The 576,716-nt window shown below is 43.9% G+C and overlaps 5 protein-coding genes, 1 long non-coding RNA gene and 2 pseudogenes across 18 annotated transcripts; 4 read left to right on the top strand and 4 right to left on the bottom strand.

Moving 5' to 3' along the window:
- Positions 1 to 94,201: 94,201 nt before the first annotated feature.
- LOC136382267 (uncharacterized) lies at positions 94,202 to 99,737 on the bottom strand. The gene is made up of 3 exons (XR_010747221.1): positions 99,631 to 99,737; positions 95,345 to 95,380; positions 94,202 to 94,456 (listed from the first exon to the last, which is right to left on the bottom strand). It is a non-coding gene; the product is annotated as an uncharacterized lncRNA (long non-coding RNA).
- On the top strand, positions 99,737 to 106,511 carry SELENOK (selenoprotein K). The gene is made up of 4 exons (XM_066351345.1): positions 99,737 to 99,854; positions 103,544 to 103,634; positions 105,765 to 105,848; positions 106,421 to 106,511. Exons 1-4 carry the CDS (start codon positions 99,836 to 99,838, stop codon positions 106,509 to 106,511), a joined length of 285 nt encoding a protein of 94 aa, XP_066207442.1. The 5' UTR covers positions 99,737 to 99,835.
- A 2,696-nt stretch (positions 106,512 to 109,207) lies between these two features.
- ACTR8 (actin related protein 8) lies at positions 109,208 to 124,819 on the top strand. Its single transcript, XM_066351177.1, has 13 exons — positions 109,208 to 109,408; positions 112,188 to 112,358; positions 114,790 to 114,900; positions 115,731 to 115,835; positions 116,108 to 116,281; positions 116,766 to 116,859; positions 117,444 to 117,576; positions 119,238 to 119,391; positions 120,828 to 120,923; positions 121,398 to 121,538; positions 122,267 to 122,531; positions 123,599 to 123,762; positions 124,539 to 124,819. Exons 1-13 carry the CDS (start codon positions 109,286 to 109,288, stop codon positions 124,680 to 124,682), a joined length of 1,875 nt encoding a protein of 624 aa, XP_066207274.1. The 5' UTR covers positions 109,208 to 109,285; the 3' UTR covers positions 124,683 to 124,819.
- Positions 124,820 to 126,172: 1,353 nt separating this feature from the next.
- Positions 126,173 to 144,468, bottom strand: IL17RB (interleukin 17 receptor B). Of its 3 annotated transcripts, XM_066352115.1 has the most exons (11): positions 144,368 to 144,468; positions 142,591 to 142,615; positions 141,793 to 141,933; positions 139,821 to 139,948; positions 139,268 to 139,394; positions 137,261 to 137,308; positions 133,665 to 133,804; positions 133,213 to 133,287; positions 132,067 to 132,166; positions 130,830 to 130,928; positions 126,173 to 128,720 (listed from the first exon to the last, which is right to left on the bottom strand). In XM_066352115.1, the coding sequence occupies exons 1-11, from the start codon at positions 144,425 to 144,427 to the stop codon at positions 128,191 to 128,193; spliced, it is 1,473 nt and encodes a 490-aa protein (XP_066208212.1). In that variant the 5' UTR covers positions 144,428 to 144,468; the 3' UTR covers positions 126,173 to 128,190. The 3 variants fall into 3 exon arrangements, with proteins under 3 accessions (XP_066208212.1, XP_066208214.1, XP_066208215.1); XM_066352117.1 differs by lacking the exon at positions 130,830 to 130,928; XM_066352118.1 differs by lacking the exons at positions 139,268 to 139,394; positions 139,821 to 139,948.
- Positions 144,469 to 144,582: 114 nt separating this feature from the next.
- On the top strand, positions 144,583 to 187,374 carry CHDH (choline dehydrogenase). Of its 2 annotated transcripts, none has more exons than XM_066352114.1 (8): positions 144,583 to 144,973; positions 178,591 to 179,349; positions 179,843 to 179,994; positions 180,648 to 180,777; positions 181,813 to 181,947; positions 183,097 to 183,239; positions 183,685 to 183,787; positions 184,511 to 187,374. In XM_066352114.1, exons 2-8 carry the CDS (start codon positions 178,647 to 178,649, stop codon positions 184,927 to 184,929), a joined length of 1,785 nt encoding a protein of 594 aa, XP_066208211.1. In that variant the 5' UTR covers positions 144,583 to 144,973; positions 178,591 to 178,646; the 3' UTR covers positions 184,930 to 187,374. The 2 variants fall into 2 exon arrangements, with proteins under 2 accessions (XP_066208211.1, XP_066208210.1); XM_066352113.1 differs by lacking the exon at positions 144,583 to 144,973 and adding an exon at positions 150,477 to 150,551.
- On the bottom strand, positions 164,697 to 166,383 carry LOC136381852 (heterogeneous nuclear ribonucleoprotein A1-like; annotated as a pseudogene).
- Positions 187,375 to 187,507: 133 nt separating the features above from the next.
- On the bottom strand, positions 187,508 to 542,871 carry CACNA1D (calcium voltage-gated channel subunit alpha1 D). Of its 10 annotated transcripts, XM_066352110.1 has the most exons (50): positions 542,447 to 542,871; positions 540,031 to 540,340; positions 536,189 to 536,294; positions 365,149 to 365,288; positions 353,040 to 353,182; positions 347,813 to 347,965; positions 347,078 to 347,274; positions 339,599 to 339,702; positions 298,174 to 298,343; positions 282,176 to 282,263; positions 281,855 to 281,914; positions 280,853 to 280,879; positions 277,065 to 277,225; positions 275,898 to 276,123; positions 275,573 to 275,780; positions 272,507 to 272,627; positions 270,245 to 270,359; positions 269,656 to 269,725; positions 268,781 to 268,847; positions 267,942 to 268,095; positions 265,836 to 265,965; positions 262,572 to 262,631; positions 259,941 to 260,047; positions 258,364 to 258,451; positions 257,680 to 257,787; positions 257,538 to 257,590; positions 255,992 to 256,138; positions 253,984 to 254,185; positions 251,766 to 251,924; positions 250,266 to 250,376; positions 241,054 to 241,137; positions 240,516 to 240,599; positions 233,050 to 233,094; positions 232,510 to 232,638; positions 230,134 to 230,199; positions 227,827 to 227,918; positions 226,844 to 227,003; positions 225,608 to 225,735; positions 225,370 to 225,466; positions 222,766 to 222,868; positions 221,378 to 221,479; positions 216,240 to 216,370; positions 202,654 to 202,770; positions 201,578 to 201,945; positions 200,848 to 200,874; positions 199,473 to 199,622; positions 197,397 to 197,560; positions 194,362 to 194,483; positions 191,073 to 191,393; positions 187,508 to 190,570 (listed from the first exon to the last, which is right to left on the bottom strand). In XM_066352110.1, the coding sequence occupies exons 1-50, from the start codon at positions 542,511 to 542,513 to the stop codon at positions 190,277 to 190,279; spliced, it is 6,636 nt and encodes a 2,211-aa protein (XP_066208207.1). In that variant the 5' UTR covers positions 542,514 to 542,871; the 3' UTR covers positions 187,508 to 190,276. The 10 variants fall into 10 exon arrangements, with proteins under 10 accessions (XP_066208207.1, XP_066208200.1, XP_066208199.1 ...); XM_066352103.1 differs by lacking the exons at positions 281,855 to 281,914; positions 339,599 to 339,702 and adding an exon at positions 340,303 to 340,406; XM_066352102.1 differs by lacking the exon at positions 281,855 to 281,914.
- On the top strand, positions 358,538 to 360,031 carry LOC136382335 (high mobility group protein B3 pseudogene; annotated as a pseudogene).
- Positions 542,872 to 576,716: the final 33,845 nt, after the last annotated feature.

Below are 576,716 nucleotides of genomic sequence, written 5' to 3'. Positions count from 1 at the left end.
ATTACCATTAATAAGAATTCATTAAAAAAAAAAAAATCCAGTGGCCTTGAAGCCCATCTGTGTTCTGAGAAGACTCGACTCCTGTCTAAATGAAGCAGCATTGAGCAGGCTGAGCCCCTGTGCGAAGCGCTGGCTCAAACTGGACACTGTGTAATTTGGGTCAATTACTTTCACTGTACCTTAATTTCCTCCTGCATAAAGTGAGAATGATATTAAAACCTACTTTATAGAATGTGTGTGAAGATTAAATGAGCAAATCCATATAAAAGATTTAAAACAACATCTATCCACAGTAAGCACCCATAAATGTTTGTGATTATAATTTGCGGTAAGGCATATAGGAACCCGTTGTTCAGAGAAGGGTGGTCCCTGGGAAAGGGGTGGAACATCCTGGGTCTTCCTAGCGGAAAGAAAACATAAATATCTTTGGGGTTCAAAGTCATAGGCACCTGTGAAGGCCTGGAGTGGCTATAATGAAAGCTGTGGGCTAGGAAGGGCAGTGAGATTACCATTGGCTTGATCCTGAAGGTCCATAAAACCAGGCCCAGGGGCTGGCTCTTGAACCATAAGCACAGTACGCATCAAACAAGGTCATTATGCCCTGCCCTGGTCCTAGTGGAGATGGAAATTTCACCTGCAGGAACACAATAATCTCACTAGAGAACCGTAACCTGCCTATCTTCTGCTTGGCCTGCAGTGCCCACAGCTAGTGAACCACTGAAAAGAGAGAAGGGAGGCTTCTTCCTTCCCTTAAACCTAAAGAAAACCAGCAAGACCAGAGATGGCAACTTGCACCTCAGTCTTCACCATGTCCCTGCAGCAGATGGGAGATTGCCTAGAACCCCGTTCTCCCTGTTTCCTGCAATGACAACAAAGGCAAGAACACCTGGGTTCTTGGAATTACCACTGCCCAGTGGCTCAGTGGATAGAGTGTCAGCCCAGCATACAGATGTCCCAGGTTTGATTCCCAATCAGGGCACACAGGAGAAGTGACCACTGGCTTCTCTCCCCCTTCCCCTCCCCTCCTCTCTCTCTTCCCCCCTCATAGTCAGTGGCTCAACTAGTTCAAGCGCCAGCCTGGGTGCTGAGAATAGCTCAGCTGGTCTGAGCATCAGTCACAGACAAGGTTTGCCAGGTGAATTCTGGTCAGGGCACATACGGGAGTCTGTCTCACTATCTCCCCTCCTCTCACTTGAAAGAAATAAAAATTAAAAATAACTAAAAAAAAGGGGAGGAACCTTGGAGAGAGGAGTATAGCCTTCCTCCCAACATAGGACCATGTGGAGGGGATACTCTAGTGCAGGGGTCCCCAAACTACGGCCCGCGGGCTGCATGCGGTCCCCTGAGGCCATTTATCCAGCCCCCGCTGCACTTTCGGAAGGGGTACCTCTTTCATTGGTGGTCAGTGAGAGGAGCTCATTGACCATCTCATTAGCCAAAAGCAGGCCCATAGTTCCCATTGAAATACTGGTCAGTTTGTTGATTTAAATTTCCTTGTTCTTTATTTTAAATATTGTGTTTGTTGCCTGACCAGGCGGTGGCGCAGTGGATAGAGCGTCGGACTGGGATGCAGAGGACCCAGGTTCGAGACCTCGAGGTCGCCAGCTTGAGCGTGGGCTCATCTGGTTTGAGCAAAAGCCCACCAGCTTGAACCCAAGGTCGCTGGCTCCAGCAAGTTACTCAGTCTGCTGAAGGCCCACAGTCAAGGCACATATGAGAAACCAATCAATGAACAACTAAGGTGTTGCAACGCACAACGGAAAACTAATGATTGAGGCTTCTCATCTCTCTCCGTTCCTGTCTGTCTGTCCCTGTCTATCCCTCTCTCTGACTCACTGTCTCTGTAAAATATAAATAAATAAATAAATAAATAAATAAATAAATAAATAAATAAATAAATAAATTTGTTTTTTTACTTTAAAATAAGATATGTGCAGTGTGCATAGGGATTTGTTCATAGTTTTTTTTATAGTCCGGCCCTCCAACGGTCTGAGGGACAGTGAACTGGCCCCCTGTGTAAAAAGTTTGGACCCCTGCTCTAGTGTTTTCATTTGTGTCATTCATTACCTCAGGTCATTTTTGGGGCCTCAAATTGTAAAGCAGAAGGCCCCAGTACCACAAGACAAAGCACTACTATCTTACCTGATGATTTTCAGGGCTATTATAAAATCACGCTGCTTCAGATCATGAATTACATTTCCCCAATTCCATAAGTCAATTAGACATTATGTCTATTCATTTCTTTTTTTCTATCCAGATAATCTGATCCATGATTGCCTTCTTACTACTATATGCTTACACCAACATCCACACAAAAAACCAGCTTGTGAAGAGACACTTTAAAGATGTAGCTCGTTATAAAGAGGGGGAAATGCATTCACCACCCACTTCCTTGGACTCAGAGGCAGGTGCCAGATGTGCTGAGGAGCTGCCGTGCCAGTTCTAACAGGAGCACATCTCTCTGCCCAATAAAGTACCAAACACAAGTTCTTTAATCAGAAGGCCTCATCATCCAAAAGGAAGTTCGTGCCTGTATGGGCACCTGTGATTACAGAACCTCTCTGTTCACAGTAAATGCCTTTCTGTGAAGGGAAGTGACACTTTTCCAGGTGCGTGCCTGCCAGCAGCAGCAGGGAAGACCTGTGGTTTGCTGGCTACCTCCCAGCAGCACTCATACTATGTGGGGGCGGAGCTTCAAGAGGACCACTTGTCTATGGGACCCACTCCCTCTGCTGGCCAGCACTGAGTATTCTGTCTCCCCAGGGCCAGGTACAGAGCTGGCAAAGGGAATAACAGTGAGCAACGCCATCACCTTCTTGTCCCTCAGTGAATTCAGAGTCTAGTCGAGTCATAAGCAATTAAAATAAGGCACTTCAGGAGCTTGTGTGCTCATTAACATTTATGGTCCTTCTTCCATTGTATAACACTGTCATTGGACAGCAGCAGCCCTTGGCAAGTAGGCAGCACCATGTTCATGCCAATGGATGCAAGCAGAAGGGACAAAGGATACCTCCACATCAGGGCAATAAGGGACAGATAGGCCTTTCAGCCACTGTCCCCACTCCTGCCTGGTGGATGCTGAGGACGGAAGGCCCTAGACAATGGCAGAGCTACAATGCGGAAAGAGCTCGGGGCCTGATCAGCCCGGGGAAAACAGCCTAACAGCCACAGCACCTGCACTGGATGGTTAATGAGAGAGAAATAAAATCCTATTGCATTAAAGCCACTGACATGTTGGGGTTTGTCTCTGCAGCTGGCCTCTTCCTAACTAACACAGTGCTCCAACTGGAGAAAGCAAAGCATGCTCTGCAGCACCCAGCAGAGGCACCTCCAGGACAAGTCCCCTCAGGGATTTATTTCCGGGCTAGACCCCGAAATACAGGGTGGGGCAAAAGTAGGTTTACAGTTGTGAGTTTATGCAACAGTTTATTCTTGTATAATTATTTATTAATTATTGTATTATTTTTCTATACGAACAACTGTAGACCCACTTTTGCCCCACCCTGTAAAAGTAGGCATAGCCCAATCTAATTTACCCTGTAATGGGTAAAATTAGTTTGTCAAGAAGGAATGGCATGTTCCTGGGCCTGGAGGAAGAAAGAGAATATAAGAAGTTTGAGGAACTGAAGAATGTGGACGACCAAGAGCAGCAGTGGGGGGGGGGGGGGGGGAGAAAAGTGAGGGGAGGGCTGTAGAGATCAGCTGAGTGTCCTGTTAACCATACAACAGACCTGCAGCTTAACGTGAAGGGCATGGGAAGCTCTGAACGGGTTTTGTCCAGGGTGACATAATGAGATTTATGATTTAGAAAGATCACAGTGACTGTAGTGTGGAGAATGGATTGGAGTATTCTTGGAAAGACACGTGTTCATTATTTCCCCTTTCTGCAAAAAGTGTACTAGGACAATGCTGCTGGGGAAATGTGAGTGGCCTACTGCTGGAGTTTGGAGAGGTTCCCAAGCCCCTCTGAGGCCTCAGGAGTGTTTGAGAGGCAGGAGGCTGGGCTGCAGGAGGACAGCATTAGTGACCCTTGTTTACAATGTGTCAGGACATCAGATGAACACCACAGGCCTCAGAAGAGTCTTGCATGTGGGAGGGAGCTTGACAGGAAGACCTCTGCTACTCACTGATGGCTTAGGGGCCCCGACCATCTGAATTTACGGGGCACCCCTCAGGATCCTCAGCACTCAGAGGGGAATTGACTGCTGACTCACGCAACCTGGATACCACTGAAGTCAACAGGGTAAAAAGCTACACTACATGTTTTGGGAGAGGACGGGCCCCACCCTGGGGAAACCTGAGACCTAGCAGCACCACTACTCTGCTTGCCATCCCTCCCTCCTTCCCCTTCTCCTTCCCTTTCCTCCCTCCCTCCCTCTCTCCCTTCCTTCCTTCCTTCCTTCCTTCCTTCCTTCCTTCCTTCCTTCCTTCCTTCCTTCCTTCCTTCTTTCCTTCCTTCCTTCCTTCCGATACCTCTGCTCGTATGATGGGTTCTCCTTGTAGAGTTCCAAACCCCAAAAAGGGAGTCTGAACCTCTTTCCCAGACCCTGAAGCTCTCTGCAAATGCCTTCAATTATTGTTCATCCTTTCACTAAAGCTCCTAGAAGACACACACACACACACACACACACACACACACACTTAACTTCTGCAGGGCTCAACTAAAAAGAAAGCATTTAAAGAGGCTTGTCACCTATTCATTCTCATAGCATAGACACTCTTAATCTATGCCTTGGTTAAACCAGCAACACATAGAGAACCTAGAATACATCCTTTTCATCGTCTCTAAAGGGTTTTTGCTGAATTCTGCTGGTATATGATGTGACAGGCTGATACTGAGGATGTGACCAGACACAGCCCTGAGGAATTTGTCCTTTTCTTACAGGAGGAGGCTACTGAGGACTCTGCTCACTGAATTCTGCAGGGGTGCTCTTTACAGAGCCCGTGGGAGAAATTTCTCTCTGTTCTAAGTTCCAGGAATTATTGTGCTATTTTTGACCAACTGATCTGTGACTGATGGGACTGTTCATTTTCTCCCTTTTGAGTTGGTTGCTAGAAGGTCAGGGCCACGTTTGGGGTCCACTCCTGTCAAGGGCTCAGAGTCTCATGGAGCACACTTTGTACTCCCAGTTTATTTTTCTCATCTTTATTTTCATTTTGCCCTAATTTCCTCATTTTTCTAATCTTTGTTTTACCTTGTATTGCAAGGACTTTTTGCAAGCCACCTCAAATCTTTTATGTGGGGTGAAAATAAATAAATAATGGCACTATTAGCTATGTTTTGCCATTGTTATTGTAAAGCAGCTACTAACGACCAAAATATAAAACTCTTGAGCAGCTATAACATGGCTCTGGTAATTAGGGGAGGAAGTGGGGAGGAAAATAATGACAGGTGGCATAGGTTAACATCAACAGAAAGGAGCTTTTAAACTATTTCTACTTCTGTTCAGTGAAGAATTTTAGCAAATAGAAAAGGATACTTGTCTATCGAAATTTGATAAAAGATAAGTGATTGTTAAAAGAAGTCTAGTTAGCTGTCTACCATGGGTGATCTTTGGGGCTGCTTACAAAGCAGTCTTCAACAGATTTTTATTTTGAGCCAAATTCTTGTCTTTCTGGGTGTGTTTCAGCTGCTGGCTATTCTAAATAATAATTTCATTGTACTTTACATTATTTGGGAATCTTTTCAAGGAATTTAGATATATATGCATATTTTTATATATGTTCAAATAAATTAATATATATTTATATATACATACTATATAGTCATGCATTAATGCAAAGATAGTTTCATGATGGAATATACCATATTCCTTAGAAACTCAGAATTTTGCTATTCACTTTGGCTATACCCTATCTAGATTGAAGATAGACAGGTTGTGCACATTACCTACAATCCTAATCTTTTTTTTCTAACCAAATAAAGCATTATAGACAAAGCCATTTTCTAGCATATCAGCCAAACCTTTATCTGTTCCAAAATCATCCATCAGTCAGTCCTTTTATTACTTGCTAAATTTTAGCCACAAACTCATAGTTCTTCCAAGGCCATGCAAAATTCTGATACAATTGGTGCTATTTTCTTCTCCTTCTATTACTCTGCATAAGTTTCTCAACAGATTGACAAAGTCTATTTATGAGTAAAATAGAAAAGATGCATCTTTATTATTTTCCCAGAAAATGTGCTTTTCCAGCTTTCTTGGATTCCTCCAGGAATGTTTGAGGCTATTTAAGAGAAGAATATAATTCCATATTTTTCCTGCAGAGTCTTCCAGGAAATGCTAACCTTCCGCCCCAATCCTTTTAGAGAAGTCATGGGACATGGATTAGCCACTGCTATAAAAAATTACCGCAAATTTAATAGCTTAAAACAAGACAAGTTTATTATCTTCTAATTCTAGAGATGAGGAGTCCAAAATGGTCTCCAATGGGCTAAATCAAGGTGTCTGAAGGGCTGCATTCCTTCTGGAGGCTCTCGGGGAGAATCTATTTCCTTGCCGTTTGCCAGCTTAGAGCCTATTCACATTCCTTGGCTATGGCCCTTCCTCCATCTTCAAAGCCAGCAAATCAGCCCAACTTTTTCTTATGCTACCATCTGTCTGATTCTGACCTCCTCTTCCACCTCCCTCTCCCACTTTAAAGAACCCATGTGATTATATTGGGCCCACCCAAGTAATCCAGGGTAATTTCCTTACTGTAAAGTCAGCTGATTACTTTCTATTACAACCTTAATTCCTCCTTGCTATGTAATACAACATAATCTCAGGTTCCAGGGGTTAAGACACAGACATTTTCAGGAAACCACTGTTCTGTCAACCATAGTACATGAGTTCTCCAAGAAGAAGTCTAAATATAGTCTCCTTTAAGGCATTTAATAAATTCATGTTGCTGACAATACCAATATATATAAATTATCAATAGTTACTTTTAATTTTTTGTGGCATAGCCATTTCAATAATCCAGAAGCATTGCCCATATTTATTTCATCACCATCACATTAAAAAGAAAAACTCATTCAGAAACATTTATTTGTTTTTCCACTTCACTAACCAAAAGAGAGACAGAAGTTCTCCTGTATTTTCTAAAGGTCTGATGTGGTCCAACATACAAGCATCCTTTACATCAGTGTCTAGATACCTCTACTTTCAGGCTCATAAAAGGAAAGTACCAAACTGTCATACCTCCCATTTAGTCCTTTGAGGGCCCATTCACCTTTTCTAAAGTTCATTAACTCTCCCCATAGAGGCCCACATCCCAGTTCCCCTTTCCCTGTTAAGATGGCATTTAATCCAGAATTCTAAGCCACCTCAGAGAATTACTAATTTTTCCTGAGTATCTCCCATGTATACAAGAGATATACATGTTAATAAACATGTTTGGTTTTCTCTTGTTAACTTGTCTTTTATCATAGGGGTCTCAGCCAAGAACTCAGAAGGGTAGAGGAAAATTACTCCTACAGTTATGATAACAAAATATTACCTACATTGACTGGTCTTTGGCCCATTTATGAACTAGAATTGTCCGCAATACTGCCACCAAAGGAAGGAAAATAATAACAGTATCATTTAAGGACCTGATTGGCATAACACTCAAGCTGGATTTATCTGACAGACTTTCTGAGCTGTCAGATTCTACTCTTAAAATATTTATTAAAGCCCACTACAATATGTAAGGAACAAATATTACTCTTTATATTCTTATATTAATTAAAATGAGTCTTAAAACTCCCATAACATATGGAGGTATTCTTTGCTTGTTAACAGAATATTGATGATGAACTTAGTTGTAATTGATAAGAATAATAAATGATGTACCTAAGAGCCAGGGAAAGAAAGAACTTTTGGTTAGATGGCTCAGTATCAAATGCTGACAAATATCAAGCAACCGGGAAGTCTCAAGACATTGACAATGGTCTGTGTTTGGGATCCAAAAAGCAATTCCATGTTAAAGTGGAGTTAAAATTGTTATTTTCTTCACTGCTTTCCTAATAACCATTAGAATGGTTAGTACTCTGGGCACAGTGGTATGTACACAATAGGAATCTAAAAAATATATTTTGGATTGACAGAATGAACTTCATGGCACCTTATACCCAGAACAAGTCCTTTATTGCAAAGGCACCACCCAAAATGAGTAATTTGTCCCACTGCATGTCTCCAGCACTGGCCATGAGAACATCAAAATACCGACACTGAGCCAATAGTTCATTCTGTTGCAACCCAAACTTCTGCTCAAATCAACATGCTTCCTCCTGTTGGGTTAGGCTTACATGATCAAACCAACCATATGGAATATTAATTTCACATGCAAATGAGGTAATATTGACTAGTGTGAGCAGTGAGCCATTAATTATTTATCAAACACAAGATTAAGAGACAGTTTAGATCAAAAGTCCTGTTGTAAGGAATTTACTTTAATAAAAACTTCTCTTATTTTCAAAATAATAAAAAGGAATAAATTAGTCAGTCATAACATGAACTTCATTGCTTGAGGAATTGAACTATCTTGGAAATTGCAAATTGGGGTGCCTGCTTCAAGCCTCAGGCTGCCCAGTTACCTTAGGGTGCAATGAACAAGAAAGATGGAGCTGACAGCTCTTTGAAGAGGACACATACAGCATAGAGAGTACACTCAGACACATTCCCTGGGCTACATCCATACTTGCGGCATATCTCAGATACATAAATAAGCAGGGCATGCACATTCACACAAACAGGCCAATAGAAGTCTGGCCAGGGGCTAAGACTAAAGGTGACTACACCCAAGTGGGGTCCTACAGGGACAGGACTAGGACCCTGGTGTGCTTAAGGAAGCAAGCATCTAAAAATAGAACTCGTTTTGTTGTGTTTTCTTTTTTTTTTTTTTACCATTTTATGAGTTGTTTTCATACTGTTTTGTTTTGTTGTTACGTTTTTTCATGCCTTTCCCAATAGTCTAAAGTCTTAGAGACTGCTGTTGGGGAGCAGTCTCGCTCTCGCACCGCCCCAGTTCTGTTTCTGTACCTATCAAAGGAGACTGAGAAGGGTATAGCAAGAGGGAGGCAGAGGGGGTCCTATATACTTGGGTGTCCAATCTAGGGGATTGACAGTTGTTGCAAATTCTAGTATAATGTCAATAGAGTGTTGGGAGAAAAGGATAAAACACACTCCGTAGTTCCCAAGTGCCGTTTACCTTGACCAGGCTGCTAGAGTTGGATCTTAGAAGTTTTTATGCCTGCGATTGGTATATGTAATGAGGGTCAGATTTTTATCCCCTTCCATAAGAAATGAACCCTAATTGTAAAAGTACTCAGCAGTAGTGAAGAGGGAAGATTTCCAAAAAAGAGGCAGGGCCACAGATCTCTCCATATGCTACAATGATGGTAATGAATTTTCATGGAGTGGAAAACTACAGTTAACCCTTGGACAACATGAGTTTGAACCGCGTGGGACCTTTGATACACGGTTTTCTTTTTCAATAAATACAGTTGGCCCTCCATATTTTGGGGTTTGGGTAAAGGATTTAATTAACCACAAATTGAAAACAATACTACTTTCACATTCCCAGCCACAGTTTTCCAACTGCAGATTCCCAAGAAAAATACTGTTTTCAATCTACAATTGCCATAACTCCCATGTTGTTCAAGGGTCAGCTGTATGCTATATGCCAGGAGGATAGCAAAGAACAAAGGTCAGTGAGAAATCATTCACACTTAGCTGATGTGATTCTGCCTAAGTGTAAGCTGTTTCACAATTAATGAGACTTCATGTAATTCTACTTATACATTGTATTTAATTATATAGTTGTTCAAACTTTGCCAATGTTGTGCTAAAACAGTAAATTGAAAGTTAATTGTTTGCCAAAAAAATAACTATTTGTATTTATCTTATGTCCAAAAAGTAATTTGACTGATTTTTAAAAATGGAACTGCTTTGCCTAATCTGGCTGGATATGTTGTAATATTTGATAAACCTCAGAGGTTTGATAGGTTATCTCCTCTGTAGCAGTTGACTGAAATAGGCTACCTGGGACTCACTTTTCCAAGAGATTCTGAGACCATGCAGAGGCTCAGTGTTAAAACATTTTGCTAAATGGTTAGTGATGCCCATCATGGACGTGTGGCAGAGGGGAAGAGGAAAGGGGGGAGGCTGGTGGTGATAAGGAATGGGTGGAAGTGGGATTTGAGTGAATGAGGAGAGGCATTTTTACCATATTGATCTGTTATGGACATTGAACCAATGATAATGCATCTGAGGTCCATAATATTGAAGAGAGGGTACTGAATTATTACACGTAAGGGAATCCTTGGTCTTCTATAAAAAAATTATTTCACAAATGCAAATGTACTATTAATAAATAATATTTCTCCACTGAAGAGCAAATTTTTTTCCAAGAAAGTTTTCTTTTCTTTTTTTTTTTTTTATTGTATTTATTTTTAATGGGGTGACATCAGTAAATCAAGATACATATATTCAAAGATAACATGTCCAGGTTATCTTAAAGTTCAATTATGTTGCATACCCATCACCCAAAGTCAGATTGTCCTGTCACCCTCTATCTAGTTCTCTTTGTGCCCCTCCCCCTCCCCCTTCCCTCTCCCTCTCCTCCCTCCCCCCGTAACCACCACACTCTTATCAATGTCTCTTGGTCTCACTTTTATGTCCCATCTACGTATGGAAAAATGCAGTTCCTGGTTTTTTCTGATTTACTTATTTCACTCCGTATAATGTTGTCAAGATCCCACCATTTTGCTATAAATGATCCGATGTCATCATTTCTTATGGCTGAGTAGTATTCCATGGTGTATATGTGCCACATCTTCTTTATCCAGTCATCTATTGATGGGCTTTTTGGTTGTTTCCATGTCCTGGCCACTGTGAACAATGCTGCAATGAACATGGGGCTGCATGTGTCTTTACAAGTCAATGTTTCTGAGTTTTTGGGGTATATACCCAGTAGAGGGATTGCTGGGTCATAAGGTAGTTCTATTTTCAGTTTTTTGAGGAACCACCATACTTTCTTTCATAATGGTTGTACTACTTTACATTCCCACCAACAGTGAATGAGGGTTCCTTTTTCTCCACAACCTCTCCAACATTTGCTATTACCTGTCTTGTTAAGAATAGCTAATCTAACAGGTGTGAGGTGGTATCTCATTGCAGTTTTGATTTGCATTTCTCTAATAACTAAAGAAGATGAGCATCTTTTCATATATCTGTTGGCCATTTGTATTTCTTCCTGGGAGAAGTGTCTGTTCATATCCTCCTCCCATTTTTTTATTGGATTGTTTGTTTGTTTGTCGTTGAGTTTTATGAGTTCTTTGTATATTTTGGATATTAGGCCCTTATCTGAGCAGGTGTTTAAAAATATCATTTCCCAATTAGTTGGCTGTCTGTTTATCTTGTTATCAATTTCTCTTGCTGAACAAAAACTTCTTAGTCTGATGTAGTCCCATTCATTAATTTTTGCTTTCACTTCTCTTGCCTGTGGAGTCAAATTCATAAAATGCTCTTTAAAGCCCAGGTCCATGAGTTTGGTACCTATGTCTTCTTCTATGTACTTTATTGTTTCAGGTCTTATGTTTAGATCTTTGATCCATTTTGAGTTAATTTTAGTACAGGGGGACAAACTGTAGTCCAGCTTCATTCTTTTGCATGTGGCTTTCCAGTTTTCCCAGCACCATTTGTTGAAGAGGCTTTCTTTTCTCCATTGTGTGTTGTTGGCCCCTTTATCAAAAATTATTTGACTATATATATGTGATTTTATTTCTGGGCTTTCTATTCTGTTCCATTGGTCTGAGTGTCTATTTTTCTGCCAATACCATGTTGTTTTGATTGTCGTGGCCCTATAATAGAGTTTGAAGTCAGGTATTGTAATGCCCCCAGCTTCATTCCTTTTCTTTAGGATTGCTTTGGCTATTCGGGGCTTTTTATAGTTCCATATAAATCTGATAATTTTTTGTTCCATTTCTTTAAAAAATGTCATTGGAATTTTGATGGGAATTGCATTAAATTTGTATATAGCTTTGGGTAATATGGCCATCTTGATTATATTTATTCTTCCTAACCAAGAACAAGGAATATTCTTCCATCTCATAATGTCTTTTTCGATTTCCCTTAACAATGGTTTATAGTTTTCATTGTATAAGTCCTTTACATTCTTTGTTATGTTTATTCCTAGGTATTTTATTTTTTTTGTTGCAATCGTGAAGGGGATTATTCTTTTGAGTTCATTCTCAAATGTTTCGTTGTTGGCATATAGAAAGGCTATCGACTTCTGTATGTTAATTTTGTATCCTGCGACCTTACTGTATTGGCTTATTTTTTCTAGAAGTCTTTTTGTGGATTCTTTGGGGTTTTCGATGTATAGGATCATATCATCTGCAAAAAGTGATACCTTTACTTCTTCTTTTCCGATATGGATGCCTTTTATTTCTTTGTCTTGTCTGATTGCTGTGGCAAGAACCTCTAGTACCACATTAAATAAGAGTGGAGAGAGTGGACAACCCTGTCTTGTTCCTGATTTAAGGGGGAAAGCCTTCAGTTTTGTGCCATTTAGTATGATGTTAGCTGATGGTTTATCATATATGGCCTTTATCATGTTGAGATATTTTCCTTCTATACCCATTTTGTTGAGAGTCTTAAACATAAAATTATGTTGTATTTTATCAAAAGCCTTTTCTGCATCTATTGATAATATCATGTGGTTCTTGTTCTTTGTTTTGTTGATATGGTGTATTAAGTTGACCGTTTTACGTATGTTGAACCATCCTTGAGATTCTGGGATGAATCCCACTTGATCATGATGTATTATTTTTTTAATATGTTGTTGTATTCGATTTGCTAGTATTTTGTTTAGTATTTTAGCATCTGCATTCATTAGAGATATTGGTCTGTAGTTTTCTTTTTTTGTGCCATCCTTGCCTGGTTTTGGTATAAGGGTTATGTTTGCCTCATAAAATGTGTTTGGAAGTATTGCTTCTTCTTCAATTTTTTGGAAGACTTTCTGTAGAATAAGAACCAAGTCTTCTTTGAAGGTTTGATAAAATTCACTGGTATAGCCGTCTGGGTCTGGACTTTTATTTTTGGGGAGGTTTTTAATGGTTTTTTCTAAGAAACAGTTTTCTCAATTGTGAAATTAAATTATTAAATAAATATGACCAGGAACAGCAACAGCCTCAACCCTGCCACGCATGGTAACCATGTGTCAATTCTACCTGGCTGCCGTAACGTCCACAGCTGAACTGCGTGTTTGTGCGGCTTGAGCTTTTCTTCCCACAGGCTGGTGATGCTACAGCATTAAGAAACTAGCAAAATTCACAAAAACTGCAAGTCAGAGTCACTTTTTTTTGAGAAGGCAAGACATTTAAAAAGCATCACTTGTAATTATGAAGCTATTATAAAAACACTTAAAGAATGTGGAAGTACATTAACTCTACTCAAGAGAACAGGCACAAGAACAGGGCCTAATGTCGTCTCTTGGAATAAATTTAATGTGTCAAAAGTTGCTTATTAAAAAATTAAAATGTACAAAACTTATGTAAGGCATTTAAAAATTAAATGTTTATATTTGTGAAATGAACGAATACCTTTTCGGGGCTGCCTTGGGGTCTAACACATATTGCCAGATAAGTAATTGAGACTTGATGAGAGAGGAGTCACGATGAACAAAAGAGTCTTCCCCACACAGACAAAAAACATAAGCTGTGCTGGCCAAGTATGAAATCTTAGGTAATTTTGTCTACTTCCAATTCTATATATCAAATTGCTTTCTATGCTACAAGGGTAGGAAGCACATATTGTATAAATAAAATGAAGACTTAGAAAAGTGAGAATTTCATCCTGGATTTCTTCAAAATATTAATAATAATAGTGACATCCACTTATGAATCCTGACCACATTTTCTATGTATGATTACATTTAACACTCAAAATAATTTTTTAAGGCAGGGATTACTATTTTCTCCAAATTATAGACTCCTTTCTTTCTGAGATTCACCCAAAAATCCCACATTTATAACAAAAGTGTCTGTTAACATCCATGCACAGAATTATACAGGTCTGGACTCTGCTGTCCACTGGAAATGGGAAGCAGAAAGCTGCAGGCGTGGCTCAGCCCTAAACTGAATTAGTTTGAGCTCCTCCGGGAACTCAGAGAACAGCTCAATCCCAGTTGTGAAATCTCTTCTGAATGCATTCAGACACATAAGTAATTCTCTTATTTTCATCTTCTCAAAAACTAATAAATATCATTGCAACAATTCAAATTTTCCCATCCAAAACTATCAGCAGTTTAATGTGTATTCATCTAGATTGCTTTTCAACTTATATATCCACACACACTTTTGATTTTCACAAAACTGGAATCATACTACACACAATGTTCTGAAACATGAAACATGCTTCTTACACTTTATCATATATGTGTATATCTTTCCACATCAGTACACATAGTTCAGCCATATTCTTTTCAATGATTGTCTAAAAGTCCACTGATTGAGCATACTTTTATCTATTTAGCCATTTTCCTACTGTTCAACATCTAAATTGTCTATAGTTTTGTTGCAGTTATAAAATGCTGCAATAAACCTCCTTGCATGCCTACATAAATATTTCTATAGTATAGATACCCAGTAGTACTATGTAAAAAACTACTATTGGTTTAAAGAGTTAGAAACATAAATATTTGATAGATACTGTTTAAATGACGTTCTTAACCAACTTTTTTTCTGCATGCCTTCCTCTCCCCCTTTGGGGGCTGGTGTTTAGACTGTGCCTCCTAGCCACACCCTCTTCGCTGTCCTCTTTTCCTGGTCTACCCTCCACTTCTGTCTACTTATATCCCAACATCCTTTTACTGATTATTTAACTATAACAAGAAATAAAAGCATATTTAAAATGTTAACTGATTACGAAAGAAATTTTCTATTTCCACTTGTTAATCAGGTAGTTTTATTTTTCACATGTCTCCCTAAAAAATAGTAACAAAACACAAAAGTAAGTTAATACAATGTGGCCCTTGATTTCAATGCCACACGGCAGGGGAATATGCCCCTCCTCTATCCCATGTACACAACGCTAGTGTGCAAAATGTCAAAATCCATCCATATAGAGAGCTTAAAATTCAGTTCAGTTTCAGAAATTATTTTTTGTACATGAAGCTGGGTCATGCAGAGATCTAAACTTTTCAGGTTTTAATTAGATATTCAGTGTTAGTAGTTAGAATAACACACAAACAATCATGATCACAGAAAGCATTTGCAAAAAATTGTTTCTTCCAACAAATCTTTTGAATAGCAGAATACTGGTCAGGAAGAATCTGCTTGACCTTCGTTTCTGCAAAACCAATCTGTCCAAAGACGCCTGGTCTCCTCTCCTGTTAGGAGTCAATAAACTGCCCCTGGGAAAACACACAGATGGTAAGCTCAAGGATTTAGAAGACCATGGAAAACAAATCTTGGGGACTTTCAGTTTATGTATCTAGAAACAAAATTTTTTTTATTTTTTATTTCTAAGGTAAACACTATCGGGAGAAGTACAAAGAATTAACTTTGATGGGGAAACAGAAAATCATCTATATGGTGTGTAAAGCGAATAGCAAAGTTAAAGGGTAAATTTTAATAAATAGAACAGATGAAATTTCCCTTGAAGTTCATATACATGGTGAGGCAAAAGTAGGTTTACTGTTGTGAAACTAATACAATGATTAATAAATAATAATACAGGAATAAACTCAGTGCTGGCTGGTTGGCTCAGTGGTAGAGCATCGGCCCGGCATGTGGAAGTCCCAGGTTTGATTCCTGGCCAGGGCACACAGGAGAAGCTTCCATCTCTTTCTCCACCCCTCCCCCTCTCCTTTCTTTCTATCTCTCTCTTCCCCTCCTGCAGCCAAGGCTCCATTGGAGCAAAGTTGGCCCAGTCACTGAGGATGGCTCTATGGCCCCTGCCTCAGGTGTTAGAATGGCTCTGGTTGCAATGGAGCAATGCCTCAGATGGGCAGAGCATCGCCCCCTGGTGGGTTGGCCAGGTGGATCCTGGTCGGGTATGTGCGAGTCTGTCTCTCAGCCTCCCCACTTCTCACTTAAGAAAAATACCACCCCCCAAAAAAAATTAATTCTGCCCTAGCCGGGTAGCTTAGTTGGTTAGAGTGTTATCCTGATATGCCAAGGTTCAATCCCCAGTCAGGGCACAAACAAGAGTCAACCAATGAAAAAAAAAAAAAAAGAGAGTCAACCAATGAATGCATAAATAAGTGGAAAAACAAATTGATATGTTTTCTCTCTCTGTCTTTCTCTCTCTCTCTTCTTCTCTCTCTAAAATCAGTAAGTAAATAAATTTTTTTTAAAAAAAGGATAGCCTGAGTAGGCAGTGACACAGTGAATAGAGCATTGGCCTGGGATGCAGAGGACCCAGGTTTGAAATTCCAAGGTCACCAGCTTGAGCGTAGGCTCACCAGTTTGAGCACAGGGCTGCTGACTTGAGTGTGGGATCATAGATATGACCCATGGTCCCTGGCTTGAGCCCAAAGGTCGCTGGCTTGAAGCCCAAGGTTGCTGGCTTGAGCCCAAGGTCACTGGGTTGAGCAAGGAGTCACTGGGTCAGCTGTAGCCCCACGTCAAGGCACATATGAGAAAGCAATCAATGAACAACTAAGGTGCCACAACGAAGAAGTGATGTTTCTCATCTCTCTCCCTTCCTGTCTGTCTGTCCCTATCTGTCCCTCTCTGTCTCTCTCTCTTTTGCTGAAAAAAAGGATAAACTCTGTTTCACATCTCACAAGTGTAAACCTACTTTTGCCAAATCCATAGAATAAGAGAGGGAGAAAGGACATATGCCTGTGTGTCAGGGGAGCGAGACTGTTCATGTTCATTGAAAAAGTCTAGAAGGATATGCATCCAAATGCTAATATTGGTTATCCATGGAAGGTGGGATTATAGGTAATTTTTTTCATTCTGCTTGTCTGAACTTCCTAAGTTTTCTTTAGTGAATATAGGTAACTTGTGTAAAATAAATCAATAAAAGTTTGACTCAAACTGAACTTGATAAATAGACTCAAATACTGAACTTGTCAAACACTGAACTTGATAAATAATGTTAGAGCCCAAATTTCCATAGTTTAACAAGTGAAAGACTGTTCACAGAGCTGTTACAATGAAATGGAAAACTCCCAAAATACTAAGTAAAGATAGCCAAACAATTTGGTTGTACGTATTAAACGACTCAATATTTACATAAAATGGTTAATAAGAAATGGCATTTACTATCAAGGACATGTTTCCAATGCATTTTAGGAGATTAGAAAAATGAGCAGTTTCAAAGTAATTCAAGCCTACACATAGTCCAACTGGATTTCTTCACAAACAGTACTGAGCAGTTATATAAGCCATAGCCACTACTAGCTTGTCTTGCCAAAGAAAAGACAAACTTATTCAGATGCCAAGGACTGTTTAGATTAACTTGCACCTTAAATTTACTGCAACTTCAAGGGGATGCATTGCAGCATTAACTATAATAGCAAAAGACTGGAAACAATCCAAATGATCATCATCAAGACACTAGCTGAATAAGCCATGGTGTACTACACGACGGAGCACCATGTAACTGAAACAAAGAATAGGCAGGATATCTACCAACCACCATGGCATATTACTAGGATGTATTGTTAAGCAAAAAAAAGGAGCACGGGGACAAGGTTTATAGTGTGGTATCTTTTAGTGAGAAAGGGGGAGGAGAAATATACTATATACTTTTTTTGCTTATATTTGAAAAATAATAAAGGATAATCCAAAAACTTGAAGGGAGAGAGGGAGGGAGGGAAGGAGGGAGGGAGAAAGGAAGGAAGAAAGGAAGGAAGGAGGAAGGAAGGAAGGAAGGAAGGAAGGAAGGAAGGAAGGAAGGAAGGAAGGAAGGAAGGAAGGAGAAAGGAAAGGGAAAGGAAGAGAAGGAAACAAAGGAAAGGAAAGGAAAGAAGGGGAGAAGGAAAGAAGGAAGAAAGGAAAGAAGGAAGAATTACCTAGAGAAGTAAGAAGGAGACCAGGTAGAGGGAATGGGGATAGAGCCTAGATTTCTTGATGTCCTTTATTGTGTAGTTCTGACTTTGGAACCCTATAAACATTTTACATACTTAAACATTAAATTTTAAAAATATATTTATTGCATCTTAATTGAAGTTTAATTTGGCTAACAAAATCTTTCATTTCTACTGAGTTGGAATTTCATAAATTGAAATAATAAATCTTTATAGCAGCGGTTCTCAACCTGTGGGTCGCGACCCCGGCGGGGGTTGAACGACCAAAACACAGGGGTCGCCTAAAGCCATTGGAAATACATATAAAATATGTACTTTAGGTGACCCCTGTGTTTTGATCGTTCGACCCCCGCCGGGGTCACGACCCACAGATTGAGAACCGCTGCTTTATAGTTTCATTATATCTTAAAATGAATTTTTGCCTATTCGACCTGTAAAGCCAAATTTTATGTTTCCCACAAGATTTTTTAATTTCCTACAAGCTGTTCCATGCTACAGATGGACAATTTCAGGTTGGAAATGACTTAAGTGCATTTGGGTTTTTAATTTTTTTAATTATTATTATAAAGACTTCACTTTTCAGAATAGTTTTAAGGAAACAGAAAAACTGGGTGGAAGGTACAAAGAATTCCCTCATACCCCTGTCCTCAAATATGCATAGCCTTCCCCATTATCAGTGTCCTCCATCAGTGGTACACTTGTGACCATTGATGAACCCACAGTGACACGTCATTACCACCCCAAACCCATAGTTTACATTAGGGTTCACGCTTTGTGTGGTACATTCTGTGGGTTTGGACAAATGTCTAATGACATGTATCTATCTTTATAATATCACACAGCATATTTTCACTGCCCTAGAACCCCTCTGTGCTCCTCCTCTTCACCTTAGCCTCCCCACGGTCCCCAACAGCCCCTGACAACCACTGATTGTTTTACTAGCCACACAGTTTTGCCTTTTCTAGAAAATCATGTACTTGGATCATACAGTATGTGGCCTTTTCTGACTGGCTTCTTTCACTTAAAATCTATTTAAGGTTCCCCACACCGTTTTTATTATTACTATTGATCTTTAAAGGGAAAGAGGAAGAGAGAGAAAGAAAGAGAAACATCAGTTTGTTATTCTACTTATTTATGCATTTTCCTTGGCTGACTGCTGTATATGCCCTGAGGGATGGACCCTCAACCTTGGTGTATCAGGATGATGCTCTAGCCAACTGAGCTACCCAGCCAAGGCTCCTCGTGTCTTTTCAAGTGGGTTTTACAGTAATATATCAGTAGCTCCCACAAAAGAAAACAATATCCTATTCCTTCAGAACTGCTCTGATGTTTTGAAATAATCACAGAAACCAATATTTTATTGTTTATTATATGATAGACAGGTACTCTAACTTTATACACAGTTTACATATTTTCTCACTTGATCTGTTCAGTGACCCTATGAGGCAAATACTTTTTTGTGCGTGTGACAGAGACAGTGAGAGAGACAGCGAGAGGGACAGATAGGAACAGGCAGACAGGAAGGGAGAGATGAGAAGCATCAATTCTTTGTAGCAGCACTTTAGTTGTTCATTGATTGCTTTCTTGTATGTGCTTTGACCGGAGTCTACATTTGAGCCAGTGACTCCTTGCTCAAGCCAGTGACCTTGGGCTCAAGACAGTGACCTTTGGGTTCAAGCCAGCAACCATGGTGTCATGTCTATGATCCCATGCTCAAGCCAGTGACTCTGCGCTCAAGTTGGTGAGCCCATGCTCAAGCCAGATGAGCCTACACTAAAGCCAGTGACCTTGGGGTTTTGAACCTGGGTCCTCTGCATCCCAGCTTGATGCTCTATCCACTGCACCACCACTTGGTCAGGCTAAATACTTTTATTTTCCTGATTTTACAGATGAAAGCTACAGCATAGATAAGTTAGTTACCTGCCCAAAGGCACATACTTTTTCTTTAACCACTTTATTAATTCTCTCAGCTGTACAATTCAATGATTTTTAGTAACTTCATTAAGTGGTACATCACCACCATAAATCAGTTCCAAAATATTTGGATCCCTCCAATAAAATCCCTCATGCCTATTTATAGTTAATCCCTGTTCATACCCTGCATCTCAAGCAATCACCAATCTACCAAATCATATTTCTGGGCATATCAAATAAATGAAATCATGGTATATGTGATCTCTATTGTCTGGATTCTTTCACTTAGCATAATGTTTTTGAGCATTTGTCAGTAGTCAGCATGTGTCAGTAGTTCATTGTTTTTTTATTGCTGAATAGTTTTCCATTGTGTGAATATACTTCTATTTACCAATTAATGGACATTTAGGTTGTTCCAGTTTGGGACTATAATGAGTAACACTGTAATGAACATTTGTCATTTGTGTGCAAATCTTCATGTAGACTTATGTTTTCATTTCTCTTTCATTTCCCTATATCTAAGAATGGAACTGCATATTATATAGCAGTTTAATGTTCCTCTTTTTGAGAAACAGCCAAAATATTTTCAAAGGCAGCACCATTTTAAATTCCCATCAGCAATAGTATATGACAGTTCTCGTTTTTCCACATCCTCACCAACATTTGTTATTGTCTGTCTTATTTCTATTGATTTATTTAAAATAGAAAGAGAAAGAAACCTCAATTTGTTGTTTCATTTATTTATGTATCCATTTATTGGGTGATTCTTGTATGTGCTTAGACTAAGGATCAAACCCAAAACTTTGGCATATCTGGACAGTGCTATAACCACCTGAACTACCCGGCCAGTGTCTTATTTTTTATAGCCATTCCAGTGGGTGTGAAAAGTATCTCTTTGTAGTTTTAATTTGAATTTCTCTAATGACTTAGAATGTTGAACATCTTTTCATGTATTGTGTGTGTGTGTGTGTGTGTGTGTGTGAAGTGTATATCTTATGCCCATTGTTTGATTGGGTTATGCATTTTATAATTCAATTGTATTTATATGTTTGTTAAATTTTTTTACTTTTTAATTGAGTTTATTAAGGCAATGTTGGTTAATAAAATTATATAAATTTGTTCATTCTTAATTGGAATCCTTGATTGGATATGTGTTTTGCAAATATTTTCTCCCAGTCTGTTTCTTGTCTTTTAATTTTCTTAATGATGTCCATTGAAGTACAAAAGTTTTCAATTTTTAAGAAAAAATTTATTTAGAAAATTAAATTTAACAGGGTAACATTGATCAAAAAGAGTACATAAATTTCACGTAAGCATTTCTATACTGTTTGAACTGTTGATCATGTTGGATATCCATCACCCAAAGTCAAATCACTTTCTGTCACCATATATTGATGAGATCTAAGTTATCAACTTTTCATCTTACTGACTATGCTTTTTTTGTACTGTACTTTAAAAAGCTTTACCTAACTAATGGTCTTGAATATTGTCTTATATGCTTTTTCTAAGAGTTTTATTGTTTTAACTCTAACATTTAAGTCTGTGACCCATTTTAAGTTAGCTTTTGTGTATGGTATGAGGTGAGACTCTAAGTTTATGTTTTTGCATATGGATATCTAATTACCTCAGCACACTGTTGAACAGACTATCCAGACCCAAGTAAATTAAATTAGCTTAGCATTCTTTATAAAAACAAAACAAAACAGAACAAAAAAAATAATTGATTCTAAATATAAGGATTTATTTCTGAATTCTCAATTCTGTTCCTTTGAATTATATATATATATAAAATTGCCATATATATGGTGTATATATATATATGATATTTCAAAATAAATATAAAGTAATAAAATATCCCCTAATTTTTGTGAGCAGTGTGTATATATATACACACACACTCACACATATATATATCAATATCATACTGTATTGATAAATGTAACTTAACAGTAATCGTAAATTTTTGAAATAGGGAGGTGACAATACTCTAATTTCATTCTTATTTTTCACAGTTGTTTGGGCTAGTCTAGGAATTTCATTTCCATATAAAATTTAAAATCTACTTGTCAATTCTGCCCCCAAAAATTCATGCTGAAATTTTGATAATAATTGCATTGTATATATAGATCAATTTGAAGACAATGGACATATTAACAATATTGTGTCTTCCAATTCATGGACATGGAATGTCACTCCATTTACTTAAATCTTGAATTTCCTTCAGCAAAGTTTTGAATTTTCATTGTGTAAGTCCTGAATTTCTTTTTACTTTTCTTTCTTTTTTTTTTTTTTTTTTTTGAGAGAGAGAGAGGAGAGTGAGAGAGAGCACAAGGGAGAGAAAGAGGAGGGAGAAGCAGGTAGAATCAACTCATAATAGTTGCTTCTTGTATGTGCCTCGACTGGGCAAGCCCAGGGTTTATAACCGGCATCCTCAGCACTCCAGGTTGATGCTTTATACACTGTGCCACCACAGGTCAGGTCTAAATTTCTTTTTAAAAATTTATTCCTAAGTATTTTATTATTTTTTATACTATTGTGAATGGAATTACATTCTTAATTTCATTTCTTTTAATTATTCACTGTTTACATACACAGATACAATTGATTTTGGTATATTGATCTTGTATCCTGCAACTTTGCTGCACTTGTGTGTGTATATTCCTTAGAATACTCTAAATACACATTTTGTTCAGAAGCCCAGCAAGTTATAAAAGTCATTTTTAAGGGGCCTTTGATAAATGTTTGGTCTCATTTACAAACTGAGTAAAACTTCTTTTAAACTGCTTTTATAAATTTAATGTATTCAATTTCCTTTTAAGTACTATAATTATCTGGCTTAACAAAACCTTCCTGAATACTTAAATAACCCTTATAAATCTAATACATTAAACATATAAACATGCTAAGCCTTTAATTCTGTTAAATTATTCAGTTCTGTAATAAACTTATTAAAATTTGAAGTTAAAATCACAAATTTAAATCAAGTACACTTTTAAAATTAGAACCACAAGGATGACCTATTGCTCCATTAAGCCAAATTATCTTAAACATTGTAAGTTGAAAAATGCCAAAATATAAAATGCCAAAACTGCACAGATTCCTTAACTTAAAAATACTAATACTCCACATTTGAGAGTCTTAAACATTACTATACTTCTATTGTATATATAGATCAATTTGAAGACAATGGACTACAATATTACTACTAAACATTACTATTTTAAAATCATCCCAAATAACAGCCATCCCTCTCTTTTCTTTTTCTCCTCTATACATTTGCTCACCAATCAACCTGACTACATCTCACTGATGGCCTCACCACCAACTGCCTATGTGACCTTGGCTAAAGCTTCTACCCCTTTAGGGTCCCTGTTTTCTTTACTTAATTAAGAAATTCATATTTTTCTGTTTATTCAGTTATAGTTTTTCATTCAGGCTAATGGGAATGAACAAAATTACTGAAAAGCAAAGCATCTAATGTCATGAAAAGCTAGCAAATGCTCATTGTTGTACATATGGTCATGTGCCACATAATGACGTTTTGGTCAACAACATACTGCATATACAACTGTGGTCCCATGAGATTTTAATGGAGCTGAAGAATTTCTATCACCTAGAGACATTAAAACTGTCATAAAGTCTCAGCTCAACACATTATTCACATGTTTGTGAAGATGCTGGTATAAACAAAATTTTTGTGCTGCCAGTCATACAAAAGTATAGTATGTACAATTAAAATAGAAAGCTATACCATGTAGGTTTGTGTAAGTGCATTCTGTGATATTTTAACAATAAAACTGCCTAACAACACATTTCTCAGAAAGTATCCCTGTTGTTAAGTGGTATATGACTGTGATAAGATTTGTAATCTAAACTTACAGGCTTAGGCCCTGGCCGGTTGGCTCAGCGGTAGAGTGTCGGCCTGGCGTGCGGGGGACCCGGGTTCGATTCCCGGCCAGGGCACATAGGAGAAGCGCCCATTTGCTTCTCCACGCCCTCCCCTCCTTCCTCTCTGTCTCTCTCTTCCCCTCCCGCAGCCAAGGCTCCATTGGAGCAAAGTTTGACCGGGCGCATGCGGGAGTCTGTCTGACTGCCTCCCTGTTTCCAACTTCAGAAAAATACAAAAAACAAACAAACAAACAAAAAAACCCTGATGATTGATGCTTCTCATCTCTCTCCATTCCTGTCTGTCTGTCCCTCTCTCTGACTCTCTCTCTGTCTCTGTAAAAAAATAAAATAAAATAAAATAAAATAAAATAAACTTACAGGCTTAAGAAATACAAGGATTTTTTAAAATTCTAATTTTAATAAATCAAAGACTAATTTAAAAATCAAAGTTACTTATGAATAATCTCTTCTGTGCAGAAAAACTACCATCAAGGACCTTAAAAATCAAATTTAACAAGTTAGAGCAGAACTTCTGTTGGGTGAAAAAGGCTGTCATTCAACAGGCATGTATAAAGTGGCTATTGCATGTCAGGCAAACATTGTGCTGGGTGCTGAAGACTAAGGAGATCACAGGTTCCTGGTGGTTGTGTTCACACAAGGATTCTAAAACAGCCAAACTGAAATTAGCCATTCAACCAAGAGCAGGGAGTTGCTTAGCATTCTCCATAAAACAAAGCCATGCTACTATGGCACGATACTATTATGAAATAGAACACAACAAATACAGGGATCAATGCTTGACTTTGGCGTTTCAAAAGCCTCTTCTTAAATTAGTTATAAAGATTCGCAAGAATGCATGGTAGGAGATGGCTTTTCTGTCCACCAGCTCCCTCTCCCCTGCGCCAAAATTCCATCAGCTTGGTGGGAAGGAGCAAATGGAGAAAAAGAGAAGCAAAACAAACAAAAAATCATAGATGCTGATGCATCCCTGCAAAATGGTCTGTACCTTATCTCTCTGAGCCAAATTCCTGTTGAAAAGGAGAACAAATTTCTTCCAGATAGTTTGGGGCATTTGAAAAGAGACAGCTGTGCTCTTCTTCCCAGGGAGCCCAGTAGATAGCAAACCCAGAGTTCCCCAGGCCATGTGTTGAGGTTTGTCTAGGCAGAGATGTCTGAGGGAGCCTTATCAAGAGTCATGGGGGTTGCAATAGGGTCCCAGGTGGCCCTGAAGAGCACAGAAGTGGAATTTACCACCCCACGTCCCCAGTCGAGGTGGGCTGGTATCTTGACACTGTGCTGAGCACCTTCCACACTAGTCTCATTCCCCTGACTGAGGCCCAGGAGAGAGGCAGTCTCGGAACCTGTACTTTACAAATGAAGAAACCAAGGCTCTGAATTAAATAACATGCTCAAGGACACACAGCTCAGCAGTGTTGGAGCCAGGACTTGAATGCATTCTCCTAACTCATATGCTATATTGTTCCCCATTAAAATATATATAATTTCTATCATCTTTCTTGAGAGAAGTGGATGAGGTGGAGACTTGTCTTCATGCCTTGTAGTAGCACGCAGAAAATGGCAGCAAGCCAAAGGCAAGAACCCAAGCAAAGAAAAAGATAATTCAGGCCCTGACTCAGGATTGTTCTTGATGACAGTTAAGCTAATGGAAGCTACAAAACACAGCCAAAAAAATTCTTTTTTGTTTTCTTCCTTTGCAGAATAGGATCTGGCTGTTTGGGAGTCATTTAAAGGCCCTGGTACATATTTTTAACAGTGAGCATTACACCACCCTTATACCCTCCTTAGCATCCACCTCTCAGCCTGCTTAGCTGTACAAGGAGAACCCTGCAAAAGGGAAGTGAGGGATTTACTTTAAAAATGAAAATAAACTTTCAAGTGTATTGTTAGAAAAAAATAATCAGCAAATAATACATGTAGTAGGATCCAGTTTTGTCTACTACATGCATGTGAATATGTGAATACATTTGCAGAGAATGTGCTCTCTCTGGGCAGTAGAAGGATGAGCGATTCTATTAGTTTCAAGGTTATAGTGGTAAAGTGGTTAAGATTCAGGTTTCCTGAGCCAAGTGGCGTGGGCTTGAATTCCCACTCTGTAATTTACTGGCTATGGGACTTTGGGTGAAGTGATTGAACCTCTTAGAGTCTGAAACTTTTCATCTGTGAAATAAGCATACTAGCAGAAGCTGCCTCACAGGACTGTGTGAGGATGATATCAAATAGTCCCAGAACTGAGCTTAGCATATTGCTTGGAACATGGCAGGCACTTGGTTATAAAATGTGAAGAATATTTCCACCTGCTCCCAGAGGGAAGAATCCAGCTTCCTTGTGTCATGTCTACTGTACAGACGAGCTGACCCAATCCCCTTATCCAGATACAGGACCCTAGTGTCAGCACTGGCAAGGCTCATTCCAGAACCCAGGGTTCCAATCACCACTCCAGTCTCTTCTCAGCCTCTCTCCAGCCCTCCCAGTACTTCTCCCAGGAGCCTTTTCTGTGTGAGAGTCCCTTACAAGGGTTCCCATGATCACTTGTCAGTCCCCTCAGGCTCTGTGCACTCAAGGAAAATGTAGTTGTTGTAAACAGCTGTGTGAAGGAAATCCAAGCAAACCCTGTCAAATATTCCTAATCTGAAAAAAATTCTGTTCCACCTAATTTAGGGAACCGACAATTTAGACTATAAAGAATCGCAGAGAGTATTGCATTGTTATAAGAATCATGTCACAAATGTATATTCTAAGGAGAAATATTATATTCTAAAGAGAGAGGGTAGGCTCTGGCCAGTTGGCTCAGCAGTAGAGCATCGGCCTGGCGTGTGGAAGTTCTGGGATCGATTCCTGGCCAGGACACACAGGAAAAGCACCCACCTGCTTCTCCACCCTTCCCCTTCTCCTTTTTCTCTGTCTCTCTCTTCCCCTCCCGCAGCCAAGGCTCCATTAGAGCAAAGTTGGTTTGGGAGCTGAGGATGGCTCCATGGCCTCCGCCTCAGGTGCTAGAATGGCTCGGGCAGCCACAGAGCAACGCTCCAGATGGGCACAGCACCATGCGCTGGTGGGCATGCCGGGTGGATCCCATTCGGGATCTCTGCCTGTCTCTCTGCCTCCCCACGTCTCACTTCAGAAAAATACAAAAAAAAAAAAAAAAAAAAAAAAGGAGAGAGAAGGTAAATGAAATCTAGATGCATAGAGACAAAGGTAGCTTATCTCAATGTGAAAGTTTGTTTTTTTACATTGAGTCACATGGGTATTTAACCAGGAGAAAGAGAACCCCAGGAGACCACTTTCAAGGATCTTTCCTAGAACTCCCTTTGAACTTGTATCCTGGCAGGATGTTTGAGAAAAAAAAAACAAAAAACAAGATAAGACTGAATATGAATAAGGCTCTTAAGAACTGTAAGTCTGAATGTTATGAAAGTAAACCAACCTTGGTTTAAATACTTTCTTCCCCTCTTGCTGTGCAATCTTGGGCAAGTTACCTAACAACTCTGAGTTTTGGTTTCCTTACCTGAAAGATGAGGATAATCCCTAACTCACAGTGTAAATGTTAAAATTATAAAAGACAATGCATATAAGGACTCGAGCACACATGATAATCCCTTCCTTACTTAGAAACTACATCTTAAAATCAACTAGCAATATCTGTCTAAGGCTTATAAATTTAGTTTTATGATGATTTTCCTCAGAGGAAAAGGCATACACATAAAATTTAGAAACTGAAATCAGTCAGACTTGGATTTAAATCCTATCTCTGCTATGTAGAACCTTGTAACCTTGACCAAGTTGCCTCACTTTCCTCAAGTGTAAACTGCAGCTGATCATAGTAACTCAAAGGGCTAAGGCTTGGAAAGCATTTGGCAGGACCCCTACCATTCTAAAAATGTTGGCTATTTATTTTTGGTTTTGTTTCTGTTTTTCTAAAAATCATTCATAAAATTACCTTGTACCTTTCCTTCAATTTATGCTTGAAGTCATAGCCACAGATTTTGCATTTCACAGCATGGCACATTTCCACTGCAACAATTTAACCCATATAAAACTTGGGGGGAAAATATAGAGAGAAGTGTTTATTTAGATAAACCAAAGAAATTGACATGGAAATAATAAAGCCAAACAGTTTCTTCATTTTAAAATCAGCCTGATCCAGTCTAACACAGTTCAAAGGGTCCATCTGCAGGTTAAAATGGAGAGATCACAACAACTATGTCCAGTAGAAAATTACTGCTCAGTCTGCTCAGAGAGAGAGAGAAAGAGAGTCTATAAAGCCCCTGACGGCTCAATGAAGTATATGAGTGAGGACGGAATTCATGTTTAGTAAGCATTCACAATGTGTCAAGGGCTACACTTACATTCTCTCACTTATCGATCATGCCACTGCAGACATGTACACCACAACTAAACCCAGGCACAATGGGGATCTTTGTTCTGCTTCTGTTCTTTTTAAACATTTCATTGAAAACTTAACAGATACTAACTTGTCAAATCTTCTCAATAACCCCTCAAAGTAGGGTTTATCATGTTATTAAAAAGGGAACTGAGGCTCAGAGAAGTTGAGTAGATCTGCCCTAGGTCACACAACTTGTAAGTAATAGAGGCAGAATTTAAATCCTAGCACTAAATTATACTGTCAGGTTAGTAGTGAGCTGATCCTGGTGTGAAGCTGCACCACCAAAGTGAAATAGCAATGGGCTGGACTACATTATAAGTATATTGTATCTTAGACTGATACAATGATTAGCATACATTTTGAAATGTGGGTTTTTTTGGTGGTGGAGAGAATCTGGTTTTTATTAATATTCCTATTACTGTTGTTATTTGATTAGTTCATTCATTCATGTAGTATAAAATTCAGAAGGTATGAAAGATATAAAATAAGTATCCTCTATCTCAGGGGTCCCCAAACTACGGCCCGCAGGCCACATGCGGCCCCCTGAGGCCATTTATCCGGCCCCCGCTGCACTTCCGGAAGGGGCACCTCTTTCATTGGTGGTCAATGAAAGGAGCACATTGACCATATGATTAGCCAAAAGCAGGCCCATAGTTTCCATTGAAAGACTGGTCAGTTTCTTGATTTAAATTTACTTGTTTTTTATTTTAAATATTGTATTTGTTCCTGTTTTGTTTTTTTACTTTAAAATAAGATATGTGCAATGTGCATAGGGATTTGTTCATAGTTTTTTTTATAGTCTGGCCCTCCAACGGTCTGAGGGACAGTGAACTGGCCCCCTGTGTAAAAAGTTTGGGGACCCCTGCTCTATCTCCTCCCACACAGTCAGTACCTTGCCCTGGAAGCAAGCAGTACTATTAGCTTCTTGGGTGTCTTTCCAGAAATTCCATATGCATATACAAGCTAATAAATAAAAACATACACACAGTTAAGGTAGCATATTATTCATGCTTTTCTGCACTTTTCTCTCCCTAGGAACCTGCACCTGGAGACCATTTCATACACAGAGAGCTTCCTCATTCCTTGTAAGAGCTGCCAAGAAGTTCACTGTGTGATTTGTCCTCTATTGGACATTTAGGTTGTTTCTAGTCTTTTGCTGTTAGCAACAATGCAGCAATTAATAACACTGTCTATAGATCATTTTTCATATTTGAAAGTACATCTGATAACATCCTAGAAGTGGAATTGCTGGGTTAAACAGTACGTGCATCTGATACATATTCCTTCTGGCCCCTTGGCAGAAATAGCCCAAATTTCAAAATATGTGATCCTTGCCATTCTTATTTATGAGTGTATGGGCTGTTTTATTAAAGTCCCCTTAAGATTTCAATTCTTATCTACAGGGTCTGAGATGCTGAGGCTGATAAAAGGGTAACTTGCAATCATAATTCACAAATTAAATGTTTTATTTTCATCAAAATGGCAATTTCCCACTGATTGACTACTAAATAAATATTCAAAATTGGAAAATACCATTTTTAAATCAATGAAACACTGCTTTTACCTCTTTATATGTTGAGGTGATACCCAGGCACCACCTCTGGTTACACAGTGATGCAAACAGCACCCCCTAGAGTTGTTCATGATTATATTTGGCAGCTCTGCCATATATGTTCTGCCTAAGATTTCATTTAGAAGAAGTGTGTATAATGGCTGAAAGGCCATCTGCAGGGGTGGGATTCCAATCATTTATCAACCAGTTCTCTGCCCTAGTGACCGTTTAAAGCAGGGGTGGTCAACCTTTTTATACCTACCGCCCACTTTTGTATCTCTGTTAGTAGTAAAATTTTCTAACCGCATACCGGTTCCACAGTAATGGTGATTTATAAAGTAGGGAAGTAACTTTACTTTATAAAATTTATAAAGCAGAGTTACAGCAAGTTAAAGCATATAATAATAATTACTTACCAAGTACTTTATGTCAGAGTCTTGCTAAGTTTGGCAGAATAAATCTTTATAAAACAACTTACTATAGTTAAATCTATCTTTTTATTTATACTTTGGTTGTTCCACTACTGCCCACCATGAAAGCTGGAATGCCCACTAGTGGGCAGTAAGAACCAGGTTGACTACCACTGGTTTAAAGTATAAAAAAAAACCAATATACTGAAAGGTAGTTTATTATTTCATACATTTAATACTTAAATAAAAACAATAAAAGAGGTATGCAAAATTAGATTAAAAGAGTTTTAAAATATTCATGAAAAAATATTAAATTATACCTGATCAAAAAAAACAAAAAAGAAGTATGTAGAGGGGAGGAGTTCTATTTAGGGTAAAATGAATTTGAGACACCCCCCCCAAGTTAGACAATTACTTTAATAAGTGCTACTTGATGCTCATGATAGTAAGTGGATCTCCCTTCTCTTTCTGAGAGAATGCAGGCTCCCAGGATAATTTTTACAGCAATTTCAGATGACCCACATGAACTGAAACTTTAAACTTTGCACCAAAAGGAAGGTTAGATGTCATGAAGCATCTTAACCTTATCAGATAACAGAACACAGAGTAATCACTGACCCACTAGCTTCCTGAGCCCTGGGCATTAAATCATTCTCCACAGGAAGTTAGATGGTGGCACACAGAGAGATCTGTCTTGAGGATGGAAGGGGTCAGCCCAGTAGAGCTAAACTTCATTAGATTTAGATATATTTGCAAATGCTTACCACTCATTATGTGAGATAAGTAGAATTAGCTGTGTTTTGCTTTCCATCTACCATCCCCCCCCCAATTAGATTTGAGATCAAGCTGATACTCACGGGCCAGCCTGGGGAGGCTGATGGTCAGGGAATAGGATCTTTTATACAACCAGCGGGATAGCTTGGCAACTGGGGTGTTAGAAATGAAATGCTGCAGAGCCTGCCACATTCACTCCTCCCTTATCTCTGGCATTTTATCTGTGCCTTCACAGAACAGTGACTACAAAGGAAGCACCAGGAAGAGGAAGGGTGATAAAGCTCTGTGGATGGAGAAGGATCATGTCTAATCCCCAGCAGCCGAAAGAGCTCAGCTCTGGTGATAAAGGGATCTAGCAGTAATCTACCCTCTCAGCAAAGAGATTTAATATCCTGAGGGGTGAGATCCACTCATCCGTGCAGGGTCATCAACCAGTTTAATCCAGACAGGTTTTTTTTTACAGATAGAGTAAGTGACTGTAAGCAACTCTCTGCTTGGACTTCCAAGACTAGTAGCATTTTAAGAGAATGAATGAATGAAGTAACTTATTTTGAAGCCTGATTATATGTGATATTCATATCTCAGAGATACAGTTTATTAAATAAACTAATTATATCCAATTTACTGCTAACCTAAACACACCACTTCTCTAAAGTCTAGAAGCTTATCACACTGCTTCGAGGCCATTTCCCTTCATTACTGTGTAGTGTGGTGACACCTAGTGGGAGAAAGAAGGGGAGCACTCGAGCAGGAGCCTGAAAAAAATTGTCTTTTTGACTACTCCATTTTCATGGAGGTTATAGAAACTGCACCTTGGGGTGGGCAGGGACACCGGTTCCCATTTAAACTCTTTTGTGTTTCCTCCACTGCTAACAGGTGTAGCCTTATCTCCTTTTAAAATCTTTGTGATCTGAATAAGGCAGAAAGGTGAGAAGTAATAAACACTGTCCAAAAACACTTCTCCCACAGAAATGAAAACTTGTTTTAGGCCTGAGAAAAGCTGAAGATAGTTACTCAAAGACTGGAATGACCAAGTCACTTAAAGCAAGTAGCCCCAGAGCTGGCCAGGTGGTTAAAGGATGGGAGAATAGGAAACAGCCTAATACTAAGGAAGCTAGAAAGACTTCTCAGCCTCTCAGAGTGTTCCTTCCTCACCCAGATCAATGTCTGGATTTCCAGCCCTTTGTAGATCATTCCTTTGGCACTGGGAAATTTTCTGAAGCTCTTAATAATACATATAATATTAAGTGCAAATGGCCCTAGCATGGGTAACCGTTTAAGCTGTCCTAACATGCTGAGGAAGAAGGGTAAGTTAAAGCTGAACCCAACTGACTATTGATTAAAGAAGCTAGAAGTGGAATGTATACATTGGACCTAACTAGATGACCAAAGAGTTCCTTGTATGGTCATTACACTTGCTGAAATCTAGGCCCTGGTGAAAATGGAGCAAACATATTTGTGGGAAGAAGGATAAAGCTTAGAAGGGGAGAGATAGCAATTGAAATTAGAGAAGTAGGAGAAACCCAAGACACTCTGTCATCCTACAAACTGTTTTTATTCACAGTACTTCTGACACCAGATGCATCGTCTTTTCCAAGATCACTTCTCCAACTCTCTGAAATGAGCTAAGTGTCCTATAATTCAGTTCAGTTCTAACGCTAACACTGGAGTTAGCATCATAGTCCACAAGTTAAGTGTTCCACAAGAGAGCCCCCAAATTAGATGCCTGTCACGAGTCCCAGGTTATCACTTCTAACTGACTGGTTATAATTCAGGGGGTTCTCACAACTCCTTCAGTTTCAATAATGCACCAGAACAACTTACAGAACGCAGAGAAGCAGTTTACTTACTATTACCTTTTATTATACAGGATATTATAAAGGATTCAAATGAACAGCCACATGAAGAGGCACATAAGACAAGGTCTGGATGGGTCTGAAGTACATAAACTTCTGTCGGGGAGTTGGGGTGTATCACATGGATATATTCCCAGCACATGGATACATTCGCTAGTCCAGAGCTTCTCTGAACCCCATTATTTAGAGCAGTGGTCCTCAACCTTTTTTGGGCCACGGGCCGGTTTAATGTCAGAAAATATTTTCATGGACCGGCCTTTAGGGTGGGACAGATAAATGCACAAAATAAAATTATGTGACCGGCGTAAAAACTGTGGTATTTTTAAATACATATAATTGTCGAACTTACGATATTTATTGGACTAAGTTAAAGGAGGAACAAGCATGTCCTCATTATTCAGGCTGTATTTAAATTTGTTATTCTGACAACGTTTTATGTTATTTAGTCTTTCTCTGCGGACCAGTACCAAATGGCCCACAGACTGGTACCGGTCCGCAGCCCGGTACCATTGCATAGGTATGATTGATAAAATCATTGGCCATCAATGATTAACTCAAGCTCCAGCCCCTCTCACTTCCCCAGAGGTCCGAGAGTGGGCTGTAAGTTCCAGCCCTCTAATCATGCTGTGTGGTCTTCCCAGTGTGCTGACCACACTCCTATCCTGAAGCCATCTAGGAGCCCACAGCCATAAATTATCTCATTAACAAAAACAAAAAAAAGACACTCATATTATTCCAGAATTTCCAGGGTTTTAGGAACTGTGTATCAGGAATTAGGGATTAAAATAGAATATTTAATTTTTATTATATTACACACTCCCATAGTCTTTCTTGCTCAGGTTCTGACTTTAAGTACTCAGGGTAGGGCTTTTAAAAATCTTCCTCAGAAAATTTTGCCATGTCCAAATTACTCAACTGAGCCTTTTGATTTTTTTTTATAAAAACAAAAAAATCACCCTCAGAATAGAATTGTGAGTTCTATGAAATATTTGGGTAAGAAAATTTAAAAAAGAATAATACATCATGATTAAGGATGGTTTATCTCAAGATGTAAGATTGTTTTAACATACACAAATTAATCAATGTAATTCACAATTTGAAAGTAATAAAGGAAGAAACTCATATCATCATTTGAATATATGTAGAAAAAGCACTTGACAAAATCCAATTCATGATTTTTAAAAAAACTTCAGGAAGACAAGATGGCACTGGAGTAAGTGTCCATACCAACTTCCACCTCCCAGAACCAAAGTGGATTACAAACTAATTTTAAGAACCATCATCTGGAAAAACCAACTTTGGACTAAACTAAGAGGACTATTCAACCAAGGAACACTGAAGAAGCCACACTGTGACAGGTACAAAAAGCAGAAATGCGGAGAGGGCTGCCTAGCTCTTTGGAGCAAACGGCAGCTGGGAGAGACTTGCATGGTGGGAAGTGTTTAGCAGAGAGGAGAGGGTCCTGAGTCCCAGGAACAAAGCCCCAGCCTGCAGCCACAGAGCCTAGAAGAGGCATATGGACAGTATTTAGCTGGAAACAAGACAGGATACTGTTTGTGAGGAAGAGACTGATTTCTCAGACCCAGGATTCTTCTTAAAGGGACTGCACAGAAATCCTCTCTCACAACCACTCACGCGGGGCTCCAGGGGATGGGGAGAGAGGAGAGGACTGGAGTGGCAGGAAGAGAGTGTAATCTAGGAGGCATACGGAGAAACATTTTGAGAGACAGCCACCCTAACCCCTGGGATGAGTCACTCCCCAAATATGAAGTGAATAATTCCCCTGGAAACAGCAATACCAGCAAAGGGTAGCAAAGCACCAGCCAAACAAGCTCTCCCGTGGCACCCAGAGCAGAGTCACTTAGAAGAAGGGAGCTTTCGGGACTACAGTAGTGAGTCTTAGGGTCTGAGGTGCAGCGCCCCCACCCACACGGCCAAGGGCTCGCCCGAGGGTGGGCGGCGGCAGGACGTGGAAGTGCACTTCTGTCAACAAGGGCGGAAGCTGGCTGGCCACCACTAAGGCCCAGGTGTGAGCTCAGTCTTGCCCGGATGGGGAGGAGGGGACGTGCAAAAGTGGTCAAGCCCAGCTGCAGGCCTCCTGCAATCAGCCTGCAGAGGAAGAGCAGGAGCCCTGGAAGAGGCAGAGACCCACCCATGAGCAAGGGCGCAGGAGCACAGCCTTGCCCCACCCGCGGAACTGAGGCTAGTGGCCTGACTTGGGAGCTGGCTCCTCCCATGGGGGTGGAGCCAAAAGCCCAGAACAGGCGGAGTCCCACTACTGAGCATGGGCAGGCAGTCCCACCAGGCCTGTGGAGCCAAGGCTTGCAGCCATCCCACAAGCAGGCTCCTCTTGCAGGGGCGGGGTAAAAGCCCAAAATCAGGTGGAGACCCGCAGCTGAGCAAAGGTGCTCACCCCTACCCTCAGGGCCAAGCATAACGCCATCTGTGGGGGTGGGGGCAAAGGCCAAGGCCACCGAGGCTTGTACATATGAGCATGAGATCATAGCCACTCCCATGAAGGAGAGGCAGAAACCACAGCAACAGCCCCAGTGGGCAGGCACCGGCAACGACCATACCCAAATGCCCTAGGCAGCAACAGCAGAGGGGGTGGCGGGCCTGCAGTCAGATCACACCTAGGGAACACAGGGGCCAGACCCAGTGGACTCCAGTAGCCAAAACCTTCTTTTACACAGACAAAATGAGAAGGCAGAGAAATGCAACACAAATGAATCAAGAGAAATCACCAGAAAAGGACCTAAAGGAGTCAGATATAACCAAATTACCAGATACAGAGTTTAAAATAACAATTGCTAGGATGCTCAAAGATATTAGAACAACAATAGATGGTCATTATGAACACCTAAATAAAGAGATAGCAAATATAAAAAAGGACATTGAAATAATAAAAAAGAATCAATCAGAAATGACAAATACAATACCAGAAATGAAGAACAAAATGGAAGTCATTAAAAGCAGGATGGATGAAGCTGAGAATCGAATCAGCGAGTTAGAGGACAAGATAAATGAAGGCATGGAAGCAGAGCAGAAAAAAGAAAAGAAACTCAAAAAGTCTGAGGAAACTGTAAGAGAGCTCTGTGACAACATGAAGAGAAATAACATCCACATCATAGGGGTTCCTGAAGAAGAAGAGAAAGAACAAGAGATAGAGACTTTGTTCAAACATATCATAGCTGAAAACTTCCCTCAATTAAGGCAGGAAAACATCTCACAAGTTGAAGAAGCACAGAGAACTCCATTAAAGAGAAACCCAAAGAAATCTACACCAAGACATATCATAATTAAAATACTAAAGCTAAGTGATAAAGAGAAAATATTAAAGCTGCTAGAGAAAAAAGTTCCATTATCTACAAAGGAACCCCCATAAGGATGACTTCTGACTTCTCAACAGAAACACTTGAGGCCAGAAGGGAATGGCAAGAAATATTCAAAGTAATGCAGAACAAGAGCCTACAACCAAGACTACTTTATCCAGCAAGGCTATCATTTAAAATTGAAGGAGAAATAAAAAGCTTTCCAGACAAAAAAAACTCAAGGATTTCACTACAACCAAACCAATGTTGCAAGAAATGCTAAGGGGCCTGTTGTAAACAGATCAAAGGAGAAAAAGAATATAGCAAAAGAGGAATACAGTTTTAAAGAATAAAATGGCAATAAACAACTACATATCAATAATAACCTTAAATGTAAATGGATTAAATGATTTAATCAAAAGACACAGGGGCCTGACCTGTGGTGGCGCAGTGGATAAAGTGTCAACCTGGAAATGCTGAGGTTGCTGGTTTGAAACACTGGGCTTGCCTAGTCAAGGCACATATGGGAGTTGATGCTTCGAGCTCCTCCCCACCTTCTCTCTCTGTCTCTCTCTCTCCCTTTCTCTCTACTCTCTAAAATGAATAAAAATAAATTAAAAAGACACAGGGTAGCTCTGTAGATAAGAAAACAGGACCCATACATATGCTGTCTATAAGAGACACACCTTAAAACAAAAGATCCACATAGATTAAAAGTAAAGGATGAGGCCCTGGCCGGTTGGCTCAGCGGTAGAGCGTCGGCCTAGCGTGCGGAGGACCCGGGTTCGATTCCCGGCCAGGGCACACAGGAGAAGCGCCCATTTGCTTCTCCACCCCTCCGCCGCACTTTCCTCTCTGTCTCTCTCTTCCCCTCCCGCAGCCAAGGCTCCATTGGAGCAAAGATGGCCCGGGCGCTGGGGATGGCTCTGTGGCCTCTGCCTCAGGCGCTAGAGTGGCTCTGGTCGCAACATGGCGACGCCCAGGATGGGCAGATTATCGCCCCCTGGTGGGCAGAGCGTAGCCCCTGGTGGGCGTGCCGGGTGGATCCCGGTCGGGGTCATGCGGGAGTCTGTCTGACTGTCTCTCCCCGTTTCCAGCTTCAGAAAAATGAAAAAAAAAAAAAAAAAAAAGTAAAGGATGAAATAAAATATTTCACGCAAATGGAAATGAAAAAACAGCTGAGGTAGCAATACTTATATCAGACAAAATGGACTTTAAAACAAAGGCTATAGTAAGAGATAAAGAAGGTCACTACATAATGGTAAAGGGTGCAATCCAACAGGAAGATGTAACCCTTATAAATATCTACACACTTAATATAGGAGCACCTAAATATATAAAGCAGACTTTGATGGATTTAAAGGGCAAGCTCAACAGCAATACTATAATAGTAGGGGATTTCAATACCCCACTAACATCACTAGATAGATCCTCAAGAAAGAAAATTAACAAAAAAACAGTAGACTTAAAGGATATACTAGATCAACTCGATTTAATAGATATCTTCAGAACCTTTCACCCTAAAGCAGCAGAATATACATTCTTTTCAAGCGCTCATGGTACATTCTCTAGGATAGACCACATGTTAGGGCACAAAAGTGGTCTCAACAAATTTAAGAAGATTGAAATCATATCGAGCACATTCTCTGATCAATGGCATGAAACTAGAAATCAACCACAACAGTAAAACTAAAAAATACTCAAACACTTGGAAACTAAATAGCATGTTATTAAATAACGAATGGGTTAACAATGAGATCAAAGAAGGAATTAAAAAATTCCAGAAAACGAACGATAACGAGCATACATCATCTCAAAATTTATGGCACACAGCAAAAGCAGTCCTGAGAGGGAAGTTCATAGCATTACAGGCATACCTTAAGAAGCTAGAAAAAGCTCAAATAAACAACTTAACCCTGCATCTAAAAGAACTAGAAAAAGAACAGCAAGTAAAGCCCAGAGGTAGTAGAAGGAAGGAAATAATAAAGATCAGAGTGGAAATAAATGACATAGAGGCTAAAGAAACAATACAGAGGATCAATGAAACTAGGAGCTGGTTCTTTGAAAAGGTAAACAAGATCGATGAATCTTTAACCAGACTCACCAAGAAAAAAAGAGAGAGGACTGAAATAAATAAAATTAGAAATGAAAGTGGAGAAATAACAACTGACACAACAGAAATACAAAATATTGTAAGAAAATACTATGAAGAACTGTACGCCAAAAAACTAGACAACCTAGATGAAATGGACAAATTCCTTGAAACATATAATCTTCCAAAATTTAATCTGGAAGAATCAGAAAACCTAAACAGACCAATTACAGCAAATGAGATTGAAACAGTTATCAAAAAATTCCCAGGCCCTGGCCGGTTGGCTCAGTGGTAGAGCATCAGCCTGGCGTGCAGAAGTTCCGGGTTCGATTCCTGGCCAGGGCACACAGGAGAAGCGCCCATCTGCTTCTCCACCCCTCCCCCTCTCTTTCTTCTCTGTCTCTCTCTTCCCCTCCCGCAGCCAAGGCTCCATTGGAGCAAAGATGGCCCGGGCGCTGGGGATGGCTCTTTGGCTTCTGCCCCAGGCACTGGAGTGGCTCTGGTCGCAACAGAGCGACGCCCCAGAGGGGAAGAGCATTGCCCCCTGGTGGGCAGAGCATCGCTCCTGGTGGGCGTGCTGGGTGGATCCTGGTCGGGCGCATGCGGGAGTCTGTCTGACTGTCTCTCCCCGTTTCCAGCTTCAGAAAAAATACAAAAAAAAAAAAAAAATTAAAGAAAAAATTCCCAAAAAAGAAAAGTCCTGGGCCTGATGGCTTCACAAGTGAATTCTACCAAATATTCAAAGAAGAACTAACTCCTACCCTTCTCAAGCTATTTCAAAAAATTCAAGAGGAAGGAAGACTTCCAAGCTCCTTTAAGAGGCTAGTATAATTCTGATTCCAAAACCAGGCAAAGACAACACAAAGAAAGAAAATTATCAGCCAATATCCCTGATGAATTTACATGCTAAAATCCTCAACAAAATATTAGCAAACCAGATCCAGCAATATATGAAAAAATTTATACACCATGATCAAGTGGGATTTATTCTGGGGAGACAAGGCTGGTACAATATTCGCAAATCAATCAATGTGATTCAACACATAAACAAAAGGAAGAAGAAAAACCACATGATAATTTCAACAGATGCAGAAAAAAAGCATTTGATAAAATCCAGCACCCATTCATGATCAAAACTCTCAGCAAAGTAGGAATACAAGGAACATACCTCAACATGATAAAGGCCATCTATGACAAACCCACAGCCAACATCATACTCAGTAGACAAAAATTAAAAGCAATCCCCTTAAGATCAGAAACAAGGCAGGGCTGCCCCCTTTCATCACTTTTATTGAACATAGTTCTGGAAGTCCTAGCCACAGCAATCAGACAAGAAAAAGAAATAAAAGGCATCCAAATTGGAAAAGAAGAAGTAAAACTATCATTATTTGCAGATGATATGATATTATATATAGAAAACCCTAAAGTCTCAGTCAAAAAACTACTGGACCTGATAAATGAATTCAGCAAGGTGGCAGGATATAAAATTAATACTCAGAAATCAAGGCATTTTTATACCCTAATAATGAACTGTCAGAAAGAGAAATTAAGAAAGCAATCCCCTTCACCATTGCAACCAAAAAAAAAAAAAAAAATACAGTACCTAGGAATAAATTTAACCAGGGAGATTAAAGACTTGTACTCGAAAAATTAAAAAACATTGATAAAAGAAATCAAGGAAGACATAAACAAGTGGAAGCATATACTGTGCTCATGGTTAGGAAAAATAAACATCATTAAAATGTCTATATTACCCAAAGCAATTTATAAATTCAATGCAATACCGATTAAAATACCAATGACTTACTTCAAAGATATAGAACACATATTCCAAAGATTTATATGGAACCAAAAGCGAACACAAATAGCTTCAGCAATCTTGAAAAGGAAGAATGAAGTGGGAGGTTTCACACTTCCGGATATCAAGTTATACTACAAGGCCATTGTACTCAAAACAGCCTGGTACTGGCATAAGAACGGGTATATAGATCAATGGAACAGAAATGAGAACCCAGGAATAAACCCACACTTTTATGGACAACTGATATTTGACAAAGGAGGTAAGAGCATACATTGGAGTAAAGACAGCCTCTTCAACAAATGGTGTTGGGAAAATTGGACAGCTACCTGCAAAAAAAATGAAACTAGACCACTAACTTACACCATTCACAAAAATAAACTCAAAATGGATAAAAGACTTAAATGTAAGCCGTAAAACCATTAGCATCTTAGAAGAACACATAGGCAGTAGGCTCTCTGACATCTCTCGCAGCAACATACTTGCCAATTTATCTCCATAGGCAAGTGAAATAAAAGACAGAATAAAGAAATGGGACTATATCAAACTAAAAAGCTTTTGCACAGCTAAAGACAATAAGAACAGAATAAAAAAGACAAACTACACAATGGGAGAATATATTTGACAACATGTCTGATAAGGGGTTAATAACCAAAATTTATAAAGAACTTATAAAACTCAATACCAGGAAGACAGACAATCCAATCAAAAAATGGGCGAAAGAAATGAATAGACACTTCTCCAAAGAGGTCAATAGGCATATGAAAAAATGCTCATGGCCCTGGCCGGTTGGCTCAGTATTAGAGCGTTGGCCTGGCGTGCAGGAGTCCCGGGTTTGATTCTCGGCCAGGGCACACAGGAGAAGCACCCATCTGCTTCTCCACCCCTCCCCCTCTCTTCCTGTCTGTCTCTCTCTTCCCCTCCTGCAGCCAAGGCTCCATTGGAGCAAAGTTGGCCCAGGCGCTGAGGATGGCTCTGTGGCCTCTGCCTCAGGCGCTAAAATGGCTCTGGTTGCAACAGAGCGACACCCCAGATGGGCGGAGCATCGCCCCCTGGTGGGCATGCCGGGTGGATCCCGGTCGGGCACAGGCGGGAGTCTGTCTAACTGCCTCCCTGTTTCCAACTTCAGAAAGATACAAAAAAAAAAAAAAAAAAAAAAAAAAAGAAAGAAAAAATGTTCAACATCACTAATCATTAGAGAAATGCAAATTAAAACCACAATGAGATATCATCTCACACCAGTCAGAATGGCGCGCATCAACAAAACAACATAGAATAAGTGCTGACAAGGATGTGGAGAAAAGGGAACCCTTCTGCACTGCTGGTGGGAATGCAGACTGGTGCAGCCACTATGGAAAACAGTATGGAGATTCCTCAAGAAATTAAAAATCGAACTGCCTTTTGACCCAGCTATCCCACTTTTAGGAATATACCCCAAGAACACCATAGCACTGTTTGAAAAGAAGAAATGCACCCTCATGTTTATGGCAGTATTGTTCACAATAGCAAAGATCTGGAAACAGCCCAAGTGTCTATCAGTGGACGAGTGGATTAAAAAGCTTTGGTACATATATACTATGGAATACTACTCAACCATAAGAAATGATGACATCGGATCATTTACAACAACATGGATGGACCTTGATAACATTACACTGAGCGAAATAAGTAAATCAGAAAAAACTAAGAACTATATGTTTCCATACATAGGTGGGACATAAAAATGAGACTCAGGGTGGGGGGAAGAGAGGGAGGGTGTTGGGGAGGGGAGGGGCACAAAGAAAACCAGTTAGAAGGTGACGGAAGACAATTGGACTTTGGGTGATGGGAATGCAGCATAATCAAATGTCAAAATAACCTAGAGATATTTTGTCTGAACATATGTACCCTGATTTATTAATGTCACCCCATTAAAATTAATTTTAAAAAACTTTTAGAAAATTGGGAATAGAAGAAAACTCTCAATTTAATAAAGAATATCTATGGGAAACCAACAGTTAACACCATAAGACCGTATTTCCCCATGTATAAGATGCCCCGATGTATAAGACGCACCTTAATTTGGGGGCCTGAAATTTTGGAGAAAAGTATATTACATAAAGTTATTGAACTCAAGTTTTATTCATCATAAAATTCATATAACTTCTCCTCACTGTCAAAACTCCCATCCATTAGCTTGTCCTTATCAGTGTCTGATGATGAATCACTGTCTTCAACAATGAGTATAAAAATAAGTGCAAAAAGCGGAAATGCAAGTAAGAAAATCTACTACCATTGTATAAGACACACCCAGTTTTTAGACCCCAAATTTTTTTTAGAGGTGCGTCTTATACATGAGGAAACATGGTAAATAGTTGAATATGGAATCCTAAGATTGTGAACAAAGCACAGATGACCTCTCTCCCCAGCATACCAAAGGTTCTAGCCAGTGTAATGAGGAAAAAAAAAAGAAATTCAAAGAATTCAAAGGCATAGATTGAAAAGGAAAAAGTAAATTGTCTCTATCCAGATGACATGCTTGTTTATGAAGGTGTTCAGAACATGTCACCCCAAAAATGTCACTTTGGTAGCCTTGCTGTTTTGAGCAGAAAGTACTTGAAAAACTATAGTACAGAAAGAGATCTCTGACCTATTCTTTTTACCTAAAAGCAGGACAGACATAGATTTCTCCCTGTACCAGAGAAAGATGCCCTCCCTGTACCAGAAAGAGAACATTCTTATCACCAGACACCAGGAGTTGATGAAATTGTGCAGGCAGATCTAAAAGACTAGAGACTGATAAGAATGCTCTAGACCAGGGGTCCCCAAACTTTGTACACAGGGGGCCAGTTAACTGTCCCTCAGACCACTGGAGGGCTGGACTATAAAAAAAAACTATGAACAAATCCCTATGCACACTGCACATATCTTATTTAAACTAAAAAAACAAAATGGGAGCAAATACAATATTTAAAATAAAGAACAAGTAGATTTAAATCAACAAACTGACCAGTATTTCAATGGGAACTATGCTCCTTTCACTGACCACCAATGAAAGAGGTGCCCCTTCCGGAAGTGTGGCCAGCCGGATAAATGGCCTCAGGGGGCCGCATGTGTGGGCCGTAGTTTGGGGACCCCTGCTCTAGACCAGTGGTAGTCAACCTGGTCCCTACCACCCACTAGTGGGCATTCCAGCTTTCATGGTGGGCGGTATCGGAGCAACCAAACTATAAATAAAAAGATAGATTTAACTATAGTAAGTTGTTTTATAAAGATTTATTCTGCCAAACTTAGCGAAAATCCGACATAAAGTACTTGGTAAGTAATTATTATTATATGCTTTAACTTGCTGTAACTCTGCTTTATAAATTTTATAAAGTAAAGTTACTTCCCTACTTTATAAATCACCATTACTGTGGAACCGGTGGGCAGTTAGAAAATTTTATTACTAACAGAGCTACAAAAGTGGGCAGTAGGTATAAAAAGGTTGAACTACCCCTGCTCTAGATTGTCTTGCAGGAAATCCCTGCCATTTTTCAAAGTATCAAAACCGGCAGACCGACAGCAAACAGCTCCATAGACTGGAGTCTGCAGTTAGCAGCCAAATGAACCTAAATTGACCTCAAGAGCACAGAGGAACCAGAACTAAGTTTCAGAGAATTCAAGTAACAAAGGTGCTACTGTTGCCACCGGAGCCTTATAAAAAGTGAGAGGCCCGTCAGTAAAGGAAGATCCGCTGCCCAGACCAAATAGGGACACATATAGGGCTGACCGCTTAAACTCTGACTGATTAGAACTTCTTTGTTCCCTCTGCTCTTTTAATATTCCTTACCTTAAATGGCTTAGTTGCAAGACTGTCCAATCAGACCTCCTGAATTAGAATTAATAAATATGTATAGCTCCTTCTTTCTTTAAGTTTACATCAAGCCTTTTTTTCCAGGACGCTAATCCGAGCTTTGTCTCTAGTCTGTCTGGCTGCCTTTACTCTGTGGAAAAAATGGTGCCTCAGACTTTGGCTTTGTGTGCAGAAACAATGGTTTGGTTTGGTAACCTGATGTGGACCTGTGCAAAAACCTATGTAAAAACCTCTTATTTTCCATTATTTTCCCTAAATATTCCCTAATTGCTGTTTCATAATTTACTTCCCCTTGACCAAGCCCTTTTGTCTTGTTAAAACCCCACAACTTATTTTTATGTTCGTTTAAAAAGATATATATGCTTTGGGGCCTAATGGCTTCTTCAGTTCTTCATTCGCCTCTGAAGACTCTTGAGTACATGTAAAAATATTAAATACAGTGTTTATATTTTTCGCCTGTTTATCTATCTTTTGTCAGTTTAATTCTTAGGTCCAACACAGGAGGGTATAAAGAAGTTTTTCTTCCCCTACCTTTGCATAAGAAATGCTACAGAATCTACAAAACAATCACTAGAATAAGTGAATTTAGTAAGATTGCAGGAAGGCTAATGGACAAAACTTAATTGCATTTTCATGGAAAAGCAAACTGGAAGATAATATTTTAAAAGCAACTCCATTAGCAATACTATAAAAAAGATACTTAGTGATAAATTGAACAAAATACACGTAAGACCTCTATACTGAAAACCATGAAATATTCTGAGTTAATTTTAAAATAACTAAATAATTGGAGACATATACCATGTTCAAGAATTGGATGAGTCAATACTATTAGCATGTGAATTCTCCCCACATTGATCTACAGATTTAACACAATTACAGACATAATTCCAGTAGGCTACTTTGTAGAACTTGACAAGCTAATTCTAAAATGTATATACAAATGCTCTGTAAAATATATGATTGTGTACACCTGAAACTAATATAAAATAATATTGAACTTAAAATGTAATTTAAACTTAAAAATTTTTTTAAATAGTACAGTGTATATAGAAACGGAAAGAACCAAAATATACAAACAAATCTTTTTTTATATTATAAAATTTTATTTTTTTAATGGGGTGACATCAATAAATCAGGATACATATATTCAAAGAAAACATGTCCAGGTTATCTTGTCGTTCAATTATGTTGCATACCCATCACCCAAAGTCAGATTGTCCTCTGTCACCTTCTATCTAGTTTTCTTTGTGCCCCTCCCCCTCCCCCTTTCCCTCTCCCTCTCCTCCCTCCTCCCATAACCACCACACTCTTATCAATGTCTCTTAGCCTCACTTTTATGTCGACCTATGTATGGAATAATGCAGTTCCTGGTTTTTTCTGATTTACTTATTTCACTTCGTATAATGTTATCAAGATCCCACCATTTTGTTGTAAATGATCCGATGTCATCATTTCTTATGGCTGAGTAGTATTCCATAGTGTATATGTGCCACATCTTCTTTATCCAGTCATCTATTGACGGGCTTTTTGGTTGTTTCCATGTCCTGGCCACTGTGAACAATGCTGCAATAAATATGGGGTTCATGTGTCTTTACGTATCAATGTTACTGAGTTTTTGGGGTATATACCCAGTAGAGGGATTGCTGGGTCATAAGGTAGTTCTATTTTCAGTTTTTTGAGGAACCACCATACTTTCTTCCATAATGGTTGTACTACTTAACATTCCACCAACAGTGAATGAGGGTTCCTTTTTCTCCACAGCCTCTTCAACATTTGCTATTACCTGTCTTGTTAATAATAGCTAATCTAACAGGTGTGAGGTGGTATCTCATTGTAGTTTTGATTTGCATTTCTCTAATAACTAAAGAAGATGAGCACCTTTTCATATATCTGTTGGCCATTTGTATTTCTTCCTGGGAGAAGTGTCTGTTCATGTCCTCTTCCCATTTTTTTATTGGATTGTTTGTTTGTTTGTTGTTGAGTTTTATGAGTTCTTTGTATATTTTGGATATTAGGCCCTTATCTGAGCTGTTGTTTGAAAATATCATCTCTCATTTAGTTGGCTGTCTGTTTATTTTGTTATCAGTTTCTCTTGTTGAGCAAAAACTTCTTAGTCAGTCTGATGTAGTCCCATTCATTAATTTTTGCCTCCACTTCTCTTGCCTTTGGAGTCAAATTGATAAAATGCTCTTTAAAACCCAGGTCCATGAGTTTAGTACCTATGTCTTCTTCTATGTACTTTATTGTTTCAGGTCTTACGTTTAGATCTTTGATCCATTTTGAGTTAGTTTTAGTACAGGGGGACAAACTGTAGTCCAGTTTCATTCTTTTGCATGTGGCTTTCCAGTTTTTCCAGCACCATTTGTTGAAGAGGCTTTCTTTTCTCCATTGTGTGTTGTTGGCCCCTTTATCAAAAATTATTGGACTATATATATGTGGTTTTATTTCTGGACTTTCTATTCTGTTCCATTGGTCTGAGTGTCTATTTTTCTGCCAATACCATGCTATTTTGATCGTCGTGGCCCTATAATATAGTTTGAAGTCAGGTATTGTAATGCCCCCAGCTTCATTCTTTTTCTTTAGGATTGCTTTGGCTATTCAGGGATTTTTATAGTTCCATATAAATCTGATAATTTTTTGTTCCATTTCTTTAAAAACTGTCATTGGAATTTTGATGGGAATTGCATTAAATTTGTATATTGCTTTGGGTAATATGACCATCTTGATTATATTTATTCTTCCTAACCAAGAACAAGGAATATTCTTCAATCTCATTCTATCTTTTTCGATTACCCTTAACAATGGTTTATAGTTTTCATTATATAAGTCCTTTACATTCTTTGTTATGTTTATTCCTAGGTATTTTTTTGTTGTTGTTGTTGTTGCAATCGTGAAGGGGATTATTCTTTTGAGTTCATTCTCAAATGTTTCATTGTTGGCATATAGAAAGGCTATGGACTTCTGTATGTTAATTTTGTATCCTGCGACCTTACTGTATTGGCTTATTGTTTCTTGTAGTCTTTTTGTGGATTCTTTGGGGTTTTCTATGTATAGGATCGTATCATCTGCAAAAAGTGATACCTTTACTTCTTCTTTTCCGATATGGATGCCTTTTATTTCTTTGTCTTGTCTGATTGATCTAGCTAGAACCTCTAGTACCACATTAAATAAGAGTGGAGAGAGTGGACAACCCTGTCTTGTTCCTGATTTAAGGGGGAAAGCCTTCAGTTTAGTGCCATTTAATATGATGTTAGCTGATGGTTTATCATATATGGCCTTTATCATGTTGAGATATTTTCCTTCTATACCCATTTTGTTGAGAGTCTTAAACATAAAATTGTGTTGTATTTTATCGAAAGCCTTTTCTGCATCTATTGATAATATCATGTGGTTCTTGTTCTTTGTTTTGTTGATATGGTGTATTAAGTTGACCGTTTTACGTATGTTGAACCATCCTTGAGATTCTGGGATGAATCCCACTTGATCATGATGTATTATTTTTTTAATATGTTGTTGTATTCGATTTGCTAGTATTTTGTTTAGTATTTTAGCATCTGTATTCATTAGAGATATTGGTCTGTAGTTTTCTTTTTTTGTGCCATCCTTGCCTGGTTTTGGTATGAGGGTTATGTTGGCCTCATAAAATGTGTTTGGAAGTATTGCTTCTTCTTCAATTTTTTGGAAGACTTTCAGTAGAATAGGAACCAAGTCTTCTTTGAATGTTTGATAAAATTCGCTGGTATAGCCGTCAGGGCCTGGACTTTTATTTTTGCGGAGGTTTTTAATGGTTTTTTCTATTTCTTCTCTACTGATAGGTCTGTTTAGGCTTTCTGCTTCTTCTTGACTCAGTCTAGGAAGGTTGTATTGTTCTAGGAATTTATCCATTTCTTCTAGGTTTTTGAATTTAGTGGCATAAACTTTTTCATAGTATTCTACAATAATTCTTTGTATATCTACGGTGTCCATGGTGATTTCTCCTCTTTCATTTTGCATTTTGTTTATAGGAGTTCTTTCTCTTTTTTCCTTGGTAAGTCTTGCCAAGGGTTTGTCAATTTTGTTGATCTTTTTAAAGAACCAGATCTTTGTTTTATTAATTTTTTCTATACTTTTTCTGTTCTCTAATTCATTTATTTCTGCTCTGATTTTTATTATCTCCTTTCTTCGGCTGGTTTTGGGTTGTCTTTGTTCTTCTTTTTCTAGTTCCTTAAGGTGGGAAGTTAAGTGGTTCACTTGGGCTCTCTCTTTGTTCATATATGCCTGAAGTGATATGAACTTCCCTCTTATCACTGCTTTTGCTGCATCCCATAGATTCTGATATGTCGTATTGTCATTTTCATTAGTCTGTATATATCTTTTGATCTCTGCACTTATTTCTTCTTTGACCCATTCATTTTTTAAAAATATGTTGTTTAGTTTCCACATTTTTGTGGGATTTTTTTCCTCTGTTTTGCAGTTGAATTCTAGTTTCAAGGCTTTATGATCAGAAAATATGCTTGGTACAACTTCGATTTTTCTGAATTTGCTGATGTTGTTTTTGTGGCCCAACATATGGTCAATTCTTGAGAATGATCCATGTACACTGGAGAAAAATGTATACTCAGTCACTTTGGGATGAAATGTCCTGTAGATGTCTATCATATCCAGGTGCTCTAGTGTTTTGTTTAAGGCCACTATGTCTCTGTTGATTCTCTGTATGGATGACCGATCTAGAGCCGTCAGCAGTGTATTGAGGTCTCCAAGTATGATTGTGTTTTTGTCAGTTTTTGTTTTAAGATCAATAAGTAGCTGTCTTATATATTTTGGTGCTCCTTGGTTTGGTGCATATATATTAAGAATTGTTATGTCTTCTTGATTCAGTGTCCCCTTAGCCATTATGAAATTGCCATTTTTGTCTCTGAGTACTTTTCCTGTTTTGTAGTCAGCATTATCTGATATGAGTATTGCTACACCTGCTTTTTTTTGGATGTTATTTTCTTGGAGTATTGTTTTCCAGCCTTTCACTTTGAATTTGTTTTTATCCTTGTTACTTAGATGAGTTTCCTGTAGGCAGCATACAGTTGGATTTTCTTTTTTAATCCATTCTGCTACTCTGTGCCTTTTTATTGGTGAGTTTAATCCATTTACATTTAGTGTAATTATTGATACTTGTGAGTTCCCTATTGCCATTTTATATCTTGCTTTCTGTTAGTTTTGTGTCTTCTTTGATCCTTCTCTTTCGTTTTTCTATCTTTTGTTTTTATTTGGTTGTATTCCATACATCTTTCCTCTGTTACTATCTTTTGTATCTCATGTGCTTCTGTGGCGGTTTTTTCAATGGTGGTTACCTTTGAGTAATGAAAAGGGTCCCTACCCTGTTCATTGTAGCGAACTATTTTGTGAGTACTTTTGCACTCCATCGTCCTTTGCTACTGTTAATCTCCATCTTCTCCCCCTCTTTCTTTTTGTTGTTGTCACAGTTTACATTTGGTTTTATTGTGTTCTTCTTGGAGCTTTTACTTGTGGCTCTGTTTTTTTTTTTTTTTTTGTTCTTTGTATCTGATTGGAGAACCCCCTTTAGTAATTCCTGGAGTGGGGGTTTTCTGATGATAAATTCCCTCATCTTTTCTGTATCTGTGAATGTTTTTATTTCTCCTTCATATTTGAAGGATAGCTTTGATGGGTATAGTATTTATGGCTGAAAGTTCCTCTCTTTCAGGACTTTAAATATTGGGGTCCACTCTCTTCTAGCTTGTAGAGTTTCTGCTGAGAAATCTGATAATAATCTAATGGGCCTTCCTTTATATGTTGTATTCTTCTTTTCCCTGGCTGCCTTGAGAATTTTTTCTTTGCTGTTAGTTTGTGCCAATTTCATTATGATGTGCCTTGGAGTAGGTTTGTTGGGGTTAAGAAAACTTGGAGTTCTGTTTGCTTCTTGAACTTGAGGCTTTAGTTCTTTCCACAGGCTTGGGAAGTTCTCATCTATTATTTGTTTGAGTATGTTCTCCATTCCATTTTCTCTCTCTTCTCCCTCTGATATACCTATTATTCTTATGTTATTCTTTTTGATGGAGTCAGATAATTCTTGTAGGGCTATCTCATTTTTTTTAATTTTTGAGTCTCTTTCTTCTTCTCTCTGTTGTGCCTCAAGTTACTTGTCTTCTATTTCACTAATCCTCTCTTCTATCTGACCTGTTCTATTAGCTAAGCTTGTTACTTCGTTTTTCAGCTCGTGAATTGAGGTTTTCATCTCTGTTTGATTTGTTTTTATAGTTTCAATTTCCTTGGACATATATTCTTTGTGTTCATTGAGTTGTTTTCTGAGCTCCCTAAATTGCCTTTCTGTGTTTTCTTGTATATCTCGGAGGATTTTTAGGATTTCTATCTTGAATTCTCTGTCATTTAGCTCCAAGGTTTCCAATATATTAAATTTTTTCTCCATAGATTTTTCCTCATTTAGCTGTGTTACCTCTCTTTCTTTTGTATCCATGATATTCGATTTTCTCTTCCTTAATGGCATCTGAGGGTGGTTTTGTTGATAGTATTATTGAGATTTAATAAAGAATAAAAAGTTAAAAAAAATAAAAAAATAATAAAAAAATAAAAAATCGAAAAGTTTTAAAAAAAATTAATAATGAAATAAAGAAAAATAAAATAAAATAAAAATTAAAAAAAAGGAAATTATTCCCCCCCCTCCTTTTTTCCTCTCCTCTCCTCTCCCCTCTTTCTTGAGAAAATGTTGTGGTGAACTGTGAATTATAACAAACAATGCCTGTGATGGAGGGCCTAAATTGGGGAAAAGTAATATAGGGGCAAAAAAAAAAAAAAAAGAAAAAGAAAAGAAAAAAAGAGCATATGGACCCACAAAAAGCAAATAAGGAAAAAATTTGGGTCAAGAATAAAATGATTTGCTTTTAGGTGTTGGTTGTCTAAGAGTTATGATGAGAGGAATAAGAGGAAAACAGAAAAATGGGGGGACAAATTAAAAAAATACTATTGTATTTAGTGGAACAAGAACTAGATAAAATGGAGAGCCAGGGATGGGAGCACTGCTAGTGAGTTAAAAAGGTGAAGTAAAAACCCCCCAAAATGCCACAAACATACGTTTGAGTCCCAGATAAGATAATTTGTTTGTTATTGAGGTTTGAATGAGAGGAGATGTAAAGGAGATAGGAAGAAACTAATATAGAGGGAGAAAAGAAAGAGAGAGAGAGAAAAAAAGAGGGAACCACTAAAAGAAGAAAAAAGAAAGGAGAGAGAGAGAGAGAGAGAGTTAAGGGTTTTGGAGTGCAACCCTCATAGAGAGAGAGGAAGAGGAGAGAAAAGATAATGGGAGATGTAACACTTATGGGTAGTGTAGTTCAAGGAGAGGAGAGAGTAAGACCGGCAGAGAGTTAATCGGCCAAATTGGAGGAGGAAAAAAAGTATCAAGAATGAAGATAAGAGAAACAAACGAACAAATATAATAAAATGGGATAGGTTATAAAGTCTGCAGGTTATTCTTGATTTTGAGAGGTTATCTTCTTGCTTTTTCTTTTTTCTCCCTCTTTCTGGTCGGTGACTCTGTACCCCGGCTTCTGCCCCTTTGGCACGCTCAGGTAGAGGTTTCCAGTTGATAAGTCTCTATGGCAATGTCATGTATTGTGCTTTAGTCTCGTTGGCAGTGGAGGCTCATTAGCATTTATAGGCTCCGACAGTGAGAGAGTCCGTGTTCCTGGAGCCTTTTTCCTAGTCTTTCCTTCCTCAATTAGTTGCCTGATAATCCAGCTATGGGGTTGCTGCTGCCTCTGCCTGGATAGTAAGAGGCTCAAAGAGCTGGCAACTCCCCACTCTATTTCCACTCAGCACAGGGCTCTGGGTAAGGCTCAGTCAGTCAGAGCTGCTAGTATAATCAGGTGGGCTTTCTGCCCACTCAAAGACCTCTGGCTCTGCCACTCTGTCCAGTAACACAGGCGGACGCCCACTTCTGGGGTGCTTGGAGGAAACTCTCACTCACTGGCTGCACACGCAGACCAGGATATCCGGCCAGCAGTCTCACGCTCTGAGTGAAACCCCCAACCGCATGGAAAAGTTGCAGCGTTGGAATTCGCTCTCGCTCCGTCCCCATGCGCGGCTTTTGCAAGGTGCTGGGGTGGCCCGAGATTCCGCTTTTGCCCACACAAAGGCCCCTGACTCTGCCCCTCTGTGCGATAACACAGGCACGCACTGCCGAGGCACTCGGAGGAATCTCTCACTCACTATCTGCACACAAACACCAGGATATGAGGCCGGCCGCGTTTCCCTCTAAGTGAAACCCCCTTCAGCACGGAAAATCTCCACCTTTGGAATTAGTTCTCCCTCCCTCCCGTGCGTGGCTTTCCCAGGGCGCTGGGGCTGCCCAGAGACTCTGCCCTCGGCCAACCGAAAGGCCTCTGACCCTGCCTCTCCGTGGGGCAACACGGGCACCCACTCTCGGGGCCTAGGAAGAAATCTCTCGCCCACTAACTGCGCGCACGCCGACCAGGAGACCGGGTAAAATGGCCGCCCCGCTTGTCTTTCTTTGTTTGGGTTTGGCGCGAGTATTACCTTGTATTGCCCGGATTGCCACAGGATCAGTTTTTCCTCGGCTTGGATCTCCGTGCCACAGCCTGGTTCGGCCGTTTGTGCCGTGACCTGGATCTATTCACCCCCTTTGCCCGCCTCAGTTTCTATATTCACAGTTACCAGAGAAAGCTGCCCTGTTTAGGTTAGTGAGGAAGGCAGAGCATTTCTTACTCCCTATTTCCTTCGGGGTTTGGTTATATATTTAGCCAATTTTTCACTCGACCATACCTTTGGGTGTATTGCGAAGCATCTGGAGGCTCCAAGTATAGGTTTTTCTGTTTCTGGTTGAAGATCTTGTTGAGTTTTGGGGGAGATTTATCGGTATCACTTCCTATCCCGCCATTACTCTGACGTCATCTCTCCAGTTTCTTAAGGTGTGAAGTTAAGTGGTTCACTTGGGCTCTCTCTTGTTTGTTCATATATGCCTGAAGTGATATGAACTTCCCTCTTATCACTGCTTTTGCTGCATCCCATAGATTCTGATATGTTGTATTGTCATTTTCATTAGTCTGTATATATCTTCTGATCTCTGCACTTATTTCTTCTTTGACCCATTCATTTTTTAAAAGTATGTTGTTTAGTTTCCACATTTTTGTGGGATTTTTTTCCTCTGTTTTGCAGTTGAATTCTAGTTTCAAGGCTTTATGATCAGAAAATATGCTTGGTACAACTTTGATTTTTCTGAATTTGCTGATGTTGTTTTTGTGGCCCAACATATGGTCAATTCTTGAGAATGATCCATGTACACTGGAGAAAAATGTATACTCAGTCACTTTGGGATGAAATGTCCTGTAGATGTCTATCATATCCAGGTGCTCTAGTGTTTTGTTTAAGGCCAATATATCTTTGTTAATTCTCTGTTTGGATGACTGATCTAGAGCCGTCAGCAGTGTATTGAGGTCTCCAAATATGATTGTATTTTTGTCAGTTTTTGTTTTAAGGTCAATAAGTAGCTGTCTTATATATTTTGGTGCTCCTTGGTTTGGTGCATATATATTAAGAATTGTTATGTCTTCTTGATTCAGTGTCCCCTTAGCCATTATGAAATGGCCATTTTTGTCTCTGAGTACTTTTGCTGTCTTGTAGTCAGCATTATCAGATATGATTATTGCTACGCCTGCTTTTTTTTGGATGTTATTTTCTTGGAGTATTGTTTTCCAGCCTTTCACTTTGAATTTGTTTTTATCCTTGTTGCTTAGATGAGTTTCTTGTAGGCAGTATACAGTTGGATTTTCTTTTTTAATCCATTCTGCTACTCTGTGCCTTTTTATTGGTGAGTTTAATCCATTTACATTTAGTGTAATTATGACACTTGTGAGTTTCCTATTGCCATTTTATAGATTGCTTTCTGTTAGTTTTGTGTCTTGTTTGATCCTTCTCTTTCGTTTTTCTATCTTTTGTTTTTATTGGTTGTATTCCATACATCTTTCCTCTGTTGCTATCTTTTTTATCTCATGTGCTTCTGTGGTGGTTTTTTCAATGGTGGTTACCATTAAGTAATGAAAAGGGTTCCTACCCTGTTCATTGTAGTGCACTATCTTGTGAGTACTTTTGTACTCCATCGTCCTTTCTACTGTTAATCTCCATCTTCTCCCCCTCTTTCTTTTTGTTGTTGTCACAGTTTACATTTGGTTTTATTGTGTTCTTCTTGGAGCTTTTACTTTTGGCTTTGTTTTTTTTTTGTTGTTCTTTGTATCTGATTGCAGAAGACTCTAGTAATTCCTGGAGTGGGGGTTTCTGATGATAAATTCCCCATCTTTTCTGTATCTGTGAATGTTTTTATTTCTCCTTCATATTTGAAGGATAACTTTGATGGGTATAGTATTCATGGCTGAAAGTTCCTCTCTTTCAGGAATTTAAATATTGGTTTCCACTCTCTTCTAGCTTGTAGAGTTTCTGCTGAAAAATCTGATGATAATCTAATGGGCCTTCCTTTATATGTTCTATTCTTCTTTTCCCTGGTTGCCTTGAGAATTTTTTCTTTGCTGTTGGTTTGTGCCAATTTCATTATGATGTGCCTTGGAGTAGGTTTGTTGGGGTTAAGAAAACTTGGAGTTCTGTTTGCTTCTTGAACTTAAGGCTTTAGTTCTTTCCACAGGCTTGGGAAGTTCTCATCTATTATTTGTTTGAGTATGTTCTCCATTCCATTTTCTCTCTCTTCTCCCTCTGATATACCTATTATTCTTATGTTATTCTTTTTGATGGAGTCAGATAATTCCTGTAGGGCTATCTCATTTTTTTTTTATTTTTGAGTCTCTTTCTTCTTCTCTCTGTTGTGACTCAAGTTGCTTGTCTTCTGTTTCACTAATCCTACCTTCTATCTGGCCTGTTTAATTAGCTAAGCTAGTTACCTCATTTTCTAGCTTGTGAATTGAGTTTTTCATCTCAGTTTGATTTGTTTTTATAGTTTCAATTTCCTTGGAAATATATTCTTTGTGTTCATTGAGTTGTTTTCTGAGCTCCCTAAATTGCCTTTCTGTGTTTTCTTGTATATCTCTGAGTATTTTTAGGATTTCTATTTTAAATTCTCTGTCATTTAACTCCAAGGTTTCCAATATATTAAATTTTTTCTCCATAGATTTTTTTCATCTATCTGTGTTACCTCTCTTTCTTTTGTATCCATGATATTCTATTTTCTCTTCCTTAATGGCATCTGAGGGTGGTTTTGTTGATAGTATTAATGATATTTAATAAAGAATAAAAAGTTTAGCCTGACCTGTGGTGGCGCAGTGGATAAAGCAGCGACCTGGAAATGCTGAGGTTGCCGGTTCAAAACCTTGGGCTTGCCTGGTCAAGGCACATATGGGAGTTGATGCTTCCAGCTCCTCCCTACCTTCTCTCTCTCTCTCCCTCTCTTTCTCTCTCCTCTCTAAAATGAATAAATAAAATTTAAAAAAAATTAAAAAAAAAGTTTAAAAAAATAAAAATAAAAAATAGAAAAGAGTTTTTTAAAAAATTAAAAATTAAAATAAATAAATAAATAAAGAATTTATTCCTCCTCCTTCCTTTTTTCCTCTCCTCTTCTCTCCCCTCTTTCTTGAGAAAATCTTGTGGTGAACTGTGAATTATATTGTACTAAATAGAACAAACAATACCTATAATGGAGGGCCTGAATTGGGGAGAAGTAATAAAGGGGCAAAAAAAAGGGGGGTATGAACCCACAAAAAGCAAATAAGGAAAAAATTAGGGTCAAGAATAAAATGATTTGCTTTTAAGTGTTTGTTGACTAAGAGATATGATGAGAGGAATAAGAGGGAAACAGGAAAATGGGGGGGGGAAATTAAAAAATTACTATTGTTTTTAGTGGAACAAGAACTAGATAAAATGGAGAGCCAGGGATGGGAGCACTGCTAGTGAGTTAAAAAAAGTGAAGTAAAAACCCCCCAAAATGCCACAAACATAAATTTGAGTCCCAGATAAGATAATTTGTTCATTATTGAGGATTGAATGAGAGGAGACATAAAGGAGAAAGGAAGAAAGTAATATTAGGGAGAAAAGAAATAGAGAAAAAAAAAGAGGGAACCACTAAAAGAAGAAAAAAGAAAAAAGAGGAGAGAGAGAGAGAGTTAAGTGTTTTGGAGTGCAACCCTCATAGAGAGAAAGGAAGAGGAAAGGAAAGATAATGGGAGATGCAACACTTATGGGTAGTGTAGTTCAAGGAGAGGAGAGAGTAAGACCAGCAGAGAATTAAACGACCAAATTGGAGGAGGAAAAAAAAATCAAGAATGAAGATAAGAGAAACAAATGAACAAATATAATAAAATGGGATAGGTTATAAAGTCTGTGGATTATTCTTGATTTTGAGAGGTTATCTTCTTGCTTTTTCTTTTCTCTCCCTCTTCCTGGTCAGTGACTCTGTACCCTGGGTTCTGCCCCTGTGGCATGCTCAGGTAGAGGTCTGCAGTTGATAAGTCTCTATGGCGATGTCATGTATTGTGCTTCAGTCTCGTTGGCAGTCGAGGCTCATTAGCATTTGTAGGCTCCGACAGTGAGAGAGTCTGTGTTCCTGGAGCCTCTCTCCTAGTCTTTCCTTCCTCAATTAGTAGTCTGATAATCCAGCTATGGGGTTGCTGCTGCCTCTGCCTGGATAGTAAGAGGCTCAAAGAGCTGGCAACTCCCCACTCTATTCCCACTCAGCACAGGGCTCTGGGTAAGGCTCAGTCAGTCAGAGCTGCTAGCATAATCTGGTGGGGCTTCCGCCCACACAAAGACCTCTGGCTCTGCCACTCTGTCCAGTAACACAGACAGGTGGGTGGGCGCCCACTCCCGGGGCGCTCGGAGGAATCTCTCACTCACTATCTGCGCGCGCGCAGACCAGGATATCAGGCCGGCAGTCTCATCCTCTGAGTAAAACCCCCACCTGCAGGGAAAAGCTCCAGTGTTGGAATTAGCTCTCGCTCCCTCCCCGTGTGCGGCTTTTTCAGGGCGCTGGGGTGGCCCGAGATTCCGCTTTCAGCCCACACAAAGGCCCCTGACTCTGCTCCTCTGTGGTGTAACACGGGCGCCCACTGACGAGGCACTTGGAGGAATCTCTCACTCACTATCTGCATGCACAGACCAGGATATCAGGCCGGCAGTCTCACCCTTTGAGTGAAACCCCCACCTGCACGGAAAAGCTCCAGCGTTGGAATTAGCTCTTGCTCCCTCCCCGTGCGCGGCTTTTTCAGGGCACTGGGACGGCCTGGAGATTCCGCTTTTGGCCCACACAAAGGCCTCTGACTCTGCCTCTCTGTGGGATAACATGGGTGCCCACTCCCGGGGCTTTCGAAGGAATCTCTCGCCCACTATCTGCGCGCACCGACCAGGAGATCGGGGCAAATGGCTGCCCCACTTGTCTTTCTTTATCTGGGTTTGGTGCAAGTGTTAGCTTGTATTGCCTGGGTTGCCACAAGCACAGTTTTTCCTCGGCTTGGATCTCTGTGCCAAAGCCTGGTTCGGCCATTTGTGCCATGGCCTGGATCTATTCACCCCCTTTGCCCGCCTCAGTTTCTATACTCTCAGTTCCCAGTGAAAGCAGCCCTATTTAGGTTAGTGAGGAAGGCGGAGCATTTCTTACTCCCTATTTCCTTCGGGGTTTGATTATATATTTAGCCAATTTTTCACTCGACCATACCTTCGGGTGTATTGTGGAACATCTGGAGGCTCCAAGGATAAATTTTTCTGTTTCTGGTTGAAGATCTTGTTGAGTTTTGGGGACATTTATCGGTATCGCTTCCTACTGCCCCATTACTCTGACATCATCACAAACAAATCTTGAAAACGAACAACAAAGTTGGAAGTTTTAAATATATTTTTAAAAATGAAATACTGATGGTTGGGTACAGGTATGGATTGATGAAGACATATAATAATTTTTAAAAACTGTTTAAAGTAGGAGATAAGATGTGTGCATTTGTTATAAAATTCTTTTAACTTCTCTGTATGTTTAAAAATCTTTATCATAAAATGTTGAAAACTTGTATGAGTCTTTATTGAAGGTCTTTTGGGAGGCACAGCTTGTCACGCAACACAGAGCAAAGCCTTCTAAAAATTCTCTACTCATCTATTTCTTCAAAGTCCCACACCTAACTTATCATTATAAATATGCATTGTTTTTCTGTTCTAGCATGTAAGAAAATGTATCTACTTTTTTCAATGAAAAGGGAAATCTCAAATGCAGATATCAAAGGCAGAGGCAAGTGACAATACAAAGAACTAAAGCAAGTAACAAATTGCATTCTTTACTTGATAATCACAGTTTGTTCCTGATGCCAGATGTTAATTTAGACTTGGTTCCAAGAGACTGCAAGGTATTTCCAAAAATCAAATTTACCTTCAAAAGATGAGATCATTCTACCACTAAGAAAATCTGAAGATATATGACTAAGTAGAACATTCCTAAAAAAGAGTTTCAAATGTGTTGTACACAGTGAGAGCATTGTTGTAGTAGTACAAAACCTCACAAGATAACTATTTTGGAAAGGATGATGTCCTGTTGGAGGTACACAATTAAAAAGCCCTCTAAATTGATGGCATTCTTTCCCATTCTAGTACAGAATATGGATGTTCATAATAATAAGCTTGTGCTATCAGGATTAAATTACAAGTAGTATGCTGTGTACCACAAAGAAAGATAAATAATTTTGAAAGACCTCCAATAGAAAGTATAAATCATTAAAAGCTATGATGCTTGAACATCGGCAATCTAAAGAATTTACTACATGAAATAGCTCAGTCACTTTCAGAATATCTTATCTTAATAAATTCACTTCTGGATAGATCTTGACATTTTGTTTCTTCCAACCTGGAACATGATCTTCAAGCCAAGACTCCACAACATCAGCTATGTCTCTAGGTGCACTGAGAGACATCACAATAGACCACCACAGATTTCTTTTCTAGCAGCAACAGGATGACTAAAAAAGAAGATAATTATGTTTACTTGTGTTTGAACATTTCATCAAATTGATAGTAAATCCAATGAAAAGACAGTATCTCCAAGTGATGTTCTGCAGAGTTCAATATTTACTATGTATTCCTAAGAATAATGCTTTTGATGCTGTAGATGATACCCATATGGCTAACTCACTAACACTTGCCCTTGTTTCATCCTTCAGATTGTGGTGAGGATTAAAGATGAAGGTATTTGTAACGCACTTAACACAGTGCCCGACACATTAGGGTAATTCTCGGTAAATGCAGGCTACCATTATTTTTTTATGGCTTGTGGGGACAGCATTATAAAATATTTATTGTATTGATTTTTGAGAGACAGGAACATCAATCTGCTCCCGTATATGCCCTGACTGGGGATCCAACCGGCAACCTCTGCACTTTGGGATGATGCTCCAATCAACTGAGCTATCCAGCCAGGGAAAGAGGACAGCATTTTAAAAACTGTAACATGAGTGTCAGTGTTAAGCCTAATCCGGAGGGACTCGAAACATTGAAGACACGAACAAAATCCGTCGATTCCACACCAAAGCTTTATTATCTAGCTTGGCCAAGCAGCGGCAACTCCAACAAAAATATGAGGGAGAGCATGCCGGCCCTTTGTTCTATTTAGTTTTTATAGTTTTGCAAGTGGGAAGTATAGAAGCAAAAATTGCAATTAGGTGCCCTTTACCACTATTGGTTATAGTCATATGCCCTTTAACATGAGGACCATGTTCAATTTGTAAGCCATACGTTATTTTGGAGAAAACAAAACTTACAAGTCAACACAATGATAGAAAGATGTCTCTTTATATATTAAAAGACATTCCTATATTTTTTAATTTTTATCCGCCATCTCTTTGTCCAGAGTCACACACATTAACTATATGCATTCATATGGGAGAGGTAGTTTCCGTGGGGACAAATGCCCGCAAATGGCTCATTACTTGGGATCTACTCCTAATTTAGAGCTCTCTTTCCCCCTTTGCCAACTTCTATTATGAATGTATGTTTGTCACCCAGCTTAGTGTATCCCAAGATTCTCTTTACCAAGCCACAGTTGCAGAGCTCCAGGGAAAAGCAACCTGGTCTCATCTCTCCAGGCAAAGGAGAACAGAAGCTCCATCTCCACACATGCTGCAGATGGCTTTTCCAGTCTACCTGAATCATTACCAGCTAGTAGCAGCAGTCACTGGGACTTGGACGTGAGCTGCAAAGTATAGAATTGTGACAACAATTCCAGTGCCATGTGGACTTTTCCTGGATGTGGACTTTTCCTGGACTCCTGCTCCTTGTGACAGCTCCTAACAGACTGAACTGGGGTTGGGTTGCATTTTTCAGGGATTTGGCATGGTGTTGGGGCCAACTTGGACTTGGTGAACATGTTAAGGACACTACTCTTTTATGGATTCTTGCTGTATTGGCCAAGAGTTTGCTTAAAGGCTTTAATCACTGTAAAAAAAAAAAAAAAGAACAAGACTGGATAAAGAAGATGTGGCACATATACACCATGGTATACTATTCAGCCATAAGAAATGATGACATCGGATCACTTACAACAAAATGGTGGGATCTTGATAACATTATACGGAGTGAAATAAGTAAATCAGAAAAAAAAAAGAACTGCAGGATTCCATACATTAGTGGGACATAAAAACGAGACTAAGAGATATGGACAAGAGTGTGGTGGTTACGGGGGGTGGGGGGAGGGAAGTAAGGAGAGGGGGGGAAGGGAAGGGGCACAAAGAAAACTAGATAGAAGGTGACGGAGGACAATCTGACTTTGGGTGATGGGTATGCAACAGAACTGAATGAAAAGGTAACCTGGACATGTTTTCTTTGAATATATGTACCCTGATTTATTGATGTCACCCCATTAAAATTAATAAAAATTTATTTATTAAAAAAATGGCTCATTACTATAAGAAAAGGTTTATTTTGGCTTTTCTCTTCATGCACCTAGCTAGCCATTCACCCCTTTCCCCACAGATGTGGTGGAATGTCAGGGAATCCATGTTTTCCTTTCCTTTGCATTTATAATACAATGCCAAGGGCCATCCTGGTTTTATGCCAATCACCCAGTACAGAGATTATTCACAAAATTTCTCTGCACACCTTAACCCAAATTAATAAAATGTTCTTTAAGCCTCTTAAAATATTAATATTGATTCTGTAGCTTTTGGTACTTTACAACACCTGCGGGTGAGGTGGCGCAGTGGCTCCTCAGGGCTCCTCATTAGGAAGGAGAAAACAAGAAAATTATGTGTCTATTAATCAGTGCATTCCCACTTACCATTGTCCAAAATAAAATCCAAAACACTTGGTGTTAATTATCCAAGTATTTTGTGCTTTGTTTTCATTTTAGTTCAAGATTTATATAGTTTTATCATCATTTGATTTTAAATGACATAATACCAATACTCACATTTTCAAAAATAAAAATCAACCAAATTGAAGAATGTAGGATAAAATGTGAAAATTCTGTTTGCCTCTTAATCTTGTTCCATGTCCTCCCAGGAAATGTCAACCTGTATTTGAATCCCTCCAGTCATTCGTCAACAAAGGAAATAGCATTCTCGAATTCCATGGCCTCGATTTAGTTCTCTTAGTCGCTTCAAGTCCTCCCACAAGGAAAGTTCTCCTGTAGCTTTGATAATAATCTTGGTAACTTTGAAAGGATCTAACAAGCTCACCTACCCCCATGCTCATAAAAACACATATCTCTGGGTTAATTTAGGAATTCACAAGCTCAATTACATCAAAAGATTTGGGAAGCCCAATTCTATCAAAAAACCTGGAAATAGAAGTTGGAAGTTCACTTCCACAGTCAATCAAGTAAGTTATGTGATCAGTTGGAAACAGCTAATTTCTTATAGGTCTGCTATATCTATTCTACTCTAAGGAATATAGTAAAAAATGGGCAATTCCATAAAAGTAGCCACAAGCCTGGGAGGCTCCTGTTTTTTGTTTGTTTTTCTATGCAAGCTATCACACAGGCTGTAAAATGTAAAAAGAGGCTTTCAAAATGAAATGATTCCATGGTAAATATAACACATAGATTATTAAAATTCAGCAAGTTAGACTTACTGCCTTTCTACAGGTGGCTTTCTAGGCAATCATTATATTGCATAAACTATCCTGTAGCTTTTGATATTCTGGAAGGACTAATGACATCCATTTTCTTACATATAGGGTAGTTTTAAATGTAGTTATATTCAGCAACTTATAAATCAGTCTCTCCAACACTTATTACCTGTCTTGTTGGTAACAGCCAACCTAACAGGTATGAGGTGGTATCTCATTGTAGTTTTGATTTGTATTTCCCTAATAGCGAGTGAAGGTGACCATCTTTTCATATATCTATTAGTTGTCTGTATATCTTCATGAGAAACTGTCTGTTCAGGTCCTCTTTTCATTTTTTCATTGGATTGTTTGCTTGTTTATTGTTGAGTTTTGTGAGTTCTTTATATATTTTGGATAGTAACCTCCTTGTCATAAGACTCTTTTTTAAAAGTGGGAAATTAGGCAATTGCAATATTTGTTTCTTCATTGCTTAAAATCTGATGATTAAGAGGCATGGCGGCCCTTGATGGTTAGCTCAGTTAGTTCAAGTGTTGTCCCTAAATGCTGAGGTTGCAGGTCCAATCCCTGGTCAGAACACACACAGGAAGCAACCAATGAAGAAATAGCTAAGTGGAACAACAAATAAATGCTTCTCTCTCTCTCTCCCTTCCTCTCTCAGTCTCTCTAAAATCAATCAATTAAAAAGTAGGAAAAGATATATGGCATAGAAATTGTTAGATTCAGGGAGTACTGACATGCTGGGGCTGAAGTGTAGAAATGTAACACCCTTTCCCTAAGTACTTACAGGTTTTATAGGTTACTCAGCAAACTGTTCAAAGACTGTCCAAGAGGCACTTCTAGCAGTACACCACCCAAGGACTGACTCCCACCTAGAGGGGTCCAGACACCATGAACCTGACCACTCCCACTACTGCCAAGGTAGAAGGCATACCTGCCTGGGTCCACCCCAGCCGGCTGAAGCTTGCGTTCCCAGCAGAGACACCTTTGTGGACAGCGAAGACTGACCCTGCCAACCCTTGTAAGCTGACCCTGAGAAGGACAACATGCCCTGCTTCAGCCACAAACCAGAAGTTAACTGGTCCACACATGGAGGCTTTGGGGAGGGAGGGAAACTAAGGTAAAGGAAAGCCAAGTAAGTCATCTTAAGGTTTGATGCATGTACTGCCATGAGTCATACAGAAAGAAGGTGTAAGTCCTTTGGCTGAGAGAGAAGCTATAAGGTAAATGAAAGTTATGTATGTGCTCATAGCTACCACTATAGAATAATCTGTGAATATTGGTCATGTGTCCAATAGGCTACTTAGGAAAAGGACACCTCCAAAAAGCAATCTTTAAAAGAGGATTACTTAGTACTAACTTAGTCTTTGCTGAAGGTTAAGGTTTTTAGGAATTAAGAATTCTGATAAATTAGAAAGGAATTGTATGGTTTTGATCATAGAAGGTATAAGGTGTAGAGGTACTTTTGAAAAGGAAAGGAAAAAGTAAGTTGTTATGAAGGCCAGTTATTTCTGGGTAAGTAAGTGCATAAAAGTTGAAGGTTTATGTAAGTTGCAGAAGGTTTGTGTAAGTTGCAGCAGGTTTGTGTAAGTTGCAGAAGGTTTGTACAAGTTGTAAGAAGTTAGTACAGAGAAAAAAAAATACAAGGCAGAAAGAAATTAGTCCGTAAAGCTTGTAGTACTAAGGGCACACTATCAGCGTGCCAGCACATACTAGGGAGGACCCCTGACCTAATTAGCTTATAGCTACAGCTAAAGTAGAAAATTCTCATAAGTCCCAGCCTTATACCATTCTCCCCACTGATGAAGAATCAAGGATTTGATTTATGCCCAAAAGAGATGGGGGAATGTTAGATTCATGGAGTACTGACATGCTGGGGCTGCCAAGAGTGTACAAGGTCCCTGTGACGCTGAGAACAAAGAGTTCAGCAACATCCTGCATTGAGTCAGAGACCCTTATCAGAAGTTTATGTTTGAAATTCTCCACTGAGTAATACCCCCCCCTGTAACTGCGCACGACCTCCCTAGCCAATGACTAACAGCCACATCAGCTTCTGTATGATGCTTGCTCATCCTAGACAGCCACCCTATAAAAAGGAGCCATTTTAGAAGCTCGGGGCTGCAGTCCCTGTGCAGGTTTGGGGGGCTGCAGTCCCTGCGCAGTTTGTTGGCTGCGCAGGTTTGGTGGGCTGCAGTGCTCCAGTCTCTTCGGAGGCGTGGGTTACCTGCAGTCCCTGCGCAGGTTTGGGGGGCTGCAGTGTTCCCCTGTGTGGGTTACCTGCTGTCCCTGCACAGGTTTGGGGGGCTGCAGTGCTCCCTTGCATGGGTTGCCTGCAGTCCCTGTGCAGGTCTGCAATAAAACCTATAAAATTTACTTTGTGTCTGCTGTGGCCTGTCTCCGGGATGTAACAGAAATAATCTATAAATTCTTGTAAACTTTAAAAATGGCAAAACAGCCTGACCAGGTGGTAGCACAGTGGATAGAGTGTTGGCCTGGGACACAGAGGACTCAGGTTTGAAACCCTGAGGTCGATAGCTTGAGCACGGGGTCGCTGGCTTGAACCTGGGATCACAGACATGACCCCATGGTCTCTGGCTTGAGCCCAAAAGTTGCTGGCTTGAAGCCCAAGGTTGCTGGCTTGAGTCCAAGGTCACTGGCTTGAGCACGGGGTTGCTTGCTTTACTGTAGCCACCCACCTTAACCCCCGATCAAGGCACATATGAGAAGCAATCATTGAACAACTAAGGTGCCACAACAAAGAATTGATGCTTCTCATCTCTCTCCCTTCCTGCCTGTCTGTCCCTCTCTGTCTCTGTCTCTTTAGCAAATAAATAAATAAATAAATAAATAAATAAATAAATAAATAAATAAATAAATGGCAAAATAAAAATAGTCACAAAATATTTCAATTTCTATTGCCTTCTATAACTTTGGTAAATAAACAGTTGTTAGCTTCAAAAAAAATCATACAAGTTAATATATTAGTTTGCTATGGCTGCAGTAACAAAGCACCACAATGGGGCTTAAACAATAGAAATTTATTGTCTCTGTTCTGGAATGTAGAAGTCCAAAATTGAAGTGTCAGCAGGTTTGGTTGCTTCTGAGAGCTGTGAGAGAAGGACCTGATCCATGCCTTCATTCTTGACTTGTAGATGACCGTCTTCTTCCTATGTCTCTTCACATCATCTTTCTTCTACATGTTTCTCTGTGCCCAAATTTCCCCTTTTTATAAGAACACCAGTCATATTAGATTAGGACCTCCAATGACTTCGCTTTAACTTGATTAACTCTGTAAAGACTCTCTTCAAAAGAGGTCACATTCTGAGTTAATGAGGGTTAGTACTTAAATATTTTTAAAAAATTTTGGGGAGGTACACAATTTAACATATAACAAGTAATTTAAAAGTTCTAAAATTATCTTTAATGACATAATACATTTTAAGATAAAATACTCCAATTTTTCCTTTTACTCTTTTTCCTTTGGAGTCTATTTATAAACATAATTAGGTTCAGCAAAATCATAGTGTTGAGCCAGATCATAGTGATTAATATACAGTAGACATATAACAAATGTGCCGATTTGAATTTGAGTCTATTAGAACCTGAATAACAAATGTACCAAAGAATAATTGGAATCCATGGAATCGAGCAGTTTCAAACTGACTTCAAAACACTTTTATCTGTTACTGTTTGGACACAACATGAATTAATTGTCTGAATGCATTCACCTGTGAATCTTTATTCTGTAGAGTTTGAGGGTTCAACAAGTCCTTTCTGCCAAGATAATTAAATGAGACCAGATGAGAGATAAAGTTATTTTAATTTCCACTGAATAAAATTAAGCAGAGACTTTCAGCAGAACTTCTCTAAAACAAAGAGATTTTCAGTAGAATTTACTTTTTCTAAAAGACTCCCTACCCCCTGGCCTTGAGGCTAATTTTGCAGGGTTGCAGATGTTCCCAGAATGTTTCTCCCTGAATTAATCCTATACATTGTAAATGAGTTTGTTTCACTGCTTTGTTTTACTGCTAGGCTTCCCCTCCTCCCTATACCCTGCCCAGAATGTAATCTTGCCTTTAAAAGTTTGCTCTTGAATGTGTTTGGGGTTGCGAGTTTTGAGAACGCTAGTTCCCCATTGGTCACCTGCTTTTGAAATAAGGACTTCTTAATTGACTACTTAATTGTGTGACAAACGTCTGTTTCTTGCTGTTCCAATATAACACTGAATATACATGGTAGCACTTAAGCCATGAGACATAAGCTGGGTCTATAAAAGGGGAAAAATCTGCAATAAAATTGGTCATAAAAGAGTTTCTGGTCATCAACCAAAAAAGAAAAAGAGGAAAGGAGAATAGAAGGGAATGCAATAAACAAAAATTTCCCAAATTTAGTTTAAAGAAAAAAACACAAATATAAGCATCTAAGAAGTTCAACAAATTTCAAATAGGATGAACTCAGAGACTTACACCAAGTAACATAATAATTCAATTAATGAAAGGCAAAAACAGGTAATTTTGAAAGCCACAAACAACAAGTGACCTGTCGTACAAAAGGAATCCTCAAAAAGATTATTATCAGATTAGTCATAAGAAACTTTGGAGGCCAGGAGGCAGGGGGTTATATTCAAAATGCCCACTGTTCACTTATCTTGGCTGGATAGCTCAGTTGGTTAAAGCATCATCCCAAAGCGTAGAGACTGCTGGTGGTCAGGGCACATACAGGAACAGATCAATGTTCCTTTCTCTCTCTCTCCCTTCCTATCTTGCTGATATCAATAAATAAACATTTTTTTTAAATGCCCACCATCAACTAAGAATCCTTTATCTGGCAAAACTGCTCTGCAAAGTGAAGGAAAAATGAAGGCATTCTAGGTAAACAAAATCTGAGGGAGTTCATTTTATTATATAGATATATCACTTTGGTTTATCCATTCATCAATTGATGGAAATTTGAGCTGTTTTACTTTTTGTAATTATGAATAATGCTGCTATAAACATGTGTGTACAAGTTTTTGCATGGACATATGTTTTCAGTTCTCTTGAATGTATATCTAGGAGTTGAATTGTGGAGTCATATGGTAATTCTGTTTAACTGTTTGAGAAATCACCTGGGTTTTCCAAAGTGGCTATACCATTTTGGATTCTCATCAACAATACTTATTGTTCCAATTTCTCCGCATTCTCAACACTATTATTCCCTCATGTGTGATATCACAATGAGCTATTTCACTGTGGTTTTAGTTTGCATTTCTCTGATTACTAATGGTGTTGAGCATCTTTTCATGTGCTTATTGGCCATTTGTGTATCTTTGAAGAAATGTCTATTCAGATCATTTGCCCATTTTTAATTGCATTAAATTTTTTGAGTTCTTTATATATTTTGAATATTCTTATCAGATTATTTATAAAAATTTTCTCCCATTCTGTCTTTTCATTTTCTTGATAATACTCTTTGATACACAATAGTTTTTAATTTTGATAAAGTCCAATTTACCTATTTTTTCATTGGTTGCCTGTGTTAAGTGTCATATCTAAAGACACCATTGTCAAATCCAAGGTCACAGAGATTCACACCAAGTTTTCTTCTAATAGTTATAATTTTTAGCACCATTATGACTATTCTATCGCCTTATTCAATTATTTGGCATTCTTGTCAAAATCAATTGACTATAGATATATGGGTTTATTTTTGGACCCTAAATTCTATTCCACTGATCTCTGTCAGCGATTTTCAAATGGTGTGCCACAGAAAAACTTTTTAAATATGCAATACCTGACTATTTAAAAAGAGGCACTGACCTCTTTTCCCTTAGATTGCCAAATAAAAAAATGACAATAGCCAACACAATAGCCATCCAGGATGAATAAATCAAAATTATACATATTTTTTGGTGTGCTACAGAATTTTAGTAATGCTTATTGTGTCAAAAAATGGAAAAGGTTAAAAATCACTTTTCTATGTCTATCCTTATGCCAGTTCCACATTATCTTGGTTACTGTTGCTTAAATTTTGAAACAGAAAGTGTGAGTCCTCCAACTTCTTTTGAAAGTTTATTTTATCTTGGGTCCTTTGAACTTCCATATAAATCTGAGTATTGAATTTCCTTTTTCTGCAAAATAGCCAGTTGAAATTTTGATAGAAATTTTGTTAAATCTGTAGATTACTTTAGAAACTATTGCCATCTTAAGTCTTACTATCCATAAAAATGGAATGTCTTTATGTTTCATTAGGTTTTTAAAAGTTCTCTTAACAATCTTACAGTTTTAATTTTTCCAATAATCTTAAAATCCAACTTTTTAATGTTTTCAAAGTACAAGTCTTGCGCTTCTCTTAGGTTTATTTCTATTTTATTATTTTTGATGCTGTTGTAAATGGAATTGTTTTCTTCATTTTTAAATTGTTCATTGCTAGTGTAAAGAAATACAATGGATTTTTTTAATATTAACCTTGAATCTTGCAACCTTGCTGAACTCATTTATTACACTGGGGAACAATTTTTTTTTCCATTTTTTAGAACTGTTTCTATATATTTCTGCATTGCTGATTCCAAATCTGAAATCCATTTTTTGGTGCATGCTCCAGTTTTTATGCAATTTTAATTTCTTTTTGTTACAGTTAATGGCATGCATTGGTTTTTAAATTGAAGTTAAAGGGCAACGACTCTTGGATTGAACATAACCACAAGGCAATTAATGTTTCACAAACATCACTTTTACATAATTGTAGTTGTTTTTAAATGTAAAAAGTTATTTATTATCTGATAAAAACACCCTCTTATTTTGTTTTAAGATTGAATCATGGCTTCTTCGAGTAGGTGTAAATGTAAGAATAGTCCTGACACCTTCTGTTATATATGTGGATGTTACACACTTCAACGTCGCAATATTTCATCATTTCTGACACGTGCATATATTGCCTATTTTCAAGTTCCCTTTGGCAATCAAGACAAGAATTGGGCTCCTCATATTGTGTGTCAGAATTGTGAGGAAATGCTTCATGACTGGACAAAAGGAAAACGCAAAGGAATGCCTTTTGGTATTCCCATGGTTTGGCGTGAACCTAAGGACCACAGCAGTGATTGTTATTTTTGTGTGATCCATACGAAAGGCATCGGCAAGAAAAAACAGCATATGATCACATATCCTAATATTCCTTCAGCAATACAACCTATCCCACCACACTGAGACACTCCCGGTTCCAGTTTTCACCTTGCTTTGGGTTTAGTTTGCTCTTCTTTTTCTAGCTTCTTAAGTTGAAAGAATGTTATTTATTTTAAATCTTTCTTCTTTTTTTTTACTAGAATCACAGATAATTTTATTCTCTTTTTAAATTAATTTTAATAGGGTGACATTGGTCAATCAGGGTGCATAGGTTTAGAGAAAACATCTCCAGGTTATTTTGACATTTGATTATGTTGCATATTCATCACCCAAATTCAAATTGTCTTCCGTCACCTTCCATCTGGTTTTCTTTGTGCCCTTCCCCTTCCCCTATTCCTCCGTCTCCCCCCCCCCCCCGCCCTGTAACCACCAAACTCTTGTCCATGACCCTGAGTCTCATTTTCATGTCCCACCTATGTATGGAATCATATAGTTCTTAGTTTTTTCTGATTAACTTATTTCACTCAGTATAATGTTATCAAGGTCCATCCATGTTGTTGTAAATGATCTGATGTCATCATTTCTTATGGCTGAGTAGTATTCCATAGTATATATGTACCACATCTTCTTTATCCAATCATCTATTGAAGGGCTTTTAGGTTGTTTCCATGTCTTGGCCACTGTGAAAAATGCTGCAATAAACATGGGGCTGCATGTGTCTTTACGTACCAGTGTTTTTGAGTTTTGGTGGTATATACCCAGTAGAGAAATTACTGGGTCATATGGTAGTTCTATTTTTAATTTTTTGAGGAACCACCATACTTTCTTCCATAATAGTTGTACTACTTTACATTCCCACCAAGAGTGGATGAGTGTTCCTTTTTCTCCACAGCCTCTCCAATCCTTACTTTTACCTGTCTTGTTGATAATAGCTAATCTAACAGGTGTGAGGTGGTTGTAGTTTTGATTTGCATTTCTTTAATAGCTAATGAAGATAAGCATCTTTTCATATACCTGTCGGCCATTTGTATTTCTTCCTGGGAGAAGTGTCTGTTCATGTCCTCTTCCCATTTTTTTATTGGATTGTTTGCTTGTTTGTTGTTAAGTTTTATGAGTTCTTTGTATATTTTGGATATTAGGCCCTTATCTGTGCTGTTGTTTAAAAATATCAACTCCCATTTAGTTGACTGTTTATTTTGTTGTCAGTTTCTCTTGCTGTGCAAAAACTTCTTAGTCTGATGTGGTCCCATTCATTTATCTTTGCCTTCACTTCCCTTGCCTTTGGAGTCAAATTCATAAAGTTCTCTTTATAACCAAGGTCCATGAGTTTAGTACCTATATTTTCTTTTATGTAATTTATTGTTTCAGGTCTTATATTTAGATCTTTGATCCATTTTGAATTAAGTTTAGTACAAGGGGACAAACTGTAGTCGAGTTTCATTCTTTTCCACGTGGCTTTCCAGTGTTCCCAGCACCATTTGTTGAAGAGGCTTTCTTTTCTCCATTGTGTGTTGTTGGCCCCTTTATCAAAAATTATTTGACCATATACATGTGGTTTTATTTCTGGACTTTCTATTCTGTTCCATTGGTTTGAGTGTTTATTTTTCTGCCAGTACCATGCTGTTTTGATTATTATGGCTCTATAATATAATTTGAAGTCAGGTATTGTAATGCCCCTAGCTTTGTTCTTTTTCCTTAGGATTGCTTTGGCTATTCAGGGTTTTTTAAAGTTCCATATAAACCTGATGATATTTTGTTCCATTTCTTTAAAAAATGACATTGGAATTTTGATGGGAATTGCATTAAATTTGTATATTGCTTTGGGTAATATAGTCATTTTGACTATATTTATTCTTCCTATCCAAGAACAAGGAATATTTTTCCATTTCATTATATCTTTTTCAATTTCCTTTAACAATGCTTTGTAGTTTTCATTATATAGGTCCTTTACATTCTTTGTTATGTTTATTCCTAGGTATTTTGTTGTTGTTGTTGCAACCATGAAGGGGATTATTTTTTTTAGCTTGTTTTCTGATGTTTTGTTGTTGGCATATAGAAAGGCTATGGACTTTTGTGTATTAATTTTGTATCCTGCGACCTTACTGTATTCCTTTATTGTTTCTAGTGGTCTTTTTGTGGAGTCTTTGGGGTTTTTGATGTATAGGATCATATCATCTGCAAAAAGTGAAACCTTTACTTCTTCTTTCCCAATATGAATGACTTTTATTTCATTCTTTTGTCTGATTGCTCTGGCTAGAACTTCCAGCACTACATTGAATAAAAGTGGAGAGTGGACAACCTTGTCTTGTTTCTGATTATGGAGAAAAATCCTCAGTTTTATGCCATTTAATATGATGTTAGCTGATGGTTTATCATAAATGGCCTTTATTATGTTGAGATATTTTCCTTCTTTACTCATTTTGTTGAGTGTTTTAAACATAAAATGATGTACTTTATTGAATGCCTTTTCTGTATCTATTGATAAGATCATATGGTTTTTGTTCTTTGTTTTGTTGATATGGTGTATTATGTTATCCGTTTTACGTATGTTGAACCATCCTTGTGATTCTGGGATGAATCCCACTTGATCATGATTATTTTTTTAATGTGTTGTTGTATTGGATTTGCTAGTATATTGTTTAGTATTTTAGCATCTATATTCATTAGAGATATTGGTCAGCAGTTTTCTTTTTTTGTGTTGTCCTTGCCAGGTTTCGGTATGAGGGCTATGTTGGCGTCATAAAATATGTTTAATAGTATTGCTTCTTCTTCAATTTTTTGGAAGACTTTGAGTAGAATAGAAACCAAGTCTTCTTTGAATGATTGATAGAATTCACTACTATAGCCATCTGGCCCTGGACTTTTATTTTTGGGGAGGTTTTTGATAGTTGTTTCTATTTCCTCCCTGCTTATGGGTCTGTTTAGGCTTTCTGCTTCTTCGTGACTCAGTCTAGGAAAATTGTATTGTTCTAGGAATTTACCTATTTCTTCTAGATTGTTAAATTTGGTGGCATACAGTTTTTTATAGTATTCTACAATAATTCTTTGTATATCTATGCTATCTGTGGTGATTTCTCCTCTTTCATTTTGGATTTTGTTTATATGAGTCCTTTCTCTTTTTTCCTTAGTGAGTCTTGCCAAGGGTTTGTCAATTTTGTTGATCTTTTCAAAGAACCAGCTCCTTGTTTTATTAATTTTTTCTATAGTTTTTCTGTTTTCTATTTTATTTCTTTATGCTCTGATTTTTATTATTTCCTTTCTCCTGCTGGTTTTGGGTTGTCTTTGTTCTTCTTTTTCCAGTTCCTTAAGATGTAAATTTAAGTGGTTTACTTGGGCTCTCTCCTTTTTGTTCATATAGGCCTGTAGTGATATGAACTTCCCTCTTATCACTGCTTTTGCTGCATCCCAGAGATTCTGATATGTTGTATTGCTATTTTTGTTTGTCTATATGTATCTTTTGATCTCTGCTTTTATTTCTTCTTTGATCCACTCATTTTTTAGAAGTATGTTGTTTAGTTTCCACATTTTTGTGGGTTTGTTTACCTCTTTTTTGCAGTTGAATTCTAGTTTCAAGGCTTTATGATCAGAAAATATGCTTGGTATAATTTCAATCTTTGTGAATTTGTTGATGTTATTTTTGTGGCCCAATATATGCTTGATTCTTGAGAACGTTCCATGTACACTAGAGAAAAAAGTATACTCTGGCACTTTGGGATGAAATGTCCTGTAAATATCTATCATATCCAATTTTTCTAGTATTTCATTAAGGCCAATATTTCTTTATTGATTTTCTATTTGGATGAACAATCTAAAGCTGTCAGCAGTGTATTGAGGTCTCTAAACATGACTATTTTTGTCGGTTTTTGTTTTTAGGTCAGTCAGTAGCTGTCTTATATATTTTGGTGCTCCTTGGTTTGGTGCATATATATTAAGAAGTGTTATGTCTTCTTGATTCAATGTCCTCTTTATCATTATGAAATTACTGTTTTTGTCTCTGATTACCTTTGCCATCTTGTAGTCAGCATTGTTAGATATGAGTATTGCTACATCTGCTTTTATTTGGATGTTATTTGCTTGGAATATTGTTTCCCAACCTTTCACTTTGAATTTGTTTTTATCCTTATAGCTTAGATGTGTTTCTTGTAGGCAGCATACAGTTGGATTTTCTTTTTTAACCCATTCTGCTACTCTGTGTCTTTTTATTGATAAATTCAATACATTTACATTTAGTGTAATTATTGACACTTGAGGGTTTCCTATTGCCATTTTATACATTGCCTTCTGATAGTTTTGTATCTTGTTTGGTTCTTCTCTTTTATTTTTCTATCATTTGTTTTTGTTTGGTTATAATTCATACTTCTTTCCTCTGTTGCTTCTTTTTTCAAGCCATGTGCTTCTGTGGTGATTTTTTCAGGGGTGGTTACCATTAAGTAATGGAAAGGATACATATCATGTTCATTGTAGTAAATTATCTCATGAGTGCTTCTGTACTTCATCCTCCTTTGCTACTGTTAATTTTTGTCCTCTCCCCTTTTTTGTTTTTGTTGTCACAGATTAATCTTGTTTTTATTGTGATCTTGATGGAGCTTTTACTTTGTAGTTTTGTTTTGTTTTGTTCTTTGTATCTGGTTGGAAAACTCCCTTTAGTATTTCCTGAAGTGGATGTTTTCTGGTGATAAATTCCCTCATCTTTTCTGTATCTGTGAATGTTTTTATTTCTCCTTCATATTTGAGAGATAGCTTTGAATCATATAGTATTCTTGGTTGGAAGTTCCTCTCTTTCAGAACTTTAAATATTGGGGTCCACTCTCTTCTAGCTTATAGAGTTTCTGCTGAGAAATCTGTTGATAATCTAATGGGTCTTCCTTTATATGTTGTTATTTCTTTTCCCTGGCTGTCTTGAGAATATTTTCTTTGTCATTGGTTTGTGCCAATTTCATTATGATGTGCCTTGGAGTAGGTTTGTTAGGGTTAAGAGATCTCGGTGTTCTGTTTGCTTCTTGAATTTGAGGCTTTAGTTCTTTCCACAGGCATAGGAAGTTCTCGTCTATTATTTGTTTAAATATGTTCTCTATTCCATTTTCTCTCTTCTCCTTCTGATATACCCATTATTCTTATATTGCACTTTCTTTAATTTGTGAGTCTCTCTCCTCTTCTTTCTGTAGTGCCTCTAGTTGCCTGTCTTCTATGTCACTAATTCACTCCTCTATCTGGCCTGTTTTATTGGCTAAGCTTGTTATCTCGTTTTTCAGTTCATGTATTAAGTTTTTCATTGCTGTTTGATTCGTTTTCATTGTTTCAATTTCCTTGGTGATTTATTTTTTCTGTTCATTGAATTGTTTTTTGAGCTCCTTAAGTTGCCTTTCTGTGCTTTCTTGTATATCTCTGAGTATTTTTAGGACTTTAATTTTAAATTCTCTGTCATTTAATTCCAAGGCTTCCAAGCTATTGAAACTTTTTTTCTGTAGATTTTTCCTCATCTATCTGAGCTACATCTCTGTCTTTTGTATCCATGGTATTCAATTTCTTTTTCCTTAGTGGCATTTGAGATTGGTATTAATAACACTAATAAGAATTGATAAAAAGAAAACATTTTTTGAGAAAATGCAGTGGAAAACTGAAAATTCTATTGTGCTAAGTGGAACAAAAATACATAGAACGGAGAGCCTGAATTGGAGGAAGTGACAAAGAGGCTAAAAACAAGGCAGGAACCCACAAAATGCCACTAGGAAAAAATTTGGATCAAGAATAATTTGTTTGTAAATGATAGTTGAATGAGAGAAATAGTGTAAGAGAAGAGAAGAAAAAAATAAAAAGAGAAAAATAAAAAAATATATTGAAAAATGAAAATTCTATTGTATTAAGTGGAACAAAAACTACATAGTATGGAAAGCCAGAGTTGTGGGAAAATGCTAAGGAGATAAAAAGCGAAGTAAAAAGCACACAAAATGCCACAAAGAAAATATTTGAATCCAGAATAAAATAATTTGTTTGTGGGTGAGATCTGAATGAGAGAAAAATGAAAGGGAAAAGAAGAAACAAAAGGGAGAGAGAGAGAGAGAGAGAGAGAGAGAGAGAGATAAATTGAGGGGGGGTTTTGGAATGTAACACAGGAAAAAAAAGGAAAATGTAACACCTATGGGTAATAAAGTTCAAAATGAAAAGAAAAGAATAAAACAGAGGATAAAATGACCAAGGTGGAAGAGAAAAAAAGATAAAAAATACAAGAAAAAAATGGAAAAAGTTATAATAATATAGATTTTTTTTTTTTGGTTTTAAGAGGTTATCTTCTTCCTTTTTCTTTCTTCTCTTTGTGGCCGGTGATGCTGTACCCCAGGTTCTGCCCCGTGGCACTCTTAGGCAGAGATTTGCAGTTGGTGTGTTGCTATGGTGATGACATAAACTAGGCCTCGATCCCGTTGGTAGGCGGGGCTTGTCAGCATTTGCAGGTTCCAACAATGGGAGAGTCATTTTCCCTGAGCCTCTCCCTAAATCTCTCCAGCCACTGCCTGGATAGTAAGAGGCTCTACGAGCTTCCAAATCCCCCCTTTATCCCCGCTCAAAGCAGGGTTCTGGGAAAGGCTTTGCCAGCCAGCATCACCAGCGTAATCAGGCAGGGCTAGGATCCGATTGCTCTCCAGGTGTCTTTCTATGAGCCTCCAGGTGTGTCTAGTATGCCTCAGCACTCTGTGGGTCTACCCTCCCCAGGCTTTTTGTACTTTGTAACCTGTATCGGCTGGCAGGAAGATGCCCCAGTCACTGCCTGCAGAGCAAGTGGTCCTAAAACTGTGATGGCGAACCTTTTTATAAAAACCGCCCACTTTTGCATTGCTGGTCCACCTGGTCCCTCCCGCCCACTAGTGGGCATTTCAGCTTTCATGGTGGGCCAATCGTGGCACCATTTGGTTGCTTCACTACCACCCACAATGAAAGCTGGAACACTCATTAGTGGGCGGGAGGGACCAGGTTGACCAGCACTACAAAAGTGGGTGGATTTTATTAAAAGGTTCGCCATCTCAGTCCTAAAAGCTGCCAAGTCCCTCCTCCAGGTTTGTTCAAAGCACAGCTCTGTGTATGAAAGCTTTGTCAACCAGAGCCACCAGCTCAAGCAGGCAGGGGAGTGAGCTGATTTCTGGTTCTAGTTAAATTTGCCTCAGTGCTCCACGGGTCTGCTCTCCACAGGCTTCTCCCTTGTTGGGAAGCCTACAGCCCAGCCCTTCCAACTTCCACAGTGTTCTCTGAGGTCTGTTCCATGGGACTGTACTTTTTAACCTATCTTGGCTGGCTGGAAGTTGCCCCAGCCACTGCCTGCAGAGCAAGAGGCCCTGAGAACTATCAAGTCACTCCTTCAGGTCCGCTTAAGTCGCAGGCCTGGGAAAGAAGTCTTTGTCAGCCAGAGCTACCAGCGCAAACCCGCCAGGCAGTAAGCAGACTATGGATTAGGCTCCCTTCAGCACTCCATGGGTCTGCTCTCCAGAGGTTATTTGCGTACTCTTCCCCCCACCACTCTCGCAGCTCTCTTTCCCGGGAATATGCTCTGTTTGCCTGTATGGCTGGCGGAGGCGCCGCACCTGTAGGGAAGCCGGCTCTCCATGCACTTTCCACACGCTGGGGCTCAGGACACCAGGATTATCAGAGACTCTGGTCACAGCCCATGCAGAAGGCCACCACTGATGGTCTCCGACCCAACCCCTCCATCCGGGAATGCGGGTGCCCACACCAAAGCGCCAGGTGGATCCTCTTGCACACTGCCCGCACTTGCTGACTGGGAGAAAGGGAGCAAACAAGGCAACCTCTCGCCCACCTCTGCCAGGGTCTGCCACTGGTGTCAGCTCCACGTGGGCTGAGCTGCGGGCACACTCTCTCCTCGGCTTGAACATCTCTGCCCTAGCCCAGCTCTTTCTATGCCCCCAGCCCTCCCTTCCTCTCAGTTCCAAGTGAAAGCAGCCCTTCCTCAGGTCAGTGAGGAAAGCAGAATACTCCGTTCTCCATCTCATTTCCTTCAGAGTGGACCATATATTCAGCCACCTTTTCGCCCATTCGTACCCGTTTGATGTATGTGCATTTCAGATGCTCCTGTCCTTTCTTCTTTTTTAATATAAGCATTTGAAGTTATACATTTAACTCTAAGCATTGCTCTCACAGCATGGCATAAGTTTTGGTATATTGTGTTTTCATTTTATCTCAAATGATTTTCTGATTTTTCCGTGATTTATTTTTTCCCTGTGATATTTAGGAATGTGTTAATTTCCACATATTTGTGAATTTCCCAAAATAGTTCTTGTTATTGATTTCTAATTTCATTTCATTGTAGATATTTTATATTTCAATCATTTTAAATTTATTGATATTTGCTATGGCTTAATGTATATCTATACTGAAGAATGTTCCGTGTGTACTTGAATAAAATACTATTCTGATGTACTAGGGTAGAGTATTCTAGAGATGTCAATTAGGACTAGTTGATGTATTGTGTTGGTCAAGTTGTCTATTCCCTTGTTGATTTTCTGTCCAATTTATTTTTGCCAGTTCTGAAAGTGAAATGTTGAATTATCTAGCTATTATTATTGTCTATTTCTTCCTTCAATTTTGTCAGTTAAAAATTTTTTTCTTTTTTAATTGAGAGAGGGAGAGAAAGGGAGAGAGAAGCATCATTTTCCCACTTTGATTGCTTCTTGTACATGCTCTGACTGGGTGTTGAATCCATAACCTCACCGTGCCAGGATGCTTTACCCACTGAACTACCCAACCAGGGCCAATTTTGTCAGTTTTGTTTAATATATGTTAGGACTCTTTGGTGCTTATGTGTTTATAATTCTTATGTCTTCTTGCTGGATTGACTCTTTATCATTATAAAATGTCCTTTATTCTAGTGATGATTTTTGTCTTAAAATCCATTGTTTCTGATATTAGTAATAGTCATTCCAACTCTTTTGGTTTCTGATTGCATGGTTTGTTTTTTTATCCTTTTACTTTCAACTTATTTGTGCATTTAAATCCAAATGTGTCTTTTGTAGACAGCATGTATCATGGGTTTTTTTCCCCCAACCCATTCTATCAATATCTGCCTTTTAATTGGAGTGCTTAATCCATCTACTTTTAATGTAATTATGGACAAGGCAGAATTTACATCTACCTTTCTGCTATTTGTTTTCTAATGTGTCTTATTTTTTGTTTGTTTGCTTGTTTTCTATTTGTCCATTACTAACTTTTCCTATTATATAGATACTTTTAGTTTACCATTTTAATTCCCTTTTTCTTCTTTTACCTTATATTTTGAATTATTTTCTTAGTTTTTGCCCTGGGAATTATAATTAAAATTTCAAATATTTTTAAAAAATTCATTTTAGAGAGAGGAGACAGAGAGAAAGAAGGGGGGAGGAGCAGAAAGCATCAACTCCCATATGTGCCTTGACTAGACAGGCCCAGGGTTTTGAACCAGCAACCTCAGCATTCCAGGTTGACACTTTACCCACTGTGCCACCACAGGTCAGGCTTAAAATTTCAACTTTTAATAATCTAGTTTGAAATCATGCCAATTTAACTTCAGTAGTATATAAAATGTTTGCTCCCATATAATTCCATTCCCTCTTTTTTATGCTGCTACTGTCATAAAATTACATCTTTATATATTATTTGCCCATCAATAGAAATTTTATAATTGTTTAATGCAGTTCTCTTTCAAATCAAATAAGTAGAAGAATAGTTACCAACAAAAATATATTTACATTATCATATTTACCTATGTAGTTACCTTTATTGATTGTGGAGAAATAAATTGTGCCCCCTAAAAGATATGTCCATGGCCTATCTCAGAATCTTTATGGAATCCTTTGATTATTACCTTATTTTTACACATGTAACTAAGTTAAGGGTCTTGAAATAAGATCATCATGGCCTGACCTGTGGTGGCGCAGTGGATAAAGCATCGACCTGGAAATGCTGAGGTCGCCGGTTCGAAACCCTGGGCTTGCCTGGTCAAGGCACATATGGGAGTTGATGCTTCCAGCTCCTCCCCCCTTCTCTCTCTCTGTTTCTCTCTCTCCCTCTCTCTCTCCTCTCTAAAAATGAATAAATAAAATAAAAAAAAAAAGATTAAAAAAAAAAAAAAAAAAAAAGATCATCGTGGATTATCACTGTTCAGCTAGGCCCTAAATATAATGACAAGCATCCTTACATGATATACACAGAAGATAAGACAGAAAAAGAGGAGAAGGCAATGCAAAGGCAGAGGAAAGGACTGGAGTGATGTGGCTAGAAGCTGAAAAATGCTGGGTAGCCATCAATAATTGAAAGAGGCAAGGAATGGTTCTCCCCTAGTCTCCAGAAGGGAATACAGCACTTTCAGATTTTGGCTTTCTGGCCTCCAGAAACATGAGAGAATACATTTCTTTTGTTTTAAGCTACACAGTTTGTGGTAATTTATTATAGCAGTACTGGGAAATTAATACACCAATGCTCTTTATTTCTTCAGGAGGATTTGAGTAACTGTCAAATGCCTTCTTGTTTGTCTAAATGACCTTTAGTATTTACTGTAGGAAATACTATAAATAAATTTTACTGTAGGAAAGATTTTATAGGAATAAATTCTCTGTTTCTGTTTATCCAACAAGTCTTAATTTCTTTATTTTTGAAACAATTTTGCAGGATATACAATTCTTGTTTGATAATTTTTCTTTCAGCACTTTAAATATGTCATCCCATTGCCTTCTGGCCTCATAGTTTCTAATGAGAAACCAAGCACTCATCTTAACGAGGATTCTTTATCATGATGAGTCACTTCTCTACTGTTGCTCTCAAGATTCTGAATTTGTCTTTGGCTTTTGATACCCAGATTAATGATCATATGTCTAGGTGTGGATCTCTTTGATTTTATCTTAAAGTTATTTTAGTTCTTGGAGATATAGATTAACATTTGTCATAAAACGGAATTTCTGGGTCATTATTTCTTAAAATAATTTTTGTTTCTCTCCTCTCCTTTTGGGACTTTCATTTTTGCATATGTTGGTGAGCTTAATGGTATCCCACACATCTCTGAAATTGTTTTTCATTATTTTTTTTCCTTTCTATTCCTCAGATTGGACAATCTCAATTAATATATTTTTAAATTCACTGATTCTTTCTTCTGCCTGCTCAACTCTGAAATTGAGCCACTCATACTACTGAATTTTTATTTCAGTGACTAATTTTCACCTCCAGATTTCTATTTGGTTCTATTTTTAAAAAAATTACTCTTTATTAATATTTCCATTTGTTAAGAAATCATACCATTACTTTTTTTTTTAACCTTTTCAACATTTAGCTATTTGAGTATCTTTAAAATAACTGATTTAAAGCTTTGTCTAGTATGTGTAATGCCTGGGCTCCCTCAGGGATACTTTCTGTTGTTGTTTTTTCCCTGTCTGTGAATCATATTTTCTTATTTCTTTCCATTTCTTATAACTTTTTGTTGAAAACTGGACACTCCAAATAATATAAAATCACAATCCACAATAAGAGTCTTCTCCCCCCTCCAACTGTTATTGCTGCTTATTGTCTTAACGACTTTTCTGTATTTAAAACTTGACTTTAAAAAAATTCTGTAAAGGCTGAATTGTCTGTCATGTATAGTAGTCACTGAAGTCTCTACTCAGCTTAGTGGTCAACTCACAAATTTCTATAAGTTTCTAGAAGCACTCTGAATATGCTGGGTCGTGCCTTCAATGTTCAGTCAGGCAGTTAATAATTACCCTTCATTTCTTGCTTGTGCAACAAAATCTAAGATCATCTAGAGGTGAAAGTTAGGGGCTTCTCAGGTCCTTCTTGAGCATAAAGTCATCTGTAGGCATGCACACAGCTCTACTTAGACAAGTGGACTTACAGATTTCCAAGAACATACCAGAGCCTTTCAAAGCTCCTATGGACATCTCATTGCTGAGTATTTTTCTGTTTAGCTTTTTGGTTAATGTATTGAGATCCTAACAAAAGTTACTCCCTCAACCAGTCACTAAGTTAATCAATAGCTTTTAATTGTTTTCAACAAATGCCCCTGGGACAAAGTCTTTTCCACACTTAGTGTGTTTGACAGCCTTGCAATTCACATCCTCTAAGGAATTGCCCAACAGGTAAAATAATGTAAATTTTCTGTGAATGAGGACTTTAAGGTGTTCCAACGCAACTCTGCTCCTCTAGTGGCTGTCAGGCTGTTGGTTTTCAAGACTACTGCAGATCTGGAGAGAGGCCAATGAAAATAGGACAAGTTAATGTGCTAGAAAATACTATCCTTACCAAGATCCAGCCATTTTCCTTGTATAAATGCTCTCCTTATTGCTGCAATATTTTGACTAATTTGCACAGTTGATTCTGAGCATTTTTGCTAGTTTTCTCATTTCTTTTTTTTTTTAAGTAAGAGGAGAGGAAATAGTGAGACAGACTCCCACACACGTCCTGACCGAGATCAACCCAGCAACCAATCGGGGACTGATGTTTGAATCAACCAAGCTATTTTTAGTGCCTGAGGCTGATGTGCTAGGACCAACTGAGCTATACTCAGTGTCTGGGGCCTATGCTGGAACCAACTGAGCTACTGGCTGTGAGAGGGAAAGAGGAAGAGAAGAAAAGGAGGGGAAGAGAAGCAGGTAGTCACTTCTCCATGTGCCTTGACTGCGATCAAACCCAGACTTCTGCATCCTGGGCCAACACTCTATCTACAAAGCCAGCTGGCCAGGGCTCTAATTTCTTTTATGGAAGAATTTTTGGAGATTCTTATTCTGCTATTTTTGCTGATGTTCCTAATAATTATTTTTACAGTTTTTTTTTAACTTTAAAAAATACTTCTTAGAAGTATTTTGTTAATAGGTTTTTAGTGAGGGTATATACATGATATTTGGTACTTTCCTAGATCCAAGAAAACTTATTACATTATCATTCACAAAGTCACCAGAACAATGGATTTTTTTCTTTCATAGATACAAGTTTTGGTGTTTTTCTCTTCTTTATTAAAAATTTATATTAAAATGTTATATTCATCTATAAATTAAAGAGATTTATGAAGACAGATTAACCAGCTGCAATGTATTTAAAAATTGACTTTAAAAAAATTGTGACAGCCTGACCAGGCAGTGGCACAGTGGATAGAGCGTCAGACTGGGATGTGGAGGACCCAGGTTCGAGACCCCGAGGTCACCAGCTTGAGCGCGGGCTTATCTGGCTTAAGCAAAAAGCTCACCAGCTTGGACCCAAGGTTGCTGGCTCGAGCAAGATGTTACTTGGTCAGCTGAAGGCCTGTGGTCAAGGCACATATGAGAAAGCAATCAATGAACAACTAAGGTGTCGCAACGAAAAACTGATGATTGTTGCTTCTCATCTCTCTCTGTTCCTGTCTGTCCCTATCTATCCCTTTCTCTCTGTCCCTGTTTAAAAAAAATTGTGACAATTGGGAGATTTTTGAACGTTGGATATTTAATGATATAAAGAATTAATGGTAAATTTTTGTTAGTGGAAAAATAAAATTGAGGTTATAATTTTTGAGTCCTGCCCTTTTAGAGACACATGCCAAAAAATAATTTACAGATGAAACTATGTAACATCAGGGATTTGCTTTGAAATGATTGTAGAAAATGGGGGAAAGTAGGTGGGAGTGTGGATGAAACAAGACTGGCTATGAGCTCTCTAAAGTGGGTAATGTGTACAAAGAAGTTCATTATGCTATTCTACTTTTCAATGTTTGAAATTTTCCATAATAAAGGCCTTGGGGGAATTTTTTTTTGTTTATTTGTTATAGTGCTCTTTCTTCAAGCCTGAGCCTGTGAGGAATTTTAGTAATTTCTAAAGCAGGGGTCCCCAAACTACGGCCCGCAGGCCGCATGCGGCCCCCTGAGGCCATTTATCCGGCCCCCACCGCACTTCCGATAGGGGTACCTCTTTCATTGGTGGTCGGTGAGAGGAGCATAGTTCCCATTGAAATACTGGTCAGTTTGTTGATTTAAATTTACTTGTTCTTTATTTTAAATATTGTATTTGTTCTCATTTTGTTTTTTTTTACTTTAAAATAAGATATGTGCAGTGTGCATAGGGATTTGTTCATAGTTTTTTTTATAGTCTGGCCCTCCAATGGTCTGAGGGACAGTGAACTGGCCCCCTGTGTAAAAAGTTTGGGGACCCCTGTTCTAAAGGATGTGTCTTAGAGCAGGTATTGCAAACAGATGACCCCTGAACTGTATTTGGCCCATATGCATGTTTTGTTTGGCCACCACCTCATTTTTTTAAAACATGAATTAGTTACCAACATTTTAACATTTTATTATTTTTCTACATTAGCATTTTATTGATTTAGAAAAAGAGGAAAAGGGAGGGGAGAGAGAGAGAGAGAGAAACACTAATTTGTTGTTCCACTTATTTATTCATTCATTGGTTGAATCTTGTATGTGCCCTGACCCCGGATCAAACTCACAACCTCAGCATATCCACATGACACTGTAACCAACTGAGCTACCTGGCCAGGGTCATTGTAACATTTTAAAACAATAAAATTTCAGACAATCACCCATATTTCAATTTTCTCTTGAAACCATTAGAAGCTCTGGCTACAGTGGACTCCCATCTTACTTGCTGAGAACTGGCTGGAAATGAAAAGTGTCTGTCCCTTAAATGAAAGGTGTGCACTATTTTCCCATAGTTCCCACTTGCCTGACCCTTGTCTGCATGCAAGTATGTCACTCTTGTTTTATTGTGCTTCTAAGGCTTGTTGACAATAGGAGACAATAATGAACAAAAAACAAAAAGTTTATTTGAGTTTAATCAATGTATTATAGTATAGCTATATATACCTCAAAAAAGGTATATAGCGCAGCTATATATTTTGTTCTCAAAACCAAAAATGATTTAATGTAGTATTTCAACTACCTATAAAGCATTCAAAAGAGACAGGAAAATATCTTACCCAAGAATTGATGTTAATAAGAACATTTCTAAGGTGACAGTCTATCAGTTAGGATTTAACAGGTAGGCCACAAATTTAAGTCAATGACAAAACAATTGTATTTCATAAGGTAAACTATGGAAACAGGATGCTTTAAAAATCAGCCAATTCAAGGTAATCCCATCATAAGTCTTATTAGATTTAAAATTATGAGATCATTTGGGGATTTAGCTGAAGTGAGAGGATTTCTGAATGACAGATGCAATCTCATCACACTTCCTTCATTTTATTTCTAGCTCCTTACTGCCACTTTCAAAACATTCTTTATCTTATAACATATACTTCTACTTCTTATAACATCACTTCTGATTCCTTCCAGGTAGCATGTGTCCTCCCTCCTGCACATCCATAGACATTTAGCATGATTATTTGATGGCACTTGAACTTGCATTTGTGCTTTCATCAATCAATCTCCCCTTCCTCCTTGTGGAAAATGAAAGTTCCTTAATGTCAGGGACTCTGTAGCCAGATTCCCTGGGTTTCAACCCCAGTTCTGCCATTTACTAGCTGTGAACAAGTTACTCTCTCTAAGCCTCAATTTCCTCACCTATAAAATGGAGATGATAATCATACCAATTTCATAGGGTTGTGAGGATCCAATGGAATAAAAGTGTGTGACAGGATGTTAAAATGAGTTTCGACTGAGGAATCCGGATAAAATAGATACATTTTGAAAGAGAAACTAGAGCAAAATGAATCTTTTCAAAGTAGCCATCTGAAAACCGTTTCTTAACTCTGAGGTCCTTGTCCACACTGGGATACAAAAGGATTTAAGAGTAGTTAGGAGAATTTTTAAGAGGATTTCTTTGAAGACAGTTATTCTGCATTCCAGTCCTAAGGAGAATGGGTAGAGACCTTCACTACTTTATCTCAAATCATGAGAGAGAGGCTTTAGAAACCACTTAGAGCCTGACCAGGTGGTGGTGCAGTGGATAGAGTGTCAGCCTGGGATGTGGAGGACCCAGGTTCGAGACCCCTGAGGTCACCAGCTTGAGTGCAGGCTTATCTGGTTTGAACAAGGCTCACCAGCTTGAGCCCAAGGTCGCTGGCTCGAGCAAGGGGTCACTCGGTCTGCTGTAGCCCCCCAATTAAGGCACATATGGGAAATCAATCAATGAACAACTACAGAACCGCAAGGAAGTATTGATGTTTCTCATCTCTCTCTGTTCCTGTCTATCTGTCCCTATCTGTCCCTCTCTCTGACTCTCTCTCTGTCTCTGCCACAAAAAAAAGAAAAGAAACAAAAAGAAGAGAAAAGAGAGGAACCACCTAGAGCCCTGTCCAGATAGCTCAGTTGGTTAGAGCATCGTCCAAAAGCACAGAGGTTGCTAGTTTGATTCCCAGTCAGGGCACATATAGGAACAGATTGATGTTTCTCTCTCACACACACTCTTTCTCTTCCCCAACTCCTTTCCTTTCTCACTAAAATCAATCAATATAAAAATTTTTTTTAAAAAACATTCACCTAAGTGATGAATATACCCATAAATTTTGGAAGGACTGCAATGTGTGTTTGTATTATTTAAGAGTATGCAATTCTGGGCCCTGGCCGGTTGGCTCAGTGGTAGAGTGTCGGCCTAGTGTGCAGAAGTCCCGGGTTCGATTCCCGGCCAGGGCACACAGGAGAAGCGCCCATCTGCTTCTCCACCCCTCCCCCTCTCCTTCCTCTCTGTCTCTCTCTTCCCCTCCCGCAGCGAGGCTCCATTGGAGCAAAGATGGCCCCGGGCACTGGGGATGGCTCCTTGGCCTCTGCCCCAGGCGCTAGAGTGGCTTTGGTCGCAACAGAGCGACCCCCCGGAGGGGCAGAGCATCGCCCCCTGGTGGGCAGAGCGTCGCCCCCTGGTGGGCGTGCCGGGTGGATCCCGGTCGGGCGCATGCGGGAGTCTGTCTGTCTCTCCCCGTTTCCAGCTTCAGAAAACACACACACACACACACACACACACACACACACACACACACAAAAGAGTATGCAATTCTGTTATAAAAGATAAGACATACAAATAGGATGGATGTTAAAAAGATAGTATGTTAGTAACACCTAAGACGTTAAAAATAAAGAGAATAAATAAATTATATGATTAAAAAATAACAAATAAGAGTATCTATGGATAGAAAAGGATGGAAAGACTAAATCATATGGGAGGTAATGGGTCATGCCTTTCCAGAAGGACAACTACGTTATCCTTAAATTTTTCTTCCACCTGTGATTCCCATTATGAATCATATGCTCTTACTCAGAGATGCACATAAAATCTACTGCTGCTCTACAGGGTAATTGGCAAATTATGGCTAATGGCCAGGCTCCTGTGTCTCTCTGACAGAGTAAGCATGTCAGCTCTAAGCACCTTGTCTTTCTTTCTTAAAAATTTTTTCAAAATTTATTAAGGTGGCGCTGGTTAATAAATTTATACAGGCTTCAGGTACACAATTCTACAATACATCATGTATATTGCATTGTGTGTTCACCACCCCAAGTCAAGTCTCCCTCCATCACCATCTATCCCCCCTTCTACCCTCCTTCACTTCCCCTACCCTCTTTCTACCCTCCTGTTCTAAGTACCTTCTATATGCTGAGCCCCTCTGCTCATATTTGAATTATGGTTCTTATAACTACACATCAATGGGGAAAGTGATGTGGCTGGGTCCCGTAGGGCAGAAAACATCTGACCAACAAGTAACAAAGGATTCAGGTCGCCTGTCTTTCCACCTTGCTGTATCCTGTCATAAGGTATAATAAACCTACACATCTCTTTCCTATTGTTTTACATTGTGTTTTAAATTGACTGAATAAATCATGTCACTTGAGCATCCTATTTTGATCTGTGAGTGATTCTATTCTGTGACCTCTGGGATAACTTGCATGGTGGTACACTAGGAGCTACCTCTGCATCCAGGTTAACTCCCCACATAACAGAAACACAGTGGGCTGCTGTCTGACTCCTGTCTGAAAAACATAAAGGGTGAGGGACAGTCTGTATAGCTGCCTTAAAAGCAGGAGGGGAGACATTGTGCTATATTGGACTTGGCTGGTATTCCCAGAATTTATCAGGCAAAAGATGTGAGAGGGAACTGGCACTTATTAAGCTGGCCCTGTCTACCTGGCAGGGTGGAGGACATCATCAGAAAAGGCTGGAGCTAAATGGTGGATTACCAGGAAGATAAAAAGGAGCTGTGAGCAAGCTAAGGCCAGGAAGAGAGATGCTTTGGCCTTACCAAGAATATTATTATTACTATTTTTATTCATTTTAGAGAGGGGAGAGAGAAAGAGAAAAGGTGGGGAGGAGCAGGAAGCATCAACTCCCAAATGTGCCTTGACCAGGCAAGCCCAGGGTTTCAAACCGGCGACCTCAGCATTCCAGGTCGACACTTTATCCACTATGCCACCACAGGTCAGGCACCAAGAATATTATCTGTGATAGGTGCCAGGCCAGTAATTGAGAGAATTTCCAAATAACCCACAAAAGCTTAGTCCAGAAAACACCATTATGAAGGACCCAGATTATGAAAGACCATAGCTAAGATGTCTTCTGGCACCCTTAGCTTCCCCTCCCAACTCCAGAGGGGTCAGAAGCTGTAATAAGCCAGCTCTAGGAGGTAGAGTAAAAACCCCAGGGTAGAGGTAGGAGGCAAGAGGAGAGGATCAGCTAGCCACACATGCTTACTGCCTAAAGCAGGGGTCGGGAACCTATGGGTCGCGAGCCAGATGTGGCTTTTTTGATGGCTGAATCTGGCTCGCAGACAAATCTTTAATAAAAAAAATAATAACGTTAAAAATATAAAACATTCTCATGTATTACAATCCATTCATTTCCTACCGCTCATGTTCATGGTTGCAGGTGGCTGGAGCCAATCACAGCTGTCCTCCAGGACAACACCAAATTTTTATTGGATAATGCCTAACATACACGGGTTGTTGTATGGCTCTCATGGAATTACATTTTAAAATATGTGGTGTTCATGGCTCTCTCAGCCAAAAGGGTTCCTGACCCCTGGCCACAAGGGGAAAGGAAAAGCTTTAATTTTCAATCAAGATCAGAAGTTTTACTATTAATTATAACTGAACATTATTATTATTAAATTGAGACAGAGTGTGTCCCTTCTGAGAAGCCAAAGAAGTTGTGAGGTTGCCCAAGTTTTAATTTAAGAGCACAGAAGAACTAACTTGACTGAACAAAACATAAAGGGGTGGTAGGAGACAATAATAAAATAGTAATCACAGTCCCTAAGTCTTGCTTGTTCAATATAATGTTTACAATATCAAAAGTGCTTAGAACAGTACCCAGTACAAAGTATTAATTGTTAGCTATTATTATCTATGCCACTGCCTAGCATGATGGCTCCTATATAGGAAGAGCCTAATAAATGTTTGTCAGTAACAGAATTAACAGAACAAAAGTGACCCAACGGTTTTTGAAGCTCTCTCCTGAAATCTACAGCTTATTAAAAAAGATAGAAAAGAGAATACCAGCCCTGGCCGGTTGGCTCAGCGGTAGAGCGTCGGCCTGGCGTGCGGGGGACCTGGGTTCGATTCCCGGCCAGGGCACAAAGGAGAAGCTCCCATTTGCTTCTCCACCCCCCCCCTTCCTCTCTGTCTCTCTCTTCCCCTCCTGCAGCCAAGGCTCCATTGGAGCAAAGATGGCCGGGCGCTGGGGATGGCTCCTTGGCCTCTGCCCCAGGCGCTGGAGTGGCTCTGGTCATGGCAGAGCGACGCCCCAGAGGGGCAGAGCATCGCCCCCTGGTGGGCAGAGCTTCGCCCCTGGTGGGCGTGCTGGGTGGATCCCGGTCGGGCGCATGCGGGAGTCTGTCTGACTGTCTCTCCCGTTTCCAGCTTCAGAAAAATGCAAAAAAAAAAGGAAAGGGAATACCTTGAAGCATCCAGAGGTTTTTTTTTGTTTGTTTGTTTTTTTCCTGGCTTGAATCATAAAAGCCAGGCAAGCTCATAAATAGGCCTCACATTAGCTGGAGGGTCAAAGGAAACCATTTTCTTCCCTAGTCTTAGATTTCAAAAACATTTTTTTCCCCTACAGCTTGAAATATTGCTTATTTAGAACTGAAGAAAACAAACTGCCCACAGAGGATATTCCAGGGCACAACTAGTGGGCACTATATCAACAGATCTCGAGGTTCCTTGGCCTTTTGTAGAGTCTGTTATAAACCAGGGTCTCTGCAATTCTTTTCGACTGTTTTTGAAGGCAGATCAACTTTGCATTTAGCTGTATCTGTTCTTAAAGAAATTACTTATTTTCAGCACTGATTCCCTGCATGGTATTTACAGAGAGCGTCTTCCAGCTGGGAGGCAAAAATCATTGAGTTGAACTCTGCCTTCATCCCCTGAAAATAAGACTCAGTTGCATCAGTGCATTTTTTATACCCTCTAAATTCTATTAAAGAAAGATTAGATCAGCCACTCATACAGCCATCTTTTGGGTCTGTTTTTGTTCGTTTAAGGATTTGTTTCAAGGTTTTGGCCATATCAAATTTTATAGATTTTCTTCATTCACAGGCCATTTTTTATAGCATGTTCAAAATACTGGTAAGATGATTCTACTTTCTATAGACAATCAGTCACTACCCAAAGGACTAAAGATCTACAAAGATCCATCACCCTATTTAAATTTTTTAAATTTAATTTTTATTTTTTTAAGTGAGAGGAGGGGAGATAGTGAGACAGACTCCTGAAAGTGCCCCAACTGGGGTCTGCTGCGGTTGCTGGAATAAATTGAGCTATTTTTAGCACCAGTTGAGCTATTTTTAGAGTCTGAGGCTGCTGGGACCAAATAGCATCCTCAGTGCCCTGGGCCAATGCTCAAACCAATCCAGCCACTGGCTGTGGGAAGGGAAGAAGAGAAGGGGGAGAGGGAGGAGAAGAGAAGCAGATGGTCGCTTCTCCTGTGCGCCCTAACAGGAAATCGAAGCCAGAATGTCCATATGCTGGCTGACACTCTATCCACTGGGCAAACCAGCCAGGGCCCTATTTATACTCTTAAAAAAATTTTTTTTTATTTAGGAGTATAAGGCTCTTTGAAAAAGCATATATTTAAAATGAGTGTTATTTAATAACCTAGCCAACAGATCATTCCCATTATTTGAACATATAAGCCTTCAATTGACCAATTGTCAAGATTACTTTGAGCTAACTAGCAAAGAATTTGAAAGTATATGTTTACTTGGTTATTACTATATTCTATTCATACTTAGGGAAAACCAAAAACAACACTAACTCACTTGGATGGGGTGCCTAGGTGTATACTTGGGGAGAGCAAAACCCAACTTTATTAAATAAAATGGCCTTTAAAATGTACTCCAAAAATTAACAAGCACCTGAGTAATTCCATTGGTTATTAATTTTTTATTACTTCTGCTAGAAAAAAAAATATTTTAAAGAATTCACCAGGAATTCTTAAATAAAATGAAACTGGAGATGAACCCTAAGTCTCTAACAAATGTAACTTAAAAATTATTTCTAATCACAAAAGATTACATGTTTATTATACAAAATTTGAGAACTCTAAAAAAGCACAATGAAAAAAATTACAGCTCTCATAACCCAATTTCTAGTATATTCCCATACACATATATACAATTTCATTTTTTGTTGTTGCATTATCATACTGAATATACTGTTTTGTAATCTGCTCTACTTAATATACCATGAATGACTTCCCATTATTTTCATGTACAGTATGCTATTATATTCCAAAATTTAGCCTATCTCCCTTTGTTGCACAGCTACATGGCGTTCACTTTTTTTTTTATATATATACTAAGTAACACTGGGGTAAATATCCTTGCACATAAATCTGTTTGAACATCTCCCATTGGTTCTTTATAATAAATTCTAAAAATGGAAATGCTGTGTTAGGGACATGAACATTTTCAAGGGTTATGATGGAAAATGTAATTTAGCAGGGGTTCTTTGGGATTTTATATTTCTAAAAATAGTGAACCAGTTGAAATGGCTAGAATTGTATTCTGTATGTCTTCCTCATGCAGGAACAGTCCCAAACGTAGCTTCCTGTTACCCAGATAGCCTATTAATCCCAGTGTGAACTGTTAGTGCTGTCACCACCGCTGCAGCAGTAAGCTTGAGCAACAGCTGTCTTGTGTGCCAGCCCTGCTGGCAGCCTCAACATATGCTCCCCTCCCTTGCCAGTCAGCTGACTATGGCACAGGAGCTAAAAAGACCGAACAGGTCAGCAACCCAAGGTGACAGAATCCATTTCCATTTGCTTTTCTCCTTTTCTGCACATATGGTTTCTAACACACTTGTGAAATGTCTCAGTCTGAATGTGAAAGATTGGTTGCCACTAGGAGTAGCTAAATACAGTCAAAATAAAAGGATAAAATAATATAAAGAACAATTTTTCAGTTGCCAGATTCCATTTACAGTCTGTTTCATACTTCCCATCAAAAATAAGTTCACATTTCATAGCAGAAAAAAAAAAGATGAATTACTGATAATTATGAAAGAGGATTTTTTTAAAAAATTGAGAAACATATTTGACCTTAGCTGATATTAACCAAGCTGCTTGCATTATATAATTAGTAAAAAAAAATAAAGTGATGCTGAGGCATTAGCAACAGATTGTCTAACCACCTAGGTGAGGTCACAGGAGCCTCCCTAACAGTACCCTTTTAAGCCAAGCTAAAAATCTTTCTAAAAAATAGTCATTGCTGGGCCATAAGGTTCTTTTCCCTAGGAGACTATAATTTAATTTTTTTTTTTTTAGTTTATTCATTTTTAGAGAGAAGAGATAGAAGAGAGAGAGAGACTGGGGGGAGGAGCTGGAAGCATCAACTCCCATATGTGCCTTGACCAGGCAAGCCCAGGGTTTCGAACCGGCGACCTCAGCATTTCCAGGTCGATGCTTTATCCACTGCGCCACCACAGGTCAGGCTCCCTAGGAGACTATAAAAGAAACCTATTTTCATTGAACCTACTATTAAAAGACTGAGAATGTCAAACCAAAGTTTTATTCATCTGTTTGGGGGCTATAGAAACATTAAAAGCAGAATGTTTATTGGCAAAATAAATATATTTTAATTAACCACACATTTTAATTTATTACTTATAATTATCCTTTGAGTAATACTGTGTTTTGACTATAGTAAGAAACAGCAGTTGTTCTAGAAACTTTATTTATATATAAATAACAGAACTTTTAAAGTCACAGGCAAAACAGTGCTTAATTTAAGACCTAATCTAACTTGTCATATTGATTGGGTTAAATAAATACATCAACTTTCATTTCTGTTACTGAGGCTTAAATAATTTGTACTAAATCTCTTCTGAGGACAAATGTTTTAAAAGCATTAAAGTTAGTGAGAAATTGTTTGGCTAAGATCGAAAAGATTTCAGAGAGGCGAGTCTGTCACTGAGGACCCTATCACCCACAAGGGATTTGCCAAGCAGTCCCTTTATCAGCCTCTTTAAACTAGGGGACTAGAATTTAGAATCCTGAGTGACGAGGGAAGATAGGAGAGTTGCTCTTCATGGAATATCCATTTGTATCTTTTAATTTTTATATTTTATACAGGTATCACCTTAAAATAAATAAAAATATCTAATGACTATCAAATGCTCTGCTCCAAACCATTTAGTGAATAATAAATCATGTTCCTTAAAATCAACATTCACATATCTATAATCTAATTTTTCAAAATATAAAAATCAATGTTATCTTGAGAACTATAAACACAGTAATAGACTGTACACATGTTATATTTCTTTACTTCCTTTTAGGGATTCTAGAGATAAAGCTTAGAAAGGAACATTTTTGTACTACAGAATATAATTATAACAGTATTAAAAAATCTGCTTTTAATGATCAGTCAATGCCTCTAGGATAGAAGGCAACTAATACTTTACAAATCTGGGTAAGTATTCCATTTATCACTATAACAGTTTCCATTACAGTTACCAAGATTGCTAAAAGTGGGATGAGTTTAAAAGATTAGAAATTATATAACTGCTATAGTGTTTATTTTCCTCTAATGGAAACACAAGGCTGAATTTATATATATATATTTTATATATATATATAAATTATAAATATATATAAATTAATTTATATATATATATTTATATATATATAAATTATAAATATATATAAATTAATTTATATATATATATATTTTTTTTCTTTCTTCTGAAGTTGGAAACAGGGAGGCAGTCAGACAGACTCCTGCATGCGCCCGACCGGAATCCACCTGGCATGCCCACCAGGGGGTGATGCTCTGCCCATCTGGGGCATTGCTCTGTTGCAACCAGAGCTATTCTAGCGCCTGAGGCAGAGGCCATAGAGCCATCCTCAGTGCCCGGGCCAACTTTGCTCCAATGGAGCCTCGGCTGCCGGAGGGAAAGAGAGAGACAGAGAGGAAGGAGAGGAGAAGGGGTGGAGAAGCAGATGGGCGCTTCTCCTGTGTGCCCTGGCCGGGAATTGAACCCGGGACTCCTGCACACCAGGCCAATGCTCTACCACTGAGCCAACCGGCCAGGGCCTAGATATTTTTTAATCATTTAAAGGTAGACTGTTTAAATTTAACCACACAGGCTCACTAATAAAATTGATAATTAACTTACTTTATAATATACTTTAGAGTAGATAAAAGTCCAAACTTTTTAGTCAACCGAATTCTCCCAGGAAAATAGCTCTGGGAATTTTTATGAACCTTTTTTTTATTTTGATACAGAAAATGAGTTCAAGTAGTTTAAGAAAATGACTTGTAGAAAATACAACACTCAGTTCAACTGAGAGGATGAGGTGTTTATTGGCTGAAAAAAAGCCCCTGATTTGCAAAGCATGTCCAGTCTGAGACTGCATAATTTAAAGGAAATTTAAAAAAATAGAAGTCACTGTGAAAAGCAACAAGAAAGAGTATAAGGTAGAAAAGTGAGGCAATTAAAGAGCTAAGATTTCTAAGCCCAAATGAAATAACAAACAAAGGCAGTAACTATAAGAACAAGCACATAAAAGGTTAATAAAGAATATAAATATCATCTGCTTTTATATTCCCTAAGGGCAATATTGAGGGCATTTTATTGCTTTGATGTAATCACTATCTTGTGGTAAACACTACCCCTTTATGTCCACCTCCCAAGCCATGTGGCTTTCTTGTGGGACTGACTAGCTCCACCTACAGAAGTAGCTGTCATTCAGAATCATCCATCCCTCCTGCCAAGGGATTGGTGCAGATATGGGAAGATAACCGATTTAGAGATTGTGAAAGAACAAAACTCAATGGAGTAAATTTGAAGATCTAGTTGAGTTTATTAAGGAATTCATGAATTGGGCAGCATCCCATCTAGCAACTAGAAGGGTGCTTAGGGGAAGGCAAAGGGTCTTTTCAGGCAGGTTATCTCACTAGTACTGATTAGGAAATTTCAGACTGGGAGAAGCTGAAACTGCAGTTAGGATAGGCATTAAAGTTTTGGTGGGGCTCAGCAAAAGAAACTCCATTTTTAGGTCCGTTACTTCTTTTTAATCAGATGCTTAGGGTATCTAGGAAAGAAAAAATGTGGGAAGTTATTTTGAAACTTTAAGAAAACTGAGATATACTCAAGCAGTTTCCAGAAACCACCTCCTATTCTATACTGTGAGTACTACATTGGATTATATCCCCTATTTCAATACTTCTGCTTATGTGTAGGGAGGCAGTATAGCACAAGAGTTAACAGCACAAATTGTAGAGCCAAACTCTTAGTTCTTAATCTCAGTTCTGCTTCTTATTAGCTATATGATCTCGGGCAAGTCACTTGAACTCTTTATCACTCAACTAAAATGAGAATAATAGAACCCAGTTAATAAAGTTGAGGTTTAAATGAATTAATACATGAAAAGCACTCAGAACATTTCCTGGTACAGGGTAAGTGGTATATAAATGTTCACTATTGTAAGGTATTTTTCCCCAGGGAGAAGGAAGGAAGAGGGCTCGGAGCAAAGTGTGGAATAACAAAAGGCTTTATTGAGTACTGCGCATCCCTCCTGGCAAGGTTCCCTGGCCCCGAGGTAAGATGGAGGCCAGGGAAGTTGCACGGATTAAACCACGTGGGAGATATTTAAAGGGGTCCCTCTAGGGAAGTCGAGCTAACATGATGTGGTGAAATCCCACTGGCTGGTAGACGGTCGCTTTTTTCCAAACGGTTCCTGTGAAGCCTCTTTTGGCGTGCTTGGTTGTGGGCGGTCCTAGCCAAAGTTCAAGGGTCTGAGTTTCCCACGTGACCATCCCCCATTATCCACCGACCTTACAACTATTATTATTGCTGTTGTAAGGAATAAATTAATAAATGGAAAGTGCTTAGAACAGTGCTGTTCACACAGTAAACCCTATTAATCCATTGTTGAGAAGATTCCTTCATTCATTCATCCATCCATTCTACAAATATTTACCGAGTGACTTTACTGTGCTGGGCCAATGTCTTCATTCTTGACCAGCAGTGTCCAAAAAAAAAAAAAAAATGTAATGTGAATCATAAATGTGAGCCAAGTATGTAATTTAATATTTTCTAGTAGTCACATTAAAAAAGTAACGAGCAAAATCACTTTTTTTTTTACAGAGACAGAGAGAGAGACAGATAGGGACAGAAAGGGAGCTCTCTTTGAGATATCAATTCTCCGTTGGTATCTTAGTTGTTCGTTGATTGCTTGTCCATTGATTGCTTTCTCATATGTGCTTTGACGGGGGTAGAGGGATGGGGGGGCTACAGCAGAGCAAGTGACCCCTTGCTCAAACCAGCGACCTCAGGCTCAAGGCAAACCACCTTGGACTTCAAGCTGGCTACCTCAGGGTTTTGAACCTGAGTCTTCCGCGTCCCAGTCCAATGCTCTATCCTGATCAGGCCAAAATCACTTTTAATAAAATATTTTAATCCAATGCCCAAAATATTATCTCCTTATTTAATCAATGTAAAAAAAACTTAGACATTTTACCTTGTTTCCATTCTAAATCATTTTAATCTAGTATGTATTTTGTGCATACAGCATATCTCAATTCAGACTAGCTACATTTCAACTGCTTAAGAGTCACATGTGACTAGTAGCTAGCAGGAAGTTTTCTTTTTTAATTTGTCTTTATTTATTCATTTTAGGGGGGAGAGCAAGTGAAAAAGAAACAGTGATTTGTTGTTCCACTTATTCATGCATTCATTGGTTGATTCTTTGTAGAATATATATATTTTTAGGACTTTATTCATTTTTTAGAGGGGGGGAGAGAGAGAGAGAGAGAGAGAGAGAGAGAGAGAGAGAGAGAGAGAAAACAGAGGAACAGGGAGCATCAACTCCCATATGTGCTTTGACCAGGCAAGCCCAGCATTTCAAACCAGCGACCTCAGTGTTCCAGGTTGATGCTTTATCCACTGAGCCACCACTAGTGAGGTCATTTGTTGATTCTTGTACATGCCCTGGCCGGGATCAAAACCACATCCATGGCATATCAGAATGACGCTCTAACCAACTGTGCTACCTGGCTAGGGCATGCAGTTCTCTACATTAAAGATTAGGAAAAAAGGAGGAATGTCATCTTTGTACCCAACTCCATTTTGCTATTAATTAAATTATTTTTTTCAGTTTGCAAAGTCATTTCACATTCATTATATCATTTGATAGAAACATGCCTCATTTTGAAGGATTAGATTTTAGGAGATGGAGAAAATGCCTATCAAGAAGAAACAAATGAGGCCCTGACTGGTTGGCTCAGTGGTAGAGCGTCGGCCTGGTGTGCAGGAGTTCCGGGTTCGATTCCCAGCCAGGGCACACAGGAGAAGCACCCATCTGCTTCTCCACCCCTTCCCCTCTCCTTCCTTTCTGTCTCTCTCTTCCCCTCCGGCAGCTGAGGCTCCATTGGAGCAAAGTTGGCCCGGGCGCTGAGGATGGCTCTATGGCCTCCGCCTCAGGTGCTAGAATGGCTCTGGTTGCAGCAGAGCCATGCCCCAGATGGGCAGAGCATCAGCTCCCTGGTGGGCATGCCGGGTGGATCCTGGTGGGGCGCATGCGGGAGTCTGTCTGACTGTCTCCCCGTTTCCAACTTCAGAAAAATAGAAAAAAATAAATAAATAAATAAAAGAAGAAACAAATCAGAAGAAGTAACAAGAAAAGAAAACAAGGGGTCTATTAGGAAATTAGAAGTCAGGGAGATAAATCTAAGAAAATGTATCCTGGGAAACCCTCAACTGTCTCCAGACCAGGAAGGATGGGTGTTATTTGTCAGGTAGTGGGGAGAAACCAAAGATTGTAAGCAGAAAAGAGGCTTCCTTTCCTCTTCCCACCATTGTTAAATGCAAAACATAATTATTTCCAAAATATAATTTTCATTTTTCTTAAGACGACTGAGTAACCCGAGATGAGACATGATGAGAACTGAAAGGAAAAACAAAAGGAAGCAGCCATTAGGACAACTTCATACAGAAAGAACAGCCAAGTACAAAGGTCTTGAGACATCAAGGAGCTTGCCATGTTTAGGGAACAGAAAGTAACTAGTGGATGATGCAGAGTAAATACACAGTAAGTGGTCCATAGTTAATGAATGCCCAAGAGATAGCTTCTTCTTTCCCTTGCCTTTCAGTGCTGGCATGCCTGCAGTAGCTATCAATAAGAAACAAGCAGAAAAAGTCTACAGTATTTTTCAGTTGCCTCACAGCAGCGGATAAAAAACACTGATCACTGAACCAAGAGTAGAAACACTGGTCTAAAACATGCCACCTTATGGAACATCCAAACTTGCATAGAATTTTTTTTTTGTATTTTTCTGAAGCTGGAAACGGGGGGAGAGACAGTCAGACAGACTCCCGCATGCGCCGGACCGGGATCCACCCAGCACGCCCACCACGGGTGAAGCTCTGCCCACCAGGGGGCGATGCTCTGCCCCTCCGGGGCGTCGCTCTGCCGCGACCAGAGCCACTATAGCCCCTGGGGCAGAGGCCAAGGAGCCATCCCCAGCGCCCGGGCCATCTTTGCTCCAATGGAGCCTTGGCTGCGGGAGGGGAAGAGAGAGACAGAGAGGAAGGAGGGGGTAGGGTGAAGAAGCAAATGGGCGCTTCTCCTGTGTGCCCTGGCCGGGAATCGAACCCGGGTCCCCCGCACGCCAGGCCGACGCTCTACCGCCGAGCCAACCGGCCAGGGCTGTATAGAATTTTTATGAGTTTGAGCCAAACTGATGACACCTGCCAGCATGCAAAATCCCAACAGACGAGAACATGCTCCGGGGAATGGCAGTTTTACTGCTTGTTTTATACATTAGAATGAAAGGAAATGAAGTATGGGGTGGGTACGTGAAATCCATTGGTGGTAGGTTAAGGCAGTGGGAGGAAAGCAAAGCGAGGGAAATCTCTGGGATTGGATAAAAAGTAAAATGGAGAGACACTTCTTTTACAATGATAAGTACAGAATAGTTAACACACAAGGAACAAGTTAACAATGAGGGTTCTGTGGTCTCCTACTGTGGTAGAGGTTGTGTCCTGCTGGGATGGGGGCGGGGGAGGAGGGTCTGGAAAAGAACAGGATGACTCTGACATTCGAATGGTATAATATTATAGATGGACAACAGGCTCAATGCCCTCTGTCACTGGCTTTTAGTTAGGAAGTGTTCATTTCAGATCACCCTATGTGGTTATTTTTGGTCTAAGTCAGGAGTCCCCAAACTATGGCCTGCGGCCCCCTGTGGCCATTTATCCGCACCGCCACACTTACGGAAGGGGCACCTCTTTCATTGGTGGTCAGTGAGAGGAGCACAGTTCCCATTGAAATACTGGTTAGTTAGTTGATTTAAATTTACTTGTTCTTGCCTGACCAGGCGGTGGCACAGTGGATAGAGCGTCGGACTGGGATGCAGAGGGACCAGGTTCGAGACCCCAAGGTTGCCAGCTTGAGCGCAGGCTCATCTGGTTTGAATAAAAGCTCACCAGCTTGAACCCAAGGTTGCTGGCTCCAGCAAGGGGTCACTCGGTCTGCTGAAGACCCACGGTCAAGGCACATATGGGAAAGCAATCAATGAACAACTAAGGTGTTGCAAAGCACAATGAAAAACTAATGATTGATGCTTCTCATCTCTCTCTGTTCCTGTCTGTCTGTCCCTGTCTAGCCCTCGCTCTGACTCTCTCTTTGTAAAAAGTAAATAAATAAATTTACTTGTTCTTTATTTTAAATATTGTATTTGTTCCCGTTTTTTTTTTTTTTAGTTTAAAATAAGATATGTGCAGTGTACATAGGGATTTGTTCAGTTTTTTTTTATAGTCCTGCCCTCCAACTGTCTGAGGGACAGTGAACTGGCCCCCTGTGTAAAAAGTTTAGGGACCCCTGGTCTAAGTCTATAAGGCCGCCATGCCAGCCTCCCATGAGCTTGTCAGGTTTAGCATCCACAAATGGAATCAATACATCTAATGGGTACCTGTCAGTTTATTCCTAAAGCCTTAACAATAAAGCTTCTTACAGCCCGGTCAGCACCACATCCTCAAACAGTATCTTTCTCCTAAAATTCTGAGGAACGTCTTTATGCCAGCGAGTCTCCAAGTCACTGCACGTGAGGCAGCCTTGTCTCCCCCAACCCTAGGCCTGTCAGACAACCAAAAAGCAGCTTCTCTTCAGCAGGCGATACTAGGAAGCTCCGCCAACTCACATCCAAAAGGAGACAGGATACCTGGCACTCACAGGATAAACCAGAAACATCATATCCGGTCACCTACCCGTCAGCCTTCCTTTAGAGGTAGTCGCCCCATGACGAAGCAAAAGCGCAAGCAGGGGCGTGTCTCCCCAGCCAATGGGCTCTGTCCACCTCCCTCTTTCGTCATCGCGTTGTCTGTGACGTTAAAGGGCGGGGCGTGGAGGGAGATACGGAAGTCGAAAGGGTTCAAGCTGCTTAGTCTTTCGGAGGCCGGAGCAAGGAGCAAAATGGTTTACATCTCGAATGGTGAGTGGGGAAGGGGCTACCGGGCAACCACGGGCTCGGGAACCAGGTCTTGGGTCTCTTTCATTGTCGCTCACCGGCCCTGCCGCCCGTCACGGCTTTCCTGGACTTTGCGCCGCGCAAGAAGGCGGAGCCGAAGGCAAAGTCGCCTGGGACCGCGGTTCGTCGCTCGATCGCCCATAAGCGGGTGGGCAGAGGCCGAGGTCTCTATAGTCAACTGGGCGGGTGTCTGGCGTCCTCGTGGAACTTTGATTGTGGGCCTAGAGGAAGTGCACTTTTCTCTCGGGCCTCTGTGTCCTTAAGTAGTAACGACAACTACACTGACACCGTCTGCGTAGCGCTTTATGGCTCAGGCACTGTTTTAGCGTTATTCGCTTATCAACTCATCCGGTCTTTATAACAGCCCATTTAAGGTAATATTTTATTTCCCTACTTCACGAATGGAGACTGAGGCGCAGGTAGATTAAAGAGATTGTCCAGAATGACAAAGGTAGTTAATGGCTCATACCAGATTCAGATCGAGGTTGGATGACGTCACCGTTCTTGCATTTAAGTGTAGTGGCTTTCTGGCACTTTGATCTGAGAATTAGATGAAAGTTTCGGTGGGCTTTTTTCCCCCAGGAGAGGGTAGTGAGTCACAGGCAGAGTTTTTTGCCCTTATTTTAGTGGGCACAAGAAGAAGGACCACTTCCTCTAAAGCAAGTTAATTATTCCTGGAATAGAGAATCTGAAAAAGACAATTGATTCCACAAAGAAAATGACTGAAAGGGAAAGACAATATAACCGGGTCAGAATACTGCCAGCACTGCCCAACCACCTGTTTCATTCAGATGGCGTAAACACCTTGGTGCAATATTAACACGTATTTCATGGATGACCGGAACTAGGTGCTGGTTCTATTTGAATCATCTGTTTATTTTTAGAGCTAATTAAGTTTTTGCCTGAGTGCGCTTTGCATTTCTTTGCTCTTGAAAGTCTCACTTTGTCTCCCACTTAAAACTCTTTTAGAACAGGTAGGTTGATGGACACACAGAAATCAAAGTTTTATCTTTGTTTTGGCACTTGCAAGCTTTGTTTTAACCTTGGTGGTTAAGGCTGTCAGCTTCTACAGTATGCATTATTGAATAATTTTTTTTGTATTTATAGTGTCTTACTGTGCACACATAATTGTATTTGATACACATAAATAACATAGAGGCCTTTTATTTCACTTTTATAGTTGAAAAATGCCAATTGCATTCAAGCAACTTATTTTCCCCTAAGAATGTTGAGAGGTGAAGTTTCTGCCTTCAGAAAGTAGGAGGGAGAGTGCAAAAAATAAGACAGAATAATGCAAGTACATGCAGTAGGTTCTTCAGAATTACACAGGAAGAATTGATGGGTTCCAATTAGATCTATTTTCTTAGAAGAACTGTATCAGCACTTCAGGTTGACAAAAGATTTCTCTTACGGTCAAGTGACTATTTCCGAACAATTCTATATGATTAGCCCTGGAATACATTTTCTCCGGGAAAATGTCACATCAGCCAACAAAGTAGAGCTAGTAAGAGGCAGAACCTATCACCCATTCTCTGCCTTTAAGTGTATCCCTTATTTCTCATTAAGTCTTTGTGTTAGATATACCTGAAAGTAAACTGATCAAGTAAAGAGGAAAAGTAAAAAGCATGGGGAAGTCCTTGGGAAAATTGAGAGGAGAGGAAGTTAACAGACAGTTCTTCTTCCAAAATATTCTGACCTCTTGATTTGCAAGGCTGAAACTCTACAGCAGTGGTCCCCAACCCCCAGGCCGCAGACCAGTACCAGTCTGTGGGCCATTTGGTACCTGTCTGCAGAGAAAGAATAAATAACTTACATTATTTCCGTTTTATTTATATTTAAGTCTGAATGATGTTTTATTTTTTAAAAATGACCAGATTCCCTCTGTTATATCCGTCTAAGACTCACTCTTGATGCTTGTCTCGGTCACGTGATACATTTATCCATCCCACCCTAAAGGCCGGTCCATGAAAATATTTTCTGACATTAAACTGGTCCGTGGCCCAAAAAAGGTTGGGGACCACTGCTCATTAACTTTTCAGATTTTGGCTTTCATTATTTAAAGTGGTTTGAAAAATAGGTTTTTTGGGGTTTTTTTGCTTAAGATAAAACTGAAGTCTATAATTAGAATGAACAGCCTTTTACAGAAAAATAGTAGTCATTTTAATGAATAAGCCAAATTCTCTTTAGTACTTCGAGCATACAGATTCTTTGATTTCTAAAAATTTTATTATAATAACTGATACTAAAGATTTGTAAGAGTATATAAACAGTCCTTTTGTACTTCAAGAGTCTTTGCAAGTGAAAAGAAATACTTTGAACACATTTAGGAAAGTGGAAGTGGTGTAAGCATCCTTTTATATCCACCCATTTATTTCCTCAAAATACTTAAATAAAGACATGTTCATAGCAGCATTTTCACAATAGCAACTCAAGTATCCATCATAAATGAACAAATGAATGGATCAACAAAATGTAGTATGCATATACAGGTGGTCCTTCAAGTTTACGACACTCACTCCCATAAAAGCTTTAAAAAATTGAGATGTGAGTGTTTCGGCTTATGTTGTTAGCATTGTACTTATGGACTATGTGGGCAAAGTAGTTTGGTTGTGTGCAGCGTAAGAATGTACAGTAAGTATATTTATGTCCTTTTCCTTTTTCTGTGGCTTAGCTGTGTTTTTACGTTCTAGGTTATGATTTTATAACTGTTAGGATAGGTAAGTGACTTAGGCTAGGATGTGTTTCGACTTACACCAAAATTCGGGTATGTCACTGCCATAGGAACAGAACTGTGACATAACCCGAGGGCCCCTGACAATGGAATATTAATCAGCTTTGAAAAAAAGAAATTTTGATACATGCTACAATGTTGATGAACCCTGAAGACATGCTCAGTGAAATAGCTGGTTACCAAAGTAAATATAGTGTGAGTCCTCAAATTAGTTTCCTAGAGCAGTCAAATACATAGAGACAGAAAGTAGAATAGTGGTTTGTAGGGGACTGGGGGAAGAAAGAAATGAGAAATTAGTGTTTAATGGATATAGAGTTTCAGTCGGGGACAATGAAAAGGTTTTGGAGATGTATGGTGGTGGTGGTTGTACAATAATAAATGTGAGTATATTTAATGCCATGGAACTGTATACTTCAAAATGGTCGATCTTTTTATGTATATTCTACCACAGTAAAAAAAGAGGAATAATGCTTGAATGAGGTATCACCCACAAACATTATAAACTGTAGGAAATCATCCGTAGATCACAGAGCTTTACTTCCCTGAACCCTTCCTTAGAATGGTGTGCATTGGTTTTCCGTTGCCATACTGGTCTGCCAGAAAGTTCATTCCAGTCTGCGAAAGAGTTATCCACCCTGATTAATGAAGTTTATAGACCCAATGACCTTAATCAAATTCACTTTTGCTCAGAGTGATTTCTGCTTTAGTAGTCCCCAAAATAATTTCCAATTTTCACCAGTCCCAAATATAAAAAGATTGAAAACTACTGGTGTGCACATAATAGACCTCTTTTTTTGTTGACTATTTGGAACATGGACAAGTTGAAAACTGAATCCATGATTGTTACATAACTGATTTAAATGTAATGCATCTTGTGTCAGGGAATTGTTACACTAACTAAAGTTTCTTTATTCTTATTTAGGACAAGTGTTGGACAGCCGGAGTCAGTCCCCATGGAGATTATCTTTGATAACAGATTTCTTCTGGGGGATAGCTGAATTCGTGGTTTTGTTGTAAGTATAGTAGTGCTCTTAATAGCTCTGATACTTAAGTTACCAGAAGTACATTAGGTACATTATGTTGCATATCTTAAACAAGCTCAGCTTTCCTAAAGCAGTCTTTCATTTTAATTCTTTTAATTAATAGCTTTTACTAAGGGAAATGAAGACTTGTGTAGTGATAAAGCTACCACCTGACATCTTATGATTATGAATATTATAGGTGAGTTGGTTAGCTTGACCATATCTTAGTCTTGGTGGTAATCATATCAACTTTCAACTATGGAGCCAGGCCTGCCCATTATAATGCTAGATGACAGTGCCTCACTTTCTGTTTGCTATTCCTAGCTTTAGTGTGTGTGTGCAAGTTTTAGTGAATATTATACAATAAGTAAACAAGGGGAATTAGATCTTGATTTTAAAAAGTAATTTTTTAAATGAAGAGTTAGAATTAATAGAGAAGACAAAAATTTAAACTTCATAATTTCAGTCAGTTTTTAGTTTAATGCATTTTTTTGGTTTTTCACCTGCTGTGTGTTTTATTTATTTTATTATTATTATTATTATTATTATTTTTGGTATTTTTCCGAAGTTAGAAGCAGGGAGGCAGTCAGATAGACTCCCGCAAGCCCCTGACCAGGATCCACCCAGCATGCCCACCAAGGGGCGATGCTCTGCCCATCTGGGGTGCTGCTCCCTTGTGGTGGGAGCCATCCTCAGTGCCCGGGCCAACTTTGCTCCAGTGGAGCTTCAGCTGTGGGAGGAGAAGAGAGAGACAGAGAGGAAGGAGAGGGGGAAGGGTGGAGAAGCAGATGGGCACTTCTGTGTGCCCTGACCGGGAATTGAACCTGGGACTTCCACACATTGGACCGACGCTCTACCGCTGAGGCAGCCAGCCAGAGCTTTACCTGCTGTATGTTTTATGTAAATTGTTCATTAACTACTAACAAGTCTTATCCCACGTTTGAATATATATTTGAGCCTGACCAGGGGGTGGGGCAGTGGATAGAACGTCGGACTGGGATGCGGAGGACCCAGTTTTGAGACCCCGACGTCACCAGCTTGAGTGCGCGCTTATCTGGTTTGAGCAAAGCTCACCAGCTTGGACCCAAGGTCGCTGGCTTGAGCAAGGGGTTACTCGGTCTGCTGAAGGCCCACAGTCAAGGCACATAGGAGAAAGCAATCAATGAACAACTAAAGTGCCACAATGAAAAATGGATGATTGATGCTTCACATCTTTCTTTGTTCTTGTCTGTTCCTATCTATCCCTCTCTCTGACTCTGTAAAAAAAAAAAGTGTCTTATGGTTGGAGAACAAAAGAGATGCAGAGATGTGAGAGATAGTCCTTTCACTGACTTGTTTAATATCAGTAAATACTGTTATATTGTAAGGGGCAGTCATGGGAGGTGGACATCAGCAGAAGTTATTCCAGGTGGAAGAAACACAGGAAGGGTGGCAAAGTTTGAGTATGAGTCTGTGATCTTCGTACTTAATTTGATTATTGCTTTGCTTTAGAAAGATTAATCTGATGGCTGCATGTAACATAAATTAGAAAGGATAAAATGGAAAAGACAGCTCCACAGAAAAATGCAACACCCTGGGACAAGAGAGGCTTAAAGTTAAGTTACCCATTGCAGAACTTCTTTACAGTTTAACAAATTTTAACTACTCATTGTTTATTAAAAATACTGTTTTAAATTCTTCCTCCTTCACTAATAAAATTTCATTTAAATGGATTCCCAGAAGGTCTGTGTGTCTGGCACCCACCCTCAGCCCCTCCCTCTCCAAGGAAATGTTAGGTAAGCTGTCGGTAAAGGAAATGCAAGAGCAGTGAATGTTCAATACTGTAAAAACAGACCCTGGAACCTGCCAGCTGAGGCAGAGTAGAGGAAGAAAGTTGGGGTGATTGTGTAGGAGAGTTGGCAAGTAAGAAAGATAAGGAAGGGTAGCTTTGGTACAGAACAGAGCACACTCTGTTTAGACATGTGTTTGTGTTAAATGGTGTTGTCCAGACAGTTTAAAAAAATGTGGGTTTGGATCTAAATCAATTCAGTTGTCCTTTCATGGAGATGATAGTTGAAACCATAAAATATGCTTTATAATGTTGAAAGTAATTCTTCTGCTGTTTTTTGCCCCTTGTTTCAGTTTCAAAACTCTGCTTCAGCAAGATGTGAAAAAGAGAAGAGACTACGGAAACTCATCTGATTCCAGATATGATGATGGAAGAGGGTATAGCTTTTTAAATTGATAATAGATATTTTTACCCCTCTGAATATTTTAATAAAATTAGATAGACACTCTTGGAAATGAAAGGTTTAAATTCTGTTTCACAAAATTAGTGCATTACTATAAATTAAGTCAAGTTGCCTTTGATTTGATGAGTCAACTTGGCAAAGCTAAAATGTACATTATACATATATCTTATGGGAGATACCAAATTAGAAGATGAAAACTGAGAGCTAACATTAAAATCTAGAGATTTCACTTTAGAATCTAGATTTCCAGCTGCTAATGAAGAACTCAGAGGATCAAGCAGCAGTGGGTTAGGCTTGTGTTTCCATGTGCGGAACTCAGCTGGAACTGGGGTCTAGTTGGCCATGTACAGGAAGTGGTTGCTGTTCAGGTCATCACAGTACTTGCCTACCTTTCTGCATGTGCTTTATGAGTGTTGTTCCTTATAAAGGTTTGAATTTTTTACTTAACTGGCATTTTAAATAAATAAAACAGTCTATTTGAGTGTTTAAAAGGAACCAATTGAAGGTGTCTACGAAACAGTAGAAATTAACATTTTCTTTTATTAGGCCTCCAGGAAACCCTCCAAGAAGAATGGGTCGAATTAATCATCTGTGTGGTCCCAATCCTCCTCCAATGGCTGGTGGATGAGGAAGGTAACATAAAATTTGAAATTATTCTGCAGGGATTTTATTTTGTAAATGCTTCCTTAGAAAGGTCTTTAGGAAAACAGAAGTTGCCCAACAGTTTGTAAATATTCAGACATTATTTGGAAAAATATTTCTATCCTAATTCTTAAAAAAATCCATTGGCTTTATTATCAAAATGTCTTTTTTTTTTTTTTTTTTCCTGCGAGAGACAGACAGGAAGGGAGAGAGATGAGAAGCATCAACTAATAGTTGTGGCACCTTAGCTGTACATAGATTGCCTTCTCATATGCCTTGACTGGGGGGCTCTCAAGTAAAGCAAGTGACTCCTTGCTGAAATCAGCGACCTTGGACTTCAAGCCAGTGACCTTTGGGCTCAAACCAGCAACAATGGGGTCATGTCTATGATCCCACACTCAAACCTGGGTCCTCAGCATCCCAGGCCAACACTTTATCCACTGTGCCTTTGCCTGGTCAAGCCAAAATGTCTTTTGAAACAGGGTTTATAATGTAGTAGTTGTTGGATTTTTCATACTGATCCAAATTAATAATTAGCAACTAATTATTGTAATGTTTTCTTTTAGGTAAATGTCTGCTCTAAGAAGCAGACAATTGGACATTACATTCATAGCAGAAGGAAACCATCAAGCAATGGAGGGCTTACCATGCTGGACAAGTAGATGAATGTTTATGTCTAAACAAGGATTACTCTGTGTACTCACAGACCAATGAGGTCGTGTTGGGAATTCCCTCTCAGGGATCTGACATGACTGACATGTAATTCTATAAATACACATGTTTGTCTCATTACCTTTTTGTATAGTTAATGAAAGTATTAATAGTTTTAATAAGTAAATATTTTTAGGTTACACAACTGGCTTCTCTTTATATAATTAACAAACTCCAAATTTGGAGAAAATTAAAAGGCCATGTATTTAGTACTGTTAGTGTCATCTTTTTCAGTTTCTAAATGTGTCCATTTTAATTTGTTCTCATTTATAAATAAATCACATTGTATTTATTTCAGTAGTAATGCATATAATATGTGTTTTGAATTAATTTTTATCTTGAAGCATATTTGTCCCATGAATATATATATATATATTTTTCTGTATTTTTCCGAAGTTGGAAACGGGGAGGCAGTCAGACAGACTCCCGCATACGCCCAACCGGGATCTACCCAGCACGCCCACCAGGGGGCGATGCTCTGCCCATCCGGGGCCATTCTAGTGCCTGAGGCAGAGGCCATGGAACCATTCTCAGCGCCCGGGCCAACTTTGCTCCAATGGAGCCTTGGCTGCGGGAGGAAAAGAGAGAGACAGAGAGGAAGGAGAGGGGGAGGGGTGGAGAAGCAGATGGGCGCTTCTCCTGTGTGCCTTGGCGGGGAATTGAACCTGGGCCTCTTGCACGCCAGGCCGACGCTCTACCTCTGAGCCAACCGGCCAGGGCCTGTCCCATGAGTTTTTAATACAAGGTTGGTTTGCTGCCATATATAATTGTCAGTGTATTTATAAAGCCATAACCAACAAAACTGAGCTAACAAAAGGAAGAGTTGTTAGGTGGTCTTTAAATATATGGATCTCAGTGCTATCTTGACAAATTTTAATTCTATATGGTTGTTTTGTCTTTAACACTCATCAGAATGCTAGTTACTAGTTTACATTCTTTCATCAGAACAGAAGCTCTGTGGGGTTAGAGAGTTTGTCATTTTTACCCCAATACTTCGAACAGTGACAACATGTAATAGGCACTGAATATTTATTGGAAGAATGAATAATACAGATAATTCTACTCACAGTGTTTAACAGGCTTTGAAGCCAAAGTGTTGACATAAAAGCATTTTATATCCATTTATTTATAAATATTTATTCAATCCCATTTGCCAGGAAATAGGGATAGGAATGGTATCAAAGTGACATTCACTGAGATGGTAAAAGTGGGAGTAGGTTTTTTGAGAGCTGGGGTTGATCAAGAATTCTATTTTGGGGCACTACTCTCCCTCTGGAGCACGCCCTACACCTCCCCCCAGGCACGTTTTTCTTTTTTCCTTTCCTCCCTCTCCTAAGCTCTAAGGGACTGACCCCACCAGACTTGTGACCAGGGGAGCAGCGGGCAGGCTAACCCCCTGAACCTGTCTCCAAGGTCCTCTTTTTCTCTGACTTCTTCTATATGGGCAATAAATTCTTTACTTGCTGCAGGGAAAAATACATTTTGGAAAAAAAAAATTTTCAGTTTGGACAGGTCTAAAAAAGTTTGCATTGCTTTGTCGACATCCAAGGAGAGATACCAAATATATCTATCTGGATCTGGGGGAGAGGTCCACACTGGAAATATTTGGGGTTAGCTTCATATTTAAAGCAATGAAACTGGATCAAGTCTCCAAGAAGTGTGTGAGAGGCATCCTAGCCTCAGACAACCCTAACACCAGGGGCAGGACTAAGCAGACCAGTCAAATATGAGAACGTTTTATGGTGTTTGGGATCCAGAGGAGGCAGGTGTGACGGCGAAATGAGATACCGGTTATTGGGTGGTCCGTGGTGAACGCTCAGAACAAAAAGTGCCGGACACTGCCGGCTTGCTATGACCAGGACCTATCGCAGCACCACCCATTGACATTTAATCCTCACACCTGGGCACCCGGCAACCTCGGCTCCGCCGCGCACAGCTCCGCCCTTCCGTTTCCCGGGATTCTCTGCGGCGACGGCCGCCGGGAGACTGCGCTTGCGCCGGGGCTCCGCAGGGTGCCGCGCGGCCCGAACTTACTGGCTTGCGAGTTCTGCGGCCACAATGACCCAGGCGGAGAAGGGGGACGCGGAGAACGGGAAGGAGAAGGGCGGGGAGAAGGAAAAGGAGCAGCGCGGCGTGAAGCGGCCCATCGTGCCCGCGCTGGTGCCGGAGTCGCTGCAGGAGGTTAGGCGCCGAGGGCGGGGCTCGGTGAGGGCCCCGCAGCCTGGCCTCGGACTTCGGCTGTCGGGGCTGGGTGGGGGAGCCCGGTGGCCGACGGCAGGCTTCGGGCCCCCACGGTGGAGGGTGGTGTTGGGGGTGCTGGCTCCCTCTCGGATCGTTTGGGCGAGGGCTGCGTCCCCAGCGACCGCTGTGCGAACCCCAGTTTCCCCGGCCTGGGAACCAGGACAGTGCTTCCCCCACCTCCCAAGTTGAGGTTTAAGTGATCGCACACAGAGCTGGAACCGGGCCTGGTTTACAGCGAGTGTATCTGGATTCTTGGTAATTGATAGAGGCTCAGGTTCTTTTCTTTGATAAGGTAATCTTAGGTAGTGGAAGTCATTGCAAGCTTAAAAGCAATGAGAAGGTCATTTGTTTAAGTAGACTTTGGGTGCACGTGTGTCAAAAACATGATTAAGTAATACCAGGAAAACGTTATTGCAGTACATGGCAGGCAAAGGACCTTTATATATATCACATTACTAATAATCAGTGAAGAAAGCACCAGCATTACTATTGGAAAGTGGGCAAAGGTAAAGTAAAATTCACAACAGAGATTAACGCTCAGCATTTCTTCTTGGACATCTCTGAGGTAGGTTTCTTACTGGTAAATGTGTTAAAGATAATGCCCAGCTGGCCAGGCAGCTATAGACTATGTATATAGTGGCTGGCACATGGTTAACCCCTCAGGGTGGTTATTACTGTTGCACAGGACTCAGTTTTTCTACTTACCTAGTTCAGGAGCAGAGTGAATGGTCTGTAAGGGCTTGCTGGTTCCCACCTTCTAGGATTTCCCTACTCTGAGGGGGACGCCCACAGAGCGCTGACTGTTGGTGGTGGGGCCTCCTATACAGAGTATGGTGTGGGATAGGCTAGTGCAGAGGACCATAAGGCAGTATTGGTTGGACACAGCAGGTACCTCCTCCAGCCCTCCAGGGGAGGTGACATGAACTAAGTTCTGAAGGATGATTAAGAGTTAGCTGGGGGGAGGAGAAATCTCAGGGAGAGAACAGCAAGGAAGAAATATGAGCTAAGAAGATATGAATTAGAGATCAGGATGTCTGGAATTAAGGGAGAGAAGGGAGCAAGGAATGTGACTGAAAATGGTAGCAATGGCCATATCATGATCGTCAGATAAGCCAAAAAGTCTGGCTGGCCATTTCTGAAGGCAATGGAGAACTCTGGAAGAGCTAGCCAGACTCTGAACATTGTGATTTACTCATGTAATCTTCACAATTACTCAATGAAATAGGTGCTGCATCCAGAACAAGGAAGAGGCACAGTCTGAATTTGAAGCCAGGTCTCTGAATCCAGAGCCTGGGTCCTTAACAACCACTTGAGCAACGTTTCCTTAACTTTAGTTATTTGTATAACATCCTTTGGTTTTCCCATGTCCTCTGTGGCATCTGTACGATTAACTCTATCTCATCTTAAACAATAATATCCAGGAAATGGTATGAGGGATATACTGACCATAAAGGAGGTGGCTCTAGAATAAGGCTAGAGCAGTAGGCAGATTCTTGATCTTGTAGGTCTGGACTTTTATCTGTTGGCAGGGTATGGAAATGTTTTAAATGGAAACATGCCAAGAAGACACAACTGTAGCTTCAAGAGCAGTGTAGAGCAGGTGCAAGCTAATGAGTCAGATTGAAGTGGCAGTTATTCTTAGAGGGATCATGTTGTTAAAGGGATTGTCAGAGTTCCTTTCATTTCCCCCACTCCCTACTGAAACTGGATCCCTCAACAGGTTTACATGGTACAGGTTCCCCAAGTGATTCATATTGTATTCTTCCCCCTTCAGAATTCTAATCTAAAACAGTTATCATCTCAGAGTAAAGTTTAGAGTCATCCACGACCCTGATTTGCATCACTATATCAGTCCTTGTTCATCATCTCACAAGAATAGATTGTGAAATGCAGCAAAGTTTTCTGATTTGTGAAGATAGAATTGTGAACTCTGACTTTTCAACCCGAGACTCTTGCCAGATTAGGTTAATAGCACAGAATCAACAAGGGTAAAGTGTTTAAGAAAGTAGCCAAAATACAGTTTATGTACACACTTGGAAGTAGTTGATGCATTAAGCCTTACTTTCCAATATTACAAAATAATAATTCTACCCTTACATTAATTTCTGTTGTTACCTGTTCAGCCAGTAGGTTTAAACCTGAGTGGTCATACTAGTTACCTGAGGAGCTTTTGAAAATTGCAGATTCCTAGGCTCTCCCTGAAGATTCTGATTTACAAAATTTGTAGTGAAAGCTTAGGGTCAATTTTTATTTTTTTACAAGCATCTTTAGGTGATTCAGATTTGGGGAAGCCAGCATTTCACTAGTTATAGTATTTCCTACCCTCCTATTCCTTGTTTAACTGGTTTCCCTAGTAAATGGAAAGTTCTCTGATTTTGGGGACTTTGTCACCATAGTACCCATTGTGCCTGGCACAGAAGTGCCCAGTAGTTAATATGCATTGGATAATTATGGTTCTTTGCATTTAAACAGTTATATGTTGCGCTATGTCCAGTGAGTTGGATCCTGGGAATGTAGAGCTATAAAATGAGTTTGTGTTCAGGTAGAGAGCAGTAATTGGATGCTTCTCAGAACTCCCTTTACTGAATTATTTTGATACCTTTCAGTGTGATGACCATCCCAGGAAACTAACTTCTTAGTCTATCCTGTTAACTATATGTTATTTAATTTGTTACCTGTATATTACTAAGGTCACACTCCTATATTTTTATATTTGCAGCAAATCCAGAGCAACTTCATTGTTGTCATACATCCAGGTTCAACAACTTTAAGGATTGGTCGAGCCACAGACACACTTCCTGCCAGCATTCCTCATGTCATTGCACGAAGACACAAACAACAAGGGCAGCCCTTATATAAAGACAACTGGCTTCTACGGGAGGGATTAAACGTAAGTCAGAAATGGAGGACCTGGAGAGAAAGCCCCAGGTTGTTTCCTTGGGAAGGCTTAAACATTCAAGTATATGCAATAATCCTGAATAAACATCTTTATAGCTTTGTGTTTTAAAATAATAGCATCATTCAGGTTTACAAATATCACTTTTCATCTGAGCTAGCTATTTTAGATAGTAAAGAAATAATGCCCTGGCCAGTTGGCTCAGTGGTAGAGCATCGGCCCGGCGTATGGAAGTCCTGGGTTCGATTTCCAGTCAGGGCACACAGGAGAAGCACCTATCTGCTTCTCCACCATTCCCCCTGTCCTTTCTCTATCTGTCTTCCCCTCCTGCAGCCAAGGCTCCATTGGAGCAAAGTTGGCCTGGGCGCTGAGGATGGCTCCATGGCTTCAGCCTCAGGCGCTAGAATGGCTCGGGTTACAATGGAGCAATGCCCCAGATGGGCAAAACATCGCCCCCTAGTGGTCATGCCAGGTGAATCCCAGTCAGGCGCATGCTTGAGTCTGTCTCTCCCTGCTTTTCGCTACAGAAAAAAATACAGAAAAGAAAAAAGAGAAATGATTATTAAAAAAGTAAATTTGAATTTTTTAATTCATCAGGATGAATTGGGTATTGATGAAAGTGATCTTTACTGGAAAATACAGAATGATCACTCACTTAAAATGAAGAATTCAGGTCTCTATTAACTGACTGCCATATTTTCTCTTCTAGATAGAGTTTAAAATGAAATCATGCCCTGACCGGGTAGTTCAATTTGTTAGAACATCATCCCTGATACACATCCCCAGTTAGGGCACAGACAGGAATCAACCAATGAATGCATAAATAAGTTTAACAACAAATTGATGTTTCTCTCTACCTATCTCTTTTTCTCCCTTCCTCTCTCTCTAAAATTAGTCAATACAATTAAAAATAATAAGTAAAGTGAGCCTGACCTGTGGTGGCGCAGTGGGATAAAGCGTCGACCTGGAACACTGAGGTTGCCGGTTCGAAACCTTGGGCTTGCCTGGTCAAGGCACATATGGGAGTTGATGCTTCCTGCTCCTCCCCCTTCTCTCTCTCTCTCTCTTTCTCTCTCTCCTCTCTCTCTAAAAATCAATAAATAAAATATTAAAAAAATAAGTAAAGTGAACTTCTATTTTCAGTTCATAAGCAAATTGAATTCCTACAGGAAGCACTTAACTACAAAATTAAGTCAAAGGCAAAAAAGTGTATGTCCTTACAGTATACTTTTTTTTTTCCCTTACAGTATACTTTTATCTCATTTTACAAATGGTCTTTATCAGGAAAATATTCTATGATAGGTGTTAAATATGTACATTACATTGTTAGCCACTTTTAAATTTTAAATCAAGGAGAGTTTAACTTGCAGTTTCTGTAATTCTGATAGCACAGCTTAGGGTTCTACTTTTTAGTATAACTTGATAAAAGAATCTAAAATCCACATGTATCTTTGAATCTTAATAATTCTACTTTAGAAAAAAAATGAAAAAAATAACATTTCTATAAAAATAATTTATGACTATGTTCTTTTTTTTTTTAGGTAAGTGGAGGAGAGATAGTGAGGCAGACTCCCACATGCACTGGGATCCTCCCACCAACCCCATCTGGTGCCAGTGCTCGAGTACCGAGCTATTCTTAGTGCCTGAGGCTGTCATGCTCCCATCGCCCTGGGGCCATGCTCGATCCAATTGAGCCATTGGCCGTGGGAGGGGCTGGGAGGGGGGAGAAGTAAATGGTCACTTCTCATGTGTGCCCTGACTGGGGATTGAACCCAGGACATCCATATGCTGGGCCAACGCTGTATCCATTGAGCCACTGGCCAGGGTTGTATGTGCTTTTTAAAAGAATTTGATTGATTGAGTTTAGAGAGAGATAGAAAAAGGGGGAGAGAGAGAAATATCAATTTGTCTTTCCACTTATTTATGCATTCATTGGTTGATTCTTGTGTTTGCCCTAAAGGTTGAACCCACAACCTTGGTGGATCAGGACAATGCTCTAACCAACTGAGCTACACAGCCAGGGCGATGGATATGTTTTTTATGGTAACACAGTAACTGGTATACTTGTTAATTAAGCAAAATAACAGATGAAAGAGTATAATACTGCTATAAAATTATAAACATGAAAATGGTATTAACATGAGAGCATCTCTGAAATACTTTGTAAATGTAAAAGTAACTATGCTCTGTTTAGTGCTGTGAAATTTTTTATCAATGCAAGGTTACAGATTTTTGCAAATAGTTGGTTTATGTTGAGGGATCTTTAATGACTGAATTCTGAAGATTAATGCATATGAGATTAAGGAAACACTACTTGTTGACAAGGGAGCATTTCCCATTCCTGCGTTAAATTAGTAGTTCTCCAGATTGCCTTCTCTATCACTGAGTCCTTTGTACTGCTCATCTTTCATTCTTTTTTCCCTAGAAACCTGAAAGTAATGAACAAAGACAAAATGGTCTTAAAATGGTGGATCAAGCTATATGGTCTAAAAAGATGTCAAATGGTACAAGACGAATTCCTGTGTCCCCTGAACAGGTTTGATTTCAATTTTTCAGATTTATTTTTTTAGCACAGCTATTATATCATAATACATTTACTGACTACCTATTTCATTATGCAAATGCAAGATGGGATTTCCTTTAAAAAGGAAATAAAACCATCCTTGCTAGTAGCTCAGTTGGTTAGAACATTGTCCTGATGAGCCAAGGTTGTGGGTTCAAGTTCCAGTAAGAGCACATACAAGAATCAACCAATGAATGCATAAATGGCTGGAGCACAAATCAGTGTTTCTCTCTCTTTCTCTCCCTGCTCCGCTCTCTAATATCAATAAATAAAAATTCAAAAAGATAAGAAAAACTATTCATAACCACCTATGAAATACCTGAATCAGTGTCACAAATGCTTAGGCAAGACAAAAATTTATAAAGTGGTGTTTCTTACCACAAGTTGATAAAATTTACAGTTCACCTGAGACTCTTAAGGATAGAATTCCAGGACCTTGGTGGGAAGCTGTATTCTTAGCACATGTGTTATTTTAATGTGATAAACTAATACAAGTTAAGAGTGTTTATGAGTCAGTATGGTATATAAATTTATATTCAATTCTAGAGTGCATTATTTTTGGACTGGCTGTGAATCGCAGTCTAGGTATTAAAAATCACAGGAAAAATCAGGATTTTGGAAAAGGGCAAGAGAATCATTTTTTTACCAGTCAGTATTTTCCCAAGTATCTTGGGTTTGTGGTAAAAGTTTGCCACTTTTTCTAGTCAGTATGGGAGAGGAGGAAAGAGGACTCACTACACTCACCCCCCCTTTTTTTTACCTTGCATAAATTCAGAGAATTTGTGAATTTTTTTTTGTTTCAGGCACGCTCCTACAACAAGCAGATGCGACCCGCAATTTTAGATCACTGTTCTGGAAATAAGTGGACAAGCACATCTCATCACCCTGAGTTTTTGGTAGGAGAAGAGGTAAGAAACTTCTTTTACAATGAAATGGAAGAAAACCTGATTCTAATGCTAAAATTCATTTACTTTGCCGTCCGGTTAGAGTTTCCTAGCATTCTGTAATCCTATGTTGAGGACCAGATAGTCACACTGGCTCCTAAAGTGTTAGATACTCCACCATCTCACATTTAGAACAGCAAGTGTTGATAATTTCTAGCCTTAGAATTGTGAATATGAATCCAGAAAATCCTGAGAGAAGAGTTTTAACAATATGTTCCTCTCCCCATCTTTTTTAGGCCTTGTATGTTAATCCATTGGACTGTTACAATATTCACTGGCCAATTAGAAGAGGTCAGTTAAATATTCACCCAGGAGCTGGGGGCTCCCTTACAGCCGTTCTGGCAGATATTGAAGTAATATGGTCTCATGCAATACAAAAGTACTTGGAAATTCCATTGAAAGATTTAAAGGTGAGCTCAGATTCCCAGTTACCTGGATTGTCTTTAAGATTCTTGATCCATAGAAGTATACAGTCCTGAGTTGTTTGTAATACAGTATCCTTGAAGCATTCTCGACCTTGGGTGTTGAGGATATCTTTTTTTCACTGAATTCTCCTTTAATGCTTTCTCTTTTTCTTACTGTGTTTGTTTGGTGTCTCTCCATGGCTCTGCAGGCAGCAAACTTGCTCATGTTTATGCCTTCCTTCTGGACCTTTTCAGACACATCAGTTTTTTTATTTTTCATTTCACAAGTGTTAAATAACTAAAAGAAAAAAAAAATGTCAACATTTTCTGTTTTTTCATAAACCCCAAAAGATAGGGAATTTTGACCTTTTATTGTGGGCCTCTAACCATTGCTCCTACTGCTTTAGAGAGAATCCTCTCTAAAGGCAAGTGTTGTGAAGTTTATTTTGACCTGACTTCAGTGTTAACCATTTCTTTGTTCTTCTTTTAGTATTATAGATGTATCTTGTTAATTCCTGATATTTATAATAAACAACATGTGAAGGAGTTAGTGAATATGATCCTAATGAAGATGGGTTTTTCAGGTATGTCTGATACTCCAATGAAACCTTGAAATTTTTTTTCAAGATTTCAAAAGAATTTTTTTCTTTTTTATTGACAGACTTAATCCAGTTCACTGCTTTATTTATTTACTTACTTACTTTTAAGTGTGGAGGGGAAGATAGTGAGACAGACTCCCATATGTGCTCCAACCAGGATACATCCAGCAATCTCTGTCTTGGACCAATGCTTGAATCAACCAAGCTATTTTTAGCACCTGAGGCTGACGCACACACCAACCGAGCTATCCTCAGCACCCAGGGCCGAACCAATTGAGACACCGGATGCAGGAGGAAAAGAGGGAGAGAAAAGGGAGGGGGAGAGAAGGAGACGGTTGCTTCTCTTGTGTACCCTGCCTGGGAGTTAGTCCTGGGATGTCCTGTGCCAGGTAGATGCTCTGTCAACTGAGCCAACTGGCCAGGGCCAACACTGCTTTATTGAAATTCTTATTTGAGAGGGTCAGCAGTGATTGAATATTTGCTCTGAGGTTCCTAGACTTGAGTTTATTATTTGTCTTAGGAGTGTTACTGCTCCCCAGCTGACTGCTCCTCTACCTTTGGTTTTTTAGGGATTGTGGTCCATCAGGAGTCTGTGTGTGCCACTTTTGGAAGTGGTTTAAGCAGCACGTGTATTGTAGATGTTGGGGACCAGAAGACAAGTGTATGCTGTGTGGAGGATGGAGTCTCTCATCGGAATACTCGGTAAGGGACTTGGGCGGTAGCATTCCCCATCCTTGTTACCTCACAACCTGTTCAACTATAAAGTATCACAAGTTAGAAAGAAATTATTTATAAGGAATTATATATTCAAATTTTGCATAGGAAAACCAGCAAGATTATGGAAGTGCAAATTCTAGCAAGGCTATAAACAACTGATTTTACCCTTTCTTTTTGGAGCTCTTAAATATAAGTTCACATCAGCAGCTCCTGAAAGTGCTAGTGTGTGCTGTGCCGTCCCACAGAGGAGTGTATAGGTTAGCTGTGTCTTTTGCTTTGGTCTGGCCCAGAGATACCAATCACTCACAACAAAGCTTGATATAGGCAAGTCGTGTAGGAGAAAATAGGTTTTCAGGTTTGAGTTCTCTAGCTAGCTAGCAATTTAAATATTTGCTCTTCTTGCATAAATGGTGTTCTGTGGGTAATTTTATGGTGGTCACGTCCTTTCATGTGTCGTCACTAATAAAAGAGGTGATAAAATGACTATCAGGAGCAAGTTTGCTGCTTGTTCTCATTGGAACCAGCCCAACACAGGTAAGCACACTTAGGTAGTGCACACGCATATGTACTCTTTGCAGCATTTTGTGCTCTCAGGATGGCTTATTAAGGATACTGTAATTCTTGTCCCTTATACAAGGTCCAGTTTGAATCTCAAGTATAGAAACAAATTTAAAAGAGGTCTCCACTCTGGCACATTGCCTGAGTGGATAGAGTTGGCCCAGCATGTGGACATCCCAGGTTTGATCCTCAGTCAGGGCACACATGAAAAACAACCATGTGCTTCTCTTCTCCCTCTCCCCCTTCTCTCTCTCTTACCCTCTTGCAGCCAGTGGCTCAGTTGCTTCAAGCTTTGGCCCCAGGCACTGAGGATAGCCCATTGGTCTTAGCATCAGCCTCAGATGCCGAGAATAGCTCAATTGATTCAAGCATTGGCCCCAGAGGGAGGTTGTTGATGGATCCCGGCCGGGGCGCATGCAGGAGTCTGTCTATCTTTCTTCCTCTCACTTAAAAAAATAATAATAAAACAAAAAAATAAAAGAGGTCCCAAGAAGTCCATGAGAAAAGTTATTCTGTTGTCTCCGACCCCAAGTTATAAAGTATTCTAAAACCCAGTATGAGTTATTTTGGTTCATCCATTGTCTGTATCATCTAGTGCCAGCAGTTCACAAGGTATGGAGAAAAGACTGGATTCAGGTCTCCAACCAGTCCAATACAGTAGCAATGGTCTTTCCAAATCATAGATACCTTCAGTTAGTGGGTAATGTCCTCTCAGATTCCTGTCAGATTTCCCCTATAAATTTGTCTTATGGTGTCACCTTTATATCATATACCTAGGGAATATACATAGGCCAACAACTGTCAAATGGTAAACATATTAACTTGGAAATGAGCTAGATGTAATAGTGTTCTCTGTTTCTTGAATACTGTTTGCAAATAGCATGACTGCTTCTAGGTGCCCTACCTCTAGTTTATTCAAGAGTTCCCTTTCTCCCTGCCATCATCCATCTGTTCTTTCATCCTTTAATTTATTCCTACAACAAACATTTTTTTTAAACTTACTGTTCCACCGTGCCTAATTGAGTTTTTGAACCCTCCTTTGCACCTTAACTAACAGCTTACTTATCTGCCTTTTCTCTTAACTCTAGACTTTGTCTGGCATATGGAGGATCTGATGTATCGAGATGTTTCTACTGGCTGATGCAGCGAGCAGGATTCCCTTACAGAGAATGCCAGTTAACAAATAAAATGGATTGCCTTCTTCTGCAGCACCTTAAAGAAACTTTTTGTCATTTAGACCAGGTGGGAGCTAAATCAAAATTCATCATTTTGTTTTTAAGAAAAATTTAACAATATCATGCTACCCTTTTAATTTAAGCTGATAAAGCCTTGAAGCTGAAGGCCTTAAGCAGTGAGGGTTTCGGTAAGGCTCGAGCTGTGGACTTGTGTCTCTGGCTCTGGGAAACAGCTTGGTTTTTTGTATTTTTCTGAAGCTGGAAATGGGGAGAGACAGTCAGACAGACTCCCACATGCGCCCAACCGGGATCCACCCGGCACGCCCACCAGGGGCGACACTCTGCCCACCAGGGGGCGATGCTCTGCCCCTCTGGGGCGTCGCTCTGCCGCAACCAGAGCCACTCTAGCGCCTGGGGCAGAGGCCAAGGAGCCATCCCCAGCGCCCAGGCCATCTCTGCTCCAATGGAGCCTCGGCTGCGGGAGGGGAAGAGAGAGACAGAGAGGAAGGAGGGTGGGGTGGAGAAGCAAATGGGCGCTTCTCCTATGTGCCCTGGCCGGGAATCGAACCTGGGTCCCCCACACGCCAGGCCGACGCTCTACCGCTGAGCCAACCTGCCAGGGCCGAAACAGCTTGTTTTTTAAGAGCATTTTGCAAATCTCTCTTTTATAAGCTCTGGGACCATTCTGATAGAGGTTGAAGATAAACCTTGAGGTGCCATTTAATAAAGTGGCACCCTTTGAAGCACTTTTTTAGTACTGTGAACAATCAACATTTAATCATTGCTCTATATGGATTACCACTTTTATATATTCTGTTTTACATCTTTTTTTTTCACCTTTACACATAGTAGAATTCTGAATTTAAAAGTTTGAGAAAGCCGTGTTCAGCTGGCTCAGTGAATAGAATGTCAACCTGGCAAATGGACGTCCTGGGTTCAATTTTAGGTCAGGGCACACAGGAGAAGCAGCCATCTGATTCTCTCCCCCTCCCTCACCCACTTCTCTCCCTCTTCCCCTCCCATAGCCAGTGGCTTGATTGGTTTGAGCATTGGCCCCAGGCGCTGAGGATAAGTTGTTAGTCTAAGTATTAGCCTCAGGCGCTGAAAACAGCTTGGTAGATTCAAGCATTGGCCCTAGACAGGTTTGCCAGGTGAGTCCTGTTTGTGGTGTGTGCAGAAGTCTGTCTCACTATCTCCCCTTCTCTCACTTACAAAAAAACAAAAAAAAAAGTATCAGAAATATAAGACTAGGTAACATTCCTCAGTTATTGAGAACATTTGCTTATTGATTTGGGTCATTATAAAAAATGCAGATGGTGAGAATTTCACAGATGTTAAAAAAAAATTATCATTAAACTTATATTAAGTTCCAATGGGTGAGGTAGAGAATTGTAGGGCAGCCTTTCATAGGTGAGATTTAGATGGTAGGGAGGCTTAATTGTAATTCGAGGAGTTTACGTGCACTTTTACTGATTCACTGACAGCATCTTTCCCTGGAATCAGGACATCTCTGGGCTTCAGGACCATGAGTTTCAGATTCGACATCCAGACTCCCCTGCCCTGCTTTACCAATTTCGGTTAGGAGATGAGAAACTCCAGGTAACATGTGGGTGTATATTTTTATGGGTAGAAAGAAGGCCAGAGAGGCTTATTCAGACTGAGAGAATATTGTTGGAAACCTCACGAACTCAGAATGAGAACTAATAGGTTAATCACTAAGCCTAATGAAAACAGATCTGAGAACCATCTTTTTAATTAGCCACTATTTATGTGATTAGTCATTTACAAAGGGAGACACCATTCTTATTAGATAATTATGAAATAGATTACGAGGTACTTTACATTTGCTGTGAGGTTCTCTGGTGTCATATCACCTGTTCAGGTGGATGGTAGGTGAGTTTTCTGGCCTATCTGCATTGAAGAAAGAATACTACTCCCAAAAAGGAACACTACACTGGCGAGCTGCTGGGATCTAACATGACAGCTTTGTTTTTTGTCAAAACAAAATTTAATGGGTCAGTTTCTTGAAGAGGCAGTCTCCTCAGCTGGTCATTCCTCTCCTTCCATGCACAGGCTCCGATGGCTTTGTTTTATCCGGCAACTTTTGGAATCGTGGGACAAAAAATGACAACTCTGCAGCACAGATCCCAGGGTGACCCTGAGGATCCTCATGATGAACATTACCTGCTGGCCACACAGAGCAAGCAAGAACAGGTCCGCAGTGATCCTGGTGTGAGAGGAGACAGTTTTGTCCCTGCAGGAAAAGTTTGCCCCTAATTAATGGGTCATCGCAGTCACTGCCAGAGTAAATATTTATCCAGAGTAAATATTTTCAGTAAAATCTCACCTATTTAATTATAATGTATCTAAAGTGTATGGCATATGCAAAGACCTAAATTCCTTTGTCCAAAGCAGATCCCAGTAATAGGATGTCTGATGCAAGGGCACAAATTAAAGCTATTATCTGCTGATGAAAAGCAGCTCATGGTGGAGAGAAGAGGGCTGTAAGCCTTTTCTAGTCTTCATTCTTATCCCAAAGGTGAACACAAGGTGGTTAGAAAAGATCTGAAAGTAAGGATTCCATAACAGTCACTGGCCCAAGAAATTCCACTGAAATTCTCCACTTAAAGGCTCAGTTTAAGGGGAGAACAGTTTGTTTACATTGATATCCCAACTTTAAATTTCAACCTGTAACAGTATGGTTCTGAGACATGTCCTGCCCGCCAGTGACTGCTTCAGAATTATAATACATCCTCTTCTTCTGTACATACCTTACAGGTGGTTGGTTGTATACTCTGGTGTATTTCCTCTGCCACCAAGCAACAGGCCTTTGTTCATAGGAGTGTATAGTTGGGGTGTGAGGGGGGATAAATCTAGCTGTAGGACATCAAGGTTTCTGTCATAATATCACCTACTTGATTGTCCTTTTCGTTGATTTCAAGTCTGCGAAAGCTACTGCTGACCGAAAGTCTGCATCCAAACCCATCGGATTTGAAGGGGATCTTCGTGGGCAGTCCTCTGATCTTCCAGAACGACTCCATTCCCAGGAGGTGGATTTGGGATCCTCCCAGGGAGACTGTCTGATGGCTGGCAATGACTCTGAGGAGGCCCTCACTGCGCTGATGTCCAGGAAGACGGCCATTTCACTGTTTGAAGGGAAGGCCTTGGGCCTGGATAAAGCCATCCTTCATAGCATAGACTGCTGTTGTAAGCACATTTGGGGAAGCCAGAAGATAGCAAATGAACTGGTGCAATCTAGGGTATCATTGTGCAGTGTCGCATAGCATAGTCATTCAGAAACTATTGAGCACCTACCTTGTATTGTTGGGTGTGGGGAACTGGTTCCTGGCCTTGTTGGAGCAGACCAAAATAAGGCAGATTATCACACAAGCTCTGCCTGATTGACTTAGTGATAGAGCATTGGCCTGACATGTGGAAGTCCCTGGTTCAATTCCCAGTCAGGGCACACAGGAGAAGCGACCATCTGCTTCTCCATTCCTCCCCCTCTCACTTCTGTGTGTGTGTCTCTCTCTCTTTCTCTTCCCCTGCCCTCCTGTGCAACAATGGCTCAATTAGTTTGAGCAAATTGGCCCTGGGTGCTGAGGATGGCTCCATGGCCTCAGCCTCAGGTGCTAAAATAGCTCGGTTGCCAAGCAACAGAGCAGCAGCCCCAGTTGGGCAGAGCATTGCCCTGTAGAGCTTGCTGGGTGGACCCGTGGGGGTGGGGGACATATGGGAGTCTGTCTCTCTGCCTCCCTGCCTCTCAATTAAAAAACAGTTATCACACAAATGTGAAATTAAAACTGTGGCAGGTACAACAAAATTGAACTAAGCAGTGCTGACTGAGAGCATCTGATTGACAACTATAATGAGGGATTTTTACTCCCATCGGGGAAGGTGTAGAGGTTGGGAGTCAGGAAAGGCTTTCTTGAGGAAAAGCCACTTGGAGGGGTAGGTGGTTAGCCAGTCACAGATAGGTGGCATTCAGGCTGAGGAATAAGCCTGTGTGAGGGCCATGGGGTGTGACAATGAGTCTGGAAGGTGAGTACATGCCCCAGACCCCCTCAGAGATTGTGGTCATGCTGCGAGTAGCAGGGTGGGGCAGCAACATGCTCGCTTCGTGGTTGGCAAGGTTCCCCTGGCTGCACTGTTGAGGGGTTGGAGAGATCCTTGAGAAGGCTCTTGCGGTTATCCAAGCAAGAGGTGATGGTGGCTTGGCCTAGGGTGGTGGTGCTTATGGAGAAAAAGTGAAAGGGCTATCACTGTCTTCGCAGCATCTGATGATACCAAAAAGAAGATGTACAGCTCCATCCTGGTGGTGGGAGGTGGTTTGATGTTTCATAAAGCACAAGAATTTCTGCAGCACAGAATTCTCAACAAAATGCCACCTTCCTTTAGACGAATTATTGAAAATGTGGAAGTGATCACAAGGCCCAAGGTATGTTGTTTGTTGTGCAAGTTGGACTGTATGCAAATGAAACCAGTATTGAGTATTTCTAATTCTAATGTATGTGGACAAATAAAATCTTGGAAGTCATAGGCTTGTGTCTGGGAGTTCTTAAGGGATAGGGCAGTGGAAATACTTAGAGCAGATCACAGATTTGAGGAAAGGAGCTCTGGATAAGAGGACTGTATTTCTGGGTTTTAGTCCCTGCTCTGCTCTCCAAAACTACCAGGAATGACTCTGCCTTTGTAGAAGGGCAGGAGGGCAAGAAGAAAACTGACTGGTGTCACCCTGTCAGCAAGAACAACTCCATTATCTCTTTCATATTAAGGCTCTGCTGCTGGTCCCTGGACCAGGTGATCTTTAAGTATCTTTAGGCTGGAACTGTCTTAAAATATAAACCTAGAAATTTAGAAACAGATTGTGCCCATATTTCATTATATCTCATTGATAATCCTGGGAATGTGCTTAATTTTAATCCTGAGAGAGAGATTGTGGGATATATTTATTCTCAAAATTCAAAGTAAGTTATTTCTGCACATATGTTCTGTCTTGATGGCTGTTTGTGGAATAATAGTGAATAGTAGCAGCTTCAGTAATAAAAATGAAAAAGTTCCAGTCACTCGAAACAGACAGCTATAGCTCATGGGTCCTTAATGCAGGTTGAAATCTGGCTTATTAGTTTTGTCCATCCCCAAATCAAATAAAGGATTCAGTGTACTTTGTGCGTCTTGCCTGCTTGTGCTGATAGACCTTCATCACTGCCCTAGGACATGGATCCCCGGCTGATTGCATGGAAAGGGGGCGCAGTGCTGGCCTGTTTGGATACAACACAGGAACTGTGGATCTATCAGCGAGAATGGCAGCGCTTTGGTGTCCGCATGTTACGAGAGCGAGCTGCCTTTGTGTGGTGAAATGGCCAGGGAAAGTCACTCTTGAAGACCCAAACAGGCCTCTTAGTATAAAAGACTTACAGAATATGTATTGTTTTATTTATTGACCTAGATGCTTCAGTTTTGTGGAAAATAAATTTTAATTTTCATGTTGTAGACATGATGTTGGTGTGGAATTTTAAGCTCTTTCCATAATCAAAGCATTTGAAAATAAATGCGGTAAGTTCTCCCGCCCCATGTCAGAGTCTCAGAAGCTCCCCAGTAGTATAAAATGCTTGGACAGTTATCAAGTGGTGAATTTGCTTAAGTTTTCTGAATGTCCTGAGACCCTGAGGGATGGGGGTGTGTAACTCAGGGATCTGAATTGTAAGAACTGCATGGTCATAACATTTTCCCTCTTGTCTAGAGGAGCGAGCACATATGATGTAACGTGTGCTTTTGGAATTCCAGAGAGGAAAATAATTTTATTTTTGTTTTATTAAATTTTCTGTTGGATTACAAAAACAGTGGGAGGCCATTCAGGTCTAAATTTGCCGAGACAAAGATTTAAGGCTGGGCTGGCTGACTTTGGTTACCCAACACGCCTTAGGGTAGGAAGAGAAGACAGTCATTATTTGACCAAAACAGAACAAAAGCAGAAAAATTGTTTCCTTCCTAGAGCCAGATAGAAATGATTTAGGAATGATTTAGAGTTGTTAGCATGTGTTGTACCGATAAGCAAGGTGATTGCCGTGATTACTACTAAATCATAAAGCCCCTCAGCCGGTTTTTCTTTACCTGGAGTGCAGTAGCTCATGAAAGCATTTGGGGTTGTGTTCAGTATGACCCATTGACCTTAATCTGTGAGCACTGAGGCAAAATGTAAATAATACAGACAGCTATTACCACTGGTGGTCCAGGCCTTAGGGGAGCCTTCTGGGCCCCGGGCCCAAGGAAGAGAAGGCACTGTCTGGAGACAGGAGGCAGGCAGTGAGCACAGCCAGCCTGGGGGCTCAGAGACCTGGAAGGATCAGCAAAGCCTGATCCCTGCCAGTCTCTGTTGCACTTCGTCCACTATCCCCTGTCAAGGGGGAAAGACAGATGTAGGGACAGTTAAGGGGTGAAGAGTGGAATATAGGCCCTGGCCGGTTGGCTCAGCGGTAGAGCGTCGGCCTAGCGTGCGGAGGACCCGGGTTCGATTCCCGGCCAGGGCACACAGGAGAAGCGCCCATTTGCTTCTCCACCCCTCCGCCGCGCTTTCCCTCTCTGTCTCTCCCGCAGCCAAGACTCCGTTGGAGCAGGGATGGCCCGGGCGCTGGGGATGGCTCTGTGGCCTCTGCCCCAGGCGCTAGAGTGGCTCTGGTCGCAACATGGCGACGCCCAGGATGGGCAGAGCATCGCCCCCTGGAGGGCAGAGCGTGGCCCCTGGTGGGCGTGCCGGGTGGATCCCGGTCGGGCGCATGCGGGAGTCTGTCTGACTGTCTCTCCCTGTTTCCAGCTTCAGAAAAATGAAAAAAAAAAAAAAAAAGAGTGGAATATAGAGTAAGGATGGTAATAAGTCTTAGGACGCAGAGCAATGCTGGTGGTGGAGCATTTTGCATTTAGTATGAGTATCCTGTGTATCTGCCCAGTAGGTTGGGAACAAAGGAGAATCCACCAGTAGAGCAAAATTTATCTTGGTTTTACTGTTTGGAAATCACATGTTCTTTGATTTAAAAAAATTTTTAACAATAAATTTATACAATATTGATTTTATTTATGTTTCTGAGCTGTATCAACACAATTTCGTATTGGCTACCTAGTTCCAAAAGCATAAAGTCTTCAGTTTTAATAATTTTACATGTAATAGCATATCGCTTTTATTACTGGTAGGTGTTGATTCAGAGGAAGTTGGCCCGAGTTTTGACATAAGCCATTTCCATCTTCTGTTACCAGCACTTTATTTATTTATTTATTTTACAGAGACAGATAGTCAGAGAGAGGGATAGGTACAGAAACGGAGAGAGATGAAAAGCATCAATAATCAGTTTTTCGTCATGACACCTTAGTTGTTCATTGATCGCTTTCTCATATGTGCCTTGACTGTGGGGCTACAGCAGACCGAGTAACTCCTTGCTCAAGCCAGCGACCTTGGGTCCAAGCTGGTGAGCTTTGCTCAAACCAGATGAGCCCGCGCTCAAGCTGGTGACCTCGGGGTCTCGAACCTGGGTCTTCTACCTCCCAGTCCGACACTCTATCCACTGTGCCACTGCCTGGTCAGGCTGTTACCAGCAGTTTAAACACCGTGAAGACTGATCTTGACAAATAAATGACTTTTACACATCAAACATATTGCCTAAGTAATTACTAAATATCTTGCTGAGGAAGCTAGACACTGAGATTTCACTCTATGCGTATTTATTTTTGTTTTTATCCTTAGGACTATGTTAGAAGGCGTAGCATGCCCTTTAAGAATAATCTACAAATACATTTTAGCATGTACCACCTGAAACTGGTCCACATTCTAGAGCAGATTCAGTATTGTGCTGTGCATTCCTAGAAAAATACATATGCTAACATTTATAACCTTTTGGTGACCTGGTATAAGAAAAAAGATGCTTTTAGAAAAGTAAAATGTTGGCTCAAAATACCACATAACTTCTATAACTGGTAGTTTCTGTTTTTTTTTACTTAAACCATTATAATAACTCATATATAATACTAACTACTTCAAGAGGGCTATCTTCCAACATAAAGGAGTTATTTTTGTTCTGAACACAAAGAGTTACATAATAACCAAGAAACAACTCTGACAGTGACCTCTAATAGGGAACCAGGCAGAAGTAGAGAACAGATCTGCAGGTGTATTTTGGTGTTCATGTTACAGTCACCTGCACAAGAGGCAAATGGGACATAAACCTAGTTCAGAGAGGGAAGGGCCTGTGAAAATATCAAATAATACAGGTGGTTACACATATACTAGCTCATCTGATCAGCAAAGATAGGTTCAGCCTGTTATTCCCTACTTCTGTTATTAAAGACATGTATGTGTAATAAAGGGTTTTTAACCTAAGTTGAATTAGTGGGGGCTTATTAACTTTGGCTGGCATTCATTAATTAAACTTAGACTGTTACAAGGCTCAACAATTTCACCTGCAGTGCAGAGCATGGACTCTTCAAGACTGGACGTTCCACTGGAAGGTGCTTTCTCATTGCATTGTCCGAATGGTCATGGTTTTACAACTATTCTTGATTTTTAGTTATGAAACGGATTTAGCTTTATAAATTTAGTTTCCATTCTTTAGTTGATTCTACAGTAGTTAGGGATATTTGTGACTACTGGCATAAAAGATTTAGTTTACTAGATTAAGGCATATATGATACGTTCAGTTAAGAGTCCTCCCTATTCCTATAGCTAAAGCAGGTATATACTTAAAATCCTCCCTTCAAGTACCCCACACAGTGAACTTCCGAATCACCACAGAAACTTTTTCTAATTGGAAGGGTAGGAAGCTTCAGGTTCTCTCTTCTCATGGGCTGGCTACACGGAGGAGCAGCTGTTGTGGCAGGCTCACAACCTTTTTCCCACTGGCACATGCTGTTTGACATGGAGAAGTTCTGTGCAGAAAGCAGTAGCATCCTTCATGAGGCGGTACTTGGGGCAGACGTTGAGGGCGTTGTAATCATCTTTGGTATCAGCCTCTCTAAAATTGACCACCATGTATTTGCACAGATGAGTCTGGCTTCTGAGATCGCTGCAGAAGAGGTTAAAGGCAAGGGGGAACAAGTCTTGAGAGTTCTCATGGGGGCTGGCCTTGCTCTTGCCACAGGTACCATCACACACAGTGTTGATGTCATTGGAAAGAAGGAAAATGACTTTATCTGCTTCATTCTTCTGAGTGGTAAGCCACTGCACCAGACCCATCTCGGCTATTTTCTTTTTCTGCCACTTGTCAAGAATAACCTCACTTCTGCAATGAGTTTGAAGAAATTCAGTGAAGTAACAAATTGTGTGATGGAAACATATTTCAGATGGGTAAACCACAAGAATCTTAATAGGGGACAGCAGTGTGGTGGTAGGGAAGGAAGTCTTGATCTTTTCTGTGGAGGAAGAAAAGCATTCGTTATCTGTAAACAGCAAGTGGCAAACTTTCACTGTAAAGATGTTGTAAAAGATGTATTTTCTAAGTCTTTACCACTCAATCAGTTCTCTTAATCACGCCGTATCGTTTCAGGTAAATGCATAGGAACTGTTTTAGGTAAGTTGTAACTTGAGTATTTTTAGTACCATATATATAGAACAACCTGACCTGTCGTTCACGTTTTTGAGTTAGGTCAACTCAGTAGCTACTCTGTTTTCTACCTGCAGGTGGCAGAGTTTCTTTATACAATAGTTCCTTAAGGTTTATTTAAGTGGTGCCCTATTTCAGCTGGAACTTAACCGGAATGCTGCCTTGTCTGTGCTATAGAACAGACACCATCTTTTAAAGTACTGTACACACAACATCTTTTACATACAAGTATTTCTGAGGTCAAAGTTTCACATGGCTTTCTTAGCTTAGATCATGAGCTCAATCTTGTTCCATCTACACTATCACAGAGACGCAGGCTACATTTTCATCTTTTCTCCATGTGCCGAAGAGGAGAAGCAGAGATTTTTAGTGTGCCACCCTCTAGCTGGAATCTAAGTACTCTGGTTTCTGTAGTCAGTCTTCAGTATTTTAATGTCGGCAAGGTACTTGGTATATGAGCCCAAGTGACTGGGTTTTTTTTTTAGAGACGGAGAAAGAGAGAGTCAGAGAGAGGTGTAGACTGGGACAGACAGACTGGAACGGAGAGATGAGAGGCATCAATCATTAGTTTTTTGTTGCGACACCTTAGTTGTTCATTGATTGTTTTCTCCTATGTGCCTTGACCGTGGGCCTTTAGCAGACCAAGTAACCCCTTGCTTGAGCCAGCGACCTTAGGCTCAAGCTGGTGAGCTTTTGCTCAAGCCAGATGAGCCCGTGCTCAAGCTGGCGACCTCGGGGTCTCAAACCTGGGTCTTCAGCATCCCAGTCTGACGCTCTATCCACTGCGCCACTGCCTGGTCAGGCCCAAGTGACTGTTCTTATGCCTTGTAAGAATTATTTTTAAAAGGTATGAATTAGCAGAGCGTCCCTATCACAGGTACAGTGCCCTACTTATTAGCTGTCTTTGCCTGTTTCACCACCTGTTGATGCCTCGGAGGTAAAAATAAAACATAATAGCCACCAGATTTGGAGGTCCTGATCCCTGCTTTACCTCAGCAGATGCAATCCAGTCATTAGATCAGTCTTTGTCAGAAAACTCTAAGGCATTAAATACCTGCTATCTGACTTCTGTCCAGTGCCAAATGTGATTGCCTCTAGAGGGATCTCCTTTAAAAAAATTCAAAGTGTTATTTCTTCATTCAGGTTCTTTAAAACACGGCATCGGCCCTGGCCGGTTGGCTCAGTGGTAAAGCGTCGGCCTGGCGTGCGGGAGTCCCGGGTTCAATTCCTGGGCAGGGCACACAGGAGAGGCGCACATCTGCTTCTCCACCACTCCCCCTCTCCTTCCTCTCTTTCTCTTCCCCTCCCGCAGCCAAGGCTCCATTGGAGCAGGGATGGCCCGGGCGCTGGGGATGACTCCGTGGCCTCTGCCTCGGGCGCTAGAGTGGCTCTGGTTGTAGCAGAGCGACTCCCCGGATGGGCAGAGTGTCGCCCCCTGGTGGGCATGCTGGGTGGATCCCGGTCGGGCGTATGCGGGAATCTGACTGCCTCTCCGTTTCTGGCTTCGGAAAAATACAAAAAAACAAACAAACAAACAAAAAAACCACGGCATCAGCCTGACCAGGCGGTGGCACAATGGATAGAGCGTCAGCCTGGGATGCAGAGGACCCAGGTTCGAGACCCTGAGGTTGCCAGCTTGAGCACGGGCTCATCTGGTTTGATCAAAAGCTCACCAGCTTGGACCCAAGGTCACTGGCTCGAGCAAGGGGTTGCTTGGTCTGCTAAAGGCCCGCGGTCAAGGCACATACGAGAAAGCAATCAATGAACAACTAAGGTGTTGCAACAAAAAACTGATGATTGATGCTTCTCATCTCTTTCCGTTCCAGTCTGTCTGTCCCTATCTATCCCTCTCTCTAACTCTCTCTCTGTCCCTGTAAAAAAACAAACAAACAAAAAACCACGGCATCATAACCCTTACCATGCCTCCACATTAGGTAGATCCCAACCGCCAGCACCCACTCGGCCACCAGCAGAGCCAGGAGGAGTAGAGGTAGCCAGCCACTGAGCACGCTCCCGCCTGGAGAAAACAGAGCTTATTCACCTTGCTAAACAAAACCAAATTACCTCCTATTTGGAAGCTAAGATTTATACTCTTATACTTTGCAGAAGTTTAGACCCCTTTAAAACCAGAGTCAGTAGATCTCTAAGGGGTCTTCAGAATGGTTTTGTTTTTTTTTAAAAGGGTCCAGATCTTTCATTAGATTCTCAAAAGGGAGATGGAAGAAGGTTAAGAACAGCCCTCTAAAATCACTTTGGCTTCCTACTCCATATTTACACTGTGGTAATCAGAGCTTATGTTCGGTTTTTTGTTCTTTGACAAATTAGTGTTGTTCTGGGTGCAATTACTTAATAGATAGTACACATAGATGGCATTTTAAAAGGCTGTTTTATAAGATGGGATAATGTCACCCCTTCATGGAATGTCAAGGATCAGGTAAGCTCAGGCACAGAGATGTACTCGAGAACCCAGAGGCACTTTGTCCACATAGTCAGGACTGTTAGGCACCTGGGTTGTCTTCAGTTGGTTTGGCCAAGTTTCTAAGAATAACACCTTACAAATTTTGACCCCACCCTGGATTAGTACCAGAACATTTTATTTGTCCAACTGTAAATAGAAGCACTAACATCTCTAAATCCAGAGACATTTTCCAGAACATGCAGCTCTCAGGCACCAGTGAGATGTGTCTTTGTGCCAATATTTCTCATTTGTTATCCAAATGTTGGCCAGGTGACCTGATCTAGTTATAGCAGCAGTTAGGCCTGGGCCACTGAGGCTGATAAGATAATAAAAACACCGTGAAGTGCATGTTCCCTTATACACTCAGTCCTTTTAGGCTTCTGGCATCTTTTTAGCAGGTCTTTGTGGCTCTGAACACCCCTTTTGCACTGTTCATTTTTTCCCTTTGTGTATATCCTGCTTCCTAAAAGATCTTGAGCTGATTTTATAAAGCCTTCGTTCTTAGTCAGATGACAGGCTCTTTGGGACAGCTCCGACATCTTTTTCTACACCCCAGTTCAGCATACATACACAGGCAGGGACACTGTCCCACCCCACCACACAAACGCCCTGTCATATATTGAATGGGGGTGGTGACAGTGGACCCTTCATGCCCTGAACCTCTTTAATCCTCCTGTGACAATGACAAGGTACTTACTGGCATCTGGAGTGAAGGAGACCCCTGTTTGTGGGCACAGCGCAACTGTTCCTTTGCGACGGATGCAGTCATTGCCACAAGTGTGGAAATACGGAGTCAGCTGAGGGAAAACAAGAGGCTCAGAAAGTTTCTACCACATGTCAGACCAAACTCTCAGCATTGTTCCTATGGTACTTCTACCAAAACTCCTCTTCCCTTTTTTTCTGGTTTCAACCCTGCCAATCCCCTGCATGTACAATAATACGGCATTTTTTCTCTAGTCACACTTTGGTAACAAAGTCCTAAAATCCAAACCAGTGACCCAAGACTAAAGAACCTTCTAAGTCTCCTTGGCTCTGAATCTAAACTTTGTGCATGTTGCTAATGTGTTAGTTTCTATATCTAAACGGGTTAGGTCACATCCTACATATATATACAAATATTTTCTCAAAAAAACAAACAGCAATAGAGCTCATATTCAATTGTGCTTTATGACACAAAGGTTCCCCAAAACTAGGAAGGTCTGCTTCCCTGGAAGAGGGTGTGGACAGGCATCTGCTCCCGCTGACAGGGCAACGCACTACCTTTATGTTCCAGGGAATGAAAAGCAAAAGCTCCTTTTACCGTGGCTGTGGCTGTGTTTCCTGACACTCTCCACGGCCCCACATCATAAACTCAGATTTGAATGGGACCACAGAGATCTGCTAGTCCAGCTTCCGACTTCCCCTTTGGGTAAACTGAGGCCCTGTGAGGACAGACAGCTGTCCTTCATAGTTATACACTAATCAGGAACCCAAGCTTTTACATTTCACATCGTCTGTTACTTCATTTTGCAGTTAAATCTGAGGCTTGGGAAAATAGAATGGTACTCCCATCTCAGAATTACTCACAGGCTTTGTGACAGAAAATGGGAATAAATGCACCCTGGAAAGTCAACAGCCACTGGTAAAAGCAAAATGGACCATGATTGTAAGGTCAGTTTCCTGACCTCGCCACCGCAAAGACCAAGACAAGGATTTCCCATTAACATCACGTACTGCAAGACTGCTGGCAGAAATGAACAGGAGGAGAGAACTCACCTACTCCAACTTTGAATGGACTCATCAAATGCCATTAATGGTGGAGAAATCAGTCTTCCCCTCCCCAAAGCTCTTCACTGAACTTTACCTGGACCATAGCACCTTCACTTTCCCCAGTCACTGCAACCATGACAGAAGTTCGAGTTCGTTTGCTCTGCTGCAGCTAAGTGAGACAAAATCAAGAATTATAAGCCATAGAGTGAGTAGGTCAAAGACTGCTAGCGAAGAAACTGCTCTTCCTAAACTGACTTTTCATTCATTAGACTATATGGATATGGATTCATTTCATACCTCTGATACCTCAACCTTTGTTTCAACTCAGATTCACAGGGACATTTCCAGGGATGCCCCAGAGACTTGTTTTTTTCTCTGATGAATTAAAATTGCCAGCATATTTGGAGAGTAAACAATCCTACCTGTGGTCTCTCAAAAGAGCCTGTCCAGGGAATCCGAGACTAGTGTCCACACAGTTCTTTATCAAGGAAGGAGGGCTCACGGTTGAGGATGGAGTGGTGTTAATAAAATGAAGAGAAAGGGTACCTCCAACTCAGCAATCCCAATGACAGTGTAATTTTGGATAACAGTCATGTATCTGTTTCCAAGGGGACTGGTTGTAAAATTCACTTCTACTGTCTTCTTGTCCTTCTTACAAGCAGTGATGTTTGGATCCCACAGACTTCCTAATAGTTGAGAGAGAATCACACAGATGAAGTTGCAGACTCTTCCCTCAAGTCCCCAAAGGGGCTTGACAAAAACACTATTTCTCCAGCACAAATTCAAGAAACACAGGCCCTACTACACATGTACTTTTTATTGGTCACTGTGCCCAGAATCTCAAAGTAGCTGCTTCCCAAGAAAATTTAAGGACCCCAAGTCACTGCTTTGCTAACACAGCTCCCCTGGGCTGAGGCTGGTGGGAGACACAGATCAGGTTCTGCTACTTACTTCTGTCCTCAACATCTATCCTGACTTAAGGGCTGGGTCAGTATTTTCTCCTTTCCTCCTAAATACCACTAGCCTCTTTAGCAACCTTGAGTAAGCCTTGGAAATTGGACATTTGAGACTGAAGAGACTGATTTCAAAATTCAAAGGGCAGGGGCAGGTTCTAGCAGCCTAGCACGTGAGAGATGACCCCTGTGAGAACACAGGTTGAGAACATGACTTTAGGATGGGGAGGAGGAGCCATGGGTTAGGGGCATGTCTAAGATCATAGAGCAAGTGAATTCAGGATCAGAACAACAACTATTAGAACATTCTGCATTCTAGGAGCTCCATCCTTCGGACTATTCTGCCAGCTTTACTGAACATGAAGAAATAAGGAAATGCCTCATGGATTAGAGGATACCCTGACAGGTCTTCTCTGTAAGAAAAAGTTGTTTCACTCATGTGACTTGCAAATCAGCACTAGGTTAATTTCCAGGAAGGTGATGTATAATAGCATTATTTTCCCCATCTGGAGACTGTTAGATTCAAGGAGTACTGACATGCTGGGGCTGCCAAGAGTGTACAAGGTCCCTGTGACACTGAGAACAAAGAGTTCAGCAATATCCTGCATTGAGTCAGAGACCCTTATCAGAAGTTTATGTTTGAAATTCTCCACTGAGTAATACCCCCCCCGTAACTGCGCACGACCTCCCTAGCCAATGACTAACAGCCACATCAGCTTCTGTATGATGCTTGCTCATCCTAGATAGCCACCCTATAAAAAGGAGCCATTTTAGAAGCTCGGAGCTGCAGTCCCTGTGCAGGTTTGGGGGGCTGCAGTCCCTGTGCAGTTTGTTGGCTGCGCAGGTTTGGTTGGCTGCAGTGCTCCAGTCTCTTCGGAGGCGTGGGTTGCCTGCAGTCCCTGCGCAGGTTTGGGGGGCTGCAGTGTTCCCCTGTGTGGGTTACCTGCATCCCTGTGCAGGTTTGGGGGGCTGCAGTGCTCCCTTGCATGGGTTGCCTGCAGTCCCTGTGCAGGTCTGCAATAAAACTTGTAAAATTTATTTTGCGTCTGCTGTGGCCTGTCTCCTAGGATGTAACAGAGACCATTTTAGGCCCTAGCTCAGTTGGTCTTTAGGAGCAGCTTTGGAACTGACCGAAGGCTTTCAGACCTCTTCACGCCGCCATGGTCCTCCATACCCCCCTCTTGGCACAATGCTCCAAGTCTGCCCACCAGGAGGCCATGTGCAGCTCAGTCTGACAGGGTACACAAGGAGACTTTGTGGGATGGGGGTACATAAAAGATAGGGACCAGTTACCCCTAAATACCACTAGCCTCTTTAGCATCCTTGTGTAAGCCTTGGAAATTGGACATTTGAGACTGAAGAGGCTGATTTCAAAATTCAAAGGGCAGGGGGAGGTTCTCGTGGCCTAGCATGTAAGAGATGACTCCTGCCTGACCAGGTGGTGGCGCAGTGGATAGAGCGTCGGACTGGGATGCAGAAGGACGCAGGTTCAAGACCCCAGGATAGCCAGCTTGAGCATGGGCTCATCTGGCTTGAGCAAAAAAGCTCACCAGCTTGGACCCAAGGTCACTGGCTCGAGCGGGGAGTTACTCAGTCTGCTGAAGGCCCGCGGTCATGGCACATATGAGAAAGCAATCAATGAACTACAGTGTTGCAACGAAAAACTAATGATTGATGCTTCTCATCTCTCTCCGTTCCTGTCTGTCTGTCCCTATCTATCCCTCTGACTCTCTCTCTGTCCCTGTAAATAAATAAATAAATAAATAGATGACTCCTGTGAGAACACAGGTTGACAACATGACTTTTCTCATTAGATTCGGACAGACGGTAATGAAACAACAGAGCCAGGAACTGGTGGGCCATCATCTTTCATCCTAGCTTGCACCTGGCAGGCAAGTAAAAACACACACTGGGCTCAAAAACCCACTCATTCAGTGCTCACAAAGCTACTGACTTATACGAGTTTCCTAGAACAAAGTTTTCTAGCTCACTAGCCTTAATTCACCTCTGTTCCCCATCTTCTTCTCTCTGCACAAACTCTGCACAAACTGGCTTCTCCATCAGCACGCCACCATCTTGGCTGCTTCTCCTGGCCTCCTCCACATGGCCATTATCTGCTCTCCTCTCTGCTCTCTCCTCTAATGCTAATCTCAGGAACCGAGAGAGAGCAAGCTCCCAGTCTGCCCCACTTTATAGTGTAGAAAAGTGGTCCCCAACCTCTGGGCCGTGGACCAGTACCAGTCCGTAGAGAAAGAATAAATAACTTACATTATTTCCGTTTTATTTATATTTAACTCTGAACGATGTTTTATTTTTTAAAAATGACCAGATTCCCTCTGTTATATCCGTCTAAGCCTCACTCTTGACGCTTGTCTCGTAAGTTCGACAATTATATTTAAAAATACCACAGTTTTTACGCCAGTCGCATAATTTTATTTTGTGCATTTATTCGTCCCACCCTAAAGGCCGGTCCGTAAAAATATGTTCTGACATTAAACCGGTCCCTGGCCCAAAAAAGGTTGGGTACCACTGGTATAGAAATCCAAACCTTTAATCCAATATACAAACAAGGAAGTCTCTGATACAAAGTCACTTATCTGAGGCATCATGGGATTCCTCATTAGAGTGCACCACCCCACATCATGCAATCAGTTAAGGGTAGGGTGTGGCGAAAAGCTTAGTCTTGAAACTAAGCCTTAGGCTATAACTGCCCTGCCTGTTTACAGGCTGTCCCCCACACCCAATGCAAACTCTAAGGAAGCAAACACATGTATCAATTTACAAACTTATTTGACCAACACACACCTACCATAAATGTTTTTTAATCCAAATAGAAGATTCTCAGGGTCCCCTTGGCCACAGGTCAGTGGTACCAGAGTCTGAGCAGGTAGAAGGGAGGGTCTTCAATCAGCACCCCCGTAAATGTGGTTTGAGCCACTGGGATGGGGCATTTTTCTGTGACTGTTGCTCACTACCTAAACCCACCAAGGGTCTGTCCTTCTCTGCTACACTGGCTGCTTGATTCAGCAGGCAAAGCACTGGCTGAAGTTCAGCTTTCACTGTCTGAGCAACTTGGATACATAACTCCCCTGCTGTCGGCACCTGCTTCTTCATGAAGGGTGGGTTGAGTGGTGCTGGCTCAAGTTAGAGTTCCTTCTAATAACAAAAGCAAGTGCTGTATTTACTTACCTAACTCAGTGCACTTTTTTTTGTATTTCATTACATGGTCTAGGCAGCCTGGAAATTAGAATGAAAATTTTTACATTTTAGAAAAGGTATCTCTGCTCCACTCCCTTGCCAGCAAGCCCACACGTACATGCTTATCATACCCGTACGGATTGCTGGAGCATTCAAGACGTGAGGTAAGATAGCAGATTTAAGTGGGACACGAACATTTTACTGTTAAACAGAAGATATCTACCCATGAAGTGATAACCGGGCTCTAATTTAAATTCAGCCTTTATCACAAAAGGATCCATGATCCCTAGGACAAGATTCAAACCGTTTTTAAAAAATGAATTTGGTAATATGTGTAAATACCACCCCTTCTGGGAGGTGGAGTTCAATCCACCCCACACCTCCACCCCAGGGTGGGGTAGATGTAGTGACTTGTTTCCAAAAACTAGACTTGGGAAGGGGGAAAATCAGACATTTATGTGGAGAAGTCTGGCAGATGCCACTTAACCAAGTGATAAACACTACCAATGATGTGTGGATGTCACCCACCCCTGACAGGGTGCCATGAAGAGGGAGCCTCCCCCTGCAGTGTACTCAGACTGGGGGACATCCCACAGGAAGCCAGGCCAGTGCTTCATGACTGTGAAGATCATGAAGAACAAAGACCAAGAAGCTGTCACAGACCAGAGGAGAGTAAGGAGACACAAGAGACAAAACGCAACTGGAACAGAAAGAGGACATTAACAGAAAAGCAGGGGAATGCCAAATGAAGTCTGGAGCTCAGTTAATAGAAATGCACCAATGTTAGTTTCTTAGTTGTGACAAATATCCCATGATAATATGAGATGCTAATAATAAGGGCAATTGGACAAAGGGTATACAGAAGCTCTTCAAACTATCTTTGCAATTTTTCTATAAACCTAAAATTATTCCAAAAAAAAAATGTTTATATTTTTAAAAATGAGAGCCTGACATGTGGTGGCGCAGTGGATAAAGTGTCGACCTGGAAATGCTGAGGTCACCGGTTCGAAACCCTGGCTTGCCTGGTCAAGGCACATATGGGAGTTGATGCTTCCAGCTCCTCCCCCCTGTCTCTGTCTCTGTCTCTCTCTCTCCCCCTCTCTCTCTCCTCTCTAAAATGAATTTTAAAAAAAATGTTAAAAAAAAAAAAAAAAGAGGTTTGGTCTCATCAGGAAAGCCGGAAACTGCTGTGTCCTAAATGTAGGGCTTCAAGAACACCCTGGCTCACAGTTTCAGAGAACAACAACCAGAAATTTCCCATGTGGAAATTCTCCTGAGACAGAGAACAGAAATGGGGTACAAACAGTTGACCCAGCTTAGATGGGGGTGTTATGGGAACTGCTCAGCCAGCCACCATGCTGGACCCTTCATACATGATGCTGTCTCGTCCTCACCGCAGCCCCATGTGTGACATTGCAGGTGTGACACTGGAAAGCTGACTATGTTGCAAGCAGGGGAAAGAACGCAACATTCAACTCAGTGCCACTCTGCCTCTCACCAGCACTTCGGGGGACAAGCCTGCTGGTGGCTGTGCTGTATATCCTCAGAGACCCAGCAGCATGCTCTCAAACAACGTAGCACTCTAGGAAGCCAAGACCCGAACAGATGTTTTGCATCAGTGACAGAGTGGCTAAAGTGCATGGGCCAAGAAGGACTAGAGTTTGAACTGGCTTCACTTTTACTGTGTGTGTAACCCAGGCCAAGTTACCTGAGAAATTTCTTCACCTGTAAAACAGGCTATTCCAACCTCAGGCTGTTGGAGGCTGTGACATGATGCATGTCAAGTGCTCAGCACAGCACCTGACACAAGGAAATGGGCTTTTTCCTGATTCTACCACCCTCCGCTCTGAGAGGTACAGTTACTTTGTGACTGCATTCCAAGACTTGGCAAGGCCAAATGCGTTGTCCAAGCTACCCTGGCCTCTCTGAACCAAACCACATACCCCAAGGCAAGCATCCCAGCAAGACAGAGAGTAACAGAAGTGTGTGGACGTTTACCTGGTGAGGTGAAGTTCACAGACATGGAGGGACTGTCTTCATTCATATTGGCATTGGGGATATTATGGGCCCCGATGAAATACAGTGTGTTCAATTCTACAGGAAAGCCAATGTAGGAATACGTCCACTGAAAGGCAAGCAAGGATCCCCTAAATTTCTGAAACACTGTGGTGCAGAAACACAGTGCCTTTGTGTTGACCTTTTCATTTACAGTTTGCTTCAACCTACTGCTGAAACAGGTCTCTAGCCAATGACTACTTAGGGAATGGACCCCACACAATTTGCCACAGAATCAGAGAAGTATAAAATTTTAGAACCAGGATATATTTTAAGTTCCGTTCCCCTCACTTTGCCAGTGGGGAAAATGAAGCCAAGTGATGCTGCCTTGCACACAGCACACAGCAGGGCAGTGGCCAGAACTGGGTTTTGAATGCAGGCATTGTGTGCTAGGCTGGAAGTTGTGGCTGTTCACCAGCCTGTGTGTGCAGCACATCAGCCATATCCCCAACTAGGGGCCTTCCCGGCTTTAATGACAGTTAGCCAAAGTGCTTACTTTGCCACCAGAGGGTCTGGTCTGAGTCTGAAAGGCCTCTGTATAATTGCACCTCACGCAGCTGTAGGACTGGAAGTTGCTTTTGCCTGTCACACAGATCTTGGTGGCCTTCAAAAAGCGGATGCTAGCTACCAAAATGGATAAGAGAGCAGTTATTTAGCACCTACTATGTGGCTGACTTGATGCTAAGGGTGTATATACCTCATCTCATTTCATACAACAGCCCTAATAGGTAGGTACCATTATTGTCCCCAGCTCATCAATGGGTTGAGTGAGGCTTAGGGATTTCTGGGAGATTTGCCTAAGTTTACAAAGCTCATCAGGGGCAGAATATGGGTTCATATTCCAAAGTTCAAGCTCTTTCCTCCTCACAGGTGAGCCTGAGTTTCACAGGATACCTGCAAAGGTGACTCTAGCTCTGATGAAGTAAAACCCCCCAGAATGTCACCACCAAACCATGTCTATTCTGGCGGCACTTTTATCCATGCTGATTCTTCTTCCTAGAGAGCCCTTTACTCTTATTTTCTGCCTCTCCAAAGCTTACTCCTTCAAAGCCAAAGTTTTGTTTGTAACAACAGCTAACAAATACAGAAGCTCACTCCACTAGGTATGGGGCCAAAAGCCATATTGCATCATCTAATTTAAAGTGGTCTCACCAGGCCCTCTCCTTCTCCTCCCTGCCCCCACCCACTTACAGCTCCTTTCGGGATTCTCAGCACTGTCCTTGTGCCTGAGTCTGTAGCTCAGTGGTCCCCAACCTTTTTTGGGCCACGGACCGGTTTAATGTCAGAAAATATTTTCACGGACCTGCCTTTAGGGCGGGACAGATAAATATATCACGTGACCAAGACAAGCATCAAGAGTAAGTCTCAGACGATGTAACAGAGGGAATCTGGTCATTTTTTAAAAATAAAACATTGTTCAGACTTAAATATAAATAAAACAAAAATAATGTAAGTTATTTATTCTTTCTCTGCAGACCAGTACCAGATGGCCCACAGACTGGTACCGGTCCGCAGCCCAGGGGTTGGGGACCACTGCTGTAGCTGACTCACCTCTCTGGCACTCCCAGATTCCTGATCAGATGGAATTTAACTGAATTTAGCAGACAGAAACAACAGACATGGGCTTTAGGACCCCAGAATTGGTTCATTGAAAGAACTAAAAAGCTGCCTTGGGAGAGTACGAGGACTTTCACAATGCTACTGGGGAAAGTCATCTATCTAAGCCCATGCTTTTCCTTTAAAAAAAAATTATTGACTTGATTGGGGTGACATTGGTTAGTAAAATTATACAGGTTTTGGGTGCACAATTCTACAATACATCATCTATATATTATACTGTGTGTTCACTACCCAAGCCGGTGCTCTTCCTATACTTGGGGGATCATCTCTGGCCTCATTCTGTCTTCTTCCTTAAGGTATATGACATTACATACAGAGAATACACAGATTAGAAGTGTGCCACCCAATGGCATGTTCACAATCATGTAGCCAGTACCCAGGTCGAGAAACAGGCTGGGAGTACCCCTCATGCTTCCTTTCAGTCACTCCCATTGCAGAGCAGTTACTATCCTGACTCCTAAATGCTTAGTTTTGCTTGTTTTACATTATTTATTAATGGCATCATATGGTATATACGACTGTAGGCATGCATGCAGACATGAGTGTATAAACTCTTGAATCTGGCTTCTTAGATTGGTGAGATTCATCCATATTGTGCATCATTATAGGTTGTAAGTGCTCATTACTGTGTTGGATTTTATTCTGTGATTCCAGTTCTAGTCAGGCATTTGAGTGCTTTTCGTTTATTTTTGGCTGTTATGAAAAAAGCTACTCTGAACATTCTATTTTGTGGTTTGGGCACATGTATGTATATATTCTCCTGAGTATATGCTTAGGAGTAAAATTAATGGATCATATACTCTGCACATTTCTGCTTTAGGCCTTCAGTTTGATTGGTGCAAACTTACCATCTGCCCGGAGTATCCAGCTTATGTTCATCAAAATTGAATAGTCATCCACTGCAACACTGTTCTTAACAGGTTCCACTCGAAGGTCCCTCAAGTCTCCTGGAGTCAGAGTGTGGCTGACCATCCACTCTGGAGACGGTCCTGGGAGAAGGTGAGACTGCCCATGACACACCCTTCCCTGGCCCAATTCGATGCCATCTCCTCTATGTGACCCACCCTGATCCAACCTTCATTCATAGTCCATCTCTCCTTCCTGCTGAAACAGGTCAGACATTTCTCAGTGTTGACTGATTTATAGCCAAGGTGATGCTCAACCTCCCGGCCCCAATCTACAGAGCACTTGAGCCCACTCCAGGTGCCTGTGTGTGTGTGTGTTTAGTGTATTTGACATGGTTGTTAAGCTTAGTCCTGCCTTCCCCATGCCTCAGCCTGGACTCCAGCCAGCTGGCCCACACAACTCCCACTTCCTCCTAATCTTTACCAGCACCATCTTTCCCCCAGCTCACCCTTTTCATCCACATATCTCGGGCAGAAGTCCACCCAGTCTTAATATGCTACTATCTTAAACACTCTAAAACAATTGCTTCCTGTTTCTAAGTGTAAATTACCTCCCTCTCACAGCACTTGGTGTCCCTGCCTCTGGCAGGGAGAGGCTTTGTGTGCATCAGCAAACAAAGCAATGGTTCACCTAAGCCTGGTCTCTGATGACCCACTGTCTGGATTTGGATCCCGTAAAAGTCTAACTGTGCTTTCAATTTCCGTGTAAAGCCCCAAATACACATTCCCTAGTGCACCTACCATTTTCAGAGCCACACTGAATCATCTGCAAGAGAAAGAAACCAAGTATCATGCTGAATGCCAGCAAACCACAAGCCAAATTAGCCAAAACACCATCCTTTTTCCTTAAATGCTCAAAGAAAAGCTGAACTGGTTCCACTTCAATTTGGGGAAAACTAACCTGTCTCATTGTAGGCTATATATATAATGGACCACAGACCAGCCATCAGTATACTAGATCCTGAAGCCGGCTTGTGGCCTCACTTAAAGACCAGAGGGGATGACTTGGACCATCACAAAAACCCCTTCGCATTTTAATGTTTCACTGTAGGTTTCAGAGCCATCTAGAGTATTTGCACCCAGGTGAAGAACAGGTTGTGTTAATAAGATGAATGAAGAAAGCCATGAATGTAGTTTGTAGTACCTTCACCAGGTTTTTAAAAATATTCCTCTTCTAATAAAAAGGACTAACTCACCTGGCTATTTATAAAATCATAAAGCAACTGTGATCTCATGATATCTTTCTAAAATAAGAACTTAAAAGTATCATCAGCATCCAAGGAAGGCCAGTACTAAATCCTGTGGAGTGAGCTGTTCATGTTTTTTAACAAAAAACAATAAGCATTTTTATTTTGGAATAAAATACTGGACTTTTTAGGCAGCAGCATGCACCAGTGACAAGACTCAGTGTGGTAAGTCCACCAGCTTGGAAGCTGATCCCTTTCAACTTCAACATTTCCTAAAACCTTGGAAGACAGAAGGCAAGACTTTTGCTGGTTGGAGTAATCTGGGTTTAGGTGAAAACTGTCGGTTGCTCACCTTTGTCTTTTTGAAGCTGAACTCCAAGGGACATCATTGGACATTTTAAAAAACAAATAAGCCACTATACTTAGGGATCTGAATTCTGTCAAAATGCTGGTGAGATAAGTTGTAGGAAGAAGCAAAGCAACAGCTCTAAACTTTATAGAGTTCACACTGTTGGCCTGATAGCAACTACTGCAAAAGCAATGAATTCTTCCTCTAGTGGAAACGGCCAAAAGGGGTGCCGAATTAAGCCAGAAGTGTGGCAAGGATAGCAGCTAGAGACATCAGGGCACCGGAATGGGGTTTGTCTTTCCATAACCATCAACAAGTAACCACCATGTTCTTATGTTATATACTGTGCTAAAAAAGCAGTGAGATAATTTCAAATATTATTTTGTGAATGAGCTTTTTCCTCTTTAGTGACAGAAGACTCCCTCAGCCCTTCAAGGCACTGGGAAACAAAGGAAATTCATGCAGGAGAGTTCAGGTGTTTACCGGCTCCAGGGGCAAGGCGCCCCAGTCCAGCCTCTACCAAAATGACAAAGAGGTCATGTGGTAATCAGAGAAGCCCTTCTTGTTCCCCCAAAGATAGGCAGACCTCAAGGCCCCAAGCAGTAACAATATTGAGCACCCACTATGTGCTGGGCTCTTTGCTGCTGCTTTGCAGGTACTCCCTGATTTTCACTGGACTCTGGTGAGTTAGATATCACCCTTTGTTTTATAGTTGAGGACACCGAGGTTCAGTGGGCATAAATGACTGGAATAAGAGTAGGTGGCATTTGAGCCTGGGGCTGACTGATTCCCATGACCCTGACTCAAGCAGCCTGAAGCCCGGTGCCAGGACAAGCTGGGCTCCCCTAGGAGATGCAGACTTGCCCCCGCAGGACGTGCCTCTGCAAACCCCCTGAAGAGGCATGAACTGGCGGGTAGGCCACCTTCAGGGTCTGGGCTTGAGGGATGGAAACGCGGGAAAGAGGCGGGGAAGGGGGCTTACCGGTTCCGGGGGCATGGCACCCAAGCACAGCGCGGCCAAACTCAGCAACTCTAGCGACATCGCAGGGCCACCGCCCCCAACAGCGCAGGCCAGGGCCAACCTCCCGCCGCACTTTTATCTAGGAGCCCCGGGCCACCCCTCGGGGCTCCGCCTTCCTACAGCGCCACCCTGGCCCCGCCGCCCCCTCCCTGGGTGGCGAACGTGGAAGAGTTCCTCGGCTGCCGAATTCGGAGGGATGGGTCGGGTATGAGCGGCTTCGGACCCTTCGCAGGCAGAGCACGCGCAGGGGCGGTGCGTTCGGGCCCCGCGCACACGTGCGTGTAGTGAGCCAGGTGCACGATTGCATTCACGCCCCGGGCTGCGCGCGCCCCGCCCGCGGGAGCCGGCTCGCCAGCCGGGCTCTCCGGTCCCCGCCCCGAGTCGGCCGATTCCGAGACGCCCGCGGCTCCACTCCTGGCTGCGGAGAGCGCGCGGTGCGCCGGCGCTAACAGTTGAAGTGTAGCCGGGCAGGGATCGGACTGCCGCCGCCGGCTCCGCCGGCTCCTCCAGCTCCCGCTCCTGCTCTGCCACAGCCGACTGTCCCGGCCCCCGGCCCCAGTTGCCAAGGTGAGTAGCAGGGTACGTGCCCCGACGCCCGGCCGACTGTGCCCATAGCGGCGTGGTCTGTGGCCCGGCTCCCGCTCTGCCCGGCCCTGGCTGCAGCCTCGGGAGGCCTCAGGCCGGAGGTTTGGTGAGTCGGGAGGACCCCGGCTGGACGCTGAGACTGGACTGGGGCACCACTTAACACAACGGAGGGCCCCCTGGGGCAAAAGGACAGGGGCAGTCAAAGCCTTAATGAGTTCTTGCCAGAGCTAGTTCTTTGCACGAACTAAAAGTTCTATGATATTTAGAGTAACACAAATCCTCCCTTCCCCTGCCCATGTTTTTCTGGTAAATGTAGCTTTCCCCAAAATGAGGCCTGACCCTAAAACTTGGTTTTCCCAAAGCTGTTTTTGTTGCAGCCCTACTGTGTGCCTGGTGTGGCCCACTTGCCAGGTTCAGCTTTGGGCCAGCCTCAGGCTCAGATGGGGGCCCTGCATGAATACATGTGGCAGGCGTCTGGGGTGGCATTTCTAGAGGATTGATCTGGTTTGGAACTTTGGTTCTCCAGTTTCACTACTCAGGATTGCCTTAAATGCAAACTCTGGGCAGGCACTCAGAGATTCCTACCAACCCTCAGGTGGGGCTGGGTCTGAGATCTGCATTTAACAGGCACTCCCTGGTAATTCTGACACAGGAGATGGGTACCCTCCCACCCCTCCCACCCCCACCCCACCCCAGATACAATGCTTTGGAGAAAGGTTAACAGAAATCAGCGGGGCTAACAGTAGATTGGGGAGCTTGGAATTCTGCTGTTCCAGCCCTCTCTGTTTGCAAAGGACAAGATTGGTGTGGCCAATGAAAATCACTTAAACTTGTAAGTTGAGTTAGCTGCATTCTACAGATGAGGAGAACAAGACCTAGAGAGGAATGTGGGTCTTATGGGTGGAATTGGCAGGAGGTTGACTTAGTCAAGCTGCTGTTTTTGCTCAGTCTTACTGTGTGCCAAGCCTGGCCCACCTGCTGGCTTCAGATTTGGGTTTGCTTGGAGTGGGCCCAGCCTCAAGGTCAACTGGGGGCTCTGGCATACATGCATATGGGGTTCTAGGTGACATTTCCATAGGATTGGCCTGGTTTCTGACCCAGGAGAGTGGTTCAGGTGTGGCTGTTGCTTCACCCTTACCAGGGGCTGGATGACCCTGGGAACTTTTGCTCAACCTCTCCGAGTTGCTTTGAGCCCTGTGGTTCCTGAGATCATTTCTGACTCTAATAGTTGTCTGTCTTCTTAGCAAACACCTTCTGGGAGCTAGTACTGGGGTGCAAAGGTGAAGAACACATGGGTGCTGGCTGATGGGTCCTCTTGGACTGAGGATGAGAGCTGTGCGAGTATGTTCAAGGGCACGTACGTGTGCCTGCCCTGCTGTGGAAGGGCCGATGGAAACAGCTTCATGTGCCAGCTTGAAATCATGAACTTTGTCCCGTGGTGCCAAGAACCAGAGCAGAGGTTTAGGTAGTGGTCAGTTTTCAGTTTTAGAAAGGCTGCCTGGGTGGCTCTGCAGGACAGTGGGAGGCCAGCTCCTCTGAGACCAGTGAAGAGGTAGCGGCTAACCAAGACACTTTATGTGCGGCGTCTCTGCTGTGGGCCAGGCTCTGAGCTGTGCTGGATTTTCATCTGTGCACCAAAGCACAGGCCCTGCTGTGGGAACTTGGGACTGTTGAATGCAAGGGCTTTGGGGACAGCCAGGGATGCAGAGGTCAAGCCTGGAGCTAGGATTTGTGAGGCAGACATTTAGAGGGGGTGGTAGAGAGGGGAGGAGATTAGGGAAGAAGCTGGTGGGCAAAGGAGAGAGAAAGGGTGAGGTAAGGGTGGTGTTGAGGTCGCTGAGCATGTGGGTAGGAGGGGAAGGAGGGATTCTGGGCCTTGACGTGGGGCACAGACTGAGTCCCCTCCATCCACTGCCCTGGGTCCAGGCTCGAGGGGGTGTGGGCACAGAGATATGATACTGCTCTGGCCTTGGCTCTCTGAAGGGTGGGGATGGTGCCATGGCCAGCTATGTAGACAGGATTACAGAGTGGGGTGCAGAGGTGAACCCTGCAGCCGCACCTATTCTCTGTGAGCAAACAAGGTGTGTCTGCCTGTCTTCTGGGGAGGTTCCACACTGCTTGGAGGGTTATTTCAAAAAGTGTTCCTCTGTGAGAGGTCCTTGTTGATTGGCTGATTAGCCTCTGAGGTGGCCTTCTGGAAGGAACTCCATGTGTTTTAATACCTAAGCCCGGAACTGTTGTGGCTTTATAAACTGGAGGCAGGGCCACTGTGGGATAGGAGGTCTCAGCCTCCTCTCTCTCTCTGTGACATCGGGCGAGTCACTATCCTGCTCAGAGCCTCGTTTTCCTGTTCTGGTAAATTAGCAGATGAGAATGTGTAGGCAATGGCTAAATGAGGTGACTCAATTCTATGAGGAAAGCAACCGCTGGAGATCTTCTGTCTGACCTTCCTCCTGCTGTCATGAATTCTGCTGGGTTGGGTGTCTGAAAGAGCCACCATGCAGTGTGCTCTCGTGTCAGGTACTCCATAGGCACTCGTTAAATAGTCGAATGGTTGACTGAATGCACACCTTCCCCAAGGCCAGCACCTAAACCTGCCCACCTGAGAGAGCAGGTTTGGGCTTGCTCCTCTTCCTGCTCTGGCGAGTGAAGGTCAGGGCCTCTCCTGGAGCTCGAAGACCACTCTTTCTAGTGCCCATGGCCCCTGACCTCAGACCCTCTTGCACAGGCCCTGTGTCACAGCTGGAGGTCAAGGGTCCAGGGTTCTACATCCCTGGGCTGAGCTACTCACCAGCTGCAGCCTTTGGTGAGGCCCTTGGAGTCTCGGAGCCTTAGTTATCCCCCCTGCCCCATAATGTGTTGTGGACATCGGCCCTGCTGGACTGCCGAGGCTGTTGAGTGACTCTGAAGAGATAGGAGGCAAGTTGAAACATTTGAAGGTGCTGTGTAAGTTTAGGGGCAAGGGAGGCAGGGCAATAAAAAATCAATGTGTCTATGATCCAGATAGGGAAATTCCTTTGGACCCAAGTGTAATGACACCCTCAGGTTCTGTCAGTCCTAGCAGACCTTTATGTCTCTGTCGAGTCCATCCTGAAAGAACAAGGCTATTGGGGTTGTTGACATGTCCCAGGTCCTACCTCCACCCACACAGGTGGAATTTTCCACTTCGTCCTTTTGCAAATATTAATCAAGGCCCTGCGGTTAACAGTGGACTCATTGTCTCGTGAAGAGCAAGCCGCTTCTGGCAAGTACTGGCTGCCTTCCAGGGCCCTGGCGCCTGCCCAAGTTGGGAGCACCCTGCCCCCGGTCCTCCCCCAACCTGTGTTCTGCTCTAGCTGGTGAGCTGCACACAGTCAGCAGTCACATTCGCTTTGAACCGGGGACCCAGGAGCCACACTGAAGGTTTGTACCCACCGCTTCCAAGAGGGCCATACTGCAAACATTTTCTCTGCTCCAGTAAGGAGGGGCTGACCCAGGAAAGCACACAGGTGTGGCCACAGGCTTAACTCCACCTTACTACTGCTGCTCCTGCTGAAACCCTCTGAAGTCACAACCCATGTGACTTGCATTGGTTTTCACATGTGCTGTCACATTGAGGCCTCAAAGAAAGTTCAGAACGCAGAGGAGGTGGCTACTGTTGTTCTCACAAAGCCCCATCTGTACACGGGGTGAGAAAGTTAGCCTCACAGGGCTGTAGGGAGGATTCCTAGAGACTTCAGGGGTTGGGGCAGGGGGCACCCTGTCAGGCACACGTAATAGAGTTACTGAAATATGTTTTGTTTTTTCAAAATTATTTTTATTTATTTATTCATTTTAGAGGAGAGAGAGAGAGAAGGGGGGAGGAGCAGGAAGCTTCAACTCCCATATGTGCCTTGACAGGGCAAGCCCAGGGTTTTGAACCGGCAACTTCAGTATTCCAGGTCGACACATTATCCACTGCGCCACCACAGGTCAGGCCTGATATATGTTTTGATCAGTGATACTTTAATTAATTTGTAGTATTATTGGTCATAGTTGCAGCATCGCTGTCTGTGCTTTATGGAGGAGAAAATGGATAATGGATCATCACATACTTTTGGCTCTGCACTTTTAATTCTCTGACATGTGTTTTTAGCTATTCTCCTAAAAAGAGCCTATGAAATGGGTGGCTCTGTTCCTATTTTTAGATGAGTAAACTGAGGCCCGGAGTTGCTAAACCGTAAATGGTAGAGTTAGGATTGCAATCCAAACGATCTTGAACCAGCTCCTTTCATTTTTTTTTAAGTAGTGAAGCTTGAACATGGAACCCCAACATATAAAACACATGCAAAGATTGCACATTAGTGTGTTTATCTTATCAGTTCACATTTGTGATGTTTTGTTTGAATGTCGTCTTAAGAACAATGGTCATGGCTATTATCATGAGCACACTCTTGAAACCAGGGGTCGCGGGTGCTTGCTGGGGTCTTACAAGAGCTCCAGTGCCTCCTTAGTTCTTACACTTAGTTCAGTGAGAAGAACTCGTAGCTGACGAGGAAGCAGGGGGTCTTTTTCAAAGCAGCTCACCTCGCAGTCTTAGGTTCCCTGCAGTTAAGCCCATGCAGACGGGTGTGGAAGTTGGCTGGCTAACTAATGTGTCACCTCTGTGCCAGTGGTATATAAATGAAAGTGTGGGCACTGCCTGCTAGTCTGCTTCTGGAGGTGGTCTGGTAGTGCTGTCACACCATGGCTGGTGATGACGCCTTGAAGAGTAGGTGCTTGGCACCTCCTGGGCCTTGCTGGCCTTTGGCAGAGTGTGGCTCCAGTCCTGTGGTGGTGCACAGTGAACGTGGATTAAAACAATCAAGCGGGCTTTGCAGTTTCTAGTCAGTGCTGTGTTTTCGACAGTGCCAGAGTCCCAGCACAGACTGTGGGAAGGGAGGATTTGACCTGGGGTCTTTGGTAGGACACCAGACTCTGTGGTGAAGGACTGGTCATTTGTTTGGGTTTTAAAATTTAATCTCTCATATGCCAATTAAAGAAATCCAGTAAAAGCTGTTATAACATAGACAGGCCCTGGCTGGTTGGCTCAGTGGTAGAGCATTGGCCCAACATGAGGCTGTCCTGGGTTTGATTCCCAGTCAGGACACACAGGAGAGGTGACAGTCTGCTTTCCCCCCCCCCTCCCTCTCCTTCCCCCTTCTCTCTCTCTCTCTTCCTCTCCCGCAGCCATGGCCTGATTGGTTCGAGCAGATTGCCCCAGGCACTGAGGATGGCTTCCTTGAGCCTCTGCCTCAGGCACTAAAAATAGCTTGTCTGCCAGCAGCCCAGACAAGGGTGCTGAGTGGGTCCTGGTCTGGGTGCATGCGGAAGCCTGTCTCTATATCTCCCTTACTCTCATTTAAAAAAAAAGTAGACATAATATTTAAACCCTTTTTTATATTATGAGATTCAGCAGACAAAAAGTCACTGTGTTAAATTGCTGCAAAAGTTTCTAAACCCTAACTTTCGATTATGTACTTATCTTTCACAAACGATCAAAAATAGGGTGTGGGCTGCACTGGCCACAGCCTACCTAACTCCTGCCACATCTGGGTGTAAGGTGGGTACCTTTAAATTGAGATTTTTTTAAAACTGGCCTGACTAGGCGGTGGCGCAGTGGATAGAGCGTTGGACTGGGATGCAGAGGACCCAGGTTCGAGACCCCGAGGTTGCCTGATTGAGCGCGGGCTCATCTGGTTTGAGCAAAAAGCCCACCAGCTTGAACCCAAGGTTGCTGGCTCCAGCAAGGGGTTACTCGGTCTGCTGAAGGCCCGCAGTCAAGGAACATATGAGAAAGCAATCAATGAACAACTAAGGTGTTGCAACACGCAATGAAAAACTAATGATTGATGTTTCTCAACTCTCTCCATTCCTGTCTGTCTGTCCCTGTCTATCCCTCTCTTTCTCTGAAAAAAAAACAAACCAAAAAACTGGTGGAAGGAGTACTTGAAAGGAATCCAGTAGCAAGCATTTGCGTAACACCTCAAACTTCTGTGGAATGGTTTGAAATCCCTCAACCTGGAACTGGCTCTCCACCTCGGAGGCTCCCCCACCCTAGTTTCTTTCCCTCCTCCTATAGTGGGGACATGGAGATTCAAAACAGACAAAACACTTTTTTTTTGTTATGGAAAATTTGAAATGTGCAAAATTGGCCAGAAGAAATTATTGAACTTTGTATTTCCTGTTTTATCTGCCCCCGTAACCCCTAGGGTTATTTTAAACCAAGTTCCAAATATCCTTTATTTTATTATCAACTTTCTAATATGTGTTTCTGAAAGAGTTGTTTTAAACAACCTAACCACAGGACCTTTGTCACATCTGACAAACAAGCAATGATTACTTAACATCGTCAAATATTCAGTAAGTATTTGAATTTGAGGATCTTAATAAGATACATACATTATGCTCTCATAATCTATAGATTGCTCTAAAGCCAGTAGCCACAGCCACCATCAGAGCCTCCTGGCCTGTGCAGGTTCACATTCAATTTGGACAGACGGTAATGAAACAATGGAGCCAAGAACTGGTGGGTCATTACCTTTAATCTTAGTTTGCACCTCCTGGGCGAGAAATACACACAGTGGGAAAACACTTCCCTTTCCATTCAGGGCTCCCAAAGCCACTGACTCATCTGAGTATTCCTGGAATCAAAGGTTTCTACCTCAACAGCCTTATTCACCTCTGTTCCCCATCTCCTCTCTGCACAAACTGGCTTCTCCTTCAGCACTCTGCCATCTTGGCTGCCTCTCTGCTGCAATGCTCATTTCAGAAATAGAGAGAGTGAGAGCCCCAGGTCTGCCCCCATTTTATAGTGTAGAAATCAAAACCTTTAATCCAATATACAAATAAGGAAGTCTCTGATACAAAGCCACCTATCTGAGGCATAAATGGGGTTCCTTATAAGAGTGCACCACCCCACATCATGCAACAGTCAAGGGTGTGGGGAAAAGCTTAGTGTTGTGAAGATCTTAGTATTGAAAGGTCAGGAAAGGCTTAGTCTTAAAACTAAGCCATAGGCTATAAGGACCCTGCCTATTTATAGCCTGTCCCCCACACCGGATGCAAAATATAAGTGAGCAAACATATATATCATATTTACAAACTTATTTGACTGACAGTTGCCTTCAGTCTCTGTCTGTCTTGTTTACTTTTCATTTAAATCTGTTGAAGGAATGAGTGGGGTTTCCTGTAGCCTGGGTTCTGTTGATGGGGCCCTTGGGCGTTCTTTTTTGTGTTCTGGGACCTTTGTCCTCTTAGTTGGTGGGTAGATCTAGAAGTATGAGCAGATTCAGGCTTGAATTTATTTTTAATTTTTTAAAATTTATTGATTGATTTTTTTAGAGAGAGAAAGGGAGGGTAGGAGTGGGAAGCATCAACTCGTAGTAGTTGCTTATCATATGTGCCTTGACCAGGCAAGCCCAGGTTTTCGAATCAGTAACCTCAGCATTCCAGGTCGGCGCTTTATCCACTGCACCACCACGGGTCAGGCTCAGGTTTGAATTTTTTGGCAAGGATGTTTCATAGTCATTCTCCCACTGAGACTTGTCTTGACCTGAAGGAGAAGTTGTTTTGTTAATTGTCCTGTGTGTTACTTTGGTGAGGCCCACGCCCACTGGTCCTGAGCTCCCCTTCATTCAGAGACCACCCAGCCGCTGTGTAGAGAACAGATTGTGAGGTGACATGGAAGGGCTTATGATAGCAGGGACCCTGTTAAGATGTCATCGGAAGGATCCCAGCATCAGGTGCTGCCCGAGATGATGGAGCCTGATCGAGGCAGGAGTCTGTGGGGTGGACAAAAGTGAGCAGATTCAGAGTTCTGGCCCCACCCCTTTTAAGAGAAGTCTCTGCCTCCCTGTGCCTTGGTTTCCATGTCTGCCTCCTCTCCTGAAGTAAACAATGTGTTTTTATGTGCCAGTCACATAAGAGGCATTTATTGAACACCTGCTGTGTGCGGGGCTCTGGAAGCTATGAATGCCCCACTGCAGACTGCCAGTGATCAAACAAGGTTGCAGCTCTGTACAGGCCCTGCCAGGCAGAAATTTTGGTGACTCGTGGCCACTAGGCCACCAGGTTCTGGTGATCTCTGGGTCCCATCCTGTGCCTGGCTCAAGGAGGACCTCCAGCGCCCTTGGAGAGGGATAAGCAATTGCTCTTCTTGGTGTTGTGTCATTACTGTATGAGAGCCAAGGCACCAGGGTCCTTTGTTGCCTGAGCGCTCCTCTGACTTCAGCTCAGATTCACCAGCGCCCACTATGGCAGGTGTCCTCTGAATCCTCCATTTGAGAACAACCCCCAGAGACTGCCAAGTAGGCCAAGATGGTCATGCCCCCACCACACTTTCTGCGGTTCTCTCAGGATTATCGTCACCAGTCTGGCACATAGGCATAGAGATGGATGTGAAGGCCAAGTACCTCCAGGGACAGGGCCATCCTCAGGGCACTAAGGGCCTCAATGCTCATGAGAAGCTAAGCTTTGTGTTCAATGGAGATACAGGGGGGCAGTGACTTCTCTTAAATGGGGTGGGGCCACTTTTGTCCACCCCACGGACTCCTGCCTTGATTGGGCTCCATCATCTCGGACAGCAACTGGTGCTGAGATCCTTCTGATGACATTGGTGTCCCTGCTATCACAAGCCCTTCCACGTCACCCCCAATCTGCTCTCCACACACACAGGTCTGCTCACAGGATCTTCTGTGGATGGTCCCAGTTTTTACTGCACCCTCCCCTGTTGGAAGACAGTTTTTTGTTGTTGTTTTTTTAATTTTTTTATTGATTGATTTTTAGTGAGAGAAGAAGGGAGAGAGAGAGAGAGAAAGAGACAGGAACATCTATCTGTTTTTGTATGTGCCCTGACTGGGGATCGAACCAGCAACCTCTGAGCTTCAGGATGATGCTCTAACCCCTCGAGCCATCTGGCCAAGGCAACAGTTTGGTTTTTATCATTTTTGCCAGGTCAGGACAGACCGCTTGGGCTTGTGTTTTACAGCTCTCTTTTGGTTAAATTCCTAGAAATGGGTGCTAAAACCAAGCACTGCACCTTTGAAATCCTGGTGCAGCCATTGCCTTCTGGGAAGTGTCACATGCTCCCAGCTGCGCCCCCAGCAGAGTCACTGTCATTGGCCACGCCTCAGCGGAGCTTCTCAAAGGCTTGCACAGGCCTGTGTCTCATTTGCATGCAGGCCTGGCTGAGGCTGCTTGCCCCCTCTCCAGGGTTTGATCATCTCTTCCTGGCTGACCAACAAAAGCCAGGACCTCAGTGGCTCAAAGGAGCTAACACTAACCCAGTGCACTGCCCTGGCCAGAAGCTAGAAAGAAAACACGTGCACACACAGTTACATGTGTGGGTGTGCACACATGTGCGTGATCCAAGAAATTGCGAAAAACTCTGTCCAAAGGTTGTTTCATTAAGTTTTGTCTGTTCTCCAGCTGTATGACTCTAGAGATAGACTGTGTCCCCAGTATAGGTACTCCTGAATGGAGGGCAAGCGTTGTATTCTGGTCACAGCTCTTTTGCAATTTGAGTCCAACAGAATTATCAGACTTGTGCAACTGATCACAAGCTCAGAATTACATGGAAGTCTTTCTTGTCATACAGGAAATGCTGACCATGAAATTTGGTGAATTTTTCAATACAGATCTTCACCTAATGATTTTAGACTTTTAAATGAGAATTGTTAGTTGCTACAAAGAACTCTGGTGATAAAAGCTGCTAGCAATAGTCAGTAGGACGTGGTGGCCCCTACATTGGTTGTCCCTCATTTAATGTCATCTCTGCACTTGACTCCTCTGCGATGGCCTTTAATTGATGAAGCCTGACTTCCCAGACAGAAGTGCCACAGGGACACAGTGCCCAGCTCCAAGCTGACCAGCTGGATGGAAGGTGTGGCTGGTGGAGCTACCCTGTGCCTCAGGAAGATGAGGGTGGCCTGAGGGTCTCTCCCCCTGACTGGGAGGCAGGGCAGGCGGAAGTCTTCTCTTCCCTGCATAGTGATTGGCTGATCTCTTCTTCGCCTCTCAGACACATAAGTGGAGAGACAGAGCCAAGGTTGGTCCCACGAAACAGGGTGGGTCAGGGGTACAGACACCCAGAGTCGAAAGGAAGCCTTAAATGTCACCCCACCGACTTCAGCCCCTGCCCATAGTAGGACTCCCCCATTTTACACACACATATATATACTCTCTCTCACACTCACACTGACACACACACACACACGCATTTAAATGAACACACATGCAAGCCTGTCTTTCTCTGGCCTCATACCTCCTACCCACCCTACCTCACCCCCACTTTCCACACAGCCAGTGCCAGGGAGCTCCTTCCCTGCGCAGGCAGCCCAGGAAAGTGGAAGGGGCTGGTGCCCTGCGACTCCTGCCACCCCCTTTCTCCATCCTCTGTCAGTCTGTCCACCCACCCATTCTGGTTGCCTGAGGGAGCCTGTGCTAGGTGATGGGGGGGGGCTGTCCCCAAGGATTTTCCTTTGGGTAGCAGCCCCCCCTTCAGACCCACCCTACCCCCTTACTCGCACTGTACAGTGAGTATGTATAGATCCTGCTGCCTTCCAACACTGTGAGTCCAGTCAGCTCCTGCCCGCACCCAGGCCCTGGCTTCTGCCGGTTGGGAGAGGCAGCCTCCTCCAGTGGGTCTCAGGAACAAGGGAATGTTGCTGAGGCTGGAGCCTCCCCTGGGCTGGGCATTAGGATTGCTGGGGGAGAAGAGGAGAGCCCACCCCGCCCCCAGCTATGGAGTGGGGCGGAAAGCTGGGCCACTCCTCCCATAAAGGGGAACTGAGAGTGGGCAAGTGCCCTGGGCTCTCCTAGCTCCATTATTCAGCAAATCCTGGGCTGAGGAATTGGGGGGGGGGGATGAAATTTGGTGAATTTTTCAATACAGATCTTCACCTACTGATTTTAGAATTTTAAATGAGAATTGTTAGTTGCTACAAAGTACTATAGTGATACAGGCCGCTAGCAATAGTCAGTAGGGCTATGAAACTGAGGAAGTGTCCTTTCCGCAGGGGTGGGGGTCAGACACAAGTGCCCCAGTTTAGCCCACCCCTGCCCAGAAGCTGGATATTTGTGCCTAGTTCAAGGCCCTACCCAGATCTTCAAGAATAATTAAAGAACCCCTCCATGTTGGGGTTTTCCCGATGGGGTTGTTGAAGGAAGGGTTATGATAAGGCAGGGTTTGGGCATGACTGGGGACAAGGAGAGTAAATGACCTGGTGCCACCCCACAAAATAGGGGTCAGTCACTTCTATGCAGTAGGCTCAGTGCCTCCTGGAACCTGTCCATGTTGCTTCCTAATCCTGTTTACTTTAATTATCATCAATTATTTCAGACCCTTAATAAAACTGTACAACAAACATACAACGCATGTCATCTAGATTTAAGAATTAAAACATGGCAGGTGCAAGTGAAAATATCTGAATATACCTCCCTACTCAGACGTAACCACTATCCTTATTCCTTTATATGTACTTTTCTCAGATTTGAATCACTTAGTAATATCCAGAATTGTACTGCATGAGATGTGGGTTTTGTTTTTGTTTTCATTTTTTTTTTTTTTTTTTTAGATTTTTATTTAATTTTTATTCATTATATAGAGGGGAGAGAGAGAGAGAGAGAGAAGGGGGGAGGAGCAGAAAGCATCAACTCCCATATGTGCCTTGACCAGGCAAGCCCAGGGTTTTGAACCGGCAACCTCAGCGTTTCCAGGTTGACGCTTTATCCACTGCACCACCACAGGTCAGACCTTGTTTTCAATTTTAAAAAATTATGGTAAAATATACATAACATAAAACTTACCATTTAAACTATCTTTAAGTGTACAATCCAGTGACATTAAATACATTCACAGTGTTGTACAGCCATCACCACTATCTATTTCCAAATTTTCCATCACTTCAAACATAAGCTCTGTACCCTTAAACAGTAACTCCCAATTCCCTAACCACCACCACCCGCAGCCCCTGTAACCTCTGATCTACTTTCTGTCTCTATGAATTTACCTCATATAGGTGGAATCATACAATAATTGTCCTTTTGTGACTTCACTTGGCATAATGTTTCCAAAGTTTATCCATATTGTCGCGTGTGTCAGAAATTCATTAATTTTTCAGGCTGAGTAATATTCATTTTATCATCTGCTGATGGACGTCTTTGTTTGTTTCTGCCTTTAGGCCGTTGGGAACGGGGCTGCTAAAACACTGGTGTACAGTATTTGTTGGAAGTCCCTGCTTTCAGTTCACCTAGGAGTGGACTTGATGAATCAGATGGCAATTCTATGTTTATCATTTTGAGGAACTACTATACTGTTTTCCACATTGGCTGTCCTGTTTTGCATTTCTACCAACAGTGCACAAGGGTTCCAACTTCTCTACTTCCTTGTCAGCATTTGTTATTTTCCGTTTTTGATTATAGCCATCCTAATAGGTGTGAGGCCATATCTCATTGTGTTTTTAATTTGTATTAGTGATGTTAAGCCTCTTTTCATATGGTTATCGGCCATTTGTATGTCGTTGAAGAAATTTCCGTTCATGTTCTTGGCCCATTTTTTGTTTTGGGTTGTTAGCTTTTTGTTGTTGAGTAGTAGAAGTTCTTTCTAAATTCTAGATAGTAATCCTTTATCAGATATATGAATTGCAAATATTTTCTTCCGTTCTCTAAAAATATCTTTTATTGATTGACTTTAGACAGAGGAATGGGGGCTGGGGGGGGAGGAGAGGAAAGGTAAACATCAATTCATTGATTGATCTGTATGTTTCCTGACCAGGGATCGGACTTGCAACCTTGGTGTGTCAGGACGACACCCTAACCAGCTGAGCAGCCCAGTGAGAGCTTTCTTTCATTCTTTGGGTTGTCATTTCACTCTCTGAATGAGGTCCTTTAATGCACAAAAATTTTTAATTTTGATGAAGTCTACTCTATTTTTTATTTTGTTGCCTTTGCTTTTGGCATTATCCAGTAAATCATTGCCAAATTCAATGTCATAAAGATTCTACCCTATGTTTTTATCTAATGGTTTTATAATTTTAGCTCTTACATTTAGATCTTTGATCTACCGGTATTTTAATTTTTGTGTATGGCATAGGGTAAGAGTCGGCATTTATGCTTATTCATATAGATATCCAGTTTGCCCAGCACCATTTGTTGATATTGTCTATTCTCCATTGAATAGTTTTGGTAGCCTGATCAAAAAACTATTAACCATCTATGAAAGTGTTTATTTCTGGGCCCTCTATCTATTCCATTGGTCTGTATGCCTGTCCTTACCCCACCACCATACTGTTTTGAGTGCTGTAGCTTTGTAGTAAGTTTTGAAATCAGACACTTGAATCTTTCAATTTTGTTCTTTTCCAACATTGATTTGGCTATTTAGGGTCCCTTCAGATTCCATATGAATTTTAAGATGGGGTTCTCTATTTCTGTTTAAATAAATAAATAAATGCCACTGTTGGGATTTTTATTTATTTATTTATTTATTTATTTATTTATTTATTTTTGTATTTTTCTTTTTTTTTTTTTTTTTTTTTTTTTTTTTTTCTGAAGCTAGAAACGGGGAGAGACAGTCAGACAGACTCCCGCATGCGCCCGACCGGGATCCACCCGGCACGCCCACCAGGGGCGATGCTCTGCCCACCAGGGGGCGATGCTCTGCCCCTCCGGGGCGTCGCTCTGCCGTGACCAGAGCCACTCTAGCGCCTGGGGCAGAGGCCAAGGAGCCATCCCCAGCGCCCAGGCCATCTTTGCTCCAATGGAGCCTTGGCTGCGGGAGGGGAAGAGAGAGACAGAGAGGAAGGAGGGGGGGCGGTGTAGAGAAGCAAATGGGCACTTCTCCTATGTGCCCTGGCTGGGAATCGAACCCGGGTCCCCACACGCCAGGCCGACGCTCTACCGCTGAGCCAACCGGCCAGGGCCCACTGTTGGGATTTTGATAGGGATTACTACATTGAATCTGCAGATTGCTTTGAGTAATAATGTCATTTTAACAATATTAAGTCTTCTAATATATGAACGTGGATGTTTTTCCATTTCTTTGTTTCTGTCAGCAATGTTTTGTAGTTTTTGGTGTCTTTTAATTCCTTGGTTAAATTTATTTCTAAGTATTTTATTCTTTCCGATGATATAAATAAAACTGTTTCCTTAATTTCCTTCTTAGATTATTCATTGTTAATATATAGAAATGTAGCTGATTTTTGTGTGTTGATTTTATATCTTGCAACTTTGTTGCATTTGCTTATTAGCTTTAACTGTGTGTGTGTGTAATTTTTAAGGTTTTCTAAATATTAGGTATGTCATCTGAAAACAATGATAATTTTACTTCTTCTTTACAAATTTTGATGACTTTATTCCTTTTTTGCCTAATTGCTCTGGCTATGTTGAATAGAAGTGGCAATAGTGGGCACCCTTGTCTTGTACCTGATTATTAAAGATTTCACTCTCCTACCATTGAGTATTATGTTAGCTGAGGGTTTTTCACATATGGCCTTTATCATGTTGAGGAAGTCTCTTTCTATTCCTGGTTTACTGAGTGGTTGGTTTTTTTTTGTTTTGTTTTTTGGGGGGGGGTTAATGAAAAAATGTTGAATTTTGTCAAATGCTTTTTCTGCATCAATTGAGATGTTTATGTGGTTTTTATTCCTTTTTTCTATTAATCTGGTATATTCTATTGATTGATTTTTATATGTTGAACCATCTTTGCAGCCCCAGAATAAATTCTATTTGGTCATGGTGTATAATCCTTTTTAATATATTGATGAAGTTTTGTATCAAGGTTCATAAGAAATATTGATCTGTAGTTTTCTTTTTTTAACTTTTTTTATTTATAAATTAAATTCAATGGGGTGACATTGATCAATAAGAGTACATAGATTCTAGGTAAACATTGCTATAGCATTTGAATGTTGATTGCATTGTGAGCCCATCACCTCAAGTTAAATCATGTTCTGTCACCTTATATTTGTTAGTTTTTTTGTTAGTGTCTTATCTGACTTTGGTATCTGGGTAATGCTGGTTTCATATAATGAATTAGGAAAATTTTCCTCTTCTTTAAGTTTTGGGAAGAAAATGAGAAGGATTGATGTTAATTCTTCTTTAAATGTTTGGGAGAATTCATGAATGAAACCATCTTGTCCAGGATATTTCTTTGTTAGGAGGTTAGATTACTAATTCTATCTCCCAAGTAGGTATAGGTTTATTTATATTTTCTATTTCTTCATGATTCAGTTTTGGTAGGTGGTGTATTTCTGGGAATTTGTCCACTTCAGTTAGGTTGTTGGTACAAATTGTTTATAGTACTCTCTTATAATCCTTTTTATTTCTGTAAAATCAGTAGTAATGTTTCTATTTTCATTTCTATTTTACTAATTTGAGTCTCTCTTTTTCTCAAACTACCGAATATTTGTCAGGTTGTTTTTTTTTTAATATTTTATTTATTGATTTTTAGAGAGAGAGAGAGAGAGAGAAGGGGGAGGAACAGGAAGCATCAACTCCCATATGTGCCTTGACCAGGCAAGCCCAGGGTTTCGAACCGGCGACCTCAGTGTTCCAGGTCGACGCTTTATCCCACTGTGCCACCACAGGTCAGGCTGTCAGGTTTTTTTAAGAACCAATTTTTGGCTTAATTTTCTCTGTTGATTTTCTGTTCTTAATTTAATTTATCTTTGCCCTAATCTATATTTCCTTCTGCTAGCTTTAGGTTTAGGTTGCTCTTCTTTTTCTACTTTCTTAAGATGTAGAGTTTGGTTATTATTTAAGATCTGTCTTCTTTTTTAATGTGTGCATTTACAACTATGTTTCCTTCTGAGCACTGCTTTTGCTGCATCTCATAAGATTTGGTATGTTGTATCTTCATTTTCATTTGTCTCAAGATATTTTCTAATTTCCTTTGTGGTTTGTCTTTGACACATTGGTTATTTAAGTGTATATTGTTTAATTTCCACATGTTTGTGGATTTTTCAGTTTTCCTTCTGATATTGATTTCTAGTTTCATTCCATTATGATTAGAAATGATGCTTTATATGATTCAATATGTTTTTTCTTCCTTTTTTTTAATAGAGAGAGAGAGGGCGGGATGGACGGAGAGAGATGAGAAGCATCAACTCATAGTTGCATCACCTTAGTTCATTGATTGCTTTCTCTCTCTTTCTCTCTCTTTCTCTCTTTTTAGATTTTATTGATTTAAGAGAGAGGATAGAGAGAGAGAAAGATAGTAGATGGAACAGGAAGCATCAACTTGTAGTAGTTGCTTCTTGTATGTGCCTTGACCAGGCAAGCCCAGGGTTTTGAACCAATGACCTCAGTATTCCAGGTAGACACTTTATCCACTGTGCTACCACAGGTCAGACCAATATTTTAAATTTTATTATTTGTTTTGTGGCCTATTATACAACATGTCCTAGAGAATATTTCATGTGCACTTGAGAAAAAAAAAAAGTGTATTTTGCTGTTGTTGGGTGAAGTGTTTTATATATGTCTATTAAATACAATTGGTTTGTAGTGTTAATCAAGTCCTCTATCTTCTTATTGATCTTCTCTCGTTATTCTATTCATTATTGAAATTTAAGTATAGAAGTCTCCTTTTGTTATAGAACTGTCTATTTCTCCTTTTAAATCTGTCAATGTTTGCATCAGATATTTTGGGGCCCTGATGTTGGGTACATATGTGAATTGCATGCATTCAAACTTTCCTTATACAAAGGTCTCATTCAGGTGATACCATCCTTTAGATTGCTTTCTATATTTTGAATATACTTTTAGGATTCATCCATGTTGTTGTGAAATGCTGTGTTTCCTTCATTTTCACTGTTGTGTGAGGTTTCATTACTGACTGTACTAACAACTTTTTCTGTATCCTTTGTATCTATATATACATTTGAAGTCAGCATGTCAATTTCTTTAAAAAAAAGTGTCCTGCTAAGATTAGATTGACACTGTATTCAACCTATCAAACATAACAATATTAGATCTCCCTGTTCATGATATCTCTCTCTATTTAGGTCATCTGTAATTTCTATCAACCATGTTTGTAGTTTTCAGTGCATAGGTCTTGCACATATATATATTTTGTTAAATTTACTCCTAAATGTTTTGTGTTTCCTGCTGCTTTTGAAACTGATATTATTTTGTTTTGCTGTTGCCCCACAGAGGGTGGGATCAACCCCACCACCACCCAAAATATGTTTAAATGTTAAACCAGTGACACCACACATGTACTAAGAGACTATGAAAAGGTTTATTACTCACACAATGGGGCTTTCTGAGCAGAGCAGGGTGGGTGCCCAAGCTGGATATCACAGGATATCTAGAGAGAAGAGAGGGCCAAGTAGCTCTGATTTTTATTATGGTTGAAGAACAAGACCAAGGTAATGATTCCTGTATATAAGTTTAATTTGCATGATTTAAATTTCCCCACTGACAGCAAGGTCAGGAATGCCAAGACTTTCTTATTGACTTGCCAGATACGGAGCAAGAGAGAGGAATGGGATTTGAAAGCTGTCAATGGTCAAACATCAAAAATGGACTCAGAGTCTTTATTACATTTATTTACATTCAAGTGTTCAGGTGTTCATTAATAGTATATAAAAATACAGTTGACTTTTGTGTGTTTAATGTGTATCTCATGACCTTGTAAATTCACTTATCAATTCCAGTATCTTTTTAAAAGAATTCCTTGGGAATTTCTATGTAGATAATCATGTCTACAAATGAGGGCATTTATAATTCTTTCTTTCCAATCTATATGTTTTTTATTTGAGCTAACTAATTAATTAAATTCTTTGTTAGAACCTTCATACAATTTTGAACAAAAGTGATGAGAGTGAGCATTCTCTCCTTGTTCCTGATCTCGGGGAAAGCTTGCAGTTTTTCACCACTTAGTACAAAGTTAGCTGTAGCTATTCATAGATGCTTATTATCTGAAAGTTCTCTTCCATTCCTAAGTACACAGATTTTATGGATTTTGAATATTGCCAAATGATTTCTGCATTACTCAAGATGATCATATGGTTTTCCTTTTTTGGGTTGTTAATATGAAATGCCATGATTGATAGTCAGATGTTGAACTAACCTTGCATTCCTGGGATAAACTCTAGTTGGTTACAATATATCTTTTTTGTGTGTTGCTGGATATGATTTGCTAAAACTTTGTTAAGTATTTTTGCATCTTTGTGCATAATGGGTATTAGTCTGTAATTACCTTTTCTTGTGATATCTTTGTCTGGTTTGGTAACAAGATAATGCTGGATTTGTAAAATGATTTGGGGAGTGTTCTCTACCTTCTGTTTTCTATAGAATTGATATTATTCCATCTTGAGTGTTCATTAAATTTTACCAGTGAAGTCTAGAGTTTTCTTTGTCGGAAGAATTTAAGTTATGAATGTAATTTCTTCAATAGATGTATATAGCTACTTAGGTTATATAGTTTTTCTTAAGTGAGCTTTGATTATTTATCTTTCAAAAATATATTCATATTATCTTAATTATCAAATTTATTGGAGTAAAGTTGTCATAATAGTCTTATACTGTAGAATTTGGGGAAATATCCCCTCTGTCATCGCTGATGTTGGTAATTTGTGTTATCTCTTTTCTTTGGGTTCAAATTTATTTTATTGTTTTAAAGAATGACATTTTGGTTTTACTAATTTTTACTTTTAAATTTGTTTTCAGTTTTATTGATTTCTGCTGTTATTTTTTTTATGTTCTTCTGATTATTATGGAATTAATTTTTTTCTGATTATCTAAAGATAAAAGTACAGATCATCAATGTGAGATCTGACTTGTCTAATATAAGATTTTAATGCTCTATAGTTCCCTCAAAGCATTGCATTACTTGTGTTCCACACATTTTCGGTCTATTATGTTTTCTTTTTTTTTTTTTTAGTTCAAAAATTTGCTAATTTCTCTAATGATTTCTTTCTTGACTCCTGGCTTATTTATAAATGTATTTAATTTTTAATATTTAGGGATTTTTCATATATGTATATATATTTATTTTATTTTATTTTATTTTATTTTTTTAGAGAGAGAGACAGGGAGAGAGAAAGAGAGACAGGAATATTGAACTGCTCCTGTATGTGCCCTGACTGGGGACTTGAACTGGGAACCCTGTGCTCTGGGACAGTGCTCCTCCCAACCAAGCTGTCCAGCAAGGGCTTAACTTTTATTGATTTTTAAAGAGACAGAGAGAGGAAGGGAGAGAGAGGGGAAGGGGAAGGGAAACATTCATTTGTTGTTCTACTCAGTCATGCATTTTTTGGATACTATCCATGTGTGCCCTGATTGGGGATCAAACCCACAGCCTTGTCGTTTTGGGATGACGTTCTTAATCTACGGAGCCAACCAGCCAGGGCCAGAGATATTTTTATTATTTATTTTTAAATCAATTTTTTGGTGTTAGAGAAAATACTTTGTCTCATTTCAGTCCTTTTAGATTTGTTGAGATTTTTAAAGAAAGACACATTTATTTAGCATCGTGATCAGACTATTACATGTAGCAATTGACAGCATGGGCACAAAAAAAAGTCTGCATTCAAACTCTATTTTGGAATGCTTTATACTTTCCACAGAACAGAAGCTAAAATAACCTGTTACACAATGCTCATTCACATGAGTACTGTCTAAAACACGTCTTCTTTGCAGCAGATAGGCCCTGCCACCACTGTGCTTAGCTGACTTCATGAATCTGTTGTAGCCTGTGGCTTCTCTGTCACTTCTCTGGCTCTCCTCTCCTGCTAAGCTTTGTTTCCTGGCAGTAATTAAAACCTTTGCTGGAACTACCATTGTCACCTTGGTTCCACAGTTTGGCAAAGCATTGTCCTCCACCACCACAGGGGCCTGAGTTTCTGCCTCCAAAGTTTCCTTCTTTCATAGTTCCAAAGTTTGAAAATTGACTGTTGTAATTGCCAAAAATCATTGTAGCTTCTGCCACCTCCAAAACTGTTTCTATCATTACCAAATCCATTATAGCCACCATATCCACCACCTGACTGCCACCAAGGCCACCTTGACCACTGAGGTTTCCTCCACGACCAAAGCTGTCACTCCCACCAGAACTACCTCCACGACAACCTCTGAAATTTCCATCAGCACTTAACCTCTTTAGCTGTATGAAGCACCAGCTGTCTCTTAATTAGATAGTGCTTCCCTTACCTCGCTATTGTGGCTATTCACAGTATGTATGGTATTTCTGAATGACAGTCTTTCTACAGGGTCATGGTCATCTAAGATTACAGAAGCAAAGCTTTTTTTTCTTGCCACTGCCTCAGACATTCATGATTCCAATTGCTTCAATTTTTCCGTATTGTTCAAAATAATCTCTTAGGTGATGTTCTTCAGTGTCTTTAATACCACCTACAAAAATCTTTTTCACAGTTAAGTGGGCAACAGGCCTTTGAGAATCTTCTCTTGAGATAGGTTTGTTTTTTTTTTTTTGGTTACACAACTCTTCCATCCAGCTTGTGTGGCCTTGCAATCATGGCTGCCTCCACGTCCTCCACAGTGGCATAGGTGACAAACCCAAAGCCTCTGGAGCACTCAGTATTTGGATCTCTAATCAACACAGAGTCTGTGAATGTTCTCCACTGCTCAACATGGCTCCTCAGACTCTCATTGGTTGTTTCAAAGCTCAAACCTTGCCACAGACCAACGCAACTTATAATTGTCTAGGGCCTGAGGGTGAGCAGTGGGAGATTAAGAAATAAACACAGAGAGAAAAAAGGATGGGATCGAGAGGCCTCCTGTAAGTTAATGGCATACAAAAGCGGGGAAAAACCCCAGTCAGCTTTATTATATAGTGCAGAGAACAAAATCGTTTGCAAAACAAGGAAGTCTCCAGTACAAAGTCACATATCTGAGGTATAATCAGGAATGCTCTTAAGAGTGCACCATCCCCACCATGCAACAGCCAATGGTGTGGGGAAGAGCTTAGCCTTCAGAGGGTGTGGGGAAGACCTTAGCCTTAGGCTAAGCCCTAGACCAGGGGTCGGGAACCTATGGCTTGCAAGCCAGATGTGGCTCTTTTGATGGCTGCATCTGGCTCACAGACAAATCTTTAATAAAAAAAAAATTTTTAAATATAAAATATTCTCATGTATTACAATCCATTCATTTCCTACCGCTCATGTTCATGGTTGTGGGTCGCTGGAGCCAATCACAGCTGTCCTCCAGGACAACACCGAATTTTTTTTGGATAATGCATAATGTACAAGGGTCATTGTATGGCTCTCACAGAATTACATTTTAAAATATGTGGCGTTCATGGCTCTCTCAGCCAAAAATGTTCCCAACCCCTGCGACTATAAGGACTTTGTCAGCTTACAGCCTGTTTCCCACAAAATCTCCAGCAAAGGGCTTCTAAGCTGTTGAGGATCTTCGGGAGACTCTGACTTAGACATGACGGCTGTGGGCGGGACACTTCAATGATGCTTGCTCTGCAGCATCCACCAGCAGAAAGGAGTGATCTAATAATGCATGTAGACACTTTATCTATTACTGAGAAGGGAGCATTGAAGTCTCCACATGTAATTCCATATTTATTCATTTCTCCTCTCGTTTCTATTTTATTTTTGTTTTGTTTTTTTTAATGTTTGTTTTATTGATTTTTAGAGAGAGAGGAAGGGAGAGAGAGAGAGAGACAGGAACATTGAGCCATTTCTGTATGGGCCCTGACTGGGGATTGAACCAGCAGCCTCTGTACTTCAGAGCGATTCTGTCTGATTTTTGCTTCATGATTTTGGAGTTCTATTAGGCACATACACATTTAGAATTGTTTTGTCTAATGATAAATTGATTCCTTATTATTTTAAATTTCTTCTATACCCTGGTAATATTCTTTGTACTGAAGTATAGAGTTGGTATTGTCACTTTGACTCTTATTTGTGTAGTGCTTATGTGGTGTATTTTTTTCCTTTTTTTATATTTATTACATGTCTTTATTTTTAAAGTGGGTGTTTTGTGTGTGCACACAGCATGTATTCATCTTGCTTTGTTTTAATCCCGTTTGACAATCTCTGCACTTTAATTGGAGTATTTAGACTATTTACACTTAATGCAGTTATTAATATGGCTGGATTTAAATCTACCACTTTGTTATTTGCTCTTTATTTGTCCCGTATCTTTTTAGTTTATTCTGCCATTATTTTGTATAGTTTCAGGTGTACAGCACAGTGGTTAGGCAATCATATACTTTACAAAGTGTTCCCCTAATATTTCCAGTACCCACCTGGCACCATACATAATTATTACAATATTATTGATTATATTTCCTATGCTGTATTTTACATCCTCATGACTATTTTGTTACTGTCAATCTGAACTCTCAAATCCTTCACCTTTCTCAACCAGTCCCCTAACCCTCTCCCTCTGTCCACCTTCAGTTTGTTCTCTGTGCCTATGAGTCTGTTTCTGTTTTGTTTATATTTTTCTTTAGATTCCACATAAAAGTGAATTCATATGGTATTTGTCTTTCTCTGACTGACTTCACTTAGCATAATACCTTTTAGGTCCATCCTTGCTATTGAGAATGTTACGATTTCATCCTTTTGTTATGGTCGAGTAATTATTCCTTTATATATGTACCACAACTCTTTTAGCCACTCCTACTGATGGGCACTTGGGTTGCTTCCGTATCTTGGCTATTGTAAATAATGCTGCAGTGAACATAGGGGTACTTCTTTCAAATTAGTGTTTTGGGTTTCTTTAAGTATAGAGCCAGAAGTTGAATCATTGGGTCGTAAAGCAGTTTCATTTTTAATTTTTTGAGGAATTTGCATACTGTTTCCATAATGGCTGCACCAGTCTGCATTTTCACCAACAGTGCACAAGGGTTCCCTATTCTGCACATTCTCTCCAACACTGGTTTATTGATTTATTGATGATAGCCATTCTGACAGATATGAGGTGGTATCTCATTGTGGTTTTAATTTATATTTCTTTGTTGATAGTGACGTTGAGCATCTTTTTATATGTCTCCTGGCCATCTGTATGTCCTCTTTGGGGAAGTGTGTATTCAGGTGCTTTGCTCATTTTTTTTTCCTTTGCCCAATTTTTAATTGGATATTTTGGGGGTTTTCTGGTGTTGAATTGTATGAATTCTTTATACATTTTGCATATTAACCCTTCATCAGATATATCATTGGCAAATGTGTTCTCTTGTTCAGTGGGTGGTCTTTTCATTTTGTTGATGGTTTCCTTTACTCTGCAATAACCTTTTATTTTGAGGCATTCCCATTTGTTTACTTTCTCTTTAGTTTCCCTTACCTAAGGAGAAATAGCAGAAAAAATATTGCTCTGAGAAATGTCTGAGATATTACTGCCTATGTTTCTCGAAGTTTTATGGTTTCCAGTCTAATATATAAGTCTTTAATCCATTTTGAGTTTATTCTTGTATGTGTATATGGTATAAGAAAGTAGTCTAGTTTCATTTTTTGCATGTATCTGTCCAGTTTTCCCTACACCATTTATTGAATAGACTGTCTTTACCCCATTGTTTATTTTTGCCTGCTTTGTCAAATATTAATTGACTATAAATGTGTGGGTTTATTTCTGGGTTCTCTGTTCTGTTCCATTGATCTATATGCCTGTTCTTATGCCAGTACCAAGCTGTTTTGATTACTATAGCTTTGTAGTATAGTTTGATATCACATAGCAACTTTGTTTTTCTTTCTCAAGATTGCTGGTATTATTCAAGGTCTTTTGTGGTTTCATATACATTTTGGAACATTTGTTCTAGTTCTATGAAATACATCATTAGTATCTTAATAAGAATTGCATTTAATCTATAGATTGTTTTGGGTAGTGCAGATATTTTATTTTACTTTATTTATTTATTTTTTTATTTTTTCCTGAAGTTGGAAACGGGGAGGCAGTCAGAATCCTGCATGCGCCCGACCGGGATCCACCGGGCACGCCCACCAGGGGGTGATGCTCTGTCCATCTGGGGCGTTACTCTGTTGCAACCAGAGCCATTCTAGCGCCTGAGGCAGAGGCCACAGAGCCATCCTCAGCGCCCAGGCCAACTTTGCTCCAATGGAGCCTTGGCTGTGGGAGGGGAAGAGAGAGACAGGGAGGAAGGAAAGGGGGAGGGGTGGAGAAGCAGATGGGTGCTTCTCCTGTGTGCCCTGGCCGGGAATCGAACCTGGGATTCCTGCATGCCAGGCGGACGCTCTACCGCTGAGCCAACCGGCCAGGGCCTAGTGCAGACATTTTAATGGTATTAATTCTTTCTATCTATAGTGTGTCCGTAAAGTCATGGTGCACTTTTGACTGGTCACAGGAAAGCAACAAAAGACGATAGAAATGTGAAATCTGCACCAAATAAAAGGAAAACTCTCCCAGTTTCATACCTATTTATTCATTGCAGTTCGATGTGGGCTCACACACAGATTTTTTAGGGCTCCTTAGGTAGCTATCCCGTATAGCCTCTACAGACTCGTCATTGACTGATGGTCTACCAGAACGGGGTCTCTCCACCAAACTGCCAGTTTCCTTCAACTGCTTATCCCACCGAGTAATGTTATTCCTATGTGGTGGCGCTTCATCATAAACGCGCCGATATTCACGTTGCACTTTGGTCAGGGATTCGAATTTAGCAAGCCACAAAACACACTGAACTTTTCTCTGTACCGTCCACATCTCGACTGGCATGGCTATGGGCTTCTCCGCTGTATACAGTGTTCCGTCATCATCTGCGCATGCGCACATGCTGCCACATCGTCCTACAGAAACTGGGAGGGTTTTCCTTTTATTTGGTGCAGATTTCACATTTCTATTGTCTTTTGTTGCTTTCCTGTGACCGGTCAAAAGCGCACCATGACTTTATGGACACACTGTATTAGCATAGTATTTATATATGCTTCCATTTATTTGTATTTTCTTCTATTTCTTTCTTTAGTGTCATAATTTTCCAAGTACTGGTCTTCTACCTCCTAGGTTAAATTTATTTCTAGTTTTGTTTTGTTTTGTTTTTTTTGGGGGGGGGTTGTTTGTTTTGTTTTTTTTTGTTTTTGCATGCAGTTGTATATGGGATTGTTTTCTTAGTTTCTCTTTCTGATAGTTCATTATTGGTATATAAAAAATGCAACTGATTTCTGGATATTAATTTTGTATCCTGCTACTTTATTGAATTTATTAGTCCTAGTAGATTTTTGGTGGACTCTTTAGCGTTCTCTGTGTGCAGTATCATGTCATTTGCAAATAATGACAGTTTTACTTCCTCTTTTCCAATTTGGATGCCTTCTATTTCTTCTTCTTGTCTGATTGATGTGGCTAGGACTTCCAGTACTAAATTGAATAAGAATGGTGAAATTGGACATTCCTATCTTGTTCCTAATTTTAAAGAAAACACTTGTTAGGTTTTGCCCGTTAAGTATAGCTATGGATTTGTCATATATGGGCTTTATTATATGGAGATATGTTCCCTCAATTACCACTTTGTTGAGAGTTTTTATCATAAATAAGTACATGATTTTGTCAAATGCCTTTTCTCCATCTATTGAAATGGTCATATGCTTTTTATCCTTTATTTTGTTTATGTGATGTGTTACATTATTAAATTTGCAGATATTGTACTAACCATGCATCCCAGGAATAAATCCCATTTGATCATGGTATATGATCTTTTTAATGTATTGCTGGATTTGGTTTGCTAATATTCTGTTGAGGATTTTTGCATATATGTTCACAGAGATATTGACCTATAATTTTCCTTCTTTGTAGTGTCTTTATCTGGTTTTGAAATTAGGATAATGCTGACCTCATTAAATGAGCTTGGGCATCTTCCTTGAATTTTTTTTGAAATAGTTTGAGAAGAATTGGTGTTAGTTTTTCTTTGACTGTTTGGTAAAATTCCCCTGTGAAACCATCCAGTCTAAATGTTTGTTTGTTGGAAGTTTTTCTTATTACTGCTTTGATTGCATTAGTTGTAATTGATCTGTTCAGATTTTGTTTCTTCCTGATTCAGTTTTGGAAGATTGTATATTTCTAGGAATTTGTTCATTTCATCCAGATTGTCCAATTTGTTGGCATATAGTTATTCATAATATTTTCTGATAATCCTTTGTATTTCTGTGGTGTCAATTGTTACTTCTCTTTCATTTTTATTTTGTTTGTTGGGGGGTTTTTGATTACTGCTTCAATCTTACTACTTGTAATTTCTCCATTCAGATTCTCTGATTCTTCCTGATTAAGTTTTAGAAGATTGTGTATTTCTAGGAATTTGTTCATTTCATCCAGATTGTCCAATTTGTAGGTATATAGATGTTCATAAGATTTTCTTACAACCTTTTGTATTTCTTTGATGTCAGTTGTTCTTCTCTTTCATTCCTGACTTTATTTACTTGGGTGTTCTCTTTTTCTTGATGAGTCTGGTTAAAGGTTTGTCAATCTTGTTAATCTTGTCCAAGAACCAGCTCTTGGTTTCTTTTTTTCATCTTTTTTTTTTTATTTTTTATTTTTTATAAATTTTTATTAATGTTGATGGGATGACATTAATAATTCAGGGTACATATATTCAAAGAAAACATGTCTAGGTTATCTTGTCATTAAATTATGTTGCATACCCCTCACCCAGAGTCAGATTGTCCTCCGTCACCCTCTGTCTAGTTTTCTCTGTGCCCCTCCCCCTCCCCCTAACTCTCTCCCTCCCTCCTGCGTCCTCCCTCCCCCCACCCCTGGTAACCACCACTCTCTTGTCCATGTCTCTTAGTCTCGTTTTTATGTTCCACCAATGTATGGAATCATGTAGTTCTTGTTTTTTTCTGATTTACTTATTTCACTCCGTATAATGTTATCAAGATCCCACCATTTTGCTGTAAATGATCTGATGTCATCATTTCTTATGGCTGAGTAGTATTCCATAGTGTATATGTGCCACATCTTCTTTATCCAGTCTTCTATTGAAAGGCTTTTTGGTTGTTTCCATGTCTTGGCCACTGTGAACAGTGCTGCAATGAACCTGGGGCTACATCTGTCTTTACGTATCAATGATTCTGAGGTTTTGGGGTATATACCCAGTAGAGGGATTGCTGGGTCATAAGGTAGTTCTATTTTCAGTTTTTTGAGGAACCACCATACTTTCCTCCATAGTGGTTGTACTACTTTACATTCCCACCAACAGTGTATGAGGGTTCCTTTTTCTCCACAGCCTCTCCAACATTTGCTATTACCCGTCTTGTTGATAATAGCTAATCTAACAGGGTTGAGGTGGTATCTCATTGTAGTTTTGATTTGCATTTCTCTAATAACTAATAAAGCTGAGCATCTTTTCATATATCTGTTGGCCATTTGTATTTCTTCCTGGGAGAAGTGTCTGTTCATGTCCTCTTTCCATTTTTTTATTGGATTGTTTGTTTGTTGTTGAGTTTTATGAGTTCTTTGTAAATTTTGGATATTAGGCCCTTATCTGAGCTGTTGTTTGAAAATATCAGTTCCCATTTAGTTGGCTGTCTGTTTATTTTGATATCAGTTTCTCTTGCTGCAGCTCTTGGTTTCATTGATCTTTTCTATTTTTTTTTTTTTTTTAGATTCTATTTCATTTATTTCTGCTCTGATCTTTATTATTTCCTTTCTTCTATGCACTTTGGGTTTTATTTATTATTATTTTTCTTGTTTCTTTAAGTGTAAAGTTAGATTGTTTATTTGATATTTTTCTTGTTTCTTGAGATAGGCCTTAATGCTATGAATTTCCCCCTTAGGAGTGCTTTTGCTGTGTCCTATAGATTTTGGTTGTTCTGTACCATTTTTATTTGTCTCAGGGTATCTTGTGATTTCTTCCTTGATCACATTGTTAATCCATTCATTGCTTAGTAACATGTTATTTAGCCTCCATGTCTTTGTGTGTTTTTCAGTCTTGTGATTGATTTCTAGTTTTGAACTATTACGGTCAGGGAAGAAGCTTGATGTGATTTCAACCGTAAATTTGTTGAGACTTGTTTTGTGTCCTAACATGTGGTCTGTCCTAGTAAATGTTCAATGTGCACTTGAAAGGAATGTCTGTTCTGCTGCTTTGGGGTGAAATCCTCTGAAAATATCAGTTAAGTCTATTTGGGCTAGCATGTCTGTCTCCTTGTTGATTTTCTGTCTAATGTATCTATTTATAGATGTTGGTGGGATGTTAAAATCCCTTACTATGACTGTATTGGTGTAAATTTCTCCCTTTATGTTCATTAAGATTTGCTTTACATATTTAGGTGCTTCCTACATTGGGTGCATAAATTTTTACAAGGGTTATATTCTCTTGTCGGATTGATCCCTTTATCATTATGTAGTGTTTTTCTGTGTATATTGATTTAAAGTTTATTTTGTCTGGTAAAAGTATTGCTATCTCAGCGTTTATTGTTTTTGTTTTTGTTTTCATTATCGTTTGCATAAAATATATTTTCCCATCCCTTTACTTTCAGTTTCTGTGTCTTATATTCTGAAATGGGTTTCTTGTAGATAGTGTATATGGATCTTGTTTTCTTACCCATTCAGCTTCCCTATGTCTTTTGATTGTAGCATTTTAAGCATTTATATTTAAAATGATGATTAATAAGTACATCTTTATTGCTGTTTTATTCATTACAATTATGTTCTTCCTCTTTTTTTTCTTCCTTCTTAAAGAAGACCTTTTAACATTTATTTGTTGGTAATGAACCACTTTAGCTTTTTCTTGCTTTCTCTTTATATCTCCTTCAATTTTAAATAATAGCCTTGCTGGGTAAAGTAGTCTTAGTTGTTGGTTCTTGACTTTCATCAATTCAAATATTTCATGCCAATCCTTTATGGCCCGAAATGTTTCTGTTGAAAAATCAGCTGATAGTTTTATGGGAGCTCCCTTGTAAGTAACTGTCTCTTGTAACTTTTTAGATTTTCTCTTTGTCTTTAATCTTTGCTGTTTTAATTATGAAGTGTCTTGATGTGGGCTCCTTTGGATTGATTGATCTTGTTTGGGACGTTCTGTGCTTCCTGGACTTCTGTGTCCTTTTCCTTCACCAGAGTAGGGAAGTTTTCAGTCATTATTTCTTCAAATAATTCTCCATTCCGTGCCCTCTCTTTTCTCCTTCCAGTACCCCTGTGGTGCAGATGTTGTTACACTTCATGTTGTTCCAGAGGTCCCTTAGACTATCCTCATTTTTAATAATTTTTTTTACATAAGAGAATATCATTATGATGATGGTATAGGAAAGATTTCTTTAAAACATAGACATTGCTAATTATAAAAGAAAAGATAACATAAAATGAACTATATTATAACTATGAATTTCTGTTTGCAAGAATCTCCAATGAAGGTAAAAATGCCAGCTACAAACTTGAAGAAAATATTTGACATATATAGAGCCAACAAAAAAAATGGTTTTAAAAATATAGAAAGCATTCCTACAAATATATAAAAAACTCAACTCTATAAATATGGGCAAAAATCATAAGGCAGCATTTCATAGAACAAAGAGCAAATGTGGGATCAGAGTTAATGAAATAAAATGAAGCAGTATTTGAGGTTTGCTTCAAGTTTTAAATAAAAGTTGATTTTTTATGTTTATTTTAAAAAGAAACATATAAATCAGCAAACCTATAGAGAAATGCTCACCTCACCAATAAACAGAAAGAGGAAGATCACATTTCATTATCATGAAATGTCAGTTTATACCTATATGCTTGACAAATCTAAGAAATCTGACAGTACCAAGTCTTAGACATCAACAATCTCAAAAACACTGCTGGTAGGAAATTGAAAAGTTATTTAACATTATCTTGTAAAGTTGGATGCTTGCTTACCCAGAAAATCTATTAGGTATATACCCAATTTCTGTAAATGCATACCCAAGAGAAAATTTAGCACATGTATACCAGGAGACACATATACAAAAATAATCATAGTTGAACTTATCAAATAGAGAAAAAACTTGAAATAATTTAAATAATTATTTATTTATAATAATTATCCATTTGAAAGGCAAGTCAGAAATAAATCATAGTATATTCATAAAGTGGTATGTTCTACAGCATGAAAACAAAAGAGCTGCGGGGACACTCTTTCACATGGATGAGTCCAAATAGCATCATGTTCAATGAAAAAATTCATGTCCCAGAAGACCACATATGACATAGTAGACTTTAAAAGAAAAAACTGACTAATATGTTTATAACCATCTCTATGGCTTTGTTATCCTCATTTTTTCTTTATTCAGTGAGAGGAGGGGAGGCAGAGCAACTCCCGCATATGCCCTGATCAGGATCCACCAACAAGCCTGCTAGGGGCCAGTGCTCTGCCCATCTGGAGCATTGCTCCTTTGCTCAGCAACCGAACCCTTCTTCGTGCGTGAGGAGCCATCCTCAGCACCTGGGACCAACTCACTCCAATCGAGCCATGCCTGCAGGAGAGGAAAAGAGAGAGAAAAGTGAGAGGGGGTAGGGTGGAGAAGCAGATGGGCACTTCTCCTGTGTGCCCTGACCGGGAATCAAACCCTGGACATCCACACACCGGGCTGATGTTCTACCACTGAACCAACTGTTTAGGGTTGTTATCCTCATTTTTAAAATTTTTTTCTTTTTGCTTCTCTGGGTGTTTTCTGCTGCCTTGATTTCCAAATCACTGATGTGATACTGTGCTTCATTTAACCTACTATTGATTCTTTCTGGTGTATTCTTCATTTTAGATATTGTCCAGGTTGTTTCAATGATGGAATCACAATGTCCTAATAAGAGGGAAATAGTACTATAGAAGTAGATATGATGACATAAGCAAGAGGTTAGAGTGATGCAAGAAAAGGGTTACTTACTAGCCAGGTAATGCAGGTGGTTCGCAGAATCTAGAAAAGGCAAAGAAATGGATTCTCCTTTAGAGAGCTTCTAGAAGGAACCAGCCCTGCCAATATCTCAACATTAGTACTGTGAAACTAATTTCAGACTTCTGGCCTCTAAAACTTTAAGGAAATAAATTTGTATTGTTTTAACTCACCAAGTTCATGGTAATTTGTTATAGCAGCTATAAGAAACTAATACACCCACAGTTTTTTACCATTTCCATTGCTCTTCATTTCTTGGTACAGATTGAAATTTTCACCTGGTATCATACTCCTTTTGACTAAAGACCTTACTTTAACATACCTTGCAGTGAAGATCCACTGGCAATAAATTCTCTCAGCTTTTGATTCTCTGAAGATGTCTTTATTGCTCTTCATAGTTAGATATACAGAGTTCTAAGTTTGCTGTTTTGTCTTTTTCTCCTTCAAGTACTATATGTAGTCTTCTGGTTTGCATGTTTCTGATGAAGAGTTTGCTGTCACCCTTATATTTATTCCTCTGCACACATTTTTTTTTTTGACTGCCTTGACAATTTTCTCGTGGAATTGCAACAATTTGAATATGATGTCCCTAGATGTGTTTTTCTTTGTATTAATAACACTTGGAACACTTTAAGCTTCTTGAATCTGTTTTTTTGTCTTGCATTGATTTTGGAAAAGTCTCAGAAATATTTTTCATTCTTGTTCTCTCTGTCCTTCTCTCCCTCTCTCCCCCTTCCTTCCTCTGCTCCTCTTCTTTCCCCTCTCCCTTTTCCTCTTTACCCCGCTCCTCATAGGACTTTAATTACATATACTTTATATAATTTGATATCTTCTCACAGCTCTCAGTTATATTCTTTCTTTCTTTCTCTCTCTTTCACTCTTCTGTTCGTATTTCCAATCTCATAATTGCTAATAACCTAGTTTTCAGTGTCACTTATTTTTTTCTCTGCTGTGTCCAGATTATTCATCTTCAATAATGTGTTTTTTTATTTTTAGCATTTATGTTCATCCCTTTGTTTTATAGTTTACAACTTTTTGCTGAAATTGCCTATCTGTTTAACATGTTGTCTACCTTTTCAACTCAATCCTTTAAAATGCTTAACTGGGTTAAAGTCTTTGATAGTGCTAACATCTGGGTGGGCCATTCCTTGGTCTGGTTCTGTTAATTTTATCTTTTGATAATTAGTCATTTCTTTTTCTTACCTTTGTGTATGTCTTTATTTTATTTTATTTAGCGGGAGAGAGAGAGAGACAGATAGGGACAGATAGGCAGAAACAGAGAGATAGGAAACATCAATTCTTCGTTGTGGCTCCTTAGCTGTTCATTGATTGCCTTCTCATATGTGCCTTGACCAGAGGACTACAGCAGATTGAGTGACCCCTTGATTAAGCCAGGAACCTTTGGGCTCAAGCCAGTGACCATGGAGTCATGTCTATGATCCCACACTAAAGCCAGTGACCCTGCACTCAAGCTGGATGAGCCCACACTCAATCCGGCAACCTCGGGTTTTTGAACCTGTGTCCTCTGTGTCCCAGTCTAACGCTTTATCCACTGCACCACTGCCTGGTCAGGCCCTTTGTGTATGTCTTAATTCTATTGCATGCTAGACCTTTTGTGTAACAGGGTAGCAGGGACTGAAGTAGATAGTATTTATGCCTGGGAAAGGGCATGCCTTTATCCTATCAGGTCATTAGTGTGGACTGTTGGTTAACCTAGTGGGAAATTGAGCTGCTGCCACCTTGGGCTAGCACAGGGCCTGGAGCACTGGCAGGTTCTACTCAGTGTTCCTGCTCAGACTTAGCATCCAGGAGGCCCTGGTGCCTCTCTCTCCTGGCTGCGTGAATGGAGTGGGGAGTGGGAATCTTTCTCCGGTACTCTTCACCTCCTAGCCTATCTCCAGTTGTAAGCCACTGTTGTTACTCGGTCCAGGCTAATGGCAGGGAGCAGGAAGACCTATCAGGGTTTTCTTGAGGTTTCTCAGTTCTCTTATTGTAGCCCTAGTTTTGGGCAGGCCTTTTGTTCCTTAGCATCATGGGTGGGACTCTCTCAGATGTGCTTCTGTCAGAGAGTTCCTGATGGGAGACCCTGGTTCTTTCCAACCTCTGTGCACTGAGCATGTTGGGTTTGGTTTGAACATTGCTGGGAAAGGAGCCAGCAAAAGCTGCCAGCACTTTTTTGTTAGAATTGAGCACTCTACAGAGTGATCTTTGAAGATATTAGCGCTGACCCCCCCCCCCCCCAGGCCTTCTGGTGCACATCATGGCCCTCAGGTCAAATGTATTGAGTTCTACAGCCTCTGGCCTCTCGCCCTGACCTTCCCATCAGTTCTTTATTTAAGTCTCATCTGTATCCCTGGCCCCAGAGCACCAGTTTCGAGGGCAGATGTCTTGCTGTGCATTGCTAGTGATGAAAAGGTGCATGGCACACGGTAGGGGCTCACCTCCTGCCTTGAATGGACGAGGAATGAGTGCGAGCCTGGAAAGCCTTTACCTCCCCCACTTTCCAGCAGGTGAACTCCTGCCCAGCCTCCAAGTTCACGCACAGAAGTCACACAGAAGCCTTTCTGGGGACTCCCCAGGTTTGGGGCGGGGCCTCTCTCCTGTGTCCTAACCGTGGCACAGCTCTTGCAGTGTTCATATAACTGCTTGTACCTCTGCTCCCTCCTCCCGGGCCCCCAGGGCAGGGACCTGCTAGCCAGACTCGTCCCACCAATCCCTGGGCAGACGACTTGGCGAGCCTGCAGGGGCCTTTGCTGCACCAGTTGGGCACCCCAGCTTTGGGCTGATTCTGCCTGTGCGTGTTGAGTTAAAAATTTAAGGCCTCTTTTCTTGTTTTAGGAAAAGTGAACCAGCACATCCCCCTCAGTGGATATAAGAGGACTGGGGCTGGAAGCATGTGGTGTGTCCTACGAGGATGGAGGCAAGGGCACCTGAGCCCTTGGGGAGCCCAGTGGCAGTGGTGGCCCCCAAGCATCCGTGCTCTGGCCAGTGTGGCCTCCAGGAGTGGGGACGAATACAGCCACGTGGTGGTGGGGGCCGGCTCCGCGGGCTGTGTGCTGGCTGGACGGCTCACTGAGGACCCTGATAAGCATGTGCTGCTGTTGGAGGCCGGGCCCAAGGACACGTATGCAGGGAGCAAGCGGCTCTTGTGGAAGATCCACATGCCTGCAGCCCTCGTGGCCAACCTGTGTGATGACAGGTTCAACTGGTACTACCACACCGAGCCGCAGGCCGGCCTGGATGGCCGTGTGCTGTACTGGCCACGTGGCCGGGTCTGGGGAGGTTCCTCGTCTCTCAATGCCATGGTCTACATCCGCGGGCACGCCGACGACTACAACCGCTGGCACCAACAAGGCGCCACGGACTGGGACTACGCACACTGCCTGCCCTACTTCCGCAAGGCACAGTGCCATGAGCTGGGTGCCAACAGGTACCGTGGCGGCGAAGGCCCGCTGCATGTGTCGCGGGGCAAGACGAACCACCCGCTGCACCGGGCGTTCCTGGAGGCAGCACAGCAGGCCGGCTACCCCCGCACCCAGGACATGAATGGCTTCCAGCAAGAAGGCTTCGGCTGGATGGATATGACCATCCACAAAGGTAGCATAAGGTGCCCATCCCCTATCTCCCTGGTTCTTCCTCTAGGAAAAAAAAGTACTATTACAGCCCCATTTCTCCTACTCCCATCATGGTCTGTGAGTGTGAATAAATGGGCCGGTAGGAGACTGAGGGGGTGTGACATCCTGTTTCCCCACAAAATAACCTGTCAGTAAGAAATGATATGGGGATAGGGACACCTTGGGCATTCTCTGCGTCTCTGGCCCCTGAGGGTGTGGATAATGGTAAGTCACCTCTCTGGCTCTAGAGAGGTGACTCTCTAGAAAGTTATAGATGGGGAAACTGAGGCACAGAACATTGGGGTGGGGCCCAGGTAGACATGGATTTCAGCTGGACGGGGTCTTTTGGTCTCAGCCTTACTTGGCTGGCAGAGCCTGCACAGTCAGGGGAGGGAGAAATTCCCTCTCCAGCCCCCTCCCCTGTGTGCAGGTGGCAGGGGAGGGGCTGTGCCTGAAACCCTCGCTCCACCCTGCAGGCAAGCGCTGGAGCACAGCCTGTGCGTACCTGCACCCGGCCCTGAGCCGCCCCAACCTCAAAGCCGAGGCCCGGACGTTTGTGAGCAGGGTGCTGTTTGAAGGCACCCGCGCAGTGGGCGTGGAGTACATCAAGAATGGCCAGAGCCACAGGGTGAGCTTATTACCCCCGGCCTGGGCAGCTCAGATGGCAGGAAGGGAGTGGACAGTAATCATGCTCTTGTCTCCATCAGCACTGTGATGAGGAGTGAGCAGGTGGCAGTGGCCTGAAAGATTGTGCCCAGGGCTTTGCCAGAGGGTGGCCTGGCAGAGGTGAGGAAATCCCGTCTAGCCACCTGCAAAGAGCCTGTTGTGCCCTGGAATAAGTGCCCGTGTGAGCCTGTCTGCCACTCCCCACCTCAGAGCTGTCCCCAGCACCTTCCACGCTTTTCCAGAAGTGGATAGGTTTCCCTAGAGGTTTTTAAAACCATAACTGGGGTCCTATTCCGTATTTCTGCATTGTGCTGTTTCCCACTCAGTATTGAGTCGGGATTGTTCCTCATCCCATGTGAAGACCTGGCCGCTGCTGGCTTTACTGAAGCCGCTCGTCTGAGTGCAGTTTCTCGTTTACGTCCCACAGCCCTGTGTTTAAGACCATCATTACTATTGGGCCATTGCAGAGTATTTCAGAGTATGAACCAGACTTTATTTATGATCGTAGACTGTAGCTGAACGTGTGGGTAGCTTTCACATAGCACCCGAGCATTGTCTTCCCACGGGGACGTCCTGCCAAGGCCATGTTCTCAGGGTCCTGTCTGCCTCCCCCAGGCCTATGCCAGTGAGGAGGTGATTCTGAGTGGAGGGGCCATCAACTCTCCGCAGCTGCTCATGCTCTCGGGTGTCGGCAATGCAGATGACCTCAGGAACCTGGGCATCCCCGTGGTGTGCCACCTTCCGGGTGAGTTCCCTTCTCCACGGCTCCCAGAGGGTGTGTCTGCTAAATAAAATAGTTTACTGTATTTTATCAGCATGGAGTGGGGAGGGCACAGGAGTCAATGTTCCTCAGAACTATCATATTTTTCTTATGAGCCTGAAGGTCCCCATGCCTCACAAGACACTTCTGCCCCTCCCCCAGGCATCCCAAGTCTTTGTGTTGTTTTCCTCCCTTCCTTAAGAACCCTATCCCACTGAGAGGCGAGGCCCCTCTGACAGGGAGCATCCGCTCGCTCGCTCGTGGAGCCTGCTGGGCCAGGCTCGGCCGGGCACCAGGGCAGCTCTGTGGTGAGAGGTGTCAGGCCTTTGTGTTTTCCATCCTTGGGGCTCACCAGTTGCTCTGAGGCTAGAGATGCCAACTCAGTGCCCCTGAGTATGCTTTGCTTTGCATTTTAAGACAGTTCTTCAGGCCTGACATTTATTTTATAAACTGTCTTTGGTGCCCTTTGGGGCCTGTCCCTTTTGCCCTCTCTTACGCCCCAAGCTCCCAGAGGCCGGGTCTTTTCTGCATTGAGGCTCCATCATGAGTGGTCTGGGAAAGCACTGGTCCATGACACCGACCTGCCCAGCGTCCCCTTGAGCTTGGATGATCTCTTGCAGGATCTACACAGCATGATGGACCCTGCTCCCGCCTTCCCCCGGCCAGGGTTAAGGGTGGGACTGCTAGCCATTCAGTGGCAGCTTACTGAGCAGTACCTGATGCACACATGGGCCCTGCCTCATGGAAGGTACTGCTCAGCAGGAAGGCGCCTGGTGGTTACAGGTGCTGCCCTGGGAGTGAGCAACAAGGACAGGTAGCTTTAGCAACATCTGCAAGGGCTGGACTTGGCGGGGAGTGCAGGATGGTGTCCCTGGGAGGTGACCTCCAAGCTGTGACCTAGGAACTGAGTGGGAGTTGGCATGGCAGATAAGTGGATAGGGGAGAAGTTCTCAAAACCAGGAGAGGTCAGCTAAACTCCCCTTGGTAGCCATTTTTCCTCCCCACTCACTCCTGTTTCAGGCGTTGGCCAGAACCTGCAAGACCACCTGGAGATATACATCCAGCAGGCATGCACCCGCCCCATCACTCTCCATGCAGCACAGAAGCCCTGGAGGAAGGTCCGGATTGGTCTGGAGTGGCTCTGGAAGTTCACAGGTGGGTGTGCTCATCTGTGACCTTGGTAGAAATGGTCTGTGGGCAGCACAGCCTCCTTCCTGAGGTACCAGGCAAGGGCTCTGGCCCCCGACTGCTGGTTTGAAGCTGAGCTCTGCTATTCACCTCAGCCCTTTGAGCCTCTGCAAAATGTGGTACACAGTTCCTGCCTGTTGGGCAGATGCCTAGGGGCTAGATGCTGCATTTCCTTACAGATAGATGGGGACCGTCCTGTGCCGGACTATAGAGCCAGCATCCATTTCTTAGCATTTTCCATTTGTTTTATAACTTGAGTCTCAGTACCGAGTCTGGCCAGGAAATGGTGCTTTGAAATCCTACTCATCATGTATTTCTTGCACACCTACTGTGTGGTGAATACTAGAGGGTAAGAAGTACCAGAAAGGCAGGTATGCTTGGCAGCTGACACTCCACTGGAGACAATGGGAAGAACCAAGTAAACATGCTAAATTTAATGCAGTGAAAGATCAGGTGGTTAGTGAAATGAGACCATGGTGGCAGGGGATCTGGAAGGCAGGAAGAGTATGTGCAGAGGCCCCTGGACTAGGCACCTAGCGCGCGGGGCCAGGGAGACGGCAGCCCCCGGAGCAGGCGGCGGGGGGGGAGGCTGGCGGGGAGAGGGCTCAGTCACGAGGCTGGCTGGGTGGAAAGGCTGGGCTGCAGGAGGCGCTGAGGGAGGCCACAGCACCGGCACAGAGGCGGAGGGAGCCACCAGGGAAGAGGTGATCTGGGCTTGGACCAAGGCAGGGGTGTGGGAAGCCATGCCAAGTAAATGATTCAAGCTGATTTTGGAACTGAAGTTGATGAGATTTTTCTGATGTGCTGTGTGGTGGGCGATGAGGAGGAGGGCGGAGGCAGGGACAGCTTGGGTCTCTGCCTTTAGTCTTATGTGAAAGGAATGGTGACTGCTAGAGGCTCACAAGGAGCACAGACTGGGCTAGGCTAGGGATGCCCGTGGGACATCATGCCTTACAGTCCAGGCTCCCTGGTGGAGTCAGGGGAGAGGAAGCTCGACATGTAGCTGAAACTGAAAGCTGGGTGAGCCCACTTGGGAGAAAGAGGACAGACAGGAACACTGGGGTCTGAGGTCGGCCCACCTGCCATGCCCTGACTGACTTCTCTTCCAATCCTCAGGGGAGGGAGCCACGGCCCATCTGGAAACAGGTGGGTTCATCCGGAGCCAGCCTGGGGTCCCCCACCCAGACATCCAGTTCCATTTCTTGCCGTCCCAAGTGATTGACCACGGGCGTCTCCCCACCCAGCAGGAGGCTTACCAGGTGAGCAGATAGTCCCGTCTTCCCCAGAGCAGCAGGGCCTTCGGGGTGGGGAGCGCAGAAGCCTGCGCTCTGCTCTGCAGATGCTCAGGGTGTCTGCACGGAGGCAGGCGGTCCACGTGGTGCCTGGAACAGGGAGGCCGGCGCCCAGCTCAGGGCGGGTGCTCCAGGTGCGAGCACTGGGCATGGGTGAATGGCACCAACTGTGCCCGGGGACTGCCAGCTCCTGAAAGTTTTGGACAATCAGGTGTAGAGGCAGGAGTGATTCATCAAGGTGTTTTTTATTCACTGGGGAAGGGTTGGGGGAGTAACGTAAGGTACAGGCAGATGCTAAAATGTATCTGCTTTTAATTGACTTTGGTTAGAGTCCCACACACAGGAAACCCAGGCCCCCTCTGAACTGAGCTGGGGGTTGATGGAAGTGACAGCTCCCTCTGGATTTATCTAGGTGCATGTGGGGACCATGCGGGGCACGAGTGTGGGCTGGCTCAAACTGAGAAGTGCCAACCCTCAGGACCACCCTGTGCTGCAGCCCAACTACTTGTCAACAGGTAATTCACTGGCCACCTTTGAATCCCCCCAGGCCTGGGTCACTGATTGAATGACTGCCTTTACAGGGTTTCCATTTGTGCCTGAGATACAAGTTACTGTCTGTTCTCCCTCTGCCCCATAATTCTAGGCTATAAACTTGCACATACTGCAACACAGTGCCCTGGGTCACGTGAATTAACCCTGGGGCATCATTTTACACAGGAGGAGTGAGTCGCAGCAGCTTTCAAAACAATCTACCAGGAGGTTCGAGGTGACCTGGCTGTGTACACATAGCTCACAGAGCATCTGTCCTATTACTGTGAGCATCCTTTCAAAGCGAATTGTATTCCTGGGCCTGCCTCTTAGCTGCAGCAAAAATGGGCACTTCCCATCAGCAGGCTGTGCCTAGCAAAAACTCACGGGGCACTCACAGCCACACTGGGAAGGAGGCAGGGCATGTCCTCTTTCTCCTCATTTACAGTAAGGAAAGTCAGATCCCCAATTTAAACCTGGGGCCACTGAGGCAAGCTGCATCCATCTAGGATGCTCTGTTTGGGCTTCACTGGACTCTGCTGGATTGCAGTGTCACCGCCTATGTGTAGGTGACAAGCAGCCTGGTGGCTTGGACCACAGAGTTCTGAGCTATCTGCCCTCGGGCAGCTTACTGAGCATCTCCATGCCTAGACTCTTCCAGCCAGGCCAGTATGGTAAGAGAAGTCTCGCCTGTTTCTTCTCCCTGACAGAAACCGATGTTAATGACTTCCGTATGTGTGTGAAGCTGACCAGAGAAATTTTTGCACAGGAAGCCCTGGCACCTTTCCGGGGGAAAGAGCTCCAGCCAGGAAGCCACGTCCAGTCAGATAAAGAAATAGACGCCTTTGTGCGGGCGAAAGCGGACAGCGCCTACCACCCCTCGTGCACCTGTAAAATGGGCCAGCCCTCCGACCCCACTGCCGTGGTGGATCCACAGACCAGGGTGATTGGCGTGGAAAACCTTAGGGTGGTCGATGCCTCCATCATGCCCAGTGTGGTCAGTGGCAACCTGAATGCCCCCACGATCATGATTGCGGAGAAAGCAGCCGACATCATTAGGGGACGGCCTGTACTCTGTGACAAGGACGTCCCTGTGTACAAACCCAGGACCCTGGCCACCCAGCGTTGAGGCAGTCACTTCCCGAGAAGCCCCCTCATGAGCCAAGTGAGCCAGGACAGCCCTTGCACCCAATATTCTTTCCCAAAACCATCCAGAATGCTAGGACTCAGTGGCACAGAACTGGATTAATTTCTTAAGAAATGAGACCAGCACTGGTCAGTGAATCAGGCTCCTTTTCCCCGCATTTCCCATAGGCCCTTTGGAAAGTCCAGCGTCCTGGCAGGGGCCCCTCCTCCCTGCCCCCTGGAGGGACAGCAAAGGGAAAGGGAGGCCATGGTCTTGTACACGGCACTCTCCCACCCAGGGTTCTGACGCCTTCCTCAGCCAGGGTCCAAGTCCTAGTTGGACTTCAGGAAAGGGTTCTCTCCCAGGCCTCCCTCTGAAGGCAAGCCCCTCAAAGAGCAGGCTGCTATGCACAGAGGCCACAAGCTGCCTTCTTTAAGGGGCAGCCTGCGACCAAGAGTCACGCCATAGCTCCAGCATCCCTGTTCAGAGGGAACGCTGCCTGTGGCCTGGAGGGTGAACACAGGCCTTGCCTCTCTCCTCTGCTTCCTGGTCTCACTCCCAGAGTGAGGACCCTGAGGGGCCTGCAGCCTACCTACTTGTCTGATGCTCTGGTTCTTACTAAACACAATCAGCCAACAAGAGGACTTCTGGACCTGGTTCAAGGAGAGACTCTTCACTACTACAAGTTTCATGATTTCACATTTTAAAAGATGTTCCTGTTACCAAGAAACCTGGAACCCAGTGCAAGCCCCACATACCAGACCACTGCTCCATGCCAAAGCGCCAGCCCAGGGAGGCAGCTCCCTCTCCGCCTAGGGAATGAACAACTCGGGGCAGGCGAGGCTGGCTAATTCTTATTCTCCAGATGTCCGTAGGAGCAGACCAGGATGGAGCCATGACTGACAGAGGAAGCAGTCAAGTCAAGCTGTGCTGCCTGAGCCTGTAAAAATGCAATTGAGAGAAATCCATTGTCAAAGATTTGAGTTTGGGTGGGGGGAGGGAGAAAAACCAGACACAAGTACCATTTAAAACAGACAGTTCTGTGATCTTTAAACTTCTTATAATTCAATAATGCAGTCCAGTAATTTATTTTTGAACTGAGATGCCTTATCCAGACAGTTACAAGGTAATGAAAACAAAATGCATTTTGGATTGATTTTTTTTTAACCTATTCAAAGCCACGATCTATGGCAGGGAACAAAAGAATTGCGACATGGAAACCTGCCACACTGGGCCCAGAGTAAGGGAGGGAGAAGAGGGGGACAATCCAGGCTTCTCCCAGTGCCAGAGTGGACTGAGGTGGCTAGGCGGCCCGACGGCCATACTTATGTTTCCAAGACCTTCCAGAAAGGCAGGAAGAAGAAAACCATCACACCCTTCCTTCCCTTAAATCTTACCTGTATCCTGCTTTTATTTTCTGTTCCAAGGGAGGGTAAAGAAAGAAAATTCTAAATCTTTCGAGCGATTAATTTCTCCTAGGGAGGGTTCCCACTTGGTCCACAGCCATCATCCTCTGGGCCTCTGAGACAGCAGTGGGCTTGCTTCTGTGGCTGTGTTGTAAGTTAAGCAAAATAGCATGTCCCCGTACAGCTTGACTGTGGCCCAGCCCAGCCCCACTCCTGCTCACAGGGGCTTGCTTGTTCCTGCGATTGCCTGGTTCAGCCACACACACAGAGGGTTCAGAAGAGAAGACTGTGTCACATATCCAGAACCCACAGAAGTCAGTGGAAAGATGCTGTTGGGGTTCAGACCCAGGACAGAATATGCTGACTAGAAGCAGACCCCCTCAAGCCTGACAGCTGAGAGCGTGGCTGTCTGGGCAGAGTGAGCAGTGACCCATGTCACAACCACTGGGCTGTCTGCAAGGACTACTGCCATGCGGGACCCTTCCAGCTCAGAAAGAGGGCTGTTGTCCACGGAAGCCGAGAGGGGAGAAAAGTGCCCCCTGGAGGTGGAGAGGACGAGCCACAGGCTGCCCGTCCAGAGACCAAGCCAGCACTCAGCCCCTTGAGGAATCTGGCAGACTTTGTCAGTTAAACCCAAGCAAAAGCCTGCAGTACCTAAAAAATGAAACACTACTTTACCACCCCACCTCCCAAATGGTTTAAAAGCTGTGGATGTGCCTAGTGAGGGCGCTGAGCAGCACTGACTCCTTGGAAGAAGCCTGTTTTAGGCTGCTGTCTGCAGAAGGCTCTCCGTCGTAGACAAGGGCCCGAACGTGCAGTTGCAGCAGCAGCCCGCCCACACTGTGACCAGGAAGTGGCGGGTCCCAGCAAGCAGAACTCGGGTGCCTTAACTACAGTCTTTCTGTTTCCAGTGCAGACAGCAAGAATCAATATTTCCATACATTTAAATAGATTCTTCTCTCCAGCCAAACCACATTCCTCTGTCCAAAGGTCACTCCATATTTCCACTGATCAATTTAACAGCATATCTGATACCTAGATCCTTTTCCCTTAAAAAAAATCACCCACACACCCTCCACAGGCCGTCTTGAGACCCAGGCAGTCCTCTCGTACCATCTGTCACCATCCTCAAGACCATGCTCAACTGGTTCTCATGTTGGAAGCAGGGGCTCCAGGCCTGCTCGTTCTTGCCTGCCCTCCAAAGTTCCCAGTAGACAAGGAATATCATTTTAGAGAAGTAAAAACATTTTCAACAAATGAAAGCCTAGCTGGAGTCTGTTTTGAGTTGGGGTAGTCTAGGCAAGAGTTGGAGCTGTGGTGTGACGACAGCTCTGTTGCGAAACACTTCCTAACAAACTGGCCACCCATCACAACGATAAAACTTGTCCGAAAGCAGTCGGCATAGCCACTTACGACTCGGGTGCAGCCAATAAACACAAAGTGCCCTGGTTTCTTTTGCATGTGTGGGCTCAGCAGAAAACTGCACCGAGAGGCTTCCAGGCCTCCGGCTGGTTCTGAAATGTCCTGGACTGGAGCCTGAAGCACCCCTGGCCAAGTCGGGTGGAAATCACAAGGCCCTTGCTAGTTGAGAGTTAGATCGGAGCTGCCATTTCCATTCTGTGATGTTATAAAAAACACAGATGAAAGAAACTAAATGTATTATCCCTGGAGATACAACAAAATAACAGTGTTGTAGGGGGTGGAAGGGGAACCAAAAAGAAAGACATGTAGTCATAAAACTTCCCTAAAACAAAGGGGAAAAAAACAATGCTCTACAACTTCAAATTTTTCTTACAAAGAAAAATTTAATGTTAGGTGAGAGGTTGAACCAGGCTTAAAACAGACAAATATTAGGAGTGGTGCAGCCTATAAAGATGCCGGTTTGTAAGTACTGACTGGAAAACATCATTGCCTGGACCAGAAAAGTTAGTCGTGGCAGGCAGTGTAGACTGGTGATGTTAAGCCACACAGTAAGACCAATACCTAAAAGAGAAACAGTCCAGGGTGATGGTAACAGTGGTTTAGCCCTTTAGGAGAAACAGTGCTCTCTACAGCTGGTATTGAGTTGCCATAGGCATTGAAGGAGCCACAAGGATAAGAAAAAACAGCTACACAGTTACAGAACTGCCCTCACAGTGCCCGCCCCTTCCCCAGCTCTCACTGGCAAATGCCAGCTCTTTGCAAGGGGAGCTCCCAAATAAAGTAAAATTATTACACAATTTTATTCTGAAGAACATTCTACATTTTAATAAAAAAAGAATTTACGTCAGGAAATAGTCATTTACAAACCTTGAAGAGTTTTTTTTGCCTGAATCTGGAGTAAGAATGTCTTAAGAGGTTTGTAAGGTCTTCATAACAAAGTATTGTTATTTACAAAAAAAAAAAAAAAAAGGAAAACAAACATTAACAGGTTGTCTACGTAATATTTAAAAATTTTGAACCAAAATTTGCTACCTGTTTTTCTGCCTGCAGAGAATCCCTGCCAAGGCAACTGGACAAAGTCGGCATAATTCTGTGAACAGAAAAGGAAGCCTTGACGGGTCTACTGATCCAAAAGCAGGCTTTCCTCAGGAAGTACAGCAGGAGTGGGAGTGCATTCTAGGGGAACTTCAGCCCTCATTCAGTTGCATATTAAAGCCCTCAGAGAGGACACAGTACAGCAATGTTTTGTAAAAAAGGCAGCAATACCATTTGTCCAGACCCGACCGGACCTTCTCATTTGCATTCTTTTGTTTCCTCCATCTACCCCCTTCCCCAGCACTTATTTCTTAAGACAAGCAGCCTCAACATTTCCCAGGGGACACGAGCAGAGGGACTTCATTCACCTGCAGAAATGTCCTGTGGGGGCAGTAATCAGCTTGACCTACTCTGTCATGCACTTTTGGGGGGGGGGGAGTGGTTAAAGTAAAACAAAAGACCGTTGCAACCAAGGGTGGAGCAAAAGGTACACTATCAAATCAGAATTCTTGCCCATAGAAAAGACCACAAACCATCATCGCATATAGCCTGTGTAAAGACAGATGTATACTGATTCAAAATATTTTAGAAAAATCTTTGTAGTGTCAAGTTCTGAACTTAAAATTTTACCCCCAAAAGATTTTTACTGCATAAATGAGAATTGGCTCTATTTCTTCTACTTCTGTTGAGTCTGAGTAAAAATACCAGTAATTTCTAGATTTCAGCGGGGGGACTACAATTATTAGGACCCATATTGCTGCTGTTCAAATATGGTACAATAATTACAAAATATAGACCATCTCTTTACAAATACAAATTATAGTATATTACAAGTCATGTACAATAAATCTATAATTTTTAAACAAACTAGCGTATCTAAGTTGACCTGGTTGCGAGTGCATTAGTATTCCAGTTTATGGTTGCCCTTAGTCTGACCGCCAGAAACTGACTGTCTGAGTGATGCTCTCTCATGTAAACTGATGTCACATAACCAAACCTTGCTTATCAGGTCCTGCTTCCCTCTCAGGAACTATATTTCAGAACAGGAACCAATAAGCCTGTTGAAGGGAAGGGTTTAAAAATGGATAAGCAGGGCCCAGTGAATGTCTGATATGCTAGACCGATGGTTGAGGTAATGACACAGGTATGGTGATCATCATCACCTTTAACCTTCACCACCAAGCCTGTGGGCAGGTGTGTATGGGCGAGTGCCCTGGCTGGGCTCTGAACGAGAGGACAGGGCTTGTCCAGCACCTGTCCTCCGTGAGCTGGCCGGACGTGCTGTTTCCCACAGCTGGGGCTCAGCGTGAGCACAGCTGCCCCCCACCAGGTTTATGGCTTCCTTGAGGCATGACATCACTTGTACAAAAGTCTAATTGAATATGGACTTCACACTAGTGCCTAAACTTTCCTAACTATGAGGCACTTTTTTCCTGGCCCTCAGGCGCCCCAGCTGAGGGCAGAGGCAGTCCGCCCCTCCCTGGGGGTTACAGGGTGGTGATGCATATCATCTCATCTGCCAGGTCCTCCTCCTCTCTCCCCGGGTCTGGCTCTTCGTCGCTGTATCCTGTCCCGAAGTCCTGCAGCTCATAGTCCTGCCGGCTTGAGATGGGGCCCACATCCCCGTTAGCCCGGGGATGCACGGTCCCATTAAGCAGGTTGCTGGCTGCACTCTCCATCTCGTCGATGGTTAGGTCACAGGCATCGGCAATTTCGTGTTTTGTCGCCGACACAAATTTTGGGTCCCTTGCATACCGTCCTAAGCCTTCGGATATCAGGACCTGCACAGGAAAAAGGATCCATGGCCTGAATGCATCGTAAGGCTTTGAGGGGGGACAGTGACAGAAGCACTAACTGCATGACCTGCTTCTAGATGGGACTCAGCCAGTCATGTTTGCTGGATCTCACACATGGTAACTAAATGTCAGTGTAAATGGCTTTGTTCTGAAACATCAGGAAACAAAAACTACACATAGCCCAATAAGAATGAAATTCACTGGTAAAGAATCTTCTAGTATAAACTGGTAATAGCTGCAGGAGGGGTAATTTCGGAGACGAGGCTGTGGTGGTGGTGGTTTTATATACGTGCTTTAAGTACCATTCTTGCTTCTAAGAAGTGGGCAGTGTCTGGATTAGAAGCAATGTAGCCTAGCTCAGGACCCTTCCCGCCCTCAGAGCCGCTTCCAGCTCCTGCTCTGGGTGGTTCTCATGGTGCCACCCTGCCCGCCACCCTGCTCTGCCTGTGGCCTGCCCTCCTGTGGTGCATTGGTGAGCCATACTCACTGCCTCCACCAAGCTGTCTGCGCTCCTCTGCTTGTCACTGTTTTTGTTGTGGAAGCTGCTGGGGACAGTCAGGCTGGCTGGGGTGAAAGTCCGATAGGAGATGCCAGGCTCGTCCGTGTACCAGGAGCTGCGGTGCAGCGACGGCAGGCTGCCATTGACCTGGTCTAGGGCCTCCGGCTGCTCCACCTGGATCAGGGGGGTGTAGCACGGTGTCCAGTCCCTGTACGGAGGGGTCGCTGGAGGTGTGGCCCATGACCGGGTTGAGTGGCTCGGTGAGTACTTCTGGGCTTGACTCGAGTCTAGGCCTGCAACAGCCATGATCTGAGGAGAAAGGGGAGGAGGGAGCCCCGAGCTCGTCAGAGATCTGGGCCTTGGGCCCCCCCACAGTGGGCCCGGCATGAGGCTCTGTTTTGCATGGGCAGCCTCGGACAAAGACTGTAAAGGCCCTGAGTAAATTAAGTGAATTGGCAGTAAAAAATTTGGCTTTTCAGCAGACTGTATTTTCTTTTCCCCCAAATCCATACTGCATTTCCTATGACTGTTCCCAAGCAGGAATCAGTTGCTAATTTGTGAAATCACTTCAGAACAACAAAGCATACAGACAAGCTGGGGTATGCCACCCAGCTCACTCTGGGTTAAACATGGAAGTCCTTTCAGGGCAAGCTAATGGTCCCAGCTCTCACAAGGAAATAAACAGCTGTTCTCTTTACTCTAGTGCAGTGGTTCTCAAAGTGTGCGCCAGGGCGCACTGGTGCACCCTAGATGTCTAGGTGTGCCCTACGGTATTCCAGAGAAATATGTGCCTGTTGGGGACCAAAAAACCAACAGGGTATTTGGAGTTTCGATTTTTGGGGGAGAAGTGCGGGGAATTGGCTGTAAACCCCACCTCACTTGCCTGATTAGGTTGCAAAAGGCTGTTAAGCTGTGGTGCTGGATTGTTTACACTATCCCCCATGTTCCCCAGAAAGAGTGGAGGCAAGTTTCTTCTATCCTTTGTTTGGTGTCAAGTTAAAATGATATGTATGGTGGGGGTTTTCTGCACTCAACACAATGCAGAGTAGAAAGAGAGGAGTTCTTCAATGTATTGAGGAGGAAATGAGAGTTTGCCTTTCAAATATATGCCCAAACATTAAAGAAATCGCTAGGACGAATCAGGCTCATGTTTCTCATAAACACAAGAATGAAAAAACACATTCGTGCCGGGACCTGCTGAATTTACTAAATCTTACTAAGAATGAATCTCTATATATAAAAAGATAACTTTTGGTCATTTTTTATTTTTAACTCCTTTATTACGAATTCTAAAAAGCATAACTCAAAAAAATGTAACATAAAAATGTTTTTTTAATGTCAGAATAAATTTAATTTTCTCATATTTATTTTGTTTACCATAAAAGCATGCTTGGACTTTATATATTTTTCTTTAATATTTGACTTAATTATTATAACGTATTTCCCAGAAATTTGTATATAGTGCATCTACAATTATTTGTAGGATTTTAAATGCGCCCCGGCTTCAAAAAGTTTGAGAACCACTGCTCTAGTGCAACATGTCACAGCTTTTGCCCATTCTGAAGCACTGGGTGGGAGAAGCAAGGCTCTGGTGGCACCACAGCAGATCCACCTGGGCATGCTCACTCTGCACAGGGTGACCCTGAGGCCCAGTCTTGTGAGCAGCACGGCCCTGTGTCCAAATCGGAAGCCAAAACTGCCCAAGGGAGGCAGCGCAGACCAGACCTAGGCCTGGCCAGTACAAGCAGCAGAAGGAAGGCATTTTCACACACACACCTGTGGAGACTTCCATGCCTCCTCGGTTGGTGGCATTTGATGGCCTGGGCCTTCCCAGGGCTTGTCCTTCTACATGATAAGGCAGGACAAAAATCAAAATGAATGTAAAAACTGAAAGCAGAAAAGTAAAAGCTAGCAGAGAGACTCGAATACAAAGTCTGAAATTGTGCCCTGGCCAGTTGGCTCAATGGTAGAGCATTGGCCTGGCATGTGGAAGTCCCAGGTTCAATTCCCAGTCAGGGCACACAGGAGAAGTGACCATCTGCTTCTTCACCCCACCCCCCATTCTTGCTAGCTTTCTCCTCTCCTGTAGCCATGGTTTGATTGGTTCAAGCGCATCAGCCCCAGGCACTGAGGATGGCTCTGTGGAGCCTCTGCCTCCAGCACTAAAAATAGCTCAGTTGCGAGCAAGGCTCCGGATGGGCAGAGCACTGACTCCAGACAGAGGTGGTGGAGTGGATCCCGGCCGGGGCGCATGCAGGAGTCTGTCTCTCTGTCTTCCCTTCTTTCAATTTATTTTACTTTTTTATTTTTTAAAGTTTTTAGTGGGGGGTGGGAGAGAAGTGGGAAGCATCGTTGCTTCTTGTATGTGTCTTAACCAGGCAAGCCAAGGACTTTGAATCGGTGAACTCAGTGTTCCAGGCCGATACTTTATCCACTGTGCCACCACAGGTCAGGCCCCTCCTCTCAACTTTAAAAGAAAAATTAATCTGAAACGGCAGGTACTGCTCATGTGCTCAGGACACTCAGGGTGAGGGAGCGACCTGGATGGCTGCTCTGCACATTTACAGACTGGGTGCTAACAGCACAAGGCAGCTCTCTCCGCCTCCCTACCCCTTCCCAACACACACAGCGCGCAGCATCTGGGGTGCTGCTCTTTTCAGAAAGAAAAGCCCGTGTCCTCGAGGCAAAGCCCTGCTGAGTGGGCTCTGGCCCCGCGCTCCCTCCTGTTTATCTGCCCTCACTATGGACAGGTCCTTCTCCCTGGACTTAGTCCCCTTGCAAGGCAGCGTCAGGGGCTCACTCACCCCCATGACCACAGGGCCCTGCCCACAAAGGGCTCTATAAGTGAAGGAACAACCTCTCAGTGAAAATAAGGTGCAGTGCTGATTGTTCAGGTCAGTCAAGTGGCCACCACTCCCAAGGCCATGGATTGCCCTAGGCCGTCTTCAGTGCTGAGGAGAGACTTGGAGCGATGTGCACCCTGGCCGAGAGCCCAGCTTTGGCAACTGGCAGCCTTGGGTTCAAATGCCAACTTGGTCACTCACCTCCGGTGTGAGCTTGGGCATGCCCCTGCCCCCTGATGTTTGCTCTTCCACACAATGGGGTTCGTGATAGGATCTATTTGCAGACTTCTTACACAATGGAACCCCAGTGTGTGTGAAGGTTCTCCCCCCCCCCACCCCCGTGTTGGCAGCCAAGGGGAAAGGGTGTCCTGAGGGTGGGTCCCACACAAGGTGCCCTTTGGGCCATGGGAGCAAGGCCAGGTGGGCCAGCTCACCTGTTGCTGCATCAAGTGCAGAGGCAGGGCCGTGCGATGGGGGAAGGCGGGGGAAGGCAGGACCTCCTCCTGGCTGCTCTGCCGGCGCAGGCACTCGAAGTTGAAGGAGGACCTCCGGTGAGCTGAGAAGGCAAAGCACATGAGCTGCTGGAACCAGCTCTCTGGCAGACCCCAGGCTCCGGGAGTCACAGTGGCCCACCAAGCAGTCAGCAGGTAGCCCAGGAGGAAGCAAGTGGTTCATCCAGAAGAGGCATTAGGTAGTGAGATCTCAGGACTTTTGGAAGGAGGATGAGGAATAAAGCCCAAGTGAGGGATGTTTTTTAAAAGTGCTAGTAGAGTTCTTGTAAATGCCACGCCTGTTCTTGGGGTGGAGCTGAAGTCAGCCAGAGGGCGGCTGTGGTGATGCGAAGCCCCTGCCCCACGTGCTGAGGGGACAAGGCATTTCAGGGGAGAGCACAACCCCACTCTAGACTTACACAAACACTTGCTGGCCACCCCGTTCTCACCTCCCAACCCTCCCAAGTGTCTCTGGGGCCCAGGGTATCTCTCGGGCGCTCCAGGGTCTGTATCTTGGCCTTAAGGCAGGGGTCTCAAACTCAACTCAGCATGTGGGCCGCAGAGCAAGATCACAGCCGTTTGGCAGCCGCACTAGGTCTACAAAAGGCAACTGTTACGCAACACTTTTCAGTGTCACAAAACGACCAGAATGTAGTTAGTGGATTAGTCTGCGGGCCGAACAAAATTGTTTGGCGGGCCGCAAGTTTGAGACCCCTGCCTTAAGGGAAGTGACTTGCCATGTGCCCTATCAGCTCAACCAGGTAATAAGAAAACTTTTGTTGGGGAAGACCCAGCTTCTCTTGCACTGAAGACAAAACAAACAGGAACACCTCTAACTTTAAAGAATGCGGTTGTCCTGTTAGCAGCCACTTAGAATAGAGGCTTATTTATACACAGGTTGAGTGATGACAAGAGATGCAGAGCTTGCGGCTTCACTGGACCCCAGGCTCAGGCGACCCACCTGAATTCAGGGTCCCTGGACACCGGCCAGAGGCCACCCCCTGATAACACCTCCATGGGAAAAAGAAGGCATTTCAGGAGCCCTACTGGTAGTCTGCAAGACAGGGATAGCCAAGTCACCTTAATAGCACCTTTCCAGACCTGCTTTCTTAGCTCGCAGGGCATGCCTAAAACTCCACACCCCTAAATGCTCGTATTGGACACTGTAGACGCCAGCCTGGGGAGGCAGCCCAGGCAACTGGGGCTGCTCACAAAGCTGCAGGAACCGGCCCTGTGAGGGCTCTGCTCCAGAAGTGCATGAAGACGACGCTGGCCACTGCCCCACCGGGAGGAACAAGACAACACTCCTGGTCTCACAGGCTTGACACACACTGTGGGGCATGCAGGAACCTCCTGAGTTGAGTCAGTGGCTGCTGTCCTCCTCAGACAGCCTACCCTCCATGCACCACCCAGGGGCTGAGTTTAACAGAGTTCTAAAGGGGACAGGCCACCCTTGGGAGCACAACCTCTAGGACCCTAGAGGGCATCAGATAGCGGGGTCCCGAGGCTCAGAGCCAGGAAAGGAAAACCACTGCCCCTCTCTTTCGGATAGTGCTTCTCAGGTCTGAAAGTGAGCCCACATATACCCATCATCTCATTTGGGTACAACCATCTCTGCTGGAGGAAGTTATCTTTCTGAAGCTGAGAACACAGGCTGAGGAATTCCATGCTCTCCCTGGCCAAGGTCTGAACCTCCAGGCAGCAAAGCAAATTAAATACATTTTATTTATTTGTTCTTACAAAGACAGAGGGCAGCTGCTCTTGTCCACTCAGGTTCCTCACTTCCCAGAGGCAGCACCTGTGCAGGGCGCCCCGGGCACTAATGCAGCCACCAGAGGGAGGTTTGAGGGGCAGCAGACTCAGGTATGGGCAAGGGCCTCTACCCAGCCTTATCTGCATGTGCGTCATCAACATTAATGAGACCAGAAATGCTCTGTGTGTTTGGGGCTGTGAAATTAAATATTAACCATGGAAATGTGTCTGAGTACACTCCCCAGCAGGGCTGCGACAGCTGGGCAGAGACAGGGGGCCCCAGGTGCCACCCGGCCATAGTTGTTACTGTGCACGGAGCCAGTAGAAACACCAGAAAGTGCATATTCTTTAACCATCATCCAAAGGCCCACATGCCCCAAATCAAACTGCCTGGCCAGGAGCTGGTGGGGCCATTGCTGCATTTATTTCCTGGACCCAAGTTCCTCACTGGGGCTGACCCAGATCTCCTGGCAGTGCCAGTTATGCCATCTGCACAGGATAACCAGAGGGAGCAGCCAGCCCCTGCCCCTGCTCCGCAGGACGGGATCCTGGGCCCCAGGATGGGACGGCCTACCCTCGAGATCACTACCAAGGCCCAAACCTGCCCCCTGAGTAGAGGGCACTGGCAGACCGGAGGCAAAGACGGAGAGGAGGGTGGAGAGGTGAGGGAGGAGACACCTGGTATCGCCTGAGGAGAGGCGGAAACCAAGAACCCCCAGGTACCGCATGCTCAGAGGCGTGGGCCTTGGTAAACAGACTTGGGCTGAGTCTAGCTCCGCACTCAGCGGATCCCTCCTGCCCTGTGGGTAGCTGCCCTGATCCCCAGAGTGGGCCTGACAATAGCAAAGTACATGTCTTGCCCACTTCTCAGGATGGATCCCAGGCTCAAAGGCAATAAAAACTTGCACATATAGCCCTTATCAGATACTCCATGCTATGCAGCATTAGGGCCGCACACTCTCTCCTCTTAGAGAGAGTCCAGAACGGCGCTGAAGTAGTTTGAGCTCAAACACATGAGCTCAAACAGCTAGGGTTGCTACATGGAATATAGATGAGAAAGAAAGGAAAGCCTATAGCATCTCCAACCAAGGGGCTGGCCTTGGGGACTAAGGTCCCCGGCATGGCAGGGCCACATCCATCACCCCCCCCCCCCCCCCGCCCCAGGGCTGGCAGGAGCAGCACCTGTTCTCTGGGGGCTTCACCCCAAACAAAAAATTTGGCCTCACATGTTGGGGTGGGAGGTAGTAAGCGTCTCCTTGGAGATCTCCGGGAATCATAGCAAATGGGCGAATCATCATCATCCAAGAAGCCTTGGGGGTGATGGTAGCCCCGGGGCCGCTCGAAGTCCAAGTTGCTGCCTGGGTATCGGTTGTAGTAGCTGTAGTTTTGCCTGATGGTCCAAAAGGCCAAAAGAGAGAGTAAGGGGCAAGTGAATTCCTAGGTAACAGGCCCTTTCCATCAGATAAATCCACCTCTATAGTCCTCTCTCCACCGCCTTGGGCACAGTAGGACTGAAAACAAGGTAGTCCTCAGCTTCGTGGAAAATTCTAGATGGAAGCTAGGGCTGCTCCTGGAAGGTTCAGAACAGCAGGCCGGTGATGACTGGGATGTTGGTGGTTTTCCCAAACCGGGGCAGCCGCAGACCCAGGTCAGATGTGGATGCCGATCTCCTGCAAGCTTGACTGTCACCTGCTCACTTCCTCCTTGAGAGCCCTTCTCCTGGGTGCCTGCCCTCGGCCAGTTGCTGGGCTGAGAACCAGGGACATGGAGATGCATGAAGCATAGTCCCTGCCACCAGGAGCTCAGCAAAGACCACAGGCACAGAGACGCCTAACACGGCTGGGAAAGGTCAGCACTGGGAGAGAGGGGCCAGGGCCGGCTCCAGGAATCCTGGGGGCTGGGTACTTCCATGTCATTCAGGGCGTGAGAAGCAAAGGCCTGCAGCAGGTCTTCAGGAGACAGTGGAACCAGGCCAGAGAGGTGGGGCAGGGTGTCCAAGTGGTGGGCATGGGGCATGCAATGACTCTGAAGAAGGAATATCAGAATCCATTTGGTCAGAACCGATGGTTCTGGAAGTCAGGCATTGAGGGAGGCTGACGGGCGGAACTGGCGAAGGACAGGGTGAGTGAGGGCCTGGCGGTGACTAGCAATGATTCCCAGCTCAGCTACCAGGAGAGACCCCGCGAAGGACAGGGTGAGTGAGGGCCTGGCGGTGACTAGCAGTGATTCCCAGCTCAGCTGCCAGGAGAGACCCCGCGAAGGACAGGGTGAGTGAGGGCCTGGCGGTGACTAGCAGTGATTCCCAGCTCAGCTGCCAGGAGAGACCCCGCGAAGGACAGGGTGAGTGAGGGCCTGGCGGTGACTAGCAGTGATTCCCAGCTCAGCTGCCAGGAGAGACCCCGCGAAGGACAGGGTGAGTGAGGGCCTGGCGGTGACTAGCAACGATTCCCAGCTCAGCTACCAGGAGAGACCCCGCGAAGGACAGGGTGAGTGAGGGCCTGGCGGTGACTAGCAATGATTCCCAGCTCAGCTGCCAGGAGAGACCCCGCGAAGGACAGGGTGAGTGAGGGCCTGGCGGTGACTAGCAATGATTCCCAGCTCAGCTACCAGAAGAGACCCCACAGCAGAACCACGTCCACATCAGTGGACCACCTGGTCATGGGGAGATGCAACTTACACAGAAGAGGAAGGTAGGTGGCCTGTGTCCCCCAGCACTGCCCATATGTCTCCTAAAGCAAAGTGTCCCTTTTAACCTCAAACATTCTTTCTTTAGGACAGAAGCCTGGAGAGGCACCTCTGCTGAGAGATGCCACTCTAACCTCTTGTCCCCCATCTCCAGGAGAAACCCCTGGATGAGCGTGGGAAATGGGTGCGGTTCACCGAGACCCGCCCAAGCTATGGCTGGCTGAGCTGCCGTGCAGACAGAGCCCGGCTCAGAGTGCTCAGCGTTAGCCAAGTACAAACAGACCTCTCAGAAGATAAGGAAGCCATGGAAACGAGCTAGCCCTCGGGGAGGCAGGCCCCACTCTCACTTCTGGGCCTGAACTAAAAGGCCTCTCCGGAGCCTAGTGGAAACGAGTCAACAGCCCGGAAAGACTGCCTCTACCCTGCGCTCCCTGGTCCTGTTTCCTCTGCTCAGACTCTTCCTCTGGCCTGGAGTCTGCGTTCCTGGTGGGCTTCCCCAGCCAGTCCTGAGTGCCGCTGCAGGCGTCCCGTGGCTTCACGAACAGGCAGAGCACAACGGACAGGCAACAGCCCGGCCTCCCAATGCCAGCCCGAGCCCCAGAGCTCGGGCTCCTCACCTGCTGGAGGTCGGCGAGCTGTCGTCCTCATAGTCCTCCTCGCCACTGAAATACTCTGGCTCCCCCAAGCAGCGGGGCTCCCTAAAGTAACCGTGTATCTCTGGGTCTTCCCGGCAAATAGTTGGGAACTGCTCATCTCCTGAGTCAGACCTGCAGTTGGGAGAGAGGACATGAGCACCTGTGCAGGGGGCAGACACCTCCTGCAGCCGCACCTCCCCATACGGCCAGCATCCTGCCCGATGTGCAGCTGGCTTCCCCCTGTGCACCTGCCTGAAGCAGAACAGGACTGTTAAGGCCTCTGGCAACAGTGGGGATGGTGGTGGTGATGGTGGGGTGTGTGTGTCTGTGTACGTACGTACATACATGCATCAGGAGGGGTTTCTCTCTCAGTACCCTGCATAATGCTGGTTCCAGACCACTATGCCCAGGGGCCATGGGGCCAAAGGAGTAGATGTAATTTGGGAAACAGAGCAAGAGACCTGCAGCGATCAGCACTCCTGCAGAAAAGACTAGCTCCCAGACATGTACTCTGATCCCTGCTCCTTCCTACCTGGGCCCCATGTGACATCAGAGCCTGGAACAAAGGAACTCCCTGACTACAAAGTTCCCACTGCCTCCAACCCGGGAAAGGCGACAGGAGTTCTGGATACTATGTCACAGACACATACTCTCATGCTGACATCTGCCAAGTTTTCCAAGACTTATCCCTGTCCCAGGACTGTCATAACACCTCCCTGAAGCCTGATTGTCCTGGACTGGGTCCTCAGGAAAACAAGCTAGATGCTGTGACATTACTTCTTTCCAGAGAGAGGACTGTGCTCCCTCCACGTTCTTTATTCTCTCCCTGACCTCCTCCAGCTTAAGAGTTCACTGGATATAATTAAATTGGCAGACCTATGCTCCCCATCGCCGACAAAACAACCATCCTGCGCGCCATTCCACCCAGTCCAGTGAACATGGAGGAGGATACACTGCATGCACTGAGGGCAGCATGGGAGGGAAAGAGGAGGGCCCGCCCCTGGTCTTCAGGAGGCTGGGGTCATGCTTTTACCAAGACCCCGCGAGAGGCGCTCCCCAGAAAGCAGCAGCCACTGCCCATCATCACAGGCCCAGGCACTGGTGCACAGCAGGCTCTCCTATGCTGTCCTGAGGTCTGCAGGGGCTAGTCCATGGGCACCTGCCATGTGAGTATCAGTCCTGGGTGGTAACTGTCTATGCAGAAAGAAGCCACTACCTCTGACCCGAGTCCATAGCCCTGAGCTATAATATTGTAGTTGGCTCAAAGGAACTTCTCATCTCTCAGCATTCAGAGAGATCAATTGGTCACACTTATAACACAGTATTTAACATACAAACACAGGCAGTGAGCACATACCTAATGTAAGTTTCATAATAGCGGGTTCTATCCAGGAAAGGCATGATAAGCGAGGGAAGGAGAAGATAAAGTTAATCATTTCCAACAGAATTTAAAATGCAGTTACCAGGCTACTAGCCAGAGTGGGGTTGGCAGACCATAGGTCACAGGACAACCATGAGCTGCCACCTGTTAAGGTGTGGCCCACGAGTTAGGAGTGGTTTTACATTATTAAAGGATTGAGAAACATCAAAGGAAGAAAAATATTTCATCACCTTTGACTATATGAAGTTCACATCTCAATGTCCAAAAATAAAGTTTTATTAGACACAGCCACACCCGTGCATGTACCACACTGTCTGAGGCTGCCTTCTCGCCCCTGCAGCAGAGGTGAGCAGCTGCCAGACTGTGTACAGCTCACAGCCTCACAGAGCTGCCATCGAGCCCTTCACACAAAAGGCTTGCCAACCCATCCCAAAGTACTTTGGCACAATCAGGGAGGGTAGAGTTTGCACCTGCTGCCATTTTAAGGCATATCTCATGCAGCAGGCTATCAAATGGCTGGTGGCCCTTTACCCTTCAGGGTCATCATGTGGCTAGGGCCCGAAGAGGCCATGACCTCATGACATTCACAGGTTCAACTGCAAATGCCTACTGGGAATCTCCTGCACGTGCCAGAGCATGGGTGGGCGGGGGTGGGGGGTGGGGGTGGACACAACATTATCAAGTGAAAAGAAATTTTAAAGGTTACCTTTTAATACTGGACCTTCTTTGAGGCTCATAGTCATGCTTGTGGGAAGAATGATGCCCATTTTCAGACACATGCTCAAGGTTCCCAATGCTGGGCCGCTTTCCAGGGGCAGCTTTGGACATATTGGCATTATTAAGATTGGCATTTGTTGAGCTGGGAACTTGCTTTCCTATGGAATTATGGTTATGATGGTTATGACACACCGAATTTCCTGCTGGAGGAAACAGCGGTTTCTCAGTATCACTTGCAGGTGGAATTGAAGGCCTTTGGACATGCAGGGGACGGTGGGTGGTATTGGTCTGCTGAAGGGAATCTCTCCTATCACTATTAACATGATTGACATGGTTTCCAAGCAGGGCACCATTTCTCTGCAAAATAATGGGAGACAACACCAGGTAATTTAACAAGTATTTGATGCAGGCTAGCTATGTTAGGTAATTTTTTCTACATGAAAAACAAATTCTAGGTAAACTCCGGAGGATCCCTGGAGAACAATCTGAGGGCCTCAACGATCAAGGTGCATGTGTCTACATGACAGCTGGTCCTCCTGAAAGGAGGAAGGTTACCGATTCCTGACCCAGGGAGCAAGCTCTTGGCTATCACTCGAGAGTGCTCTTCCAGTTGCTCCGAGATGAAGTGACTTATACCCAGCAGGGCTGGTTGGCAGGCCCAGCAGTTGAGGTTGGGTACTAGGCAAGCTCCCTGGGCTCTGGGGCTGAGGCTGAAGCCTGGCTGGCAGCTCAAAGAACTGTCCCAGGAAAGAAGGCAGCAGTGCAGGCAAGCAGCTGCCAGAAGCACCCAGGATGCCCATCCACACTGGCCAGTGGCTGTGGCCAGGCTCCCTGGAAGCTGCCGTGTGGGCAGAGAAGCAAGCGCAGGAAGGGCAGGCCTGGCCCTAGAGGAGGTGCCGGTGAATGGGGAGGTCTGCTGGGGACCGGGCATGGTCTGCAAGCCCCCTATGCTCTGGGGCCAGTTTACATTCTCCAGGCTCTCTTGTGGCTCATTAACTGCCCAAACTGGAGCTGTGCCCCACTATTTCCAAGTGGCCAGTGTGTAGCTGTGCGTGGAATAATTACTTTGAATCCATCTTCTTCTTCTTCTCCTTTTGTGTCCTCGGGCTCATCATCTTGCAGATCACATGATATAGCACGCCGGATCTCTGGCCCGATGTCATGCAGTGTCCTTAACCCCGCCTATATCAATGAAAATGGCAAAACAGATTAGGCAGCATGGGTGCCCTGGGCCTGGCCCGGGTCTTGGCTTTGCTCCTGCCTGATTCAGCTGGAAGGGGGGGGGGCGGGGGGGGCGGGGTGTAGGTTTCTCCAAAGGACGGCCTGGAAAACTGACCACTGTTTGAATGTAACTGGAGGAGTCCCTGCAGCTTTGAGGTTGTGGGGTGTGGTCAGGGGTTCAAGATGGTCCTAGCCCGGGACGCTGGAAGCCCTCAACTTAGGAAACTCCTTTTCAAACACCCACACTTGCAGGGAATAGTGCCTGGTGACTAGTACAGGGGGTCCTCGGGTTACTAAAGTCTCAACATACAACATTCTGAGTTCATGACACTCACTCCCATAAAAACTTTAAAAAAATTGAGACGTGTTTCGGCTTACACCATTAGCACCACACTCACGGACTACATACATGGGCAAACCAGTTTGGTTGCACGCGGCGGAAGGACGCGCAGTAATACGGCACGTTTGTGTTTTATGTTCTAGGTTATGATTTTACGGCTGGGTTAGGATAGGTTAGTGACTTAGGCTAGGGTGTGTTTTGACTTACACCAAAATTTGGGTTATGTCACTGTCGTAAGAACCAAACTGTGTCATAATCTGAAGACCCCCTATCATAGGACTGTCATGGCCAAGAGCCCATGCCCACATCTAAATGACAGTCTGTAGAAGGAGGTGCTGCAGAGCGCCCTCTCCCGAGCCCATGGCAGGGCAGGGAGCACAGCCGGCCTGCTCCACAGGGAAGGCGGCAAGGACTCGCAGGCTGTGTCCAGGGAGGGAAAGCCTGGGTGTGAGTGCCAGAGGCCACGCAGGCTGAGCAGCCAGCAGGGCCCCTGGTTCTGCAGAAAAGCCGTGGGAACGAGGGGATGACACAACACGCTGCAACCACCAGCACACTCAGAACATGACAGAATGGGCTGACATGCACACAGACCTGGGCCTTTGGGCGGTGCCGGCCTCTGTGGCTATTGCGGACCCTGGCCTGTAGCCTGTGCTCAGGCTGAGACCTTGTCAGTAGTCAGGTCATCCTCTTGAAGGCCACAACACATTGAAAGGGACTCACCAGTCTGGAGGCCGTGTAAGTCCCACCAGCCGATGCCCCAGGCCCCTCACCATCCTTCTGCCTTCCCCCAAGGCCCTCACAGCTGGCTTTTCTTATCCTGGGTCCTGGCTTCCACTGGGACAGGGCCTGGAAGAAGTCTTTTTCTATCATTCCCAACTTCTTTAGGGAGACATTTGGGATGTTTATGGATCACATACAGGGAAGGTATAGTCACTGGCTCTGAGGAAATTATGATGTTTTGACCATCAATGTGAAGAAAAATTGCATGCTGATTCGAAGATAAATAGGGACAGTACAGCTAATTTACCCTTTTCCACAAATGGCTTAGGTCTGAAGAAAGCACTTCCTCCCGGCCCCAGGTCTAAAACCACCGATGTGTACCCAGTGGCACACCCTCATTTGCTGCCAGCCACTCTGCAAACTAAGCAGCCACTAACAGTTGGCGTCCAGGTCTCTGCCTGCAGCCAACGCTCCAATGTCAGGATGGTCTGCAGAGGACGGGGCCAAGCGTGGGTTGTCGGCGGAAGGGACCACTTCCCTGTCCTTCCACCACAGTCCCCAGCAGCAGACAGGCATGGGGCACAGACAGAGCATGATGACCACACCTGAGACACACTCAGCAGTGGCCAAGGCTAGGGAGGGGCTGGTGGCCAGATCCAGCAGGGCTGGGCCCAGTGGTGTGGAAATGCTCAGATTGGTCTTCTGCAGGTGCCAGTCATGGTGACATTAACTTAGAATGTAAAGTTGTACAAAAACTTCCCAATAGGCTCCTCTGAAAATAGCTTCCTCCATAGTAGCACCCAGCCTGTGAGATGAACCTGTGAAAGGTGGCACACCAGCCTGACTCTGCTTTGAACCAGGTTTTGAATAAAGGATCGGCAGGGTTTTCAATTTCATGAACTGTGGGGGAGAGAGAACCACCAGAGTCAAAGCTCCCAGGTTCCTCACTAGGAATGCTGTGGACTTACAGGGGAAAGACACAAATGTCCCAGGGCCAGACCCAGAACAGGCCGTGGTATGTCAGTGAGGCTGCCACTTCCTCTCCTGCCCCTCTAATCACAAGCTCAAGATGCACACACACACACACACACACACACACACACACACGTGTACACACAAGCACACACATGTACATGTACACACACATACACACACATTTTCCCTCTCTCAGAATCCCCAAGTCTAGCACATCTGAACCCAGGGAATTATCTGGCTTGGAGGGCGACCCACTTGCCATTCTCATGGAAACATCAAGAAGGCAAGTCTAATGTCAAGTGGGTGAAAGCTCTTACATAGCAGAGCTACAGGCATGTACAGGAAGGCTGAGCTAGTAGTATTAATCAGCCTACAACTCATTCATTCAGCACTGTCTAGGGCACAGTTATCAAGGGGAGATAAGCCAGGGTTCAAGGTTGATTCTGGATTATTGGAGAGAAAGGGTGTTGCATATCTGAGGCTCCCAAACAAGAGACCAGGTTTCAGACACCTGGTGCTGTCCCCACAAAATAAACAGGGGTGACAATAAACTAAGTCAATACCCCCAGTTAAATAATGTATAATAATCCATGTTACAAGGTAGCATGGGCCAGGTACATTGAGTTTAAATAACAACAGATAATCCTGTTCACTGTCATTCAACTGATTGGACTAGGTCTGATTAAAAGAAATAGAAAACTATTTATTTGGATAATTTTTAACATCATCCTCTGTTGACGAGTTGACATTTCACTGAAATACACATATAACATAATTGCATAATAAAAACAGAAACTGTCTCCAGCACATCATCAATGATACACAGAGTAGGAGAGTGCAGTGAACAGACACAGGACAGAGAGTTTGTTTGCAACATAAATCATGGAGAAAATTGAGAGGTGGCCCAAGGGGCCATTTCCAAAGACAAATAATGACAACATATTTATTCAAGAGACATCAAAGGAGGAGAGAAAGCATCACTCTTCCCAGACCTGAAAGCAGAGGCTTAAAAACCATGATTACATTTTGCTTGCTGCACGCAGGGAGAAACACACCCGAGAGTCAGGGACTGACCTTACTCTTCCACATGGGATCTGGGGAGGGACCAGAAACGAGGAAGGGCTACAGGAGGTGGGAGTGTCTGCCAGGGTTGGGAATGAGCAAAACAGATGTTCCCAGACTAGAATTGAAACAAAGCTTAAGCACAGCACCCTGGATTTATTACATATCACAAAACAGGATAATGAAATTCTTCTAGCACACATACTGAGCTAAAAGGTACTTAGGCTGCTCCAAAAACTCCGTAGGCACAAGTTCCAACCCCCAAATATTCCAAAAACTATCTTAAATCCTTGAAAAAACCTTTTTTTTACAGCTCTAAAAAAGAACATTTTTTTCTTGAAATAAACACTGTACAGTTAGCAAAATAATGTATTCTTTCATATTTCATATCTGTGTCTACTTCTATGAGCAAAATACTATTTTAATTTGAAATGTGGTCACAGCACTTAAACCAGCACAAAGCCATATAAAGTCATTCCATTAACATCACAGTAGAATTATGGTTTAGAATTAACACAGAATTGCTATCAAATATAAACATTATTGATTTAAGATGTCCAATCATATAAAATATTAAACAGAATCAAGCCTAGTTTTGATTGGTTTTAAATGCTAGATGTTATCATAAATTTTTTTAGAAAAAGAAATGGCGCTTTGCCTGTTGACTGCTGCTTTAAATTTTAGACACCATTTATTTAATTGGAATTTTATAGGTATTTACTCTACTAAATGATTAAGTCACAACAAAACCCCCAAACTATAAAATCTCTTTAAATATTTCTGAAGCAATAGCATAAAATTATGATATTTTACCATCAAAAATGAACATCCATTTACCTTCCTTCCTCTTGCCCACGTTTAGGGTTCAGTTTTTCCTGCCTATGTGCATTTGTAAGATCTGCACTCCCTGTCTCCCTAAGTTAGCTCCATCAGACACACCAGCCACCTGCCAGCTCTCAGAGCCATGGCAAGCTCGTCCGAACTCCTTCTGAACCTGCACTGCAACAGTGGAGGTAAGAGACGTGTCTCTGCAGAAGCCAGTGCCAGTCTCCAGACTCCAGCCCAAGAGCCCTCGCCTGGCAGAGCCTGTTCTCCCTCACAGGCAGGTGTCATTCAGCCAGGGCTGGTCCTGCTCTGGCAAGTTCTAGTTCACCCTTCAGCAGGATTCGGCCCCTATCCAATCAGCTGGATGATTTCAAACTAGCTCCCTTAGAAGAAAGAACTGCTGCTGATTAAATTCTTATAGAATAAACTTGCTCGTCTACAAGTTGCCCCTCGCCTCCTCTGCACACACATGCAATGCATATACATCACGCAGGGCACACCCCTTCATTTTTCATTTTTTTCCTCCAGGGAAAATGTGATGGTGTGTCCTTTGTGTCCACTGTGAACAGCCCTTGAGTTATATGAAGGCTTGGAATCATAAGCACGATGCTCTGTAAGTCACCCATGGTGATTCCAACCCTCACGGAAAAGTCAGTTGTAACATTACCCCCGTAAGTTACGCTTGGGGTTGCACTCAGGCAGCTGAGTGTTGTTACTATCACGTTTGTCACCATTGCTTTGAAAAATAAAGAAAATGTTTTTAAAAATTACCTAAAATTTTGATCTATGACATTTCCCTGAAAATGATCTGACAGAGCTATTGGTTTTAGGTCCTTGATTCTCAGTTGTAGTTTTTTTTTCAGTTGTAGTTTAACACTAGAATTGAAGAAATTATTGTCAGTTTTCTGATAACAGAGAATTACTTAAAATTTAGGCTCAGCAGAAGCTGCAAAGCATGACTGCTATTCTGATTCATCTTTGCACCTGTCATTGTAATCTCACATACTTTATCCTGCTACACTCTGGGGAAGGGGGGTGCTGCCCACATTATTCCCATTTGGTTAAGTCACCTACCCAAAACAGCAAAGGCTCAGCGAGGTGCCCATGACACCACACTGGCCCCACCTTGACCACCACCCAGACAAAGCCGTTGGGTCAATGGGAACGAGTGCTGGGAACAAGTCTCAATCGAGCACTCACTCATGACCACTTCCCTACATGACCATGGGTGCTACTCGATCAAGGTTAACCTCCTTTAACTAACTTAACAGAGCTCTTGTATCACTAAGTCAACATGGAGATGACAAATGATTGATCACAAGGTGTCAACTGGTTTTATGCACAGCACACACATCTTTGTCTCAGTTGTGCGACTCTGAGGAGCTGCGATCTTGAAAAATACAGTCTATCGTGCACTCATTCAGACCACCGTTCCTCCCGATCAGCACAGGCAGTGAGACGAGGCCCTGTGTGGCACAACCCTCAGTCTGAGCTTAGCTGGACACTGGGGGTACAGGCAGCTCTGTGTCCAGGTGAATGAGCTGGTTTTGGGAAGGGGCCTGAGAGGGAGAGAAGGGTTTGAGTTAGGGATGGTGGTATACATAAGAGACTCTTTAACCAGGAAGATCACAAAAAGGCTCGAGTACCCTTTTCCTTTAGGGGGATTTGGGATCATTTCCCTACAGCAGCAGTTCTCAAAGTGTGCTCCAGGGACCCTAGGGCTCCACAAAACGCCATCAGGAGTCCATGAGGTCACTGTAATCTGCATACTAGTACTAGGATATTCTCTGCCTTGAACCTCTCATTCTCTCCTGAGAGCACAGTGGGGTTTTTCAAAGGCTACATGACATGTGATGATGTCATCACTCTGGCATCTTTGTGCTTGCATGTTCTGTTTTAAAAATTTCTCACTTTTAATTTCTAATACAGTAAATATTGAAACACAAGGCTCCTCATTAATTTTTAAGCGCATAAAAGGATCCTGAGGCCACAGACTTTGAGAATTGCTGATAACCTGTCCTCAGACAGGTAATAATACCATTTTTTCCCCAGGTAACAGCCTGCCTCTTCACCCCTTCTAGGATTCCTGTTATTTCACTGAACTTTCTCCACTTTGGGAAAAAATGTCCTTCCCAGAGCTTCTCTGAGCTAGCCTTTGACCCTTCGTAACAGATAGCCCTCACTGTGCCTTCGAATGACACGCTCTCCTATTACGCCATATAACCATCTCTATTACATCTACTGTCTGCCAAGGAGAACAAGTTTGCACAGGTCCCTTCCCAACCTAGGAACCATTAGTAAGTGCTAGCAAGCTCCTTCCCATAGATAACTGAATCATGACACATGCGGCCTAATGAGGAGTATTAGGTGGGTATTATTCAATAATATGCTACAATAATTAAGACCTTTTGCTACTACATAATACAACTTGCTGTAACTCCTTTTCAGTCATTTTTATCTCTCAAAGACTTTTGAAAATAATAATTACTATTCCCAGATGGAGAATATCTGCTTTCCAGAAAGTATATAGAATCCAGTATTGAATAATCCTGTGGATTTAACTTTTAATTGGGCACACTACAGTGTAAGCCATGTAAGAGCCAGAGGCCCAACCTTACAGCTACTTCCCATGATGGATATTGGCCTGTGTCAAGTCTTCCATCCCAGAGCTATAGAGTTTTAGCACCATGGGGTTGGGTACCAAGTTTGCTGAGTGAGTCTACAAAGATTCTAGGATAATGAACTTGAGTTGTCTCCTACAATTGCCTACCTTTAAAGCTATACTCTTCCCCCAGGATTTTAGGAGAAATGACAGAGGTGGCTGCAGTCTGACTGTAAACTGAGTTTCAGGGAAGCCTTATTTCCCACTTGAGTCAAGGCCAGAGGGGGCCCCCACAATTTCTGGCTGTCTTTCAGGAACTGGCCTTGGCTACAGACCACAGCCAGTGCCGTTACTCAGCAAACACAGCCAGGCCCACACGGGGCAAGATTCTTTTGTTTCATTGGAACCATTCCCCAAGTCCCATTTAGAAATTTACCATTTTGCAGTTTTTAACTCTTTGGAAGGACAGTGGAGAAAGGCATTTGGAAACACCAGCCATGTGACCTTCTTGGGGCTATCCTGCTGAGGCTTTGGCATACAGAGGCTTAGATCTAGAAGACAGCTGGTTACACTAGCCCTTTGAGATGGGCGACACAGACAGCGGGGTGAGGACATACTGTCTGTCCTTTAGGGTTTAATAAACTTGAGGGATCCTTTGTCTAGTGGGGGACTAGCTCCTCACCCGTGCCCACAGGCTGACTAGCTCCCTTCTCAGGGATGACCCACAAAATTCTTAATGACTGGTGCATCCCAGGCACTACCCAATCAGAGCAGAAGTGGGACTGCAGACCAGAGCAGGGTCCAGAAGGCCCCCACTGAGCCAGTCATTAGGCCTCTAGCTGCTGGCTTATAGCAGGGTCTGCAGAGGGGCTGGGAGACTCAAGTGCTGGGGAGCCACAGCTATCGACTAGCAGGTACAAACTCGGCACCCCCACAAGGGGTCCAGCCATCCTGGGGTTTTCTGGCCAGCTTTCAACCCTATCTCCGTATCACTAACCATGGTGATGTGTGAAGAAGTCCAACCTGGTCTTGGGCCTCATGGACTCTGCTGTGCAAACTCATAAAACCCGCTGTGAGCTCCCAGATGCACTGCAGTCTGCATATGCGGGAGCAGAGTAGGGGCTGAGCCCATTTCCATAGTGAGGCCAGGGAGTCCACTTAAGTCCAGGCAGGTCAGACCACTTGAGATCATGAGCCCCAGGGGCCAAAGGGCTAAGGTCACAGCACACAAGATATCACAGGAACAGACCTCAAGGCTGGGAAGGAGTCTGTCAGTCAAGTGTAGGATGTACCTGCCGGACCTCCACTTCTACCGGTGACATGGCTGCCTGCTCTGCCTGGTCTTGGTTTCCCACCTCCTCTCTACACCTTGCACACACGCAGCCGCCAGGCCCCAGAGGCCAGGGCAGCAAAAGCGGCCAAGAATCCTTCTTTTCTCTATTTGCTTCAGAAACATTGAGCTTTTGCAGAAAGGTTACTTTTGAATACTGTATTGATTTTAAAACTCAAATTGGCTCCCTCAGGCATCCTGGGCTCTACATCAGATGTACAAACTCAACCAGCATTTAGAACTGGCTGAGAATTCCAGAGGGAAGGCCCTCACGAAGCAACTTTTTGGACAAAATTCTCCTATTCACAAGATGTGGAAACCCAGCCTGGAGAGTTCCCTCAGTTTACATCTTGATGCATTTCCAGACATCTGAAAAAAGGGAGATTTTACTGTCTCAATGGATCACTACAGTACAGAACAGAAAAGAGATAAAAGAAAAACAGAAATTTCTTAAAGTTCTGGTAGTAAACAGGCATATGATATTATTATTGTTGTAGTCTTAATAATAAGCAATTATACGTTCAAAGTGCTTTACAATCACTTAGCTATTCCTCACAACAGCCCTGTGAGGTAGGTCGACATTATTATCCCCATTTTACAGATGGGGAAACTGAGGCACAGAGAGGTTAAGAGTCTTGCCCAAGGTCACGCAGCAACCAAACACTGGAGCTGGGATTAGAACCCAGGTTCCCTGACTCCCAGTGTCCTTGAAACTAGACCACACTGCTTCCAAAGAGGCATCCCGGACTGGCTTTGAGCACGGATTAAAGACGGACAATGTTGGATGAGGTTTGGGTGTGGTGGTGCTTCCCGTGGACACGTTAAGATGGAACCTGAGGTGCTGCCTGGGTTGGTTTTGGCATGCGGGTGTATGTGTTAGTTTAAATGGGTGTGTCTGAGCTTCCTGTCCTGCCCGACCCCACTGCGTTCTGAACTGGGTCACCGCAGAGAGTGGAGCGGATGGTCAGGAGGTCAGGACTGACTGCCACATAATAGGAACTCTGCCAGCTCAGCGCCCAGGGGCCTGCCAGTCTTTGGGAGTCCAGGCAAACAAGGGATGCAGGACTTTGGAGCCAAGTCAGCTGCCCACCTTAGGCAGGTCTACTTAAATCTTTTTTATTATTTTAAATTTTTTTTTTTTTTTTACTGGCCAGCATCAGGAAGTTGTGTTCATTTCATTTCTCTGTGGGGCGGTTGCCCCCTCCTTTGCTCTCTCTCACTCTTTCCCTTTCTCTGAGTCTCTGCTTGGAAGGGAAATGGTTAAGCCTTGCATGTTCCCTTTCATGAAAAAGAGCCACCGTGAGCAGTGTCCGCGACAGAAGGCCATGTGTGGCTCCGCAGGTGAGCCACGGCCCTGCTTCCACCGTCTGGAGGACTGCTTTGCTTGGAAGGGGTCTCCCTGGGGCCTTGGGTTTGCTTTTTCCTGCATTTCTCCCGAAATGCTGTTTCAGTAGAAATAAGCCCACTTGAGACTTTTCCCTTTCAAGGCATTAGCCACAAACGCCTTCCGACTAACGAGCTTGGTGCTGTAGCTCAGGCAGAAAATTCTAAAGCATCCGTTCAAGCATCTGAAACAAATGAATCAGCCAGTGAAATCTCATCTGTTAGCATCTATTCTCCTCTTAGATTAGAAAAGAAAGAAAAAATAAAGCCTTTTTATGGCTCTAGATGAAATCATGCTTTAAAAACAAAAAAAAAATGTATCTTCTACTTTTCAGACTGTGGTGACTTAGAAAACAGGTGTCTGGTACTCCAGAGATTAAATGTCTATTGGACATCCCAATTTCCCGTCTTTACGCACCAAGCCTATCTCAGACGGCCACACCAAGGTGCATCAGGGAAGAGGCATCTTTGGCTTCTGTTACGCCACCCACCCTTCCGCTTGACCACCTGTGTCACCATCTGTGGGCTTCAGGTATAGACTTTAACATTATTAACCATACGCTTTACAAGCTGGAAACAATAGTCTCTTCTTTAAGCCCATCAGGTTTGGGGGTGGGGAGACTACTCCTCTAAGGTCTTTCTGTCATTAAGATGGGCAGGTTCCCATCTGAGATGAGTGAGGGACAGTGTCTCCTCAGATTCCACCCAAGTGTCTTTTGCATAAAGAAAATCCTTGAATGTTGAAAGAAAAAGAAATGAACAAAACTTTTCCCACTTTGGGATCTTTTTTTTCTTTGAGATACTGGACAAATTTTTGTCTGCCTGTTGTACAGGAGTCCTCATCTGGAAGGTCTGATGGGGCATCGCTAGTTGCTGGGAAGGGGACACATGTTTCATGGCTGCAGAGCTTTGTTCTTTTAGTTCCTTGCTCCTTGTGGAAACTTGTAGGTCACTCGACTGCGGCAACAATGGATGAAGAGCAAATGCTGAGTCAAACTAAAGTGAACATGGCATGGAGGGGATGAGTGAGGAAAATAAAAGGCCTGACGCAGCTTCTCTCTGGTTCCCTCTGTAGAGGTGCTGGAGAGAAGGCTAGCTTTAATGATGGCAATGGATGAACAGGTGGAAACTGCACACTCATTCAGACCACAGAGGCCAGAGTACACCGGGTGCCGAGCTCCTGCCCACACATGGATCCAGGAGCTCCTCAAGCCGTTCCCCTTCATGTGGAAGGGGACACTGCAGTTGGTCTGAACACAGGGAGACCAGATGGAGCCCAGAGGGTTGAAAACCACAGTGCATCCTTGCGTCCTTGAAAACCATTCCATGGGGGACTGAAGCCCAGAAAGTTGACCAGCTCTGATGCTATTCAGGCAGACGGCACTCGACGCAGCACAAGCACGCACATGCCTATGTCTGGACTTCTGCGCTCACACCGTAATGCCCACACTCCACTGGCCATTAGTAAAGCCATGTGGCACCCCTGGCACAGGGAGAATCAACTCGCCCCACTTCTCAGTATGCCATGCCCACTCTTGGTGCTCCCCTGAGGGCCTGTGTACTTATCCTAGGGACAGTGTTGGTGCAGTTCCCCATTGCCACTTGGCCCCATTTCCCTAACTGCTATATCATCATGCAATACTCCATTATGACAAAGGAAGAGCCTCCTCGTGCTAATTAAAAGCAGAGTGATAAATCACATTTAAAGCCATTTCTAGAGCAGAGGAAGCCAAAAATGTAATTAGAATTATCCTTCAAGGAGACAAAATTTTCTACTTTTAATGTTTGCTTCAGAATAAAATGCATTTTCAGAATTTATCTGTCAAAATTATGAACACAACTTAATTTTCTAGGCTGTGCATTTAACATAATTTAGAGTCATAGCCTCAACTCCCAACGGAACCATGTAAAATGTGATGATATTACCATCTAACTGGAAATATTTTAATTTCACCAAGGAAATGAAACTCTTTTTATAAACAACAAAATAGAAAATGTTTAGGAGGAAACAAAACCAAACCTCAGTATTACTAGAACACAATGTAATAGACTCTTGTCACCCATGACCTAAAAATGTAGTTTTGACAGCATTTTGAACTTTCTACTTGAAGACCCCATGAAGCCCCTTTGTGAAATGTGGTAACTACTTAGCTATGTGTTGCTTTTTCAGATTTGAAAATATCAAAAGACTATACCCCATCACCAGAGCAAGAACTGAAGCCATCTAATTAGGAGGTCTTAGGAATTCAGAAAAGCTTTAACTCTGTGCGAGGTGGTCATCGCAGCACCTTCCACGGAAAACAGAAGGGTCTCTTGCCAGAGCTAACCTGATTATTGTGAACTACGACACAGCCACCCATGAAAGAGTATGTTTCCCCCTCCAGAAAAGTCATCAAGTTTCACCAACCCCACCCACAAGAATCTGAGAATAGTAGGCATTACCTATGCGAAGGGTCCTGGGCATTGAGACCTGGCCAGCTCAGTCCTCCAGGCCCAAGGCTACTTTCAGGAAGAGCTACCAGAAACATGGCATCACCCCCTCTCCTTGCACCCAACTTGGCCACACTGCCCTGGAGAATGTATGGGCGAGGGACCTGTTCACATTTACAAACACTTGTCAGTTTGTCTTGTCTAAAGCTACTTGCAAATTGTGGTGAGAAGGGCTACTATTACTTTTGCAAACTGGTTTGGCCAGAGGTGAGAATTTTGCTCACAAATTCTACAACTTGAGACAGCAATGAGCTATCTGACTGAGCCTGTGGTTCACTGAGCTACCTTTAGGAGATGGGATCAGAGAAAGAAAGATCAGAAATTGTCTACTGTTAGATTTAACTGATTCACCCCACCCTGCAGCTGTGTGGGTAGAACAGAGGTTCCACCATGAATGTTCCATCCACTGTCACACCAAGTCATCTAACCCAACATATGCGCACCACACATTTCCTCATTCATGATTTCATTAGTATTCATGTTTATACTCCCTCTCTCAGCCAGATCACAGACAAGCCTTCACTTTGGCAGTGACCATCACTTTGAACACAAAACAATCAATACTGGACATTTTTCTCCAGGAAAAAAAAAGTGCAGGACTATTTCACATTGACCCTTACCAATATTTATAAGGCCTAATTTAAGATGTGCTGATAACAGGGGCATAAAAGTAATTTTAGAGTAAATGAATTGAAAAGGAAACATTTTTTACCCTATTCACAATGAACTTAAAAGCACAGTGGGTAGTAGAGATGACAGGGCTCTTGGTTAATTTGGTCAGTTGTTTTTGACAGCTTGCCAACCTCTACAGTTCCCTTTCCCCAGTTCTTAGCATCTTTTTCTCATTCCTTCTTCACCCTGCTTTCTCCATCATCGGCACTCACAAAGTCCCCTTCCTGGCCCCTCTGGGCAGGTCTCCACTGTGACTCCCTTCCGCTGCACACCTGCTTCCCACCCCAGAGTTGTGGGCTCACCTCGGGCTCTATATCCTCATGCACTCTGGTTGGAACCACAGGTCCCTGAAAGCCACATCCACACTCTAGGAGCCCGGGGAGGGGCCAGGCTGGCTTAGAGGACCCGAGGCTGGCCTGGGTATGAGAACAGCATTTGCACAGCAAGCCTCACGACCATCAGGAGACAACACAGAGAGACAGACACACCCCAGGCGCGCAGGCACACGCACACATGCACGCACAAACGCATATGCACATGCACAGCAGACACACCAGGAGGTGATGGATGTTACTGAAATGGACCAAAAACCAACAAGCAGTGGGGTAAGAAACAAACAGAAACAAAACAAAGCACTTGCGTTCCGATGTAAAGCTGTGTACTGGGCGGCTAGGGCCCAAGCCCAGGGCTGGGGGAAGGTGTGTGCCTGCCCGGAGGGCACTGCCTTGGGAGAGGCCCGGAGGAGACAGGCGCAGGGCAGGCTGCTCCCCTCCCCCAGGGCTGTGCCTCCCGGTTGCTGTCCTGGGGGCCCTGTCCCACAGGCCCCCGCAGATAACAGAGAAAGCAAGGAGAAGGAGGCACTTACCTCATGGCCCAGAAATGGCTAGTCCACATTTTGGGGAGTGTGCAGTATCTCAGTTTAAACAAAATCCTTGTGGTACTGCTCAACCATGAATTGTCAGCTCTCTAGTGTTTCAAATAAGCTTATAAAATCGTTAGTGAGAAGAGAAAACAACAAAACAACAATTCACCTGTAGGGCAATTGTGGTGTTCTTCGCAGGGTATTTTCCCACCAGTCCTTGTTCTTTCCGTTTCTTGAATTTCCTAAAGTAGTCCTGTATCAGGAAAGTGGCATAGAACTTCCCCACGGTTACCTCATCATCTAAACGGAGAGACCAGACAGAGCTCTCCCGAATCAGCACATTTGCACCAAGAGCCTAAACACTGGCTTCTGGCTGGGGCAGGGCAGGGCAGGGCAGGGGCTCTGTGCGCTCGGCTTACATCACAGGAGGGAGACTAGATCTAGCAAAAAGCGAGGTTGGGCAAAGCAGTTAAGGCTCAAAATTAGAGTCTGTTAAATAAACTGATACTCAAAATTGCAGAAAATAATATTTGTCATGAGTTGAATAGAGCAGCATATTAGTAACACTATTAGGTACTGTCTTGGTTATTTGCTTAAAATAAAAATTACAAAACAAAAAAAGACTTCATAGGTCATATTTTTATTTCTGTTCATAGGGATCTGCATGTATAATTACCATGAACACCAAGGGCAATTAACCATCCAAATCTCTATGCCTGGAGATAAAGATAGAGACCTTGGAAAGGTGACAGACAAGCTCGGAAGAAGAGGGAGGTTCAGTAAAGTGACTGCAAACCCATATTTTTCGTGTGCCCCTGACTCTCTGCCAATAGCCTCCATACAGCATTTCTTGATTTATAATTCAGAACTGCTGTTTCTTTGCATTGTGACAGCGCCAACTAACCTCATGGCTGAGCTGACTTATTTCTGATTTGTTCAGAAACAATCCAACATGGATCACTGGGAACTGGAACTCTGCTGAGCATTTTACAGGTGATGCATGAGGCAGAATAGAGGCTCCGGCTGTCTCATGGTAAACCGCCTTGGCAGTGTGAATGTGCCCTGGGGGTCTCCACAGGCCCCGCTCTCTCAAGGGTGTTCACCACCAGATCTGCTGTGTGCTGATTGATGGCTTCTGGGCAGAAAGCTTGAGCCCACCCACACGGGGCCACGGACCATGACTTGCTACTGGCCCTCAGGTTTTAGCATGGCTAAACTCTCAGCCAGGCTGCCCTTATAATAGTTACATGTGATCTGGGGCAAGGGCCTCAATCTCTAGGGCCTTGTGCTCGCATGTGTGAAGAGGGCTACGCCTCTTTGAGGGGCTGATAGACTCATAGGAGAAGGGGCGTGTATAATACTCAGCTCCTGTTGGGTGGTCCTCAGTGCTGGGGCCTGGATGATTGTGAGCCCTCAGAGTCACTATTATTTTACAACCCGCCAACTGTGGCGGCCATTGAAATGGATTACAAGAGCCACAGGCTGGGGAACACTGAGGCCCACTGTATTCCCTAATGTAACCTTGGGTGGGGTTCTGGGTTTTGACGCTACTGAGCCACTCTGGGTCACCTCTCCAAACTTCCTGGTCAAGAGCTACTTGACGTTACTGTGAGAGAAGATGCTTAGAATGGTCTGGCTTTGAGAACATACTGCATTCTTTCCAAATCCAAGCTAGGCAAGTCCTGGAATGGTGTAGGGGCCGCCAGAGAACCTAAGACTTTGTGTAGCACGTGAAACCATGGTCCCTCATCGGTCTGTCTGGTCTAAGGATACACTCGTGGCAAGGAGGTGAGAAGTGAAGAGAGACCATCCAGGTCTTGAGCAACCCCTGCTCTGCTCTTGAGCTGCTCCTCGTTTTGTCTAGAAATGTTAAGACACCAGTTCCAGCTACTGCTACTACTGGGCATCTACAGGTGCCAGGCCCTGTGTCAGAGGAGTTCCACCTGGGTCACATGGCCTCTTCAAGTAGAACTCTGAGCCAGTGGACCTGCTCACCCCCTCTGACAGGTGAGAGAGGTTCAAGGGCTTGCCCTGGGCCAGCCGAGGTAGGACATGAGCACCCGGCCTGGGCTCTCCACCTCCTCTGCGGGCCACACAAGCTACCTTCTTTGGTGCTGACTCTCCCAGAGTACAAGTCTCTCTCTACTGGGCTGATGCCCAGAGGCAGACTGACTGCTGACTGCACAGACAATCCAGGGACCCAAGGGGATGCTCCACCTGCTCTGCCAGAGCCGGCCTCTTCAGTCCAGGATCTCAAGCCTTCTCTGGGTGCTTCTAGAAAAAACACTATATACAGAAGGCCCAACTCATTCCAGATGGGGATGCTCCCAGCACATGCGAGCCTACCCTTATCTCCTTCAGCCTGGGCGGTGCTGGCCTAGACTGGCCAAGGGGCTCCTGCAGGAGGGTCCTGGCTCTCCTGGCCACAGCCTGGGTGGCAGTGTGCTCAATGCCAAGGGCTGACCGTGCTCCCCCCATGGGGCCACACCAGAGCAGGGCACAGCCACCCAGTGTGCTGCAGGGCAGCGTTCAAGGACCACTTGGTCTGCTCCACTGAGAAGCTGAGCTAATTGAGACTGAGCCCAGGAAGAGTTGATAGAAACAGGGGAGGTAAAAGTAAGACAGAAAAGGAAGGAAAAGAAGGACTGAAGGCAGTGAGGCTGGCTGGGCTCAGGACTGGAGAGAAGAGGTTGGGTCGGCACTGAGCGCCCTTCCGGGCAAAGGAGCCAAAGAGCCAGGTCAAGGAGCGAAGATCCAAAGGCAAGGAAAGCCTCTGGAAGCAGAGGGACTTCTCAAGATGGGGGAAGACCCATGAGTGGCGCGACAAGACTGCAGAGTGGAGGCGAGAATGTGCGTGCGAGTCAGAGACGGGCAACGAGACATTTCAGCCCTAAGATGGAGCGAGCAGGCAGGCTGCCCCTCAGCCACAGATCCTGCAAAAGACAAGCTCCCAGCTGGTGTTCCAGGGCTCAGTCCTGAGTGTCTCCTTATTACCAAGCTCATGACAACCCGGGATGCCTCACGGCACACCTCCTAAGATGGCCACCTACTCTGTCACCAGGTCCCCAAGGGGCTCCCTGACCACCCTACATCGGCCAGGCCCAGGTGCCAGGACAGCTGGCCTGGCTCAATCTGCTGCTTTCAGACGAGGCTGCAGCATGGGGGGCACAGAGCCCCTCAGTCCCAGGGAGCTGTTTACTCACTGGCCTGGAGGGCTGTACAAATACTCTCCTTTTCTAAGCCTGCCGTGATGTGGGGATGGCTGGGAACCACTGGCAGGCTGGAACGTGGAAAAGCAGATCAAAACTAACATGCGGCCCAGCAACTCAGTCAGGGTCTGCCTACTGGAGCTGTGAGCTCACTGCCCACTGAACTCTGCTGGCAGCAGCACTTATCTGAGACTCAATAAGCATCATTCTAGGCACAGACACAAACCATGACATGGAACTTCTACAACATTTCAGCTCCTTCTAAGACCCCATTTCCTTCTTCTTGGTTTCACAGTGCCTCCTGGTGCCATTTTGAAATAGATTAACATGTTATCCTAAACTCCAATCCATTTTAAGAGATACAGAGAAAAAGCCAGGCTTGTCATTGGGCCAAGAGAATGGAAGAATATGTAGCTCTTACCAGAAGTCTAGTGGAGCTAAAAGAAGGGAGCTTAGATGGTGAGCCAAATTCTAGACTTTTTTTCTGGTCAAATTAAAAGAAATGAAGTGTCACGGTCATGTGAATGATGCTAACCATGTGCGTCTAGCCAGGGGGGCCCTGACATGTGAGTGAGACTAGTTTGTAATGAAGGTGGCGTGTCTGGAGAGGCGTGAGGCGGGGAGGCAGGAGCAGGCTCCAGCCGCGCAGGGAAGGCTCACCCAGACAGGCACAGCCGCTATTCTGAAGCATGCATCTGTATTTCGAGAAACGTCGTAGGGGAATACAGCTGGCAAGAGATAACTCTGATTCCATGCCACCACCCTAAAACAGAATTGCTTCAGAATATTCTGAAAGACTGCCGGTTGAAAGGAACAGAGGCTGCAGAAAAAGCTTAAGCACATTGTTACAACAAATTTTTTAAAAGCAGTTTTTCTAAGCCATGCGAGCACTTGGGTGTGCAGCTATAAAGAACAGAATGAAACCAAAGAGTTGTTTTAAGTGTGCAGTATCAGTTCTCCTGTGCAGAGCCAGGGGTCTCCCAGTGGGAGTTTGGGGTTTTGTTCTTTTTGATTTAGGGACTTTTTGGCTTTCCCTTTATCATCATTTCTTTGCAGGCCATCTTCCCCAGCTTTGAGCCAGTGGCCATGCTAGCTGTGGGCGGCTCCCTGCAGCAACAAACACTCATTCTGCCTCTCGCTTCATGCCCAGGAGCAGAGCTGGCCAGCATGCTGCTTTCTCTGCCCCTGAGAGCCAGAGGTTGTCACCTTCTCAGAGGAAGAGACTTTGGCCACCGTCCTGACCCGGGGTTCCAGAGTCGGTATCCAGACCTGAGCCAGGCCAATCTTGAAAGCTGCGGGGCAGTGACACTATAAAAGTCTGGTTGGCTACAAAATACACCAGTGCTCACCACGTGCCCAAGCTAGAGATGCTGGGATGCTGTGTGGTGGACCTGAGCAAACGGATCCTGCACCTTTAAAACTTGAAAATAAAACAGTCAAAAAACAACCACCTCAACTTCTAAGTCCATGTGCACTTGAACAAAAATGGGAAAACAGTGTATAAATAATATATATTATATATATATGTGTTATATATATATATAAATCTAAAAAAGGTTTAGTCAGTTATTTTATGATAAATAATGAAAGAAATAAGCACGCCTTGTTAGTCCTGTCCCTACTCTACATTCTAATTAAAGGGACATTTTGGGTAGTTAACGGTAGCAAACTCAGTCTTGATAAGAACATTTTGAAAATACCATTTTCTGACAGCTATCTATTTCTTTATGAGAAGTGTTCAATAATACATTGAAGGGTAAATGGAAACTAGTTTTAAATATTTAATTTTGGGCCAAAAGATACAGGCTTTCTGTTTTGAGGCAGCAAGCTTGTTGTCTAATATTAATTCCTCCACCAACAGAAAAGACCCTGCTCCAGCCATCTTTGTCTGGTTTCCTTCCCGCCGAAGCCTCACCTTTGGAGTGGTCTTCATAGTACCCCAAATAATTACACCAAATGTTTGAGGGGCCTTCTTTAGCTGTTGGCCTCACTGACCTAGCTGATGCACAAAGAATTCTGCAGTCTGGGGTGGCTGGAGGCACTATCACTGACACAAACGTGTTGGTCAAGAACTACGTAGGAAACAGATTACACTGACCCCCGGCTGGAGGGACGACTTGGTCAAGGAGCTTCATGCTGGTCTTCTTCCAGATCTTCTTTATCACAGCTCGAAGTTCCTCGTTAGCCTGTTCCAGGTTCCCTGGATGCAGAAAGCAAGAGGAGAAAACAAGCCTTGCTTCTTCCACCCAGCAATTCCTCTCCAGTCTGACCACTGCTGCTTCCCTGCTAGCCCGCCCTGGACGGGAGCACGCCCATGGCCAGGGCATTCCTCCCAGCAGGCTCTTCCCAGGCAGGTCATTCACACGTCCTGTATCAGCACCAACCACAGTCACTCCACTGTGGGAATAACCATGTTTTACTCTGGAACCCATGTCCTAACCTCCCAAGCCCACACCTGTACCTCTCCCCTGCTCCCAGCCTAGCATGCCAAACCCTGCCTTCTTCCTTGAAGACCCAGACTAAATTTCACCAAAACAAGACTCTCTCCATTCCTACTGTGTATACTCATCTGTGGCATCCACATCACCTTGGTCTTTTATCAGATGGGCTGATATTTGTTTCTTCAAGTAACATGTCCATCCTGCCTTCTGCACCCTCACTGATGCCTGATGGGGCCAGGCATAGGGGAGCAGACTGCAGGGAGCACACATTAGCCTGCAGGGACCCGCTTTGCGGGACAGATTCACTCTGAGCTCCAGAACTGTGGAAAAATAGATGTCCACAGACTCCGCATGTGCCGCTTCTCCCCTCTCTTCCCTCAGTCTCTGATTCCTCACCTCCTGGTCACTCCTTTACCTGTTCCAACCTGCCTCCCACCCCATCTCTGAAGCTGCCACAAGCCGACCCAGGGGCCTCATGCCAGGGCTTATTCTACCAGGGCTGAGCGTGGTCCCCAAGACCGCTCTGCTTTGGTCTCAGCTGGGAAGATGCTGGTTTGAACAGTATTTCCCCAGTGCCCGCTACAAGTCAGTCGAGGGGCTTCTGCAGACGTGACCTCACCTTCTCCCCAGGACTTCCCCTGGCATCAGTGTGTCTAGTTTCCTTTTCAGAGAGACACTGACTATAGCTTAGAACAGTGAAATCCCTCACTGAAGGTCACACAAGTAGTAAGAGAACAGCTGGAGTCAAGTCGTGTGATGGTTCTGTCTCTGGCCTGGTCTCCCACCAATCTCTGCTACTCTGTGTAAGCAGTGACATTATCACCTCACAACCTTCTGAGACAGAGTGAAGTATAAAGGAAGGAAGGAAAGAAGGGATGAGGGAGACGGGAACAGCCGCACGCACCAGCACAAATGTTCTCATTGCACTCACCACCCCCTTCCCAGGGCCTCCCCTTGGCAAGGAAAGGCCCAAAAGGCTAACGCAGGTGGGAGGTGGCATCACCTCCCAGTTCCGCCGCCCGGCCTGCTCCCAGGGAGTGCTCACCTTCAGTCTTGATTTTAAGAGCTGTTCGAACCAAAGCAAACAGGGTTGCATTAAACATGACTGTCCCATCACTGTTGAGAGGCATGTTCATGGCAACCAGCCTCTGTAAACAGAAAGAAAATTTTCTTAGTGGAATGAGAATGACCGATCATAGCCATATCCCTTTCCCACATGCATTCTGTTTCTTCCCCATCTCTTTTCTAGTTGGCCCTCAATTTAATTCAACAGTCGTGTGAGGAGCACCTTCCAGCTCGGGGGCTCTGACATGACAAAGATCAAAGGTCTGGTCATGAAAGGCAAATACAGGCACTCAGATGTTTTTTTGTTTCATCATGTCCCTGTTTCAGCATTCTTTTCCTTGCCAATTAACCAGCTCTCCCTGCGTCTTGGGGTCAGGCCTCCATTCTGGGCTCACCCTTAAGGCTGTTATGAGTGTGAAATGTTGTACCAGACACAGTAAGGCAGGAGTAGAGTGTGGAACTTGGGTCCTCAAACAACAGGATCTGTGATTATTCCTAATACAGGGAGTGTCCTCCGAGGACCCTGCCCTAGTGAAACCGTTGTGGAGTCTACATGGTTCCTTCAATTGTTTGGTCCTTCAGAGTGGAATCTGCACTTTCCACTTCTCTTCCCCCTCTCCTGGCCCCTCTCACACCAGCACTGAGAGCTGGACAGGACGGGGTGCCTGCCACTGTCTCTGAGTCCCAGTCACCCCCTCTGTGTAGCAGACAACCTGCCCACACCAAGGGGGCTGGGCAGGGATTAAAGATCATGGACAGAGATACCACACCAGTACCTGGAACAAGGTTAGGTGCTAAATCAGTGGTAATTATAATTGTTGGTAGCTTCAAATTTCTTATATTGGCCTGACAGGGTATCCCAAAAGTTAAAAAAAATTTTTTTCCCTCTTTATTAACAGCTGGAAATCTGTGTTTGCACGATGCATCCCACCTAAATTCTCAGTCCTATTACCAACCACCCCATTTCCAAAACCAGCACAGGCAGCTGTGATATCTGGCCACCCTTCCTGGCAAGCTCCTGAGTCAGCAAAGGGGACCATTTTGTGCCTTGAGGACACTTGGATCCTTTATGTACTGTAACCCCCCATGTATAAGATACACCTTAATTTTGGGGCCCAAAATTTGAAAAAAAAAATGTATTACATAAAGTTATTGAACTCAAGTTTTATTCATCATAAAATTCATACAACTCCTCATCCACAGGAAAAAGCGGGAAATGCAAGTAAAAAAATCTACAACCACTGTATAAGACGCACTGTTTTTAGACCCCAAATTTTTCAAAAAAGGGTGTGTCTTATACATGGAAAAATATGGTAATTGGGCTTGGAGATGCAAACACAAGATGACAGCAATGAGCTGGAACCCATCTTGTTCTTGGGAAGCAGGAAAGAGGCTGTTGCTTTTGAAACCTATGAAAAAAAGGCAACTACCACCCCAAGTCCAGGATGAGGAGCAGAGACGACCCAGGCAAGGACCCCGAGGACTTGCCAATGGGTTTTCTGAACGTTCGCTCAGGGAACGATGAGCATGGCTTAGAAAACCTCTTTGGGAGCCTGAAACACAGTCGACTCGACTCTGCTCCGCTGGATCCGTCTAGAAGTGGCCCAGCAGACTGGCTGGGTTTCTTCAGGGTAGAGTTCCAATAGGTACATCCTGCCTTTCTCTTTTAAAAAGGGGAAGTCTTTTCTGTTGCTACAACAGACTTAAGGTGAGTCAATGCGAGCTCTATGGAAAGAAAACAAATCTCAGCGAGGGCTCAGAGACAGCGTGGTCTGCTGTGAGGACTGCAGACACGGCGTGGGTGGGAGGTCCGGATCCATCCACTGCTGGTGGTTCACCAGGAGAGGAGCGCCAGCCACAGAGGGCATATAACTGTACCCACCAGCACACAAGCTATCAATGCCCAGGGGACCGAGTCTCCTCCATTCTACTTCCTAAGTGGAGCGCTAAGCCACCCCCTCCTCTCTATCCCTACTTCCTCTGCCCTCACCTGGCTCTTGTCACACCACGCTTAGACATCTAACTCCAACAGCTCTCCTTGTGCCCCGTCCCCAGCTTACTTCTCCACTGCCAGAGTCGCCTGTCTAACACGGAAGTCCACTCATGTTGGAACTCAGCAGGGCTTGGACGGCTCCTCAGAGCTATGCTGAGTTTGTGCCTGTGGCCTTCAGCCACTTCCCCTTCTGTTCTAGCCACACCAGTGATGCTCCACTTGCCAATATAACGTCCATTCTCCTGCCTCCATGTCTGGGTTCTCTGTGCTTCCTTTCTACAAAGCCCCTCCCACTCAGACAAACCCCTATGTCTCTCCTTCTGGACCTAATGCAAATGGTCCCTGTCACCTCCATTCCTGTCACCTGATGACAGACTACATAATTCCCTTCCTATTCTCATTGTTGGCTGGCAGGGGGTCCTAAGGTTTACACTTCTGGGAGCTCTTCCAGGACAGGAACCACATATTATTCATCTCTGCATCCTCAGCACCTGACAGAGGGTTTGAGAGAATGTCACTTACTGTTGTTGTTTTTAATGAAGCAGGAGTCCCTGCAAGAGAGGCCATCAGCCGCTCAAACAGGACACTTACCTTACAAGCTACTCTGTGTGGGCATAATTTCCCAAACCCCAGGGGAGGCTGGATGCGGCGGAGCAGGGTGACCACATCAAGGTGCTTGATCCTTCCCCTGAAGACAGAGGACAGCATGAGGTCTAGGCAGCACTGAGGGCTGAGCTTTCCATCCATCCCACCTTCCACCACAACCACAACCACAGCCAGCGGGCCAGACACAGCCCACACATGCCATATGGAATCCTTTCCAACCTACTTTGCCTCAGGGTCATATTCTGACCATATCCTTTTGAATTCGTCTAAATGGTGAGGTCCCAGAATTGACCAGTCCCGGGTCAGATAATCAAAATTATCCATGATGACAGCCACAAACAGGTTGATGATCTGTGAAAGGAAATGAGAAGGGGGAACTTCAGCTGTGGTGGGAGGGGTGGTGCTAGACCCTGCTGGTGTTTCCTAATTATGGGGTCGGGAAACATTTACACCTGTTCCTCCAGAGAGGCTATAAAAACTTCCCCTCTGGAGAACGTTTAAGGAAAGAGCAGGCTTTTAGCTTTCTGAGATGGCTTTGGCATAGTCCCAGGGGAGGTTGGGAGGGGGGTTAATTATCTGGACTTTTGAAGCACACTCCAGTTTTATAATTTCATTGCTACCAAATAACTCACACTCCTAAGTCACCGCCATGTGTATTGGCTTTGAAATTTTTTTTTACTGATTTTAATTTGTTATGTTTACATAGTTACAAGTGTACCCCTGAATATATCTCCCTCCCTCCCCCCCTTGTTCTCCTTGATTCCCCCTTAGCCCCCTCCCCCCACCGCCTTTCCCCTTTTCCTCCATAATTTACTATCCTGCCCTCTATCTCTCTGTGTTATGTTTATATACTTTCACTAATGTCTTTCCTTTCTTTGATCCCCTCCTCTCTTTTCCCTCTGGACTCTTTGACCCCTTCTCTGCTTCTCTTCCGTTCCTCAGTTCTCATTGTTCATTGGATTCCTCATATGAGTGAAGTCATGATATTTTTCTTTCTCTGCCTGGCTTATTTCACTTAGCATAATAGACTCCAGGTCCAACTATGTTGCTGCAAAGGGTAAGATTTCCTTCTTTTTCACAGCCGCGTAGTATTCCATTGTGTATATGTACCACAACTTTTTAATCTACTTGTCCACTGATGGACACTCGGGCTGTTTCCAGATCTTGGCTATTATAAACAATGCTGCTTTAAATTTTTTATAAAGAAACCAGCAGCCCTAAGAAGCCAGGGCTATGACTACTCCAAGTCTGACTAAGCATTAAAGACCTGCTCACACAAAGGTGCTTCACACTGGATGATTAAGCAAAAACCTCTGCCAAGACTGCCACATGGAGTCCAGGGTGCTGCTCATCCACATGAAACAGCCTCCAGCAAGTGGGTGGGGCGACATCACTGGTCTGAATTCCGAATGTTACACAAACACCTGCTGACGCAGAGGGAGCTCATCTGACCACATACCAGAAATGCGCAGAGCATGTAAAAACTGATGAAATACACAATGGCGAAGTTGCTCCCGCACGAGTACTCCTCCCCGGGGTTGTAATCCGACTCAGGGTCACACAGTTTCCCTGGGAGGCAGGCCAGCATGATCTCCTGCCAGGCCTCACCTGTCGCACACCTTTTCAGAGCAAGCAAAGAAAGGCTTTTAGTAGGGGAGGAAGGGATTTGAGGCTTAGACCATTAAAAAATGTCAAAAAAAATTTTTTTCATTGGAGCAAAACCTAAGGAGGCCTGGCTACAACTTCCTTTTATTTATATCAATCGATATAAGGACATTAATTCTTTTTGTAAAAATAGAAGTTTATTTTTGCACTGTTTCTTCTTTAAACACTAATGTTAAAAATTTTATTGATTATTAATTATCTTTTAATAGCTTAACATCTGACTTTATTAGACTCTGTTTCAATTTTGTTGAAAGTCAACAACTGGAAATTACCTAACTTACCGATGACTTGCTATCCAGTCACTAGAGTCATTACCGATTACTTGTGTGATTTATAGAAAGTTCTCTCATTTTGAGGCACCCTTGTTTACAATGTTAATTAACGGGGGTTAAAAAAAATCCCATAAAATTTCTAATTACACCTTTAGGATATCCCCTACTGGCTGCACAAAAGGCTTCTATGTTCCCGCAAAATTCCTGTGCTCCTGGTTGTGTCTCAGTGCGCGCTCTGAGTCGTAAGCACAGCTCCTTCCATTTCCCAGGTGGCCTTAGGAGACTCACTAACTCCCAGAAGGATAAACCCTAAGCCAGCCACCACTGGAACAACCACAGCAAAATTCCTGTGACTGAGATGTTAGTGTCTCTGTTTAAGAATACAAAACAAATGCAAAAAGCCACTGTGATCAACTAGGAATGGTCATGCTGCTTTAACAATAGTGTCCTCTGTCACTCTGCAGCCCAAAGCTGGAGACACACGCCTCCTGCTGGAATCAGTTACCTGAAGAGCAGCAGCACCGCCTGGGGAAAGGTCTGGAAGTTGTTGTTCCTGTTAATCTGGTTGTTATCTCTCATGGCAACTTTCCCAAACATCTAGGTGGAGAAATTATTAGAGAGAAATAAGAATAGATTTTTGTCATTAAAAAACAAAACAATGCCTGACCGAGCGGTGGCGCAGTGGATGGAGCATCGGAATAGGATGCCGAGGACCCAGGTTCGAGACCCCTAGGTCGCCAGCTTGAGCGCGGGCTCATCTGGTTTGAGCAAAGCTCACCAGCTTTGGACCCAAGGTCGCTGGCTCGAGCAAGGGGTTACTCGGTCTGCTGAAGGCCCACGGTCAAGGCACATATGAGAAAGCAATCAATGAACAACTAAGGTGTTGCAACGAAAAACTAATGATAAAAAATAAAAATAAAAAACAAAGAAACAAAACAAAACAATAACCCTCTGTATGTGAATTTAGAACCACCTCAAGTTTGATCCACACCCACAAGAGCTTTCCCATGATGCTTGGACCTTCATTTATTCACAAAGCTGTGCCAGGCACTGTGCTAACCACTGGGAACATGGTGACATCAGGTATATTCTCCCCTTGGAGCTCCTATGCTGGCAGAGGGTCAGAAAAGCAAGCAGGTAGGCAGCCATCCACATGAGAGCTGGCATAGTCCAGCTGAACAGGGGAGCAGAGAGAGGCTCACATATACGAGGCTGGGGACTTGGGACAGGGAGGCTCCAGGGGAGTAAGATGAAGGCCCAGAACGGAGGCCACACAGGTGCTCCAGGAAATGAAGAGAACGTGCGTACAGAGAGGCAGACAAGGGTCAGGCTGAAGACAAGCATGGGGCCATCAGGCCACAGAAAGAAGGGTGGCTTTACTTCCAGGGCGAGGGGAAGTTAGAAAATACTTGTGGGACTTACAGAAGCAGACAGACACTTTAGTGAATGGTGGTGTATGAGCAATGCAGTCTGCAGTTCTCTGAGACAGCTCTGGGTCAGTGTGAGAGCATCTTGCCATGAAGGACCTTTCAGGGCACATGGCATCCCATGCCACTGAATGACAGGGGCTCAAGCACATTGATTCTTGGTTCATAACTCCTGCTAGTATTCCTACCGACTTGTGAATCTTTCCATGCTTTCAGAATAAAATAAATCGGCACAGCCCTGGTCGGTTGGCTTAGTGGTAGAGTATAGGCCCAGCATGTGGATGTCCCATATTTGAATCCCAGTCAGGGCACACAGGAGAAGCAACCATCTGCTTCTCCACTCCTCTCTTCTCTATCTCTCTTCCCCTCCCACAGTCATAGGTCAGTTGGAACAAGTTGGTCCCTGCCACTGAGGATGGCTCCATGGCTTCGCCTCAGGAGCTAAGATAGCTCAGTTGCCAAGCAATGGCCCCAGATGGGCAGAGCATACCCCATAGGGGGCTTATTGAATGGATCCTGGTCAGAGCACATGTGGGAGTCTGTCTTTCTGCCTCTCCACTTCTCACTTAAGAAAATTAAATAAATAAATAAATACACTGACATAATCCCTTCTCTGCCTCTGGAATTACTCCATCTCTTTACACAAACCCCTCCCTTATCTGAAAGAGGATAGCTATCTGAACCCACAGAGAATGTGTCAGAGAGACCACCCAGGGAGATCCAGCTCCACAGGCTGTCCACCTCCCCCCACTCCTTGACGCTCTGCCCACTGCAGCTGCCACTTCTGTTGGGGCTGAGCTGTTAATGAAGCCCAACCCTGTTCCCCACCCCATGGAGAGCTGGAAAGTGTCCTGCAGCCAACCAGCCAGGGTCAGAGAACCACCTGGTCCCATGCCCCCTCCTCAGACGTGCTACTGACACAAGATAATGGTCCCAGTTCAGGTACGCCATGGCATCAGGAAATAGTTTGTTTAAAGTGAAACTCTTACTTGGTTACAATAAAACTATTTTTCAGAACATACACAGACTTTTATATAACTAAATATTTTCTTAGTAACATCAGGGCAGACAATAGTACAATTATGGCTTCTTTGAGTATGGCATTTCCCATTGCTAAAATCAACTATGGCTTTTCTCAATCAGTTGGCTCTCCCAGGTTCAGGGTGCAGAGGACCACCAACTCCTTCTTGCTCTTCGGAGCCTGGCTCTCTGCACCGGCTCTTTGCTTTGGAGTTATGCCTTTCCCATCTCCATTCCTCTCTCAAGCAGCCAAGGCATTGGATGCAAAATCATGACCTTGCCTTTCCAATCTGGCTGGCCAAGGAGCATCTTGTACAGATTTGGGACTACCCAGCATATGGGACCCCAAGGGACCTGGAGCTTACCTGCATGCCGATAACCGCGTAGATGAAGAACAACATGGCTATGAGAAGGGCAACATATGGGAGCGCCTGGAAGACAGGAAGCACTCTGCTCAGTGCCGGCTTCTTGCCCCTGTGACTATGCGGGTACAGAATGAAGACCCACAGAGGGCCACATGCTTTTCTTTTCCATGTTATATTGAAAGAACATCAACAGAGAGGAAGAACTTTTTAAACCCCAGCCCAGCGCAGCAACTTCCATCATTAGTATTCTAGCCATGCATCTACCCAGAGTTACAGAGCTGCAGGCAGGACAGCACCCCACAGCCATTAAGAGTTTATCCTAACCCTAAACAGTGTCAACGCAGACACATCACTCTCATAATGTTTAAATTCCTCACCAGATTTCTTTGTAAAAATATTGTAACTGACCAAACCATTCCAGAACATTGACATTTAGATAGCTTCTACCTTCTTAGGTGGGCATGTGTGGGGTGTGGGGTGTGGGGTGGAGACGAGGGGCTATTGCAGTTCACCTTGTCAAGGAACATCTTTACACGAAACTGCTTGGCCACCTGCTCAAGTATTCCCTTAAGGTGAAGTCTTAGGAATGGAATTACTAGGTCAGGGGGAAAGAACCACTTTCTGGCTGTCACTGGAGAAAGAAGACACTGTTCTTCAAATGCACGCTTTCTGAAAGAACCCCAGAACCGGGGGTAGGGCCAGGAGAGAAAAGGAGCTAGCTGGGTGGTTGTCAAGCCTGGGCTCTCCTTAGGAACCTGTGTCAGGTCAGACCCCTGGCCCCTTCATCCCATGTTTCTCAAGTGAGTTATTTCCTCATCTAATGTGATAATATGTCCACATGCAGGAAGTGCCCAGGTTGTTAAACTTAATGCCAAGCACACATGCTTATTAAAGCATCCACTTTCTCTCTTATCCGCAAAAGGTCATCAGAAGAAAGCCAGAGGCTAACAAACTTTCCAACGTGTGGACTGTGGCTGCCAGCCCGGCTGGTGCAGTGACACCATCCTGATGGCTGGACTGGGTCATGGAGCCCCACAGGGCTAGTTTCGGGCTTTCCTATACCTAGGTGCATTTTCTTCCAAGATTACAGAATATTTAAGAATTTTGTTGGCACCATGTCTGTTTTCATGAACCACTACCCCATGGCATGAATTTCACTACAAAGAAAAGGTAAGCAATTTCTTTAAAAGTGAGTAAGAACGACATTATTACATGAAGTTATTGTATTTTATGGCAGTTCATTCACAAACTGTAGTGCTTTGTATTAGTGACAACTGTCTGGGACTTCAGCCCTCCCAAGGTCAGGGCTCTCCTGCCTCAGGCCGCCCCGCCTGCCCCGCCCTCTCAGAGGGGTACTCCTGGCTCCTCCTCTCCATTTCACCGGCAGGACTTGACTCTCCTTCTCTGAGCTTCTGGATCTACCCCCTTCCCCAGATGCCATCCCTTCTCCTCTCATGTGTTAAAATCCTACCCATTGTGGAAAAAACACTCTGAAATATTAACAGTAGTGATGGATGTCAGTTTGAACTTTTTCTTTAAAGATCTTTGGATCGCTTCATTTGTTAATGTGATACTTATTACTTTTGAATTAAAGTAGTTAAATAATAAAAACAGGGATGTGTGATTCATTTTCCAATGCTTGTGCATATCTACAAATTCCCCTTCATGGGTGTACCTTTTTAACAAGAATCTATACCCATCTTCCCCATGGACTCAGCCCAGAAGACGAGAGTACTTGGGTGGGATACTGGGTACTAGAAGGCACAGAAGCCAGGTTCTGTTCAGGAATAGAATAGAACCAGGCTACACTGGTCTGAAGAATCACAAATTACAAATAAGACATGGTTTATGCCTAAACATCCTCAACTCTGTAGTTGTTCCAGGCACTGGCTACTCCAGACACTGGTGATGAGTGCTGGCCCCGGCGATGGTCTCTGATTCGTATCTACAGACAGGACTGTTGCAGCCCTATGAGCAGAAGCGAGAGGCGCTGGGCTTCTGGGTGTCTCCTGGGACCCGGCACACTCTCATCATGCACCACTGTGCTTCCTAGGGAGGACCAGCTCAAGCTACTCAGAGGCTCACAGCTCTATCAGTCTTGGAAATGGTCCAGAACTCTCAGCTACAGGTCCTTATTGCTTTACTTTCTGTCTCCTTTAAGGAAGTAATCCTATTTCATTTACCCAAGTAACACAGGGTCTCTCCAGCTTTCCATATTCTCTAGTGACCTGGGTGGTCACGCGACCTGGGTAGGTACCTGACCTAGGTGGTCACAGAGGTCATGCAGAAAACAGTCTGGATCCTCCATGGGAGGGGACAATCACTGACTTACATAGGATCTTCAAAGACATAAAGAAGTCCTGGCATGGCTCTTACCTGAAAGGACTTAATGAAAGTCCACAGCAAGGTCCGGATGCCTTCACCCCTGCTGAGAAGCTTCACCAATCGCATCACTCGGAAAAGACGGAAAAAGGTGATGGAGATTCTATTGCTCTCTTCAGAGTTCTGAAGGGTTATCATGGAGAAGTCAAACCCAATGGAAAGTAGAACATGCAACACTTTCAGAAAAACAGCAACAGATGCAAACACAGGTGACAGAGGTAAGAATTGAAGATGTGTTTCTAGGGCCTTTTCACCTTAAAAAGCATGATATGAAAAGAAAAGTTACATGCTAACAACACAGGGCTTAGAAAACCGAGTCCACACAGCACATGCATGTCCACGTGGTCTAGTGTATTAAGAGGTGAACGCTGGGCTGGTCAAGAGTACTGGATACTGATGATGAATGCAAACCACTGCAGACACTGTTCTGGAATAACAATCATGGAGAATACAGAAAAACTAGTGGAAAACTCGACATGGTCAAATAAACTCAAGGAAAAGGCCCAGCCCCTGGGGACTAGTTACTGATCTTACCCCAGGTGTAGCGGTTGGGACAGGGACATTTTCACTTTCAGTTGGCTTTAAGAAATCAAAAATTGAAAATATATTAATGAATTGAGAAGAAAGCAGTGGTTCAGGAGGATATCCCCTCCCCCTTTAAAAAAATGTGTGGTTAATGTCTTAGGACAACACACCTGCTCCCTCCCCGAGAAATGCCAGGGACACTGCTTGGAAGTGGACTTGAGGGAGGGCAGCCATGGACAAGGCCCAGATATACTACTTTCTAAGTCACATCCCAGGATGTGAGGTTCCAAGGCTGACCAACACCCAGTAAAGATAATGCTGCCAGACCTCAGTTGTCCCCACAGACAGGAATGCGGAGTGGGGCTCTGCTTTTGGGGAGACTGGCTCTCTTTGCAGCATCAATGCTGTGGGTCTCAGGGAGTCACTGCTCTGCAGCAGGCTCCTCTGAACCCCGAGGAACAGAAGGACTCTACCAAGCAAAGAAACCAGAGTGCCAGCTTCCTGTGGCGCACAGACCTCCTGGACCACATTCTGTTCCTGAGGCCACACGGCTGAGCAGTGTGTGTCCCACAATGCCCCCGTTGGCGGGGCTGCTGGGGACCTGGACAGACTGAGTCAGTGGGAGCAGGAACGCTGGCGGGGCTGCTGGGGACCTGGACAGACTGAGTCAGTGGGAGCAGGAAGGTCTACGTTCCCTAAAGAAGGCTTCACTGTCCAACTGGTGGCCCAGACTAGGTCAAGAAGGAAAAGCTCAGCGCTGCGTGACTACTGGAGAAAAGCAGCTTAGAACCAGCTTGCCCTGAGCTTCAGCAGTTCTGCCTCATCTGAGGTCTGGTGGGGCTCCTGTCACTTAGGCACCATAGTGCAGAATCACAGCCCTCGCCACCCCGTGGACACAGCCTCCTACCTCAGGCTGGGGACCCCCAGAGGGCCAGGGCCTTGCCTCACTCCACTCAGTGCCCAGCATGGTATCTGGCACTTATTAGATGCTTAGTAAGTGCTTTAGCAAATGCAAAGAGGCTGTAAGCAAACTCTAACAAATATCAGGAAGCATCTTAAAATTAAATAGGGTTAAACAAGAATTGGAAAATGATGGCCTTTCTCTTCCCTTTGGTGGGGTCAAATCTACTAAAGCAGCTGGTCTACCAGGTGACTCACAAAGCTATGAGGCTTGCATGGCTGCAGCCCAGCACTGTGTGTGCAGTCCGGGGCTGCTAGGCAGCCTTTCTGCACAGTGCGTCTGTGCAGCTAAGGGCTCCCCTCCTTAGGGAATCGGGGAAAATCAGGGCTCCATTCTGAAGTCTCACGCTCATCAACAGCTCCCTCTTGAAACCAAAAATAAAGTTCTACAAAACCCATTGAAAATAAGAAATTTTGGCACATCACATCACAACTGAAATTCAGCAATGTGACGACAAACCTAGGACTGACAGTCCTGGTCCGGTAAGAAGGGGTTCCTGGGGCCCCGGGGCGCTCAGAACGGGAGCTCTGCAGTGGTCTGTTCAAGGCCCCGGGCACTGTTTTTATTTTCCTTTTCTATCATCTCACCTCAAAACAAGTAACATCTGAAAGGGACAGATGGTGGTATTTGACTAAAGAGTAACAAATAAAGGAGTTAGTTTTCCAGAGTTCTCACTGTCTCCCACACCTTCTCCCCATGTGCGGGAAGGCTTCAGCCATCCAGGCAGCTGGAGTGAGAGGCTGTGTGAGTGTGTGCGAGGGAGAGTGTGTGTGTGAGGGTGAGTGTGTGTGTGAGGGTGAGTGTGTGTGCGAGGGTGAGTGTGTGTGTGAGGGTGAGTGTGTGTGTGAGGGTGAGTGTGTGTGTGAGGGTGAGTGTGTGTGTGAGGGTGAGTGTGTGTGCGAGGGTGAGTGTGTGTGCGAGGGTGAGTGTGTGTGTGAGGGTGAGTGTGTGTGCGAGGGTGAGTGTGTGTGTGAGGGTGAGTGTGTGTGCGAGGGTGAGTGTGTGTGCGAGGGTGAGTGTGTGTGTGAGGGTGAGTGTGTGTGCGAGGGTGAGTGTGTGTGTGAGGGTGAGTGTGTGTGCGAGGGTGAGTGTGTGTGTGAGGGTGAGTGTGTGTGCGAGGGTGAGTGTGTGTGTGAGGGTGAGTGTGTGTGTGAGGGTGAGTGTGTGTGTGAGGGTGAGTGTGTGTGCGAGGGTGAGTGTGTGTGTGAGGGTGAGTGTGTGTGTGAGGGTGAGTGTGTGTGTGTGTGTACCTCTGCTTGCCTGTGCTCAAGAGGACCAGAGTGTGCATAAGTCAGAGCCCTCTGCAGCAAACATTTGAAATGTCCATACATCACCTGTGCGTTGGACCTGTGAGAGAACAAGGAGGCCTGTGGCTGGGGAAGAACTCCTCTTGGCCACGTGCTCTGGCCCAGGCCCCTCTGCTTGCTGCTGTCTGTCCTGCTCCGAGTCTGACAGACCTGCACCCCCCCTCCTCGTGACACAGGAGAGTGAGCAACCAAACTGACTTGGAAGCGCACATCTCCTTTTCAGCTGGTGTCTTTGAAATATGACAGATCTTAGGCTATAAGTTGGAAACCATGGATATTCTTTTGTTTAGAAACATCAGAAAAGAGGAGGAGACAGAGTTTCTGGAAGGACAGGCAGCACCACATGCATCAAAGGAAGAACAAGCAGCAAACGAAGTTTCGTGCAGCCCCTGCAGCCTGCGGCACCCGCCCCTCCCCCACGTGCCCCACTGGGCAGGAGGGCTGCTCAGGGCAAGGGTCGTTGGCAGCACTGGGGGACAGTGCAGGTTGCCAAAATATCTTGCAAATTGGAAGGACCCTAAGGATAGCTTTGCTCAAATTATAAATGCCAGCCTGATGATGGGCAGGCCAGCTCTCGCTCTGGGAGGCACCTTAGAAGTGCCTGGGCATCTTGGACAAAATCTGATGGCTAGGGCCTACCCCAAAGATTCTTACTTATTGATGGGGGAGGGTGTATCTAAGCTTAGGGAGTTTTAAAATCTCCCCAGTGATTCTAACTAACATGCTGCCAGAGCCAAGAACTGCAGTCCTAGCCAGCATAGAGCTGGGCACCCACACCAGCTAATTCCCTTTAGGTCTGGATTGGCCATACAGAGTGGGACCACTAGAAAGACCCACATGGCCTGTCACAGCTGAGTGGGTTCTTTGGAGGGTGATGAGGGTTTAGAACTTGGATGCAAAGAGATTGGACTCCACCCCCAGCTTCTTAACAAGGAATGGAAGAGGACACTCTGCTGGACTCCTGGGGTCAACCACAGAACACCCCCAGGGGACATGAGATTGGGCAAGGACTCACTTCCTCGGCAGCTTCCAAAGACAGCAGGTAGGGACTGCATGGCCACTTTTTAACAGAAGGAATCCCTGTGTAATCTCAGGGCCAGGACTAAGTGACCTCAGCAGCTCCTTCCAGCCCTGAGATGCCACATTCTTCAGCTGGGATCCCTGCAGGGAGATGGCCCTCAGCCTCATGAGGCCAAACTACATGCCCAGGCCAGGAAAGCTCCTTAGATCCCTGGGGCTCTGCTGATATCCCTACGGGGCTCTCAAACAGGCTCTTGAGATGCAGGTTCATCATCAGCCCCCTGCAACTATAGGAGCCAAACAAACTCTGAGTTTCCTAAGTACGATCAAAGGAATCAGTCTGAACTTTCTGAATGAATTCCCATCTTTCTGGAAAAGCTGAAAGGATACAGTTTTTCAGTTCAGACAGGAAGCAAACCAACATGCCAGAACCAGTTAACCTGAGGTGTCATGGAGAACCCAGTCTTTGAGGAGAGACCCCTCTGATGACTTCTGACCTGGAATGTAATATCTTTGGGAGAGAGGGCTTCTGCATCTGGGATTGTTGAGTCTGTGCCCAGAAACCAGCAACCTGGTCCCTAGGAAAGGGTGATCATATGGAATGGAGGGCTGATCCATCTGACTGTGGGTTCAGAATAAGAAGTTGATTGCAACTCTTGGCCACCTGGTCCAAACTGGATACCCTACAAGTTAGGAACAATTCTTGGGTCCCTGGGAGTGGATTCTCTACAGACTTTAGACATGTTCTTTGTAAGTAATAACAAGGCAGACAAGGCCTCCGAACAAGTACTCTGCCCCTCGACAATAATGATAATGGCAAAGCAACCACTCCCAGATTAGGGAGACAATGTTGCTGGGTCATTTTGCAGAAAAGCAAATGGGCTTCTAAGCGGGAGCAAAAGTGAGCCTACCTGTCATCATCTGACATTTTAGCAGCTTGGTGATGTGATGACCAAAAGGATACAGACGAGTCCATGAGAGCTGTCAAACCATGGTCAGTGCAGGGTGGGGCAGGGGAGGGGCAGCAGGATGGAGAGGGCTGGGTGGGTGTGCAAGCAGGACAATGGACAGGGCCATCCAAAATGTTTCTGCAAAGATGGTAAACACAAGCTCGATTTCTCATTTCCAGGCCAGATCACTCGTTCTTGAAGATCATGCTGGCAAGTCACAGAGCCAAGCACGACTGACCAAGACGGCCTCGGCTCAGGCCCCAAGCTGGAGACAGTGAAATGTGGAGCAGGAAACAATTTAGATGACCATGATCAACAGCATGTCCTGTGAAACTCAGTGAAAACCAAAGGTGCGGAAGCCAAAAACAAGTATACAGTCTTTAAAGTGCTTTTGCTTTAATGACTTCACCGTATATATGTTTATATATACTTGCCGCTACAATTTTCTAAAAATAAAACCAACATGAAAATTAATTAGGCAACAGAAAATAAATATGAACAGAGGTTGGGGAAGAGAGCACAGCAAGTTAATATTGCAAATAATGATGACGTATGGCAGCTAAAAACAGCCAACAGCGGACCAAGAGTGCTCATGCTCAGCTGACCCAGGAGCTCAGGGGACAAGGCCACTATTGGACATGATGTATGCTATTACCTGGGGGACTCAGTGTGTATGAGTGGGGGTTTGTAGGAGTCAACAGCCCTGCTCAGATAGCTAAACCATCAGAGATTAAGAACACTCAGTCTCTTTCATCTCTGTGCCTCTCCAAAGCTTCACCCATGGCCTGAGGATTCTAGATGTCCCATAAACATCTTGAAAGACTGAATAAATGAGAAGGTAGCCTGGAGCGTTCGTTCTGCACTGAGGCCTAGCAGAGAAATGCTTGGTACTCTACTGGCGTAGGGCAGAGAACTGGGATTACTACCGCTGAGGAAGCTTTGGTCTCAAGTTATGTCTGGCCAGGGGAATGGTCACTGACTGAACAGAGAGTATGGGAAGGATTACCAACGGGATTCTGAAAGTCTGACTGAATGCCAGGAATTGGCCCAACGACAGACTGTTTCCTACAGATACCCTAGAGTCAAATGCTAACTAGAAAACTTAGTGTGGGCTTTTGTAGACTTGTTTCTTTGACTAGTGAGAAGTGAAAGAGGACAACACTGAGACACCGATTAGCCAGGTTGGACCAGCGGGGACAGGTGCAGTGGGCTCCTACGCTGAGCAGAGGGTCAGGCAGCTGGGAAGTTGGGCACATGCTATTGCTGAATGAGCTAGTGCCCCACCCCGCCAGCCAGCAGGGGGGCCCGGCATTGGAGAGCTGGCTTGTTCACTTAGTGAACACACATTGGCCACATCCTGGTACCCAGAAGCTAAGCATTTACACCGAACACCTGCACAACACTTTAAGCACAGAGTGCTCTAGGGAGACCTGCTGAAACTGTAGTTTATTATATTTTCATTTCCATTATAGACCATCTGACTTACATAAGTGTCTCTTCCAAAATTTTCATTGAAGTATACTTTGATGTAAGTTATAAACACTTTCCACTTGTACGGTGATTAAGCAGGCAGCTGTGTGCTCATGAACTCAGGAGAGAGTCCATGGCAGCTGATTTAGGGTCCTGCTGTTCTTCCATTAGCATCAGATTACTTTATAACCAAGAATAATTTATATATTATGAATGGCAATTTTAGAGCTGACTTATGGAATATTTCACATGAAGTGGAGTTATTTTAAGTCTAGGCTTATGGAGGTTAAGGGATGTGAAAAATCACTTTTGTACCTCGTATAGCAGGAATCTGAGTGTCGTGAGGCTTAAGTCACACCTTCACGCACATAGTATGTCTTCACTTACTAGTACATGGAAAATTTTACAATAATACCTTTGTACCTCCCTAAGAGTTTGAGTTTTTTAGCAAGTATTTTCACAAATATTCATATCACTTTATCACAACATACCTACGAAGCAGGGAGAACAGGTTTCATCTCCCTCACTTATCTTAGAAAGAAGCAAGGCCCAGATCCAACACATGGTTTTCGTCAGGGCTAGGACTGCCAGGCATCGGGACTGCCCGGCCGGTGGCTGTACCGCCTTCCACACTCCAGAATCAGCCCAGCCCCTGAGCTGACGGCACAAAGGGATCTCATAGTCCTTATTTGACACAGGCTGTCTGGGCACCAGGATGGAGCATACAATCCTGCAGATGTCAGCCTGGCAAAGTGTGGCGGCCCCTTCCCAGCCAAGTGTGGGGAGGAACTAGGCTGGCAACACAGAGCAGGAAGCCAACACTGCACACTGGTCCTGCCCCATGCTCTGCTGTCCCTGCAAAGGGCTCTACACAACCTGGTACACACGCTGGACACCCACTAAGACTTGCTGATGGCCTGGGACAGATGAGGTGGGCAAGGCCGTTTCTGCCTGCCACAGGCCCATTAGTCTAAGCATAGGTAAGACCCAAGAAGAGCTGGTAGGAGGTGGTGCTCCCCTTTCTCAAGCCTCTTAATTTTAAAGAACAGTTCTCAGGATGCCTTGTAAAGGGGAGAGGGGATTGTCGTTTCACCCACTAAGCTACTTGTTCCTTTATCAAAGTATTTAACTGAGTGCAACAAAGGAGTACTGACTCCCTCTGATCTTTGCTATGCAGTAAGCCCTCCTTCCCCTGGTCTGGGACAGTTTTCAGTCTGCTTCACATTTGGGGAGCTAGGATGGGAGATGTTCCCCAGTGTCACTAGTCAGGCTCAGCAGACACAGGGGACAGGAGAGGACATGAGCAGCCACGGCCATGTGCTCAGAGTATGACGGGGGGGGGGGGCTCCCCATGGCTTCACAGAACCACTGTGGGTACTAGGGTACGTGTTCTGAACTCCACTTTATAGCATAAAAAACTGAGGCACAAAGCCAGTCAGGTGGCATGCCCAGGTCACGCTGCTGGTGAGTGCTAATGTTTACATACTCACATAATTAACTCCTAGCCTTTAACATTTTAACAAGATAGTCTATTAAAATAATATTTTAGTTCTAAACCAGTAATTCTACATTTACTTCCCACTCTCTTTCAGGAGAAGGGAGTGGGGTCAGAGTGGGGAGACCACAAAAGGGTCTCAGTCTTTCAAAAGACATATGTGCCTGTGTTTCTAAAACACCCAGAGATCCCTGGGCTGGGGGTTTCTAGTCTCCTCTACATTAGACTGAACAAAAGCAATTACATTGCAGGACACAGAGTTTGCTACTTACATTCACTTCAGTTATAGCAATATCAACGACGCTACCAACAACAATTAAGGCATCAAAAGTGTTCCATGCGTCGGTGAAATAGTGCTGTTAGGACAAGCATTCAGAAGCCACAGAGGAGGAGGCACAGAGGAAAAAGAGAAAAGGACAGTGTTATAAACAGGGAGCGTTCTAGCACTGGGCCACCCGGCTACTTGAAAAACCACCCTAAAACAAACATGTTATAGACACACCACTTTGGATAGCACTGCTGACACAGAAGATGAAAACAGTTAGAGCCTATCTTGCCCTGCCTACCAGTGACTTGGGTAATGCTTGCTGCAAAACAGTCCTCCAGAAGGCAGCTATGTCTACAAAGGCCCAGAATAAGGCTTGACCTTCAAAGGGCCCTTTTCCGCAGCCCTCACTAGGAAATTCCTGGTTTTAGATAAAGTGAAACTGGGGTCTGTGACTTGTCCAGGTGATGCGGTGCAGGCAGGGAGCAGGGTGTGCACAGACAGGACAAGAGCGGGCAGCCACAGGCGGGCGGGCGCATACTCACGTCGGCTTCGCTGAGGGCCACGTCTATAATGCTGCCGATTACGATGAGGGAGTCAAACGTATTCCAGGCGTCACTAAAATACCCCTGGACAGAGCAGGCAGGGGGCAGACATGTATGAGCACGTATGAATGAACCGCCACACAGACTGCATGGGGACACATCCGAGGCCCCGCAGCACCCATGGCAACCAGGTGGGGTGGGAGAGCCAAAGGGAAGCAACAAAACTGTCCACAGGTGGGAAGGGACACAAAGGATGTTGTGCACCTGCATGTGTTAGAGAGGCTACACACACACACACACACACACACTCACTCACACTCACACACACAAATACACACACACGTGCATATATGCACACACGCGCACACAATGCAGACCCATGGCTCTGAGAAGCATCAAACCGAGCAGAATATCTGCAGGACAGAAGGAGGCATTTGGCAACTCTGCCCTGACATCCAGGGTGATAAGCCCAAACCCTCACATACTGATGGGAGAGCAAGCCCCTCTGACTCCTTCCACAGGGACCCCAGGCACCCCACTCCCTTCTCCTCTGCACTTAAAGAGCACTGTGGTCAAGCATTCCACATGCTTCCATTTCTGTGCCCTTACACAGGGTGTGCCTGTCCTCTCAGTGTTCTCGGTCTAACAGGACAGAGACATATGGCGTGGCTGATAGAGACAGGCACAGTGAGGCACACAGGTCCACGGCACAGAGTCAAGACAGAGATGCTCGCTCTGGGTCATGAGGGTGGGGCCTTGTGGGGAAGCCAGGGCAGGTCTTACCGAGGAAAAGAGAACTGATGGATGACGAGGCTGCTCAAGGGCTCCCACTACCATCGAGAAAAGCCCCACATCGCCAGCACACTCCTCCCCTCACTGGCTCTAGCTCCCTCCCTCTCTCTTCACCCTCCAGGCTAGGAGGACTCCTTTCCATCTGTCAGAACTTACTCAGCCCAGAGCTGTTTCCTCAGGTCCTCATATCTTACAATTCTGAAGGTACAACATCCCCATGAGTGTGACCTACAAATCTATATGCATGTGCCATTCATTCTACTGCCTTTTGTGCCTGGCACAGAAGGTGCTAAACTAGTGCCTATTGTCTCCCAACACCTCCAGGAAGGCTGAGATCTGGCAGGGTGGTGGGTAGTATTACAGAGAGGCTCCCAGCTGCAAGGCCAATGTCTGTCAGTCCCAGCTGCAAATGTCTATAAATTCCACTATGTCTTTCTAGAAAGTCAGAACATGTTTTGGAAATAAAAATTCAGATCGGAGTAATATTAAAAAATGAGCCCAGTGTGCTCACCACTGGGTACACTTCAAACTAGATCAAGAAAACCAGAACAGGAGGTACTTTGAAGTGTCAGGTCCCATGAACTTATGATCAAACGCAGGCCCAGAGGAAGCCGCTACAGAGCCCCAGCCTTCTATGACACGACAGTCAGCTTGGACATGCTGGTGGTCCTCATGGCTGGACAGGGATGCTTGTTCCAGTTACTGTCAATCACTCCAGGTGCACATGTGAGGGAGTTATGACACTGACTGATGATTTGGGTTTTTACACAAATTCATCTTAATTAATGTATTTCCCACCCAACTGCCATGACTTCTGATCCCAATTCTTTACCTGTCTCTTCTCGTCCTACAATCATAGTGCCTCAGTCACATGATATCCTCATCAACTGCCACCCACCCAGCCCTCTATCTCAGTCCTATAAGAAGTAAACAAAACAAGTTCACCTGTACCGACTCTGATGACCTGTGTACCCAAGTCTACTGGGAAGGTAGACTTAAGAAATACCACCCTACACCTTCTGGCTTTTCTTCTCGTGACGCATGATTGTTGGCTGGCCAGGCTGAGGAGAGACGGGCCCTTCGGAGGACAAGTGTTTACCAACAGGCCAGTCATGCTGGTCAGAGTGAAGAGCTTGTGCCATGACATAAAGGAACACAGAACTTCCTTCATCAAGGAGGGCTCAGACCAAATCATCAGCATCATCACAGGGTGCACTGAGTGCTGCTGTGGATGTCCCCAGGTTGTAAGGATGCAGATTCTCTTTGAAATGGTGCACACTGTTAGGAATGGGCAACAGCCAGTAGGCAGACTACATTCAGCTAGTTGGCAGACTATGCTCTGAGGGTCAGGGCATGTCCTTTCCTTTGTAGGATTAACAGCAACTCAAAAGCTAGAGTGTGGTGATCCTTCCCCGCTCCCTAGAGAGGAACAGGTGCTTTAATAACACCCTTGGTCATCAGTAACAGCTGGGCCTCCAGCAGACACACAGAAGGCCAAGCACTCGTCCTCCTCTCCCATCCTGGCACACAGACAGCCCCTGGCCATGCCACCCTGCGCTCTGCTCCCCCCATTACAGTCCGACATTAACCTGAGGCCAAGTCCATGACCAGGGTGCTGGGTGCCAACCCATCGTTTACTTTGGACTCTACTCTTGAACAGATCCTGTCTGTCCAGAATGATCAGTATTCGCCTTTGGATCATTCTCATTAGCCAACAAACTGTTGTCCCATGGGGCCACCGTGGCCCATGATTCTGTATAAAATCACTTAAAATCAATGTGAAGGGCTTGACATCTGGGGTCCTGAAACTCTTTGGCAACCTCATCAACACTCTCTCCAGAGGATCCCTCACACTCAAACCCTAGAGGCTGACACCCCTAACCCGACAATGGCAACAGGAGGCTTGAGTTGGGGCAGGTGGCTGGCGTCACTGGCTCAGCTAGGTCCAGGGGAGGCAGAAAATGCCAGCCTGCCCTTTCTTCCCACTTCCTGTTTTCCTGTGTAGTAGCCTCCTTTGTAATAAAATCACTGTCAAGTGAGTATGACTCAGTCCCCCACCCCTTTCTCACCGAAGACTGGTATAACCAGGAAATCAGACACTAGCTTCCAACAGAGGGCCCATCTCCTTCTCTCTGAGCCATTGACACACATTCTCTTATAGCTGAATTCTGAGGCCTGGGCCCATCAGGTGGAACCAACAGTCACTACTTGCACAGCCAGAGCCAGCCCTTATATTATTTTTTGCCCCACTTGTTTAAAAAAACCAAGTCAATCAGCCACTTGCAATAACATCTATTACCTAGAAATAATTCTGACTCCAGAAATTTAAAATCATAAACCAGACTAATGTGGGCCTTGGGGCCAGGCAACTCCATTATTTCCAAGAATTCTGTCTCCTGCCCAAATGCGGGGCCTTGGAAGCAGAGCCTGGCACTTCAGCCAGGATGTTGCACAGCCTTGACACAGTGTGGGAGAGTTTGTGGAATGGCTACATGTGGGAAACAAGAAAAGCAGCCAAGTCCAGGGTCTCTGACTGCCAGAAGTCTCTCGCTCTCTCATCTGCAGACCTGAAGAAGCCTTTACAAACGTCCTGCTTTGCTGTTGACCACGGCAGCCAGATCACTTACCAGTTCCTGCCAGGGCAGCATTTGACTCAAGATATGACCCATAATGCCAACTTTTCATAGAAACTGTAGCTGGCAGCTTTCTAACCAGCATAAATAAGCCTTTTCAAAGGCCAAGTGAGGGTTTACAGGAAGACATATTCACTTTTGGCCACTCTACTCTGCCCAAATATCCTGTGATAGGAAACCAGGTACCCTCTTGGCGTAAGAGGCTGATCTTGCCTACAGGCTCATCTACTTATTCCTTTCTTAGTTCCCCAATCATTTTTTGTGTATGTGACAGAGACAGAGAGAGGAACAGATAGGGACAGACAGACAGACAGGAAGGGAGAGAGATGAGAAGCATCAATTCTTTGTTGCAGCATCTTAGTTGTTCATTGATTGCTTTCTCATATGTGCCTTGATGGGGGGCTACAGCAGACCAAGTGACCCCTTGCTCAAGCCAGCGACCTTGGGCTTCAAGCGACCTTTGGGCTCAAGTCAGCAACCATGGGGCCAGTCTATGATCTCACGCTCAAGCCAGTGACCTCTGGGTTTCGAACCTGAGTCCTCCGTGTCCCAGTCTGATGCTCTATCCACTGCGCCACCGTCTGATCAGGCCATTCCCCAATCTTTACTGAGTACCCAGCTGGTAGCAGGCATCATGTGAGACAAAGAAGACCCAGCCTGTGACATCAGCTAGTGGAGGGGGAGACCTGAGGTAGCAATGATGATGCTAATGAACGATAAGCACATAACAATACAATGCATAGGGAAGAGCTGACTCTGGCTGGTTGGTAGAGACAGTGTCACAGAGGAGCCAATATTTCAAACACGCCTTGAAGGATAACAGGCAGAAGCATGTGCCATGGTAAGGCTGAGCATGTCAACAGTTGGGGATGGGGTGGGGAAAAGGAGTGATAGAGAGAGTGGCTGGAAATGAGGCAGAAATACCAATGGGCCAAGGTTTAGCAGAAGACTCTGAACTTAGCCTAAGAAAATTATATTTCTCATGTAATAGGTGGCCAGTACCAGAATTTTGTTGGAAGAATGACACAACCAACTTTGGGTTTACAAGGGGAGTATGAGGAAGACAAATACAGAGGGGCCGAGGCCAGAGGCAGAGAGATGACCTAGCAGGGAGGGAACTCAGAAAGGAGGAAGGCAGTAGAGATTTGGATGATATAGAGGGGCCACTGAAGCCCTGGGCAGTTACCCATTCTACCAGGAGAGAAGGGGACTAGGAGAGAATTTTGAGAAACCCTAACATTAAAGGCTGAGCCCATGAAGAAGTCTGACATAAAGTTCTAGTTAAGAAGAGGAAGAACGAGACTGTTGTCATTAAAATAAATCACCTAAATTATATGTGACCACTGAAGAACTGAAAAAAAGAGTATGAAATTTTCTTCCCAGGAGGTAGAGCATGTCCTCCAGGAAGAATGCCATGGCTTTCGTAATAAGCCTGACTCCTGCCAAGGACCCCGAGGCAGGGAGTGCTGTCCGGGGAGGCGGATAGAGCCACATGACCTGTGTCCACTGTGCATCAGCTCTGCACATAAGCATGTGGACAGCACCAAACTCTCCCTTCCTTCCCCAAACCTAACTACTCTTTACTTTTGCCAAGCCCAAGGGGCTAGGCGGGTAAATTAACTATTTTTGAGGTAGAAGGAAGATCCAAAGACTTTATCGCCTAAGACTTAGGAACAAAGTGTGGCTCTCTGGGGATGAACCCACCATGACCAAGGAAGGTCACCTGGCTCAAACGTGTGCTAGACCAGTGGTCCCCAATCCCCGGGCCACAGACCGGTACCGGTCCGCAGAGAAAGAATAAATAACTTACATTATTTCCATTTTATTTATATTTAAGTCTGAACAATGTTTTATTTTTAAAAAATGACCAGATTCCTTCTGTTACATCCGTCTAAGACTCACTCTTGACGCTTGTCTCGGTCACGTGATACATTTATCCATCCATCCATGCCGCCCGTGCGCTCTGCTCCTACAATCATAGTGCCTCAGTCACATGATATCCTCATCAACTGCCACCCACCCAGCCAGTCCGTGAAAATATTTTCTGACATTAAACCGGTCCGTGGCCCAAACAAGTTTGGGGACCACTGTGCTAGACCAACCACAAGGGTGACATCTAGAAGCACAAAGAAGGAGCCTCAGAAAAGTTAGAAGTGGTCTTCTTGACTGCAGGAGCCAGTACTTTGGAAAAGACCCTTCTCTGCTCCCTCCTTAGAACAAGAGATTTCATCAGAGAATTCTAGTGACTTCCCCAAGGAGTGCTGGAGAGGAAGGCCCGGGGGGCCAGGCTTGTCTCTCACCGAGAGGAAAACCCCAGGGCTGCGTGGCCAACTCCACGTCAAAAGCAGAGCCTAGAGTGTGTGAGGTCAACTCAGGACAGTGGCTTTCCCTGGGGAGCTGAGAGAATACACTCAACAGCCTGCTTGTTTTGCCCTAATCCAGTGATTTTCAACCTTTTTCATCTCATGGCACACATAAACTAATTACTAAAATTCTGCAGCACACCAAAAAATATATTTGCTGACGATCTGACCAAAAAAAAAAAAAAAAGGTACAAATTTTTTTTTTTGGGGGGGTATTTTTCTGAAGTTGGAAACGGAGAGGCAGTCAGACAGACTCCCGCATGTGCCTGACTGAGATCCACCCGGCACTCCCACCAGGGGGTGATGCTCTGCCCATCTGGGGCGTTGCTCTGTTGCAACCAGAACCATTCTAGCATCTGAGGCAGAGGCCACAGAGCCATCCTCAGCACCCGGGCCAACTTTGCTCCAATGGAACCTTGGCTGCAGGAGGGGAAGAGAGAGACAGAGAGGAAGGAGAGGGGGAGGGGTGGAGAAGCAGATGGGCACTTCTCCTGTGTGCCCTGGCCGGGAATCAAACCTGGGACTCCTGCACACCAGGCCGACGCTCTACCACTGAGCCAACCGGCCAGGGCCAAAGGTACAATTTTGATTCATTTACACTGGCCAGCTATTGTGTTGGTTGTTGTTTTTTTATTTGACCATCTAAAGCAGGGGTCCCCAAACCTTTTACACAGGGGGCCAGTTCACTGTCCCTCAGACCGTTGGAGGACCACCACATACAGTGCTCCTCTTACTGACCACCAATGAAAGAGGTGCCCCTTCCAGAAGTGTGGCGGGGGGCCGGATAAATGGCCTCAGGGGACCATAGTTTGGGGACGCCTGATCTAAAGGAAAAGAAGTCGGTGCCCTTGACTAAACAGGTATTGCTTGTTTTAAAGATTCTTGCAGCACACCGGTTGAAAATCACTGCCCTAGTCCTTGGCTCTGTGGCTTCTCACCGCCTCACCTCTTACGTCACTCAGGCTCAGTACAGCTCTCCCATGCAGTGAGCCCGCCCCCCACCGGGAAGCACCCACTTCTGTCTGCCCACCACAGCCTGTCCTGCTTGTGGAAGCTGGGTGACCTCACCTCGTAGGTCCTGGGACCATGTTCCCCTAAATGTGCTCCTCACAGGGCCCGATGACTAGGTCAGACTCTGGAATACAAAACAAGCCCCCAGAGTCAGGCTTCTTGCTTTGCTTTAACCCTTCCTCCTACAACAGCTTCTCGCCTACCAGGAGGGTTTGGTCCAACTCACTTTCTGTATTTGAATTACAAAACAACTGCCACCAGGCTCTCCTGACAGAGAGGCTGAGGAATTTTCCTAGAAGGTGTTTTCCTAGAAGGTGTGGCCCTCACTACAGAGACTGCTGTCCAAGGGACCCTGCTACAAAGCTCCTCACAGCAGACAAAGACCTTGCCAAGATGAGACTGATGGGCCAGGTTTTCCAACCCTCTGTCCCATGTGGCCATCTCCTCACGGAGGAGATGCACCCTCTAAAACATGGTCCCTGCACCCCACTGCCCCAGGTGGGGGGGTGCCCATTGGGGGGCTGGTTGTTGACAGTGAAGAGAAGACAAGGAGAATTCAGGGAGCACGCTCAGCAGGGCTCTGTGTCAGCGATCGAGCTCCCAAGCACAGAGGTGTTATGAAAATATCTTGCTAAGTAAAATGACAAAGCAGCACAATTTCTAGCGGAAATCACTCATTTTAAAACTCTGATTGATCAGTACTGATTATACATTTTCCCTTGGTATCTCCAGTCTGTTCACAGGCCACTGAACTTCCCTCCCAGGTCTGGTTTCAGTGGTTTACTGGGCAGAGCAGTGTGCAGTAATGAGCCACTGATGCAACAAGGTCCAAGCTCACACTCACACTCACACTCTCTCTTACACTCTCTCTCACACATGCCACGGGCAAGTGAGCCTTCTCTTTAGCCTGGAACAAATAAGCTTTCAAAAACTTCAGAGCCTAATCACCAGGCAAGGGAAGGCACGGCAAGGCGTCCAGGAACTGCTCCCTAGAGATGTTCCATGTTGCATTTCTCAAGTTGTTACTCTGCAAACTTTTCTATCAGTCCAGACAAATATTACTCAAAGAAGTAGAGGTGAGAGGGAAGCAAACCAAAATCTTCAAAGGAAATTAAGATGAATTTGGAAAAGGAAGAAATGTTTCTTTGTGTAGATATGGACAAGTCACAGTAAATAACACCTGGCCATGCAGAAAGTGCCATAACGGACCCCACTGCAATCACCCCAATTGGTCACTTACAAGTGTCCTTTCTTTTGGGTCCACAAAGAGCTGATAAAGATTGCATAGGAATTAATTCAAATTAAAAAAAGGAACAGTTTTGAATTAGAACTCGTATACATCTCGAGTATGTGAAATCATCATATTGTAACTCAAGTCTGAAATTAGTTTTGTCAGATACCTTACACACAGATGAACCAATCACTGGGTCACTGAACTTGTCATTCTCTAACTCTGATAGTTTGGGGCTTTGCTAGAAAAGAAACTGAGGGTCAAATGTCCCATAGCTCATCATTAGTTGAAGATGATGGTGGTGGTGGTCACAGGAACAGGACTGACACCCACAGCCTGCGACTGCTCGTCAAGCACTTGTCTAAGCAGGGCACAGCTAGTGATTCTGTTCTCCTCACGAGCACCCTGTGCAATAGGACTACTATGTCTTCATTTTATGGATGAGGCAATTGAGGCACAGGGCCTTGTTAAGGAACTTATTTGATTTGCTAGTGGAGACAGGGATTGGATCCCAGAACCGTGTGTGCTCTGTGACACTGTTCTCTCTGCCTCGTCCACTACAGATGTTGACACTTGTGAAATGGATTCACTCCCTCCCAGAGGAGGCAACTGTACTAAGTTGTCCAGTACAGTTTTTAACACATTTCATGTCTCATTTTGTCTTAAAGTGAAATTTTTCTAAATTAAACAAAAAATGGTATGGCTATGAGAGGTCTACAGCTGTAGAACTTTCCATAAAAGGTAAAAACAATTCTATAGATCAAGAACAATAAGACCAAAGTCTTCATCCTAGAAATCGAAAAGTAAAGCCAGAGCTGAATTCTTTCTGATATAACAAGTTCTCCAGGGCTCCAGAAATGAAGCAAGCCTCCCTGAGACAGCCTGAAACAGGCTATTCTAGAAACAGAATGTCAGATTTAAAACAATCTCCACTCTACCGATTCCCAATTCTCTCCTCCCTTCTTCTTTTTCTTAGAATTGTTATTATGAGGTTTTGCTTTTGCAGATTTATTTTCCCATATGTAGACAGAGGCCCTAATCAGATTTTAATGTTCTCAGGTGATAACCCAGTTCTCGGCCAGAACAATTCAGCGTAATTCAGTAACACAAGACTAACAGGAAGCAGGTGCTTCTCGGGGGTGATTCAGCAACAGCCTCTGAGAAGTAGCTTCAGCAACTCACCTTAGGTTTAAACGCAATTACTTTCAAAACCATCTCGACGGTGAATACCCCAGTGAAGACCATGTTCAGAATGTCCATGGCGTCATTAAACATCTTGGACTGCTCATAGTGCTGTGGGTGAAGACAGAGGCACAGTTCTCAGAGGCTCCTTCCCAACTTGCAAAAGGGAGTTAGTTCCCCAGCCCTCCACTCCTTACAGGTGTCCGTCATCTGAGTGGACAGAGGGGCAACCTCCACAGTCTAGCACCCTGTCCCAATGACCCCACTGGTACTGGGAGGGCACAAGTCCTCCCCACAAAGTGCAGGGGGGCCTTGATAAAATGAGAGTGAAAGGGAAAAACCAATTTCTTCTGCTCAGGATAAAAGGAACCCAGCCCACATTCTGGTAGGGTCTATACTCAGGGCTGTGACCAGGCACAATGCAGAACCCACCCAAATGCCTAGGAATAAAGGTGGGATTTGGTTAGGGATAAACGTCTTGCCGTTTAGTTCTATGTTCAATAACAGACAGTATCATCTTGACTTCCTGCTTTCCCCTACATCAGCATATGGTCCTTCTCAAGCATAAAGAATGATTAAATTTGAGGAAAATGCTAGAAAATTTATCATTGGTTGTTTTTAGACCCATTTTCTAGATAGCACTGGAAGTAGGTTTGCTCAAATTCTTCAAGTCAGTGTGAAAACTCAATCTAGACCTTGGTCTTTGCTTCTTGTCCTTGTGCAACCAGACAATAAAACTGCTGGAAAAGCTGTTAATTCTATTAATTGCAGTGTTAATATAAAATACATAGAATTATATTAATGGTATTAACACAACTACTATACTGTAATCCAGCCTGGCCAACTGAAGTGAATTTTACTCCTTGCGACCCCTGTGAGCCAGGAAGAGCTGTAATGAGGTCCAGCTAAATACCCCATGAAGGGCAGACCTCTGCACCGCCACACTGAGGGTTCCTTGAAGACAGGAATGTGACTTATACATTGTTCTCAACATTGTGTGTTTACTCTGTGAGGGGCCCAGAGCAAAGTGCCTGAGACAAGTTACCCAGCATATACTTTGTATCTATGGCAGGGGTGATGGACTTCCCATTTGACTAATAAAGAAAGTAGGCTCAGAGGATTTAAATAACTTATGTAAGATTGCCCCACTGGGGAGGAGTCAGGATTGGAAACCCTGTCTGTGCCACTCCACACAGACAGAGCTATTGTCCTCAGCCACTTCTCGGCTCCAGGAGCCCAGGGAAGGTTCATAGAACTGAGTGCTCAGGCTTCATAGAAATGTTGCCTACATACAGTCTCTTAAACAAAAGAGCAATTCTTAAACTCCTACCGTGAAGACTGTTAGCCAGGAGCAGGACTCTGACCAAAGTACAGCCCAGACTCATCAGAAAATCAAACCCACCCTCTTGGGAGGGCCTGACCTTCCACCCTCAGATTCTGGAGCACGGGACTATGCAGAAGGCCCCGACATGGTCCCATGTTCACGGGTCACCATTTTACCTGCATGGCCAAGCAGAGTGTGTTGAGCATGATGAGGACAAACATCATGTATTCGAAAGGCGAGGAGTTCACCACATACCAGAACTTGTACTGGTAGGGGTTTTTGGGGATGTATCTCCGCAAGGGACGTGCTTTCAAGGCGTATTCAACACACTGACGCTGCAATGGCAGAAAAGAGCAACAAGGGGTCCTGAGCATGTCTACAGAAAAAGGACACAGCTCTCACCTGCTTGGAAAGAGCCAGGGCAGCACCTGCTGGCAGGGACCCAGGTCCAAGGCAACCCCCTCAGGCACCACTCTGCATCAGGGACAAAGGGCCACCAGCTCCATCACCCCTTCTGACCTTCACAACAACCTGAGGGTGACCAGATATCCCAGTCTGCCTCCATTTTACTTGTTATAAAACTGAGTCCAGAGCTGCAGACTGCCCGCCTGAGGTCTCATAGTACACAAGCAGAGACATGAGGCCTTGCCCCAGTTCTTATTCCTGCCATTACCCTACGCTGGTAGGTCACAGCTGTAGTTCTCCTGCCCACACTGTCCTCCAGGGAAGGAAGCCATGTCACAAGAGGCACAGAAATCCTCAAGAACCAGAGGGACTGAGCTCACTGCTCTCAGGACTGAGCCCTATGGCCGCTCCAGGATGGACCCACAGGAGTCACCTCTCAGGAGCCACAGCGTGTTAACTGTAAATGTCTACTCATGAGCTAGCTACATGTCCGTCTGGGCTTTTGAGGCTCAGGAACTTGTCATGTTCTCAGACCTCCAGATCAGTAATGGCCAGAGCGCTCTCCTCCCCACTACTCTGGGGCTGAGGCTGTAGCAAGCCCAGGGGGAGCCTCCAGCCCTGCGAGCTCAGCATCAGGCCCTGCTGGCGCCCAGGCCCAGACCTATTCCCATTCTTCTGCTGGGACTCTGGTTTGACTCAGACAAGCTCCTCCTGTCTGGGACCTGGCCCTGCTGTGACCTCACAGGTTGACACGGGGACCCCCAATTTGAGCAGGTTCTGAACCTTGGGTGACATCATTTCAGCTCAGGTGTAGCCTGGCCGCCCTGGGCCTTGCACTGACACTCTTCTTCCTTAGTGCGGTGAAGAGCTAGGCCAGGCCTCCCTCTGATAGGCACTGATGGGATCTATAGAAATGTTCTGACAACTCAAAGCAACGTCTTCCTACAAACCAAGTCAGCACTGTCCTCACTTTTCCCCCAGTGGGTATGGCTGCAGCCCACAGCAGGCTGTCTCACCACAGCCACTTCCCCCAGGAAGCCTGGCTGGCAGGTTGTTCTTGCTCTCGCTGTCATCACCAAACCGAGATGCTGCTGATAGAGGACCTGGGGTGACCTACCAAAGCAGAACCTCCATCTCATCATCTTTTAAGGCTGAAAGGGACCTCTAAAAGCAACTCCTAAATGCCCTCGATTTAGAGATGAAGGAGCAAACCCAGAGAGAATCAGGGACACACCCACAGGCACAGAGCAGGTAGAGCAGGACCCTGATGCAGGCTGCCTGGCTTCCTCGCATCACCTCCCAATCAGAGCCAAAGCACTGCATCTACCGGATTGGTTAAAACAGGGTACTAGATAAAGAGAGATTGGTGCCAGGGAAACCTTGGTCTCAAGCTTACAGATAGTGCCTTTTCCTGTGGTGTGATAGCATATTTCCTCCCTAGCCAACGGCTCTAATCCAGGGGACGTTTAGTAACATCTGAAACAGGGGTTGAGGTAGGAGATGGGAAAGTGCTACTGGAATCCAGTGAGTAGAAGCCAGGGATGCCGCTAAACATCCTACAAAGCACAACAAGAACTATCTGGCCTAAGATGTCAACAATGCCAAGGTTGAGGAGGTAAAAGGCGTTATCTGCCATTAGGAACTCTGGGAGAATCATTGGGTACTTTCTGTCCCTTAGCCACACCACCCTATAGGATTGTAAACTGTCACTGGTGGGTCATGCCCACAAAAGGTGACCCAAGCACTTCTCTCTGACTTCTCACAGACAGGTCTGGGGATAGATTCCACAATTACAAAGCCAGATCTATACCTGCAAACCTAACTTTCAACAGCTATGTCTCAGACTGGCTGTGAGTATGCTCCGAACAGGGCCCAAGCCCCAGGGACCGACACAGGTGGCACTTTCTCTGTGCACAGGGAAACCATCAAAAGATAAGTAATTTCTCTCCTCCTCAAGGGATAGAAGCCCAAACAGTGTGTGACTTTAACCTGATTTTTGTCCAGCTCACAGTTCTTATACTCTTTTTCTCCCTGCTCCTGGAATGTGACAATGACGAAACCCACGAAGATGTTCATCATGAAGAAGGCGACGATGATGATGTAGATGATGAAAAAGATGGAGATCTCCACGCGGTAGTTGTAGATTGGGCCGACGTTCTCTCCATTTGAATCGATGGCTTTGTACAGCAACCTGGAGCGCAGAAGGACTGGATGAGCGCTGCCACCCCGTTCGGCCCGGGAGCCCAGTCCCCGCTGCCTTCGGGTGTGCCCTTCTTCTGCACGCCACCATGGGCACTGACTGTCAGGCCTCTCCCTGGAGCCCCCCCACCCAGGCCCTGAGACACAGGCAGGTCTCTGAGGCACCCTCCTTAGTGTGAGGCCCCGCTGGCCCAGCACCTAGGTGGGGAGCACCTGGGATATATCCATGTTTGACGTTTTGAGGACTGAAACAAAAGATTTCACAAATATTCACTGACGCTTCTTCTATTCACAGATAGAAGAGCGGAAGACTATCTCATGCAGACACTGGCTGAGCTGAAAACTGCACCCTGGTAACGACAACAGCAAGCAACCACAGATTTCCAAAGAACTCAGAGAGCTTCCCCAATCTGAAGCACAAACTAAATTAAATATAGGCCCAGCAGAACTCAAGAGAAACAGGAGAAATTACTTTAACACCCCCAAGTTCAGCCCACTTGTGATGCAGATTCAACACTTCCGGGGCCTCCCCACTCCCTCCCTGGGTACAGTGTGCTACATACTTTCAAATCCATCTGGAAAGGTGGACATTACCATCACTTTCATATTATGGAAGCTCAAAGAGGGATCTAAGTGCCCAGGGTCACAGTTCTCGGAGGCAGAGCTGGGAGTTGGGCCCAGCTCCTCTGAGCCCCAAGTCTCAAACTTGTTCATGTCCCCTCAGCTGCCACCCGACTGACTAAAACACAGTGTTCGAAACCTAAGACTCAAAACCTCCACAGAGTGAAAGATCTTACTGCATGCCTCCTCTCTCCTCAGGACCAGTTCTCTAATGAACAGCCCCACCCCGCCATCCTTCACCCCATGGGCACTCCTGTAAAGATCTCCGACGCTCTCATGCATCCAGAGGCTTCTGCAAAGATCAGCCTGTCCACCTTTTGCAGTCCCTGCGTGCATGGGAAGTTGACATTCAGGACTGCATCTACATATCTATACTCTGGGGGCAGGAGCTAGAGGTGGGGTGGGGCATCAGCAAGCAGAGAGTAGCAAGGTGCCAGAGATTCTCCTTGTGTACCCTGTCACCTTCCTTCTTTCTGTTTTCTTACTCTGCCCTTCACCATCCTAGCCATTCTTCAGGACTTTATTCTGTACATCTTCAACACACCAGACCCTCCTGCCTGGTTTGATCACCTGACACACTAATTGAATTTGGGCTTTGGAAGGAGGAGCCATGTTGAGACAACTCTTTCTTCTATGGTGTCTAACAGAGCATGCCACATGGAGCTGGTATTGAAAGCGCATATTATAAATGAGCAAGTGAGTGCCTCAGTGAAAGGCAGGGCACAAGGGCAGCCATCCATGCCTGGCACATATCAGTACTAGGAATGAATGAATGAAGAATGAATGAATGAATGAACACAAGGAAGAGCCTCTTCAGTGTAACGGCAGCTTTACTGGCATAGCTACCAATGGAACCGGGCATGACAAGTACTCCTGTGGAATCCCCAGTCCTATCCAGAGATGCTCCTCAGGAGCCAGCTGAGAGCCCCCCGCCTGGGACCCATGCCACTCCCACTTCCCGAATCCAAGAGTCCCTTCAGCTGGTCACAGAGGTTCATCAGACAGAGGGGCCCTGTGAGCCAAGAAGTGACTGTTAAGTGGCCCAGAGTTGAAGTAATAGGAAAAGCCTGCAACGGTGGAGAGAAGAACCAGAGTCCCCTAAAGGAGAGACGGGTCTGCCCAGAGTACCCCGAGGCGAGGAGGAGCCTCCCTGAAGACGTCCGTTCTCTCTACTCACTCGGGCCAGCCCTCGAACGTGGAGACTGTGAAAAGCGCCATCATAGCAGAAAGGACGTTGTCAAAGTTGAAATCGCTATTTTGCCAGATCCTCTCACGGACCACAGGGTTATCAACATCCCCATCCTTGTAGAGGATGAAAAGGCCCCTAGAGAGAGAAAGAAATGTGGGCCATCTTGGCCTGACGTGGAATCAGTCACAGCTGCCCCCTATCCCACACCTCCCACACTGTGTGACGCACAGTCACACTCGGTCTGCCAGCCAGGCTGCTGACTGAGCACTGACCATCGCATTTCTCCTTTTCCTGCCGTGTTCAATCGACTCCTCGGTTCAAATAACCGTCAAGTAAACTACTAGTTTAATGAGTATTCTCCAGAGCAACTCGGCAGACACTGGCATATGCCGGATAACAGGTGAAAACTACTGAATAAGAAACATCTCTCACATGCAGTGGGCTTAGAGTGTACATGGAAGAATCAAAGCTTTGGCCACGGGGAATTGCGTACACACTGGGAAACAAGCCCAGTCCTCTTATCTGCATCTTCATCAAATTCCTTCTCTTTATACTAACAGTAGTCCCAGAGACATTTTCCCCCAGAGCCTTCAATAATTTCTGGCACACAATATTTCTCATAGAATTTCATCTCTGGAAGGAGTCCAACATCTTTATTTCACAGATGAGGAAGCAGAGCCCTAAAGAGGGAAGGGAAGGTATCTTTGAGCTGCTGCTGTGCTGCTCAACTCCAGGGGGCGCCCTCTACCCCACAGCCCACATGAATGGTGCCCCTGGAGGAGCAGAGCCATAGTTACATTACATGTGGTGCTCTCTGATGACACCTTTTGCTGAAAAGAAACCCTAAACCATTGTAGGCCACTGGACCTCATTTGTTGACATCTCAAAGGATAGGGAAACAGGGACAGCACAGTCTTAGAACTTTAAGCAGTGGTTCCCATGTCTGCCTTCACATTCTTCTGCACAGCTCGGGATTAGAGGCATGGACAGGTATTTCCCATCTCCTCTGTCCTCTGCCCGATCTTGCAAGTGGAGATGCAGTGAAAATGTGGGTGACAGGAAACCTATCAGAAGACAGTACTCAGCACCTGAATACCAGGGAGTTGAGCTCTGAGTTCTGGTTTGGGAAAAAGTTATCCATGTGGCTGTAGGGGGAGCTTGCTGGGGCATTTCCTAATTGTTATTTTAGGTTTTAGGACCATCGCCCCCATTTACAGATTCTATCTCAAACATCAAAAGCCATCTAATCATTCTTTGGGGGTTACGAAAAGCTTTGGAACTAGACAGAGGTGGTGCATATACTGCAAAGTAATTTTGCTAAATGCCACTGAACTGTAGTTTACAACTGCTATCTTCATGTGATGTGACTTTCACCTCACACAAAAACAAAAACAAAAACCCTCCATCTGTCCAGCTACGAGCTGGGTACACAGGCCTCCTGCAGTCCACGACTTCTGAAACACTAGCACAGGCGAATCCCTGGAGTCTTCCCTTTGTTCTTCCAAACCCCCACCTCTGTGTTCAGGACACCCACCTGCACTCTTCAGGGTTACTTTTGGCTTCATCTGTGCAGCGATAGAACTTTCCCTGAGTACAGAACAGACGGACAGTCAAATGCGAGCTTGCCCCATTTGAAGAGACCATCCAGGCCCCGTGCCCAAGGCACATCCCTGTACCTTGAACAACTGGACCCCAATGCAGGCAAACATGAACTGGAGAAGGGTGGTGACAATCATGATGTTGCCGATTGTCCGGATGGCCACAAAGACGCACTGGACGACGTGCTGGGGAGAGAAGCAGGGAGAGGACGCAGGGGCATGACCCGCCTTTCTTGTTTTAGCCACGGGAAGAGCTAATGCCCACCAAGACTGTCTATATGTATGTGCACTTGTACATGATTTCTTGACTTTGTGGGGCTTTGTCTTTCAGGCAGTTACCTGTGGGAGTTACCCCAGTGTATCATGGCTGCCTGGAAGAGCACCTGTAGGTGGGTCCCACCCTGCTTCCCTGCCGACTCCCACCCCACAAAAGGACTTGGGAAAATGCAAACTCTCTGACCTTTTATACAACATGCATGAGAACAGATTTAAAGACTAAAGTAAACACTGTTAATAATTAAAAAGTAATAAATGAATAGTAATCACATAAAATACTTTAAGTGAATAACAATAAAGAAAATAATAAGACTGAAAATGGGATCAACACTCAGCAAAGGTAGCTCAATTGAACAGACATGTCCTTTTCAAATGTGTAACCCACTTTAAAACCTCCCAGGCCTCAGCCCAGCTCCGGCCCAGGAAAGTCAGCAATTAGAGCTCGCCCCACCAAAGCAAGCCCAGCCCAAGGAGAGAAGCCCAAACCTTAAGTCCTTTCGCTCTGTTGATTGCCCTGAGCGGCCTCAGGACCCTTAAGACCCTGAGAATCTTCACAACGGAGATGGCACTGGATCTAAGAAAGAACAGAGGGAGGAAAGAAAGCAGAATGTGTTAGAGTTGGGTAAAACACTTTGAGATTATTACATTTGGTTTTCACTTTGCTAACACTATACAATGTAGTGGGACCCATGTGGAGCTGAGATAACCTCTTTCCAAGACTCAGAGATGCTTATGACCACAATCCAATGCACCTCCTAGGCCAGGTCCACTCACAGGCCTTGACTCAAGCATACAGCTGACCTGGGCAGAGAGGTGACTGAGAAAATTTGCCTTAAACACTAGAGAGTACTTGGCTTTTAGGCTTAAATTTCATTTGTTTGGTTTCATTTTCTAACTCTGGGGCTCTGCTGCAGTGCTTTGGTCCTGGGCTTCATTGGCCTTCAAAGAGTCCACTGTGTGATGGGAGAGATGGGAGATCACAGGCCCGTGGGGCAGGTGGTGCAGCGAGGGGAGCGTCAGCTGGGGGTGCCTGGGGAGGGCCTAGGGAGTCGACATCCAGGGGCAGTGAGGGGTAGCTAGACAGAAGGAGAAGGCACTGAAGGCCCAGGGAGCATTAGGTAGGCAGGTCCTGTATGACAGATAACTGCTCAAGTAACAAAGTAGATGGCTGAGTGTGGCCTGGGGACATGCGTGGGAGGCAGTGGGCAAGGGCAGCAGCTGGAGAGGGCAGGCACAGCTGGGAATTTATGGAAGTTGCAAAGATACTGTCAAAATGTCCAGGTGGTGACTATATGGCTCCCTCTGGGTGGTGGCGAGGTGAGGAGGGCAACTCCCATAGAGTGCTGTTTCAGGCAAGGGTCCTTAACCTTCTGAGGAGAACAGAGCCTCTCCACTCCCCTTCAGCTCAGAGGTGTACATGCATGCAGGTGTGCATCACACAGGGGATGCTGAGGTCAGCAGTGAGCGATGGTGCTTAGAAGTCGGGGGAAAGCAAGGCCGCCCGTGGGTGCTCCCACTGGAGCCTCTGCCCCAGGCCCCCGGGTATGGCAGGCTGGCAGGGTGCAGCTCAGGCTGTTTCCCACCAGAAATCTCCAAATCCCATGAAAAAGTCCTAGGGCACTGACTTACAGTCTCAGACCCCTCCTACCTAAAAATTTTAAAGGCCAAAAGAAATGGGTCATATATCTTGGAGATCAGAGAACCTTCATTATCCAAGTAGAAAGGGCCCCAAGAGGCCACCTGGTCCTTGTCCCTTCCATACAGGTGGGGAGCCAAGGCCCTGCGGAGAAAGCTAGACTAGACCTTGGCTTCTTTCACTCTCTGCTAAAAGCAAGTATCAGACAGTAATAAGCCCAACCAAGCAATGGGCATAAAAAGAAAAAGAGAAACACAAGGAAGCATGAAGTGTCCCAGTACTTTCTGGCTTGGGTACAAATTAAGCACGCCCAGATAAGCACATGTGATTGTTAAAATGATTTTAGCAAGTCATGTTAAAATTTCTCATGTAAACGACCCTGCCCAACGGTCCTGTGTGTATATGCACCGAGCCCCAGAATACTTACTGGATCCCAAATGACACCAGAGAAACCCCTACAACCAGCATATCCAGCAAATTGAAGTAGTTCCTGCAGAAGGCCCCTTTGTGGAGAAAAGCTCCAAAAGTCGTCATCTGCAAGCAGAACCACGGTGAATTTACTGTTTTCCTCTCCGGAGGAAGAAACCTGGGCTCTTTACAGAACCTGGAGGAAAGCATGTCTTTCTCAACAAGTGTGCATCGTGGGGTCAGAAATAGAAACCAACAAGGCTGAGCAACTGAATAACTTGTTCAAAAATAGGAAAAGGGCAGCTGATTTTGGGGGGACATTTTAAAAGAGAACAATTTAGACTTCATTACAGCGACAACAAATTTCAAATATGAAAAATCATTGTTGGCATGTCCAAAGAGCCTGTCTCACGAGCCAGTCCTCATAATCATACTTGTTGAGGAATACCTGCTGCCCAGACAGCCTGGCTTCCCCACTGACTGCTGGTTCTGGCCCCTCTGAGTCCCCAGGAGAGCCCACGTCAGTCCAGCCAGGGAGAGGGGCGCCAGAAGTGCTCGAGCCCAGTGCTCGCTGGCGGTCTGCACAGACTGGCATTTTTCCAGGGAGGTCCCTTCCTGCTCCTAGGAGTCCTTCGTGATATATCTGCTTTAAACAGCCCTTCCAACTCAGCTACTCTGTATCTGCCTGGTGTGGCCAGGAAGCCATCACGTGCATCTCACCTAAGTCAGTCTCATCGCTCTCTAGCCACATGCCATGTGCCCCCGGAGCCCACCCATGGGTGCTCCACTGATGTTCTTACTGGTGATGGAGAAGGAGTTCAGTAAGGAAGTTCCCCAGAGTAAAACAGCAAAATACAAAGCCTTCACTGTTTACATAAAAAATTAAAAAAAAATTTTTTTTTAAGGGGGAATGACTCAGATATGTATAAGAGAGATAGACTTGGGAACTAATAAAATTGGACCATATAAAATTGCCAAATACTCAACCTTTTCTGAAAAAATGGCAATTTCATGTGTTAAAACCAAATAACCAAAAAGCCTTCCACATCTTCCCAGGGCCACCAGGGACCACCCCGGCAGATGTGGGAATTACTTGGAAAATCCCATTTTCTGAATCCTCTTTGTTTTAGCTTATTTCCCACTCTCTAAAGTACATTCAGAATGAAGAATGACTGGGAGATTTAAGTCACAGATGCAAATATACAGAAATTGAAAAGCAGTCTTTTTTTTCTTTCAAATAAACCTGTATCTCACTTGCCCCAAGGCCTGAAAGTAACTATATTCATTTTAACAACTGCACCCCCCCAGCCCACCCCACCTCACCCCGCTTCCTCCCTGGAGAACACTGCTAGACTCTGCTCACCAATACGGGCACCAGGCTGACTTAGCCCTCAACCAACTTCACCGGCTTCAAGACAGAAAAATGAACTTAAGTTTTTCGATTTTTAACAAATGTTTAAACAGAAGTTGGCTGTTTAATTGGTGCTGTGCTAATGCTTTCATTACTAAGTAATAATAGTAATAATGGTAGAAAGTAAAAGCTATCCCATTCCCGAGCAATATTAATTGAGGTTTCATTTTATAGAAGATTTTGTAAAGAGCCCACATTTCACAGTAGTTTAACATAAAGTACATTTCCCCCCCTGAGATGCACACACAATAAACTCAAAATGGTTTACAGACAATTGCGGTGAAAAGTCTTCATTTCCCTGCTTGCCTCCCGCTAGATGACTGCTCGGACAGTTGTCACAGGCCACAACAGTTGTCACAGGCCACGTTGTCCAGTACTGCTATAACTCACACCACTCAGCAAGTCTGGGGGTTCTTGGCTCCCTGCCATTGGTCTCCAGGCCATGGGTGCATAGGAACAAGCTTGCCCCAGGGTGGCCTTCACCATCAGTACACAAACCACATGCAGCAACGGTACCTGTTAGCTCATGCATGGACAGTACACTTAGGGCACCCTGTCCCAAAGGTGCTCTTTTTGTTTGTATAAATGTAAGCCCATCCATTAAAACAATATAAAATATCTTAACACAAATAGATCCAAGTTATCTTGCAAATCCTGTTGCAAGAAACTAGTGTTGTTACTATTTTCGGCCACTGAAACATAATTCATTGAAAAAATAAATGAGAAGAGATACATTCCCTTCAAAGTATAAATACTTTTCCTCTAACTCTGATGTCAGGAAGGGCGGAAGGAAGTTCACACATAGTGATGTATCTGTTATCAGTTGACATAACTCAGAGGATATTAAAAAAAAAAGAGCAAAACAGTTTCTAATCACTATTATGAAACCAAAGTAAGTCCTACATGCACCAAAAGTTAAAAAGAAACAGCAAAAACAAGTTGAAAAGTTTCAGGGAAAAAAATCCTTTCGTTATATATATAAAAAAAGTATGAGCTTGGTCATGGAAGACAAATCAATGAAAATAGAAGCACTGCACACTGCTTTGCTGCGTGCCACACGAGGAGCAGGCCCCTTAAACAACGATATGGAACCTGTTACCTTCAAAACAATCTCAAAGGCAAAAGTAGCAGTGAAGACATAATCTGCATAACCTAGCATCTGGAAAGTAAACAAAGAATTGAAACTATTATCGCTACTGATGGGTTAGAGTACATGAGGGTCAACAAAAAAGCCATTACCTTTAACAGGATTTCAACAGTAAAGATGGCTGTGAAAGCATAGTCAAAGTAACCCAGTATCTGAAAGGCACAACAATGACATGAGAAAAACGCATCTGGTCACATTCCATAGCCATCCATCCGTCCATGGGCAGAATCCCGCATGCAGGCAGGGACCCTCCCCGGGTAAGCTAGCCTCCCCAGAGGTAAGTGCAGAGATGCTTATAAATGCTCACTTGGGCCAGGTACAGCTCACCTATATGACCAGCAAAGAGCACTTGGAAATACTTAGCTCCTTTAACCCTCCCGCCCCCCAAGTCTTTTGTCTCAGGCAGATTCATTTCTAAAAGTGCTTTATTAATCATCTTTTCTCATCAGAGCACCACACTGACAAATTACTTGTGGCACCAGATATATTAGAGTCTTACACACATTTTGAATTTTTAACTGCATTTTTGGCTGAATGAAATATGTTGCCATCCAGCTGAGCTTTAGCTTGGTGGAGAAATGTAAATGATGATGTAAGGGCCATTAAATGAGGCCAGAAGCTCCCATATATTCCCTCCAATTCCGGCCCATTTAATCAGGGAGTAAGCAACCTCCCCCCTCACTGTTATGCAGGGCTGGAAAAGTCCTTAAGGAAGAATTTCACTTACCACCTTGCTCTGCACCTAATACTGCTCTCTCCTTACACTGTTTTTTTAACCTTGCTGGAACAAATAACCGGATTTTGAATTATCCGTCCAGGCTACTTTGTCAGTATTCCTGAACATACCATCTACTCCCCAACTGAGTCCTGCTTGCCCCTTCTGGGTTCTCTGCCTTTGCTCAGAGCTGTGGTGGCAGGAGGGTGGGCAAGAGGGCTGCGGCAAGGAGTCTGAGCACTAGTCAACGAAGGCTTTCACGGGGACCCTCTACCACAGAGAAGGCAGCTGAGACTGGCAGTAGACAAAGCCATCTTGGCTACTTATTGTGATGACAATTATGCTCTCTGGCTTGAAGAACTGACGAGATCAGGGTGGGGAGGGACTCTAGTGACTGTCCAGGCCACTCCTTTCATTTGACAGATGAGGATACTAGGAGGGGGAAGGGGGGGCCTGCTCCGGCCACGATGCCAGTCGTAGCACTGCTGGGCGGCGCCAGTCGAGAGCCACGGCCCTGCTGTTTAAGTATGGGGTCCGCCCAGCGAGGCCCTTTACTGCTCTTACAGTAAGGGAAGGGCCTCTGCTTCACCAGCCAGCTCTCCTCAGCTGAAGAGTAAGTTCTCTTTTCAGAGGGTATTCATTATCCAAACTGCTTCCTTTTTTTGAGTTTATAAATCTTGCTGGAACCTCTCTGTGTGTCTGTGTTTCTGGCCAGGCAATGCAAAGCATTTCCAGGACATGACAGGCCTCTGTTCCTCTCCCTTGTTTTCTCCATGGTCACAGAAGGACTGTTACTGTGGAAAGCACCTGAATGGCCAAGAAGGACACCGCTGCCTAGGGCCAACAACTCAGCCTGGCGCAAAGGGCCAATGTGCTCAGAGTCACTCAGCCTCTGTTCTCTTTTTCACTAATAACTCAGCTAAGGTTAAAAAAATAAAGCAAAACTACTGCTAGATTGCAATTACATGAGATAGCTAAAGTAGTCAAACCTGCAGACAGGACATGGGCTGCAGGTGGTCAGGGTCTGGGGCTATGCAGGGGAGTTGTTCCACGGATATAAAGTTCCAGTCATACCAGATGAGTCAGTTCTGAAGACCTACTATTCAACATAGTGCCCCATCACTACAAATACTACCTTGTACAGTCAGAAAGTTGTTAAAAGGGCAGAGCTCATGTTAAGTGTTCTAATAATAATAACAGTAATAATAAAACTGTAGTATTTTAACAACAACACACATCTGTACATCTATTTAAAAACAACAACATTCTTGGGGAAAGCTGCAGGGGAATAAACTCATGCGGAAGTGATTACAATAAAAAATAAGAACACGGGGCCCCAGTGTAAACCAACTCTTTGTCTAGCTGTGTTCTAGACTACCTCCTGAACTAGTCGATCATGAGATGATGTTTTTATGATGGAACTCAATGCCCCCAGGTCTTTGTTCCATTTGAATGTAGAGATTAAGACAGGCTGGGGCCTTCTTCTTTACATCAACACCAGCACTAGTGTGCTGGGGGGAAGTTCTTTATCTTCATGTCAGGGTATGTGTCCTATCAGTCTGATAGGTTGGGTTTCCAGGCTTCAAAGCAAGAGCATGGAAATGGAAAAACAGCACAAGGGTTGGTTGTCTCAACGGAAATCCTGGGGCACTGATCTGGTGACTTATCTTAACCCTCTAAAACCTCACCAGCAGAAAGAAGTACCAGCCAGGCAAGGCAGCGATGCCTGATGGCCTCACACAAGGACAGGCTGCTTCTCCCGGGATGGTTTCTTAGTTACCACCTGGAACTATACTACAATATCAGGGCCTAGAGACAGCAGGACACAGGTCTTCCAAAGCTGTCAAGGTTGGGACTATTCTCAGTGCCTTATCAGCTGACCTGCTAAAATGGAACTTCTTAGGCAAGAGCTAGTCTGGGTACCATTCTGTCCACCACAGACATAGTGCAAGGGTGCTACCTCTATGTTATGAACATGATTAATAGAAATTTAACCCGTTACTCATTTTCTTCATAAAACCAGCTCCTGCCTCACCAAACAGTTCTTCCTCTTCACCGAAGAGGAAGAACTCAACCCCACATCTCATCATCTACCTAACTTGCATTTTCCCCAGTAATGGAGTCAGGTAGTTTTGTGAATTTCCATTCATGTAATACGAGTCTTCTCCTCCATCCCTAAGTAAGAATTTCCATTCATGTAATACGAGTCTTCTCCTCCATCCCTAAGTAAGAGCTCCTCGGCCTGGACATACCTGGTTTCAGTTTTACTTTCTCTCCTGCTGGGTGCTTCCACTAGGCAGAAATCTCAAAATAGGTAGGGATGAGAATTTGACCAGGGAGAAGAGAGGGATCAAACTGTGGGAAGCAAGGAATGAAGAGAAGTGGGGTCCCCGAACAGACTATAAGTTACTGAAGAGTATTAAAATGAAGAGAAAAGTGCATGATTCAAGAAAAGCTTGTCCTGATATAAAACAAAACCCCTCTGGTACTTACAAATCTGAAACGTAACATGTCTGCCAGTGAATGAGATGACTACTCTGGATTTTAGCCTCCTGGGCCTCCATAGGCCCTGCCTGGATTACAGAGAGGCCAGTGCTGACCATAGGGAACTCCACCCTGCTGTCCACGCCCAGTGGCTTACAGTGTTCCGGAAGGAGTGGCTGCGGATGGGGTCCTCGGCGGCGAGGGACGCACTGCTGAGCATGATGAAGACGAGGATGAGGTTGGTGAAGACGTGGTGGTTGATGAGCTTGTGGCAGCCCACACGGATCCTGTGGAGAAAGCTGGTGCATGGACACGGCCCCAGGCAGCGCTTCAGCATGCCGGGCCAGGCCAGGCAGAAGACAACTGTCACTGTGCCACCCGGCCCCACCCAGCAATCCAGACCACCTGATTGACCATTAGCCCCTTGAAACACCTGGATGGCGGACCCAGGGGCCCTCAGTGCCACGGCTGTGCAGGTGCCCCACAGATACCACTCACAGAGTCTTAAATGTGGGGATCATCACCATCTGAAGAAGAAACTGAGGCTTAAGCACGTGAAAGAACATCCTTAGGGAGGACCAGGGGCAGGTCTCCATCCCAGGGCTGCCTCTGACGTTCCCACCACAACAGGAAGCCCCAGTGCTTACTTTCCCCACCTAGTAAGGAGGCTGAGGTTGGAGCTGGTCCTCACAGCAGCTCACACAGAGTGAGTGGGAGCGGCCCCTGACTCATGCTGAGGCCGGGCTGTATCAATCTAGGGCTGCCTGTTATGTGGAGATTTGGTCACAGTGCATTATTGGTAGTAGTAGTATTTTTTGACTTGACCTATAATGAGCACTACTGAGAAAGTGAAGTGAGTGTTGCATCATCAGGCAAGAATTTCACAAGATCTTGCTGTGCCGCGTGATAGAGCCACCAGAGTCCTGCAGGCCTGTGAAACCAGGCAGGGCAGCAAGTGCCCAGCCCCACAGTCCAGCCCTCATGGTGGCTCCGTGGGCCACCTGCTGCCCCTGACATCCGGGGACTGGTCAGTGCCTGACCACCCTTAACCTCAATGTTTCACTTTAGAACTTAATTTTTTTGGGGGGGAGGGGGTCTACAGAATATATGTAGGTTTTCCTTTGAAAACATTTTTCACTTTCAAACCTGGAATCAACTTTATAGGAAAGTGACTCCTTGCTTCAAATCCTCCCTTTTGGGGGCTGGATGTGCCCCCCAGAAAGCTTGCAAGCTACCAGTAACTGAGTCTAGGGAAGGCATTCCAGGGCTGAGGACAGACGTGCTCACAGCTTTGGGGGGGAATCGATCCATTCCCTCAATATTTGCAGACATAGTGAGCTATAGATGTCAGTAACGTCAGTTGAATAATTTTTTTAAGGTACACGCAATCTCTCAGCAGTGATGAGTTGTAAGAACCACCATCAAACCTCCAAGTCTCCAAGCACCACTGCCTGCTCGCTTCCCACTTGCGCCTCCCTGGGCTGTGAATTACACTGCGTTCTTCTCTGGCAGCCACGAACCACCTCTGCAGTTCTCTCCTGCTGAGTCACTGATTCTCGATCCCAGATGATGTAAAACCTAGAAACTAGCTAGTAAATAAGTATCCTCCTCTCACAGTACGTGTGAGCAGCTGCCACGTTCCTGGTGAGCATCTTGTCATGTTAACATGAGAAATGCTACTTTAAGCAGGAGGTCCTAGAGCTGAACTGACTAGCTCAACCTATAACATATCACTGAGCCATATTACTTATTGTCATAAAACTCAACAGGGAGGAGTGACCAGCTGTACTAGATCTTAGCATAGCGGTGCTGGGTAGAAGCTGGTCACAGAAACCCACACCCCACAAAGCATCTTAACAGAAGAACCCCTTGTGAAGAAAGGGCCCTTGGCATGGAAAACACTTCACAGGTGACCACCCACGGAACACCAGAGCATGGGTTCCCATGAGCAGCAGCTATTTTACCACGGCTGACCCCAGTGAAGGGGAGGAGAATCTAAAACAGGCTTCTCCCAGGACCTGGCCACACCCCTGCAGCCCCTACATCCAGGAACAGAAAGGCTAGGAAGAGATGAGCAGAGGACAAAGGCAAGGCAGGGACAGAAGAGGGGTCGGGGTACGGGGTGAGGGGGTGGGCTCCAATGTTTTGGTGCTAAAAGGGGCTGTCCTGTCCCCAGATACCCTCCCCATCACCAGCCACCCTCATGCAACCGTACAGTCAGAGGCGAGGCACAGCAATACTGTGACTAGGAAGAGGTATTTACGGGTTGGTCTTGCTAAGAATGAAGAAAGCGCTCCCTTCAGGAATGGGGACAATTTTCTCTTTCATGTTCAACTCCGAGATTCTGCGAGGACGGGGGCCAGCAGGAACCTCAGGCTCATCTTCCTCCTCCTCCTCCTCCTCCTCCTCTTCACCTACTTTAAATGAGACACTTTTTTATAGGCATAAAACAAAGGCTGCCTTGGAGTTTTAATTATTCTTAATTTCACGTGAAAATTTGGCTTATACTTTAATAACATCTATCGTGAATCCACCATGAGTCAAAGCCCTTCGGAATATGGATTATGTGTGGGGGTGGCAGAGCACTGAGGAGCTCGCCTGTCTGGTGAGTGTGTGCGGCTGTGGGATGAGGTCCCCAGCAGTTTTTCTGAGCACAGGTCAACAGTGGCAGCCGTGGATTCTCACCACCAACCCCTAGCACCAGTTGTGTCCCCAGTAAGCTCCTTGCTCAGCTCCAGCCTGAAGAATTGTGTGGGACTTCAGTCACACATGATCAGTCCCCGAGCTCCTCTCACTCCACCAGCCCTCCCACATCAGCCACTAAAGGCACCAGTCAAATGCGAACATGTCAGGTGAGGAACAATAACTGGTCACCTCCTAGAGAGACTCCCCAGCAGAGGTTGGGCTTATCCTGATCCACCTACACTTTCCCTCCCACCACCTGGAATTTGGATTATGTCAGCCGCCTATGACCAAGAGGAAAAGCAGGGGACTGGACTCATGGCCTCAGTGACCTCAGCAGCTAAGCTAGTCGGCTGCAGTCTCAGCCGCTGATCACCGAGTGGCAGCAAAGAGCTAAAACCCTGTCTCCAGCCACCATACCTGGCACATCGCAGGGTGGGTAGGGGTCCTTGTCCTCATCCTCTTCTCGGTAGTCATCGATTGTAACCTAGGATGACAGAGAGGTCCTGGGAGGAGGGTCCATGGTGAGGACTCAACCCTGCCACTCAGCACAGGGCAGGGGTTCTCTTCCAAGTGTGTGTGGTACGTGAGTGAGGGCGTAGGGGCAGCAGACACCCAGGCCGTGACTCTGCCGATGACCGAGGTCCGAGAGCAGATGAAGGGATAACTGGCACGGCCCCTCCCAGCTACGGTCAGTGCACCTGGCATCGTCACAGACTGCAGGTTCCTGCCTCCCTTCTGGACAGTGAGCCCAGGCAGGCAGGACCTTGCTGGTCTTGTTCGCTCTCAATCCCCAGTGTCTGACTCATGGTAACCACACAAAAAGGGTTTACTGACTCAATGAACAAGAGCCAAATAAATGACAAATCCAGAGCTGTCCTGTGTGGGATGAAGTCTGACAGCTCAGCCCTGAGCACACAGACCCCTCGTCCTGCAGCCTCCTAGTCCTGTAGCCTCCTCAGGGACATCCATTAACAATCCCTAATTTTAATCCCCACTGAGAAGACACTAACTGAGGTCAGATCGGACCACACAAGTCCAATAAAGAAAAAAAAATAAGTGGTCAGACCAGTCAAATATTTAACATACTGGTTCTCTCATAAAATATTCGCTAAGCACCAGGTAAGTACCTAAATTTACTCCGAACCCCTGGGGAAGCCAGCATCTATAATGGTGTGCACACTCACACACCGAAACACCACACAGGACACTGTCATGGTGGAAATGGCACATTTATGGTGACAGCAACAGGACCCTCTTGAAACAAAAAGGGGAGAGTGCTTCCGATCATGCACCTTGTTGTCACTGTTGGCGACCTGGTTGACTTCTGGCTTGTTGTTCTTTTTATTTTCCAGGCTTTCTTTTCTACAGAGGAGAGAGCAGAACACAAGAAGCTAAGTAGCTAGATTGCTGTGAATAAAAATGCTAATCAGGATTCTGAATCAACAGTGGCCCAGTGAAAGACAGAATTTAATTGGAAACAACCCTAACAGCGAGAGCACAGCATAACCCACAATAAGAGCTTCCTGTTTGTTCAGTGCACCAGAGTCATTACATGGATCATCTTATTAAAATTCTCATCCAAAAGCTAATCAGCATTGAATGCATCATTTATTTTATGATGCCAAAATTAACCACAGGGATTCTTGAAGCTTGGGGACGTGTGCCTCCTACTCTCGGCTCTGAGGGAATGAGAGCCAATGGCCCGGGTTCTGCCCCACATTCCATCCTTTTGGGTTGGCCCCACGTGGCCACCCACGATCACCACAAAGCAGCAAGGTGGGGCCGCAGCTGCTGTGCAGCCCACACGGCTCCGCCAGCCTCCTCTGAAGCTGGCTCCCAGGCAGCCCCCTGAGCAAACACCTCCAGGGAAAACGGGCTTACCTGGCGATCTTTTTCCTTTCCTTTTCTTCAGCTTCCTCCTTCTGAGCAGTATTCAAACTTTCAGCATCAGCCAAATTGTCTACAGCAATAGCCAAGAAGACATTCAGTAGAATATCTAATTTGAACATTTTAAGGGTTATAACACACCTTTCAAATGCATGGTCAACAAAAGCAACACCACACCTCCCTGCACTGCAGGAGGCTGGTAACAGGTTACTGTCCCCTAGTGCTATATTCATGGTAAAGCCAGAGGATCATAGTCCTGTTTAAAAACAAAACAAAACACCAGAAAACTAGAGAAAACAGTCTGGAAAGAAGCAAATTCAAGAGCCACTAAAATCCATGAAAACCTAACAAACATTGGCATTTCCTTTCGTGTGTGTGCGTGTGCATGCTTGCACACGCACGTGTGGGCGCCTCTGTGCATCTAGGTAGCTATAGCTAGAATATACACTGCATAAGATCATCTAGAACATAAACATGGAGTTTTTCTGCATTTTGCACTTTTGCTTTATGCATTTTGTTTTGTTTCTTTTAAAACACACGCCAATCACACATATATTCAGGGCACACTTTTCCAAATAGACCCCTTTAAAGGCTACATGATGCCAGTGATGATCCCATTGCACAAGGCAGCCTGAGCCTTCCCCTCTGAAATGGCCCTCAGAGTGTGCACACCCTACTCATCCATTCGTTCTCTGCACGCACACTGGCTGCAGCATGCCCAACTAACTGCCAGATGGTGCCGGGCTATTCTTCTGAATAGGCCCACTGAGGTGAAATCTTTGACTACGGTGGTTGAATTTTATTTTTCCAAATAGTAAAAAGTTTGGTATTTAAACAAGTTATCAAGTGTTTGGCTTTTACTATAATAGTTTCCATGAATGATTGAAAAAACTTTTTTTTTTCTGAACAAAGTTCCCAAATGAGCAGATGCCTATTTCTTACTTGCTAGCAGTTAAGTACATTTTTGCGAGGCAGAGGGATCAGAGAGCAGGAAGTCAAGATGGCTCCCTCCTCTGGCTAATGCTTCTCTTGGGCGGATACACACCATATGCATATGCGAGCCCAGGGAGCTGAGACAAGAGAGGCACACCACTGTGCCACATGCCCTGTGCAATCTGAAATCTCAGGGGGGTTGCTGAACCTGTAAACAAACATAACCTAACAAGGGACGGATGATGAGGCAGCTTCCAGGGGATTTCACACTTGACAAATCTATTCAAGTCTTTAAAGAGGACAGAAACGTGACTGAATTACATTAAGACTTTCGAACCACCTTGGAGACGCTAGAGTATTTTTTAAACAGAGCCTCCATGAGCCTGAGGCAATATTCACATGTTTGTACAACAGTTCTCCCACCAAACATTTATCAAGGGGCTCCACGCGCCAGGCCTTGTGCTAGGCAGGGAGGACAGAGAGAGAAAGTAGACATGGGCAAAGGTCATGGGGTCAGGAAGGTTCCAGTCGAGGGAGAGAGAGATCTGAGTGTTCAGAAGTCTAGGATTAGACAGTACTTCTCGGCAGGGAAAGTGATTAAACAAGTTGGAGAAAAGTTACACAGCACGATACAGGAATAAGGCAATGGATTCAGGCAGTCCCCAGGTTATGAACGAGATAGGTTCCATAGGTTTGAAAATGTTTAAGTATTTATATGCACAGAAAGGTAAAAACAAATACTATGTTAACAGGAACATCTGTCTAAGTTGCATTTAATAGGTAAATGTACCTCTTCCAACTTACATACAAATTCAACTTAAAAACAAACCTACAGAACCTATCTTGCTTGTAACCCAGGGACTGCCTGTATCTGACTTTCAAAGACATACAGATAAGCAATGCTTAGGTTCAGGGAAGCTGAGGTCAACCTGCTGAAGGTGAGTCCCTATCAGTTATGAAGGGTCTTAAGAAGACATAAATGTGCCCCAGCCTCCCAAGGATGATGGCACAGGGAACCACCTGGCTCTACCCTAAGCTGTCCCACAGGACCTGTCCAGCAGACATGACACCGAGCTGGGCAACCACAGGTACAGCCCACGCACAGCAGGCTTCTCCCCCCACGCCTGCTTGCATTCCTCAGAGCCCAGTTGGGACTCTGCCTCCACTATGCTGTCCCAGCAACAGTGAAAGACAGCAGCTAAAACAAAGTAAGGGCATTCACCTCCCTGTCACAACAGCTACCAGCACTATGATGGGGCGATTCAGAGAGGGAGAAACAAAGCGAGATGGAGACAGCAAAGCCCTGGTCAGTTTAAAGGATACAGTTCCCACAAATGAAGAGGATGATGAAGTAGATGCAGACGATCATTCCTGAAGACGACGGGCCCCCATACGCCATGATGCCGTCATACATCACAGCATTCCAGTCTTCACCTGTCAGAATCTAAGAAGACAGAACCTGGATCAGCCTGCACGTGGACCCACAATTCCCAAGTGTTCTCCCAGAGCTCCTTGGTGGCTGCTTAAATCTGGTTCAAGCTGCCTTTCACAGTCCAGTTTGCACTGCACAAATTCATCTGTTATCCCACAGAGTTTTCAAAACATTATTCTTAATTATGCAAATAGATGAGCATCATCATTCCAGTAAAAAGAACGTTCCATGTAAGACTTCTGTACTCTTAAATAATGCCCCAGCCGAGTTTTAGTTCCCTCCCCAGACAGCATGCTGTCGGGGGGTCCCTCTCCAGGACCTTATCTGTGGATTTAAACGCATCTATTCACACTCAGAGGAAACAGGCAGTTGGCATCTTCTCTGATTCACTAGGCCTAGAAAAGGTATCATATGAAATTCACTATATGAATTCTCAGCAGTTTACTTTTTCTTCCCCTCAACAATACACTCTGGAGACCCTCTGTGTCAAAAGCTTCATGTCATTCTTTTTAACTATGCCACATAGTTAACCAACTATGGAAATGGAGAATTATATCTATGAATCTTTATAAGCAGGAAATTCTCTAAACATGTTATATAAATTTACAAACTACCTCATGAGTAGATACCAATAACGACCTGAATTTCAAATATAATCTTCTGGTGATACTTGATAATTTAATCCATCATGAAATAGAATCAGATAAACATTAACAGCAATTTAAAAATACACTACCTTTCAGGAAAAAAGAGAAAGTGAGACAGGGGAGAGAGTGTACTCCTTTATAGTCAGTCTATTTGGACCAGGCACTTTAACAATTAAAATTGGGCCCTGGTCAGTTGGCTCAGTGGTAGAGCATCAGCCTGGTGTGTGAATGTCCCAGGTTTGATTCCCAGTCAGGGCATATAGAAGAAGCACCCATCTGCTTCTCCACCCCTCCCCTTCTCGCTTCTCTCTACTTCTCCCCACCCCCCACCTATGGCTCAATTGGAGCTCATCAGCCCCAGGCTCTGTGGATGGCTCCATGGCCTCTGCCTCAGGTGCTAAGAGCTTTGTTGGTGAGCAACAGAGCAACGCCCCAGATAGGCAGAGCATCGCCCCCTAGTGGGCTTGCTGGGTGGATACTGCTCGGGGTGCATGCAGGAGTCTTATCTCTGCCTACGTTCCTCTCACTGAATAAAAATAAATAAGTAAATTGTTGTGGGTCACAATCAAACAGAAAATTTTGCAAATGATTGGAAAAGATAAAGCAATTCGCAGAAAAGGAACTATCCACGGCTCACAGCTCTTAGTCACATGAAAAGACATTCAGATTCACTCCTGATAAGAGATATATGAACTAAAACTACAAGACACCATTGTCACCAGTCAGATGGGCAACAAACAATCAGGAAGCGCGAGCTCCTCCTGTGGTGAGAAGGAGTGAGGCAGCAGGCAGTCTCTGCACTCCACCACTGGAGGACACTTGGGCAAGAGCATCCAAGTCGAAAATGGACACATTTAAAGCAGCAGACTTCGGGAAGCTTATCCTACAGCTCTCCTCTCACATGTGTGCCCCACGGTGTATGTCAAAGTCACCCACTGAGGCAGGGGACTGCTCCACGACTTATGGCACATTCATATCACAGAATTTATGCAGCACGGAAAAGGAGGTGGCAACCTTTCTTTCATGGGCCACTATGGAAGATTCTTAAAGACATTTTAAGTGATATAAAGCAAGATGGAAAACAGCCTGCAGACAGAGCTACCATCTGTGTAAATTCATCTGTAGGCAGATAGGTAAGTTAATTGATTTACACCTGAGCAAATAAAGCTCAAAGAATAATACACAAGAAGCTATTTAACGGTAGTTGTCTCCTGGAAGGGGGGATTGATGGGTGGGTCGGAGGGAGATTTGTTTGTTACTTTACACCCTTTCACAATGCCTGAATTCTGTGCCATAAACATATATTACAAAACCATCACTACCACAACGGTTTCTCTGAAAGAAATCAAGAAAACAAATGACTAATCCGTGGCCAAAATTATGTGTAATTCAATTTTTTTTTTAAATTAATTAAGATTAAAAAAAATTAAGTACAATTCTGTCACAGCCAATAGCAGTGGCAGAAATCCCATTCAACTTCAAAATGACCAAGTAGGAAAGAATCTTAGAGGTCATTCCCTCTAGTTGTTTGGCTTGTTTTGTTTTTCCAGATAAGGACAGTGACTTCCCAGGGTCATAGAGCTGAGCACTGAGAGCCCCACCGGGCGACTCCCACTGCCCCTCCCACTGCCCCTCCAGCAGGGTCCCAGAGATCCCTGACATGGCATGTGAAAAGCCACAGGGCAAATGGGTCTTTTCAATTTAACTGCTAGGCTCTGTTCGAGGAAGGGCTTCAGCCCACAGGACGAAGAGGGTTTTCAGGACAACTCAGCTTACAGCCAGGAGGGCGGAGAGGCTGTGGCTCTGCCTCATGCTGTCACTTGCTTCTCAGCCTCATCACCCACAACGGCCCCAAACGCAGACACCCTCAGAGCCTGTGTGTCCTCATTACATCACATGAAAGAGGGCAAAAAGAAGGAGGGCAGAAGGCTGTCACAACTCTTTTATCATCCCGACTGCTCTGAGTACACCAAAGCATTAGGGCTTTAGAATTCACTTCTCTGCATAAATCTGTGATAGCCAGGACAACAAAACTTGCCCGCAATCAAAAATTAGCACCAAGCCAGAAGAGGATTTTAGAGCTTGTCTTGCAGAAACCCAAGCCAGTGGTCTTCCAGAAGCATTAATCACATTTCACAGACAGCTGGATTAAGATGCAAAACAAACGGTTTAAATGGCACAAAATTTATCAGAGCACTTTGGGGGCAGAGGTTACTAGTGAAAATGGAATCATTTTGTCTTACTGAGTTGTGGGCAGACGAGAGAAGGCAGCTCACGACGGGCTTCTCAGGGAGAGGTGGGAGGGCTCACCTGGAATACTGTCAGAAGTGCTTGAGGGAAATTGTCAAAAGTGCTCCGCTTGGTCTGCGTCTCGTCGAAATTAAACTTGCCTCCAAACAGTTGCATCCCAAGCAAGGAGAAGATGATGATGAAGAGGAAAAGCAGAAGCAACAGTGAAGCGATGGACTTCATGGAGTTTAACAAGGATGCCACTAAGTTGCTCAGGGATGTCCAATGCCTACAAGTCAGGATGAGGGTGTGAGCCCAGAACACGGAACATCTCCTGAGTAGGGAAGTGGCTCATCACCACTTCCTATTCAGAAAACACCTGTAGCAGGATAACACATGTCCTTACCTGGTCACTTTGAAAATGCGCAAGAGGCGCACACAGCGAAACACAGAGATCCCCAGGGGAGACATGATTTCCAGCTCCACCAAGATTGTTTCTGTAATGCCGCCACACACCACGAAGCAGTCGAACCGGTTAAAGAGAGAAACGAAGTAAGCCTGCAGACCCAAGCTGTACATCTTGACCAGCATCTCACAGGTGAACAGGGCCAGGAGGACTTTGTTTGCAATATCTGGAAAGACAAAGGGCGTGTGTCCTTGGGGCCTCAAGGTAAGGGCAGCTCAGACTCCTCTTCTCCCCTCCCTCCAGCCCCTGCCGGAAACGCCCAGGCACCTGTCCCTATCTTTGCCGTGGCTCCATTACAGAACTGTGGCACTAACATTTGTGGCCTGCTTGTCTGCCAGGTTCCAGACTATCTAGACATGTGGCTCTGGAGACGTTTCTTGGTCTCTCTGGGCCTGTTTCACTGATTATAAAATTATTAAATAGGGAGGGGCAGTTTATAACATAATCACAGATGCGTCCTAGCCCTAAAAGCCTATGATTCCCCATATAGTCCATCATGTTATATTTTTTGTTTCCATCAAGCACAAAAGATCTGTCTGCTCTTGCTTAGAGCAACAAGGTGTAAGAAGCAGTTGCCTATCAAGGTCATTTGTATCAGAAGAAAATATCACCCAGCAAGCTGGAGAGTTGGACAGAAACAGAACTGACTTGATGTAAGATAGGACTTCTCGATAATTTGAAACTGCCACACTCAGAATGGGTTGTTGCTGGGGACGAACTCCCACAGCACATTGCTGAGACATTCAAGGCAAGAAAACAATCATCACTTGCCCAGAAAACCATAGGGAAAATAAAGCTTCCTGTTAGGGTGAGCTGGGGACAAGGGATGGAGGTCCCTTCCAACTCCTCCTTGACCCTAGGTTGTCACAGAGTGAAGACAATGAGACACCCTGGCGTTCAGCAGCTCCAAAGTGCTTCCTTCACCACACGCAGCCAGCAACTCCATGCCAGGTGCACCCTGTGTTTGGATGGTTCTACTGTCTTCCAAATTAATGAGCACTAAAAATGTTCCTGTACCCTATTACACGGGCAGGTAAGACTAAAGTGCATTGGACAGCCTCAGGAATCCCGCACTCAGAACGAAACCAGAATGTCCTCTGCTTGTACCTTGAATCTGCGTCAACCAGTCCGGCTGGTTGTAGTGCTCAGAGGAAATGGTTAAGGTGTTGAGGAACACCAGAACAATAACCAGCCAGTAAAACGTGACTGACTTCACGGCAGCCCTGCATCTTCTGCGGCTGAATCGGTTCCAGCGACGCCAGCGCCGGCTAAAAGAGAAGCAGGCGTTACTCTGTGAATGACAAATGCAACATCTGTGTGTCCAATTAACATCACTGGGCAATCATTTGTCTCCCATGCTGGAGGTCCAGACTGAGGGGGGAAGGTGCAGGGAGAAAAGACTAGAACAAATGGCACAGAAATGAACAGACATAATACAAATTATGTTGGTCTTAAAATACAACTTTTTAAAGTATTTCATCTTGATTTGATCATGCTGTCGGTTTCCTTCCTATGGCTTCAGATAACTCTATAAGCTGTTATACACAGTCCTTAAACCAGTTAGAAACTCTAGATATTTATAGATCCATGTGCAGATGTAAAACTGAGCTATCACGCATATGCAGTTCACATTCCCACCATCTGGTACATGGATCTGTTGGTGCAGAGAGCCACTTAGCTTATCATTACATCTCTTGCAGCATCTCAATCATCATACAAAATTTATCAGGCAATGAAGTGCTCTAAAACCACAGTTTTCCATTCAGGGAAACTTTCAGTCCTTTCTTAAATCTGGGAGATTTCTCTGGAGCCTGGCAGAGCTGTCATGGCTGAATAGGACATGAGTCTTCATACTGAGTCATCAGGGGCCCTAACTAGTGATGCTCAAAATACACCTTTAGGAAAAGAGCCAATATTGAATTATGTTTTCACACAAATAAAATGAGCTGAGCCAAACAGACAAGTAGCATGTCCTACTAACTTTCAGTTCTGGTTTTAATCAGGAAAAGTCTTCTCCCCCTTACCCCGCCCCCCTGTGGAGCACATTCCCTGCCCCTGGGTGACCCGGGAAAGTGGTCTCAGCTCTGTGGGCCTGAGTCAGAGGACACTGCAGGCTGAGTCCAAGCTGCAGCCATAGCTGACTCAGCTGTGCCGCTTTGCTAAAAACACTGAAACCTGGGGACCAGGCAAAGAAAAAGTCGTGCTAACTCTTCAGCAAGCCTTGGAGCAAACAAGGTACATTTTGTTATTGCTCTTGCTATGTGGTTTCCAATGCTAATAGCTGCTGGAAACATGATGACCAGCAAATAGAAGTTCTACAGAGGACACTAAAGACTGTCCCCTCCAGGCTGGGTCCCTTTAGTGATAGGTAATTCAGCACACATAACCAAGGTGTGGACCAGTCTGAATGAGATTCAGCCTTGGTGGGTCTATGCTGCAGTGACAAGTCATAGGTGTCTCCCAAATTCAGGGGTCGTAACTGTCACATCCCTGAAATCCTGCAGCACTCCCCATTTGCCCCTCACTGGGTGCTGGGTGCCCAGGCACTGAACATGTGGAGAAGAAGACACAGTCCCATGGCTCCTGTCCTTGTAAAGGCATGTACAGTTACAAATTATAAATCCATACCACGTGTTATTCCCAAGGTACCAGGTACAGGAACAAAGAGAAGGGAGCTGCAAATGCTCTAAGAGTCTGGACGTCTCCTCTGAAAAACAGACTTGAGCTGACTCTCCACAGTTGAGCAGTTCACCAGCAGGCAGAGGGAAGGGCACTCCACTCAGAGGGGACTACAGGACCAATGGGACTTAGGTGAGAAGAAACAGCGTGTGTCCTATGTTTGAAAACTGAGAGTGCTGGGGAGCAAGAAAGGGCCATCAGAAGGTGAGGCTGGATGGTGAGCCATGGGCCAAACTATGAAGGGATTCACATGTCGTCTGGCAGCCAGGATCATGGGAGGGCATTTCACTTTATTTTTAAAGTCTGGCTTACTGATATAATTTACAGATGATAAAATGTACTCTCTACAGGTATACCATTTGTAACCACGGCCACAATCAACATATAGAATATTTCCATCACTCAAAGAGTTCCTTCATGGTCCTTTGGGGTCAATCTCTCTCCTTACCCTGGCCCCTGACAACTACTCATCTCTCTCTCTTTTTGCTCCTACGGTTTTGCTTTATCCAGATGCCCTATAAATAGAATTATACAATACATAGCTTTTTGAGACTGGCTTCTTCCACTTAGCAAAAATACTTTGGAGATTCATTTGTGTTGTTGCCTCTATCAGTTTTTTCCTTCTTCTTGCTGAGCAGTTTTCCATTATATGGATGAATCACAATTTTTCTGCCCAGTCACCACTTGATAGACATGTGAGTTATTAGGAATAAGACTGCCATAAACAGATTGAAGTTTTTGTACAGGCAGATATCTTTACTTTTCTTATACAAATACCTTAGAAATGGGATTACTGGGTCATAAGTATGTATTTAATTTTATAAGAAACTGCCAATTTGTTTTACAAATGTCTGTATCATTTGACAAGTAAGGAGTGCATGAGAATTCCATAGATCTGCATCCTTGTTAGAACTTAGTATTGTCAGATTTTTAAATTTGATCCACAGGTGTAAAAAACATTTCTAATAAGAATGTAGTAGTATCTCACTGTGATTTTAATTGGCATTTTCCTGATGACCAATGGTCATTTCGTGTGTTTACTCTCCACCCATCTCTTTTATTTGGTAATATGCCTCTTAAAATTTATTGGCCATTTTTTTATTGGGTTGTTTCCTTATTATTGATACTATTCTTTTCATATTATTCTTTATATACACTCAGTACTAGTCCTTCATCAAATATGTTTTGCAAATATTTCTCCAAGTCTGCAGTTTATCTTTTTATTTTCTATTGAAGAGCAGAAGTTTTAATTTTGATGAAGTCTAATTTATCCATTTTTTCTGTTATAGGTGGTGCTTTGGGTGTTGTATTCAAGAAAATCTTTGCCTCACCCAAGGTCACAAAGATTTGCTCCTGTTTTCTTCTAGAATGTTTATAGTTTCAGATTTTACATTTAGTTCTATGTTCAAGGTAATACTTTTACAGAGTAGTAAAATGTTTTTAATTGAAAAAGAACATTTATATGGAAGAGTGCACTAGTCATAGGTACACAGTTCAATCAGTTTTTACTAACTGACCATGTAACCTGCATCTAGAGCAAGAAACAACTTTACTAGCACTTTACAAAAACTCCTTAACCTCCTTCTATGAAAAAAGTTTTAAGCAGAAAAGTTGATTAGTGGCTAGAAACTGTTCATTGTTGCATCTTGTTGGCTTGTTTGGGATCAAGATGTTCGGCACCTACTAACTACACTGCTCTTTCTATGTTTACTGGGCAGCTTGATCTTCTATAAATGCTGCAGCCCACAGAGCAAGACGAACGTCTAGAGCAGGGGTCCCCAAACTACGGCCCGCGGGCCGCATGCAGCCCCTTGAGGCCATTTATCCGGCCCCCGCCGCAATTCCAGAAGGGGCACCTCTTTCATTGGTGGTCAGTGAGAGGAGCACATTGACCATCTCATTAGCCAAAAGCAGGCCCATAGTTCCCATTGAAATACTGTCAGTTTGTTGCTTTAAATTTACTTGTTCTTTATTTTAAATATATTTGTTCCCGTTTTGTTTTTTTATTTTAAAATAAGATATGTGCAGTGTGCATAGGAATTTGTTCATAGTTTTTTTTATAGTCTGGCCCTCCAACGGTCTGAGGGACAGTGAACTGGCCCCCTGTGTAAAAAGTTTGGGGACCCCTGGTCTAGAGCAACCTCGTGTCCAATCCAGCAGTTAAATGTAACAAACCAACATACATGCTTGAGAAAAAACAGAAAGAGGATACTGACCTGAGCTTGGATTTTGAGATGGCTTGACTGAAAGAAAGACAAAAAGAAGTATCATTCCTGTGAGGAAGGCTTGAGCACACGCAATCCCCACCCCTGCCATGTCAGTTGAGATATCAGAAAAGCCATGCACAGCTGCCTGGGCTCAGCAGCCCCAGTTCCCGCAGCCAGCCAGCTGGGGTATTTGCGGAGCACGAGCAAGGTGCTGCCGATCCAGGCAGGCCAGGGCCCCCGCACAGAAGACTCAGCCAGTTGCCCTGAGCAGCCATGGCACAGGTGGTGACGCCAGGGGTCCTTCTCCCCTGCCCCTGCACCCATGATCCCCAAGCAGAAGTCAGCGGGGCTTCTCCCGCTTGCAACTCAGTCACTCATCCCAGTAGCAGCATGCGCTACTGCTGTAGCAAACGGAGCACTGGCTAGGAATCCCAGCTCCACTCGTCACTGACTGCATGAGCCCGGGCAAGCAGCACACCTTTTCTCTGTTCTCATCTGTAAAATGGGAAGGACAAACCCATTTCCTGCCTACTTGATAATGTTGTAGGGAGGGCAGAACAAGAGAAAGGAGGCAAATTCACTTTGTAAACTGTTAAGCATCCTCCCATAACATCATTTGTATGTACCTCTGCCAAGGAGGTTGAATTCTCGTAAAAACACCTGCATTTTGCAGAGATAAGTAAAAGATACCAGAAGGAAGCAAACAAAACAAAACTGTATGGGTTCCCCCACAGCAAGCAGGACTCTGCACATTCCACCCTGCTGGCCCCCCACTGCTACAATCCAAATCCTCTGGAAAAAGCCAATGGCAGTTAACACGAGGGCACCCGCCAAAGTTAGGAGAGGGTGGTGCAGAGTCTCCTCATCCTGCGTGCGCTGTGTGCGAGGGTGGGAGAACCAGCAGCAAAGGAAAACAAATATGCAGCATTCTCGTCAGCCACTCTGCCAGACAAGCTCTTGTTCAAAGCACTGACGCCAGCACCAGACTCGGAGCAGAACTGGGCCTTTTACCCCCACCGCTGACACCCAGAGGGCCCAGCCTTGGCCGCGCCTCTTCTTTTCCACCAGCACCTAGTGGACACAGCGGGATGGCGAGTTACCTGGCACACCCTGCTGCACGCAGGCTGCACCCCAGCAGGATGGCTGCTCTGGAGGAAGAGGCGTGGGAGGGGTCCGGGGGAGGAGCCAAGGGATCCAGGTGAGCCCACCCGCCCTCTCTGCCCCTGAGGCTATGGTTCCCGGACTCCACAGACACCCGGGGCGCCTTCCTCGCACGTGCTTCTCTGAGACGTTTACAGAAGAAGCCAAGAGGGCAGGCAGCCCCACACTCACCAGAGACTCGCACAGCAGCCTGGGTTCTCGCCTTCACCACTCACGTTCTCCGTGTTGACCGATTCCGTCTCGCTGGTGGGCATGCTGGCTGCGGGGAGGAGAACAGGCTTCAGATGGCACCCTGGAGGGGCCGCATGCCCAGGAGGGGCCGGATGCAAGGTCTGCCCCCAGCAGACCCTCTGGGGACCAGGCCATGACCAGCAGAAGGAAGTGCTGCGGCCGGGCCCTCTACCGCAGGAGAGCCTCTGCTTCCAGCATCGGCCCAGAGATCCAGGTCCCCGTCAGGAAGACTGCCCAGCCAGACGTTTCCCAACACAAGCAGCTTAGGGATGAAACTGAGTCCCTGTCACTGAGCCTGGGCCCCTTAATTCTCCTCGTTTCCAGGTTTGCAACAAGAGGCCACCAAGACATCTCAGGTACAGCGACATCTTTGCTTGCCCCAGCAGGTGTATTCTAGAAAATCTGTGAATAGCCCAATACTTCGTGAACAAACTCTTACTTTAAATAAATTGAAGGAGAGGGGAAATTGTGGATGGAGGAATACGTGCAGGTACCAAGCACAAAATCTTTGTGAAAATATAAGAACTTTACTCATTTTTTGTTAATTTATCTGATGTCTAAGTTCTGCTGGGCTTGTGAAGCTGGTATGTAGAGGCTCTTACCAAAGCAGCTAGGACTAGAGCACTAGGGGAGAGTCTGTGGGTAGAGGAAGGTCATCTTCCACCCAGTGACCAGAGGGCAAAGTTGACGTGGTCCCAGTGCCGCCAGGGTCTCTGGGCATGTCTCATTCCTCCACGGCAGGACCCACTAGTGTCAGGAGGCCCAGGAACCCACCTGGAGCCACCATCCGTCACTTGGTGTTTTTTGCATCTACTTGATTCAACTCCATAAACATCACCAGTGTGTGCTGGAGACCAGGAGGTGAAGGGGTGTGGGACACAGAGAGGGGCTCAGCACTGCCCGGCTGTCCTTGAGGACCAGTGGGCGAGGCAAGCCCCGCAGTGGATTTCAACACACTGAGATATACAGAAATACTGCCCAGGGGTCCGGGCAAGGAGCTCCAGAAACACACGATAAGGAGTGACTAACTTGGCTGCAGGGTTGGGAGAGGTCATGGAAGATCGAAACATGGGAGAATAACCAAAGCACATGCACTGCTTTTCCCTGATGCGTCGTTCTGAACTGGAACAACTGTCTTTAGAGGCCTGATGGTAGGTATCAACAGGAAGGCCTTCCCCTGTGGCCTCTGCCCATATAGCCCTCTTAGCACGGTGCCTCAGTTTCATCTGCGAAAGCCGGTGGTGCTGCTGAGTGCTGTGGTGGAGACCCCGCAGCCAGCCCAGGCACCGAGGGCTAGCAATGCATCTGCCGCACGTCTCCTGACCCTGCTCTGGCGACAGACATGGAGTCAATGACAAGGATGAAGGGGGGCCTGACTCTAAGGGCCCAGAGGGCTGAGAAACATCTTTTCTGAGGGCAACAGAGAAGATCCTTTTCTTTTTGTGAGGCTGCCTGGGTGGGAGTCTCAAGAGCCACATCCAGGAACATTTAGGCAAAGGCTCCAAAGGAAAGACAAAATAGCAGAATTATAGATCCACATCACACAACTGGTTATCTTGTGGAATAATTATTTCCTTCCTTAGTTAAGCCAACAGAAACCAACTGCAAACTTTAATTCACTTTTTCACAATTCCATGCAAAAAAGAAAAAAACAGAAAAAAAAAAAAGAAAGAGAGAGACAAAAACAAACAATCCAAAAAACCCAAAAAATCCAATCATGGAAAAACCTTAACAGAAAGCTCCAGAGGGAGAGGAAAGGGAGAGGAGAGAGAGGGAGGGAGGGAGGGAGGGAGGGAAGGAGGGAGGGAGGGAGAAGAAGAGGGAGGAGGAGGGAGAGAGGGGGAGGGGGGAGGGAGGAGGGAGGAGGGAGGGTAGAGAGGGAGAATGAAGGAGAGGAGGGAGAGGAAAAGGAGGGAGGGGGAGGTCATCAGACAGACAGACATACAGATGCTCCTACAGTTCTCTTCTCCAAGAGTGTTCCATGCCTTTGCCTTAGCAGAAAGACTAAAAGGGTATAAAAGTCAACAAAGTTCATTGTCATGGGGTCTTCACATAGGGTCAGCCTTCTTTTCAGGAACAGGACAAAGAAAATCCCAGTGAGAGACCTTTATAAATATGACCATGCACCATCTCTGTGGAACCATTTGTTGATGGTCTAAGACAAGGTCAGGAAACTTTTTGGCTGAGAGAGCCATAAATGCCACATATTTTAAAATGTAATTCCGTGAGAGCCATACAATGACCCGTGTATGTTAGGTATTATCCAATAAAAATCTGGTGTTGTCCCGGAGGACAGCTGTGATTGGCTCCAGCCACCCGCAACCATGAACATGAGCGGTAGGAAATGAATGGATTGTAATACATGAGAATGTTTTATATTTTTAACGTTATTATTTTTTTTTATTAAAGATTTGTCTGCGAGCCAGGTGCAGCCATCAAAAGAGCCACATCTGGCTCGCGAGCCATAGGTTCCTGGCCCCTGGTGTAAGAGGACAGATGTTGAGAGCACTATGACACAGGGTGGGGACTGGTGGGCAGTCTGCGGGCCCCAGTTAGGTCCTGACTCTGCCTGGGTCAGAGTCCCACATCTCTCCAGGCTTTAGGGTCCTGGTCATGCTAACTCCACACTCTTAAGGGTCACTTCCATCTCTAACAGTCAACCACTTCATGCTGCTAATATTAATCATATCATGACATTAGCTATTTTGAAAAGAACAAACTTCTGAACAGGCTAAATCTTCGTGGCTTTTTACTCTTTGGGGCCATAATGAGACCCAAACAGTTGCTACATTTTGTCCCTAAAACTTCATTTTTCAAATGATAGAGCTGAAACGGATTAAAGTACATGCTGCCCATGGGGGTGGGGAGTGGGGGGCAGCCTTCTGCATTCCTGGTGTGTGCCAGCTGTTAGTGCATGAATGTGCTCGTTGCTCTCTAAGTCACAGTGGGGGGGGGGAAGATAAAGAAATAAAGCCAAATTCTCTAAACAGCAGCAAAGAGAGACTACCTGTGTGGCACCACTCCAGTGCTGCAGTAACGGGGCAAAGCCCTCTGCTTTTCAAGTGGACCCCCCCCCCCTTTTAGGTGGGGTGGGATGATGGCGAAGAGCAGGCTCTTAGGCTGGTCAGACCAAAGCTTAACTTCATGTTTGTGACCAAAGTTCCCCAAGGCTCCATGTTCCCCCCTGAAAATGAGGAGTGCCTGCATCTCAGGGCTGCTGGCAGAACTGAATGAGATGAAACACACAGCAGGCCATCCCAGAATGGGTCCACGGAGTCAGACAATCAGTGAGGCTCGTGATCACCTTGGCAAGGCTCTCATGGAGCTCTCTGGATGCAAAGCAACACTCCCTGTCTGATCCGCATCCAGCCCCCCCCCCTTGCTGCACAGAGGCCTCTGGCGAGAACAGTCACCCATACTTCTGTATCATGCTCCGTCTCTCTCCTATCCTGCACTGAGTTATTTATGTCTAACTTAGCCTGTTGTGCAGATAGCAACTTTTCTATTACAATTACTTGACACCTCCAGAGCCCATAATAAATAAATCTATTCCAGAATGATGTTGCCAGGGCTGAGAGGAGGGGTGGAGGGGGAAGAGAGGGAGAGGACAGTGACTGTGTTAGGATCTGGTGACCTCATTTGGTCCTGGAAATGGACCTTGACCCCGCCCTAAATCAGAACAGAGGAAACACGATCTGACCTGGGCCCTGGCAGCCTTTCCATCTGCTCCAGCCTGGCCCTCCCTGTGACAGGACAGCACTTCCTTTCCAAATGTATGGAAAACACCAGATCCGGTGAGCATGAGCAAGGAGCTCGGATGTTCGTTAAGACATTTCATCCTTCACTTGTACTAAGCATTCATTTTTTTAATGTTAATAAATTGATACAAGTTTCACTTCATTTAGCTCAAATATGATCTCATCAACGTTTGAAAGGATGAAGACAAGAAAATCATAGACTGTTAGAACTGAAAGGGGATTCTGAGATTCCACGAACAAACTCTGATTTCACAGATGAGAGGACTGACTGGTCAGCCTTGGGGCACACAGTCAGATGTGAGGCTCCCCTGCCCACCCCCGCCTCCTGCCCACCCCCTACGGCTTCGGCACCTACTTAAATGGACTAGTATACACTTTGGTATTGGTATATGTTGGTCTATACAGTGGTCTAGACTCCACAAGTCAAAAAGTTCCAAAAGCTGAGCAAGCCTCTTATCCCTCAACATCGGTTTGTGTCCTAACAGCCTTTATTAGTCCTGAGAAACAGGACATATAGCCTGACTACTTACCAAAGATAAGCCTAGCAAAAGCAGAGAGTACAAATTTCAAGCTGATAAAAGTTACTACTGAGACTTTATAAAGATAAAACTACAGAAACCCACGTATGTAAACCTACAGGCAAATGACTGGAACACATGCCCTTCTCCCTACCTAGCTGTCCTCTGTCCCCTTCAGCAGGGATCCAGTCCTACTTGCTGACAAGTGGCCAGATCCATTAGGATGCAAACAGAGGGACCCCAACATGTCACCTGCCTGTACCAGGGGCCATCTGCATGCAGGGAAGCTGTAGGTCCTTCTCCCTCTCTCACACATTTCAGGGAATTTTTAGAGCTGTGTCAGGAAGTTACAATTTTTAATACACATTTCAGAACTGTTTTCAGTAACTCTGGGTGAAACTAGGTATTAGGACCAGCCTGACACTTGTAATGGGATGCCAGCTTGCACTACAATTCACCTGCTGAAATCTGCGGAAGCTCGGGGCCTCTGTGTTATGATCTATTCCAGGCCCTGGGACCTCTAGGGAGAGCTCCAGGACAGACACTAGGGCTTCGAGTGTGGATTCACTGAGGAGGGGCCCAGAGTGTTGCTGTCAGTGAGGACAGGAGTCCGGAGAGCAGCCCAGCACATCCTGGACTGTAGATGAGAGATGCTGGGGCCCTCCCTGACAGCCTGTGGCACATTACTTCTCTCTCTCTCTCTCTCTCTTTTTTTTTTTTTTTGTATTTTTCTGAAGTTGGAAACAGGGAGGCAGTCAGACAGACTCCCGCATGCGCCCGACTGGGATCCACCTGGCACGCTCACCAGGGGGCGATGCTCTGCCCATCTGGGGCGTCGCTCTGCCGTAATCAGAGCCACTCTAGCGCCTGAGGCAGAGGCCACAGAGCCATCCTCAGCGCCCGGGCAAACTTTGCTCCAATGGAGCCTTGGCTGCGGGAGGGGAAGAGAGAGACAGAGAGGAAGGGGAGGAGGAGGGGTGGAGAAGCAGATGGGCGCTTCTCCTGTGTGCCCTGGCCGGGAATCGAACCCGGGACTCCTGAATGCCAGGCTGACGCTCTACCACTGAGCCAACCAGCCAGGGCCACATTACTTCTCTTTAAGGTCTTGTACTGAGCCCAGATGCCATCAAAGGCAATGCCACACAAAAATAAATCAGGGAACTATTTTCTCAGGCCATTACAATGAGCATTTTCACCAATGCCTAAATATTCCTCTCTCTATTCCCCTCTCTACTCTTACTCTGAGGGACAACATACCTCTCTCAACCAAATTTGCCTGGCTTGTGAATTCAGAGGGAAATTCACACACACACACACACACACACACACACACACACACACACAGTGGATGAGTCTGTGTATGGGTCCAAGTAGGCAGCCCCAAAATTATGTCCATCAATAATAGCCACAGCCAAATCTCAGCCAACATCCTTCAGTGATGGAGGCTACTGAGGCCAGGACACTAGAAGAATGTTAGAGGAGCTTGGTCTTTGTGATTGGTGATGTTGGGACAATTCCCTTTTCCTCCAGGGCTTAGTTACCTATTCTAGAAAATGAGCTGTTGGGTAATTTCATCTCTGAGCCCCATTCGCCTCTGACCTACTACAACTGTGTAAAGAGGAAACACCCACAGGCTGTCTGGTTTTACTCCCAGCACCAAAGGGGTTTCCCCTGGCGTTCCCCCAGCTCAGGAGGGTCACCAGAAGTCATCTCCAGGCAGAACACCCTGGGGATCGGAGAAGCATGAGGAAGGAGCAGCCCCTGAGAGCTGAGAGTCAGCCACACTGAGCCCACCAATGTCCTGAGCTTCACCTGCCATTCGCCTCAATAGAACAGGCTCTCTTGCACACCTGAGGAATTCTTCCAGCATTTCCCTCCATGCCCCAGAGCCCAAAGCTGCTCACTCTTTCCTCTCAAAAGAAGGGTGAAGGGGAAGGGAGGTCAACGAGCAATAGTAGTCATGGCTGCCGTCCTCAAAGAGAAGGGACCTGAAGCCAGCATCTTGTGTTTTTATCTTATTTTCATGATAAGCATAAGCAGCACCATGACAACCCCTGAAGGAATCTGCTTGCTAGTGGTGACATGCCGTGCCATCACAGGGTAGCAGACTCTTGTTGCTGTAAAGAAGCCAGACTCTTCGTGGGGAATGTGGGTCCAGGCCAGACCAAGGTTCCTGTGTCTGAAGCAAGCATTATGCCCTGACAGTAACTATTTCTATCTGACCAGTGACATGGGGAACACAGCACCGCACAACAGCCTCTGTCGCGCTTGTCACCAGCAGTGTCAGAGTCTTCCTCAGGGATCCTAGGTATCTCAGTCAACAGAAGAGTTCCCCGACTAAAATGCAAAGTTTCCTGAAAATATTATGCTGCTTCCTCTCCCTACAGACAGATCTCTCAGAAAGCTAGCAGGGAAGCCTCAAGAACCGTTGAAGTCTCAGGTGCCAGCCCTGGCTGCGGAGTGCAGGAACCTAGAAGCCCGAAGAAGGGGCCAGTCTCCTCTGCGGACAGAAACCACTCCTCTTCTCATGGAAACCTACCTGGAGCTGTAGTCCTAAGCAGTCTCTGAAAATGTGTTTTCTTGTATCCACGACAGTATTTTCTGCTTAGCTGAAGCCCATGTTTCCTGGCGTCAAGCTCCGCTGTCCTCTGAAAACACTAAAGCTGAACAACTCAGCCCCATCTCTGCCCCAACTCACTGCCCACTCTCAGGCAAGTTCCTACTCCTTGGGCCACAGCGTGTTCTCGGAATAACAAGGGACTTTTATCTGACAGTCTCCCTGTCCCTGTTCCCTTTCAGGCCTTCTGATGAGAGCAGGGCACTAATACAGACCTTCAATCAAACCACCCTTGGCTCGTTCAAGTCCAATTTCCATAACCTCTGGGCACAGCGTTCCCATGGTGGTAGAGGTGACTCCTGAGAAAACATTGCAACATACCCCTCTGCTAGCTTAGCAGCTGGCTTTGCGTCCCTGTAGTCTAAATATTCCCAGATAGACTCTATCTGGAGAGTTGTCTGACCAGGCCAATTGTGGTGGCCGTAGCTAGGTGGACTGGGCAGTGTGCAGAGGCAGAGTTCATGCTGCTGTAGACCACCCTGGTGACTTGGTGGGCAGGGCAGGGTGCCAACTGTCTGCATAACTGCTCTGCATGGGGACAGGTCTGACAGTAACCCCCAGGTTTCCAATGAGGGTCTGTGTAGCATTATTTTAGAACATGGCTGGAAACTTAACTATTTCCCACCTCAGCCCTTTCCTCATTCCTACTTGCAAAGGCAAGTATACCCAAATCTTTGCAGCCTAGAAGTATATTTTTAACTTCTTTTGTGAAATAGACTCTACTATTGAATAGCTTGAATATGGTCCTGGGCAAACCTGCCAGAGAGTAAAAGACCAAGAGGGCATTTGAAAAATGTCCCCTGGGGGGGAAATCAATCAGATAATATCACTGGACGTGCTAGTGGTGACATGCCTTGCAAAGGCATCATTTGGGGAAAAGTGTTTTAAAAAGTCTGTCTTCCAGTCTAAGAATATTCATGCTGAATTAAATTTTCTGAGTTGGTTCAGCTGCTTCTTTAAAAGGTACAGTTCACACAGAAAGGAAATTGCAATGCTGTCTTGGCAAAGACACACATTTTGGGGGAGAGACAAGAAGAAAACAACAGGACCAAGTTTCAAAGAAATCAAGCAGTTAAAACATAGGATCTTACAGACGAGCACACGGCACATGCACATCACACCATGCCTACGCGTGAGTGGAAGGCAGCAGAGGTCTCGGGAGGAGAGCCTCCTGGAGACAAAGTTCAGTCTCAGCTATTTACCGTGATCTTTAGCCCTGCGTTGGCGAAAGCAGCAAAACTTCCTTTTCTTCTTATCCTCTTTTAGCAAGTCGGCCAATGTGACCCCTTCAGGTTGAACACAAGTAATTTCATTATGATTCAGTAGAGGGCAGCAAGAGAAACACAAACAGGGCCTGAGGCCCCGAGAGGCACACACATCCCTGGGCTCTGACATGCAAAACCTGAAACTGTTCTGCGTGGAAACCTCCAGTTCAGGATTGGATGAGTGGAGCAAAAGGGCACGTTTCAGAGCTACTGTTCAAAATGCCTGTCTTTAAGAACCCGTTGTAAATAAACAACCAACTACAATAAACAACCAAGCCACTAACAATAAACAATCAATCTATTCTGGGCAAAGGTTTCCCGTGTTTAGCCTCCCCTCTAAGAAGGGTAAGGAGAGTGCGAGGGAGAGGGCACTTCAGAGGAGTCAGGAATCCTGGGTGCTGATCAGCTGGCTGTTCGAGTCCAGCCAGTATTGCTGCATGAGGCAGGACACGTGGGTGTCAGAAAGGTGGGCTCCAGACTCTGCCACTTACTGGCTGATCATGAACAGGTTACCTGATTTTGTTAACTAAGTTTTAGTTTCATTATTCGTGAGATGTTAGTAGTAGTCGGAACTGTACTTCATAGGGGTGTTTTAAGAAGAAACTAGTAAATCCAGTAATACAAGCGACGTGTTCAGCTTTGGCAAGGCATGGTCAGCATTATGACAACTCCCCTATGGCTGCTAGGTCATGAGAGGAATGACTCTAGTGTCCCCAACTCCTTCCAGCTCTGTGATATGGTGGTCACTCCATGCCGGCTAGTGCTTGTTGCAGAGGCCACATGCACCGGGGAAGGGAACAGCAGAGGCAGTGTGGGCAGCAGAAGGAATGCCAAGGGGGCAAGAGCCTGCAGGAGTCGGTACGTGCAATATACCATCAGTGGGCGTGAAGACTGCTGCCACAGGCCACAGCACCCATATTTCTAAAGGGCATGCTCTTTGACCTAGCAAAGCCATTTCTGATCATCTTGCCCACAAGAACGTGAACATGAGGGTGCAGACCCAGGTGCGTGCATTTGCGGGGATTAATGAACGCTGATGTACAGACAGTAGCAGAACCTGGGTTCCGTCCCAGCTTTGCCACTTAATAGTCATGGGGCCCTGGGAAGCTACTTAACATCTTTGTGCTTCAGTTTCCTCATATGTCAAGTCCTCATCTCACAGAGTTGTGTGAAGAATAATAGATTAATGCATCCACGGCCCTTAAAACAGAGTCTGACCCATGGGAAGCACTTGACCAACATGAGATGTTACTCTGTGTTCTTTCATTCAACAAATAATATGTGTAAGAAATACTGCACGAGGTGCCTGCCACACAGTGGAGAGCAGAAACAGACCCTGTCCCTGCCCCTAGGGAGCACAGCCTCACGGTAGAGGAGGCAAGCAGACTACCCCATCAATAAGGGTAAAACCACCGCTCTGATAACTGCCATAAAGCAGAGGTCCATGAGCTGTACACAGTCCATTGTGACAGCTTTTACCTTGGCAATTTTTTGAAAATAGTCAAGGAGTTGTTTTAAAAATATGGAAAGATGTCTACGGCATATGGTTCAGTGAAAAAGTCAAGGCACAGAACCACCTGAGCTGGGTGATCCCCTGGTGGGGACCAATGAACAGGCTATCTGCACAATGCTCTATGCTCCTACACACCCAGATAAGGGTGGAAACAGCAGGTTCCACACTGCCAAGTCTGGTTCTCTCGCAGAAGAGTGACGAGAGAATGTTATTTCTTACTTTATATACTTTGACATTAGATGAATTCTTTAACAGTGGGCAAATATCACTTCTGTAATTAAAATACATTAAAAGCAAATAACACAACCCTGACTTGGGACTCCACAAACCACCTCCTTCTCCCTGTCTCCAGTGGGGTGGAGGGATGTGACCTCCCTCAAGTCTATCTTCCTCCAACTCTTAGGACACCTAGCCAGGGCTGACGACTGCCCCCTAGAGCAGTACCACCCAGGGGGAGCGGGGTCTCCTGCCCACACTCTCTAGGCACGGTACCTCCAGCAGGCTCCCCAGAGAGGACAATTGTCCTGGACACATGCTTGCTACATGCAGCTCTAACTGCTGCTCTTCGCTTTACAGCTTTTCTTTTCTTTTCTTTTTTTCTTTCTGAAGCTGGAAACGGGGAGAGACAGTTAGACAGACTCCCGCATGCGCCCGACCGGGATCCACCCGGCATGCCCACCAGGGGCGACGCTCTGCCCACCAGGGGGCGATGCTCTGCTCCTCTGGGGCATTGCTCTGTTGCGACCAGAGCCACTCTAGCACCTGGGGCAGAGGCCAAGGAGCCATCCCCAGCGCCTGGGCCATCTTTGCTCCAATGGAGCCTTGGCTGCGGGAGGGGAAGAGAGAGACAGAGAGGAAGGGGGGGGTGGAGAAGTAAATGGGCGCCTCTCCTATGTACCTTGGCCAGGAATCGAACCTGGGTCCCCCGCACGCCAGGCTTACGCTCCACCGCTGAGCCAACCGGCCAGGGCCGCTTTACAGCTTTTAACTGAATGTTTTCCACTTGGAACTTGTATCCTGAGGTAGTTTAATTGTGATAAAAGCAGTTTTAGAAATCAAATTTTGACTACACAACCCTTTTAAATGGGATCAGAAAATGTCCACGCCTCGTGCTTGCAAACAGCTAGTCCCTCACTGTGTTCTGGCCACCATTCAATCAGACTTCGAAGTAATAGTCCTCTGGGGGTAGGTGCGGAAGGGAGGGGCTGCGGCAGCCCTGTGCACCGAGACCTGGGGGCAGCGTCCCAGGGAAGGCAGGCAAGGCAGCGCCCACAGCTCCCACTTAGGCCCACTGGGGAAGAGAGCACAGGCTCTCTCTGTAGCCAGAGGTGGATCTTCAGCCATTCCCTCTTTTTCTTTGGGCATCTATATCCCCACTGATGAGAATTACTGATCATAAAAATTCCCCCAGGGAAGCCCTGGCCGGTTGGCTCAGCGGTAGAGCGTCGGCCTAGCGTGCGGAGGACCCGGGTTTGATTCCCGGCCAGGGCACACAGGAGAAGCGCCCATTTGCTTCTCCACCCCTCTGCCGCACCTTCCTCTCTGTCTCTCTCTTCCCCTCCCGCAGCCAAGGCTCCATTGGAGCAAAGATGGCCCGGGCGCTGGGGATGGCTCCTTGGCCTCTGCCCCAGGCGCTAGAGTGGCTCTGGTTGCGGCGGAGCGACGCCCCGGAGGGGCAGAGTGTCGCCCCCTGGTGGGCAGAGCGTCACCCCTGGTGGGCGTGCCGGGTGGATCCCGGTCGGGCGCATGCGGGAGTCTGTCTGACTGTCTCTCCCCATTTCCAGCTTCAGGAAAAAAAAAAAAAAATTCCCCAGAGAAACTGCCCTGCTTTTCTGGCCAGAACTTTAGCATGAGCTCCCTTTAAAACCACTTCATTATTTTTAATGCTATTTTTTAAGACTAATCACTGACAATGAGAAGAGTTTAAAATAGAATTTGGGCTTTCAGATTTTAATGGCCCTAGAAAAACTCCATTGTTAACTAAGAAGCAGCTGCACACATCTAAAACATCACTTGGAGATTATTTGGCAGGGTTTCTTAAGAAACTTGAAGCTCAGCAAAATGTTAAATAAATTATCCTTGAAAATTTTCCAAATGCTCAGGAACTAACTTCCAAGGGAATTTTGTCCACCAATTAATTAACTGTGTGATACCAGCTTTCTAGCATCAAATTTACAGGACTGACATTTCAAGTAGTCCGTGACTTACAAAGCTAAAGCCACCAGTCACGGCAGCCACCAGACAGCCCAGTAGGGACCTGTCTCTCCTTTTGTCTTCTTTCAAGTGAAAGCCCAGAACAGTGCTCTTCAGTGGGAGGACATTAAGAAGTTTCCAACCCTGGCTCTTCCCTGGAGCCTCCAGGAGGCTATAAATAAAGCTACGTCCAAGTCCCACCACAGACCAACTAATGAGCATGGGGTTGGCTGGGTGTGGCTTTGGGAAGCTCCCTGGTGATGGTCACGTACAGCCAGAGTTGGGTACCAGAGATATAGAAAATGACATTTAGTAGATGAGAGAGAAAAGATAATGTGAGCCCATCTCCAAGCACTTGATTGGACATCTGTTCTCAGACAGCAGGCACGACCGACTAGAAACAGACTTCAAGAGCCAGAAAGCTGTGCTGCCCACACCTCGAAAGTGACTGGCACAACAGGTTTGTTTCCCATCAAGACTTGGGAACCTTATAGTTCTAAACAGGAAAGTGCAGGGGCACAGTCCTAAAATGGGTCCTCACCCTGAGGCTGGGTAGAGATCTAGCAGAATCCGTAAAAAAATAATTCTGTTTAGGTCAAGTTTCACTGGAGTCTATGACAAGAGCAGCAGCAAGTACACCTACAGCTGTGGTGGCCCCCACCAGTTATCAAACATTAAATCCTCAAGACAACCAATGTGCAAACAGGACAGACACCTGCTGTTAGTCACGGCCTCCTCTCCTCCCCTTTTCTCCTCAGCTGAGGCCTGAGGCCATCGGGAAGGGCTTCCTCTGTGTCTGGGGGGAAACTGCCCTAATCCCACCCAGGACCCCCTGAAAAGGGCAGTCTGTGGAGTGAGCATCCTAATGCAGTGTGGACAAAGTCAGGAGCCCTAAGAAGTCCCATCCCCTTCCTCAGAGATAAGGAAGGGGAGGGCCGGGTGTGGGGTGTGTGGGCGTGGATCCACCATGCCCGCGGGGCATGCTGGCACCAGCCATGCCCACATTTCACTGCCTGCTCACAGATGACAGAGACCAGGCCTGGGTGTGCCAGTGGTAAGTCAACCTCTGTTTGTTGGTGAGGAGGACCACATGGGCCTTGTTGAAACCCTCTCCCCTGTGGTTTCTGGATAGGACAAGTAGAAATTGGCTAGTAGCCACAGGAGGTGGCAGGGAAACCCACAGAGCTGCTTGCCCAGAAGGCCTGGGCTGCCAGCAAAGTACTCCAGGAGGCCCACTTCCTCATTGGGAGGAGACCTGGGGCTCTCTTAAGTCAGTTACAACCCAACAGGGTTCTCATGGCCTGGGATTTATGTCTTTATTTCTAACCTTAATCATCGGGCTCTGGGGCTCTGATGACTCGGAAGAAACCGTGAGCACCTCACTCCCCAGGAGACCACAGCCCCTGGCCAGCGAGCCTGACAGAGAACAAGGGTGCTCCACAAAACGGCATGCTATTCCGGGTCAGAGGCCAAGCTGCCCCGGGAGGTAGAGGGATTCAGAGCTCTGGTTATAAAGTGAGCTCTGGGGATCTACAGCGTGTAAAGGGGATTTCCTTTCTTGATTATATCACAAGCAAATGCATTTAAAGGTTTTAAACATTTGTAACTCTCCTCACCTTGGTCTTGCCCTTTCTTCAGCCTGAAAAGCTCTCCCCACCTTCTGCAGCCCAATGGCTCAGCCCTCAGAGCTCAGCAAGATTACCCCTCTTCCAAGGACCTTCCCTGCATTCCCTCCAGCCTGCACTGCTGTGTCCTCTGGCTCCCACAGCAGCTCGCCGGCCCTTGCCCACGGTGCCAGCTTGTCCACTGGCTTACCCTAAGGCACCACTTCTCTGTCTTCTCTCCGGGGAAAGGTCTCCAAAGCCACTGATTTTGTCATCACATGGTCTGGTTCTGCACAGACAGCAGCAGGACACAGGATATGCTGGGCTAATACACAAGAGTGGACCCTCAGGACTATCTGAAGGCCCGGTCTCAAGTCCACGAAAACCCATACTCCTCCAATCACAGGCCATAAAAACAGCTGACCACAATTGAGGCTGGCAACACTAACATGGGCCCTGCCTTTATTTCTAGAGGTGGAGCAATAGAGATGAAAGGGCATCGGCCTGCAAGAGGGCCTCGCTCAGCACCCTTTAGGACACCCCTAAACTAGCAAAGAAAAGGCACTCTGCTCAAAGGAAGGACCAGTACCTTCACTCATTTACACACAATATGCTAGGTGCTGGGCTTAGGAGAAGGCGGGCAGGCCTCCACAGGTCAGCATCTACGCTGGGGCTGCGAATGAAGAGGAAAAGAACACGGCAGGCATTCCCCAAGCTGCACGAAGCAGCTTGTGCTGGCCACACGGCAGGTGCCAAGGCCATGGGGCCGCGAGCTGGCTCGGATACCTGGGCGAGCTGTGCTGAGGACACTCTCCTTATACCCGATCACCCAGAGGACACCACCAAGTTTAGAACTCAAAGAACGTCTGATTATAAACTCTGATCTCAAAATCGACAAACACAGTCAGCTCTAGAAATCTACCTGCAGTTTCCTCACCCTTAAGGTGGTGAACGTGGGCCCGTCCTTGAGGAGCTGAGAGTGTGACTGGGGGTGGGGGGAGAACAGCTTGCACTGCCCTGGCTCCCTCACTGGCACACAGGACTCAGTCAATCAATCGTCGGCATCCATGATAGAAGGAAACCCTGCCTCCTGTGGAATCACAGCGTCAACATGCCAGGCTAGGAGACACTGAAGGCCAGACAGGTCAGGAATCCCTCCAGCACGACCCTCAGCCCCCATCTCCCCTGCCTACAGGAGCGGCACAGACTGGCCTCGCCCTGCTTCGTGTCTCCCTGGCCTGCACACACTCTTGGCTCTAGCAGAACCAATCGCCCATCGCTTCCTCCCTTGCGCCTTGCATTTGTCTACCTTGATGTCCTCCTCATGCCATTGCCATGGCTCAGGATGTTTTTCCTGACACTGAGCTGTGACATTTCAGATCCATCCATCCTTCACGGCCCGGGTCCAATGCCTCCACAACTCTCTCCTAGAGCCCTTCCTCCTCACAGCACCCCTAGCACACCGCCTGCCTCCCTTACTACCTGTGTGTCTGTCCCCCTGAGCTGCGTCCGTGTGTGTGCGGGCCTGCCGTCCCCCGAAGGGGCAGACACGGCCTCTCCACCTCAGGACTTCTCCCAGCACCCACACACACCCAGCCTTGCTGAACGAAGGAGTCACGGCGTGAGGTCCGAGGGGCTCCACTCAGGGGGGCTCCCTCAGCCATCCTGTAAGGGGCAGCGCCTACCTTGGTTTAACAGGCCTCTCAGTGGGTGTGTGCCTCTGAAATATATTGTAGGACTTTACTGTCAACTATTATGGATTTGAAACAAATCATAATCAGTCAAATCCACTGCTACACGTCAATATTCACTTTTCCCTGAGGCACAGATGGCCGCACGAAGGGTGAGAGCATGTCTGTGAGAGAAGTATATGGTAAGACAGACATCTTGGCTGGCACAACTAATTCCGGTGGGTGACTGAGCACTGGGACTTCCTACTGCAGGAAGTGCTACGGGGCGCCTAGTGTCAGTGCGGGGCACCAGGTGTGGGCTCCAAAGCAGACACACTGACTCACATGCCTCCTAATGCTGCCCAGACCTGGTCTCTTCCCAGCCAGGCATTTGGCTTCCCATGGCTGCACAGGTGGGAGCCACTTCAGGGAGAAGAGGGGTGGAAGGGACCCCTGCACTTCAAGCTCCTGTAGCACTGCTCACTCTGTGACTGTGTCTTACCTGACCTGCTCACAAGGGGCTTCCTGAACTCCTGGGTTTATCAGTCAGGCTGGCAGACCCTCCTCCATCAGAAAGCCATATGAGTAGATACAACTCTACAATCCAAACCTCAGGCAGACTCAGAGGCAATTAAACACACTCATCCTCTCTGAGGTGCAGGCAGAGAAAGCGGATGGTGGCGAGGAGGCCAGGGGTCTCCTGGGCTGGGTCAGAGGGGAGGGACCCCCGCTGGCACTGCCGGAGCGCCTGCACCGCACACATGCTCCGTCTGGTCGAGAGCAGAGAGGGCACTACATACTATTCCGTTTGCTCTCCTCTCCTCCTTCCTCCTCGTTCTCAGGGTCAATATCTTCTGCTTGGGTGATCCAATCCAAGTAGCCCTTCAGGTCCTCCTCGAGCTGCTGCTTCTCCCGGAGCTTCTGGAAATCCCCCCGGGCTTTAGCCTTCTCTCTTTCCTTTGAGAATTCTCTGAGGGAGGCAAAGAGAACAGGCACACGTCAGGACACCCGCGGGGACCCGCACCACGCACCATCCGCCCTGCGCACCACAGTCTTGTGGTGGGACACACAGCACTGAGTACAGCCACACGAGCACAGCAACAGGGGCCACACACGTGGACAGACAGGACAGTGCCTCCCCAAGCAAGACTGGGTGTCAAAGCTGCAGAGACCACACCGACGTGCATGCACCCCTTAGAAAATAACTCTCTTCAGCATTTCAGTGATCCTGAGGCACCTAGGCCAAAAACCCCACGTGCTGTCAAGGCAGGCCTGCTGACACCCCCACCAGGGGCCTCAGAGATGCCCCGTCTCCCCCAGAGTCTCCTCAGAAAACTAGCATCACAGTTCAAAGAGAAAGGACCCAGGAGGGCCATGATGTGGTCAAAGGGAGTACCAAGTTCAGTGTTTCTGCAATATTTCCAGAAACCTAGCGTTCCTAATGTGTGCTGACCCCTTTGTCCAAACCCAGAGCTCTGAGAAGTGGCAAGGTCCAGGCTCCCGTCCCCACCTCCTGTAGGTTCTAGGCAGAGCAGCGGACAGCCCTGTTCTCCTACCCCAGACAGGAGCTGGAGCGCTGGTGAAACATGACTGTTTTTCTTAACCCTTGCTTTTTGTCATGGTCTTCCCCCCAAACATCTTCCTGGGGGAGGTGAAGAGGCAGTAAGATCTGTTGCCCGTTTATAGGAACACCTGCCCTCCAAAGGCTTTGGCAGACGTGTCCACATTCCCCACCGGTCGCTGTTTACTCCGCCTTTCATGTCGCACTCCTGTCTCTGCACATATACTGAATCCCACATCTGCTCAGCAAGCCTGAGAGTCAGGTGGACAATTACCCAATTTCCATATACAAGAAACTGTCTGTATTTCCAACTGTGAATTGTTATAGGAGCCAAGTTCTATGAGTTGCAGATTTACTAAGTATGGTGAAAAGCTGCTAAGAATGCAGATGCGATTTCAGGCAGACCCCTGGATTCCCACGGAGGTCACATCTGTCTTCCTTCTGTCATCTTCCCAATCCAAAGCCAGCACATCTCCCATGCAGGGACCTCATTAACCCAGCCCAGCTCACTGAGAAAGGGGGAAAATTACCTGCTCACATACAGCCAACCTCCATCCTCTTTTTCCTCCCCTCTCAACTCAGGGCTGTCCAAGGGCCAAACAGATACATGAACACCCAGTGACGCTTGTACTTCAGACAAGAAACGAATCTTTGCCAAGGTTTCACCCTCTGCTCAGTTATTTAGTCATTGCTTCTAAATCACCCGCTCTTCTGATGCTGCAGAACCCGTGGCTCTGTTAGGGCTGGTCCGTCCCCATCTTCACTCTCAGGGAAGTGGGGGGGGGGGGGTTGTGGTACATCCGGGCCCAGCTCACAGAGGAGCCCCTCCAGGGATTTGTAGGGTGAGCAGAAGCTGGTGAAGACCCTGCGATGTTTTCTGCACTCCCAGCCCAGGGACCTTTCTTCCTGGGGGAGAATATCTTATATCTGAAAAAGGAAGCTATGCAAACCATCCCCTGAGAAGTACTTGAGGCATCTAGGTTTCCTAAAATACAGAACATGAATAACTAGCCCTGAGTAGATTCACCAAATTAATCTGAACTTTGAAAAAGCCATACCCAATCCAGAATAACATCCCTGAACAAGAGGCGGCCCTGGAGTGCCACATGTCAACATGAAAATGCATTATGTTTCCTTAAACATGGTGTAAAGAATAAGCATACAAGCCTTCAATTCTGTTGTTCACCAAAAGCATCCAAGTACAAATCTCTGTGCATATTTTGACTCTGAATTAGAGTACTAAATGTACATGATTACATACAAACATGTATTCTTATTTTGGTTACATATCTAAATTGAATTCTTGAAAAAATTACCAAGATAGTAAAAGAGTAAATGAGGGCTTTACTTTACTATCATATTGTATGATGTCTTCTTGCATTAGGAATGCAGAGGCCCTGGCCAGTTGGCTTAGCAGTAAGCATCAGCCCAGTGTGTAGAAATCCTGGGTTCGATTCCCAGTCAGGGTACACAAGAGAAGCAACCCTATGCTTCTCCACCGGTCCCTTCTGTCTCTCTCTCTTCCCCACCTGCAGCCATGGCTCTAATGGTTGAGCAAATTGGTCCTGGGCACTAAGGATGGCCTCACCTCAGGTGCTAAAATAGCTTGGTTGTTGAGCAATGGAGCAGCAGTCCCAGATGGGCAGAGCATCGCCCAGTATGGGGCTTGCCAGGTGGATCTCAGTCAGTTGGGGCTCATGTAGGAGCCTGCATGCTTCCTCACCTCTCACTTAATTTTTTAAAAATTAAATAAATAAATAAATAAAATAAAAGTAATGCAGAAACCTCTCTCTAAGCTGCATTACTGATGCACATTCTTGGTTGCTGGGACCAGTGAAGCACTCATGGGTAAATCCTACTATGATTAAAACTTCTGAGAATACAAAAGACTGCCGGGTCCTGGCTTATGGCCCCTTTATTTCAAACAGTAGTCAATGTTACAAAAGTTCATATAACAAAACTGTTCATGGAAATCCTCTGAATTAATTTTAGACAGTTCTCAAGGGCCTAATACTTAGTAGGCATGTAACATTCACTGACGTGCATAGAACTAAGCTGCACTAGGCATGAATCTCCTCCTGTGGGCTATGAGATGGAATGGAAGAGAAGGCGCAGGGAGGTGAGACCTGTGTGATGAACCGGGTTGCCCCCTCGATCCCCCCAGACAACACTGAGCTCCGCGTCTGCAGGCCTGGACGCTAGCGCCAGCTCTGCACTGTCCTTTTCTGAGCTTCAGCTTCCCTATGTGCAAAACAGACATAATACCTGCTCTACTGTTTCACAAGGATTCAATAAAGCATTTGATAAGATGATACTTGGAAATCACAAAACACTGTATGAATGTGAAGTTCAAATGTATAATATTTAGTTGTAAAACCTGGGCATTAAAAAAGGCAGTTGGTGGAACTTTCTCAAATACCAAAGGGAGAAAAATTGCAAACAGCTCTGAACAGGCACTAAGCCACATGATCCCAGCAGAACTGGGAGAAGCACAAAGAACACATGAGATCCTAGAGCTCAGAGGGATGCGGACGGGCTAGCAAGTGCCTGACCAATCCCGCATCACGATCACTCAGCTGGAAATAACTCCTTCCATCACCACAAACCTTCCGTCCCAGAAAATCTCACCTAATCCCACTGAATTTTGTATGAACATCAGTGGATTTTAAAAAAAAAAGTTTTCCCTTTTGTGTAAGAATTCATCGTTTTAGAAGCCTACTACTTAGGGATAAAATAATAGTCACTATTACAATAGTTGATTTAACAAAGCAATTGGTAGAAACCATCAGACTTGTACAAGTGACTAGAAATCTGACAACTCACATGTGACAGACATTTACTTGTTCCAGATCAGAATTCTGTTTATGGTGCATTCAAATGAAAAAAAAAAAAAAAAGATATACCACATTTCTCCATGTATAAGAGGCACCCTTTTTTGAAAAATCTGGGGTCTAAAAACTGGGTGCATCTTATACAGTGGTATTAGATTTTTTTTACTTGCATTTCCCACTTTTTTGCGCTTGTTTTTGCGCTCATTGTTGAAGACAGTGATTTGTCACCAGACACAGATGAGGACAAGCTAATGGATGGGAGTTTTGACAGTGATGAGGAATTGTATGAATTTTATGATGAATAAAACTTGAGTTCAATAACTTTATGTAATACATTGTTTTTTCAAATTTTGAGCCCCCAAATTAAGGTGCATCTTATACATGGGGAAATACGGTAAGACAGGGTTGGAAAATAAAGCACATTGTATGCTGCCCTTTGCATACAAAAAAGAGGAAATAAGTAAACATGCATATGTTGCTATAGGATATATTTGAAGGATGAAGCAAAAAATAAGGGAGGGGGACAAATGGAGCAGAGGAGGCAAAGTAGGAGTGGCACTACTATGTATAGTTTTTATACTTTTTGACGGTTGGAATCATGTTAATGGTATATACATTAAAATTTTTTAACTAAAAGGGATGGGATGGAGGGAAAATACCCTGAAGGTGGAAGTGAATTAAAGCAAATGACTCTAACAGTATTTCCAATGGAACCACAGCCATACTGAAGGAGAAAGACAGAAGTAAACCAAGCAGCTTGTGAACATCTGACTGACATTCTCAGTCCTGGGCAGGACTGCAAACAAGTGCTGAGCTCTTTTTAGGAGGTTTGTTGGATTTTGAAGCAATATGGACAAAACAATGCTGAAATTATGTCCAATGTATTACAGGACTTGACAAATGATCAAATGTGCCAGGGTTGTTGGGAGCCAGAGTTCTCACTGTGGAGGGAGGGATATAGAAAGGTAGAAATGAGGAGGGCTAGGAAGAACCCTCTGGGGGTGGACAGGAGTTGATGTTGGTGTGAATGAAAGATGTGTATATAGATATGAAAATAGTATGCATATGTGTAGGTAAAAGCATGTATTTCCTAGCTCTGTCTACTGAAAGGCTCTAGTAGCAAAGACACCCAGTAGTTAAGAGCACACCTGGTACCCAGGCCTTGGGCTATAATACCATTCATTTCCCATTAAAAGGAGCCAGTAGTCTTCGGGGAAATGGCTGATTCTGGGGATAGGGCAGAACAGGTACAAGATGAAACAAATAAAAAAGTGCTAAAAAGTAAAAAAATTTTAAAAATTAAACCAAAGAAGCAAAAAAAACAAAAATAACCATGATGAGGGCGTGCCCTAAGGACACAGGAGCCAGAGCAGTGCCTCTCACTAGCCAAATAAATCTGTGATAGTTTGAGTCCCAGGGGTTATAACTAAGGACAGTAGAGAATGATAAAATGTTTTTTTTAAATCAGTCCACACACTTATAGATGGCAAATAAAACAAAGCACATGAGATAAATCATTAATAAGTGAATTCAAATAAAGGGTACATGGGTCAATATGATATTCTTATTATAACTTCTCTGTAGCTTGAAATCACTTCCAAGTAGAAAAAGATTTTAAGTGTTTGGAAACTATACTGAAGTAACGAAATTCAAGTTTACATTTTACATATTCATTTCTGCTTACCAGCTCCAGATTTTAGGCTCCTTGTGGGGATGGACAATGTTGTCCATTTCTCATGGTTTCTCTCCATGTCTCTGTCTCCCCCTTGAGGGCCCCCTTGCGCAGCCATGCAAGAAGTCTGAGTACAAAAAAAAAAAAAGTGCACAAAACAAAACAAACCTACTCCTCAAGAGTCCAGAACGCATCAGGACAGAAAGCTCACGGTTCTGAGATCTCCCAGAAGCATGAAATGAGAGTGTGCGAGCCCAGACATGCCGTCTGGAGCAGTCTCCACTGCCAGCCTGCCATCGTCTCTCTTCATTTACAGGTGTCATGTGGTGGTAGATTGGCTGTCACCAGGTTAGAAAGTCTCCCCTCTGGATCTGTGTAATTTTGTAAGGCACAATTTCTCCCCACCAGTATGGCGGCTGGGCTCCACACACCTCATCTACAGAGGCAGCCACAGAAGTTGTAGCCAGAGCATTTCATCAGGCTTCGCTTCCCTCTTGGCTTCTGATTTCTACTGCAGACCTGACTTCACCCTGGTGTTGTCCTGTACAGAATGCTTCATGGCCCTCAAGAATAAAGGCCAAATGCTTCTGGCTGGCACTCGGGGCCCTCCAGCCTTCTCCCAAGGCTATTCCAGCCTTATTCCCCCTTCTTATAAATGTACACCTTGTATTTCAGCTACATTCTTCTCAACTCCTCGGCCCTCTGAGCCTTCGGTCACAGAACTCAAACCAGTTGAGCAGCCTTCTCCCATCTTTGATTCCCGTTCATCTTCTGAGACCCAGCTTTCCCTGGCCGCCCCAACCAGAGTTCTGCCCTCCTGCGAGTCACCAGTGCACGCCGCTCACTGAACACCAAGACACGAATGTGTGTGTTTGTGTGCCCTCGCCCAGCCGGCCTCCTCCACGTGGCATCCGTAGCAGAGCCCAGTGTGATGCCCTCCCCCTCCCCTCACGGGGGAGTGTCCACGGTGAGGGGAGGGACTATTACCTGCATTATACAGACACTAGGGAAGCTGAGGCTCTGGGAGGTTGGTCACACAAGCCCATCTAGCTCCTAAATCAGCAGTTCTCAACCTGTGGGTCGTGACCCCGGTGGGGGTCAAATGACCAAAACACAGGAGTCGCCTAAAGCCATCAGAAATACATATTTTATTTAAAAATGTATTGTATAATAAATATGTATTTTCCGATGGCTTTAGGCGACCCCTGTGTTTTGGTCGTTTGACCCCCACCGGGGTCGTGACCCACAGTTTGAGAACCGCTGTCCTAAATGAACCCTCCTAAGGACCTCAACAAGGGCAGACAGGAGGCAGAGGAAGAGGGTAGGGTATGAAGGGATGATTTTCAAAATACAGTTTATGGTCAGTCCAGGAAGGGCCTTAAATCTGAAACTAAGATACCAGGATTGCTTCCCTGTAGGCAATAGGGAACCAACAGAAGTTTGATAGGAGAGCCTCCTTACCAGCTTGGTTTCACAGGGGATCAAAATAAGGAGAAAATGGCGGTGAGGAGGCCAGAAGCCATTCAGTAAACAACAGGTGAGATTGGGTAGATTCAACATCAATAAAAATGCAAGTTGAAAGTAACATGGTTCTAATAACATTCCCAGTTTTCTTACTCTGTAACTAGGAAAAGCACCTCTGTGGCCTGCCCCGCGGACCCCAGCCATCCTACTCTCCGGCCACTTGACCTCCACCCCTTTGTGCTGGTGCCCGGAGCCCGGCAACCCAGTGTCGTCATCTCAGTTAGCGCAGACCTTCCCGCGGGGCCAGTGGGCGCCCCACCTGCCGCGTAAACATTCCTCGCCTACGTGACCAGGAAAGAAAGGAAGGGTGGGCAGGGACAGAGGACGGGCAAACAAGGTTACCTGGAGAAGAGATGCCACTGAGGAGCCCTGCTCCTGGTCCTCGAGCTCTGGAAGGCTGCCATGGAGAAGCAGCAGGCCGTACATGTGCCCCAGGAAGTGGGCGGAAGTTTACGAAGACTTATTTCAACACAGTATAAGGAAAAGATTGCTAAAAGTCCATGTCCACCAAAGATGAAGTGGGTGGCCTTGGGAAGCCGCAGCTTCCCCAGAGGGGTGCAGACAGGGAACTTTGATGGAAAAGTACCAAGGCCTCAGCAGGAAAACTGGAGCACAGGCTGCTGTAAAGACCTGTTGTCAGTTTGTCTGGGCCCGACCCCCCACTCAGGCCAGCACTTGGCAACATTCTGCCTGATGCTCTGTTCAAGTGTTGCTATAATTTGAGTCTCTCTGGCCTCTTCTGTGATTCAAAGGGACAGCAGGACCCCTGACTGCTGAGAATTGGACCATTCCTCGCTTTTTGCTCCTTTCCCTGGGCAGCAGCCTGGCACCCTCTCTTAGACCTGGCAGCCAAGAATTCTGGTGGCATCAACACCAGGAAGCAAAAAGGGTGAGAGAATTCAGAAGAAATGGCCAGGTGGGGTTCTGACAGTAAGTGCCGCCACGCCATGACATGCACACAGGCCCTTTAGAGGGGGGAGATAAACAGAAGAGAGCAAGCAGAGATCTGAGATGTGCCCGCCTGAGCCCACTGCCGCCTTTGGAGTCCTTCACCCATGCCTGCACCTGCTCTGGGTCCCACCCATCAAGCCGGGGCAGCAGGATCTGGGCCTGCGCTGCTGGGGAGCTGACTTGGTTTCCTGCAGGAGCGCCTGTCCTAGCCACGGCCCCTCTCTCTAGTAATAACAGAGACAAACCCCTTATGTATTTTGATTTTTACCTGGAATCCTCAAAGTATCTTTACTTTCACTGTACCACAGGACCCTCCCTACCTCAGTGGGGTAGGTCTAAGAAAGACTGGCCTCTGCTGATAAAAAATCACTGGGTTACTCTTCAACTCCCCCCTACTTTATGCCTTTTTATAAATGCCGCTTGTTTGTTGTTTTGGAGGAAGGTGAATCTCTGAGTCCTCTGTTTTACTCTAAACCTGAGTCCTAGTGATTCTATTGGTCTACTGGGTCTCTATTCTGAGTCTAGTGATTGATTCTATTGATTCTATTCTCCCTACCAAGCAGGACAAGGACTCTCACTCCCATCTTTCAAAGGTATGTGCCCTACACATGCTCCCTGTACACAGGACACCAGAGCCCCTAACCAACTGCTCTTTCCACAGGATGCCCGATTCTTCCGTCTCCTGGCTCAGGAGAAGCATAGAGAGGAGGACACCTATTGGTTGGGATCAGGAAAAAAGGGCAGGACAAAATGCACTAACCCCACATTCTGGGTTTTTTTCCAGAGCCCCAACTCAAGCTTGGAGAAAGGACAGCACCCTTTATTACTCATCTCCCCATGAAGCACTACTCTGGGAAAGACTTTCTGTGCCTGGAACTAGTCAGCCTTCCTCCAGGGAGTCCCTATCCACCCCCAGGGGGCAGGCACATGCCCCACACTCTGCAGAGAAACTCCCCAAACCCTGACATGGCCCAGGATTTACAGGCCCTGACATCCTGTGCTCTGGAAGCCCAGCTCAGTCAACCCTGCGGACAGAGAGGGTTTAGCCCAGGGGTCTCAAACTTGCGGCCCGCCGAACAATTTTGTGCGGCCCACAGACTAATCCACGAAGTTCAAAATATTTTGGATAAAATTAAGTAAGCCTAGGGGCCTACTTGTATTTTTAATTTCTCTAGCATCCTAGCTAGATATTAGCTTAGTTAACAGCAGTTGTGATGCGAACTACAGTTTCTGGTCGTTTTGTGACACTGAGTAAACTGCATGTACGATTGTGCTTGTTGTACTGATTTTTTTTTTGTTTTCAACTGCAGCGAGAAAAGTGTTGCGTAACAGTTGCCTTTTGTAGACCTAGTGCGGCCCGCCAAATGGCTGTGATCTTGCTCTGCGGCCCACATGCTGAGTTGAGTTTGAGACCCCTGGTTTAGCCTGAAGCAAGCCATTGAGTTCAAATGGCAGCTCAGGTCCAACGCGACTGCCACCAATGGAAAAGGACAGTACAGTTTGCTCTGGAATTTGTTATTTCTCAAACGCCCCTTAAAACAAATGGGCCATTGAAAGTCATGTTGATTTAGAGATAGGTTTATTTTTTCCCCTTGGGTTGTAATGTTATTTGTTTTAAACAGACCCACACAAATAAAATTTAGACAAATTAAATGCTTTGAAATTTGCATACACGCATGCATGTGTGTATACACTCAGAAACACAAACAAGCATAAAAACTTACAGTGAGCAAGACCAATAGAATCACTAGGACTCAGGTTTAGAATAAAACAGAGGACTCAGAAATTCACCTTCCTCCAAAACAACAAACAAGCGGCATTTATAAAAAGGCATAGCCCTGGCCGGTTGGCTCAGTGGTAGAGCGTCGGCCTAGCGTGCGGAGGACCCGGGTTCGATTCCCGGCCAGGGCACACAGGAGAAGCGCCCATTTGCTTCTCCACCCCTCCGCCACGCTTTCCTCTCTGTCTCTCTCTTCCCCTCCCGCAGCCAAGGCTCCATTGGAGCAAAGATGGCCCGGGCGCTGGGGACGGCTCTGTGGCCTCTGCCTCAGGCGCTAGAGTGGCTCTGGTCGCAACATGGCGATGCCCAGGATGGGCAGAGCATCGCCCCCTGGTGGGCAGAGCGTCGCCCCTGGTGGGCGTGCCGGGTGGATCCCAGTCAGGCGCATGCGGGAGTCTGTCTGACTGTCTCTGTTTCCAGCTTCAGAAAAATGAAAGAAAAAAATAAAATAAAATAAAAATAAAAAGGCATAAAGTAGGGGGGAGTTGAAGAATAACCCAGGGATTTTTTTATCAGCAGAGGCCAGTCTTCCTTAGACCTTAATTATTTCTTCTGCATAGACAAAAAAGAAATAAAAATTAAAAATGTGGTTTTACCAACTACAATTAAAAATGTAGTTTGGTTTGAAAAAGTATTATTATATTTAATTCTAATTTTTTGGAAAGCATGTAAGTTCAGTTTCTGTTCTAGAAACTAAGTGTTTTGTCTTTAGAAATCAACAATGTTTCACAAGAAAATGTTTCACAATAAAAATAAAATAAATTAGTGGCACTGGTTCAGTTCAAAGTTCATCAGAATCACTGGCTTTGCTCAATCTGTCCTCAATCAACCACAGAAAGCAGCTGAAGTATGTTCTTGTTCTTTCTGTGTGAGTCAAACAGGGCAGAATGGGGACAGTGGGCCAGGGGTGCAGCATGCTATCAGTAAGATCTGCTCCCTTGCAGAGAAGATCCCGGGAGGGGAAGAAGGCTAACCTTGACAGCATTCTTCAATGGCAAGTTAGGCACTGGCCACCAAGAAGCAGAGGGGAGTCTCTGGCTGGCAAGAGGAACAAGAGAAAATGAAGGAACCTTGTTTACACAGTAAAGATGTTGAGGAACATATTTAACAATCGTATTTCTAATCATCAAACCACATTATGACTATTTTTTGAGAAGTGATTACTGAAATAAAGCACATGCTGAAGAATCTTTTCATAAAGATTCTGTGCCTCCTAATTATTCTGTTTACAATGGTTTAGGTGTATTAAAATTTTCTCAAAGCAGCCCCCCCTTTCACGCATGTTCTTTTTCTTAAAATTTGTAATATATATATTTTTAAATACATATATATATGTTTTTTTTTTATTCAGTGCAAGGAGAGGAGACAGAAAAAGACTTCCGCATGCACCCTGACCAGGATTCACCCAGCAAGCCCAGTAGGGGGTGATGCTCTACCCATTTGGGGTGTTGCTCCATTGCTCAGCAACCAAGCTCTTTTTAGGGCCTGAGGCAAAGGCCATGGAGCCATCCTCAGGGCCTGGGGCCAATGAGCTCCAATCTAACCATGGCTGCAGAGGGTTGGGGTGGAGGAAGAGAAAGAGAAAAGTGAGAGGGGAAGGGGTGAAGAAGTAGATGGTCGCTTCTCCTGTGTGCCCTGACCGGGAATCAAACCCAGGACATCCACACACTGGGCTGACACTCTACCACTGAGTCGACCACCAAGGATATGCATGCTCTTGACTGCTTTTATTGACATACAAGTCTGTGAAGATGCTTTAAATAGAAAATAGTTTCCATCTTTCAGGAAGATGAACCACTTTCAAAGTAGGTATTTCCTAGATTTTAACGACTAGGTTGAGCAATCATCTGAGAACACTGATGAGCAGGCTGGGAACACATGGCACTCACCTTACACTAGAGCAATAGGGATAAAGATGGAGTGAATAAATGCACTTCCTCTCTGGTCTTCTTTGATCTCCCCTGGTCCTTTCTGACCACTTGCTCCTCGCATTCTGCACCCCAGCCATCCTAAGTTCACTTGTTCTCCCCATGGTATAGAGCTCTCTTTCAGCTCCAGGCCATTGTGTGTGCTGTTTCCTAAGCCTCAACAGCTCCTCCAGACACCACCCCACTCAGCTGGCTTGGCCTATAAGGACATTTCTCCAATATCCTTAGAATCTCTTAGATCAGAGTCTCACTTATGAACATTTATTTCATAGCCCTGCAACTATTATTTAATATTCTCTTTTACACACTAGACTATAAGCTCTGTGAAGTAAGGGCTGTGTCTATCTTGTCTTTGTATATTGGTTCCTTATGACAAACTCTAGCTGTTAGTAGTTGCTCAATAAGAACAGGCTGAGTATATTTAGAAATAGTATTATAGGCTCATGATCCTGTCAAAGACATAGACTGTGGGCTCTGTGATGGATGTATTGGATCACAAATTCCCATGACTCTTCCTATCAGCTAAAACTGTACCCATCATTGCCATTAAAAAACAAAAACGAAGACAGTCAGAGTCCTGTATAAGTAAACCAGTCATGCATAGAAATAAATGCTCTCAGGCTTCCCAGACTGAATACACCTTTCCTTTCACCACATCCCCTTGTCTGAGGGCAGAAGAACAGCTCTCTCTTTGAAGACTAGGTTTCCATGGCTACCAAAGACTTTCTGATGCTTCTATCAGAAAATTTCCCCTAATGATAAGAATCTGTGCAGGTTGCATGCTAAAAGTTAGACTTCTTGTTTCTGCTTAAAAATAAAACCCCACATTTTAAGAGATATTCTTAAAAAACATGGGCTCTCCTGCCTGGCATCACTTTTCTCTGAATGAACTCAGCCCTCGATCAAATGAGCCAACATCATACTTTTTTTTCATGAAGCAGGCTTCCAATACTGCTACTTAAGAAATCACTTGAGAAGCACACTTCACTAGACTTGTCAGATTCCAGTCTTTAAAGAAAAATAAGGAAAATGTGTACCTGAAGTCAAATTCGGATGGGTGGCAGAACCATTAAAATTAAACACGTTTGAAGGTACCAGCAACCCCAGGGCACATCAGACTTGTGTGGCGATGGCTTGCCATGTGAGGGGCCTGGCTGGTTAAACGGCTGGACCTGCCCATGCAAACATCTGCTGGCGCAGTCTGACTACTGAGCAGCACTGACTCAGGGAAGACGATGGACCTGAGCCTGCCTGTTGGGATGTCCTCTAAGCAATATCTGTAGGAATTTCAGCCCCAATCCCACCCGTGGGGCAGGGCAAAGGCAAATCACCTGGTAAGAGGCACTGAGAGGAGATGGAGTCTGACCCTCTCAGCACGAGTTCCTCCTTGAAGGGCAGGATGGGTGGGGTGTGCCCTCCCTGAATCATTAGGCTTAGTTGGGAACAAGGGAACATAGGTCATATTATAGGGGAGCCTCAGAGATTCAGAGAGATCCACCCCTAGAAACAGGATCCAACAGGACACCTTGAGTTAGAATGGGACTTGTTCACAGTTTTAAGAGAAAAAAGAAACTAATTTCTCTAAAGCCTCCATATTCCTTCCACTAGTCCTCTTTGCTCTGGGTAATTAATTTCAGAGAGAGACAGAAACTGACAAAGCAAGAAGATGTTCTGATCAGGATTTATCAGAACATCAGCAGCCTGGTAGAGGGGATCGCACAGCGGGTTCCCCCTCGCCAGACACAGAAAGAACTTCCAGCTGACAAGACAGGCAGCTCGGGCTCTGGAGGCAAGCAGATCTAGATTAAATCCCTACCCTACCAGGAATTCCTTACTTACTAGCTGCGTGATTTTGAGAATAGGATAAGTGTCTCTGAGCTTTGTGTTCCTCATCTGTAAAACTAAGGCGAAGCCACTTCATCAAAGCAGTGGAGAAGGGAGAATGAAATAAACTACGTATATAAAACACTAGTCCAGTGCCTGGCATATCTTATCTGCTACATTAACAATTACAGGCAATAAAAAATTCTCTTGGCCCTGACCAGTTGGCTCAGTAGATAAGAGTGTCAGTCCAGAGTGTGGACGTCCTGGGTTCAACCCCCGGTCAGGGCACACAGGATAAGTGACCATCTGCCTCTCTTCACTTCCCTCTCCCCATTCTCTTTCCCTCTTGCAGCCAGTGCCTTGACTGGTCCGAGCGTTGGCTCCAGACAGGGGTTGCTGGGTAGGTCACGGTCAGAGCGCATGTAGAGACCTCTCTATCTCCCCTTCTTTCACTTAAGAAAAGAAATGCTCTCACACAATCCATACCCCAGTGTTGACAATTAAACCCACAGATAACTCCCCATCTGAGGCACTGGCCCACAACTGTCTTCTGCATCAAATCCTCCATTTCCATCTCCACCCGACACATAGCCCATCACCTCACTTCCACCTCACAGCACAGCACTGCTCCAGAGCTCTCCTCACTTCGTTCCCCCCCGCAAGGCACCATCTTTACCTTGCAGGTCCAGCTCTCTTCTATCACCTTCTTTTCTTTTATTTTTTTTTAATTTAGACAATTAATTTTAACAGGATGACATTGGTCAACTGGAGTACATAGATTTAGAGAAAACATCTCCACATCATTTGGACATTCGATTATGTTGTATAACCATCACCCAAAGTCAAATCGTCCTCCACCACCTTTTATTTATTTCTCTTTATGCCCCTCTTCCCACCTCCCTCCATCACGTTATTTCCAAACGCTCAATGGCCCACTGGGTGTTCCTGACTCCGCCCAGTCCTGTCCAGTGGCTCACCAACCAGCACAGAGTGCCCTGGCAGCCTCGCTGGCCAACTCGCTGGCTCCTGACACACGTGATGCACCTGTTTTTCCTAAACAGTCGCCAGGATCTGGAATGTGCCCTCCTTTCTTTCCATTCTCACAAATGCCCATCTTTCAATGCTCAACCTGAGTCCAGAATTCTCAGGAGAGCCCTCTCTGCCCTGCCAACCCTCCATTACACTCCTCGGGCGCAGTGCTGGGAGTGCAGGATAGTGCTCAAGTGTACTTGAAGGAGAGCTGAAGAGGGAGGGAACAGGACACCTCTAGGGAGGCGGTGTGCCACCACCCACTGCATTAGAATACTTGAGATGCAGCCAAAGCCTCTCTGACTCAGAAGCTGAAAAGCCCCAAATGCTTGGAGGCTCCAAAGGTGTCAGCAGATAACTTAAACCAAGATGAATTTTAAAGCAGAATTACAAGGGAATGATCTTTTATCCCTGAATCCAAACCAAACTCTTATGACAATCAGACTCAGAGAAATTAGGTTAGTGCTTCAAGTGTCACTCCAGGTCTGCGGAAGATGTGGGGCCCTGGAGAGAAGAGCTGGAGAGTAAGCACTCAGACTGCAAATAAGGTGGCTTTTCAAACTCACAGAAACCGCGTAGGAGACTGCAAGCTGGCCAACAGTGAGCACATCTCACATTTGGAAAGGTCTCTGCTGTTCACAAAGTCCCTTCCCATCCACTTCTACCCTAGGTTCTTAAGACAGCTCTGCACAGCAAGTGGGACTATCCAACTCTAGGGGTGAGAAAACCTTAACTTGGAGAAGTGAATTAACACTGACTAAAGTCATGAGCCTAGGAGGTCCAGAATCAGGAGGAGCTGGAATGCTGACCTCTCAATTTGCATCTCCCTATGACAACACATGGAAACCAGTAACAACAGCTAGTAATGCCCTTGGCCAAAGGAGTCACCACGGGCCTGGGCAGCACTCAGGGATGCCAATAAAAGCACTGCCACACCCTTGGCTGGGCTATCCATACTGTCTGTATAAAAGTCTCTGGAGAGACTGGAGCTTCTAACGCATACTCCAAGCTGGGGGAGACCAGGCCACAGGAACTGGACACCACCCCTAGATCAAGTGAGCCAAGGTCTCTATTAGCTGAGGCCCCTCCCCCATCAGAAGACCTCCCACCTCTAGGTCCCTGCTCTCTTCACTGATGACTTCAGCAAATGACTGCCCAACGTGCAAGCCCCATGTCCGCCCAAACCCTCTATCACCTAGTGCACATTGTCCGCACCTTCCTTTGAACTTCCTTGTCACTGACTCGGCCTCCCCTTACTCGTCAACCCTTCCTGGTGCCCTCTGGAATTGCTATTCCTGTACCCTCTAGCTCTTCAAAGGGACCTCCATTCCTGCTTTGATGGAAACTGAGTCATTCTTGAGCTTATTGCCTGCTTATCTTCAAACCCCACCCCCCTCAGCGTCTCAAGGTGTAGTTGATGGCCTTTTTGCTTTTCTGTTTGTCTTCACATCTAGACCAATACTCTCTCATCCTGCTATAAAGAGGTCCCTGCTCCTTTGAGGACAGTGCCACGAACTGCTGACCTTCTCCTGTTGTTCTGTGTTGGTTTCTGAGCTAAAGACTTTGGCTTCTGGCTCCCAGCCTTTCCTTCCAACCCAAGTTCTACCAACATTCCTGGGACTCCAGAAGCCAACCGCTGGCTTTCAGCTCCCTGACATGTTCATCTCCAATGTGCTCCTCTGTGCAGTTTCAGCCACCCAACCCCACCATTGAACCCTAAATTTTACTACCCCAAATCATGAATTCAAGCTTTCTGCTCTCTGATCATCACCACCTTTCATCCCAGCTGACCTGTTCAACAACTCCCACCATAGATATTTTTAACCTCTTTGGAATGTCCAGTCCATTGACCCCTGAATTTTCTCTCAATCTGTTAGGTCTCTCCTTCCTACCTTAATCTACCTTAGATTTCATGATCCACAGTGATCCATTCAGTGGTGTTCTTGCTGAGACCCTAAACTCTCTTCCATTTTTTCATTGTCCACAGATAGTAAAACGATTGCCCTAGACAAGCTCAAATACTTCTTTGCTGTACACCTGGATAAGAGCAGTCAAGCATGGCTACAGAAAGTCATACTATGGGACATATTGACATCCATATAGATTCATCACTTCCAGCTTCAAAGGGGACCTCCATGCTGCTCAACATCTACCTCAGTTCTCTGGCCACTCATTCCCTAACTCCCTGTGATGACTATTTTGAGCCTTCCCCTCTCCCTTCAGACATATGACCCTGCCACTTCCCCACTCACCCTCAGCCCCTTAACCTTCCCTCCTGCCTCAGAAAAACTAGGAATCATGTGGGAATACTGTCTCCTGTCTTCAAACCAAACTTACCTCCCTGCCCCATTTTCTCTTCCTCTCTTCTCATTATAAAGAACAGCACTTTTTCTCAATACTACCTGTTTTCTGACATCTTAATAGTTTTCAATCCATGAACAACATATATCCTCCAATTTTTTTAAGGTCTTTAATTTCTTCAGCAAAGTTTTATATAGAAGAGAAAGTTTTGTACATCTTTCATTAGATTTATTCCTAGGATTCTTGTGGGGTTTATGTTTGGGGGTTGTTTTTGGCTTTTTTTTTTTCATCTTCCATGTCTTTGTTGAACCTTTTTGAACATGTCATAAATGACCTTTTCTGCTAACTCTTACACCTGTGGGAGTTCTGGTTTGGTTTCAATCAATTGATTAAATCTTCTCATTAGGGGTCACATTTTTCTGCTTCTTTGCATCCCTAGTAACCTTGGAGTGAATACCAGGCATTGTAAGTTTTATCTCGTTGGTGCTACATATTTCTGTACTCCTATAAATAATCTAGGGCTTTGTTCCGGGATACAGTCAGGTAACTTGAATCAAACTGTTTGATCCTTGCAGGTCTTGCTTTAATGATCTGTTAGGTCCATCTGGAATCCTGCACAGTCTAGGGCTAATAATTCCTCACTACGGAGGCAAATCCTTTCTTATCCTTATGCTGCCCAGTGTTATGTGAATAATGAGTTTTTCCAGGCTGGCTGGTGAAAACAAGCAATATTCCTGGCCCGATGTGAGCACTGAGCACGGTCCTTTCTAATCCATTTGAATGTGTTTTCCCTGGCCTCAGGGAAAAGTACCCTGCACAATACTTAAGGGGGACCTCCTGCTTATCTCTATCTAGTTCTCCCCTCTCCAGTACTCTGCTGTGCATGCCTCAGCCATCTCGGTTTCCGCAGACTCTTAGCTTCATGTTCTTAACACGAGCAGAAGACTCTGCCTGGCCTCTCCTTTATGTGCCAGGGCCCAGGAACTCTTTAAGCCAGTAAGCTGTGATAGTCATGGAGCTTAGCTTATTTCCTGTTTCTCAGGGATCACTGTCCTTCATTGTCTAATGCTCAGTGTCTTAAATCAGTGGTAGTCAACCTGGTCCCTACCGCCCACTAGTGGGCATTCCAGCTTTCATGGTGGCGGTAGTGGAGCAACCAAAGTATAAATGAAAAGATAGATTTACCCCTGGCAGGTTGGCTCAGTGGTAAAGCGTCGGCCTGGCGTGTAGAAGTCCCGGGTTCGATTCCTGGCCAGGGCACACAGGAGAAGCGCCCATTTGCTTCTCCACCCCTCCCCCTCTCCTTCCTCTCTGTCTCTCTCTTCCCCTCCCGCAGCCGAGGCTCCATTGGAGCAAAGATGGCCCGGGCGCTGGGGATGGCTCCTTGGCCTCTGCCCCAGGCGCTAGAGTGGCTCTGGTTGTGGCAGAGCGACGTCCCAGAGGGGCAGAGCATCGCCCCCTGGTGGGCAGAGCATCGCCCCCTGGTGGGCGTGCCGGGTGGATCCCGGTCGGGCGCATGCGGGAGTCTGTCTGACTGTCTCTCCCAGTTTCTAGCTTCAGAAAAATACAAAAAAAAAAAAAAAAGATAGATTTAACTATAGTAAGTTGTTTTATAAAGATTTATTCTGCCAAACTTAGCAAAAATCCGACATAAAGTACTTGGTAAGTAATTATTATTATATGCTTTAACTTGCTGTAACTCTGCTTTATAAATTTTATAAAGTAAAGTTACTTCCCTACTTTATAAATCACCATTACTGTGGAACCGGTGGGCAGTTAGAAAATTTTACTACTAACAGATATACAAAAGTGGGCGGTAGATATAAAAAGATTGACTACCTCTGTCTTAAATAAAACCACTGTTTCACACATATGGCCTGTTTTTTGGTTTTGTTGTTTCAGGGGGCAGGTTGAATCCGGTATCTGTTATCCTATCATGACCAGAAGCAGAAGTCTCTTTATTTTTATTAATTTTAATTTATTGTGTTTACATGGATTTAAGTGTCCCACTGAATATAACACCCTCAACCCTCACCCCCACCCCGTGTCCCAATTTATACACTCTTTGCCCCCCTCTCCACTTCCCTCTGGGATGTGCTGTCCTGTTATCTGTATCTCTGTGTTATGTATATATAATTTCACTAACCCCTTCACATTCTGATCCAATCCTCTCATCCCCCCCCCCTTTTTTTAAGTGAGCGGTATGGAGGCAGAGAGACAGACTTCCACATGTGCCCCACCAGGACCCACCAGATAAGCCCCCTACTGGGAGATGCTCTGCCCATCTGGGGCCACTGCTCCATTGCTTGGCAACCGAGCTATTTTTGCACTTGAGGTGAGACCAAGGAGCTATCCTTAGAACCTGGGTCAACTTACTCAACCATTCAAGCCATGGCTGCAGGAAGAGAAGAGAGAGAAAGGGGAGGGGGAGGGGGAGGAGGAGGGTGGAGAAGCCAATGGTCGCTTTTCCTGTGTGCCCTGACCAGGAATCAAACCCAGGACTTCCACACACCAGGCAATGCTCTGCTGCTGAGCCAACCAGCCAGGCCCTCATTTTATTTTAATGGTGTTTAAAAATCAATTTTATCATGTCACAGGTCACGCACAATCAGATGTACAAAATATAAGTTTACAGTTTGCTAATGCTGACACCATGTAAATAACATGCCAATTAAGATATAGAATGTTGATAATACCTCTCAGAAAGCCCTCTCATTCCCTTTCCCAATCCCCTCTCCTTCCTGTCACCCTAAAAAATCAACGGCCTGATTTCTGTATTATAGACTAATTGGCCACTTCCAGAATTTCACCATAGGTTCTCTTCTGCATTTGGCTTCTTTCCCTTAGCAAGATGTTTGAGCTTCATTGTGTTCATGCTTCATTCCCTTTATTGCTAAATAGTCTTCCAATGTCTGAACACACCACAATTTACTTATCTATTTACCTGTCGATAGACATTTGGGTTTTTCCAATTTGGAGCTACTATGAACAAAGTTCTATGATTATTCATGTACAAGATCATTTTGTGGACATAGGTTTTCCTTTCTTATGGGAAAATACCTAGGAATGGGACTGCTTAGCCATATGGTAAGTATATGTTTAACTTTATGAGAAACTGACAAACTTTTCCAAAGTGGTGGTACCATTTTGTTTCTATAAGCAAAGTCTGAGCGTATCAATAGCTCTACACTCTTGCCAACACTCGATACTGCGAGTCCTTTTTATTTTAGCTATTCTAATAAATATATAGAATATATACCTATTCTATATATGTAATGGAATATTATTGCAGGGGTTTTAGGTGAGAAGAGGGGAGATAGTGAGGCAGGCTCCCACATGAGCTCCAACTGGAATCTACCTGCCAACTCCATCAGGGGCTGATGCTCAAGTACCAAGCTATTTTTAGCACCTATGGCTGATGCTAGGAACAACAGAGATATCCTCAGTGCCCACGGCCACACTCAAACCAACAGAGCTACTGGCTGCGGGAGGGGAAGAGGGAGAGAAGGGGGAAGGGAAGGTGGGGAGAAGCAGATAGTCGCTTCTCCTGTGTGCCCTGACTGGGAATTGAACCCAAGATGTCCACACACCAGGCAGATACTATCCACTGAGCCCTGCAGTTTTAACTTGCACTTACCAAATGACTGATGATGCTGAACATCTTTATGTGCACACTGGCTATTTGAATACAATCTTTTGTGAAGTATCTGTTTAATTAAAAATCTGCCAAGTTTTAATTGGGTTGTTTATCTAATTTGTTAAGAGTTCTTTGTATATTCAAAGTACCAACCTTTTTTCAGATATATATATTGTGAATATTTTCTTCCATTGTGTGGCTTTTTTTTCAGTGTCCAAAGAGCAAGAATCTTTTTGGAAAATACTGATAATTTTAGCTTTTTAATTAGATCTAGGATCCATATCAAGTCAGTATTTGTATCTAGTATGACCAGAGGTTCAAGGTTTTGTATTTTTGCAGATATCCAGTTTTTCCAATATTACTGAAAAGATGATCCTATCTTTCTCCATTGAATTACTAAGTGTGCTGTTGACCACATACATGTATTTTTGAACTTTCTGATCCATTCATTCAATTATTCTATACATCTTTATGCCAAAACACTGTATGCATGGTAGCATTATGGCAAGTTATTTTTTTATTATTATTAATTTTAATGGAGTGACATTGATAAATCAGGGTACATATGTTCAGAGAAAACATCTCCAAGTTATTTTGACATTTGATTATGTTGCATACCCATCACCCAAAGTCAAATTGTCTTCCATCACCTTCTATCTGGTTTCCTTTGTGTCCCTCCCCTCCCCCTCATAATCCCCACACTCTTGTCCATGTTTCTAAGTCTCATTTTTATGTCCCACCTATGTATGGAATCATGCAGTTCTTAGTTTTTCTGATTTACTTATTTCGCTCAGTATAATGTTATCAAGGTCCATCCATGTTATTGTAAATGATCTGATGTCATCATTTCTTATGGCTGAGTAGTATTCCATAGTATATATGTACCAAAGCTTTTTAATCCACTTGTCCACTGACAGACACTTGGGCTATTTCCAGATCCTCGCTATTGTGAACAATGCTGCCATAAACATGGGGGTGCATTTCTCCTTTTGGAATAGTGCTATGGTGTTCTTGGGGTATATTCCTAAAAGTGGGATAACTGGGTCAAAAGGCATATCCATTTTTAATTTTTTAAGGAATCTCCATATTGTTTTCCATAGTGGCTGCACCAGTCTGCATTCCCACCAGCAGTGCAGGAGGGTTCCCTTTTCTCCACATCCTCGCCAGCTTTATTCTATGTTGTTTTGTTGATGAGCACCGTTCTGACTGGTGTGAGGTGATATCTCATTGCGGTTTTAATTTGCATTTCTCTAATGATTAGTGATGTTGAACATTTTTTCATATGCCTATTGGCCATCTGTATGTCCTCTTTGGAGAAGTGTCTACTCATTTCTCTTGCCCATTTTTTGATTGGATTGTTTGTCTTCCTAGTGTTGAATTTTACAAATTCTTTATAAATTTTGGTTATTAACCCCTTATCAGACGTATTGTCGAATATGTTCTCCCATTGTGTAGTTTGTCTTTTTGTTCTGTTCTTATTGTCTTTAACTGTGCAAAAACATTTTAGTTTGATAAAGTCCCACTTGTTTATCCTGTCTTTTATTTCACTTGGCCGTGGAGACAAATCGGCAAATATATTGCTGTGAGAGATGTCGGAGAGCTTACTGCCTATGTTTTCTTCTAAGATGCTTATGGTTTCACGGCTTACATTTAAGTCTTTTATCAATTTTGAGTTTTTTGTGAATGGTGTAAGTTGGTGGTCTAGTTTCATTTTTTTGCAGGTAGATGTCCAATTTTCCCAACACCATTTGTTAAAGAGGCTGTCTTTACTCCATTGTATGCTCTTACCTCCTTTGTCAAATATCAGTTGTCCATAAAAGTGTGGGTTTATTTCTGGGTTCTCTGTTCTGTTCCATTGATGTATATGCCTGTTCTTATGCCAGTACCAGGCTGTTTTCAGTAGAAAGGCCTTGTAGTATAACTTGATATCATGAAGTATGATACCTCCGACTTTATTCTTCTTTTTCAAGATTGCTGACGCTATTCGTGTTTTGGGGGGTTTTTTTGGTTCCATATAAATTTTTGGAATATGTGTTTGAAGTATGTCACTGGTATTTTTATTGGAATTGCATTGAATTTATAAATTGCTTTGGGTAATATAGTCATTTTAATGATGTTTATTCTTCCTAACCATGAGCACGGTATATGCTTCCACTTGTTTGTATCTTCCTTGATTTCTTTTATCAATGTTTGATAATTTTCCGAGTATAAGTCTTTAATCTCCTTGGTTAAATTTACTCCTAGGTACTTAATTTTGGTTGCAATAGTGAAGGAAATTGTTTTCTTAATTTCTCTTTCTAACAGTTCATTGTTGGTGTATAAAAATGCCTCTGACTTCCGAGTATTAATTTTATATCCTGCCACCTTGCTGAATTCATTTATCAGGTCCAGTAGTTTTTTGACTGAGACTTTAGGGTTTTCTATATACAATATCATGTCATCTGCAAATAATGATAGTTTTACTTCTTCTTTTCCAATTTGGATGCCTTTTATTTCTTTTTCTTGTCTGATTGCTGTGGCTAGGACTTCCAGAACTATGTTGAATAAGAGTGGTTCTATGGGGCACCCCTGCCTTGTTCCTGATCTTAAGGGGATTGCTTTTAATTTTTGCCCATTGAGTATGATGTTGGCTGTGTGTTTGTCATAGATGGCCTTTATCATGTTGAGGTATGTTCCTTGTATTGCCACTTTGCTGAGAGTTAAGTTCATGAATGGGTGCTGTATTTTACCAAATGTTTTTTCTGCATCTATTGAAATTATGTGGTTTTTCTCCTTCCTTTTATGTGATGAATCACATTGATTGATTTGCAAATATTGTACCAGCATTGTCTCCCCAGAATAAATCCCACTTGATCATGATGTATGATTTTTTTCATATATTGCTGGATTTGGTTTGCTAATATTTTGTTGAGGATTTTAGCATCTAAATTCATCAGGGATATTGGCCTATAATTTTCTTTGTGTTGTCTTTGCCTGGTTTTGGAATCAGAATTATGCTTGCCTCATAAAAGGAGCATGGAAGTCTTCCTTCCTCTTGAATTTTTTGAAATAGCTTGAGAAGGATAGGAGTTAGTTATTTGAATATTTTGTAGAATTCACTTGTGAAGCCATCAGGCCCAGGACTTTTCTTTGTTGGGAGTTTTTTGATAACTGTTTTGATCTCATTTGTTGTATTCGATCTGTTTAGGTTTTCTGATTCTTCCAGATTAATTTTTGGAAGATTATCTGTTTCAAGGAATTTGTCCATTTCATCTAGGTTGTCTAATTTTTATGCATACAGTTCTTTATAGTATTTTCTTACAATATTTTCTATTTCTGTTGTGTCAGTTGTTATTTCTCCACTCTCTAATTTTATTTATTTGAGTTCTCTCTCTTTTTTCTTGGTGAGTCTGGTTAAAGGTTCATCGATCTTGTTTACCTTTTCAAAGAACCAGCTCCCGGTTTCATTGATCCTCTGTATTGTTTCTTTATCCTCTATGTCATTTATTTCCACTCTGATCTTTATTACTTCCTTCCTTCTGCTACTTCTGGGCTTTACTTGCTATTCTTTTTCTAGTTCTTTTAGATGCAGGGTCAAGTTGTTTATTTGAACATTTCTAGCTTCTTAAGGTATGCCTGTAATGCTATGAACTTTCCTCTCAGGACTGCTTTTGCTGTGTCCCATAAATTTTGAATTGATGTATGCTCATTATCTTTTGTTTCTAGGAATTTTTTTTATTTCTTCCTTGATCTCATTGTTAACTCATTCATTATTTAATAAAATGCTATTTAGTTTCCAAGTGTTTTGAGTTTTTCTGTTGTAGTTGATTTCTAGTTTCATGCCATGTGATCAGAGAAAATGCTTGATATGATTTCAACCTTCTTAAATGGTTGAGACCCCTTTTGTGCCCTAACATGTGTTCTATCCTAGACAATGTATTGTGAGCACTTGTAAAGAATGTATATTCTGCTGCTTTTTTAGGGTGAAAGGTTCTGAAGATATCTATTAAATCCAGTTGATCTAGTGTGTCCTTTAAGTCTGCTGTTTCTTTGTTAATTTTCTTTCTTGAGGATCTATCTAGTGATGTTAGTGGGGTATTGAAATCCCCTACTATTATAGTATTGCTGTTTATCTTGCCCTTTATATCCATCAAAGTCGGCTTTATATATGATATTTAGGCGCTCCTCTGTTAGGTGCATATTTATAATAGTTATATCTTCCTGTTGGATTGCTCCCTTTATCATTATGTAGTGTCCTTCTTTATTTCTTACTATAGCCTTGGTTTTAAAGTCTATTTTGTCTAAGTATTGCTACCTCAGCATTTTTTTCATTTCCATTTGCATGAAATATTTTTTTCCATTCTTTTACCTTCAGTCTATGTGCATCTTTTGTTTTAAGATGTGTCTCTTATAGACAGCATATGTATGGGCCCTGTTTTCTTATCCACGCAGCTACCCTATGTCTTTTGATGGGATCATTTAATCCAGGGGTCCCCAAACTTTTTACATAGGGGGCCAGTTCACTGTCCCTCAGACTGTTGGAGGGCCGCCACATACAGTGCTCCTCTCACTGACCACCAATGAAAGAGGTGCCCCTTCCAGAATTGTGGTGGGGGGTCGGATAAATGGCCTCAGGGGGCCGCATGCGGCCCGCGGGCTATAGTTTGGAGACGCCTGATTTAATCCATTTACATTTAAGGTTATTATTGATATGTAGTTGTTTATTGCCATTTTATTCTTCAAAGTTGTATTCCTCTTTTGCTATATTCTTTTTCCCCTTTGATCTGTTTACAACAGGCCCCTTAACGTTTCTTGCAGCATTGGTTTGGTTGTAGTGAATTGCTTGAGTTTTTTTTTTTTATCTGGGAAGCTTTTTATTTCTTCTTCAATTTTAAACAATAGCCTTTCTGAATAAAGTAGTCTTGGTTATAGGCTCTTGTTATGCATTACTTTGAATATTTCTTGCCATTCCCTTCTGGCCTCAAGTGTTTCTGTTGAGAAGTCGATGTCATCCTTATGGGGGCTCCTTTGTAGGTGATAGCCTTTTTTTCTCTAGCAGCTTTTAATATTTTCTCTTTATCACTTAGCTTTAGTACTTTAATTATGATATGTCTTGGTGTAGATTTCTTTGGGTTTCTCTTTAATGGAGTTCTCTATGCTTCTTGAACCTGTGAGACTTTTCCCTGCATTAATTTAGGGAAATTTTCAGCTATTATATGATTGAACTAAGTCTCTATCCCTTGTTCTTTCTCTTCTACTTCAGGAACCCCTAGATGCAGATGGTATTTCTCTTCATGTTGTCACAGAGCTCTCTTAGAGTTTCCTCAGACTTTTTGAGTCTCTTTTTTCTGCTCTGGTTCTGTGCCTTCGTTTATCTTGTCTTCTAACTCGCTGATTTGATCCTCAGCTTCATCCATCCTGCTTTTAATTCCTTCCACTGTGGTCTTCATTTCTGATATTGTATTTGTCATTTCTGATTCTTTTTTATTATTTCAATCTTCTCTTTTATTTTTGCTATGTCTTTATTTAGGTGTTCGTAATGACCATCTATTGTTGTTCTAAGATCTTTGAGCATCCTAACAATTATTATTTTAAACTCTGCATCCAGTAATTTGGTTATATCTGACTCATTCAGGTCCTTTTCTGGGGATTTCTCTCCCTTCCTATTTTTCTGTGTATAAGAAGGTTTTGGCCATTGGACTCCAATGGGTGTGGTCTCTGTGTTTCCTAGGTGTGGTCTGTCTGCAGGCCCACCACCCCCTTTGCTGCTGCTGCCTAGGGCATTCTGATTTGGGAGTTGCCAGTGCTAGCCCCCTGGTGTTTTCACTGTGGTTTCCGCCTCTTCTCCACGGGAAGGGCTGTGATCACTTGCCCGGGTCTAAAAGCCTCAGCGGCCTCGGCCTTTGCCCCGCCCTCGCAGGTGGGGTTATGCGCTGCACCCTGGGCTGCAAGCCTCTGCACCGCAGGCAGGGGTGAGCACCTTTGCTCTGCTGCTGGTCTCCACCTGTTTCCATGCTTTCACCCCACCCCTGAGGGAGGAGCCCATTCACGGGTCAGCTGCAAGCCTCGGCTCTGCGGGCCAAGCAGGGCTGTGCACCCACGCTCAGTTGCAGTGCTCTGCTGTTCTGGGCTTTTGACCCACCCCCGCAGGAGGAGCTGGCTCGCGCATCAGGATGCAAGCCTCAGTTCCACGGGCCAGGTGAGGCTGCGCGCCCACGAGCCCTTGCTCAGCGGTGGGTCTCTGCCCCTTCCAGGGCTCCTGCCATTCCCCCGCAGGCGTGCCCAGAGCTGGGCCTGACCATTTTCATGCATCCCCTCCACCCCGCCAGGCAAGACTGAGCTCACGCCCGGGCCTCAGTTGTGGTCAGCCAGCTTCTGCCCTTGGCAATGGAACTGCGCTTCAGCATCCCGCCACTGCCCACCCTCCAGTGAGCCCTCAGCCGTGTGGTGGAGGCGCTGCAGCTCAGACCCTAACACTCCATCCTGTAGTCCTGAAAGCTCCCTCCTTCTAAGTGACTCTGCTCTGAGTGCCACAGGAGAGCTTGTTTGGCTGGTGTCCTGCTTCCCTTTGCTGGTATTGCTGTTTCCAAGGGAAATACTCGCTTCAGATTTGGGGAGTGACTCAGCCCAGGGGTTAGGGTGGCTATCCTTCAAAATGTTTCTCCCTGTGCCTCCTAGAGTACACTCTCTTCCTGCTGCTCCGGTCCTCTCCTCTCCTCTCTCCTGTCCCCGGAGCCCCAGGTGGGTGGTTGTGAGAGAGGTTTTCTGCATGGTCCCTTTAAGAAGAATCCTGGGTCTGAGAAATCTTTTTCTCACAAACAGTATCCTGACTTGTTTTGCAGCTAAATACTGTCCATATGCCTCTTCTAGGCTCTGGGGCTGCAGGCTGGGGCTTTGTTCCTGGGGCTCAGGACCCTCCCTTCTCTGCTAAACTCACTTCCCGCCACGCAAGTCTCTCCCGGCTGCCGTTCGCTCCTGGGAGCTGGGCAGCCCTCTCCGCATTTCCACTTTCCCTACCAGTCTCAGTGTGGCTTCTTCGGTGTTCCTTGGTTAAAGAGTCCTCTTAGTTTAGTCCAAAATTGGTTTTTCCAAATGATGGTTCTTAAAGTTAAGTTGTAATCCACTTTGGTTCTGGGAGGTGGAAGTTGGTACATCTGCCTACTCCATTGCCATCTTGCCGCTCCTCCTATGGCAAGTTTTGAAATCAGGTAGTGCAGGGGTCCCCAAACTATAGCCTGTGGGCTGTATGCAGCCCCCTTAGGCCATTTATCAAGCCCCCGCTGCACTTTTGGAAGGGGCATCATCTTTTTTAATGGTGGTCAGTGAGAGGAGCACAGTTCCCATTGAAATACTGGTCAGTTTGTTGATTTAAATTTACTTATTCTTTAAATATTGTATTTGTTCCTGTTTTGTTTTTTACTTTAAAATTAGATATGTGCAGTGTGCATAGGGATTTGTTCATAGTTTTTTTTTATAGTCCAGCCCTCCAACGGTCTGAGGGACAGTGAACTGGCCCCATGTGTAAAAAGTTTGGGAGCCCCTGAGGTAGTGTAAGTCCTTCAAATTGTTCTTTGTTGAGATTGTTTTAGTTATTATGGGTCCTTTGAAATTATATATAGATATTAGTAGTACTGGATATAGTGCTCTATGATTATCAACTAGGTCAGTTTGATAGTGTTTAGGTATTATCTATACTTAGCATTTTTCATTTCCTTGTTCTAGCAATTATTGAAAAAGGATTATAGAAATTTTTATCTATGTATGTAAATTTATTGATCTTATCACTGAATTTTGACAGTTTTTCCTTTATGTATTTTAAGACTTACTAGGTACAAACACATTTAGAATCATTGTATTTTCTTGATTAATTGACATTTTATGATTATATCTGAAATATTTTTATCTCTGGAAACACTCTTTGTATTGAAATCTATTTTATATTTGGCATTACTATATTTACCCCATTTTAAAATTTTTAATGTTTTTTATTTATAGATCTTATATTTTATTCAGTCTGAAATCTTTTTTTTTTTAATTTTTTTTTTTTTTTTTTGTATTTTTCTGAAGCTGGAAATGGGGAGAGACAGTCAGACAGACTCCCGCATGCGCCCGACCGGGATCCACCCGGCACGCCCACCAGGGGGCGATGCTCTGCCCCTCCGGGGTGTCGCTCTGCCACGACCAGAGCCACTCTAGCGCCTGGGGCAGAGGCCAAGGAGCCATTCCCAGCGCCCGGGCTATCTCCGCTCCAATGGAGCCTTGGCTGCGGGAGGGGAAGAGAGAGACAGAGAGGAAGGAGGGGGGGTGGAGAAGCAAATGGGTGCTTCTCCCATGTGCTCTGGCTGGGAATCGAACCCGGGTCCCCCACACGCCAGGCCGACACTCTACCGCTGAGCTGACCGGCCAGGGCCAGTCTGAAATCTTTTAACTAAAATGCATCCATTTTCACTTAATGCAATTATTGATATGGTTGGGTTTATGTCTATAATTTTGCTATTGATTTTTTTGTTCATCCCACAATATCTTTATTCCTTTCCTGCAGGTGATTAACAACTATTACTATTTAGGATTCTACTTTATCTCTTATCATTTAAGATACTATTTTATTTTTTTTAGCCATTGCTCTACAGATATGTATCCTTAATTTATTACAGTTTACTGTCGGTCAAACAAGTTTGTAAATATGATGTATATATTTGCTCGCTTATAGTTTGCATTGGGTATGGGGGACAGGCTGTTTGCAGGCAGGGTCCTTATAGCTTAAGGCTTCGTTTTAAGACTAAGCCTTTTCCACCTTTTAATACTAAGATCTTTTCAACTACACTTTCCCCCACACCCTTGACTGTTGCATGATGTGGGGTGGTGCGCTCTTATGAGGAATCCCATTTATGCCTCAGATAAGTGGCTTTGTATCAGAGACTTCCTTATTTGAATATTGGCTTAAAGGCTTTAATTTCTATACTATAAAATGAGGCAGGCGGGGGGGGGAGGGGCAGGGCACACTTGCTCAGATCCTGTCATCAGTATTAGAGAGGAGAGGCAGCCAAGATGGCAGAGTGGTGGAGAAGCCAGTTTGTGCAGAGGTGAATAAGGCTGGTGGGGCCTTTGATTCTAGAAATACTTGGATGAGTCAGTGGCTTTGGGAGTCCTGAATGGAAAGGGAAGTATTTTCCCACTATGTGTATTTCTCACCCACCGGGTGCAAGCTAGGATTAAAGGTAATGGCCACCAGTTCCTGGCTCTGTTGTTTCATTACTGTCTGTCTGAATCAAATGCGAACCTCCATGTGCCAGACAGCTGTGATGGTTGCCGTGGCTACTTGCCATGCATCTTCTATTACTTCATATTATATTATTTCACATATATTATTAAGAACTTTACAATAGTAAAGTTCCATTTAGCTACCTTCTACCTTTTGTGCTGTCATATGATTTACTTTGACATGTTATAGTCCCCATAATACTATATTATTACAATAAGTCCTCACTTAACATCAATAGGTTCTTGAAACTGCAGCAAAATGATGTATAACAAAATCAATTTTACCATAGGCTAATTGATATTAACAAATGTTAAGTTCCTATGGTAGCTCATCAACATTATAACAAAAAGTGAACAAAACATTATTTAAGAACCAGCTATGTTTTTACTTTAAATAATTCTCTTTTAAAGAAATGAGGAAAATTCTATCTTTACCTTTATGTTTACTCTTTTTGGTATTCCTTATTATTTCTTTTTTACAGAGACAGAGAGAGAGTCAGAGAGAGGGATAGACAGGGACAGACAGGAACGGAGAGATGAGAAACATCAATCATTAGTTTTTCGTTGTGCATTGCAACACCTTAGTTGTTCATTGATTGCTTTCTCATATGTGCCTTGACAGCAGGCCTTCAGCAGACCGAGTAACCCCTTGCTTGAGCCAGTGACCTTGGGCTCAAGCTGGTGAACTTTTGTTCAAACCAGATGAGCCCACACTCAAGCTGGCGACCTCGGGGTCTCGAACCTGGGTCCTTCTGTATCCTAGTCCGACGTTCTATCCACTGCGCCACCGCCTGGTCAGGCAGTGTTCCTTATTTTTTAATGTATAAATTTTTATCTGGTATTATCTTTAGCGTGAAGAATTTTCTTTAATACTTCTTGTAGAGCAGATCTGCTGATGACCAATCCTCTTGGCTTTTGTCTAAGAATTTCTTTATCTTAGCTTTTAAAGAGTTTTTTGCTGAACACAGAATTCTAGTTTTTTCTTTCAGCTTTTTAAAGACATCATTCCACTGTCATATGGCTTGCACTATTTCTAAAAATAAGTTATTTGAATAATCTTATCATTTTCTCCCAGTATGTAATTGCCTTTTTCCCATTGGTTTCTTTCAAAATGCTATATTTTTAATTTCAGTAATTTGAATTTGACATGTCTAGGTGTGCTTCTCTTTGTGTTTTTACTGCTTGGGGTCTATTAAGCTGTATTTCAGTCATTATTTTATTAATTTTTTTATTTTAAATGACTTACTCATTTTAGAGAGAAGGAGGAGATGGGGGGGGGGAGAAAGAGAGAGAAGGAGAAAGGAACAGGAAGCATCGACTCACTTGTGCCTTGACCAAGCAAGCCCAGGTTTCGAACCAGCGACCTCAGTGTTCCAGGTCGACACTTTATCCACTGCACCACCGCAGGTCAGGCAGCCATTATTTCTTTGAAAACTGCGTCATTCTCCAATCTCTCTTCTGCTTCTGGGACTTCAATTTCACATATATCAGATTGCTTATTATTTGTCCTAGAGATCACAAAGTCTTCACTGATTTCTTTTTCCCTTGACTTTCCAATCTGCTACTTATTTATTTCAGATAATGTATTGTTTCTATTTCTCTACTGTGAATTGTCATCTGTTCCTTTATTATGGTCATTCTTTCCTTCTATTCCTTGAAAAGGTTTATAGTAGCAATTTAAAAATCTTTGACTATTAATTGCAATACTTTTGTCATCTCTCAATTTGTTGTTATTAACCACCCCCCAACCTTGATTATGAATCATGTTTTTCTGTTTCTTTTCATAACCTGTAGTTTTAATGATATGTGGAAACATTTGGGAAACATCTGGATTTTGGTGTCTTCCTTTAATGGGTGTTGACTTTTGATTTGGCAGGTGTTTAATTAATTGGCCACTTGGCCTCATCCTTCTGAAGTCTGTTTGTAAGAACTGTTAGGGAAGTTTAGAATGACTCTTACTCTGGGGCTAAAGTAACCTCACCCCTAATGCCTTGCTTCTTAGAGGTCTCAAATAAATGTGTAATTTATTCACCAAGGTCAATCTACTTCATCTGGGCAGAACTCCTCTGTCCACTAGCACTGTGAGATTTCCAGCCGTTTCAGTACCTGTTCTTTACCATGCCTCAATAGTCTCACCTGGCACATAGCAAATTAGTATATGCTCAGATATTTAAAAATATCCCTATTCAGATTTCTGGAGCCCCTTCTCTGCATACCTCTCTCTAATACTTTGCCCTGGAAACTCCAGCTGTCTCAGCAGCCCTACCTCTGTTCTTTGCCTCTTCCACAAATAGACTGCTGACCTCTGCTGGGCTCTGCCTCCTGGTATTACAATTCTAAAAGCATCTCAGGCAGAAAGCCAGGAAATTGTGGGGGACATGTCATGAGTTTCCCTTCTCTTAGGGATCTCAATCCTGTGCTGCCTACTTCTATCTTCTAAGGAAAAAGAAAAATTGCTTCATGTATTTTGACCGGTTTTACAGTCGTTTATCATGAAAGGTTCACTCTGGCACCGTTGCTACATTATAGCTGAAAGTGGACTAGAACAGTCTTAAGTCGGTCTCCCCACACCCAGTCCTGGAATACCTATCTAATCCATTCATACTGCCACTGCCAGAGTGATTTTTATATGCAGATTTCCCCAAAATTTTATCGAGAAAACATTCAAACATTCATAAAAGTAGAAAGAACTATATGATGAAGACCCAAATGCCTACCACTCAGATTCCACAATTAACATTTTCTTTATTACCTATCTACCCAACCTTCTAACTATCCACAAAGTCATCTTATTTCTGAAGCATTTTAAGATAAGCTGAAGATACCAGAATACAGAATAATCTTTTATAAAACACAAATATAAATCACATTATTTCCTGCTTAGAATTCATCAGTGAGTTCCTTTACCCTTTAACTCATGACCTAAATCTGTGACATGGTCTAGAAGGACCTTAGTGATCTGTTCTCTGCTGATCAGTCATCCTCTCTTCTCTCCCCGCCTTTCCCTGCTCCCCAGGTGCCTGCCACCCTGCCTTGGCCCAGTTGCTCAAACATCCTCTGCTCCCCCCTATTGCAGAGTCTTTGCATGGGTTTTTCCTCTGATTGGAATTCTCCCCTACCTTCTCCTCCCATCTTGCTTGGATATGATGGCTAGTCATTCATCCTTCTCTTCCCCCCTCACCCCCTTAGGTATCAGTCGTGCCTGTTAACTACTCTCACAGCACAATGCACTTTCCTTTGCAAGAATTTATAAGTGTTTAAAACCAGAATTTTTTTTGTCATGAAGATAAGAACTCTGTTTTGTTTTCCCATTGTAGCCCCCAATACCTAGTAAGGTGCTTGGCAAATACACTACCACTGTGTAGGCACTTGAAAAAAAAATCATTGAATAAATGAATTTAAGCAATTTCTTCTTAAGAAGTCTAAGACAAAAAATGTTACCTAGCAAGACTTCCTGCTTATTAGTCTTTTATATTGAACCCAACCAGGTGATATAGGATTAGCCCTAAAGACTGCCTCCAGGCCAAACATAGTTGATTTATCCAATTAAGAAAACAAGTTATTAAGAAAAGTCCCCACCAGGAAATCCACAATTTTTTTAGTGGTCTTAGCCAAGCTAAAGTCTCACAGCTCTGTGGATCCACACCTTCATTCAGTCCTTAGAGACTGAATAAAACTCTGACTCTCAGAGTTTTATTTCAGAGAAAATATTTTTCCACAGTATCTTTAAGTGTTTAAAATCAGACAGAGATCAACAACTCATTTTGTGCCTCTTCCTATGTGTTCTCATCTCACACACCAGGCAAAAATGACAGCCCTCCTTTGCTTCGGGGACTGTGAGCGCTCTCATGGGGCAGGAACATACTTATACCTTGGGTACATACATTTGCTGAAATATTAAAATGAAACTCCAGGAAAGGAACAACTGCTAAACTTTAATGAAAAAGAGTTTCCTATACTATGGACATAGTGGTCTCTGTATACTGAGCTGCCTTGCTATACCAATATTTGATCTCTGTAAGCAATTTCACCAGCCTGCAAAAGACTAGTACGCAGAAGGAAAAAAAGACTGGTATAAGGTTGACACTCGCAAAGTATCTTAGAGGCAATCATCAAATGTTTCTCACAAGAAGGCAAATTATTAAATTCATAAATATCCCTCCCACTGTAAAAGTGATAGCAACTGTTCATGCCACTGATCAAATAGGGAAAATGGGAAAATTATGGCTTTAATTTCAACCGTTAAAGTACTGGAGGCTTTATGAAGAGCTGGGTCTGCTCATGAAAGCACAGCAATGAATTCTCTTCCCCTAGGATTTGGGATCAACAGACTAAGCAGCCTGCCCTGCAACATGGATGCCCTCAACTACTTCTCACTTCTCCCACTGTCGATGGAGCAGCTGCTTAGGATAGAGCCCTCCATCGGCAAAATGGGTGCCCAGAGGTACCTCCTGGGTTCTCAGAGGTCTTTGTTGTGCATTATAAAGAAGAACTCAGTCAGGGACAGATGATAGCCACAGCTGACAAGTGAGAGAGCTCTACTAAATCTGTTGCTAGTGCCTGGCTGCTGTCTACTGCTGTTGCCAGGGAAACAGATGTCAGCTTGATGGAAACAAGGATCAGTGAAAACTTTCACTTACCTCGTTTTCACCGATCCCGACAGCCATTTCTATGGAAACAGTAGCTGCGAGCCAGGGGCAAAGAGGTTACCACTCACTTGTTAGTGTCAGGTGTGGCTACCCGCCTGGGCACTTCAGGTACCATGGTACCAACAGGACCAGGGTCCAGCTGTCAGCTACCCCCAACAGCCTTTAACTCCACAACAAGAAAATTCAGTGTTTAAAAGTACATATAAATGTTTAGCTTAGTTCTTTATTCGAAAAAAAAAATTTTAGCATCCTTTCATTTGAAGCCAATACAGGGCTTCTTGTTCTACCAAAGCCAAACCATGAGCACTTATTTGATCTTTCCCTCAACAATCAACCCCACTGACAACATAACTTCCAAGTTCAAGAAAACAGACATTCAATGGTGTGGACTAATCGTTTGCGTATTAGCCTAGACGAGCCAAAGACAGATTTAGCTAAATATTGGGAAGTACTTTGCTATAAGTCATCATTAAGGGTGTCTTTTTCTGGAATTGGGGCAGCCTGACCATCACTAATTATACACAGGGAAAAAAGTGTTTTTAATTGTAAGAACCATCTATGAAGAATCCTCCACAATTTGTTTTTCTTAGTCTGTTGGCCAAGATATGAAATCAACTCCTGAACTCTATACAATTTTACTCTAAACTACAGTGGTATCAGGCATACTGATAGCCTGCCTTTCCCATTACCTAACAGCATGCCGTTCAATGTTGTAAGCAATTTGGTGGCTCTTTTAAAATGCAGGATGTCAGAGGAGTATGTATAGGAAGGAAGAAATTCTGTTGTTCCTTTTCTATCAACAGAGGCTGGTAACGTGTTGAATGAGAGCAAAACCTAATCCCAGTCCATGAATAATTTATGAGTGTCTATTCCCAGAGGGTATGTCTCCACTTAAGAAACATTCACAAGCAATACAGCCACTATCTACCCTGATACATTTTTCCTCTATTGCCAACATTCAAAGGGTAGAAATCAGAGGCAATCTCCGATTCACCATGGCCCATGATGGTGTGAATTTAAGTGGACCAGGGTACAAATTACAATGCCTCAAACCTGCCCCTAGTCTGTATACTTCTGATATAATACAATCGACAGGCCCACCACTACCACCACCTTCCCTCACCAGTGTCCCTCCACCTGCAGTTACACAAGGAAAGCACTCACGCCTGGGTCTCTGCCTAGGCCCTGGGATCTGATGTAACTAGAATGGATATCAGAAGAATGCAACTGTGAAATTCAAAACAAGCATGTGGTTTGAAAATGGCTCCTCTGTAATGCTTCACTTCATCCATGTAACCCTTTGAGTAGTACCAACGTTCATGTACGTCCTCATGCCTCCTGACCATCCAGAGTACAATCGATTTATTTTAAAAATGTGTAAGGCAACATTAAAAAAAGGCATATGTATGTTCTTGTTTCCATAAATTGGTTATCAAACAAACATGATTTTAAGTTAATAAAACTGGAACTGGAACTAATTTCATTTTTTTGGAAAAAAAAAAACACCTCACTCCAGGGGTCAGCGAGCATGAAAAAAAACTTATTACTCAAAGGGTTAAGATAAACAGGCCTCTAGTAATACAAAATTGGATTAATTATTTAAAAAGATGACCTGAGACCTGGTAGATTTGCAACTTATTGGGACACAAAGACACAAATTAATTTAGAGCTGAATGATTTCAAACTTAAAGACCAGGGGTCGGGAACCTATGGCTCGCAAGCCAGATGTGGCTCTTTTGATGGCTGCATCTGGCTCGCAGACAAATCTTTAATAAAAAAAAAATAATAACATTAAAAATATAAAACATTCTCATGTATTACAATCTATTCATTTCCTACCACTCATGTTCATGGTTGCAGGACAACACCAAATTTTTATTGGATAATGCCTAACATACACGGGTCGTTGTATGGCTCTCACGGAATTACTTTTTTTTTTTTTTTGTATTTTTCTGAAGCTGGAAACGGGAAAGACAGTCAGACAGACTCCTGCATGCGCCCGACCGGGATCCACCCGGCACGCCCACCAGGGGACAACGCTCTGCCCACCAGGGGGCGATGCTCTGCCCCTCCAGGGCGTTGCTCTATTGCGACCAGAGCCAGCCACTCTAGCGCCTGGGGCAGAGGCCAAGGAGCCATCCCCAGCGCCCGGGCCATCTTTGCTCCAATGGAGCCTCGCTGCGGGAGGGGAAGAGAGAGACAGAGAGGAAGGAGAGGGGGAGGGGTGGAAAAGCAGATGGGCGCCTCTCCTATGTGCCCTGGCCGGGAATCGAACCCGGGACTTCTGCACGCCAGGCCGATGCTCTACCACTGAGCCAACCAGCCAGGGCCAGAATTACATTTTAAAATATGTGGCATTCATGGCGCTCTCAGCCAAAACGGTTCCCGACCCCTGTTATAGACATTGGTTGAGTTTACATTCATTCTGAGTCATAAAATCTGGTTTACAAAGAGCACTTATCTTCCAAGAATACACAAGGGCTGCTTAAAAAAAAGAGTCTTTCAAATATTTTTCATAAAATGCTGGCAAAATCAAAGCTTTGAATTCATAGGCAAATAAGTGATTTTAATCTGTTTTTTAAAGCAGGCCCAGGAGGTGGTTTATGTAGTAATATCTTTAGTACTCATTGGCTATGTCAGTATATATACACACACGAGTATATAATAAAATATTTAAAAGTATAACTTTGACTCTCAGTTCATTCAGGCCTACCTTGGCCAATAATTATTCATTGGTTTCAAAGGACTGAGCTGACTAGAATTTTCCTTGCATCAAACCCCATTTTCTACACTTTTACTTAAGCCATCATGAGAGCAATGACCAAGCACTCTGCACTCTTCTGCCTATTGAATCTTCATGAAGCTCACTGTTGGAGTTAGTTGCATTTCACAGAGAAGGAAAGTGAAACTGAAAGAGGTAAGTATTTGCCCCAAACCTCACCTGGTGAAATTGTAGAGCATGGACCCAAGTCTTGGGGATCCAACTCTAAAGCCAGCGGGTCTAACCAGCATGTTACAGAAATGCCACGACCCCAAGTTGTGCCCCCAAGTCACGATCAGATATCACTTCAATTGCAATGATTCAGAGCTGCATAATCCTCTATAGCTGACAAAGAATCCTTACACCCTCCTCTTGGAGGGCACAGAATACAGTATTAATGTGTGTACAGGGCTTGCTTCTATGGTCATTTCCTGAGAAATTCAGAAAATGGTACACTTCAGCAAATTTCCAAAGTACCCCTTTGGCTGTTCCACTTCACCCAGGGAGAGGATCATGGGTTTAATATGCAGATACATTACATGAGTAATATCCTTTGTACATTTTTTGAAGCACTTCTGCATTCATTAGCTGATTTAAAGCCAGCCACCCTGTGGGGAAGGTGGATGGTGGGATCATCCCTGTTTGAGGGAGAAGAAGACTGAGGCCCAGGGCTACCATAGTGTGTGACACTGGCTGGACCATACATAACCCAGATCCTCCAGTTTCCTTCCCATCCACCACTGCCTTTTCTGGGGTCTGAACTCTAGCTTACAGCAGGTGTGCCTAGCATCAGGTAGGTCCTGCAGGTGAAGACCTGAGGCCATTGCCCACGATACCCCATCCCCTGGGAATCGGGTAATACTTCTAAAGAAACAAAGCCCTGAAACACCAGTATGTTCTCTTCTTTTGCCTCTTTACTGACAAAAACCTCAACAGAGACAAAGAGTTAAACAAACAATTTTAAAAATGAAAAATCACCAAGCTTCTAAAAAGCCAGCATGACAGGAGACATCCCCTGTCTGAATTGTAGATTTCAATGAAACATTCTTTCTAATTGCTGGTCACAGTGGGACCATCCCCTCAATGACAACTTAATGTGAGCCTGAGACATGAGCCTGAGACAAGAGCCAGAGACACTCCGGCCCCTCCCACGAGCACTAGCATCAGGGACGAAGGTCTTTGCATGTGTTCATGCCTGGCTGCACAGATGTGCAGTTCGTGAACTTTATACTCACCTTGAAAAAAAGGCTCCATTGTAAAATCAAAGATTTTCCCAAAGCATCAGTCTTAGAATGTTTTAAAAGCGGACCAACAATAAATCAGGTGGCAGATTAAAATCAACTCAAGAGACAACAGCAAGGCACAGCCACACAGAAAGAAAAGGAACTGAGGAGCAGACACAGACGCTTCCCAAAGGTTAACAGACTGAAAGACACGTCCATGTTTCACAATTCTTCATCAGAAGGCTACAGCATGGTCTTACATTTCTAATGGGAGTCTTTTAATTCGGTGCTTTGGGGATTACATTTGTATTGGTCTGATGGTTCCTAAGGGGCTTTGCAATGTAAGTTGTCTTCCTTGTAATATTTACGTTTTTCTAGTTTTGTAATCACTCTAGTGTTCCCTAAAAAAAATAATAATAATAACTGTGGCCCAGGCCAGTGGCTCAGTGGATAGAGTGTCAGCCTGGCATATGGACGTCCTGAGTTCGATTCCCAGTCAAGGCACACAGGAGAAGCGACCATCTGCTTCTCTCCCACCCCCTCTCCCCTCCTCTCCTTCCCCTCCCACAGCCAGTGGCTCTATTGGTTTGAGCATGGCCCCGGGTGTTGAGGATAGCTAGGCTGGTCTGAGCAGTCAGCCTCAGGCGCTAAAGATAGCTCAGTACTCCACGGGGCCCAGACAGGGCTGCCGGGTGGATCCCAGCTGGGGTGCATGCAGGAGTCTGCCTCAATATCTCCCCTCCTCTCACCTAAAAAAAAAAAATCTTAAGATTAAAATTAAAATATTTTAAAATTGCTTTAACAAGAAGATGAATACCAATGACCCACTTTGATTTCTGGTTGCTTTGGGGGAAAATCAAAGGGAGCAGCTGGGCAGAGAAGGCCAGGTCATTGTCAGGGTAGGTGGGGGCCTTCCAGCTCCTCGGGTTTCCCCAGTAGACGCCTTACCATCTTACAGGATCCAGCCCAAAGCCCCTCGTCTTCTAGCTCTGCTGCAGCTTGGTCCTCCTGCACTCCTGAACAACAGTCTCTCCCACCAGACAGTGAATGTCTGAACACTAGGCTCCATCTGTGCCTTAGACATCCTGGCACCCCTGGTCTCTGGCCCAGAGCCGGGCACTCAACAGAACTCAGGAAATGCTGGCCAAATTAGCCAACACACAGAGAGGCTCTGCTTTGCAGACATGGTTCTTACCTTACACAAAACGCCTCTCAGTAATTCCTACTAAAGTAGCCTCCTGTGTGGGGCAGCCCATGGGAACATGAACTGACAGTAAATATCACTAGGAAGTCTTAGCTTTTATTTTAAAAATCCATGTGTTGTTTGCATTCTCCTTCATAAGGGACCTAGTTTTGTTTTTATACAAAAATGCTCTCTAAATTACTTTAAATGGAATTATTTTCCCCCAAAATAAACTTCAGTTCCATGGGGCTGGGAGTCTTTTTTATCCTCAAGATTTGGGTAACAGGGGGTGCATATTTAATGCTCAGGTCTAATGAGGAGGCCCCTCCTCCCACCTCTTCCTTTTTTCTTTTTAAAACTGCTTCGTCATGCCAGGGGGACGGTTCCTGCTCTGCAAAGCTAGTGATAAGGCGTGTCACTGGCACTGTTAAAATTAGTGGTTTCCATGGCCTCAGTCAGTTTAGTTGGGTTTAGGAGACAGAGGCGCCAAGCAACTCACAACAGAATGGCTGTTAACCTTGTACAGGCTGTTCCTGTGGTAAACTTATGCAGGATGCTGTTTCTCCAGGATAAATTCCACCCTTACAACACCAATATCCACCTCAAGCCACAGAGGTTCCTTAGGAGGAAGGCACTTTTAGAGTTTTAAGTGAGAGAACATGAGGCTTGAGGAGTCACTTATCTCTAGAAGGAAGCTTTGGTAGGGGTGGGGGACCAGGGTATGTTTTCACCACCACCCGCCCCCAACTTCGAACTCAGTCCTAGCCACCCGCCCACTTCTCTCACTGTGTGGCATGGCTCCTGGGCCATTTCCAGAGAGGGCCTTCACATGATAGTATGTGTCCATGCATAAAACTGACCACACCTGGCCAAGGAGAATTCCAAAATGCTCATCCTCTGAAAACAGGCAGGGAGGTCAGAGGAAGATGAGCAAAAGAAGCAGAGATGGATAACTAACTGACTTGGTTTTCTGGTCTGGAAAAGGCAGTGTCACAAAAAATGTGATCAAGTTCTCTTCACTGACTCAGCATTGTATGAAGACATGGCTTCCCCAAGACACAAGCTCCATAGCTCCAAGAGGAAGATAAAATGAGTGACAAGAAGATAAACTCACTCGGAAACAAATCCATCACAGTATTTCCTGAGGATGTCTGCACTCGGTGAGTAGCAGAGGCTCTTTGGGGAGACGGGTACCTCCTGGCCTCCAGTATACCCCAGCAACCCCCGTCCCCACCAGCAGTATACTCCCCAGCTGGGGTTGCTTCTGAGAGAGCCTAGACAGTCCCGCTTCTTTCCTTGGGATACTCAACTTCCCTTTCTAGGGTATGTGCAGGATGGTGAGGATGCATAGCTGCCCTGAGGGGCTCTCGGACAGCAACTAGTCAGGGCAGAGCCCAGAAACACCAGAAGGCCCCTTCCTGAGCCAGTCTCCCCCGAACCCTGTCTACAGAGGGTCAATCACAGAGCTGACGTGGTAAACAAAATGAAATTCCCAAACTGATGACTGAGTAACGAGGACTATGATAAGACCAAAATACATGTGTGTGCAATAGTGACCATTACTCTGTGATTAAGAAAGATTCTACCAGTTAAGATTAAACATGAATTAGAGGGCAAATTCTCACAGTGACAGCACTATAAAACCAAATTAATAAATAATCCCTATTCGAAGGATATAAGATTTTGAAATTTGTTCAGTATTTATGTGTTAATCTAGGCTTATTTTTCCTTCAGGATGAAATCTGAAACACAGTGGAAATAGTCATGATTATTTCAAAGGGCCAGGTTATATACCAATGGGAAAAGAACCATAAAAGAGGAAAAGAGGCCCCTTCCTGGGGGAGACCGAGGCTGGGACTCCTTTTCCTCACTGGTAATCCACTTCTGCAAATTAATGCAACTGGCTTCAGGGAAACATTTTCATTAAATTAATGGTATTTGGCAAGCATCAGAGACATGGAATCTCACAGACAGATACAGGCAGGAAGAATCACAGTTCAATCCAAAAGCAACACACAGGAGGGGACATCAGAATCCACACGCATGCAAAGGAGCTGCAGGGCAGCTGGGGGACACACAGGGCCGCCTCCCACGAGGCAGCAAGATGCACAACATGGATCCAACTGCTTACCCACTAAGGACACCAAGAACCAGGTTAAGGACGAAAAATGAGCCAAGGATTATCAGACTAACAAAATACACCCATGGCCATTCCCATCCTATCGCATCATTTACCTGTAAAACGTAAGGAGATCAGTTATCAGTTATCTATTTACTAAAGAGCGAAGCCCCCAGTGCAGCTGCCAGACCACTCAGGGGCTTTGATGGGAACTCAGTGCTCCTAGACAGGGTCCCCACCTAGGGCCTTCTGGGTTTTTTTTTTGTTGTTGTTGGTGGTGGTGTTTTTGTCTTCAAATAAGGACAAGTCCTGCTGCTAAATTCTGTGGGCTACCAAAAGTCAGCCAGGACCAGCTCAGTTAGCTACTGTTTCGTACCAATTAATCTGCATTATATTTGGACTCTGACCAATAAAGCAATTATAAATGTATCTCATTTTAGGACATAACAAAAGGGAAAGCAATGGAAACTATTTATATCCCAAGCAACAACGCTGATTGATTTCTGGTCAATAATGATTCTATAGCTTTCTTTCATGAAGGTTGGTGAGGTTCCAGGAAACACTGCAATGTGGGAAGCCTCGGCAGGAAAGAAAGCATCTTGGAGGACATAGAAGGCATCTGGCACCCACCCGACAGCCCCCGTCTAGCAAAGCCTGTGTGGTCTTGGCAACTGTCCTCAGGACTCTGCTTTCAAGATGAAAGAGGTGTAGCTTACCCGCTCAATACACCAAGTACAAGATTTAGTACGAAAAATGACCCAAAGATGACGAGACTGACAAAATACACCCAGGGCAATTCAAATCCCATAGCATCATTCATCTGTAAGAAATAAGATGGTCTCATAGGAGTGGGTTAATGAGAGAATCTAGTAAGGAAAGAGGGTCACATTAGAGACAGCATTCTATACATTTAATGAAACATTTACTTAGATTCAAATCAGAGACAACAGTAGCCGAGACATATTCATTATATATTCCTAGCACATACATGCGCGCACGCAAGCGCGCGCACACACACACACACACACACACACAGATACTCTCATCAAAGCTTTCAGGGCAAATAGCCAACTCTGGCCACTAGTAGGGAATCAGCTGCCTGGATAAGGATTTTCAGAAAAGATCTTGGTAGAGGACAAAACTAGTGTTTAGCTGAAAACTATTTTCTACTCTGTCCAAGTTGTTAGTTTTATTATTATTATTATTTTTGCTTTTAAAATTTGTGATGGTGGAGAAGTCTTAGTTATAGAAACAAATTAACATTCGACTCTATAAGTTCTATTCTTAGGGGGAAAAAAACCCTAAAATAATAACTTTCCATTGGAAGCCAACCTTCCAAGAAAACTAACCCACCTTAAATTGAGATTGAATCTGGGTTGCCCTCAATCATTAAAGTGCAAGCACAGATAAACTAATGCAAAGAAGGCAACTGTTCAGCAGTCAGGGGGCTGGTACATGTTCAAGGGTACTCTTGGGAATGAGAAGTTCACAACTGCACCACAGGAAGGACCCAGGAGAAGGAAAAAGCCCTTACCCCCCCCTCCTCTCTCTCTCTCTCTCTCTCTCTCTCTCTCTCTCTCTCTCTCTCTCACACACACACACACACACACACACACACACACACACACACACACACACACACCTATCTTGGACCTACACGACCCAGCCTGGGAAAGCTGGCTTCAGCTATGAGCTGACTGGCTCATCAAGAGGAAGCCTACACTCCTACTGTGGGACATGCTCAAGCAGGACAGTCCCACGTGTCTCCTCTCCCAGGAGAGGTTTGGTCACGAGCAGCTTTCATGCTGGAGCAAATGCTTGAAGGTTCAAGGCTGAGGACACTTTCTAACAGCACAGGTCAGTGCTAAATTGGGCAAATGCTTCTCCCAGGAAGGAGATGTTAAGGACCAGTCGGGGACAATGAATGACTCCAGGCCTGACTTTGCTGAAACACCCAGAATCTTTGGCCAGCAGAACCCTACACAGTGCAGGCCGGTTCATGGCTCTTGCCTTGCAGGTGCACGCCCTTAGGCATTAAGCTTGTGTTTTCCTCCACACAATGTGACTCCAGGTTTTGCTTTACAGAATGAGGCTCCTGCATTTCACTGTTTGCCTCATGCAGAAGCCAAACAGGAGAAGAGAACATTTATAAAAAATTGCCTAACATCTGTTGCTGAAGTCTCGGGAAAGGACATTAAATCCCTTATGAAACACCTGTTTGGCCACATGGAAACGGATGTGCTTAATAGAACTCATATCAGTCTGCACATCTTACATTGGCAATTAGAGTAATGAATGAGCCAAGGCCATGGCTGCAATTGTTGATCTAATTAAGGTAGATAAACTAATTTCAGCAGGAAGGCAGAGGATAATTCTTCCAAAGTGACTACACCACCAAATTTATTTAAAAGCTCATGTGTGGAGGACAAGAAACAGGCTGCCTAGTGTAGTGGCCAGAGCCCAGCCTGGTATCAGGACCTTTCACAGGGTCTCTCTGGACCAGTTTCCTCTCCGTTAAAACAGGAGTACGTATGACAGGAGAGAGGATACTCTCGGATGGGAGACAGGTGTCCAAAGCTAAGACTTCCACAGAGAGACCTCACTTTTCTAAAATTCTGGCAAAGTCAGTGTGGGCTGTGCCCTGTGCTTCACTATCCGGTCTCAGTCTCATGTTCTAGGAAATGGCTCTAGTAACAGCTGTCTGCTCCACTTGGGAGGAAACATTTATTAAAAATTAAAGACATGCCTGACCAGGCAGTGGCGCAGTGGATAGAGCGTCGGACTGGGATGTGGAAGACCCAGGTTCAAGACCCCGAGGTCACCAGCTTAAGCATGGGCTCATCTGATTTGAGCAAAAGCTCACCAGCTTGGACGCCAGGTCGGTGGCTTGAGCAAAGAGTTACTCGGTCTGTTGCAGCCCCAAGGTCAAGGCACGTATGAGAAAGCAATCAATGAACAACTAAGGTGTCGCAATGCACAACGAAAAACTGATGATTGATGCTTCTCATCTCTCCGTTCCTGTCTGTCTGTTCCTGTCTATCCCTCTCTCTGACTCTCTCTCTGTCTCTGTAAAAACAAATAAATAAATAAAAAATAAAGACCTTTTTAAATCCTTAGGAGTCTTCAATAGATCCACATTTGCTAAAATCAGAAATATCACCTGGAATGACAGCTGGGGGCGAGGGAGTGGCTATTGCTAAACAAAGGCCACAGGAGACTCTCTGGATCTCCAGAAGTTGGGGAACAAAGAGAACGCAAGCTTCAAGGGCCAGTCTTTCTCCCAACTCAACCTTCTCAACCCAGTCTCTTTAGAGGCTGGTATTTCTTAGGCCTGATCACATATATAGGGTAAGTCAGAACTGGTAAGCTGTTCCCCAAAATAGCCACGTGAAAATTGAAGACTCTGCTTGGGATTTTGTCTGCATAGTCTTTATCAACAATGAAGAAATCGGCATGAGCTGAACCACTTCAATTTAGATTTTTAAAATATTTATATCCAAGTCATCATGTGGAGCCACCTGGTACCCAGGAAATAATATTCTATTGAGTTTGTTTTCCCTTACTCTAAAGGTTGAAATACACATTCATGTCTCCAATTAGGGGTCAACCTATGGCTTTCCGTCTTTTCTAACTGTTGAAAAGACCACTGGAAACTTGGGATACTTGTAGCCCCCCGAGCATGGACTAAGAGAACGGTGCAGAAAGGCAAGTCCTTGGCCAACTAGAGAGGCATTTCCCAGGTACCTTGAATGAAGTCAATGGTCAACTTGACCATGAAAATGTCCTATTAGATAGAGTCTGACAGCCAGCACCTCCAGAAGTGTGCTCACTGAGAAAGTGCTTGATGAGAAGGGCAGAGGCCGTACATGATTTACATGGATGGCTCTCTCCTAAAACCAATACCATTTTAATTTCTTACATTCAAAAACACTTCCTCTGAGTTGAAGGAAAAGAATGGATCATATTTTGCATTTTATAACAAAATTAAAACCCAAAGAGTTTTAGTGGCCTATCCAAGGTCACACACCCAGCCCCATCCCAGCCTCCATGTTCTTTTCCTTGCACTACACCCTCCTGCCTCTGTGGCCAACAAATATGCATGGGTTGGGTGACCACTTAATCATGTTTAAAGAGCTCAGTTTATAAAAGAGCTCTACAATACCTTTTCCCTACCAGAAGTTAATGACCCCCCACACACTCCACAGGGGTCTGTTCTAGGTGTGTCTTTCTACATATCAGGCTCATCTATATTTGCCCTCTCAAGACTGTTTGCCAGACTCTCTGGAGAGCTGAGCTAATGGTGAGCTCATGAACACCGACTGACAAGATGCAACATGATCCCTGGCAAAGACTCTGTCCACCATATACAAACACCTAAAGGACTGAGAAATTTGCTTGCCATCAATATTTAAAATCTAATCTCCTCAGTTATCTCACAAGATGTTTCCTTGATACCCTAATTGTGGATAAAAATCGGTATTTCAACATGGCCCATCTATCCCGAGGCAATAGGACTATACACTTGGAGAATAATGGTAATTAGTATTTGTTGAGCACCTGCTCAGGCGAGGCACTGTGCTGGGTAGGGATGTTCTGGTCTGGAACACAGTCGTGTGGTTCCTAGCTGACCGTAACCCACAACATATAAGAAGGCTTGGTGCCTTGGCTCCTGCCTACTCTATGATGAGTTAATAAATGGAATCAACAAGTAACTAAAAACAACCTGATGTGTTTCAGAGACTAAGATCTTAGTGAACACTCTGGAAGACATTAGTTAGCTGCTCCCAAGTGTTCTAGAAGGGTTGGAAGATTTCCAAGGAAAGAATACCAGATTCCTGCCTAGACTAGGGATCGACAAACTATGACCTGCAGGCCAAACTCACCCTGCCACCTGCTTTTGTATAACCCTTGAGCTAAAAAGGTTTTTACATTTATAAATGGTTGGGGAAAAAATCAAAAGACTATTTCACAACACATGAATGTTATACAAAATTCAAATTTCAGTGTCTTTAAGAAAAGTTTCATTGAAACAGAGCCACCCCATTTGTTTATATGTTGTTCATAGCTGCTTCTGAGTGACACGGCAGAGGGCCAACTGAGAGCTGTGACACAGACATTATGGTCTGCAAGGCCAAATATATTTACTATCTGGTCCCTTATAAAAAAAGTGTACAGGTCTCCATTCTAGATCAAGGAACATAACCACTTGCTTTAGGACCCTGGAGATGTTCAGTGGTCTCTCTATATTCCAGGGTTTCCATCCTCAAAATCCCAGACTTTCTATAAAGGAATACACACTGGGATAATGTTGAAAAATTACATGAATTCCTCCATCAGAATAAAGATGCTATGTGGTTCATAGATAATATAATTATATTATCAAATTATTAACTCAGATTGTCATATTAACAATAGAGAATAATCATAGGATCTTAGGTGATACTTAAAGGTTCTCAGGAAAGCAAGTGGGGACTTGTTTCTTGGGTTCATGGAGTTTTCTCTCCTTTAATCGCACATTCCCAGAGGTTTCACTTGCTTGACAATAGGAAATTGTCTTAAGAGAATGTGCAGAAATGTAACTGAAGTATAAAATTGTCCATTAGTCAAGGCATGTTGGACCAGCAGTGAACAATTCACCTGGCCTACGGAGAACTGAGAGGAATCACAGATTTTTATTTAAAATAATAAATAAATAAAAATGTTGTTTTCTGTACTGTATAGGGAAAGGATCAGAGTTTGGGCTATTTAAATGATACCTTTTTCTACTGATCAGAAATTTCAAGGGAAGACTGGGAACGAGACCTTAACTAATCTAACTAGGAGTTGTAACTTTTTAGATGATAACAAACCCTTTACTTAATTTGAGGGTCGCCTCTCATGACCATGGTCTTGGCTCATCCAATATAATCTCCCTCCTTCCTCTTCATGAAAGGCATTGCCTTACAGATATAAATAACAGATGTGCATACACACACACACACACACACACACACATACACACATTCCTATGACAATAAGAAAAAAGGGGAGAAACAAGATATAACATGCTCAAATCTTATTACCAAACTAGACATACATTTTGGGGATGAAAAAAAAACATATCCTCATCTCTAACATTGAGTATATAGGGATTTCTACAACCCTGTGAACATGGTGTTCATTGGTGAAGGGAAGCAAAAACCTGCTGTTCTCTGAAGATACAGACTAATATGAAATCCTGTACAAGTGTCTAAAATTTAGGAGCTACTTCTTGTGGGCCTTATAACTAGAGACTTCCCATTCAAGAAGTATATTATTACTAATTGCCTTTAACAAGTTATGATTGGAATCTTAGTTAATCTCATTTGGACTTGGGTTTAGGCTCAAAATCCACACATTAGCTGTTCTTCCCAGCAAGTCTTTGGCATGAAAAGTAATTTCTAAACTTCTGTGAGCTTTTTCAAATGCAACCAAACAAGTAAATAAACAAACTCAGCTCTGGGAATTGGCTGTTAAAATACTACTACTCTTCATTTATGGCAAACCCTTCTGGTGCTGTCAGGATCAAGAAGAACCAGACCCAAGCCATCGAAAGGGTGTCCATCTGTTTTCACAGCAGGTTGGATGGGCCCCACTTCATTCTACCCTCTCTGCCAGACTTCTTAGGCTCCAAAGAGAAAGGGAGAGTGAGTTTAGGACTTGTGCTGGGCTGATTTATATAACACTGAAGATACAAGGGAAATATTATAATAGGGAAAAACCCATTTTGGCGTTAGGGCTGTGCTAAGTTATGGAAAACATGAAAGGAATGCAATTTATGATTCCTACTTCTCTTTAGGATTCCAGTAAGGCAGCCTGCCTTTAGGTACAAAAGATCAATTTTAGCCCATGGAAGCTTCTAAACCTAGGAAATAACCCTGGCTCTCTAAGAGTTTAATCAGGACAGCCCTGGCCTTCTGGGGCCCCTCCAAAAAGGGACTATGAGGCACATTCCACGAGAATTCCCCAGGCAGCACTGAGGAGTGCAGGAAACCAAAGTCACACACCCTGCTTTCTAGAATGGAAACTAAAGCCCTGAGCAGGAAAGATGATAAGTCTTGCTGAGTGAAGAGAGGGTGTGCTTCCCTTCCCAAAGAACTGACTTCCAAGTTTTTCTCAGCCAGCTCTCCAATGGCTCTAGCTAGTGCAACACTGTCGTCCAAAGAAAGAACGCTGCACTGACTCTCTCCCCATGCTGCGTACCCAGTAGAAAGAACACTGCACTGACTCTCTCCCCATGCTGCGTACCCAGTAGAAAGAGCACTGCACTGACTCTCTCCCCATGCTGCGTACCCAGTAGAAAGAACACTGCACTGACTCTCTCCCCATGCTGCTTACCCAGTAGAAAGAACACTGCACTGACTCTCTCCCCATGCTGCTCACCCAGTAGAAAGAACACTGCCCTGACTCTCTCCCCACGCTGCGCACCCAGTAGAAAGAACACTGCACTGACTCTCTCCCCATGCTGCTTACCCAGTAGAGCACGTCTGTCCAGCCCTCCATGGTGATGCACTGAAACACGGTGAGCATAGCAAAGGCAAAGTTATCAAAGTTGGTGATGCCTCCATTTGGGCCAACCCAGCCGCTCCTGCACTCCGTGCCATTGGCGGTACACTGGCGTCCATTCCCTGAGAACGCACACGGTGCTGGGTCCTCTTCAGCTACGATATCTGCAAACAGAGCAAGAAGGCATCACCACCCAGGAAAGGAACATGGGGACACCTAAGCCTGAGGAAGCAGAGTACCCTTGCTAGAGCCTGGAACACCCTACCTCGCGTCTCTGCTGGCTCAGAATCCCACTTGCCCATCAAGGTCCACTTCCCACAGCCTCCTCCGTGGACTCTGCCACTTCCCACATGCAGAGTCCACAGCTCTCCCCTCTGTGTCACCCACAGCACCTTCCTCAAGGCTCCATAGATCAATGCTTTTGATTTGCCTCATGTTCTAGTTTTGGGGGTCCCCTTATCTTGTTTGCCACAACACATTACATGGGAAATCAGGACATAAAAGGAGATTAAATTCTTGTTTCTCATTTATTCTGAACATAATCCACACCAAAAACTGGCTCAGTAAATTTACTGGTACATTTGGGGCTTTTTTTTTCTCTCACTCTCATTTTGTTTCAGATTTTCCCAAAACCACAAAAGTTGTTTGGGAGAAAATCTAATTTTTTTAAAAGCTGGGTTAGCTACTATTTTCATTACTCACCTGAGTCAGCAAAAAAACATGTTTTGTGCATTTTCCCAATAAAAAGTTCCAATCCTATAATAGCATAGATTATGATTACAAATAATACCAAAAGGGCTATATGAAGGAGGGGAACCATGGCTTTTATAATGGAGTTCAGGACAACTTGTAAACCTAGGAGAGAGAGAAATAAGTTTGTGAGCCAGGAAGAAACTTCAGTGATGCACATATATAATTCCTAATGGTGCCTGCTTTGCATATGACACACAGTAATAAAACTCAAAGAGATACTTCAAAGCTTTTACTTAGTGTGAAACCTGGATGTGAGATAAATTAAAAAGAAAACTTAAAGATCATTTAATCCAACTCCCTCACTTGACAGATGGCATAACTAAGGCCTAGAGAGAGAACTGTCCAATATCAAAGTCAGTCATTCGTTTATGCAATTGTTCATCCATTCAACAAAATTTCTTGAATATCTACCACATGGCAAGCATACGTTAGTACTTTGGAAGATATGAGGATGTATTACATAAAGTGCCTTCTCTCAGAGAGGTTGTGTTCTAGAAGGAGATGTAATAATTAAACATAAATTAAAGGTAGCACATAGATGCTGTATGAATAACATCAGTTACAACTAACAATAGCTGAAAGTATTGCTTCTGAGTTGGGAGAAGAAAGAGGACTGGGCAGCAGCCCCCTCTTGGCAGAGACTGGGGCTGAGGAAGGCAGCGTCCCACAGGAGGGCAGGAGAGAGGCTATGCCAGGCAGAGGGGAGAAAGCACCGAAAGCACAGAAATGAGCTCATGCCACGTGGGCTGGAGGGCAGGGAGTCTTGGCTGGTGGGCACACAGTGGGGACGAAGATCAGGAAAGAAAAGCAGATTGCAGCTAGGTAGCTCCAGGTCTGTGAATCTCAGTTACGGGGCCAGACATTAGTCCATTTGCAAAAGGCATCCCTTCTTTAGAAAGACAAATGGGGCAGCCTGACCAGTGGTGGCACAGTGAACAAAGCATTGAACCAGAACACTGAGGTCACCGATTCAAAACCCCCAGGTTGTATCTAATGCCATACCACCCTGAAAGCTCCTGATCTGGTCTGATCTCAGAAGCAAAGCCCCCAAAATACTGGCTCTGAACACGGGCTTGTCAGCGCAGGGTCACTGGCTTGAGCAGGGGATCATCCACACGATCTGAAAGCTCACCAGCTTGAGCTCAAAAGGTCACTGGCATGATAAGCCCAAGGCTAGAGCAAGGGGACACTGGTTTGGCCCCAGTCAAGAACATATGAGAAGCAATCAACGTACAACTAATGTGAAGGCAACTACAAGTTGATGCTTCTCACCCTCTCTTTCCCTTCCTGTCTCTTTCTTTCGAAAAAAAGGAAGGGAGGGGAGGGGAAGGGAGGGGAGGGGAAGGGAGGGGAGGGGAGGGGAGGGAAGTGAAGGGAAGGGAAGGGAAGGGAAGGGAAGGGAAGGGAAGGGAAGGGAAGGGAAGGGAAGGGAAGGGAAGGGAAGGGAAGGGAAAGGAAGGGAAAGACAGACAGACAAACAGATCACCATCAGACAAGACCAGTGGAGACCAGAACTTAACAACTGAGTTTGAGGGAGAAGGCATCTGTAGAGACGGTCATAGAGCAAATCCTAATGCCTGAACAAAAATAGCATGTCAAAAGGAGGCTCTCCTGGAATGAGGGAGGTAAGAGAGAGGCAGAGGAAGGAGAGGGCGAGAGCAACTTTAGAACCAGTGAAATTGATCATTGTGGCCTTGATTGATGAGGAATGATGAGGAAGGGACACACAACCTGGGAGCTACCACAGAGTAAAACTCAGAGCCATGGTACAGGAAGAGAAAGGGAGATAATGGAAATAGGGTGGTGGGCAGAGCGACACTCAAGATTCACTTTGGGTGAGAGGAGGCAGAAGACTAAGAGACAGTGATGGGCAGGAAACCAGAACCCACAGTAGAACCTGGCTCCCCTCTTTAGTGTCCTGCATTCTTACCACCACCTGTGACCAGAGCCTCGACTCTACATAGTTCACTCTTCTCTCATTTCTTCATTCTTTCCCCTCCCCACCCCTCCCTTCCTCCTGTCTCACGCTCATTCAAACTGCCCTTTTCTAGTATCTTCTCACTCACCCAATACATACCCAAAGAATGAATGAATATAAGCTGAGATGCTAGACTTAAATAAGTTAGAAATCAGAACATACTGAGCAGAGAGAAGAATACTTAGCAATGATTAAAGAGAAGAAAAGACAGGGAAGAGGTAGGGGCTGGATGAACAGGGAAGACTGGTAAGAGGATTTTAGAGTCAGAAACAGCCCATCTCTCCAAGATCTTCATTAGGACCAAAATCCCAGGTACTGCTTTTGAATACTGAAATGCTCAAATGGTTTCTTTTGAGGAAAAATGATCAATAAGGTTATTGCTAATGCTTCATCTTTTAGAAAAAACAAAAAGAGGGGAAAAACATCTGCTTTCATCAAATTGTAGAGGTTTTTTAATTTTTTAGACATGGGTGGGCCATCCAAAACCACTATTCAACAGTTAGCTCTTCTAAACTCAATGGCAGTGAGCCACATGCTTCATGAATATGTTTATATCTAAGCTTCTACTGCGTCAGACTGGCCAAACTTGTGAGATAATGAACTTGTTTCTTAATGTGAACTGTACACTTTCACGACATTAGGCTCCTCTATTATTGAGGTGTACAGCTTTCACGGGGCCCTGTCTCAGAGGCAGAGGGAGGGAGTGGCAAGTACACTGGGCCAGGAACTAGGAGACCATGGGTCTGGCCACTCGCAAGCTATGGGAACCTGCACAAGTCACTAGCCCTTAACAGGCCTCAGCTTCCTCGTCTCCAAGGTGATGCTGTTGGACAGGATGTTCTCTAGGGTTCTTTCCCACCTTGATGCTCTAGGATTCCAATAAACACTTAACAGTTAACTGCGTGTGAGTGGTTAAGACCTCTGCAAATGAACTACTCTCTTTGAAACATGCATTTTTACGTTCCTCTGAATGAATATATAATATATTTGCACACACATACAAAATCCTACCTTATAGGATAGTCTCAATTCTCTTCAGAAATTACTAGACAATTCCTAGATAAGTCTAAATAGTCCAACTTTCCCAGGCATTTTTAACTATTTCAGGTCTTGAGAAGAAATCACTGAACCTCAGCTGCCAACTGGCATGGGAGACAGCATGCCCCAGAGCCCCCGACCCTGTCCCCAGAGTCCACTGGGGTCTGCCGAGAGGCTCAAGTGTTCCCTCCCAGAGCTGAAAAGTCCTCACAGGAGGCCCCCGACCCTGTCCCCACAGTCCACTGGGGTCTGCTGAGAGGCTCGAGCGTTCCCTCCCACAGCAGTTAGAGTACGGCTGAAAAGTCCTCACAGGAGGCCCCCGACCCTGTCCCCACAGTCCACTGGGGTCTGCTGAGAGGCTCGAGCGTTCCCTCCCACAGCAGTTAGAGTACCGGCTGAAAAGTCCCCACAGGAGGCCCCCGACCCTGTCCCCACAGTCCACTGGGGTCTGCTGAGAGGCTCGAGCGTTCCCTCCCACAGCAGTTAGAGTACGGGCTGAAAAGTCCCCACAGGGGGCTCAGGTCCTGCTTCTCTCCACTAACCCTTGGAAGAATGTGACACAGATCTTGGTCAAGTTTGAGAGAGACATTTTTAGGGGAAGGGGAAGAAATGCAGTTTTAAAAGTGGTTCTCAAGAGGACCCAGGAGCACTGGACAGTCATCTTGTGACAACCTCATGAGGAGAGGAAGCCAAACCAAAGCCATGTTACCCGAGTGCTCAGCACCGGGCCTCACCCACAGGGCGCAGCACCTGCATGGCTGCAGCCACGCACAGCGCAGGCCAGCTGTCCTGTCCTTTGCTCTTTGGGGGGAAAACACGTTGTCGTGGTTCTTTTGAAATTAGATTAAGCTGTAACAACTAAATCTGAAAGAACATGTTTGCTCACTGAGCTTCTCATATAACCATGTTACACCCTAACAGAGCCAGCCATTTCCAAGGTATTTCTATTTTTCTCAATTGCTTCCAGACAGTTCTGTGGTTTTGACTTGCGCTGATCTTTTTCAATGAAAATAAATTAACCATCTGGAAAAACAAGTACACACAAAATACCACTTCCTACATTTTAAAATGTTAAATTTGGAAATCATTTTATCTTCCAAAGAATTTCTGGTGCCTTTTGGCACCAACAGGTTCAATAAAACCTCACAAAGAACTTCTGGAGGCACAAAACCATGCCTGTGCTCTTCTGACGGCTGTCAGAGTTGTGAAAAATAGGCACGCCCTGCAGTCCCAAATCCTTCCCCTGCTGCAAGCAGGCAGCCCCCTCACAAACACCGTCCTTGGGAAGATGCTAGGACACCTGCCCTCTGAAGTCCCTAATAGGGGTGTCCTATCAGGGACAGAGCCCAGTGAAGAATACCCCACGCTCCTTACAGAAGCAGCAGTCTGCAGCTCCTAGCCAGGGCACAGACAGGACATCTGTTCCCACTCAGGTGGCACTCATCCCAGCCAGTCTGCAGCAAGCAGCACACCAGGGCCTAGCACAGACAGGTATCGTAGCCAAGCGGGTAATAACATCTCTCACCCCGAGGGTCCCCTCTGTGCTCCAGGTCTTGGTCGGGGCTCTCCCTGCACTATCATACCACGGCAGTCCTCCAACCACCGTCAAGCCTGGACTCTTATGCCCCACGCACAGGGGAGGACACAAAAGCATTCTCCTCTTCCCCCAGAGTGGGACAGGCACAGTTCCTAATAGTGGAGAGCTGAGTTTTCAGAAGTCCAGCTCCCTGCTGCTCTTCACTTTTGAAAAAAAGGCAGTGAGTTGAGCTCTCCAACACCTTTATCTAGAGAAGACCCCACTTTCAGAGGGCAGGCCTGGGAGTGTGTCATCAGAGCAGGAAAAGCAAGCTGAAATCAGGAACCTGCACTCAAGGCTTCAGGCCACCACTTACTTTGTCATTCTAAGAGCGGATTGTCTCTTTTACAAAATCAGAGAGGCACATCACCACATCATCGCCAGCCCCTCTTGCGGCTGTCGCGAGAATTAAACTGAGAACACAAGCGAGAGCGGACTGCACACTGTGAAGACCTCCTAGGTTGTCTGCAGGGTCCGGCTGGGGCACAGCAACTCACCTTGTAACACTCTGTTCATAATCCTGAGACCCACCCAGAAGGAAAAAGTCAACAAAATCCTGGCTTTAGGAAACAAAATGTGCTTACTGGGCACTCCTGATACTAGTCGAAGTGGTCGTAACACTCGAAAGGCGCGAAGGGCTTTGACATCAAAGCCTCCTGATTTGCCACTAGAGTGGTTACCGCCTTCTGTTTCTTTGGTTAATTGTTCCAAAATTACACTAAACAATCTGAAAGAAGGAGAGAGAACGAAACGTTAGAGTCTGTCACCTAGGGAAGCAAAACAGGCTAACCAGTTATTTTTGAACATGGGCTAATTCTGTATGCCTGCTGCTTAAATAAAGGAAAAGCAAGGTCAAGGCAAGAACCGGGCTGTAAATCCTGAACATGACCCCTACGTCTAACACCATTTGGGTCAGGGATTGAGCTCCTGTCTGAACATCCTCAAGCAAGTCAACCCCCATGGAAGAGGGGGCTCACTGGGAGACCGATAACGACAGATGGAATTGCCCCAACAGAAATAATGACAACAATAATCCTAACGGCTGCCATTTATGAGTACTCACCACATGCTAATCACTTTACATACATTATCTCATTAATCTTCATAAAATGTTACACAGTAGGAATTATTATTAACACCATCCTACGTACAAGGAAACAAACTTCAAGAGACCAAGTAATTTGCCCAAGTTCACAAAATTATGTAGTGGCAGAACTAATATGTAAATCCAGGTATGTTGTCCCACTAAGATGTAGGCTCCCGAAGGACAGGGAATTTTAGTCTGTTTTGTTCATTAGTTAGTTCATTTAGTCTCTTCCAGCCTAGTGCTTAGAACATTTCCTGATATGGAAGAGGTACTCACAAAAAAAGGGAAAAAAACTCATGGACATGGCAACAGTATGAGGCTTGCCAGGGTGGGGGGGTGGAAGGTGGAGGAGGGTATAGGGGGATAAATAGTGATGAAGACTTGACTGGGTGTGGGAGGAGGGGAGGTGAACACACAATGCAATGGACAGAGATGTGTTATAGAATTGGGCACCTGAAACCTGTATAACTATGTTAACCAATGTCACCCCAATAAATTCAATTCAAATTAGAAGTAAAGAGGTGCTCACGATATTTGACGAATAATTTAATGCACGATACTGACTTTGAAGTCCCAAATCTTAATCAATCGGTTATATACCACCTCCACCCTCAAAGAGATGTCTGCAGAATGACGTAAATCACAGATGCCAATGCCAAAAGCAGTAACCTAAGGTATTAATACCATCATTTTATCTTTTGAAATGTTAATAACATTGTATCTGGCAGCGACGACAAATATTTTCCTACTCTCAGAAGGTTTTTCGGATAAAGCTATTTTCAGGCAATCTGCTCATTTGACAGTTACTTGTGCTCTTTCAAATAAACATTTATTCTTTGGAACTGCGGCTTGTTTTTCAGAATAAATATAAATTTGTCCATTTCAAATGGAACCAACTGTGGCCAATCAGATTGTGGGAATGATTGGCCCAGCAACAAAGAAAAGGTTTCTAAAGTTTAATTAGCAGCCAAAGCAGAAACTCTGCCCCCACTCACATGCCTCTGGATGGCCAAGACACTAAGTCCATAAAACACAGGGTGGTCTGATTTGCAGTCCTGATCAGGCACAGTCATGTCATTCTGGGACATTTATAGACCAGTCATTTGTTTTAATAGCCCTACAGCAATTAGCAATGAACCCAGTACGGTGGGCAGAAAGGAAATAAGTCAGGTTTCTACCTTTTCAAAGCTTCAGATGACAGGTTTCTCTCATCAGCAGTTTTTTAATCGCTGTAAACCCCTGCAGCAAGGCTACAGTTAAAAGTCTCCCTCCAAAATAAGCACATAGCTTCAGGAAAACAAAGAAGGGAGAAAAAAGAAGGCCTCCAACTTTTCTAATATGTGGCAGCCATAGGAATTTTCATCCCAAAGGGTTAGAAAAGTAATTTATGCAGGTGGTGATTTAGGATTGCTTTCAAGGACCGGTGTTTTGCAATGTATGCTTTATGGTGCTTTCTCCCCTGTTCTTCAGCAATGTCCTTGAAAACAGGTGAACAATGTCTCTCTCCCATTACAGAGAAGCCTGAGTCAGAGAAGGAAGCTGGCTGTTGTTTCCAGATAGCTAGGAGTGGAAGGGGTCAGGGCTGGCTTCCCTTCCTATCAGTCAGGGGGCATTCAAGCTTCAGTTTCCTCTGTGAAATGAAAAGCCTGGATTAAATGATCCAGAGCCCTACCTTCTCCCCACCCTAATATTCTGTGATTCTACTCCACCACCCCCAACCAAAAATAAAAGTACCATGTGCCTAAAGAGATAAGGACACGAGGAGAAAGTATTTGATCCTAACCTATTATTAAAAGTTTACCCCAAGAGAAAAAAATAAGCAAGGAACTACCTAACCTGACTCAAGTCAGAAGCACCAGAATGAGCTTAGGAACCTGATTGCTTGAAATATCTATTTATTGAAAAATTAGAGGTAGGGGATAAGAGTTGGCTCCGATTAAACTTTCCTAGACAGGGAATAATAATACCAGCTCTGGTAGACCCATTGAGTCCTCCTGTGGTCACTATTAACAGTTAACATTTTAGACATATCAATTACTACTTTCTTACTGTCTCTGTTATTAGGAATCTTGACAAAAGCAGGTCATGGCTGACTTGGAACAGAAAATCCATTAGATTGAGACAGGGTCTGCAGTTGGAAACTTTGGGAGTAGGAATTTGATTCAAATAAAGACATTATTTAATTTTTCACTCTTTTTAACTTTTCTTCCACTCTCTGACTACAGGTTAGTGCATCTTTTAGAAGAATAATCTGATGTTCTAAAGTCTTTCATATTTAATGAGAAAAAAAAAGACCAATGAGTTTAGTTCTACTTTAGTTTCCTTGATAGTATTTTTACTTTTTCAATAATGTTATTGCTGCCAATTTATAATAAACACATCCATTTAGAGCATACAGTGACATGTTTTGACAAAAGTATAAGTCCAAGTAACCAACACCACAATCGAGATACCCAGTGTCTGCGACCGTTCTCCCTCCCTCCCTCCCTCCCTCTCTCTCTCTCTCTCTCTCTCTCTCTCTCTCTCTCTCTCTCTCTCTCTCTCGGCGCGCTGTAGGCTTCCTTCCACCGTGCACACACAACCTTAGCTAGCCACCCACTGGCTGATTATCACTTGGGGTTTTTCCCTCTTTTCTTGAATCTTACATAAACCAAATCACAAAGCTTGTTCTCCTTTTTGTTTATCTTCTTTTGCTCACCATGTTTTTGAGAGTCATCCAAGTTGTTACATTAATCAGCAGTTCATTTCTTTTTATTGTTGAGTGATATTCCATTGTAGGAATATAGCACAACAAGTTATCCATTCTCTTGTTGAAAGAGATTTGGGCTGTTTCCACCTTTTCTCTATGGCAAAATAAAGTCTCTTTGTGAACATGTGTTTTCCCTTATCTTGGATGATTACCTAGTAGTAATATTGGCAATATGGTCATATGGTTAGTGTATAATTAATATTGTAAGAAACTGGCAAACTTTTCCAAAATGATTGCACCATTTTCCATTTCTACAGGCAGTGTATGAGAGTTCCAGTTGCTCCATAACTTGGTTAATATGAAGTATTATCTATCTTCTCACATTTAGTAATACTAGTGATGGTATGCCAATGTAACTGCTGTCCCTGTGGCTTTAATTTGCATTTCTTTAATCACTAAAAATGAACATCTTTTCAGATGCTCGGTGACTATTTACATACCTTCTTTTGTAAAGCTCTGTTCAAATCTTTTACCTACTTATGTACTGGGTTGTCTTCTTGAGTTAAGAGTTCTTTATATAGTCTAAATACAAATCCTTAGTCATATATATGTACTGTGATTTATTTTCCCAATCAGTGCATTACTTTCTCATTTTTTTTTTTCATTTTTCCGAAGCTGGAAACGGGGAGGCAGTCAGACAGACTCCCCCATGCTCCCGACCAGGATCTACCCGGCATGCCCACCAGGGGGCGATGCTCTGCCCCTCTGGGGCATCGCTCTGTTGCATCCAGAGCCATTCTAGCGCCTGAGGCAGAGGCCATAGAGCCATCCTCAGCGTCCAGGCCATCTTTGCTCCAATGGAGCCTCGGCTGCTGGAGGGGAAGAGAGAGACAGAGAGGAAGGAGAGGGGGAGGGGTGGAGAAGCAGATGGGCGCCTCTCCTGTGTGCCCTGGCGGGGAATTGAACCTGGGACTCCTGCACGCCAGGCTGACGCTCTACCACTGAGCCAACCAGCCAGGGCCATTTCTCATTTTTTTTAACACTGTCTTTTGAAGAAAAGTTTTAAATTTTGATAAGGTCCAAAATTTAATTATTCTTTTTTTTTTTTTTTTTTTTTTTTTTCATTTTTTCTGAAGCTGGAAACAGGGAGAGACAGTCAGACAGACTCCCGCATGCGCCCGACCGGGATCCACCCGGCACGCCCACCAGGGGCAACGCTCTGCCCACCAGGGGGCGATGCTCTGCCCATCCTGGGTGTCGCCATGTTGCGACCAGAGCCACTCTAGCGCCTGGGGCAGAGGCCACAGAGCCATCCCCAGCGCCCGGGCCATCTTTGCTCCAATGGAGCCTTGGCTGCGGGAGGGGGAGAGACAGACAGAGAGGAAAGCACGGCGGAGGGGTGGAGAAGCAAATGGGCGCTTCTCCTGTGTGCCCTGGCCGGGAATCGAACCCGGGTCTAATTATTCTTTTATGGCTAGTGCTTTTTGTGTCCTAGCAGTCTCTGCCTACCCCAATGTCATAAAGATTTTATCCTAAAAATGTTATAGTTTTGTCTTTCACATATAGATCTAGGAACTATTAACATAGTATCTGCATACAGTATGAGGTAAAAATAGTTGTTTTTTTTTAATATGGGTAAATAGTTGTTCTGGTGCCATTTATTGAAAAGTTTCCTCAACCTACTGAATTATCAAGAAACCTTTGTCTAAAATCACTTTAATAGGTCTGTTTCTATACTCCTGTTCCAGGCCCTGGCCGGTTGGCTCAGCGGTAGAGCGTCGGCCTGGCGTGCGGGGGACCCGGGTTCGATTCCTGGCCAGGGAACATAGGAGAAGCGCCCATTTGCTTCTCCACCCCCCCTCCTTCCTCTCTGTCTCTCTCTTCCCCTCCCACAGCCAAGGCTCCATTGGAGCAAAGATGGCCCGGGCGCTGGGGATGGCTCCTTGGCCTCTGCCCCAAGCGCTAGAGTGGCTCTGGTCTCGGCAGAGCGACACCCCGGAGGGGCAGAGCATCGCCCCCTGGTGGGCGTGCCGGGTGGATCCCGGTCGGGCGCATGCGGGAGTCTGTCTGACTGTCTCTTCCCATTTCCAGCTTCAGAAAAATACAAAAAAAAAAAAAAAAAAGGGTATACTCCTGTTCCATTGATCTTTATGTCTACTCATTATGCCAGTATCATACTGTCTTGACTACTTCTGTAGTTTTATAGTAAGCCTTAAAACCAGGTTCTAGCTTTGTTCTTAAATATGTCTTTGGCTAGTCTAGAGCCTCTCTAATTTCCACTTAAAATTCTAAATATGGGTGCCCTGCGCTGCCCAGACTGGCAAACAATACAGTCAGGATGGCTAAAGGTGATCCCAAGAAGCCAAAGGGCAAGATGTCTGCTTATGCCTTCTTTGTGCAGATGTGCAGAGAGGAACATAAGAAGAAAAACCCAGAGGTTCCTGTCAATTTTGCAGAATTTTCTAAGAAGTGCTCCGAGAGGTGGAAGACAATGTCAGGGAAAGAGAAATCTAAATTTGATGAGATGGCAAAGGCAGATAAAGTACGCTATGATCGGGAAATGAAGGATTATGGACCAGCTAAGGGAGGCAAGAAGAAGAAGGACCCTAATGCTCCCAAAAGGCCACCGTCTGGATTCTTCCTGTTCTGTTCAGAGTTCCGCCCCAAGATCAAATCCACAAACCCTGGCATCTCTATTGGAGATGTGGCAAAGAAGCTGGGCGAGATGTGGAATAACTTAAGTGACAATGAAAAGCAGCCTTACAACAATAAGGCTGCAAAGCTGAAGGAGAAGTATGAGAAGGATGTTGCCGACTATAAATCTAAAGGAAAATTTGATGGGGCAAAGGGTCCTGCTAAAGTTGCCCGGAAAAAGGTGGAAGAGGAAGATGAAGACGAGGAGGAAGAGGAGGAGGAGGAGGAGGAAGAGGAGGAGGAGGAAGAGGAAGATGAATAAAAAAACTTTATATCTGTCTCCTTGTGAATACCTTAGAGTAGGGGAGCGCTGTAATTGACAACAGCTCTTAAGAGGTGTCTGTTGCCCTCATTAGGATTAATCACACAATTGGATCATGATCATATATGTAGTCTTTCAAAGTGCTCTAGAAATTGTCAGTGGTTTACATGAAGTGGCCATGGGTGTCTGGAGCACCCTGAAACTGTATCAAAGTTGTACATATTTCCAAACATTTTTAAAATGAAAAGGCTCTCGTGTTCTCCTCACTCTGTGCACTTTGCTGTTGGTGTGACAAGGCATTTAAAAATGTTTTTGCCATTTTCTTTAATCAGTAAGGTAGTATCTATATGGTTATTGTCTAGAAATCCTGGGTTATCAACTGTACATAGCTATAGTTTGTAAAAAAGAACAAAACAACCAAGACAAGCTTTTGATGCTCTTTGCTTGGCGTTGAGAATGTGGGGAAGATGCCTTTTGGAGGGGCTGTAGCTCAGGGCGTTCAATGTGAGGCTGGACCTGTGGACACTGCAGTGGGCATCCATTTAGCTTCAGGTTGTCTTGTTTTTGTATATAGTGACATAGCATTTTGCCATTCTTAGCTGTGGAAGGGGGGTCAGCTGGCATGAGAAGTGTTTGGATTTTAGTTAAGTGCTGTAGTTTTTACCTGTTTGTTATAAAACAAACTAGAACTCTTTGTTGTCAGCAAAAAGCCACTGCATTGATGAAAGTTCAGGAACCTTCTGTACTAAACACAATTTGCAACATTTTGTTATTTTTTTGTATGTTTAGAATGCTGAAATGTTTTTGAAGTTAAATAAACGGCATTACATTTAAAAAAAAAAAATTCTAAATACGTTTGTCAATTTCTACAACAGTCTTGCCGGGATTTAGATTAGGATTAAATCTACAGATTAATTTGAGAAGAACTGATATCCTAACAACATTGAGTCTTTTAATCCATGACACAGTACATCATTCTATCTTTACTTCTTCTCAGAAGGGTTTAGTCATTTTCAGTGCGCTATCCTTAAATATTTCATGTTTTTAATAGTATAGTAAATAGTAGTCTTTATATTTTCATTTTCCAGTTGTTCATGACTATTACATAGAAGTTCTCAGGCTTTTTCTTTTTTTCATTTATTAAGTGAGAGGTGGAGAGGCAGAGAGACAGACTCCCACAGGCGCCCCGATCAGGACTCACCCAGCAAACCCCTTACCAGGTGATGTTTTGCCCATCTGGGGCCACTGCTCCATTGCTCCACTACCAAGGTATTTTTAGCACCTGAGGCAAGGCCATGGAGCCATCCTCAGCACCTGAGGCCAACTTGCTCAAACCATTCAAGTCATGGCTGTGGGTGGTAGGTGGGGTAGAAGAGGGAAATGGAGAAAGATAAGGGGGAGGGGGAGAGAACCAACTGAGCCACTGGCTATAAGAGGGGAAGAGGGAGAGAAGGGGAAAGGAAGCAGACAGTTGCTTCTCCTATGTACCCTGTCTGAGAATTGAACCCAGGACTTCCACATGCCAGGCCAATGCTCTACTGCTGAGCCAACTGGCCAGGGCCAAGGCTTTTTCATACTGGCCTTTTACCCATTGCTAAATTTATTTAGAAAACATAACTTTGATTTTCATCTTTTTAAATTCACCAAGATCTGATTTAAGTCCCTGAATATGTCTCTCTTGGTTGATAGTCCATGTGCATGTGAAAAGAATGTATATTCTGCTCTTGTTGGTGGAGTGTTCTAAAATGTCAATTAAGTCAAGCTGGCTAATGGTACAATCCAAATCTTTCTTCCTTAGTGATTTTCTGTCTACATGTTCTATTAACACTCCTCTAGAGTATTAAAATCTACAACTACAATTGTAGATTTGTCTCTTCCTCCCTCCATTATTTTTGGCTTTGTGTATTTTGAAGCTCTGTTGTTTTATATTAGATTATTACATCTTTATGAAATGACTTTTATCATTATGAAATGTCTCTCTGCATCCTTGATAATATTCATTATTCTGAAGACTACTTAGATATTAATATAGCCACTCAAACTTTTATTAGTTTTTGCATACTATGTATTCTTCTGTCCTTTTACTTTCAAATTGTTTGTTTCTTTATATTTAAAGTAGTTTTATAGACACGGCAGAGTACACGTTCTTTTACATTTAAAACCTGATAAACTCTGGATTCTAACAAGGGTTTATAAAGCTGGGTTAAATCTATCATCTTGCTATTTCTTTTCTATTGCTCTGTCCATTGTTCCTTTTTTTTTCCTGCCTTTTTTGGATAGAGCTATTTTTTTTAATCCATTTAATTTCCTCCAATATAGGCCTGTTAGCTATACGTCTTTATTTTTCCAGTGGCTCCTCTAAAGCAAATGTCAGCAAAAAACCTCTCTAAAGTGCCAGGGAGTAACCACTGTGGGATTTGCAGGCCACACAGTCTCTGTCACAACTACTCAGCTTTGCCATCCTAACACCAAATAGCAATAGATATGAGTGAGTGTGACCGTCTTCCAATAAAATTTTATCTACTAAAGCAAACAGCAAAATACCTTGTCAATGTGAAAAAAAAAAAAAAGGCAGTAAACCAGATTTGGTCTATGGGCTGAAGTTGGGTGGCCCATGCTCCAGGGTTTACAATATACATATTCAATTTATCACAATCTACCTTCAAGTAATATTTTGTCAACTCCACCTACCACACAAGCACTTTGCAATCGTGTTTGGCTCTTTTTCCTTGTTCTTGTCCTTTGTATTATTGTTCTCATGTATTTTACTTTTATAGAAGGTATGAACCCCACAATACATTGTTACTATTTTTCCTTTAAATGATCAATTAAGTTAAAAAAAGATTTTAAATGGAAACAATGTTTTCATTTTCAAGATTGCCCTTCCTGGCACTCTTCATTCCTGTTGTGTAGATCCATATTTCTGTCTGGTGTCATTTTCCTTCAATGTGAAAAAGTCCCTTTAACATTTACTAAGATGCAGGTCTACTGGTGATGAATTCTTAGCTTTGGTTTGTCTAAAAAAGTTGTTGTTTTTACTTGAATTTTGAAAGATATCTTGACAGAATAAGAAGTGTAAGTTCCCTAGCACTTTAATGATGTTTCTTTAGTGTCTTCTGGCTTGCATAGTTGATGACAAAAAATCTGTTATCTTTTTTCCTCTGACTGCTTTTAAGATTTTTATCTTTAGTTGTTAGCAATTCAATTATAATTACAATTTGCCTCGATGTAGCTTTCTTTATGCTTATTTTGCTTGGGCTTTGTTGAGCTTCTTGAATACTATTTGAATTAGTATTTTTTATCATATTTAGAAAATTTGGAGTCATTTCTTCAAATATTTTTTGCTGCCTTCCCTCTGTCTCCTTTCTTCTGGGATCCCAAATATATGTATGCTAGAGCACTTGACATTGCCTCACTGGGAACCAAGGTGGTGGTCATTGTTTTATCCATCAGTTACTCTTCGTGTTATTGCAATGTCTTCAAGTTGCTTGATTCTTTTCTTCTATTGTGTCTCACCTACTGTTAAGCCAATCCAGAGGATTTTCATTGCAATTATTTGTCGGCTCTTGAAGTCCCATTTGTTGTTGTTTTATTATACTGTTTCATCTTGCATCATTGTTGTCATGCATTCTTTTAAATTCATAAACATATTTATAATAGCTCTTTTTAAAGTTTTATAAAATAATTCTCTACTAATTTCATCATTTCTGTCATTTCTAGGTCTGCTTCTATTGATGGAATTTCCTCCTGGTTATGGGTCAAATTTCTTCATTTATCTAATGATAGCTGGCTGGATGCTGGAACATTGTTAAGTGTCTGGATTTTGTTGTCTTCCTTTAAAGAGTGTGGAGTTTTGCTCTGTTAGGCAGTTAAGTTACTTGCATATCAGTTCTCCTTTTCAAGCTTCTTTCCAAACATTATTAGCAAGGGTTTCTGGTAGTCCTTACCCTAGTGCAGAGGTTGGCAATTTTATTTTTTAAAGAGTCAAATAGCAAATATAGGGTGGGACAAAAGTCAGTTTACAGTTGTTTGTATAGAAAATAATACAATAATTGCCCTGGCTGGATAGCTCAGTTGGTTAGAAAATAATACAATAATTAATAAATAATAATACAAGAATAAACTGTGTTTCACACACTCAGAACTATAAACCTATTTTGGCCCCACCCTTTATTTCAGGTTTAAACTACTCACTCTGTAAACAAGTTTATGACCGTATTACAATAAAGCTTTATTTTCAAAAATTGGTGACAGACTGGATTTGGCCTATTGGCCATAGTTTGCCAGTCCCTGCCCCAGAGCTAGTTTATCCCCAATACTAAAGACCCTCCGGAGTCTCTACTGACATTCCAGGGTGTTCAGTGACATCTTTCTACTCAGTGTGGTGTTCCCTAATAGTGTTCTTTGTAATTGTAGCTTAGTCTTCAGCCAAAACTCAAGAGGACCCCAAGGCATATTTATAGAGCTCTTTCTCTGAATAGCTTCCTCCCCTTCCACACTGTGCCTCTCAAGTTTCAACCACTTCAGCCTCCCTGGACTCTTGTTTCTATCTCAGCTTAATGAGGCCACTACACTGTGCTTGGATCCCTCTCTGTGCTTTACTACAGCTTGAAAAATGTCTCCAGGCAAAAATCCAAGGTGACTGAAGGGCAGGGACAAAAGAAACGGAGCTTAAGCATCTCCATCCTCTAGCTGACCAGAAAGTTCAAGGTCAGGAGAGGCACAGAAAGATTATTCCAGAATCAGGAGAGCTGCAAGGTTCCTGCTAGCCACTCCTGTTAGAGTTCACCAAATACAGGAAGGGATAGCACATACCTGTTTGTTTGGCTGCACTATCTTTGCTGTGATACCTTACATGCCAATGTACTATACTATGGTGATTTTTGTGAAAGCTAACCTTTTCCCGCAAAAGTCTAATTATCCAATTGGGCCACCATTTTGGGTCCCATTTTAACTTCCTAGGTATGAAATTACAGGCTAAAAATTTATCCCACTCTCTCAATATCCAGCTAGATTAGTCTCCCATAAAGAGCCAAAGGATTTATGATAAGAGAATAATCCAAAAGAAAAATGACCTTGCTCAACTATAAAAGGTGTTAGAACAAGTCACAGAGGTGAAAGCAGCCCATTTAACAACTTCTTACAATAGGACCAAATGTCATTTTAGGAGCAACCCATTTTATAGCTAGGTAACTGAGACTCAGGAATGGAATACATTTTATTTTCCTATTGGGTATTTGGTCCAAAAGCCCAGCATTTCTCTAACACGGATTCATCTTTCTCTTCCTGGTGACACTTCCAGGTGCAGAAGGACCAGAGTAATAGGCCACTGTTTTCCATTTTAACATTCTCCTGAACTAAAACTGCTGTTGTCTTCTTCCTGTGTCAGGAATTCAGGGTGATACCTGCTTCTCTGCATTTTCTGGCTTATTTCATTCCATGCCAGATAGCTGATATTATTCAGACACTTGTTTTGTTATTTAAAATGGGATAGTAGCATGCCAACATTTTTTCCCATAAGGCAGAAGAATTAATAGCTTCGCTCAAGGGATGTTAAATAGTAGAGTACCTCACTGCTATAAGAATTTATTACTTCTTTACTGTTTTTTTTTTTAACTTAACGGGTGCTAAATATAAAAGCTCTACACGTTGGACTCAAATAAAAAGCAGGGTTGGCCTATTTGTGGAAACCAGAGGCCTTGTAAGATGAACTGTCTAATATTAGGAACTTAGACTTCCTTCCACAATCGTTACTAACAGTGGGAGTAAAAACCGTGAGAGAATTTCAGATCAGTTCTGCCCAGAGACTGACAGCAACACTGTCATCCTTCAGAGAACCGACAGGCTCTGGCTGCAATCGCTGGCACAGAGAAGTGGCCGGATTTCCTCAAGAGACAGTTTCTGTTACCTCCCACCCCCCACTTTCCAAACAAACATTTCCCCAAAATTAAAGGGACTTACCCTACTATTACTATAACAAAATCCAGTAAATTCCATCCATTCCTAACATAAGCATTAGGATGCAGCAATAATCCATACGCAATAATCTTCAAAAATGTCTCGACTGTAAAAATAATCAGGAAGGCATATTCTACTTTTTCCTGTGAAGAGAAATAAAGAAAAGGGAGGGAAGGAGAAGGAGGAGAAAAGATTAAAAAAAAAAAGTAGTTATTAGAATCAATCTCTCATATCCAAGCATTTTTCTCCCAGCAACATTTTATTATGAGAAATGGAACAATTAACACTGCACCTGGGCCAGAGAGGCATTTTAATTCTAACACTGAATTTCTCATAAGCAACTAAGTGTAAAATGCTTTTCATTTGGGGCTGCACGACTGTATTTTGCCACCTGCCTGATGCATGTGCTATGAGCCTGCCTAGGACATAAGGGGAGTGTTGGTTATTTGCACACATTTGCAAACTGCAGCATGTTTTCCTCCTGAGGTTTCTGGGCCAAATTGGGCTCAGAAAAGCACAGGGTGCAGTCTGAACAGAATGTCCTCCGAAAAAGTGATGTGTCTGCTTTGACCTTCTCTTGCTCTTGGGTTTATGTCTGACTTCTAAGTCAGGGTCAACTTTATCTCTGAGCAGCAAGGTGACCTTGGCAATGTCTCTAGACCTAAGTTTCCTCATCTGCACAGTAAGGGGTGGTGAATTCAGGACAGAAAGCCCATTGCCTCTTTATTGGCATGCCACCTTTCTTGAATGCCACTACTGAGTGTCACCATGCATGTTCAATCCTCTCTTCTAACAGCCCCGCAGTCATTCCCACAGGATTGCCACAGACCTCTAAGATGCTGCCCTTGGGCTACATGACTCTTAGAACTTTTTTAGTTCCAACGCCTGCAACTCCATGAGAATAGAAAACATACCCATCAGTCTAAACACTGGCTCTTTCTTCTTATAAAGGTTTTCTTTATCCAGCTTCAGTTTTAATAGAAATATGGATGTGTATGATTAATTTTAGAGGCATTTCCTGGCAATATGCTACTTAATAATAACTACATAAAAAAATCATAAGTAATGAAACTTTTCCATACGGGCCTTAAAGTCCTACTGGTCTTAATTCTCCTCCACGGGACCCGAGGGAAGTTACCAATGTGAGGAAAATGGAGGTCATGGAATTCACCTATTAAGATGCCTAGTACAAGAGATCAAGTAAATCTGGCCCAGGAAACAGTGAGCACCTCCTTCTGCATGAGGGTCCCATACCAGGAGCCAGAATTAGAAAACTGTCTCCGGTGTGGTCACTGTCCCCCAAGGTTTCGTCTGGTGGGAGAGGCTGCAGGTTTCAACATGCACACAAAGTCCTAAGAGAGGTAAGTGACAAAGAGCAAGTCTGCATCTTTAGCCCTCTGATAAGGCCAAAGGGTTGATCCTCTTCTCCCCTGCAAAGACTTTGCTTTGTTATATGTGACGGCTATTTGCCTATGCCACCCTGGGCTCGAGCCATCTGCCACCACAGTGCTACCCCTCTGTTGCTGGCTGGCTCCGCGCACCTTGTCATTGCATCCTTCCTCTTTACCACCAGAGGAACCATGCACCCACTACAGTACCCCAGCCTTCACCCCATTCTCGAGTCCTCACTGATCATGCCAGAAAGCCAGTTCATAGTTCTTCCTTCCAGGGTCCCTGTCATTCCTAACCTGCCCTCCAGAGTGCCTTTTGGTTCTCAGCACACTGTCACAGCAGCCTAGTAAGTTTTTTTGTGCTGTGAGTTAGCCAGAGTCAGTGTGTTTTCCGTTTTAAAAGCTCAGTATGCACCTCTAAGTTCATTACACATTAGTTAAGCAACCTAGGTGTCCATCGATAGATGAGAAAGGAAAGAAGACGTGGTATACATACATACAGTGGAATATTACTCAGCAATAAAAACAGAATGCAATTTTTCCATTTGCAACAACCTGGATGGACCTAGAGGGTATTATGCTAAGTGAAATAAATCAGACAAAGACAAAAGCCATATTATTTCACTTACATGCAGAATAATAAAAAAAAACCTAAAACTAAAACAAACAAAAACAGACTCATAGAAACAGAGAGCAAACTGATCATTGCCAGAGAGGAGGGAGGAAGAGAGGGAGATGGGTGGGAAAGGTGAAGGGAGGAAGAGCTATAAACTTTCAGTTATAACAGAAATAAGACACAGGGATGTACTATAGAGCAGTGGTCCCCAACCTTTTTTGGGCCACGGACCGGTTTAATGTCAGAAAATATTTTCACAGACCGGCCTTTAGGGTGGGACAGATAAATGCACAAAATAAAATTATGCGACCGGCGTAAAAACTGTGGTATTTTTAAATATAATTGTCGAACTTACAAGACAAGCGTCAAGAGTGAGTCTTAGACAGATGTAACAGAGGGAATCTGGTCATTTTTAAAAAATAAAACATCGTTCAGACTTAAATATAAATAAAACGGAAATAATGTAAGTTATTTATTCTTTCTCTGTGGACCAGTACCAAATGGCCCACGGACCGGTACCGGTCCGCGGCCCAGGGGTTGGGGACCACTGCTGTATAGCACTGGGAATATAGTCAATTATATCGTAACTTTGCATGGTGACAGATTGTTACTAGACTTACATTGGTGATCACATTGTAAGGTACATAAATGTCAAATCACTATGTTGCACATTTGAAACTAACATAACATTATATGACAATGATGCTTTAATAAAAAATTGTTTTAAGTCTAGCTCCTCCATAATCTCCAAACCCACGCTTCCTCCAGACTCCCCCACAAATAGGTCCTGTCCTGGTGCTGCCTGAAACCATGCACCCCAACCCCTCTGCTAGCCTGTGAAGACCTTTCCTGACCATGACCTCATGCCCTCCCACACAGCCCAGCAATCCAGGCCAAGGTGAGCAGGCTGTAAAATGCTCCCAAAGCAGCAGCATGCATGCCCCCTTCCTGCCACACACACACCTCCAAGGACTCTGTTTATTCTCCATATTCTCTTAACCTCACACGAGCAAGGGCTTCTCTTCCTGTTCCCTGCCATATCCCCAAGAGGAATGCTGCCACGGGAGGTGCATTCACACCTCTGTGGATGTTCTGAGGAACAGGGGCCCCCTTGGCTACCAGATACGGAGAAGAGATCCAGGAAAGCGTCAATGAGTCAGTGACGTTAACTTTGAGAGCTAAAAGGAAGAGCTATTCTGCTGCTTTAACCAGAAGCAAAAACCCCTGAAAACACCCATCCACTGTACTGAAATTAGACCCTGACTACTAAGTGGAGATTGTCAATATGTTTTGGAGACTTAGCGTTCTAAGGGAACAAGATAAGCTGAAGACAGCACGCTAATTCCACAATTCCGCTTCCCTTTTTATCCTCTCTGCTTTATTTACTAGGCCAGATAGGGGGAAAAGGCTTTTGCTGCCATCAATATTCATAGCAGTTACATCCCTACGTCAACACAGCGCTCTACTTTAGAACAGAAAAACAAGACAAGGAACAGAGAGTACACCTACCAAACACAGCTTGTTTTTCCTCTTTGGCCTTTATTTATAAGTCATTTTCCCACAATAATACAAGGACCATCTAGTACAACTGAACTGTTTGGGGTTCTTTTATCGCCTTCTCTTGTCCTCTTCTCTCTCCTTTTTAAAGAATTTGGTTTCTCTTTCCAAAATTCTTGGTGCGTTACTTGATGGAATTGATGATCAGAAATACAACCTTGCTTTAATGTGATTCTTTATTACAGAGGCTCTACCATAATGCCAAATGAACAATCACAGCCTGGAGAGCATGACAGACTCGTCTGCCTAGAAGCCAGTGTCATCATGGCTCCCAATCCTGCTGTTAAAAAGGACTCCTACAAAACAAATAAATGGTACTTCTACATTAAACAAATGTAAAGGGGGAAAGTCTTGCAAAACAACAATTATGGGAAGGGGAGGTAATTATTTACTTCTCAAAAAAAAAAGTAGCTCATTTGAGAAAAGCATGTTGAGTTAGTAATTTGAAAAGGAAGCCACCAAGAAAGAGTGGTTTCTAACTGGGTGAGGTGGGAAGGGGCTCCAAGCTGGATGGAGAATACAACGGAGGATGTGGCCAGGATGGAGGAAACAGCAGCAAGCATGAAGGGATGGGGCTGAAAAGAGGTAGGCAAGAACCCCCTGACTCGAACATGAAGTGAGGTTTCCCCAGGTTAGGCTGCCCCTTAAAGCCTTAACCCAGGCTAACCAAAAAGAGCAAACAATTCCCGCAGGCCAGGCTCCCTGCACTGGCCAGGCAGACTCACGTGCTGTGGCACTCACCAGCCCCCAGCAGGGACTCCTCTCCCAGGCAGGAGATCCTGGGTGGGCAGGGTCAGTCCAACCTTCTCTTAAGAAACCACCACTTCCTCTTAATCAGAGGTCACTTTATTTATACACGAATGAAAGTCCCCCCATGAGACCTCAAGCCACCAGAGGAATAAAGGCTCCAAATTTAATTCTGAAACCTGATTTTCTTTCAATACTGAAGTTTCACCAAATGGGAGAGGCTCTAAACCAACTGGTTCTCTGAACCAGTTAACTCTACACAGAACCCTGAGAAACAGAAACTGCAAGTTGGAGGGGGGGGGGGGGGGCCAGAGTCCTCAACTCGGCAGTACTTGTACTTGTGTGATCCTTGTACTTGGCTGTCAGCTCTCCTACCCTCAGGGATCCTTCTGCTAGTGCTGTGGTGCGACCACCGGACCAGCCAGCCCTGAGCACCTCCTCAGACAGCCTGATCCCTCAGACAGCTCCCAACCTGCTGTCAACACTCAACAAAGGCTTGATGAGCCAGGTAAGAGGCACCTCTTTGCTCTGCAGCCACCTACACAGCCCAATCTTTGGAAAGGTGCTCCTGGCTTATACTCCGGTGGTAGCTGCCCCCTCCCCCCACCCTCCAACACCCACACATCCCTCCTGTGACCTGCAGTCCTGGGCTCCCCATCGGCAGGGATCGTCTCTTACTGTCTTTGTAACCCCAGCACCTAGCACCACACTGGGCATACATAAAGTACTCACAGGTACTAACAGCCAGCAGGAAAGAAAAAGTGAAGGAATAAAGCAACAAAGATAGACTTAAAAGGGGGGAGGGGGGCTATAAAAACATGAAGTTTTGAGATCTTAGCATATGCACTGTAAAGCCAGTATCCAAGGCCAGGGCCACTATCGCAGCAGCCGCCCGGCCCATGCAGGTTCGCATTGGATTCGGACAGTCGGTAAAGAAACCATGGAGCCAAAAACTGGTGGGCCATAGCCTTTAATCCTAGCTTGCACCCGGCGGGCACGTAAAAACATACAGTGGGCTCCAAAACCCAGTCACACTCAGTGCTCACAAAGCCACTGACTTATCCGAGTTTCCTAGAATCAAAGGTTTCTAGCTCACCAGCCTTCTTCTCCTCAGTTCCCCATCTCCTTCCTTATCCCAGATACAAACTCTACACAAACTGGCATCTCACTCAGCACTCCGCCATCTTGGCTGCTTCTCCTGGCCTACTCCACGTGGCCTCCTTCTGCTGCTGGCTCTACTCTCTCCTCTAATCATCCCAGGAACCAAGAGAGGGCAAGCCCCCGTTCTGCCCCTATTTTATAGTGTAGCTTCACAACCTCTAATCCAATATACAAAATAGGGAAGTCTCTAATACAAAGTCACTTCTCTGAGGCATGATTGGATTGTACCGCCCTATATCAAAAAGGGTGGGAAAGGCTTAGTCCTAAAACCAAACCCCAGGCTACAATGATCCTGCCTGCCCCCAACACACATTAATATCACCTGGGCGACGGCATCTTGAACAAAGTGAGCATAATACATTTTATCCACCCAACATGCACCAAAAAGCAAAACAAGTTAGGTCAGTATCTTTCTAAATTACCATAAACCCTGTCTAGAACAAGCCTGGAATAAATGCTGAGACAAGAGCTGATCTCAACTTCTCACCTGACCCTCCCTTTCAAGCCTAACCCGAGCCCTTGGGTAAGGTCCTCATGCCCTCATGCTTCTCTAGTTTCCCAAGTCAAGGGCCAACCAGCTCCTTCCCACACATGCTGATGTCCCCCTCACCGGGCTCTTGCCTGCCCCCACGAATGGAACCACCGCTCTCCAGAGCAAGGGCCGGACTCCACTGCAGGGCTAAAGCAAGCCTAGCACTGTTGAATGGCATGAATGCCAGGCTTGGAGCCACACACAATATGCTTCCTGCTGGCTGCCACTTGGCCACTGATTCAGTTCTACTTCCCATCCCCTCTCTCTAGAATGGCTTCCCCCATCCTACTTTTTCATTGGGCTAAGTTCTATTTTCCCTTCCAGGCTCAGCTTAAATGACACTTTCTCAGCGAAACCATTGCTGACCTCCCAGACAAAATGAGGACCTGCTGTTAGATGCTTTCAAAACTCATTATACTAGCCCTGGCCGGTTGGCTCAGTGGTAGAGCATCGGCCTGGCGTGCAGGAGTCCCGGGTTCGATTCCCGGCCAGGGCACACAGGAGAAGTGCCCATCTGCTTCTCCACCCCTCCCCCTCTCCTTCCTCTCTGTCTCTCTCTTCCTCTCCTGCAGCCAAGGCTCCATTGGAGCAAAGTTGGCCCGGGCGCTGAGGATGGTTCTGTGGCCTCTGCCTCAGGCACTAGAATGGCTCTGGTTGCAACAGAGTGACGCCCCAGATGGGCAGAGCATCGCCCCCTGGTGGGCGTGCTGAGTGGATCCCGGTCGGGCGCATGTGGGAGTCTGTCTGACTGCCTCCTGTTTCCAACTTCAGAAAAATACCAAAAAACCCCCAAAATTCATTATACTTCCTCATAACTTTATTTGCAAATTTCAAATTCTTTAAAAATCTCTTTAATATTTGACTCCCCGAATAAATGATAATTTCTCTAAGATCAGTGACCATTTCTATTTCACGCATCATATATTCCCAAGGCCTGTCATAGAAGTAGAAACTTGATATTAATAAATGAACAAATAAGTGGGCAAAATGAGAGGTTTCAATCAAACAGTACTCAATGTCCCTTCCTGCTAAGAAGTCCCACAATTGTTTTTAGTCTGCTCAGGCTGCTGTAATAAAATACCATAGACTGGTGGCTTAAACAACAATTTCTCACAGTTCCAGAGAATGGGAAATCCAAGATCGAGATGCTGGATGATAAGGTGTCTGCGGGCAGAGCTCTTCCTGGTCCTCATCTGGCCCTTCCCTAGTACATATATATGTAAAGAGTGAATGAGAGAGAGAGATAGAGAGAGACAAAGAGAGTGCTCTGTCTCTCATTAGGGCACTAATCCCATCAAGAAGGCCCCACCTCTAAGAGCCATCATGTTGAGGGTGAGGCTTCAACATATAGTTTGGGAGAAGCAAACATTGAGTCCATAGCAAGAACACAAGGGCCCCCTAGCTTTGCCCTGTTCCAGAAAACTGTCCCTGACTAAGTGTCAGGGAAAAGCCTCTCAGCATGGCCATCCAGCTCCCTAATGGCAGCCTCCCTGTCCCAGCTGGGGCAGCCACACCCAGCCAGCGAGGAGCATGCACAAAGGCAAAGTGCTTAAGGATGAGGAGTGGTCCAGAGCAGTGGGAGCCCAGGGAGTGAGGGCAGGTGGGAAGGTGGGAGGACAGCTCGAGGGAGACCACGAAGAGCCTCATATACCAGGCTGCAGGGCTTGTCCTCCATGTCTTGTCTGTAACGTGAGCAGTTGAGCTCTCCCAGCTGTAAAACTATGATCCTCTGTGACCTGAAGAGTCAAGTCTAGATGCAGGTTTCTGAGGGAGTTCTGTGAGGCCAGAGACCCCAGGGAGACAGCCAAGCAAGAGCAGTGGCTGTTTTGTCAGTGGCTGGGTCACCTGAAAGCACCGGCACATTCAGGCCAGGCTCGCTGAGAGGCCCTCCCACAGGAGTGACGAGGGCAACCAGGAGCTACCATTCCAGGGTTTCAATACGCGATTCAATCTCCAGGGAAACTCCAGTGGGTGAACCCCAGGAGAGTGACCAGCCAGTGGGTCTTGGCTCAGCACTATGTAAGCAGAGGTCATTTTTCCCTCTGCAGGCCTCCAATGGGTAGTTTAACACCATAGTTAAATGAAGAACTGGCTAGAATAGTCAGTTTGCCTTTGTTCTTCATTACCTTTGCTTTAAAAGTACAAAGTTTAGATGACATTTGTGTCCTAGGTCCAATTTCAGTCTGTAGTCTGGGAAAGGGTGTCAAACAGAAAGACAGAGAAACCCAGACAGAGGCCAGCATCTGGCTCTGACGCCTTTGTATGAGCACCTGGATCAAGCTAAACCTGAAGCCAAAATTCTCCCCTTTGCCTTGGGCTGTTCAGTTACAAAACCCACGAAATCAAGCTGGTTTGGGTTTGGGTATTTGGTCACCCTGGTTATTTACCCCATCTGCTCCTCAGTGTGTTCACCTATAAAACAAGGATAATCACCCACAACCAGGTGACAGCATAATCAGACCAAGAGAAAGGTGGGAGAGAGCTCTGCCGTGGGTCAGATGTGCTGCTGGTCACTCCCCCTGGTCACAGCCGCTGGAGTGGGCTGAGGCAGGCAGCTCTCCCAGGCCTAGGAAAGAGAACCCAGAGAGGACGATCTGGAAAGTCCAGGTGTTTCTCCTGAAACTCCATGGCAGTACACTGACCCCATGACCACCCAGGTGGGAAGGGCTGCTGCCCACAATGCCGTCCAGAATGTACTGAGGTGACAAACGAGGGCGGCCTGCAGGGGGACCTGGTGACCACTCTGTGGAGACCAGCTTCAGAGATACCTGGTCTGTGGGGCAGAGGAGGCCAAAAGGGCACACTGTCCACACGTGGACAGAGCTCACCGGCAGAGCATTCACCTTCCCCCCTGCCCTCGCTCCCCGTGCTCCCACTGCTCCGGGCCACTCCTCGTCCTTAAGCGGCAGAGCAGAGGCAGCTGCTGCTTTGCTGCAGAGAATAAAACAAGCAGCTGGGGTGGGGTGGCTAATTATGATTCTTGCCCCCACCCCCAGCAAAACTCCCAGGGTAACAGCAGTCTGAATTTCCTCCCAAAATTATTCTTTTCCTCCTATGCCCAGCCTGGGGGTGACAGAGCTGGCATGTGGCCCAGGAACTAGGTCAGGGATAGGCATGTTACCCAGAGCATGCCAACCAGGTCCAATTAGCACTAAACCTGAGGTTTTCAGTTCAGCAACTAGGCAAGAAGTTCCGTCACTAGCTGGACTTAGCTCTGCGATAGAGCCAAGGGGGAAGGGTATCAAACAGAAAGACAGAGAAACCCAGACAGAGGCTAGCATCTGGCTCTGACGCCTTTGTATGAGCACCTGGATCAAGCTAAACCTGCAGCAAAATTCTCCCCTTTATCTAGGGCTGTTCAGTTACAAAAGCCAATAAATCAAGCCAGTTTGGGGTTTTGGTCAATTACAAACAAAAGAGTCCTAGATAATACACGAGGTCTACATGATCACTCTGGTTCTCTGAAAGCTGAAGCATGTAAGAGAATCTTCAGCAGCTCCCACTTCTCAAGAGACTCAACTCCTCTGGTGATTCCTTTTGACCCACAGGCCTACAGATGGCTCTCTATGCATAGGGCCACGAGCCCTACAAGTGATTATCTCTAGGAATTCATCTAGACTCAGCTTTCTAAACTGCCTCCTTCAATCTCCTCCGTTCTCTGTTGCCATCTTCAAGTCCATCTGGTTTCCTGGACACGACACACTCCTATAAACGTGATGCCTCCGGCTTGCCCTGCTCCCCATCCCGCCCCGCAGGGGACACGCACTCGGAGTCCTCGAGCAGTGGCTGCTGTCTGTGGCTGCAGCCATGCCCTTCCTCCCCCAGCTTCAACGCTGAGGCACTGCCCACCTTCGCCCCACCTCACTCGGCAATTCAGACACCCCACTTCAATCTAATTCAGCAACATTCATTGGATGCAGTCCTGAGCACTGGGTATTCAAAGATGGCCAAAGAACTGTCCATGTCCTGAAGGGGGACATCAGATGCATATATAAAAATTTCAAGACATAGCAGATACCAGTCAAAGCTAAAGCAGAGTACTGGGAATCTCCAGTAGGGAGATGGGGGATGGAGCAGCTAATTGTGTCAGAGCACTTGGAAAAACTTCCTAAAAGGCATAGGACTGTAACACACCTAAACTCCTCCATCTGGCACCCCCAAGGACCTCTACAGTCTGTCTGTGTCCTACCTACCAACAACCCCACCAAGCACAGGCCCTCGACCTACACACACAGTAAGTCTCCGTCTGCTCGAGTCCCTCAGTTCCCAAGGCGGCCTGCACACCTGTCACACTCACTAGAACCTCTGGTGTTTGTGACTGCTCTCTTCCATGACTGAAAGCACTTCTGTTTATCTAAATTCTGTCCCACCCTTTCAGGGACAACCAGGGAGTTTGATTTCCTCTGAGACTATCCTGCCCCTCGTTTGCAAGGCTGATGCACTTACCAGGAGGACAAATGACTGCCACGTGCCTGCTGCCTCTGCTCCCCAGAAACCCTCAGCCGACATCACTCCCAGTCCTCAGCTGGCGCTCCTCCCACTCACCCTAACACAGCTGCTCGAGGCACCCGGTCGGGCATCACCACTGACCGGAGTGGGCATGCGCATCAGAACAATTTGTCAACCCAGAGCTGAAAGCTACAGCACAAGTCTGGCATTGAATCATGAAAGTAAACCCTAACAAACACTCGAGCACCACCATGGACAAGGCCATGAAAGAGCAGAGCATGAGAAGGGAAAGGCCCTGCCCAGTTTCCAGGAGCTCCCATCTCGGAGGGAAGGTTACCTATCTAATATGTTGTCATGTATAGCTAAAGACTGTCACTACCTTAAGGGCAAGAATCATTGTCCCCTACCTCTGTGGAATCCTCACACTGTCCCAACCAGAGAACAGAGCACTTGGCCCCAATAAAGACCAAGATGGCAGCATCCACCAAAAAGAAAAACAGAGCCAGGAACTCAAGGCTGCATTTCGAAGCCCCTGGACTGAGGCCTGTCTCACCGTCAGGGAGCCCTGAGAGCAGTTCCTCCACGCAGGCCAGACTCCCACTCACCCTCTCCTAGTGGGACTCAAACGGGCGCATAAATCTTATAACTTAAGAGTTATAACTCCTTAGAGAGTTATGCTTTCTTTCCAAACAGTGTTAGGCCTTCCATCCTGTTCTGACAGCTCAAGTCAAGGTCTGTGTCACTGGAAGTAGCGGCTCGCTGCCTCCCCACAATCAGGGGGGCCTGGCTCGTGTGACAACTGCCAACACCCATTGCCTTAGAAAAGAAGTCTCTTCTTCACACTAGTCAGTTCCCATGACATGAGCCAAGGCTGCAACAGGTCTACCTCCTCGGCAGAAAAGAAATGAGCAAACATTTCAAAATAGCAGGAACTGAGTCAGGTAAAACCAAACATTTCATTTTGACAAGAAAACAGCCATTCCTTTTTTCCATTAACAGAGCTAAAGAGAAGCCTTTCAGATCTGTATATGATTAAATTCCCTGACATCTGAATTATCAACGCAATGTCACCTCATTCCCCTGTAAACATCCCACTTGCACACTGGAACACAGCACTCAGGCCAGAGAAACACTTCCCACATTCTCTCAGCTGATTCTCCGAGCGACTAAGACAGGCAGAGAAGAGCTCATTATTCACATCCACCTATGAGGGTCACAGACACGAAGTCACTTCCTGCCCCAGTCAATGGGAACAACAGTAGCCATCATGCCCTCTGGTTTAAAGAGATCTGACCACACCCAGCTGGTGGGGAACCACCCCTTCCATGTCTACCAAATCTCACCTGGGTGTTTTCACCTGTCACACTACAGTGACTTCAGCCCAGGGTCACCTAGGCAACTTCCACTGAGCAACTTCAGATGCGCCTTGGTGGTGACAGCTTCTAAGGTACAAATGTTGATAGCTGGTAGGTGGGGCTGTGCCCATTTAAGAAAGAGTATAGTCACGCTTCGGAAACACTCTCACCTCCTACAGGGAGGCAAAGGGCCTCTGCCACCTACTGGCTTTGTGGACTTAGGTAAGTGACTTTACCCTTTCTCACAGCTGCTTCTTCACCATAAAATGAGAGCAAGTAAGACAGAAAATGCCCACGTTTGCTGTTGAGTGTAAAGGAGGCAACACAGGTAAAAGACATGCGTGAGGGTCTGTGTGAAGCACGCTCCCACAACACTGGCTCATTTCACTGTTCTGTCTATGTAACACGCACTGCATAGCACTGGCCTCCACCCAGAAACAGCACAGGGCCTGTGGAAAGCAACTCCTCACTGAACCAGCACTGGGACAATGGCTGGCTCATGCTGACCCTGCAGGTATGCACACCCACAGGGCAGATGTCTTCCTGGAGGCGGGGGCAGCTGGGTTAGCACTGGCCGCACTCTAAGGGAGAGAGCTGCCCCATCTTAACCTACACGTCCCTGGACTGTCCAGCAGTCTGTCTGGTCTATCGTAGACAGAACAGTCAGGAGATGGATGAGGGCCCAGCTCCCAGCCCTGTGTTACCACCGCCCCTGCACACGCGCGCGCGCGCACACACACACACACACACACACACACACACACTCTGCTAAAACAACAAGGGATGTCTGTGGGTCCCTGGGGAGCAGGCAGCCTTCAGCTCATCAGTCATCACTCCCACCATGAAAACCACTTTAGGGGATGGGATGAACAACTCTACTTCGTAGTCACTTCTTCCCAGTAAATGTGCTGAGATCATAGGAACATAGATCATTTCTTCCTACACAAACTTATGAATCAAAGCTTAAGAATACGTGAAGTGTGAAGTCTATAAGTGAGATAATTTGTTTGCTACGTTCACTTAGAAGATTAACTCCACGCCTGTAATTTGCCATTGTTTCATACTAGAAAGTAAAATTAAGTTAAAACCCAGGCACCGCCGAGCTGTGGCCCTGAAATGGAAAGCAATGCCTAAGTCAATGACGGAGCAGAACGGAGTCTGCAGACCCGCTCTGAGTGGGGAGGCTCATTTGCAACAATCTGATCCTGCTGGTCAAAGCTCTCCCTGTGTGCCACCTCCCACCTCCCAGAGGCTGGAGGGAGGCTCGGCCCCACCCCAGCTTGGGATCCACAGGCTTCCTACAAGCAATTCCATGCCCAGGAAAACTGCTGGCTCCAGAAGTCATTACTAGAGGGTTCTGTTCATGCAGGTGGCTACACTAGTTAATAATCTCTACCATTCTTTTTAAATTAAGTTTTTATTTAGTACCTATCTTGCTCCAAAAAAGAACATAAAAGTAGTTGATAAAGGGAATGCTATATCCACTGGTCAGAACTTAGCTATTTTTCCATTAAACTCGTGTTTTAAATGATATAGAACTCTAAGCAGCAAGAACATAAAAGTAGTTGATAAAGGGAAGGCTGTTAAAAAGAAGGGGGGCCCTGGCTGGTTGGCCCAGTGGTAGAGCGTCAGCCTAGCGTGTGGGTGTCCCGGATTCGATTCCTGGCCAGGGCATACAGGAGAAGTGCCCATCTACTTCTCCACCTCTCCCCCTCTCTTTTCTCTCTGTCTCTCTCTTCCCCTCCCTCAGCCAAGGCTCCATTGGAGCAAAGGTGGACCAGGTGCTGAGGATGGCTCCATGGCCTCCACCTCAGGTGCTAGAATGGCTCTAGTTACAACGGAGCAATGCCCCAGAAGGACAGAGCATCGCCCCCTGGTAGGCATGCCGGGTGGATCCTGGTCAGATGCCTGCAGGAGTCTCTCTGCCTCCCCATTTCTCACTTCAGAAAAATACAAAAAAAAAAAAAAAAAAAAAAAAAGAAGGCGGTAGATCTATACTAAGGACAGAGAAGGACATATTACCACAGGAACAGTGTGAACAGTATGAACAAATAATATGACCGCCTGGTGTCAGAAAAGATCTCTCAACAAGCCAGTCTGCAGTCAGACACCCAAAAGTGAAGAGGCTTTCCTGTAGAGCAAGGTCATGGGGACCCTCTATCTCACTTTTAGGTTTCTCTGAAGTGTGCAAGCTTTTCTGATTTTTACTAAAATCATCTGGAACTCTTAAGTATTTAGAAAAAAATAAGGTACAAAAAATAAGTTAACAAGGAAAGGAAAATGAAAGAGGACTAAGACCATTACAAAGATGTGTACTATGTAGACCCACTTTTATTAACGTCTCCGGGATTTCTAATGGCTAATGGGAAAGGAAATCAGATCAGTGACACAGGTCACCTCATCTTTTGGTGAATCTGTTTGTCAGCCCAGGAAAGCATTTCTGCAAAGGACTTGCCTAGCGAGAAGAATCAGCTGACATCCTGAGTCGAGTACCAATTATATATGAGGAAGAATAATATTTGCCTGTCTTTATGGAATTTATTCTGTAGTGGAAGAGGGGACTTTTTAAATGGAATACATATGCAGTTAATTTTGTGGTTTATATCCAGTAAATTTTTAAAAATTAAATAAAATAGAATGGAAAATATCAGAATGCATAAAAAAGGTCAGAATTTAGCATTTTTTCATCAAACTCATGTTTTAAATGATATATACACATATGTTTGGGAGTTATAACGTAAAATGTGTCTACTCCCAGTGGCCAAGGTTAAAAAAGAAGGTTGAAAAACAGCCATAAGAGCCAATAATCTGGACCCATCAGTGGGTGCCAGTGGGGATAAACATTCACTCTCCTACTCTCACACTTGCACACACACACGCTCACACACATGTTCTGCCCTCGCACATACAACTGCAAAGCACCTTAAGTTAGAAGGTATTTAAAGAATCCTTAACTGTGTGCTGTGCCAAATACCCAAGAAACAAACCTAATACTAGTCAGACAGCGCCGACCCCAGACGCGACGCAGTGGAGGTCCGTTTCCTGCGCTAGTTTCTAGAGGAGACCGGAAGCTCCAGGTAAAGAAGCAGAGGCCGGGCAGGGCTGGGCACCGCGCTCCCTGCCAGTCCTAGGAGATCACGGGTGGGGGGGCACCTCGGGAGGTGGCACTCTCGAGGGTCATCTGGAGAGGGAGGAGAGGGACGTAGGTGAGACCAAGATGGGAGTTTCTATGGGAAGGAAGAAGACATATGCTTGCAGTGGGACACCGAAGGCAGAAAGGAGAACAGCGTGGAAAAAAGCAGCCATCCGAAGGCTCTGCACCTCAAAGCCAGAGTGCCCACACAGAAGGCGCTCGCTCCAGAGCCCCGACAGCAGTGCCCTCTAGCAGATGGAGAAAGTGAAACCCAGAGAGGGCAAGGGCTGCACCAGCCCACAAGGCTCCTGGAGGCGGGAAACGCAGGACCAGACCCCTGGGAACTGGATGTGGAAAAGAGGGAGCGTGCCCAACAGACCTGATCTGCCTCACAGCCTGCCCAGCCTCCCCAAGCCACCTCCAGTACACATGGAGAATGGCTCGTAAAACTTCCAGGACAGGAAGCAAAATGGCATCTGCCCTGGGCCAGCAGGTTAGAGGGAAGCAGGGCAGGGAGCGTCTGAAGACCTGGGTATGGGTCCCCACGTGAGGCTGGAGCTTGCAGGCCAAGAGGGTCCACGGCGGCTGTGTCCTCTGGCAAGCATGGAGCTGCGTGCGCCAGGCACGAACACCTCTCAGATGGGAACAGGCTGTTGGAGCATGGGGCACCTAATTCACGAGAAGCTATAGGGAGGGAATGGGTGCTTTTTATCTCGCTGCATTATGAAAAAAAATGGTCAGCACCATAAAAGGTTCTCCAGTGCCTGAGGCTGTCATCTTAAAGCATGTTTTGTGTCCTTGTTCACTGAATGAGAGGAATTCTTCCCTCAGCTTTCCTCACTGTGAAGTGATCTCCCAAAGGAACAATCTTTTAAGGAAGCACAGATTGTGGGTAATGAAGAACATGTTCAGATTGTGGTTCTGCCCCTGGCCCTAGGGAGAGCACGAGAATTTCAAGCAGAAAGTCCTCATCCTTTCAATGAGGACCCCCACCGCCAACCTCCAGGAATTAAGGATTAACAGTGCTAGAGGGGAATGCCTGGCACAGGGCTTGCACTCAGTACAGTGGTGGCTGTCACCACTGTGACTGGGTTGTGAATGTGACAGAGAAGGGTCTCCACAAGCTCTGGAGTGGGGGTGGGCAGAGGACCGCTTATCAATCAGGGACAGAGTCCTGGAAAGTTGAGAAATCATTCTACTCAATCCCTTTACAGAGCCACATGCTGAGGCCCACAGGGGCACATGCAGCACCTCCACACACAGACACACACCAGCATTGGTACTCTAGGACAAAAAAACAATACTGAAGGCTCAGAAAAACACAGGAGACCATAAATAAACAAGCACCTTGAAATCACAACCACTAACATCATGTTTGGCGAGCTGAAGGCTCAAACTGCCTCCATCCTGTCCATTCGGGCACACAGATGCCTTCTTAATGGGTTCATGATTGCCAAGATCAATCATCATTTTAATAATGATTAGTGTTGAAAAATGCAACAGGCTTAATCACAACTGCCTCAATTCAAAATTCATTAACACTCTGTGACCAGCTGAAATCATTACACTGGAGTGCTATATTTCATAAATGTATCTCCGAAGAGAACTGGCAAGCTGCTTCGTTCTAGACTCTGTACTTTAAAGCTGCCCATATGTGTCAGTCTCGTTCACTTTCCACAGTCACTCCTATGGATTTAGTGTTCAGGCAAACACCTATCATCAGGATAACTCGGGGACATCTGAACATGAGGAACCCTTGGAAGGGTAAACAGTTAAATGGATGCTATTTCCTAAATATCTAGGTTTGTTATGTACAAAACATCCTAGTGACTTAGGATAAAATAGAGCAAACAAATACAGGTTCTCTTTCAATTACAGTATTATGTCGGTGAATCAGACCTCAAATGTCTAGAAATTACTACTTTCTAAAACTTGTGATTCTGCTAAAATGCCAAACCAAAAATAATAATAATAATAAAATCCAAATCTAGAACTAGTACTTCAACTGAACTATCTAGTCTTGCCTATTTTTTGTACAGTCAGACATGAGGGCACAGGGAGAGACAACAATGTGAGATAAGTCGGGCCCTCATTACCGCCGGTATAGGCGGAGAGACGGGTTCTGACACCACGGCTGATCCCCTCTGCAGGGCCTACATTCCGGCAGTTAGCCACTTTTCAACGACTAGCCGTCCACTGAGCCAGGATAAGGAAAACTGAACTCTAGCTGGATGACTTCTGCCCTCCAGTCCGACGTAGATTAACACAGTGACTGTGAAGTCTGCTTGGGTTCAGAGGTTCCTCTGTGGTCCAGCTACATGACCTCACACGCGCACATCATCCTTGTGAGCCTTGGTTCCCTAATCACTGACAGTGCTGCTGAAAGAATAAACGAGCTAATGCCCAGCACATAGCATGCACACAATAAACGGTCGCTAATACACTGGGAATTGAGGGTAGAAGTTCACCCTGAGACCTCTTTTCTAATACAAAAGAAGCTCTCTAAACTGATGTCCTTTTAACCAACTCGTCAGGTGAACTGACATTCTGTTTCTTCTGGGTAGAAGGTGATGACTAAGGCCCATGCTGTGTTGAATTCACATGGCTCCTAGATCAACTTCTAGAAAGCTTACACATTTCTGTTCTCAACAATTGAGTCGTGTGCTTACCAGCAATTGGCTGTTTGCTCCCAGATTTATACCAGGTGGATCTGTTGCCAGACCTACCTAACTTAGTTGAATACTGCTTGAAATGAGAAGCCATGAGTGTAAGGAGAGTTGTTGTTTCCATTAAAACTGGGCTGAATCCTTTGAAAGTACTAGACAAAGAATGTAGCTAAAGGTTTTGTTGTTGACTTGGATATGGGCGAGATGACAGCAAAAGATAAAGAAAAAAACCATAACTTTTAGAATTGCTCGCAGCTTTCTTCTTGTGTATTTTTATTTTATCCTGCTTTTTGGTAAAACACAATGTAAGTTTATGCAATAAAAACAATGATGCACAACACTAAAAAAAATAGCCTTTAGCCCTCCTCCAAAAGATTGGCAAATAAATGTCGAGTTATATATTCTAGGTCAAATAAGCTTTGAGATGTGTCTTCATCTTTTTAAATGAGTCACCCTATAACTGACTTTTTAGAATAACCAACTTATCAGGTCAGATACAAGGGCAGGTGCAACAGGAGGCCAGAGAGACCAGGGCTTACTTTGTCCTCAGTTCCCATCTGAGATCAAGTACCTGACTATGCTCACCATGAGTTTGTTTCTAGAAACTGCATAATAGGGTACAAATGCATTGTCAGTCAACAGTGACTATGTACTTAAAAAGCATCATGACAACTTGCCGTGCACTGGCAGAATACAAAATACCCCATCTATCTAAGTACTTGGGCTTGATGTTAGCAAACTTTCCCAAGTTGAATGCTACATTACCACCTCTGTCTTCTTAGTGTGCCAGAGAAGGGGAAAATGCTCGTTCGTGTGTTTGTGCGCGCGTGTGCACACGCACGCATGTGTGTGTGTGTTGGTAGCAGCAGTATTATGTTCTAGGGCAAGAGAAAAGGGGGGGGGGGCGAGGCAAGGTATGTGAGCCTGGGTGAGAAACAGGGAGAACGGATTTGAGCGAGAGAGACCTGCACAGTGTCACACAAGGGAGAGGAGGATGGCGGCCACTGGTGGAAATTCACAACTGATTAGAGCTCCCCAGAAAATCTCCCAGGTCCCCAAGGCTAAATCCTGACCTAACCATGATTTCCTTTAAGTTATCAAGACTTCTTTCATTCTGTATTTTCTTCTTCCTTTGGTACCGTTCCTGAGCTTCTGCTGTGTGAGAGCTGGCGTGAAGAAGGGAGATGAGGTTCTCTCTCCGGAGCCTACATGTTACTGCTCACAAACATTGGGGAATATTTTATTGCTTCATATTCATCTTGAAATACCCCCTAATCTTTGTGAGCAGTATACATTTCCACAGACAAGAACACTCCCTCAGGAGAAGACTGGAGGCCAGCCTGCCCCCACGTCCCAGCTCACGGTCAGCTGCGGGAGACTGGGGTTAGAGCCCCCGCGTCCCAGCTCAGGGGCAGCTGCGGGAGACTGGGGTTAGAGCCCCCACGTCCCAGCTCACGGTCAGCTGCGGGAGACTGGGGTTAGAGCCCCCGCGTCCCAGCTCACGGGCAGCTGCGGGAGACTGGGGTTAGTGCCCCCACGTCCCAGCTCATGGTCAGCTGCAGGAGACTGGGGTTAGTGCCCCCACGTCCCAGCTCACGGGCAGCTGCAGGAGACTGGGGTTAGTGCCCCCACGTCCCAGCTCACGGGCAGCTGCGGGACACTGGGGTTAGTGCCCCCACGTCCCAGCTCACGGTCAGCTGCAGGAGACTGGGGTTAGTGCCCCCACGTCCCAGTTCACGGGCAGCTGCAGGAGACTGGGGTTAGTGCCCCCACGTCCCAGCTCACGGGCAGCTGCAGGAGACTGGGGTTAGTGCCCCCACGTCCCAGCTCACGGGCAGCTGCAGGAGACTGGGGTTAGTGCCCCCACGTCCCAGCTCACGGTCAGCTGCAGGAGACTGGGGTTAGTGCCCCCACGTCCCAGCTCACGGGCAGCTGCGGGACACTGGGGTTAGTGCCCCCACGTCCCAGCTCACGGTCAGCTGCAGGAGACTGGGGTTAGTGCCCCCACGTCCCAGCTCACGGGCAGCTGCGGGACACTGGGGTTAGTGCCCCCACGTCCCAGCTCATGGTCAGCTGCAGGAGACTGGGGTTAGTGCCCCCACGTCCCAGCTCACGGGCAGCTGCAGGACACTGGGGTTAGTGCCCCCACGTCCCAGCTCAGGGTCAGCTGCGGGAGACTGGGGTTAGTGCCTCCACGTCCCAGTTCACGGTCAGCTGCAGGAGACTGGGGTTAGTGCCCCCACGTCCCAGCTCATGGTCAGCTGCAGGACACTGGGGTTAGTGCCCCCACGTCCCAGCTCACGGGCAGCTGCGGGACACTGGGGTTAGTGCCCCCACGTCCCAGCTCATGGTCAGCTGCAGGAGACTGGGGTTAGTGCGAGGGCGATCAGGCAAGCAGCCTACCTTCCTGGAAGAGATTAGATGACCAGTAACAACTCGAAACTGGTCCTTCTCACTAGACGAGGGGTTGGCAAATCCTGGTCCACAGGCCAAATCTAGTTCACTGGCCAGATTTTTGTAACTAAAAGTTCTGTTGCAACAGTGTGCTTATTTGTTTTAAGTACTGTCTGTGGAGGCTTTTGTCCTACAGTCACCGAGTTGAGTAGCTGTGACAAAAACTTCACAGCCTGAGAAGCACACAATATTTACTATCTGGAGCTTCAAAGAAAAAGTTTGCTGACCCCTGCTCGGGACCCTTAGTGCCCATGAGGTAGCTCGCTCTTGGCCTTGCCTCTCGGCCAGAGAAAGAGAAGCATGCTCGTGATTCTCTAGCCCTGGTCCTTTCAACACGGAGGGTGAAACGTGTTTGCTTCATAGCTACATGTGGGACACTAGCAAATCTTTGCAAACACATTTCTAAAGATAGAGTCTGCCAGTCCTTCCTCACTGCTTTCTGTGAAAACATACAAGCACTAAAATTACAGTGACCAGTGAGGCCTTTCCAAGCACACACATGCACAGCCACACGTGGCCTCAGCCTGAACTGGAGGCACATGCTACGATTCTGAAAGGCAGGCACAAAGGAAACTGCTACTGAGGAAATATTCTTTAAAAGACCTTGAAGGACCTAATTCCCCATTATCCTCAAAGGAGCTTTCAGTTTTACTCTGTATTTAACCAAAGTTCCTTCGAGACTATAAAAAAACCCATAGACACTGTGAAAATGAGTTAAAATAATAGTTTCTGCAAAATACTTGAAGTGCATGGCATTCAGCCTCTAGAACTAGGTGAAGAAGTACTGTAATTTGGTCTGTCACACTGATGTAAGCTACGGCCGACCCAGAACAGTGCATGTTGACTCCCCAAGGTTTGGGGGTAGGGAGGTTATCATAGCCTTAAGGTCCACCCTTTTATAAGAAATTCTCAGACTTTGACAAATGACAGCATCACACAGAGCACACTAAAACCACAAAAAAACAGCCCCAAATAAAGGGTACTAGTTTGATACTTATCCATGCATGCAGAGAAAGTACAGCAGTGTGGGTGAGGATGAAATTTATTTTGTTCTTAAGGAGTTAGATGTTTCCTGTTACCTGGGTGTTAAGAGGACAGGGATCCCTGCTGGAAACAAGGACTCAGGACCCCACTTTCTAAGTAACCAACAGACAAGACCAGACGGCTCCCCACCCAGGGCTTACTGAGCCAGCCTGCCACCATCAACAGCCTGCAACCCTCATGGCTGCAGTCTAGTGGGGTGTGAGGACCGGACAGGCAGTCCTCAAGCTGTCAGCCTTGTGGAGACTGCAGGGTCCAGGAGCAGAAGAGAAGCTAGAGGAAGGCTCCCTCCCTAATCCAAGTGACAAGGACACAAGAGAATCACAAAGATGATCATGCTTGTGACAAGGAGAGCTAGCACCTCATCCCCAGGGGCTCTCCGCTTTGGCCACAGTCCTGAACAGGGAAAAACAAAGTGGCAGCAAAGTCACATGCTATCCACTGGCCTGGGAAGAATCTGTGGGCTTCTCGTGAACCAAGCGGACCACACAGGGCACGAGGCTTGAGCTGGGACCTCACCCACGAGAGGCCACTGGTCTCTATGAGAGGCCAGTCACCATCATGACAGGCTATGCGTTAGAAATCAGAGTGGCAGAGCCAGAGCCACGCGTCCTGGGTCAGGACAGCCCCCCACCAAAGCCATCACAGCCCACATGGGTCAGATGGAGGACCTGTCACCCGATCAGTTTCAGCTAGAAAAACTGCAAAATCAACCAGGAAGGAACCTTCAGTCATGCCCAGTTAGGGAAAATGGTGTATGTCCTTTTATTCCATTCCTCCTCCCTTTCCTCAAAACGGGGCCGTTAGAGGTGATATGGTGCAGGTGGTGGTGGGGAGAGTGGGGACATGGCAGAGGGGGATCCCTAAATCAGGTTACAACACTGAAATTTAGTAACTGAAAGTGACTGGGAAGGTGTGGCATCTGCCAGAACGTGGTGGGGAAGAGCAGGGCCAGCACCACACAGGTGAAAGCAGTGTTCCAAAACATCCAACTAGCTCATGTTAAAATGTGAGATCCCTTGGTGAAATACAGGTGGCTAGGCTGAGGCTAAGAACTATCATCACATAAACCAGGACAGTAGCTACACTGAAACCTCCCCCTGCACAACGACACTTGAATGTGACTTTATCATGTTTCACTTAACAAAAAATGAGAGGAACTGGCTCAGGGCTTTGGGTCAGGTTCCAGGTCTTCCCTCCTGGCGGGCTTTCCTAAGAGCCTCCTCTCTCTCATTTCCCCACTCAGCTCTTCCCCATCGTCCTCTCCCCTTCTTTCACGCAGATTACCTCTATCACCTGCCATGCCTGCCCACTTTCCCCCTCCTCTGACTGGTTTTAACAATCAGGACCTTCCCGTGTGGCCAGGTTGTCCCCAAATACTCAGGCTCAATCACATTTCTAAGCTATTTCCAGATCAGGGCCTCTAGAGCTGGCCTTCCTGGAGCCTGGCCACCAGCCTCCACCTTCTCCTCACCTCGGACCACCCTAAGCCCACCACACTGAGCCACTGACAGTCCAGACTTGAAAACATCTCTGATGAGCCCCACTTTTAATTAGGAAGAAAACAGTGCTTTAGACCCTTCTGCTCCAGAATGCCGCCAATTCTGTGGATCTCACTGGTCAGTTTCCAACTGCTAAGCTAATCTAAAAGAAACCAGAGCAGAACTAGAAACAGAACTCTTCCTCTCCCTCTCCCTTGGTCCAGTCTGTGAATTTCCTCACTTGACTCCCCTCCTGCTCCAAAGGCAGGGAACAGGAGCAGATGACTCCATGTGTCCCCAAGTTCTCTCTGCAACAGGTGTCCCCCAACAACACATCACCAGGGAACCCATCACCCCACTCTATGACTCATTTTCTTGATTTGTTTCAAACTCATTAACAGATTTGAAGAGCACATAGAAATCTGAATGGTCACAAATTATCTATAGTTTTAGCAAACTCCTCCGTTCCAAACTGACACAGCCTGAGCACTTCATAGTGGCAAACAAATGAAGAAATGTGCACCGCCTTTCCAAAGTTGAGTGTGTTAGAAGCTTGGCACAAACCTGGGGAGAGGGATGCTGGAGGGGGGGCACAGGGGTGATGCAAAGAGCACTCCCAAGCCCCAGAGCAGCACACCCTCCTGGAAGGGTGACTGGTGCCACCACAGCCCTCACACAGCTAAGAGCGATAAGGAGAGTAAAGCAGCTGTCTTGAAGAGAAGTGCTGGAGACAAGAGGCATGTGTGGGGGGCTGGAAACCCACACAGCAGCACATCTGAGCCTCCAAGAGGGAAGAGTAGAGACACAATGGCGTCACAGCCGAGACTCATTTATAACCCGGTGGCTCTGCCAAATGCAGGGAGGGCAGGCCTGGGGGTCTAGCTCACCCTCATCGGCACCAGTGCTAAGACCCAGCTGCTCTTCAGGGGGCCCTTCCAGGACATTCTCTCAATGCCAGAACGTCAAGACCCCCGCATATGGAGAGAAATATGGTCCTTCCTCACGTGTTGCACTCAGTGTAGTCCACTGTACTGAGTGCTGCTGACCGCCTGGCACTCAAAGACAAGTTGAGCCCTTTTTATTCAGGGCTGAGAACAATGGAGAAGCACAGAGCCACTGTGAGTCCTCTGCACACTGACGCGCTCCCGTTTCTCCCCTTCCCTCTCCATTTCTTTCTAAAAATATAGCAACTGACCAGCTGTCTTACACCCCTGTTGTAGCAATGCAAACTTCTCTGTCATCAGGATGCTCTGGGTTTCTTAAGAGTTTTGCACTGTGCCAACAGGGCGACTATCACTGTGATGCCCCTATACAATCCCACTGATACCACGTGGGCACATCCAGTCACAGGCCTATCACCTGCTGCCACTTACAGAAATTCTATTCCAATGACTGATCCCATCAAGCCACAGCTCCAGCACAGAGGGGTGTACTATATAATTGAAATAATACCGACGAAGGGCTTGTAGAGATATAGTAGAGGGCCTCCATAGGAGTCCTTCCCAAGTAAAACACCCCGTAATGGGAGGTAAACACCAGGAGACACACCTTGCAGTTGGTGATTATAGCTGCACTTGGGTTGGTAGGGGGAGGGATAGTAGAATGGGCACACCAAAAAAAATAAAAATAAACATAAATAACTACCTGAGGGTGGAGAGAGGCTCAGCATGGCAGCAGGAAGTGGGGCCAAGGAAGAAAGGCAGAGTTAACCTGACCAGCCGGAAGTGCAGAAGTTCTTTTTCTTTTGTTGTTTTCATTATGATTGAAGAACAAACTAGCCAATGTGCTGACTCTCCTTTCATCTAGTTTGCCTTTCCTGTGCTTATTATTACTTAGCTCAGTTCAAATGTTAGGTTCATTGCAAATAAAAATGAGAACAATGTTGCTCTGACTTCATTCCAGGAAAACAAAAAGGAATGCGTGTTGATCTAATCTCTGTCCTCAGTTCACTCTGTGATTATCTACAGTGGGTTATAACTTCCCCTCCCCACTCAAAGGCTTGCCTGACATTTCTAACTTGAACGATGTCTCCAGTGTTTTTGTCAAAGGCTCTGAAAGTTAAAATGAACAGCCATTTCAGCTCTTGCATACAACATCCACCATTGTACTGTTGGTGGGTAACAGTCGTCAAGGGGAAAAAGATATCCTCGCTCATCTTTTATTTGCACCTTTGTTGAAACACTAGAACTTTGTTTCGGTCACTGAGTATATTTCAAATTATTTAGTGAACTCTGAGTCTCCCCGGTCACTGTTTTCCAATCTCCTTTTCTTGTTTTTTTGTTCTCCAAATTAACAGACAGTAAAAGCAATAATTCTAAAGTGACTGCAATCACTCAGCACTTAGAAAACACACATCAGGATGATTACATTCAAGGGGAGAGAAAATCATAGCTGAGGTGAGAAAACTAACTCAAAGGTATCCAGGTGGTACAAATGAGTAAGAAGATGGAAGGATTTGTCTGAATTTGATAAATCAGCTATACGGCAGGGGTTCCTATGGAGGGTTTTCACGGAATATTGAGGAAGATAAGCAACCTTGCCTTGTGTAACCAAGAGCAATAAATCACAATTATTTTTGTTCATATTAACACAGCTTGCATCCTCCACTTGAGCACATCTAACAGTATGAACATTTCTAAACACACAGAAAAGCTGAAAGAATTTTACAGTGAATACCCATATATCCATGACCTAAATTCAACAGTTAAGATTTTGCTATGAATGCTGTATCACATATCTGCCCCTCAATTCACCCAATAGTGCATCTTACTTTTAATACTCTTTGTACAATTTATCCTTAAACCCTTAAGCATGCCTACCTACAGGTTTTTTAAAGTAAAATTTGCACCTTGAGAAATGCATTAATCTTAGGTGTGCTACTTAGTGAGTTTTGGCAAATGCAGCCCTAAAGATACAGAGCATTACCATCACCTTCAACATTCTGGTGAAGCCCTGGCCAGGTAGCTCATTTGGTTAGAGCATTGTTCCAATATGCCAAGGTTGTGGTTTCGATCCCCAGTCAGGGCACATACAAGAATCAACCAATGAATGCATAAATAAGTGAAACAACAAATCCATGCTGTTTCTCTCTCTCCGCCCTGCTCCCTTCCCTGCTCTCTAAAATCAATAAATTAAAAAACAAACAAAAGAGTTCTGCTGAGTCTCTTCCCACCCAGTCCCCCCCCACATTCTTTAGAGGCAACCACTATTTTGACTCTTACCACCATAGCTTAGTTTTAGCCTGTCCAAGAACTCACATAGTATAGTATTTACTCTTTTACAAAAGGTTTCTTTCACTCGGCATAATGACGCTACACGTATCAGTAGTTCAAGCCTTTTTACTGCTGAGTGGTATTCCATTTTATAAACATGCCAGTTTGTTTATCCATTACTCCTACACAGTTTCTATGATTTTCTTCCATTATGAATAAAGCTACTATAATCACTTGTGTGAAAATCTTCTTTGTGGGCATGTTTTCATGTCTCTTGACTAAACATCTAGGAATAAAATCACTGTTATAGGCCTCATAACAAACCCACCTGAGGGTTCTCCAGACTACTGTACCACTCACTGTGCAGTCCCACCACCAACGCACACGGGTTCCCACTTCTTCTACACACTCACCAGCGTCTGGCATTATCTCCTTTTTCCTCTTAGTACCTCTGGTGGGTGTAAAGTGGCCAAGTCATTATGGCTTTAACTTGCATTTATCTGAGGACTACAATGCTGAACATCTTTTCATGGGCCTTCAGGCCATTTGTATCTTCTATTATAAACATTTGCTATATCTTAGGCTAATTTTTAAAATTGAAATGTTTGTCTTTATATTATTGAGTTATATGAATGCTTTATAGGTCCTGAATACAAATCCTTCATTGGTAACGGGTTTTGCAAATATTTTCTTCCAATTGATGGATTGCTTATTCATATTCTTTACAGCATCTTTTCATGAGCACACATTTGTCATCTTGATGAAGTCTGTTCTATCAGCTTCTTTTTATTGTTATTGCTTTCTGCTCCCTGTCTTAGAGACCTTGCTTATGCCCAAGTCCTTCCTCTTCTTCATGAGTATATTTAACTGGGCTATTACCCTGCTTTGTTTCATCCCTCTCCTCTCCCATGGCAACTACGGAGTGGCACACGCGTGGCTTTCCTCATCACCACCACCCTTCTCCTCCCACCCGGGCCACTTTGGCCATGCAAGAGCTGGTAAAGCAAGCGGGCCTGGCTCTGGACACACTGAGGTGATCTCTTTTTCAGCGCTCTCTGGTTTAGTTCTGGGACAGAAATTTTCTCTTGCAGTTCAGAATTTGTGGATATGGAGAGTCAACTGTAAACATCGTTCTATGCCACATCTTAGATGAAACTTGAGCATCCACAGATTATGGCATCCATGTGGGTTCTGGGACCCATCCGCTGTGGTCAAAAGTGGCACTTGAATTTTCTACTGCGCTGGGGGTCAGTACACTAAACCCGGTGTTGTTGAAGGGTCAACAGTAGAGATTCTCTTCCTTCTTTTAGGAAGTGCTCTTCTTGCTCCTTTCCCGACATCCTGGGGCCTGTGCTCCCGTGGCAGAGTGTGGCTAGCCCTTGCAGGATGAAGTATTTCTTTTTCCTCTGGCTTAGAGCCTGTACCCTGCCCACCACCTCTCAGATGCCCCTAGTCCTCAGCTGATATTAATGTTCCTATGATTGTTCAAACAGCAGCAGACTCCTTCCGAAGGCATAAGCAGATATACCTGGTTGTTCTAATCCAGGTATATCCGCTTATTCCCCAAATGTAGGATGCAAACCAAGTCCCTATACAAAACTAGGACTGCAAATGCTTGGGGGTTGTTCTCAGTTGAAAGAAATGTTTCCACACCACAAAAGGACAAGATTTATTTTTTTTGGATTTTCCTGTACTTTAAAAGAGGGACCAGAACTGGGTTCAAGTGTTAGGAATTACAGATCTCAACATTCTTCTCCAAGGGGCCCCCGTCCCATCCTCCAGGCCCCTCCACATACATGGCCCATGGAAAGCCCACTCACTAGAACACTCCCCACCCCCAGCCTGGATTTCTCTGCCTTAAAGGGAGGGACAGGGACAGGGCCCTTCCAGAGCAGATACATAATGATCCTATAATTTGTCTTGATTTTATCTCATTTTACTGTGTTCTATTTGCATTGCTATTTAAGTTTTCTTAAACTTTCTTCATAGTACTCACAATAATCTGTAACTATTTTGATTATCTCCCAGTTAAACTGCCAGTGCCCACAGCTGGAAGCCTAAAAGACAGTTCTTTTTTTCTGCTTGCCACCATATTACCATCTCCTAGCACGGTGCCAGGCACAAAGCAGACACTCAATAACTATTTGTTCCATAATGATGTGTGTGTCCCAGCTACCGCGGCGAGTTTATAAAGCTCTAGGAGGAAACCACGTCTTCCTCTTCTGTACCTGGGCAGTGCCCTGAACACTGATGAAGCCGATCAACAGGAAGGAGCCTTCCACTCTAGCTTGATGGGTCAGGTAACCTGTATAAAAGGACCCTCCAACGAGCAAGGAAGAAGGTCGAGTTCAGAGGAACAGGATACCTGACCTAGAAGAGCCGGGAGGTGAGGGCTGGAGCCCCAGTCCTCTGTAAAAGGATATTAACAATAATAATGACCCCCTTAAGCACCGCCGAGCACTGTGAGGGCCAAGGCAGTCAGCACCAGTGAAAGTGCTTGGAAAACACACATCCATCTAAGAATGCTAGTTATCATGTGCGGCACTCACCATTCCAGTCCCAGGCACATTACCAATTCTTCACAAGGTTTGCCAAATTACCTAATTCAAGGAAATAACCTGAAACTAAAAAATCTTCACAGAGAACAAAAGGGGAGAGAATAGAGGCTTTCCATGACTAATTCCAATTCTGAATATTAATTTGCTGAGGGCCCGAGAGATAAGGTGTGAGCAAATGCAAAATCTGATTCAACCTCTTTCTGCAAAGACTGGGTCTATGAACAGCCCTGAGCAAAGTGTGGCAGCTGTCGCATTGGTAAGGGGGTAGAAATGAGAGCCACAGCATGGGGTGCCTGATCTGCTGGTGTGCTTTCTGCCCTCCGACGGGCCTCACCGTCATGCTAGTACTTCTCTGGCACTGTTTCTGCCCAGAAAGAGCGGAGCTGGCTGGCTGGCTGGAGACTTGAACTAACACAGGACAGCTGATGCCGGTGGGAGCTAGGTTGTGAAGAGCTCGTCACCGAGCTACAAACACACTGTCACTGCAGAGTTGTTAGCGCCATTTCACCAGTAATGATACTGAGGCCCACAAGGTGAAGTGAATCACCCAAGGTCGCACGGCTAGTGGATGGGAGAGCCATAATTTGAACCCTGGTCTGTTCAAGAGCAAAGTCAGCATTTGAACCACTAGAGAACATTACCTGACAGATGGAAGCTCGGGCACTCCAGGTGCTGTATGTTATATCTGTTAGGGGAGGAGATCCGTGTGAGGAAAACACCTGGATGGGATGGGTAGAACCCCAGAGAGAGACAAAGACAATAAAGGCCTATGTGGAAAATCAGAGTTTTTGGTATATTTGGAAACCAGCAAACAGCTGAGGTGGCTGCAGTGTGAATTTTGGGCCTGGGGACAAGGAAGTGAGTGGTGACATAAGAAAAGCAGAGGAGGCCAGAGAACCCCAAGGACCTTGAATGTCGTGCTCAAAAGCTTTATCCTGTGGCCAACCAGTCACAGAGGCTTCCGAGCAGCTGAAAAACAGCACAGCGTGATGCCGGTTGTCACAACTCTCTCTTGACTTTGACTAGGCAGCGGCAACAGCAGCAAATCTGGCTGCCAGGGAAGTCCTTCAGCGTCAGCACAAATCAAGCTGTCCACAAGCTGAGTGTTCCCGCAAAACCCAGCCAGCCTGGCTATCTGAGGACAGCCACACACTGCCTGTGGCGCTGCCAGCACCTGGCGCCCTCACTGCCAGTCAGCCCATCGGACCTTTCACGCTCTCACCTCTCCACCCAGTTCTCCAAAAGCACGACTGAGGCGAGACTCATGCTGGATGCAGGACAGCTGCCAGGAGACCTCAGAACCGAAGCCCACGAAAGCCGATGAGTGTCAGAGGCCCAGCCCCACTACACAGAGCAATCCCTGTGACTCGGAGCCGGCCTGGGTTACCCAGGTCAGAGGCACAGCCAGAGTTGTGGCCCAGGGCTTCTGGCGTTCTCCTCCAGAGAAGCACCCAGCACTTGCTATGTGCCTGGCTCGTCCTGGGGCAAAGGGTGAAATGACAGGCAGGCACTCTCCTTCTGTTCTGTCTCCAGGTCAAGTGCACTCCCCATTACATGCACCTGCCCCCATCCACCTCCCCCAGCACTGTGAGTGCTCACATGCACCCCTTTCTCCCTGGCTGTGCCCTCATTCAGTACCAGTCACTATTCCGGCACAGTGTCCAGCACGGGTTGAGTTCAGAGCCCGCACTGAATAATCCAGTTCTTGCTAGGTAGCCATGACTGACTGTGCAACTGAACTGTCACCTCCTCCCCAGGCTTCCTGCTCCTCAACTATAAAATAATAATAGCAACACCTAGCATTTAACGAGCACTGACACAAACCTGTCGTTATGCTAAGTATTTTACAGCCAATATGTCATTCCATTATCATAACCTAAAACCTACAAAACAAAAATATTATCCTCAGTGTTTTATAGAGGAAAATGAGGCTTAGAGGGCAAAGCAACTTAACCAATGTCACACACAATTGGCAAGTATGACACTCTACAGCTCTTAGCCCAAACACTGAACTGCCTCTCTCTCTGCCTCCCCTCTTGATGCCCACTGACATCAGAGACCTTAGGAGAATCAGAGGAGACAACAGAGTGCACAGTGAACTCTGCACATGCGCACTGGACAGAGGGACAGAGAACTGGCTGGTTCTGTCATAGACAAAGAGTATTGTGAGGCAGCAGTCACTATGCATGGTTGGTCCTGACAGCACCCTAGAAGTGCTAGCCCGGAGGGACAGGCAGGGTCTGGGTGAGCAGGAAGAAGGACAGGGGCATTCTCGGCAGCTGTGCTGGGGGACACAGGCATCATATGGAAGAAAGGCCCAGAGGCTGGACTAGATGTTCAAGGCACAGTAAGTCAAATCGTCCTGACTGTATTCAGTACCACCACCTCCAAACTCCCCCAGGACACCAAATCCTACCCCCTCTGCCCTAAACCAACCATGCAAACTTCAAATCAGTGGCCAGTGCCTGCCTCCATGGACACACCCAGCACATCCTCCTTCCTTGACCCTCAAGCTCAGACCCCAGGCATATTTTTTAAAAAGAGAAAGGAAAGGCGGAGCTGGCATGCGCAGCAGTTCTGGCTCCTGCCTCATTTCCTATAGGCTCTGGCACAGAGTTTATTTGCATGACTGACTGGATAGCCAATTACAGAGTCAAATATTTTTTAGGTTTTCATCTAAAAAAAAAAAAGTACAGGGAGGGTATAGTGTATTTCCTCGTAGGGCTGCTGTAACTGCCAAGCACAGCATTGGGCCAGGGAGAGTGTCGGAGGAAGAAACTGGAAAGACTGTCTCCTCACTAAGCCTGATTGACTTCAGAGCAGCCTGCATCTGTTTGGACAGGAGAGAGGGACTATGCATGTGTGCCTCTGTGCAGGGGTAACGAAGAGAGGGAGCCAGGAGACACCGACTGGAAATGTCAAACTCCTCCACATTCCTGTTCTGGCCTTCTCTCCACAATGTAACTCCTTCCACGTCCCCATCAATAGGTTCCAATTCACATGTGCAGAAATGAGCCCTAAAAATCCTAAGTCCTAAGATCCGAAGAGTCCTGGAGCAGAAACATGACAGTGTGATACTGGCGGGCCAGTACCCTTCCTTCAGCTCAAGAGAGAATGGACAAGGAGAATGAGAATGCTTCATGCCCCAGCCATTCCATGTGCACAGCCCCTGGCATTAACTATTCACTTTTACCCACACTGTCCCAACTGATCTCATAACAACACTGCAAGGTCACTGGAACAAGAACACATCAGAAGTGGAAGATTTTCAAAGGATCAAGGCCAAACCTCCCACACTTCAGTTGGAAATTCAAACATCCAGGGAGAGCAAAGGATTTACCTAAGGTTGCACATCAAGTCATGGTAGAAATCAGATTATATAAGCAAATGTGAGAATCAACAGGTCAGCTGTAACAACAAAACAGAAACTGCAGGAAACCTGGTATCAGTACAATGTCAAGAACTGTCGGGGCCTGGTCATCCAGAGTGACAAGCTTAATTAAAAGGTGAAATGGCTTCCTAAAGACTTGTTATGTCATCATTTGGAACAGAATACCCTGAAGGATGGGATGTTGTTTTATAAGGGGTAGCATATGCTTTGAATCAGAAACCAATATATGGTGTGGCCTCTCCCATAGCCAGAATGAGTCCAGAATTCAAAGAGTGGAAGTGAGGATAGGAGCTTCTCTCTCTACGACACCTAATACCCAACTCGCAGAATATCTGATTCCCATCTCAGCAATGTTGCATCTGCTGGTATGGAGATCTTAGTCCCCATGGGAGAAATGCTTCCACCAGGGTACACAACTGTGGTTCACTGGATTTGAGCATAAGATCATCACGTGGACATTTTGGTCCTTGATGCCACTGAACCAAAGGGCAGGGGAAAGGGGGTCAATCTACTGGCTACAGTGACTGATTCTCATTAGCAAGGGAAACTGGATTGTTGCTACACAATGGGGGCAAAAAGGCAATGTCTGGAAACTAGGTGATTTTCTGGGGCACCTTTTAGTACTTCCATGCCCTCTGGGAAAGGTTAATAGAAAACTCCAGTGATCCAAATCAGGCAGGAAACTGAAGACTCAAACTTTCAGGACGGAAGGTTTGGGTCAATCTGCCACATAAAGAATCCTAACCACCTGAGGATGTGGCTTGAAAGCAGAAGAGATACAGAATGGATAGTCAGAAAAGGAAGCCAAGGCCCTGGCTGGTTGGCTCAGCAATAGAGCATCAGCCCAGCATGTGGAAGTCCCGGGTTTGATTCCAGGCCAGGGCACACAGGAGAAGCACCCATCTGTTTCTCCACCCTTCCCCCTCTCCTTTCTCTCTATCTCTCTCTTCCCTTCCCACAGCCAAAGCTCCATGGGAGCAAAGTTGGCCCGGGCACTGAGGATGGCTCCATGGCCTCCACCTCAGGTGCTAAAATGGCTCTGGTTGCAGTGGAGCAACGCCCCAGATGGGCTGAGCATCAATCACCCCTTGGTGGGCGTGCCAGGTGGATCTTGGTCAGGCGCATGCAGGAGTGTCTATCTGCCACTCCCCGCTTCTCACCTCTGAAAAATACAAAAAAAAATGGAAAAGAAAAGGAAGCCATAGCTGTAGTCATGCGACCAATGATAGACTTAAGGACTATAGCAGTTTTGTATATTTTTAATGTGCCTGTTTATTTTCTTTTATTTACTTTAGATGAGAGGAGGGGAGATAGTGAGGCATACTCCCGCATATGCACTGACTGGGATCTACCCAAGCAACCCCATCTAGGGCCAATGTTCGAGTACCCAGCTATCTTTAGCACCTGAGGCTGACTGCTCGGACCAACTGAGCTACCCTCAACACTCGGGGCCATGTTTGAGGCAACTGAGCCACTGGCTGCAAGAGAGGAAGAGAGAGAGAAAGTGGGGAGGTAGGGAGAAGCAGATGGTCACTTCTCATTGTGCCCTGACAGAGAATCAAACCCAGGACATCCATATGCCAGTGGATGCTCCATCCACTGAGCCACTGGCCAAGGACCCTGTTTATTTTTATACATATATAGCAATAATTTTATTCCTCTCTCTCCCTCCCATTTTTATTTATACAGATTGTTAGAAGTTAACTTGTTAAAGTACAATGTCATCTTTAGGTAATGGAATAATCAGTGGGACTGGGACTGAATTTGAGAAGCAAATAATAGAAGCGAGAAGGGAACACAATAGTTCCCGGGACCGGGAGGCTCCTCATTTGGGGAACGAGTGAGAACTTCACCTGTAATAAAGTCAGCTGTACCTTGTTCAGTAGAAGCAATGGCTGTTGTACAAGAGGAGTTCAGGTGTGAGATGGCTGCCTATGGAAGCCAAGCAGGGTAAGGAGCAGACTATGCCCATCACAGAGTGACTGCCTCTCAGCAACAAATGCAACTCTGCCCTTTAGTTGAAGTGTTTGGACCATTTCTGTTTTGGTGTTAGTTTTTTCTATCATCTTGCTATGTGTCTATTTATAGTTGTTTTCTTTCTACCCTTTTTGGTACAACTGAGTATTCTTTAGCATTCCACTTTATCTCTACTCTTGCCATATTAGCTATACCTACTTATATCTCTTCTACATACTTATGGGATATGTGTTAAATATATTTAACACATGTTTACCATTTCCAGGGCTGTTTCTTTGTGTGCATCCAAGTGTCCACTTAATGTCATTTTCCTTCCACATGAAGACTAGTATTTCTGCCATGCATTTCTGCTGGTAATGAATCCCCTGACTTTTGTCTGATCATCTCTTTATTTTATCATCATTTGGGAAGGTATTTTCATTGGATATTGAATTTTAGGTTGAGGGCTTCTTTGCAGCATTTTAAAGATGTTATTTAATTGTCTCTGACTTATATTGTTTCTGATAGAAACTTTTCTTTGAATCTGTGCATATAGTGACTTTTTCCTCTCTGTTTTTAAAGATTTTTCTCTTCAAGTTTTTAGATATTTGATTATAATGTGGGATTTTTTGTTGTTTATTCTTCTTTGGATTTGATGAGCTTCTTAGATATGTGGGTTATGATTGTCAAATCCAACATTTTTAACCATTAATTTTTTAAATACCTTTTTCTGATCCCACCTCAAATTTCCCTACATTGATCTATAGAGTCAATGCAATCCCAATCAAAATCCGAACAAGACTTTTTTTAATAGAAATTTACAAGCTTATTATCAAATGTATATGAACATACAAAGGACCAGTATAAAACTAGAGAGCTTATACTACTTGGTTTCCAGACATACTATAAAGCTTCAGTAATCAAAATAGAGTGGAATTTGCATAGACTTATAGACCAATGGAAAATAAGAAGTCCAAAAATAAACCCACATATATATAGTCAATTGATTTGACAAAGTGTCCAACGTAATTCAACAAAGAATAGTTTGTTCAGCTAATGGTGTTGGAGCAACTATATATTCATGTTAAAAAAAAACACAAAAACCTTCAATCCTTATCTTACATACACATTATATATAAGATTACTTCAAAATGGATCATTGGCCTAAATTTAAGAGCAAAAACTATAAAATTTCTAGAAGAAAAAAAATGTGAGAAAATGTTTTAAAGCGTGGGTAAGCAAAAATTTTCTCAGGACATAGAATGAACCATAAAAGATAAGGTTAATGAAAATTGACTTCATCAAAACCTGTTCTTCCAGAAACACCATTTAGGACATGAAAAGGCAAGTTGTATACTGTGAAAAAAATATTCACAATGCATTTGTCTTACAAAAACTTGTATCCAGAGTATACAAAGATCTCTTACAACTCAATAAAATTATAAAACAGCCCAATAAAATATGAACAAAAGATGTAAACAGGGACATCAGAACAGAATATCTACAAATGAAATAGAAATTAAAGCCATAATAACATACTACTTATGAAAAAAAAAAAGACTGACAACAGTGTTGGTGAGAATATGGAAATACTAGAACTCAGATATGTTACTGACAGCAATGGAAATTATACAATCGATCTGGAAAACAGTTTGGCAGTTTCTTATAAAGTTAAAACACTTAGCATACGTATTCATTTTCTATTGCTGCTGTAACAAATTACCACAAATTTAGTTGCTTAAAACAACACAAGTTTATTATCTCACTTTGAAAATAATAGGTCAGAATTCCAGTATGTTTGCTTGATTTCTCTACTCTGGGTCCCAAAATTAGGGTGACAGCCAGCCTGGGCTCCTATCCACAGGCTCTGAGGGAGGATATGCTTCTAGGTTTATTCAGGTGGTGGGTGGAATTCAGCTGTGAACAGTTGTAGAACAGAAGCCCCTCTTTCCTCACTGGCAGTCAGTAGGGGGGCATTTGCGTATTCCAGAAGCCATCTCCATTGCCTGGCACATGGCCTCCTTTTTCCGTTTTCAAAGCCAGCAATGACGGGTGAAGACCTCCTCATGCTGAGTCTCTCTGACCTCTCCTCCCACCACATCGCTCTGACTGGCTCTTCCAGTTTCCTTTCCTGACGCCTCTATGGGGTTACACTGGGCCCATCCACTTGACCCAGGATCATCTCCCTATATTAAAGTCAATTAATTAGCAATCTTAATTCCATCTGCCCTGTCTCTTTTGCTACATCACATGACATACTCAGATGTCACTGGGCACTGGGGTGGGGGACAAAGATCACGGAGGCCAAAATCCCACCTACCACACCATATGACCCAGCAATTCTAGTCTTCACTATTTTTTTCCCAAGAGTAATAAAAACATATATCCACACTAAGACGTGTATAAAAATATTCATAGCAGCTTTGTTTGTAATAGCCAAAATGTGGCTACTTATTGTAATAGTCAAAACAATTTTTCCAACATTTGGCCCCAAATGCCCAACAGCAGCAGGTAAGTGAACAAACTGTAGTATAGCCACATAATGGAATATCACCCAGCAATAAAAAGGACAAGCCTTTGATACACAGGAGCACATTCCATATCATTCCATTTCTATGAAGCTCTAGGAAATTTGAATCTAATCTAAAATAGTAAAAAGCAGATAAGCGTTTGCCTTGGGTCAAGAACTGGGGGTGGGACTGATTAGACAGGTCATAAGGGGACTTCAGGGAATGATAGAATTGTTGTATATCTTCACCAGGGTGGTGACTACAGAGGTGGATACATTTATCAAGAAGCCAATCTAGAAGGAGGAAGATGGCAGCGGAGTAGGCGGACGCACAGACGCCCAGCTCTCAACACCAAACTGGAATACAAATCAATTCAGGAAAAATCAGCATGAAAAACCAACACTGAACTGCAAGAACAGCTCTCAAAAACCAAGGAGCAAAGAGGAAGCTACAATAATCCTGGTAAGGAGTGCCTGAATCTCCTCTGCTTACAGGAACGGAAAGGGGGGCGGGGTGAGGCTGAGAGCCCAGAGAGGATTTCACAGAGGAAAAAGAGCAGAAACTACTGCTCACAGCCACTTACCTGGCGACCAGGGAGCAAGGTGGGTTGAAAAGACCAGCTTATCTCCCAAGTGGAAAGGACAGGGAGAGGGACAGACTGTGAGGGGCTAAGGTATGCAAGAAACGAAATAAAAAAGCTGACTCATTCGTGCTGGAGGCGGCCATAGCTGGGGGAGGGACTGAACCTTTCACAAAAACAGAGCTGAAGTGCTTCCAGATCAGAGATCTCTGGACATCTATCCAGCTCCAATCAGCGCAACAAGACACAGCTGAAAACAAGAAGTGGGGAGGAGGGGCAGTAACTCAGGTCTCCATGGAGATCTGAGATACACCTCCCCCTACTGAAGCTGAGAAAAAACCCTGCCCCCAGTGAGATTAGTTGGTGGAAGAGACCTTCAGCGTCTCAGGTTACACCCACAGCATTCCTGGTTACAGTTTCAAGGAAGCCCCCTGCTGAGATCAGTTAACAAGACTATCACCTGTTAAGAAAACAAACAAATCAAGACTTCAAAGCTGCCCAAACCCAAAAGTGGATTACAAATAATAGCTGATACCAACCCAAGAAGACCTAGAAATAACACAACTGAAAACTGGAGGCAGACAACACCAAGCCTAGACTCAACCAACTCTACAAATAAAACACCATTATGAGAAAACAAAGGAGTGCAACCCAAATGAAACCACAAGAGACACCTTTGAGAGATGAGCTGAGTGATATGGAAATAATCAAACTTCCAGATGCGGAGTTCAAAATAATGATTGTAAGGATGCTTAGGGATCTTAGAACAACAATGGAGGGGCAGTTTGAAAACCTAAATAAAGAAATAGCAAGTATAAAAAAGGATATTGAAATATTAAAAAAGAATCAGTCAGAGATGACAAATACAATATCAGAAATGAAGACCACAATGGAAGGAATTAAAAAAACAGGATGGATACAGCTGAGGATCGAATCAGCGAGTTGGAGGACAACTGGAATGAAGGAATGAAAGCAGAGAAGAAAAGAGAAAAGAGACTCAAAAAGTCAGAGGAAACACTTAGAGAGCTCTGTGACAACATGAAGAGAAATAACATCCGCATCATAGGGGTTCCTGAAGAAGAAGAAAAAGAACAAGGGATAGAGACTTTGTTCAATCATATCATAACTGAAAACTTCCCTAAATTAATGCAAGAGAAATTCTCACAAGTCCAAGAAGCACAGAGAACTCCATTAAAGAGAAACCCAAAGAAACCTACACCAAGGCACATCATAATTAAAATACCAAAGCTAAGCCATAAAGAGAAAATATTAAAAGCTGCAAGAGAAAAAAAAGTTATCACCTACAAAGGAGCCCCCATAAGGATGACATCCGACTTCTCAACAGAAACACTTGAGGCCGGAAGGGAATGGCAAGAAATATTCAAAGTAATGCAGAACAAGAACCTACAACCAAGACTACTTTATCCAGCAAGGCTATCGTTTAAAATTGAAGGAGAAATAAAAAGCTTCCCAGACAAAAAACAACTCAAGGAATTCATTACAACCAAACCAACGCTGCAAGAAATGTTAAGGGGCCTGTTGTAAACAGATCAAAGTTGGAAAAGAATATAGCAAAAAAAGGAATACACCTTTAAAGAAGAAAATGGCAATAAACAACTACATATCAATAATAACCTTAAATGTAAATGGAGTAAATGATCCAATCAAAAGACATAGGGTAGCTGCGTGGATAAGAAAACAGGACCCATACATATGTTGTCTACAAGAGACACACCTTAGAACAAAAGACACACATAGATTGAAGGTAAAAGGATGGAAAAAAACATTTCATGCAAACGGAAATGAAAAAAAGCAGGGGTAGCAATACTTATATCAGACAAATTGGACTTTAAAACAAAGGATATAGTAAGAGATAAAGAAGGCCACTACATAATGATAAAGGGAGTAATCCAACAGGAAGATATAACTATTATAAATATCTATGCACCTAATATAGGAGCACCCAAATATATAAAACAGACTTTGATGGATTTAAAGGGCTAGATCAACAGCAATACTATAATAGTAGGGGATTTCAATACCCCACTAACATCACTAGATAGATCCTCAAGAAAGAAAATTAACAAAGAAACAGCAGACTTATTGGAAACACTAGATCAACTCGATTTAATAGATATCTTCAGATCCTTTCACCCTAAAGCAGCAGAATATACATTCTTTTCAAGTGCTCATGGTACATTCTCTAGGATAGACCACATGTTAGGGCACAAAAGTGCTCTCAACAAATTTAAGAAAACTGAAATCATATCAAGCACTTTCTCTGATCACAACGGCATGAAACTAGAAATGAATCACAGCAGAAAAGCTCAAAAATTCTCAAACACATGGAAACTAAATAGCAGGGTGTTAAATAATGAATGGATTAAGAATGAGATCAAAGAAGAAATAAAAAAATTCCTAGAAACGAATGACAATGAGCATACAACAACTCAAAATTTATGGGACACAGCGAAAGCAGTGCTGAGAGGGAAGTTCATAGCACTACAGGCACACTTTCAGAAGCTAGAAAAAGCTCAAATAAACAACTTAACCCTGCATCTAAAAGAATTAGAAAAAGAACAGCAAGTAAAGCCCAAATGTAGTAGAAGGAAGGAAATAATAAAGATCAGAGCAGAAATAAATGACATAGAGGCTAAAGAAACAATACAGAGGATCAATGAAACTAGGAGCTGGTTCTTTGAAAAGGTAAACAAGATTGATGAACCTTTAAGTAGACTCACCAAGAAAAAGAGAGAGAGGACTCAAATAAATAAAATTAGAAATGAGAGAGGAGAAATAACAACTGACACAACAGAAATACAAAATATTGTAAGAAAATACTATGAAGAACTGTATGCCAAAAAACTAGACAACCTAGATGAAATGGAAAAATTCCTTGAAACATACAATCTTCCAAAAATCAATCTGGAAGAATCAGAAAACCTAAACAGACCGATTACAACAAAGGAGATCAAAACAGTTATCAAAAAACTCCCAACAAAGAAAAGTCCAGGGCCCGATGGCTTCACAACGGAATTCTACCAAATATTCAAAGAAGAACTAACTCCTATCCTTCTCAAACTATTTCAAAAAATTCAAGAGGAAGGAAGACTTCCAAGCTCCTTTTATGAGGCGAGCATAATTCTGATTCCAAAAGCAGGCAAAGACAACACAAAGAAAGAAAATTATAGGCCAATATCTCTGATGAATATAGATGCTAAAATCCTCAACAAAATATTAGCAAACCGGATCCAACAATATATGGAAAAAATCATACACCATGATCAAGTGGGATTTATTCTGGGGAGGCAAGGCTGGTACAATATTCGTAAATCAATCAATGTGATTCATCACATAAACAAAAGGAAGGAGAAAAACCACATGATAATTTCAATAGATGCAGAAAAAGCATTTGATAAAATCCAGCACCCATTCATGATCAAAACTCTCAGCAAAGTGGGAATACAGGGAACATACCTCAACATGATAAAAGCCATCTATGAGAAACCCACAGCCAACATCATACTCAATGGGAAAAATTAAAAGCAATACCCTTAAGATCAGGAACAAGGCAGGGGTGCCCCCTTTCACCACTCTTATTTAACATAGTCCTGGAAGTCCTAGCCACAGCAATCAGACAAGAAGAAGAAATAAAAGGCATTCAAGTTGAAAAAGAAGAAGTAAAACTATCATTATTTGCAGATGATATGACATTGTATATAGAAAATCCTAAAGTCTCAGTCAAAAAACTACTGGACCTGATAAATAAATTCAGCAAAGTGGCAGGATATAAAATCAATACTCAGAAATCAGAAGCATTTTTATACACCAACAATGAACAGTCAGAAAGAGAAATTAAGGAAACAATCCCCTTCACAATTACAACCAAAAAAATAAAGTACCTAGGAGTAAACTTAACCAAGGAGACTAAAGACTTGTACTCGGAAAATTACAAAGCATTGATAAAAGAAATCAAGGAAGATACAAACAAGTGGAAGCATATACCATGCTCATGGTTAGGAAGAATAAACATCATTAAAATGTCTATATTACCCAAAGCAATCTATAAATTCAACGCAATACCAATTAAAATACCAATGACACACTTCAAAGATATAGAACACATATTCCAAAAATTTATATGGAACCAAAAGAGGACACGAATAGCCTCAGCAATCTTAAAAAAGAAGAATAAAGTGGGAGGTATCACACTTCCTGATATCAAGTTATACTACAAGGCCGTTGTACTCAAAACAGCCTGGTACTGGCATAAGAACAGGCATATAGATCAATGGAACAGAACAGAGAACCCAGAAATAAACCCACAGTTCTATGGACAACTGATATTTGACAAAGGAGGTAAGGAAATACAATGGAGTAAAGACAGCCTCTTTAACAAATGGTGTTGGGAAAATTGGACAGCTACCTGCAAAAAAATGAAACTAGATCACCAGCTTACACCACTCACAAAAATAAACTCAAAATGCATAAAAGACTTAAATGTAGGCCGTGAAACCATAAGCATCTTAGAAAAAAACATAGGCAGTAAGCTCTCCGACATCACTTGGAGCAATATATTTGCTGATTTATCTCCACGGGGAAGTGAAATAAAAGACAGGATAAACAAATGGGACTATATCAAACTAAAAAGCTTTTGCACAGCTAAAGACAACAAGAACAGAATAAAAAGACAAACTACACAATGGGAGAACATATTTGACAATACGTCTGATAAGGGGTTAATAACCAAAATTTATAAAGAACTTGTAAAACTCAACACCAGGAAGACAAACAACCCAATCCAAAAATGGGCAAAAGAGATGAATAGACACTTCTCCAAAGAGGACATACAGATGGCCAATAGGCATATGAAAAAATGCTCAACATCACTAATCATTAGAGAAATGCAAATTAAAACCACAATGAGGTATCACCTCACACCAGTCAGAATGGCGCTCATCAACAAAACAACACAGAATAAGTGCTGGCGAGGATGTGGAGAAAAGGGAACCCTCCTGCACTGCTGGTGGAAATGCAGACTGGTGCAGCCACTGTGGAAAACAGTATGGAGATTCCTCAAAAATCTGAAAATCGAACTGCCTTTTGACCCAGCTATCCCACTTTTAGGAATATACCCCAAGGACACCATAGAACGGCTCGAAAAGGAGAAATGCACCCGCATGTTTGTGGCAGCATTGTTCACAATAGCGAAGATCTGGAAACAGCCCAAGTGTCCGTCAGAGGACGAGTGGATTAAAAAGCTTTGGTACATATATACTATAGAATACTACTCAGCCATAAGAAATGATGACATCGGATCATTTACAATAACATGGATGGACCTTGACAACATTATACAGAGTGAAATAAGTAAATCAGAAAAAAAAAAAAAAAAACTAAGATGAATCCATACATAGAAGGGACATAAAAATGAGACTCAGAGACATGAACAAGAATGTGATGGCAACAGGGGCGGGAGGTTGGGGGAGGAGGGAGGGGGTGAAGAAGGAGAGAGGGGTTAGGGGAGGGGAGGGGCACAAAGAAAACCAGATAGAAGGTGACAGAAGACAATTTAACTTTGGGGAAGGGGTATACAGCACAATCAAATGTCAAAATAATCTAGAGATATTTTCTCTCAACATATGTACCCTGATTTATCAATGTCACTGCATTAAATTTAATAATAAAAAAAAACTAATCTAAAAAAAAAAAAGCCAATCTATACATTTTATACAAGTTTATTTTCCTTTCATTTTATTTATTCATTTGGGAGAGAAGGGAGAGAGGGAGAGAGGGAGAGAGAAAGGGGAAGGAGCAGGAAGCATCAACTCCCATATGTGCCTAGATCAGGAAAGCCCAGGATTTCAAACCCATGACCTCAGCATTCCAGGTTGATACTTTATCCACTGTGCCACCACAGGTCAGAGGCTGCCAATCTGTACACTTTAAGATGAACATTTGATCATCTGTAAATTTTACCTCACTAATGTGGGTAACTGAACTGTCCCTGCTGCCCTCAAGCAGCACTTACAGGAATCAGGCCCCAAATGTTATATAACCTCCGGTGATGGTGACAGTATAGAAAGTGCACCATCCCTGGCAGGTGCTGTGCCCTACACCCAGATCCTAGGCACATGTTGTTTCCAAGTCTTCCCTCCTGTGTGTTTCTTCCATGGTCAAGAATCTCAGAGCAGCCAGCTCCCATATTGCCAGGTGTACGGGCAATAATGCAGTTAAATATAGTTTCACCATAACCGAAGGTAATTCAGGCTGTCACATGTGCTGTAACCAGAGGTGCTGGAAGTGAGAGAGGCTGCTCACATTAATTGTACTGACATCACCTTCCCTCCTGCGGGCAAACCCAGCTCTGGTGCTTCACTTCAGGTTCAAGTAACCCCAACTGTATTTCTCAATCTCCTTCTCTTTCTACTTTTCCTTCCAGTGAAAAATGACTAAGATGATTAAAAGATAAAAAGGAAGAGACAGTTGGGAAATCTCAAGTCAACCAATTAGATATTGTAACAAAGCTGATTTCAGCACTTTGGGCCTCATTATTAGGTCCAAAAAGACCTGAATACTGACTGGGTTGATGGCTTTCTCCGACTCCTGTGCAGGGCTGCTGGTGTCTCCCAGCCTTTTCCTCCTGAGTCCATTTAAAAACCTGGGTTAAAAACAAACAGGCCAGGGCCCGTCTCCCCAGAGTTGTGCTCAGAGAAAGATTGCAGCAGCTCTCAGGAGAGGGCAGGCGCATTAGGAGAGGACAATACCTTCCTCCCAAATGGCTCAGTCTAGAGGGCCCAGGCTCTGGGGGTTCCCAGGCACAATTCTGGAAATTGGCACTGCAGATTCCAGGCCACATAAAGGCTACCTCTGCTTTTGGTTGTATTTGATAGTTTCTTACCTTTGGAAGAGAACAGTCCTGCCTCGTCAGGACTCTGTGAACATTAAATGGGATCATACTTGTCAACGTTCTTTAAAGTAGTGTGCCATGCTTCTGTTTTAAATTTTGCATTGCCATGTTTTAAGGTGCCACAATCACTACCATTCTAACTGCTTCTCCAGTTTTGGTTACCTGTCTGGCTCCTGCAGGCATTAGAGCTCATAATCCCTGTAGGAAATTTAATATGTAAAATGCTCTGCACAGTGGTCATTCCTCTGATTCGTCAACAGTAGCCAGCTAGCTACCTGTCCTGCAGTGAGCTGATGAAGTAGACTGCTTCAATCAATTTGAGTCCCTACTCTCTCTGAACAACTCCTACAGTACCTAGGAGCCTACCATTCATTTGGGCACATGACCATTTACAGTGTTCCTAGAAAGAATAAAGTATTTGAGACAGAAAATGATACCCTATCTGTTTCCCCAAAAACTTTCATAGTGCCAAACACATGGGAAGCACTCCATGGTAACCTCGAGTGCATGGTAGCTGTTGATGTCTGGAAGAATCTCCCTACCTGGAGTCATGGTTCTTACCTTGACAGCTGCCATGTGGAGTACTACATGTTATTTATTTCTAACAGTATAGTGTCAAAAATTGAATAACCTGTTGTTTTGGGGTTTTTTTAATCAGTTAAGTGGATTGGGTTACTTATTTATTTTTAGAAGGAGGAAGGGGGGAGAGAGAGAGAGAAATGAAAAGACAAACAGGGACAGACAGACAGGAAGGGAGAGTGATGAGAAGCATCAACTCATAGTTGTGGCACTTTGTTGTTCACTGATTGTTTTCTCACATGTGCCTTGACTTGAGGGCTCCAGCCAAGCCAGTGACCCCTTGCTCAAGCCAGTGACCTTGGGGTTTCGAACCTGGGTCCTTAGTATCCCAGGCCAACACAATATCCACTGTGCCACTGCCTGGTCAGGCAAAGGTTACCTCTTTAATGATACCATTTTTGTTTATATAGAGCAGGGGTCGGGAATCTTTTTGGCTGAGAGAGCCATGAACACCACATATTTTAAAATGTAATTCCGTGAGAGCCATACAACAACCCGTATACATTATGCATTATCCAATAAAAATTTGGTGTTGTCCCGGAGGACAGCTGTGATTGGCTCCAGCCACCCGCAACCATGAACATGAGCAGTAGGAAATGAATAGATTGTAATACATGAGAATGTTTTATATTTTTAACATTTTTATTTTTTTTATTAAAGATTTGTCTGCGAGCCAGATGCAGCCATCAAAAGAGCCACATCTGGCTCGTAAGCCATAGGTTCCTGACCCCTGATATAGAGTAATAGCATAAAAGAGAAAAAAATGGAATCATAGCAAAGCTCGGGCTACTGGGCATAACAGAGGTCTAACTACAAAAGCCCACAGCAAGAAGCCATTACAGCCATCACCCTAGGAGTTGGCACAGTGCTCTGCCCTACAGCAGATCTTAGGGATGCTCACACTCCTACATTTCAGACCAGGAAATGAAAGTGGGACTAAATGTTTGCAAGTCTTTAGATATGGCATTCTAACCTGGGAAGCAAGTACCCCACCTTTATCCAGGAATACAGCCCACTCCCTCCTCCCAATACCAAGGGGCATGCTTCGTCACATCACAGGCGATGCTGCCACAATCTGTGGATGGCACTTTACAGTGAAGCCACCAGTCATATCAAGCATTTCAGCCAACTCTATGGCAGCTCTGTAAAGTAAGGATATATATCCCTATTTTAGAGCCAGGACCAGCAAAACCAATCAGCTGTTAGATGCTGTTCCAAGGGTTATTGCTGACCCATCCTGGCATCTCACTTAGCTTACGTGATTTCTTCATTAAAAGGCTTTTAAAGACTTTTTAGCTACAAGAAGAAGCGCTGAGTAGCAGGGTGAGGAACTGCTCGGTGACCCTTCAAAAAGCCCTCCATCTGTAGCCCTCCCCCCTCCTCAAGGAAATGCCAGCCCTTTTATTGATTTGGCACAGGGCAGCAGCTTGTCCCTTGCTCCCAAACTAACGAGTTTGGAAGGACTCTACATTAAGCTCTCCTCCCCATCTGCCAGCCAGTCATCCTAATGTCTGCTCCCTAAATCTTCTGTACTGTTCCCTCCGCCTGAAACTCCCACTTCTGCAAAATCCTAACCCACAGAGACATTTCATCACAAGTTGAAATGTGAGAGTCCAGTATGCCAAATACAGATCAGGATCCCAAAACTGCCCAGTTCCAAATCCCGTTCAATTGCACTCACTTCCCGCTCCTCCTCCAGTTAGTCTCCATGAACACTTTACCCCACAGCAAGGGAGCCAGTCAGCCAGTAAAAACTGAACTCAGTAAGAAATAGAACCTGTCCCAGCCCAGGTTTCAGGTGTCTCTAGAGGTGTCTAGATTTTATTTCAGACAACTCAGCCTGTAGAGCCTCTCCCACATTACCTAATGAAAATGTATCGATATGTAGATACCTGCTGTCAGGGCCTCCACTAAATACTCTCTCGCACCCTATTAAATATAAACAACTAATTCTATCAGACCACCCAAGGCAAAGGCTTCCAAACAGATCAGCTGCACCAGGATTACCTGTAGATCTTTTTATAAAATAACAACAATGACAACCACTTCCTGGGTCTACCCTTCTCTCTGCTCTATAAAATTCTGATTCTACTGATTTGAAAAAGTACCAATGGCTATGTATTTTTGAAGTTCCTGGGGATTTTAATACATAGCTAAATTATGGCATCACCACTCCAAAGAGCCCTGTCATGTCCATAGGCTCTCCATCATCTCCAATTAGCCATTCTTATTGTCAAAGCATGGATTGGGATTATCAGGTATAGTTTATGCTAGAACATTCCATTTCTTCACCTTTTATCACAGTATTTAAATGGTATTTTGCAATTTACAGAGCATTCTCACTTGACTTGGCCAATCAAATGATACAACAACATGGTATCATCTACCATAAACTATGTCTCAGAAAGTGTTCTGATGCTGGCCCTGGCCGGTTGGCTCAGTGGTAGAGCATCGGCCTGGCGTGCGGAAGTCCCGGGTTCGATTCCCGGCCAGGGCACACAGGAGAGGCACCCATCTGCTTCTCCACCCCACCCCCTCTCCTTCCTCTCTGTCTCTCTCTTCCCCTCCCGCAGCCGAGGCTCCATTGGAGCAAGGATGGCCGGGGCGCTGGGGATGGCTCCTTGGCCTCTGCCCCAGGCGCTAGAGTGGCTCTGGTCGCAACAGAGCGACCCCCCGGAGGGGCAGAGCATCGCCCCCTGGTGGGCAGAGCGTAGCCCCTGTTGGGTGTGCCGGGTAGACCCCGGTCGGGTGCATGCAGGAGTCTGTCTGACTGTCTCTCCCCGTTTCCAGCTTCAGAAAAATACAAAAAAAAAAAAGAAAGTGTTCTGATGCTTAAAGTAGAGTCATTGAATCCTCACAACAACCCCATGGGGTAGGTTTATTATCCTCTCTGACTTTATGGACGAGGAATCTAAGGCACAGGGAAGTAAAAACATCTGCTCAATGTCTTGCAGTAATATCAGAGCTGGGACTCAAACTCAGCCGTCTCCAATCATTTTCAAGTCTTGAAGTCCATACTTCCAACTACTCCTGCTCTACTGCCTTTCAGAGCAAGCATGAGCACCACTTCTACTGAAAAGAGTTTAAGGGACTGGCTTAAGTTCATAGAAATATCTAGAACCATTTCTCAAGGGAGAGGACATCTTTTCCCTGTGTTATTCCAGGGCTCTCAGAAAATTCCAGCAGCAAAACCACAATGAAGAACACAGTTCCATGACATCTAAGTCCATGCTTCCCTGCTAGCCCTCCTAGTCACTAGGCTCTAGAAGCCTACCTGCGACATATGCACAGCATGTGACATAATATCCTGCACCTCACTATCCAAAGGGACAATCAGTTACCTTGTGAGAAACAGCTTGTCAAAGCTGCACCAGCTACACAATCAGATGAGAGTTCTACAAGTGGAAGAGACTGCAGAAACAGAGAACAGGATCTACCTTACATGGTCGTTCTGAGCAACTGGCCGAGGATGTGAGGCTTAGCAAAGGAAAAAAGGGTTAATTTCTATGAACTGCTTCTACACAGATAAGAATCATCAGCTCTGACATCAAACAGCTTACCACCTAATGAATGAGACTCCACATATCCACTTACCCCTAGGCCTGATTCCAGAAAAGGTTTGTAACAGTGAAGAGCACACAGCACAATTCAGTCAAGTAGAAGCTTTGTGATCCAGAAGTGGTAGGGGACCACAGCATGCATAACTTTACACAGATGCTGTGAAAGCTGCAGCAGGGCGTCCTGGTCATAAGCACAAGCCTCTCTCTGGTCTTGGGTGGCGCAAGTTAAACCCCATACCCACTACCTAGTTGTGGGGCACTGAAATAGCTTACCTCCATGAGCCGGATCTCACATATCTAAGTGAGGATGAAATACCTGTAACAAGAGTCACTGAGAGGATTAAATGAGTATGAAAAGTGCCTCCCACAATGCTCAGCACATATATCATCATCATCTTTACTAACAACATAACGTTTTCTGTATGGAGTCAGGAAAACCAGTGAGAGCTACAAGGGTTTCCTCAGGGACAACAGAGCTTTGCAGGGCTCTTTCCCTGACTCAAAATCATCCTGGCCGGTTTTAGAATCCTAGGGCTTATTTTAATCAGTCTCCTGCCTTCTCCCCCACTACTAAACCAGTGATTCTTAAGCAGGAGGCATATTCCAGAGAGAGACATATCTTGGTAGAGTGGATAGGGTCACAGCAGTGGGTACAGATGAAAGGAACTTATTTATTATTAGAATTTAATTTCATATTTTAAAATGTAAAACCTTAATACATAATGGCAGAAAGAAAAGTGTGGTCAAACCTTTGCTGATGGGACGTACAGAGAAAAAATACACCAACCTCTTTGCACACTAATGAGCCTCACAGAAGATGGGCGAGGGGCAGTGGGCACAAATGCCACCCTGGTAAGCAGTGTCAGCATTTCTGAAGTGGGAGGTGGGGGCAGAGTTCTTATATTCATGACAAGAATGCATGACCTAAAAAGGGGGGAGAGGAAGTCACAATGCGGTACATGCCTGTTGGGCAAATGTGATTGTAAAATTTGTGATTTTTGAGTTTGTTCACTTTTATTGTTAAAAATGGTGCTGGGCAACGCCAGGTATGTGATCTGTGAAATTGCAAATACCTTCCTGCTTGGGAAGGGCCATTGTCTTGCTAATGTTTGCTGGAGGAGAGGTTTTCTCACCAGAAAAGTTTTCAAAGGAGAGAAGGAGAAGGGGAGAGAAGCCATTTTTTGCAGAGTGATAGCAGAAGAAGGCATAATACTGAAGAGTGAGAAGCCAAGATGGCAGGAAAAGAGAGAGGCCGGTTTATGCAAAGAGAGAGCTGAGGGGCTTTGCGAGCTCCACTGAGACTGGTGGGGCCTTTGATTCTAGGAGGAACCGGAGAAGATTCTCCTGGTTGTGGAACCAGAGAATGTGTCAGGGCTTTGTGAGCTCTGAATGAAGAGGGAAGTGTTTTTCCTACCTGTCTGCTCATCGGCCAGTGCAAGACTTTAATAAAAGGATGGCCCACCATTTCTTGGCTCCACTGTTTCTTTACCATCTGTCCGAATCTAATGGGAACTTGCACGTGCATGGCAGCAACAGCAGCAACAACTGGCCATTCAATGCCCAGGATGGCTTCTCTCCCACCACAAACTTACAGTACACTGTGAAGTTACAGAACCCACATGTTCAGACTACTAACAAGGGAAAAAATCAACACAGATGCAGATGCTAAGTGAGAGCTGGGGTGGGGATGGGCATCAAGGATGTTTGTGTGTCTGTTATATAAGGATCATCTATTTTGACCATACAGAACAGAATTCTTTTGGGATTTAGAGCTATATACCAAACAAGTGAGATAGTTATTTTGCTGCTTCTACTGCTGTTATGATGTGAACATTCCTTAAGAACAAAACCACCTATTTATCTGCATACTCCCGTGCAACAACTGTGTAACTAAAGCATGGATGATGAATCCATGGTGTAGCTAGCACCAAAAACATTCTATGAACAGATATTCATTGAGAGGTGATTACTGTGTAGTGGTTCAAAGCACCACTGGAACCATAGCAATGGAACCATACCAAACCCCAGCGCCGACATTTCCTAGCTACATGTCTTTAGTCACTTTATCCTTCAGTACCTCAGTCTCCCTGTCTAGCCTTGTCTCACAGGTTGTAAAGATTTATAAAGAAGGCATTACACACTCTAGAATCTGAGGGCTCCAAACTCAGCTCTGGCTCCCCTACCCCATGGCCCTTAGTGACAGACCAAATGCTAGACTGGTAGAGTTTTAACAGGAAGCAACTACGTAGGACCTCTGGGTCTCTCATTCCAGAAAAAGAGAAGCCAGATCAGCAAATGTCTCATCTCTGTGGACCCATGAGGAAACATAAAAAAAGGAAACAAAAGGTCTGCTTTCTCACTGAGAAGCTCAGCTCCCCACAAGAAGAAATAAGGAAGAACTTTATGACACAGGTTAAATGCAGGGCTGGAGCTTATGTCGAGTCCTAGGTTTAGCATCACCACTTTTTCCAAGGATCAGCATTCTTGCCAAGAGCCACCCCGGTCCCTTTGTTTCTGATTTCACCAAGCAGCTCTGGTGTCTATCAGTAGTACCTAAGTATCTGCAGAATTTCTTAAGGCTGAGAAACCAATTTCTTTCACGCCTGGGTAACTCCAAAACAACCAAATAGATTGCTTAATTCATCTGCAAATAAGCATGAGAAATGTCATCCTGATTAGTTTGTCTGAATATTTAAATGTATGAAGGCAGGATCTCTGAATTAGGACAGATATCTCCACCTTGGTCACAGCCCACCAAGATGGTGGTGGACTCTCCTGTGCCTCTAGTGACCACGTGGGAAGCCTGGCTAAAGCAGAGGGGAGCCTGCTTAAGAGCCCATGTTCTCTGGCGAATAAGGAGAGGTATGGGTAGAAATCAGTAACTTCCACATAAAGACCTCATATGCAGCCTGGTGTTTTACTTATATTATGTGACTCAATGTATGTTCATATTTAGTTTAAGGATACTATTATGCCCATTTTATAAACGAGAAAACTGAGGCCTGGAAATGTGAAGTAACATGTATCTGACTAGGCTCTTCAACATTCAAAAATTTCCACCTCAAAATTTCTCAGTTTTTAGCTTTTGAAAAATCAACAACAAAGTACTTTGCAACTCCCATCAAAACCCATAAACCCGAGACCTAGAAATAACACAACTGAAAATTGGAGGCAGATAACACCAAGCCTAGACTCAACCAGCTCTACAAACAACACACCCAAACACACAGACATAATGAGAAGACAGAGAAGTGCAATCCAAATGAAACCACAAGAGAAACCTTCAGGAAATGAACTGAGTGATATGGAAATAACCAAACTTCTGGACTCAGAGTTTAAAATAATGATTGTTAGGATGCTTAGAGATCTTAGAACAACAATGGATGGTCATTATGAACACCTAAATAAAGAAATAGCAAGTATAAAAAAGGACATTGAAATATTAAAAAAAATCAGTCAGAGATGACAAATATAATATCAGAAATGAAGACCACAATGGAAGAAATTAAAAGCAGAATAGACAAAGTTGAGGATCAAATCAGCGAGTTGGAGGACAAGTTGAATGAAAGCATTGAAGCAGAGCATAAAAAAGAAGAGAGACTCAAAAAGTTTGAGGAAACTCTAAGAGAGCTCTGTGACAACATGAAGAGAAATAACATCCACATCATAGGAGTTCCTGAAGAAGAAGAGAAAGAACAAGGGATAGAAACTTTATTCAATCAAATCATAGGTGAAAACTTCCCTAAATTAATGCAGGGAAGGGTCTCACAAGTTCAAGAAGCACAGAGAACTACCTTAAAGAGAAACTCAAAGAAACCTACACCAAGACACATCATAATTAAAATACCAAAGCTAAGTGATAAAGAGAAAATATTAAAAGCTGCTAGAGAAAAAAAGGCTATCACCTACAAAGGAGCCCCCATAAGAATGACATCCGACTTCTCAACAGAAACACTTGAGGCCGGAAGGGAATGGCAAGAAATATTCAAAGTAATGCAGAACAAGAGCCTACAAGAGCCTACAACTAAAACTACTTTATCCAGCAAAGTTATCATTTAAAATTGAAGGGAAAATAAAAAGCTTCCCAGACAAAAAAAAACCTCAAGGAATTCATTACAACCAAACCAATGCTGCAAGAAATGTTAAGGGGTCTGTTATAAACAGATCAAAGTGGGAAAAGAATATAGCAAAAGAGGAATACAGCTTTAAAGAATAAAATGGCAATAAACATTTACATATCAATAATAACCTTAAATGTAAATGGATTAAATGATCCCATCAAAAGACATAGGGTAGCTGTATGGATAAGAAAACAGGACCCTTAAATATGCTGTCTACAAGAGACACACCTTAAAAAAAAAGATGCACATAGACTGAAGGTAAAAGGATGGAAAAAAATATTTCATGCAAATGGAAATGAAAAAAAAAACTGGGGTAGCAATACCTATATCAGACAGAATGGAACCAAGGCTATAGTAAGAGATAAAGAAGGTCATTACATAATGATAAAGGGAGCAATCCAACAGGAAGAGATAACCATTATAAATATCTACGCACCTAATAGACGAGCACCTAAATATATAAAGCAGATTTTGATGGATATAAAGGGTGAGATCAACAGCAATACTATAATAGTAGGGGATTTCAATACCCCACTAACATCACTAGATAGATCCTCAAGAAAGAAAATTAACAAAAAAACAGCAGACTTAAAGGACACACTAGATCAACTGGATTTAATAGATATCTTCAGAACCTTTCACCCTAAAAAAGCAGCAGAATATACATTCTTTTCAAGTGCTCATGGTACACTGTCTAGGATAGACCACATGTTAGGGCACAAAAGGGGTCTCAACAAATTTAAGAAGACTGAAATCATATCAAGCATTTTCTCTGATCACAATGGCATGAAACTAGAAATCAACCACAACAGAAAAACTCAAAAAAGTTCTCAAACACATGGAAACTAAATAGCAGGCTGTTAAACAACGAATGGATTAACAATGAGATCAAAGAAAAAATAAAAAAAATTCCTAGAGACAAATGATAATGAGCATACATCAACTCAAAATTTGTGGAACACAGTAAAAGCAGTCCTGAAAGGAAAGTTTATAGCACTACAGGTATACTTTAAAAAGCTAGAAATAGCTCAAATAAACAACTTAACCCTGTATCTAAAAGAACTAGAAAAAGAACAGCAAATACAGCCCAGGGGTAGTGAAGGAAGGAAATAAAAAAGTTCAGAGCGGAAATAAATGACATAGAGGCTAAAGAAACAATACAGAGTATCAATGAAACCAAGAACTGGTTCTTTGAAAGGGTAAACAAGATCGATAAACCCTTAACCAGACTTACCAAGAAAAAAAGAGAGAGAACTCAAATAAATAAAATTAGAAATAAGAGTGGAGAAATAACAACTGACACAACAGAAATACAAAATATTTTAAGAAAATACTATAAAAAACTGTATGCCAAAAAATTAGACAATCTAGGTGAAATGGACAAATTCCTTGAAACATATAATCTTCCAAAAATCAATCTGGAAGAATCAGAAAAACCTAAACAGACCAATTACAACAAATGAGATTAAAACAGTTATCAAAAAACTCCCCCAAAACAAAAGCCCTGGGCTGGATGGCTTCACAGGAGAATTCTACCAAATATTCAAAAAAGAACTAAGTCCTATCCTTCTCAAGCTGTTTCAAAAAATTCAAGAGGAAGGAAGACTTCCAGGCCCTTTTTATGAGGCAAGCATAATTCTGATTCCAAAACCAGGCAAAGACAACACAAAGAAAGAAAATTACAGGCTAATATCCCTGATGAACTTAGATGCTAAAATCCTCAACAAAATATTAGTAAACCGAATCCAGTAATGCATGAAAAAAATCATACATCATGATCAAGTGGGATTCATTCTGGGGAGATAAGAATGGTACAATATTCATAAATTAATCAATGTGATACATCACATAAACAAAAGGAAGGAGAAAAACCACATGATAATTTCAATAGATGCAGAAAAAGCATTTGATAAAATACAGCACCCATTCATGATCAAAACTCTCAGCAAAGTGGCAATACAAGGAACATACCTCAACATGATAAAGGCCATCTATGACAAACCCACTGCCAACATTTTATTCAATGGGCAAAAATTAAAAACAATCCCCTTAAGATCAGGAACAAGACAGAGGTGCCCCCTTTCACCACTCTTATTCAACATAGTACTAGAAGTCCTAGCTACAGCAATCAAGACAAGAAGAAGAAATAAAAGGCATCCAAATTGGAAAAGAAGAAAAACTATCATTATTTGCAGATGATATGATATTGTATATAGAAAACCCTAAAGTCTCAGTCAAAAAACTACTGGATCTGATAAATGGATTCAGCAAAGTGGCACAGTATAAAATTAATACACAGAAATAAGAAGCATTTTTATACACCAACAATGAACTGTCAGAAAGAGAAATTAAGGAAACAATCCCCTCCACTATTGCAAAAAAATATATAAAGTACCTAGGAGTAAACTTAACCAAGGAGGTTAAAGACTTGTACTCGAAAAATTATAAAACATTGATAAAAGAAATCAAGGAAGATACAAACAAGTGGAAGCATATACCGTGTTCGTGGTTAGGAAGAATAAACATCATTAAAATGTCTATATTACCCAAAGCAATTTATAAATTCAATGCAATACCAATTAAAATACCAATGACATACTTTAAAGATATAGAACACATATTCCAAAAATTTATATGGAACCAAAAAAATACACAAATAGCATCAGCAATCTTGAAAAATAAGAATAAAGTGGGAGGTATCACACTTCCTGATATCAAGTTATACTACAAGGCCATTGTATTCAAAACAGCTTGGTACTGGCATAAGAACAGGCATATAGATCAATGGAACAGAACAGAGAACCCAGAAATAAAACCACACCTTTATGGACAATTTATATCTGACAAAGGAAGTAAGAGCATACAATAGAGCAGCGGTTCTCAACCTGTGGGTCGCAACCCTGGTGGGGTCGCCTAAAGCCATCAGAAAATACATAATGCATATCAGGTATTTACATTCCGAATCATAACTGTAGCAAAATTACAGTTATAAAGTAGCCACCAAAATTATTTTTTGGTTTGGGGTCACCGCAACATGAGGAACTGTATTGCGGGGTCACGGCATTAGAAAGGTTGAGAACCACTGCAATAGAGTAAAGACAGTCTCTTTAACAAATGGTATTGGGAAAATTGGACAGCTACCTGCAAAAAAATGAAACTAGACCACCAACTTACACCATTCACAAAAATAAACTCAAAATGGATAAAAGACGTAAATGTAAGTTGTGAAATCATAAGCATCTTAGAAGAAAACATAGGCAGTAAGCTCACCGACATCTCTTGCAGCAATATATCTACTGATTTATCTCCACGATCAAGTCAAACAAAAGACAGGATAAACAAATGGGACTATATCAAACTAAAAAGCTTTTGTTCAGCTAAAGACAATATGAATAGAATAAAAAGACAAACCACACAATGGGAGGACATATTCGACAATACATCTGATAAGGGGTTAATAACCAAAATTTATAAAGAACTTGTGAACCTCAACACCAGGAAGACAAACAATCCAATCAAAAAATGGGCAAAAGAAATGAGTTGACACTTCTCCAAAGAGGACATACAGATGGCCAATAGACAGATGAAAAAATGTTCAACATGACTAATCATTAGAGAAATGCAAATTAAAACCACAATGAGATACCACCTCACACCAGTCAGAATGGCGTTCATTAACAAAACAACACATAATAGGTGCTGGCGAGGATGTGGAGAAAGGGGAACCCTCCTGCACTGCTGGTGGGAATGCAGACTTGTGCAGCCACTGTGGAAAACAGTATGGAGATTCCTCAAAAAATTAGAAACGAATTTGCCTTTTGACCCAGCCATCCCACTTTTAGGAATATATCCCAAGAATATCACATCACCAACTGAAAAAAAAGAAATGCACCACCATGTTTATGGCAGCATTATTCACAATAGCGAAGATCTGGAAACAACCCAAGTGTCCATCAGTGGATGAGTGGATTAAAAAGCTGTGGTACATATATACAATGGAATACTATGGGGCCATGAAAAAGAAGGAAATACTACCTTTTGTGACAACATGGATGAACCTAGAAACTATTATGTTGAGTGAAATAAGCCAGGCAGAGAAAGAAAAATGGCATATGACCTCACTCATTTGAGGAATCCAAGGAATAATGAGAACTGAGGAATGGAATTGAGACAGAGGAGGGATCAAAGGGACCAGAGGAAAGAGGACAGAGGGAAAGGGGATGATAGCATGGGATAAACCTGAAGGGAAGGGGGAAGGGTGCTGTGGGGAAGGGGGGGGCAAGGGGATTATGTGGGAGGGAGGGGATGCATTCGGGGTGACCCTAGAACAGGGGTCTCAAACTCAACTCAGCATGTGGGCCGCAGAGCAAGATCACAGCCGTTCGGCGGGCCGCACTAGGTCTACAAAAGGCAACTGTTACGCAACACTTTTCTCACTGCAGTTGAAAACAAAAAAAAATCAGTACAACAAGCACAATCGTACATGCAGTTTACTCAGTGTCACAAAACGACCAGAAACTGTAGTTCGCATCACAACTGCTGTTAACTAAGCTAATATCTAGCTAGGATGCTAGAGAAATGAAAAATACAAGTAGGCCCCTAGGCTTACTTAATTTTATCCAAAATATTTTGAACTTTGTGGATTAGTCTGCGGGCCGCACAAAATTGTTCGGCAGGCCGCATGCGGCCCGCGGGCCGCGAGTTTGAGACCCCTGCCCTAGAACCTATGTAAACATAATGAATTAAATTTAAAAAAAGACCATAAAATCCTGTATACTGTATACTCTTTTTTTTTTTAAATTTTTTAATTTTATTCATTTTTAGAGAGGAGAGAGAGGAGGAGAGAGAGAGAGAGATAGGGAGAGAGAGGAGAGAGAGACAGAGAGAGAGAAGAGGGGAGGAGCTGGAAGCATCAACTCCCATATGTGCCTTGACCAGGCAAGCCCAGGGTTTCGAACCGGCGATCTCAGCATTTCCAGGTCGACGCATTATCCACTGCACCACCACAGGTCAGGCTTATACTCTTTACTTCAGCAATTTCATGTCTAAAAACAGATTCTAAGGAAACAGTCGTGGTTATGTACAGTGATTCAACCACCAAGACATTCAAATGCAACGTGATTTACAGTGGTGAGAAGAGGATAACAACCTACATTTCCAACAACCGAACACGGGTGAAAAGGAGCAACTACTTTAATGAGACGTGACACCGTCAGCAAGGACAGGTACAGAAGACCACACGACATGCCACAAGACATTCACAACAGGTGTTCAGTTTCAAAAGCATCTATTTAAAATACCCTTTTTTTTAAAAAAAACTATTTTATTGTGTTTTGGTTAATCTATGTTTCCTGTATGTTCTGAAATGAATACATTTTACTTTAAAACATTTTTAAGCTAGGGTGAAAAAAATGCAGGCAGAGCTGCTCCTTCAGGAGAATCTAATACATAAAAAAGTAAAACATTCCTTCCATTGGAAAACCACTTAAAATTCCATTTACATACAGCTTTTTACCAGAAACATACCTGTGGTCTTAAAAAAAAAAAAAAAAAAAAAAAAAAGGCACACTGATAACATATCCAAATTTGGCCACCTAAAACTTTATTTCCATGATTGGCTAATTGTCTAGTGCTCTCAAAAACATTTTCTAATGGCATCAAATTTCTCAGCTGTCCCAGGGCCCAAAAAGGTCTCCCAAGATGACATGGATGTCAGTCAGTTGCAGAATTACACCAAGGCCCAGTCTCTTGACACCCAGGCCTGAGCACATACCTCTCCACCAAGTATGCCCCCGAGCTCACTTACTAACCCCCAAGCTCACTGACTAACCAGTTCAATTCCTTTCACAGCAGCTCGCCCCCCGCCCCGGGGGGTTGGCCCCGTAATTACTCTGAAATAAGGCAGCTTTTCCTCGGGCTTTGTGTAGAAGTAGCAGTAAGAGGAAATAAAAGGGAAAGGGAGCCTCAAACCAAGAACCAAAAGACAAGGCTTTTCTTCAAACCTCCTTCAACAGAAGGCACTTCCTAATAATCTCTAAATGCCATTGTTTGATTTGCCTGTGACAGCTCACAGATTACTGCTGACTTGTCCGTGTTTAATACCGAAACCTTTTGCCCCCTTTGCCGACTGTACTTCCACGCATCTTCCTGACACGCACCTTTCAGTTTCCCATCAGAACGAGACTGAGAAGTGCAGCTAACAGAGAGAGGATCTCTAAGGAATAACTCCAGAGTTTCTCTCTAAATACCTGACAGTTCCCTAGAAAAATGTACCCCCAAATGACAAAAAAAAAAAAAAGGTAAATATCAAACAGCCAGAAAAAGGCCATGCTAAAGAAATACCATCTTAGCTGTTGTTTACTGAACATCATTTTGCAGCGAATCACAGCCTCGCTCTCCGGCCTTGGCTGAGATGGGGTCGCTCCTCTCAGAGGGAACAGAAACAGTGGCCCGTGTGCATCACATCCCATCCGGTCAAGCCTGCTGGGCTCCCTGCAGCCCTTGGCTCATCACCAGCATGGTAGCCAGCCTTAGCTTTCTGGCATTTTCTATTGACAAGATGGGAAGGAGTCGATAATATCCAAAATGACAGCAACTTCCTTTAGCAACAGCTGGCAAGGGAGACTCCTCCCCCTCAGAAAAGTGGGGGCATCCAAATTAGCAAAGTGGAACAGAGCCTTCTCCTGGCCTGAGAAGAAGAGCACATTGGGCCTCTGGATCCCAGCAGATCCAGGTGGGTCCCCACTCCACCCCTCCCCAGTGCTGACAAAGCTTAGCCCTCCAAGCTCCCATTCATTCTCTCCTTTCTAACACAGGCATGATCATTCTCCAAACCTGCTCTCCTATTTTCCCAGACTAAGAATCATCTTCCAACATCACTTACAATTTTCTTAGCTATTATATTTAAGGCTTATCATCTGCTTCCCTAAAGAGTACACCACTCAAGAGGGAAGGATTTTGTCCAGCTTGTTCACGGCTGCATTCTCAGCACTTACAACAGTGCCTGGCACACCAAAGGCACTCAAATAATTGTTGAAAGAGTAAAAGAATTCTAAAATGTTTCTCAGATGGTTATAAGAATTAAATGATGTGACCATGGAAAACATCTAACACATAGGTATTCAATAATGGTTCATTCCTTCCCTCTCCTTTTGAACTTAGCAATGCACTATTTTAGGTTTACTCTCTCAGTTCATGAACCTCAGAACTGGAGGGAACTTGAAAAAAATCACATGATCAAATCTTCAGCTTTCAGGCAGAAAACACTTTTTTGGTCCTATTTTAGAGTTGAGGCAACTAAAATCTAGATGAATAAGTGACATATTAGTTTCCTATTGTTGCTATAGTAAATTATTAGAAATGCAGTAGCTTATTTAAACACAAATGTATCTTATAGTTCTGGAGGTTGGATGTCAGCATGGGTCTCATGGGATAAAACTAAGGTTCCTTCCAGAGACTGAGAGAGAATATGTCTCCTTGATTTTTCCAGCTTCTACAGGCTGCCTGTACTTTTTGGCTTGTGGTCACATCACTCAGACCTCTGCTGCCAACATCACATCTTCTCTTGCTCTGACCTTCTTATAAGGATTGGGTGGACCCACTTAAAAATGCAGGATACCCTCTCTCTCAAGATCCTTAACAATCGCACCTACAAAGTTGCTTCTACCATGTAAGATACATATTCATGGGTTCCAGTGATAGGATGTGAACATCTTTGTGGGGCTATTTCTCTGCTCAATTTTGGACAAAATGAGAGTTAGTAAATGACAAAGAGAAGACCTTCACCCAAGCAGGGTTCCATCCTCTTAGCAGAATCTCTCCCAATATTGGAGTCACCTTCAAAATCACGGGCACATGTGCATGCATGCACACATGTGGCTGAGGTTACTATTGCAGAGTGAGGAAGCAGGGGCACCCAGAAGGTAGAGGGCCAGGTTATTCAGTAAACCTGTGGATGGATGTCTGAGACTAGAACCCAGCTTCCCTGGTCCAGCCCTCCTTCCCCAGTGCTGGGTGACCTGCTGTTACATCAGCCAGAAGGAGTGTTTTTGTAGTGTACATGTTATGAAGCTCTCAATGCCCATGAATCTCAACTTCATTCTCCATCTCTTTTGGCATTTAAAGCAGCAAGGGGCTAAGCCTTGTTTCTTTTTTAATGACAGAATTCTACAACTGAAAAAAAAACCCAAGAGATCAAGAAAGTCTACCCTGACACCAGCCTGCTTGGCCAAGACACCACCATCTAGTAATACTTTTTATATACACAGCCCATACACACACACAACCGCCCGCCAGTCTGTCTGGACTATTCTCTGAGCACCTATCAAAAGCTGCTATCATCATTCCTGTCCTCATGAGCACTAAAATGTAAATTCCTTAAAGGCAAGAACCGTGAACACACTTTAAGAATTTTTGTGAATTCGTACCTGACATCTCCCTCACTACAAGTTCAACTGCATTCTATACAAACTGAGCCCCTCCAGGCAGGTGTCACAGGAGCTGGGGTTGCAATGGAGGGGGTGATGGAAGGCAGGCAGGCAGGGATGCAGCCTAAGTAAGTAGGCTCTAGTAAGCGGGATCAGAGAGCAGCAGGGGAGCAATCCCAGATGCTGGGTAGCTCCAGGGACCAGCTGGAGACTGAGAACTAACAGATGGTCCTTCCTGGTCCTCGGGGGTCTCGCCTGTGATCTGGGCTTCAGAGACCACTCTATGTGGGTGAAGGTTCTAGGGATGGGATGGAAGGAGGGGAAATGCCACTGCCTTCTTGGTTTAACCTCTGGTGTTCATCCTTTACTTTCAAGTGAAACTGTTCTTAGTGTCGGCCTAAATTCCTTCCAAATGCCCCCACTGGTGTCCTCTCATGGCTGCGACCTCTGCCTTCTTTAACAAGAAGCAGAGCACTGTCTAAAGAGGGGCTGGTCATCACAACAAAACTACTAACTCAAAGATGGACTAGAACTTAAAAGACTAAGCTCCCTACTAAACACCTGCGTGTATAGCTGTAAACCATTATAATGGTGAAACCATTAGCTTCACTCAGAGGGGCAGCCAGTAGACAGACAACATGGCAGAAACACAAACAAACCAGAGGAAAGAAATCAATAGAAAAGCAGCAACAGGTCAAGAAAGCTACAGGGAGAAACCCTGTAGCTGTTGGTGCACAATTCCACATCAACAGGAAAATTCAGGAAGCTCTCGTCCTCATATTTGGGTTATTGAGGGGAGATGACAGGAGAACAATCTCCAAGTCTCAAGGGACTCCATGCTCTGATCAGAAATCTTTGCATCTTGGCGGAGGGGAAGTAGAACAGGCTCCCCCTGCCCATGACCGTGCCTGCTGCATGTATGCAAGTTTCTGGAACCACAATCATATGAAGAAAGAAGGATTCAAGGAGACTGTGGTTCTCTGCCACAAGCAAAGAGTGGTATCAGCTGGCCTTCCTTTTGCTCCATAAAAACACTTTCTGCCTCAAAGTCTTTGTATCTCCCTTGTGCTTTAAAAACTGCCCCAGAGTCCCGAGATGCTGCCCTCCCTGGCCACCCTCTCAGGTTCCGGCACTTTGCCTCACTTCCTTTCCTTCACAGACTGGCTGCTCTGAAGTTACCTTCTCTGTTTACCTGTTTCTTGCCTGTTCTCCAGCAGCACATAATCTCCATGTGGAGCCTGTTCACCAAGTACCCCCAGTACCAAGAACAGTGCCTCCCATGAAGTGCTCTATAAATGTTTGTTGGAATTAACTAATGGGAAAACATGGCCTGAGGAACCTGGGCTCTAACTTCTCATCTTGCCTTGAGTTTTAGGAAGCTGTGAGCATTTGAGTGACTTTGTCCCCAGCTTCAAGGAAGTCTTGAGAAAGTCACCTTTTATTTCAAATACTACAGTTAGGTTATTTCAAATGCTTTAAAATAATAGAATTACATCTTAAAGCTGGTCTCTAAGTTTTATCACTAGTATGAACCAGACTATGAATGAGGGTCTTTATGTCCAAGGGCATCTCCCACTTCTTTTGCACCTCTCTCTCTCTCTCTCTCTCTCTCTCTCTCTCTCTCTCTCTCTTTCACACACACACACACACACACACACACACACACACACACGGGGAGAGGGGAGGGAGTGGAAGGGTGAGGGAGGGTGAGAGAAGGCAATAGAGAGAGAGTGTCACTTCATCCCTCACGTACTCCTGAGTCAGATTTTGCTGGACATGATGGGTTCTGTTGCTGAAGACAATTTCTGTTCCTCTAAGATTCCACCTTACTCATATCTTTCTTTTTTTACACCTTCTAAGAAAAGCAGCAGCTCCCTGTAGAATGAATTCTAACATCATCATTTCTGACTGAAGTTCTTGCAAAGCTGGCTGGGACTGCAGCCATCTCTGCTGGTGAGACTCAGGTGTACAGGCCCGACATCTGGCACTTCTCAGGCCTGAGGTAGGCAAGGCACTGCCCTCTGCCCACCTGCTGGTTAGTGGAGGTGGAGGAGGGGAGGGAAGGCTTAGAAGGAGAAGTTTCCAGCTGCCTGGGTGGCCTTGGAGCACCACAGTCCTCATACTTCCCTTTACCCTCACTTGCTCATGACTTCAACACCAACAGGATGTTCCTGACACTTTTACAATCCTCAGAGAGAAGGGAACACACCCTTACGTACAGAGCTACAATCAACGTTCTCATCACCACCAAATGCACAAGTGCCTCTGAGAGTACAGTGAGCTCACTGGGCTCAGCTGTAATTCTTCCAAATTGCTTACCATTTTCATATCTGTCATGAGAGAGAAGCAAGAGGTATTTGGAGTCACTTAATTTCACTTATACTTCATTCTTTTCCTTTTGCTTATGGGCCTTACCCATAAAATAATTAGGTGCCCTTCTGTTAAAATGCAAGTGATTTCCCTTCTACAGCTGAGTTTGTTGGTTCAATTTCCTTAAGTTCATGAGATACCCGAGGTGACATTATATAAGTTAAGTGGCATCCTTCTGTTCCTCAAAATCTTCAGATAGCTCCCCACCTAATTCAGAATTAAATCCAAGGCCTTTACAAGGCCGGAGAGAGCCCTATACAATCTACTCACCCTTGACTCTGTTCACCCCTTGCACTTTCCTGCCTCCTGCCAATCCTAGCAAATGCGTTGCCTCCTATCTTCCCAAGACAACCCCACACAGTCCTCTCTTCTTAGGGCCATGCCACTTGTGGTCCCATCTGCCTCACATACTCTTTCCCGGGCTATCTGTAAGCTTGCTCACTTCACTTCACTCAGGGCCCTGCTCACACTTCACCTCATTAAAGAAACCTGGCCACCCAAAACTTATAAGAGCATCACCCTTACCCTTTTCTCTTTCCATCACTCTGTGCGCCTCCCCCACCAGACTGGAAGCGCCATCTGTGCTGTGTGCACCTCCCCCATCAGACTGGAAGCGCATCTGTGCTGCGTGTGCCTTCCCCATCAGACTGGAAGCGCCATCTGTGCTGCGTGTGCCTTCCCCACCAGGCTGGAAGCGCCATCTGTGCTACCGGCGCCTCCCCCACCAGACTGGAAGCGCCATCTGTGCTACCGGCGCCTCCCCCACCAGACTGGAAGCGCCATCTGTGCTGCGGGCGCCTCCCCCACCAGACTGGAAGCGCCATCTGTGCTGCATGTGCCTTCCCCACCAGACTGGAAGCGCCATCTGTGCTGCGGGCGCCTCCCCCACCAGACTGGAAGTGCCATCTGTGCTACCGGCGCCTCCCCCACCAGACTGGAAGCGCCATCTGTGCTACCGGCGCCTCCCCCACCAGACTGGAAGCGCCATCTGTGCTGCGGGCGCCTCCCCCATCAGACTGGAAGCGCCATCTGTGCTGCATGTGCCTTCCCCACCAGACTGGAAGCGCCATCTGTGCTGCGGGCGCCTCCCCCACCAGACTGGAAGCGCCATCTGTGCTGCGGGCGCCTCCCCCACCAGACTGGAAGTGCCATCTGTGCTGCGTGTGCCTCCCCCACCAGACTGGAAGCGCCATCTGTGCTGCGGGCGCCTCCCCCACCAGACTGGAAGCACCATCTGTGATACCGGCGCCTCCCCCACCAGACTGGAAGTGCCATCTGTGCTGCGTGTGCCTCCCCCACCAGACTGGAAGCGCCATCTGTGCTGCGTGTGCCTCCCCCACCAGACTGGAAGCGCCATCTGTGCTGCGGGCGCCTCCCCCACCAGACTGGAAGCGCATCTGTGCTGCGTGTGCCTTCCCTACTAGACTGGAAGCGCCATCTGTGCTGCATGTGCCTTCCCCACCAGACTGGAAGCGCCATCTGTGCTGCGGGCGCCTCCCCCACCAGACTGGAAGCGCATCTGTGCTGCGTGTGCCTTCCCCACCAGACTGGAAGCTCCATTTGTGGTGTGTGTGTCTCTTCCCAACAGAATGTAGTCCCATTAGAACATAAATCCTGCCTACTTGGTTCACTGCTGCTCCTTGGTGCCCAGACGAGTGCCTGCCTGTCACACAGCACACAGGTGCTCAGTAACTCCTGCTGAACTGCTGAATGAATGACAGCAATGATGCCTGAGTGCAGAGACGGAAGTAAATGGGGAGGGTGTGACAAGGTGCCAAGAAACTGTAAAACTGTTAGCATAAGCAAATGCCATTTTGTATGCCTTCTGTAATCACCAATTTGCAATTTCTTGTATTCAGTGCAGACTTGCAAACTGAGCTAGACCTCAAGTCAAACTGTCAGCAACAGTCAGGAAACTCTGCAAAAGGGACTATTTGATGAACTAACTGCAATTTCTACTTCTGTGAAATGGCTTTTTGCACTTCCTAAAACTTCCTTAACTGAATCCTATGGCTTTTGCCTTTGTAAACCCTGAACACCGACCCCTCGGAGCTGCATGAGCCTGTGAGTTCCATGCAACCAGCTGGCTTAATAAACTCCCCAAATTCTTCTGTAATTCTGGTGTCTCCTTAGAACTTGCTGGTCACTTTACAACAAGGGGACAAAGTCGTGTCACCTGTTTTGCCAAAAGCAGGAGACTAAATATGCTGAGTGACATGGTATTTAACAAGCATTAGAGAGTATACCCAATATCCAAATATTAATAAATTAACACCAAAACTATGTCAACTGGTTATTTCTTTCAGTCAATAAGCTTTTCCTGTAAACCTGGGAAGAACTGAGTTCCTTTATGTGCTTTGTACAGTTCCCAGAAAAGAAGAAACATCACTCCTGCCTTTAGTCATTTGTAATTTTAGAATTAGAGATCAACAAATGAGGGTGAATCAACACAGCATTGAGTGGACAGAACAATACAAAGGATTGGCACAGTCAGTGGACTCATGCTGAGAGACATTTGTGAAGCTTGTATTAAAGGATGTGGTGGACACAATGTTGGAACCAAGGAAACATAAAGAGCGAGCATTCCAAATAGACCGATGAGGGTAAGAAATACAGTCACCTGTTTTGTGAGAGATGGAGATAAGAGCACAGCCGTCCTGAGAAAGGTGGACTTGGGGGTCGTGGGGAGTGAGAAGCTATCATACAGAGAGAGGGTTTTTGCACTGTAGTCTCAAAAGTGTTCGTTCTATGCCCTCTCAATATGTTTATTTCAACCTAAAAATGTTTATGTAAAGCCTATGCATAAGAAAAGAACATGAAACACAGGTGGTAGAGCCTACGTTCCCCAGAGTGGTAAAGAACAGCTCCCAGTAACAACAGCTACCACTTCCCGGATGCTCATCTGTGCCCTGAACACCCCTACAGGCTCCACACCTGTATCAGCTCATCCCGTCCTCTCAACAATACCAGGAGATGAATACTATTATCATTTTCTAGTTGAGAAAACCAAGACTCTGAGCAGTTCTCTAGCCCAAGGTAAGGGTTTAGCTCAAGCAGCTCGGTCCAAAGCCCATGCCCTTCACTATCACTCTGGATCCCACCTCCAGACAACAGGGATTATAACTATAGGGACCACAGTGATTTTAGGAACCAAAAATCAGGACTCGAGTACTGAGTAAAAGGTTTCTGAACTGCTTCTTAAGTAAGAGAGACAGTCTAGGAGGTGGCATTTGGATGCCACAATAATAGGGTTTCTCAGATATTTCATGGACACAAAGAAACAAAAAATCTGAAGTTAGCACTGCCCTGTGACACCCAGATCTGATCTTGAACAGATAAGCCCACAAATGACCAGTGACGATCCCAAGTGAAGAGACCAGAACAGGTGCCAAGAGAGTGCCCAGCGGGAGAGGACCTGACCTCAATGAGTCAGAAGAGGATCCCTCAGGAAGCAAATGAGGCTTGGACTCAAAGAATAATTAGATGAAGGGAGGCAAGAGAGCAACCCGGGGAGACAGCACCATCTAAAAGGAGGCTCCAAGGTGGGAAAGAGCTGAACTCAGATGAACAGAAAAGGCAAGTAAGGCCACACAGTCATGGAGTGTTGGGCAGTGGTCAGCTGGCTGGCCAGCCAGGGGTAGAAGACCTGACTGGACTCATCCAGGCTGGAGATTTCCTGGGAAGATACAATGAAAGGACAAATGGGAAGAAAGTTTAAGGCAGTGACTGGAAAGGTCTGGAACCCAGGCTGAACAAGGAGGGAAGGAAAGAGCCACAAGGATTCTAAAGAAGGATCCCGGGGCCATGCCAAGCCAGCCAGCTGAAAGGGGAGGTGCTGAGGCAGAGGCTCAGGAGCTGCAACAGGACCCATGTCTACATGCAGGTCAAGGTCTGAGAGCAGAAGTGGTGACTACGGGGAGAAGGAGAACTGCCTTGAAGCGCGAGGCCAGAGGGGTGGACACGACATCTGTAAAGTTTAACCCACACAGGTAGCAAGGACCATTATAAGCTAGTTACCAGGGTCATCGGTGAACCGTGTGGACTATCTGAGCAGTCGGCCGACCAAGGTGACCTAAATGGGGGAAGAAGGTTTGGCTAAAGAGAACCAGCTAGGATAAGACCGACCTTGACCCTCAACTCAGCCCTTCTGCACCCACAGCCCAGCTCTGTCTCTACTGCATCCTACCCACACATTGGAACAGTCACACATTTAAGATAATTTCATTCTCACAAGGTGTGCACACTCAATTTGTCACCTAGAGGAAATACACATCTCAGCAACCCAGCTCCTCCTGCAGCATCTTTAAACGCCCATGTTGGCCCTGGCTGGTTGGCTCAGTGGTAGAGTGTCGGCCTGGTGTGTGGAAGTCCCGGGTTCAATTCCCGGCCAGGGCACACAGGAGAAGCACCCATCTGCTTCTCCACCCCTCCCCCTCTCCTTCCTCTCTGTCTCTCTCTTCCCCTCCCGCAGCCAAGGCTCCATTGGAGCAAAAATGGCCCGGGCGCTGGGGATGGCTCTGTGGCCTCTGCCTCAGGCGCTAGAGTAGCTCTGGTTGCAACAGAGCGACGCCCCAGATGGGCAGAGCATCGCCCCCTGGTGGGCGTGCTGGGTGGATCCCGGTCGGGTGCATGCGGAAGTCTGTCTGACTGCCTCCCCATTTCCAGCTTCAGAAAAATACAACAACAAAAAAAAACCGCCCATGTTTGCACCCACTCTGAAGTTCTCTCCCTGCTCCCGAGTGTTGTCTCTGAAGCATCAGCCCTCCTTTAGTGAGCTCTTAGTTTATAAATTAGGCTAATGAGGGAAGGGTTCCACAAACAACATTAATAATGAAACAGAAGACATGGAGTTCATTTGATAAAATATTCATTAAAGGTTTAATTAAGTTAAAAAGAAGACACTGATTTCTGCATTACAGAAAACCCTACAGATTTAAAGAAGGAAAAAATCACACACTGGTCACCGTTTGGGAGCTTTAGTAATTATAGCAGAGGCACCAGGCAAACTGGAAACGCACATGGAGTGGCCACGACATTCAAGGTGCTTGCTCTCCCAAAAACGTGAACAGGCAGGGTGTTAGTCAAGACCTTGCCTCACATGTTCCACTAAAAGAGATCTTCATTTTTTTTCCCACAAAGAAGATCAGAATCTGTTCTAGTTTGATATACATACTACATATTATATACATCTAACTATATATAGAAAGATGAATCAACTCACTACGTCATAAGTAACTTAAGAGTTCCAATTTTTTGAATGATTTGTCAGGAGCATTAAATAACAATAAGGTTGAAAAATATATGGTTAAAAAGTCCTACCTCAAAAACTAGAAGGTGAGTATGTGGCTGGTCCTCACATGGGCCTCTGCCTGCTCGTGGGTAAACCTGGCTCAATGGGATGACTGACCTCTGTGTCCCCTCTTGGCTAGAGTTCTCTGACTCTACCGGAGATACTGAATGAGGTGCAGAGAGCCATTAGTCATCTCCATTCATTCAGTTACTGTCATAACCTCTGTGAAGCCTTTCTCTACCCCCACCTCACATAGAACTCAAAGCAGAGTTCATCCTTGGTTGCAATGATCTGTGTAACAGCCACCCAGCTCTCAGGCTAACACCCCAGGCTATCAGCAGGGCTGGGTCTGAGTCATGTCTGTGTGCCCCGTGGCAAGAAAGACAGCTACAGAGGGTGTGAGTGAGAGCTTCCTCCCTGGTCTTCACAGTGCCCACAGAGGGGACCTTGGACACCCAGGGAGGGCCACCCTTACAGGTGAGAGAGACCATGTCACTCTTGCCCCAGCAAGTCTAGAATTCTTGCTGCAAGGAACGATCGGTTTCCTCAGTAATAAAGAGTCACAAAAATGTGTGTGCTCTATAACCAAAGAAGCCAAACTCTGGGCATTCATCCAAAGAATTAACCCAGAATTTGAAAATATGATGAATATATTTCAGAATTATTTCCCACTGTGCAGTACATCACACGGATCTATACAGTTAAGTAAACTTAGGTAGAATAACTTGATGAAATACCCAGAGCCACAAAAAAGTGTCACCACAAAGACCACGTTTCAGCAAATCATTAGTTATTAAATTAATAACACATCTAATACTAATTTTATTTGTTGGTTCCCCTCACCTAATGAATTTTCCTTTTGCATTACAGTCTTTTCTGGGACCTAAGGAATAGCCTTTATTAAACTAATAGCCTTTATTAAATAATTAAATATTAATTAATTAAATAGCCCTTCTTAAACTCCAAATGTGGTAATAGCTCCCTCAAAGCTCTGGTTCCTAACCCAGGCCTTGAGCTGAACATCCTCTCCAGAACTGTACTGAAGATGGAAGAACACAGATGCATGCCCACAACTTCAATGACTCACTTTGGGTCAATAGGTCCAAAATTTGTACCCCCAGCCTCATCCTCTCTCCAGGACTGCAGCCCATGTGTGTAATTTCCTACCAACGTCTCCACTCGGACATCATAAGGCATTTCAAACTCCGCATGACCCAAACTGAGTCCATGATCCTGCCCACCTTCCCAAAACTCACCCTTTCCCCCAGGGTTCCCTAATTCAGAATTCTAATTTTTGGAGCTCTCTACAAAAATGAAAAGGATTATCCTCACAGTTGTTTTCATGTAATACTAACAGTCTCTGGTCCTTGTAAATATTTTTCATGGGCTACAGTGACTTTAAAAAAAAATAAAAACTGAAGTGGATTCATTGCTTTGGTATTATTTATGATACCATTCTATCACTAGACACACTGCAGGTGTCACAAAAACTGGGTAGGAATCGTCACCTCAGAAAGAGCCCAGAAAACCAAGGTAGCACACAAGGAGTGCACTGAAAAACACACAGGACATGACCCCTTGGGACAAGGAGCTGCCTTCTCTGTCAAGGGGGGGAAACCCAGAATACAGGCAAGGAAGAGTCAGTGGGGAAATACTCTTCTCGCTTTCCTCTATGAATTTCTCTGGCTAACACACTTGCCATGAAACTGAGCCCTTGCTACATGACAAGGGTGCTCAATACAGTTCACTTTCCAAGGTTTTCCAGAGGAATGAACTTGCGGGCTTAGTACACAAGATCCCACACCCCATCTCGGGCTTCCTTTGTTTCTGAACTGGAGCTGGAGCTACTCATACCCTACGAGGAAAAGAACAAAGGATCTAGACAGAAGTGGAAGCTCCCAGAGACAGAGACACTAGGTCAGGACTGACAGGTCCCCAAGCTGAGCCAGCGTGGAATGTTTTCATCGAGGCCTCTCACCACCTGCCTGTGTGAGTTTCCGTTTCCGCTTCCATGGAGCAATGACAGCACAGCCTGCCGGCCTCCCTCCCCAGGCAGCGGTCAAGGTCAAATAGGAAGATGTAAAACACTTTGTAAAAGGTAAAAGCCCGTGTGCTTGCGCTAGGTAGCTGCCATCCTCTCCCAGGAGGCCCTCCCCAGGCAGGCAGCAGGCATTAGCAGGCTGGCTCTAGGGAGACACTCCCCTGAGCAGCAGCCCCAAGGCCCGTGGGAGACCGAGCTTCCCCAAACAAGATCTTCACTCCTGCTCGGATCAGGTGTTTAATTTATGTGACTCCAATACAAGCATATTTGGGAGGTAGAATCACAAAGCAGGCTTTGATAAGGCTGGGATGAAATAGGTCAACTTGCTTTAAGATCAAACCTAGCCCCAACCCAGAATCTGACTTTAAGTCAAATCTTTTTTTTTTTTTTTTTTGAGACAATGACAATTCTTCTAGCATAGGACTAAGTAGGCCAGCTCATCTGCTAAGAAGCAAATCTGTGCTCTACACTGCTGATGGATGGCCCTGCTCAAACCCCAGTAGCCTGGCTCCCCAAGTAAAAATCCGCCTCTGACGACAGGCGAGGAGGAGTGCAGCTGCAGAGGCCTCTCTGGGCAGGCGGGCAGCCCTGCTCACTCTTTCTATTAATTACACTTAATTTATGAAGCAAGCAATTCAGCACAAGTCTAAAGTGTGATTAGAAAAAGGTGTGTGAAGGTGGCAGCTCTGACCCACATTAAACAAGAAGTGGCTTAAATTGACAGCTTTCTTGAAAAAAAAAAAACAGAAAAATAAGCGAACACATAAAGAAAAGGCATGAATTAAGCTTTTCATTAAGCCTCAAGCACAGATACACTTTAGGGATCTCTACCTATTGAAACATATTTTTCCTCAAGTCCCTCCAGCTATTGTGGGTTTCCAAACTAGGACTAAGAACCTTGTGTGAAGGTGTGGACGCTATGCGGCAAGCAGGGAGACAGGCATGCTTTGCAGACACACATTCTCTTAAACCTTTCAATTACCAAATACACCAGGACTACAGCTCCAGAAACCCACTGACCAGCAAACCTGCCAGTCTTCCAAGGTATCTAAGCAGAGATCGTCTTCAACCTTCAAAGAGCTCCCAGTTACGCTGGGGAGCAAAACCCCAGTGCAATGTGGACAATGAGAAAGCATTCAAAGGTGAGCTCCCTGATAGCCGGGGCTGAGTTGTCCTTCTTTCTGTATTCCTGTCCACAGCCTGTAAATGTGGGGTGGATGAGTGGATGGACAGAATGCAGTAAGCCGTTAAACAGGAAACAGTGGTAAGGATTCTGCAGGTTTGGGATAATAGAAAGAAAACAGGGGTATCTCGGAAGAAGCAAGAGCATCAATCTGACCATTTCCCCACCCCCACACCAGCATACATCTCTAGATTTCTTAGGACACTTAAAAGCCACCTGGCAATACAGAAAACTCTGAAGGTAAGATCTGTGTGTATCCCTGTTCACTGTCTCCCTCTATGCACATTAGACAGCCAGTGAGCTGCTGAATGAATGCGAGTGAGACTGAGGAGAGGGTGCATGGGAGTCAGCACAGGGTTCCAGATCCCACCTGGATTAGGGTTTGCCTAATCCCTAAAATGCTACATGCTACAATTGCTTTCTTTCTAAGTGAGGCCAAAGCCCTTAACAGAGGAAACCAAATGTTCTCCTTGTGCTTTTCTAAAAGAAAGAAAATGACTTTGAAAAACTCGGAAGGGCCCTCTCTCCTCCCCTAATCTCATCCGCCGTGCTCTAAAGCAGCTAAGTCAAATAGGAAACAAGTGACCCTGCCAATCATGAGCTTCCTGTTGGGCCACAACCTGCATATATAATATATATACCTACTTAACAGAATGACAAGGCAGTTGCCAGTGGCCAGCCCTCTGCTGTCACCTCACGTCCACCTGGCAGAGCTCCAGATTAGAAATGGTGCAGTCACCACGCAGAAGCCCCTGAGGAGAGCTCCAGCTGGTGGCTGTGCAGCCCCAGGAGTCCTTATACTGCCTAAGACGAGCATGGGCTGCTGCTGGCACAAGCCATTCTCAAGTCAAGAAGGGGTGAGATGAGGTTCCCAAGCATCTCCACCACACACCCCCGGGGCAGGCAGAGAGGCACGTGCAGGTCCCGGTTTACACCTAGGAGTTGTGGGGCAGAAGAGACCTTTCGAGAGAAGACGACTCAGATTGCATTTTTCAGGCACTGGGCAGACAGCCAGGCCTCAGCTTGCTGGCAGATGAGCCAAGGCCCGTCCCTGTGCTGAGTCAGGAGGGACAAGGCAGGGAGACTGGCACTGGAAGGTCAGCTCCCCACGGGGCGAGCCTCAGGATCCTAGAAGTGGACAATTGGTCTAAACGTCTACTCAATCGCAGGCCAGCATACATGTGGACTGATATCCACATCAAAGCTATTTATTCCCTAAACAAACATTACAAATAACCACACATCCAAGGCCAAGTTCTGGGCAGAGTGGTGGGGGACAGAAAAAAGAAGACACAGTCCTGGTCATCAGGGGCGCAGTCTAAGGAGATCCAAGAACTATACCTAAGAACAGTGATGGCTTTCAAACTGAATTAAAATTTCCCAAAAAAAACTTCACATGATTTGAGAGTTTTTCAAATAAGTTGTTAAAATTAAGCCACATGCCAACCTTCTTCCTCCTGGACTATAAAATGCATACCCTTTCGAGGGTAACAAATACCTCTAAAAATCAGAGGGGAAAAAAGCACACACAGATACAAAGTTGCACACATCGTTCCCAGTAGTTCCCAGAGCACCTGAAACCCACTGGAAGGCTCCTAAGCAGTGGAGCCTTGGAGCCCTGGCCAGGAGCCTCGTCCCAGAGAAAAGCCAGCTGCACCAACGTGCCAGGCTATGGGTACCAAAGCCCTGGGCAAGAGGGCAAGAGGGGGGTGGACAGGAGGTGAGTGCCAAGTCACAGCTCTGGAAGAGAAGACTACTTGCCACTATTGAGCCCCAGACCCTAGGATTCCGGAGCTCCTTCTTGGCTTCCCCTCCTGGGGACTTACCCCTGGCCTCATCTTATCCTTTCCTCTCTGCCCAAAAAGCTTTACCCTGCAGCCTTCACATGTTCAAACCCTCACCATCCTTTCCAAATCAACCTGCTTTAAACACCTTGCCGATGGATCTCCCAACCCCCGCAGCCATGAGGAAGGCCTCCTGCCCCTGAGTATCCAGAGTACTTCCTCTGGCCCTCTCCTGGGTCCCCAGCCACTTCACAAATTGAGCTATAATTTTCCTATACACATGCCACCTCTTTTTAGATTCAGATTGTTAAATACAGGAGGTTCACTGATACTGAAACTTCCACAGGACATCCTCACAGCGGACCTTAAATGTGAAATGTTTGCTGGTGAATGAAAGATTGCTCATAAGACAGCCACAGAAAGGGGGAGGGGCAGCATTACACACTTGTGAGTGAAGGGAGGACCACCTACAGAAAGGAGGAGCCCTGTCCACTCTGCTTGAAAGACAAAGCTAGGAAAGAAACGTTTGAATATTCCAATGAAAAACACAGGCGAATACATTCCCACCAAAACTCAAACACATCAAGTCTGCATGACGATAACCAGAGGGAGCCCCAGAAGTTGGCTGATACAGAAGTCAGCATAATGTTGTAAGAACAGTCCAAAAACAAGCTCCCCTGACGACAGCTGCTTCGAGATATCCAGACTCTATCCTGAGACAGAGCAGTACCCACAAACCTGGAGGTGCACGCAGGCAAAATTAACCCAGCACTGGCCTGGCTGCTGAAAGTGCCAACCCAGCGGGCCTCTGGCACCTGCAACGTAACCCACTAGCAGGGAGTGGGAGCGAGCAGGCAAGGTTTGGAGGGCCCACTCTGCTATCGTCAGGCCCCGGGCTGGTTTCCTCCCTGGGCCTTCATTTCCCTGAATTTAAAATAAGAATGTTAAATTACAGCTCAGAACCTTTCAAGCACTAATGTTCTAGAAATCTATTAGTTATTTAGCAAATTCCTGTTCTGTCTCACATCATACTGGCTTTGAGCAAGTTGCAGACGAAATGGTAAGACAAGACTCTTTCTTCTCCTGGAATTGAACATTGCTATGGACTGACTGTGTCATCCAGAAATTTGTATGTTGAAACTTAATTCCCAATGTGATGGTATTTGGGAGGTCATGAGGTTGGGGCCCTCATGAATGGAATTAATGTTCACATAAGAATAGACGGAGAGATGATCTCTCTCTCTTCTCCATGTGAGGACACAGCAAGAAAGCATCAATCTACAAACTGGGAAGTGGGCTCTTCCCAGACACCAAATCTGCTGGCATCTTAGTCTTAGACTTCCCAGCATCCAGACTGTGAAAAGCCCATGTTGTTTAAACCACCCTGGCTATATAGTGTTTGTCACAGCAGCTGGAACTGACTAACACAGCCCTTTACTTCAGAAAATGAGGCACAAAAATAACTTGTTAGATGAGTCAAATTATGATGTGCGTGTGTGTGTGCACCTGCCTAGGAAAGATTCTAAAAATACTCCACAAGGTTAATAGTGATCATCTCTCAGCCACCTCTTATGAGTAATTATTGTTTTCACATTTACGCTTTACTGTAACTTCCAAATTTTCTCACTGACAGTGTATCTTATTTATTTCCCTACTTACTTGGATAAAATAAAACTATGAGTTCTCAAGGCAAATGGGAAGGAGGTGCACACACACTAGCCACCCATCCTGCATAGGGGATTCCATCACGTTTTGGTAACAAGAACAAGTACCCCCCTGGTACAGGTATAACTTTTCCCAGCACCTCACATCCCCTCTTTCCTCTGAGCTGCACAAGCAGAGCAGCAACTGGTAGCCCCATTTTACAAAGCAGGATTCTGCCTGGCCCAGACAGACACCCAGCCCACTTAACCAAGGTCTGGAGTGGCCAATTCTGGACTTGAATCCAGACCTTCTAGCTCCTCATCCATGCACTTTCCTTTACCTACTGCCACTTATTTCATTTCCTGAATTCCAAATGGCTGCTATGTGTCAATTACTGAGTATAGGAAGGGGGGAGAAGGAGGTGAAAGAGTAAGAAAAGATCAAGAGGACTAAAGGAACTTGGAGACATGCACTCATGACTCTTTTAGCAGTGACCTTCTACTATAATGTAACAAAAGTCAAGTGTACCTGACTCCTTTATTCACACTCTCAAATGTGTATTAAGCACCTGCTATGCACCAAGCCCTGTGCTAGGCAATGGGGAATGGGGAGCAAGGTAGAAACGGTCTCTGCCTTCACAGCTCTTGGTGCCAAGAGGGCCGAGTGAGATCATGAGGATGCTGTCCCTACACACACACTCCATAATTCACACTCTACAGATGGTGAATATCTTTCTTCAGACAAGTAAAACAGGGATAGTTCAACTGGAAGTGCCTACTGTACACAGAGCAAGATACTCTGTGCCGTGGGAGACAACAAGGAGCTGGCCAAGTGTCTACAAGCACTTTCTCTATTCCTGTTCCAGGACTTGTCAGCTGCTCCAAAACCCAGAGCTGAGTACCATCCGGGTTCCAGCCCCCGCACACCATCGGCACAGCAGTGGCGGAGTATGGAGGTGACATCAAGTACATTGTGATGGTTGAGAGCAAAAGAACAAAACAAGGGGACTCTTCATTTTTCACATCACAAACTGAATGGACTCCCATTTTTGACACCAGGTATTCCCCTACAAACCCCTCAAAAAGAAGCAGGTATAATCTCCATATTTAGAGAATGGTACATCTGGATGGTACCAAGTGACTCCCTTCATGGAAAAATACACGGGTCAGAGAAAGCAACTTTAGACACCCAGGTGCAGGGAGATACCGCGAGGGCAGGTGGAGCTGCAGTGGCCGTTGTACCTACCTCCCTGCAGACTGATTTTGGACATGTGAATAGGCATACCAATCTGTCGACGTGACTGGATGAGGCCCTTTAGTCTTTTCATGAGTCTCACCCTGGTTCTTTCTGGCCGAGAGCTGCTTCCTCAATTTCAAGATACCCCAGCATAGAATCTGGGGTCTGGACCGCACTGCCTTAACCTTCTGTCTGTGCAACAAAAGGGCTTTGTCTGTCTGCACCAGACAGGAAACGAAGTGCAGTATTAAAGCAGCAGGCCCTTCTCACCCCTGCCGAGGGCCTGCTTCCTGGGATGGGGCCTGTCTGCAAGCAGCTCGTCAGGACCCCACCTTAAATTTATTTGCCCAAAGAGTGTTTCTTTAAATTGTTAGGTAAATATATAATTGTGTTCATTTCTATGTTAACTGAACAAGGGGAAATAAATTCCTTCACAAATCTGTTATGAGATGAAATAACCACTTCTGAAACCTCAGAAAGAATACTATTTCCTAAACAATGAGGTTTTCTGGTTCACAGGGCATGTATCAGGCATCTTTAAGTAGAATGCTTTATAATAACAAGGTCTTTTAAGTAAAAGAAACCAAAAATAGGAAACTACTGAGGAAGATGTTTCAAAATTAAATAGGAAGAGAGAAATGTGATGATGATTAACCGAAGTTCACGTTGTGATTTACTGTTTTTAACATGATTGCTCGGTCCATCTGTTTGATTCCAGAATGCCTCAAAATGTCTTTTCTGCTTATTTTACGTTCACTGAATGAGCCTGCCAATGTTAGCTTTCGCTTACTATAGAGAGTAAAAATATTAAGACAGTCTTCTAAATTTCAGTTTGAAAAACCAGCCTTAACCACTGCAAGTCCTGGCTCAGAGGACAGCCCTGAGCAGAAGTCCCCGAGTCCAGTGCTGACGCCCGTGCTGCTCCTCCCGGCCTCCCGCCCCCAGCCCTTCACATCCAGTGGCTGCTCAGACCCGGCCACGGGTGCCAGACACATCTCTCCACCCTCAGTGTACATCCCCCTCCAGGCCCTAAATATCTCTTCCTTGAAACTACAGGACCAGCTTTCCAACCATTGTCCCCACTCTGCTCCTGCCCTCTCCTGTGTCCCAGTCCGACGCTCTATCCACTGTGCCACTGCCTGGTCTCCTGCCCTCTTCTTCACTGCAGCTGGACATGCCCTGCTGCGCAGCTCAGACCAGTATCGCGTCTCACCCACCAGGGCCTATCGCAAAACGACAATGCCGGGCTCTGGTTTAAAAAGTACGAAGAATTTCAAGATGACAACAGCAGAGCATTCAGCTAAGCACAGGGCCCTGTGTGGCTGCAAGAGGTCCCATGCCCACGACTCCTGCCTTGGAGAACTAGTGTCTGTTTGATCAATGTCACCCCATTAAATTTAATTCTCTAAATAAAATTTAAAAAAAGAATTCCCAGCTAAATCTCTGAATCAGGCACTCAAGGTCCTCTACTGCCTGGCTCCTTCTCTTCCCCTGGTGGACCTCATGCTCTAGAAACACAAACCTGCCCATCATTTCAGTCATCTGTCACCATCCAGCTCGAGTCCTTGGTTCACACCCTCGCCATCAGGATTGAAAGCCAGCGGCTCCCCCTGCCATGGCCTCACCAAGCTCTATACAGACTTCTGTCTGAGCACCTACAACTCTTCCTCTACTAGAGCATGGAGCTGTTGTTTGTCTGAGTGCCTGCTGAGAGCCTAGAATAACGTGAACCCTAGGGATGAATGAGTTAGTGCCCTCTCCCTCATCTCTCCATCCTGCCACCCCACATAGCACCCTACATCCTATGCCTATAAACCACCTCCCACCTTCAAGGCCGAGCTCAGATGCCCCCCCCCCCAGGCCCTCCCGCATTCTCCGGCCTGGAGGGCTCCTGCTCTATTCTCTATTCCCTGTTCCCTAGAGCTTCCCCTTCCCTGACCGCACCTTCCCATATTCTACCTTATTCCTCGCATCTATACACTTGACCTACACCAATCAGACACCCTGAGAAAGGGGCTTTTCCTCATTCCCTTCCATCCTCTCAGAATGTATCCTGTATATGGCAAATTCTCCAGGAGTAATTTTTAACTGGATAACAAAAGCAGATTAATTGCAATTTCCCCCTACCCTTCTCCCCTTTAAAATAAATCTTTTCAAAACATTTCAAGGGTAAGGGTAAGTAAAATTAAAGCTTTATAAAGGTATTAAAGGTAGAATCACTTTAATATATAGGTTAAAGAAGTGCTTTAGAACTGATATAAAGAAGTTCAATTCCTTAGGTAGTAAAATAAGAGAGAATGGAGTCCCTCTACCGGTGTTGCTATCTATGGGACAGACACTGCACGGGCTTCTCTGCCTTCCCACCACCAGGGAGCCACTCGCTACATGACACTGTTGTGGATGTCCCGCCACCTCTTCCTGAAACCCTCCCTCTCTCTGGGGAACCCTTTCCTCTGGCCGCTGCAGAGCCAAAAGACTCTGCTCCTCTAGTGGCACGCGAGTGAGCTGCACCCCTGGCTTCCCGGCTGCATGAGTTTCAACTTCCTTCACCCTGTTTCACATAAGTCAACAGAACTGGGCTTCTATCACTTGCAACTAAGAGTCTGAATGAGTGCAATTCTATGAGAAGGTACACATGACCCCCCACCTTAAAGTGAAGCAGCTGGGCCTCAGGGAGATTTGGTAAAGCACCCAGACCTCAGAGGAAACAGTGGGGCCAGAAATTATACCAGGACTTTCCAACGCCACCTCTCCCTGTTCTCAGACAAGAGTTACCAAGCAGAGGGTCTACAGCTCTCAGAGCCCCCACAGCAAATGAAGGGGGGAATATATTATTATGAACTATACTGGTGACACGGTTCAAAGTAACATGGTCTAAAATAAACACATAGGTCAACACTAAGTATTTATGGATTCTACTGAGTGAACCGTATGAATTTGTATGAAAACTGAATGGAAAAAGGACAATTTTTCGTTGGTGACAAGCATAAATTCTGATTGGCTGCTGCTCTGACTGGCTGCCATGTTCCACCAGATGGTAAAGGCCAAAAATAAAAATCGCTGCAAAAGCAATTAGACAAATTCAAGAATTATATGAATAATGACTACATAAGAGCTTATCAAGACAAGTTGCCCATATTTAAACCACACCCCTAAATTTTTAAGTTGATGGCAAGAAGATATCACCAGGTACTCTCATAATGACTCCCTTAATTCCACTCTCAGCATCAGAACGCTGGAACAGAAAAACCGTTAGTCTGATGGAGGATGGAGAGTCTCTGTTCCTATAGGAAATCGTTACAGAAAATAATGATTCTCCAAATACAATGGCTTTTAGTATTTCTGTACACTGAAGATTTCACCAAGAGCCATCACATCCAGACTAAATTTTATTTAAATCCACTTAAAATTTAATAGGATACACTAACCAGAAAATGTTCATCACTGGCCTCCAATTTGTTTTAAGAAAGCAAATTGACCTACAAGTCAAATTTTACCAGCCTCTTACTATTTTTGTAATGTAACCAATGCCAGTGACATCTTCCAACTTCTTCAAGGGCCACCCTGAGGGAAACAAAGGGCAGTACCTCCCCACAGAAGGGCGGCAGCACATCCCTCCAGGGGCTATGCCTCCGGCCTGAAACCAAGACTCCCAGGAGAACAGAACAAAGATGGAACAAGGGCCATCAGCTTTGTCAGGTTTCAGTGATTGAAAGGAAAGCTGCCCATGAGACAAAAATTTCCTCCCAACTAAAACCTGATAGGACAGATCACTTCAGAAAAATAATTGCAATTGTTTTTCATCTGTTTAGCATTTGTAAGCTTAATTTTAAGAACAAAAAAATCTTTCCCAGTTAAGGGATATTTTCCGAATTTCAACAAGACATTCAAAGGTTTTCTTTTTTTTTCTTCTTCTCCTTTTCCAAGTGAGAGGAGGGGAGATAGTTAGGCAGACTCCAGCACGTGCCCCCCATCTGGGGCCGATGCTCTGCCCATCTGGGGCCATGCTCACAACTGAGTTATTTTTAGTGCCTAAGGCAGAGCCTCCACAGAGTCATCCTCAGCACCTGGGGCCAATGCACTCAAACCAACTGAGCCATGGCTGTGGAAGGGAAGAGAGAGAGGTAGAGAGAAGGGGTAAGAGTAGGGGTGGAGAAGCAGATAGTCACTTTATCTGTGTGCCCTGACCAGGAATCAAACCTCGGATGTCGAATCGCTGGACTGACGCTCTCCCACTGAGCAAACCAACCCGGGCTCAAAGGTTTTTTTATGACTTCTACTGTTCAGAAGGTAATGGTGTGCACTCTGTCGAGGGGTACCGGTATTATCAACACTACAATTAACAATCTAACACCAAGTCTTATCATATGATCGACTCAAGTGTCTAGCACCCTTTAAGATAAAGAGAAGAGACTAGCGATTTTTTTTCTTTGATTTTACTGAGGTGACACTAGTTAACACTAGTGATTTTTTTAATGGATTTACCTAGTTAACAAAATCTGTCAAAATAGGCCCTGGCCAGTTGGCTCAGCGGTAGAGCGTCGGCCTAGCCTGCGGAGGACCCGGGTTCGATTCCCGGCCAGGGCACACAGGAGAAGCGCCCATTTGCTTCTCCACCCCTCCGCCGCGCTTTCCTCTCTGTCTCTCTCTTCCCCTCCCGCAGCCAAGGCTCCATTGGAGCAAAGATGGCCCGGGCGCTGGGGATGGCTCTGTGGCCTCTGCCTCAGGCGCTAGAGTGGCTCTGGTCGCAACATGGTGACGCCCAGGATGGGCAGAGCATCGCCCCCTGGTGGGCAGAGCACCGCCCCTGGTGGGCGTGCCAGGTGGATCCCGGTCGGGCGCATGCGGGAGTCTGTCTGACTGTCTCTCCCTGTTTCCAGCTTCAGAAAAATGAAAAAAAAAAAAATCTGTCAAAATAGATTAAACCAGCCTAACCTGTGGTGGCGCAGTGGGTAAAGCGTCGACCTGGAAATGCTAGGTCGCCGGTTCGAAACCCTGGGCTTGCCTGGTCAAGGCACATATGGGAGTTGATGCTTCCAGCTCCTCCCCCCTTCTCTCTCCTCTCTCTCCTCCCTCCCTCTCTCTCTCTCTCTCTCTCTCTCCTCTATAAAAATGAATAAAAAAAATAGATTAAACCAATTGTGTGTGTCTTTACTCTCATGAACTACCTCTTAATGACCTCATGGGACACTACTATATTTATATTGGTCTGAGTAAATCCTTTTTGGTAACTCTGAATACTATTTCTATCAGCAAAATGACAAGTGACCACGGATCCTGCAAGGCTGTGCACCACAGCCACATGTGTGGAAGTGTGACAGGTACTAATATCTCTAGTGAAGGTAGAAAGCAAGTCAAACAACAAACAATTAGGGCTGACAACAGAGATGAACATAATCCCCAATTAAATCCAGTTCCTGTCTATCACTCACAAGACCAGACAGGAAGCTGACCCAACCACAATCCTACATCCCAATTTTTCTGCCTCACTGCTCCCCCCTCTGCCAAGAGACCTCTAGCCTTGACAGGTACCTTTGTGAAGTCTCCCCTGACCTTTACCTGTACCCCCAACCCAAACAAGTATCTCTCTGTCCTTGGAGCCCCCCCTAGACTTTTGTGCACAGAACAGGGTATCACTCATAGCAGCGTGGAACGGCCAGGTAGGCCCGCTCTACCTGCAGCAGCACTGTACTGAGCCCCTCTAGGGCGAGCCTTTGCTCAAATCCTCTGCGAACACCCCAGACCAACAGTGTTAGGCGCAGCGTGGGGCACACCATGCCAGGGATTCAACAGAGAAGACCCCCCACGCTTAGTGGTGCCTGCCCTATGCTTCAGTCTCAAGACTTCAATGGCATCATGAAGGAAAAACACCACTGCTATGTCACTGAGGAATCCAGCACAAGACACGTGATAGAGAATGGTAGGAACCAGCCACGTTGGTTTCTGCAGGGATGGCCTGAAATGGGGAAGTACATGGAAACACGGACTTCCACAGAGTTCAACAAACTCGTAAGAAGAAACTATCAAGGGCTTGCAACAACCTTTCCTCCCACCCCTCTGGGAGAATTACATAGCCAACGATTTTGACCCACACTTAACATTTTGTGTTTATTTTAGACTTAAAAATCAACAGTGCCCTGCCATCAATGGAATAATCTCTTAAGGGACCTCAACGGAGGCAGAGAGGGTCCTCTCATGATGTGGATCGAGGAGAAAAGGTTCAAAGAGAAGCACCTTCTTTCATATCATTCCATGGGCTGGAGACATGACTGAGTCACATCCTCAGGTGTGGATGAGAAGGGACATGGGTTGTGTGGTAGGGCGAAGGGAACACAGGGTAGAGTCCTGACCACTTACAACAGAAAACACAAACCTGTGCCACATTTCTGAGCACCTGTGCTGTACCTCCCAGGTATCTTGAACGGTAGTCAGACCATCATCTCACCCTCCTTCCTCTGTAGCACAACGCAGTACAAGAAGTACTGGGCCCTACGTCAAGAGACCTACATTGTAGCCTGACCAGGTGGTGGCGCAGTGCATAGGTACTGGACTGGGATGCAGAAGACTCAGGTTCAAATCCCCGAGGTCGCCAGCTTGAGGGCGGGCTCATCTGGCTTGTGCACAGGGTTGCTGGCTTGAGCATGAGATCATGGACATGACCCCATGGTCGCTGGCTTGAAGCCCAAGGTCGCTGGTTTGAGGCCAAAGTCGGTGCCTTGAGAAAGGGGTCACTCACTCTGCTGTAGCCTCATGGTCAAGGCATATATAAGAAAGCAGTCAATGAACAACTAAGAGGCCACAATGAAGAATTAATGCTTCTCATCTCTTTCCCTTTCTTTCTGTCTGTCCATATCTGTCCCACTCTCTGACTCTCTCTCTGACTCTGTCACACACACACACACACACACACACCAAAAAAAAAAAGAGACCTACATTGTAAACCTGCTTTATGCTCATTCAGCTACTCACTTCCTCTCAAATGCTGTCATTTCTGCAAAGAGTACACAGCAGATGGTGGTGAGGGTTGTCCAACAATGTCAACATACTTAATGCCTCTGAACTATACACTTAAAACTAGTTTAAATGGTACATTTTATTTATATCTCACTATAATAAAAGTATATAGAGTACCCACTATGTACCATTCACTGAGCAGACATTATTCATGCAATTATTCATTCATGCAGCAAACATTTATAGAGTGCTCAGGTGTCTAAAACTATTTAAGATACTGGGCATAAAGCAGTAAAAGAATAGGAACTCGTGGAGTTTTTATTCTAGTATGGGAGACAGACATAAAAGAGATAAATAAATAAATGTGCCATGTAACAGACAGTGAGAGAGAAGTAAAGCATAGGAGGGGGGTGTGATGTGTCAGGACAGTGCAGTTTTAGACAGAGAAGTCTTCACCAAAAAGGTGACTTTCAGTAGAGATCTAAAGAAAATACAAATCAGCCATACAGCTATCTGGGTAAAAAAAGAAAAAAGAAAAAAAACACAAAAAACCCCACAAAAAACAAAAAACCCTCTAAATGGCCCAGCAAGTGCAAAGGCCCTGGGGCAGAAGCAAGCCCAGTATGTTTAAGGAACCAGAAGGAGACCAGTGTTGTTGGAATGGAATGAAGGGAGGGCAAAGTAATAAGAGATGACTTGTAGGCAAAGGAGGCTTCACATGGGTGAGCAAAATAAACATAGGCCTTTCCAACAGCAACCAATATAGGAAATAAACAAATTAATCATAAACAGTTGTAGATAATGCTATCAAGTAAATAAGCTGGGTACAATAATAGAGAAAACATGAAAACATGGAACTTTTTATTTCTTTTTTTAAAGACTTTATTGATTTTTTTCAGCGAGAGGAGAGAGAAAAATTAGGGAGGGGTGGGAAGCATCAACTCATAGTAGATGCTTCTCATATGTGCCTTGACCAGGCAAACCCAGCATCTGAAACCAGCAACCTCAGCATTCCATCCACCGCACCACCACAGGTCAGAGGGGACAACTTTTTTAGGTAGAGACCTTGGCTAAGGCCTAAAGGAGGCAACATTTAAGTGAAGAACTAGTGTATGAAAAGGAGTTTCCAGGTGAAAGGAATTCGTTTGAAAGTTCTGTGGCAATCAAGTTTTTTGTTTGTTTGTTTGTTTTGCTATTTTCACTATATGTTCATTTAAACTGATACAAAAACATACAGATAGAAATGAAAGAAAATTATCATTAGGTAGCCATGAAGACAAGGGCATTTTACTTACAAATCTCCCCCCGACCCCAACCACATCACTGATGACCAATCAGGGTCACCCTTGCTGGCCAGAAGCTCCATGGTGACGGGGCAGTGCCTTTGCAGATGGTCCATGGAGGGGCTGCAGTCCTCTGAGGAGCTGGACTTTGGACCCAACCTTGGGAAGGTAGGTGAGGTGGTGGTGGAGCTGCTGCCTGATGGCCTGAGTCTATGCCTCACTGTCCACACCCTCCAGCGGAAGACACTGGCGTGTCCACTTGTCACTGGCTTCTTGGTGGGTCTCCTACTTCTAGTCAGACTTAGTCGGTCTGATCTGAGTTGACTTTATGTAAGATGTGAAGCCCAGCTTGCAAAAGCCCTAGCCACACAGATTGAGGAGAAATACCAACTCATCGACAAGTGGAGCACAGCGAGAGAGAACTGCACGGGATCAAGTCATCCTTAGACAATGCCGGGCCGAGAAGGAGTCGTTTAAACACACCCGGCCTTACGGACTCTCAGAGGAAAGGGACCACGACCTACTGGATGCTGAGGCAGGAAATCACCGCCCTGGTTCTAGAACCGAAGGGAGTGAGATCCAAAGGATCACAGTCGAAGGAGATGGCAGAAATGTTAAAAACACTCAAGTCCCTAGAAAAGGTTCTGAAAATCATCACTTCACAAGGAGCCTTTCCAAACCTGCCAGGAGGCCAAGAGCCACGCCCTGGTGGTCCACTCTCCCAGAATGGATGTGGGTCTTAAAGCAACAATATTCCCTTCACTCAACTTGAGCCTCCCCAGCTGCCTGCTGTGCGCCACCTCCACCACATGACTCCCGAGGCCAGTGAACACAGGGAAGTGCCCTCCCCGGCGGGGCCTCCTTGCCCTCCCCCACACTGCACACAGGGGCAGCTCTTGCATGGACAATCCCTCCAAATGCAAAGAGCACGAACTTTCCAGAGAGATTCAGAAATGGGGGACTTCTATACAGTCACTGAGTGTTTGAATTCTCTCTCAGTGCAATGAAAGAGATGCTGTACCTGAGAGATGCGTCTTTACTCAAATGGAGTCTTCATCAAGTGTTTTGTAAGCATTTTTTATGTATTAATCTCCTAAGTGAACATTTATACTTTATTCTTAAATATTATATTTTAATTTGAAAATATATTCAGCTTTGCAATAAAGATTTAATAGTAAAAAATATATATTGCACAATCTTCATTTAGTTTTAGAGCTTATTATTATTATTTTAGAGGGAGAGGAAGGCAGGAGAGAGAGAGACAGAAACACCAACCTGTTCCTGTATGTGCCCTGACCAGGGATTGAAACCGCAACTTTTGTGTATCCAGATAACACAGTAACCAACCTAGCTACCCGGTCTGGGCAAGAAATTACCATTTTAAAGCATCTAAAATGATGTTGATGTGGCTGAAGCATTGCAGGCAAAGAAACAAGACAGGATGCAGGAGGGAGGCAGGGATCACACAGAGCCTCACGGACCACAATGTAAATTAAAGCCCACTTTGATTCATAGAGGAATGATCTAGAGAAGGGACTGACATGCTCAGAGTTCTTTTTACAAGATCATCTAGACCAGGCATCCCCAAACTACGGCCCGCGGGCTGCATGCAGCCCCCTAAGGCCATTTATCCGGGCCCCCGCTGCACTTCCGGAAGGGGCACCTCTTTCATTGGTGGTCAGTGAGAGGAGCACTGTATGTGGCGGCCCTCCAGCGGTCTGAGGGACAGTGAACTGGCCCCCTGTGTAAAACATGGTGGTGCTTCACATTAGGGACATGGTAGTAACAACGAAGACACGCATGGAGAGGTTCACAATAAACCCAGAAACAGAGAGAACAGGACTGGTTGATGACTCTGATAATAGGATGAGGGATACAAATGAATTCAAGCAATTCTCAAACTTGTGATGTGGATAAAATGGCAGCTGCTGGGACGGGAAAGGATCGGGTGGCCAGGCCTGGAGGGAGAGCTGGGTTCCATTTGGGATGTGCTGAGTTTGAGCCTTTGAAATGTACAGTCAAGATGCCTAATAGGTCAACAGCAAATAGCATATGAAGACAGAGGGACAGGCAAAAATACCTTGTTGACCTCAAACAAATCAGTCCACAGGCTATGTGGTAGCTTTCCTCATTTGTAAAACCAGGATGATGTGTAAGGCACTTCCAGGAAATTTTATGAGTCCCAATTGCTCAGGGCCAGAAGTTCCCCCAGCACCTATCATTTAGAGAGTATTTAATAAGCAGGCCAGGGAACAGCAATGGTCTGGAGTGTTTGCCAAAGCACACATCTGGGATTTAAGATTACTGTCACATGGGTCATAACTTTTTTTTATAAGTAAGCCTTTGCAGTAGAGCTCATTTTCTTATACAGAGAGACACTGAAATTGGAGAGGTTCTAAAAAGACAAGGTTATTTTACCCTTGTACACTGTTGGTGGGAATGTAAATTGGGGCAGCCACTATGAAAAGCAATATGGAGGTTCCTCAAAATAGAAGTACCATATGACCCAGCAATTCCTTCTGAGATATTTATCCAAAAAAAACCCAGAACATTAATTCAAAAAGATATCTGCACCCCTATGTTCACTGCAGCATTACTTACAATAGCCAAGATACGGAAGCAACCTAAGTGTCCATCAATAGATAAATGGACAAAGAACATGCTACATATACACACACAGAGGAATATTACTTAACCATAAAAATAAGAATGAAATCCTGCCATTTGAAACAACAGGGTTAGACCTAGAGGGTATTACGCTAAGTGAGATAAGTCAGACAGAAAAAGACAAATACTGTATGATTTCACTTAAATGTGGAGTCTAAAAAAAACAAAATAAAACAAAATAGAAACAGACTCATAAGTAGAACAAACGGGTGGTTGACAGGAATGACAGGGGCAGGGAGGATGAGTGGTATAGGTGATGGGAATTAAGGGGTATGAACCTCCAGTTATAAAAGAAATCACAGGGATGCAACAAGCAGCATAGAGAATATAGTCAATAACACTGTAGTAACTTCTTACGGTGACAAACGGTAATGAGGCTTACGGTGATCACCTTGTAATGTATATAAATATTGAATCGCTATGTTGTATACCTGAAACTAATATAATATTGTAAGTCAATTATACACCAATAAGAAAGACAAGGCTCTTTTCCTGTGTAGGAATCACGTTTAACCTACGCACACCTCTGCAGCTGCCGTTGCTATGGAGAAGTGTGGCTGTCACCTTGTGTCAATCAGGGCCCCTCCTTTTCCATCGCAGCCTCTCTGCCAACAGAACCCCTCATGACTCACATGAAGGCCAGGGTAAGACTACAGGTTCTCGGCCATACACCCCCAGCTGGTACAACCATCAACAGCTACAGTTTTCCAGTAAACACTCCTGAGAGTTGAGTACGTGAATAAATAAAAGCTCTTTCCAGGCACCCCACTGCTCCCATCCCTGACACGTGGCATAATCCACATGTTTATTTTTCAGTGGATGGGGGTATTTGTGAATAGTGTCATGTTTCTGTCTGTCTAAGGCCTGAATCTCCTTCTCCTTCTCCAACAGAATCATCCATCACATCACCAGAGAGAAACCCTCACCCAAAGGCTGCTCTCATGGACCCACCTCCAAAGCGTCAGACACACACCAGAAACTAATGGTTCAAACACTTCTCCCCAACAAACTTGGTCCTGAAATCCCTCTTCTGCTTTTCCAGCTTAAAAACCAACTCCAGTCTTGACCTCAAGTCCACAAAATACCAAAATCACAGTGGCAAACAAGGATGTGACTTAGGGATACTGAGCTGTTCTCCCAGGGAAGCTATAAAGCAATCACCAGACTTGCTCCAGTCCTCCCAGAGGTGGGTTTGGACTGACCTGAGAAGCATCTACTTGTCCCCGGCTGGACCAACCTCATAAACTGTATCACAAGACAAAACCTGACTCATCTTTCAATGCCCAATTTCAATCTTACTTTTTCTAGGACCACTTTTAGCCTTTGATAATCATTCCCTCTTTGAAATCACAGGATTTAAATGTGTCCTGCCCAGTGATCTATACTGGGCTATATAGTGAACTCAATAGTTTGCTCTTAATCATTTAATTGTGGGGTGGGGGGCATGTGTGCAGGTGAACATGGACTGGTGTGTCTACATGCATTGTCTAGACTTCTTTGCTTAGCTTCATTTGAACTGGGGCCATCTGCAATCTTTCTTTGTCTAAGTAGATACAAGCAATAAATAATTATCAGGAATGCAGGCTACTGTTGACATTTAGGGTTCAAAGCCAAAAAAGCTCCTACAAGATATTTTTAAGGCTATGTTGAGTTTGTATTTAGTGGCATCACCTACACTTTCTGTATCTCAGGCCAATCAATACAGAAGAGTTCAAGTGAGTGTCTCTAGGTCAGGTGAGCACCTCTAATAAACACAAGTAGCCAAGTATATATTTACTGCACACTCACCATACACTTGGGAATTATGCTTAGTGTACACATAAAGGCATTTGAGAAAGATGCCTCCCCTATGACATGAGTTCCTTTCCCATTAATTAGGAGATTCCTTTAGAACATTCCATTCCTAAGCACCCTAGTTAAGTAAAATTTACTGACAGGCAGTCCTTAAACTCTGTAGCAGAATTAATTCCTGAAAAAGACTCTACAAGTTGAAATAATATAAATCAAATCTAATTGTTACCACAGAAACAATGTTATACAATTATATTTTCAACCGAAAACCAATTGCCAACATTTAAAAGAAAAACAGCCAAATTTTTATTTCAAAAATATCAGAATTGTGGTCCTGGCCAGATGGCTTAGTGGATGGAGCATCATCCTGGTGCACTGAGGTCGTGGGTTCAACCCCTGGTCAGGGCGTACAAGAAGCAATTAAATGGAACAAGGTGATGCTTCTCTTTCTCCCCCGCTCAATCAATGGAAAAAAATTTAAATATATTAGAATTGCAAGCAATCCTAAAGATCATCTGTACAGCTAAGGACAGTAACTCTAATAGTTATTACTACACACCTATTATGAGCAAAGAATTATGCTAGATGCATTTCATATATTCCACATTTAATTTCTCCCAACAGTCCTATGAAAGAAATAATCATTTCACATCTCAAATGAGAAAATGAAGGCCTAGGGTTGTTATGTTTTGACTAAGGCTCTGTAGCTATTTAGTGGCAGAGCAAGAATTTAAACTCAGAAGTGTCTGGCTTTAAAGTCAAAGATCTTTCTATTACTCCATATGGCCTCCCTATATCAATCATGAACAATATACTTAATACTGCATACTAAAATGTCTGAGATCAATTACACAGAGTTATCCAGAAACAATGTCATCATTCTGCCAAATAGATTTATTAAGAAATTTTCAAGACAAAAACCATCATCAATGAAGGGTTACAGCACCACTGGATGGAAGAACTGCAACAGAGCATGATAACAGCGAATTATTAGTCTTCACAGAACACTGCAACCAAACACATTTACCCTTTTAGGTGCTGTGGCTACAACAGTAAACAAAGACACTCCTTCCCCGCCCCGTGGAGCTTCCATTCTAGTGGAGAGCACAGAGATGACAACCACCAACCAGCAAATACAGCAACAACCCATGAGTGGTGGCAAGGGCTTTGGAGGACACACAGGGCAGATGGGACAGGGCATGGCTCTCCAAGGGCAGGTGGATATATGCACCTGGAAGGCAGAGGAAAGCCTAAACTAGAGGTCCATGGGGTACATGGGGTATCGGCTCCTGGACACACTTAAAACCCAGGGTAGGTGAGATCACTGAGGGAGGGAGTCCCAACAGAAACAAGGGGAGGTCCCTCTGCCTGCATCCCAGAGCACACCCACATGAGCAGGATCAGTCAAGGAGACTGAGAGGGAGCCACAGGTGAGGCAGGGGGAAGCCTGGAGAGCGTGGCCTCCTGGAAGCCAGGAGAAGGCAGTGTATCAGGGAGGAAGAGTGTTACGTGTGGCAAATACTTCAGATGAATAGAATGTAAAGCTGGCTGAAATCTGACCACTGGATTTAGCAACAGGAAGACTAGCAGTGATCTTGAGGAGAGCAGTTTGGGTGGAGTGGTGGTAGCAAAAGCCTGATTAGATGTGTTCCAAAAGGAATGTGAGGAAGAAAAAATGCAATAGGGCATATAGAAAATAGTTTGGGTCTGATCTGTGGTGGCGCAGTGGATAAAGCACCAACCTGGAACGCTGAGGTTGCTGGTGTGAAACCCTGGGCTTGCCAGGGTCAAGGCACATATGGGAGTTAATGCTTTCTACCCCTCCCCCCTTTTCTCTCTCTCTCTCCCTCACTAAAATGAATAAAATCTTTTTTAAAAAGAATCTTCAATATAACAAATATTTTTTTAAATTTTTGGGAAATTTAGCTATAGAGGAAATGAGAAAAATGGGGTAGTAGCTGATGGCTGAAAAGGGGTCAACAAAGGGTTGGTGCCCGGCCTGACCAAGTGGTGGCGCAGTGGATAGAGTGTCGGACTGGGATGTGGAAGGACCCAGGTTCGAGACTCCGAGGTCGCCAGCTTGAGTGCGGGCTCATCTGGTTTGAGCAAAGCTCACCAGCTTGGACCCAAGGTCACTGGCTCGAGCAAGGGGTTACTCGGTCTGCTGAAGGCCTGCGGTCAAGGCACATATGAGAAAGCAATCAATGAACAACTAAGGAGTTGCAACAAAAAACTGATGATTGATGCTTCTCATCTCTCTCTGTTCCTGTCTCTCTCTGACTCTCTCTCTGTCCCTGTAAAAAAAAAAAAAACCAAAAGAACAACAAAGGGTTGGTGTCTAAATGGGAGAAATAATAACAGCAGGTTTACATAGTGATGGGAAACACCCAGTATAGAAGAATAAACCAACGAAGCAGGAGAGAGTGGGAGAACTGCAGTGACGGGAACTTGAACAGGCAAAGCCGTGTGCAGTCTAGAGCGGAGTGAAGCTGCTGGCATTGGCCAGGGCTGGCGGCCCCTGCGGACAGAAACAAGCCCACGCGTGGAGGTGGCAGCAGGAGCTTGTAGGCGTTCTCTTCCGGTGGCTTTGACTTTTCCAAGGAAATGAGAAGTACATCAGCGGAGAGTGAGGAGGGAAAGGAGGTGTTGCGAATGTAAAGACAGAGGATAATAAATGAAACTGGTGCAAAACATGAGAGAGACAATGGGCTTGATTAAAATAGTACCAATACCGGGAGCATTAAGTAGTCGCTTGAAGTTAGTGACCATGCATCACCAACCATCTTAGCTAAATGACGTTTCCAACCATGCTTGGTTGCATAGGTGCAGGTACCTAAGAGGACAGATCATTGCAGTGACTCATGTTTGCGGTCTTGACAAGCCAGTACACAATACCACCACGTCACCTTGCTTTCCCAACACTTCATCATCCACAAAAAAATCACATTCTCTCACTTGATACAAATGTTACCCCCATGATGCTCTGGCCTGTGTGAAGGGAGCCCACTGAGGCTCAGCTAGGTGTACTGACTCAGTTTGGTCACAAGCCTAAGTCTTCTGACTCTAGCACTCTGCCCAGGCCACACTCAACCCAATCAGAAAGAAACCCATAAACCGGAACTGCCCGTTCTCTCGAAACTTTTGTTACAATCCTGGTCAGAAACACTGGCCCTTGCTTCTGCCTAAGCACCACCCATCACACCCCAGGCAGTGCATACTAGACATGTCTCTAACAATGTGGCGGTTAGTCCACTCGCTGCTCATCATCACCATCAGCTATCGACTAGTGAGGATGTTATGAACTGCAGCCATTTGGCTTTATTTTTTATGAATGCAGAGTTTTCTATCAGTGTCTGTGTTGCCTGCTCTTGATCTCATACATGAATCCTACACTGTAGGTTCTCATTCCTCAGGAATCAAACTCTTGATGTTTAAACTCTCTGGTAAGGCCTGACCTGTGGTGGCACAGTGGATAAAGCGTCGACCTGGAAATACTGAGGTCGCCGGTTCGAAACCTTGGGCTTGCCTGGTCAAGGTACATATGGGAGTTGATGCTTCCAGCTCCTCCCCCCTTCTCTGTCTCTCTCTCTCTCTCTTCTTTCTCCCTCTCTGTCTCTCTCTCTCTCTCTCCTCTCTAAAAATGAATAAATAAATAAAAATTAAAAAAAAAACTCTCTGGTAAGGAAGAAGCAGGATCACAGATCTATTTTGGTAAGTACATGAATTGTTTAAAGTCATACGGGCACCATTAAATGAAGTGAAAGCAGTCAGTTACTTAGAGGAAGCTTCAAGGTCAGAATATTTGTGAACACCCCAACTACAGAATGGGGCACATGTCTGTCTTTGTCCAACATCACACGAGGTCAGGTGAGCAACAAAATTTTTACAATGAGAAATGTCATTCCCTACAGATCCCCTATAGGCAGTATAATTTCTGTAATTGCAAAGAATAATTTTTGACATCAATAATACTAAAATTCACGTCAAGTTAACTTCAGCACTGCATTATTAGTAAACACTTCAGCACTGCATTATTAGTAAACACTGATCAAGCATAGGTGTCCCCTCTCGGGCACTGTTCTAGGCCCTAGAGATATTGTAGGAAACAAGACAGGCTGGCCCTTCCCTCATCAAGATTATAATCACTGGAGTTTTCTTTCATTGAGACTCAAGAAAAGCACATACAAGAATTCAGAATGAAACTGCTCCTTCAGCCAGAACACTGCATAAGAAATTAGAGTGGTGCCTAATTTACTGCTCTCCTCCCTGGGGAAGACAGCACCTACCCGCATCGTATGTTAACAGCTCAGGAGTCCACCAAGAGAGCAAAGGAAGGAGCGCAAAGATGACAGAAGGGAAAAAACTTCAGACAGACCCTTGCCTCGGAGAGCTTAGCATGTAAAGAAAGAAATCCCCATGGAGAAAGCTACCGAAAGGGTGTGATACTCCTGATAGAGGGGCCAGCAGGGTGCTGAGGGAGTGCTCAGAAAGGGGCCAGCTGCCTGGTGGTGGGGACAAGCCTGCTCTGAGTCCTTCTCTGCCCTTCTCCTGTTAGAGAACAGCTTCATTCACTCAACAAAGAGCACCCAGTGGCCGCCACGTGGCAGGCACTGTTCTAGGCACTGAAGATAGAGCAGTGAAAAAGACAAGGTCCCTGTCCACTCAGAGATGACTTTTCGGGGGGGAGGGGGGAGCAGATAACACAATGTGTCAGGTGCCAAGCAGAAAATCAGGCAGAGAAGCAAGGGGTGGGGGACCGTGGGGAAGCTATTCTTTGCAGGCGTCCCCAAACTACGGGCCCCCGCGGGCCGCATGCGGCCCCCTGAGGCCATTTATTCGGCCCCCCGCCGCACTTCTGGAAGGGGCATCTCTTTCATTGGTGGTCAGTGAGAGGAGCACTGTATGTGGCGGCCCTCCAACGGTCTGAGGGACAGTGAACTGGCCTGTGTAAAAAGTTTGGGGACCCCTGTTAGAGGCTGGTCAGGGAAGACCTCTCTGAGAAGGTGACATATGAGTAGATACCCAGGTGATTAGGGGTGAATCAAACATATAACTGGGGAAGCACATTTCCAACAGGAGAAAGGGAAGAGCCAAAGTCTGAGATGCAAGTGTGCTTGGCACGTTGAAGCAAGCAAAGAATTCATGTGGCCAAAACAGGGTGAAATGGGAACATTAGTAAGAAATGGGGAGGAACATTAGCAGATGACCCACTTCTTTGGTCCATGGTCAGCCCTTTCTGCAGTCTACAGCCTGGAGAGACTTCAGGCTGCCACAGTTCACTTAGGGAAATGGCTCCCCATTATCCAGGAATTCACAGACCTCTGTCAAAAAGGAACAGTAATTATCATTTTCACAAAGCCTTAGCATGCTTAACTTTGGCCAACCAGGATGGGAAAGGCTATGACTTAGCATACTGCTGCTATTTGAAAATTGACTGCTATTCGCAACATAAATATCTTACTTTCTACAGACAGGAGGATCACAGAAAAAAAGCAGTTTGTGCCAGAACAGGCATGACACACATTTTTATTTGATATTACTATGATGTCGTATTTGGGGAGCAGAGATATCCCCAATGAAAACTCTAGGCATTCTACTTTAATTCCCTCAACAGAGTCAAGGCAACATTAAGTACCAACTGTTAATCAGTTATTTAAGACAAGCTGGGTACCTCTACCTCTTCCTTGTTAAATAAGGCAACTTAATCATAAGGTTCAACATCTTGCTTTTCAATTTACAGAATCATATTTTTCATACCTTTTGGTCCTCAGCATGTATTCTAAAACTACCAAGGTAACTGAGCTTAAACACAAGGGAATACTAATCCTTCTCCATTACAAAGATTCAAAAGGCTTGTATAGGCCACTTCATGGGATGCATTTGAACAGATTTTTGCCATGAGGATACTTCCACCTTGAGCCACTCAAATGAAATTGTGTCTACTTAACTTTTAGCAAACAAGTAAACACAGTAGCAGTGACAACTTGTTTTCCAAAGCCTGATAGTGAATATATTGTTTCAGTCAAGAATTCTGCCATTTTGCTTTCAAAGAGGAAAAAGCTTTCCAAAACCCCCTGCTGAAGCAGAACAAAGTGGAAGGGCTTGACGTACCAGATAGCAACGTTTATTATAAAGTCATAGAAATTAACACAGTGTGGTGTTTGCTGATGCACAGACGAATTCATCACTGAAGAGAGAGAAGCCAAGAATTTATCTAGGCATATGAGAAAATTATGTTTGTCGTAGAGCTTGTGTTACAGAGAGGTAGGGAAATAATATTTTAGACTTTTAAGTAGGCTGTGCTAGAACAACTAATTATCCACACAGAAAAAATGTAAACTGTACCCCTACCTCAAACCAAAAACAAGTCTATTACAGAGCAATTAAAAATCTAAATGTTAAAGAAGATAGAAGTTTTAGAGGACAATATTATAAGAAAATCATGTGCATAATGTGATGGTAGAAAATGATTTTTTAAACCAGGGTCTTAAACTGCCTAGATTCAAGTGCTGGCTCTACAACTTATTAGCTGGGTAACCTTGGCAAGTCATTTAACCATCTGTCACCTATGAAATGAGGATAATAATAGTACTCACTTCTACTGTTGTTTTGAGGATTAAATGAGTAACTATGAAGTGCTTAGAAAAGTGGCACATAGAAAGTGCTCTGTAAGTACTTGTTAAATAAAAAAAATAAATTTTTGCCCTGGCCGGTTGGCTCAGCGGTAGAGCGTCGGCCTAGCGTGCGGAGGACCCGGGTTCGATTCCCGGCCAGGGCACACAGGAGAAGCGCCCATTTGCTTCTCCACCCCTCCGCCGCGCTTTCCTCTCTGTCTCTTTCTTCCCCTCCCGCAGCCAAGGCTCCATTGGAGCAAAGATGGCCCGGCGCTGGGGATGGCTCTGTGGCCTCTGCCTCAGGCGCTAGAGTGGCTCTGGTCGCAACATGGCGACGCCCAGGATGGGCAGAGCATCGCCCCCTGGTGGGCAGAGCGTCGCCCCTGGTGGGCGTGCCGGGTGGATCCCGGTCGGGAGCATGCGGGAGTCTGTCTGACTGTCTCTCCCTGTTTCCAGCTTCAGAAAAATGAAAGGAAAAAAAAATAATAATAAATAAATAAATAAATTTTTAATGGAAAGATGAATAAGTTAGTTCTTAAGTTAAAATTAAGAACTCTGTTCATCAAAAGATAACATAAAGAGACCAAAAAAGCCACCCACAAACTGGGAAAAATATTTGTACAACACACTGTCTACAAAAAAGTTAGAATCCAGAACATACAAAGCACTTCAGGAAATAAGAAAAAGACAATTCAATAGAAAAATGGGCAAAAGACTAGACAGACACTTCACAGAAAAGGAAAACTAACTGACTACCTAAAAAGATGTTCAATCTCATTAGTCATCAGGAAAATACATATTAAAACCGCAATGATGCAACATTTGATTGGAAAAATTGAAAAGTGTAACATCAAGTATTAGCAAGGACAGCAACTACACATCGCTGGAAGGCAGTTTAAACTTATATACCGCTTTGAAGATACACACACTCTACAACTGTGCAGCTCCACTACCAGGTAATCCTTTGCTCATATGCACCCAGAGAAATTCAGAAGACTTTACAGTAGCACCATTTGAACTAGAAAAAACAAACAAAAATGGAAACATCCCAATGTCCAACAGTAAATGTATAAAAGATGGTTATATATTCTAATATACAGCACTAAAAACAAGCGAATTATCGATAAGTTTCAGAAATTTAACTGAAAGAAAACCACAAGTTACAGAAGAATATATTCAATATAATTCCACTTATATAAACTTCAAAATTATGCAAAACTAAAGACAGGCTGGCTGCTGAGGGATTAAAGCACACATGGGTAAAACTGTAAAGAAAAGTCAAGAAGGCCAAGCATGGAATTCTTGCTGAGCGTGGTCTCTGTGTGAGGAGAGGGAGGAGGAGCAGTGCACTGGGAGTGAATGGCAATGATGACTCACTTAATAGGGAGTGAGGGTCCACTGGTTTTTCATGGGGTTTTTTAAAAGTATTTTATAAATAGTCTTTAGTACCAACTCAAATAAAAACAAAATAACATGATTTCCTCCATCTCTAAACATAGACAAATTCTATTACAGTCCCAGCCATCATACCATTTTTTGGGTTTTTCTCTTCCGGACTCCCACGGGATGTCCCTGTAGCATTCCAATCAGCCATGGACGAAAACAGCAGTGGTAAAAGCAAAGTGGCTAAGGTCATATCTAAGTTCTCACTGTGGCTTTACCATTCACATAACTGCATTGTCTTAGGCTGTTTAGCCTTTCCGTGCCTCGGTTTCTACAACCGTCAAATGAAGAAAAATAGCAGGATCTACTTCACAGAGTTATCCTGGGGACTGAATGTGTTCATTCAGTCCACAATCCCTTATCAGAAGCATCTGGGTCCAGGTGTGTTCTAGATTTCAGAATATTTCAGATTTCAGAAAATTAATACCTTAACATCCCAAAAGAATTTGGAGCAGTACCCTATAGTCAAATACTTATTTCTTCAATGGAGTATCTGAAAATTTACACTAAAAGGGAAAAAAACTATAAAAAGACTCACACAGGCTCAAGAGAATTTGGGGGATAAAGAAAAAGTTATAAAACTAGATTATGGTAATAGTTATAAAATTTTACAAGATTACTAAAAATTACTATATATAATACTTGATGTATGTGAATTTTATGGTATGTAAACTATATTTCAATAAAGCTGTTAAAAATAGTTTTAAGCTTTAAAAATCTCATATCATGTTTTACCACCAAATGGGCTTATTTAAAAAATCCAATTCAGATTTAGAGATTTTTTTTTTTAATTTAGAGCTGCAGATAGGAGAATATGGACCTGCGTTTGGACAGCTCACGGAACACATAAACAGTGCTCAACATGCAAGTTTATTATTCTCATTACTGTTACAGTAGTTTACTCAGCCCTTGTTTCTCAATTGGGTCTCTATGAGAATCTGGGGTGGGACAATCCTTCACTGTAGTAATTTAATCCCACGTACTAAATTCCAACAGTACCTCGCGGTTATCTGTGACAATTACAACAGCCCCACACAGTTCTAAATACTAAGGGAAGAGAAAATGCTGCATATTTGAGAATCACTAAGCCTACTAAACTCTAGATTCCTTAAAGGTACAGACCAAGTCTTACTCATTATGGCAAAAGGAGAAGATTTTGAACAGAATGCAAAAATCTCTAGCACAAAGCTGCACTCAAAATGTGACTTCATTTCCCCTCATTTAGATTTTTTATCACTTGAGCATCAGGTCTTTCAATGACCCATACAGTTACCAACAGTTCTTTCCTCACAGACACAGAACGGGCTGAGAGCAGCAGCACTGCCCCCGCGTGTGAAGTGCAGCAGCTCTGGTGTGGGACCAGCCGGACACCAAGCCCAGCCCAGTCATGACCTGGGCCATGTAGCAACCCTCTGCACCTCAGCTTCTTCACCCATGAAAGGAGGAAATCAGTTACGTTACAGACTAACAGGGGAATAAATGGACATAGAAGACGTCAAAGGCCCTCCTCTCCATACAAATTCAGAAATACAAAGGAGTGAGAAACCACTTCGGTTTACAGATTTCATCTGTAAACACTCCTGTGAGGTTTCTGGAGCCCTGGCTGCTTTCGTACCTACACTTCTTTATAACAACTAAAAGTAATCCTTTTGGTCAAGAAGGGTTGCTGGTTAGGGCCACACAGCCATCCATGACCAAAACAGGTTGGCGAACTCTGGCCCGGGAGCTGAATCTGGCTCACCACCTACAAAGTGATAGTAAGTAATAAAAAAGAATATTTCATGACACATTAAAAGTGTAAGAAAATCACATTTCAGTGTCAAAGGTTTATTAGAACATAGCCACCCTCCTTGGTTTATGTATTGTTTATGACTGCTTCTACATGACAACGGCAGAATTAAGAAGTTGAAATAGAGAATGTATGGCCACAAGGCTAAAAGAGTTACTGCTGGCCCTTTCCATAAATGGTATGCCAAACCACCCCATCCCTTTAAAGAAAATGTAAGCTTATTTAATCCTAAATATTATGTGAGAATTCCATGATACACAGTGGTGGGATTCAAATAATTTAGCAGCTGGTTCTGTCCTAATGACCATTTAAGTATAAAAAAACCAATATACCGAAAGGTAGTTTATTATTTTGTGCACTTAATACTTAAATAAGAACACTAAAAGAGGCACATCAAAACTAGATTGTTATAAGAGTTTTGAAATATTAATGAAAAAATATTAAATAATACCTGACAAAAAACAATAAAACTGTTATTTAAGATATTTCCACATTGCTTCTTGATTGGTGTCCTCATTTGCTATTTTTTTCACCTATAGATGGAATGAACATTACTACCAGCACTTAGAATACACTGTTGCACAGCTGAACGTTTAAAAAGAGTAAGGAATGTAAATTTGTGATTTCCACATTGGGCGGCTACCCAGGCACCCACCTTAGGGAGAACCCTGATTACAAACGTCATTTTAACAACTGGTTTGCTGAACTCAACAAAAATTAGGTATCCGTTCTGCTGAGTCTGTGTAAATGGCTGAATCCCACCACCGATGATACAGGTTATGAACGTATCCTAGGGACTAAGAAAACCAGGCTTGGTAAATCCCACCCTGTGCACAGTTTGGTTTCTAAATAATGATAATTTTTTATGTTAGCATAAAAGATATCTTTCCAACTACATTTTCCAAAAAAAATTAAAATGTAGTGAATGGCATTGTTTTACATTTCTGCAAATCACTGACTTAACACAGACAACTGGACGCATGCCCTCTGTTGCAGTAGATTGGTTCTGTTGAAGAACACAAAGAATATCTGGCCTCAGACAGATACATAGTTGGAAAAGGGAAGAGTATTTTAATGGCCTTTTCAGGAAATTATAAATATTCTTCTTTGATACTACACTAAAACTCAATGAGATAGTTTCTTAAAGGTTAGTTACTATGTGGAATCTGACACCATAATAATGAAATCTTCATACTCTGTTACATTAAAATTCATTGTTCTGTTTTGCACTTTGAATGGATCTTTTTTACCTATATGTACTTTTATAAAATAAAGCATCAATAACTTGAAAACAATGGTTCACTGCAGATGTTCCAAATGTTGACACACTGCATTACACAATTTCAAAAAGTCACATTTGTTAGTATCCCTGCTGATCTCTCCAGTCAGCTCATGAGAAAAGTTTTAAATAGGGGAAGCTTTCACACAATAATGGATACAAGTTTTTCAAAATTTGAATTTTTGCTTGAAAAGCTCGAATATTATCATACAATAACCACTGCTGTCAGTTGTTCTTAGAGTAGAAGGTTTACTCCTATAATTTGCAAAAAAGAAAAAGAAAAAAAGGCCACCAAGTATCCAAGTCTAAACACCCATCATTTTTCAGGCATTCTTTCAAATGAAAATGATGTCCCATGAAAATAAGTAGCTATCTCACAACTCAATCATATACATGGTTTTTCTTGAGACATCCATCACACTACAGTATGCAGCAAAAGCACTTTGTGCGTACTTCCCACTCATTACAGAATATTAACCAGGCAAATACTCGAAGGTCAAAATTTAAAACAATTAGTCATTTTACTACTTTATCAAGGGCACTCTTAATTGAAATAGGGTTATTTTGTTTTGTTACCAAGAGTGACAGCAATGATGAATACTATGACTACTCATATGATCTGGGGCCACCGCTCTGATTTGTGCTAAGGCACAAATGTAGAGGCCCCAGTTCCTGGCAAGGTGGATTAAGACTACCCACCTTCTCTCTCTCACTGAGTGCGAACATAAAAGCTGCACAGAAAACGAAGCATCTGAGGATTCTGAAAGGTAAGTGGTAGCAGGTAGCAGGTAGACTGGGGGAGGAAGCTAGAACTCAGAGTGTCACCAAACCGGTGGTGACTTCCTGTGGTTGTTTTGTTCCCTCTAGTATTACCCAGCTTGGATGTAAAGACAGCCCAGAACCCACAAGTGCTCATTATTATTAATGGACAGAATGTACTTAAAGAGAAATCCAAATCCACTTCTTTTTAGCCTAAAAATCAAAAGATAGAACTAATGTTCAGAGAAATCTCCTGTATTTTATTGGGTTTTTTTCCTGCTCTCTCTCTCACCTCAGCCACAGGTAATTCATCAGTGCCACAGAACAACAGCAGAGGTGAGCAGGCACCTAAAACTCTAAAAGGAATGATTCCCTCTCAGAAGAAGCATAGTTTCGAGAACAAGGAGGTGACTCGCTACTGCTTCTTTTTTTCTCTGAACTTTCACTGCTCGGCTCTGGGCAGTCACAAAAAGAACACAGCACAGCAGGGGAACCAAAGTCTTGGATTTCTGGCTGGGAACAGCGAAAGAGGACCACGGGAAATCAGAAATTGTCAGAGATTCCAGAGAGAAGGGAGGTGTCACAAAAATTGGTATATTAACATTTGGGCTCCCCTCTGAGCTGCTCATTGTGGATCTGGTCCTAAACAACATACCAACAACTTTGAGATTTGCACTTTGAAAGAGATCGCTGCCCAGATCCCAGACTGGACTATGGATTACACACAGGACAGATCCAAGTGACACTTCGAAGGCTTTGAAACTGAGCTGACATTGGAAATACAGCCCACAGAAACTACTCAGAATTTACACCCAGATCAATCATCTGCTTAAAAAAGAAAAAAAAAATTAAACCATCTCCATAAGATAAAAACAGGACCTAGATAATCATAATATCCAAAATGTCATAATATAATCCAAAATTGCTCAGCATATGAAACACCAGGAAACTCTCAACTTGTAAGAGAAAAGACAAATAGACTCCAACCTCAAGATAACATAGGCACTGCAATTACCAAACAAATCACTTATAGAGTTATTATAAGATTGATCTAAGAAGGCAAAACACTGTTAAAACTAGTAAAATGATAAAAAATCTCACCCCCCCAAAAAAAGACAAAGAATAATAACCAAATGGAAATTTTAGAACAAAACTTTTAAATGTCACTGGATGAATTCAATAGCAAAATGAGAGTGATAGAAAAAATAGTGAATGAAAGGATAGGTTAATAGAGATTATCCTATATAAAACATAAAAGAGAATATAATGAACAGCTCAAATGCTATAGAAATGTTCACAAACCTATGTACTCCTGTTGATCAATGTCACCCTGTCAAAATTAATTTCTAAATAAAATTTAAAATACATAAATAAAATAAAAGTACATTTAAAAAAAACATAAAAGAGAAAAAATATATAAAAATAAACAGAGCCTCATAGATTTGTAGAAAAATAACAAAAGGTCTAACATTCATGTCATCAGAGTCCCAGAAGAAAATAAGAGTATTAGGAAAAATATTTGAAAAAATACTGGCTGAAAACATCTTATATTTGGCAAAAGACCTAAACTGACAGTTTCAAGAAATTCAGCAAAGCTCAAATAGGATAATCTCAAAGAAATCCATACCTAGACATAGCATAACCAAATTGCTAAAAACTAAAGACAGAAATATGTCATGAAGACAGTGAGAGGAAAACAACATACACCATACGGGGAACAATTATTTGAATGAGTAGGAATGTCTCAGAAGAAACCATGGAGGTCAGAGAGAAATGTGACAACATTTAAAGTGCTGAAAGAAAAGAACTATATCCAGCCATAAACACCCTTTGGAAATGAAGCAATTCTATATTCTACATCCAGCAATAAACATCCTTTGTGTATGAAGGTAAATAACATTCTCAGAAGAATGAGAACTACGAATCACTTCCGAGAGACCTACTGTAAAAGAAATGCTGCCAACAAATTAGATAACTTAGGTGACATGGACAAGTTCTTAGAAAGACTCAAACTATTAAAACTGATTCAAGAAGAAATAGAAAATCTGAAAGAGACTGAATTAGAAATAAAAAACTTCCCACAAAGTAAAACCCAGGCCTATATGACTTACCCCAAGAATGAAAGGTTGGTTTAACATAGGACAATCAATCGATGTAATACACCATATTAACGGAATAAAGGATAGAAACCACATGACCATCCCAATAGCAGAAAAATCATTGAAAAAAAATCCAACAACTTCTTGTGATAAAAACACTCCACAAACTAGGAATAGAAGGAAACTTCCTCAATTTAATAAATGCCATTATAAAAAAATCCATAGCTAATGTCATACTGGTAAAAGGCTGAGTGTTTTCCCTCTAAGATCAGGAATAAGAGATCTATTTAAATGAAAGACTAAAAAATATGCTAATAATCCAAAAGGTGTCAGGAGAGGGCAATAGAAGAATGAAAAAGAGAACAGAATATTAACAATAAAATGGCAAATATAAATCTAAACATATCAAATTTAATACTGAATGTAAATTATCTAAACACACTAATGAAAAGGCTGGGATTATCTTTTATGAAATAAATCAAAGAAGACCTAAATAAATGGAGAAAAATCAATAGCCAACATCATACTCAAAGGGCAAGTCAGGGGTGCCCCCTTTCACCACTCTTATTCAACATAGTACTTTAAGTCCTAGTCACAGCATCAGACAAGAAGAAGAAATAAGAGGCATTCAAACTAGAAAAGAAGAAGTAAAAGTGTCATTATTTGTTGATGACATAATGCTGTATATAGAAAACCCTAAAGTCTCCACCAAAAAACTACTAGATTTGATAAATGAATTCAGCAAAGTGGCAAAATATAAAATTAATAATCAGTGACATTTTTATATATCAATAATGAACTACTAAAAAAAGAAATTAAGAAAACAATTCCATTTACTATTGCAACAACAAAATAAATAATAAACTACCTAGGAATAAATTTTACCAAGGAGGTAAAAGACATGTACTCAGCAAATTATAAGACATTAAAAAAAGAAATTGAGGAAGATATAAACAAATGGGAGCATATATCATGTTCATGGATAGGAAGAATTAACATCATTAAAATGCCTATACTATCCAAAGCAATCTATAGATTCAATGCAATTCCTATTAAAATACCAATAGCATACTTCACAGATCTAGAACAAATATTCCAAAAATTTATATGGAACCAAAAAAGAACACAAATAACCTCAGCAATCTTAAAAATGAAGAACAAAGTGGGAGATATCACACTTCCTGATATTATAAGACCATCAAAATCAAAACAATCTGGTCCTGGCATAAGAACAGCCATACAGATCAATGGAACAGAACAGAGAACCCAAAAATAAACCCATGCCTTTATGGTCAATTAATATTTGATAAAGGAGGCAAGAGTAGACAATGAAGTAAAAACAGTCTTTTTAATAAATGGTGTTGAGAAAATTGGACAGGTACATGCAAAAAAATAAAACTAGACCACCAACTTATACCAGTCACAAAAACAAACTCAAAGTGGATAAAAGACTTAAATGTAAGTCGTGAAACCATAAAAATCCTAGAAGAAAATATAGGTGGTAGACTCTTAGACATCTCTCAAAGTAATATTTTTTGCTGATATATCTCCTTGGACAAGGGAAATAAAGGACAAAATAAACAAACTATATCAAACTAAAAAGCTTTTGTGCAGCAAAAGACACCATTAACAAAATAAAAAAACCTACTCTATGGGAGAACATATTCACTGATAAGTCTTATAAAGGGTTAATAACCAAAATTAATAAAGAACTTATAAAACTCAAGACCAAGAAGACAATCCAATTAAAAAATGGGCACAGGACTTGAATAGACACTTCTCCAAAGAGGACATACAGATGGCCAATAGGCATATGAAAAAATGTTCAATGTCACTAATCAGAGAAATGCAAATTAAAACCACAATGAGATACCACCTCACACCTGCCAGAATGGCTTTCATTAACAAATCAATATACAACAAGTGCTGGTAAGGGTGTGGAATAAAGGGAACCCCCCTACACTGTTGGTGGGAATGCAGACTCGCACTGCCACATTGGAAAACAGTATAGCATTTCCTCAAAAAATTAAAAATGGAACTTCTTTATGACCCAGTTATCCCACTTCTAGGAATATATTCTAAGAATCCCAAAACACTAATTGAAAAGAATATATGCACCCCCATGTTCATTGCAGTGTTGTTTGCAACAGTCAGGATCTGGAGACAGCCCAAGTGTCCATCAGTGGATGAATAGATTAAAAAGCTATAGTACATATACACAATGGAATACTATGCAGCCATGAGAAAGAAAAACATCTTACTTTTTGTGATGGCATGAATGAACCTGGAGATTATTATGCTAAGTGAAATAACCCAGGCAGAGAAAGACAAATATCATATGATCTCACTTATATGTGGGATCTATTGAACACAATAAACTGAGGAATAAAATAGAAAAAGAGGTAGGGTCACAGGGAACAGATAAGACAATTGTCATAGGGAAGAGGGAAGAGGGGATGGGATCAAAGAAGGTGGAAGGATTAGCCAGAGTATATATACACAACACATATATACAGACAACAGGGTAGCAATAGCTGGAGGGAAAAGGGGGTGGAAATGGGGATGGAAAGAAACTTTGCATGGGTCATAGAGGGGCACGATGTGGTGTGTAGAGGGTGTCATATTGAGTGGGACACTTGCAACCATGTCAACACAATAAATTTTTAAATTTTTTTTTTTTTTTTTTTTTTTTTTTTTTTTTCCATTTTTCTGAAGCTGGAAACAGGGAGAGACAGTCAGACAGACTCCCGCATGCGCCCGACCGGGATCCACCCGGCACGCCCACCAGGGGCGATGCTCTGCCCACCAGGGGGCGATGCTCTGCCCATCCTGGGCGTCGCCATGTTGCGACCAGAGCCACTTTAGCGCCTGGGGCAGAGGCCACAGAGCCATCCCCAGCGCCCGGGCCATCTTTGCTCCAATGGAGCCTCGGCTGCGGGAGGGGAAGAGAGAGACAGAGAGGGAAAGCGCGGCGGAGGGGTGGAGAAGCAAATGGGCGCTTCTCCTGTGTGCCCTGGCCGGGAATCGAACCCGGGTCCTCCGCACGCTAGGCCGACGCTCTACCGCTGAGCCAACCGGCCAGGGCCAAAATTTTTTTAATAAAATAAAATAAATGGAGAACTATAAAAATTGGAAATTCAACATCGTTAAAATGTCAGTTCTCCCTAAATTGATCCACAGAGTAAATGCAATCAAAATCAAAATTAAAATCACAGGCTTTTGTATAAATCATGAAGATAAATTTAAAATTTATGTGGAAAGGCAAAGGAATGAGAATGGCGCAATTTTATAGAATAAAGTTGGAGAACTCAAACCATCCAATTTTAAGACTTACAATGAAGCTACAGTAATCAAAACATTGTGGTACTGATGAAGGAATAGACACATACATTGAAGACAATAGCAAGTCCAGAAATAGTCTCAAGTATGGCCAGTTGACTTTTGACAAATATACAAAGATATTTCAATGGAGAAGGGATGTGCTTTTCAAGTGTTGGAACTGAACACTATATACAAAGTAACTGCAACCTGAACTTCATACTTCATATGAAAACTAACTCAAACGGGATCACAGATTTAAATGTAAAACTATAAAACATTTTAAATGTGTACTGTGTGTAAATTTAAAAAAATAAAATAATCTTGGCAGGGCCTATCTAGGTAAGACAGAATATCTCAGGGCAGAGAAAGAAGCCCTTGGTGAGATGCAGGCAGGCACTCTGTCTGCTGAGAGGCAAGCATGGTTTAAAGATTCTTGCTCCCAATAGATCTTCTGTTGCTGATAAGAGAGAAAGGGGAAGTGAGAAATGGAGCAACACTGAGAATGATTTAAAGAGGGGAAAAAAAGAGATGAGTCAATATAGCATTAAATGAAAGGGCTGTGAGCTTTAGGTATAGAAAGTCATAAATCCCTCTTTTATACTTGCCTTTTGTCCGCCTATTTCTCTATTCCCTGGGATGTATCTCATAGGAAAAACAGAAAACAAACAAACAAACAAACAAAAGAACCCAGCCAGGAACAAACAGGGAAGAGGGCAGGAGGTCCACTTTCCAAATGAGCTATGTTAGCAAAGCCTTATCCGCATGGTGTTTTATCACTGAGACTGAGATCTTTTGTTCAAATGTCCAATCTTTTCCATGGTTTTGTAAAATAGTGAACCATAAAAAATACAGCTGGAAATTCTGCTATTTTGATTCATCTCACAAGTGAGTGACACTAAATGTCTGATAAGTCTTTTTCCACTTCTAATCCAATCATTTGGGTATAGCAAGCACCCTCGTGGGCACACTTAGCTACACTACCTAGAAATTGTGGAATATGGGCTACAGAAACGCGATGTTACTGCAGTCATGATAATTTTCCACCTGTATTGTATCTTGGTATAGAATCTTTAAAATTTTGTACACTCCTGAAATACTTCCCAATAATACTCATACTTAGAATGCAAATGTTAAGGAGGAGGAGTTGTCTGTGAGTCAGTCAATGTGTGAGTGATAACCAATTTACTATGTCCCCACCCACAATAGAACCCCTTCTCAGTCACAATCAGAAATACATGGTCATCCAACTGAATGCAGGAGCCTAGAACCATAATCAGCTTTAGGAATTACTAATCAACGAACTATTTGCTCATTGCTTACTAGGTATAACACCATGTGCTGGTTCCTGAGTGGGGATAAAGAGATAAAATGTTGGCCACCAAAGTGTTTTAACCTCACATAAAGAAAGCCACATACACTGTGCTGTGAGACAAGGGGCAAAGAACAAGCTAGTACCTCCCCTTGAGAAGACTAACATGTAACTGAAGGGAGCTGATGAATATGTTTGAAAAAGACCTAGGAAATGGTAAGGCCCTCCAAGCACACACTCAATCCGGTGAATGTTCAGCGGTGAGCTGAAGAAGGTGGCGCCAAGAAATGAGCCTCTTGAACTCATCGGGGCAAGTTCACAAGAAAATGAAGTCTGGTGGAAAGGCCAATACATGACTGTGCCCAAAGACCAGGAAATATTCCCGTCTATTAGTATAATGTGAGGCTAGATACAGCGTGATTTATAAGAGCCACGTGATTGTTAATAGCAATAAGTATTGCAAAAGCGGTTTACTAGCTCACAATCCGTCTATTTTTGTAAATAATTTATTTAGCTTCCATCTTTCTTCTGTGAGGTGATGCTTCAAATTCCAGTTTTAAAACACACATGTATACACACAACTTAAAACACTTTCAAAAAGTATTTGCACAACTGAGTTTTGCACCATAATTTTCTACTTTAACACAAGTTTGTAGGTAACAAAAACTTGTATAGAGTGTGAAGAGCTCCTATCACAAAGGCTTATTATAGTCCTCAGAAGAATCTTTGAACATAATCTTACCAGTGCTAACTTTTACTTTCCTTCCAGAGCAGAGGCTAACTGCCAGGGAATCAAGTATGTTGACTCTGGGGCTCAACACTAAAGAATCCGGGAGCCTGTGTGTGATGTGTAAGCCTGTGACTCATCATACAGCTGGGGAAAAAAACCCTGGTTAGCATTACACTGTTTCAAATGCTTGGAGAAGAAAATGGTTCTCACTACAAATTTTTTATGTGACAACTATTTCTTTTTCTAATCCTGAAGTACTCCTTGTAGAAATCACCCTCACATACACATCTTACATCTTACTCTGTTTTAAAGAGCTACGTGGGCAAGTCCTTGGGGCCTCCTGTGACTAGTCTGGAGATGCTCACACATGCATATGACACACAACTGTGTCTACCTCAGAGAGCTTTAAACTTTACAGTATTTCCTCCTCCCTGGCCTGTATTTGTGCTCTGTCATTCCTGTGTGGGTAACATTTCAGAGTTGAACTTGTTGGTCAGAATTCTGGCACCTGCACTACTTCCTACCTGAACCCCAGGTAACTCTCAGCTGATGATCCTCCTTGACACCTCCACCACCCCCAGTCCTCTAGAGCTTATCTGAAAACAAGATGGTGAGTTTAGCGGTGCCCCCATCCTGGAGGAATATCTCTCGCGTGCCCTCATCCTAGGGAAGTATCTCTCCTATCAGTAGGCTCGGATTACTTGTCAGTTCACTGAATGGCCTATAAGGAAAGAAGTCCTAGTCTCCTCCACCCCCACCCAGCTATTTGAAGCTGTGTGATCTCAGCAAGTCACTTAACCTCGCTAACATTCTCCTAAACCAGAGCTGATAATGGCATCTGCCTCATAGGATTCTTCTGAGGATTAAATAGGACAATACACATAAAGTGCTTAGAACAGGACTCAGCATAAGAGCGCTCATCAAACGCTGGCCCCCATGAGCAACAGGAGTGAGGCAGTGGGGTGGAGGAGGGCAGCGAAGGAAGTGCTGTGTGTTTCCACTAGTACTGCCAGTGCACACCCTTGGTGAACAGCAGGAGCTTGTTCTTAAAATGCAGGAGGAACAGAGAGCAGAGATGCTCCTGCCTCTGGAGCCATGTGGTGGAGCAGACTGACTGCGGCAGCAACAATGTAAACACATTTTTTTATAACTTGATTAACTGAGAAAGGGGGACTGTGTTGAAGACAAGCCTAGCCTAATTAGCCAAGTCACAGGAATTAGGAATTGATTAAACAAACTTCACTACAATGCCCCACTAATTGGTAGCAAGGCCATTCTGAATCAGCGTGTCAACTAGAACATGCTGACGTAAATAAAAGGCCATTACTTTAGAGTAAACTTTGTTTCCTACGCTAAGATCATTGCCTCCTGGCGTGTTCAGTGTCCCTGCCTTAATGTGTGTGTGGGCAGCTTGATTTGTTTCTGCAAGTAATTTTTTAGTGTACCTGTTTTCGTTTTTAACAAAACTTGAAAAGTAGCTGCTCTGACATGGGCTCAGCATTTCATCATTCTGTCCTGTGTTCACCAAGCTCTTCGCAGGGGGACACACAGCAGAATAAAATGTAGTTCCTGACCTGACTTGAGCAAGTTTATGGTTTAGGAAGGAAGAAAATTCACAGGAATAGTAAATCCTTTTAAAGTATAGAATGGCAGTCCCAAGTCCAGAAGACAGAAAATGGTAATGTGTTATCTTTCCCACTACAAAGTCAAACAAATTACATATAAGATAGTTAAGAAAACAAGGTTTAAAAAAATGCATTCCAAGAGCAATTGAATGAGAAAAGGAAATAAAGAACAGAAAGTTAAGAATCTGGTAAAAGAGGGGGGTGAATCTTGGGGCCATTCTGAGAAAAGAAGGGGAGCCAACCAAACTCTGAGCGTTCCCAGTTACAGGTTCCTGCAGTCTCGCAAAGGTGAAAGAAAATCATCAGGAGTGGAACCCCACCCACAACCCTGAGGAACATGGGCAAGACAAGAAGTGCCTGGGTCTGTCATCTTTCAGGGCACCGTGCTGAGCTGCCCTGGGAGAGGGCTCACTCTCAGATGGAAAAGTGGCCCAGGTACAGGTCAGTAAGAGGATGCCATGGGAACAAGCAAGAACCAGGTCCCAGAAAGAGCCCTTGACAGCCATGACCTCCCATCCCACCTCTTCACCCTCGGGAACAGGAGAGACTGACAATAATCCCCAGCACTCCACCTGCCGCCCCAGGAAAAGATGAACTGTTCAGATAAAACAGGCAGAGCATCAGAGAGAGTTTACCCAGCCACCATCGAAGCCGGGGCAAAGCCCCCTGCCAGCCTCTGCACACTGAGAGGGAACAGCCCAGCAGAGGGCAGAGGTGGCTCCGGGGAAGGAGGCAGAACCAGCTTGTCTGGAGTGGTCCGAGTGTTAGCTAGGAGTCAGTCCAGCCTTCAGGCCCTGGGTTAAAAGAGAACCAAGGGAGGTGCCTGGCAATGGGCTGGCGAAGAACAGCAGAGTGTTATCATGGTAAGCCTTAAAGTGAGGCTTTAGGGAAATTATGGTTCAACTTTCCCAGCACCTACCACAGTAGGTGGGAAATAGTAGACACGTCATTACAAGCACGTCATACAAGGTCAATAGTATGGGCAGGAACACCGCCTTCTGTACCCACTGCCCCTCTGCTCACAGCAGTCTGGACTAGGTGACGGAGGCTGGGGGACCTGGACAACTTCCTCTCAAGGCTGCACTTACAGGAGCTTGAGAGAACCGGCTCCTCCAGATTGGGGTTGAGGAGTGCTCAACTGTAAACCCAACCAACTTGTAAACCAGTCAACCCTTTGGAAAGTTGCCACATGACCTTGGCCAAGGAAAAACTCTCACTCCTGTGCTATTTAAGTGTATATCGGCACTGAACTGAGGGATAACACTTTTTTCTGGGACTGAAATCTGGTACCCGGGGCTCAAGTCCAGAGAAAATGTATTTCTTCAACTATGACAACAGTCGTCTAATTAAAAACCGGCCAAAATAAGTGAGGAGGACTATATGTTCATCAGTTTAAGATGTTTTTTGGCATAGAAATGCCCCCCCCCCAAAAAAATGTAGCTTTAAAGAAAACCTGGCAAACAATTAGGCTCTAATCACTTTGCCTTGATACCTATTCAAAAATTTTAAATGGGAATGATTCATCACTGTAATTTTATTTATTTCTGAGGGAGCTGACAAAACAAATTTTAGGATATATTCCCATCCCAAAATTAAGGATATAATTACTTGTTTAAGTAAAAAACACTCTGGGTCTGTCTCTCCTCCCCCCTTATTAAAATATGCTTAACTCAACAATCCATATTTTCCCTAAGCATTCTCTCCCCCTACTTCCCAAGCTAGTTAGGGTCATAGGGGTCTGGGGACTTCCCGTGTGTTTTTCCTGAGACAAGAAGCAATAAAACTAAAACATCAAGAGACTCTTAAAAAGTCTACACTGTAGCGCCTGACTATAGAGATGGCTACAAAACAACCGATCTCAAAGAACAAATGAAAAATTACCCAACCTTCTAAAACCATGTTGCATATCCAAGGAGAATCTTCAAAATGATACACGAAATAAACATCTTTTCAAACAAGAAATTGGCAGTAAGCAGGTCACATGATTGCCTGACCCACTTATGGGGGAAAGCCTGAGTCCATGCGAGTCAAGATTGGGAGAATCAGGCACTCAGGCGCCAGGACAGGGAGAGATGTGGACCTGGGGTGCGGGGAGCAGCCTATGCTGTCAGCCCTAAGCCTTTGTCCCGGGATGTCAGCACCACTACTCACTGCTCTGGACTATCTTGGTAATCAGAAAATGTTAAAAGCCCAGAAAACTCAGCTGCTCCTCTGCACTGCCTGATTCAAGAGCTATATCCCACTGGTTCAGGCAGGAGCTGTATCTCACTGGTTCAGGCAGGAGCTGTATCTCACTGGTTCAGGCAGGAGCTGTATCTCACTGGTTCAGGCACAAGAGCTCCCATGTGCAGAAAGAATCTCAAAGGCCAGCCCGCCCCACTGCTCCCACCACCCTCACCAGCACCCCTAGAAGGTCATTCAGGGCTCTCTTCTCCTGCTGGCCCTCTGACTAGGGCCACTCGGAGCCGGTCAGCACCACACACTGCCTCTTCCTCCTAGCAGCCCTGCAGAGGTTTGAGCACAATCAGGTGGCTTTCAGCCTCCCATGTGACCAGCTGAAATCTCTTCTGCCTCAACGTTATTCCATGTCCATCCTATTTAGATAAGCAGAACTGCTCAGGAGGAAAAAATAATCCTCCCCCATGCTCTCTGACTCAAAGTTAAAGAGACAGGTGAACAGAGTACCTGAACGCCAATAACAGAAAATACAGGGGTTTGCAAGAGTAGACTTACAGTTGTTTGTATGGGAAAAAACACGCAGGTAATGATTATTACAATACAGGAATAAACTCCATGCACTTACAACTATAAACCTACTTTGCCCACGCCATATAGTAATTTTGAATTTAAAATAAATTAATCTGAAACAGGTCTGAAAACCACTTCTGTGCTATCTACAGAGAAAATGCTTGACAAGCCAATGAAGAACATGAAGAAAAAAAATTTTTTAAATAAGCAAGACTCCAAAGGCAAATATAATTTAAAAAATTGACTTTTAGAGAGCATTATAAATCAGGGGTTTACATTTGAACACTGCTGCTAAGCACAGCCATCTTTAGAAAAAGCATCTATAAACCTGTATCTTTGGTTACAACCATTTGAGACAGAATACAGACTCTTCAGAGAGTGTCCCAGAATAGGAATTCCACCCAAATCCTCCTTACTGCCCCATTTTAAAGTTGAGGAGCTCAAGGCCCAAAGAAGTAATCATTCTGCTCCGTCCCGGCAAGGTTGAGAGCTGACACAAAAGAGAAGCCTACATCTAGTGACTAAATACCTAGCCTTGGGTTCACTATATGGGGCTTCCAGGGCTATCCACATGTAAATTCAAGTGCAGACGTGCATGTCATTTCCATCTGACAGACGCACTCTGAAAGATTTAAATGAAAGCACACTCAAGTTTAGGACAATCAGATGCATAAATGAACACAAATTACTGTGACATCAGCACATGTGACAAACAAAAAATGACTACTATGCTCAGTCGCCCTCTGGGCAGCAGAGCTGAACCCCAGGCAGCAGTAAGAAGACTGCATTTGCATTTTAACTTAATTTATGGACTGTTTGTACCACTTTTAACACCCTGTAAGTGTTCTAAAACAGCACAGAAATTTATGAAGCTCTGGTAAATAATGAGACTAAGAATATTCTATTATTCAAACTCTCTTACTGCTACTTCTCAATACTTTCTCATCAACTATTATTTTAATTTTTATTGATTGATTTTAGAGAGAGGAAAGGGAGAGGGGGAGGGAGGGAGGACAGGACGGAAGGGCAGGAGGGAACGAGGGAAGGGAGAGAGAAAAGGCAGGCGATCAAGAGGGCAAGGGAGAGACAGGGGAGGCAGAGGGGGAGGAAAAGGGGGAAGGCAGAGAAAAAGAAACACCGATTTGTTGTTCCATTTATTTATGCATTCATTGGTTGATTTCTTGTGTGTGCCTTGACCTGGTATCAAACCCACAATCTTGGTATATCGGGACAATGATGTAACCAACTTAGCTACTAAGCTAGGGTCATAACCAATTTTTTTTTTTTTTTTTTTTTTTTTTTAGTGAGAGAGACAGCGGGACAGATAGGGATAGATAAACAGGAAAGGAGAGAGATGAGAAGCATCAATTCTTTGTTGTGGCACCTTAGTTATTCATTGATTGCTTTCTCATATGTGCCTTGACTGGGGGACTCCAGCCAAGCCAGTGACCCCTTGCTCAAGCCAGTGACCTTGGGCTTCAAGCCAGTGACCTTTGGGCTAAGGCCAGTGACCATGGGGTCATGTCTATAACCCTATGCTCAAGCAGGTGAGCCCACACTCAAGCTGGCAACCTCAGGATTTTGGACCTGGGTCCTCTGCATCCCAGACCAACACTCTATCCACTGCACCATCGCCTGGTCAGGCACCAATTATTTTTAATTAATAATGCTTAACAAGTACAATAAAAGCCCCCATTAGTGCCAAGTGAATTAATTTCCTATTTCTGGCAAGAAAGCTCTGTGGTCACCTCTCTGCTGCTCAGTTCCCACTTCCGTAAAATAAGGATGAGAACAGCACTTCTCTCTTGGAGCTGTGTGGGCATCAAAGGGGGCGTGCTTGCAAAGCACTTCTGCAGGGTCTGCAAAAAGAACCCACTATAAGAACACCCACATTAGAAGGGGAGAGGAACACCTAACAGAGAGGGAGGAGGGGGTGCGGAGACCAGATACAAGAATTGGAATGTAAGAGGCTCTGGAGCAGAGGACTCGGATACAAACAACCCGAGAGCATCACCTCCCCAGCACAGCGTAACTGTCACTTTCCGCGCCTGTGGAGAAAATATCGGGCTAGGTTCTGAGCAGCCTGCTTAAGCAGGCAGGGTATGTGGAATACATTTTGAGAATTTCCTTTCAAAATGGACTTTACAAAATAAAAAAAAGCTTTGTTGCTTAAAGAGATAAAATTCAGCTTCAGCCCTCTGGAAAGTTCTGCTCTGCGGAGGGACACAATCTGTGAAGGAACACGGCCTAGGTGTGTTTTCTTCCTCAGCTACTTCGTGCACCGTTGACTGAGTCACAAAGCTAGGGTATTCCATCTGACTGTTTCTAACTATTCTGCTAAGTCACCCTTCAGGGAAGCAAGGTACAAAGAGGAGGATCAAAGCCAAGGACATAGGCAGAATGAATCAGAGGACCAAGAGAAGCAGCAGAAAACCAAACCATAGAGAAATTTGCACGTCACCTCTGTGCCATGACAGGAAGGAAATTTAATGAGCCTGGGCCTCCCCCTCCACCACCCAGCTCTGAAATCTGGGTTAATCCTCCTCAGCTGGATGCACCTCAGGTCCCGAGCCCACCTGCTCATGCTGGAAGGGCTGCCCAGCAGTGCCAAGGAAGTGGCAGCATGTCCCCACGCCCTGGGGGGAAGCTTTGGTAGGGAGAGGATGTTAGAGGGACAAAGGCAGAACTTTACTGCCTTGTCATGTCCAGCTCTACTCAGAGCAAGGAAACCAGTACAGAAAGTCCACAGCAGGATGCGACGTCTCAGCGGAAAACTGCCACCGTACCAGCGTGGGTCACAACAGCCAGTGGGATAGGCATTACTCCCGAGGGGCCACTGCCAGCATCTTTAAGAGCTGGTTCAAAATGTGCCTCCTTGGAGAAACCTCTCTGTCTCTTCTCGGTTTCAAAGCCCTCCAGCCCACACTATGCAACCTCTAAGGTCTCCAGCTGCTGAGCACACAGTCTAGACAGAGGCGGGAGGAACCTAGCCTAGGCACCCAACTGAGGAGCCGGCTCAGGGCTTACTAGAGGAAAGAAAACAAAGCCCAGGGCGGGAGGACTGAACCTCAGTCCCCCTCCTCCTCGGCCCTAGAACAGCCATAGGATGCAGAAAAGAACGGAGGCCAACTGACACCATAATTATTAAAGTCTGCCTGCCCTACAAGAGTCACATTTCCCTTGTTAATGACATTTCTAACTCAAGCACAGGGCCCAGCTGCCAGCTGCCCTCCGTCAACAGCTACTAAGCAAATGAATGGGGGCAGGCAGGCAGGCAGGCGGAGACCCATGACCAATGAGCCTGAATGCTCTGCACTCAGCACACAGTGCTGACGAGAGCACTGGACTAAGACTCAGGATGCCTACTGATTCTGTAAATAATCCTGGACAAGTGCCTCAGCAGCTGGAGCCTCGGCTCCCTCATTTGTTAAGTGGTGTGGAGAGTAACAATTCCCGCCCCTTTCTTGCACACAATTGTTGATAGGGTTAAAAAGGAATAACAAAATTAAAACTCTCTTGGCATATGTTAAGTATGCTAGTACTGTAGTATATAAAAATTCATTTTACTACAAACAACTTTTCTACAGAAAGTCTCACTTTACTTATGAGAATGCCATCTTATCTTTATGTTTCACCATTGGATAACTTCTGCATGTGTTTCTTCATAAACATTTTGTATATTGGTATATTACCCCACTGTGAAAATAAATTTTTTAAAAGTCAGAATCGTTGAGCCATAACTTGTGCGCTGTTGGGAAGCAGAACTATTTCCTATCCATCTACAGTATGAGGCCTTAGTTAACGCCATTGACAGTTTCTGCAACTTTAGTGAAACCATGTGTGATGAAGCCAAATTGACCACAGGTTAACAGATATATTGTAAATAAGAGTTAAGTTCCTATAGCAGCTCATCTACATAACAAAACAACATCAAATGAAATGATGACATGGAGAGCCTTAAGGAGACAAGGACATTATTCCAGGGCCTGCTGTACTTCCTATATCTCAGATACAATGTACTTGGTAATATCATGCTGATGGGGCCAGGCTGCTGAGTTGAGCCCAATAACAGAAAATTTTCAGCAAAGACATGAAGGGTGGTGTGGAGTAGGAGATAAATGCAGAACACGTGCCCAATAAAGGAAGCAGAATCCATTTAGAGTTGGCTCCTCATCCCTGCTGGCCAAATCCTGGCTCTCATGGTCTTGCAAGGACTAAATTATGGTTCTGAGCAGTTGGTCACCCAAAGTCCAAACCAAAAGCCTCTCAAAAATAACAAAACTGGCCCTGGCCGGTTGGCTCAATGGTAGAGCGTCAGCCTGGCGTGCAGGAGTCCCAGGTTCGATTCCCGGCCAGGGCACACAGGAGAAGCGCTCATCTGCTTCTCCACCCCTCCCCCTCTCCTTCCTCTCTGTCTCTCTCTTCCCCTCCAGCAGCCAAGGCTCCATTGGAGCAAAGTTGGCCCGGGCGCTGAGGATGGCTCCGTGGCCTCTGCCTCAGGCGCTAGAGTGGCTCTGGTCTCAGCAGAGCAATGCTCCAGATGGGCAGAGCATCTCCCCCTGGTGGGCATGCCGGGTGGATCCTGGTCAGGTGCATGGGGGAGTGTCTGACTGCCTCCCCGTTTCCAACTTCAGAAAAATACAAAAAAATAAATAAAAATAAAAATAACAAAACCAAGGACAGAGATTCCTCTGAACCCTGACCACTAAACAGCTATATATTCAGTGACTATATGTAAAGATACAGTTTGGTTTGGGGAACAGCTATATACTCAGTGACTATACGTAAAGATACAAAGTTTTGTTTGAGGAACTCCTAACCCCAAATTCTAACCCACTGAGGTGAGGGTCCAAGGACTACTCCATGGGTTCCTAAAATCAGTCAGACTCCAAATCCAGCCACCAGCCCCCCAGGGCCACAGCTCCCTCCCAGCACCACGACACAGCAGCTTGATTCTGACTTTCACAGCTGAGCAGTGGTAACATCTAAATTACAAGCACCACCACAGCCATAGTCCTCATGCAGCCAGTAAGCAGCTGAGAAGGGACGCAGGTGCTGGAGGCCTGGCCAGAGTAGCCCACAGTACAGTCTGTGCGACCCCTCGCGAACACCTCACACCTTTGAGAAAGCGGCTCTCTCTTCTCCATGCTTACCCCTCCTCATCCACACCCAGCTGAAGCCCAGTTTGTATCCGTTATCCACTCTAAAAGGCACCCACTCACACTGCTGCTGCCTATTTTTCCCTGCTTCTGTAACTGCTTTACAAAAAGGGTGCGTGAAAGGGGAGGTGACAAACCACAGAAGGCATGTAGAAAAAAATTACATCAGGGCACAATGGAAACTGGCCTTCCCTGTTGCCCAAGGGCCTCCTCCCCACCCCTGCCCAGCACTGCTTTATCCTGTGCCCTGAATCTCAACTGCTTTCAGAATATGAAACTGTCCAGATTTGGCTAACTGCATCAAACAAATTTGATATTTTTTTAACACGGTACCAAACGAGTTTTGAGGTCTTTACAAGCGCTAACGTTTCCCCTAAACCCTGAGTTACTTTGTTTACATTTATAAAGAAAGTAGAACACCATGACCTTTTCCAGCTCTCAGAAGCCCTGGAATGACTGCTCTCCTGTGACTGTCCCAGCCAGAAGCTCCCCTGGGAACCAGCACCCCCAAGAACCCCATTCGGACTCAGTTTTTTGACTAGGGTAAAATCCGACTGAGGTGCATCCACATCTCACATGCTCATTTTAAAGGGAACTTAGCCTTCGTCTTCTAGAATCTGGTCCCACCAGCTCTGAGGCCTTGGGAGGACAAGTCATTGAGAGTCTAAGCCTGCTTCCTCACCTGGGAAGAGGACTGCAACAGTCACTGCCCTGGCAGGGTTGTGGGGAAACTCACACCAGGAAATATTCCAAGAAGTACTTTGTATTCAATGCAACACTGTTAAAAACTACAGAATCCTATATAGGGTGGGTGAAAAGGGTCAAAAGGTAAAAATTTGCTATAAAATTAGTCATGGGGATATAATTGATAGCAGGGTGACTATAATTAATAAGGCTATCCTGCATATTTGAAAGTTGCTAAGAGATCTAATAAGTTATCACAAGAAAAAAAATGTCACTAGGTATAAGTAAAAACAAAACAAAACAAAAAACCACTACAGAACCATAGAATTACGGTCATAGGTAAATTCTAAGAAGAGATCATTTAGAACCACCCATCATCTCACCGTTGAGGAAACTGAGGCCCAAAATGTTAAAGTGTTTGCCTAAAGGTCTCATAAGCATGGTTTTCTTTGTGGACACAAAGAAAGAACCCAGAGTTGTCCAACCTTATATCCACCGTCCCCTTGTCTGGAATATGAAGCATTCACTCGTCTTTATTGAGCACTTTCTTTGGGCCAAGTTGTGTGCTGAATGCTTTTCGTGCCTCATCTCATTTGACCCTCCCAATAACCTGGGGGCCTACGAGGCAGGTGCTGTGGGTGGCCCTACATTCTGCAAAGGGGAGCTCAGCAATCTGCCAGCTCACTGGGCTAGAAAGCAGCACAGCTGAGATCCAAACTTGACTGTTGAGCACCCAGACGCACGCCTTTGGCCATTCCAGTCACTACCCTCAGACCCTCCGTCTGCTGCTCCCGCCTCTACTCCTAAATACGCCATGCACACACGAGGGGGAGCTCAGTTCACAAATACAGCCCTTCTTTTGATATTAGTTCAGAGAGGAGGCTCTAACACCCCCTTTGCCAGCTAGAAACAGGCACAACTGCAGGTGACCCCCACCAATCACCAGGCCAATGACCGATGACTCACGGGTCAAGTCCCATCTGATTTTCCATGCCGATCCTCCCAGCACTGGAGGTTCTCACGACCTTTTCATAGTACACGGAACGTTCTTGCTCAGATTTGCAGGTTTTCAGCGGCTGAGAGCCAGCCCCAGCCTCATCTGTCTCAGGAAGCCTCCAGCCAGGCCCCACCCCTCACCTCACTCCTCTATGAAACCCCAAAGCAGTTATTATTAGCCCTGCACTTTTCCCTACCATAACACATACTTGCTATAATTGTACACACTGCAGAATGTGCCCCTTTATATTTTTCTTTAAATGCTCCACAAGAGAAACAGTCATTACAGTTGGCAGAGTAGAGAGATATTGAGGGGACACTTTGAGACAAGTAAGACCGCCCTAGAGCTGGACCATGGCATGAATTTGTCAGAGCTGTGTCCTCCCCCTGCCCACAGCCCAGGAAACATCCTGATTTATGACATGTATGTCCTCAGTCTCAAGGTCCTTTCATGAATTAGCAATGGTCTTCACCAATGGGCTGACAGAGGTTGTGTAGATATAAAAATAAATTAGAAGGCATAAAAACATTAGAAAGAAATACTTAAAAACATGAAAGATGGCATGCCTACATGATAGAGTTAGGGGTAACTTATTGTATTCTTTGTGCTTTCCTTGTTTTTTAATTTGTATTACTTGTATAAAAAAATGTTATCAATGTATGACCCCTCCCCAACAGAAAAATGTTCAGACTCTGGTGCTGGACAGATCTGGGTGTGAATCTACCACTTACTGGCCATGTGACACTGGGCAAGACACCCCACCTCTCTGAATCTCGGTCTCCTTGCCTGTAAAATGGTAACAAGTGCCTCCCCCACTGTGGTCATAGAACTGAACAAGATAATGACACCTATGACTGTCACAGAGGTTTCCTTTTATAACAACATTAAAGGCACAAGTCTAGCACACAGTGAACAATTGATGCATGTTATTAGAATAACAAATACTATTCACCTTTATCTCAATCAGGTGCTATATTCTATTCCCGGATAATGCCAGAGTATATTACACAAGGACAGGCAGGCATCAAGTATGTGATAAATATGAATTGACTCCTGAGTATACAGCATACACCCACCCAAGAGAGGACCCTGAACCCTGCCCATCTGAGGAGCAACAAACACTAATCCACTGTATGTACACTGACATTGTTACTCTTCTCCTCACTCCGGCAGCAGGAAAGGTTTACTAATAAATGGGGGGGGGGGGGGGACCATTTACAACTTGTATTAATTATATATTCAGAGAAGTTACACAGCTTTGAGTTACATTGGGGGGGGGGGTGTTTTGTTTGGGGTTTTTTGCCCTGAAACAAGAATAATGTTGACCCCTTCTTTAAGGAGCCTGTGAGCAGCTCTGATTTATGTTCAGGGAAGAAAATCACTTTCACACAAAGTTCCTTTCCTATCTGTTAGTAAGTGAACTGGTTATTTCACATATGTCAAGCTGGCATCTCTGTGAGGACCCTCCCTCCAGACCTAGGGATTCTGCAGCATCCACTCTTTAAAGCAAACCAAAGCACTTACAGGGAAAACCTCACTGAGCCGGCTGAGAAAAACAGCTGCATTGATTTTTTTTTCTATAATTTTTTTTTTTTTTGTATTTTTCTGAAGCTGGAAACGGGGAGAGACAGTCAGACAGACTCCTGCATGTGCCCAACCGGGATCCACCCGGCACGCCCACCAGGGGCGACGCTCTGCCACGACCAGAGCCACTCTAGCGCCTAGGGCAGCGGCCAAGGAGCCATCCCCAGCGCCCGGGCCATCTTTGCTCCAATGGAGCCTTGGCTGCGGGAGGGGAAGAGAGAGACAGAGAGGAAGGAGGGGTGGGGGTGGAGAAGCAAATGGGCGCTTCTCCTATGTGCCCTGGCCAGAAATCGAACCCGGGTCCCCCGCACGCCAGGCTGACACTCTGCCGCTGAGCTAACCGGCCAGGGCTTTTTTCTATAATTTTTAACAGCATCACTGAGATGTAATCACATGCCATACAATTCACCCGTGTGAAGTGTACAAGTCCACGGCGTCTCGTATATTCACAGAAGTGTGTAGCCATCACCACAGTCAATTTTAGAGCACTGTCGTCACCTCAGAAAGAGACCCTGCACCCTTTTGCTGCCACCTCCCTATCTCGCCAGCCTCCCACCCCCAGACTTAAGCAGCCACCAATCTACTCTCCATTTCTACACACTTCCCTCCACTGGGCTTGGGCACTAATGGAGTCATATAATATGTAGTCTTTTGTGGCTGGCTCAGCTGCTTTGATTTAAATGATGCCCTGAAAGGAGTATACCCAATTAATGGTAAAAAGTCCATTCATTATACAAATAATATACTACCTAACTCTGCTATGCACTGGTCACCTGCTTGAGGACAAGCAGTAAATCAGTCCTCCACTTTCCCCACAGTATCTATTAGTCCCCAGAACACAGGTGCTCAGGGAATGTTTGAGAAAAGCAGTTATACTCAAAAGAATCACTACAACCAAAGGGGAGAAAACATTTCAATTTGAATAAAATCCAAGATCCAAAAGGCTGGTGAGAGTCCCACTCTGGGAAGGATGATTATTGAAAATTCCGAGAACTCTCAAGTCAGCTGTCACAAAGAACATCACAGTCATCAGCAGAGGCCTCTCTGTGCCCATTTTATAGCACAGGTAAGCATCTGCTTGCCTCCCTGTTCTCCATGACTTATACTCCCCACAAGCATAGACTTTCCCATGAAGTTGGTCCAACCAGGGGTCTCCAAACTTTTTACACAGGGGCCAGTTCACTGTCCCTCAGACCGTTGGAGGGCCGCCACATACAGTGCTCCTCTCACTGACCACCAATGAAAGAGGTGACCCTTCTGGAAGTGAGGCGGGGGGCCGGATAAATGGCCTTAGGGGGTCGCATGCAGGCCCGTAGTTTGGGGATGTCTGCTCCAAACTATAAGATAGCTCAATTAGCAATTTCTCCCTTTGAAACATGAAGAACAGTAGGTGTCAATCTTTTTTAAATAACCATACTGCAATTAATACAGACTGGGTCTAAAAAGCACTTGACATTCAGATAATTTACCTGGATATGGCCAATTGGACCTTCTAATTTAGACATAGGAACTGATGACTATTACACATATATTCACTGAGAGCAAATATTAATATCTATTACTAATTGTTAAATCCAGAAATTCCACTGTTTAGAATTTGCTTTCCAGATATACTCACAAAATTATGTGAAGATCATGCATGCACAAGTTTTTTGCAGCACCATTTTATTAGGAAATCAAACTGGAAATAGAAGTTGATCAGCATGTGGATGATGTAGAAATATCTCCAAAATAAAACAGTATGTGAAAAAGTAAGGTACAGAACAATGTGACAATATTATTCCTTTCATCTAGACTTTTTTAAAAAGGAATGTGTAGCCTGACCAGGCAGTGGCGCAGTGGATAGAGTGTCGGACTGGGATGCGGAAGACCCAGGTTCAAGACCCCAAGGTCGCCAGCTTGAGCGCAGGCTCATCTGGTTTGAGCAAAAGCTCACCAGCTTGAGCCCAAGGTCACTGGTTCGAGCAAGGGGTTACTCGGTCTGCTGAAGGCCCGCGGTCAAGGCACATATGAATATGAGAAAAAAATCAATGAACAACTAAGGAGTTGCAATGAGCAACGAAAAACTAATGATTGATGCTTCTCATCTCTCCATTCTTGTCTGTCTGTCCCTGTCTATCTCTCTCTCTGTCTCTGTAAAAAAAAATAAAAATAAAAAATAAAAAGGAATGTGTATAGAAAGAAGAAAAGCTCTAAAGATCAGATCTTATTGTGTAACTTTACTATATAATATTTTATATCTTTATTATATGTCATAGCCTATCTCAGGGTTGAGAAATATTTCCTAAAACAAGACATAAAAAGCACAGAAATTCGTGTTATTAAAAAAGGCACCATAAAGATAAGCCACAGGCCTAGCCAGTTGGCTCAGTGGTAGAGCGTCAACCTGGTGTGTGGATGTCCCAGGTTTGATTCCTAGTCAGGGAACACAGGAGAAGTGCTCATCTGCTTCTCCACTCCTCCCCCTCTCCTTTCTCTCTATCTCTCTTCCTCTTCTACAGCCAAGGTTCCATTGGAGCAAAGCTGGCCCAGGCACTGAGGATGGCTCCATGGCCTCCCCCTCAGGAGCTAGAATGGTTGCATGGAGCAATGCCCTAGATGGGCCAAGCATCGCCTCCTGGTGGTTATGCCAGGTGAATCCTGGTCGGGCACATGCAGGAGTCTCTCTTTCTGCCTCTCCACTTCTCACTTCAGAAAAATACAAAAAAAAAAAAAAAAAAAAAAAAAAAAGAAAGAAAGAAAACCCACAGAATGGGAGAAGATGTTGAAGATGTTCATAACACACACAACCAATGAGAGCTTGTATCCAATACATATACAGACACCTACATATCAGTAAAAGATACCATATTTTTAGCTCCATAAGATGCACTCTTTTCTCCAAAAAGTGGAGGGGAAATGCCTGTGTGTCTTATGGAGTGAAAAATACGGTATTTTGTTAAATATTTTAACACACCATTTGGTTCAGAATATTTTTTTCTTATTTTCCTCCTTAAAACCCTAGGTGTGTCCATGGTTCTATAATTTAAATATACATTACACTGTCACCAAAATTAAATTTCTCAAAAATTCTAGATTCAAAGAGATTTTAAAAGGATTCTGAAAATAAATACCAAGTGACCTTTATTCAACCACTGTGGGCAGATTCCTTCACATGTAACCATTAAACTAAAAATAATTCATTCTGGGTCATACTTTCATTTAAGGAATTCTCATCAACGCTTGATAGTAGAGTCTGTGCATTCTCTTGCCTTTATCCTGCCATCTCTGTGTTTATTTCATTTCTATTTTTTCTTTGATATTAAACTATCCTTGCTGCCTTTATCTCCTTATACTATAAACTTGACTTCTTTTTCTATCAACTGTGGACTCATCTTTTTTGCTTTTTTTCTCCTCTTGATCTTATTCTCCTTCATTTATATTTTTAAGCTGTCTCACTCTTTCTTTCCTTTTTCTATCCTATTTTTTTTTTACCATGCACATATATGACTATGTCCTTCTCAAATAACTATGCCAAAAATAATCACATTTTCTAACCTACAGGGTTTACTCATCAAATGGGGTACAAAGATCCTTAGTGAAAGCCTGTACTGTAGTTCTCTATCACCTATACTGTAGTTCTCTATCACCTATACTGTAGATGACAAAAATCAAATCAATAATTAAATGAAGTGAGTGTTTCAGGATTTATTTTTCCTAAATATTTTAGTTTCATATAAATATTTCTTGAATGAATAAGTGAAATGAAAACTGTATAAACCCTTAGTAGATTTATATCTCTGTCCTGCATGTTACTAAACTGCATTAACACTTTTCAAAGTGAAAAAAAAACCCTAGGTGTGTCTTATGGTCAGGTGCATCTTATGGAGTGAAAAATACAGTTATTCAATAGAAAAATGAGCCAAAGACATTCAACCTCACTGGTATTCAGGGAAACACCCAACTAAAGTCTCAGGAGATCCCACTTCTAAGTAACAAACTGGCAAAAATGTTAAAAGTCTAGCAATTCCAGGTGTGCGTGAGGACGTGAGGCAACAAGACACTCAGAACACTCACATGCTGTTAGTGAGAGTATTAATTGGTACAACTCTTTGCGAAGAAGATACCTTTTGACTCAGCAGCACTAGTCCTATGCATATGCTATTTAATGTGTATCTGCCCACAAGACAGGGATAAGGAGAGGCTTAGTAATTTTTGACAGCTCAAAACTAGAAACAATTCAAATGTACATCATGTAGTACAAATGGGTACATTGTGGTCTATGCACCCAGTGAAACATCACACTGCACAGAAAAAGAAAACACAGATGAATCTTCCAACACTGAATGAAAGAAGATATACAGTAATTCATGCAGCATGATCCATTTGTATACAATGTGAAAACAGAGGAAACCAGGCTATATTGTTTAAGGATGTCATATAAATGGTCTATATGACTGATATATATAAATGATCAAGCAAAAGAAAAGAACCAATTACCATAGAAGTCGAGGGAGTGGTACTCTGAGAGAAAGAAAAGGAGGATTGTGGTCAGAAAGGGAACCACTCAAGTATTTCTGAGCTTCTGCCATGTTCCCTTTCTTGACCCAGGTGGTAGCAACGTAAGTGTTGTGCTTTATGCATTTTCTACATGACTTGTCATTTTACTATAAAAAGATGTTTGTTTATGGATACGAACCTTTGAGTCCAGATAGTAGTCTTGAACTACTACTTCCCACTAAAAAGAAAAGGACCAACTCTCTGGAGAAATGGCTGATTCCAGATCTGGAGCAAAAAAAATGTCATCCTGAGCATCTTATCACACCAGACAGAAAGACAGCTCCCAAAGACTACTGGGCTCACGTCAAGAAGGCTCAGGAACCAACTGGGAAAAGCTTGCATTCACCAAAAACGGGACAAACTGAGCACCAATAACTTTAGTAAAACAGTAAACATGTTTAAATTTATAATTTTTTAAATTATAAAAACAAAAAAATCAAACCAGTCACTGTTAAAAAATGTTAATAAGGCAATTCAATACTTTCAAAACTTGTAAACATAGGGAAAAAATATTTCAGCTGATAAATGAAAAAGGAATGACAGAATTAGAGTATCAACATTTTACAACCCATAACGAATGACTGAACACATCAAACAGAGTGTTAACATCACAAATAGAAACAACCAGATTTTAAGTGCCTCCTATTGGAAGAATCTAACATCACCTTGAAGTAACCTAGCTAAATATAAATATAATAATAATAATAATGTCAATGTGCTCAAACCTCTAGATCCAACTAGCAAATCAGAGAACAGAAAAAGGTATCAAGCAACATACCACAAGGATGTCACACATCTACATGAGAAATAATCTCCTTTCTTTGAAAACTAAGTGACAAAGATAAAATAAAAGTATACAAGGAAGTTATAGATTGATTCAAACTGACTTAAAGAACAACAACCAATCCCACTATGTGAGCCTTATTCAGATACTGATTCAAACAAAAGATTTTTTTAGAATATGACATTTAAAAGACAACTCGAAGAAGAAGAAGAAAAAGACAATTTTAAGTAATACTCAGTGGACCCAAATTTACATTAAAGAATTACTCTTATTTTTGACATGTTAATGGTTTTGTGGTTGTTTTTAAAAGTGTCATTTTTTAAAAATAATATGTACAGAAATATTTACAGATGAGATGCTGTGCCTGGGTTTGTTCAGAGTCACATGAGAGCTGGATTCCACACAGAGGAAACAAGATTTGGCCGTGAGTTGAAAAGTTGTTTTTTTTTTTGTTTTTTGTTTTTTTTCCTGAGGTTGGAAACGGGGGAGCAGTCAGACAGACTCCCGCATGCGCCCGACCGGGATCCACCGGGCACGCCCACCAGGGGGTGATGCTCTGCCCATCTGGGGCGTTGCACTGTTGCGACCAGAGCCATTCTAGCGCCTGAGGCAGAGGCCATGGAGCCATCCCCAGCGCCCGGGCAAACTTTGCTCAAATGGAGCCTTGGCTGCAGGAGGGGAAGAGAGAGACAGAGAGGAAGGAGAGGGGGAGGAGTGGAGAAGCAGATGGGCGCTTCTCCTGTGTGCCCTGGCCAGGAATCGAACCTGGGACTCCTGCACGTCAGGCTGATGCTCTACCACTGAGCTAACCGGCCAGGGCCTAGTTGAAAAGTTTTGAAGCTGAATAATGGAGTTTGTTATCCTTCTGTCTCATGCTGTATACATTTGAAATTTTTCATAATAAAAGGTTAAACAATTAACTAAGGGGTATTTTACTAGCAGATTAAGCACGATAAAAGCTTTTTAAAAAGAATATACATATATATTCTGATATAAACACAAAAATATTTGTCATGTTAAATATTAAAGTATTAACAGTGTTACCTTTGAGTAGAAGAGTTGCAGTGGGGGAAGTAGGGGGGGGGGGGTTCCACCACATTTCCACCCTTCCTCTACTGCCTGAAGAACTTCAATCACCAAAAACGTGAAAAGGGGTAATTTGAGTAGTGAAATTAATGGGATATGCTTGTTCTTCTTTCTTTATACTTGTTTTTAACAAAAAAGTGTTAAAGAACCCTAATATTAGAAGCTGAACTTAAAAAAAGAAACATATTAGAACTAAAATTCCTCACTACCTAGAACTTGGATTGGCAATCTTTTCCTGTAAAATGCCAGCCAAATATGAAAAAATGTTCAACATCACTAATAATTAGAGAAATACAAATTAAAACCACAATGAGATACCACCTCACACCAATCAGAATGGCGCTTATTAACCAAACAACACAGAATAAGTGCTGGAGAGGGTGTGGAGAAAAGGGAACCCTCCTGCACTGCTGGTGGGAATGCAGACTGGTGCAGCCACTGTGGAAAACAGTATGGAGATTCCTCAAAAAATTAAAAATGGAACTGCCCTTTGACCCAGCCATCCCAATTATAGGAATATATCCTATGAATACCAAATCATTGATTCAAAAGAAAAAATGCACCTCCATGTTTACTGTAGCATTGTTTACAACAGCCAAGATCTGGAAACAGCCCAAGTGTCCATCAGTGGACGAGTGGATTAAAAAGCTATGGTACATATATACAATGGAATACTATGGGGCCATGAAAAAGAAGAAAATATTACCTTTTGTGACAACATGGAGGGACATAGAAACTATTAGGTTAAGTGAAATAAGCCAGGCAGAGGAAGAAAAATATCATATGACCTCACTCATTTGAGGAATCCAACGAACAATGTCAACTGAGGAACGGAACAGAGGCAGAGGCGAGATCAAAGGGACGAGAAGAAAAGCGGTCAGAGGGAAAGTAGAAGAGAAGATGGGATCAGAGAAGGGAAAGAGATTAATGAAATTATATAAGGTCTACCGGAAAGTTCTGTCCGTTTTTGGAATGAAACAAAATACAAATTTTTCTTACCGTCAATAAACTTTATTAAATAACATAATTGCCATTATTATTAATGATTTCTTGCCAGCGTGAGGGCAATTTGTATATCCCATTTTTGAAAAATGTTTTATCTTTTGATGTGAAAAATTGAACCAGTGCTTGTTTGATATCTTCTTCATTTTTGAATTTCTTGCCCTTCAAAAAATTTTGTAAGGACAAAAACAAGTGATAGTCGGAGGGTGCTAAATCCGGGGAATATGGTGGATGCGACAGACATGCTTCTGTAGCATTTCTTCCTTGTTGAAATTAGTAAAAATTACAGTGGCGTAAATGAACTTTATCAGTAGCCATGGGTACACTATCGCTTCACACATAAGACTAACGTGAATCAACTTTGTTTTAGTTAATTTGCTACTTCAGTATGTATACATTAAGTGATAAAAATAGAGAGGCACACATGCGCCAAATAAACGTGCTTACATGTCGAAACTTGTGATAGAAACGGACAGAACTTTCTGGTAGACCATATATATACATAACACAGCGTTATAGAGAACAGGACAGCAAATCCTGGAGGGAAGGGAGGGCGGCATTGGGGGGAGGGGGCAAAGAGGGGGGCCAAGGGGAATAAGGGAGTGGGGGAGATTTATTCGGTGGGACACTTGAATCTATGTAAACACAAATTAAAATCATAAATAGAAAAAAAAATGCCAGCCAGTAAATATCTTAGGCAACTGCTCAATTTTGCCATTGTAGTACAAAAGCAGCCGCAGACAGTATGTAAACAAGTAGGTGTGTCTGTGTTCCAATCAACCTTACTTATGGGCATGGAAATGTGGATTTTATATAATTTTTACATGTCACAAAACAATATTATTCTTTAGATATTTTTGTTAACTATTTTCAAATGCAACATCCCATCCTCAGTTCACAAGCCATGCAAAGACAGGCAGCGGCTGGGTTTGGCCCGAGGGTCATGGCTCACTGACCCCTGTACTTGGACCTTCTAGCCTAGAGATGCCATCTGGACTGTATGGAGTATCGGGTATTTTTACGTCTTTTAACCTGGTAGTTCCCATGCATTTCAACAATGCTTTTGTGAAAAATCCTCACCATATGGTAATAGGACTGTTTGTAATTACTTCATTAGAGATAGAATCTATTTTCTCAGTTTAAAAAAAAGAAAAAATGAATGGTCAAGACGACACGAATTTGCTTCAACCCATGCCAAATTCAGCTTAAAAAATGACCAGAATAAGAGAAAAGTCTTTGACTCTTAACCTCCCCTGTTATTAATTATATGACTTAAGCTTCACAATCTTTTGCAAAGAAAGAAAAAAGGAAATTCAAAATTTTTCTACCTTTTTTGGAGCCATGAGTTCTTTCAAAATTTCTGTGAAACAATCTAGTTAAGACCGTAAAAGCATTAGTGTCAAAAGAAGCACAAACACATATTAAGGCCCAGCCACACATTATAACAAACAAAATAAAACCAGCAAGCAAGCAAACAAAGAAAAACTACATAGGCCTTTACCAGGCTTATCAAAGAGCTTATCAGTTACTCATATTTATTGAACACATACTATGTGCTTGCCACAACCTTCTCATTTGATTGTCACTATCCCTGTGAGGCAGGAACTCTTATTCCCCTTGGAGAGCCAAGGGGACCAGAGCACAGGGAAGGGAAGTGACTTGACTATCTTTGCACTAAAACCTGAGATTCTAGAAACTTAATCCAATGTTGTTTGTATTTGATAGATCATGAATCTTAACCAATTTATCTAAATTTATCTAAATCTAAAATGCAGTTTTTCTCTTCCAGAAAAGGAACAGAAATCTGTGGTCCGATGTGTATCACAGTCTTCTCAGATAGCCGCCCTAGCTTCCATCTCACTGCTATGGCCGATGAAACTGGGTTTCAAGGATTAGTTTACTATCTGCTAGTCTGGGAGGAAGGGGATCCCTGTTTTGCTTCTCATAGCCTCAGAAGAAACAATAGGTTCTAATTCTACTCAGCTGAAAACATTCAGAGGATGCATCCAGTGTGGAGTTCTAATTTATAACCCTTATGTATCTATCCCTTTCTACATAGAAGGTAATGCCTGTCACTCAATATACACCCACCAGCCAGGAGGCTAGAATTCTAAGCCAAAGATATATTTTTTTTAAATCCATTTAAACAGAAGTAACAAGTAAACACCATGTAATCTAGTCTAACACTAGATTCTTTATTTCCTGTCACTACATCACCGAGGAGCTGATCTCTCTGCCATTCATTTGTGGAGGGGCGTCACCTGGGACCTCAGGCAGGTGAAGCAAGACCGATTGCTCCTGCCTTCCCTCCTTTGCATCAGCAATATACTCAGAGGAGAATGCCTGGCTCCAAGTTCCAAATTCTGAAAGTGCTGACCTATCAGAAAAGTTAGCAGGAAGGATAAGAAAGATGTGGGCATGAAATCTAGTTCTCAATTGGTTCTTGCATGCAGCCTTGTGACTGATCATCCAGGTGCCTGTGTGTGCCTACAAACAGGATTTATGGAAGGAAAACATGCTGGCCGACATTCATGACTTGTGCCAGAGAGGACAGGAACACGGGAACAGACATACACCAAACAATGACACACAGAGAGAGAAAACCATAAGGTGCTTAATAAATGTCCCAAGGGGGATCTGGCAGGACTGGACATTTCAAATAGTGATCCAACCCAGTGCTGACCATCAAGCCTCTTACTAATATGTCTGTGAAGTAACACACTGATATTAAAATAAACCTATTACATATTTAATTATACCAACTGCACTTCATGAGTTACATGAACAGATGCTTGGAGTAAAAAGAAATAGTATGTAAATGTGACAGAGGGTAAGAAGAGCCAGCAAGCAGGCAAAAAAAATAAAAAAAGGAGGAAGAATGGGGTGAGAAGGACAAGGGTCAAAGGAAACAAGTGGGCAGAGAGAGATGGGGAAAGAGGATACAAGACCAGGTCCTAAGAAGCAGATTATGTCAATGACATACAACTACAGGGGGCACGGAAAGGAGAGGTCTCTGAGATTGAAAAGCACCACACCAGCTACCTCCCAGAGCCAGAAAATGCAGAGGTGTTGCAAATCCAGTCCCTATCCCCTCGGGACATGGTGGGGACACAGGAGAAATGAAAGGGACAGAATGAGCACAGGCTCTAATGATGCTCTGGATGCACGAGGCTGAAGGAGATAAAATTAGAGAAAATAAAGCTTAAGCCAGCAATTTGGAAAGAAAAGCAATCAGTCGAATTAGGGAAAGGAATAGTCACAAGGGTGGGAGAGTGGTAAGTGTGGCCAGCCTACTTTGCCACCCCTACGTAACTTCTGGAAATAGCACAGGGATCTCTGGAGGCCACACCAAAGAACTGAGGGAATCCAATGTGCTTCCTTTGTAAACCCAAATATCTAAAACTTACCATGAAGTGTCCAAACAGGCCCTCACCCACAAGGAACACAACCTGGAAAAAGGAATTCTGCTCCTGGTTGTCCCAGGGAGACCAATGCCCTCGGTTTCTACAGAAGCCTCATTTCCTAAGAGCTGCACACATCTGCCGCTGAGTCTTTTCGGGGCTAGTCCTCTAAGACGGATTGCCTATGATGACTCTATCATATCTGTAATTACTAACAAGTCTGCTGTCACCATTAAGTTTAAAAATATAGCACCCATCTCAGCGCCCAGCATATAGCTGGTGCCCAATAATTGTTTGTCAAGTATATAAAAGCTACTTCTAAAAGCCAGGCTGGGACAGTCCAGGGAGAGGTGGCAGGGACACCCAGTAACTATGCCCCAAATCTTTTTCTTCCATACTCGAGGAGGACCAGCCAGCAACTGTGCAAGCTCAGGGCTCCCACCTTCACAGCAGCTGTGGAGCCCAGGGGCGCTGCCTCGGCCCCCACACAGAAAAGAGCAAGGGGTATAGTTCCCACAACCTCAGGGAATCGCAGGCCTGCCTACAAGTGCAAAACTGACGGTCACCTCATCAGTACTTGCATAATCGGGGAAATAATCTTTATAAAGAAAATTTGGGCCCTGGCTGGTTGGCTCAGTGGTAGAGCATCGGCCTGGCGTGCAGGAGTCCCGGGTTCAATTCTCGGCCAGGGCACACAGGAGAAGCACCCATCTGCTTCTCCATCCCTCCTCCTCTCCTTCCTCTCTGTCTCTCTCTTCCTCTCCCGCAGCCGAGGCTCCATTGGAGCAGAGTTGGCCCGGGTGCTGAGTATGGCTCCATGGCCTCTATCTCAGGCGCTAGAATGGCTCTGGTTGCAACAGAGCAACACCCCAGATGGGCAGAGCATCGCCCCCTGGTGGGTGTGCCGGGTGGATCCCGGTCGGGCACATGCGGGAGTCTGTCTGACTGCCTTCCCGTTTCCAAATTCAGAAAAAAATACAAAAAAAGAAAAAGAAAGAAAATTTGTTCCTAATGCTTATGTCACATGGGACAGTACAATGAGTATACAGACTACTTGATAACAAGTAACAAAGAGTTTAAATACAAAATCTATTCCAAACTTTTCTTCATATCCATTACCCAAGTTTGTTGTCCATTTGTCTGATGGCCCTCCTTCTGCAGAAATGACTTTTAAATGTATACCTGACCTACTTCTCAAAATGATTTGAGGTGATAGGCAGTAAAGGCATAGAAACATTATCAAAGTAAAAAGAAGAATTTCACATAAAATATACATATATTTAAAACCTCATCCGATCCAGCAACTATAATCAAGCAATAAATGTAGCTCTGTGCTTTGAAGCCAAGACAAAAAAGGAAACATGATGGGAAATGCAGATACAGTAACAACCTTGCTCGAGTAGTAAAGAGCCCGGGTCAGAAGGCAAGTTCTTGGTCTACATCTCAACTGTCTTCGCTAACTGGCTGTGCAGTTGTTGCCAGTGTCACCAGAACAAAAACTTCTTCAGAACCCAAGAAGTTCTGTCAAGAAAAAGCCACAGAGCCTGATTCCCAAGCCAGACGCTGAGTGTCCGCACCTCCACTCCCACGATGTGGCCCAGCAGGCACCAAGTCCCACGGCCAGGTAACAGTGGGAAAGTGACCAGGACCTGAGCTCGCTGCCTTTTCTCTCCAGCATACTCACCACGTTGTCACTCCCCCAGCTATAAAAGTATCTGTCTCAATAAACTTAAGAACATAAAATCACAAAACAAATGTAAAGGGGTTTAAACAAGTAAAAAAACAACAAACAGAAAAGCAACTTACAAGGAAAAGTCCATTGGACAACGTGCTCATCTCAAACCCTAGCCAATGCCAGTTATCTTAAAATTAAGAGATGTGATAGCATTCTCATATTACCAAAAAGTGCTTAAACTTTCTTACCCGGTTTCATCTCTTCATTCTCTTCCCCTACCCTGAAATGCCCACTTCACATTTCTCTCTGAACTTTACAAACCTACCTACCTCAGTACAACCTCTCAGAGCCTCAGTCTACGTCCTGACCCTATGATGTGGCTGTGACTATTGGGGACAGTACTAGAAACAGAGCAGCTGCACTGTAGGTGGCAATTATTACTGTGATTAAAATCCCACCTCCTCAGGAAGCATCCTCTGTCTGCTCCACATTGTCTCGCCCCTGATTATTCCCATTATCTCTACACAGGACACAAAGCATAACACCAACGACTTCTTGTGGCCTTAACTACTTCCTCAGTGTTATAGAATGCGTTTTGTTATCCCAGGACTTATGTTTCCTAAATGTCACACCTGCAACTGGATAAACATCATGAAACATGCCTTTGCAACAATTCAGCAAACTTCAGTTTTCAAACCTGGGCCTGATCCCTCACTGCTCCTTGGCTATCTACTTTCTTTTTTAATTTATTAATTTTAATGGGGTGACATTGATAAATCAGGATACATATGTTCAGAGAAAACTTTTGCCATTCGATTATGTTGGCTATCTACTATTAAGGTCACCTACCTGTAATGAAAGTCACCCACTGGGAGAGCACTTGCTGAGTGCAAGGCCCAGTGCAACCCCTGCTGCAGAGCAAGCCGACCTGCTGAGCTACAGTCAGAACTCCTGCCACGTGCCAAGCACGGGACATACATTTTCTCAAACTCTGCTACAATCACGCAGGGCAAGCGTCATCATTCATTCTTCTTTTAAAAAGGAGTAACAGGGAGACCAGCGAGATTCATTAGCTCAAGATCACACTGCCTGGGATCTGGTCCTGGGCACGCCCGACTCTCATACCAGTGCCCTAAAACACCTGGCAGAGGAGTGGAGGCACAGAGACCAACAGGGAAAAATAACTCCAAACTCCAAACAGAGCAGGTATGGAGGAAAGAACTCAAGAATGAAAAGACAGTACCTCTACAGAAAACTGTTACCACAGAGTCTAAAACTAAAGGAAATAAGGCAATAATAATCCAGGGGATCAAGTGAGAAAAATCAAGATGCCAAATAACTTAACTTTGTTTCTTTCAACCTAAATTCTCTGCTCTGACATTCATTTATAATCTAAATTTCGGCTTGTTGCAAACACTTCCTTTCCCATTGTATGGTATAGGAACATTTTTACTCTTGTCTCTAAATAACTAAACCTTACCTGTGAATGTCAAGTAAGTAAATAAATCAAATACTTCCATTCTGTGTTACTTTTTTAAAATCAGACCTAAACTATATCTGCTGATATAAACCTTGTCTTCTCAATTCAGTAGGGTTTTTGTTGTTGTTTTGCAGCAAGTAAAGCAAGACTATTGGCTGCACAGGAGGAAAGTCAGGGAAAAGGGGACCTTGGAGCCTTGGAGACAGGTTCAGGGGGTTAGACCTGAATGAGCTGCCACTGCCAGCTGCTCCCCTGCTTGCAAGTCTCCTGGTGTCCTGCAGAGCTTAGGAGACAAAATTAGGCAAGGAAAACGTGCCTGGGAGGGAGTGGGTGAGGGAAACGGAAAGAAAGGGAAAGGAAGAGAGGGAAGGAAGAGAGGGAGGGAAGAGAGGGAAGGAAGGGGGGAAGGAAGGGGGAGGAGGAAGGTGGGAGGAGGAAGGTGGGAGGAGGAAGGTGGGAGGAGGGAGAGGAAGACGGGAGGGGGAAGAAGAGGAGGAAGAGGAGGGGTGAGGAACAGGGGAGAAACAGAGTGAAGAGGGGGAAGAAGGAAGAAGGAAAGAGGAGGGAGGGCAGGAAAGGACAGGAGGGAGGGGAGGGAAGGAGAGAGAAGAAAGGCACATGCTCCTGGATGAGAGTGCACTGGGTCCTCTGTCACAAGATCTTTTCTTTTTATTTATTTATTTTTTTTTTTTTGTATTTTTCTGAAGCTGGAAACGGGGAGGCAGTTAGACAGACTCCCACATGCACCCGACCGGGATCCACCCGGCACGCCCACCAGGGGGCGATGCTCTGCCCATCCGGGGCGTCGCTCTGTCGCGACCAGAGCCACTCTAGCGCCTGGGGCAGAGGCCAAGGAGCCATCCCCAGCGCCCAGGCCATCTTTGCTCCAGTGGAGCTTCAGCTGCAGGAGGGGAAGAGAGAGACAGAGAGGAAGGAGAGGGGGAGGGGCGGAGAAGCAGACGGGCACCTCTCCTGTGTGCCCTGACCGGAAATCGAACCCGGGACCTCCGCAAGCCAGGCCAACACTCTACCACTGAGCCAACCGGCCAGGGCCTGTCACAAGATCTTTTAAGGGTGGGGTCCCAGGGGAGATCCCAAAGGAGACCTCAATAAACTATACACATGCAGAATAGATCCTAAAGGGGGAAAAAAAGGATCTCGAGCAGGTAGTTAGGGAAGGCTTCTTGAAAGAAGCTGGACTTGAAATAACCCTTTAAGAATGATGCCTGACCAGGCAGTGGCGCAGTGGATAGAGTGTCGGACTGGGATGCAGAGGACCCAGGTTCGAAACCCGGAGGTTGCCAGCTTGAGTGCAGGCTCATCTGGTTTGAGCAAAACTCACCAGCTTGAACCCAAGGTCACTGGCTTGAGCAAGGGGTCACTCACTCTACTGTAGCCTCCTGGTCAAGGCACATATGAGAAAGCAATCAATGGTGCCACAAAGAAGAATTGATGCTTCTCATCTTTCTCCCTTCCTGCCTATCTGTCTCTCTCTCTGTCAAAAAAAAAAAAAAAAAAAAAGGAATGAGTAGGATCTGGATGGGCAGAGAGCAAGGAAGGATATTTTATTCTGGGGGGAAATTTTATGGAAATGTGGAAATGGTCCCAAGACCCCTATAAAAGGATTCCCCAGAGAACAGAGAAACAAGTGAGACTGTTACAGGAGGCAGCACTGGGCTCAGGCCTGTGGCATCCAAGAACATGCACCCCACCCCACTGGCATCCTGTGACTCAGCCAGGAACTGGAGAAAACAGCAGGAGGGAGTGAACACCTGTCAATCAGATGTCACCAGATGCTCCAAACAATATTGTAGGGCCCTGCTTAACAGGTGCCATAACTCACACACCTTCCCTGAACTCTTGGAAGGAAAATAAAGGAGAAGACCCTTCTAAATCACATGGGGACAGAAGTCCCCCAGGAGTGACATCATCTAGACCCGAGCGGTTCTCAAGCTGTGGGTCGCAACCCCGGCGGGGTCGCCTAAAGCCATTGGAAAATACATAATGCATATCAGGTATTTACATTCCGAATCATAACTGTAGCAAAATTACAGTTATGAAGTAGCCACCAAAATTATTTTTTGGTTTGGGGTCACCGCAACATGAGGAACTGTATTGCAGGGTCACGGCATTAGAAAGGTTGAGAACCACTGATCTAGACTGAAGGGGCTAAAGAGAAGCACAGTAAGTACTGCTGAAGACATTGTGTAGGATGTGTGTCTAAGCACATCATTCTGAAGACAGAGGTGTAGAAGTTGGCATGCTTTCTAAAGCATCACATCACACACCCAGCAGCCCAGAACTCTTCCATAACAATTCCCTTTACCCTGTCCTTTTCCTGGATACACAATCACTATGGGAACTGGCACAGTTGCTTCCAGTTCTCTCTCACCCACTGCTTGCTTAGCACAGATTTCTACATCGCCAAAATTGACGGTTTATTATCTTCTAACTGCACTCTATACTGAACCACTGCTGAGTTAGACTGAGCTTATAATCATTCCTTCTGAAAGAAAGTCTCCCGCAAACAGAAACCACAGTGGCAACCCACAATGCCATAAATACAGATGAAAAATATTTTTATTTTATCTGAGATCATGTGACCAACATCATGGGAAATAACTGAAGAGTAAAAACATTAGCTGACTTATGATATAAGGTTTTATTTGGGAGAAATACAACCAAAAGAGGGTAAAGAGAAAAACTGATACTTAAATGTTAACATACAATAAAACCTTATTAATTGAATGTTCCATAAATTACAAATGAATGACAATCAGATAAGTAATTCATTCCCTCAGTGATAAAAGAAATTTTGATAAAATATAAATTTTAGCAAAAGAGAGGTTTGAGTTGCTGATTCCACTTAAAAAATATTTTCCAGCATCTTAGATGCATTACTTGGTACACAACAAATATACTATGTTAATAAGCAGAAATTCTTAGCTGATTATTAAAACAATTCACCTTTTTAATCTAACAGCCATTACTCTATGCACTTAAAAGTAAAAAACTGGATCTCTGTTTCTGGTCATTGCAGAGGAACTGGTACCAGACTACTTCTCATTTTAGGAGGCCAAAAAAATCCTAATACCAAAACCAGACAGACATTACAATAAAGAAAATTAAGACACAATATAAAAATAAAAAAGACCATATCCTTCAAGAACACACATGCAAAGATCTTCAAAAAAATATTGGAAAACTAAATCCAGCAATGAAAAAACAGGATAATATATCAGGATCAGTGGGAGTCTATCTTAGGAATAACATTTGGTTTAGCATTCAAATTCAGCAGAATTTACTACATTAACAGAATAACGGAGAAAAATCAGATGATTACTTACTTCACTGCATGCAGAAAAAACATTTGACAAAATTTGTTAACAAAAATCCTCAGCAACTTTAAAAACAGAAGGAAATTTTCTCAACTACTGTATTAAAGGACATTTACACAAAACCTAACATTGTAGTCAATAATGAAAGACTAAGTACTTTTCCTTTGAGTTCAAGAATAAAACAAGGATATTCAATCTCACCACTTGCATTTCAATACTGCACTGGAGTCCTAGCCAATTCAATAAGGCAAGAAAAAATATATGTACATACATACTGAAAAGAAATAAATAAAACTCTTTTATTCACAGAATAATTGCATTCATAGAAAAACCTATAGAATCTTCAAAACCAATACTAGAATAAATAAAATTGACAAGGTGACAGGTACAAAGCCAATATATAAACATCAAGCATATTCCTTAATAATAGCAATTAACAACTGCAAGACTCTTTTTAAAATTCCATGTACAGCAGCATCAAAAAAAATGAAAGATTAAGAATAAACAATAAAATATGTGTAAGACCTCTATTCTAATAACATTGGTGAAAGAAACGGGAGGTGATCTAAATAAATAAAGAGATGCTATATATTCAGACATTGAAAGACTCAATATTGTGAAACTGTCCTTCTCCTCTACAGTTTCAATTTCATCTCAACCAAAATCCTAGAAAACTGTTTTGTGAAAATTGACAGGTTGACTCTAAAAACATATAAAAACACAAGGCCTTAGAAGAGCCCATAGATTCTTGGGAGTGAAGGAGGAAGAACAAAAATTAAAGAACTTATATTATCTGATTTTAAGACTTACAATAATAAAGCTTCAGTAATCAAAACAATGTTGAAATGGCATAAAGATAGACAAATAGATAAATGGAAGAAAAAACAAAGTCTATAAAGAGAACCAAATTTATACAATTCATTGATTTTCAACAAAAGTGTCAAAGCAATTCAATGGAGATAGGAAAGTCTTTAAAACACATTTCTGGAAAAACTGGATATCCACTGAGAGGAGGGAAAAACTAAAACTTGACCCCTATCTCACACCATAGGAAAAATATAATTAAGATGGGATCACAGACCTAAATGTAAAAGCTGAAACTATACAGCTTCTAGGAGAAAATAGAATAACTTTGTGACTTTTTTAAGGACCTAATAAGTATTAACCATAAAGAAAAAAATTGAAAACTGACTTTAAAATTAAAAGTAATAAAATGACATTTCTCTTCAAATATTGTGTTTCCCTGTTAGTATTATTATTTAGTAAGGTCTGGATGTGTATAGTTGAGAACATTTCCAGAATGTTCTAAGGCCCCTGGAAAGAAACAAGTTGTGTATAAATTATATTTAACATTATTGAAAAATACTTCCAAATGTAGCTAAAACTTTAGCTTCTCCAAATTAAAAGACTACAGTTGAACAAAATAGGGACTGGTTCTTCAGGATTTATATAGGGTTTAAAAAAGAGAAAAAAAATAGATATCAAGAGCAGAGAGAATTTATAAGACAAGGAATATAAGCAATAAACAAAAGAAATAGATCTCTTTCCATGAGGTCTATGGGGGCATTATTCCAAGATCATGAAGAACCAGTTGATACAAAATACAAACTAACACATATACTGACTCCATCACACATTCATTCAAATGTTATCAACCACATAGGATGTTTTACACTTGTTATACACAAGTAGCCAGGACTCTGCAGTGTTATGGGGAAGGTGTGTGGGGCGAGGGGAGAAAAGATGTACAGTTCATGGAAGTCCTTTCTTAGGTGTTGTATGCTTTCCTTAGCCTTTATACTACTTCATCATATACTATATGATGATTCCAGCACATCTCTTACCTCAGAATGTACTCTGCCCACCAATATAAATCAAGGTTTCTCAAAACCTTTTTAATTCATGTGAGTTCTCAAGCTAGCCTTGATTGCAGAAAGCCTGTGCTTTTGGCATTATATTGAGTGAAAGAAGCCAAACACACAACAGTACATTCTGTATGATCCCATTTATAAGGCAATACTTAATGGTAGAAGTCAAAATAGTGATTTCCTGGATGAGGGTTTGAGGGCATGGGGATTGGCTGGGCATGAAGTGAGGGAATGCTCTATATCCTGATCTGGGTGATGGTGACATGGGTGTGTATATATGTAACAACTCCTTGAGCTCACCTTTCAGATTTGTAGACTTTATGCACTTCACCACACATATGGTACACCTCAAAAACGAGTTATTAATCTATGCTCTGGTCTCAGGTGCTCTGTGTATCTTACTGCAGGAGCTGTCTTCACAGAGACACCTGCATACTATTAGACTAGAAGTCTGGGTTAAGGTCTTGTATGTCTTCAAACAATGCCTGTTCCTAGTGTATTGTGAGCTTAGTAACCCGACTTTAGTCTTAACCTTCAGTCAACTACATAGATGTTACTTATCCTGAAACCACCTAACAAATGATAAAACTACCCCAGATGCTCTTGCTTTTGCTGGTTCTTGTGAACATTTTACACACAGAGAAACAACAGTGCAACACAGACACTACTGTGCACAATGCATTTGACCAATCTGCTCTACATTTTCAAATGTCTTGAAACAGAAGCTCATCCAAAAGACCTATATAATAACAGCAACAATGTTCTAACAATAGTCTGCTGGCTGCTGGGCACACTCAATTTTTCTCAAATACTTAATGCCAACATAATCACACTGCTCACAAAAATTAGGGGATATTTCAAAATGAATATGAAGTAATAAAATATCCCCTAATTTTTGTGAGCAGTGTATTATACAGTATTGTAAGTACGACAAGTGCCCAATGCTTTGAGGCACGTTGCCTAGAAAGAAATCAGCTGTTAACAGGTCAAGAATTTAGCATTTAACTCTTTCACAGGAGTCCAACACCCTGAGAAATCTGTACCTTTACCGAGATAAATAACTTGGACCTCAGCGAGGCAAGCTTTTCAGGTTCTAATTAGGAAGCTACTGACTATAACTTTGAAATGTTATAAACTTGACTTATTTCACACTAGACAAATTGAGCTAAATAGCTTTAATGGCAGGCGAGGTTTGCAATTCAATGCTGACAAATCAGGTCGATGAACAAAGATAGAAGTGAAAGGACAATCTTATTTTTCACTAAATGAGCTCAAGGCTTCTGATTGTGAATAACTGTATGACATGGCTCTCCAGTCAAACCCATCTGAAACCATGGTAGATAGCTAATGAATGAAATGAATTATATTTAAAAATAAAGAGCAAATCCACTGTGCAATAGCAGAATGCTCCTGTAGACACAGGGAATCTCATAAGACTCTGGACCTTAGGCCTTGCCCCATACTCTCCAGCCACTATGGTCATTGATAAGCTTCCTTTCTCTGAACTGGGAATTGTGAGTTCTGCTTTGCTTCATCACAGGCTGTTGGAAGGATCAAATGAAAGAATGAATACAAAAGTACTCAGTAAACGACAGTGCTATACTCTGAGGGCCAAGATGTTTGAGAGCTTTCTAACATGTCATCCTCAATGAAGATGCATCTCTCAAACTCTGAGTAGGTATGGGTAGCAGAAGAAATATTTTCAGAAGTTTACAGACTAGTAATGCTGAAACAAACTTCAGAAATTATCTGGCAGTATGCCCTGCTTATTTGAAAATCAGGATAGACAAGCCACCTGCCATGGATTGTTTGCTATGTTTCGGGCACCGTGCTTGACACGTACCATGTCACTGATTTCTCACAACTCTACGAGGTGATTACTATTTCACAGTGGAGGCAACTGGGGCTTAGTTACAAAGTCAAAGTGTACACCCAGGTCTTTCTCCAAAATCTCTTAGGTCCGGACCTTTTCCTACCCTGCTATATGAACCCCAGAAAAATGAAAACATATTTATCTGAATAACGTGGCTAATTCAACTATCCTAATTCAGCTTTATCATTGGAGAATCTCAAGTAGTTATTACCATGAAGACAGCACATATTAAAGTCAAGGCCCTAATGTTCATCTGAAATGTTTCCTACCCACCCCAGCAAGAACAATATTCTCAGGGGAGACAAGATTTGGTGTCTCAATCCACAGTGCAGCTAAAACCACATGGTAGCAGATACTATACTTATACTGGAATAAATGCTGAGCATGTCAGGTGAAAAGATAGCCTCAGGTTCTCAGTCAAGCCAGAGTTCTGGCCTGACACTATTACCTGTTCCCAGTAATTTATGCTTCCATTTCTCTCCATTCTTACTTAGCCCAGGGGCTTACAGTAGAAGTGGCTCCACCCTTGGTTCAAGGGCAAAGTGTGGGTTCAGGGCTTCACCTGTCCCTGGCCACGTGTCAAGTTTAGGATGTGCACATGACCCAGCCTGAGCCACTGAGATGAAACAAGACTTTCTGGGATGGCTGGGACAAAGACTCTCAGGCTCTCTTTTGCTGGAAGGAATGTGGAAGGAGGCAGGCCTGGGAACCGCTAGCAGCCAACCGGCAATTGCCAGAAGAGGGCATGTCTACGAATGAGGTCAACTCACAAGAAGGGGAGTCAGGGTGGGGAGAGAGAAATCAGATCCTGATGACATCATTTGAGCCCCTCAGCTGACTCCAGATTTATCTCTGGACTGGTCAGTTATGTGATCCAATAAATTCCTCTTTGACTTAATCTAGTCTGTGCTGGGTCTGGGCCCATGGCTTGGACCAGAGGAGCCCTAAGGTACGAGCTCACTCTGAGCCATTTGTCCCATACTGAACTGGGGAGCTTTTTGCGGTCAAGGACTGACTTCGGACTCCCTCCATTAAATGTACAGTGAATTAGGCTGATCGTTGGCACATTCGGAGAGCTCCAAATATACAGAAATTAAACAGTCACCTCCAGGCTTTACAGAGCAAAACTTACACCCCAAAGAAAATAACAAACCTACAAAGCCCTGTATAGATCACTTACTCATTAGTTCTCGTGTCTCTCCGCTGTGTTCTCCACCTCTACCCCACAACAGCCCTACCCCACAGAACTGCCTGTTTCACGTGGCCCATTGCCTACTCTTCACCCCCCCCCCCAAACTTCTCCTCCCTAGGAAAAGTTTTAGAAGACAGGAATGAATCCACATCCTGATGTATCTCCTTTTCATATAAAAAGGGGGGGAGGGAATAACACTGAATGCTTTACAAGATGTCCAGAACACACTTATAAGAAATCACTTATTATAGGGACTGCACTTACTTGCAATACCAGGTTTTCTTACACCTGCTGCCCCAAAGAGCTAAGCTGTGAGTTAAAGACCAAATTGAGGCCTCAGCACAGAATCTCCATGGGTTCATTTGGGAGACAGAGAAAAAAACAGCTGAGCTCTAAACATTTAGCCCAGACTGCTTGCTGACTCAAGTGTAGCCCAATCTCTCCTCTACTGCCTCCAGAAGGAATTTCAGAAACTTTTCTCCCCAAATGAAAACTGAAATGCAACCTAACACACACAGGGTGGGAGGGGAGGGGCTCTGCGGGTAACAGCAGTAGGGGGGCACAGGTCCACCCTCCCTGCCCCCCCACCCAACCACCCGTTTCTAGGCAACCAATGCACCTCTAGAGGAGCCCTGAGGCCTGCCTCAGTATCTTCATTGCTTCTCAGAAGATATGAAAATCAAGGAATAAGCAGCAAATTAATGCATGGTTGAAATTCATGGCTCAAGTGAGTGTTTAAAACCATTTCCATTTTCCTTGGCTGAAAAGGCCAGATATCCACAGGCTATGTGAAAAAAGAAAAACAAAGGCAATGATCCAAGTAATTCAGCCTGAAACTTACTCTGCTCTAACCAGAAAAAACTTAGGCCCTGGTAAAAGCTTAGCAAGGAATTTATTTAAATGAACCCAAAAAGAGTCTTCAAAGGGCAGGCAGACAGGTGCTCTGACCTGGGTCAGATCCCTGTTCCATGATCTTGACCCTAGAGCCTTGTCCCTAATAATTAAACTACAAGTACACCAGCTGAGCCTCAGATGTTTCAACCTGTGTAAGATCTTCGTGTAGCTCTTTTGTAAACTGCGTTCCTCATGCTAAAGAGGTGCAGAAATTTATCTCTTGTGGTTTCAAGTGCTGGCACAACTATCAGTAAGCTTATCTTTGAAAAGAACCGTTTTCCGCCTCTGAAAGAGAAAGCAGAAAAGTCCTACTATTAAGCGAGACATTCTCTGTTTATGACATGGAATTCCTTCCCCAATTCCCTGCCTGCCCGCTTACTGCTCTGGGAACCCTTCCCAGGATGTCCTGTTGGGTTACGTCCACCCACTGCCCAATTCAGCAAAAAATAACCCTTCTCAGCACAAATGTAAAAGTCTTCCAGCTCTTATAAAGTTCAAAGTCACATGGGAAACTCTCCCTGCTATGGACAGAAAAATTATCTCATTTCTTTCGGTCATTGTTTTCAAATTAGAATTGACAACATTTTAAGATTACAAGGAGAAAGGACCTCATACTTCAGAAATCCATTAAAAAGGGAGTTTTCCTGAAAAAAAAAATGCCACAGATATTCACAAAATGAACACGCGCATGCCAGTCCGAGTGGTGACAAAGAAAATTCTGTCCTTGCCCTCAGGGCTCTCGCAGTCTGGTGGACAAGGCTGACCTCAAAAATAACAAGTCGGTTTCCCAACTCTGTCTTTAAAGTCAAGGACAGACCTCCCTGAAGAAACAGATTCTGGAGATAGGCTGGAGAGAAAGAATGGGAACTCTGGGTGAGCCTGCCTTAACTGAAAGGTTTCTTGATACTTTCTAATGATGAGCAGCAGAGGAAGGCTTTAAGGCAAGACTCAGTGCGTCACGTGGGTTAAATTAATGTCTAAGCCCCAGCAAGGTCACCAAGAAGTCATTCTGTTGGTTGGTGTGTTCGAAGTGCCCGTCGTCCCTTGTGTAAAGATGTACCTGATGGCAGGTGGACTGTGAGTAAGGCAAGGAACCAACCACAGGGCCTGGGTTCTCATATCAGTTTTGCCACCGCTAATGTGCCGTGAGCCTGGGCAAATCCCTCTTCCAGAGATACTACCTATAGTCGTCTGTGCTCCAACCTTCCAGCATGGGACAAGCACTGGGTCTCCCATGCTTTTTACATAGCACTTCCTGTGAGAACCTTTGTACAGCCTTAGAGACCCTGGGATCAGTGGTTCACACGACCCCTAGGATTACAGGCACCTGAAATAAAAGTGACCCCCACCAGAGCACTAAGCAGGACCTGACCAGACTCTGCCAGCTCACTGTCTCAGCACACGAAGGCCTGGCTCCTCGTGCCTCCCTGCTCACATCACTTTGCAATCTTGCAAATTTTTGGCACCAGCGCCTCTAAAGGGAAGTACCCACCCAAAAGGCCACCAATCAATTAAGCTACAAGAACTAATTCAAAAGTTGTTCAACTGCTTCCCCCTCATTACCAACAGCAGATCAATTCATTCATTCATTTCAGGAGTTGGCCTTTTCAAAAAGGAACACACTCCTCTCAAGCTTCTTACAGTCTTATTTCTGCAAGTCACATCTATTGGCTGGAGTAACAGAAGGCACTGGTCTCATTACTGACAACCAAGTCCAGAAATCCCAAAAAATAAGTTGGGCCGAGGTGGGCCCACAGACCACCTAACCTGGGTAGGGGCTTGCCAAGAAACCCAGAGAGAGCTACCCAGAGGAAGACAGATAGTCCTCCTAGCAGGTAGGTAAGAAACATGCAGAACACAGATCAAAGCTGAGCCCAGGGCACCAGCCCAGGTCAGGGGCACAGACAGAATGCCGTTGGGCAGTGGACACAAATATCTGTAGGCCTGCACTGTCCAACAGTGCTTGCTGCAATGATGGAAATGTTTTCTGTGTATGCTGTCTAATATGATAGCCATATATGGATACTGAAGAATGGAAATGTGGCTTACATGACTGAGGAACTGAATTTAAAGTTTAAATAAAATATAAATTCTTGTAGGTACATATGACATTTTGGACAGCTCTACTGTGAGCGAGCCTCTCATACAGTGCACCCTCTGAAAGAAAGGACCCTTCTTTAATTAAAAACAAATGAACTGTGTCATTTATATCTCAATAAAGCTGAGGGACAGCAAATGAACTATGGGGAGGCAGCTTAGCAGTCCCAGCTATAAGCAGAACAGAGTTTGGAGTCTGTGTGCTTCAAGGGAAATGAGAATGATTCAGAGCTACAAACTCTCCTCCCCTACACACATAACCTAAATTCCCACCTTCAGATACAGTGGAGGAAAAACTGAAGCTATCCCAAGGTAAGTCAGGAGACCTGAACTCCAGTCCTGACCGTTTTATCACCTGTGACCTAGAGGAAGGCCCCTCCCCTCTGAACCACAGAGCCTCCCACTATTAGGGCAAGGCAGTTGAAACTGGCCATCTCAAAGGCCCTCTCCAGCTATAAGATTCAAAGAATATGCAGGCAACTTCATCAAAATCAAAAACTTCTGTGGCCAAGCCTGACCAGGTGGAGGCGCAATGGATAGAGCGTCAGACGTGGAGGACCCAGGTTTGAAACCCTGAGGTCGCCAGCTTGAGCACAGGCTCATCTTGTTTGAGCAAGGCTCACCAGCTTGAGCCCAAGGTTGTTGGCTTGAGCAAAGGGTCACTCAGTCTGCTGTAACCCCCAGTTAAGGCACATAGGAGAGAGCAATCAATGAACAACTAAGGAGCTGCGACAAAGAACTGATGCTTCTCATCTCTCTCCCTTCCTGTCTGTTCCTATTTATCCCTCTCTCTATATCTCTGTCTGTCACAAAAAAACCCACAAAAACTTTCTGTGGCCAAATGACACCATCAAGAAAATGAAGTGATATGCTCTGGCTGGATAGCTCGGTTGGTTAGAGCACTGTCATTGTCCCAATGCACAGAGAGGTTGCTAGTTTGATCCTTAGTCAGGGCACATATAGGAACAGATAATGTTCTGCTTCTCTCTCTCTCCCCTCTCCTCTACTCTCTCTCTAAAATCAATAAAAAAGTTTTTTAAAATGAAGTGATAATCCACAGAAATGGAGAAAGTGTTTACAAATCATGTATCTAATAAGGGACTGGTTATTCAGAATATATAAAGAACTCAAGAAAAAAAAATCCAATGCGCACTACTTATGAACAAGATAACAAAATATGTAAGAACCTAAAAATAGTATGCAAGAACCTAAATATATACATATAAAAGCACAATTAATGAATACAAAGCCTGCATGTTAATAATAATAGTTACCATTAAGTGAGCAACTACTAGGTGCCTGGAATTTTATTTAAAAGGTTTCTTATCCTTAAAACAGTGGTTCTCAAAGTGTGCACTAGGGCACACTGCTGTGCCCTAGATTCTAGGGCCTAGAAGATTTGCAGGTGTGGCCTATGGTATTCCAAAGAAATATGTGTCTGTTGGGGACCAAAAAACCAACAGGGTTTTTGGAGTTTAGATTTTTTTGGGTAGAAATATGTAGGGAATTGGTTGTAAGCTGACAGTCTGCCCAACCCCGCATCTCCCTTGCCTGATTAGGTTGCAAAAGGCTGTTAAACTGTGGTGCTGGATTGTTTACACTACCCCCACCATGTTCCCAGGGAAAGATTGGAGGCAAGTTTCTTCTATCCTTTGTTTGGTGTAAAGTTAAAATGATTTGTATGGTGGGGGTTTTCTGCACTCAACACAATTAAAGAGTAAAAAGAGAGGAATTCTTCAATGTATTGACGAGGAAATGAGAGTTTGCCTTTCAAATATATGCCCAAACATTGAAGAAATTGTTAGGACACATCAGACTTATGTTTCTCATAAATACAAGAATGAAAACACTTAACACATTCATGCTGGGACCTGCTGAATTTACTAAATCTTACTAAGAATGTATCTATATATATAAAAATATAACTTTTTTGTTGTCTTTTTATTTTTTAACCCCTTTTTTTATGAATTCTAAAAAGCATAACTCAAAGTGTAACATAAAAATTTTTTAATGTCAGAATAAATTTAATTTTGTCATATTTATTTCGTTTAATTACCATAAAAGCATGCTTGGATTTTATATTATTTTATTTAATATTTGACTTATTATAATATATTTCTCGGAAATTTGATTATAGTGTACCTACAATTATTTGTAGGATTTTAAATGCACCCCAACTTCAAAAAATTTGAGAACCACTGCCTTAAAACAAAGATTTTATGGATAAGGAAATTGAGATCCAAGGACACAGAGCTAGTAAAAAATGGAAAACGATTCAAACCCTGATCAGGACAACTTCAAAGTCAGTCTTTCCATGATGCTCTTCTTCACCATTGAGTTGCAAAGTTAAGTCTTATGAGTTAAAGGTCATAAAACTCATACTTCCTTCTCAAGTCTTATATTCAGACTTTATGTTCTCTAGGGCATAATTTTTATGGCTTTTTAGAGTATGTTAATTTGGGATTATGTGCAGTTAGATGAGACTCTAACTAGAAAAATACCACACAAATACTAAGACTCCAGATATTATTTTGTTTCCTACCAACAGAAGTATGTCCTAGATATATCTGTTTCATTTAAAACAAGTAGAAATTCCTTTTCCAGATAAGGAACAGAGATTATTAAAATGAGCTTTCTCCCAAGTGGGAGAGAGATTTGCTTAACGCCTTCTAAAATTCACTAGTCTTTACATAACTATATGATCTATGTTATTTGAATTTTGATATTTTATCATTATATGAAATTATTATATATTCTAAAGCAAATCTGATTTTTAAAAAAGCCAATATTCTCAATAATAAAAATAACCCAATTTTAAAATGTGCAAAGGAAATGAAATTTCTCCAAAGAATATATAAATGGCTAATAGCACATTAAAAGATATTAATATCATTAGTCATCAGGGAAATCTACAATGAAATACTATTTCACGCCCACTAGGATAGCTACAGCCCCAAAGATAGGCAATAACATGCGTTAGCAATGGTTCGGAGAAACTGGAAACCTCCTTGTACACTGCAAGTGGGAATGGAAAAGAGTATAGCTGCTCTGAAAAACAGTTGGCAGTTCCTCAAAATGTTCAGGTTACCATATGACCCAGCAAATCCCACTCCTAGGTATATACCATCCAAGAGAATTCAAAACATGAGTTCACACAAAACCCTGTATATGAATGTTGCAGTAGCATTACTCATAATAGTAAAAAAAAAAAAAAAAAAAAAGGAAACAGCCCAAATGTCCATAAATTGACGAAAGAGAAAATAAAATGGGGTCTATCCATACAGTGGAATATTATTCAGCTATAAAGAAGAAAAAGATGTATAAAGTATTAATACATCTTACAACATAGACAAATCCTAATATCATCTTGCTAAGTGAAAGAAGCCAGGCATGCTAGGTCACATATTGTATAATTTAACATACACATACACACACACACACACACATATATATGGAAAATCTATAGAGACAGGAAGTAAATTAGAGGTTGCCTAGAGCTGGGGGATGGGCATTGCAGGGAAATAAGAAATTATGGCTAATAGGTATTAGGTTTCTTTTCAGAATAATGAAAATATTCTCAAATTGACTGTGATATTGGCTGCACAATTTAGTTTTAAAAAGCCCACTGCGGCCCTGGCCGGTTGGCTCAGTGGTAGAGCGTCGGCCTGGCATGCAGAAGTCCGGGTTTGATTTCCGGCCAGGGCACACAGGAGAAGCGCCCATCTGCTTCTCCACCCCTCCCCCTCTCCTTCCTCTCTGTCTCTCTCTTCCCCTCCCGCAGCTGAGGCTCCACTGGAGCAAAGATGGCCCGGGCGCTGGGGATGGCTCCTTGGCCTCTACCCCAGGCGCTAGAGTGGCTCTGGTCGCAACAGAGCGACGCCCCGGAGGGGCAGAACATCACCCCTTGTTGGGCAGAGCGTCGCCCCCTGGTGGGTGTGCCGGGTGGATCCCGGTCGGGCACATGCGGGAGTCTGTCTGACTGTCTCTCCCCATTTCTAGCTTCAGAAAAATACAAAAAAATAAAAATAAAAAATAAATAAAAAATAAATAAAAAGCCCACTGCATTTCATAATTTAAAACGGTGGCTTATGGTATGTGAATTATAACTCAAAAGGCTATTTAAAAAAAAGAAAGTACATCTTTTCATCCCATCTCGTTAGCAGAGATGAATCAATTGTTATTTATTGTTCCCAGGTCCTAATGCCAGGTGCCAGTGGCGATCATCTGAACCTAGCTACTGAATACTGACTTAGGTCAAAGAGGCTTCACTTCTAAGCTAGGGGACTGTTCTTACCAGTCTTTGCTGTCTCGCACAACTTCACAAAAATAGCATGGCTGGAACTCCCTTTGCTGTAGCTTAGATTAAAATGTCTAACCTAACTGGAATCAAAATTGAATTTTTTTAAAAGGCAAGAGAAAGGCCCTGGTCAGTTAGTTGAGTTGCTTAAGAGCATCGTCTCTGCCTTACCAGGCGGTGGCACAGTGGATAGAGCAATGGACTGGGATGCAGAGGACCCAGGTTTGAAACCCTCAGGTCTCCGGCTTGAGCACAGGCTCGTCCAGCTTGAGCATGGGGTCACTGGCTTAAGCATGGGATCATAGACATGACCCCATGGTCATGAGCCCAAAGGTGGCAGGCTTGAGCCCAAAGGTGGCAGGTTTGAGCAAGGGGTTACTCGGTCTGCTATAGCCCCCCCTCCTCCGTCAAGGCACATATGAGAAAGCAGTCAATGAACAACTAAGGAGCCACGACGAAGAACTGATGCTTCTCATCTCTCTCCCTTCCTGTCTGTCCTGTCCCTATCTGTCCCTCCCTCTGTCTCTCTCTCTGTCTCTGTTATACAAAAAAAAAAAAAAAAAAGCATCGTCCCAAAACAACAAGGTTGCAGGTTCAATCCCCAGCCTGGGCACATACAGGAAGCAACCAGTGAGTGCATGACTAAGTGGAACAACAAATGAACGCTTCCCTTCCCCCTCCCCTCTCTCTTTCTTTCCCTCTCTGTCTCTAAAAAAAAAAAAAAATTAACCCTGGCCGGATAGCTCCGTTTGTTGTAGTGCAGGGGTCCCCAAACTACGGCCCGCAGGCCACATGCGGCCCCCGGAGGCCATTTATCCGGCCCCCTGCCACACTTCCGGAAGGGGCACCTCTTTCATTGGTGGTCAGTGAGAGGAGCACACTGACCATCTCATTAACTAAAAGCAGGCTCATAGTTCCCATTGAAATACTGGTCAGTTTGTTGATTTAAATTTACTTGTTCTTTATTTAAATATTGTATTTGTTCCCGTTTTGTTTTTTTACTTTTTTTTTTAATTTATTCAATTTTTTAGAGAGGAGAGGGAGAGAGGGAGAGAGAGAGAGAGAGAGAGAGAGAGAGAGGAGAGACAGAGAGAGAGAAGGGGAGGAGCTGGAAGCATCAACTCCCATATGTGCCTTGACCAGGCAAGCCCAGGGTTTTGAACCGGCGACCTCAGCATTTCCAGGTGAACACTTTATCCACTGGGCCACCACAGGTCAGGCTGTTTTTTTACTTTAAAATAAGATATGTGCAGTGTGCATAGGGATTTGTTCATAGTTTTTTATAGTCCGGCCCTCCAACAGTCTGAGGGACAGTGAACTGGCCCCCTGTGTAAAAAGTTTGGGGACCCCTGTTGTAGTGTCACCCTAAAGTACAGAAGTTGACGGTTCGATCCCCAGTCAGGGCACATACAGGAGCAGCTCAATGTTCCTGTCCTGTCTTTCCCTGCCTCTCTCAAAAAAAATGAAAAGGCAAGAAAAAAATGCAGAACTTACGTATTCTAAGTCAAGCCCAAGGAGTCCCACTGGGAATTGAAGTAATACCATCTACTCTTGTAAATCACTGAACAACAGCTGTGAAGAATACAATTACATTGGTTCCAAAGACCCCCCAAGCCCTGGCAAGGGTAAGGCACACATCGTCACTCCCCCAGAACCCACAACTGAGTTCTCTGACTGGAATAACATGAAAATCTGCCTCAGCAGGGATGATGAAGGCCTCTAAAAACCAGGCGATGGCCAGGAATAAAACATCTCGCTTCACCATTTCTCTGGGGCCTGCGGCTAAAGAGAAAAGCCTAGGTGGAAGAAATCTTGGCACAAGAAGAGTCTCAGACCAGAGAAGACTGCCCTACTTAGAGCAGTGTGACCACAAAGTAGTTAGGCTGTTCTGTTTTATAAACACACCAGAATCATACAAATAAGTGTTGTCCCTTCAAACGAATAAGACTGGGAATCCGGACACATAATTCTGGTAATACTGCCATTCTGCAGAACATGTCCAAAATGCTAGGGTAAAAATCTTCAGAGCTCATGAGACCTTTTTCTCAAAGATCCTTGAAAATAAAAAAATTTTGGTTCTTTGAAGATACTCGATTTTCTTACAAATACCTGTTTCTTTAAGGACTGATGAATAATGTCAGTGATCAACCTAGATCACCCCATTTGTAGCCAAAAACAAAACAAAATAAAAAGTAGAAATGGGCTCTGAACACAATTCTGAAGACAAGTGTTCCAACATCACTAGGATGGGGGTGCAGTCCCACAACTACTACAAAGGGAGTATTATGTTTGGTTTTCTAAGTTCTTATGTTTTCATTAAGTATTCACAGTCTCTTCCAAAGGGAGCCTTCCGCCCCTCTCCAGTATTCTGCTCCGGAGTTGAGAAGAGAGACCATAAGTCTTATATTAAGCAAATAGTCAAAGCAATTAAAGCAACCTCAGGGTGCCTGATGTAGACACAGTGATACCTCATAACATGGTCAATCATTTACCTAACACCTGGTACCAGGAGCACGACTTAAGACAGAGAAGACTGGGTCCTTGCCCATAGGAAGTTCACAGTCTTGTTGGAAATAAGAAACTAGCATAAGATCAAACACAGGAAAATCTGCAGTTCAGATGCAAAAGCTGCTTCCACCCCAGGGGGCTGCTCTTCAGAGTTTGAGAACGCTACAGCTGGTCCCACCGCCCAGCTCCAGGACACCTCGGACACCACGTGCACACCACCGCCATGACGTGGCACACGGGCAGAGTCGGAACCACACATCAGAGCCTTCAGCCTCAGAGGGCTCCCCAGCTTTAGGCTGAGACAACACTCATTACTTCAGTTTTTTTCATCACAGACAAAAGGAAGACTTTTAGGAACAAAGTGAAGATAGGGTGTTAACTGCTCACTCTTAAAACCAGGCAGCAATATTTGCGTGCTCTGAGGGCTGGCTGGGACACAGCCTTTCCATTACTAGACAAACCATTCGTATAGTTGGTGTCCATTATTTCACAAGCGGGGTGAATTCCACGAGCCTTGAGCCTCAAAGAACCATCAGAACCTCAAATCTGGGCTGGTCTTTGTGCATCGCAAAGGAGGGAAAGGCCAGCTCAAGTTTTACTCTCATTGGCTTTTTTCAGTCCTTCTCTCTCTTTTTTTTAAAATATCTTTTAAGATAAGCAAACATTTTATTTTTATTTTTTACAGAGACAGAGAGAGTCAGAGAGAGGGCTAGATAGGGGCAGACAGACAGGACCAGAGAGAGATGAGAAGCATCAATCATCAGTTTTTCGTTGCAACATCTTAGCTGTTCATTGATTGCTTTCTCATATGTGCCCTGACCGTGGGCCTTCAGCAGACCGAGTGACCCCTTGCTCAAGCCACTGACCCCGGGTCCACGCTGGCGAGCTTTTGCTCAAACCAGCTGAGCCTGCACTCAAACTGGTGACCTCGGGGTCTTGAACCTGGGTCTTTCTGCATCCCAGTCTGACACTCTATCCACTGTGCCACCACCTGGTCAGGCTTCAGTCCTTCTCTACCCCACTCCAGCCCTTCCCCAACACCCTGAGCATAATCACTGTGGCCACACTGGTGGGCATGACTTTTCTTCTGTGGGGGCCACATGTGGCCCTGACATCATGGAGCAACGAGAGTGGATCTGGGCTTCAGCTTTGAGCTGCTTTCTGAAGGGATCAGAGGTAAAGATGAGGACTGAGACCTGGGAAGCCACTTTTTGGCAGACAATAAGAACAATGCCGTACCTGTGTGTACTGCTTTCTAGTTTATAAAATACTTTCACACGTCCCGTTTGACTTTCTACCCCTACTTTATGACTAATGAAGAAAGCAGGGTTACAGAAGCATAGTCACAGAGCAGGAACTCAAAGCCAAGTCACTTGACACCCAGTTCCACATTTTTTCCATGACCTGCCTCATGCAGAGCCCAGCACAGGGACATAGTGATCACAGGCCCCACTTATAACCTTATGAGTTAACACCTCTGAGCTTTATTTCTTTATTTGCCTCACCTGTAAAATGGGGTGGGGATGGGGATGGGGATGGGGATAGGGGTGGGGGTGGGGGTGGGGGTGGGGGTGGGGATGGGGATAGGGGTGGGGGTGGGGGTGGGGGTGGGGGGACTAGTCATTACAACATGACTTATTGCAAAGACCGGACAAGAAAACAGGTATACCATTTCAGCCTGCTGCCTAAAATCAAGGGTGCAAGGCTCAAGACACAGGCCCGAAGAGTCCACTGCACAGGGGGGGCATGCTCCCATCTGAAACATCAGCGTGGCCACGAACACCAACCCCCAAGATCCCAAACTGTACTCAGTCTTTCTGAAGACAATGAACACAAGGCTCCTTGCTGCCAAAAACGCTGACCTCAGCACCTCAGCAGGCAGCCTCCCTGCTCAGCACTGGGATTCCCGACCTGGCTCCCTCGCAGCCCTCTCTGCTGCCAGCAAACCCTCAGTTGGGAGCAGTAACAGGGCCCCTGATGAAGAAAAGAGATAGGGCATGCTCCTCTTCCCACTCCCACAGGCTGGGCCACAATAAGGAAAAGGGAGTTGTGAGGAAAACAGCTGTGTTAGGCCTGCCCACTGGTTTACCAGCTGCAAGCACTTTGCCTGATCAGTGTGTGGGCACATGGCAACGCCGCCTGTGTTTGGTCTATGTAAGGCTGCAGGTGCTTACCTTCAGGGGCGATTCTCCCAGATCACTCTCCAGCCACTGCAAAGTGCCTTTTCCTATTCCCTTACCCTTCACCGAGAAAAGCAACTTTTCCTTTGTTTTTTTGTTCACCTGTCGTTGTAAGCCTCCAGTAGACGGGTAAGGCCCTATGCTTTCTAGCTCCACAGTTCCCCTACTGCCTGCCCGAATCCAATGCAAACCTCCTGCCTCGGCCACCAGTATGACAAGAGTAAAAACCATTGCACCAAGGAAGGCGACAGGCACGAGGAGAGAACAGAGGTTTAACAGGCCAGGCCTGGGAAGGACTTAACAAACCCTTCAGCACTCCAACGGGGAAAGCAGGAGTTTCCCCTGACGCTCACACGCTGTTGAATCCTGACTTCACGCGAGGCAAGAGACCTTCCCTGTGGCCATTCCGGCCCAATTAAGTAATGCCTTTTGGTCTCGCACACACATGATTTTATTGACTGCTCACAAAGACGCTATGCTAATGATGAGGCAAGCATTATTATGCTATTTTACAGATGAGCAAACTAAGGCCAAGGAAGGTAAGGTAATTTGTTCACTCACAAAGCCAGCTAGCAGCAACCTGGAACCCAAATCCAGATCTACTTCCTCCAAAGTCTCTCCTAAAGACAGCGTGACACAGGCTGAACGGGAGGGAGTCAGAGCAGGGACGGCCCTAAGAGCCTGAAGAGTGAGACGACGTGTCAGGACGTGAGGGTACAGCACTGAGGTTCACAGAGGTTCCCCTCACAAAATCCCTTCTAAGCCTCTCAGCAATGTGAGGCAACTGTAACCATCCTCACTCCCATCTCACAGGTGAGGAAACTGGGTCAGGACCACATGGCAAAGAACTTACGGTAACCTGGATTCTAGTGAGCTCAGTGTGGGAAGTCACATCCCATCCGTGAGCCTGTCTCCCACCTCAATGACGTGCAGGGAGGCAGGACACCTTGAGGCCTAGGGACGCAGTGTGGAAGGAAGGCCCCAAGAGTCTGCCTCCCACCTTGGCCACATCCTGGCTGTTTGATCCTCGGTAAGTCACTTAACAGCCCCGAGCTCAGCTGCCTGCTGTAGCGAGTGTGAGTGGTGCTCACGAGGCAGCCGGGACAATGAAAATAGACGTGGTGAAGGAAGTAGCACCAGGTGCTAGTGGTTCCTGTCACTGTCCAGTTCTAAGAGTCGCCTCCCGTTCTGAGAGCACAGGCATCAGGCCAGAACACTGCTGACCGCTGCCTCGATCCTTCACGCTTGTCTTCTTTCATCTTGAGTAACATTTAGGTCAAGAGGGGGTCCGGGTCTGCCACCTGGGCCACGCAGGAACAAGACACGGCCGGTCAGGTGGATTCCCAGGCAGCTGAGAAAGGAGTCAGCAGAGACACCACTTGTGGGAGAGTGTAAGTTCTGGACTCTCCTAACCTGCCTCAAGGAGAACTCGGGCTGGAGAGGCTTCAGTCTCCCAGCTGCAACAGAACCAGTTCCACACCATTAAACCAGCCCCCTCTCTCCTCAGCGCTCCAAGGGAAACCAACAACACTTACTGCTCTGTCAGTGGTTTTCAACCTTTTTATACTTGGGAACGAGTGAAAATAGAATTATTTCAGGGACCACTAAGGCAGAAATCACCCTAAGCATGAGGGAATTTGATTAAGACCACTGGGTCTAGCCTGACTGGGCAGTGGCGCAATGGATAGAGCGTCAGACTGGGACGCGGAGGACCCAGGTTCAAAACCCCGAGGTTGCAGGCTTGAGCGCGGGCTCATCCGGCTTCAGCGCGGGATCATAGACGTGACCCCACGGTCACTGGCTTGAGCAAGGGGTCATTCTCTCTGCTATAGCCCCTGGTCAAGGCACATATGAGAAAGCAATCAATGAACAACTAAGGAGCCGCAATGAAAAACTGATGCTTCTCATCTCTCTTCCTCTCTGTCTGTCCCTAGCTGTCCCACTCTCTGACTCTGGCTCTGACAAAAAAACAAAAAAACAAAAAACCACTGGGTCTATAATCTCAGGGTGGTTAACTCTTTCATGGACTGCCATGAAATTTCTGGCAGATCAGTCTGCAGACCAAATTTTTAAAGACACTGGTGCAACTAAAGATAGGGTATGGTCCAGGTCCCTCTATGATCAGCAGGATAACTTTGTCACTAGGTCACCAGGTCCACCCAACATCCTCCAAAACTACTGCTGTCTTAGGCTCTTCAGCAGGACAGATGGAAGGGGTCCGCCCGGTGAAGCATCTCCCATAGACTGGTTTTGGAAAGCAAGCCATTACACCAGCACACTCTCCTGGTGTGGCCAGAGGGGTCTGACCCTCACTCTGCCACCTCCTCAATCTTCTGAGTTCCAGTTTCTTCACCTGTAAAGTGAGGACAGCGGTCCCTACCTCAAAGGACTAAGTGGAGACTTGGGGACGCTGCCCTTGGCTCAGAGTAACAGTAACAGCCCACACTGTTTTCCAGGAGCTGAGGCCTGGCCAATCCCTTTAGCCGCTTTATTTCCTCTTTTACAGAAAAAGACTAGACCGGGCAAGGAAAAGCAACATGTCCAGTCACAGACAGCCAATGACAAAGCTGGGGACTGAGCCCCTTACCCAACTCTTACTCCTACAACTGACCGGTGCTCCACACAAACCTCTGACCCATACCGCAAGAGCTCCCACGTTTTTCCTTCAGAAATCAACACATTTCAAGGAATTAAAATTCAATAAAATCTACTTAATGCCCAAATGTAAACTCCTCTATGTATTCCCATTTTAACTAGATGCTTCAGAAGATGCTTCAGAGGATCTGCAGAGAGCTGCAAGGTTGTTAAAAACCTCCACCCTGCCTGACCAGGCAGTGGTGCAGTGGATAGAGCGTCGGACTGGGATGTGGAGGACTCAGGTTCGAGACCCCGAGGTCGCCAGCTTGAGCGCGGGCTCATCTGGTTTGAGCAAAGCTCACCAGCTTGGACCCAAGGTCGCTGACTTGAGCAAGGGGTCACTTGGTCTGCTGAAGGCCCGCGGTCAAGGCATATATGAGAAAGCAATCAATGAACAACTAAGCTGTCACAACGAAAAACTGATGATTGATGCTTCTCATCTCTCTCCGTTCCTGTCTGTCTGTCCCTATCTATCCCTCTCTCTGACTCTCTCTCTGTCTCTGTAAAAAAAACACACACACACACAAAACAAACAAAAAACCTCCACCCCAAGCCTGGAAACAAGGAGGCATGGGACACTTGCATGCCAGTCCCCAAACCTACGCCACAAGCCCTAACCAGAATCAGGAACATGAAGCCTCAAGGAGACCCATCGGAGGCTCTGCTGACTGCTCTGTGGGCTCTCTGCATGGGGTCTACCCCCTGGCCTTTTCTGCCCCTGCGCAGTGTTCAGAGGAGCCTCGACTTCCTTTCACAGCCCAGCGATGAAGTGTGAGTTCTTAAATCAGAAAACCCTGCTGTGAATCCTGGCCCCACCAATCACTAGTCCTCATGGCTTTGTGCAAGCAATTCAGCCACTCCCTGCCTTCTTTCCTTGCCTGGGGAAGGGGGCAGTAGTCGTTTCTTCTTCAGGAGTTATGGGGAAGATTAAACAAGAATTAAAGATCACATATACAAAGCCCACCAAGCTCAGTAGGTGTCAGTCATGTGCTAGGAAGAAAGGCAATTAATTATCTCCGCCTCCAGTTATGGTCAACAAGATGGGGTATGCCCACCACACTAAAACAAGTTTGCTGAGGAGAGACTCTGCATCTACCAGCCAGCTCTGCCAACTCTCTCCCGCCCTGCCACGTCCACTGGCCGATACCCTGACTCCTTCCATAAGACAATGAGGCCGTCTATGGCCACAGGATTTCTGCATGTTGGTACACATGAAGAAAGTAAGAGAATAATTTATGAAGTTTAATTAGGGGGGGGGTTGTGATCAAAACTATCTTTTGGCCCTGGCCAGATAGCTCAAGTGGCTGGAGCGTCGTCCCAAAGTGCAGAGGTTGTCGTTTCGATCCCCAGTCGGGTCACATATGGGAACAGATGTTTCTGTCTCTCTCCTGCTCTCTCCCTTCCTCTCTCAAAGTCAATAAAATAAACATTAAATATATATATATATAAAATAGAGGATAATTAATAGCCGACCAAATGCCCAACATGTTTTGAAGAGAGGCATTCTTTTGTCATGTGATTTTCTGGATGCCACGACTGCCCCTGGTATTCTCAGACCCTGCCCGGTCGTATGGGAAGTGCCTGGCATCAACCAGATTCACAGCTGTGAAAGGAGTGGAAAGAAACAGACTGGGAGGCAGAAGCCAAAATCCCCACCTGGCTCCTCTTTCACTGTGTGACCTCTTTCACTGTATGGGCATGTCACTGCTGGGTCTGAAAAAAGGAGCATGTCCCTCTGAGGGTCCAAGAGCCTTCCCAGCCCCAACCTCACGGGTCTGTGATTCCCACTCGGTGCCACTCAGGGGCAATCCGAGCCGACAGCCGAGCTGACAGCCTAGCCCACTGTTTGCCCCAGCTGGCTCTCATATCAACTAGCTTATTCAGTTAGCCAACCTAAAATATATCAGTTTTCTCCACCCTGACCATATTAGCTCCACCCTCATGTGGCTGTCTGGACAAAGATTTATTAAGCACCTTTCTATTACCAAATTCCTGCTGGGGGCTGTCCCTTCCCCTCCTTCTAAGTCAGAGCTTTCGGTGTTTTAGTTTCACTCCCATCAGATAATAAGAGCTTTAAATAGAGTCACCATTAATTTATATCTCAATAGTTCAGAATTTCTGACAGCCTCAAACACAAGTTCACTTTTGCATTATCATGAGAAAAAGGATGAAGGGCTAATTACTGGTATAAAAGGGCTGCATTTTACCCATTTATCCATTCAAGCTGTTTTTGTACAACTTAAAAGCAGTCATTTAAATATAAACAGTGTTTCATTATACCCATTGTTATCTATTTACTGAAGAACATTTAAGGATGTCTTCTTTTAAAAACAGTGGTCACTTCCCTAGTTTATATTAGAGTAAAATAATAAAACCACATCTCTTCACAAAGAAGAGGGTTTTGGAGGGGTTGTTTGTAGTAATTCATAGTCTCCTTCTGTATTCTGACCTAAACCAAGTTAGGACAACAAGTGAATGGGTTTATTGGGCTATAGTTTATACATAATAAACACTCAAAAAAGTACCTTATGTATGATTAAATGATAGCTATGGTAACCTACTCTTGTTTAACCTTCCCAGCTATAGTCCTATATTAACTTATACAATCAAATGCAAAGCTCTTGCAGAATAGAAGAAACGCCTTCTTTATACCTCAGGTTCATGCTGTGCCCAACCCTATGGAAGCCATAAATCCAGAAACCACCTTCTAGCAGGGCATTTCCGACTTAACAAAAACACAGCTCACCTTGTCCGATACATGGACCTGGTACATGGACCCATGCTGTAGATCAGTGGTCCCCAACCCCCGGGCCGCGGACCAGTACTGGTCTGTGGGCCATTTGGTACCGGTCCGCAGAGAAAGAATAAATAACTTACATTATTTCTGTTTTATTTATATTTAAATCTGAACGATGTTTTATTTTTAAAAAATGACCAGATTCCCTCTATTACATCTGTCTAAGACTCACTCTTGCCGCTTGTCTCGGTCACGTGATACATTTATCCATCCCACCCTAAAGGCCAATCCGTGAAAATATTTTCTGACATTAAACCGATCCGTGGCCCAAAAAAGGTTGGGGACCACTGCTGTAGATGCTTCCTTGGACTTGGTTCCTGGAAAGTGCTTCCTTGAATCAATGAGGCTGCTTCCCATTGTACATTAGGATGTGCTTCCTTTGGAGGCCACTGCTGGAAACCCTAACAGCCATGGCGCCTATGTGTTAACAAGCTGTTCATGTGGAGCACCTGGGCAAGTCTACTGTATGGCCAGTAGCCACGGCCACCATCACAGCCGCCTGGCCCATGCAGGTTCACATTTGATTCGGACAGATGGTAATGAAACAACAGAGCCTCAAACTGGTGGGCCATTATCTTTAATCCTAGCTTGCACCCAGGGGGCAAGTAAAAACAGACACTGGACTCCAAAACCCACTCATTCAGTGCTCACAAAGCTACTGACTTATCCGAGTTTCCTAGAATCAAAGGTTTGTACCTCACCAGCCTTATTCACCTCTGTTTCCCATCTCCTTCTCTCTGCACAAACTGGCTTCTCCCTCAGCACTCCATCATCTTGGCTGCTTCTCTTGGCCTCCTCCACATGGCTTCTCTCTGCTCTCCTCTCTGCTCTCTCTAATGCTAGAGAGAGAGCAAGCTCCTGGTCTCTCCCACTTTATAGTATAGAAATCAAAACCTTTAATCCAATATACAAAGTCATTTATCTGAGGCATGATGGGATTGCACCACCCCACATCAAAAAGGGTGGGAAAGGCTTAGTCCTAAAATCAACCCCCAGGCTACAAGGATCCTGCCTGTCCACAGCCCGCCCCCAACACACATTAATATCACCTGGGTGAAGGGCTTCCATGTGGGCAGTGCCATCTTTAACAAAGTGAGCATGATATATTTTATCTGCCCAACATCTACTTTGCTTTGATTCCCCTGTGCCCTTCTTTCCTCCTCTTCCATTTTCTAAGCCAACTCAGAGCTTTTGGAAGTAGAATGGGTATAAACCCTATAATAATACCACAAAAACAGATTTTACTGCATGTGAAGATAAAATAATTAATAATCAAAGAACATGGGCCAGCAGAAACATACCAGATTAGATATTTTTCTTCCCCAACTAAAGGGAACATACTTGTGTTTGAAATAAATTGTAGCAACCAAACACTGCAAAACTTAAGACTCAGTTTTTTAACTGGAACTCATTTACCTATAATCTACCAAGAATGAAGGCATACCAAACATCCAGGAGAGAGGCATACCCTCCCCACAGGATTGCTCTTCCCATAGCCTAACAGGAAGAACAAATGAGGTCACTCATCAGAGCCGAAGGAGATGTGCAGGTGAGCACTTAAATGGATCCAGACTTGGAGCAGGACAATGCGTGTGGAAATTAAAAATGCACTATCCCACCCAGAGTTTACCTCTAAGTATTTATCCCAGAAAAATGTCAACTTGTATGCCCAGAGAAGCACTTGCAAGGATATTCAATGGAGCATTGTTTGAAATAGGAAAACTTTAGGAACTAACCTAAATGCTCATCAGAAAGAGAACTAAACCATGGTGCATTCACACATGGAATATTCTACAGTAACTAAGAAGTTGTTAGATTTCTACATACAAATATGGAAATATCTGGAAGATTCAGTAAGTGGGGGAAAGGAAGCTACATAATGCATACATTATGTTGCCACTTGTGTAAAATTTTAAAATACCCAAACTGCATAAGTATATATTTCAAAACACAGATTATATACACATACATACACAGACGCAATGAAAAACAATTCTGAAAAACTCACCCCCAATTGATTATTGTAATTAGAATGAGCTAGGTAGGTAAAAGGAAATTGTCTTTTTCTCTGTATTGTTCTGATTGTTTACAAGAATGTATTCATGTATTACTTGTGTAAATTTGGGGCTATGATTTACTATGAGAATATATGAAAAACAAAGAAGGCGCTCTCTGACCCCACGCTGTGGATTTTCCTTCACTGAAAGGTCGGCAGTGCACAGCAGGCATAGCAACACTGCCTAGAAGTCAGGGACATGAGCCTGGTGCACTCCGCATAGCAGGTCTCAATAAATATTTGTTGAATAATGGTGCCTGGCCTTCCTTTCTTATAAACAAGCTTAAAGCTCTACAAAAATATCTGGGCATCTAGATAGTGCTAGACTTCCCCCATGGACACAGGAAAAGGACACAAGGTGGGCCCCTCGGAAGATGAATGAGGCAGGGAAAGGCATGAGCCCCTCACCCAGTCGGCTCTGAGTCCCCAGGCACAGCCGACCACGCCCACCTCCTCCTTCCCGCCCTCCCAGGCTGGGGCCACCTGCCACCCACATTCTCCCTGAGCCCTCTGCAGTCTGCCTTCCCTCCCTCAGGTCAACCCCCCATTCCCTCCAGCCTGCCCTCTCATTCACTTTTTCAATAATTTCAACAGATGTCCTATGATCTCTAAAATTACCACTCAGCCAGTAGGGAGAAAGAAAAAAAAAAAATAGCAGAATCCACTGCTTTGACGTTCTGGAAGAGAAAATCATTTTCCCCAGTCTGGACAGTGTCTGGGGCCCTGTTTAGTTAACATCACCAAAAGAAGACTTTATTCTGCAAGGTTTGTGTCAAAAACACCCATCCTAACATCCACCCACCCACACTTTCCCCAGCTCTTACACACAGACACAGACAGTGAGAATAAGACAGAGTTGATCACTGTGGGCAATTCCTCCTTCACCCCCTCTGTCAGTAATCCCATGTCCTCCTTCCCACTGCCCACTGCTGGCTTTGCTCGCCTAGCCTTACACCTTGCAAGAAACCCAGCTGTGAGAATACTAATCTTACTTCAATTACAAAGGGAAGACATTGTCTGGCACTTTCCTTATTTCAACAGCATGGGCAGAAGAGGACTTAAGCAACACACCTTATCCTGCTGATAGCAGATCCCCAGGAGTCTGAGCATGGTAGGAGGCAGAAGTAGGAATGTTAACATCTATTCCTGGAAGGCCTACCAACCCCCTACCCACACCCCACCAGAAGGGACACCCACCAACATCCCTCGCCTCAGAGCATCATCCATGCAACAGCAACACCCTAGGCCAGCCTTCCCCAGAGCTCAAGCGCCAGGACTGCAGAGCCCTTTCAATTTCTTTAGGGACTCTTTTGTGAGGAGCTTTGGGGTGTGTTCTGGAGTCCCCCCCTACCACCGTCACCAGTATTCAACAGAGAGATATTAAGTGTCCCTACTCCTAGGCAAGTGGTCCTCTCTATATCAGGTAATTCTCACATTCAGCAGACAGTAAAAAATGAAGTAGATACTGGTGGGGAAGGTTTCAAAAGTAAACTACCCATAAATCTGCTACAGAGGTCTTTTGTTTCTCCCACAATCCTTTTTTAAATATGGAGCGTGAGCTGTGGTTAAGAAAGAAACGCATCTCCACACAGACCCTCCACCAAATGGGTTGAGGGGATGCACATTGCAGGGGTGTGTGAGGCAGACCCGCAGGAGGGTAACACTGCTGCGGCTGCAGGGGGGTGTGAGGGAGACCCGCAGGAGGGTAACACTGCTGCGGTTGCAGGGGGGTGTGAGGCAGACCCGCAGGAGGGTAACACTGCTGCGGTTGCAGGGGGGTGTGAGGCAGACCCGCAGGAGGGTAACACTGCTGCGGTTGCAGGGGGGTGTGAGGGAGACCCGCAGGAGGGTAACACTGCTGCGGTTGCAGGGGTGTGTGAGGCAGACCCGCAGGAGGGTAACACTGCTGCGGTTGCAGAGGGGTGTGAGGGAGACCCGCAGGAGGGTAACACTGCTGCGGTTGCAGGGGGGTGTGAGGCAGACCCGCAGGAGGGTAACACTGCTGCGGTTGCAGGGGGGTGTGAGGGAGACCCGCAGGAGGGTAACACTGCTGCGGTTGCAGGGGGGGTGTGAGGGAGACCCGCAGGAGGGTAACACTGCTGCGGTCCGGTCCGAGACAGAGGACTGGGGTGCAGGCTGGGGTCCCGATGCCCCCTCTATGTCCCCTGTCTAGCTGTGTCTGATATGACTTCTACGCCCTTGGAATTTTCAATTACCTGATTTAATAAATTACACACACATACATACTTTTTTCCCCCAACTAGGCCAATTTGAGTTGCATTTCTGAAACCTGTAATCCAACAAGTTCTGGCTTATATATCAATATATCCAAATTTCCTCACTCTAAGGCTAATTTTTAAAGGGTCTGAACAGGGAAGTTCTAATGTGTAAGGTGTGACTATAAAATTGAGACACACTTTTAAACAAATCAACCAAAAAGTGAGGAGCCTTTGGAATTCTTATTTTTAAGGACTGTTAATAGTAGCAAATCTGAATTCTTTAAGGATTGGAGTTTCAAAAGACTGTCAATACCCAATCAAAGTCTCTTCAATTAAATATCAAGGTAGGTAACTTATTCTTAGTCAAAATGTGGTGAGACTACAAAACAGGTGTAATAGCCCGGTCTGTGGTGGCGCAGTGCATGGAGCATTGACCTCAAGCACTGGGGCAGTGAGTTTGAAACCCAAGGCTTGCCCAGTCAAGGCACATATGACAAGCAGTCAGTGAACAATTGAAGTGAAACAACTATGAGTTGAGACTTCTCATGTACTACCCTCTCTGTAAAATCAATCAATAAAATCTTTTCTTTTAAAGAGGTGTGATTATTTGATTAGTACATAAACTGGCTCACATTTCATGATTAGGAAACCAGCTTGAATAAAGTGCTATTGCACAAATCTATCTACTCTGGTCATTTTGCTATTGCCCTTCCACTACCCTTTACATGAAATGTGACACTCACACCCACCCAGCACAGTCACTCAGAAGTGGTTCACATACAAGGCTGGACACAGACACCAGCTTATGATTTAGGGATTCCAAAAGCTTCAAGTACTGTCTTTCTTCTCTCCTCAAGTATAAAGAGTTAGATTAGTCAAGAAAGATAAATCTTGAAATTAAAGGCAAACTCTGACAGGTGTTTCCTGGGATTCTCGTTAATATTGGATAACAAAAGTCATTCTCTTTGGCAAACATTAATCATTAGCCAATTGTTGAAAATTAACTACTGATCTATAAGGATATACCATGAAGCCCTTGTATGGTCATTCATTTATATATTCACTCATTCCACATGCATTTCCTGGTGTGCCTTGTGCACCAGGCACAGGGTTAAATTTACAGTGCTATAGAGATGAATCAGTCTCCTGCCTCAGCCTAGGAGCTCATATGCTACTTTCATCCAAAGTCATTCAGCTATTCAGCCAAAGGGCTAGGCTGTCAGACCCCAGAGCCCGTGAGCAGAAACACCGCACAGCAGCCCACTTTCCAGAGCAGTTATAAAATCAGGCGGAAATGAGTTAACATCTATAAGAGGAGAGTTTATTGTGCTTATGGGAGTACGAGGGAAAGCGAGTACTTATGCTTAGGCGGGTGGGGTGGGAGGCGGGAGAGGACAGGGATCAGAGAAGGCTGAACTGCAGAGGCAGCACGTGAGCTGTCCTGGAACAGCAGACAGAACCTCCATGCAGAAACAAGAGCACGCAATCCAAACAAAAACAGCAGAGCAAAGACGGAGGTGAGGCACCAAACTGACACCCACCTTATAAGCCAAGCACAATGAACCAGGTGATGAAATTATGTTTCTGGAGTTACATATGACACCTAAACTGTGACATACTGAACTATATGACTATGCAGACCCAAAGAACTCAATTTTTAAGCCCAGGAGATACTGCACATTGGGATTTCAGCCATGGAGCAGAAAATACAATCAAAGTAGATTATCCAAAGTATTCCTGGCCATCGTAAGGTATCTGGTCCCGCTGACAACTGACCACAGCCAACACTGCTTCCCCAAGGTGATCCCACCTGAGCTCTGTCACTGCTCTGAGCTCCAGCACCAGAGCACAGACTGTGCCAGACTTCTCAGCTCTGATACCAGATAGTCAAACGGCTCCTCCAGCCAGAGTTGCACGAGAAGGGTCATAAGGCCCTAAGTTTTTTAGGAATAAATGCTTATAGCTTCCTACCCACTCTCAGGCAAGGGCCTCCAAGAAGTCTACAGAGGGACCTGCCACCCTAGAAAACTCTAAACACGGCTCTAAGAGGGGAGGTGCTGCTCCTGAGGTCCGGTCACTTGGCGGTCACCACCAACACACACGAACAGCCGTCACACACAGCCAAGCCAGGCACTGCTGGGAGGGAATGATTCACTACGAGTTGTATTCTGAAGATAAAGATAAAACATGCCTATAAATAGGGTATTTTATGTGTAAAGTGCCACTAGAGATATTCAGATAAGAGTGTTACTTCAAACCAAGGTCAGAAGAGACTTCATGGAGAGACACAATTTGGGATTATTCCTGAGGTATAGGAACAGGGACACCTGAAGAAAGATGAGCATGGCTGAAGAGGTATTTCAGCTGGAGAAAGCAGTGGAAGAAAAGCCAGGATGTGGACAAGCGTCGGGGAGAGTGCTTAGGTACTTACGGTGGACAGATGGGTGGCTGCAAAGGAGAGGGATGTAGTATAAACTAAAAAAGGTTGGAGAGACCAAGGAGAACTTGGCCACGAAGTCTGGCCTTTCCCCAGTGGGCAGTGGGAAGCCACTGAAGCCTCAAGCTCAGTGACCAAGCAAAAGTCATCCAGCCTCAGTGTGTATGGAGAGGAAGGGGAAGACATGAGGATGCTGTACAGGCAAAATGTCAACAGGCTAAAATAAAATAAACTGGCTTCAACAAGATGAGAAAAGGGAGAGAAAGGGGCCAAAGACATAGGGAAGCCTCTCACTGAGTCTACCCAGACTTTACTGAGCACCTGGTAGGAGCCAGGTACTCTGCCTGACAAAGAGCCATGGACCTTGCCCTCTGTGGGTGCAGTCATGAGCAGACCTCGGGGAAGGTGTGAAGCAGCACATGGACATCGCTGTTTTGGACAGTTATAATGTGAGGCAGTTCAGCGCTGCAGAGAGAAGGGGGTGGGAGGGCACACCAGAAAAAGACTAAGAACTACTCAACCACGTCAGTTTGCTTATGAAAGACTCAAGTTTGGGAAGCAAAATAAAGCGTTTTTCACAAGTACAATATTATAATCTTCCCCACTCTAACACTCCATAAAGAGCTCCCCCACACCCTGTGCTGAGAAGAAAATTAAGTAAATGATAAACGTTTTCAATAAGAACTGAGGAGATACAGTGTACTGCTACTGACTGAACGAAGAGGGATGTTACTGTGGGAACTGAGTTGCGGCGTTTCCATGGCTTCAGCCTCACTAGTTCCCCGCAAGTCCACAAATGTAAGCTGCATAGAAACTTGAGATTGTTTATATATTTTTTTTAAAAATCTAATCTTGGGAAAACATGCTGCCCCAAGGTAGTTTCTAAATCCCCAAAGCTGGCTGAGTCATGTACAACCCGGACCAAACACACATTGTACCAATGGGGACGGCCACGTTTCTCATCCAACAGAAGTAACCACTTCATTACAAACAACCTGTAACAGGCAGAAACACCTTCAACAACACTGGCCCTGGATCTTACGCTAAATGCTCAACTCACACATTTCCCACAGGGCTATAAAGTAAAGAAAACCTCCAGCTCCTGGATGCGTACAGCTTAGCAACCCATACTGGTCTCTGCCCTTTATTTTGCCATTTACATTAACTGAACAGTATTTACTACACATGAAAAATAAGCTTCGTTCAGCTGCCTCTAAACTGATCCCAAAAATAGAGCAATCACTTTGGTACAAATTGGGTCAAATGTATTAAAAACAAAACAACAACAAAAAAAACCTGCCTCCCTGGCTGGAGGACTGACATGGCACGGGACCTCGCTAAGAGTCAGGGGGAAAATCCACAGAGCTCTTCCCTTCCCACAATGGAAAAGGAAATATTTAAAGAGTCCGGCAGAGAATAAACTCATCTGACCATGTGACCACCCAAGTGAACACAAGACAAACTCGAATGCTGAGTTTCAGAATCCTAAGAGGTCAAAGGCATACATGTTGGTTTTTAGAAAGGCCTGTTAATGAAAAACACTGCTCCCCTACCCCCACCAAAGACCAGTGTTTAAGAATTGACAAGAAACGATAAACTGGGGAGTGGCTGCCAGGGAGAAGAAGAAAGAATTATCTGTCTCTTCTATTTTATTCCCTTCCTTATTAGCTGATAAATCCACATGGTCTGACAGCACATATAAGTGCCCCAAATTTCCCTGGGAAAAATCAGAATGTTAATTGGTGCTATACATGCAGCTACATTAATTATTCCACTGACTTAAATTACTCTGCCTTTCTGAAAGGTGTTTATTTTCAAAGTTTGTTTAATCATGTTCTCTTGAGCTACAAAAAAAACAACAAACTGGGTCACCGTCCACGTTGTTAAATTTGGTAACAAGGCTGACACCATCTGTGGCCTAGACAGTGATGACCTATCCCCATTGACAGGGCTTCTCACAACTTCTGCTTTTCCTTTAAAATGATCATCTAATCTCACTATCTACAATAAAAGCAGAAGCTATTTAAAATATCCATAGTTACGCAAATCATCTTTAGCATGGTATACATACGTACTAACTGTAAATGTTTGTGTATCCAATTTCCATTTAACTGAATTTTCAGTAGCAATATCTACATATTTTTAACTACCTAGAAATCATACCAGAAAACCCCAAATATGAATACACATCATGCTACATCTGAAATATGCTGCATATTTTAAATGTGACATGAAATCCTGTACATGAACCATGAGGGGTAACATCACAAGAGCATAATTTCAACATCTTCAGAACCCTGCAGAGCACTCCCCACACTACTTCTGCCTTTACAACACTCAGTTAAGAACAACCAGCCCGCCTGACCAGGTGGTGGCGCAGTGGATAGAGCATTGGACTGGGGTGCAGAGGGCCCAGGTTCGAGACCCCGAGCTCGCCAGCTTGAGCGCGGGCTCATCTGGTTTGAGCAAAAGCTCACCAGCTTGTACCCAAGGTTGCTGGCTCGAGCAAGGGGTTACTTGGTCTGCTGAAGGTCCGTGGTCAAGGCACATATGAGAAAGCAATCAATGAACAAAAGATGTCACAACGCACAATGAAAAACTACTGATTGATGCTTCTCATCTCTCTCTGTTCCTGTCTGTCTGTCCCTGTCTATCCCTCTCTCTGACTCACTCTCTGTCTCTGTAAAAAAATTTTTAAAAAAAGAACACCCAGCCCTACTCAAGTACAGCTTCACCACGAGAAACCAAAACAAAGGGCGCTAGCTAAAGGAGAAAGACAGCAAAACAACAGAGTTTCCTGCTGTCCGGAGCGTTTCCCGCTGTCCAGCAAGGCCCCCTCCTCCATCTGCCTTTCTGCCCCACCTGCCATTACAAAAGATTGATCTGGCAAGGATGCTGCAGCTCCAGAAAAATCCTGAAATGGCTTCTGAATCATCAAGGAAAGATTACAGAATGTCAGAGGTAAAAACAATCCTACTGATCTTCTCATCCAATCCCCTTAATTGACAGGTGGGTGAATGCCAATGCAGAAAGGGTATGGGAGATGCCCCAAAATGCAGCCAGTCGACAAGCTCCTACTCCCACTCTAGTGCTCATCAGTGCTTTCCAAAAAAAACCTCTATCAACCTTTCCCAAAGAAAGTTCCATGAAGCGCTGGTTCTGTGATGTGTTCTGCCAAAAAAATGTTTAAAGAATCCATGACCAATTACTTTTAAGGACTAGCTGAGTTAAACAAAATGAAACTGGTTTTTTTTAACTACAGACCTTCCCAGAGCTTTTACTTGAGTTAATGTGCACTATAAATTTTCAAGAGGGCAATACAATATGTGGAAGTATCTCAATTTATTTAACCATAGAATCATTTTATCTTGCAGCATATCATTGAACTAGGTGTAAGGCCTTCAATATACACTGTTTGCTTCTTCAAATTATGCTCCATGTACTTTATTAGCTTTGTTGTATTCTACAACAATAATACATCCTTTGAAAATTAATAGTTCATACACAAAATCTATGATAATTCTCTACTTACCATAAAAAATGGACCAAAGTACCCACCTCTCCTAAATAACACTGGATTAAAAAAAAAAAAAAAGAACTAATAATATCAGGGAAAGAATGGTAGACAATAAAAGCCTGTATGGAGAGAAAAGTTATTTTAAAATCTGCTACAAACATCTTCCATAGAATGTTCTACATTATTTATACAAGGTTCATGACTTTAAACACTTTCATTCAGTATAAATTTGAGAATACATGTTAAAAAAAAAAAAGACACCATAGTTACAAAGCTTCAGGAAACATCACATGCATGGCTCTAAACTGCAACCACCCGGAAAGCCAGCTGCCAGGTTAAGTAGACGGGCAAATGATAATCATACATCAGGACAAGTAGGAACACTAAGGATACTTACCAAATTATGATTTGTTGAATTAGAATCATCTTCAGGGAATGGGATGTAAATAGCTAAGGCCACACAATTGGCAAAAATAGCCAATAATATAAATATGTCAAATGGTCTGAAAAATTTTGTTAAGGTATACAAATTCGTGTGTATGTTATACAAATACAAACCATCTCTTTCATCACACTCCCAGTCACACTACTTTTGAATCACTTTTAAAATGAAAATTATATATACAAATCCTTTCTCAACTGACTGCTGTGACAACTAGGTCTCTAGCAGAAGGGATCTCAGTGGTCATCTCCCAGTAGATGTTCCTATCAAATGACCTCTCCGAGTCCTTTTCTTCTTCTACGAGGTTCATGTTACTCATTCTTCTGCTGTGCATTTTATAAGAAAACCTAAAAGTATATCCAATTAGGGCACTGTGTAAACCAGGGGTATGCTTCTTGGGAGCTTTAAAACTAACATGGGCCTCTGCAAGTTAAAATTCCTGGCTGTTTCTTTCTTTCCTGACCCAGAGAGAAGTCATCATGAGATAAATGTCTTCCACAAATCCTTGCCTCCAAGCTTTAGAGCCATTTCCTCGGGGGCTACTATTGGCTGGGTTGGTCTGAATCTCCTGTCTGGACTGGGGCAGGCCAAGTCACTTGGACCTTCTCCATTCTACCTGTGACTATCTCATGGCTTGTTCCAACTCCTCAGATGCTATAATAAGCAAGCTAGACTCCAGCTCCCTCCTCTGATTTCTTTACTAATCAATGATTACCATGGCTTCAGATTAGAGCTGAACTGGAGCTCTGTTTATAACGTGTTGTTACTGCATTCACTTTATAACACATTGAATTGAAAGCCACAAGAAACCAGCACCAGACACTTCCAAAGTACAATTTAACAATTCTAAATCTCGGGGGTCTGTCTGAAAGAGTCACTGAGATCAGCTTTCAACAGATCCTTGCTTAAACATTCTAGTGTTATTAAGAGGCATTGTCAAAACCGGCAGTACAACATTTGACATCTGCCAAAACGACTGTTTTTCTTCTTTTGGTTTTCAGCCTTTCCCATTGCGAAGTTTTATGAGCACCAACCGAATCTGCAACTCTGAGGCTTGATTCCCCAGCAGAGTTTCTTCCATGTGTAAACCATCAAAGGCAAAGCCACTGGTTTAACTGAACACCTCGGAGAACTAAAGCTTTGAGGATATGAACAGATTCTTTTCCATTCCTTCTGATATCCTTCTGGGAAATCCAAAAATGCTGAAGGAAACAGAAACCCCTTGCCTCGCTGAGGATACCTCAGTTTCATGACACCTCAGCCCCTTGAAGAGCTTCAGCACTCACTGAAGTGAGGACATCAACCTTGGAGGTTGATGGGCTTACTTTTAAAGCCAGTCATACCTCAGCGAGGATACCTCCATTCATATCTATTCTCTTAACTCATCTAGGAACCCAACTTTAAAACAGTCCACCTTAAGACTTCAGAGTCTCCTTTTTCCTTTTCTTTTTAGCAATTCCTATTGAAGTTTAGAAAGTCAAATGCCCCCATGCCATTCTACGTAGATAACAGTCTCTCCCCTCCACCACACCGCTACTCTCTTCAATTTCCCAGTTCCTAAATGATAAAAACTAGCAAATCTGAGAAATACCAATGCTGTTCAGAAAGGCCAGACATAAGTGGGGTTCTTTTCTTTATACTTGTCCAGTTTTAGTCCCCAGGTATTGGTGGGTACTATCTCATGCCACAAGATTTTTATAAACCAAGCAGAACAGAGCAGTAGAGGAACAAATGAGTTGGATCCTAAAAATTCCTTCTGATGAGGCAAACACTCCTCACTCCCCCCCCCCCCAAGATGCAAGATACTCTGCCTTTCCTGTGTGCAAAGGCAAAGCAGGCTCTCACTCTCCCTGAGCCGACTGGGCCTGGCACAGCTGGCTTTAGGAGGATTTCTGTAACCTACTCCCTGAGCTAGAAGGAAACTGTCGTTTGAAAAACAAACAGATCATATACTGTTTAAGGATCTATTCTACCAACTGTCCCATTTGTAGGCACTGGCAGCCACATCCCCTAATTCCTGTACACATGCGTCTGGCAATGCAGGAAAGGGAGTCTGCAGCGTGATCCAGGAAGTTACTCCGTGCACATAAATTGCTATATACAAATTACTGTGCGCAGAGGGAAACAGCACCAGGCCTCCCACCTCACTCCATATGAGATGAATGGCTCCACCGAGAGGTCTCTGCTTACTACGAGTCACGTCAAGCCAGCCAAAGGAGGAGGAGATCTCTCTGGCTAAGTGCAACCAATGCCTCTGACCCTAGCGATGCCACTGAGGCACACACTCTTTACCTAACTCTCTCCTGGGCTGACACTAGTGTTCTTTCTCAGACTAGAAAAAGAATTTAAACAGAAAACACATCCCTACAACCTCAGCTATGTGAGAGACATCATAACTCCCTCTAGAGAAGACACATCTGTTCTAAAGAGGAAGAGAACATGAAAATCCCTCAAATCCTATCCTTGCATTTGGCTGCTCTCTCCAAAACCTTTCTAGACACTTACCTCATTTTAACTCATGTCCGTGAGCACAAAAAGTAGCCAGCTAAAACAGAGGGCATGTAAACAGCTGCCTGGCTAGGTGCTCAAATTATAAGAGGGTTCCTGCTCCACTTTCTAGCTGGTTACCAGCATCCTCCTTCTTTAGTGTGGCCCCTCCATCTGGGTGTGGTGGGGGAGTCCTAGATTCACACTCCCTCCTAGGGTTAGGAATTGCTGCTCTGAAACCCCTTTCCAGCCCCAAACAGACTTCTGGGAAAAGGAAATGCTTTCTTTGTTTTACACAGGCCAATTAACCAACTAATTAGAAAGTCATTTGCATAGGGAAACACCTCAGCCAACCTTTTCTGAAGGGTGGCAGTTAACTGGAGCCTGGCCCCCAGATTTGGGGACAGGGATGGAGATGAGTGGGCAGAGCACCCTTTCCAACCACCCTGGGGCATCTGGAGTTCAGTATTGAAAATCCAGAGGAGACACCCAGAAATGTAAATCCAATCCAAGGACACAGAATTTTTTATAAAAGCAGCAACTGCAAACTCCTCCACTGAGAGGGCTGTTCTCTAACCCATAAGGGCTCAAGAAAAAAGACAGCACAAGCCTATCCCTTCACATGCTCTCTTGTGCTCACATTTCAAAAGTCTTTTTGGAACTTGTAAAAAGGAAATTCCAGAAAGTCATAGCATTGATGAGCAAATTTCTCCCTCCCCATGAAGCAAGTGTTCATATTTGTAGCTACCTGAACAATTAGAATCGCCAAATATCAGAACTACAAGCAACTTTAGCATTAACTGGAGCTTCAGAAGCAAAGTCCAAACATCAAAATGACTATTCCACTAAAAGTCAAAAGTGAATTTATTTCCAGTAGAGTTTCATCCAGTCTTCCTTTTTTAAATCAGTATACCTTAGTTGCAATAGGTTCAATGCATACACTGCCCAAAAACCAATGGTAGATTTAAACTAACTATCTAATGCCAAATGACCAAAAGTTAGTTTCATATTTTAATTATCTACAACTTTCAAGTTTCAGGATGCCACTCCCACTCCCCCACACTACACACACACACACACACACACACACACACACACAGCGGGGGGGGGGGGGTTAAGTATACCCACAGAGCCACCCCTCTGCCCCCTGAGGAGATAGGAAGAGATACACAATGAAACCCTTTACCCACAGTTTCTGTTGCTCACATTCCAGACTGCCACCACTTTGTAAGTGTCATTTCAGAACACAAATTGTTTTAAAGAACAGATGGTGAAAGAGAATGAGAAAGACTTCCCCCAAAAAAGGATACTTCCATTCCACTATACTAATGCAGGCTCTTCGGATGGGGTTATTGAGTGATAAACAGAAAAGGGCGCGAGCAGGTCGGCTGTTGGACGAGTTACCCTGTTTTTTGCTCTTGGTGTATTGCTGACGTTTTCTTTGGGAGAGAGATCCTACAGGTGGGGGTGCGGAGGTGCTCATAGTTTGGGCAGCCTTGGCCTGTCTAGCAGCATCGATTGCAGCTTGCCAAGACAGGACAGTTTGCTTGGAGCTATTCGGCTGACAAGTTGGTCCTTCACCAGAAAGAGAGATCCCGGTACCTCTTGCATAGTTTGCCTCTAGGAAGAAAGAAAAATATATATATTTAAAAATAAATACGAATGTAGTGTCAGAAGAAAGCAAAGATTGTCTCCCATCAATAACAAGGGGGAATCATGTCCACGTTTCCATTTTGAATGTCATGTCCTATTTTTCAGAAGCAGGGGTTTGGTTGGCCAGAGCAGCAAGAAAAATCCCTGCACTTTAACTATCAGTCACATAGGACTTTTCTGCATGACACCCAATGGAATTAGTACCTCTCTACATCCATGAATTCACAAGGAGTCTTTTAGCGCATTTCTTCAAACTGAGGTCATTTCCATATTCAATCCACATCTTTTTCCTTTTTTTTTTTTTCTTTTACAGAGACAGAGAGAGTCAGAGAGAGGGATAGATAGGGACAGACAGGAACGGAAAGAGATGAGAAGCATCAATCATCAGTTTTTCCTTGTGACACTTTAGTTGTTCATTGAACACATCTTTTTCTTTTTTTAAAACCCATGTATCTCTAATGAGTTAACAGATATGTACAATGGCTTTTCTCCAAAATAACTACACCATCACACACACACACACACACACACACACACACACACATACACAGGCAGTGACAATAATTCAATAGTCTTAATCATTTTCAGAGTGTTACTCCAACATCTTTCCACAGCCACAAAGGCATTTTTCAGCATGGAAGGAAAAAGTCCTCCACTGGCACCAGGGCAATACCAAAAGCCCAATAACAAATATCTAGATTATGCACTGACACTTCCTGCAAATGAAAATTCATGATGGTTGGGACTCATTTCCTCCACAGGCTTCTGAAAACAGAAAACATCTTTAGGGCTTTTTTGCATTTTAAATTGCAGCCACAGCAGCCAAGCCAGCATCCAGAGAAACTAATGAGGCAGAGAGCCTGCACCTCTGCTCCTAGGATAGACAGGCTGGATTATGCCAGGGGCCCCAAGGCCTAAACAAGAATCATCTCAGTGTAGGCTGGCATCTCAGTGCACAAGAGCAGAACCCCAAGGAGATGTACAAAGCTTCTTCTGGTCAAGCCACCACCTAAACCAGTCTGCCTGCCCGGCACCTGCCTGCCTTGGATCACAACCTTCTTACTGAGACAGAAGTCAAAGCGAGAGTGGTGGCAGACATAGAGGAATGGGCGTTTGCAAAACCAATTCTTGCTAAGTCAAGAACAAGGGAGAGTCAAAGCAAGTACAGTTCTGCCTGACCAGCACACTGGGAAGGTGGCCACAGAGGCCGGCAGCAGACAGTCCCTGCCCTGCAAGGAGTCGCGCCAAGCCTTTCTTTGGGGAGCCGCTCACCTGGGAAGGCTGCAAGCCCTCAGAGGTTGTGGGAGGAGGAGTGGCGCCTCGACCTCCAAAGAGGAGGGATGAGAGCTGACCAGGAGCTGCTCCAGCCTCCCTTGAACCAGCTGGGCCAGCAGCGCAGTAGCTGCACGTGGTGCCTGGGCGGGAGCTGGAGAGGGGAGCCCCAGAACAGCAGCGACTCCCCGAGCATTGCTAGGTTACCTACGTGTGCACAGCCGCGCTGGGAGCGGGAATATGAGCTCCACCCAACCCCTGGCCAGCAATTCCGAGACCTGGCCTCCCTTCTCAGAAGAGGGATGTGCTTCACCCACCAGCGCGAAGGGTGAAACCCAGCAATCATAGAATTTTCAGGATGACACTAGAGAGACCTTCCTAGTCAACCAGGGGTGAGGAAAGAGGGGAAGACGAGAAGAGGCTGGAAAGGGGACTCGGGCTGAAAACTAACAGCCACCCCCCTTCCATCGCTCAGGAGCGTTGGAGGAAAGTTGAGCCCGAGGACACAGAACCCGAATCACCTCGGTTTGCAGCCCCTCCGGCTGCACAGCACTCTACCCACCCCCCACCCCATAAATGCAGAATTAACTCTGACATTCAAGGCCTGAAGGAGAAAACGGAGTGGCTGTCACGCATATCCCCCTTCCGTAGATGACACCAAGCTAGAAACATCCTTTCCAACCCCCTCAACCCACCCAGCGCATCAGAAACGGGAGGGGTGAGAACGAAGAGGGGGTGGGAAGAGGAGGACCATGACAAGGATTAGATCTGGCAGCGGGTGCCCAGGCTCTAGCTGCTCACCGTTCGCGTGGTCCGCTTGCTGCTGCCGTTGATGCTGCATTTTTTTCATCATCATCATCATCATCATCCACGAACATTTATTGAGCGCCTACTGTGTGCAGGGCACTGTGCTGGGCTTAGGGGCGGGGGAGCAGCGGGTAAGGGGTTACCGATAGGTAGGAGCTGCGGTCCCTGCCCTTATTCTCGCTTCAGCAGGGGGTGGGGAGGGACGGGGACAGATAACAAAAAATAAGAATAATTAATAAAAATTGCTCGCCACCCACGCTCCCTCTTTTTCAAAAACGGAGCAAAATAAACTTTTTTAAAAAAATAAGATCAGATGTATATATTATCTTAATAATATATACATGTAATTTTTTTTGCTGCAAAGGAGAATTGGCTTGCTCGCCTCCTCTAGCGGAGGGACGCCGCGATCGTGCTGGCCCGGCCGCCCGGGCCGCTGCGAGCGCCCCCCATGCCCGCCGACTGCCGCGGTGCCCGGTGCCCGGTGCCCGCCGCCGCCACCACCCGCGCCGCCGCTGGCTCGGGACCGCGGGCAGCCCGAGCTCACATCCGGGGACGGAGGCGCTCGCTCCCTCGCTCGCTCGCTCCGCGCCTACCGCGCCGCGCCGCGCCGCACGCCGGTTCGCCCTGGCGACGCTGCGCGCCCGCCGCCGCCTCCCGCCTCCTCCCCCCCCGCCCGTCCCGAGCCTCCCACGGACCACGCCGCGCCCCAGCGGTCGGCTGCGGGGCCCCGGGTTCTCCCCTCTAGGGCCCTGCGGTCAGGGTGGCCGCCGCGTGGGACTCAGGGTGCTGCCGCCCCCGCCTGGTTCGGCTGACCCACGGGTGCCAAAGGGTTAAGCGCGCTCCAGCCGCCGGCCGTCAACTTAACCCACTCCGCACCGCAGTGTGTTCGCTCCGTCCCCGCCCCCCCAAAGAGACGGGAGGGCGGGGCCTGCGGCTCCCGCTAACGCTGTGTGCGGATTAACCGCTCCTCCCCCCTGCATTTCTTCGAGGCAAAGGAGGAATCGCTTATACTTCCGCGGAGTCCTCCCCTTTCCACACCTGCAGGAGGCCCCGCCCTCGGGAAGCACAGGTGCAAGTGGGCGGTTGACGCTCAGGTGTCCAGGGGCTCTCTGGCGAGGGGCTGTCTGGCTCCCTTATGGCTCCGGAGCCGGGTAGGCGTCCCCGCTTCCTCCGGCTCTTTCTGGTTGCGGGGGAGATGGGAGAGCCGGGCTTTCTAGAGAGCGCTCACTGCCCCAGGTAACAGCACCTTTAGATCTCACCGAGTTTTCAGAGCGTACACCCTCCCACCCCTGCCTTGTGCTGGGTCTGGAGCTGCTGTAGGCTCTGGGAGCATATCTCTTTCCCCTCCTCCTTCTCTCCCTCTCCCTCTCTTTCTCTACATCCCCCTCCCATGCGTTTGGAGGCAGGTACAGAGAAGTCAAAGCTTGTGTTGCTTAAAGGAATAGGTAGTGCTGCTGAAAGTGCTGACTACCTTGTGGGAGCTGAGGGGAGTAGCTCGTTTTATGGTACCTTCACTGTCTCATGCGCGGGGTGGGGGTGGGTGGTGCCAACAGCCGCTCCTATCTAGAGGGGGAAAACCTGTATCTAGTGGCTGACTGATATTTTTCATTTCGTGTTGTGCTGGTTGTTAGAGATGGGTGTCTGTCTGCTTTGTTATTTCTCAAGATTCGATTTATTTGCTTTTGTTCCGATCTGCATGTTCCTGCTGCGTTTTAGAACGTTTGAGAACAGCGTCCTTAAAGCAAAAGACTCAGTGTGAAATAAGAAAATAAAAAATTAAGGGAAGGTCCTTCCTGACCAAAGAAGGCATACTGTGCATCCTCAGTTGTTGGGGGCCACCTGGGGAGAGAGAGTGAGGGCCAAATAAAAGACTTTCCAGAGGCCTTCCTGGGAGGGGTGTCTGGACTTGAAGGATAGAAACAACCAGGCTCCTTGTCCTGTTTTTGTTTGTTTGTTTGTTTGTTTGTTTGTTTTGTCATGGAGAGGAGAGAGAGGGAAGAGCCTTGTGGCCTAATAGTAATATAAAGCTGACATGGGCCGCCTCACCCAAGGCTACTTCTGAGCCCATTTCTTTTCAAAGGACTTTCTCATCCACCGACCCGAGTATCGAAACATGTATAGAATTCACAAGTACACCTGTCACTTTTGGACTCTAGGTCTTTATAAAGCTTTGCCTCTTGAGACCTAGTCTGCAAAATCCCACCCTAATATTTGCTCACAGTTCAGTTCAGTTCAGCATTCCAGACCTGTTAAGAACAGGGTGTAGGCTAGGTGGTGTTGGGACATATCTATGGCATGACCTCTCCCACAAGGACACAGAAACTGGCCTTTAATACTATGCAGAGCATCAGCTGTGTAACAGATATGAAGAATGCTATGCAAGCATCAAAAAGATTCATTATAAGTGGAGACTCGAGACACTTCACAGAAGAGATGACATTTTTACTAACTCTTAAAAACTGGGGAGGGGCAAACAGAGTGATGAATAGACAGAGGGCAAGGCAGTTTTAGGGTAGTGAAGCTATTCTGTATGATACCATAACAGTGGATGTAGGACATTATGCATTTGTCAAAACCCACAGAAGTGTACACCACAAAGAATGAACCCTCAGGTAAATTATGGACATTAGTTAATAATAATGCATCAATATTGGTTCATCAATTGTAACAATGTATCATACTAATGCAAGGTGTTAATAAGGGAAACTGATGTGAAAGAAAGTGTATGGGAACTTTGTACTTTCTGGCAATTTTTCTGTGAACCCAAAACTGCTCTAAAAGATAAAGTCTATTAAAAATAGGTGACTGATTACACAGGACATATATGGGGTATGAGGCACAGGCAGCCTGGGCTAGGGGAGGAAAGCAGGGATGGTCACAGGAAACCAGTGGGAGAAGACTTGCTGGCTCCTGGAGAAGACTGGATTCCTCTCCTCCTCAGTGCGCACCCATGTTTAAGCTAAGTGACATGTCACTGGGTTTTACACCTTAGATATTGAGTTGATAGAATTAGAATATTTACCATATTTCCATCCTAGCTTCCGAGTCTCGTCTTGGCAATGTCTCCATCAAAAAGATTCATTATAAGTGGAGAATCTCGAGACACTTCATGGAAGAGATGACATTTTTACTAACTCTTAAAAACTGGGGAGCGGCAAAGGGAGGGATAAATAGATGGAAGCTTTTTTTTTTTTTGAAGGCCTTGATTCAGCACAGCTCTGAATGCTTTGGTTTATTAGGTAATTTAAATATATTCTGATAATGTGAATAAGAAAATAATAGCTAATATTTTTAAAGACTTCCTATGTGCCAGGCACTAGTGTAGGTACTTTACATGTATTGACTTATAATTCTCATAATAAGGCTATGAAACAGATAATATTAATACCTTCATTTTGCAGATAGAAAACCAAGACAGCAAGGTGTTAAGTAACTTGCCCAAAACCACACACAGTTATTTAGTGGCTGACACAATAAGACATGAGGAAAGGCTAGAAAAAATACTTCAGCTTTAAATCAGTCACATGTGATAAGACCCAATTATGTCACTAACACATTATTGTGGAGTTTCACTCCCCATTCCTTATATATAAAACACACCTATGTAAAGGCACCAAGCTGGCATTCTATATGTGGTTACCTGCATGTATTTCATTTCAGAAAACCTTGCTGTCACCCTAGTTTAGACCCTCACCACTTTACATCCCCGAATCATTAACTAGATGCCCTCCATCTTCATTCCTCGTCCCACAAATAACCCATCTTGTGCTCAGAACACACCATGTCACTTCCCTAACCCCCCCCAAAAAAGGCTTGTTCCTCCTTCCTTCCATGTCCAATCTAAACTCCTCTAGCTTCCAACCTTATGGTTTCACACCATTCACTGTGACATTCACTGAATGCACCTTCACTGTGGCGAGCAGTCTCCTCATTAGACCATGAATATGCTGTGCTCATTTCTGACTCTCTGCCCTGTCTTGTGTTTGTTCGCTGACCTGAAATCCTGCCTTGCTGATCTCTAACTAAACCTTCCCTATTGAACAAGTCCCTGCCCCCTCCCAGAAGCCATCTCTGATTTCTCCAGCCCCTGCAAACACACATGTTCCTCCGCCCAAACCACCCCTACCTCCCCTTCCTCAAAGGCCTACAGCACCTAGTTATTCCTTGGATTGCCTATCTCCTTATGCCTTGTTTGATTGTTTCTTGGCTATAAATCCTGTCTTACCCAACCATAGCACAGGTTCTTAAGCAAAAATCACTTCTGCGGCCTCTTCCCTCCACTGCCAAGTGCTCTGTCCAGCAGGCACTAAGTGCTCTTAGTAGTCTGCACAGGGTTAGAAAAGCTCACAGATGTCACTAGAAATCATTAGTTAATATTTACAAAAATCTCATAAAGTTTATGGCAGAACAATTGGCCCTTACATGATTTTTTAAAAAAACAAACAAAAAACACATAAACGGGGAAAATTGGGTCCTTTGGACTCCAGGAATTCTAATTAAAACAAACAGATCCTGAAGGCTATATGCAGAAATTACCCATAAACACACTGCAAAGTTTGGTCTGAATGAGTCTCTTCATTCTCAGACCCTTGTGCTCAGAGGATAGCCCTAACCCACTCACCACCAGACAAGTATTGTAGATAAAGGAGGGGGGCATGTGTTCCTGGTAGAGGAACAACATGCACAGTCAGACACAAAAGTCCAGAACACATGCGGCAATCAGTAACTAGGTGGTTAGACTGGGACCTGGGCTACTTCAGAGACTGGTAATAAGTGAGGCTACAAAGGCAGGATGGAGTAGGATGGTGGAAAGTCCCCAACATCTGGCTCACCATTCTGGGTGTTATCCTGTAGGCCAGCAGTTCTCAAGTTTTTTGGTCCCTGACCCCTTTACACTCTTTAAAAAATTATGGTAGACTCCAAAATGATTTTGCTATGTAAGTGTTCTCAGTTTATATTTACTGTATTCAAAGTTCAAACTGGGAATATTTTTAAATTCACTTTAAAATAGTATTAAGTGCCCTGGCTAAATAGCTCAGTTGGTTAAAGCATCATCCCCATATGCAAAGCTTGCCAGTTTTATCCTGGTCAGGGCACATACAGAAAAGGATGGATATTTCTGTCTCTCTTTCCCTTTCTCTCTCTAAAATCAATTAATATTTTTTAAATAGTATTAATCCCATTACATGTTAACATAATTTTTTAAAGAAAAATAACTAAACTTACCAAAACAAAATTGTGAAAAGAATGGCATTCTTTCACATTTCCGCAAACCTCTTTACTGTCTGGCTGAAAGGAAGGCAGCTAGATTCTTATATCTTCCTCAATATACAATCTGTAGTGACAGAATGTTTGGGTTGAAATATATGCAAGATATCCAGCCTCACACATTTGGCAAAGGGAGAACTGTTTTAATAGCTTTTTCAGATAATTGTGGATATTCTTCTTTGCTATGACACCAAAACTAAACTTTTAAAGGTTAGTTGAAATGTGGAATTTGAAACCATATCAGTGAAACTTTTCATACTCTGTTACATTAAAACCTAACAGTTTATATTGCATTTTGAATGGATCTTTTCACCCATGTATAATTTGGTAACATCATGCATTGGTCATTTGTAAAATGTTGGTTCACAGTTAACACAGATTTCCCAAATGTTGAAACATTTTGCTATATAGTATCAAAAAGCCACATTCTTTGTTATCACCACCAATCTCACCAGAACATTTTTAAGTATTGAGAAGCTGTCAAGCCCTCAGTAGTAGAAGTTTTTCAAAATTCTGATTTTGCTTGAAAGTTCAAATTTTATAAGTGGTACAAATACTGTCAAACTTTTTCTTTGAGGTGACTGGCTCGCTTCATTCATTTTCAGAAAATTATCTGCCAGATACTTAGATCTGAATACCAAAGTGTATCAGTAAAAGTGGTATTCCATGAAAAAGCAATCCTTTTAGCTTCTCACCTCAAACCATCACACAAGTGAGACAACCACTGATGCAGCAAAATGTTTTATGCCTATGTCCCAATTTGTCATCTAGTATATTAAGAAGACATCTACATGAGGGCTGAGATTTAATAAGAAATAATACTTTGTACTGCTTCATCAAAGAGATTCTTTAGTAAAACTGGTCTCTCTCTCTCTCTCTTTTTACTGTGAGTACATGACTAAGCTGTACATTATACAGTGTCAACCAGTACACTTTGGTGTCACTGCCTTGATTCATGCTAAGACACTAGTGGTTCTATTATTGATTTTTCACCATCAGTGAAAATGTCAACAGTAAAAAAGGCAAACAAGTCATAACGTTATAAAAATAGTTTTGAAAGAGATGTTGCGCCTGACCTGTGGTGGCGCAGTGGATAAAGCGTCGACCTGGAAATGCTGAGGTCGCCGGTTCAAAACCCTAGGCTTGCCTGGTCAAGGCACATATGGGAGTTGATGCTTCCAGCTCCTCCCCCCTTCTCTCTCTCTGTCTCTCCTCTCTCTCTGTCTCTCCCTCTCCTCTCTAAAATGAATAAATAAAAAAATAAAATAAAAAAAGAAATTAGAACCATCTTTAAAAAAAAAAAATTAAAAAAAAAAGAAAGAGACATTGCATGGGGTATGGCAGAGGGGGCATGATGCAGTGTATAGATGGTGTTATATCGAGTGGGACACTTGAAACCACGTCAACACAATATATTTTGGAAAATAAATTTAAAAAAGAAAATAGTTTTGACCTCAACTTAAGACTCCTTGAAAGGGTCTTAAGTTCCCCCGGGTAGGGTTATTAAAAAAAATACAGGATACTCAAAGGTTACGTGCAACATGTAAGTATTTAAAAATTACTTGTTTATTTGAGATTCAAATGTAATTGGTCATCCTATATTTTTATTTGCTACAAATGGAAACCTTATCTCTGGGGGTCCACAGACTTTTAAAACAGCTATTCTGGGGCCATTTTTGAGTGGAGTAGTGCTATTAGAGTTGTGCTTTATGAAAATAGTTCTAACCTCAGTGGGCAGGATGGACCAGAGGGCAGAGAGATTTGTAAGTGTAGGATATTCTGATGGGTCAATTAAGAAGATACTACTTTTTAACTATAGTTATTGAGAGGGGCAATGCTATTCTAAACTTAGGCAAAGAAAGCAGAAAAACCTGCTAAATACAGATCCTAGCCTAGTGGGGTCACCTATCCCATGGTGCTAATTAGCCACCCTCTTCCTACCCCAGCCCACCCCAACATCAGGACTTCCTGATTACAACTGGGTTATAGCCCACCCAGCAAAATATAAAAGCCTATCTTGTTGGTTTGGCCATATGGAAAGTAGAGCCCAGATGGTCTTTATCCTTCATCAAGTAACTAGTCACTTGAAGAGTAGGAGTTACATTTCACATCAGACTAAGTAATTCCAGTTCCTTTAACTGGTTCATTTCCATCCCCCTTAACCCAGTCCTTAAATTTAATCATCACTCTCTTATGTAGCAAATCCTCTGCATTTCCCCAGTTGGGAAATTCTGGCAGATTCTAATACATAACAGTCAACACCCCATTTTCCACACTGACCGAGGGAATCAGTAAAGGTGCCAAGTCTAAAGTCTTCCATCTGTAATATAAGTTGATTATAAAACACGATCTCTAAGAGCTCTTGCCATTCTGAGATGGGATATTGGAAAGCCTGGACTTTGGAGCCATGTCGACCTGGGCTCAAATCCTAGTATTGTCAGCTACTGGCTATGCTGCTTTGGGAAGCTCACTTACCTTCTTGGGGGGAAAAAAGGATAATATCAAACATCTTATTGATTCGTTGCAAAGATTAAAAATACTGTAGAGCCTGTGACACATACCATCAAGTTGAATCACATAGTTTATGTGATATAATATACAGTTACAGAGAGAGAAAGGGAAGGAGGGAGGACACCATTTACATAGTGCTGGAAGGGGTCTGCCCTTCCTTTGCTCAGTCTTAGCTGGTACCTTTATGCCCTGACTTCTGAACTTGAAAGTCCCTGCCACCGTTAGGATCAATCTGCTGTAGTGGCGGCTCTCCTTTTCATTAGTAGCATTCTGTCATTCAGTATAGTCCCAAAGCAATAAAACACAGTTTTCTTTTTTTTAATAGTCTTTGTAAAAAAAAAATAGTCCTTGTATTTTGCTTAAATTTTAACTTCCAGTACATGTTTTAGTATTTAAGAGTTAACAGTTAATACTGATAACCCTCAAAACAAATGACGTAGAAGGACAGAGATAATAGTAAAGTAGGTATTTACATGCATGCACATAAGTACAGCTCCATGGCACATGCTGAATGTAGAAGTGGACACACAACACACACACTCACACACACACAGCACCCCCAACACTGGATTTCTAACCACTGGAAATAAAACTGATATATTCACACGCTGTAATGGAAAAATAATACAAGTCTGCATCTAATCAACCACAGGAGCAAATTTATAAGGACAGGAAGTTGTTGGGGAAATCCAGATAGTCAATTAATGTCAGAAATTTTATAGTTCCAACATTATAGTTTCCTTTCTGATTCTTCAGAGCAGTTGTTGAAATATGTAATTCACGAGACAAAAATTGAATATTAAATAGGTCCAGTTTAAATGGTATCTCACATACTGACACCTACCATATTTTCAGATCTTTTTACTGACATAAGCCTTTCCAAATCTTCAATCAATGTTTTTGGGGAGCATTAAGTGAGAAATAATAAAAATATTAAGAATCTTCAGCCCTAGCCAGGTGGCTCAGTGGATAAACTGTTGACCTGGCATGCTAGAGGTTGCAGGTTCAACCCCTGGGTCAGGGCACATCAAGAAGCAATCAATGAGTGCACAAATAAATGCAACAAGTGGAATAACAAGTTGATGCTTCTCTCTCCCTCTCTCTCTCTCTTCCTCTTTTTCTCTCTTTCTCTCTCTTTCTCCTTCTCACCCTCCTTTCCTCTCTTTCTTTCTGATATCAGTGGGGGAAAAAATTTTTTTTTTAATCTTCATTTCATCAGTGTTACTAAAACCCTTAGAAATAAGCACAAATCTTGTTTTGTACCTCTTTACTCCCCTTTGGTTAACAAAGTAGAAAGTACTTACCCAAATTAGGAACATTTTCTGTTTGACAAAAGTGTGGTATAAGAATGCAATAACCTCTCCTAGCTTCACCATTATGGTGATAAATGGATGCTAAAAATTGGAATTAGATCATGGGTTTGAAATTCAGATAAAATAGCCGGACCTTTATATCTATATCCTAGGTTATTAGAACATACACGCGGGGGTGGGGTAGAATGCAATTTTAAAAAGTTCCAATTTAAGAAACTTTTATAAATGAGAGAAACATGATAAGAGCCAAAACCACTTATTTGAAGGGGAATCATTATACAAACTTAGATAACTCACCCGGATTATCTATCTCATGTTCTACTAACCAGGGTGGCACTGTATGGCATCCAAAAATGTGGCACTTTCTATTTATCAGTTTTATCTTTTTTTAGGTTGCTATTTTTAATGTATGTTTATAGTCCACTGAAGATATCTCAGTCAATCATGTATTGAGCAAAATAATCACCATGGCAGGGAGACACACATGGTAGTCTTTATTGTCAACATGACTATAAAACTGAATAAATATTTGTTAGTGTTCCATTTTGATAAATACAAGGAACACATGGGGCTGAAAGGAAAACATATCAAGAGCTTCCTAATTTTTCAAAAACTGACACTACTTTAATGGTAAGTAATAAAGTATGCCAAGGTGGTTGGGAAGGTTTTGCAAACATACCACATCAAAAAACAGGCTAGACCTTGATGCTGGGGCAAAGCAACCAAGTGACTAGCAGAAAATCTTGTTCCATGAAGCTAAATGTTTGTGTGGCATTGCAACGAGATTCTGTACTTTCTGCTCCCCATTGGCTTCAGCAGCTTCTCCTTGGCTTCGTTCCCCAGTTCCTGCCTCACTGGGTTCTGTCATCAGCCATAGACCTTTTCCCTTAGAAATGTCTCTGGTCCTTTTATTTCCTCCTCCAGCTATTTCTCCACAAATATCCAAAATGCCCCAATTATTATAACTCAGTATAGACTGCTGGAAGCCAAGGGAACTAGAAAAAGGGCAGTAGGAGAGGCTCGGACTCCAGGCTCTGCCCATTGCTTCAGCAATCAGTCTTTCTGAGCTTGCTTCTTCATCTGTGACGTGCCTACTTCATGAGGTGACCAGGTGTAAGAGGATCAGAGGAGATTGGTATGGGAGAACATTTTATGAGTTATAGAGCACAAGACCCATGGTGTCCAAAGTGCAATTGCCATGACAGCAGCATCAGCATCACCTGCAACCTTAAAAAATACACCTTCTCCAACACACCCAGCCCTACTGAGTCAGGCCAAGCTCAGCAAGCTGTGTTTCAACAAGTCCTCCAAGTGCTTCTAATACACACTGAAGTTTGAAGATACTGCTCTATACAGATGGCTTGCTTTTCATGAAATTTCTTTGGTTGTAGCTGCTATAATCGTGAATAGACTCTGCCAGTGTAAAGAATATTAATACTCTGGTATGCACTGGTACTCATCATGTGAGGAGCATAGTATCTTATTCTCTTCTGTTCTCTCCTTGATTCTCACAAAATCCTGATGAAGTAATACAACTGGATCCACTCACAGAATCCCAAAGCACTTACGCTGTAGATCATACAATTTATGACATCTCTGAGGGTTGGGAAATAGTCTACCAAAAGACCAGCCCAACATCTTGATGGAAATGTACAGTTTCAAAAATACCTGCAATATCAAATTCTACACATTTCTGTCTGCTCACTGATGCCGAAACAACATCATCACAGCTTATAGATTTAGTTCTTCTCCTGAAATGCCAATAGCCCTGGAAAGATCACAGGGAGCCCTTTACTTCTCAGTTAGGAGAGAGGGGTGGCAAGAACATGAACACCTTGTTCTCGGGAAGTGGGATGCCCATACCTGCTTTGGGAAGCCTGTCCTAAAGGAAGTGTTTAGGGCAGGCGTGGCCAACAGTTTCTGCCCCCGGGCCAGATTAGAAAGAAAACTTTTTTCACAGGCCGGACGAAATATTAAAATTAAAAAATGTTAAATACAAAAACAATTCATTTAAGTAAACAAAATTTTATTATGTAATTTGTTTATGAATAAGTGTTAAGGGAGTGAAAAAAATTTAATATACAATATTATTTTAATAAAAATATTTTTTAATAAAAATATAATTACATACCGTATAAATATCCAAACTGTATCACAATCAATTGAAACAATATTTAATTAATAGAATGAGCTTGAAGGGGTTATATCGCAAATAAAACAATTATTTTGTTTTATAAACAGCCTGGACACATTTTCAGTTATCAACTGCAGCTATTGTCTATGCTACAATGCCACTTGACTCAGCACACTTGACCACAAAGATAACGAATTGTTTGACCTTAGGTGCGCACCAGCAAACTCCGCCTAAAAGAATGGGTTTCACATCGCCGCTAAACATCAAACAGTTCATATCGAGTACAGACGAGTACCAAAGTTGTAAATCTTTATAATGGAATTTTTTTAAAAAAAATAAAGAAGTATCGCAAATCCATTCGACCAATTATTGGAAGTTAACCCTAGATTAGTCACATGCGGAATTCTTTTCCGCATATCACTATCTTCTTAAATATCTTGATTTCCAATAATCAAAGACACTTCCGCTTCTGAGTAGCTGAAATTTTAAAGTAGTGGAGAATATTAAAAATTTAATCACGGGCCGCATAAACTCATTACACAGGCCGGATCCGGCTCGCGGGCCGTATGTTGGCCATGCCTGATCTAGGGTCACTATAGTCAGTTTCACTTCTCTCACAATCTTACCAAAGGCCAGGAGTGCACACAGTACCAGGTGTACATCGTAAGTGCATAAAAACCCAAAAAGTTAACTTGGGGAGTCTCAGACTAAAGGAAGAAGAACCAGTAGATTATAGCAGAGGCAGATTCCTACTTTTGGAAGCACAAGGAAAGGCAGACCCTAACTCTCATGGAAATGGGTCTTCCGATTTCATTCGGTCTTTTTTTTCCTTACCCATCTAGACATTAATAGTCCAGTGTCCCTTTCTTTTTAAAGCATTGTATTTATACTGTACCTTACAGTTTGCAAAGCATTCTCACATGCAATATTTCATTTGCTCACTATAGCTCATGAAGCAGAGATAATTCCTCCTTTTACTAAAGAGGAAACTTGTACAAGGCTACTGCCAGTAAGTAGCCAAGCTTACTTGGTTTAAACCCTGGCTTTCTGGCTCCAAGCCTACTTCTTTCATCTTGGTGTGTATTTTGAACCTGGCTTGCTCCCTATGGGTGAAGTGATCCATGCATTACTGCTCAACTCCCACACTCCCTTAAGGGAGGGCAGCTAGGGCTCCGGAGCCCTGGTGCAGAGTGTGACCCCAGGCTCCTTCCCTTTATTCGAGCAGTTTCCCGATTTTCTCCCACTGTGTACCTCTTTCCTGTTTTTAAAGCAAGAAGTTTAATGACTCCACAGATGGGCAACACTACCAGCCATGGAAAAGAGTTTCCGCTACACATAATTGCTCTCAGAGAATATCACTGTGGAAGTGTGTAACTGAGTCACAGAGTTGGCAGGGGAACTTTACACAGCCAGGCCCTCCTGGTGATGAACTCCACAGGGCTCTGCAAGGTGGCCCAGGGCATGACTCACAGCACAGGGGTGCTGAGGCCAAGCTGGAAAGACATTCTGTACACTATCACCGAGATGAGGATATTTGGTTCATGCACAGAAATATGGCCTTAAGTTTTCTAAAATTCTTCCAAACCTACCATTCTAATTTATATACTACAAACGTCTTTATTCAGTTACCTGTTCTCCTTGTACCATTTGTATGACTCAAGGTCCCAGCATTGTGATAACAGATTGCAAATCTACACTCCTGGTTCTGCCCTTTCACCTCAGCTCCGATGCCACTCCACGTAATGCCTGCCAGATGTAGTCACCATTATATCTAAGTGGAAATGCTTTAAACCAAACTAACTGCTCGTTACCCTCTACAAACCAGCTCCTCACAGCAACTTCTAGGACAACCATTTTATTTTTATTTTATCTAGCCCTGGCTGGTTGGCTAAGCGGTAGAGCATCAGCCCGGCATGTGGAAGTCCTGGGTTTGATTCCCAGCCAGGGCCACAAGAGAAGCGCCCATCTGCTTCTCCACCTTTCTCCCTCTCCTTTCTCTCTTTCTCTTCCCCTCCCACAGCCAAGGCTCCATTGGAGCAAAGTTGGGCCGGGTGCTGAGGATGGCTCCATGGTCTCCCCCTCAGGCACTATAATGGCCCCGGTTACAGCAGAGCAACTCACCAGATGGGCAGAGCAGCACCCCCTGGTGGGAATGCCGAGTGGATCCTGGTCAGGCACATGTGGGAGTCTATCTGTCTGCCTCACCCTTCCTCTCTCCCCACCCCACTTTACACTTCGGAAAAATACAAAATAATAATAATAATAATAATAATAATTTATTTAGAAAATTAAATTTAACAGGGTGACATTGATCAATAAGAGTACATAGGTTTAAGGTAAACATTTCTATAGCATTTAAACTGTTGATATGTTGTATACCTATCACCCAAAGTCAAATCATTTTCCCTCACCTTATATTTGTCCCTCTTTACACCCTTCTTCCACCTCCTCCCCATCTCCCTCCCCCACATCCCCCTCCCCCAAAACCATTTTTTTAACCACCAAGATTCAACATGGTGCAGTTGTCTTCTTCACTTTGTATACGTAGTTCATCGCCACTGATTTCTGTTTCCTGAGTGCACTCTTTGTACTGCTACCTGACGGATCTTCATGAAGTCATCTTCCACTGTGCTATTCTCTGAGCCAACATTTTCATTCTTGCCTTACAGCCATGAAAACAGTATTTCTCAACACTGATTATAAGTTAAGAGCTTCTTAAAATTTCTAATGTCCAAGCATCATCCCCAGGAAATTCTAATTCAGGGAGCCTGGGATGAGGCCCAGTCATCAGTATTACTGAGGATCTTTGTCCTGAACTGTACTTTTCAAACTTTAAGGTGCAAAGGAATCACCTTTGGATCTTGTTAAAATGAAGGTTCGGATTCAACAGGGCCAGAGCAGGCCTAAGAGGCAGCATTTCTAACAAGCCCCAGGTCAGGCTATGCTCCTAGTTCCCAGACCACACTTTGCATCTCGGGTTCCTAGAGCACCAAGCATAGGAGCAGGGCATTACCTGGGGGTTTGGTGGTTGTAACGGGCTTCCTCATTTCCCACAGCTTCCTGCTCTCCGGAGGCCAGCACCTGACGCCTTCTGACCCAGCAGCCCTGCCTCACTCTCCTGGTTCACTTGGAACTCCTGAATCCCTCCCTCCTGTGTAGTTAAATCTCACCCCCTGCCAGATCCAGCCTGGGCCCTCTTCTACAAGTTAGTCTTTCCCAACCACTCCGTGGTCCTTTAATCCTTTTTTCCTCTAATCTCCCACAATTATAGAAAGTGTGGTGATCACTGCATCATATAATAAACTCTGCAGCTGGCAGCAGGAAGAAACCGGTAAAGAGAGAGATGGCACCTGGGCACATTGTCGGCACGTTGCAACTACTAGCGAGCCATCTTCCCTGACTGCAAAATGCCCCAAATGCTGGAAATCCATTTGGTAAAGGCCTTAAGTCACTTTATCTTTAAAAGATCCTCAGAAACTTGGGCCAACAGAATGGTTCTATGGACTTGCAAGACAAATCAAAATATAAACATTTCAACAGCTGAAACTATTCCTCAGAACCTTCAAGAGGAACTTGAGAGATCCCGATCCTGCTGTTTCTCCCCCATCGTTTATTGCGAAGGCAGCTGAAGTCCCGAGATTAGCTTTTTCTCCCATGACCCATTGGTTAGGAGCAGATTCAGGACCAGAGTACAACTTAGTTTTGTTTGCTCCAGTAACCACATAGCATTTATTTTATAACAAGAAGCTTTTGATTCTTCCAGATGTAGCATCTTTCTAAGTGTTTAAGGGAAGCCACTACTGTAATCAAAAAGCATGCCAAGGCACTATGACTAGCTGGGATGGAAAAACCTCAGGAACCATATGCAGTGCCAAGAGGTTACAAGATGGCAATGTGCAAGGTAGGGCCCCCTACCTGTGGCACAACCCTCCCGTCTGCCCCAATAGGTCAAGCTCTATGGTCCAGTGTAAGACTCCTGATGATCTGGCTTCAAGTTTCCCCACACTCTGGCCCCAACTTAACCTTCCAGCATCCCTCCCTGCTGGGATGTTCCACTCAGACTTGCTCTTTCTCACACATACCTTAGCCATTGCTGATTCTCACTAGGCACAGGAGCCCACATGGACACGGTTCAATCTGCTACACTGTAGCAGCTACAGGACCTTTAACATCTTGAAGTTCAGAGCTGAGCAAGGGGACTGCTCCATCTGAACGTGGGTCCGGACCACACAATGGTTCCACCCTTTCAGAGTACATAGGTTTGTACTGCTACCTCACGGATCTGTGGGACTGTGGGCGTGATCTTTCCAACATAAAGGAGCCTTTCTCTTTTGGCTTCCTAATGCCACCTCAGGTGAAGTTCCACTGTGTTGGGTCCAGACAATTGTCACGCTGTGGCCAGAGATGTTAAATTGGATTTTAAAGATGAGAAAGCAGCAGGGAGCTGATTGTCAGCGCTCTGACAAGGCCAAGAGGCGTAGGTGGCCTGGCATCAGGCGGAGGGGAGTCCTGCCCAGTGCAGATCACTGTCTCCACCTGGGGGCAGGGAGGCTGAGGAGGACTGGCAGTGTGGTAGCAGCAGGAAAGCCATCCATAAACTCAGTGCCAGCCTGTCTTGTAGTCAGTGTTTACCCCTAGAACTGGACTCTCTCAGAAGACAACCAAGACTTCACTTGTTAACTTATACCTCCTCATAAGAAAACCGTCTCTAAGCCATAGTATCAATAATTTATCTTTATATTTTTCGTAACACTTTTCCATTTCCATGGTGCCATTTAGACCTCACTAAAGCCTCTGAGGTCAGTGGTCAAGGAAATATATTATCACCTCCCCCCAGTTTAAAAAGGAGTAAACTAGATTAATTAAGCTGGGACATGAGTCTGCCCAAAGTTATACAACTAGTACATGATTAAGCCAGCAATGGAGCTCAGTTGTCAAAGATCAATGATGAAACGGTAGATGAAAGTGGTTTCAGACATGACAAGTACACAATTCAATTGCTGCATCTTAATATGATTCCTCAAAGAAATAAAGATCCCTTTGTTGTGACAGTGTTTAGAGAGCAGGCTGTGCCCTGAAGGCTAATTAAAAAAAACCCTAGGTTCCCATACACAACCTTCATCCTTGGATTGACAGAGACTTTACATAGAAACCCCAGCACTTCTAGGGCACACGAGGATGTCTATGTGCTTGGCTGATTCCAGGCACAGAGAGTTTATCAGTCCAAGAGAAAGCTAGTGGCTGAGAACTCAGGGACACTGCTCTGACACAAGTAGCATAGAGTGTGGCATGAACCCAGGTTGCTAGATTCATCTGGAGCTGAATAGGGTTCTGGTAGGTCAGATCTGCCCCTGGATATGTAAAGTGACTTTTCCCCATTATATTTCTCAGAAACATCTTAGCTAGGAGAAAACCTTAAGAATAAACATATTTTTCTAATGCTAAACTTTAAGACTGCCACCCCATACACAAAAGATTGGGGTATGACAATTCTCCCGAAACCTAAAGTAGCATTCAGACTTTCAGCATTGCCTGTGAAAAAGATGTTCACCTTTCAGAATGCTCTACACACCAGTGAGAGAGTATAGGGAGCAGCTTCAGTCCTGTAAGGAAACTGGCTAAGAGGAGGCCAGGACTAGCAGCTCACAGAGACAGGAACACTGAGAAACACTGTTTCTCAGACAGCAACTGAGCCAAACCAGCCAGAAACATGGACAGTTTTCAGAGAGCTTTATGTGCCCAAAGCACCTTGATTTCAGCATGTATTCTCTTACTGTAGCTCCTCTAAACTCATCGTGTTGAAAGAATACAAAAGAGACACTATCCTAGTCTAAGAAGAATTGATGCTCTAAATACACATAAGACTAACACAAGAGACTTCAAGTTCCAAGAAGCAGAGTAAAGATGTTTTCACCCCCATTCTCCTCTCAGAAATGACTTTTAAAATAATAGGAAAAAACCCATCTTTGATGAAACTTAAAGATATCTGAAACCCCAAACGTGAAAAGCAAAAGCACGTGAAGAAAGGCAAATGGCTCAAGCAGAGCAGGAGATAAAATTTAGTACAGAGAGGGCCCTGGCCGGTTGGCTCAGTGGTAGAGCGTTGGCCTGGCGTGCAGGAGTCCCGGGTTCAATTCCTGGCCAGGGCACACAGGAGAAGCGCCCATCTGCTTCTCCACCCCTCCCCTTCTCCTTCCTCTCTGTCTCTCTATTCCCCTCCCGCAGCCAAGGCTCCATTGGAGCAAAGATAGCCTGGGCGCTGAGGATGGCTCTGTGGCCTCTGCCTCAGGCGCTAGGAAGGTTCTGGATGCAACAGAGCGATGCCCCAGAGGGGCAGAGCATTGCCCCCTGGTGGGCATGCCGGGTGGATCCCGGTCGGGTGCATGTGGGGGTCTGTCTAACTGCCTCCCCGTTTCCAGCTTCGGAAAAATGCAAAAAAAAAAAAATATTTAGTACAGAGAGTCCGTCAGGATGCAAACCAATTCAACGACCCCCTCCAAAAAAAATAAAAACAGAAAGTCACAGGAATTAAGATACTATATAAAGCTTGTGGTTAAGGTTCCAGTTGGGTAAAAATAGAACAGCTTGATCAAAATGCCCCCCCATAAGTAACAATTATAAAATCAGGGCAAACTTCTTCTTCTTCTTCTTCTTCTTCTCCTTCTCCTTCTCCTTCTCCTTCTCCTTCTCCTTCTCCTTCTTCTTCTTCTTCTTCTTCTTCTTCTTCTTCTTTTTTTTAGGGAAAACTTATTTTATTTTCTTCCAAGTGAGAGGAAGGGAGATAGAGTGACAGACTACGACATGCATCCCAACCAGGATCCACCCGGCAACCCTTGTGTAGGGCCAATGCTCTACCTGTTTGGAGCCATGCTTGCAATGGAGATATTTTTAGTGTCTGAGGGGGAGACTCCATGGAACAATCATCAATGCCCAGGACAAATGCGCTTGAACCAATTGAGCCATGGCTGTGGGAGGGTGGGAGAGAAAGAGAGAGAGAGAGAGAAGGGGAAGGAGAGAAATGGAGAAGCAGATGGTCGCTTCTCCTATGTGCTCTGACCGGGAGTTGAACCCAGGACATCCACACACTGGGCCAATGCTCTACCACTGAGCTAGCTGGCCAGGGCCTTGCAAACTTATTTTAAACTATGAAATATTGGAAAGTGACCAAAAGAAGGTAGAAACTGGAGGGAAGTGAGGGAAGTTAACCCTTAAAAGATGGGAACTGCACTGGGTGAGATGTGATGTTTGTGGCTTTCTGCCCAAGGGCGCTTCCTACCTGTGCAGTGCGGGTTGGCAAAAAGATGCTTTCAGGTATTAGAGGACAGAGCTCAGAGAGTTTGGAAAATTATAATGTAAACCCCAAAAAGAAGGGCTCCACAAAGGGTATGATCCCAAAAAGTCTGAGTATAAATTCTACCCAAATCCTTTGTTGCCCACAGTACTATTATTTCATGAGGAAGACTCCAGGAGACCCAACAACCAGCTGGAGGAATTCAGTGGAGATTTCCGCTATTGCCCACCACAGGAGAGATAGCATTTGGAATCTGAGTCCAGCTAAATTAACTTGAACAAAAGTAAACACCTCTTAGAAAAATAATGCACGAATTAAAAGTCTCTAAAACTCATTATTCACAATGTTCTGTATACAATCAAAAGTCATCACATACAAAGAACAAAAATATGTGATGCTTAGTCAAGGGGATGAAAAGGGACAAAGGAATTACTAGAAGCCAATTCCAAGGTGACACAGAGGTTGGAATTAGTCAACAAGACTAATTTGATGACTAAGTTTGATGACTTAAATAAAAAACACCAGCATGATGAACGCAATGAAGCAGAGTCTTAGTGAAGAAATTGAAACTATCAAGAAATGAAAAAAATCTAGAACTAAAAATAATAACCGGATTTTATAATTCAATAGATGGCTTAAGAAAAAAATTGGTGATGGCAGAAAAAATGACTTCATGAAGTTTAAGATTGGGTGGTGGTAATTTATCCAATCCAAAATGCAACAAGACAAAATACTAAAGAATAATTGAAGAAAGTGAGGAACTTCAGGTTTAATGTGAAACAGTCTAACATAGATGACAAAGAGGAGAAAGAATGGGAAAAAAATGTTTAAAAAAATAATGGCTGAAATGTCTCCAAATTTGGTGGAAAATATCTAAAACTTTCAGAAAAATTCAGGCAGGATAAATTCAAAGAAAAAAAACCCACTTATGCATATTATGATCAATCTGTTGAGAGCATAAGCTGAAACCTCAAAAGCTGCCCCCACTATAAAAACATTACATATAGACTTAAAAACAGTAAAGAACCTCTTTAAAACATTAAAGAAAAATAAATCATTCAACTCAGATGTCCATATCCTTCAAAAAGGACAGTGAAATTAACTAGTTTTAGATCAATGAAAACATAGAAAACTGCAAACCTCACCGGTTTATAATGCATAGAGATGGAAAATATATGATAATCATAGTAAAAATTCATGAAGATAATTGGACTGTACTCTTGCAAGTTTCCTGTATTTTATGTGAAGTAGTACAATATCAATTCTAAACTGACCGAGACATAATCCCTAGATTAGATAATCCCTAGAGAAACTACTAAAAATATGCAAAGACGTATATAGGTAAAAAGAATTAAAATAGAATGCTAAGCCATATTGTCAGCCCCCCAAAAACTGCAAGAAAGAAGGAACTGAGGAACAAAAATTATATTAGACAAATAAAAAACAAAAATAAGAATCCTAAACCAACTATGTATATCAATAATTACTTTAAATGTAGGGTGACTAAATACTACAATTAAATAGAATAGATTTTTCAGATTAGATTAAAAAAAAAAAACATGACCCAACCATATGTTCTCTATAAGAGACTATAAAACATTGTTGAAAAGAACTGAATTAAAAATATCAATTCACCCCAAATTAATCTATTCAGTGGAGTACAAACATAATCACAGTAGGTTACTTACATATTTATTTTTAAATAAGCAAACTGATTTAAAAATTTTTATGGTAGTGGAAAAAACTTAGAACAGTCAAAACAAAAATTTTTTTTTAAATATAAGAATTTGGAGGACTTACTCTTCCTAACTTCAAGACCTATCATAAAGCTAGAGTGATCAAGACAATAAGATATTGGCATAGGAACAGATAAAGAGATCAATGGAAAGGAGAAAAGGAAGTCTAGAAACAGAGCCATACTTATACAGTCAATAGACTTTTTACAAATTTGCCAAAGCAATTTAATTAGAAAGGAAAAATATTTCAACAATGATGCTGGGACAACTAGATACTCATATAAGAATTTTTTTAAAAAGAAAAAGAACCTTAACAGCCCTACCTCACACTATACAAAAAAAATGATTCAAGACAGATCATTGACCAAAATATAAATAGTTAAAACTGTAACTATTTTAGAAATAAACATAGGATTGTATCTCTGCAAACTGGAGGTAGACAGAGATTTTTTAGGGCACAAAAAGCAATATCCACAAGAAAAAATGACAATTAGGCTTCATCAAATTAAAAAATTTTGCTCATCAGAAAACACCATTAAAAATGAATAAGCTAGCCACAGATTGGGAAATAGTATTGGCTAAAGATAACTGACAAGGGGCTTGTATCTAGAATAAAGACCATCTACAACTCAACAATGGTTGAAAAGACTCTCAACACCAAGTATTGACAAGGATGTCAATTGATCAGAATTTTAACACAATACTAGTAGGATTACAAAATGATACACTCTTTGAAAAAGCTTTGGCAATTTCTTATGAAGGTAAATAAATACCTACTCTATTATCTAGCAATTCCAATCTAGATACTTAATCAAAATAAAATATATGTCCAGAAAACTCTGATGAGAGTATCAAAGAAGAACTAAATAAATAGAGATATTCCATGTTCCTGATAGGAAAACTCAAGATTGTCAAGATGTCAGTCCTTCCCACCTTGATCTATAGATTCAATGCAATCTCAATCAAAATGAAATGCAAGCAAGTTATTTTGTGGGTATCGACAAATAGATTTCAAAGTTTACATGGTGAAGTAAAAGACCCAAAACAGGCAACACAATATTGACAAAGTAGAACAAAGTAAGAGGGCTGACCCCATATGAGTTCAAGACTTACTAAAACAGGCCCTGGCCGGTTGGCTCAGCGGTGGAGCGTCGGCCTGGCGTGCGGGGGACCCGGGTTCGATCCCTGGCCAGGGCACATAGGAGACGCGCCCATTTGCTTCTCCACCCCCCACCTCCTTCCTCTCTGTCTCTCTCTTCCCCTCCCGCAGCCAAGGCTCCATTGGAGCAAAGATGGCCCGGCGCTGGGGATGGCTCCTTGGCCTCTGCCCCAGGCGCTGGAGTGGCTCTGGTCACGGCAGGGCGACGCCCCGGAGGGCCAGAGCATCGCCCCCTGGTGGGCGGAGCGTCGCCTCTGGTGGGCATGCCGGGTGGATCCCGGTCGGGCGCATGCGGGAGTCTGTCTGACTGTCTCTCCCCGTTTCCAGCTTCAGAAAAATACAAAAAAAAAAAAAAAAAAGACTTACTAAAACAACTGCAATAATCAAGAAAGTGTGAATGGATACTAGACTTATCAGGGTGATCACTTTGTAATTTGCATAAATGTCTAATCACTTTATTTTTTATTTATTTTGGGTTTTTGTGTGTGTGTGTGTGTGTGTGAGAGAGAGAGAGAGAGAGTAAGGGAGAGAGATGAGAAGCATCAATTCATAATTGGCAGCACTGGAGTTTATTCATTGATTGCTTCTCATACATGCTTTGACTAGGGGGCTCAAGCTGAACCAGTGACCCCTTGCTCAAGCCAGTGACCTTGGGCTCAAGACAGCTACCTTGGGATCATGTTGATGATCCCACGCCCTAGCTGGTGACACTGTGCTCAAGCAGGATGAGCCCACACTCAATCAGAAGACCTCAGGGGTTTGAACCTGGGATCTCAGTATCCCAAGTTGATGCTCTACGCACTATTCCACTGCCATCACTGGTCAGGCTGTCTAGTCACTTTATTGTACACCTGAAATTACTATAATATTATATGTCAACTGTGATTGAAAACTTTTTAAAAATTATTTTTAAAAAGTATGGTATTGGCAAAATAATAGGCAAATATGTCAATGGAATAGGGAGCCCAGAAATATACCCATAAAAATATAGTCAACTGGTCTTTGACAAAGAAGTAAAGGCAATACAATAGAGCAAATGGTACTGGAACAACAGGACAGCCACATGTTAAAAAATGAATCTGGACACAGATTTTACAACTTTTACAAAAATTAACTCAAAGTGGATCATAGACCTAAATGTTACACACAAAAATATAAAAATTCTTAAAAGAAAACCTAGATGACTTTGGGTATGATGCTACCTTTTTAGATAAAATATTAGATGTACAATCCATGAAAGGAATGATTATAAACTGGACTTCATTAAAATTTAAAAACTTTTGCTCTCTGAAAGAAAATGTCATGGGAATTACAAGACTAGACACAGACTAGGAGAAAATATGTAATAAAGAACTGTTATCCAAAATATACAAAGAACTCTTAAAGCTCAACAATAGGAAAACAAACAACCTGATTTAAAAATGGGCCAAAGACCTTTATGGAGCTCTTACCAGAAAAGGTACACAGATGACAAAGAAGTATATGAAAACATGCTCCACATCATATGCCAGAAGGGAAATGCAAACTAAAACAATAAGGATACCATTGCACACCTATTTGAATGGCCCAAATCTGGAACATTGATGACGCCAGAAATGATGTGGAATAACAGAAACTCTCATTCCTGGATGGTGGGAATGCAAAATGGTATAGTCACTTTGGATGACAGGCAGTTTCTTACAAAACGAAACATATTTGATCATATGATCCAACAATTGTGCTTCTTGGCATTTAACTAAAAGAGCTGAAAATTTATGTACACAAAAACCTCCACATGGCTATTTAAAGCAGCTTTATTTATAATGGCCAAAAGTTGGAAGCAACCAAGATATCCTTCAGTAAGTGAATGGAAAAATAAACTATGGTACATCTAGATAATGGAATATTATTTGGCATTAAAAATAAATGAGCAATCAAGCCATGAAAAGACATGGAGAAACCTTAAATGTATACTGTTAAGCAAGAGAAGCCAATGTGAGAAGGGTACATACTGTATGATCCCAACTCTGTGACAGTCTGGCCAGTTCCTGTCATTCTGTCTCCATCTACTGCCTGACTACAATTGCATGAGACACCTGGAGCCAAAAATCAGCCAGTCAAGCTCTTCCCAATTCTTGACCCACAGAAACTGTGGGAGAGAACAAAATGACTGTAGTTGTTTTAAGCCACTAATAATTGATTTAACACTGACAATTTTAACCATTTTGAGATTTACTATATTGGATTATGGAAAGAGAAAAAAGGAGTGAAAGGAAGATAAAAATCTCCATCTACCAATTTTTAAAATTAGTAGTGTATAAAATTGATAAACTAGGAGATATCATATATCATATATAATATATACATATATTATTTATATGTTTATATATACACACATATATATTTATAATTCCAAAACTTGGAAGCAACCAAGATGTCTTTCAGTAGGTAAATGGACTAACTATGGTACATCCAGATAGTAGAGTATTATTTGGCATATATATAATTTATAAACATGGTGGATAATATCTACAAACATATACATATATTATTTATAAATATGGAGAATAACACTATGGAGCAGAAAACAGTTAAAGAGTTAAGAAGTGGTTACTTCTGGAGAAGAGGTTAGAACATGTGGTTGGCAGAGGATTCACTGTTTTTACAAGTCTTTTACCCCTTTTTAAGCTTTAATGTGTTGATGTATGACTTTGTTGAAAATTTAAAAAATTTTTAGAATATCAGAACACACACAGAAGATTTTCTTCTCTCCAATCTTTAATAAATAAAACCATGGCCCAGCTTTGTATGAACATCACACATTAATGATGCCTACCGGATGTAAATCACTGTGATGTGCTATGACTATGGAAAAAAGCCATGCAAACACATGGTTCTAGATTTTGAAACACTTGTAATTTGGTAGGGGAGAAAGAATATGGATATTAAAAGATCAACAGCATCCTGGCCGGTTTGCTCAGTGGTAGAGCATCGGCCCAGTGTGTGAATGTCCCAGGTTCGATTCCTGGTCAGGGCACACAGGAGAAGTGCCCATCTGTTTCTCTACCTCTCCCCCTCTCACTTCTCTCTTTTCCACTCCTCTCCTGCAGCCATGGCTCAATTGGAGCAAGTTGACCCCAGGCACTGAGGATGGCTCCATCCATGGCCTCTGCCTCAAACACTTAGAAGAGCTCAGTTCCTGAGCAATGGAGCAATGTCCCAGATGGGCAGAGCATTGCCCCCTAGTGGGCTTGCCAGGTGGATCCCAGTCAGAGCACATGCGGGAGTCTGTCTCTGCCTCCCCTTCTCTCCCTAAATTAAAAAAAAAAAAAAAATCACTATTAAAAAAAAAGATCAACAGCATTGATTATCGTGATTAATCAGATAAATGGTATGAATAGACCGTGCAAATCAGAAACTGACAGTGAGCTCTAAAGATGAAATAGACTGGAGAAGGCCTTGTGAAGGAGGACAGGGACCCCTATCTTGGAACTAAAGATAGGACCTAGTGTCCTAGTCTCACATTCTTTGGAACTTCAAGTCCTTTGGCTCCACATGGTCACTCTGCCCACTCCCCAGTACTCTCACCTCACCCTTTTCTGTGTTCCAGTGACAGCCTGCCTCAGAGCCCAATCACTGATAACTTTAATGGTAAATTCCTGGAAAATCAGCCATAACAATAATAATAATGACAAAGGTGGCTTACACATGTATAGTACTTTATTGATAAAACTTATTTTATCATCATAAATGTGAAGTAGGCAAGAAATTGTGATACCCATTATACAGATCAGAAATCAGGAGACAGAGAGATTAAGTGAATCCCCTGATATCCCACAGCAAGTAGATGGCAAATTGGAATGGAAATTCATATCTTGTGATTCCAAGGTTGGTAGATAAACTCAATTCATATCAAACATAAATTGGTAGTATTCTATGCATGCTGCCAGACTCCTTAGTCAAGCTGGAGCTATAGCGTTAAAAATGGAAAGAAAGGGGGGAAACTTGTATTTTCTGGTCATCAAGGATATCTGAACTGAAGTAGATATCTGAACAATATTAGATGCTGGAAGAGTCACAGGTCCAGTACTCACTGAATCTAACTTAAGGTAAAGGTGGATGCAACAGTGGTTAGAAAATAGACTAACAGAGAAAAGGAAACTGTAGAAAACGGAAGTCAACTACTGGGCTCAATTCTAACAATACAAGGAAAGGACTAGAAATAAACAAGCAGTCTCCTCACAGACATTGGAGGAAAACAGAACTCAAGAACACTCCCCACTGGTCCACCATGTAAGGAAACAGAGAAGACAGCTGTCTGCAAACCAGAAAGAGTCCTCAACAAACACATATCTGCCAGCACCTTGATCTTGGATTTCTAGCCTACAGAACTACTATTCCAATGCTAACAATATTTCCCCTTGTACCTGGATCTTCCTTGAAACATGGATTAAAAGACTTCAAGAGAAACATCTACTAATTGCAACATATTGACCTTGTATGGATTCTGATAAAAACAAACTGTAAAGAAAAAAAAATAGGAGATAACAGAAGGACTTGAATCCTGGTTGAATATTTTGTGTTACGGAATTATTGTTAATTTTCAATGGTCTGATAATGGATATATACATGCATATGGATATATGCAGACATAATTAAAGGTTTATGTGTAAAATAATACAATGTCTGAATTTGCCTGCAAATAATCTTGGGTGGAAATGGGGGATTGGTAGGTATATGGAAGACACAGGTTTGGGCATGAGTCGAGGACTAGTCTTGAATCTAGGATGATGGGCACCTAGAAGTTCTTCATAACAAAAATATTGTGTATTTGAAAATTTTCATTGAGGATAAAAGAATTCCACTTTGATTCAAAAGATAATAATAAAAAAATAAAACCACTCCCCACTGGAGATGGAGAATTAAATGACTTCTCAAACTTAAAAGGCCTTGAGGGAGAGCAGAAGTAAAAGCCAGAAACATTAATATCACTTCCGAGAGAGATAAGGGGAGGAGATCTGACTCAGATCTTTGAAGCCTGGGAATTAGCTTTCAGGAGGAGAGCGCGCCAGAAATAAAACCCATCAATGATTCTAATATTGCCTTCATTCGCCTAAAACGGGTGCAAAAACAAACAAACAAAAGCAGAAAAAGCCCAACCACATTCCTAAAAACAGTTATGAACTGTGGGATATTTCCCAAGAGCTCAAACACAACATTAGTAATACCATCTGACAGTCATATGGCTGTTTCAAGTTTACCAAGCATTTTCTATATACATTAGTTGCATTCATGCAGCCTTCCTCATGTTTGATGAAGAAACTGAAGCCCCCAAAAGTGAAATAACTCATTCAAGCCATATGACTATTTAGTGATAGAACTAGAAATAAAACTCAGATCTTTGGAATCTCTGTAGACTTTGGCTTGAGAGGGTTTCCAAAAGAATTTTACTTGTTTTAAAGCTCAGAATTCAGCTTTTCTAAGCATTGGGACAGGTCCCATTTTAATCTGATAACTGATTAGTCCCTGCATAAAATGACTCATTTCTGCATACATCAGCCATAAGAAATAGGGTTTTTTTGTTTGTTTGTTTGTTTGTTTTTTAAAATTTTTATTTTATTTATTCATTTTAGAGAGGGAGAGAGAAAGACAGAGAGAGAGAGAGAGAGGAGAGAGAGACAGGGGGGAGGAGCTGGAAGCATCAACTCCCATATGTGACTTGACCAGGCAAGCCCAGGTTTCGAACCGGTGCCCTCAGCATTTCCAGGTCGACGCTTTATCCACTGCGCCACCACGGGTCAGGCCATAAGAAATAGTTTTGAAAGAATGATTTACAACACAGAGAGAAGAAAAACTAGGCGAACATAGAATTTTTATACATTTGAGGAAATGTAAACCAGGTTGAGTTCCTAGAGGCTCAAGAGATACTGAGCACAGCCCTTCAGAGAGGTGAATGTTTCCACTGGTCTTAAACTCATTCCAAGAGCACTGTCATGACTTCGCATCTCACAAACAATATTCACCGTTAAACTTGCAACCCAGAGGCTCACAGAGGCAGAGCCAGCACTAGGCAAAAACTTAGTTCCTGCCTCTCAGCCTTTCTTAGAGCAATTTGTCCCCACACCCACCCCACCACTGTATTCTGACCCTCCTTCTTCTTTTTCTCTCCAAAAATAAATATATACCTTCCTCTTAGAAAAGACTCTACCTTCAGTCATTTGCTTACTATGTATTTAAGGTTTTCTGTTATCTTTCCCTCCAGGAGTTTGCATTTCAAGCCTTTTCTTTAATGGAAGAAAAACACCACATTAATGAAAGGAATTTTCAGCATTAGCCAACCACTTTAGGGAAAATCTGCTCCTCCAACAGAAACACTCCAGCTAGGGAAGCTTCTCTGTGCCCCCCAAATCAAAGCCATCTCCAGTTTTCTCCAGAAGAAGAGAAAAAAGTAACACAAATTTGTAACAGAAGAAAAAAAGAAACATCTATGCAGGCTCTCCTTGGTATTAAAAATAATGAGCCAGGCCCTGGCCGGTTGGTTCAGTGGTAGAGTGTCGGCCTGGTGTGCAGGAGTCCCGGGTTCGATTCCCAGCCAGGGCACACAGGAGAGGTGCCCATCTGCTTCTCCACCCCTCCCCCTCTCCTTCCTCTCTGTCTCTCTCTTCCCCTCCCACAGCCGAGGCTCCACTGGAGCAAAGATGGCCTGGGCGCTGGGGATGGCTCCTCGGCCTCTGCCCCAGGCGCTAGAGTGGCTCTGGTCTCAACAGAGCGACACCCTGGAGGGCCAGAGCATCGCCCCCTGGTGGGCAGAGCGTCGCCCCCTGGTGGGCATGCCGGGTGGATCCCGGTCGGGCGCATGTGGGAGTCTGTCTGATTGTCTCTCCCCGTTTCCAGCTTCAGAAAAATACAGAAAAAAAAAAATAATAATAATAATAATGAGCCAACACTGTTTATAAAAAGTAGATTTGGAAATAATACACAACAAAATCTCTGTACTAGTTCTGTGTGCTAGTCATGCCTCCCGTTCCACAGTCACCCTACCAAATGCAAACATCAAAAATAGTGAAATCTGCCTGGCCTGTGGTGGCGCAGCAGAGAGTTGACCTGGAACGCTGAGGTTGCCAGTTTGGAACCCTGGGTTTGCCTAGTCAAGGCACATACAACAGGCAACCAGTGAACAACTAAAGTGAAGCAACTATGAGTTGATATTCCTCGCTCTCCCCGCTCTGTAAAATCAATACATAAATTTTAAAAATCTTTTAAAAAATAGTTAAATCTACTGTCCATGGCTACTCCTCTGCCTTCCTTACAAATTGTAACACTGTCGACTAACAGGTGAACACATCACTATAGCTCAGTTTAACTAGTTCTAGCTCTTTCTCACATTGTTCTTTCCATGTGTAACATGAGATCTTAAGTCTGGGCCTCTCTATATACCGAATCCCTGCAAAGGGCTCAGCACTGGTTGGGGTACCTTCAGGAAGATACACACCATGATGAAATTAACGATCCAAACAGAGGAATATATTAATAGCTTCTCTATCTTCTAAATTCAAATAACTCTTTCTTCCATCCCATTGCAGCAACCTACCTATCCTCATGTTGGCACCTTTGACCTTATCACTGCATGTGCACACGCACATCACTTCTGTTTTTTTCAAATTCAAACTCCAACCTCATTTGGTCTACCTGCTCAGGTATCCCAACTACAGATATTCCTCAACACTACTTTGGAAGTGCAGTGCTCTTTCTCACATTCATCAATTGATCAATAGTCCTCTTCTCTCTGTTCTCTCCTTTCTCTCCCTTTTCTCTCTCTCTCTCTCTCTCTTTCTCTCTCTCTCTCTCTCTCTCTCCCTCTTTCTCTCCACTCCTGCTTATATTTTGGATTCCATGTTTCATCTTTATAATCACTTCCTTGAAAATCCCCTCAGCACTCTTACCCGTCTCCTTCCATTGCAGTCCCCTGACAAAACCTCCCCGCTTGGCTGTATTCAGGCATCTTCCTTGACCATGTCTGCCCATGAGTTCTGGAAGCACATCAGGGTCCATACTCATTTACTAAGTAGCATGGAAGACTGAAAGTTGTAAGTGGGTCCAGAGTAGGAAAGGACTCTATGGAGAGCCCAAGCAGTGAGGCACTCAGCTCTGTACCTTGAACCATCTGACCTGGAAAACCCTATGATTCTAGAGATAACATTTGGTGATGGCAGTGAGGGGTGTCATGAGGAGTTTATAATACACCCCTGCAGGAGAATTACAACCTAAATCCCAAGGGTTCTGGAGCAAGGCCACAATATCTGCAATAGAGAACTATAAACCACTTTTAAAACATCCTCTAGGATGCTACTGGGCTGTGAGAGAGAGGGTGTCTGGCCATAAGACATCAAGTGACCATATAGCTGGACTGCCCACCTTGAACACTGGGGTAACATTGAAAGACAGCAGCTATGTGTGTTACACCTAGCCACCCACTGTGTGTGGAAGGAGAAATGGTCTGAAGTAAGAATATGCATAAATTGGCCCTGGCTGGTTGACTCAGTGATAAAGCATCAGCCCGGCGTATAAATGTCCCAGGTCTGATTCCCAGTCAGGGCACACAGGAGAAGCGACTATCTGCTCTGCCACCCCTCCCCCTCCCTCTTCTCTCTCTCTCTTTCTCTCTTTTTCTTTCTCTCTTCCCCTTCCTGTAGCCACGGCTCCACTGGTTCGAGCTCTTCGGCCCCAGGTGCTAAGGATGGCTCTGTGAAGCTTCCCCTTCAGGCACTAAAAATAGCTCAATTATGAGCATGGCCCAGATGGGCAGAGCATCGGTCCCAGACAGGGGTTGCCAGGTGGATCCTGGTTGGGGCACATATGGGAATCTGTCTCTATATCTCCCCTCCTCTCACTTGGAAAAGAAGAAGAAATAAAAATGAATAAGCACAAACCTATGGGCAAAAGTAGATGATGACAGGTTGGTCATGGGCATGGAAGGCCAAGGAGGTTTGGGAAAGAGGCATGTGGATGGAAGTATAGGTAGAAAGACAAAATGTGAAGATATTTATATCACATATTAATTCTCACCAGAGAGTATCCAGCACAGAAAAAGCAATAAACAATCAAGCAGACAGAATGATGTAGCCGGCTGACATCAGCCAGCCTCTGTCATTGGCTACTGCAGTGCTGGCACAATGGGCTCATGAATGGAGCGGTCATGGTTCAGGGATGGAGGGTATGTGTGGATCCAATAACACAAGGGTTCTTGTTCCCTACCGAGATCTCGCCACTGCTGCTGCCAAATATCTAACCTGCTAGCAACAGAGGCCTATTCTGATGCCTGATACGGCATCATTCTTTGAGAACACCTAACCACCTGGTGGCAACTTGATTGCACAGGACCTCTTCTATCTTGAGGGGCCAGCAGTTCATTGTTGGGATGTTACAGTTTATCTTGGCCTTTCATGCCTACATGGCTTTGGCTAGCACCATTATGTGAGGGCTTACAGAGTGTGTGGTCCCCCAACACAGGATCCTGTATAATAATGCATTAGACTCATTCTACAGCACAGGAGGTAAAGCGGTGAGGTGCATAACTATGAAACTCACTGGTCCTGTCACATTGTTCATCTCTCTAAAGGCTGCCACATTCACAGAGTGATATAACAGCCTATTGAAGTTACAACTGAGGGGCCAGATTAGAGCTGATACTCACAGAGTGCATACAGTGACCATACATTGTGCTGTGTCCCAAGAGGAAGAATGTAAGGGTCTGGGAAGCAAGGGATAAAAGTAAGAGTGTCCCAACTTGCTATCTCCCCTAGTGACCCATAAAGACAGTGTGTGCTTCTTATCCCTGTATATTCAAACTAGGGAGGGGGCTAGAGGTCCTTTTCCCCATGGGAATAACACTTCCATCAGGGGAAACCAGAGAGTCCCACTAAACTTTAAGCTGCGGCTGCCACAGAGTCACTCTGAGTTCCTTGTTCCAAAAGACCACTGGGCAAGGAAAGGTGTCACCATACTGGCAGAGGTCCTTGATCTTGCTCATCAGAAGGAGGCAGGCAGCTGCTACACCAGAGGGATAAGGAAGATGTGCTCTGCACCTGGGTGGCCCCCTGGCACAGCTCTGAGTATTCCCCTTCTCATTTGATGATACAGGGACAAGGACAGCAGACCTGGATTGCAGACATTTCAGGAAGACTAGGGATTCAGCCCTCATAATGTAAGGTAAGTGGCAGCTGTGCTAGCCAGGTGGGAGGGGAATTTAGGACCAGTACAGAGGGAGGAAACAGTGATCAAGTGCAGCCTTGTGACCAGATGAGGTAGAGAGGTATCTTATCACTCGAACTTTGCTCTTGTAAGTTTCCTGAGGACAAGAGAGCAACCAGAATCCCTGACAATCTCTTCCCAGATCAGCTGGCTGAACAGAGGCCAGCATGTAAAGAGGGAAGGGTTTTCTTTGAATCAGATGTCATGTTGAATTTTAAACTTGCCTGGGCTGCATTTTAACCACTCAAATTGACTGGAAAGTTATAGGATCTGCTAAACATTCACTGAGAGATAGGAAATTGGGTGAACAAGGTTGAAAGCAGTCACTGGGGAAAAAATAGAGCTATTTCAAGTTTACATCCAATGACTTGAGAATCCTCAATGAACTGCTTATTCTTGTTACTTGTTTATTGTCTGTCTGTCTGTCTATCTCTTTCTCTCTCTCTCTCTTTCTCATCTGTAACACCCAGGAGGGCAGGAATCACTGTCTGCTCATCCAGCACTCATACAGCACCCGGCACAAAGCAGTTACCAACGTATAGCTTTTGTATTCATGAATGCAGCAGCGGCTGTAAGATCTAGAGCAGGGGTCCCCAAACTTTTACACAGGGGGCCAGTTCACTGTCCCTCAGACTGTTGGAGGGCCAGACTATAAAAAAAACTATGAACAAATCCCTATGCACACTGCACATATCTTATTTTAAAGTAAAAAAACAAAATGGGAACAAATACAATATTTAAAATAAAGAACAAGTAAATTTAAATCAACAAACTGACCAGTATTTCAATGGGAACTATGGGCCTGCTTTTGGCTAATGAGATGGTCAATGTGCTCCTCTCACTGACCACCAATGAAAGAGGTGCCCCTTCAGGAAGTGTGGCGGGGCCAGATAAATGGCCTCAGGGGGCCGCATGCGGCCCGCGGGCCCATAGTTTGGGGACCCCTGATCTAGAGGCTGAGGAAGAACAATGAGCACCAAATGGACGGAGAAGACTTCAGGGGGTTAAGATGGACTGTGGAGTGCATCTAAATTCTCCTTCTTCTTCCTAGTAGAGTACGGTAGACCCTCTTTGCTTTCATCTGTAGCCTTTTGGTCCCTTGTAGCTTCACAAACAAATTGTTCAAAAAGATCACTGCTTTACATGATATATGGGAATTCTTTTAAAATGTACTAGCATTGCTCCCCCAAAGATTCATCATTTGAGGAATTACTATGTATGAAACTCCTACTGTAGAGTGGAAGTGGGCTTCTAGGATGCTCTGTTTTCTGTTTAGAGGCCTATGTACAAGATTTTATGGAACTATGGAAATGCTACTACCACCCCACACATCCCCTTTCTAGTTAACTGAAAAACCACAACCTGTCATATGGATCCAAGAGTATTAAAGTAATGCTGGATCCTCCAAAGGCAAGTCAGAGAATTAAAAGGACTGGTCTAGCCTGACCAGGCAGTGGTGCAGTAGATAGATCATTGGACTGGGATGCAGAGGACCCAGGTTTGAGACCCCGAGGTTGCCAGCTTGAACGCAGACTCATCTGTTTTGAGCAAAGCTCACCAGCTTGGACCCAAGGTCGCTGGCTCGAGCAAGGGGTTACTTGGTCTGCTGAAGGCCCACGGTCAAGGCACATATGAGAAAGCAATCAATGAACAACTAAGTGCCACAATGAAAAACTGATGATTGATGCTTCTCATATCTCTGCATTCTTGTCTGTCTGTCCCTATCTCTGACTCTCATTGTCTCTGTAAAAAAAATAAAAAAAAATAAAATAAAAGCTCTGGTGTATGGGAGAGCTAAATTGGCTAATTCAGATATTTTACTCTGATCAGTAAAATTTTCTCAACAAAGACACTTTAAGTGTTTGAAATGTATGAAAATTGAAAATCTCAATCTATTCTTAATTAGTCCAATTTCTTTATTTTTAGTACCCGTGTCTAACATTTCTGCCAAACAATTCCTGCCCTTCTGCAGAAATGCATGATAAGTTCACCTCTCTAAGTTTGCAGCAGTCAGCATCCAACTTTCAGGAGCAGAAATGTCTGTTTGCTAAGCCTGGTCCAATAGACCCAGTTTCATGAGTATATGCAAAAGTATAGCTGTAACAATAAAACTTAACCTAACAAAAGAGGAAAATCCCCCTAGTCCAAAAAGCTAAATGCCCAAAGCAGAGTGAGTCCCTATAGCACCTACCCCTACAGCCTCTCTCCCTGTCCACCCACACCACACAGGGTATATATTGAACTGTGCTCAGGCTCCTTGGGGCCATGCATCTCGCATTTTGCACTGTGCAAAACATGGAAGACAGAAATAGATCGTTGTGTAGTCAGTGTCAGTTGGTGAGTGTTGGAGAAGCTCCTCTGGAGCTAGAATAGCAAATGCAAGCAGGATTTGTCCTCTAATGGGGGGGAGGGGGCGGTCAGGGCTGGGAGCAGAGAAAGAACAAAAAGAATAAGAGAAAGGAAAACAGACAGGGATAAAAATACATACCCTAATGTAACTTTAGCTTATCATCCCAACTCCTGCTTTCTACAAGGGCTAGAGGAACCCTCCCAAAACTTTCATAGTTACTATTCCTGTAAGTAGTTAAATAGTTACTATGGTAGGTAGTGACCAGATTCAAA

Source organism: Saccopteryx leptura, chromosome 10, assembly GCF_036850995.1.
Source record: "Saccopteryx leptura isolate mSacLep1 chromosome 10, mSacLep1_pri_phased_curated, whole genome shotgun sequence".
NCBI classification, from domain to species: domain Eukaryota; kingdom Metazoa; phylum Chordata; class Mammalia; order Chiroptera; family Emballonuridae; genus Saccopteryx; species Saccopteryx leptura.
The sequence above is the reverse complement of the archived record's forward strand: the minus strand, read 5'-3'. Positions and strand labels throughout refer to the sequence as shown.

What these genes read in the sequence shown, in the direction of transcription:
- ACTR8 (XM_066351177.1), top strand. Translation starts at nt 109,286, where the DNA reads ATGACCCAGGCGGAGAAGGGGGACGCGGAGAACGGGAAGGAGAAGGGC. An exon ending in TGCCGGAGTCGCTGCAGGAG is followed by an intron (nt 109,409 to 112,187) that starts GTTAGGCGCCGA and finishes TTATATTTGCAG; the next exon opens with CAAATCCAGAGCAACTTCAT. An exon ending in CACAGAGCAAGCAAGAACAG is followed by an intron (nt 121,539 to 122,266) that starts GTCCGCAGTGAT and finishes GTTGATTTCAAG; the next exon opens with TCTGCGAAAGCTACTGCTGA.
- IL17RB (XM_066352115.1), bottom strand. Translation starts at nt 144,427, where the DNA reads ATGTCGCTAGAGTTGCTGAGTTTGGCCGCGCTGTGCTTGGGTGCCATG. An exon ending in CCAGACCCTCTGGTGGCAAA is followed by an intron (nt 139,395 to 139,820) that starts GTAAGCACTTTG and finishes CTTGCCTTTCAG; the next exon opens with TGGACGTATTCCTACATTGG. An exon ending in AAAAAAGTGCACTGAGTTAG is followed by an intron (nt 133,805 to 137,260) that starts GTAAGTAAATAC and finishes CTCAACTATTAG; the next exon opens with GAAGTCTGTGGGATCCAAAC.
- CHDH (XM_066352114.1), top strand. Translation starts at nt 178,647, where the DNA reads ATGTGGTGTGTCCTACGAGGATGGAGGCAAGGGCACCTGAGCCCTTGG. An exon ending in AGAATGGCCAGAGCCACAGG is followed by an intron (nt 179,995 to 180,647) that starts GTGAGCTTATTA and finishes TGCCTCCCCCAG; the next exon opens with GCCTATGCCAGTGAGGAGGT. An exon ending in CGTGGTGTGCCACCTTCCGG is followed by an intron (nt 180,778 to 181,812) that starts GTGAGTTCCCTT and finishes CTCCTGTTTCAG; the next exon opens with GCGTTGGCCAGAACCTGCAA.
- CACNA1D (XM_066352110.1), bottom strand. Translation starts at nt 542,513, where the DNA reads ATGATGATGATGATGATGATGAAAAAAATGCAGCATCAACGGCAGCAG. An exon ending in CGCATTTTCAAAGTGACCAG is followed by an intron (nt 275,781 to 275,897) that starts GTAAGGACATGT and finishes CCTGACTTGTAG; the next exon opens with GCATTGGACATCCCTGAGCA. An exon ending in GCGGTGCTGCTGCTCTTCAG is followed by an intron (nt 227,004 to 227,826) that starts GTAACTGATTCC and finishes TGCTCTGAAAAG; the next exon opens with GTGTGCGACAGGTGAGGCCT.